Source organism: Meles meles, chromosome 21, assembly GCF_922984935.1.
Source record: "Meles meles chromosome 21, mMelMel3.1 paternal haplotype, whole genome shotgun sequence".
Taxonomy (NCBI): Eukaryota; Metazoa; Chordata; class Mammalia; order Carnivora; family Mustelidae; genus Meles; species Meles meles.
This window is the reverse complement of record NC_060086.1, coordinates 7,899,052-8,458,572: the sequence shown is the minus strand read 5'-3', so window position 1 is coordinate 8,458,572 and position 559,521 is coordinate 7,899,052. Positions and strand designations below refer to the sequence as shown.

The following is a 559,521-nucleotide window of genomic DNA, read 5'->3' as shown; positions in this document are numbered from 1 at the left end:
TCTGTCCCCTGCACTGGAGTGCTGTGCCCCATCCTTGCCCCCTTCTTCCGGCCCCAGTCTCATGGCCCTGGCTCAGAACTGGCTCTGGCCAGTCTCCGGCCCTGCTGTGGGGCCTGCCCCGGCCCTGCTCTGAGCCCTCGGTCACACTCTGCCAGGACCCAGGGCACTGGGTAGCGAACCAGGGTCACCCGAGGATCCCCCGTGGTGGGGATCCTTGCCAAAACCTCTCCATAGGTTACCCAGCCTGGGAAGCAGGGGTCCCTGTCTCTCCCCACCCCACCTCAGCTTCCTCTGCTGGAAGATGAAGGAAGGGGCTTTTTCTCCAACAAGATAAGACCCCCCCCCCATCTTTGTGGCTCAGCACTTGTCCACGAAAGTGTGGGGTGTCTGGTGGCGGGGGTGGGCGTGGGGATGTGACAGCTGGGCCCATGGGAACCTAGGCAGACCTGGTGAGCCACAGTGACATGTCCAGAAAGACATGATAGCGGCCCTTCAGCTCTCCTGGACAAGGGTCCAGGACAAGTGGGGGTCTGGGTCCTCAGCCCTCAGCCTTCTCTCCCAAGGGTAAGGATTGCCAGCAGGGAGTCTGCATGGAGGCCGCAGGATGCAGCAGCAAGGTTGAGGGTTGGGGGCGATGGGAAGAGCAGAGAAATCCAGCACCAAGCCTCTAGAAGGAACTAGAAAATGCTCACGGACTGAATAACACTTTGCAAGAACCAAAGACTTTGCACGTGGCCCTCGGGCTACAGCCAGATTATTGCCCTATAAATGAGTAAGGAACACGTTGATTGATTCATGACCAGGAGGACTTGAGCCTGAGACGAGTAAACAGGTGATCATAGATTATGGCGCTAATGGGCGCTGCGAGAGGAGGGCACTCAAGTGCCGGCTGAGCAAGTTGCTAACTCTGCCTGGGGACAAGGAGATAGCCAGGAAGACTTCCTGGAAGAGGCGACAGCTCTGCTTATCATGATTAGCCGGATTAGCCGGTGCTTAGACCACAGTTCTCCTAATGGCGGAGAGTGGCTGGAACCCTGAGCCAGGTCAGGAGTGTGTAGCAGAAAATAGGTCCGTTGAAGAGGGAAGAGGGTTGGGGTCAAGCTCAGAATCACTTCGAAGCTTTCAAGGTTTATCTTGAAAATACATGCAAATTTCGCATTCTGCTCCACAGTGTAGCCTTAGTGTTAAAAGAAAAACACATGTCCAAATCACCACATTCACAAGGAGATAGGTCAAGGGCACGGAAAGAAAGACTAGAAAAACACCCTCCCCCCCCGACACACTGAAAGTTCATGAAGGATGAAGGTAACTTTCATGGAGGTAGAGACGGGGGTTTCAGTAAATGGTGTTGGCCCAACTGGCACGGATCGAGCTGGACCTATGCCTCACCAGAACACCACCAGGACAAACACCAAAGGGATCCAAGATTTAGAAGTAGAAATTAAATCCCTAAGGGGCGCCTGCATGGCTCAGTGAGTTAAGTGTCTGACTTTAGCTCAGGTCATGATCCCAGGGTCCTGGGATCGAGCCCCACATGGGGCTCCCTGCTCAGTGGAGACCCTGCTTCTCCCGCTGCCTGCTCTGCCTGTCGCTCCCCCTGCTCGTACTCTCTCTCTTTCTCAAATAAAAAAAAAAAATCTAAAAAAAAAAAAGTAAAAAGAAATTGAAACCCTAAGACAATCAAGCCGACTCCCTCTATGACCGCGGCATGCGGAAAAGCTTCCAACAGTGACTTGTAACGGAAAAGCCAGAAAATATGATAAATTACATCAATAATAAAAGGAAAAGAATTACAAGCAGCCCTTCAACCCAGGAGAAGATAGTCCACCTCATTCCCATGAAGAGAGATGCGAAGGAAGACTAACAAGGATACCATTTCTCACCAATCAGATAGGCACAAATCCAAAAGTCTGACAACACGCCCGCTCGGGAAGGCTGTCGTGTTGGGAAACAGACACTCTCCCACGTCGCTGATGGGAATGCAAAATGATACAACCGCGACGAAAGATGATTTCGGCGTTCTTATCACCGTTACAGACGCGTGGACCCTGGTGACCCGACAATCCCGCTGCTGGGAAGTTACAGACACACGGGAACACGTGAGAAAAGGAGCGCGCGCATGCGCCCCAGCTGTGTGCGATGGCGAAAATCTGGCGACAACCAAGGGTCCGTGAGAGACGGGTAGGGAATCGGAGCATGTTGGACCACACGGGGTCCCCTGAGGAGCACGGGGACGAGGAGGACGGGGAGGGAGGGGGAGGAGGCTCTCCATACGCCGAAGTCCCCCGTATACGTTATTAAGCACGAGGCGATCAGGACATAGGTGTGCAAATACGTACCACGTTATGCATTTAGGAAAAGAAATACTGGAAGGACCCACAAGAAGCTCAAGGTTTCTCTAGGAGGCAGGAGGTTGGGAGATGGGGACGTGGATGGGAATGCGACTTGCTTCTCCAGGGATAAATGACTTGCCAGATAAGTAAACGTTGATGCTTATCAGGTATTTGTCTGGTGGGCTGTTAATCCCTAGATACCAAGCCCCAGAGCCCCAGGACTCTGTCCCCCTCCATTTGGGGGGAAAGGGCTGTAGGCAGTGGGAGCCACCGCAGGTTCGCAAGGAGGTGTTTGTGATTCAGAAAGCCCACAACCCTGTGACCGGAGCTGGGGGTCAACAGACCTATCTGTAGGGCTAGGGAACTCGTGGCCAGAGCTCTGGGGACAGCTCTAGATCAAGAAGGGATCTCTTCGGTGCCCGAACCCACAGAACCCCGCATGCCTGATGTCCCTGAAATCAGCTTCGCCCTGGCTCCAGCCTTCTGTGCGGGCTGCTTCCTGCTAAGGAGGAGGATTCTCTGATTCGGGGAGAGAGGCCACTTCAGTGAGCTCAAGTAAGCCTTCGGGAGCCAGTTTCTGAGCGCAGGACCCGTCAGCTGACACGCTGGTTGGTGGCCAAGGCTCTGGTGCTCAGTGGGGACCTGGAGGGCGTCCCTTTCCTCCCTTTCAAAATGGCTTCCCTCCAGGCACAGACAAGGCTTAGAAGGGGAAGAAGGGATTCCTAGATGGCTCTCCATACCCCACCTCCTTCAGGAAGCCTTCCTGGATTCGAGATGGTGGGACACCCCTTCAGACATCCTCTGTTGGACCGTGACCTGTCCAGGGCTGGGACCCTTGATCCTGATGGACCCTGGGAGGGAATCAGCCCTGGCATGTTGGGGTCCTGACCTGGAGCACTCGGCCCCTCCCGGTGGGGCCCCAGCATGGGTGCGGCTCTGTCCAGAAGAGCACACCAGCGGGAGCAGTCTGTAAACTTTAAAGGGCTGTGATCACCAGTGTCTCCCCGGGGGAGGGAGGCGGGGGGGCGGGGGCAGTGGGGGCGTCTCCCTCTGCTCCCCCACCACAGGCCTGGGCTTTACTGCCCCACTAAATGCCGTGTTTGCTCGCACCCCACCCGGCGGCTTGTACGCACCTGTACACGGAAGGCTGTAATTTCTCTCTGCATGATTCACAGGTAGGATCACACCCAAGTTACCGGCACTCCGCTCCTTAGGGCGGGCTGGCCAGCCAGTCGCCTTTGTCTTCCAATTATGCTGTGTTTTATTGCTCTTTTAACTGTAACAGAAACACCCAAAGAGGGAGGGTCTGGAGGGCAATAAATGACATACGGATATAGGGAACAGCCACGCGAAACCACCGGACTGGGGACCCAAAGGAAGCTCTCTGTCTGGACACGGAGGTATAAGGAAGCTGTGTTGGGCAGTGGCTTGTGCCTGCGTTCAAATCTTGGCTCCGGTACCAACGAGCTGTGTGACCCCAGACAAGTAACTCCACCTCTCTGAGCCCGCATTTCCTTTCCTATAGAATGATGCTGCTGGGAGTGGGGCAGATAACTGAGCCGACAGGAGACATTCCATCCATGCTGAGTCCTCCGAGGGCCCTCCTCCAGTTCAGGTTTACAGGCAGACTTCCTCTCCCTCCAATTTCCTGTCCATTTCTACAGTCCCTGGCACACTGCCGTGTACGCCATAGGTAAACAGGACTGCAGAATGAAAAATGGCTTCAGAGTCTACTTTACATCCATTCTATAAATGTTAACCAAACACCTTGATGTGCCGGGCGCTGGGGATCCCGAGACCCAATCCCTGCCCTCGAGGGGCTCACGGTCCAACCAGAGAGAGGAGACCCAGAGCAGAGAAAATGAGGGCAATGAGTGCCACTATCAAAGGAAGCCCAAGGGACACCCTCGCTCCTGAGCAGGCCCCAGACAGGCGTGAGGGCTCAGAAGGCATCCCTAGGGTGAGGCATGCCTCACTCCGCGCCCTGGAGGAAGAGTTGGAGTGTACCAGGGAAGGAGCGGAGTGTCTCAGGCAGGAAAGCATGTGCAAAGGTCCTGGGGCAAAACACTGCTGGAGCTTGAAAGGAAGGATGGGGAGAGACAAGGCCTAAGGAAGCATCCGAGGTGACATCCAAAAGGGCCTTTTCACCCAGGCTAAGGAGTTTGACGTTTGAGCTCAAACTAGAGAGGAGTCCTGCGAAGGATTCCAAGTATTCTGGTGCTCTAGAGTCAAGGGCGGGGACTACTGGGAATTACAAAGCCAAGGGTGGAGACAGGCAGTTCAGAGGCCACGGAAGTGATCCAGGCAAAAAGATAGACGGGGCTTGAATCGGGGGTAATTTCGATGCCCTCCTCAGCCACTTACCGCCGTGAGAGCTCGGGTGAGTGATTCACAGACTCCTGACCACAGTTCCCTGTTCCTAAATCTCAGTGGTGATGTCCAGTCCCCAAGGTGGCAAGATTTCACAGGGAGGAAAAGAGGGACTCATCCACACGGAGAAAAACAAGGATATGGGGACAAAGGACAGCTCTTCTGCGCACTAGAATGCCAATTGTTACTGCAGAAGGAAAGAAGGAAACAGAAATTCGGCCCTGAGCAAACAACTGCGTTGTTACTGTTGCCAGGGGATGCCGAAATTAACAGACAACAGTTTGAAGAGAAACAGGAGTTGCCTCTTGTCAAAGTATCATTCCCCAGATACTTACTTGCTAGTGACGGGAGAAGGACAGTCACTCTACAAGGAGACACAGGGCCCACACACAGCAGACAAGCCATCGAGGCTAACGTAACAAGACATCGAGCCACGATGCACCGAGGACAGCCCACTGTTCCCAAGGCACTGTCACTAAAATGTACAACTGCACCCAAATCGTGAGAAAACTCAGGACCGACCTACACTGAAGGAGATTTAAAAAAAAAAAAAAAAAAAAACTGATCAGGACTCTTCCAGAAAGTGTCACGGTTATAAAAGTGAAGACAGACCAAGGACCCGCTCGAGAGTAGAGGAGAAATGCCAGCTGAAGCCAAAGTGGGGTCCCGGCTAGGATCCTGGGCCCACAGCGGGGACGGTAGGGGACCATCAAATGACATTGGAGCAACATCGGCCATTGACTGCCTTAGGATTGTGCCAATGTTAATTTCCTGCTTTGGGGCTTTGCACTGTAGTTCTAGAAGATGCTAACTTTACAGGGGAAGCTGGGTGAGAGATACATAGGGATTCGGCAACTGTTTTCACCAGTTTCCCCTGTGTCTGAAATTAGCTTAAAATAAACAGTTTTGTTGTTTTTTTGTGTTTTGTTTGTTTTTCACAGGAGTACATCAGTGGTTCTTAAACTTGGAAACACATCTGATTTGCTTAGAGGACGCTCAGCCCCCTCTTCAGACCAGCTGCATCAGCGTCTCCAGGGGAGGAGCCCAGGCAGGAATAGTCTTCCCGAGTCTCCAGGATGCCATTTACAGGGGTGGGGAAGGGTGCGCTATCTCGAATCACTCGGCCCAGAGCAAGCCTTCAATAAATCATCCTCGGCTCACACCGATGTGTTAGCTCAACATTTGACACCTTTGTGCCTTCAACAACTATTATTGAGTACCTACTGTGTGCAAGACACAGCCAGGATGCTGTGATGGGCAAGAGAGACAAGATCCTTATATTCTCATGGAAAAGACAATACATCAGGGAGATTATTACACCTGATAAAGACTCTAAAGGAAATAAGTGGACACGGATAGAAAGTAACTGGAGGGGTGGGAGCTCTGTTAGATGGAGTAGTTCAGGAAGGCATCCCGGAGGAGGTGACATTTTAATCTGGGACGATGGGAAGGCTGGAGCCAGCAGAAGAGATGGCGGGATGGAGGAGCACGTGGCTACCAAAAGCACAGCAAGTGCCAAGGCCCTGAGGCAGCCCGAGGGAAGGGGGGGCATTGGAGAGGGGGCACGATGAACAGCCTGGATTTCATTTTTGGCACGATGGAAAGACTTCAGTAAGGGTTTGATCAGGGCCAATCAGGTGGGAGGAGGATTTTCCATCTGGCTTAGATCTCTGGAAAGCAAAAAGATCACTCTGGCGGCCAGGCGGAGACTGACTTGTCAGGAGGCTCTTCACTTCATCTAGGAGCGAGATGATGGTGGCCTGGACCCAGGGAGGTGGCGACAGAGGACACGAGATGCCAACCCATTGAAACAGGACTTTGTGTCGAGCCGAAGCTTGGGGTAAGCAGTCCCTTGGCCACCTCTATGCTGGGCAGCAGAGCCCCAACACCCTTCCACGTTCAGCCTCCTGTTCGAGCCCCACTGTCCCCCCAGCCACAGCCGTCCTGGCCACGAGGTCCCCTCTTGCAGAAACACTACACGCCTTAACATATCACAACCCACATTGACCCCGGAAGTCACATGTTCTCTGCCTCCCTAATACTGATGGGGAAACTGGAGCTCAGAGAGGGAAAAGCAATTGCTCAACATCACACAGCAAGTGACACCCAGGACCCAGGCTGGGTCCCTGATTGAAAGCCTACCATCTTCCTCTGAGCCAGGAGGATGAGGGGAGCTGTGCGCAGAAGGCTGCCCCAGTGCTCTTGAGGAACAGGGGCAGGACCAACTGGGCCGGGCTGTGCAGGCCGGGCTGGAGCCACACAGCCTGAAGATGGCAGCGTTTTCATCTCCGGGGTGCGAGGCCAGGCTCCCAGGGAAGCCATTCTCACTAAGATGTGAATGACTGATAGTGCATGGGGACACGCAATGGGTTCCAGAAGCAAGAGAAACAGGAAGGCAAAACTTGGTCAGCCCTCCCGTTTGTACCCTCTTGGCAGCCGTAGCCCCTTTGGGGCTCCGTTATTAGCTGCAAACTCCTCCACTTAATTCCCCAAATCAGCAACAGATGTAGGAGCTCAGCCTCTCGTCCACCCCCACTAATGCTTCAGTCCCCTCCACAGTTGCTGGCTGTCCCTCCCCGCGCTTGGACGCCGCCAGCGACAGGACCTTGTGCTTAGCGAGGGATCTTAGGTCATCCAACAGAAAGGAGCAGAAAGTGCCTTTGTCTAGGTGTGCAACACGCCGGTGTGCATAAAGCAAACACAGGTAGATCTACTGGATGAAGACCCCGAGGCCCAGAGAGGCAGCGGGAATGGAGCCAGGATGCAAACCCACAGGGGAAGCCTGATTCTGGAAACTTCTCTAGCAGGTGATCAGCGGGTGCCAGGCCCGGCCAGCTGGCCCTGCCGTTAGTTCCCGCTCTGGCTAAAGCGTGGTCTCCCGAAGGCCACTGCAGGGCTGGGGGCGGGAGAGGTCACAGTGCAGGGCGAGGGGGGGGGGGGCACATGCCCGAGCCAAGAGGAGACTTCCTCTTCTTCTGGTGGGGGGCAGGGGGGGTGGGGGTGGGTCGCGGGATGTCATTTCTGAGCTGCCCTCGGAGCAAAGTAGAGCCCATATGCCCAGCTCCCCATGGGCCCCGACAGAGCCTCTCCCTCCCCAAACTGCCCCAGCAGGCAGAACACACGCAGGGCCACCCTGTGGCGATTCTGGGACCCTGGGACAGTGGATGCCAGCCTCTCCTCCTCTAACTCCTCCAGAAGGAGCCCCCCGCAACCTACCCCTCTGCCCGTTCCCACATTCCTCCGAGGCTGAACCAGCCCCTGTTCCCGCTGTCCCCAGGACTCGAGGCCCCCAGCCCCGTTCTCCCCACCCAGGCCACAGCCGCCTCCCTCCCGGCCCCTTCCCTCCCTGCAAGAGGCTGCAAACGCTTCTGAGGGCTGGAACATCTGGCTAATGACGGAGAAAGTGCTGAGACGACAGGTTATTTCAACACCGCCATCATCCGTTGGGTATTTCAACACTCGGTGCTTGTGCAAGAGACATAATGGGACCTGTCATAAACTCGCGCTGTCTCAAAGCTCAGGCACGTCGCGGCGGGGCTGACGGGGAGTTGTTGGGGTTTAGCAATCGGCGCTGTCTTGGGGCCCGCAGCCTCCTTAGGGTTATTTTGGCTCCGCCATGGAAGGCCCTGGAGAGAAATCTCAAGGTGTCAGAGAAAACCCAGAGCAATTACCTCTCGGGGTAATTAGATGGTGGCAGAGATAGCTAGCCCGCCTTCCTGCCTGCCAGGGAGAGAGAGAGGGAGAGGGGAGGACCAGGCTGCCCCATCCCCCTGGGCCGCCTCCCCGCCCCCAGCCCAGCCCCCGTGGGGAAGGAGGCCGCAGATGACCTCATGGAGGCAGCCGCGGTGACTCACGGCCCCGACCACGTTTCCACTTCCCTGGGGGTGGGCAAGCGTGTGGGTCCTCAGAGGTGCAACTCAGCGTCCATGACTGGCCACCCTTCCTCATGGCGGGGGAGGCTTCGGAACCCACCGGCCTCTCGTCGGTAGACCTAAGTCAGGACTTGGGACTGGGACTCCTTGCTTCATCTCAGCCCCGACCCGGGATTTTGCCGGAACCCCGATCACTCTGTTAGGAGGCTAAGCGGAGAGCTGGGAAGTGGAGTCCGATGGCGGAGGCGGCTGTCCACTCTCGTGGGGCCAGCCCGAGTCACTGCCCTGAGCTGGCGAAGCCAGAAGGATGTGTGATTGGGGACCGCGCCCCCCCACCAAAGCCAACTAGAGCTTGGCCGAGCGTGTCCAGGCTGAGAACCAGCCCCGACCATCCCCCTGACCTCCCCTCCCCTCCATGCCCACCACGCACAGCACACATCTGCAAAGTGTCCTGGGAGAGAGCGTTCTGGCCGGTGATCTGGCGAGAGCTCAGAGAGGAATGTGGGTCTGAGAGCAGGAGCCTATGCGGGGACAACATGACACAGGCCACATAGGGAACACACAGACCTGGTCAAGGTCGGGGCCTGAGGCAGGGGAGTCCCAGGAACATGCGCTCCCTTGAGTGGGAACTGGGGAGCCCTACAAGGTCTTTGTGGGAGTTCTAAGTGCACCACGGGGCTTTGAGCCCTTTTTCTTGACTCCATCTGACAGCAAGAAGCGAGGACAGTTAGGGGAGAGGGGACAGGAAGGCGGGAAGCCCTGAGTATACCAGAAAGCTGGCCAGAAGGCGCAAGTGGAGCAAAAGGCAGAAGAAGTGCGGGCCCGGAGGACATTTGCGAGCAGACCCCAAAAGATTGGGTACCACGCTGGGAGGGCAGGGACAGGGAGCAGGCCCCTCTCGGAAATGGGCCGCAGGGGTGAGGAGGGATTTGCAAAGACTTTGGGGTCTTTGTGGGAGTCAGCCCCTACGGGGACCCCAGCTTGTCCCTCCACCAGCAGGGACGCTAATCCTCTGCTCTGATCAGACCTTCTGGATCCAGTCGGAGACTCTCTCAAGGGGATACGTGAATTGAGAAAATGGTTTTGTGTGGTTCTTGGCCCCTGGTCCAGGACTCAAACTCCTTCCTGCCCAGAGAGGCTTCTCCCCTTGGGTCCCACCTCCTGGCCAACCTCCTCTTTCTCCAGATTCACCCCCCCACCCCGCCCTGTGGCCTCTCGTGACCTTCACTGGGGTCCCCTGGAGGGTCACCAGGGTGGCCGTTCCCGGCAGGCTCCCATGGAGCCCTCAACACAGCCCACGTCTGTCCCTCCCTGGTTCTGCCCAGGCTCACCCCCACTCCGGGCCCCACCTCCCTCCTGGGCTCCCCCTGCAGGCTCCCTGCTCCCCTACCCCCCAACCTGCTGGAGCTGCAGGCGAGTCTAGTCCCCCTCCCTGCAGGCCCCAAGCCTCTGTCCCCACCCAGCCTTCCTGCAGGAAAAGCCGCCACCTGGCCTCAGCCTGGCCTCCAGTTCCTGTCCCGGGACGGGGACCTGTCAGCGGGGACTGTCACAGCCCCTCGGCCCAAGGCTGCTTTCCAAGTGCCACGTGTTACCACACTCAGACATACAGAGGCTGGGTGGAGGACGAGGACAGTTTCCTGTGACGGGCGCCTGGGTCTCAGTGAGTGCCCACACCTGTCCCCCATGGCAGGCGGGTACCATCATCAACCCATTTTACAGAAGAGGGCAAACGCTGCTCCCATAGGGCAGGGCCAACGGCAGCCCTCCTCTGCCCCCCCCCACAGGCGGGAGCCACCCAGCCGCAGCCCTCCCCAGCAGCTCCCCAGGCTCCCTCCCGGGCCCCTGCCTGCCCTCCCACATCCCAGGCAATGTAACAGCTGTAACAGCCGTGAAGCCGGCAGGACCCTGGCCTTAGGCTTGGCCCGCAAGGGGCTGTCCCAGCTCTGCCCTTCACTTTGCTCTGTCACCTTGGGGAGGTTTTTTATTTTTTGTTTTTTTGTTTTTAAACCATCCTGGGCTTCTGTTTCCACCCCTGCAAAAGCAAACAGTGACCTCAGTTTCTCCAGATAAGAAACGGCCTCCTGGCACAATGGAGGACTGCCACTGAGGCAGGCCGGTCATCCCAGAAGCTTCTAGCTCGGGTGCCCTCATGGCTCTGGGCCATGTCTTCTCATCTGTAAGTGCGATGTAATCACATCGCCATCACACACGGCCCGGGACAGGTGCAATGGCGGTCATGTGTGGTGATTTCAGTGTGACGGTCAAGGTTCCCTCTGGCTCTAGAACTCCCTACCGTTCTTTGACAGACCATCTTCCCAGGGGACAGCTTTAAGGTTGGACCACCAACCCCTGGCCAAAAACAGGGCTGTGGTCTCAGTAAAGCCACAGGTGCCAAGACAGAAATGGGTCCACTCTCCAGAAGCCCTCAGGAGCTGTGGGAACCCCGCTGAGGGGTCTCTGTGGGGCTCCACACCCCCGAGGTACAAGCCCGTGTGCCCTGAGTGGAGGCAGACGGGCTAGAACACGCTTTCACCCTCTCTCTCTCTCGCTTGCTTTCCCCCCCGCTCATCCTCTCCCTGCCCCATGGACAAACGCCTCACCAGGGAGCTCTCTTGCCCTTGACCTATCCCTCCTGGGGTAAGGCCCACTCATGGGACCTGAGGCCGATTCACGACACAGGATAACCAACTCCGAAGCGAGCCAAGATGGGGAGCAGAGAAGGGGAACCAGGCTCCGCACTGGGGCTGGGGGACAGGGACCACCGTGCTCCCTCCCGCCCACTCCCTGCCAGGCCCATGCCAGGTCCGGGGCCCAGAGGCCCCTGCTCCCCTGACCCTGGGGGCTCCATCCAGCCTGAAGGGAGGCCCCGGCCCTGCCTGATGGGGCCCACCGGGAGCCTGGGCAGGGCGGCTGCGTGGGCACCGCCCGGCCTCCCGCCTCATGAGGGGCTGCAGGGACCGGGCCGGCCTCCGGCTGTCGCCTCCCCCACCGCTCCGCCGGATGGCACCGGCTCCTCGTGCATCTGCCTGTTTACATTCTCCCCAACGAAAAGCAGCTTTGTTTATGGAAAAGAGCTATTTCGGTCCCACGGTTTCTCTCAGCTCCTCTGACTCGCAGGAATGGCTGCTGCTCTCTTGAGGAGCCGGGAGGAGCCCATCTCCACCTCCCCGCGGGAGGCAACTCAGGGCTCCCACAGGTGGAGCGGGGCTCGGGGGGCCACTTCCTCGCGGGCGGCTCTCAGGAAAGGAAGGTGCGAGGAGCAACATTCTTCACAAGCCGGGCAGGACTCGGCCAGGCGTGAGCCAGTGACTGGGGACACCGTTCCTCTCGGTGGACCCCACATGCCCTGGGCTCATCGCCCAGGCCCTTCTCCTCCCCCCGCCCCCGGTCAGGTGAGTGACATCATTCCCATTGTACAGACGAGAAACTGAGGTCCCAGAGGCGACGTGGTCTCTCCAAAGTCACACAGCTGGGGACACCCCGGGGTTTCGCTGCGGATCCCAGGCCTGTCCGCCACCAGGCCACTGGAGGATGGAAGAGGCTACGCGTGGCTACTGAAGGGGTGTTGGGGGATGTCCATGGTTATAGCTCTTTCTGTAAAAAGCCGTGGTACACATTTCATTGCAGGCTCAGGAAACAACAAAGTGTGAGCAGTGAAGTTCTATGACGTGGAAGCTTCTCCAGAGAGAAGCCACCCTTTTCCAGACGGGCGCCGCCAAGTTCGGAAGGGATAGGAGGAGGAAACGAGTCATGGTATCTGTCTCGGGAAAAGCCAGAGGCGGGTTCCCAGGCCCTATGCACCTGTCTCGCCACCACGCGGGAGAAGAAGGCGCAGAGGACAGGCAGCAGAGGGCTCCCCCAAAGGCTCACAGCAGCTCTGCGTGGGGTGCCCACACCCCCCATACTGGGGTGCCCACCCCCCAAACCTTCCCTCAGGACCCTGCGCACTTTCTCCGTGGGTCTGTGATTGCAGGTCAACCTCTGTCACAATGACAACAAAGAAAAAGAAAAAGGAAGGCTGATGGACGTTGGACACCCCCTAGAGAGACGGCAAAACAACTTCAGGACTAATCCCCCTGCCCTGAGAAGGGGAGCATTCATGGGGGCCGGGACAGGGCCATGGGGGGGCCTCCCAGGCCCGGGATGGCAATAAAGCCGTGTTTAGAGAAGAGCGTCAATGTTCCCCAGCAAGGAGGTAAACACGCTCAGAGCTTTGGGCATGGGTTCCCTTAGTCCTCTGGGACGCACAGCCTGCGGCCCCTGGTGTCTGGAACCTCCCTGGTGGCCAGGGCAGGGATGTGAGCCTGAAGTCATCTGCTCTGGAGCAAAGCCATGGGCTCCAAGCCTTGGGGAAACCCGGCTTCCCTTGGGGGCCTTTTGCCCTAGGGTTCTCCTGACCTGCCTTGCCCGTCACCCCATGCGCAAAGCCACAGGGGAAAGTTCTGGACCCTTGGGGTCCCTGGGGGGACACATGGTACCAGGCGGCCTTGTTTCTTGGGCCTGGGGGGAGAGGAATTACAAAACAAGGTGACTCCACCACCCCTCCCCCACCTGCCCAGAAAGCGGGGAAGCATGATGGGGAAGCACTATGCTCATCTAAGGGGCAGGCAAGGGCTTTCCCGGTTGTACCTCTCAAGGTCATGGCCACCAAGTCAGTGCCCAGGTCCCTTCTCCCGCAGAGCCGTTCCCAAAAGAGGAAAATGTGGCCACTTGACCTAATGACCTCCTGGCCTGGGGCGTTCTCCCCAGCACTGATTTCTTCACGTCCTGCTTGAACAAGGTCTCTCTTGCTCCCGTGGAAGCAGCAAGGACGGGTGATAAAATACAGTCTCAGTCTTGGCTGTCCCTGCCTCCTTCCTCAATGACCATACTCGTGAGTTGGGGGGACCCTGTGACAGGGCCCAACCACACCCCACGGACCCAGGCCTGGAGCCCAAGAACCCCTCCTAGTTGAGCACAGCCCTTCATAGTTTCCAGAGGGCTCACCCTTGCCTCATCCCTACTCACCCTTCGAGGTGGGTCCTCAAACGTCTAGAAAACACAGTGCCGGGACCCAGACCCCACTTTTTCCAGCTCGGCTCGTAAGTATTGCCCACAGAGCCCACTCTGTGCCCAGGGCTGGTGTAGAGGCCTGAGGCGGGTATAGGCCCGGCCTTGGCATCCAGCCCTGAATGCAGCAAGGGGGACCCTGCTAAAACCCACCACCCCTGACTCGTGCCCCCGCCCACCCAGATCCTACAATTGCTCCCACCCCGTTGCCCGGATGGCCAAGGGGCTCCTCAGCCCCAGCTGGAGGCCCTCTGTACCGCTTCCTGTCCCGTCCCGCTTCATCACTGCACGCTCTCTTTGCTTCGGCCAGAAAGACCCGACTCCTCCTTGCTGAGAGCGGCGGACACGTGGCCAGCATGCCCTGCTTCCTGTCCACCCGGACCGTCTCAAGCAGCCAGACTGGTCCCTGTACACCCTGGGTCCCCCTCCCAGACCCTGGCCCGGAGTTTCACGTTCCTAAAGCCCACCAGCCAGCCACATCCAAGTCCATGGACGCCTGCTGGAAATTCCACTCCCACAAAATCACCCCACAATAAAGGCAACTGACCACTTTGGCTTCAGAGAGCACCCGCACACCATTCCTTGGCCTGCCCAGCGCCTCTGGACTGTCCTCCCTCCGGGGAATTCCTCCCTTATGACCTAGCATCCTCCCTCTTTCTCCAATGAAGCCAGCCGGCCCCCAGCAGCCTCCCTCACAGAAAATGTTTCATCAAGTGACCTGGGCTCCAATAGCCATACACCTGCTGGACTCAGGGTGGGCAGGGCTGGCCCAGGAGGCGACCCATTCCAGCTTGGGGGAGGCAGCTCTGTGACTGGGGTAGGAGCCAACCCGAGTGCGTCCCCCGCGGTAGTTCTGCCGTGGGGTATGCCGTGGGATTTGCCATGGGACTTGGGTCCCCGCTCCTAGCTCTGGTGTGTTCTGGCTTTTTCAGAGAGACTGAGCAGAGGCTGCTTTGGATCCTGAGGTTGGCTCCATGGCTATGGGGCAAGGCTCTCCCCTCTGCGCCTCTGCCTATCCACACCCCAACCCCTCTGCTAACTCCTTAGCATCCTTTCAGACTCAGCCTCTATGATCTTCTCCTGGAAGCTTCCAGCCCCATGGCCTCCGGACTAGGTGTCTCCTCTGTGCTCCCAGAACCCCAAGGGCCACGTCTGACAATGCCCTTCCACGCTGTTCCATGGACACAGCTGTCTGTGTCCCTACTGGGTGGCGACCCCTGGAGGGCAGGGGTCACATCTGGTCCGCTCTGAGTGCTCAGTGCTCTGGGCATACAGGAGATATCTGGGAACATTTGCTGAGTGATTGAGTGTGGGGTGGGAAAGGCGAGAGGTCTCTGGGCTCTGTGAAAGCCAAGAGAGGGAAAAGCAATTACAGCCTGGCCCTGAGGTGTGGTGGGCACCGCCCAGGCCAGCGATCACCGGCTCCAGCTCAAATCTGTGCAAGGGGAATAGGTAGGGCCGCTCAGGGGCTAACGCTTCATCTACTGTGGGTTTCTTAGCAAATTCAATGGAAAACTACTTCCCGGGAAATAAATCTGGAGTTAGCGACTGGCTTCAAGACCCCCTCTATCCCACACTGATTTGTATCCTGGAGATTTAATCCTCTTCCTTTGTTTGTCAGGGACACTTGCTGTGTGGACGTCTAGGCGCGCGGCAGCAAGAGGGGTTTCCTGAGGGGCATTGGGCAGAAGTCAAGGGCATCCCTTTGGACACAGAACATTCCCGAGGAGCTGCTCAGAGGCCACGAGACTGCTCTACTGCACCACCCAGGCCACCACGGGCAGCACAAGCCTCAAAGGGCCAGGGGTCTCTGCCTCTCTGGGTCATGGTCAACGGAGACTCACATCCTGGTGTTACCAGCTGGGGTCAGCATGATCCACAGCCTGCCCCAGCCTGTGGATGGTTGGAAAATAGGAACTCCTTCCTCAAGATACCTGCAGAATCTTGTGGCAGGGGCAAGACGGGTCCCATCCCACAGTTGTCTGGGACCCAGAGCCCTGCTTCGGCTGAAGATCAGTTTGGATGGTCTAAGCTCCTCGCTCGAAATTCCTCCAGCCACCCAGGTACAGAAGCCGTTTTCCCTAGTTTCCATCACCAGACCCTCTCATACCAGGCATTTGTGTGGGTAGAAAGCTTACGGACGTCTGGAGAGGCAGACAGATCTGCTTTGCAATTATAGGAGCCTCATTAAAATCCTTCTCCCTAGATGTCTCTCTGCCGTCTCTGCCTTGGCCTCCCCACTTTTCCCTTCCTCCCCTTGCCCCTCAAATCCTGCCTGCTGTCAAAGCAGAACAGTCCAGCCCCTGTCATGCTCTTTCCTCCCCTGGAGAGGCTGATCGATTTTCTTAAACAAGGAGGATTTGCTTCTAAGGGGGAATTCGGTACCAGTTCTCAACACAATGGATTTTCAGCCTTTTGGACAGGCTCGCCTTCACACCCAACCCAGCTCCTGGTACCTCTTGCCTTCCAGGGACCCAGAACTGAATGGGACACAGAAGCAGGGTCAGGGGGCAAGCCCTAAGGGGTTCACCATGGCAGAACAGGTGGGGAGATACTGAGTGGAGGGGAGCACGACGCATATGGACGAGGATGGGTGAACGGCAGCTCCCTCCAGGTGGAGGAACCAGAGAAGGCTTCACCAAAGACATGATGGGAAAGATAGCTTTGAAGGGGTTCCATGATGGGGAGAGGCAGCTGGACCAGAGTCCTTATCAGCACGTCTCTAAGACACCCTGCTCAGGCGTGTACTGTCATCATTGGTTGTCGGGTCTGCCTCCCCCACCAGAAAGGGATCCCCCTTCCAGGGCCAAGCCAACCAACATCAGCCCGGGGAGGAAGGAAGGGAGGAAGGTGAGTAGGGGTGGGAGCTGTGGCGGCATCTAGAGTCTGGGGGTGCCTGAAGCCACGGGCCACCTGATGCCGCAGCCAAGGGGAGAGGCAAGCTGGCCAGACCCGCCTCCAACACACAGCAGAGCACGCGATCATGTCACACTGAAGGTGGGTGGGCTGCGGGGCCGTGGGTCCTTGGGTCACTCCTAGGAAGGGCTTTTTCCATCTAGTGCCATGACCCACCAACCGTGTCCCCTTGCAATGCCAAGGGCCAGGAGTTCACGTGTGCCCAGCGCTCTACAGTTAGGAAGATGTCTGACAGCCCAAGAGCTCGGTGCAATCAAGGTATGGACCCCACACGTTAACCAGAACCCCGGGAGGGTTAAGGAAGAAGACGAAATCCAAACACGTGGTAAGCCGAGGCACAGTGTACCGTGTGGGATTAGAGCGGCTCTCCAGGCCCCTGGGTGGCCCTGTTCTAGGAGCTTCCAGAGCATGGACAGTGGGCAGCAAGGGGCATGGTGGTTAATTACAGACTGCCCCTCATTGTTCTCTGATTGCTGTTTCCTCCTCATCTGCACTGGCTCCTCGAGCCCAGAAGATGTACCCTCTGCATCTTCTCTGCGCCCACCGCCTCCGGGACCCCGGGGCCTCAGCACCCCTTCCAAAGCAGCAGGGGCAGGTGATTCCTCAACACGCATTAGAATCACCCAGAAAGGTTGATAAACTGCTCATACCCAGACCCCACCTGCAAGGAGACTGATTTAACTGGTCTGCGGCATCTGTACCTTATTAAACCAACACACGATCCAAGGGTGCCGGGAGGGCTGCGCCCCTCGGCGGCAGCGTCTCGCGCAGCGCAAGCCAGGGCTCCTGGGAAGCGTGTACTCGCGAGGAAGACAGTTTTGCTCGCCTGTCTCGGTGGCTTCGGTTCCCCGCTGCGGCACACGACGCCCGGATCTCGGCATCCATCCTGGAGAGGCTTTCGGCTCCAAAATACAAGCCCACGGGGACAGATGCGCTCAGTACGGAGCTCCATCTGTCCTAGGACCCCGCGTCCCGCTGAACAGCTGGATTAGTCATATGCTTGAGACTATCAGCGACGGGCAGCCAACTTGGACGAGCCTAGTGCGTGGGAGGATTTGGGGGAATCATCTGTCGCCACCGGGCTTCACCAGCGGGTCCAGGGGCACTGGGCTCTAACACTCACAGGTCCAGGCCCTGAAATCGCCCCGGAAGTGGGGGGGGGCGGGGAGGACTCTGATTGGTCCGGTCAAGGGTCCACACTCCGCCCCTCGGCGGAAGCCGGAAGTTGGGGCAGTGGCGCCTGCACGCGAGCTCAGAGACGCAGGAACTCGGTGGGAGAAGGTGGCGCAGAGCCGCGTCCCTAGCAATCCTCTCCTCGCAGGCACCGAGCATTTGTAGCGTTAGAGGAATGACAGCAGCAGCGGCAAACTCCCGAGAAGGCATTGTTAACTGAGTGTATTTGTAAGAAGTAGATGTCACACTCGAAGCGGTGATGGAAGACATTGAACAAGGGGACTGGCTACAAGGGCGAGGGCTAAGAGGACCAACGCGGGATCCGCTGCTAGTCTACCCCCCTCTCCAGGCACGGAGGGCACCGGGAGGAAGCGACATTGCAGAGCGTCGCCCAGACGATGCCTGCCTCCGTGGAATGGATGCAGCCACTGGCACACTTGCGAGAGTGGGCTTTGGGGGGATACCCCAACCCCTCTCTCTGTCCTGTAATCTGCTGCTCTGCTCTCTCATTGGCTGTACATACCTGGAAGCCAGAGAGAGCCCGAGTGATGCAATCCACCAGCGGTCAGCCTTCTAAGCCCAGAGCAGGTGGGAAGCATGGAGAACACATTTGCAGGAATGAAAATGAAACACTGGGTACCCTGGAGAGCCGCCCAGATGGAATCTACCCTCAGGCCTCACCCTTGCTTCCCCCATTATTCCCCCCTCCCCAGTATTCCCATCAGCAAGGCCTACCGATGTCACCTCGAAACGTCTCTGGAGTCTGGCCTCTCTGTCTTCATTCTCTCTCCCTTGGACTTTGGCAAAGTCTCTCCTCCCCTGGCTTCTCCGTGTCCAGTAGAATCCACCCACCAAGATGCCATTGACGACCCATGGCCCTTCCCCATGGGAAACCCTTCCAGGACACCGCCCCACCCCCACCCCTGGCTGCCTTGGGGTAACAGGCAGACCCATCCTGTGTGTTCCAGCTGGGTTGGAGTGAGACCAGCAAGGTAGAAGACAGTCTGGCTAAGAAATTGGAACTCTTCCTTCGGCCCTGAAGGAGTTCTGAAAGCAAGATTTTGTTGTCCTTGTTGTTAACTTCTCATTCGAAATAATTTCATACTTTCCAAGAAGTTGCAGAAGTGGTACAAAAATCCCCATCTGCTCTATCCAGATCCTCTAAATGTCAACACAGTCCACAGGATAATGATAAAAATTGGAAAATACTACTACCTAATCAATAGACCTTATTTGCATTTCCCAGGTGGTTGCCCTGATGTCTTTTTTTCTGGTCCCGGATTCAACCTAGGGTCACCTTACTTTCGGTCGTCACAAGTGTCCTGTCTTCTCTCAGCTAGAACAGTCCTCCCCTTTGGCTTTCACGACCTTGAGACTTTTGTGTCCGTACTGGCCACTTTTTTCTAGAGCACCCCTCTATTTGGCTTTTCTGGATGTCTCCTCACTATTCGATCCAGGGTATGCATTTGGGGTAAAAATGCCACAAAAGACGGGTTGTATCTTTCTGAGTGCTTTATACGAGGGGTTGCACAACATCAGTTCGCCCCAGTATAGTTGATATTAACATTGCCCGTTTGATGGAGATGCTGCCTGCCAGGTTCCCCCAGTGTAAAGTTGTTATTGTCCCCTTACCCGTAAGTATCCTGTAGGGAGGGTACTTTAAAACTGGAGGGCGCCTGGGTGGCTCAGTGGGTTAAGCCGCTGCCTTCGGCTCAGGTCATGATCTCAGGGTCCTGGGATCGAGTCCCACATCGGGCTCTCTGCTCGGCAGGGAGCCTGCTTCCCTCTCACTCTCTCTGCCTGCATCTCTGCCTACTTGTGATCTCTCTCTGTCAAATAAATAAATAAAATCTTTAAAAAAAAACAAACCTGGAAGTGTCCCATTTCTCCAATACACACTGCCCACCAATTTTAACACCTGCTTAGGATTTTCACCAGAAACGATCTCTACCCCGGCATTTGCCAAGTGGTGGTTCTCAAGCCAATCACTCCTTCCACATTTACTCATTAGAATTCCGTCGTCAGGAAAAGAAAAGCAGGGTCCCACCCAACAGGGGATGATCACCAGGAATCACAGCAGCTCACCCGATATATTGCAAATCATATACTTGATAAGAAACTTCATCTGGAAAGAATATATATATGTCTGTGTTTTATGTATAATATATATAATTATATATGTATTGTTTTATATACAATATACATATGTATTATATATAAAACCCTTACAACTCAATAATAAAAAGACGAGTGAGCCATAAAATACATGGACAAGGGATCAGAATCAATATTTCTCTAAAAGAAAGACTTACAAATGACCGATAAGCACACAAAAAGATGTTCCACATAATGATAGGGAATCATAAATCAGAACCCCTGTGAAATGTCACTTCATACCCACTAGGATGGATGTGTAATAAAGAAACAGACTTTTGCGGTGCCTGGGTGGCTTGGTCAGTTAAGTGTCTGCCTTCGGCTCAGGTTATGATCCCAGATCCTGGGATCAAGCCCTGTGTCGGGCTCCCCGCTCAGCAGGGAGACTGCTTCTCCCTCTCCCCCTTCCCCCCTGCTTGTACTCGCTCTTTCTCTCTCTCTCTCTCTGTCAAATAAATGGATAAAATCTTCAGGAAGGAAGGAAGGAGGGCGGGAGGAAGGGAGGGAGGAAAGAAGACAGAAAGGAAGAAAGAAACTCTAACGAGTGTTGGGGAGGCTGTGGACACCAGACCCCTCCCTTGCCGCTGATAGGAATGGAAATTGGTGCCGCTGCTTTGAAAACCAATCTGGCCTTTCCCAAAAAGGTTAAATACAGAGTTACCATGGGACCTAGCTCTTCCCCAAGCAGGTGGATACCCCAAGAGCAAGGGCAGCCTCCGTGCACACGAAAACTCGCACGCAAGCATCGGAGCAACATCGTCTGTGCCCAGAAGTGGCCCAAATCCAGTACCCAGCCAGTGACAAATGCCTAAAAAGTGACCAAGCCACACGGCACGCTGTTATCGGGGAACACAAAGGAATGATGTACGGATACACGTGACATCACCGGCGACCCTTGCCGACACCATGCTAAGCAGAAGCAGCCTAACACAAAGGATCCGTGCGAGATGACCCCATCTACAAAATGTCCAGAATAAGCAAATTTACAGAGACAGAGAGCAGACTAGTGGTTGCTACAGGCCACGGCAGGGGAGGGAATGCAGAAGGGACTGCTCATGGGCATGGGGTTTCTTTTGAGGGTCCTAAAAATGTCCTAAAATGGCAGTGACGATCACACGACCCCATGAATATACTAAAAACTATTAAATTATACATCTCAAATGGGTGGATTTCATGGCATGTGAATTATATCTCAATAAAGCTGTTATCACACACACACACACGCACACACACACACACACACACACACACACACACACACCCCAGCAATGACCTCCTCAGAGCTCATGGGAGTGGGAAGCCTCCACGTCCCCACCCAGCCCAGCGCCCTGCTTTCCTGCCCCCAGGGCTCTTTGTTTCTTTTTGTCATGGTCATCGTTGTTGTTGTTTTAAGATTTTATTTATTCATTTGAGACAGAGAGATACAGAGAGAGAGCATGAGCAGGGGGAGAGGAAGAGGGAAGGGAGAGGTAGACTCCCCTTCTGAGCCAGGAGCCCGACGTGGACGTGGGCTGGATCCCAGGACCCAGAGATCATGACCTGAGCCGAAAACAGACCCTTAACCATCTGAGCCACTGAGTCCCCCACCCCACCCCTGCACAGCTGCTCTTTGCAGGCAAAGATGCTCCCACCCAAGGAGGCAAGCAGAAAAACGACATTCTCTCTCGTGCCAGGCAAACCCGGCGCCCACTTGACAGGATTTCCCTTGATTAAGACCCAGCGGGTTCCCGGCTGCATTTTGACCAGCTCTCTCTCTCTACTCCCCAGTGAACTATCCCGAGCCAGGCTGTGGTTTTGCGACTTGAGGCCCAAAGCCATGAATCAACGTAATCTACTTATCAAGACCTAAGTCTGCGGTCACTGTGCCCAGAGAAGGAACAACGTGTATTTCTCAGCGCCTTTGAGCCAGAGGACTGGGCCGCAGCCTGGTGCCCACTGGGGAGCCGTTCCCCGTGGGTCCCGCTGGACTCAGCATACCCCGCCTGGGGCATAACTTTCCAGCCACCATCACGGCTGTACCATTTGGAGCCTGACACTCTGAGTCCCCAATTGTTGCTTCTGTGACTTTGGTGGCTTTGGCAGGCCCAGCCAGGCCTAGGCTGTGTCCTCTGGCTGTGGCTTTCTTGCTCTCCTTGACATTATGTTCTAAAACACAATCCTTTCGGGGGGGTGGGGTGGGGAATGGGCCAAGGGGGTTACAAGTAAAAGTTCCCAGCCATAAAATAAATCCGTCCCCCGTGTACAGCATGGGGCCTTTGGTTAACAATACCGTATTGTATATCTGAAGGACGCTAAGAGTAGATCTTAAAGGTTTGCATTACGAGAGAAAAACTTTTGTTAACTACGCTTGCCAACCACCCTGGCTCCGTTGCAGCTTCTCTAAAGTCCCCTCGTCCCCTCCGGCCTCCGGGCACCTGGACAACCTTCCCGCCCGCTTTTCGCACACCTACTTGGTTAGCTCACACCACCTTCGAGAACATCTTCCCTCGGTGCCCCAGGACGCTCACACCTTTCTTTCCAGCTCTGGTCAGCGTCGTCAAAGTTGGCATGATGGTTGGATTAACACGTGTCTTCCCTCCGCAGCCCGGGCATCCCCTGAAGGCGGAGGCCTCTCTGGTTCACTCATGTTGACCCCCAACCCGGCCTCCTTCCCATGGCTGGCCTGGGGCCTGGCATGCGGCAGACATCCCAAAAGCCTTCTACATGGGGGAAAAAAAGGAATGCTGTCCTGAAGACTCATTGGAACCCATTCCTGGGTTAGGCTGCCTGAATTATCCCATTCTCCCCAAATGTAAATCGGGTCACGACCCTCCTCTGCCTAGAACCCTCCCGGAGCTTTCCACTGGGATTGTAACAAGATCCAAAGTCCTCGCCTTGGTTTACAGGGCTTGCAGGGGCCTCTAGCCTCAGCTTCTCTCTTCTATCACAAGGCCAAGCCCTGGAGGTAGGTTCTAAGCAGAGAAGGGCTTTGCCTTCTAAACTGCCACTTTGACCTCTCTGGGACCCTTGACCCCTGCAAGTGCATTTCTGTCTCTGCATTGGAAGGGGGGCTGGGGGTGGGTGGACCAATCAGAAAGGAGGGCCAGCATTGGGCACAGAACAAGAGCAGAAGAACCAGCTGCCAGCCTCCCAGGGGCTTGTGTCCTATCCCCCACCACCCCCCCCCAGAGCCAGCAAGAAGGGGAGGGGGAGCTGTTCCGCCCCCGTGCGGGGAAGTGTTCTATCACTGACCCCGTGTCGCCCCAGCAGCACACAGTGATAATAGCGAGCCAAGCAAACTCCAGATCGATGGTATTATTGTTATGAAATCCACAGATGACGCATCCCCTTCCCGCCTGCAAGTGGGAAGGACCGCGGACCACTTCCTGCCCCGCCCCCAGTCCCCCTTGGCACATCACTGCGCCCACCGCGGCTTCCCATCCCGGTCAGGTGTAGGAAAAGGGAGGGCACAACCTCAAGTTCACACCTTAGGGGTTCCCTGATACACGCGTGGATTTTCTGTCCCTCCACACGGCCAGGCGGGTGCGGGGAGGAGAGGAGGGGCTCGGTCACCGCGTGGGTCATGCTGCAGGAATTTAGGCAGCTCTGACGCCACGGGCGTTCTGGATCGCACGCAGCTCCGGGAGGGCGACGGGCGTCCACTTCGGAGCTGCTGGCTTCCTCCGAGAGAAGCGTGGGGATTCTAGATCCTTCCTTCAAGCCTGCATAGCGGTGGGGCTGCTGAGGGGGGTCTGCTGCTGCTGGTGGGGGGCGAGAGCAAAACAGGAAAGCCTCTGAATGTTCTTCCCTGTGCCGGCATTCCCCTTGCCCAGATCTACGCATATCTTACTCCCCTATCAGGGAGGCTGACTTCTCTGCATTTTTTGGATGAGTAAACCGGGGCAAAGTTACAGCCCCGGGGAGCCAGCTGGTCACACTCCAGTGGTGAGCGCCCTTCTGTGCTTCTGTCCCCCCAGAAGCAGAGCGGAAATAAATGGGGAGAAGAGGCAGGATCGGAGCGCTGTTCTCAGGAAGGATCAGACAAGGTCCTGCATCGTGACGGGTCAGGCAGTGGATTGTAAGGATTGTTGTGAATTGTAAAATTTCGGCAGCAGCACCAGGGAAGGAAACGCCGGCCAAGCGGGCAGAGGAACCCTGGCCAGGAAAACAGTCTTCTGTTTGTTCCAGGTTCTGCTGGGGGACTCAGATCCAGCCTTCGTTAGGGGCCCGATGCCCATCCCAGACTTGAGCACGCACACCATGATGCGTTCTGTCCTCGCCACCCCTCTTGGGGGGAGCACTAAGGACGCCCCTTTCACAGATGGTGGAACTGAGTCTCCAAACAAGGCAGGAACTTGTGTAAGAAAGCCAGGAGCTCGGCCTTCTAGCCCAGGGCTGTTTTCAGGGAAATGGGAACCCTGATCTCCCCAGCCCACTCCCATCTCCCATCCCCGCTCCGCCGTTCCCCACCTCCCGCCCTGCACAGGACCCCCTGGGTCTTCCCCACTTCCCTGCTGGTGGCTGGTTCCTGCCAGAGGAATCCCGGGACATTCCCCCCATCACCCCTGACCCCAAATATTTTGTAAGAAGGCAACAGCCTGCAACTTGAGGCCCAACATGAAGGACATTCGTAGGTGTTAGGAAAAAATAGTAAAGTATGTAATGAGGTCTTGGAGTCTCCTGGGCCGGGGATCTTCATTTCACCCTCTGACAATCCCGTAGCTAACAAATCATAGAGGGTGGCCAGGGCTAGAAGGGTCAAAACAGAGCTGGGGCCGCATGGAAATACCAAGAAGCCAGGAGGGATTCCAATGGCCCTTGGCCTCTCCTCCTTATCTCTGGCTTCCTGAGCTTTCTGAGCGGGATAACTTGCTCTACCAGGCAGGCCTAGAATCTGGGATAGCCCCAGGAGGGGAGAGTCAGGGTTCTGGACGGACAGATCAGCCTCAGGCTCGCCACCGGTGAATACACCCTCCCCTCCAAGCCTCCTCTTGAACCGTCATCGGCTCTGAACTATATTCCCAGCTGACCGAGCCTTGCCCTGTCCCTTTTCACTTATAAGCCTGAGTCCTCGAGGCAGGGATTTGGGCCCAGAGAGCAGAAGAGACTTGTCTAGAAGCTCACCTTAAATTCTCTCTGTCTCCAAGCCCCAACATGTTTGGTCTGTGCCTCAAAGGTACATTTACAATCTCACTTCTCGTGTGGGCATATGAATTCCATCCCACTGGCCCACCCAGAATCCGAGCTCGGGGAAGGCAAGGCCTTTGGGCTGGGCCTAATTTTTGCATGCCAGAACGCTAGCTCAGGGCCAGGCCACAGAAGGAAAGGAGGAAGTGGGGAGCAGAGGGGAGGTGGGAGATGAAACAAGGCAAGCGGCCTCATTCAGGACCCGTGATCTTGGCCTGATGGGGCCACCGGAGCGATGGGAAGGGCCCACCGGCTGCTGTTTATTTGAACACCTCCCATAAGCCCTGCAGGGTTACAGACACCAAAGTGACAGCAGAGAACAATGCAAAGTCCCCATTCTCGTGGCGCTTACCTTCCACAACGTTCCACGGCAGGTGGGATTTGGGGATACAAGTGACAGAACCCATATGGGATGAGCTTAACCAAACATGGGAAACTTATCGATCGACTACAGCAACCTACGTGGAGGCCAGGCAGGGGAGGCGCTGGCCTCTCGGCCCTCTGGAGGCAGGGCCCGGCATGCCTCTGGCTCTGCTGCTTGTCCCTGCCTCCCTCCACGGCCCAGCCCCGTTTGCTTTCACCGCGGACCTCTCTCTCCCCAGGCAGCTTCAGGCTCACTTCTGCGAACTCCGGCACCAGAACACAGAAGAAGTTTTGTTCTCCCCACTCTAGATAGGGAAGGGTTGTGATAGGCCTTGACCATGTCCTGTGACCATCCCTTGGCCCAGTCCTGGTGGCCGGAGAATTGGGTCCATTAGAAGAAGCAAGGAAAACGGTGTAGGGCAGAGCGACTGTCCACCATCCACGGATGCAATTGAGTTTGTGGCTCACATGGGCTCTGCAGAGGAAGGTGTCTTCATCCATCCCGGCTGCTGCCGCGAAAACACCAGAGACTAAAAGGCTGATAGACCACGGAAACTCATTCCTCACCGTTCTAGAGGCTGGGAAGGCCAAGGTCAAGGCTCCGCCAGATTTGGTGCCCGGTGAGAGCTCTCTTCCTAGTTCATAGCCCTCTTCCTGACGACAGAAGGGGACAAGGGAGCTCCCCGAGGGCTCTTTTATGAGAACACTAGTCCCATTCAAAGGGCTCCCTGCTTGTGACTTAATCACCTCCCCAAGGCCCCGCCTCCCAACACCATTACAAACGGGGGGTTAGGATGTGACACACAAATTTGGGGGGGGACACAGACACTCAGATCCCAGCAGAGACCAAAAAGAAAGAGCATGTACTAGGGAACCCCTCTCGCCCCCACTCGGATCAGTCCCCCAGGGCTGTTCATGTTCACATAGGAAGGCTTAGAGGAATGATATCGCCCACCCAGATGGGTGCCCAAAGCACCCCCGAGAAGCTGGAAATAGGGTAATCACAGCTCCTATTTACTGAGTGCTGGACACTCTCTAAATATCAGGGAGGAATTGCTTCCCTACCCCTGAAGTTTCCTTTGAGAGTGTGGGGTACCCCCTATTGACTTCCTGCTCCCCCTCCCACTTCTTCCCGGGGGAGGAGAATGGGCTGCCTGAAATTGGTGGAGTTTGGAGAAGGAAGTGATCGTGCCCAGCTTTGTCCCTTCTGGGCAAGCTCCTTTCCAATCGGCCACCCACAGAGAGGGTCCAACTCCAGCAAGAGTCGGTGTCAACTTGGTTCTGAGCGTGGGAGGAGAAGGGATTGTATTTATTGGCCTCCCCAGACCCCCAGCGACATGTTCGTTGTCCTTACCCAACAATCCAGCAGGGTGAGTCTTGTTACTGCTGTTCCCATGTTAAGGACAGGGACACAGACTAAGACACCCCCACACCCCCTCCCGGTCAGGGACAGGGCCAGGGCTCAAAAGCTGGTGTCCCAGGCATATAGCCTGTGTCTCGGGACTCCCTAGAACTCAGGCTGGGTGACTCCAGGTCTAATTCTCTCTCTGGGGCCCCGGGTCATCTCCATTCACAGAACAGGCCTCAGAGAAGGCCCCAGCGACATGTGTGTCACTACCGCATTCTGGAAGCTTGCAGTGAAAACCAGACACGTCGACAGAGCTCTCAGGAGAACGGACTGCAGGAGACGCCGTGTTCAGCCTTGTGTGAAAACGGGCTTCCAGCTGCTTGCCTAGAAATGACCCTATGTACCTCCCAGGGTTAGTACGTGAGCCTCCGTATGAAAGTTGACATAGAGGGGCGCCTGGGTGGCTCTGTGGGTTAAAACCTCTGCCTTCGTCTCAGGTCACGATCCCAGGGTCCTGGGATCGAGCCCCACATCGGGCTCTCTGCTCCGCAGGGAGCCTGCTTCCTCCTCTCTCTCTGCCTGCTCTCTGCCTAGTTGTGATTTCTCTCTGTCAAATAAATAAATAAAATCTTAAAAAAAAAAAAAAATCTCACCGAAAGCCATGAGGAAGTTCTTGGCAGGGAGAGATGTAACCTGAAGGACATTTCGGCTGCCCCGGCCGCTGCGTGGAGGGCAGATGGAAGGCAGAGCCCATGCTGTGGCTGCTCCGGGTGTCCAGATGCTGGGCTGTGGCAACTGAGACCGGGGTGGCGGCCATGCAGATGGGGGCCGGGGTGCCCACACCATGCGATGCTCCATCAGGGGCCAAGGTGAGAGGAAGGGAGGTGTTTCTCCTAAGCAGTGGGGTGGATGGTGGTGGTGTTTCTGGAGAGGAGAAATGGGCAGAGCTGAGCAGGGGACATGGGGAGATGGGCTTCTCCTGGGGATGCACAGGCAGGGGTGTTGGGGGCAGTCGGGTACCCGGGCAGGTGCTCAGAGGTAAGTGCCGGAGGGCGAGGGAACAGAACGGGGGCAGATGGGCAAGTGGGTTGTTGCTACAGCTGCTTGGAAGCAGCTCTCTGGGGTTCCTAGGTGGTGGGACCCCACATTGGGAGACCCGGCTGGCCCCACCCCCCACCTTCCTGCAGTTTGGGGGACAGAGGAAGCTTAGGCAGGAAGAGGGGATGGAGGCAGCGTGGGCGGACTCGAGAGAGGACAGAAGGAGGACAGAGAAGGGGGAGAGAGAGAGGCCTGGATGCCCCTTCCTCTGTCTGTTGGCACGGCTGCCCAGGCCGAACAGGAGTCACTGGCCACGTCCACCTCCAAGAGAGGCCAACTCGCTGTCAGGGACAGGTATGGAACTCGGTGACCAGGTCCTGGCCCCGGGGACCCTCCTCTCTGTCACCTTCCCTCCTACTGAATGCCCAGCCTTCCTCTGCTGCCCATGACCCCAGACAGCCTGTAGTTTCCAGTCCCCCCACCAGACGGTAAGGAGTTGAGGACACGCAGTGTCCGGGAAACTCCACCATCTTTCAAGTTCCCGGCCGTGCCTACTGGGTGCTTAATCAACGTTTGGTGCATTGAATTGAAAGTGCTTGCCTGGGGACCCAAAGGGGCGCCTGGGTGGCTCAGTCGGTTAAGCATCTCCCTTCCGCTCTGGTCATGATCCCAGGGTCCTAGGATTGAGCCCCCCTCATCAGGCTCCCTGCTCAGCAGGAAGCCTGTTTCTCTCTCTCCTCTGCGCCTCCCCCTTGCTTGTGCTCCCTCTCTCTCAAATAAATAAAATCTTAAAAAACAAAAAAAGTACTTGATTCGTATTTCTCAAGCTAGGATTGAGATCTCTCTGTCTCTGTCTCTGTGAGGAGATGGTGCTCAGGGTGGGGGTAGGGGGCTTCTTCAGGAGACCTACCCCTGCTCTGGATGGTGGAGGGAGTGTTCTCTCCCCAGGTTCCAGACCGGCAAAAGGCACCAGCCAGCCTGTCCCCAGCGACCTCTCTCTGGCATCAGTCAGCCACACTGGCGAGAAGAGCAGGGACGCTTCCCCGGGCCCTCACGGTGTGGCCGGTGCTGGGGGTGGAGCACGGGCACGTCACCCACATTAATCATGTCGGCCACTTCCCTCACCATCCCCAGGACGTGGTTCAGGGGGTACATCAAGAAGGGCACTCAAGAGGGCCAAGTGACTTCCCAAGGACATTCAGCAAGGTCAAGGTGGGCTTGCCTCAGGGTCTCTGCTCCTGGTCACTGTGCCTCCAGGCTCTCAGAAGTGACCCTGCACAGGCATCTTGGCAGGACCCAGAGGCTTACAAGAGGAAGCGGCTTGACCCGATGACTCTACTCCTGGGTCCCCCCAGCCCCCATCCAGGTGCACAGAGATCTCTCCTCTGTGACTCCCCACTGCCCCAGCCTGGGAGTCAAAGGCACAGGGTCTCTCGCCCAGACACAGAGAGACACAACCCTCACAACATTGCCAGTAACGGTTTACCCACTTAGCTTCCTGTTAGGTTTTTTTCTTCCTTCCCCGTAGGGGTGTCTCTTATCTTAAGCCTCTTAGCGGGGGCTGTGCTGGGCTGTTTACCATTTGGTGACAGTTGGTGAGAGAATCAGCCTCTTGGGGAAAATGAGGAGGGGGAAAAGCAAGCCCAGGTGGGCCCTGGGTCCAGACTGGACGGGACAAGCAGGCCCCATAGGGTCAATGTCAAAGGTGTGTCCAGTTGTCCTGCCAGAGTCAGGCTCCATCATCCAGACGGGGACAGTTGGGGCAGATGGAAGTGATTCAGTTTGCCCCGAGCTCCCTCCAGCTGTGGGGAAGAGGCTGGGGGTTTGCAAATAACCCCCCAGATGGGTAACCGAGACGTGGTTGGGTCTGCTGGGCTGAGAGGTTTGCTTTGGCCCCTGAACTGGGAGGTCTGGGTTCTTCATGACAAATGCAAATGCAAAGTAAGAGAATCCGTGACAGAAAATGACCCTTCCGCATTCTTTCACTTCCGGCAATCTTCCAGCAAAGAGGTCTTGACGCCCCGTGGTGTGAGCTCTGTCTGACCTGGTGGTCCAGTTCTAAAGAGAATCTCGCATCCTCCTAGGGACCGCGAAGGTATAGCCCGGTCCTGGGCCCTGGGTCCCACACCACCCTGGGCCCCACCTTGCCCTTGTCAACCTGCCCAGAATGCTTGGCTGTCTGGGACCCTGTCCACACCTGCTCATCCCCACCCTGCCAGGCCCCGAAGCCCCAACCTCAGCTTCACCCAGGGTCCAAGTTCAAGGCTGACCCTGATCTGACTAATCCTGAACCTTTCTGTCCGTTTCTCTCAACCTACGCCATGTCTGGGCCACTTAAGGAACAGAGGCACAGAGTGAACAGAGAAGGAGAGCTTGCTTGGGTTCGATCAGGAGAAATGATCCTACAGCAGCCGGGCACAGAGGCATGGCCTGAGGCTGGACTGACCAAACTCTGACCGGTGATGGCAAAAGAAACTCTCTTACCTGTTATCCAGAAATTGACGCCTACAGCCAGGTGAGGCTCAGAGAACCAGAGCCTTGGATCCCTGACTTACAGTGGAGATGCCACAAAACACAGGCAAATGGTCTAAATGGAATCCCACCCAGCCTACTCACCCACCAGACTGAGATCTAGGAAGGAAGTCAGCGCTGAAGAGGGTCGCGCCATCTCTCAGACACTGCCTCCAGTATGGTCACATTAAAGGTGACCTGAGGAGGAAGGAGAAATCGTGAGAACCCCAGCTGGCCGTCTTCGTGGCTGTCCCCGGCGCCTGACTGCCTCCCCTCCCCACAACCACGCTGGGCTGCCCCGAAGGTGCTCCAAGGAGGGCCGGGAAACCAGGGCAGGAAGGAGACGGCAGCAAGGGCCGGGAGACCGGCGATCACAGACCACCACGGTGAAGATACACATGGGGACCGCGTGTGTCCAGGGCTTTGGGTTACATGGAGACGCCGAAGGGAAACTGACATGTGCGCAAACCTCTGAAGTTATCCATTCCCCATTCATTCCTTCAACAAATATCTATCGAGCTGCTCCTAGGTATGTAGTCTAGGACAGAGATCAGAGTTCAGACTCTTGGACCAAATGGCCCGAGTTCAAGTCCCTGCTCTGCTACTATTTTAAATTGTTTTCTAATTGTGCTAAAACACACACAACACAGCACTTATCATCTTTACCATGTTGCAGTGCACACTTGACCGTGATCTGTGCAGAGGGACTGTCTGAGTTTCTGGCTCCATCGAACAATATTTTCCCGGCGCTTTCTGTCTCCTCGTGGGCACAGGGACATAATGAAACGGGCAGAAATCCCGGGTCTTGAGATTGCACCAACTGTGTCTCTCCTGGGCAAAGTGAGGTCGTGTGTGTGTGTGTGTGTGCAGGAATCCTGGGATGTGAGGGTGGGGAAGCTTGAGGAAGCCTCAAAGCGCCAGGGGCAGGGGGAGGCAGAGGGCTGGACCATTGGGGAAGTAAATCCCCAGGGGAAAGGTGGACAGGTGGTGGGTATCAGGACAAAAGGGGCTCTAGGGGAGATAGGGATGTTTGAGGCCTGTGGGAGGGAGGGGTGTGTTGAAGACCCCAGAGGTTAGAATGGCTGGGAAGGAGAAGGTTGCGGTGGGGGGCTCACCCCTAACCCTGAGGAGCAAAGGCCCCTTTCACTCCCCTGCCCCAGCCAAGCTGTGACTGCCCAGGAAGGTGGATCTGGCCCAGCTCAGGAGACAAACGCTCACCCAGAAGACGTCACTGGCTCTGGAATGTAGAGACAGGGCTGGGAATGCAATGACAGCAGCCCAGGAACCCGCAGGACATCATGAGGGCTCCTCCTGTTCCCCACCCAAGGGCTGGTCCCTCTCCCTCCATCAGGGACGCACAGAGAACGACCAATGACAAGAAAAGACTCTTGGAATCCCCCCCCCCCGGAAAAGCCCTGAAAATCCAGGCCCCTCATTGTCCAGACTGGGAAACTGAGGCTCGGAGAGGGTCCCCACCACCCCCCACCCGTCCCGCCCGCCCCGCGCTTGTCCCCGCTCCGCCCGCGCCAGGCAGGGGGCGCCCTTCCCCGCCGCCGAGCCCCGCGGCCGCCCGCGCCCGGCAGGTCCCCGAAGGAAAGCCCTCTTAAAGAGTTTTTCCTTTCGCGTGAACTCACCGCCTCCATCCAGCCGCGCGGTCTCAAAGGTGAACAGCACGTAAATGCGTTGCAGATGTGCTTCCTTCCATTTTGCGCTACCGCGGGGCGCCTGTGAACGGCGGCGGCCGCCCCAGCGCGATCCAGGCCGCGTTTTCCATCCCGCCCTCCAACTTTCTCAAGCTGTAGTTATTTGATAATGATTTTTTTTTTTCCCCCAAACCTCTCCCAATAATTGTTATCCACCCCGCCCGGTGCAGTTCAGGTGATGGGCACAGACTGCAGACGCCTCCTCCTCCCGGTGCCCGGCCGGCTGCCAGGAGGGTGAGAAGGCACAGCCCAGGCACTTTCTGCAAAGCCAAGGTCAAGGGTCTGTGTCTAGGCTAGCCCGGCCTGGCAGGGAAGACCCCCAGCGGCCCCCATAACCCCATGAGGCTTTCCCCCACTCCCACCCCATCCCCAGGCCACCTCCCCAAAGCCCACTCTCCAGGGGTCCTGGCTGTCTGATGGATGACTGAACAGAGAGGGTATGCTGGGCGCGGAGCTCCACACTGCAAACATTTATTGGTCACCTGCTGTATGCCCAGACCCTGAGAAAAGCCCTGGTGTCAAGGACAAGCAGTAACAGTACCTGCCTCCAGGGTTCCCAGTCCAGAGGAGACTGGGATCACACATCTCTTCCCTGGAAAGATGAGAGGGTTTCCAGGGCCGGATTCGGGCCAGAAGCTGCTCAGAGTGGCAGAGCTGGACAAGGTGGGCTTGGCATCCTCCCCCCCCCAACAAGGCTCCGGGGTAGAGTCCACACTCTCCTCCCTTAACCTTCGGTCACCACCAGTCTGGGTGGAGGTCTCTTCTAAGAAGCTATAGGGCTCAGAAAATTGGGTCACCTGGGTCAGGGTAGATAGGCAGGGCCCCAGACTGTTGGGGGACTCAGACACCCAAGCAGATGGCTGAGAGGCAAGGCCAGGTGTCCCTTTGGGAGTTCAACCCCCAAGGGATAAGCCAGGTGAGTTCTTGCTTCCCCATTTGAGGGCCACACGTGTTTCCGATGTTCAGGTACAGTGGTTTGATGGGGCCCTTTGCTGGGGGAAAGCCCAACATTCTTAGGTTAAACCTGAATGAACTTTGTTTTTACGTTGATACATTTGGGGTGGAATCCTGGCAGCCAGCAGCAGGAGGGGCGGAAGGAAGAAGTGAAGGAAGGTGGAGAGGCAGCATTGGGGTGCTGAGAAGAAAGGGGTGCTGGCTTTAAGGCCAGAAATCCGAGGGTTCTGCCCTTCCATTCCCCTCACTAGCCTCTGCAAACGTGGTGCCCAGCATGTCCCCTACCCGGTGGACGGGCTCAGAGGCACAATGTGCTCAAGGGTGACCAGTCAATCCCAGTGAATGCCAGGGTAGCTGAGGGGGGCAGCATGGGGGAATTGCACTTGCCTCTTTCACAGACCTGCCCCTCCCCCCCCACCAAGTGGTGGGACCCCCTCCTCGAGCCTTAGAGAAATCCCTCTCTTCCTGTCTCCCTAGGTCCAGCAGAGGCCCTCACAGCCCTCCAGGAGGGGGGCTCCCAGAGCCACCTCCCCTCCCAGTCCAGCCTGGAGGAGGGGCGTCAGCTGCGGGGCCGGAGGCCCCCTGTCTGCAAAGAAGCAGGATTTATCTCAGTGTGGGGAGGTCCGGGGCCCCGGAGTCCTAGATCATCATTAGTTCCATCAAAGATGCTGCTGTGATCTGAAGGGGCCAAGAGCCACGGCGTCCAAATTGGAAACAGGCTGGTGGGCTACGGGGCAGGGGCCGGGCTGAGAGAGGGCTCTGGCCTCCCCCGGGGAGCCCGGGACACCAGAGGAGTCCCACAGACAGTGCACAGGAAGAGGAGGAGGAGGGAAGAGAAAACATTCCACTCGGGCTCCAGGGAGGAGAGCCGAGTGAGATGGAACGGAGCCAAGTCTGCGCGTCAAGGCGACCTCCCTAAGGGGGCGGCGAGAGAAGGCGGCCAACCCCACGCGCGACCCGAGGGCCTGCTGTGGGTCTGGCCCCGTGCCTCACGCCCGTGTGCATCCTGTCGAGCCGTCCACAGGAAGAGAGAGCGCTGCCTTTGCTTTACAGATGGGGAAACTGAGGCTAACAGGGGAGAACAGATGTGCCCAGGGTCAGCCAGCCCAGGCACCTTGCTCTCCCGGACCTCACACCTCCCAGAAAAGGCAGAGCAGAAGGGAGAGCAGCTCCCGAGGCTCCCCACCCTCCAGTCTCCCTGCCTGGGCCCAGCCTCCAGCAGCGGCCTGAGTTTAAACTCCAGGTGTAACACCGAGTTAGAGAAGACAGAAACAGCTTCTTTTTTTTTTTTTTTAAGATTATTTATTTATTTATTTGACAGATCGCAAGTAGGCAGAGAGGCAGGCAGAGAGAGAGAGAAGAGGAAGCAGGCTCCCCGCTGAGCAGAGAACCCAATGCAGGGCTCGATCCCAGGACCCTGGGATCATGACCTGAGCCTAAGGCAGAGGCTTTAACCCACTGAGCCACCCAGGTGTCCCCAGAAACGGGAACATTTCCCTCCAGAAATTGGGAAGTGCTGATACGTCAGGCAAAAATGGAAAACAAATCGGAAAGATGTCTCCTCGCTTCTAGGGCTCTTTGCTAATGAATACCTTCTTCCTAGAAGTCCCCCCAGCCCCGATTCCAGAGCATGTCCTCTAAGTTCAGGATCCCACGGGCCTCCAAACCCCTGACCCCCATTCCCCCAACAGGCCCCTATCCAGGGGATAGAGAGCACCTGGAGCCGCTCTCGGCTCTCGCAGGGCGCTGACCCATGTGGGCTCCTGGGTGGAGCCCCGCCGGCTGTGGGCTCCAGGGCCCCACCTGGGAGCAAGGCCTCCGGCCCCAAAGGGGCCGCAAGACGTAGCACAGAAAGGACATCAAAACGCCATAAAGGGAGGGGCGTCTGGGTGGCTCACTGGGTTAAGCCTCTGCCTTTGGCTCAGGTCATGATCTCAGGGTTCTGGGATGGAGCCCTGCATTGGACTCTCCGTTCAGCGGGGAGCTTGCTTCCCTTCCTCTCTGTCTACTTGTGATCTCTGTCTGTCAAATAAATAAATAAATACTTTATTTTAAAAATGCCATTAAGGAGAGCTAGAGCCAGAGAAATGCTCAGGCTCCAAAGCCATCCCGAGGGAAGGGGGACGACAGATGAGCAACGAGACTTCAGCCTGCGGTCGCTCCAGAAATTGTACGGATAATGCTAAAACAATGGAGCGTAGCCTAAACTTCCAAGAACAGGGAGCTAATTCTGTATGACGGAATCCTCTCTCGCCGTTGCAAATGACGCTCGTGGACGGAGTTCATTGACAAAGGAGCTGCGTCACTACGACACAGGATTAAATGAGATGAGTCCGGGTAAGTGTCCGACCCACGAGAAATACAAACTCCTGACCGTGGTGGGTGTGTGATGAAAAGCAGGAAGGAAGTTACGTAGCTGGAATGATCTCGATTCTGTAAGACAACGAAGGCACAGAAAAAGGCAGGGGGGATATACAACAAAATACCTCGGAGCTGTGAGATGAGAGATTTGTCTGTAATGAGCGGGGTTTTTAAAATTCATTTTAATTTAATTTTTCACAGCACTTTAATTTGAAAAATTTCAAACATACAGCAAAGTCGATACATCTTCCTAGGTTCTAACACTATATAGAGATAGATCGATAGATAGATAGAGATTTTAGAGATTTTATTTGTTTACTTGAGAGGGAGAGCACGAGCAGTGGGGAGAGGCAGAGGGGGGAGAAGCAGACTCCCCGCTGAACAGGGAGACTGAAGCAGGGCTCGATCCCAGGACCCCAAGATCATGACCTGAGCCAAAGTCAGACGCCTAACCCCCTGAGCCACCCAGATGCCCCCTGCCACTAACTTTTTATTATGATTTATCATGTATCCATCTGCCTATCTCTTCCTCTATCCATCCATAAATCGATGTGGTTTTTTTAAGGCATTTTAAGTAAATTGCAGGCAACAGTAACTTCGCCCTAAATACTTTAATAAAGTGAATGTCAGGAGGAACGGTGTGTGAGAGTTACCTAGAGGATGGCGGCTGTCCTTAGCTCTCAGAGCAGCTCCCAACACCACCCCTCCCGCAGGTTCGGGGTGAGGCCAGGCCTTACTGTCTTACTCTCTGCGTGAACTTGCATCCCCAGAGTCCTGTGGTTTCTCTCCACCTGAGGCAGGAATAATGCGATGGAAATAAATCTCTCTTCTGGTCATCTAAGGGCATGGGGGAAGGTTACTTAAAATGGGGCCTGCCCTCACCTTGGGCTTTCTGCAGAGACAGAGATGTTGGATTTCACAAAGAAAAATATAGCGCACCTGGTTAAATTTGAATTTCAGATGAACAACACATTTTTTCTTAAGATTTTATTTTTAAGTCATCTCAGGCTGAAACTCACCAGTTTTCCTCTTGCCTCTACACCCAACGTGGGGCTCAGACTTGCAACCCCAGAGATCAAGCGTTATCTGCTCTACTGACTGAGCCAGCCAGGTGCCCCACTCATTTTTTTTCCTATAATGGTGTCCTAGGCAATGCTTGGGACGTGCCTATATTAAGGAAGTATCTGGTCTATATTTTTATCTGGCAGCCCTGTGCAAGATGGGGAAACAGAACCCCCGGGGAAGAAGCATGCCAGGAGATGGGAACTGGGTTGGGATTCTCGATACAGTAAAGTCTCATTGGTGCTATCCTTGGGAAGGTATTATTTTATTGCCATTTGAACTTGAAATTAAGGCTTGGGGAGTCCAGGGTCCCCACCCAGATGACAAGGTGCCCTGTTATAGGTTCAGCCTCAGTGTCTGGTCTGCAGGGGAGCCCTCACCCGCCCAAGTTCATCTCTTGGAGGCCTCAGCAGATCACGTACACAGGCTCTGAAACCCATCAGTGGGACTCTGGGATGGGACCTACAAGCCCACAGCTCCAGTGGTCAGGTCCACTCCCCTGTGGGGGTGACTTTTGTGGGTCAGTTTAACCAGGAGATGGGGTGCCCGGATGTTTGGCTAAACTTCTTTTCTGGTGTGTCTGGGAGGGTGTTTCTAGATGAGATTAGCGTTTGAATCAGTAGGCTGAGTCAAGCCGGTGGAGCGCCCCAACATGGGTGGGCCTCGCCCAATCAGTTGATGGCACGAACAGCTTCTCTGCCTGACTGCTGAGCCGGACCTGGGTCTTCTCCAGCATTGAGACTGGAATGTACAGCACTGACTCTGCTGCTTCTCAGGCCTTTGGGCTTGCCCTAGAACTTCACCATCGGTTCTTCTCATTCTCAGGCTGAAACTCACCAGTTTTCCTCTTGCCAAGGGCAGATCCTGGGACTTTGTTTGCAGACCCCCATAATCACAGGAGCTGATTTCTTTTTATCTATATGTATCCTGTTGGTGCTGTTTCTCCGGAGAACTCTGTTTCTGTCTCCTCCCTCAGAGAAGTCACACAGATTGCCCTGGGGTGTTGGAAAGGATCATGTGAGTTAACGCCCTCCAGCAGAGGCCTTGGTTGGTCACCAGTCACAGGCTGGGGCTAAGTCTCCCAGAGGTCATGGGGCAAGGTCCGTACAGCAGGACAGAGGGAGTGGGAGCCGCAGATGGAAAGTAGATACCCCCGAAACAGGAAACCGCGATGAGTCCTCCTTCTGACTCCCCACACCTGCTTTCTCCCATGGCAGCCATTAGCTGGAGCCCAGGGCAGCATTCTGGAAGGAGGGGGACCCAAAATGGAAGTTTGCGGAAGGGACGCTGGGCCAGTCCGGCCCGGCCACCCCGCTTCCCCTTGCAGGCTTCGGTTCGTCTTTCATCTGAATTCGATCCGAGTGTCTGACCATTGACTTGCTTGCACAGGGCGATAACTACCCCTTCCACCGGTGGACCTGAGACAAGTCTCTGGTGAACTATTTTCCAAAAGGCTTATTTTTAAATCACCTGTGAGTGTTTTCACAAAGCAACGTGAGGATTGCTATTTTTGTCTTTCCCACAAGCACACCTCGTTCCACGGAGACGGGGACAGCTTGTTTGGGGACCCATGAGCTCAGATTTCAAGGGAAAACTATGGAACCCGGGCCCACACACCTCAAAGGGCTTAGAAGTTTCTCTGTCGCCCCATGGAGCTTCTTCGTGCCTTTCCTCTTGGTGCCAGGACCTGCCCATCTGTTGTCAGTGTTGGCCACCAGGACCAGCCCAGGGTCCAACACAAGCCTCCTCACTTGCCTCAGGGCTTGGCCAAGCCAGGGCTGAACAGAAAGCCCTGGTTTCCGGCCCACCGATGATGGTGTGGAAGATCCGATCCACACCAGCCCTCACCGGGAGGCTGAGCCCCGGGCTGCTCTGCAGACTCAAGCTCTAGGGTCTTTCTTATATCGAGTCTGCAAATGTATCCCATATGTCCGGCCATCGCTTCGCTCATCGGTTCAATGCATTTCAACGGCTATTTAAAAACATTTGTTTTGCTGTGATTATGCACCGAAAAGTGTGCACGTAAATTCAGTGATACAGTAACCAACACTTTGCGGGTCAGCTGTTGTTCAATGCTGTTCTGACAAAGGAGGGAAAAATTCACTCTGAATTTCCATGATCTCTGCCACCTCATGACCCCCCAGCACACGCGCGTGCACACACACACACACACACACCACACACTCTGCCCCACGCCAGAATTTTTCTTCTCCTTAGTAAAGGGTGGGTTCTTCCTTTTTTTTTTTTTTGGTTTCGTTTTGTTTTTACTTTGAACCCCCCGAGATTAGTTTTTGGCAAGTTTCCTTTGCTCTCTACCAAACGGTTTTGAAATAGTCATCATTTCTCTAAGATGATAAACCGTGAAAGATTGCTTTTACTTCTGAAGGCAATGAGAAAACATGTCTACGGTTTCACTTTGAAGCTCATCAGGAAAAGAAAAAAAGAACTATAACATTTAGCACGTGTAAAGGGATTCTCAATTCATCGGCCACCTGTGTGTCTGATAATTGTTTAATGCTGCCTCCAAAGTTTCAATAATCTTCGCGAGCGGCTCGATCACAGCAGATAAAGCCTGGCGATGTGTGGCCCCGTGTGACTCGCGCCAGCTACCTCGGGTCCCCCCCGTGTGGCTTTGTCGCTCTGGTTACATGTGTTTTGGGTAATCGCCAGTTTTTTCACAGATGAATGGATGGCGTGGAACAGAGAACTGAACGCAGTGAACGCATGCCACTTTTTTTTTTCTTTCATTTTTCTGCAAAGGCCTCGGCATTATAGGGTCCAACCGATGGGCATGACAGGACTCTGGAATGGCTCAGGTTCTTAGTCCTCACGCCACGTGGCGGGGCAGCCCAGCAGCGTCTCCCGAGTTGGTTGTTGTGGGTTTGATCACCCGTGTTAGGAATCCCGCTTTGATTGTCCGCAGATGAGGTATATGACCCCATGTCAGGTGCCATGGGTCGGGTTTTTCAATACCAGCCACATCTACGTGTCTCTGTAATTGACATCGTGATTGAGACCTTCTCCTACCTGAGCCTCGTGGTGGTGGGGGGGGAGGGGGGCTCTTTCTCCAACTGACCCATGGTCTTGTTCCGTGTGTGGTATTGAATCAGGACACATTGATTTCATCTGCTGTGCCCTGTCATGTTTCAAGTTGTTTTGTTTGTTTGTTTTGTTTTGTTTTTGTTTTTTCCAGGCCATTTCCCTTTGAATTTGCTGACTTCTTTAGGCCTCGATGAATTCATGAGTTAGAAGCTGGCTTTCTCTCTCCTTCCAAATTGCCTTTACTCGTAGATGAAATACACTTGTCATGATTTCTTAATGGTAAACACTGTTTCCCACAGAATAAAATATGTTTAACTCTGAATTTCAGGTATGTTCTAGTTTCCTTGAGCTGTTAGGCGTGAGCAGATAATAATTTGTTAGTGACAGTTTCACCGGGAAATCAATATTTGCTACCCCCACCCCCCACCCCCCACCCCCCGCCTCAACTGCAGTGATTTTCAGGTGCATGTTACATCCTCTGTGTTTTCAGATTTTTTCCAGAGGGTTTTTTTTTCCTCCAAAACAGAAACCCCTTGTGCCACGAGAATGAGTCTTCTCTGCAGGTGTATTTTGTTGGCAAACCATGGGCGCGGGTAATGAGGGGAGTGTGTTTTATACACCTCCTTTCCCACCCGTGCAAATGTGAGCTTTAGGAGTCTTCAGAATTTCCAGATTTGCCTTAAAGTCCTCATATTATTAAAAAATAAATTTTAAGGGACACCTGGCTGGCTCAGTCGATAGAGCTTGCATTGCTTGATCTCAGGGTTGTGAGTTCAAGCCCCACGCTAGGCACGGAGCTTACTAAAAAATTAAATAAGTAGGTAAATAAATATTTTAGCATATCCGTCACGCATTTCAAACTATGTGTGGTGTCCTGACTTGAAACCATGTTACTTTCTGTATCTATATTGGTGTCATTTGTACACAGTTTAATTATCGGCGATAAGGAACCACTTGAAGGGCTGGATTATACCACGCTGAGTCCATTATTAAAGACTAAGAAATAGGGGCACCTGGGTGGCTCGGTTGGTTAAGCATCTGACTCTTGGTTTCCGCTCAGGTCATGACCTCGGGCTCATGAGATCAAGTCTCCTGTTGGAGTCTGTGCTGAACGTGGAGTCCGCTTGGGATTCTCCCTCTCCCTCTGCCCCTCCCCTGCTCTCTCTCATGCATGTGCATGCCCCACCTCCCCGGGGTATTTCTAAACTTGGGGCCAGTACCCTCAGGGTCAGACTGTCCTACAGTCAAAATTCTCATTGGAGCCCCATTTTGACTACCCACATGATTTTTAGATTGGCTGAGCTGAACTCAGAAATATGAACACAGCCTCTGATTTTCACATCTTTTCCCAATAATCACACTTACCCAGAAAGAAACCATAGCTGACCATGAGCAGTATATCCAGTAATTGGAGGAGAGTGAGACGTTTGTCTTCCTGGGGACGCAAAGCTATGCACTCGTCACCGTGAAGGTGGGGCTTCCCCGGGTGAGCAGGCAGAGTGACCGTCAAGAAAGAGAGTGCAGGGTTAAAGCCTCTGCCTTTGGCTCAGGTCATGATGCCAGGGTCCTGGGATGGAGCCCTGCATTGGGTTCTCTGCTCAGCAGGGAGCTTGCTTCCCTCCCTCTCTCTCTGCCTGCTTGTGTGTGATCTCTGTCAAATAAATAAATAAAACCTTTTAAAAAAGAAAGAAAGAAAGAGGGCGTAGCGGACAGGTCCCGCTCTCACCCACGTGGTAGCGTCATCTCTCCATTTCTGTCATGATGAGAGGACCGTTATTACTTGTACTACGACAGCACGAACTTGAACGTGAACTGTGTTTCCCGCATTGGTAGCTCATTCCACGGCTTTTGGACTCTTCTCTGTCCGGTTTCCGGCATGTCCTTCTCCCTCTCTGTTTGGGAAGCTGGGGTGCCTCCGTGCGTTCTCTGACCCTCTGGCCTTCCGCCAAGCCCTTCCATGTCAGGCCTGCAGCTGGGCCCTGGACGCACAGAGGAACCACCCAGCCCGTGTCCTCGCTGGGAAGCTCCTAGCATGGAGGGCAGGACAGAGGTAGACCCGTCGAAACTGTTTTCGCCTACAACCCTCTGACACCAGTTGTGTAGGTTTCCTGCCCACATGCCAACCGATTCTCTCACTTTTTGGACACCCATGGGGTGTCCTACAATTCAAGTCAATTCTAACCTTAGCTCCCTGGAGTTTGCACGGACCCCACTAACCCAGCTCAAGGGCTCGGTCCCACAGGACCCCTCGCCCCACTGCAGATGTCAAGCGTCAGGATACTGGGTGCCAGGGCACCCACACTTCCGTCTGACTAGGCTACAAAGTCACAGGTTACTACGACCGCCTCCTTACACCTGGTGATGCGTTAGAATGCTCACAGGACTCGGGGAACACTTCACTGACCGTTACCCGTTTACTCTGAAGAGTATTAGAGGGCGCCTGGGTGGCTCAGTTGGTTAAGCGACTGCCTTCGGCTCAGGTCATGATCCTGGAGTCCTGGGATCGAGTCCCGCATCAGGCACCCACCTCCATGGGGAGTCCGCTTCTCCCTCTGACCTTTCCCCCTTTCATGCTCTCTCTCTCTCTCAAATAAATAAATAAAATTTTTTTAAAAAAGAATACTATAAAGGTACAGATGAAGGGCCAAAAGAAGAGGTGCATCGAGTGAGAAGGCGGGGGTTAGGGGACACACGGAGCCTCCCATCCCCTGCAGGTGCAACCCCTCCCAGCACTGGTTACGGCCACCAACTGGGGAGATCTTGGAACGCTCTGCGTAGGGATTATTTTTAAACATTTTTTAAAAATTTTATTTATTTATTTGATACAGAGCATGCAAGCAGGGGGAGCAGCAGGCAGAGGGAGAAGCAGGCTCCCTGCTGAGCACGGAGCCCGATGTGGGACTCGATCCCAGGATGCTGGGATCATGACCTGAGCTGAAGGCAGACGCTTCACCAACTGAGCCCCCCAGGCGCCCCTGGAGATTCTTATTACAGAGGCACCATTGGGTAAGTCATCGGCCATTGGTGATTAACTCCGTCTCCAGCCCCTCTCCCTTCCCAGGTCAGGGGGTGGGGAGGAGAGTTCCAAGCCCCTAATCGCATAGCTGGGTCCCCTGGCAAGCAGCCATTCGGAATCATCAAGGGACACACCAAAGGTCACCTCGTGAGCAGAAGCCCAGGTTATGGATGAAGGAGGCTTGTTACGAATAGCAGAAGGTGTTACTATCACCCCTACCTTTCGGGAAGTTCCGAGGAGCCCCGTGTCAGGAACTGGGGACAGGAGCCTGATATCTACAGGTGCCCTTTGAACAACACGCAGGTTAGGGACACCCGGTCCCTGCAGTCAATTATCTGCATATAACTTTTGACTCTCCCAAAACGTAACTAGCAGCCTCCTGCTGGATAAAAGGCTTACTGATAACATAAACAGTCGATAGGCACATATTTCGTATTTATATGTGTTCTGTTCTGTATTCTTACAATAAAGTAAGCGAGGGAAAAGGAAATGTTATCAAGAAAAATCATACGGAAGAGGGGCGCCTGGGGGGCTTGGTTGGTTGAGCAGCTGACTCTTGGTTTTGGCTCGGGGCGTGATCTCAGTGTCGTGTGATGGAGCCCATGTCTAGATCCCTGCTCGGTTTGGAGTCTGCTTGGGATTCCCAATCTCTCTCTGCCCCTCCCACTCACGCTCTCTCTCTCTCTCTCTCTCTCTGAAATCAATTAATTAATTTTTTTAAAAGGAAGAAAAAAGAAAATCATATGGAGGAGAAAACATGGGTACAGTACTATCCTGATTTATCCCCCCCCAAAATCCGCATGTAAGCGGACCCATGCTGTTCAAACCCGTTTTGTTCAAAGGTCACCTGAGCTCCTGGCCGCCTCACATGATACAAGGCGGTGCCTGCAAAAGACAGGTTTCTTCTGGCTCGTCTCTTCTGGCTGCAGTGAGGAAGGAAAAAGGAGCCACAGCTTCCCAGAAATGACTGTGGCCACCCGTGATCCCCACCGACACCCCCGAAACCACACAACTCAAGTAGAAGCAATGTGCAAACTCAGTTTAAGTTCCCAGTCCCTCCACCCAACGTGATTTTGGCATTCAAAGCTCCGCCAAAGAAAAGTGGGTGTGTGCAGATGGGGTGGGGTGGGGGGCTTTCTCAGGACCTCTGGCCATCTTTGTGGGGAGAGGCAGGCTCTCTGCCAGCCCTGGGAGGATCCTTCACATCCAAAGAGCCCCCCACCCCGCGCCACCAATCACCAGCCCCCAAGCCTTGTTCCGCCTATGATGGGTAACATGTCACGAACGCGACTGGGGCTCCAGCTGGGAGGTGGGATGGCAGGCTCTCCGGGCAGGGGACCCAGGTGTCTGGACCTAGGTGAACTCCCTGACCACATGTCCTACCTGCCCAAGTGTGACAAAAGGAGGGTGGCATTTCCTGGGAGGCCACGTCCCCTGGACTGCCATTTAGGGTCGGTGAGGCTGACCTTGGTGATGCAGGCAGCTGCCTGCTCCGTTGTGACCTTGGGCCCTGCCCAGTGGCCTCGCCGGGGAGAGTGGGCCCTGTCAGGCCAGGCTGACCTCCACTGCAGTCACAGGGAGGGAGGAAAGCAGCCGTGCCTGGATCCTGCTGGTACCTCGCCCAATTCCTGATCCATCTACTGCGCCCCTAGCCTGGTCCTCCTCCCGTCCCCCTCGACGCCGCTGGGGAGCGACCTCCCTATCCCTTCCTGGCCTCCTCTGCCTCGACCTTCTGGCCCTCCTCTCCCATACGCCAAGCGGCTGCCTGGGCAGTGGTCCATGACGCAAATTGCTCTCATTCCTCCCCTGTCCAAATCCTTAAATGACCCCCATCCCCGTGGTCTACAGGGAGATGTCCAAACTCAGCAGCCCAGCATTTGGGGCCCTTTCAAATGTCTGAAAAACTTCCCTTGTCTCTGAATAACCCCATTTCTCCCCCTATCCCCTACCTCCCGGCCCCTCATCATGGCATGTTTTGGGCTTCACCCACGGAGGGGAGAAAAAGGGGTTAGGAACTTGGCTCTGGAGTCCGGCTGCTCGGGTCCGGATGCTGGCAAGGCCAGGTCCAAGACTTTGGGTGCATGAATTTGAGCAAGTTATCTAAATTGGCTCCGCCTCAGCTCCCACATCTGAAAAATGAGGATAATAAGGATTCCTACCTCACGGGGTTGCAGTGAGGACTAAAGGATTGAGCCTGTACATAGAAAGACCCCTGAAGTGTGCCTCTCACAAAGTGTGCATCAAACAAATTTCCACTATTTCTGTTGTGGTTTAGCTCACACTGGACCTTCACTCTCGTGCCCTTCCACACTTCTCACTGAACTCCTATTCATCCCTCAAAACAAAAATACAGCCTTGGAGTCCGGCTGGGACCCCTCTAGGGTATCTACTCCCTCTTCTGTGTTTCCTCCACCTCTTGGGTGCCCCTCTATCCCATCAAATGTCCCAGAAAGCCCCGAGTCACTGCTTCTTTGCCTCCGCAGTTAGACTGTGTCTTATCTACCCTTCCCCGAAGCCCATGGGGCCTGTTTGATGAATGAATGCATAAAATTTCTGAAAGAGCGCTAGGAAGAGATTTCCACCCAGTACCATCTTTGAGAACAGACATAAAAGGTCACAGTATATAAAGGGAAAACTTATATTCTATCTACGCAGTCTTTCTTTCTTTTTTTTTTTTTAAGATTTTATTTACTTATTTGACAGAGAAAGATCATAAGTAGGCAGAGAGGCAGGCAGAGAGAGAGGAGGAAGCAGGCTCCCTGCTGAGCAGAGAGCCCGATGCAGGCCTTGATCCCAGGACCCTGAGATCATGACCTGAGCGGAAGGTAGAGGCCTTAACCCACTGAGCCACCCAGGTGCCCTATGCTGTCTTTCTTAAAGCCATAGAAGACTGGAAATGTTCCACGCACCCCCCCTCCCAACCCACTCCAAAAAAAGAAAAAAGTGCGTTAACTAAAGAGAAGATAGGGAAGGATATCTATCAGAGAGACAATAAAGGAGAAAAAAAGTTTTTTGTGTAATTAGTCATTATGATCAGGCATCTATGGAAACAGATGGATTTTCACACTCAAGATAGACGAATATCTATTCCTTGAGCCATCTATACACGGACGTGGAAGCTGGAACTTGAAACATCAACGTTGGTTCCCTCAACAAGTGTTTTGTGACCATGAAGGAGATAATAAGAAAACAGGAGCCGGTCCCTGTTGTCAGAGGTGCCGCAGGTCAACAGGCAACTCCAGCCCACCTTGTTCTGATAAGCAGGTATGTGGGATCAAGGGAGGGCGTGCCCGAGTATGTTGGCAAGCCCGTGGGGAAGACCTAGTAGCAAGGGAGATGGGGTGGACGAGACGGGAGTTGAATGTAGGAGCGTAGCCCTTGAGAAGGTTGGCTGGGGATGGGGGCTATCAACAGCCAAAGGGAACTTTGGAGGCTCGTGGAAAGTTCTAGAATTCCATGGGTAAACGTTCGAGAACTTGATGGCTACATGAGTGTATACAATGATCAAAATGCACTTAAAAGGGATATATTGTATGGTATGGAACTTAAACGTTTAAAAAAAAAAGTCTTTGAGAAGAAGGGGATGATGGCGGTGCTTGTCAGTGCTGTGGGGAATATAGGATTAGGGCAGGAGATGGTGTGGGAGGGGAGACTCTGAACCCTGTCTTCCACATGTGGAGTTTCAGGTATCCGTGGTTTTCTACCAAAAGGGAGGTCCCTACTCCTGTAGCGCGTCACCCAGTGACAAAGTTTCTCCCCTTGGCCCAAGTTTACTCATGCTCCCCTAAATCTTTTTCAGCGAGGCCCTCCCTTTTAGGCTTCCATGCTTGTTTCAAGCCTCGTCCAGTTTTAGCAAGAATCCTGCTAAGTCAGTTCAACCAGGATCCCCCATTCTCCCTATCAGATCACCCTTGATGTCTGACCAAATTCCACACCCTTTCCACCACCCCCAGGGGATGCCGACACGCTGGCCTGCCTTTGGCAAGAATCTTATTAGCTCGGTTTGACCAAAATCCCCCTCACCCCTGGCGTTTCCTCAGACTAATTTTCTTTTTTTTTTTTTATTAAAGATTTTTATTTATTTATTTGACAGAGAGAGAGATCACAAGTAGGCAGAGAGGCAGGCAGAGAGAGAGGAGGAAGCAGGCTCCGCGCGGAGCAGAGAGCCCGATGCGGGGCTCGATCCCAGGACCCTGAGATCATGACCCGAGCCGAAGGCAGGGGCTTAATCCACTGAGCCACCCAGGCGCCCCTCCTCAGACTAATTTTCTATCACTGAGCCCACCCTGCTCTCCTTGCCTCTGAGTCCCTACTTCTCATCATTGGTCATCGGAGCTGAGCCCAGTCTCCCCCAACGGCAAAACCCTAGGCCCTAGCATGACAGTCCCTACCATCTTTAACAAGTGTCATTGGATAATGTTTTCCTAAACCCTGGGAGTCTGTTAGAGACGCGGGATCTCTGGTGCCCCCCTCCCCCACCACCAGACCTACTAAACCAGAGCACTCGTGTTAATGAGATCCCCACGTGAGTCATGCACACGTTAAGTCTGAAAAGCACTGATTTACAGGGGACTTGGAGTAGCTCCTTGAGGCGAATGACACGCAGCTGGGACAAGTTAGGGCCACAGGCAGGCAAAAGGGACATGCAGGGTGGCAGGGCTCCATGGGACACCCAACCCTCAGGTGGCAGGCTCGTCAAAAGGAGAAGGCAGAGTAAAGGTCCAGGGGCCCTGATTTGGGTCCTGGTCATTCTCCCAGTGTAAACCAACTCGGTCGTAAAGATCGTCATGTTCACCAAGGGTTTCCCACCCATAGGGTCGTCTCTGAGGCTGACCTAACCCTAGGAGAGCCTAGGGTTTTCCCAGCTTTATGGGTGAGAAGCTTCAGCTCCGGGAGTAGGGGACTTAAAGGCCCAGTCCAGGTGACTTGGCTGCAAAAGACCCCCTGGGTCGAGGCAAGAGGCTGGGCTTGGTGGTCTCCGTGGGCAGGTACTAGAGTGCCCTGGGAGAAGGGGCCAGCCCCGGCTTGGAGGGCCTCCCTGGAGTAGGTCCTAGCTTGCCCAGGCTCCTCGCTATAGGCTGGCTCGTTTTCCAGGAATCCAGGCCAGCTCCCCACGACACCCACTCAGACCAGAAGTCTTTCAGGTGTTGGACCTGCTCCAAGCAGAAGACACCACAAAGAGCCGTGCCTGTCACCTGCACATGCGGGGGTGGGAGGGCACCACACAGGCCACCGGTGCCCACTGTGAGGCTTGTCTCTGTAGCCACTGCCCCCAGGCAGGGCGAGGGGGTTTGAGTGTAGGGGGCCACGGGGCATTTCTCCGCCGCCGCCAAGCATCCTCCGTGAGGACCGTTTCCTGCCCTCCGTTCTACTCCACATCCCCCCAGCACAGGCCCATTTTCTGGTCTCCAGATTTCAAGCTCACCCATGTCAGAGCCCACCCTTGGAGCTCAGGCCAAGCCTTCCTTACGCGGAGAGAGAGAGAGAGATGGAGAGCCCGGAGAGGGAAAGTGTCCTGTCTGTATCATACAGTCGGCCGGGGGTGGGCGGAGCTAGCTCAACACGGAGGCTTGCCCTTTCCAGGGTTTCGGTCTGCATGTGTGCCCCCAACCTGGGGCTGGCCAGAACCATAGTCACAGGAGGCGTTTCGTGGGCCATGGCCATGATGGCTCTGCTGGCCCCGAATGCCTGCCCCAGGGCCCTTGCACCTGCTGTCCCTCTATCTGGGAGTCTCTTCCTCTCAGCATCCTGTAAACAGGAACATCTCTGTTCCAGCAGAGGCCCTTCCCGCACAGCCGCGTGGTAAACCAGCACCTCTCACCCTGCTTTACTGCTCTTCAAAGCTCTGAACATCCCCTGCTATTATTCTACATGTTAATGGTTTTCTTTTGTTTACTCATCTTCCCCGACAGAGTGGCAGTGACTTTGTTTTGTTAACTGCTGTCTCCCCAGTGCCCAAACAGTACTTGGCATTTAAGAGGTGCCCACAAGGAGTGCCTGGGAGGCTCAGCTGGTTAAATGGCTGGCTCGATCTCAGCTCAGGTCTTGAGCTCAGGATCGCGAGTTCAAGCCCTGCACCGGGCTCTATACTGGGCTTGGAGCCTACTTAAAGAAAAAAAAAGAAAGAGAGAGAGAGGCCAATGAAATATTTGTCAGATGAATGAATGAATTGAACCTGTAAACGCATTTTCCCTTTTTCCACCCTCCATTGCCTCCGTGGTTGGCCGATTCAGCCCCTTGCCCTTGGACGCTAGTCTTTCCCCCTTTCTTCCTCCTCATGCCGCCCTGAGCCCCAACACTAACACTATCCCAAGTCCTTTTAATTACTCATCAGAGGATGGGCTCTCCTCCCTCCCAGGTGAAGTGGCAGACAGTCTATAATCCCACCTCGTTGACTACTCAATCCTCATCCTCACCCGAGGAAGTGGACACCATTACCCCCAGAATCCAAGACTCAGAAAGGTTGAGCAATTTCCCTGAGGCCACACAGCGAGTGAAGGAACAGAGTGGAGACTCCAACCTGATAGCCCTGAGTCTGAGCCCTCTGTCTATCCTCCTCTGGGCCAGCTCCAGGGTCTACCACGGAGGGAAGCATGCTGACACCGAATCGTCCCTCGGGGATAGATGGAAAGGGCCTAGCAAGTCGTTGGCGCTCAGTGAGGACCCGAGAACCCAGACAGGGCTCTGTTCCTGGAGTCTGTTCTCTTGGAATGTTGTCTGACAGGTCAGGCAACCCTTCTCCATCCTTTCTTTTAGAACACCCACCAGGAGCTTGCAGGATGCGGGGAAGCACCAGGCAGTGGGCTATGAGCTCCCTTCTCAAGGATGCTGTGGTCCCGGTTCTGTAGATGGTTCCAGGCAGCAGCAGCAGCAGCAGAGGGAGCTGGGTGGGTAACAGGGCAGCCCAGGCCGAGGGGTCCATGCTGCCATCCTGAGCAGCCTTTGTCCCTGAGTCCTGATGCCACAAAGAGCAGCTACTGCCGTACCTCTGTGACGAGCCTATCATCCCTCGGCCTCGGTGGAGTGAACAGTGACAGGCAACTCAGTACGCCATCATGCTTCCCAACAGCTCCGGTGGGAAAGAATGTTCTTCTCTACATTGAACTGAAATCCTGCTTCCCGGAAGCTCTACCTGTGGGCCCTTTGAGGCCTCCCACAACAATCTTTCCTTAGGGGAGGGAGGGTCTCTCGCCCCACCAAGTTTTCCCCCAGTAACATGCTTGTGGCTTCCCTACCTGTTCCTACAGGAACACCTAGATGTGTTCCCTACATGTGACAGAGCTCTCTCATCAGCCTGCTTCTTTAAAAACACTCATTTCTAGAGAACAGACCAGTCACCTCCCTTTGCATGGGATACCAGGTCTCTAGTAATGCAGCCCAAATTCACATTTGCTCTTCGGGCAGCCATCTCCTAAGCCACGAAAGGTGTGAGCTGAGTTTGAAGAAAGACACGATTGTCATCTAGTATCCAACACAGTGATCGGTAGTCGGCCTCAAAAGTACATAGAAAATGGTCAGACAAGATGGTATGGCCAAAGTTATGAAGTCTAAAACAACCATGGTTTATTTGGAGGAGAAGCAGGTCTGGCTGAGCCAAGGGTTCATGATGGGGAGTGCCGGTCTGAACAGGGAGTTGGGACAGTTCATGCGAAGCCTTGAATGACAGGTTCAAGGGTTTGGACCTGTTGCAGGCCTACGGAAATGACTGAAGTTTTGTTGGCAAAGTGACATGGTGGTCCTTGATTCAGAAAGTTTATGAGCTGGACTGCGGACAGGGAGGAGAGGAACGGAGCCCACGTTAGGAGGCCACCCTGCCCTCCAAGTGGGAGGTGAGAAATTATAGAATGTCACTGGGGAAGAATAATAAATGATGATCTGCTTCTTCCTTCACGCATCAGTTAGAGAAATCAGGGCCCAGAGAGGGAAAGTGACTTGCCCAAGATCACACAGCTATGAGGGAACAGAGCCTGGACCAGACTTGATTTTGGTGTGTGTGTATGTGTGTGTGTTTAATTTCCAGCAAATGTCTTTCTATTAAATCAGGCCCTTGCAGGAGGAAACTCAGATCTTGGTAGCTAGCAGGAGTTCAAAAATAAATATGGGCCGGGTTTGATGTGCCCCCTCGCCTGGGTAGGGCGTACCAAGGAGGCATTGCAGAATGTGCAGCAACAAGAAGAGGCCGGGACAGAGTTCCACTTGTCCCCTATAAGGGTACGCTTGTTTCACGGATTCTCTTTCAAGGATCAAGCTCCTGGGAACACTTGAGCTTATAAAAATAGACTCAGAGCCCTCCCTAGTCCCCAAGGCCAGGGTGTGGGCACACAAGGGATATCCACCTGACCTGCAGAGGGAACCCCCCTCCCCAGGATACTGGCAATCCTCCCGCCACCGTGGAGATACCCAGCCTGGGAGCACGGATGGATATCCCAGCCTCCTGCCAGCTGACCCAGTGGGCTCTCTGGGCCACCTTGAGCTAATCACTTACCCTCTTTGAGTCTTGGCTTTCTCATCTGTGAAATGGGGGTGATGATACTTACCTACCTCATCGCCGAGTTATGGGAATTAATTAATGTTTATAAAGGACTTGGAGATCCACAGATGAAAGGCGCTAGGGAACTACAAAGTATCATTACCATAATTACATTACACTATTATATCTCAGGCCAAGGGCTTTCTGCAGCTTCGCTTATTACTGAGAATGGGCGATCGGGTGCAGATAAAACCCAATCTCCTCCAACCATCGCTCCAAACTCCAACCAAACTCCATCCAGATCTAAATTCCGGGAGATTCCATCAGGCTTGGAAAACATGACAAGCGTCTCCAGCCCCAGAACTCCCCCAGGGGCAGAGAGACAATGAGAAAGACTGTCTTCTGAGTCTCCTTCTGGAAGCAACAGTTTTGGAGGAGGTGGTGGATGGAGGTGGTCTTAGGAGATCGACCGCTCTTCTGAATTCACCCAAGCATGGCTCCCCAAGGCCCCGACCCTGGGGTCCTCGAGCCATGCTCTCTCTCTCCGGGGGCACTTTTTGTGTTAACGGGGTCTCGTCCCACAATTTCCCTGGCCCCAAGTCAGAGCCTACTTCCAGACCAAAAAGAAAGGCGGCTGCCCACATGTATTGAACCTCCAACGATTTCTGCGTTCACCCATCATCACCCATTTCTCAATTCCCCAGCCGGGCCAGGTAGGCGAAAGCTAGATCAGAAAGAAATATAATTACCTTTTTACGAGCTTATGACATGGCTGCACGCTTCTCGGCTGCCAGTTCGTCCAGTCACTCACAAATGATGATACACATACTATAAATTATATCATTATCGACCTATAATTACAGGCAACATATACACGAATCCCCCTGAAGGAACTGGGGCTCCAAGATTATGTACCCTCGCCCCTCGATCCCCTGGGAAAAAAAAACCCGCTGCCAGGAGGGGAGTTAACCTATTTCCAAATCTCAGGGACGCACGGTTAAGACAACAGAGACGCCCCCCGCCATGTTTACGCGCACACCCCCGGGCTTCCCCAGAACAGATCAGCTCTCCCCACAGAAGGCACAAAGCCTGAGATGTTGGCGTGGACAAATCTGGACATGTGAGGGCAAACTCTCAGGGGGAGACCGAGAGCAGAAACACCCTGGCACGGAGCTCCAGGGGGAAGGGCTGGCATCCAGACAGCGGGAGCAGACCCTAGGACACTCCAGCTGGGTGGCCAGGAGCCCTGGAGCTCCCCTCTGGCCTAGGAGGCCACCCTCAAGGACACCTCTGCCTCCCAGGGCTAGCTGAGCTCTGGCGCGCTCAGAGATGCCCTCACTGCCCTGGGGTTATTCCCAGGACCTGGCACTGTTCTGCAGGGTGGGGGTGGGGCTAGGGGTAGAGGGCAGCACGTGCCTGATGGGGGCTGCGGACCCTCCCTGCCACTTGGCTGATGACAGAGCCCAGCTCAGTTCCTACTGGGGACATGTGGGCAGGAGGGAGGTGGTCAGCGGGGCCACACCCCAGTTCCACTCTGAGTCCTGGGGCCGGGCATCCACTCCTCTCTTCCTCGCTTGCTTTCTTCTGTGGGCCTCCCGGGGCAGGACGTGGGGAGAGTCGTGAAGGAGGCACAGGCATGTCCTGAGGGAGCAGCCCAAGGCCGAAGGAGCCCTACCCTGAGCTAAATGAGTTAGCATCATGCGGGGACAGCACTCCGGGCGGGACAGGGAGGTGGGGCGGGACCGGTCAGGGAAGGCAGAAGCTGGAATTTAAGGGATCAGCAGAGACTTTCTAGTGGCCAAGTGGGGGAAGGCATTTGGAACAGAGAGAGCACCCCCTGTAAAGGCACGGAGGGAGGGATGACAGGGGATGGTTCATCCAGGCAGAGAGTGAAGCCTTCTAGCAGGATGTCCAGGGCAAAGAGGGGCATGTTGCCAGGCTGGGGGTGGGGCAGGATGCTCTGGCCAGGCCTGCCCCTCGCCACCTAGTTCCCCTTGCTTTCTGCCCGTTGTTCCTCCTGCTGCCAACCATGCCTGGTGGCCCTAGCTCAGGGACCCCTGCCCCATCCTCTGGGCCCCCCACGGCATGCCTGATCACAAGGAGTCTGCGAGGCATGGTTCTCTGCTCTGATTCCCAAATAGTCAGGTGCTGGTCAGCTCCGAGAACCGGCCAGCTCCCGGTGCCATCCACCCCCAGCGAGGAGCCGGGGACGGCAGGCTTCGCCCCCAGTCACAAGTGGCAGGCGCACAGCCTCCCAGAGCCTCCTCCATCTGGATGGCAGGCGACCCCAACTGTAGCTCGTCCTTGAATCACATCTTGTAAAAAATCATTTGCACATTTGAATTCAAAGCCCCTCAAAAGAGTATAAACACCACCATTCCGAGTACCATAAAAACCGCGTTGAGCATTTATGGAAACTAAAACATGTGTATTAACATATGGCAAAAATTTCACTTACTGCATCTTTTTAGCATTGGACTGATGCACGAGGCATCTGTGCTAAAAAGCGTTTGAATGGAGGCTTCAGAAAAGAGCAGAACGCAGAAAAGGCTGTCGCCAAGCCTGGGCTGTTGGCAGGGCTGCAGGGAAGCCCGAGGACCCGTTCCCCATCCCCCGGGGGAGAGCTGCGGGCTCTGGCAGAGGGGCAGGGGGGCCACCGGCCAGAAGGCAGGATGGGGGTGCCCACACGGCCCCCGGCGCGCCCACCCCAAACGCAACAGCACAGGCTCCCCGGCTCCTGCCCTCTCCTCCCTCCTTCCCTCCCCTTGTTTTCTTCTCGCATCTCAGGGAGCAGATGGGTCTCAGGGGAGAGGGTGGTCAGCGTTGGAAACAGGAGAGGAAAGCCCTCCCGGGTCTTTTCTCTTCCTTCAGTTCTAGGCAAGAGAGAGTTGAGCCCCTGGGCGCCTGAGGGCCCACAGTCCCAGCTCTTGACGGGGCTCCCAGAACAGGGGTTCCACCGGCTTTGACCTGGAGCGGGCAGTCTCTGGGGCTCTCCGTGGGTACCGCGCCTCAAGGGCCGGTCAGGAACATTCCTCTTGTTCTAGGGTTCTAGGGACCGGGGGTCCCGCTCCCCAGGCTCAGGTCCGGATGCCAGCTTCTGTTTCCAGCTGTGGGAGATGCTGGTGAGAACACCCAGGCCCTCACAAAACCCAGGCTGACTTAAGGCTTTGACAAGGGCATTTTTTACGTTTTTATATTTCTTTGACTTATTTTGCTACTGTGTGTTGCTGAAGAGGCCAGGTGGGCTTTCAAGTTCCCTAAGTGGGAGACCCATTTGGAAGGGGCACGCAGAGAGCCTGCCGGGCAGCTGTGGGACACGTCTATCGAGGGCTTTGCCACAGATTTGTGCTTCTGATTACGTGAAATCAAGCACGGAGGGACGGGAATCTTGACACCGAAACATCTTGCGGATTTAGGCCTGGGATGGCCCTCTGCCATTTGATTGGAGGGAAGGGTGTATGAGTGACAAGCCACGTTCTCAGTAGCAAGTTGGAGCCCCATGACCATATCACGATCACGCTGACCGCCAAGCAAGGCCCTTGCAAGGTGGGTGCCAACAGGCCCTGGGGTTTTCTATCCAGGGCTGAGCAAGTCTATCTCTCTTTCAGGCGACAGGATGTCAGCCCAAGGTGGGCAGCGTGGCGTAACCAATCCTGCCTGGCACTGGGAGCCTCCGTCGATATCCCCCCCTGTAGCTCCCCTGGCGATCTGTTCCACACTGGTGTCCGGACTCTCAATTGATGGGATACGTTGGAGGCTGCTGGCCAGATCCCCATACTGTCCGTCAGAACACGGAGATCCAGCCTTCCAGGTTAAGGAGGAAATTAATACACCGCCCTCCTCTCCACGAGGGAGCTCCTAGCTGCACCCAGACACGCCGTTTGCAAAGTGCCTTCAAACACACTGTCGCAGTTGAGACACTGTTGAGACCTTGGCCACAGGCCCCTCTCTCCCCCGATGACTCCCAGGCAGGAAAGCTTGACACTCACCGGAAGCTCATCTCCAGAGAGCAGACCCCCCCACCCTTTCTTGCTCAGTGGGTGCTAGCCGGGTGCTTGGTAACTCCTTACCAGAAAGTGGCCTCTCAGGGTCAAACTAATCACCTGGGGTTCCGTGTCTGTCACGATCAGAACCTGACATGGAGACAAAATTATATCCCACTTTTCCTTCCTTGCCTGGATAAAGATCAAAGCCCACGAAGTAATGTCAAAGATCACCAGCCCTTGCCCAGAGCCAGCATCCTGGACTCAGAATGCTGGCCTGACTTTCCCTTTCTCTCCGATTCGGAGAGAGCGAGAGCGAGAAGGAAAGCTCCCAACGCACGAACAAGCTAGAAGGAGATAAGATGATACCCTCTCGTGACCCCCTCCCCTGGTATTTTGACTTCGAGAGAAGGCAGCCCAGTGTTTGCATTGGCAAAGAAAGTGGGGTAATTGATCTCCCTTACGACATCTCTGAGAATGTGCTCCTCCCTGCTTTCATTTCAGCCTCAAGGTGTGGAGAAGAAGGTTGCTCTCCGAAAAACAGGAAAAACACAATCCTCCCGTTAACCAGTGGGCAACGTGGCTGCCTGGCCTTTCTCACGCCTACAACCCGAGCCACCACCACCCCCCCGCCCCGCCCCAGATGGTCCAGGGATCTGTCCCATCCCAGCTTCTTCCTTGCCGGATGACCTTCCAGAGTGTTCTGTCCTGAGCGGCCATGGGAAGCCGTCCTGTGGCCTCTGGAATAAAGATCCAGAGACAACTGCAGGGAAAGGGAAAGGCCATTATGACGTCTCTGGCATTCAATGTCCCCTCCTCCCCGTATGACGGGAGGATGAGGCCTCTTTGGATTTCCGAGGGGAACTTTGAGTGGCCAAGGGGGAAGGAGGCACGCAAGTGTCCAATGGGAGTTTGGCGAGAGAACTGTGTGAGACAGAGGCTGGGCCTGGGGTGCAGAAAATGCTTCTTGGGACACTCATGTTGGGACAGGGATGCCGCATGATGACGGCTCGGAGGGCCGGAGGACCTACTGGGGGCGTTTAGCCCACACTGTCCCATTCCGTGGACACAAGCATGAAAAAACCTGACCCACTGCCTGGGGGAACTCGTGCTGCCAATTCAGGGATCTGGCATCAGGGTCCATCCTGTAGTAAGAGGTGAGAACTGACCTTCCAGGGTCCCCAGAAGGCCCAAGGGTGGCGACGGGCATCTAGGAGACTCACGCACTGGAAAGCCCTCTTCAAAGGCCAGCAAGAAGCCAGGGTGTGTGGACATGGGTCCGGGCTTGGGGACAGTTCTGAAGTCCCCCTGAGAATTCACCACCATCAGCCTTCCTTTGGGAAGAGCCTGCCTTCGGACAGCCATGGAGACGTGGCCAGGAGTGGGTGCATTTCTCATTTTCAGAGGAAGAAAAGGCATCGGCTGCCCTGGCTGGCTCACGGTGACACAGAATTTCTGGGTCCTTCCCAAGCAGGCAGTGACATCTGGTAACCCCATTGTCTGCTATCTGCAGGGAAGAAAGTGTTAGACTCGAGGGGCAGATGGAGTTTGCCTAGCGTGTCTGTTCTCTTCTCTGCTGCCTTTTCAACTCTTCTTGGGAATGCGGCAAAATAGCAGCTGTTCATAATTTCATGAATAAAGAACTATGTAAATTTCAGCTATGAAAATGTGTTGCATCTCTTGTGGGCAAAGTGTGGTACAGGCTCCGGCTCAGTCTCTATTTCCATCTCATGTGCATCTTGGAGTTTATTTGAATGGTGTTCCCTGGGGCAAATGCTCAGTTTCGGCATCCGTCCCAGCTCACGGAGGACAAGGGTCATTGCTCCCCACCCCCACGGGCCAGAGCGAGAGGCTGGCGGGCCAGGATCCCAGTTGCGGCCCCGCTAAGCGAGGTGCTGGTCTCCATGTGCTTTCTTTTATTGATCTGTAAAATGGGTACAGTGGCGTTTCTCTCTTTCGCAGAACATTTGCATGGTAATTAAGTATTTGTGAACTAACTTCCAGCAGCCTTTGGATGAGGAGGCCAAGCCTGCTTACGGTTTTCTTCTAAATACCTGCACAAGGCCAGACTTGCCAGCGAAGGATTCCACCTTGACTGGGTCCAAGCAGGTACACGCAGCTCCGTCACTGCCTTCTGCCCCATTTCCTCTCCTCCTGGGAGCTTCCAGAAGGTGTGTTCACGTGGCTTCTGAGAGGCCTGTTGTACTCTGTACTCAAGATCTTTGCCAGGGGCGCCTGGGTGGCTCAGTGGTTTGGGCCGCTGCCTTCGGCTCGGGTCATGATCTCGGGGTCCTGGGATCGAGTCCCGCGTCGGGCTCTCTGCTCGGCAGGGAGCCTGCTTCCCTCTCACTCTCTCTGCTTGCCTCTCTGCCTACTTGTGATCTCTCTCTCTGTCAAATAAGTAAATAAAATCTTTAAAAAAAAAAAAAAAAAAAGATCTTTGCCAGCTCAGCGAAGAAGTAGCAGGAGGGTCCGCCCTCTTTGGTGCGTCTCAAATGGGATGCATCAAGCCTACGGTGAGTGGGTCCAAGGTGTGGGGCTAGAACCCGTGTGTGTTCAGCTCCTGAGAAGGGGAAAACTTCTGGTGATGCCCCCCAAGAGATGCACTAGGCTTACTGGGAAGGATGAGGGCAGAGGGTTGGTCGTCGATGGTCAGTGTCCTTTAACGAGCCATCAGTCCCCTGGGGACCTTGTTAAAAGGCACATCTTGGCGTGCCTGGGTGGCTCAGTCAGTTGGGTGTCTGCCTTCAGCTTGGGTCATGGTCTTGGGGTCCTGGGATCAAGCCTCACGTTGGGCTCCCTGCTCCTTGGGGAATCGGCGTCTCCCTCTCCCTCTTCTTCTGTGAGATCTCTCGCTCTTGCTCTCTCTCAAATAAAAATAAAATCTTTGAAAAATGCAGATCTCGACTCAGCGGGATCTGAGACCTGAGGATCTGAGATCTGAGGACCTGAGACCCTGCATTTCGACCCACCTTCCAGATGATGCCAATACTGCTGATCCCAGGACCACCCTTAAGTCTAGCCGGCCCTTGGCGTGTGTTCCAGCCCCATGAGCCTCACACTTCTGTGATCCTACGATCAGATGAGTTAATTCCCCGGAGGTCCCGGTTGGCTTGGACCAGACAAGACGGAAAAGGAGTCAGAGAGCCTCCCTCTACAGGGTGCCCCCCCCACACCTCCCCACCCCACTTGTTTCCTGATAGAACAGTGACTTTGGGTCTTGTGATGAACAGCATGACACTGTTTGCTTCTGACCCTGTTCGCTGAGGCTGTTGGGGGCCTCTTGGAGTCGTGCTGCTTTGGAAAGCTCAGCCCCAAAAGGTTTCCATGGAGGCTGGGGCTGGTGTGATCAGTCGGCTTCAGAAAACACAGCGAAAGCTCCCTTCCACAGTCAAGGTGAACAAAAGACAGCAAGTTACAGGAATGCTATTGTGCCCACAGGAAACTGGCTGGCCAGGGCCAAAGGAATTGTGAACAGGAACTTGTTTCTGGCCAGTTGTCCTTTGTTGCCTGAGGCTCCCTCCATTCTCCAAGCCCAGCACACTCCTGCACACTCCCCGTCAATATCTGAACTCCATCCACCGGGTCTAGCTGCCATTTTCCAAAAGCTTCCCTTCTCTTACCAGGGACCAGGTCTAACGCAGGGGAAACAGAGGTGGGCCAAGCACGGGACCCCTCCCCATGTCGTACCATGAAGAGAAAGGAACCAGTATGCAGAGAAAGGGCTGAGGTAATCAGGGAGGGCTTCCTAGAGGAGGTGAGGTTTCAGGTGGGCCTTCAGGATGATAAAGATGAAGATCATTGGAAATGGGTCAGCGGTGAGGATGGGAAGGAAGTAAAGAAAGCACATCCCAGAAAGATCCGCACAGGGAAACCTATTCCAAAAGCATGAGGGCTACGACCTTGGTAGCAACGTACCAGGGTACAGCTGCTTTGGAAAAACAGTCTGCAGTTAATCAAAAGGTTAAACATGGAGTTAACCTATGACCCAGCAATCCCTTTCCTAGGTACGGACTCAAAAGAAGGGAAAGCGTGTGGTCCCACAGAAACGTGGACACGAGCAGCAACACGACTGGCCGCAGCCAGACAGTGGAAACAACCCACACGCCCGTCACTTAAGGAATGGAGAGACAAAACGCGATGCATCCACACACTGGGATATCATTCAGCCCCAGAAAGGAAGGATACACACTACAACGGCGCTGAGCCTTGAAAACACTACGCCAACCAAAGGAAGCCAGACGCAAAGCACCACAGATCATAAGAGGCCATTTATAGGAAATGTCCAGAACAGGCAACTCTGTAGAGATAGAAAGCAGTTAGTGCCAGGGGCTGGGACAGAGGGGTGGGAGAGGAATAGGGAGTGCTTGCTCATGGGCATAGGGTGGTGAGAATGTTCTAGAACATGGCTGTACAACTCAGCATACCACACACCATGGAAGGATACGCTCTAAGTGGGTAGAGTGTGTGTACATGAGTTTATCTCAATAAAGCTGTTAAAAAAGACAGAAGTAACATCAGAGTAGCTCCGTCGTGTTCTTAAAGTTTTACCCTTGAGAGGCAACCCTGGAACCCTCAGCAGCCAGTTCCCCCTCCCTGCCCGCGTTAGGTCAGGCTCTCCAGGAAGCAGGTTCTGAAGCAGAGACTCATGGGTAGGAAGTCTACTGGGAATGGATCGATACTTCTGGATCCATATTTATAAGGAAAGCAGGCTTCAGCAGGGGGAAGGGTTGACCCGAGATGCAGTCACAAAAAGGCCTCAGGCAGTCCTAGGGCTCTGGGATGACCCATGAGAATTGTCACCCTTTGAGGCAAGGGGGCTGGCCTTCTTTAGTTGGGAGCTGCCTCCCAGGGAGGGGCAAGACCTTGATCAAGGAGGCTGTTTGCAGGGCGGGGGGACAGTCCTTGAGAAAGGAGTCAGCTGAGCACTGTGGGCCCTTATAGCACTCCCAGAGTCAGGCATCCTGAGAGTGTCAGTCGTGGAGGAAGAGTCTGGGCAGTGGCCCCATCAGTCACCATGTTGCCCTCCCAAAAGGCTGGACATCCACTTTCCACCTGCTAAAAGCAAAGAGCTTTATCTTCAAGGAGTGAGCCTGTCCTCCCACCTCCCAGAATGGATAAAACAGAAGAAGGCAGACTTAAGGGGCCCCGGGCTGGCTCAGCTGGTAGAGCCGGCAACTCTTGATCTCAGAGTCACGAGTTCAAGCCCCACATTAGGGGTACAGTTAATTAAAAAAGAAGGCAGACTTGTTTCCAAAGGACCATAATAGGGATAATCTTTAAAATAGCAACATCAGAGCGCATTTCTGGCGTGAGAAGGAGGAACCTGATCCCCGCCTTGTCTCCTACTTTTTTCCCCTGTGTTGTTTTTTTTTCTTAAGACAGTTTGAAAATGGAGATACGATCCACATAACATAAAATTTGTTCCTCCTTGTTTTTAAATTTTTTTTTTCTCCCCTTCCATCACTGGAAGGCATTTGGGCACAAGGCTCACCCGTGAAGAAGCAGCGACTTTGACCGTGGAGAAATAAAGATCAGCGGGAGGATTTTAGGATGGAAATGGTAACAAGCATCATTGGAGAATTGGCGAGTCGCTTTTTACTTGAAGAGATGGGAGGTCCCTTGTTGGTTATATCTGGTTATATTGATGTATATAGAATAGAAAGAGACTGGCTAACCCTTTAAATATTCTTTGAGCGTAAAAGAAGGGAAATCGACTTTAGGGTGCTCGCTGAAGCTTTTTTTTTTTTTTTTTTTTGGTCAGTAATACATGATGTCCTGTCCCACCAATGAAAGCAAATTGGATCGGATCATCAGATTGTCCGAGTCACCTGAGAAGCCACAATTTATTTTATTTTATTTTTAAGATTTTATTTATTAATTTGACAGACAGAGATCGCAAGTAGGCAGAGAGGCAGGCAGAGACAGAGAGAGGAGGAAGCAGGCTCCCCAATGAGCAGAGAGCCCGATGCGGGGCTTGATCCCAGGATCCTGAGATTATGACCTGAGCCGAAGGCAGAGGCTTTAACCTCCTGAGCCAACCAGACGCCCCGAGAAGCCACAATTTAAAGCCATCTTTCACTACCCACAGTTCCTGTCTCCAAACCAAATTAAGCAGAAAAACAAGTAAAAAAACAGGAACAACAAAAAACCCTTAAATAATTATGGAAGTAGGCAGAAGTTTTTTTTTTCTCTTTTTTTGTGATCAAAATGGTTGATAACGCTTGTCTAAAGAGTGAAAAACATCGCATATAAAAATTTAATCTGAGTGTTTTTGTTGTTAAAAATCTCCTGTGAATCATGAATTATGAAAAACATGACCGGGGAAGGCTGTGAACAAGTTGATTCAAGTATCTCAAGCATCTGATGATCTCATGCCCCAGTCCAGCTTGGCTTCTGGAACTGTCAGGGTTTTATCAGGTTCAGAGCTCACTGATGGCCTCATGCAGACTCTGGGCCTCGCCCACCCGCCTGTTCACACCGGCGCCAGAATGCTTGGAAGGCACTCGGGACATCACAGAGAGCGGGGGTGGGGGTCACTAGGGAATGGAGTGGCGATGGCCGGTGTGGTTCCCCTGTTCCCAAACTCGAGGACAGACCCCAAAAAGGAGGGGCTTGGTGCGATCGACTTTGGCCTCATGATCTCTGACCTTGGACTCTTCCTTTTTTTTTTTTTTTTTTTTAAAGATTTTATTTATTTTTTGACAGAGAGAAATCACAACAAGGCAGAGAGGCAGGCAGAGAGAGAGAGAGAGGGAAGCAGGCTCCCCGCCGAGCAGAGAGCCCGATGCGGGACTCGATCCCAGGACCCTGAGATCATGACCTGAGCCGAAGGCAGAGGCTCAACCCACTGAGCCACCCAGGAGCCCCCAACCTTGGACTCTTCCTTGAAGCATGAACCTGGCGCCTTCCTTCCTTCATCATGCGTTTACTAAGCACCTACTATGTGCCTGGCTTATAGGCGATGGCAGTGCAGAGAGATGAGGCTCAGTCCAGTGGCCAAAACTGAAAAAGTAACTGAAATAGGTTTAGACAAACAGATTGCAGGTGACTTTTGACTCTGGGTGGGAATCTGTCCTTGGAAATGCCAAAAGATGGCTTTGACCTTGAAAGTCGGGGACGTCTGCCCGTCCCAGAGAGTGGCTGGCTGAACTGTAGGCAAGAAAAATTGCCTACCCCTTGCCTGGGGTGGGGGGTTTAAACCTTAGACAAACAAAGGAGTCAGTAGCAAAGCTGGTGTCCGGTGTTAGAAAATGCTAGCAAGCTAGTCCATCAGGATAGAAGGGCACTGACCTAGCAGAGTGGATGCTGGCCATGCCGGGGCTACATACTCTGTGTGTGTGTGTGTGTGTGTGTGTGTGTGTGTGTGTGTGTGTGTTGCCCAAGCAGGGAAGTGTCTGGAGCAGGACAGGGGGCTGAGAGTTTTAACTCAAGGGAAAACGAAGGAGAAACTAAAAAGTTAGCTGGAGACAGGCCAAGAAAGAGTATTTCCGGATGCTCACCCAGGTGACCCTGCGGACTGTGAGATGGGTGATTCAGTCCCTATGTCCTGCACACTTGGGGAGACAGAAGCCAAGCTTAAGAGCATGGAAGGGACATGAAAAACAGAGAGGTCTGAGCCCCTGGTGCCCCTGCTTCCATTCTTTCTCAGTGCAAAGCCAGCAACCAGCCACTTGATGTCCACTTCTATTACGTCCTTGACAAACAGGACCGAGGTCATGCAGACCTGATTTTTTTTTTAAGATTTTATTTTTTTCATCAGAGAGAGAGAGAGAGATAGAACAGAAGCAGGGGGAGCAGCAGAGGGAGAGGGAGAAGCAGGCTCCCCACTGACCAGGGAGCCCAACATGGGGCTGGATCCCAGCACCCTGGGATCATGACCTGAGCTGAAGGCAGATGCTTAACTGACTGAACCATGCAGGCCTTCCCAGATCTGATTTCTTAAGCACCTTTTCATCTCCTTTTCCCCAGTCCTACCTAAAACCAGAGCAGCCCAGCCCAGCCATGCCCTCTCGGGGTGGGGACCAGAGGCATGCTGCCTTCCTCAAGGTCTGGTCTGTCTCCTTTTAGCTTGGCCAGAGGGCTTGAGACATCCCCATAAGCAGACTGAGAATGTCAAAGTGGAACCCCAGTGATGAATCCGAGCTCCCAAGAATTTGAGCGTCTTCTACGTACCAGATACCATAGCCAGTAACTTACACACGTAGTATCTCATGTATTCCCCATCATGTGCTTTCACTCGTCCTTCCTCCGAGGCACAGGGTCACCAAATACACTGTAGCATAGTTCTGCCCCTCAAAATGGGTCCACAGTGGCGGGCGGAGCTCAAGGACGCCGGAGCAGCTGTTAGAGAACTCTCTGGCAGAACGACCCCTCCCATGCCCTTGTCCGCTGGCTGCCTATGAACCTGCAAAATTAGTACCGATCACAGACCTTTAGGGTTGGGCTCAAGTCCTGGAACCAAACGCTAATCCCACCGTGGCCGAGGGTCTGTGGAATTATCGCCACTTTGCAGATCAGGAGCTCTCCCCCTCCCCCTCCCCCCATTCAGTGTCTGTGACTGGCCCGCAGCTGTCCGGCAGGACAGTAGAGGGGACAGGTCTGGGCTGAGTGTCATCATCCCGGCTCTTTAGGTGGAGAAGGTGATTATCCAGTGGCCTCTGGGCTTCCTTCTCTCTGGCAGTCCCTGGTGGGAGGGGAAGGCCTTGCCTTCTGACCCAAGGACCCCAGCTACAGCCTTCCTGGGCAGAAATGCCTTTCTCCATCACCAGCCTGGCTTAGAAACCACAGGTGTCTCCGGGGAGCAGGGGGTCTCCTGTGCGACTTCCCAGCCATATGCAAGAGAGTCTATACTCCTTCACTGCCTTATTCTATGCCACGGGCTTCAGGGAACAGGGGTCTCAGCCCTTGCACTAGCTTGCCTTAGTGCCTTCTCCCTTAATCCTCTGAACTCAATGTCCTCAGATCAGAACGGCAAAGGACCACCGCCTCAGTCACAGCAAGAGATGGTCTTGATGAATAAAAATGGGTCGATGGCTTCATTCATTCAGCGGACCCTTACCGACAGAGCCAGGCCCTGGAGACAAAACAGCGACAGGGAGGATGACAGACCGGGTCCCAGCCTTGCCACTGCTGGGGGTTAGCAGAAAAAAGACAAGCAAACCGCAGACCCTTTAAAAGCTTGGTATTCTGCCTTCTGACAACAGGGAAAAAGAAATGAGCGAGACCCCAGCTGAATATCACTTGGCTGAGTGTAACTCATCTTCTCTGTCTGGCTTCTCGTTCAGTTACATACAAGTTCAACACGTATTTCCGAAGTCCTGCCATATCAGTCAGGGACCGCCCAGAAAACAGGAATCAAACACAGATGATTCAAGAGACGTTAACCAGGGACTAGACACAAGGTGTGGGTCAAATGGACGGCTTCAACAAGGGGTGTTGGGCTCCCCGAGATTAGCAGCAGCGGGAAGCTGTTACTACCCGAGGCCGGGAGGGGCAGGGGGAGGGTTGTGATAGATGAAGTCACGGGGAGGGAGGGAGAGACAGACGGCCTGGTGAGGGGCTGGCCAGGTGGAGGCCATGGTTTTGGAAGACCCGGAGCAGCCCAGGCCACTTGGGTTCCAGAGGCAAAGCAGGAGGGAGTTGGAAGCAAATCCCCTGCTGAAATACATCGTTCCATGGGCTCATTCTGCTGGGAAGCTATGGGAGAAGGAAGAGCATTGGCACAGAAGAAAAAGTTAGGCTCGCTGGCTAAATCTGGGCTAGCTGGTTAATGGGAGAAATGGGAGAGCAGGCTCGATGGTGGGGAAGGGTGGCTTCCGACACCATCCCGTCCGTATCGATCAACAAAACCGATAACCACCAGCTGTCCCGTTCCCTGCGCTGCGAATTCCCAGCCATAATGTGTGTGCATCTGGCCCTTAACGAGAGTTCACGGAGGCTGAGTAATGTTTGGACGGAGGAAAAAAAAAAGGATTGCATTCAGCAATATGATCTTCAGAAATCGACAGCTGGTGACGGAGGAGCCTTCAATCTTTTATTTCGTCTCGGGCTGAGCAGCTAAGTCTGGTGTTTAACTGTCTGTTGTATTGATTTCCAAAACGACAAAGAAATTTCCAAAGCTGTCAAACAAACGGGAGACGTTTATGAAATGAAGCTGCGTTTCCTTGCAATGTATGATTCCTCCCTCATCAATGATGGATATTTCATTAGCGATTAGTCAGAAACTCGAAGCCAACTTTGGAGTTTGTCATTGAGAGCGTGCATATCCATTTCCGTAGAACTCAAGAAATAACATTCCTATAAATAAAACAAAAGGCTAGGTCTGTAGGCAGACAACGCGTTGCAGAAAAATAAAACATAATTTCCAAACATAGGCAATTATGAAAAATAGAACAACAAAGCCAGCGATGTTTCGAATGAAATTCCTAAATGTACATTTCATTTAAGCTTAATAAAATATCACTTATATTGCAGTAGTACCATTTAATTATTAAAAATCCTATCTAACCAGATTAATAACTATGTAAAAGATGCTTGTCTAAATTCTAAATTTTTCCTCCACTCAGCAGTCCCTCATTATGAAGACTATTCCTCATTTTAGAAAGGATTTTCTTCTGTCCTTCAAAGACCTGCTGTTAACTCATTTTTAACACTGTAAATTATTTACATCAGGAGCTTGGAAACAGCAAAGCAAAATAGAGGGGATGTCACTGATGTATCATTTCATGTTTATTTTTCACCTACTCTGTCTTACTGGGCTCAGGCGAAATCTTAAAGACACATCATTTGTAACGATCTACAACTGTTTTAAGGATGGAAACCAGACCGTGCTGGGACTTGAGCTAGGTAATTTCCCAGACACTGGACGAGTCTCATCCTAAATAATTTCTGCAACAGGTCCCTGAGGTTGCCCCCATTTTGCAGATGGGCAAAGAGAGGCTCAAAGCAGCGACGGAGCCAGGAAGCAGCATGGCCTGATCTGACCCCACGCGTCCCGCTTCTCCATTTTGTGCTTTCTCCATTAAATCACGCTGCTAAGACAACTTGTGATAATTGCCTCCTATAATTCCCAACCCCGCCGTTCACATCAAATGCCACTGCCTTATGATTTGGCTTCCGTTGGATCTTAGCAATCTTAACGCCTGATAACAGTAATGGTGCCAACCCCCTCCCATGACACACGGCGTGAATATATCTAAATTGATGGTTTTATTCATCGGTGACATGCCTTGAAAATTCAATCTCACAGGGTAAGAATTTGGGGACTTGGCAACCAGACAGGATATGCTGGGGAAGTTTCTGTCTGTATTTAAAATATGTTTGTGGCGTTTCTGCATCCTTTCTGTGGTTACTTTTAACTCCAGGGGTATTGTAATGTTGGCCTCAGGACACTAACCCATCAGACCTCAGTCCCTCAGTGGGATTTGTGTTGGGTGGGAAGCCTGTTTTTATTCCCTAAGATTTCACTGCTTTTTTTCCACTGAGTTTGGGCCTTCGAGGTTTTGGACCAGAGAGAAGCTTCCGGGAGTCACTTGACCACCGAACCATGTCTTGGAAGTCAGTAGGAGGAAACCAGGGGCTCAAAACCTGAAAGACAAGTCCATTACTGTGGTTACAGAAGAGCCCAGGACTCAGAAGGTAGGACGTGCCCGAGGGTCCCTCCTGCTCTGTGAACTCAGAACAAGGAGATAAGGTATTTCTGCTGACAGCCCTTTCTCTTCCAGAACTTAGGAGACATTGAAGGGACTTAATCCTGAGACCCAAGAGAAAGCTTCTGGTCTGGTTCTCTACCTCCAGGGGCAGAGCTGGCTCACCGTAGGCCAATAGCACCGGAACTGCCGACCAGAAAACGGTTGTTAATTTCAGGTCATCGATGGAGATCCCGATGCTGTTACTTCCTGGCTTCTGGTCATGCTTCCTGAGTGTGTTAGGAAGGGGCACAATATATGACAGCACCTGCTTCACCTTTTTCTTTTTAAATTGAGCAGCTGTCTTTCCGAGAACAGTTTTAGATGCACAAAGTGAGCAGATGGTACAGAGAATTCCCATAGACCTCCCTCCCTTCCTCCACTTTCCCCCATCTTTAACATCCTGTGTCAGTATGGTACATTGGTTACGGTGAAGGATCCATCCCATCCTGATGTATTTTTATGAACTGAAATCCACAGTTTACATAAGGGTTCACTCATAGTCTATGAGTCTGGAGGTATGCATAAGGTCATGCACGGACTATTGCAGTATCATACAGGGGAGCCATGCTGCCCCGAACCCCCAGTGCTTCTGATCCCTTCCCTGAGAAGTTTCATTATCCTGGAGTTAATTGAAAACCACACTCCTGGAACCAGAAAGTATGAACAAACGTCACAATCCCAATGGGATACAGACATTCTATGATGGATCTGGGCTGGTAGACAAAAATTGTAACAGCAGAGAAAAGAGTTATAGGCAATAGAATGTGAAACAGGGTTGCTGTGGGAGAGTCCATCTTCACTGGGTGAGGTCCGAGCCCGAGTCTGAGGCTCTCTTTAATCCTGTAAGGTAGGTACCATAATTGTTCTATTTTATAGATGGGGAAGCGTAGGCACAGAGTTAGAGCATCTTGGGCCCAAGGACACAGAGAAAGATCCTGCTACATCTAGGGTTTGAATCCAGGCTGCCAGGAATCGAGGAATGTTCTCTTAACTTCCATCACCAGGCAGGAGCTTGCTGCATCATTATTGCTCAGTTCACCACAGTCCTGTGGGACCGGTTAGCTATGGTTCAGGTTACAGGGGAGGCCACGAATTCTCAGAGAGGTTAAGCCACCGGCTCAACGTCGCCCAGCAGCCCCAGGCCCCTGGGTCCTCTGAGAAAGACGGGTGGGTGAGGATTTAGCTGGTCTCTCCGTTGGCCCAGTGGCCGTTCCAATTGTTCCCCGGGAAGCACGAGGCAGGCAGCTTTTAAGAGAAGCAGCGACAGGAAATTTGGTCTATTGTTTGAAACAAGAGGTGCAAACAAGTCTCTGCTTTGGAGCGCTGAATAGCAAATCCCGCCGGTAATGGAAAGGCGAGGAGCGACAAGATTCCTGAGCTGGTGTCAAATGCACACGGGCGGTGGCAGAGGGCAGGGAGGGGAAGAGGCGGCCCTCGGAGAAACTGGGGCAGCATTTGTTTGAAGAGAACATGTCTTAAATAGATCAGGCTACAGAGGACAGCCCAAGGGCCACGGGGGTCATTTCTCTTTTTTTCCTCCGAGGCAGCCTGTTTTTGAAGGAAAACACCACCACGTCCGAAGGGGAGGTGGGGGTGGGTTGGGAGGCAAGCGGCTCAATGGCGAAACGCAGAGCAGTTCCCAAAGAAAACCTCACCAACCCCCACCACCTGGTTCGCCTTGGTCGGTCATAAAATGCTATCGGATCAACGGAGCTTGTGTGAACTAATCCCACCTCCCACTCACAGGTTCGTGTTGCATTTAGAAATGAGAGAGGGTAGGATACAGGCTTGGAATGACTTGTCATCGCTTTTCAGAAGGGCTCGGCTTAGCCTCTGATAGCGAACGCATGTCCCCACCCTCCCAGGCGCACTTGTAGCCAGAAGGGGATCTTTGATCAGATATTTCCCCCAGACGGTCCATTAGACCAGACTCCCCTACGGTGAAGAAGTTAAGAACCCCATCAGCAAGGAGAGTCCCCGATGCTGGTTAGGAAAACACACCCCTCTCCCTTGCTGCTTGACTTGCCAAACACCTGGTCTTGGCTGTCGGACTGAAGGCGACTTTTGACTTTCCCGGTCGCCTCTCATTTGTAATTGATGTCTCATTCAAGACCAAGGTCAGGTTATCAATCTTTATTATAGATGCCCCGGACCAGGGTGTCTGGAGCCTTCACAGCCGCAGAGAAATGTCCGGAGACAAAAGCTCCACGGGGAAGGACTGCCGGCAAGCAGGTTGCTGTAAGGTAAGGTGGAGGGATTCCCTCCTGGGCCGGCAATGCCCAGGACTTCCTGAAGGGGGGGGAAGAGAGAGGCCACCTGTCCTAAGTCCCAGGTGGGTTCCCTCCGACCAGGTTGGGGCCCCGGGGGTTGGGTGGGCGGGTGACAGGGAAGCTGCTGGGAGGTCGAGGGCCGGACCATAAGACCAGACCTTGGAGACGTCTCCTTACCTCTCTGATTCCCAGTTTTCTCATATATCAAATGCTCTGTGCCTCGCAAACTTGCTGCAAAGATCAGAGATAAAGCTGTGTATGTCCTGGGGCAGACGGCAGGGGCTCCCTGGATAGTAGTTGTTGTTATTTGGTGGTTTTATAGACCAAAGGAGGTGCATGGCTAAGAACGGGGCTGGTGCCTTGGACCCTGGTGTCTCAAGAACAGGGTCTACCCCCTATGGCAATGGACCTGCATGCAGTTGGGGTTTCCTGGGGTTCCCCCCACCCCATCAGATGTTATGTTCTTGTGCACATCAAATAATCTGTAGGACGGAGCCAATGACATGTTTCCAGCGTCTTCTCAGCCAGATTCTCAACTCCCTCCAAGGGCAGAAGCTACTGGGTTTTATTCGGTTTCTATACCCTCCCCCCTGCCTTGCCTTCCTGCCTGCCCCCAGTGCGCATGTCACACACACACACACACACACACACACACACACACACACACACACACACTTCGGTTTCTATACCCTCCCCCCTGCCTTGCCTTCCTGCCTGCCCCCAGTGCGCATCACACACACACACACACACACACACACACACACACACACACTCCCCACCAGCCTGACCCAGTCTTCTGGGAGCAGTCACAGAGCTGAGCGGACTCTAGTCCACATCCCACTTGGGAAAGCACGAAACTTTGCCTCTTGGTCTGGGGTTGTGGTCTCAGACCTGATTTCTGAAATAAAAGGTCTGGGGAGGGGGCGTAAACAGAGATCGAGGCTGAATGTAAGAGTAGCCTTTGGCCAAGGTCAGACCTACAAAAGGTTTCATTCTGGTGATAAGCTCTTATGTTGCCAAAGCAGAGAGGCCGAAGAGGCACGAAGAGGGCATGTCAGGGAAGCCAAAGTCATTTACTGGTCAGTAATGACACACGTGGGAGGAGCAGGCCACGAGAGGAGGTTCTGTCTCCCTGTGATCTCTTCCCAGGATGCTCAACCATCCTGCAGGGAATGGGCAGAACACTCCCTCAGGCTTCAGACCTGGCACACAGGAGGCCCTCGATTAATATTTTTTGGAGGAATAAATCCATAAAAGCCTCCATAGCTTCAAAAAGGCATCTGGGAAGGGGTCAGCCAAGATCACGTCCTCAAAGGTTGTCAGAAAATGGAGGAGGCGCTTGGCAACCTGGTTGAGAAATCCAGCCCCCTCCTCAAACAGCTTCCAGGTCCTCTGAACCTCAGTCTGCTTGTCTGTGAAATGGTATTGTAGGAGCACGAAGGCGGAGAAGCGAAGTCATGGTGGGTGGGAGTCATTGCCTTGAATGAGATTAAGCAGTGTTTCGCGTTCCTGGGGTGTCCACTCCATACAGGTAAAACTCAAAGCATTTTATGGAGGTTTTCTGAGCTCTTGCTCATGGCACACTGTGAGACGGGCACCTCTCTTGTGCACACTGAGGCCCCCTCGGAGATGCCACCAGCATTGGGTCATCGGCAGCCTTTAAGATGCCAGCCTGCTCTCCACCTCCTGGGCTCCCAGCCTCACAGCCCCGCTCGCTGTTTCCATCTTTGCGTGGGTTTAGTCTATGCGACACTCTACGTGCTTTTCCTGGCCCCAGGCACCCTCCGTCTTTCTTGCCACCCCTTCCCTCCCACCCTGTCCCACACCCCAGCCCAGTGCTTCTAAAGTCTTTGGCTCATTGAAACTGAGAAGGTATCTCAGTTCATTGCTCTGATCAAAGCTAGTGCTATTGGGGGCGCCTGGCTGACTCATTCTGTAAGCGGGTGACTCTTGATCTTGGAGTTGTGAGTTCGAGCCCCACACTGGGGGCAGAACTGACCTAAAAAAATAAAAAAAAAAAAATTAGCATTTCAGTTTGTTTCCTGGATATTGTTTGTCTTCTGCTTCAGTTGAATTATTTTTTTTTCCACGTTGAAAAAAAAAAATGATTATTTTTTTACTGTTATTTTGGACCTGTTCCCAACAAAACTGTAAGCTTGGAAGGGCTGGGACCTTGTCCGCCACTTCTGTGTTTCTTTCTAGTTTGGCTTAACAGATAGTGTTCGGTGATTAGACAGCGAATGTTCCAGCATTATTGGTGACATCCTTATCTGCCCCCAAAACAACTTTTGGAAAGAACACAAAGAGCCTACATGGGCACAGTTTGGCCCCTGGCACTGAATCCGTTGTGCCTTCCGCCACCGACCATAATGACTTCGGTTTTTCTCGAAGGCCTTTGTATTTTATATTCACTTCAATTAGTATTAATAGAACAACACTTTGTACCTTTATGGGATCTTTCGTTGGAGAGCTCAAAAGCATTTTACAAGAAAGTATTAATTATTCCTACTTTACAGGCAGGAAACCTGAGGCAAAGTCAGTGACTCAGTGGCAAAATTAGGACATGATTTTCCCTCTGTTTTCAATTGTCTATTTTAATCACTAGGTCACGCTACCCCTTCTGGTTAGAGTTAAATTACTGTTTAAAAAAAAAAAATGCCCTATCAGCCTTTCTCGCCGCCCTTATTTTGAATAATATTCACTATTTTCCTATGCTATAAAGATAGCATAGGCTCGTGTAGAAATTATACAAAACACAGGAATGTTAAGGAAGCTAATACTTACCCATCAAGTCCTTGTCCAGAGACCGGCACGGTTAACACTGAGGTGCATTTTCTTATGGCATTTTGTATGAATACAGAATATGCTGTTCTTTGCAGCTGGGCTCACACTACGGCCTGTTTTCCTCTTAGAGAATAAACATTTTCTTACGTTGTTACCTATTTTACAAGCATAATTGTTAATGTTGCACATTATTTCGTCCATTCTGGATGGACATTGGACATTTTTTTCCTGTGTTGCGGGACACTTAGGTCCTTTCATTTTGTTTTGTATTTCTGTGTTTTTTGTTGTTGATGTTGTTGGTGAGTGGGTTTGCTTGTTTTGTCACCAGAAGTACTTCTGTGCTGAAAATATTTTCATTTCATTCTTTTATTTGACGTTTTTGCTTTTCAGATTAGACGTGTGTGTGCCTGAGAATATTTTAATTAGAAAAAATGGTTGCTGGATTAGAGACCCATTCTCCTGGCTTTCCCCTATCTCACACACAAACAACATTTTGACATTCTATGAGATTCTGCTACCTGCTTAAACCTCTAAAGATATTATAATACAGAGTTTCAAAAACTGACATTAGATCAAATATTTAGCGTGAATGGAGCTTGAGGGAATGGGAAAAGTTTTTTACTTGCTGCTAGAAATAGCAGCTTCCCTATTTTCCAGTGGAACAAGCTTTTAGGAACTTCCAAACCACAGTTACCCGGGGGGGAAAAATAATATCCAATCCAACAGTGCTCACGACAAAAGAAAATCTAATTACCTTTCATGAAAACAAATCTTCATTCAACTCCAACCATATAAATGCAGAGACGTGTCATAAATGATCTGGTAGAGAAACAAAACAATACTTTGCTTCATGTTGCAAATGTGATTTTTAAAAAAGTATGTCTCTACTCTATATGTCTTGGCACCGGGGACATAACTATATAGCTGTGTGTTTAAAATATTGGTTAGCAAACTGATATCGTACAAGCAATATTAATAATGAAAGGTCAGTGTAAATATAATGCATTGGCTCATAGCTCCCAGGAGGAAAGAAAAGGAATTAATAAAAGGTCTTAGGGGCGCCTGGGTGGCTCAGTGGGTTAAAGCCTCTGCTTTCAACTCAGGTCATGATCCCAGGGTCCTGGGATTGAGCCCCACATCGGGCTCTCTGCTCATCGGGGAGCCTGCTTCCTCCTCTTTCTCTCTGCTTGCCTTTCCGCCTAACTTGATCTCTGTCAAATAAATAAGTAAAATCTTAAAATAAAAAAAGGTCTTAGCATAGCATATGAACTTTACGTTAAGCAAGATAATAATAATATTTATATAGTACTTTACGTATTTCAAGCCCTTTCAAAATGCTGTCGATGTACACTATTAATTTCTAGTGATTCAGCAATGACATCAGTGAGAGTCATACAGGAAGGCGTTTATTTCCATAAGGTACAGGAGCTCTGTAATATGTCATTAACAATGAGCATCTCTCGATGAGGAAGAGGTAAAAAGGGGGAAAAGGAGATATGATATTCTAATAAACTCAAAAGTTCAAGAAAATTTCTATTAGAATAGAAGTTTGGTGAAAAGAGACTCTGGCAGGAGAGGGGGTGTGGCTGGTGGGGTGCGGTTGGGGGAAATTGGCGGGTGATGAGAAGCCCCAGATTCCTTCTTGGGGCTTGGGAGTCCCCAAACAGCGAGCAGTTGAGTCCATGAAGCTAGATGTACTTTCCAGGTTTAAGGCTGAGCTCCGTCCAAAAGATCCAGCTACAAGTTTCTTGTGTAAGAGCGAGGAGAGCAGAATGCAATCATTAGAGGTGCAGAAAGATACCTAGAGCTAGTGGCATCAACATATGCCGTCCAGAAGTGGAAGGCAAAGTTGAATGGTGGGGCCAGAAATTAAGTCTTTGAAGATTTCTAAAAGGGTCTTGGAGACTGAGAAATGCTGTCACCAGACAGAGGCTGATAGGGGTGGTGAAGAGGAGAGCCTACTGCTTAGAAATCATTACAGTTTTTTCTTACAAGTTTGGCAGGTTCTTGGTACAATTATATAACTACACATACATTTGGCGGATAGAGATGAATTATGTACTATGCATGTAATTACATGTAGCAAAATGTGTACTTTTATTTGGTGGGTATTTACATAGTAGAATGAATAGTGTACTTAGAAATAATTAACATAAAGTATTATTTAAAAAACAAAACAATTAAAAGTAGTTTGGTTTTCTTGAGCTCTCCCTCCCCCCCAAAAAAGGATCTGGAATCTTCCTTTTATTTATTCCAGTAGTCCATGCCAAATTGTTCTGGAAGGCAGTCGCCAAAGACAAAAGGAAGACAAAGTAATTTCCTTCTGTTATTCATACTCTTTTGATTTAAGGAAAAGGCCTCTTCAAATTTAAAGTGTCTCGAAACTTCTGTCTGGCCTTAGATATTCCTAAATTTAAAACATTTACACATCCAGTCAACTTGAATGAATACCTTGATATAATTTTCAACTTCTATCTCTGTAAAACCGAGATTTTCTTATGACTTATGGTTCATTTTTGCCCACGTACCACAAAGTAACCATGCGTTTATGTTTGTTTGTGAATAAATTACGATGTAAACATTTAGCATCATGTTTGGCCTCTGCTTATCTGAAATACTTCTTGTTGAACACCATTCAAAACCAGTTCTAATTTGGGTGCGAAAATATTCAGAAAGTGAATGCAAGTTTAGAAATTAATTTCTTTAGCTTTCATTTCACATGGGATATCACACGGGATAGAAGATTTCTGAATTATTTTCATTATTCGTGGAGTTTAGATCATTTCCTAACTTTTTCTGGAGATAAAGTTTCTAGGTGAAACTTTGTTTTATGAGTCCATTATAAATAAGATCTTGGAAAATGACCTTTTGTGAGAGATAAGAGCATGGTTTTGTTTTGTTTTTTAATATAATGCTCCATATTGTGAGACATTATTCACTTTGGAAGAATTTCTTGACGGTTAATTCCTTCAAAAAATTAGGTTAAATGTATCAGAACAAGGACTAACCTAGAATCTTTAGAAAACAAGGCAATGTATTTTCCTTTCTTCGGGGCTGCGAACGAGGACCAGTTTAGTCATCATCAATCCATATGGTACTTTAGAGAATTTGCCGATTTTCACCTTAGCATTTAATCAATTCTGTGTAAATGTCAGGAGATAGGAGGGTCCACCGATGCCAGGAGGGTAGGAGAATGTCAATTTCTAAAAGTACTTTACCATTTACTGTAATTTACACCCATCAGTTTCATCACACCCCCAAGATGGCCACTGTATTTTTTTTGAGGCAAAACAAAATAGGTCAGAAAAGAAATTTAGGAATTCTGGACTCAGAGCCTAGTCGTTAGTTGCCTTATTTGGTGCTAAGCTGTATTTCATTTAAAGGTGTCGAGAACAAACATAGTTTTGGTTACTCCCCGCCTCCTCTCCCCCCATCTGGTTACTTGGGGCTTGATTTTTTGAAAGCTGAGGATGGAGAATTAGTCACAAACTTGGGAACTGTGAGCTTTCTTTTCCTAAAGGGAGAGCCTGAACCTCAAAAAGTGAGCACAATGCCTCTGGATTGCTTTCCTTGTGCGCCACTGTACGAAAATGACTTTTAGTCAAGATGCCTCTCTGTGGTGGGCCAGTTATCTTGCTAACCAACCTTTGTTCTAAGGGGTTCTAGACATCATCTTACTGTCTTTGTGGGTCCTAATGGAGGTCTAAGTCCTAAAGCCTTTCCATCTTCTAAATATTTTATACAGAATACAGTTTTGTAGATCCACTATGTTTGAATGTCAACGAGTCCTAAGTGGTGAGACAAAGTCAAGCTGAAAAAAATAACAAAGAAAATAGCCTTTAGAAATAGTCGTTATTTCTTCTGATCCTGTGTCTACACTCAAGAAGAATAAAATTGTACTTTCATAGATCCCTGCTGATTACTTCTCTCTGCTAAGATAATTTTTGATCAGTGGTTTATTTTGAACATGCCATTTTAAAGTGGTAACATTTTGTGGTGCTGGCAAAGTCATTCCAAGCCCTCCCTCCCCCCTTCTCCCCCCCCACCCCAAGAGAGCAAGAAGCCTCTTATAACACAAAACTTTAATAGAAGATATCTAAATGTTATTTAAATAGAACTTGACCTCTGGGCCACTGAGTGTATTGTTTCTGCACTAAGTCAAGTTAGCATGCAAATAATATAAATATAACCGGAACTGTAACAAGGGTATCTAATACTCATCAAATTTATTTCTAAAATATTGCAGTGGATTCAGAACCCTGAATTCCAACCAGATGTACTTCTGGAGTATTACACAGGTCATATATATTTCACTTTTTTTTTGGTTCAAACCCAGGGGATCGACACGATAATTAGATTGAGAACATCTGCACCAAATCCAAACCATTTCCCTGATCCTTCCTTGAGCCTTCCCCACGGGAGGTTTTTTTTTTTCTTCTTCTTCTTCTTTCCTTTTTTTCCCTTTAAGCTCTTGCACATTTTATTTGTCTAGCAACCTTTAGGGCAATTCCAAGGTCTCGCCTGCCTGCCACCGCACAAATAGGAGGGGAAGGTGGACGTACCCTCAAGAGTAGGGTACGGGGGCGGGGAGGGCATGGTTAGATGTGGCATCTCCTCAGGACAGGGGTCCCCAGAGGTGGCAGTGCAGTTTCCCGCCCGGGGCCTGGCTCCGGGACAGGGCGTGGTCAGGCGCGGGGCGCGCGGGTGGGTACGTGCGCGGGGACCCGAGGACGCGAGTGTCGGGGCGCCGCTGCCCTCTACCGGGCGGCGCGGTCGGAGCTGCAGCGCGGCCGCTTGCCGACTGCGCGCGCGGGCTCGGGCGCCCCACACCGAGGCGGTCCTCGGTGTTCCCGAGGTCGCCACTGCCCTGCCCGGCGTCACAGCATCTGGGGCCGAGGCTTCCGACGCCCCCGCGCTCCCACCCACCTGCTTGCTGCCCCTCCTGCTAGTCGAAGCCTAGACGGAGACGCGGAGGGAACCCCCCGGTTGACCTCGGGAGCTGCGCGTTGACGACAGTCTCCTGGCCGGCAGCGCGAGACCTGGGGCACGTGTGTTCTCTAAATCTTGTGGCCTTTCATTTCCAAGCCCTTCGTTTAAAAACGCTTAATTCACCCCCATGGATCAGCGCTGAGCCCTCGAACTCAGTTGAAAGCAGTTCTATCCCACTTACATATTGTATTTTTTATTCCATACGAATTTTATTTACATGTAATTTTCAAGATCAAGGAATTTGGGGGTTTTAACTAATTACACGTCACATGAAGTGCGGGAGAGCGCGAGTACAGGAAAGTCCTGGAGAGTCAAACTCACACGTGTGTATAATCAATTAAAGACGACGATCATAAAACGTGTGCTTTTTGCCAGGTTTCTGCGAAAAAAGAAATCAAAAGCGAATTGACTCTTGGGTTTAATTTTAGCATTTCTGTAAACCAGGGACCCGGCGCTCTGCTCTAAGTGCACCTACTCTTTCCAAGTTTCTGCACCAGAAGAAGTGAAAACCGAAGTGTCTGAACTACAGGAAGTTTCCAGGGCTGTTCCGCTGAAGCTTGCGGGGGGACACACAACGGTGCGCCAGGACTTTTCCTGTCTGGCCTAAGCGGGCGCAGCTAGGGCTGGGGGAGGGGGGTGCTGCTCGGACCCCCCGCCGCGGGGATTGCGGCGCACCTCGGTGCGTCGCGAGGACCGCGCTGCCACCGTTCCGGGCGTTAACGTGTGCAGCGACAAGAGGGTCAGGGCTGGTTTCACCCCAACTCCACTCCCCCCAACTCGAAACGCCGTCCCCGGCAGGTTCGGCCTGAATCCGGCCGGGGCCCAGGCTGGTGGGGGTGCGGCAGCCGCCGGCCAGTGCGCCTCACACAGCGCGCGGCCGCGGTGGGCCCGGCCCGCGCGGGGTCGGGGCTGGGGCAGGTGGTCGCGGCGGCTCGGCGCGCTCGGGGCCCGCAGGAGAGCGAGCGAAAGCGGGGCGGCTCCGGCGTCCGTTCGGACGCGGCCGAAAGCCCCCGACCCAGGGCCCGGGAGGGGCTGCGCTCGGCCGCCGCCAGCCCCTGCGACCCCCGGGGGCCCGAAGCACGCCCCAGGTGAGCACGGCCCGGGGCCTCCCGCGGGGGCCCAGGCGCCTCTCCGGCCGCCCTCCAGCGCCCCCTCGGGGCCGGGCCGGCGGCCGCCGCCGCCCGCTGGGCCTGGGGGCCCGGGAGGGGCGGGGGTCGCGGGCCGGGCGCCGGGCGCCGGGGGGGAGGGGGCAGGGGCCGCACGCGCCAGGCCCCGCGGCAGGCGCCGCGCCCTCGGGCTCCGACTCCGGCTCCGGCTCGGGCTCGCCATGGCTGCGGCGGCGCCGTGAGGAGGAGTCCGCGTCCTCCGTGGCGGCGGCGGCGGCCGGCTCCAGGCCGGGTTTTGGCGCCGCCCGCCTGCTGCCTCCTGGCGGCTCCTGAACTCCAGCCCCCTCTCTATCAGCCTCTCACTCCGTCTCAATATGTCTCAAGATGGCGGCCAATGTGGGATCGATGTTTCAATATTGGAAGCGCTTTGATTTACAGCAGCTGCAGGTCAGGCTTCTGCTCGCTCGGCCTCTCGCCCGGGGGTGGGGGCTGCGGGCGGTCGCGGCCTCCCCCGGAGCCCCGGGCTGCCCGGCAGCCGGGGGGCCGCGGCGGCGGGGAGGAGGGGGGTGCCGGGGAAAGCGGGGCCGAGTCGGGGACAAGTCCCTCTCGCTCCCCGGCCCCCATTGATAACTCGCTTGATCAGAAATTGATCCTCTTTGTTCAATTCATCGATCAGCCCAAGATGGCGCCGGGAGCCGCCGCCGCCACCGCTGCCCCCGGTGTCGGCCCCCACCCCGGGCGCCCCCCCGGCCCTGCGCCGCCGCCACCGCCGCCGCCGCCGCCGCCGGACCGGGGAGGGGGCGGCCCCGGCGGCCCGCGGGGTGCGCGCGCGAGCGGGGAGCGGGCGGCGGCGGGCGGCGGCGGCGGCGGGCGCTGCGCCGGGAGGGGGCTGCGGCCCGGCGGCGGCGCCCGGCCGCGCGCCCCCGGCCCGCCGTATTCCCGGGGAAAGTTTGTGGGGAGTTGCTGTGGGGGGTGAAGCGCCTGCCTCTCCAGGAGGAGCCGCCGCCGCCACTGCCGCCGGCGCGGCGGAGCTGGGGCTGGTGGCGCTGTGGTGCCGCCGGCTCGGGGGAGGGTCAGAGCGGCCACCGGCGGCGGCGGCGGCGGCGGCGCGGCCCGGCTCCGGCCAGGCGGGCGGGTGGCCGGGCGGGCGGCCGGGCGTCCGCGCGCGCCTCGGCCCCGGCCCCGGCTGGCCCGGGCCCCGGCCGCCGCGCCGGGCTGTCAGCGGGCCGGGGCCGCGCCGCCGTTCCCGCACCCGGCGCTGGGCTCCCCGAGCGGACCCGGCGGTTTGTTTACGTCCGGGCGGGCGCCCCGGGGCCACCCGCAGCCGCCCCGCTCTTTTGTGTGCCTGCACGAGTGGCGCGGGCCGGCCCCTCCGCGGCCAGAGACCCGGGTAGGGGCGCTTGGGGGAAACTTGCGAGGGGCGCGGGCGCCCGGCGCGCGGAGACCGTGGGTCGGAGCGCCCCGCGGGAGCCGGTGCGGACCGAGGGCAGCAACTTTCCCCGAGCGCAGGCCCTGCGCTGCGACCCGGCGCGCCGTCTGCCCGGGTGGGAGACGCTTCCTCCGCGTCGCCTGTCTGGACGGCTCTAGCTCCGAGCCCAGAGGCTCCCGGGGGCCCCCAGTGACCCGCCCGCTCCGCTCCGGCCCTCTCTTCGGGGGTCCTGCCCCCCTCACCCCCAGCAGGATCCGCGGGCGCAATGGAGCGCGCGGCCGGTCCTCTCCGAAATGCCTTCTCCGGTCGGGTTCTCGAAAGCAAAGCCACGGGGGCCCCCCTTGACTGTGGCGTGCCGGGCCACGGTCCGCGCGCCGAGCCCGGGGCGCCGCGGGAGGATCATGCGGGGGCTCCCCGTCCGGGGCCGGTGCCGCCGCGGTGCCCAGGGGGCGCGTTCCTGCCTGCCACCCCCCACCCGGAGGAGCTGCGCGCCCTCGGGGTTCGCCCCGAACCTGCCAGCTCCGCACTCGCGGAGCTTGGACAGCCCCGGGACTCTGCCAGGTGGATGTTGTGCGTAGCCGGAACCAAGTTGAAGGTGAGCGGCGTGTGGGCCAGAAGCCCGGGGAGCGCTGCCGGGGGCGAGGTGGGGGCTGACGGTGGAGGGAGGGGAGGTTGGTCTGCGACTCGCCGGGGCCCTGGGCCATCCGGTGCTCCGGGGGTCCCCCAGCCTTCCTTAGGGACGGCCGCAGCGCCCAACTCTGAGGGGTGCGGGAAGGTAAACTTGACCGAACTGTCCTAACCCGGGGGACCGGTGATAGTGACCTACGATACTTTTAGGAGGGAAGCAAATGAACTCCAGATGCAACCTCGTATGAAATGAAGCGGATTGGATTAAAACGTATATAAATGGAGTCTGACAACTTTCATTGTATACGCTTGTTTTCTCTTCCTGCCTACGTGAGAACGATAAAACACTCATCGTCGTTATGAAATTTCTTAAGATTTCTCGCTTAACTAGGAAGAAGACTATGTGAAATATGTATTTCTGACAAGATTAAAACTTAAAGGAGTTTGAGTATTTATTGACTAAAATAGATTCCTCCAAAGTGTCTATTGTGTAAATTAGATTCCTGAATGTAATGAACACAGCCGAATGGCATTTTTGATAAATTGGTCTACCCCGTTTTAGTAAAAATAGCTCCCTTTTACCATAATTTAATTCCTGTGCTTACTGTAAAACCCGTTGTGGAGTTTTGAAGAGAGAAACCTTAATTTTTTTTTCTTGTCTTCCTGAATGGACATTTAGCTGAACCTCAGTGAGGTTTACTTTTTAAGCATCTTGGCCAAACTCCACGAGAGATGGATTTGGTTTCCAGAGAGGTATTCGATTTTGTGAACCCTTTGACACCCCGAACCCACGGCTGATTAGCTGCTTCAGGATATCACGAGGATGTTTAACTCCGGGATTGGGTTGGAAGTTTCCTTGTCAGTTTATGTGAATGAACTTTAAGGTGTTGATCTTGAAAAAGCAAATTATGGGAGCGAGCATGACTATCATTTTCTGTACGAAGCATCCATTGGCTTTGGGTGATAGGTAAAGATTTGGCCTTAGATGAGTGACTGTTGCTATTCCACCGAGGGTCTGAGAACCTTCATTTGGCTATGGAATGCCAGAGTTCAAGTATAAGGCTAACCTGGTTCTCTCTCTGGGTCCTGAAGAGGCCTTTTGAGTTGGTGTCAAGTTTAACGTCATCTCTGTTCCCACAGACAGTAAGTGAGCCAATGAGACTGCAGTTTGAGAAGAGAGAATTCATTAGTTTCAGACTCTTCTCATCTTTCCAGAGCCCCTGACCCAGAGATCGGTTGGCCCGTGTAGCCCAGTGCGGGCTATGGCCCTGCCCCCTGAGGATAAAGAGGCTGGGTCTTGGGTAGACTCAGACCCAGGTTGGGGACACGAAAGTTGTGCCCCTCCCATGCTTCTGCTACGTGGCAGGGCCCCGGGCCCTAGTTCTTGTCCCTCGGGTTGGTCTTGAAGCTGCCTTGGGGTGTGGACTGAGTGCCCAGGAAGAGAGCTTCTGAGATTGAGCTCTATTTCGTTTCCTTTTGAGTCCCAAAGGCTTGTGGTATGGAAGAGTCAGTGTTTTGGTGCTGCTAAGACTAGTTGGACAAGTTTTTTATCCTACCCCAGACTTGTAAAAACCAGGCTTTTTTTTTTTTTTTTTTTTGGGTAACAAGAAAAACACCATTGTATAAATTTGCCTTTTAAATACATGTTTGAAAAGAGGACACTTTCTAAAATGAGCTCATGTAACTCTGTGTGTGAGTGAAGCTTTTGGGGACAGGGCCTGCCAGTCAGTGACTGGCTTCCCTTTGGGGCGTTATTCCAACCTGATGACTCGTGCTCCCCTTTAAGGAGTTTCTGCAAAAGTAACCTTGAAACATTTTCCTCTTTTTCAAAATCAGGAAATAATTCAGTTTTGCCGAAAGTCTGTCTCTCTGATAGGTTTTATGTTGTGTTTTCCTGTTATGGCAGTATTCCCCAGAAGTATATTATTTTGATTACAATAAGTATCCCATTCAGTACCCTTTAGAAAATACGGAGGAAACAAAATCATCAAGGAGTCCTACACAGCTGCTGCCTTTGTTTTCTTGGTTCTTTTAATATCGGTGTCTTTGAGATTGGGTGTGGGAGGGGGTCATTTTCAGTGGATTAAAGGGTTTTTTTTCCCCCCTTCTGTGTGAAACTATGTAGTTTTTCTTTCTTTCTTTTTTTTTAAAGGTGCAAAGCAGTGAAGGGATGGGGTTGTGCTAGAACTCCTGACACAGCTGGGTCTGTCCAGTCCCCCCTCTGCCTTCTTCCCCTGTTTCACGTAGCTCCTGCCAGTAGTTAGCTACAGGAGGAAGTTGAGAGGGCAGGGGGGACACATTGCCAATCCCCTAAGGAATCACTCTCTCCTAATCCACCGAGCTAACCTGAAAAATGCTGTCTGGGGAGCCGAAGGAGCCCGAGACCTTTAATGGTGTTTGAAAATGTCTGCAGCCCTAATTGTGTACAATTGAAACGGACCCCGCAGAAGGGACAGTAGTCAGTGCTTCTTGGCCAGCACCCCTCCGGGTCTGCCTGTAGCCGTCTACAGTCCCAACTGCTCCCGAGGCTGTGCTCCCGGTCCATCTGAGGACTCAAAGCGAGCTTCGAAGTAGATCTGTATTGGTTTCAGCTCACTTCTGAAGCACAAGGAACATCCTCAGTGTAACGAAGGAAGGACAAATTTGTTAGAGGGAAGCGGGCACATTTTTAAAAAAGAGAAATTCATCACGTGAAAAATCCCGACAGACCTAGGCCAGATTCCTCCCTGTGCTCTTTGTTTTACACAGTGTTACAGGTTTATACATTTGGCGTCATGTAAATTTCACGTACTTGAAAGGCAGGCGTATCTGATGGCCGGTCCCACAAACCTGACCTTCAAATTACTTTACTATATAGGACCCTACCTTACTTTAGGAATTACTTAAAAACGGATATCTAGTTCAGTTAACATATAAGCATGTAGATATATAGTTGCTTTTCCTGTGAAAGGTCTGATTTTTACAAGTAATTGTCAAAGATAGAAGGCGGTTATCTTGTTCTATTGTTTTGTCTGAAGCTCTGCATTATGGCTGCAGAGAGTGAGTTTTGGTTTCCACTGAAATTCCCCTGCCTCTGATTGTTTAAACCAGACCCTTAATCTTATTTTAACATACTTAAAACGTTCAAAAAACCCGGAAGAATTGTTTTGTATAAGTAGCAAGTGAATGTAGTTTAAACACTCAAGCAATTCTGGTATCTAATTGAAAACAGGTGGAATTCTTGGAATCCTGTGTTTGAATCTTATTATAGCAAAGCACAGAGACACTTTTTACTTCTGGCCATTTGTTTTGTTGAAGCTATTTGAAGAGGGGCCCCGTGACCTCTCACTGTGCCCCACTACTGTTTACCTGGACGTTCCAGTCATGCTGGGCATTTTAGGAACTAGATGTCCGTGTCTGTCTGGACACCCAAGAGAATGGTGCATGTGCCGATCATGGGGTGAAAAAGGAATCGTAATGTCATAATTAGAAGTGTGATTTAATCTCTGTATTATATAGCGCTCATGACAAAGTTGTGGTTCACCTACCTGTGATTTTAGATTTAATACACATTTATTGACATGAGCATTTGGATAAATTTTATTACACCCCGATAATGATTTAGAATTCAGAGAGAAATTACTTTTCCTAAAAACTCTACATTTAGGGCTATAAACTCACATAGTCCGTCCGTCCCCCCCCCCCCCCCCCCCCCCCCCCCCCCCCCGCAAAACAAAACAAAAACCCAAACAAACCAACCACCAAACTGAGTTGGTTTCAACAGATGTCAGTGGTGGGACTCTCTGAATTATCCCAGCCACCTTTCCTGTTCTAGTTTTCAGAGCCGGCTAAACAGCCCTGGTTTTGCTGTAAGTTTAAGAAGCAGGCTTTGGTTGGTGTTTAGGTATTGATTTTATTGAAGAGGACAGCTAGGGTCTGTATTGAGCTGTTGCTGTGCCACAGTTTCGGATTTGCTGAGCTGTAATCAGTCCCCATTTCAGCTGTCTTCTGAGAAAGTGTGTAAAGGACAGTGGCCTTTGGCTAGGTGGGAGCTATCCCTGCAGGAAGTGACCTGGGATTAAGTGGGGGGGGGGGGACCTTCATCGGCCCCATAGCAGGAACAGCTTTGAAGCACCTTTGGTTTTTAAAAAGTACACGTTCTACCTTATTCCCATGATATGTCGCAGTTAGAAAAACATAATGAGGGCAAACAGGGGTTTCTGAAAGACATCTAATTTGTTGCAAAACCCATCGAGGACCTTTCCTTCGAAAAGTAAACAACTCTCTAATAAAAATAATTCTCATTCTTGCTGTAATTAAATTCTGAGAGGATGATGTTAGTGCACGAAATAAATCTTGTCATTTTCTTCATTTGAATCTGAAGGTTCTCTCTTGCTGCAGCATGCCGAGGGCAGTGGGCAGAGTTTTTGTGTTTATTAGAGCCCTGGGCCATGGGCAGCCCAGGAAGTTCCTCAGTCGTGGTTGGTAGGATTCCCACCTAGAGAGGACCCCCCCCCACCCCCCAATCAGACAGGTGGCTGGAGAAGGAGGGAGGTTGGGAAGCGTTCATTCTTCCCAGGAATTTACCCAGCACCACAAAGCAACTGGGAAAAATAGCCAGGTAGGAAATTCACACGGAAATGAATAGATTCTCCTTCCTTTCACTGAACACTCTGAAAACGAGTTGGCCCAACCCTTTATAAAACCCAAGAGGCCACAGTGGGGCCCGCTCAGCTGACAGTTGAAACCCTCAGTGCTTCTGACTGTGATTTATGAAGTTAATGTTGGAAGAAATTACCAGAACTTACTCGGAAGCTCGTTCTCTCTTAGCATTATCCTGAGCCTGCCAGCATGGGGCTTGTTTTCTTAACGACATCTTTGTATTTGGCCATGTTTATTCAATAAGTTAAAGGAGTTAACGTTTTTTAAGAAGTTAGGTATGGTTGCGAGGTGTTCCGAGTTTGGTGAAGGGAAAAACAAATTGACAAATGAACTCTTTCTTAAGTGAACGTTGCGAAATTGCAAGAAATGGAATGCCATTCTGACTGTCATTAAGATTTTATTTGGGTGTTGACAGCTTTTTGCTAAATGTAAGGCGTTCAGATCCTGTCCACTTAAGCTGGGAAACAAACAAACAAAAAAAACTCCAACTAGCTTAAAAGCTTGTTCCCAGTTTCCTCCTAAAAGTCTCTCTTACCTTGGTTCTTTCCCCCCAGCACATTTTTAATATTTTATTTTCTCATACAGTTTTATGTTTTTAAGACCAAAAAGAATAGGAAGTCCTTTTAGGCATCTCGGTTCTGTTGATATTTTAGACCTGTGAGCGAGCGTCTTTGGTTGATCGCCAGCTTCCCTCCTGTTTTTCGGGGAGTAATCGCTGTTTAGGTCAGAATGGCTTGATGAACGCTAATAAATGACGCCAAAGGTAAATCCTTGTCGTCAAGAGCCTGAAGCTGCAAGCAGGAGCCAGGCCCATGGGCTGTGGGGAAGGAAGGGCCTCAGAGGCGCCGCTGCTCTCAGCCGGGCGCTGCCAGCCCTGGGCGCCTGCTGTCTCCACTGCCTGCCATTTCTTGCCCCTCGTCTGAGCTCCGGCCCTGCCAAGCCTGTCCCCCTCCTGTGTTGTGACAACTGTTGTTTTCGTATTTTTTTTTTCTTGTAAGTATTTGTGGAGCTCCATTATTTTGAGATTCTTGGAAGAAAGATACTATGTAAATGAAAATTAAAAATAAAATTCTTGCTGGAGGGAATTGTGCATTTAATTTTTCTGATTAGGTTTGGAAAAGACTTTTTTTTCCCTTACCCTGAAAATAGGAACATTCTGTTGCTCCTATCACCATTTTTGCTTCATTCTGAAAGGTGTGGCAGATAATGGTGAAACATGTCTTTTATTTTCTGTTTTTCACCATGGTAGTTGACCTAGAACTTGAACCCATGAGATTCTGTGTACAGTGAATTATTTCTGTTTCACATTGTTCTGCTCTGCCCTCACTGAGCTTGTAGGTAGCAACTGCCCATAGAACACAGACCTTCTAAAGGGAGAAAGATTTTGAGTCACCGAACACCCAGAAGTTAAAACTAAAATTATGGGTGACCCCGCGAATGAATTTCCAACTTCCCTTCTTGTTCACAGGGCAGAGACGTTTTAAGTCTTAAGATTCTGAAACAGAAAACTGCGACTTCAGGAGCATTCGTGGAAGCATTGATTCACTGGGATTGCTTCATTTCAGCTGTGCCTCGGTTCCTGGCTTACATAATAGCGTGTGTTGTCCCAGCATTAGCCGAGGTGGGGGGCAAGGTCAGGTTTGGGGTCATGCTCCTGTTCCGTTGGCATGTGAGGGGGCCCGGGAGCCGGATGGGAAGCCCGGGCTGCTGCAAGGTGCCCATCCAGGAGACTTGGTTCACTACGGACCCCAAAGTGGCACGTGAGTTCAGGGGGCCAGTGAACACCAAGGGCCTGGAGAGCGGTGCTAAGTGGTCAGAAAGACGTCTCTCCGGAGCTGGTCACCTTGGCAGGATTGGGGCAGGGGCGGCGCTCCATCGTCTCTCTTCTCCCCACTCATATTTGTCAGCATTGGCGTGGGATCGGGAGAGGAGAAGGGTATTGCCAGTTGCGGCTTAAATGTCACTGTCAGGGGAGCGAGAAGTGGTTTGCAATTGTTTTACTTTGCTCCATGTTGGTATGTAATTATGCTGTCATTTTACGACGCACCAGTACTTGAATAAATCGTGTGTGTGTGTGTGTGTGTGTGTGTGCAGTTGGTTCTGGGGGCTGCTTGTTGTATGCAAGAGCCGGATCTTTCTAGCACACGAGAGCTGAGCTGAGTGTGTAGCCTTTCCTTGTTTCAAAAGTGTCTTGGAAACAGGTCACAGTCCATTATAGACGTGGCTGCCGGATTAATCCTCCCAAACCATTGATCCCATCATGCTGTTCTTTCTCCTTCAACTCCCACAGGGGCTCACTTGGGTGCCGAATGGAGACCACTTTCCTTAGGCAAGCACGCGGAGCTCCTGATGGCTGGCTCCACTTACCCAAACCTCTTGCTTCACTTAAAGATCTGGGCTTGATGCTCACTTTGGGGAATGCTCTCACCCTCCCTCTGCACATCAGAATATCAAACCTCCTTTCATGCATTCCGTTCCTTCCATTCTGACCCAGCGCTGCGGGACCCTCTGTGCACCAGGCGCTGGTGATGCCGGGCAGGGTCGCAGCCCTCGCCACCTGGGGCAGCGGGCAGTGGGCATTTGGTCTGTGACGGAGCCGTGTGCCGTGAGTCGTTGGAGGGCTGCAGCAGAAGGGAGTCCTCATTGGGGAAAGCCTCGGGGCAGAGAGAAGGCCTAGGCTGAGATCTGTGCACCGGGGGAAGGGTCGGAGAGAGGGCATCCCAGCAGAACAGCTGGGGCGTGGCTGGTGGTCTCTGAGGTCTGGCTCCCTTCCCTGGACCCCGTGTAGCATCCGCCATGGCTTCCGGCTGTCCCTCACCACTCAACGCTGCTGTTCTGCCCCTTATGTTGTCCTGTACCTGCTGTTTCGTCCAACCCTGTACGGTAGCACCCAGCAAGTCCCGCGGCAGCAGCATGCCGGCCTGGAGGGGTTACAGTGCTGGGTATTCTGGTCTCAGACTCATTCAGCTGATTCACTTAAGAGTGCAAACGGAATTCTCCTTAGGATTGTGCAAGGGAGATAGCTTATATGAAAATGGCTGTGTTTTGAAAGCTCCTGTTAAGTGTGTACTGCAAAGGAACCTGCATTTCTTATTTATTTCCATTTATTAAATTCCATCTTTGTAAAGCGACCTGTACATTGGTTAAAATATATGTAATTGTATTTGTGGTACGTAAAACATGGGGGAAAAATCCACATTTTTAAAAATAGAATTAGGCAGAACAATTCTTTGACAAAGATTTATTCTCTGACTCTGCCCAGAGCCTGAATGGGAGGAAACTTCCCCCTAAGAAGGGGGAAAGTGCTATTGTAACGATTAGAGCCCGACCAGTGCAAGGGAAAGCAGGCAGCAAGAGGCCTGACGGTCTGGGTGTCAGCCCTGGAGAAATGTCCCTCATGTGCTCAGCCCGCAGGAGCCGCCCCACGGGCCTGGTAGGCCTGGCGTGCGGCGAGGCAAAGGCCCTGGGCCAGGCCCTCTCCTGAGCACTGGCCTTCATAGTCTGCATGCTTTCTCTGCTTCTTCATTTACAAAGAAAGTACCTAGGATATTTTTGTGGAGGTGACGTCACTGTCTGGCCGCATAAGCATTTGCATGGATTTGGGGAAGTGAGGGTTGCCAGGGGCAGCTGAGAGGAGCCACAGACCCCAGGGGCCTGCCTGGGTGGTTGATGGGGGCGGGGTGGTCCTCCCCCCCCCCCCATCCACAGGGACTGGAGGAGGGAGAGGAGCCAGGCTGGGGGAGAGGGTATGCTCCTGGTGGCATCTGTGGGATTTGTGGGAGAGGGGGTTCAGGTGGGAATTCAGGGGCTGAGCCCTGGAGAGAAGGAGAGGGGAGCTCAGCAGAGAGGTCGGTGTTGAAGTGTAGATGAGAACTTGAATCCTGGGGGTAGGAGCCTGGGGAGGACTTGTCTGCTTTGCAGTTGGTACACCAGAGGCCGGCATCATTTGTGCTGGGGAGGGCTGGAGAGCTACTCTTAACCGGGGGACCCCCGCCTGAGTGTTCACTGCTCAGCGTTGTTGTGCGTAGTGGATATATAATAACTGGGTTCATGCCCACTGGTGACAAGGCAGTCTTCAACTTTCTTTCTTTCTTTTTTCTAAGTATACACTGACAGCTATCATTTCCCAAGTACGGACCAGGGGCAGGTGCATTTGAGGCCCTTGATTTCCCTCCAGTCATCCACACCACGGTCCCGGGGAGGAGAGTGGACTGGCCGGTTGGTGAGAAGCCGGAGAGCAGCGTGGCTTTCCTGCTGATCCCTGCCATCCATGAGACCGGTTTCATAGAGGCCTGGCGTCCTTGGATTGAGGCTGTGGGAGTCTTCAGGAGTGGGACCCAGGTCCACGGACCACCTGAAGTGAGCCCAGGGCCGGGGAGGTCACTTAATGTGAGCGGCTGGAGTTGGAAGTGAAGCCTGGGGGGTGGGCGTGCACGTACCTGGGTTGACCTCGGTGGGCAGACCCCTTCTGGCTGAGACCTTGTTGGATCTGAGAAATTTCCTAGAGCCTCCCCAGCCTTGCGACTTGAGAAACCACTCGTAGTGCTTGAGCTCCCCAGAGAAGGGAATCCGATCCTCCTTCGCCTGGCACCAAGCGTTCTCAGCAGCAAACGTTACCTGATAGTTGGGGCGCAGCGATCGCCTCGAGCCCAAAGCAGCCCTCCTTTCTGTGCCCCCTGCTGGCCTCCATGTCCCATCTGTGCAGGCAGCAAATGTGTCGGAAGAGATTTGGGGAAATGGTAGTAGGCAGGAGGGAGGCCTGATCATGGGACCTGGACCATGGGGAAGGAGGAAGGGAGGGAGGGACGGAGCTGGCAGGGGCGAGGCGGGCTGGGGAGCACGACTCTAACCAGGGCTGTTCTCTGAGACACGGGCCTGAAGCTGGGGCTGGGAGCAGTTTGCTTTAGAGCCTAATATTTACGTGTCCCCCTGTGCTGGCCAGGACACGATCCCCCCTCGCTCAGTCTCCGGGAGTGCAGTTGATCTAAACGCTGCGTGGATGCTTGGTTCACATCCGGGCGGCATCACCTGACAGCACCAGGCACACGGGGTTCTGCCCTCAGTTAGACATCGGAGGCAATGTCGGGGTGCGTTCAGTGAGAGACTGCCTTTGTAAGGCGTCTGTCCCGAGAGAAGAAGTCCCCCCCCCCGCCCCCATCTACTCCTTAGGTCTCAATCTAGGTTAGTCAGGGAATTATCGTGGGAAAATGGAGCTTTTAGGCTACTCTGAATTCGGATGACTTTTTTGCATGTCTGATTTTTTTTTTTTTTTTGGATGGTGCAGCTTTTTTTGGTAATGAAGTTATAAATTAAAAAAATACCTGCAGAAAGGTGCAGAGGTCTTAGAAATAGGCAGCATGTGTGAGTGAAGCTGTGGCAGTTTGTTTGGGGGTGAGTCGCAGACTTGTGGGGCCCATTCATTCGGGGGAGGCTGTCTCCATGGTGCCCGATCACCCCTGGGGCGCCAGGAGGAGGAAGCCCCCGGCTCTGCTGGTCAGGGAACCAAAGGACACACAGGATCCCAGGTGTCAGGTTATCAGGGCGGCGGTCTGGGAAGATGAGCTTCGGCCATTTCACTCCATTGATTTCACCTCTGCTGGGACGGGCACTGTTCTAGCACAGGATTCTAATGGCCAGAACAGTGGGGAAACCCCTGCCTTCAAGGAACTTACATTCTGGCAGGGGAGACAGAAAGTAAGCATAAGGGCTACATAAATTTCTTACTGCATGTGCCCCGGGCGCGGAACAGACAGCAGGACCTCTGTGCAGAGAAAGCCCCACTGAGTCACATGACTCAGTGACCGGCCAGAGTGAGGAGGGCGAGGTGGTAAAGACAAGCAGGGGAGGGGCACCTGGGTGGCCCAGTCGGTTAAGTGTCTGCCTTTGGCTCAGGTCATGATCTCCAGGACTTGGAATTGAGCCCTGCGTTAGGCTCCCTGCTCAGCAGGAAGCCTGCTTCTCCCTCTCCCCCTGCTTGTGTTCCCTCTTTCTGTCAAATTAAAAAAAAAAAAAAAAAAAGGATAAGCAGTGGGGAGGAGACTGTGTGGAAGGCCTAGTCCTGGGGAGAGATGGGGAGGGACAGGGGAAGAGATACCAGCCTGAGTACGTGGGGTGAGGAAGAGGGAGGAACCTGGGCCCTGGTGTTTTGGGACAGGGCCTCTGGGGTCGTGGGGGCTGTGGCTGAGAAGGGGCCGCCTGTGGGCGAGGTGTCAGCGGAGAACTTGAGTGTGGGAGCAGGGCAGGGAGGGAGGGGCCTTCTGGGTCCACTTGCCCCTGAGCGTCCGGCAGGCCCGTGTCGCCTGGCGCTGGCCCTCGCACACTGCTGCCGGGCCGGGCCCCACGGGTTTATTAAAAGCAGGTGGGGTGACTGCCCTGTACTTGAGCGCTGGGCGTGACTCAGATGTGCAGGGAGCCAGCCTGGAGTTTCTTCCCTGTTTGCTTTTTGTCGGTAATCCTTTGTAATTCCCCAGTTTCATGATGTAATTTTAATGGAATTAAACTTGAACACTTTGAAATTATGTAATTAATTACGTTCAGCTTCAATTACAATGACTAATTATAGCGTGATACCTGGTGGCAAGTCAGGTAGGTAGGGACTGGTGGGGTCTCGCACCTGCCAGCCATCAGGACAGCCACCTTCTGGGCAGCACCCGAGCCACCTGCACCCTGGGGACAGGGCGGCCGCCTCGTGGGTTGCCTGGGGTGCCTTCCAGTCCCAACTCTCCCAGAGCGGCTCCCTGGGACAAGTCGACGTGCGAGAAGCGTGGGGAGGGTGTGTGGCGGCGTGCGGGAGGGGGGTTTGGGGATGCCAAGGCTCGAACTTGTTTGCAGGTTGAAGAGTCCTCACTTGTAAGTTTGGGGTGCCGGGAGGAAGCTGAGGGCCCTGTTGTGAGATCCTTCCGTTCTCCCCCGGGTGCGGGAGGGAGGCTGCTTTCAGGGCCATGGGAAGTGTCAAAGAGTGGCTCAGACGGTTTACGCAGAGAAGAAAAGGTGTGAGAACCACCTTGGGGTGAACAGCAAAGGTGTGAGTGGGTTTAAAAAGGTTCCTGTGCGTTGTTATTTCCAGGTGGCCGAAGTGCAGGGCTTCTGGAACCAGTAAACGGAGCCTGGGATGCCAGATCCGAGCTCTGTGTCTGTGGACTTCCCAGAAAGTCTCCCTCCACTTTGCACGCGGTGGTGGTTTGACCTTGTGTTAGGCGGAGGGGCTGTCTAGCTGGAAACACTCACCTGAGTTGACTGCCGCCCCCTAAGGCACCCACATGTCCTCCTGCTGGGGGACAAGCAGCTCCAGGATGGGGGGGGGTGGGTGCAGCGTTCCCACGGGGATGGAGTGGTCGGGCCCTTCTGCCCTGTGCCGGCACAGCTGCCCGCCTGCCCGTCCTGACCCCAGACACACCTGCCATCCAGCTGTTCCTCCACGGAGGCTTCTCGGAACGGGCTCGAAACACAGGCGCCTGCTTGTGGCATCGGGGGCCAATGTGCCGAGTCTGCGAGGTGCCTGCTGTTTGCTCGAGAGGCTTAGGGCGTTTTCCCAAAAGCTGATTCTTACATGTCAGAGAGGTTTTCAAGGTGCTGTCTTTAGGTATTCCAGCATATTCCTTTCCCCACTGGGTGTGTGGAGGGGGCCTCCCTGGCCAAGGAGCCCCTGCTCTCAGAAGCTTGAGCAGAGGCTGTGATTTGGGTTAGGGCCATTAGGATGTCTGAAAATCTGACAGACCTTTATTTTTTAAGGGACAGTGTGACCTGGAAACGTTTGAGTGTACAACTAGTTTTCCATTTTGGTGTGGGGGGGCGATGGTGCGGCGTGCTCTTGAAAACACTTTTTTTTTTTTCTATTGAACATGCTTCAAAGAATGGCTGCCCGGACACAATGCCCAGTACCTCTGTTCTGTTACTTTCTACTTTTCTTTTCTTTCCTTTCCTTTTTTTTTTTTTTTTTTTTTAATGTAAGCTCTACGCCCGACATGGGGCTTGAATTCCCGACCCCAAGATTAAGAGTTGCGTGCTCTACCGACTGAGCCCAGCCGGGAGCCCCTCTTTTCTCTATTTTTTAAGATAAAATTCATGTACAATCCACCGCTTTAACCTCTTTAAACCATGCACTTTGTTTTTTTTGCACGTATTCATAACGTCCTGCAACTCTCACCGCAGTTCGGGTCGTGCAGAACACTGCCCGCACTCCAGCCAGAAGCCCGTACCTGTTAGCCCTGACCCCGCCTCGGCCCCACCCCCTTCCCGCCGCAGGTTCCCTGTACCCATTCCTCTACTTTCTGTCCCAGTGGATTTGCCTGTTCTGGGTATTTCACATGTGAACGGAATCCTACAGTGTGTGGCTTTCTGTGTCTGGCTTCTTTTCGCTCAGTGTAATGTCTTCCAAGCCCGTCTGTGTTGTGGGTCAGATCCTCACTTCATTCCTTTTCAGGGCTAACTAATTTCCCACGGTATGGACATACAGCATCTGATTATCCTGTCCTAAATGATGGGCATTTGGATGCGGTTTCTGCTTTGGAGCTGTCGGGAATAAGGCTGCTGGGAACACCTATCCGTGGGCAAGTTTTTGTGCCAAGATTGTGTTCAGGTTTCTTGGGTCCGTACATGGGCGTGGAAGTGGTGGGTCAAACATGGGGGACTCTGTCCACAGTTTTGAGCTTGGCCTCTTGTGTGTAGCTCCTATTTGTTCCCCTGGGTTCTTGTTTTAACACGCAGGCGGCTCCCATCTTCCTCTGGCCTTCTCCTTGGGGCCTGGCGTGGCGGCGCTGTCCCCCTTTGCAGCCAGTGCGATAGACACAGGGGCTTGGGGAAAGGCTGCGTGTTTGGCTGAGAGCAGTCCCTGGTAGTCGCCTGCCCAGGGTGGCTCCCCTCCCCTGTGCGCCTGCCTGCCTCCTCACTCTGTCCTGCTGCTCCGGGAAGAAACAAGAATTTTGGCTAAACTGTCCTGGCAGTGCCTTCCCCCGGCCACGCGTCGTGGGTATTTCACTTTCTTTTGGCCACGGAGACGGGCAGTGTCTGAGTTGCTCATGAGAAAGTGCTTCTTCTCTCATAAAAGGAGGTGAGCCGGGACAAAGCCCCTCTGGAGCCTGGGGGTCAGCTGTCACCGATCTGAGCATTGTAGCCCTCCCTCACCCCTCGTCCCAGAATGGGGCAGATGCAGGGGTGGCAGAGCAGGAGGACGGAAGGGGCCTGGGCTCTCCGTCCTGCGGTCACCTGCCCCCAGCTGTGTGCGGCACGGATGAAGCAGGAGTATTATATTTACCATCCAGATGGTAGGAAGTTTCTTTTGGCTGCTCTGCTGGCGTGGACTTCCGGGTGATGGTTTTGAGATGCTCCAGTCCTGGGTGACCGTGGACTTGAGAGTGTGAGGAGGAACGTGTGCTCCAAGCTCGCTCTCCTAGTAGCAGGCAGGATCCCATTTGCCAAGCCAGATGTCCCTCAATACTTTGGATAGAGCCAATAAAGCAGTAAGCAATTAGAATGGTTAATATTCAGTTAAGTATAATTAGAATCGGGTGTGAATTGTGAATGGAATTGACAGGTTCCATAAGTTACAGCAAAATACCAAATCTTTTAAGCTGGCTACATGTGTCTGTGTGGGTCTGTCTAGCCGGATGGGTGTGTCAGGGCCCCTCTGGAGTGGAATCGCCTTGAGGGGCCGTTACCAACTCAATTCACAGTCATTTTCAGAGTTTGGGGACAGCTTGCCAACTGTTTTTGTCATGTTAATGATTGAAATCCTTAAGTCAAACTATAAGAGTTTTTTTTTTTTTTAAGATTTTATTTATTTATTTGAGAGACAGAAATCACAAGAAGGCAGAGAGGCAGGCAGAAAGAGAGGGGGAAGCAGGCTCCCCGCCGAGCAGAGAGCCCGACGTGGGGCTCGATCCCAGGACCCTGAGATCATGACCTGAGCTGAAGGCAGAGGCTTTAACCCACTGAGCCACCCAGGTGCCCCAAACTATAAGAGTTTTTAACACTCATGTGTACACGAGGGGCAGGAAAATCCAGATTCCTATTTTCTGCCTGCCTCCAGGGTGCACGTGTGAGCGAGTGTGCGCGTGTCTCTCTCGCCCTACATCACTCCTCAGTTCACAGCAGACCTGATTCATTGTATTAAGTTTTTCCTCTGACCATCCCTCCACCCCCCGCTGTGCTAGTGTGTTCCGTTTGGCTCTCCTTGGCGGTGTTCTTGCGAACTGTGTGGCCTGCTTCGGAGGGATAGGCGGCTTCATTCCTGCCTGGCATCATGCTGGACAGCTTTCCCCCTCCTTTTCACTCATCACTGGTTTTGAGGTCTGTCCGTGTTCCTCCCTACATGTTTTGGTCGTCCTCCACGGCAGCAGCATTGGATTCTATCTGAAGATACAACAAACTACCGTAGACGGGTATTTTGGCTTCACAACACACATTTCATTTCTCACAGTTCTGGAGGCTGAAAGACCAAGGTCAGGGTGCCTGCAGGTTGTATTCCTGGAGAGTGTCCTCTTCCTAGCTTGCAGACAGCCATCTTCTTGCTGTACCCTCCACGCGGCAGAGGGGACTGAGAGTGAGGGAGAGAGTGTCTCTTCTTACAAGGTCGCTAATCCCAGCATGGGGACCACACCCTCATGACCTCATCTAAACCTGAGTACCTCCCAGAAGCCCACCTCCGGATGTCATCACGACAAGAGCTAGGGCTCCATCGTATGAATTTGGGGGACACACAGTTAAGTCCGCAGCACCCCTCCTCAGCTCCTGTGTCCATCTCTGAGGGGGTGGCCCCGCCCTGTGGCCTCTAACACCCTAATGCCTTGGGCATCCCAACATACCTCGCTCGATGGGTGGTCCAGGAGTGTATTGCTGAGTCCAGAGCGACAAGGGCTGTTAATTTCACTAAGCTCCTCCAGATTACTTCCCAGAGCGGAGGCACCGCAGCGCTCTCCCCATTCACATCAGCACTTCTTGGAGACTTTTTCTCATTCTGATGGTTTTAAAGTGGTACTTCAGCATTGTGTGATTTTTCTCTGATCACTGGTAAGGTTCGTATTTGTTATCGACCTCTTTTACACTTGTTAGATTTTCAGATTTACCCTTCTGTAAATTGTCTGGTCGTGTAGTGCTGTTTTGTTTTAGTGGTTGACCATGTTTTTGTTGATTTGCAAGAGTTCTTTGTGTGTTTCATATGCTAATCCCTTGTTGGTTTTTGCTTTGCAAATCATCTTTTCCCAGTCTCTCTGGTTGATTTGTCTGTAGTGTCCTTCAGTATGTAGAAAAACTTAATTCTGGTGAAGTCAAATCCATCAGACTTTTATCCTCAGGTTAGGTGTGATTTCCATCTTGAGAACATCTTTCCCCACTCGAAATCACAAGGATACTTGTATTTTTTTTTTTTAAGTTTATTTATTTATGTAGTCTCTACATCTAATGTGGGGCTCAGACTCACAACCCTGAGCTGGAACTCTCACTTTCTGCCGGGAGGGGGTGTGCAGAAGGAAGGACTTGTAAGTTGTCCCATCCTCGAACAAAGGTATTTTTCCATTTGTTTAGGTCTTCCTCCTCCAAAAAGGTTTCTTGAATTCTTTATTAGAAGTATCAGTGGTGTTGTGACCAGTGTCTTATCTAAAAAAAAGAAAAAAAAAAAAAAAAACACCTCTTTTTCCTAATTGATGATTGTGGCGTGGAGGAAGACAACTGGTTTTGTTTACTGATTTGGAAAGGGCAGGCTTGCCGAATCTCTTCCTGGTCTTCTGATTACCTTGACTCTTGCCTTTCTCTGGGGATAATATCATATGCAAAAAAGTGACACTTTTGTTTGTCCCTTTCCTTCCACTCCTTGAGCCAGAGCGACTGTTTTGGCCGGCTGGAACATCAGGGACTCGTGTCTGGTGGCAGGTGATGGTGGCCTGCTCTTTCCTGGTCGCCAAGGGCACGCGCCTAAAGGGAAGTTTTGGTAGAAGCCTTGATCAGACTGAGGAGTTACCTTGAGTCCCTTTCCCCTCTTTTTCCCTTTGGCTTGGTTTTGTTTTGTTTTAAATAATAAACAGGTATTGACCGTTAGCAAATACTTTGTCAGGTCCGTGTGATTTTGATCCTTTGGTGGGCGCTCGTGCGTGTGATAAATGCCGCGACGCTCATGGATACTTCGAGGCCAAATCCCGCATTGCATCTGCGGTAAACTCCTCCTCGTCTTGGGTTTTAAAATAGTCGGATTTGTCACAGAGGTTTTACGTCTGTGTTATCCAGCGAAACTGGCCTGTGTTTTTCTTAGCCTTACCTATTTGGAATTGAAATTAGACGGGTCCCGTATAAAATGGGCGGAGGATGTTTTGGAATCCTCCCTCTAAGATGAGGGTGGTCTCCGTAGCTTCTCTGGCAGGGCTCACTTCTGCCGTGGCTGCTGAGACCAAGCGTGGCGGGTAGGCATTTGCCATATCACTTCCTTTATTAGTCTTCAGTCTTTCGTCAGCCAGTTCGGGCATTTGATAACTTTCTAGAAACATATTTAACATTTCTTCTTTTTTTTTTTTTTTTTTAAGATTTTTATTTATTTATTTGTCAGAGTGAGAGAGAGCACAAGCAGGGGGAACAGCAGGCAGAGGGAGAAGCACACTCCCCGCTGAGCGGGGAGCCAGACTTGGGGCTCGATCCCAGGACCCCGGGATCGTGACCTGAGCTGACGGCGGACATCCAACCAGCCGAGTCACCCAGGTGTCCGTCAACATTTATTCTTGTAGGAATGTTCGCATTACCTTCATGAGTTGTGCAGATCTGGTTTCTAGTCCTAGCTGTTCTGCATCATCTTTCTAGAGTCTCTGGTTCTGAATTTATCTGCGACTTATTTTCAGTCTCCTGTGGAGTTTCTGTTTGCCTTATTAATCCCTCAAGGAAACCCAGCCTTTGCCCTTCTGACTTTGCCTTTATTTGTGCTTTTCGTTTGCCTTTACTTTTTGGTCACGTTACCGATTTCTCTGCTTCATTTCACTCCTGTCTTTTAGAGGCCACTCTCTTCCCCAGACTTCTTTTTTTGGAATGCTCAGCTTTTTGGTTTAAATTCTTTCTCGTTTTCTGATCAAGGTATTCAGTACTACCATGACACCTCTTCTGAGAGTCGCTTTCGTAGTGCTGCACAAACATTTTTATTCACTTCGTAAAATTGTCTTCATTTTATAATTTCCCTTATCATTTCCTCTTTAACCCGAGGGTGAATTAATAGTAGATATTATCTTGTTTTTTGACATTAAAAAAAAAACAACCAAAACCATCTTAGGCTATTGATGCCTATTTTGACGGCATTTGGTTGGAGGACGTAATTCGATGACGCCAATTTCTTTGGAATAAATACGCAAGAGACCTTTTGGGTGCATTCGCCCTCAGTGGATTTTTGTGAACCATATGTGCTCAGAAGTAATGTGCTTTATGTTTGCGGATAAAATTTTCTCTATGTATTTTTTTGAGCTTATTCATGGTCCTTAATTCTTCCATGTCTCCGCTTATTTTCTTCCTATGGCTTTGACAGCTTTTTTTTTTTTATTACGTTACATTAAGGCTGTATTGTCGGCTCCACGTAACAGGCATGGTCTTGACATTTTCCCGATCAGTGGCTTCTTCTCGTGGCACATACGGAGACTCACTCTCCCCCGTACGATGTCTGTCATCTTAAATTCTGTTTGTGTCGATGCTACAGGAATCCCGTTTATTCTTTTCTCCGTTTTTCGTTTTTGTGTCCCCAGTAAAGCTTTTTTCTCTAACATTATTTTCGGTCTTTCCATATCCTTTTGTTGTCAGTGTGTTTTAGATATAGGACGTGGGATCTTGTTTTTTAAACCACGTGGAGAGTCTGTCTCTAATTAGTGAATTTAAGTGGTGTCCATTTAGGGTCATTGCGGTTGTGTTAGGACTTCTGCAACGTTACCTTATGTTTTTACCGTTGTCTTTGGGTATCAGGGAATCTTTTCTTGTGATGTTTTATTGAGTTGATTTTTCCCCCCCCTGCTGGATTTTAAAATTGTGCGGTGTGTTTTATTTTTCTGAAATTCAGAATCGGGATTATTCGTGAAGTTATTTATTTATTTATTTTTAAAGATTTTATTTATTTATTTGACAGACAGAGATCACAAGTAGGCAGAGAGAGAGGGGGAAGCAGGCTCCCTGCTGAGCAGAGAGCCCGATGTGGGGCTTGATCCCAGGACCCTGGGATCATGACCTGAGCCGAAGGCAGGGGCTTTAACCCACTGAGCCACCCAGGCGCCACTGTTCGTGAAGTTATTAAGACCCACTCATGTGTTTGTTTTTTCCTCTCCGTTTCTGAAGTCAGTTTCTCTGTCCTCTTCCCACCAACTTCTCTCTCCTCTCGGCTGATTTTGACTGCGTCCGTTGGAAGTTTTGGGTCGGTCAAGTCCACTGACTCTGCTTTCTCTGTGCCAGTTGTTGGGGTAGAGTTTGTTCTCCTAGCCGTTTTTCCCTGTGACCTGTGGTCCCCTCAGCCTAGGCCGAAGGGTATCAGCTGATCCCTTGTGGGAGAGAGGAAAGAGTTAGGCCTTGGCTTATCAGCCTCTGGGTTTGGTGGAGAGGGACCTGCCTTAGGGTAGAGGGCTTGGGCAGGGGTGCAGTGAGGCCCCCGAGGCACCATTGAGTCCTTGCAGCAGTCACAGCTGTTTTCCTAGGGCTCCCTGCCTCCGATGTTATCAGCCTGCAGATCCCCTGGGGTATGGGGTCACCTTTAGGGATTCTGATTCTGCCAGTCTGGAGTGGGCGTTGCTCCTTGTAACACATTTCTCGTGATGGGGGTAGGGTATGGGATGGGCTGGTCATTAATTCACAGTTGTTGAAGCTGAGGGGCCAGATAGGTACTTAGGGGTTCATTATCCTGTTTGTACACAGCTAAAATTCCGATTACTTCCCGGCTGACAGCCACAGGCCCTAGCCCATGGTATGGGGATAGAGGTGGGGGACAGAAGAGAGGAGGCCAGCTCGCCAGGCCTGGGGCTAGCTGCCACAGTATTTAAAATGACTTTGTGGCATATACTGTATTTCTGTTGGACAGCACTGGTCTACATCTAGACCCTTGCTACCCGAAGAGCCCCCAAACCCACAGTTGGGCCCCCCCCAGAGCTTGTTACAAGTGCAGACTCTCAGGCCCCAGCCCAGACCTCCTGAGTCAGAATCCGTGTTTTTATGAGATCCCCAGGTGATTCACATGCAGTCAAATTTGAGAAGCACTGGTCTAGATCCTCTTAAAAGGGAGGGTTGGCTTTATTTAATTCGTATTTTAGTAGAGTGACTCCTCCCTGATCTTCCCTGTAGAGCTTTCCAGAACACAGGGTGGCAGCCGGCAGAGGGCTGAGCTGCTTGCCAGGGGATGGTCCACAGTCAGTGCTGCTCCGCGTGGGAGGCTCTCGGGCCCCTCCCTAACCTCTCTTAACCCCAGCTCCTTCTGTACCCTCGCTTCTGATAATATCGATGGTCTGCTTTTCAAGGTCCTAACACATTAAAACAACACACGGGAGGAAGGCAGGGGACGTTCTCGTGGTAGGACAGCTGTGGGCTTGGAAGCAGAAGACCAGAAAGACCAAAGAATCACAGGCCGGTGGTGTCGGGGCCGCTTCTGCGTGCGCACTGTTGAGGAGGGTAGGGATTCACGCCGGGCTTCAAACCCTGACCTTCCCTGGGATGAGCCCGAGCCCCTGAGAAGTGACTGAGTTACACTGTGGCCTACGCCGTCCACCCCGCAGGCAAGGCCCTACTTTCCCCTGTGCCATCACAAATGCTGAGGCGAGACTGAGGACACCTGCTTGGGAAATGAACTCTGGGAGCCTCTCCTCTGCTCACAGCGCTGCTCGCCGTGTGAGCACATGGGCTTTTCTAGACTGACGGCCTTTGCCTGTGCCCAGAGCCCACCGCCAGCTGCCTGCCCTCCTGGCTGAGGGTCCACCGGCCTGCGGGGCAGATGACCCTTCTGACTTGGAACCTTTGCTTTCCCATCTCTTAGCCATGTGACTTTGGGCCCTGAGCCGTTTCCTCTATAAAAGGGTAATGGGAAAACTCCGTACTTTATGGGGTTTTTCTTAAGTCTTAGCTTAGGACAGTGCCTGATATACTGTCCGAGGTTTTCTTAGCCTGAGAAAGTCAAGGAAGGTATTCTGATGCCGGCAGATAGAGCGTCTCACCGGTAGAGACTGCCTTATATTAAAAGACCGATAGTGGGGCATGTGGGTGACTCAGTCGGGTAAGCGTCTGACTCTTGATTTCGGCTCAGGTCGTGATCTCAGGGTCGTGGGATCAAGCGCTTTGTGGGGCTCTGCACTCAGTGGGGAGTCTGCTTGGGATTCTCTCTCTCCCTCTCCCCCAGCTTTCTCTCTCTCTGTCAAATAAATAAATATATCTTAAAAACAAAAACAGAAACAGGACAGTGGTACTAACCCAGGCTGAGACGTCCCTGTGTCCCTGTGTCCGCACTGGTGCCCGGGCTGTCTGGGTCACTGGGTACACACTCACGTTGCGTTGCTTGTGTTTTTCTTTTACACTTTTCCCCAGAGATCTTTTTCCGCCTTAGAAGATTAAAAATACCTGCTTCCACATTCAACCCGACTCAGCTTGAATAATGTATTTTTCAGGCCAAAGCCTGCTCTTGGGTGTGAGCAGCTTCCGCGGCAAGCGTTCAGTGGGCAAATGAAAACCGTGAGTCATGCGGTGCTTGCCACCTTTGGCTTGTACCATTTGGTGGCAAACTTCCTACAGAGAAGAGGAATTCCAAAGCGGAAGGTCCTTTCGGCTCCAGGCGGCAAAAGCATCATGGTCCAGTGTTGGTGGGGACCGCCTAGGAATGGGTTTTTCTCCTCCTCTGTTCTCGGCCTGCTAGGCCTCCAGAGGGTGGGGAGGGCAGATCCGGTTCAGAATTCACCACTTCTGTGCGGTGAGGCTCTGGGTTCATGGATCGTGCTTAACGCGAAGGATGAGCGCAATTCCCGGCAGCTTCTTAAATGCACCGCACATAGGAAACAGCGTGTGGGTCGAGCAGCAGGACGCTGGCAAGACCTCCCTGGAGGCCTGGGGAGCTTCGGCTTGCTCTCCTCCAGCAGTGGCTGACGGCGAGGCGCAGGATACAGTGCCGCGCCATGTGACTTACATGTCAGGCTGAGTTCTGTTTTCTTGGCTGGGATCTTGACGCCTGTTTCCAAGTAGGTGTTTCTGCCTTGGCAGCAGATTTGGGTGGTTATGTAGTCATTCCTGTCCTTTTCTCGAGGGGGGGCTGCCTCGGGGGTACGGGAGAGGGTCAGAGCGGCTAAATATTAGTGTCCCCCGCCCCCCAGTCAGGTAATCTTGAACACGGTGGCACCGTTGCCTGAATTTCGAATGTAGGCAATTCACGTAAAACGCACTTGGATCTGACTTGCAGGTATGTGACAGTGATCCGAAATTTGGAGGAAATGGCGAAATCGTTCTCCAGAACGCGTGTCAGCAGGGGTTTCAGAAGCCAAGTCAGAAAGGTTGTTGATGAGAACTCTGGGTGATAAGGAAAAAGAAGTCAGTGCTTGGGAGGGGCTGTTGGTTCCCCCGCAGATGCTTCTGGGTGCCCGGCTGGCCCCGCAGCTGCAGGCGGCCTCTGGGGAAGTGGGAGGCAGGGGGCCTCCTCCACCTGACCTTCCCAGCCCAGGCTGGAGCCAAGCTCCTAGGTTCTGCCATTAGAAGACGGTCAGGGAGGGGCACCTGGATGGCGCAGTTGGTGAAGCCTCTGCACTCTTGCTTTCTGCTCAGGTCATGACCTCGGGGTTGTGGGATCGAGCCCCGTGTTGGGCTTTTTCTCTCTGCCTCTCCTTTCCCCCTTCACGAGCCCGCTCGCTCTCTCTCCCTCACTCAAATAAATAAATCTTTTTTAAAAAATGGTCAGGGAGGGCACCTGGCTGGCTCAGTCAGAAGAGCATGTGACTCTCGATCTTGGGGTCGTGAGTTCGAGCCCGACGTTGGGTGTAGAGATGACTTAAAAATAAATAAACTTTAAAAAAGAGCATGATGAGAGATGAGAGAGGCTTGGGAGGAAAAACAGTTATTAAGGCAGAATAAACACTTCCATGGGATCCTTGCGGTTATCACAGTTTGGAATTGTCGAAGGAAGCACGAAAAGGGGGGATAAAAAAGGAAGTACATCTTGAACGTATTTAATTTTAAAATAAAAAATGTCTAAAGGTAGTCACTGTTTTTCTGGCACGTTTTCTTTCATTCAAAGCACTTTATTTTCAGTTTGTAATCCAAACCTGCTCAGGGTGACAAGAGTCAGCCCCCCCCCCCCCCACGTCTCCCCCCGGGGTGAGTGACTGCGTCTCAGCATAGTCTCTGGCTGGAAGCTGGGTTCGGGTCCGGGACCTGGGGTTTCTGTGTGGGCATCTGTTAGCTGGGGTGGTGCCGTGAGACGCGCAGGAGCCGTGGAGGCCCCCAGGAGAGGGTCCCCTGCTCTTCGCCCCCCTTTGCAGGGTAGTCGTCTCTCTCTCTGGGGCTCGAATGAATCTCACGTCCTCAGCGTTCCAGTGGCCCTGACTCTGTAAATACTGGTTTCTCTGCACAAGGTCTGATTGCTCCCCAAACCCTTTTCGGGCAGTGCTGTCTCCTACAACAGGGGAACCCATCAGATCGGTAGGGCTGCCTTCTTGGCAGCATCCCTCCTGGTCCCTTGCCCTTCCGCCGCTCTACCGCTTGCTCTCCCTGCCCCCCTTCCCCATCCTCTTGGGCCTCCTTTCCCTCCTGCTTTGGCTCCCCTGTCTCCTGAATTCTGTGGTTTGGTCTTTCTCAGTTAATATCTCATTTTGAGGATCTCCTCCAGGAGCTTCCTGACAGAGGTCCGGCTTAGACTCCCAGAGTGGAAAGCAGCGCCCCTTGGAATTGGAGAGACTGGGCAGCCGGGGCTCCCCTCGTCGGGGTGGTCTGATTTCCCGCCCTTCGCTGGGTCCCTCTGCCGCTTTTAGAGACCCGGTCTTAGCCTTCCTCTTCTCGGAGATCATGAAAATGCTCCTCAGGGAGGGTCTTGTTTTCTCTGCTGTTCTCTGGCCTCCGGGACCCGTTATTCAGACGTGCGGCCTCCTGGCCATATCTGGCCATTTTCCTTACCTTTTATTTTTCATGTCTTTGTCTTTTTTGATGTATCTGGGAGAACTGTTCAACCGCCCAGTCTCTCTGAACTTTGATCTGTCGTATTTGTAGCTTCTGAGTTTTCTTTCTTGTTCTCTGAATGTTCCATTCTTACGACCGAGGGTCCTCTTTGATCTCACTGGCTATGTTCACCACGGTTTCTTTTGAAAGTTCTGTTGCTTACGTTGACTCCTCTTTATTTTTACTTAAAAAATTTCTTCTTTAATTAAGTAAATGCCACACCCAATGGGGGGCTTGAACTCACCACCTCGAGATCAAGAGCGGATGAAGCCAGGTGGGCGCCCCCCCTTCATATTTACGTTTTAAAATCCTTAAGAAAAACTATTATTTAAATACTGTAAACAGTTGATGTAACACGTTTTGGTCACAAAGGGCAGTAACTAACCCCCTGCCATCTTCTCCCTCCTTCCACTCCACCACCTCCCAAGAACATCCCCAATAATTTGCATCAATCTGTAAACTCCTCCTCTCCCATCTCTCCCATTTCCCTGCCTCCCTACCCAGACAGGTCACACCCCCGTGTTGCACCCTCCCCAACCCCCCCCCGTTCTGATTCTATTACGTCATAGTCCTAAAATAGCGTTGTTTTATGACAAATGTATGTGCACTTAAATGCTGTGGGATTTACCCCTGCTTGGGGTTGAGCTCTGTAAAAATGGTATTAAATCGGCACGCGGACTGCTGGCACTTGCTTTTTTGACTATGTGTCATGGAGAGTCATCTGTGATGTCGCAGGAAGTGTGGTCTCCGTTTTTGATGTTGGTACCCAGTTGCGTGACTAGACTGGTTTTATTTAGCCTTTCTCCCGTTGCTGCGTCTTTTTCCGTTTCTCTCTGTGTTTTGGTCCCAGTTAGAGGTTTTGTCAAACGCTCGGTGACATTTCCCTCATCTGTGCTTGAGAGCAGGGCGCCGGCTGGCTTGTGCGGGAGGCGCTGTGCGTGCGTGTGTGCGGTTTGGGGACAGTCGGCTGTGGCCTTCGCTGTGAGAGATCAGCCAGGTGTTTTCCGGGGGGAGTCTCCGAAGGGTCGGTGTCTGTGGCCCTGCTCTCGAGCTGACCGTTTCTCCAGTGAGAGGCCCTCGGTTTCCCCGCAGGGAGGGCTGGTAGGGGGCTGTGCATCTGACCGTCTGTCTTCCAGTGACCGGGCTGGGGAAGGGGCCGGAACGTTCGCTCAGTCCCGCTGCACGTGGTGGACAGAAACCTGTCTTCTGCTGACAGTGGCGGTGGGGGTGTCCCGAGTCTGCATGTAGTGGGAGGGGTCTGCCTGCCCCTCGAAATGGCATTTTGCCCACCTCGCACCCCCACCTCCCAAAGCCCCTGCTGCTCCCTGTCCCGAGCCTCTCCGAGTTCTCCGAGGTCAAGGGCATAATCTTCCTCTGGTCTCTTAAGGCCGCAGTGGTGGGGTCAGCAGCTTTGCAGCCTCTGACTTTGGCGGGGGGTTCTTCTCCTTTGCTGCCTCCTTTCTCCTCTTTGTCCCGTGAGTTCAGACTGACTGTTCACGAGGGCACGGAGATGACCCGTGGGTCGATCTAGCCCAGGAGCCTGGATCTCACATGTTTTCAAAAGGCCTAGAGTTTTGGTGGAGGTCGGGGCGGAAGGCTGCAGAGGACGACCCCGGTTTTATCGGAAACGCCAGTTTTGTCTTTCACAGCAGGCTTCGGGAGCTGCTTGCAGCCAGGCTGCCAGGGAGGGACACGTGGCAAACACATGCTGGGCTGGACTTCGGGGCGGCTTCACGAACCGCCGAGAACACCGGTCTCCCTGCCGTCGGGGCCTCTGCCGCGCCGGGAGGAAGGGAGCCGGCGGGCGCTGGAAGCCAAGGCCTGGGTTCCAGTCCTGCTTTCGTCGTCTGCCGCTTGCTGGGCCGCTCCCTGGGCCGCTCCCTGATCTGTAAAAGGCGAGACCTTCTTGGCTGGGTTGTTACAAAGACGCGATGAGGGGGTAGATGCGAGGTGCCTGTGGGACGCTGCTCTGTCAACGGAGCTATTATTAACCCTCCCGTCCTTGCCGGACTAAGAAATGGCACCTCGTTCTCAGCCGTGAGCTCCCACCCGTTTTTATTCTCTCTCTCTCTCTCTCTCTCTCTCTCTCTCACACACACACACACACTCCTAAGGACTAAAAACAGACTCGCTGGGGATTGCGGTGATCTGCAGGTTACATACCTCCCTCTCTCTGATTTCCCTGCTCCCTTCCTCTTTTATTACGTTTATTTTTATTTATCTAATCTCGAGGCCCAGTGTGGGGCTAGAACTCAGGACTCCCGAGATCACGAGTCACGTGCTTTTCTGACCGAGCCAGCCAGCTGCCCCTCTCCTTCCGCTCTTGCTTGTAATCTTCTGCACCTGGGGTGAGCCCCATCCTCCCTCTGTCTTCCCAGCCTCGGGGGTGCCGTCTCGAACCCCAGAGGCCTTCCCAGTCGGCCTGAGGCCCTCTGCTCCCTCTGTGGCTCTCCCAGAGTCTGTTAATGCAGCCCCCGAGGCCGGGCGGGTCTGGGCGTCCGCCTGGTGTGTGATGTCCTTGTTCTGTAGGGTCTGGTTATGCCTGGTCGATGGACAGAGAAATCGAGGCTCTTACAGGTGGCACCGCGGGTTCTGCAGGGACCGTACAATTCAAGTCTCAGCGTCAGTGTGGCACCGTCTCTGCATCCCCCCCAACCCCCCCCACCCCCGCACTGGAAACAGCTTGGGTCAGCACGACGTGTGTCTGTGGCCGGTGCGCTGGAAATTGTCACGATACGAACGACCAGAGTGTCATGCCACGGTTGGGGTTTGTTTACCTCATTAGAGTTGTGTGTCCGTCCATTCTCCTCCCCGGCCTTAATTGTTTATCCGAGCCTGTGTTTTCCATTCTCTAATTGAAGGCTCTAAAAATGGGCCCGTCCAGAAGCCTGGTGGATGTGGGAAATGCCGTGGCCTTCACAGAAGGACGGCACGAGCAGACGGTTTTTATTCCCTCTCGACGGAAAGCCTTCAGAGGGCTGTGGCTCTCGGAGCCAGGACAGACACAGCGATGCAATCTGTTTCCTGCAGGCCCGAGGGGAATGCTTCCTCCTTGTGGTTAGTGACTTCAAAAGTTGCCCCAGTTAGATGAAGTTCAGCCGTTTCTCCAGTTTCGACGACTTGGGGGCAGCCGGTCACGCTGCTGTGCCCCCATTGCTGGGGCGCTTGAGGAAAAGCCTCCTCCTGACCCCCAGGAGGAGCTCCCAACGCTTTCTTCTTCTCTCTGGTCCCTTCTTTGTCGTTAAACCGAAACTGCTTGCCTGAAGCCAGATTAATTCTGGGCTCCCTCTTCGGGCCTCATCCTCCTTGACCTCTTTGTGTCCCCTCTGTGCCTCCTTGACTCCCACACGTGCCGGCCGTACCAGGCCCCTGGGCATTCGAACCCGCCCTCCTTGTCATGCCGCCGAGCCTCATGCCGCTGAGCCTCGCGCCACCGTGCCTTCCCCCAGGAGCACCCTCTCCCATCCCTCTCCCCCAGTCTCTGAAGCCCTGCCCAGCTCAAGTTCCTGTTTCTGTTTGAAAGGAGCCCTTCCGATGGCCTCCAACAGACAGAATCTGCCCTCTTCCGAAGCCCGGGGCCGGCTGGGCCTGGCCTGTATTTCTGCCCTCACCGCGCCCGGAGGCAGCCACCCGGGTCCTTGAGTCGTGCGGCTGGCAGGCAGGCAGCTGACACCCGTGCGGGGGCCGCGCCAGGCTCTGGCACCCCGGCTCCTCCCGCGCTGCCTCGCATGTTATCGTCACAGCCTTCGATAAATGTCATATTTTTGAAATATCTGTAGAAATAAAAAGAAATGCCTTTTTTTTTTCCAGGAGTCAAAATGCATGGCTTTCATCCACTTTCAACACATAAAAGATGTTTTCAACACAGAAAGGCCTTTCAGTGCTCTTAGTTAATAGTCAGCGTTTGGAATGATGTGGACTAGAATGAAAAATGAGGAGGAACACCTCTGGAATCAGCTGTTTTGAATTAAATAAAGCCCGGGGAGTGAGGCTGAAGTCAGGTGAAGCGAGAACATGGTCTTGAACCGGGGAGGGTGACTGTGCCGGGCTCCTTTGAACTCTGAGGGACTGTCTTCGCAGAAAGGAGCCTTTCTGCCGGGCGGGGGTGGGGGGGGGATGCGGGCAGCTCCTGCCCCCCCCCCCCCCAGCTCCTGTCATAACAAGGCTTTTGGCTGTTGCCCCCTTCCCTCGGCCTTGCTCAGAGTGACTTAATCCTTCCTATGGCGTTTGCCTAAGTGCAGGGAGGTGTCTTTGGTCTTTCCTTGTGGGGATTATGTCCCCCTCTTTGCTGTTTGTTCTTCCTGGTGCTTTTCCGAGACCCACTTCCCCAGGCTTAGCAGCAAAGATCCCGAGTGTGGCAGCGAGTTGTCTGAACAGCCCGGTCACAGAAGCTGGCCTGGAGGCCCTCGCCGCTCTGCAGGTGTGTGGGGTGGGTGGCGTGTCCACGTTCCCGCGCTCGGGCGGCCCGCCTGCTCCTCCCGGAGTGTGATGGTCCGACTGGCCCCAGCCGCTGCGCGGTGACCGGCTTTGCCCAGAGACCATGGGAACGGGACTAAAGGAACAAAACGGGAAGCAAATCCTTCTGAGTCCTTACAAGACCCGCTGAACTGACCTCTGTCGCCTGGCTGGGGGCGGGCGCCGTGGGAATCTTGACTCTTGACTCTGACTCTGAAGGTGACGGCAGTGACTTTCTCCCTTGCCCGAGGCCAGTTGTTTAACGAGTGTCACCAGCACATGAGGGAGTTCTCGTCTCCGTCCCGGAGGGGACAATAGATGGCCTTTGGCCAGCTGCTGGAACCAGCTCCCCGGAAATTCTTGGGGCCTCCAGGTCGGCCGGCTTCTCGTGAAGTGTGTGGACAGCAGCGCGGCTGAGTTTGTGTGTCCCCACGGGTGTCCTGCGGGCAGGTGGCCTGCAGGTAGCTGATCATGTGGAAATGCCCCCCTTTACCAGGGAGCTTGAGGAGAAAAAAGAAAAAAAAGCTGTATCTGGATTCCACAAGGTGCTGAGAAAGCTAAAGCAGCTCGTAACCAAGCAAATGGACAAGAGTCTCACCAGAAGCCTTTCACTTTCTGTTTTTTTTTTTTTTTTTTGGGAGGGGGGAGGTGGTGGTGTGTGGGGGGGGGTCCAAAGGCTGACTTTGGTTTGCCTCAGTTGGTTTTACTTCCTCCAGGTCCCAGCTCGGGTGTACCCTTGCCACCCCGCAGAAGACAGCACCCCCTCCCGGCCCCTCCGGCCCCTCTGCCAGACTTTGTCTTCTTCAATGACTTACTATCACGTGAGCCACTATTTATAAAGGCTCTCCCCTCCCTCCCCTTCCCCTCCCCCCTCCCCCCATGTGAACCCGGGCAGCTTAATGAAGGTCCACTTCGGCCCCTAGCATGGGAACGTCTTTTTCATCACAAGGACAGGCGCCTTGCTGTTTTTTCGTGGATCTTAGAAACCAGTACACTTCTCCTTTTTTTTTTTTCCCTTGAAGAAATCCAGTAACACTAGGCGTTCTAGATCCAAAGTAGGTCAGATGGCTAAGGATTGAAAATGGATTGGCGTCCAGCGTCTTTGGAAACATAAAGCTGGACTCGTGTTTATCTTCCTGTCGTGAAAGCGCCTCGGATGGCAGCGGACTTTGCAGTCGCTGTGAACCAGGGTTCAGCTGAGCCGGTGAGAGAGAGAGAGAGAGAGAGAGGCACCAACACCGACCCAGGGCTGGCAGCCCTCCCTCCCCACCTGAGCGGGGAGGGCAGCGCTGGACGGGTCTGTGATTAACTCACTGCTGTCTTGAGTGCAATTGCTAGGGGCCAAAAACACTAACTTTTAAAAAATGATTTAAAATTACCAATTGACCATATCCGGGGCTGAACCTGCATGATTCAGCTCCTTTTAAAAATATCTTTTCTCAACAAATTGCTTCCTTAACATTTTAATTTGTTGATCATAAAGGAAGCTTGCCAAATATTAGCCGGCCTTTTCCATTTCCTGCAGCTTCGGGCTTCCCTTATTTGGCATATTTCAGTGGAGCTGTAAGGTCACTCCCTATTTCTCTTCCCAAATAACTGTATTTATTACTGTCAAGTATTGGCGGGTTTGATCCAGCTGTCATCAGAACGTTTGGAAATATTGTTCTTTGCCAGAATGCTGATTTAATGATCTAATACTGACACGGCTTGTTTTCTCCACTGATTTGATAACTTACTTGTTCAATAAACTCCCCTCTTTGTGAGCCACGCTGTTCTTTTTCTTCCTTTTTTATTTTTTCTCCTTCTGTAAGCTTTACGGATAGTGTCTCTCTCTCTTCTTTTTAAAAGATTTATTTTTCTTTTAAAGATTTCATTCATCCATTTGTCAGAGAGAGAGAGAGAGCATAAGCAGGCAGAGCGGCAGGCAGAGGCAGAGAGAGAAGCAGGCTCCCCGCTGGGCAAGGAGCCCAGCGCCAGACTCCATCCCAGGACTGGGATCATGACCCGAGCCAAAGGCAATGACTTAACCGACTGAGCCACCCAGGTGTTCCTTATTTATTTATTTTTGAGAGAGAGAGAGAGAGAACAGGAGGGGCAGAGGGAGAGAGAATCTCCAGGAGAATCTCCGGACTAATCTCCAGGAGAATCTCCGGACTGTGCTAGGATCCCCAGGCAGGGCTCGATCTCACCACCCTGAGATCATCACCTGACCTGAAACCAAGATTTGGATGCCTGACTGACCGCACCATCCAGGCGCCTTTATGGGCAGAGGCTTAAAGACAACCATAGAAGAGGTCCCCCCCCCCTTCCTTTCTCTCTTTCCTTCCCTCTCTCCACCCTCCTTCAGAAAACTTTTCCTCAGGGAAAATTTCAAACGTACACCAAAGTAGAGAGGCAGCCAGAACGAATCCCCCGTGTTCCCCCAACCAGCTTGACCAGTTATGAGCTCACGGTCAGTCCAGTTTCATCTCTGCCCCCACGTACTTGCATTCCGGAAAAGACCTCAGATTATTTATTCCATAAATATTTTCAGTATGTATCTCTAAAAGGTCATGTGTTTATTTATTTTTTAACACCATATACCAATATCATCCCTTAAACAAAAAAAGCACAACAGTGTGACAAAGGAGTGTCTGTAGTGTGGCACCCTGGAGAATTGTCTCTGAGTGTCGTGGGGGAGGGGGGTACGCTTCACTCCGTCCTGCCCCAGGTCCTTTGCTGCTGCTGCTGCCACCGCCGCGGACACCCACACCTGCTGCAGGGCCGGGGGCTAGTTACTCTGGGCTCTCCCGCCTCATCTGCTTTGTGTAGACAACCAGGGAGTTGCGCTAGTTCCTCTGACTCAAAATTTTGAGTCTCTGGACGTCTGAGATGCTGACTTGCTTTGGAATGGGCTGCTCGGGCTCCCTGGAGGAGGAGGAGGGAGGCACGTGCTTTTTGCTGGCGGGTTCTGCTTCTGACAGGGCAAGTTCCGCCTCATTCCTGCCTGATGGGAGTTTGCCTGTTTGCCTACGGCTGCGTTGTCCACCTGTAGTTGAATGTGTGCTCCTGGTCATCTTTTCTATCCTGGGGGATCCCTTCCCTTCGTGGGCCCGGATTCTTCTTTTTTTTTTTTGGCCCGTGACTGTGAAGTAGTGGATCCTCTAAGTGGAAGGTCAGTTTCCACGTTTCGTAGTTTGCTGTTCAAGGTCAGTTACCAGGTGTCCCATTTGCAACCCATTTTCACCCCAGTCTTTTGGAACTGAAACGGTTGGGTCATCTGAATTTAACAGACTGCCTGGCACTGCGCCAGAGGCTGGGGCGTCAGAGCTCCTTCAAGTGCTGGCTGTTTGTTTGGGAGCTCCTGTACCGAGAGGAAAAGGCACATGTCCCCCGCCCTGCCTGCCTTGGGATGAGCCAGGGGTGGGGCTGGGGGCTCAGTGCCAGGGGTTGGGTGGATGCAGGGTCCCCATTTGGTGGGAATGGGACCACTGGGCCTTGGGGCATGGCCGGGATCTGCACATGTCCAGGCTGGTGGGCGATGGCGGAGCATCACATGTCCATCACCCATCATCACACTCCCGGAGTCATAATCACCATTAACGTTGCGATTCACTTCCTTTGGATCTTTCCCTACAAATACACGTATTTATGCGATCTCTTCAAGTTCTCGGGAACTCCAGAAACACTCACGGAGCACCTGGCCATGTGCCCAGACACTCTTCTTGGTCCTGGGGTTGGTGGGGAGAGATCAGGAGCGTTCTTGCCCTCAAAGAGCTTCCATTCTGGAAGGTTTATATAATAAATCCTATCAGAGAGGAGATGATGTGTGTGTTCTGTTAGTTCGCTTTACAAATTACATCAGGCCATGCATGGAATTATTTGCCTGCCCTTCCAGCCGGCAATTGCCCTTCAGCTTGACAGAGAACAGCTGCCTATGAAATGTGACCCTCTCAACGCCAGCCCCCCTGACCCTGGCCCAGAAGGTGCTCAGGGACGGCTCCCAGCTGGGCGGACTCAGGACCCGCCCCCTTTCCTGCTGGGTTGCCTGTAAAGGATGGGTTTCTCCTCTTTTTGAGTAGTTATACTGACCTAATTGGCATTGAGGGACATATTTAAAATCCCGAGATAATTTGCAACCCAAGTATGCCCTTAAATCGTTTCACTCCCAGGGTGGGTGTGGGGGCAAGTTTTACGTTGGAATTCTTAGAATTTATAAGTGCTGGGTTGTGTTTGGAAACGTCGGACCTGAAGTTTAACGTGTAGAAAGGATGGATGTCCTATATCGTTCAGTGTATTTGGAGAATTTGGTCCAAATTCAGATACATACCCAAACAGAAGAGCATAATGAATCCTTTTGTACCCACTATCCAGCTTCCAGAATTATCTGCTCACAGCCAACCTTGTTTTAGGTGTACTTTCTCATTGCCCTCCCCAACTTAATTTTGAAACAAATCCCAGACAGCCAGCCGTATTTTGTCCATAAATATTTCAGTGTGTATCTTTAAAAGATAAAGACTTTTTTTTTTTAAAAAAAACAAAACCACAATCCATTGTCATATCCCCCCACCCACAGATGGCCAAAAAACAAAAACAAAAACCAAAAAAACAACCAAACCATTAATAACAAGTATTTAGCGAGTACTCAAAATTTCCATTTTCCCTTAAGTTACGTAATTAAAGAAAATTTGTTTGAATCAGAAACCAAGATCCTTATATTGTGACTGGTTCATGAATCTTGGTGTTTTAGTTCTCTCAATGACCTTCTCCCCCATAATCTATTTCTGTTTAAATCTTTTTTTTTTTTTAAGATTTTATTTATACATTTGACAGACAGAGATCACAAGTAGACAGAGAGGCAGGCAGAGAGAGAGGAGGAAGCAGACTCCCTGCCAAGCAGAGAGCCCGATGCGGGGCTCGATCTCGGGACCCTGGGATCATGACCTGAGCGAAAGGCAGAGGCTTTAACCCACTGAGCCACCCAGGTGCCCCATAATCTATTTCTGAATCTGAATTCGGGTCAGATTTGGGTGTGGGTTTTTTGTTTGTTTGTTTGTTTTTTTTTTAAAGATTTTATTTATTTATTTGACAGAGAGAGATCACAAGTAGGCAGAGAGGCAGGCAGAGAGAGTGAGAGGGAAGCAGGCTCCCTGCCGAGCAGAGAGCCCGATGCAGGACTCGATCCCAGGACCCTGAGATCATGACCTGAGCCGAAGGCAGTGGCCTAAACCACTGAGCCACCCAGGCGCCCCTGTTTGTTTGTTTTGACTAGATTCCTTCCTAGGTGATGGTATGTCTTTCCATCAGGAGGTCAGGAGGCCCATGTAATGTATATGTGATGGCAGGTCCCCCCCCATCTTTCAAATTGTGAAGTACACGTAGAATATTCTATACTGACTGTTTTCAGCTGTGTGGTTCAGTGGCGTCAAGCACACTGACATCACTGTGCAGCCATTACCACCGTCCATCTCTGTAATTCTTTTATCTTGTAAAACTGAAACTCTGTCCCCATTAAACACTAACTCCCCACTCCCCCTCCCCCAGCCCGGGCGGCCACCATGTACTTTCTGTGTCTGCGCTCATGTAAGTGGAATCCTAACAGTGTCTGCCTGTGACTGGATTATTTTTGCTCCGCCCGATGTCCTCAAGTTTCCTCCATGTTGTAGCACGTGACGTAATGTTTTTCTTTTTTTAAGGCTGAATACTATTCCATCGTACGGCTAGACCACATTTTGTTCACCCGTCCATCCCCGGACGGACACTTGGGTTTCTGCCACGTTTTAGCTGTTAGGGTAGCGCAGCTGGGAACGTGCACAGATGTACCAATAACCCTTAGAGACCCTGCCGTCAGTCCCTTCGAGTCTAGACCCAGAAGTGGAGTTGCTGGATCATATATGGCGGTTCTGTTTTTAATATTTTTGAGAAACGGCTGTACCGTTTTCCACAGCGGCTGCATCACTGTGCGCTCCCACCTGCTGTGCAAAGGGGCTCTGGTTTCCCTATTTCACCAGTACTTATTTTCTGGGTGGTTTTTTTGGTTTTTGATTTTTGGTTTTGTTTTTGTTTTTGCTAGAAGCCATCCTAACGGGCGTGAGGTGGTATTTCATTGTAGTTTTGATTTGTGTTTCCCTAGTGATGGCACTTACTTTTAATAACGCATTTAAACTTAATATTTCATCTGTGGGTCCTTCAAGATGGGGAATGTATTTAGGGAGCCACCTTAATTATTTCTAAAAAAAAAAAAAAAAGCAAAATAGGGGTACCTGGGTGGCTCAGTGGGTTAAGCCTCTGCCATTGGCTTGGGTCATGGTCTCAGGGTCCTGGGATTGAGCCCTGCATCAGGCTCTCTGCTCAGCGGGGAGCCTGCTTCCCTGCACCCCCCCCACCCCCTGCCTGCCTCTCTGTCTACTTGTGATCTCTCTCTCTGTCAAATAAGTAAATAAAATCTTTTTAAAAAATGTGAAATAACTCTTTCCTAGACAGTTTTCTTTCTTCTGTTTTGGTTTTGATTTTTGTTTTTTCAGTAGTCTCCATGCCTAGCGTGGAGCCCATCCTGGGGTTTGAACTCACGACCCCGAGATCAAGACTTGAGCTGAGATCAAGAGTCAGATGGAGTCACCCAGTGCCCCCTTGACAGTTTTCACGGTGTATTTTTCATCTGTGTGAAATGATCTGTAGAATCGCCGAAATAAGACCAATCCTCTGTTTGTCGTGAAGAAGCTGGAAGCCGGAGGGGCTGAGGCTTCGCTCACGGCCTCAGCCGCGAGGGACAGAGGCGAAAGCTGGGGTCCCAGTTCCTGGGATCCGAGGTCCCGGTCTCCTGGCCGTGGCTGCCTTGTCCTTGCACCCCTGTTGCCGCGGCCCGCCGTGGTCCTTGGGCGGTGAGGGCCAGGTGCACAAAGCCTCGCTTGTTTGCTGCACATGCCCACCAGCAGTTGCTCTCATTACAGAGTGGTTATTCTTATTTGTCGAGAAACCCAGAACAACTGTTTTTATTCTTCACAGTGGATGCTTATGCACATGACCTTTCGAGAACATATTTCTGGATGCCGCAGAGGCACCGATGTTCATGCAGATCTGCTGAAGTCCAGTCTGTTTCTTTCCCCTGGAGTAGTCTCCTGCTCCTTTAAGAATCTGTAGAGTCCGTGCGTTTCTCGTACCACAAAATGTTTATTAGAAATCCTGTATAATTCAGTATATTATTTCAGATGACACACGAGTCCCTTGGCAGAGAGTGGCGGTAAAGGCCGATGTTGGTTAAACCGTCCCCTCCTCGTTGTGGTTGGTGCTGTCGAGTGCGGGGTGTCGAGCACACATGGGCAGGACGGGACAGAGGAGGCATCCGATGGTCCCCTGCGAGCAGCCACGGGGGCGGGGGGGGGGGGCATGCCCTGCTGGGGGCCGCCAGCAAGTGTTTACACATTTGTGTGTAGCCTGTAAACACGGATACGAATGGAGGAAGCGGGTGCCCACACCTTGCGAGAGCAGAGATGCGTTGAGCGCTGTTTATGACGGCGGTGGTGGAGGGTTTAGGTGCCCGTTAAGCACGTCTTCGTTGTTTGTTGTGTAAGAGGCGGCCACAGTGCTAGGGACTGGGGATTATGACTGCCCCTGCCCTCACGGGACTTCGATTTTGATGCTCTCAAAGGAAAACAACACTTGTTTTCGAGAAACCTTGGCAAAGCGAACGACCTTGAAATCTACCAAAGCAGGGCATTTGGAGCACTCGCTTGATAGTCTCCAGACAAAAGAACCCTATCAGACCCTTTATTGCAGACACGAACATTTATTTTAAGGGCTCAAATTAAACTAGCGTAGATAAACGAGCCGGCGTCCTTGTTTGCTGATCATTCATGGTCGATATAACGAACAACTCAGTAAATTGCTGGTGGCAAATGGAATCATGAGAATTTCAACCCTGAGACACTCCAGACAACACAGGCCATGAAACGTTGAGGTAAAGGTGATACTCCTTTGTCCTCTCAGCGCTTGCTGGCTTCAGAGCTTCTAAAGAAGGCACCACTGTGGCCTGTGGGCGAGATGGCCATAGAAGAAGGTTCAGGAAGTTTCCTAAAAGTCAGATCTGAAGCCTCAGTGTGATTTGATTTTCCGTGGTGATAATGAATGTGGTCGTTGTTACCATAAGCGTTTTAGTGCTGTTTTCTTCCGAATGCTTAATTTCACGGAGCAGGGAAGAGCCAGCCTCGGTGGCTGACACGGTGTGGTTCCTTCCACAGGGGTTCCTTCCACAACGTGTGCGGTGGAGCCAGCTCAGGCAGCAGCATTCCGCTTGTCTGGGTGGCTCTTCGGAGGCTTGGCTTTTGTGTTTTGTTTTTTTTTTTAAAGATTTTATTTATTTATTTGACAGAGAAAGATCACAAGCAGGCAGAGAGGCAGGCAGAGAGAGAGGAGGAAGCAGGCTCCCTGCCGAGCAGAGAGCCCGGTGCGGGACTCGATCCCAGGACCCTGAGATCACGACCTGAGCCGAAGGCAGCGGCTTAACCCACTGAGCCACCCAGGCGCCCGGATGCTTGGTTTTACTGGCAGGCTCTTGACCACGTCTGGCCGTCGAGGCGAGTCCCACAACCAGAGCCCCAGAGACGCCCCTGCATGTCCTGCGGGGCTGGCAGCGGTCAGGGTGAAATCACATCCACCAGGCCCATCGGAGTCTCCACCTCCAGGGCAAAGGGGAGGTTGGGGTGGGGGTGAGGATGGGCACCTAGGGTGCTGGTGAGATTGTGAACAGCACCCCCCCCCCGAAACCCGGGCTGGGGACCACATTGCAGAGGCCCGCAAGTGCCTCCGCTGGCCATCGTGTAACCCGCCATCCTTCCTTTCTGGGCGTCTCCAGAAGCCCAGACTTCAGATAGTTTGCTCTTCTCTTTTGAAGCCAACTTCTTTGTAGACTCTCTCACTTGGCGGCTTTAACCTTTAACGTGGCCTCAGTGTCAAGGTCTCAGAAGTGTCGTCCTGCGGGCTTGGCTGTTTGGTGACCCCGCTTCCCTTCGGTTGGGCTGAGACCGGCCGCACCCGTGCCTACCCCCCTTTGCAGTGCGGAGCGGGTTCTGTCCTCCTGCCTGCTGAGTCTGCCCGGCGGGGGGGGGGTTGGTTCTTGAATGGCCCCCCTCCCGTCTCTTACCCTCTAGCCCCACATCTTTGCCCCGGCTGCAGGCAGACCTCCCCTGCTCCGTCTGCCTTGCCCCGTACGCTAAAGAGCTGTGGGTGTCCCCCCCGTGGAGCACTCGCTGGGCCCACAGCCCTGCGATCCGTGATGACCGTGACCCTGTCCCCCTCTCAGGGGGCACTCCCTCGACTGGGTGATGGGCCGTTCGTGGGAGAAGTCAGCCGTGTTACCTGCAGGAAATCTCACGAGCGTCCCAGAGCTGCGAGGGGAACAGACAGTTTGTGCTTCGGGAGTTGACAGAAGGGCCGCTGTTGCACGTGTGCTCAGGAAGGGCTTCTGGGAGGTGGCCCTGTCTGCAGTGGGAGGCGGAGGGTGAGGATCGGGAGGCTGGCAGGGAGGGGCGGGGTGGGAGAAGGGGCTCTGCGCTTGAGGGGGCCATGGCTAGATCTGAGAGGGAGCCGGGAAGCGTGGCAGCGGCGTGGAGTACGGAGCGGGCGAGCCAGGCACGGCGACGGGGACTGACTGGCCATTGGAGACTTGCCGAGAAGGGCGCCCTGGCTATGGCGATGGACCAGGGACACTCTGGCTTTGGACAACCGAGTGGGGTGAGGGCCTGTGTTGGGTGTCAGAGGTGAGAAGGAGTAAGGGGGCACTCTGCCCAGGACCTGCTGTTCAGGTGGGGAGGGGGCTTGGGAGGGAGGAGCCCGGGTGTGCCCTTGGGCCTGACTGGGATGTGAGTCGAGTTCTTGGTCCAATACCCAGATGGCAGGAGGGGTGGCCGAGTGTGGACTGAAGGGGGTTGAGGGGACGTCAGAACGGGCCACGGGTCCTCCGGCCTGGCCGTGTTCTTAACTCCCTGTAAGTGGATGAGTTCCCCGAGGGATGGAATTTAAAGGAAAAAGAGCCAAGGGCTGTGTGTAGGCGTGGGCAGCGCTCAGTTGGAGACTCCGTGGAGGCAGAGAAGTCAGCAAAGGAGGCAGGAAGGGAATGGCTGGTGGTGGGAGGGACATGGCAAGGCGCAAGGTCGACCAAGGTCAGGAGGCTCCTGTGAGGTGGTGGTTACTCTGGGCACACAGCCAGAGAGGGTGTAGGATAAGAAACCTCATTCAGGTTTCTGATGGCTTCCTGCCCGTCCGAGTCCTCCCCCCACAGCTGCACTTCCCAATGGGAAGCGGGATCTTTGTCCCTCTGGCTTGGGCCCATCCTCCCCGAACCATCTCTGAGCCTCCCGAGATGTCCTTGCTAGGGGAAAGCTGTGTCCCCACCCTCCTTTGCTCCTCGGCCCACGGGAGCACCTTGTTGCAGTTGGATCCCTGCGTCCTCAGCCCCACGGGGCGCCCTTCGAGGTCACGGAGCCCAGAGCAGCCGCTCGGTCCAGTGTCTGGTTCTTGCAGGCGGGTCGTGCTGTCCCCTCACCTCTGGGTCCAGAGTGGGTGTTCCGGTGGACGGAAAGGAAGCGCGCTAGTTCAGTCAAGGCCGATTCTTCTCTGCCCTTTGCAGAACTCTTGTCTAAAAATTAATGGGTGAGAGCACCTAGGGAATCTAGTCAGATGGTTTCTGGAGGAAACCTTGAGAACGTGTACTAAAAGGGAAACATCACAGCTATCTTGATGAGGCTGTAGGACAGCACCTTGAGAGGCAGAGCTGGTTTAGCCAGATTTTTTCCTCTTTGTGGTAGTTTTCATTTTTCCCCTATTAAAGTGGTTCGGATAAAGCTGTAAAGACAGTATAGAGAGCTTTCCTTTTTTTTTTTTTTTTTAAGTTGGTACTTAGTGATTTTAGGATAGATGCTTTTGAAGCCTATAAATAATAATTGAAAAAAAAACCACGCTTGCCCAGTGCCTTGCACATATGAGCTCTGTAAATATTTATGTGCTGGACTCCCCTGTCTGCTTGGAGGGCTTGGTGTGGGGGGGGGAGCTCAGAGCTGGTGGTCCCAGTGTCCCCCTCTGACATTTTCTTCTTGGATTCCTGCAGCACACGGGCTGTCTGAGCACTTCTCCTTGGTCGATTTTAGTCTGTTGGGGGCCCCGGGTCGTCAGCAGAACACGGGCCTCGGCGTGTGAGGACCAGGAGGGGATGTTCTCAGTTACGAGATGGCTTTCCCAAGTAAAGCCCCTCCCCCTTTTATACACCCATCCCAGTGGCAGCCTCTGAAGTCTCAATATCCCAAGGGCGCAGTGTGAACTCTGTCCTGTGGGTGGGCGTGCAGTCCAGAAGGACTGCCTTGGGGTGACTCGTGGAGGGCTCCCTAGGACAACTGAGCCATCTTAGAGATGTCTTGGGCACGCGTGCAGAAACCGTCACGGCAGCACATGGGAGGAAACAGCCGGAAAGCACCTTGGGGTCCTGGGGGAGCGTGGCCGTCATCCAATGCTGGTCTGGAGGGCAGGCCGCACGCGGCTGGACCGCTCACACGCAGCGGAGAGCCCAGAAAGGCCGCCGATGGTTGTGCGCCGGGCAGGCATGTCTCTGCGGAGGTCAGCGGGCAGAACCGTACCTCGTGTTGTTGATAGGCTCGTGGAGAGCTAGAAAATACAGAGTGATTTCTTGAGGAAGGTAAGTAGCAAATTCTGGAAAATGATTATTTTGGGGAGGGGGGAGGGAGAAAATGGGACTGAGTGGTATAGAAGGAGCATATATTTTATTCCTTTAAAAACGGCAAAGATGGCAGAATGTTAAGATTTGATGAAGCTGAGTGGTAGGTATATGGGAATTTGTGCTTTTCTGTGTGATGGAAATATACTCTTACTTAAAAATAAAGCAATGTGTGAATGGTAATCTACTCTACTTAAGGCCTAAACCTCTCAACACTGGGGTGTTTTACGTATATTTCATCTCCCTCACAGAATACTACAATTATGGTGCCTTTAATTGTATCTGTTGAAGAACCTTTATGTTCTCTTATTTTATTTTATTTTCTCTTTCCTTATCTTAAACACGGGAAGGTAGATGACACTTTCTAGGTTTGTCTCCATTTGAAGGAGACAGTTCTAAGGTGTGTCTTCTCCTTTGGATGGTGCCTTTGGTGGAAAAGTAGGTCCTTGCCACTGTGTCTGTTTAGTAACGGTGATTTGCTATGGGAAAATGAGGGCCGGCGAACCGCTGAGTGCACGCCTGCATTTCCTCGTGTGGTCCTCGCAACATTCGGGACACCTCCGCAAAAGTACACGCTAAATTATAGTTAACTTCATCCAGGCAGTGGGTCTGGAATGGCTTCCCATTTTCCCTGAAATAAGAGATGCTTCTCAGAATGCGATTTCTGGCTTAATTGAATTAGGATTATTGCTGTCAGGACGGGGCAGGGGGCAGGGAGTGGTACCTTCCTTTCGCGCCCGTTGTGGGGGTTGACTTTAAAGCAGGCCGTTGATGGAATAATATCCTGTTACATAATCAGTGTCTCTTTCTGAGGAAATAAGAGCTTAATATGCCCCGTTCAATTAATCCCGACAACATCCTTAGAGGTGAATGGAAGGCAGGTAGTGTTCTTTCCATCTTACTTAAAAAGCAGCACAAACACGAGGAGCCTGAACTCCCCGGGAGCTGTCGGACTCTCGTCTAAGTACTAGTCAGCAGCTCGTTACCCCAGATAGCAGCGGAGAGGAACAAGACTCTCGGAGGAAGGAAGTATTTATGACGTGTCACCTCCGTGCAGGGCTCTGTTGGGAACCCTCGGGATTCTGATCCCTTTTGATCCCGGGCGCCCGCCGCTGCGGAAGGCGGAGTTGTCCTGGACTCTCGCAGGGAAGTCCAGACACTGGCCGGCGTCCCCGGGCTGGTCAGCGACAGGCTGGGCTCTGCCCTGTCCGACAAAGGGCGACCCTCCCTCCAGGCCGTGCGTCCAGCCTGGCGGTGTGAAGGAGAAACCGGGGGCATCTGTCACTGGGGAAGGCAGGTTCGAGGTCGTGGAAGCGAAATTGACAAATTGAGTTGTGGCGGATGTCACTTGCTAAGACAGACCATTGTAATCAGTTTCAGCCTAATGAAATGATTTGGGATCACTGATCACTGATCCTGAGCTCATAGTTCTCGACACTGGACGGGGCCTGCCTAGCCCAGAGCTTCCAGCGTGAGTGCGTTGTTCATTAGTAGCCTCTGTTGATAGACTTTATTTGGCCACTTTGCCAGGGGCTCGACTATTCCAGTGTTTAACAGTTCTGGTTGGAAATCATTAGGAGAAGGTCAAGAAGGGGAAATAAGGCTAATTGGGACCTGTCGTCTTTGCTGCCATGTCCCCAGTGTCTTGCCCAGGGACTTATTAGCATCAGGGTCTCTCTGTTTCTCCAGTAAGGAAAGGGGTAGGGGTGTTGGAAAGATGAACTTGCCCGGGGCAGCTGTTTCATTAAGTGGTAAAGCTAGGCCCCAAACCTAGGCCACTTTGATGACAAGTTCACGGTCTTTCGGATTCAGTAAGCTGTGTGCGCCATGCCTTCGGTGGGCTGAGGTTTCTCCTTGTTTTTAAAAGTATTCCTGGGGCGCCTGGGTGGCTCAGTGGATTGAGCCGCTGCCTTCGGCTCGGGTCGTGGTCCCGGGGTCCTGGGATCGAGCCCCGCGTCGGGCTCTCTGCTCTGCGGGGAGCCTGCTTCCTTCTCTCTCTCTGCCTGCCTCTCTGCCTGCTTGTGATCTCTCTCTGTGTCAAATAAATAAAAATAAAATCTTAAAAGTATTCCTAATCACTCAGGAGAAATCAGGATGAGGGCTTACATTTCAGCCGCCTTGAATTAGACAATGATTTCTCTTATTATAAGCAGAGCTCTTTATTAACCGAAAACACTTGGCTGTTAGACATGGTGTTTAATTGCCGTTAGAATGTATTTTTGTCACACTGCCCTATAATAAGCCAAAGAACTGTTTGTGCCAAACATAGAAGGAAGGAGAAGGGAGGATGAAAACCCTTCTTTGCTCCTTCAGCTCCCCAGTCGAGCCCCTGGCGCTCTGTTTGCTGTTCTGGTTCCGGTTTCTGTTTACCACTTCTACCTCTTACAGAAAGAACACCTGGGCTGGGGCTGGTCAGGCCCCGTGAAAGGGAGACCCCCCCCCTGCCGCCCCCCTGCACCATCTCAGACGCAGCGTCTCTGCTCTGGCGCAGTACTCTTCTTTCTCTGGCCTTCAGGGTTTCTTCGTTAGTGTGTGTGGGCCTTAACGTTTTTAAAAAAATATTTTACTTATTTTAGAGAGAAAGAGGGAGATAGAGTATGCTGGTGGGCGGGGGCGGGGGGCATGGGGCTGGGGAGAGCAGAGGGAGAGGGACCAGCCGACTCCGCGCAGAGCACCGAGCTTGGACGCAGGGCTGGATCCCACGACCCGGAGATCATGACCTGAGCCGAAACCAAGAGTTGGAGGCTTAACCGGCTGAGCCACCCTGGTGCCCAAACATTTTGCCTTCTAGGAAAAAAACCCCAACTATTTGGCCTTTAAAATTTTTCTTTGCAAAATGGAAATAACTTTATCTCTGACATTAAAAAGTCAGTAATGCTAGTAAAAATGAAGCAGCTACGGGAGAGTGGAAAGAAGGAAACCAGTCACCACTAACCCTATTACTGTTCCCGTTTGAATGGAGGTTCTTCCAGAAACCTAGTTCGTGTAAAACAGAAAACTAGGTGAGCGGCATGACTCTTCGGATACAGTTGTGTGACGATCTTTCCCCGCTCGGGCGTCCGCTGTGACGTTAAGATCTTCCCGTGTTAGTTAAAGGTGATGAGTATGCTGCTTGTTGAAGTTAGTAATTACTGTACGTAGTGAAGTTACTTACAGTGTCCCCATACTGCATTAAATCGATCCTTTTCTCTTGCCACTCCATTTTTAGTACTTTGGGCATCTGCTATATTTAGGTGTGGGGATAAGCATCCTACTTGTCTCTGTGCGTGTTTGACGATTGTTCTTGATGTTTGATGACTTCTGTAGATTAAATTTCTAAAAGCAGGGCGGAATGAGTGGTGTGAGTATATTTTTAAGACTTGGGGTACATAGTCCCCGAACGTTCCAGAAAAGTTGGGCCTGTTTTATAGCAGCAGTTGCACTAAGTTCCTTGTATTACTTATTTCCAAGTAACACAATCCAAAACATAAGGCATAAGGACAAGTCTCCTCTGTGCCCTCCCCGCCCCAACTGTTGCTGATTTCTTTGAGTATCCTCTTAGAATCTCTTGTTATTTCCTCCCAGAGTGTATGTTCCTATCCCCTGCGTACGCATTGGCTAGCATGCTAAACACCATCTTCTGTACCTCCTTAATTTTTTAAAAATCAACTGTTTCTTAGACTTTCCAAATGAGACAGAAGCTTATTACTCTTGTGTGTTCTAGCCTTCCCTGTCTCTCTCTCTCAAAGCGACAGGATAGTCCATGCTGTAGATGGCTGTATCTGATGTACCCAGGGCCCTACCAGTATTTGGGTGGCTTCCAGTCTTTGTTCGTCCAGCGGCGCCCCCTTGAAGAACTCCGTACACACACTATTTGACACCGGACAGGTTTATCTGCAAGGAGAGTGGCGGGGTCCAGGGACAGGGGTATCTCTGAATTTGACGGGTGCTGCCGGCTTACTCCCACGTGCCCATGTAAGTTTCCTCCAGCATTGTTCCCCGTGGCCCCACCTCGGAGCCCACCTGGATTTCTAGGTCTTTCATGATCATTCCAGTTGTGCAAATAGTATGCACATAAGGAATGCAGAAACCAGAGCAAAACAAACCTTCACCTTCTCCGGCGTGTGGAATCATGGAGTCAGAGGAGAGAGAGAGGAGAGGAAAGAGTCAGAGTCATGGGCAGATGTCCTCCCTGCCTCCTCCTTCCCCCTCTTCCACCCCCTCCCTTCCTCCCTGCCCCTTTCTCTCCTCCCCTCCTTTCCAGCCTGAAACAGCACCACTTCCGTTTATGAACTGGACAGTGGCTTTCAGTGTGTGAGATCAGAAAAGCAATGAGTCTTCGGGACTGACCTCACCACTAGCAAGCAACAGGTACTAGCAGTTAAGCGAAATGGTGTTTGAAGCAAACATTCTGATGGGGCGGAGCTGGAGGAACCCAAGTGGTGGCTGCTGAGGCTGACAAAATGTAGGCGGGTCTGAAGGCGATAAGTGACCGCAGCCTGTCATCCGGTCCTCTATAGCGGGCAGGCCGTGCCCCGGGGGCCGGGGGTGTGTGGGGGGGGTGCCCCTCTAGCTGGGACCTGGCTGGACTTCCTGCGGTTCTGTTCAAAACAGTGTGGTTGCCCATCCATGAAAACAAACGGATGCTTTTTAATAGAATTAATTTTTTAAGATGCTGTTAATAGAAAAAGGATGAACCAGAAGCTTATAGGTTTTGTTTTGTTTTTAAAGGTTTTATTTTTCCATTTGACAGAGAGATCAAGCACGAGGTGGGGGAGTAGGAGAGGGAAAAGCAGACTTCACGCTGAGCAGGGAGCCTGGTGTGGGGCTCAATCCCAGGACCCTGAGATCATGACCTGAGCCAAAGGCAGACACTTAACAGACTGAGCCACCCAGGCGCCCCGCTTACAAGCTTTTTAAAGAGAAGGAACCATTTTTTTTTTTTTTTAAAGATTTTATTTATTTATTTGACAGAGAGAGAGATCACAAGTAGGCAGAGAGGCAGGCAGAGAGAGAGGAGGAAGCAGGCTCCCCGCGGAGCAGAGAGCCCGATGTGGGGCTCGATCCCAGGACCCTGAGATCATGACCTGAGCCGAAGGCAGCGGCTTAATCCACTGAGCCACCCAGGCGCCCCAAGAAGGAACCATTTTCTTCAAACTCCTGTGAGGGTAGGAGACCTGTGCATTCTCATGGGGCGTCCTGGCCTTGCCGTGTAAGTGACACAAGCCTCCATGGTATTTCAGGGCTTTTTCAAACTCCTGGAAGGCACAGTGTCCCCCAGGGCTGACTTGTGCTGTTGAGCTGAGCCCAGGAGAGGTCCATGCGGGCTACTGGTGGGAACACAGGGCACCACCTGGTAGCTGCGGGTGACCTTGACTCCCTCCTGCTCCCTCTTGTGTCCCTTCCTGATAGCTTTAACGTAGAAATGCCACCCTGTGCAAGGACACTGAAAATAGAATGGATCCCTCCCTCTCTTCTTCTTTTCTGCCTGGCTTCTGGCCCTTATAAACACTGTAACTTTCTGCTCTATTCTTCTAGCAAATTCTAACCATCGGCATTTCAAGGTTTCTTTCTCAAGGGCTGTTAGCCTCTTCCTGGATGAGGGTGGGCTTACCTGGATGAGGCCGGGCTTACCTGATGGTGGTCTTACCGGGCGAGGCCGGGCTTACCTGACAAAGATGGGCTTACCTGGATGAACCTGGTCTTACGCCATGGTGGGCTTACCTGGACGCGGCCAGGCTTACCTGGATGAAACTGGTCTTACCACGGCTCCAGTGAGCTTCAGTGTTTCCTAGGGCTTGCTGTCTCCCATTCCAGAGGCCCGATCCCTGAGGCCCAGCACGCGGGCTCCTCGGGCAGTGGGACCCCCACTGTGGATTCCCCCGGCCCAGGGCAGAGACCCACTGAGATCCAGTGTGGTCTGCTGCTTCCGTGGCTTCACCTCGTTGGAAGACGAAAGTGGGCTCCCTGGATGGTTAAGTGGGCTGCCTGTAAGGCCCCCAGTTCAGTTACAGACGTGGGCCTTGGTTTCCCTGTAGGGTCCGTCCTTGCCCAGAGGCATCACCACAGTGACCACAGAAGGCAGCCAGCTGGGTGAGCTGTAGTCACTCAGCACGGGACAGGCCACCTCTGCGCGTTGGGGGACGTGTATGCATGTGTGGGACCGTAGGATCAGGCTCTCACTTTCCCCCACTCATGAACCTCGGTGGCGGGTGGTGACGGACAGGAGTCAACTTGGGCTGGAATGGAAAGGTGACTTTCTGGGGCGGGGGAAAAGGGACGTGGTTTTGGACTGCGGTGCATGCTGGTCTCGGAAAAGGCTTGCTTTCAAAAAACAAGGGAAGGCACACAGGACCCAAAGCACAAGAATATCCAGAATGCATTATATAATGTGCTCCACTGGAAGGAACATTTTGAACAAACTTAGGACAAGGATTTTTAAAAATGGCTTTCATAAAAATACTGCTAGGGATGGGTCATAAGGTTTGGAGAACTTGCCTTCAGAAAGTTCTGTTTCAGCGTGTTGACTGGTGATTGAAGCCGCTTGTGGGACTTTCCGAAGTCCGTATTCCCTAGAAACGACCAGCCCCGGAAGGACCGCGCTCAGCGAGTTTGGAGGCGGGTGCACGGCCCCCGCAGGAGTGGGTTTTTGGGGGCCTTTCCTCCTTATCGTGCTTCCCCCAGACCCCTCTTGCTGGCCTCGTAAAGAAACAGATGGTGCGCCAGGAATAGCTCAGAAGTCACGTTGGCTCCTGGCTGTATAAAGAGGGAGAACTGGGACCATAAAAATTTGAAATCTCCCAGGAAAGGAAATCACTCCCTCAATGAAATATCGATGTAAAGGGAGCATTTAAGAAGACAAAAATTATGAACCCGGGCTCAAGCTGAAACAGATACTGTACTCTAACCTTTTTGCGAATTGTTAATTTAAAGGCAAATAGAATGAAATATAGACGATAAAAGCAAATTAAATCATTTTTATGCCTTCCTGGGGTTTTGGCGTCCCGTGATTGGAAGAGCTAATGGGGAAGAGTCGGGTTTGGATCGAGGACTGGGGCTCCTGGCGGCTCAGGCACAGGCTGTGACCCTTCGGGGACGGGAGAGAAGCAGGCCGAGCGGGGGGCCCACCCGCCGCGGGGAGCTCTGCAGATCCAGAACGGGCTCCAGAACAGAATCCTGGGTGATGAGCATTTTCTCGAGCCAGGTTTGCCTGCCTCATGTCCCACCAGAGGGAGCAGATGTTTGAGAAAGGTGTCTTTGTCTGATTGATTTGGGGGTGCCCCCCAGCAGGCGATGCTTTATGTGGAGTAGGGGAAGCTCGGGCCGGCCGGCTTGTACCTACCTGCAGGAATAAACAATTCTTTTGAAACATCACTAGAGGGGGGGAAAAAGGCAGCTTAAGATTTATCTGAAAAGGAAGTGGGAAGTTTAAGTTGCTGGAGATCTCATTACTGTCTGTCTCGCTAACCGTAATTAAAAAATGCCTGAATGATCTTAATAACACATGATTCAGCTGACAAGCACTAATTGCCCTGTATCAGGCCAAGAGAAGATGAATGTTGTCAAGAAAACCACAAGTCAGACAAGCTGATTCTCTCTTAGTCTGACACCGTGTTCCCATGTACAGACCAGTTTTTACTGGAGCTCTTCCAGCGTCAAAAGAAACTCTTACCTTCCCATTAATTTTCATCGCTGGCAGGCCCGAGTTGTTTGTGACGGGCTGTTCTCATCACTCCTGCTCGCCTGCTCTCGAGCCGGGTCTGCAGACAAAATGTAAATATGTTTCTTGCTCTTATCTTGGTCCTTTTTTAAGAAAAGAAATCCGCTCCCATTCAGTCCTCATGCCCTGGTGGGCTTGTCAGTGAATTACACGGCATTTGGGAATTGATTTTCTGACTCTCCCGATTTGTCAAGAATTTCTTCTGCCTTTTCAGCAATTTGACAGAACCTGTTGGGCCACCGAATCATGTGATTGGGGCTTCTGTCTGCAAAGAAAAGGGAACGAACAACTCCGTGTCCCTTGGGCGTCCAGAAACTTCCTTGAAGGGGGCAGGGGGAAAGAAAGGGGTGATCTGTGAAGATGGGAGGTGGTGGTGGGGTGATTGTGATGTTGGCTCCTTCCCGCACTTCCACAGGACAGCCACGTCATTTTGTCACAATAGAACTGAATCATAGTCTGAGTCTAACATAGAAACTTCTTTCCAAAAACGGGGGCTGCGTGCCCCTGTGCTCTGAGCGGCGTGCTGGCGGGAGAAGGGGCTGCGGCAGCGATGATGCCCTTTCTGGTCCTGACCGTCCACTGTGGCCCTTGGCACCAGGCCCTGAGCCCAGGGGAGGCTCCCTACAACGGGGAGGGCCATGGACGCCACGCCTGCCCTCGCCTGGGCTGGGCGGACCTCTGCGGGAAAACACCGTGGCAGAGCGTGCTGAGTCCTGACCAGCATCTGGGACAGCCTCGTCCCTGCCCCCTGGAGAGGCAGGCCACCTGGGAATGGAGAGATTGGCTCAGAAACCTGGCAGAGCTAGCCAGGCTCCGGCTGTGGGGCCAGGGGTCTGATTCTCGCCATCTCTGAGCCAGTGTCCTTGTCTGAGAAAGGCCTAGGACCTAGGGCGGAGGTGGGGTGTCCATGGGGGGAAGGCTCCTGGGGACAGTACTTATTAGCACAGTGCTTGGCAGGGAAGGGGCCAGACCACGTCACTCCCCGTGATGACCTCGCAGGGTCAGGGGATGAGAGCACAGGCTTCCCACTGCCCAGTGCAATGCAGCCCACGTCGGCAGCCCAGTGAGATCCAGCCCCAGGAGCTGCCCTCCAAGTGCAGGAAGCCGATACGGCTAGTAAATAAGTAAGCGTAGCGTGGTAAGTCAGCCCACCAACTCAGTGAAGCAGCCGGGACTAGTCACCTGGAGTCCCTGCTGGAGGGTGGGTGGCCAGCTGACGGGAACGTCGTGGAGCCGCCCCCACACAGAGCTTTCGCTTTAGCCTACTTAGTGTCAGTGTCTCTTGTCAGAGACCTATTTTCCTGAAATTGGAAAAAAAAAAAAAAAAAGGAAATTTGCGGGGATCGTCAAATACCCATCAGCGCAACTTCATCGTAGAAAGAAGGAAATCATAAAGGTGTGCGTGGAAAGCAAGCCAGGTTGCCTGCCCTCCCTGGTCTCCCACGCAGAATGTGAGTGTGGTGACCTCCGTCATCACGGTTTTACTTTGAAACCCGGGACCCCGTGCGGTGTGGCCCGAAGGTGCGCAGGATGGCAGCTGCCGATGGCACATGTGCCAGGAGGACCCGGCCCAGGGGTGTGCGAGCGGTCGCTGCTCCCAGCCCAGCTCCGTGATCAGAATCATCCTTTCGTGATGACCTGGTGACCTCTGGAGTCTCGGGAGGCTCGGATGTCCCCACCGCAGGTTGTCCTGGGGTTTGAGACTCAGGAATAAAGCCTTCCCAGGCTTCTGGAAGCATGTTCTAAGAAACAGCACCTCTGTGTGGTGGTACATCCCCTTTGTCGGGGAATGTGTGCAGAGCCCTGAGTCACTGGAACCCGGGGACTAGAGAGTCCAGATCAGTGACAGATTCCCAACCTCAGCCTCACAGGAGACTCTGAGGGGGATCGTTGTTCATTTAATCTTCGTATCTCACCGGCTTTTGTGTGTGTAGGAGTTGTGCTCATCACCCTGATTTTTTTTTTTTAATCAAGTTATTTATATTATGGGGCAAGTCTGTCACAGGGTCTGAATGCGGAATGTTGCCATCTTTTTAATCAGAACCCTGCCAGTCATTTCGCTTTACAATAGAGCTATTGAAATTACATTGGGATGAAACCAGCATAATATAGGAATTGTTGGCTTGCGTGAGATCTTTATAATATGTACGTGCAGGCAGAGTTGGCTTTAGTTCAGAAGGCTACTTCTGTTTATTGTTGTGCTTTTATTAGCTCATGTTAGAGAGGCCCCACAGTGCGCCAGATGCTATTGAGAAATTCGGGGGAATGGAGTCCCTGGCCACAGACCTCGAGATCCCTCGTCTTATCTATAGTCAAAAGCGCCCTCCTGACGGATTCTCAGAAATACTCTGCTTCCAGAACGCCTTGCCGTTCCGCCCCCACGGTTTGATAGGTGCTTTTTTCTTTCTCCAGTAATTGCCACAGTGCAAGTTCGTAGACAGGGTGGGGAAGGCGTTGCGCTCCTGAGGGAGGGGTGCGGCGGGGAGTGGGTGCTCATCTCAGAGACGCCGTCCTCACTGTGTCCCGAGTGCGGAGTGCCTGGGAAAGCAGGCCTCCCGGAGAGAGCCGAAAGAGCTAATAGGTGGGGCTTTGAGACAGAAGTGCACGTGATTGTCAATTTCATGGATTACAGTTAATTCTGCTTAATGTCCTCCCCCCTCCCCTTCTTTTTGCAAAGTCCTGTGCATTATAGAACATTGACTTTAGCATAGAAGTGCTTAATACTTGATTGGGCACTTTAATGGGTATTTACATGGTGACACCACAGATGTTGGGTAAACAGGGGATTTGTTCTAATGAGATCCTCAGTGATTGGAAGCCGTTTCCGCCCTTGCCTTCTGGAATCCTGGGCTCTGTTTCTGTCTAGTTGTGGTGATGCCAGAGCCGCAGAATGCTCTTTCCTTTCGCTCTGGTCCCCTCACTTCCTCACTGGCTTTCAGGAACTTTGAAGCACCAGCTTCTTCCGCTTTTGTCTGCGCGTGCCCTCTGCAGGGCCCGGGTCTGTGATTTGCACGTAGCGGAAATATTGGTTGAACAGAATTATTTTTACACACGAGCCTTTCATGTGGCCAACGCTTTGAGGTCTGTTTCCTTGGGCTGGGGGCGGGGAGAAATCTCCCAGTTCCCTGAGGAGCGTCGATAGCTTCAGGTACGGGGGTGCCCTGCTCAGGGAGGGTTTCCGGGCAGGCGGGGGCGAGTGCCACGTTGCCCAGGGCAGCATTGGGGCAGAGAGGAGAGTGACTCGTCAATGGGGACGGTCAGTAGGGAGGTCTCGAGGCCTCTGGATGGACGCTGGGAGAGGCAGTTCCTCTGGTGGGCCAGAGGGGAAGAGGGAAGAGGGAAGGCATCGAAGACCGCAGAATTGTGTTGTCTTTCAAGACCCAGCTCAGCGCTGTCGAGATTTCCTCTTGTATCTCATGAATTAGCCAGTAGGTAATCCCTGTCATCCCAGGATATTTTCCTGGCTCTTTCTGATGAGACCGTTGGCATCAAGGAATCATAATAGTGGCTCAGGCTTGTGGAATATTTCCTCTGCGTGCTGGGGACCGTTCTGAGCTCTTCCATCTGCCAGCTCGGTCAGTCCTCACCAGGACGAAAGTGAGGCACAGGTGGCAGTTCTGGTCCGGGGTCCCTGTGCCCCCCTCCCCCGCTTCCCTGAAGACACTCTGCGAGTGGCAGGTGAAGTTTCCCAGGCCTCTTCCATCTCCTAATTGACCTGAATGTCTGTGCCATTGTGAGCCCAGAGACCTTGTCACATGTCAGTCCCAGCCTCGGGTGCCTGCGGGAACCTCCCTTGAAAAGGGCGCTGGTGTTTTGTGCTGACTTTTCTGTTTGCTCAGGCACTCTCCGTACGTGATGTGGGGAGCCCCGCCCACAGCCCCCCCCCCCCCCACTGAAAACTTAGTCCAGTGTGAGGCCCCCCATGGGTGGTATGTTTTTGGAAAGTCCTGATCTTGTAAGTACCCCAGCCCCGCTGAAGTTGGTTGGATTTTTGTCCCCGAGAATGCTGCGGTCAGGGTTGGGGAGGTGTGGAGGTCAGGCAGGCTCTGGCCTTTGTAGGAGGCCCCACATGGCCACTCCTGTCCCTCTTCTCCCACTGGCTCTGGGTCACCTTCACCTCGTTGTGATTTGGACACGGCCCGGGAACGTACAACGTTTTCCGGCTGGCCGGGGTTTAACGCTGCTCCATGATGACAGAAGGAGCCAAGACTCAGCCGCAGTACAGCCTCTGCCCCATCCCAAGCACAGATCCAGGAAAACAGTTGTGCCCAAGAATAGATGTTCTTGCGAATGGGGTCCCTGCACTGCTGGGAGTCCCCTCTGACCTGGTGGATGCTGGAAGTTAGGCTTTAAAGAAGCTCCATGAGTGGAAGATTCTGGAAGGTCAGGACCAGTGCCATTTCTCCTCTGCCCGTTCCCTTCTGAACTGTGTGTTGACAAAGAGGGAGAGAGCCACCCAGGACACCGCTACCAGCCCTGGGACCGCCTGCCTGAACTCTAGGCCACAGATGCCCCCTGGCGCTGAAGGGGGCCTCCAGGAGGATCCAGTGGGCAGGACAGAACCCATAACCACTGTGCGGTACAAGCCACCGAAACCGCGTCTTTCTCTAGGATCTGTTCTCCAACGGCATTCCTTACTCTTAGTATCCAGGGATTGGAAAACCAAAACCAAAGAGCATCTAGTGATGAAAATGACCTTGATTTTGCTTAGAAGCTTTCAATTCTTAGGTGTCCTTTGGTTTACATGCAGCTCAGCGGGCCTGGGAACCTCGGTAGGCTCACTCTAGGAGAACACCTCCTACACTAAGAAACTGTGATGGAGAAAGTTGAATTTGGGGGCCTCCAGGCTAAAACTTGCCGAGGGGCATACACTGGACATTTTGAAGTGTTTCCCTTGTTGCGGACACTGAGTTTCATCTCATTAAATTCCATTGGCTCTTCAACTAGACTCCTGTTTGCTTTCAGATTTACGGACCTCCGCATCTTCGCGTTTACTTATAAATGAATGTGTTTAACGCCCGGTGGTTTACTGTCTTTCTCCCTGTCTGTATAGTCAGCCTGAGTCTCTTGTTCACCGGGGAGATCAAACTTCCTAAACTGGAGGGACGGAGAAATGAGGCTCCGTCTTTCCTTTCTCCCCAGGGTCTGGCGCGTAGGAGACGGTCCTTCAAGTTCACTGAATCAAATCGGTTCTCCCAAAAACCCTACCTCACAGAACTTGGTATCACCCATGTTTTGCAGATTAGGAAATCGATGCTCAGAGAATCCCGTCCCCACCCCCATACACCTCCCCGCCCCCCAGGATGGTATGGAAGAGGCACCCCCTTGCTCCAATCCAGCGCCTTGATCTCTGTTCCACAACTTTGTTTCCAGGTACACGTGAGCTTTTGGGTTGTTTTTTCCCTCCCTTCTTTAGTTTTTGGGTTTTTAAATTTTTTAAAATTTTTTTGACTTTTTTAACTTTAAGCATTAAGGGTTCATAAAATCGCCTTGGGAAGAGTATAGCACTTTTTCCTCTTCCTAAAACACCCACTGCATGTGAAGTGCTCAGGAAATAATTTCTTAGAAGGAACCCTGCCATTGCAGACGTCATACTGCCGGTTGCCTGCGGGGTGCAGAAACTAGCCTTTAATAAATAATGATGGGAGATGCTCTGTTTTCTGGAATTCCAAGCTTTCCTGCCCCTGCTCAGCTTAGATGGGATACCGGGGTCTCTGCCGCAGAGGCACGGCTGCCCTGACAGTAAAACCGTTTCTTCTGGTGTGTGGTGGGGCGTCCCAGGTGATTTGGGGAGAGGGAAAGCCAGGGGTAGGCAAGGACTGGAAGAAGAGAGTGCAAGGGAAAACCTAGGGTCACCGGTTGTAGCACCAGGGCGGCCTGATGCGGGGTAGCAGAGAGATAGACACGAGGAGCCGTGATGCTGGCAGAGACCTAAAGAGCTGGGGTGCCAGGGGGTCTGTGGGCTCAGAGCAGGGACCCCCATGCTGGCAGTGGGGCGGGTGCTGGTGAGAGAAGGGGCAGGGCATCAGTTCCAGAAATAACAAAATCCCAGACAGTGACTAAAATGGAGACGAGAGAGCTTGGGGGTCAGAGCAGACTGGCAGGAGAGCTTTCGCCCCCCCCCCCCCATCCCCTCCCTCCCTCCTGCCTTGGGTCCAACCTGACAGGGCAGCTGAGCCTGCTCTCTGTCCTGGGCAGGAGTCAGGGCTGGAGGGTACAGAGTGCCTGGCAGCGAGCCCTGCCCTAGACGGATTGGGATCAGAGTGAAACCCGTGCCTTAGGATTTCAAGTTGCCGCTTTTGTGGGTTTGTACAGGGCAAAATGGAGGGCCCCCTTTACAAAACGTATATACAGTCTGGTTGGGAAAACAGCAGCTTGAGTCTACTCTGTGTGGCTTCTCCCCCTGCTAGAATACAAATCTACTTTGCTACTTTCTGAATAGCATTTATTTGGGTTTTTAAATCCCTCTCTGCTTAATGAACTGGACGGGGTAACCTCAGACCTTTCTATGGCTGTGGTTACTGCCGTCTGCCTTTTCACTTGACCCGCGAACATGAGATCTTTTTTTATTTCTCAAGTGTGGTTTGACATTGTCTAAGCTGCCGCTCGCGTCTTACTTTCGACTCTTTGCTCTCCGTGCTAGATCGCTTAGCGGAATTTTGTTTTTTCTTTTGCTCTTTTTAAAAAATGTTTTTGCATCGCGTTTCCAACCCTTTCCTACAGAGGTATCTTTTAGAATGACTATAGGTCGTGTGATTCTGTTCGCAGAGATATTTAACTCTCAGATGGAGAGGCCAAAGGCACTGTGTTTAATCATTTATTTAGAACTCTAAGCCAGGGACGTCGGCTGTGGAGAATGAGCTCCACAGAGAGGGCAGGTTGGACCAAGAGTCACTTAATGATGGGCGCGGACTTCTGACCTGTACTGGGCGCTGCAGGGAGTGCGAGGGTACATAAGACAGCCCCGTCTCCTCGAGGTGTGCTCAGTAGGGCCTATAAGACCCACTCATAACTGACAACCGCGCAGAACGTGCCGTGTGGCCACAGAGGGTGTGCAGGGGAGGACAGGGAAGGACTCACGGAGCTAGAAGCATTTGAATCCCAAGTTTGGGGCTGTTGGATTCAAATATTAAATTTGGGGCAGCTGTCCTTTATTTTTATTTTTTCCCCTAAATTCAAAATAAATTGTGACATTTTGGTTTTTAAACCAGTTGATGTGGGTGTTGAATTTCTGTATGGAGAACATCTGCTCGTTTTTTTTCTTCGTCTTCTCCATTGCGTAGTGTCCATAACCGTTAAAGCGAATTCCTTGTACGGCTTTGTGGTCGCTAATGCTGTTGATGAACCGGGTGGCTGTGTTTTGCCTCACATAGACTCTGGACTAGAAGCCCCATGTGGGCAGGGGGTGGTGCCCGTTTTAGCTCTTTGTCCCCGCAGAGGGACACCGCAGAGGCAGGGGACTCACTAGATCTTTGAGTGAGTCAGAGCCCAGGACCGTCTCTTATATGAGTTCAAATGGTGAAGCTGCCCACGTCCTGCCCCTTTCCTTGCTCTGAGCTGACCGCTGGCAAGTGGAGATGGCGCGCTTCTTGAGAAAACGACACGTAGAAGCAATGCGTTGGTCTGATTCTTTTCATTTTAGGTTCAGTATTGCTCCTTTTTCCTCCCATTTGGTGAAGTGGCGTAATGCTTTAGCACATTTTAAATAAGATTACACAAGCTGCTGTTAGTTGGCAGCAAGTGTCTTTTAATCTGGAGAGAAAATGCTGCCTCCTTCATTTGCAAAAAGCACAGTGTTTGTGGTACCATACTCCGCGTGTCTTTGGGTTGTTCTGTTTTTCAAAACTTACTGTGGGCTTCTAATTACCCTCATTTAGACGACCAGGGCAGAAATTGCCACTTCAACAAGAAAATTTTGTAATGAGCCAGAGGAAATGGGCTCATCATGACTGCGTTATATGCAGCCTAAAAATCTATGTGGATTTTTATTTCATGAGAAAGTGACTGTTTAATTGAAAAATGCTGTTAAAGTGTACTTTCCCTTTCCATCAGTCGGTCCTTAATGCTTCCACATCCAAGCTAGAGTCAGTCGAAATCGGTGCCCCTTTGCCAAAATACTTCTTTTCTTCTCATTTCTTGTGCAGAATTCTGTGGTGCTAGATCTACTTGTGTTTAATTAGGCCCTGCAAGAATGTGATAGAGAGCTGTATTTAAATTTTTAGACCATTAAAGGGCCTAAAACTCTCCTAGATGAAAGGCACAAAAAAAATTAACTTTAATATTTATTATACGGATAAAACCAATAGGGAGAATATTTTCAGAAAACCTTTTCTCTTGTTCCTTCTTCAGAAAGCTGGCTAAGATTAATAGCGGGCCAGAAGGCAGGCATGTTTGCTACTTTTTCTTGTTCTGTTACCAGAAAAGAACTCTAGGAGGGCATAGAAACTCTCAGTCTCCTTGCATTTTGCGGGGCAGCCTGTAAATTGTATAATTCACTGATGCAGTAAAATGGTGGTTGATGACATGGTCACGTTTTCCTCTCTGATGGGACGGTCCTCTAATTTCTACTTGGATTGGAATTCCCTTTAAAACGGTAACCTAGAAAACAAAACCACGTGCAAAATACTCGCCCGGTGAATAGAACGTTTGTAGAACCACCGGTTCCAGTGGCATCGGGCAGGCTGGCCACTGGCCCGGGAGAAGCTCTGTTTGAAGCGTGTCTGGGGCTCAGCCTATGAATGTTCCTTCCGTCGTTGGGGCGACCGTACCCATCTGGGCTGTGGGTTAGCCCGAGACTTTTGTGGAAGAACAGACAAGACCTAGTTGCATCAGGAGCCGATGATGGGCCGAAAGAAGGAAGGGGAGATCCCCGCCTGGCTCGAGCTCTCGTTGTCCCCCTGTCCGTTCGCGTCCCCAGACTGGATGGGCTGTTGTGATGGAGAAGATTGTCAGCACTATGTAAATGAGAAAAAGGGATGAAAGTGCATCTCATGCAGATCATTTCTGTGTAGATAATTTGCCATAAAAATTTATATTGCCGTCCTTAAAACCTTCGGAGATTTAGTCTGTCTAGGGAAAGGTGATTTATATGGTATTAAAACACTTTTTATGTTCCAGTCCTTTAGATTTAATGTTTATTGCCTATAAAAATGAAATCTTCTTGTGGGTATTTAAAAGTTTTGGTACTGGGTAGGCCCGAAACACTTCGGAGATGTTGTAAATAAGCGGCACTTTGCGCGGACGTCCGTGCTGCCGTCGGGGCCCCCGCGTGTGCTTTGCACACTCGTGAGGCTGCACGGGGGCCCTGCCTCATCACCGTGGTGAGGTTGCCAGGCAGGAGAATGTCTTATGGGAGGACTCTGTTGGGCCTTTTCCCCCCGTTTTTAATTAGCCAACAAGTCTAGAGGTATCGTGATTCTCCAGAAAGTTCGGCAAGGTGTGACCAGCATTCCGTTCCGAGTCGTGGCCCAGGCTTTCACGGCTGGAAGCGCTTTGGTGATACAGAATCGAGTTGCAGAGCCGCTTTTGGACTTCCGCAGGCCCTCGGATTTGTAAGTAACGGCACGCTTTAGTGCTGGTCTTACATAAAATCCTCGTGGATCAATCATCCCGTGGGGCGTGGTGCTGCTGGGGAGGGGAGCCGTTTAAGCTCCTTAAGGGGGGCTCTTGGACTAAGAGCCCTGAAGAGGAGGACCTGGTTTGACTGTTAAACTCAGATAAGCTCTGTAGCCCTAGAGTGCGCTTCTCTGGGCTGTCCCCATCCGGACGCTGTCCGTGCGCAGAGCAGCACTGGTCCCCAAAGGGCCGAGAGGGCGGCCTTGCTGAGCCCCGTGCGCCAAGCGCCCATCCCTGGCTGAGCCGCGTCAGCTTTCCCACTTCGTTAGATGCTGGACGTTTGAGAAATTACATGACAGATGCCCCTCCTGGAGATGTGCAGGAGGACGTAGAGTGTGTCCGCGAGGCCAGCCCAGCGCAAAACCATTGGAGCCCAGTCGCCGGGCTGAGCCTGTCTCCAGTATTGGTCGCCTCTGGGGACTGGAGTGCCAGGGAGAAGAGACTGTGGCCGTCGGCTCTGGATTCTATTTGGAGAACAGGAACCTGAGACTTTGACGTCCCTGTGCAGGGCCTGTGCTCGTCGGTGGGCAGAGGTGTCGATAAGCCTCACCGGGTGACTCTCCCAGGCCCGGGCGGGCTCAGCCTCGGAGTGGCAGGAGAACCTGCTTTCTTACGATAGCAGCAGAGAAGAACCAAGGCCCCTGAAATTCTGAGCCCCTCACCGTGGGGCTCGAGTGGCCCCTGCAGTGATCTGTAGGTCAGAGCTCCCCTCTAAGAGATGTCACTGGGATCGAGTCTTTTTTTTTTTTTTTTTTAAGATTTTATTTATTTATTTGATAGAGAGAGATCACAAGTAGATAGAGAGGCAGGCAGAGAGAGAGAGAGAGAAGGAAGCAGGCTCCCCGCCGAGCAGAGAGCCCCATGCGGGACTCGATCCCAGGACCCTGAGATCATGACCTGAGCTGAAGGCAGCGGCTTAACCCACTGAGCCACCCAGGCGCCCTGGGATCGAGTCTTTAGGCAGAATCGGTGCAGATGTGCTTACTGTTGCCTAATTGTGGCGGTGACGCTGGTGGCCCAGCGTGCGCCGAATCGGGCCACGTTTGCTTGCGTCACCAATAAAATGAAGCAGGATGCCTGTCTCAGGAGAGTAGAGCACAGCCAACGACCTCCTGAGCGGGCCCGAACCCACGCGAGCGGCCTTCCAGGTGAGCACAGCAGTCCGCGAGGGTGAAGTTCGCAAAAGAGGGTCAGCAGGTGGGCAGGCGTCACTGCTATCACATACCAGTCACCGTGGGGGTAGCCTCCCACCCCGAGTAGGTGTGTAACCCGTATGCATTTGGTGAAAGGCACCTGGGTGTGTGCGGGGATAGTCCCCACCCTGAGTGGGGAGAGGATGGAGGAACGCCACGGTCAGTTTTGTGTAAGATGGGCCAGCGGACAGATGGCCAGCCTTGCTTCCCCAGCTCCGCGGGCTCCTCGGGAGGAGATGGAGCTCACCAGCTTCCAGACTCGGCTCTGTCGGCGTGAACCACACTCTCTGAGAGCATTGTGAACACGCAGACTTCTCAATGACAGTGTGCGAAGCCGGCCGGTTACACAGCCACATCTACTAATATTTTTGGTATAAAGCAGTTGCTAAAATTAATTCCAGTCTGAAACTTGATGAATTCTCAGTCATGGAATTAACAGGTTTTTAAATGAAAAAAAAAAAAAAAATGCAGCTCGATTAAAAATAAATGTTTATGCCGGGAATTTGGAGCTGGTGCTGAACAAACTACATCTGAAGTTTTTCCGCTTAAGAGCATTTGTTTGCCTTTTCGTCGTGTTTGTGGGGAAGGACATATTCATACCAGAAATGTACAGACCCACAGCCCGTTTGCCACCCCAGTGCTCTCACCTGAGGGGTCCATAGTATTTATCCTTGATGCCGCAGAGAGGCAGCCTGGCCCCCGGGGGAGGCAACCTGCCTCCACGGGGTCCCCCGAGTGCATGGGAAGGGGCTGTATGTCGCGCACATGATACCAAGTGGGGAGTACTGAGTGCATGGAGGGGGGCAGTGAGCCTCCTTCCAGCCAGTACACCCCAGTGCGCCTCGCTCTGAGCTGATACCAAGCCAGCTATTTAGGACACCTGTGTATGTTTCATTCTGTTTTTAATGAGGTTTTAAACTGCCTCTGTCCTCTGGGGCGACGGCACAGACTTGAACGTCATTTGATTGGAGACGGCTGTGTGGTTTGCCACCCTTGGAAGCTTAGCCACTCCAGCCTGTGCTTGGCCAACACAGTGAGACCGGAACAAGGGGCTCCTGATGAATTTGGAGCTAGCACTTAGTTTATTAGACAGTTTCCAACGGTGAACGGGTGAGGCCTGTGCCGCTTTGCTGGTTTAAAGATCACACGTGGGTCATCGTGCGTGGTTCAGTCTTTGGCTGCCCAGCTTCTGTGTTGAGTGATCACCAGAAGGTAGCCCGACCAGCCCTATGATCGTCGCCAGACCTCCAGAGGTTTAGCTACAGGAACTGAAAATTGAGTAACCAACTCCCATTCCTGGACATATCCGTGTAGCTACAGTCATGCAAAAAGCTGGATGTTACCAGTTTTTGTTTAAAAAAAAAAAAAATCCTTACCCAGGTGTCCCTGCAGTGTGGGCACTGGGAACTGAACCACTGTAGTCCTCCTCCAGCTGTGAGATCCGGTAGCACAGCCCGGGCTGGCCCGTCAGCCCTTTCTGGCAGCTGGCCGGCTTAGGGATCCAGCGGGCTGAGGTCACCCCAGGAAGGGCAGATGTACTGGGAGGGGGAAGCCCATTCCCCTGCTTTTAAACCACAAATGTCTTTTGATAACTAGTAAAATTGGCAAGCGGAGTGATTGAAAACATGTGAGAAGTAACTGGATCTAAGTTTCAAGTAGTACATATTTGAAAAGTTTTCCCCAATGTAAAAGTTACTCTTTAAGAGTCTTAAACTAATAAAAACAAGGAAATTCCATGTTACGGCTGCCACTCGGCCTTTCCATTTTTATTCCAGCAGTCAGCTTTGACAGGTCCGACGCCGATTGGCTCCGGGACCCCCGTTGAGTATTTAAAGCCGGGGTGGGGGGTTTGGGGGGGCAGTGGGGGATGGTGGGGGCGGGAACGCGCGCACAAGCTGGCAGCAGCTGGGCTGGGGCCAGTCTCCACGGTCTTCAATGCCAGGCTCCTAATTCCATTTTAGTATATCCTATTTTCTCTTCTCAGGGCTGCTTCCTGTATTTACTTTATCCACTGAAGCTGATTCAGGATTAATTTAGAGACAGTTCTTGTTTCTTTCCTTTTTCTTGATCTCCTCGCAGACATCGCTGGGCGGCTGCCCGCTCTGCAGGCGTTCGGGCTGGGCGTCTGGAGCCCTTGGCGACCCTGCCTCTTGTCCTGTGGCTCCTCTGCTGAATCGCTGGGCCCACTCTTAGCCTCCCCTCCCTCCAGTGCCTTCTTCCCGTCGCTGCCAGAATGATCTTTCGGAAGAACTGCTTGGATCACCGATAGGCTGGAGAAGCAGCAACACACTGACTCAGCACAGAGTCATTCGGGGCCCAGGACAGAGCCCCAGAGCTCTTGCCCTCTATGCCCTCGGAGCCCGCTGTCCCTGTGCCAGCCCCAAGCCTGTTGTGCTTTTTGAGAGTGTTTTGCTGGCATGGAAGGAGCAGATTTAGGTGTAGAAAATACTGCCTTGAACTCTCCCCGCACGACAGTGTGTTCTTGGTCAGGTGACCTTTACCATCACGTCCTCATTCACGGGCAGAGGGGCCGTAATGACCGTGTCACAGGATCCCCGTGGTGATTAAAACAACAAGGGATGTGATGGTGCACGAGTCTGTGAAAACTAGAGGCAGCTGGTTTTATTACCTCTGCCCGCCCTAGGCCTTCTGGAATCCTCCTCCTCTCCCTGCTCCCGCCACATGACGTCCCCCCCAACCCTCACGGCCACCTCCGGTCCTGCCGCCAGGAAGTCTCCTCTCTCCCTCTCAGCTCCCAGGTCATCTGGTTACCTGTCCTGCAGTGATCCGCCTCCCAGTACAGTCGGAAGCTCTTCGAGCGCGAGTTCTGCGTGTTGGCCATTTGGCGCCCTGTGCTTCCCACGGGGAGCTCGGGAACTCCCCGATGAGTGTGGTTAGTAAAATGACCACGCGCTGGGTGGGAGGGCGGCAGTTTCCTGGAGCGCTGATCCAGCTGTCTGTGAAGCTGGTCATAGCCTTTCTTCCGAGTCTTTTGGATACTGGTGGATTCTTCCCGTCGGACCCATTGGCCCTCCCCTGGTCCAGGCGCTCCCACTGCAGCCACACGGGCTTTCGCGCTCGGTGATCACGTCCAGTTTCTAAAGTAGAGTACAGGTGCCCAGCAACTCAGTGGGACCCATTACGCAGGCACTTAGAAGGACGGGCGCAGAGGCCGGAGTAAACCAGGAAACCCTCTTTCATCTCAGCTCTTGTTGAAAACCTTGATAAATATGTTGCCGCACTTCCCAGAACCCGTGGAGTATACGAAACATAATTGATGGTTTTTGTTCGTGATCAGTGACGATCTTGATCATCGTTGTGGATCTGCGGCAATATTTCCTTTGTGTTTACATCAGCTTGGCAGAACTGAGTGTTTGCTGGCACGGAAGGATGCTGGCTGCTGCTGGTGCGTCAGTGCCTGTGATGCAGGGCCACGGGCGGAGAAGTTGCCAGAGTGTCAGCGGGGCTACTTGGGTGGAGCTGCCTCCTGGGGCCGCACGGGTGACGTCTCAGTATCTCTGAGAGGGCCAGTGGGGTCAAGTGGGACGTGTCCTTTTGTAGATCATGCTATACGGGGAGCTGCCCTTTGCCCCCAAACTAGAACCCTCTCGCCCCCTGTGTCTCTCGAGAAGTCATAAGAGGTGCAGCCGTAGAGAACCAAGAATGTGGGGTACAGAGAACTGTCATTCCTGGGCTGAGACAAGTGGCGTCTGTGCAATTAAGAAAGGACACATAGAGTCAGGGAAAAACAGGTGTGGAGAACCTGAACTTGGAGCAGTCACGGGGAGATCAGAATGCTTTGTAACTGGCATTCGCTTCCTGCCTCAGGAGCCGTTCCCAGGGCGCCTGGTGGCTCCAGTCGGTTAAGTGTCCGACTCTTGGTTTTGGCTCAGGTTATGATCTCGGGGTCCTGGAATCGGGCCCCACGACGGGCTCCCTTCTCAGTGGGAGTCTGCCTGGGATTCTCACTCCCTCTGCCCCTCCCCCCACTTGCACCCTCTCTCTAAGATAGATAAATCTTTTTGGGGGGAAGATAAATCTTAAAAAAAAAAATCCTTTGCACCCCATGCGGCCCTGTGGAGACCGGGGAGTCAAGCCCTGGGACGAAGAGGGGACTGTTCACACTGGCTCAGAGCTCAGAGGGCATTGGGGGCTGCCCCGGCTGAGCGTGAACCCCACTGTATAGTTAGTCATAGTTTGTCGTGGTTGTGCTTATCAGTTCTGTGTGTTAGTTAGTGAAAGCTCTTTAGCTGGCTTTCTGAAGTCTGAGTTAAAGCATCTCTCCAGCTCTTTTCCAGAAAGTTCCCTGGACAGGATGGAGTGCAGCTGGTGACAGGAATTGTCATTCCAGTGCCCAGAGTGGGCAGACTGGTGGCAGCACGTGGCAGGGCAGCTCACAGAGCCCCCCTTTTTCTGCCCTGGGGATCCCATCCATCTAGCACAGCTTGAGGCAAGACTCTTAGAGGATTTAAATGGCCCCCTTCGAGTCCCATTTCTGCTGTAGGCACCAGGAGCCCTCATGTCGCGTCACCTGTTGGTGCCCAGCACCCAGATTTCCCGACAGCGGCCCGCAGCACCGTGCCAGGAGAGAGTGAAGGAATCACAGGCGACGTTCGCGTTCTCTGCCATGCGTTCTGCCGGGCCATCTGGCGGGCATCAATTCTCAGCCAATGGCAGGATGCTGTAAACCTTGCTCGCTGAACACGGCACCCCAAATCTCGAAAATTAACTGCAAAAACAAGATCGAAGCTGGCTCCACGGTGGCATCTCTTGGCCTCGCGTACGCAGCTCTAGTGATGTGGACGCGAGACGTGGGTCGATGCCCGTTACGGGTCTGCTTTTCCCCAGGAGCTACTGGGCCATCTTTTTAAAAAAAAAACTTTTCCTTCTAAACTGCAGTTTAAAAAAAAATTTTTTTTTTTTTTTCTGAGAGCTTTTGCGGAGTTTTATTTGCTAATTAAAATGTGAGAAGGGAACACAGCTACAGGTAGAGTTCTGGTGCAAGCCACAGCTGTGACTGTAAAAAAACCCAACCTGACAGTTTCAAAATGAAGTTATTAGCACTTCACCTGTAACTGTGATAGCTTTTAACTTTCATGATCCGTCTCTTCAGCGCCGCCCCCCCCCCCCCCCCGCCCCCGTAGCGAGCCAAAAAGGCTTAAGCAAGGACGTTGGAGGATACTTCACCCTTGCAGGAGAAAGTTAAGAGCTGCCATTTTGGGGGGAGCCGTTTTGACTTCCCAGAGGTTTTCTTATCCTTCATGCCACGTGCTTTTCCGGCAGCCCGGCGAGCCTGGGTGGGTGGTGTGTTTCACAGATGAGCAGACCGAGGCTCGGGGTGTCTTGGCGACCTGGCGATTGGTAGGCAGGATGGAGCCTGGCTGCCCAGAAATTCTCCAGCTGCTTGCTTCCTAGACCTCATTCGTGCCATAAAAGACGGAGTGGGGGAGCTGTGTGGAAAAATCACCCACAGTTGGGTGACAGGACTTCTCCCACTCGCGAAAATAATTACATGAAACGGGCGCTGGTTCTGATCATCAAAATCAGCTGATTGCCCCCCAAGTCCAGTCGTATATTCCCACCGACCCTCAGAGCAGCTCTGTCCCAGCCGAGGCACTGGCTGGTTGGCTTGTTGTACGGCCTGTGTCTGTGCCGGCCGATGTTTGTGGCTGGGATAGCCCAAACAGTGAGAGAGAGAGAGAGAGAGAGAGAGAGCGAGCGAGCGCGGGCGAGCGAGAGCTGCGGGGTAGTGGATGATTTGCCGCCCAGCATTTTCCCAGAGAAGTGGAAGGGAACCGTTGCCAGGGTGGCTGGTGCCCTAACAAATTGATGCCTGCCAACCAATAGAAACAAATATTTCAACAGACAGAAATTTTGGCTCCTAAAGCATTCAAATTAAAGGCTTTATTTTCTGAAACAAATACTTTAGGAAGAAAAACGTTTACCAGCGTAGATGAGATCAGAGCTATTCCTCTGGCAGCGGCTTAATTATTTTTTGAGATTCGAACACGTTTTTCCTGTCCCTGCTTCATTTTTAGCCCATGACCTTCCCTCCTGTTTGCTGGAGAAAGTCAGGTGCATTAAGCTGGGGCACGGGGAAGGGGTGGCGCGGGGTTTACTGTGGAGAACCTCAGCTTCCATGGAGATGGTCTTCCCGGTCCGGCTCCAGCTCTCAGCTCCACCCCCGACCCCTATGTGGTTGGTGTATTTTCGGCGGATCCCACCGGCTACTTGTCAGTTTCATCCACCTGCTAATGTCAGTCGTGTAGCAGTGAACAGTGTCCCCCCGGAGCCCGGAGAGTTTCTAGACCAGCAGAGTGCAGTGCGTCGATGGAATGGTGCTCACCTGTGTCACCGTGTTGTTGCCACTAGCCCTTGAAATGTGGCTACTGCAGTGGAGAAACGGCACCTCTAATTTCAGTGGATGTAGCCACACTTGGTTAGTGGCTGCTGGGGCTAGTGCAGTTCCCGGTCCTCCCCCTCCTTCACTTAATTGGTCCCGGGGCCCAGTTACTTGGTTGACAGGGCAGCCTCTCTGCATCCTGAATGCAGCGGTGGGTGTTCGAGATGTCTTTTCTCTCTGACACCCACCCATCTCCTGTCCCGCAGCCAGAGCTAGACCGCAGACACCCCGGATCCAAGTGTTGTGGGTGTTTTAAAATTGTGACAAGTTCTCATTTGGTTTTATTTATTTTTTTAAAAGATTTTATTTATTTGACAGAGAGAGAGAGAGATGAGGGAACACAAGCAGAGGGAGTGGGAGAAGGAGAAGCAGGCTTCCCGCCGAGCAGGGAGCCAGATGCAGGGCTGGATCTCAGGACTCTGGGATCACAACCTGAGCCGAAGGCAGACGGTTAACGACTGAGCCACCCAGGTTCCCCATCTCATTTGGTTTTAAAACACATGTCCTGATATGTACTAAGTGTAAGAAGGACGATGGATGTCCCAAAGTCAAGGGAGCTGTATTCCCAGGGTGTTTGTTAGCAAAGGCGAGTCACTTACCTGCCCAGCCTCAGTCTCCCCATCTGTGATGTGGGGTGACCAGAGCTCATGTGGCTGCTTCACTTTCAAGTGCATCTCGAGCCCCCAGGGTTGGGGGCGGTGCCAATAGGTTGGACCTCAGCAGCCGTCCCCGGTATGGGTCCTGCAGGGGGACTGCAGGGGGACGGACATGGAGGCTGTGGCCTGGGGAAACACAGAGGAGGCACAAGACAAGGCGTTTAGCCAAGGAGGCCCTCACTGCAACCCGAGAATGACGCGGGGGGAGAAAGCAGTAGTGAGCCCAAGCAAAGAGAGAACTAGACAGCAAGGACAAGGTGGAGAGGCCAGGAGAGGAGGAAGGCAGCCTCCTTGGGGCTCTCCGGAGAAGTCTAGGACGGGAGAGGGGGCGAGCACTCCTGCCATGTGGGGCCATGTGTCTACAAGGTGGAGGCTGGCGGGCAGATTTTCATTTTGTATAATAGAGCCAAAGAGAGCGGTAAAGAAGGCTACTTAGGAAACAGACATTTTTACTGCCCAGAACTGGGCAGATATCAGCAGTTTCCTCTGGCTTGGTCAGTATGTAAAGCAGACTCCCTCTCCTTCGGGTTAAAGGCGTCCTTCCGTCTCCCCGCCGCAGCCCCCCGGCTACACGGGCCTCCTCCCCGCCGCACCGGTGCTCTGATCCGTCTCCCTTTCATTATGCATCACCGAGACGCCGTCTCTCATGTCTCACTGTTTAAATGAGAGTCTGGCAAGTATTATATGTAGCGCAATGCTTGTTGGATACATCTGGCATTTTTGTCTTTGCATAGTGGGTTTGCAACGGGGTGAAAAACAAAAAAGAAACAAAGTCTTGGTTGAAATTTCTCCATCCCGAGGACTTCTCAAAAAGGGCTTGTGTGAGAACCTTGTACTCATAGCCTTTGTTTAGGCCAGGGTATTTGCTTTTATTCACTTTTTATTTTCTGAGTCGGTATCGCATTCACTTGATTGAAAATTCTGTTTAAACATTGACACCAAGGCACCTTGCCCGCACCACTGTTTGCTCGCCCCCCCCCCTCCCCGCGCCATTCCATCCCTGGTGGGGGTGTAGCCTTCAGACGGGGCAGCGACAGGCAGTAAATCTGTGTTGGAATAAATCGTTTTATTTGGATTTCCTAGATCAGGAATTAATAATATTAGGTCACGTCCCAGACTGGCTAAGTCCTGAGTACGTATCAGACGACCCATACCATCTTCAGGGTAAAAGGATCTCGAGGGAACAGTCTTTACATGAGGCGGGATCCGCTTGAATAGGGAGAGAAGAGAACCGACCATAGTCCTCATAGTGGGCATTTTACCCTGTTTAATCCGTGTGGCAGCCCGGTGAGATGTGTATTAGTGTTCCCGCTTTAGGTTAGAGAGCTCAGCCGGTCCGTGTGCACACTGTGCACAGAGCTCCTGTCTTTCTTGAGGGATGTCGGGGAGGAGGACCCCCGCACCTCGTGGTGGGACACCCACACTGGGAGTTCGGCCACTAGGGTGTGGGGATCCGGCCGGAAGGCTGTGTCCTGCTCCGGGACTCTGATCTCCAGGCTGGGAGAGGAAGAGCTGCGTTCATTGCATGGGGCTGCACGCTATTTCTGACTCAGCCTCCCCCCGCCCCATGCCAGCCCCGAGCCAGAAACCTGAACTGGAGGCAGTTCCCTTGGCTTGTCCACACGCCCACCTCTCTGCTCCCTGAGTTGGAGACCCACAGGGCGGGTGTGTGTTTCACCCAGGAAGCTCACCTCTCCTTAGCCGGCGTTTACTGAGCCCCTGCCAGGAGCTGGGCTCCACAGGGCCGCCCCCAGATAGCACGCTCCCTGCCCTGGGAAGAGCACTTGCTCCCCAGGACCCCTCCTGGGCTTTCTTCTGGGAGCCCTTGTCACAGGGCGCGGACGAGTTGCAACAGTGGACCCCATGTCTGCTTTGCTGCTGTCTACTTACCCCAAAGCACTGTCAGGATGGACGTTTCCCACCTGTTTTCCCGTTCCGCAGTCTTCGCACGGAGCGCTGATGAAAGTGGCTTCCTGGGCTGCTAGGTAAGCTTGCCAGGGTGGCTCCGTCAGGAAGGAGTCCCTCTTGGGCAAATGATCCTAATTCTCATAAAATGGTACCATTCTCGGGCTCGGCCCAGGATCCTTGGAGGCTGAGCAAGAGGGGAGTGTGGGTCTCCTCCAGGACCCCCTGCCACCTTCCCCATCCATCCTGCCTTTTAAGAAGCCGGTTCTGTCTGCCTGACCCCCTCCTCCTCAGCCCCCAGTCTGCTGAACTGTTCCGGAACATTCTCTGCCATTCAGGGCCTCCGTGCTTGCAGCTGTGTCTCTCTCTGACTGGAGGCCTTACAGTTGTTAAATTTGTCCCCTCTCTGGTACATTTTGCCTTCCTTTTTTTTTTTTTTTTTCCTTTCGTCTTTTTTAAGCTTATTCTTTCATTTGGCAAATATTGACTGCCTGCCTGTGATGTACCCCAGCACCATGTAAAGTGCTGGGAATTCTGTAGCAAGCCAAAGGCAGGCCCTGCTGGAGCTTACGGCCCGTGGGGAGACACACCGACTTTGCACACTGGCACGCACACGCGGAATTGCAACCCAGGGTTGCTGCCCCATGGTCTGGGGAGCTGGGCTCACCCGCCTTACAGTCTCTTCCGGGGTGGGGTGGAGGGGGATGGGGTTGGGAAAGTGGTATTCAGTTGGCGATCTGACAGTTTGATGGTGGGGAGCAGGGATAGGCCACCAAGCAGAGGGAACAGCCGGTGTTGAGGTTCCAAGGGAAAGGAGGGGGGCCAGGCCCTCTGGGGACAGCAGAGAAAAGGCCCGTGTGCCCTGCCAGTCTTATCTGAGGCCCCCTAGGAAGCTACTGGAGGCTCTGAGCAGGGAATGACAAGCTCAGATCTGGGCAGTGTTCTCTGTCCTGGAGGGGGTGTGTGTGTCACCCGCACACGTACAGCTCCCCCAGCTCCCGTGGTCATCGGTGCCCCCGGGGAATGCTGAGCGCCTAAGTCTTGGACCCCCTGTATGACTCCAGGATCCCTGCCTTCCTGCCTTTAGTTGTGCCGTTTTTCTCCGTTCAGTTCAGCCACTGCCCCTGCGTGGGTAGGGTTCCTGCTGCAGGCCGTGTCACTTCTGTGGCAAGCGCGGCTTCGTTGAGGAGTGCTCGCTGCTGACCGCTCTGTGGCATCCCATCACAGAATCCTGGAGCCGGGACTCAGACTTTGGTGGCACTCGCTTTGAATTCAATGATGGTGAGCTTGAAACCGATGGATGAGGGCCAGGTGTCTGCAGAGGGCACCTGGGAAACAGGTCAGACCTGGTCTTCTATCTGAACTTGAAAGCAAGCGAAAGCTGTAGCATTTACTCCGGGTGATCTGCAAGGTTCTCCTTTAAATATCGCCTTTGGTCAGTGCACGTACCCACCAACAGAACAAAATGCACTTCCTGCAGCTCCGCGGGGAGCAGCGGTCCGGGAATGGGGTGGGGGAGGCCGTCAGTTTTTCCTTATCCGTCCATCAGAGCCTGCATCCCTGTACAGGGAAAGGAAGGGAGATTTGGAAAGATAAAGGTGTACTTTTTAGCAGACGTCACTACAGTTAGTGCTCAGAATTCAAAAGGTATGAAGGGGAGAAGGTGAGAGGCTCTCCCTGCTGGCCACTGGCCAGCTTGTCCATTCTCCTCCTAGGATAGAGAGTGGTACCGACATCTTGTACCTATAGAGCCTTCCAGAGGCATCTCGTGCATATACGAGCACTTGAAATGTGTGCACACCTTCCTGTCCGCTTGCGGTGGGTGTCTTGGTCACTGTTGGTGGACATGTTTGGGGACATGGCCTTTACGTTTCTATTTGAACCCACGTATTTCCGTGTTGGCCTGTTCCTCTTGGGTCTCTGCCACCCCCACCCGGGGGTGGGTGTTGCTGACCAGGCTCCTGGTTCCTCGGAGCCCCATTCTTGATCCCTGACAGCACCTACCCCATTGGCTGTGCCAGGGACTCCGTGAGCCCCGGGGGAGGAGAGGGAGGGAAAAAAGGAGGGTAATGGGGACCTAGCCCCTCCCACCCACGGGCCCCAGCCAAGATGGGCATCTTCCGCGAAAACTTGGAGGGTTTTCTTGGTGGAAGTTCTGTTCTCCTCTCCCAAACCTCTGCTCAGTTTTGGTTCCTTGGGCCCGGCCCCTTCTGTCTTGTTGCTCTTCTATGCCTGCCTGGTTCCTTGGCTGGACCGTGGGCACCTGGAGGTCAGAGTCAGCTTCTGATTCATCCGTACATCCCTGGAGCCCCTGTCCTGGGTGGCAGGCTGAGTTCGGGCCACCGAGGTCAAGTGCGCGGTCAAGTGTGTGGGTCTGATAGTACAGGATAGTATGTGCTCTTGATGGATCACGTCCCGTGCCACGAATTGAGCATGCTTATCTTAATTTTTATCTCCAGAGAGGGAACGTCATTTGCCCAGAACCACACAGGTTACAGCAGGGATGGAGCCTGGATTGCAAACCAGGCTTCTCCAAGGCCACTGTCTGAAGGTCTTCAGATGTTCTGTGTAGGGGGCTGGGCAAGGGGGCGTGACGGAAGGAGGCTGGTCGGTGGGCTTGGGCTCCTTACGGCCCTGTCTAGCCAGAGCACCTTCGTTGGTCCCCCTGACCTTGTTGCTGGAAAGGAAGCAGAAAAAGCCCGGGGGCTACCCCATGCAGAAACTGGGGTTGCCTTGTCCTTTTTGTTTGAGTCCTCGTGATGTCACCAAGAAAGCCATTTTGAATTCATATTCAAGATTTGCTGTTTGATCGACTTGCCGCGTGAGCCCGAAGGAAACACCAGATGAACTAATCCTTGGAATGAAAGTCAGAGACAAGAACCAGAGAATACTTTTCTTGCTCCAGCCCAGGGATGCTGGGGGAGAAGCCCAGAAGGAGCAGGAGGCCGAGGCAGGCCTGGCCTGGGGCATTAGGAGGGGAGCCTCAGAGAAGCACTGCGGGTACCCTGCCCCCGCCGGTTTAAATATAGACAAACAGGGGATGTACATACTCCAAAGGTGAGCAGTTTCAGACTGATCAGTGACGTTAGGAAGACTCGTTTTCTTTGGGAAAATTTTCTTTTAAATAGGCAATTAGTGGCACTTTGTAATTTTTGTGGCGAATACATCTTTAACACTGGCTGAGAGGCAGGAGTTCCAGCAGAGAGAAAGTGAAAACGTTAGGAGTTTGCCCTTGGAGGAGCCGTCCGAAACAGAGGAAGAGCATCCAGAAATTCTTAGCAGCGAGGCAAGCAAGACTGTGGGCATCCACAGCTCCGTGGCAGCCCCCGGGGTCTCCCAGCAAGGACTGTGCCTGCGCACACACAGCCTTGGCTCCAAAGCCACTGGTCTCGCTCTGGACCTCGTCACCTCCTGGCTTGGAACAAAAATTGCAGTTTCTGCATCCAGGTGCCTGTCCATGTAAGACGCTTTCCCAGGACGATTTCCACCTCCTTCGGCCTCGTTGGAAGTGCCCATGGGCTTGCCGCCAGCCCTGACATCTCCCCGTCCCTTTGGACCTGGGGCCGTCGGGTGTTTAGAATCTTTCTAAATCGTTTCGAGGGGACGCCCTCCTCTGCCCTTCCCCACGAAAGTCCTGGCCCCGGTGAGTGGTATTTTCTGCAACTGGCCACCTCCTCCTCGTTCCTAAGCCCCGAGACTGGCCAGTGCGCAGCGCGTTGTGCAAGAAACAGCTGTTGTTTTGACAGAGGACGGGCTGGCCTGCCTTTTTGAATTACCAGAGTGAGTCAAGAGGTCATTTATTCCAGGCCTCCGCTCCTGGGCAGGTGGACGAGCAGGGATCACGAACCCGCGTGTATGGGACGCGTGATGTAAAAATATATTTCTGAATGTAAATCTGTATTTTTTCACATTCGTGGGATTTAAGAAATTAACATATAGTACAGGTTTTCTAATTATGTAACACATGCATGCGGCTAAAATAGTCAAAAGATACAGTTGACCCTTGAACAGTGAGGATTGGGGCGCCAACCCCCCGCATGGTCAGAAATCCACGTATAACTCCAGACGCCCCTGAAACTTAACTACTCAGAGCCTACTGTTGAGTGGGAGCCCGAGCGTAGCTTAAATAGTCGACTAACGCGCATTTGGAGGCCGCACGTGTCACGTTCCGTATTCCTGCAATAAAGTAAGCGAAAGAAAAGAAAACGTTATTAAGGAAACGATAAGGAAAAGGAAATACATTTACGGTGTCACGTTATAACAAATCCACACCTATCTAAGTGGCCCCCCAAAGGTCAAACCCGTGTTCTTTGAGGGTCAGCTGTCCGGTGAAGGGCGTGTCCATCTCTCCCCTCCCTCCCCCCACCCAAAGCCTTCTCAGAGCCAAGCAGTTACAAGTATCTGTTGTCTATTTCTGGAGACAATCAGAGCTTAGGCAAGGGGATGTATAGGGAGCCTTTCAAACAGGACAGGCATTGTTTTGCACTTTGCTCTTTTCGCTTAAATATGTCTTGAAGATCATCCCGTCTCCTAGTCCTCATGGGGCTTTTTTTTTTTTTTTTAAACCATTGCCAAATGGTCCTTGAGTGGATATGTGGATGTAGTCTTGTTGGATACCCGCCCCCCCCCCCCCCCCCCCCGCCTTTGTGAGGTTTTCATGCTTTTCAGATGAGGGGACTCTCCATGCTCTTTTTTTTTTTTTTTTTTTAAGTGACTCAGGGACTGAGGATTCTGTATTTTAGGGCCCCACCGCCACCTCTCCTAAACCCATTAAATTCCCTTGTTAATGTGTCATTACATTTGACACTTGGAGAATAGGCAGGCCGGGTAGATAATAAAACAGTATTTGGCTTATGTTTAATAGCTGTCTCTTCTCCGTGTTGTCCCAACAGCCTTAGAAAGAAAGCCTCAGTGTCCTTCATAAGGACTTGGGGGAGGTTTTGCGACGGACCCGGTCAAAGAGTGTGAGCCCTAAGTCCGACCGGGCAAGCACAACCTCTCCTTGCTGTGCCAATCTGTTTCCACGGTGGCGGTGGTGGCGTGGTATTAAATTTGGGGCCCCCGCCCCGTTGGTTTCTCATGTGGACGTGCATATGTCTGCACGCATGGGGAAGGGAGTGTGGCGGGTCCCCAGCTGCCAGCACAGGTCACCCCAGGCGCACTGGCCCCGCGGCTCCACGACGAAGGTGGGTTTGCTGCCTTCCACCAAGCGACCTGTCCTGGGCTCAGCCCTTCTGAGTTGGCCTTTCTGACAGATGTGCCCGTGAGGCTTCTGGGCACTGGGCTCCAGGGAGAGGGACATGTGGGGACCCCAGGGCTCTTCCATGTCTCCCACGGCACTGTCCCCACCATCCCCACACCAGTCCCCCTGGATAGGAAGGTATCGGGAGGGGTGGTCAGGGCCGGGTCTCATGGTCACCTCTGTGTCCCCAGCGTCCAGTGGTTCCGGCAGACTGGGTGCCATCCCCTCCCAGGAAGGAGGGTCCTCCTTGAAAGCGGTCCCGAGCTCTTTGTTTTTCTCCACGTTTTCTGCATCTGCGGGCAATGGGAACCAAACATCAACTCTACTTTTTCTGTCATACTTCAATATTGGCGTTGCTCCCCACTTCTTGAAGCCTCCTTTTATAACTTCTGCTGCTGCCGCTTAAATATAGCCGCCGAAGTCCTCCTCCTAACCAGATTGTTTATATTTTTGAAAAGCCTTCTGCTTATCTGCGATTGCTCCCTCTTCTCCGTCTCCGTCCCCGCAGCGCCACATGGGTTTCGGTTGCTCTTTTTTTCCTGCCTTCACTCAACTGGGATGTGTTTCAAATGTGGTCTATCAAAATGTGCAGTGTTTCCCTCTTTTCTGCAGTAGCTTTGACATCTGTTCTTGAATCCTAGCCCATGTTATTCTTTTGGACTTGTTTGCCCAAGATTTGCTGTAATGCCAGAAACACGAAAGGGGAGAGCGTGGTGGTGGTGGTGGGGGGTGTATGCACGCCCCCCCCCCCCCTTGAAACTGTCTGCCATTCCCCAGTCGAATCCATGCTGGATGTTGGCTCCAGCACCCTGTCGTCTCGTCTGCCAGTGGCCCACCCTGGCGGGTACAAGTAGATTGCCCACCAGGAGGCCCTACAGACCTACTGGGGTTACTTCTGCCCAAAAGGGAAGCAGGCGGGACTTGGTGGGGTTGGTGGAGGGTGCGTGGAGGGGGAGAAGCACGTGCTTCCTGGGCGTCTGCGGACGATCTCTGTCTCTGATTTCCCTCGCCTTTCGGTCTGCGATTGGGTCCTTGCTCTGCCAGGCCTCGGGGCAGGGGCCGTACCATAGAGAAGCCACTTGGAGCAGCCACACTGTATCCTAAGCAGAACGTGCCGGTGTGTGTCTTTAGTCACGAAGGCCACTCAGTGGGAAAAGCGGCCTTTTGGTGGCTACGGCGGCATGTCCTTGTGCTCCTGCTGTCAGCCAGGGCACCACTCTGGGCCCATCTGCCGCAGCCTTGTTTGAAACCGGTCCTGCTGACAGCTTCTCCCAGAATTCCCGAGGCCAGGGCACAGGTTGTCTCTGCTTTGAGTGTCATTTTGTCGTGTGGACAGAGGTCCCCTTCCAGGGGACCTGCTCTTGGCAGCTCTCAGGGTGTCCGTGCGAGGAAAACAGTTGGAGGAAAACTGTTGTTTCCAGGTGCCTCGTTTTCAGCGTTGACCACATCCTGCAAATCACGATTCTTGGAAATGGGCTCTTAAAGGTCCCCCCGAAAGCAAGTAGCAGGCTCATTCGGATAGTCCTGGACGTGGTGTGCCACCAAAGATCCCAGCCCACACGGTTGAAGACAGACAGATTGCCCCACCAGGAAGCCCAGAGTAAAGCACAAGAACCAGGGCCCAGAGACGGGGCAAGAAAGAACACTTGTTAGGAACAGAAACGAGCCACTCCCGGTGGGATGGCATCTGGGCATTGGCCTGACTCAGGGTTTAGTGGAGAAAAACATTTCGGCACGTTCTGTCCTGGAAGTAGGTGTCTGTGTGCATGGAAACAGGGCACACCGAGCTGAGTCAGTCGGGTTTTCTGGGACCAGTGCATGGACTGGAGGGGAACTGCCTCAGTGTCCACTTCCTCCCCACCGCCGCCCCCAGCCCCCCTCCGCCCGGCAGCCGAGACTCCCCATAGCCACGGGGGGCCCCTCCTGGGTTCTGCCAAAGGCAGACGTGGTCTCCTCTGGTACGCAGCGCAATGACGATCTTGTCCTCCCTTTTCGTGTCTCCGCAGAGGGAACTCGATGCCACCGCAACAGTACTGGCGAACCGGCAAGATGAAAGCGAGCAGTCCAGAAAGCGACTTATCGAGCAGAGCCGCGAGTTCAAGAAGAACACTCCAGAGGTGAGGCCGCAGTACTGTCCGGGTCTTGGCGCGGGGGTCTCCCCGTGCCCGTCTGTATTCGGGAGCCGTGGTGCAAGCATTGTGTCCCCAGCAGACTGCGTGCGCCTCCGCGGGTGGGGGCCTGGGGCTGTCTGGGCAGGAGAAAGCACGAGCTCATTCCAGAGGCAGACACTGACCCGGCTGGGTGTTGGCGGGCTTGTGGCCAGCGGTGTGGCCCATCCGGGCGTCCAGCAGGACGCACGCATCTGAGAAGGCTGTGTGCCGATCCTTCCTACAGACCAGACATTTAGTCGGGTAGGGCCTGTGAAACGCTTGTTTCCCGAAATACGCTTTAAAGGGCACTGCAGACGTGCTCCTCACGGGCTCCTTTTTTCTGTTCTGTCTTGTAAGCGCGTGTTGGAAAGGCAGTGTTTTGGGGGGCTCGGGCGGCATCTTCCCTGTCTGTTGCCCAGGCCCCTCGTTCCCTTGGTCCCTCTCAGAGGCTTTTTAAGACGTGAAAAGCAAGGAGTGTTTGAGAGACAGTTGAACAGACGTGGGAATTGGGTTCTGGGAGCTTCTGCTGGTCTGGGCCGCGGTAGTTCTCGCGCCTGGGGACCCTCGCCCCAGCCTGCCGCTCCCTCCGCTCAGGTAGGAGCGGACCGCAGCCGCCGGCGTGCCTCTGCGGGGGACGTGGAGCAGGTCAGGAGGGAAGGCTGCCACTGATGTGCCCAGTACTCCTGAGAAATCGAGGCACGGTGGGAACTTTCAGAAGCAGACCCTTTTCCGGTGGGCCACAGTAGCTCGCTGTTTGCGGGCGTGTTGTCGTGAATCATTTTGGGGGAGGAGTAACTAACCCTCTGTTTCCAGAATAAGTATGTGGGGGAGAAGGCAGGATGGCCCAGCGGGAAGCAAGGGGGCTCTCTGGGGGCAGGTCCCTGTACGGGATTTACATTTTAGAACCCCCCCCCCCCCGCCCTTAAACACGTCTCTGGCACGTGTTATCGAAGCAGAAGTGTGCACCGCAGCGATGGGGCCGGGTCGCCGTCTTCCCCGTGGGGATCGGGGAGCCGCTGTGCTCCATGGTCTGCCTCGTCTCGAGTGAAGACCAGAGCCCACGGAGCAGCCGGGCAGCAGGACTCCCTTCCTCCAGGAGCTCGCCTCCTGTCAGGGCGTTTCAGAGCAGGCCTTCCTGGAGGGTCCAGCCGTGGGGTTTCCCGAGCTCTCCTCCTTGTCCTTGACCCATGTCCCCTGGCCGACCCCCTTCACCTCTGTCTGTCCAGCCACTCTTCACACTGTTCCAGTGATGAGCTGTCGTCTGCTCTCCTGGGTTCTTCCTCCCCTTCCCTTGCTGACTGTAAGTCCAGGACTTGCCATAGAAAGCATAAAGCAGAAGGTCAAGGTCATCCTTCCCAGGCAGCAGACAATAAGTAAATGTGACCTGTCCTGTGGTAAGTGCTGGGAGGAGGAGGAGCGGAGAATTGCGTTCCTGGATGTTTCTCCGGAGGCCCAGGCTCCTGTCAGGTACCAGGGCTGGAGCCCACCAAGGGGCATGTGTTTCCCCTCCTGCCGCTGAGGGCCCAGCTGTTAAATTCTGGGGACAGCCTCTCTGCTGGCGTGGCAACGGGGGGCTGGCTCCCAGAGCTTGAGGAAGCCCCACCTGAAATGTGGCATTTTCTCTCCCGATCCCAGTAAATAGGAGCGGCTCGGGGAAGAAGCAGCTTGGGTGATAAATGCCATTTGGGGCATTTCTTTGCCAGGCACGTTTTGAGACACTGTCTTCCTTGGAGAAGCGGGACCAGAGCACACCTGGAAGGGGATGGAAGGTTGCCGTCCTGCTTGCTTCTGGCCTTTGCCAGCGGGTCAAGGCTAGTGCTCGCTCAGGCTTCTCCTTCTGCGGGGAGGAGAGTCCCGCTGCCGCGGGAGTTCCCGGGGGGCTGGGGAGGCGGAAGCTGCTTGCAGGCCCCACACCTCCCCTTGCATTTTCCCATCCCGGGTCGGTCCTTGAAATCTGGGTGGGTCCCTGTGGGAACCCTGAGGCGAGAACAGGTGGAGAAGGTGGGTTCACTTCTACCACCAACCAGCCAGAATTTCTCCAGAGAGGAAGCCGCTGAAGGGCGGGGGGTAGGGTGGGGAGCCACAGTGGGGTCCTCTGGGGTACGCGGAGGGAAGGGGTGTGGGAGGGCAGATCTGGTGATGTGGGGTCTGCGATCCAGAGGGGCTGTTCTGTTGTCTGTCTGGGTCTCGGTGCGGGGGCCCTGGTATTTCCCCAGCATCGGTTATTTCTGCGGCTCCCCCACAGGTGGACCGCCCCTCCCCTGACCAAGTTAACGCAGTCGAGGGAGCTCTTATAGAGATTGGGCGTGTAAAAGTAAGGCTGCTTAGAACTTTGTTCTCAAGGGTAAAAATAATAATAATAATAATAATAATAATAATAATAATAAAATAAAAATTGGCTTGTTGGCGGGAGAGGCATCTCCCCGGGATAGACACACACCAGGACCCTCACGCCTCCCAGAGCTGGGAAGAAGGAGCGGGCCCTTGTTCCGGGGCGGCCGGCGTGGCAGAGCCGGGCCAGGGCTGTGCCGCCGGCTGACGAGAAGGCTGCGGTCCGTCTCTGCTCTGGGGAAGCAGAACGTGCACTCCGAGTGTCTGTGAACAGCCAGTGGGGCCGGCGTGCAGGGTCAGGCACCGGAGAAGAGGCAGAGTAGGGTTGTCTCCCCGACCGGGAGGTTGTATTCTCCGGCCTGGTCCTGCCCCAAGGGCAGCTGGAAAAGCTCAAGTGCAGAGGGCAGGCTGGGCTCGCAGGTAGGCTCCGCGGGCGGCCTCGTAGTCCTTCCAGGCGGGATGACCCCGGAGCACTGAGGAGCGGGTGTCCTGCTGGCCGGAGCCTCGAAGGTTTCTCATGTGAAGGACTTTTTCTTAAAGTGTCCGTCTTCTGCCATTAGACGAATACGTTCACAGTCGGGTGACGTTACTGCGACATCTTTTTAACCCCCGGATTATAAGTCAACGTGAAGAACGTCGCAGTTACTTCAAAAATAACGTTTTATACGTTGCTTTGATTCAGAAAAAGAGTCCCTTTCAAAGAAAAATGGTTTTTAATTTTAACTTTGCAACAAAGCATCCATTCCCTTTCGAATTAATAATTGAGAGTTGAACATAGAAGATGGGGGCATTTCTGCGTTCTGTCACTTTCCATACAGACCCCTCAGGTGACTCTGCAGACTCCTAAGCCTCCCAAGGTCTCAGTTTTGTCACCTCTCCAAAGTGTGATGGTGGGGCCCAGCTCACCAGGTTGCCGTGTGTGTGTGTGTGTGTGTGGATTTGTGTGTGAGTGGTGCGGATTCGTGTATGTATCTACGCACGTGAGCGTGTGGAGGGCTTCGCACAAGCCTGGCATCTAGAATCTGGGACTGTTCGTTGCTGCTGTGAACTTGGAACATACCCCGTGGAGGTTTCTGCTCCTTAAAGCTAGCTCGGGGGACTTGAAAACAATACATCAAACGCAGGTGGTTTTAACCTGGAATATTTCCAGGGTTGTTTTGTGGTAATAGGTCATCATTTTACAGATATTTCTTGAACACCTTCCATGTGCCAGATGGTGTCCCCCCCCCCCCCCCCCCCCCGAGCACAGTCCTGCCTGTACTCTTGAAGAGCTCCTTATCTTCCTCCCCAGCAAGCACAACATCCTGACTTGGCCTGAGAAGTACTAGGAAAGGTACAGCTGGAACCTTCCGAGAACGCACACTTGTCCCCCAGCACTCGGCCGAGCTATGACTTGAGCCCTGGCGCTGTGGGCCCTGTCTGAGTGGGTGCCCTGACCCGCGGGGCGCCGGGGTGGAGGGCAGCGCAGGCCCCTGCGGTGGGGTCCCAGGGCACTCGCCAGGGACCACAGGCCCAGCCCGCCGGCCACGCTGTTGGAACAGGATGGTCGGCTCACAGAAGAATGGTCCTCAGGGTCATGTTTGCTTCCACAAAGGGCACGGGCTCTTGTTTGTTCTTTTCCAGCTCTTTTCAATAGGGAAGAATCATCCTTTGCATGGGGCGGGAGGGGCAGGAGAAGAGGGGAAGCAAAGACCCGGGGTGCACGGCCATCATGAAGCCACATTCAGGGCTCGCCTGTGTCCTGTCTGTGTGTCCAGTTGCTGCCCTGGAGTCCCTCTTAGGCGCGTGTCTGCCCGACTTGACTGGGTTCAATTTATGCTCCCTGTCAAAGGGGCCACAATCATCTGAGCTGCCGTTTGGGGGCTCTCGGTGGTCCTTCGTGCCCTGACGTCCTTGTGCCTCGACAGCTCTTGCTGCCCGGAGCATTTTGTCTTGACGACACCTGGCCCGCTGCGTTTGCATTCCTGGTCGTGTTTTCCGCATCCCTCTTGGCCCACGTGCTGGGCCCGTCTTGCCCTGCTTATCCTGACAGAGCCTGGCACAGCCCTGACCATCATGGGTCCGGCCACCTGGGGTCCTCACCAGGACCCACCGCCCCTTGGCCGCATGCCACGGTCTACGCTGGAAGGCGGCCCTGGGCCTGCTGCCAGCCCGCACACCTGGCTCCGTGACCGGGATGTTCTCTTTGCGGCAGACCTGACTGCCTGCTCGCCGGCATCCTTGTCCTGAGTGGCACGATCTTAGCTCGCCCCTGGTGTGCCAGGCTGGAGTGCTCTTCTGAATTTTACATTCTTGGGAGACTGTTGTACAAAGTCCAGGATCATGTCGAGGTACGACTCCGAAAGAAACCTTTGTGCCATTGGCGGATGGAGCTAGGCCTGTGGGTCCCTTCCTGCCTCTGCCAGGTGAGGCCCCAGGCTGGGGCTGGGGCTGGGGGTGGGACCTCCTTCAGGAAAGCCAAGGTCATCTCTGTATTGATCAGGAGGGACCGTGGGAATAAGAAAAGAGAGTGTGGCCCTGAGCACTGTGGTTCTCCCATGCCGGATCCCCATTCCCCTGTTGCCGGTGAGCTGGGGGCACTTTGGGGGAGGGTGTAGGATGACATTGGCGGCTTCGGGAGTCCTTGTGCACTCCCTGTGAGAGGAGGAGTCGGCAGGGGGGTGGGCAGTAATATATAGCCGTGGCCCAGGCCCAGATGCATTTGGTCACTGCCTCTCAGCCTTTATATAGCCACTGCAGGGAGTGACTCAGCCTGGAAAAAGAGAGTCACTTCAAGCTGCGGCTCAGATGGACACGTCCTGCACGGGCTGCCTTGAGCCCGTGTGGCCGGGGCCCCGCGGGAGGGTGGGGCACCCGCAGGGGTCCCGGGCAAGGCCAGTGTTGCCACTGCAGCGTGGAGTCGGGGGGGGGGGGGGGGCGGTCCCTGGGCTTACACGTGACTCCCTGTGCGTTTGTGACCGTCTCACTGTGCTTTGACGCTGTTAGCAACGACCGGCGATGTGGTGCGTTGAGCAGCGAGCGAATTCTCCACCCTTGTTTTCCTACGAATGCACAGACTCCGGTTGACCGCTGTTTCGTATTTTAACCACCTTTTTGTTTTTTGGTTTCGGTCCTCCTAAGACTCTAAAAGCAATGCACACAAAAGATTGGAAACAGCGTAAATTCCTGTATGTCTCGTAGGACATGGGAGTGCGTTCTTTGGAGACCCGTGGTGCCGACCGACACACTGTGACTTTCACAGAGGAGGGCACACCGGACGTGCCCCTCGGGACTTGGGCCTTTCAGGGAGGGCTGCAGGTCTGGAGGGTGCAGGCTAGATCCCGGCTAGACACCCGCACCCCCAGCACAGAGCTTGTGTGGGGGCCCGGGGACCGGCAGCTTTAGTACGGTTCCGCCTCCGAAGGGCAAGGCCTCCGTGTCCACCTATGCACTTGGTGTCCCGTGGACACTTGACGACAATTGTAACATTAAAAATCCTTTCATATTTACGGCATTTATTTAGGAATCTTTTCTTGACAAAACAGAATTCTTAAAAATGCAAATTCTCTGCAAGATTCATTTCCCAGGCAGCTAACAACACTGTCTTCGATGCTCCAATTTCATTTTTTTTGGCGCAGAATTTAAAAAAAAAAAGAATTTCAGAAACGCCTTCCCTTGGTGATTCTTCAAAATGTTAAACATAGCGTTACCCTGTGACCTGGCGTTTCCACCCCTAGGTCTGTCTCCAAAAGAACTCAAACCAGGTCCACACAAAATCTTGTCCGCGAATGTTCATAGTGGCGTCATTCAAAATAGCCCAAGAGGAGAAGCGCCCCGAGTGTCCATCAACAGGTGAACTCCTAAAGGAGATGTGGTCTGTCCGTACAAAGGAGTATTATTCAACTATAAAAAGGAGGGAAACACTGATACCTTCTCCGGCGTGGATGAACTTTGAGAGCATTATGCTAAGTAGAAGAACCCAGATGGAAAATGCCACATGATTCCGTTTATACGAAATGTCAAGAACAGGCAGATCCGTAGAGAAGGAAAGTAGACAAGAGGCTGCGGGGGGAAGGGGGCGAGTCCTAATGTTCACAGGGTTTTGTTTCTGGTGTGGAGAGAATGTTCTGGAATTGGGTGGTGGTGACGGTTACACAACTCTGTGAATATGTCCGACACCACTGAACTGTGTACTTTAAAGGGTAAACTCTACAGCATGTGACTTTCCTCTTCAACGTTTTTGTTTAATACCTTTCTTTGTAGGGGTAGGAAATTATTCATCTGCCCTCTCTGATACCCTGGAGAAATGCCCCCCAGAGAAGTATCTGGTGAATTTTCATTTTGGCAGCACGGACTTCATTTCCAAAAGGCCACTCCAGTACCTGGCCAAATTATAAAGCTCAAATAATCAACTCGGATGTTTAATCATTCTAGAATCACCCACTGTTAAGTTACAATAAGACTTTAACTAGAAAAAGTTTAAAAATTAAAAGTGAGCTTTTTTTTTAACGGTTACCAATTAAACACTGTAAGCCAGTTTAGCGACCCAAGAGGTTATTTCCTCTTTGGGGTCCCTTGGTGAGAAAACCTGCCTCGAGCATGAGGGGGTGATGGGTGCAGGTCACAGCGAAGTCGGCCCCACGTCAGTCAGTGGCTGGTGGCTCTCTTGTCCGCCCCGCGTTCCAGGCACCAGGAGGCCCGTGGAGCAGGGGGATTGGCTTGGGTGCGAGCAGATTGGGCGGGAGTCCAGTGCTCACCCCTCCGTCTACGGAATACTGCAGGGGATCACGTGAGAAGCGTGTGAGATGCTTGGAAGCTAACTGTCCAGCCCCATGCCGGAAGTGGATGCAGTGGATTTTCGGGCCCGGGGTCTGGATGAGGGTCGCTAAGCATTCCAAGACTCGGACCCGCATATGTGGGCGGGACGGATCATGTCCCGGATCCTGGGCCGGTGAAAGGAATTCAGGTGGATGGAGCACATTGTAGGTTCTCAGTAAACCTGTCTGCCCTTTGTTCTTTCCTCCCTCCCTCCCTCCCTTTTAAGGGTAGTTCTGAGCCCTTGCGGGGGGCCAGGGGCAATCTGAGGTTCGGGGAGATAGCAGGCACTGAGAGAAGGTTCTAGGTCTCATAGAAGGACAGGCAGACAGTGACCAACGCGTGGCCCATAGGCAGGATGGGTCAGGTGGCGGTCACAACTGACACAGGACACTGGGGAGCGGGTCAGGATGGATGGGGTGAGGGCGCTTTGGGGGGTTAGGCAGTTCTTGAGTCAAAGCTAGAAACCGCCCCCCAAAGAGTGAATTTGGTCAGGTTGTTTAGAAGTGGGCTTCCCTAAAATTTCAGCTCAAAGCCTAATGATCTTTGTTTATCATTCAGCTACTTTCAGATGTCCCATTCGGTCCCTCTACGTTCTGAGACTAGGATGCTGTTGGGTTTGGATGCTAGGAAGTTCGGTCAGTTTGGGGGATACCTTCTTTCGTTCCAATGCCTTTGGCCCAGAAAAGTGAATTCTTAGTTCATCAATGGAGGGCTAATCTGTCAGTCTGTGCTGTCGGTGACGCAGGAGCCCCGCCCAAGGGGCAGCAGGGTGGCGTCTGAGAGCCCCCCCACCCCCACCGCCACCCCAGGCCACGCTTGCTTCCTGTGAACCCCATGGGGCCGTCTGTCCCGATCACTCCCTGAAACTTGGACAGGGCCGGCGTTCCCTTTCCTTCCTGAGCCTGTGTGTCGCTTCCTTCTGTGTCTTGCAGTCTTTAAAGGGCTATTTTGAGTATAAGAGACAAATTATCTGAGAGTTTAATAACTGTCAGACGGAAGAGGCTGTAATTAGATGCAGGTGGTGTGGAAGTCTGGCCAGCACCACGCTGAGCTGTAGGACCTCTCTGGGCCTCCGTGTTCTTGTCCAGACTCTGGAGTGACGACAACTACCCGGAGTCGCGATGAGTCAGACGACTTGTCGACGATCCACAGTGGCTTTGGCAGATAATAGATGCTCAATAAACGGTGTGTTGTACGTACATTATTAAAACCTGATCTTCCGAAAGGAGAATTTGTGTTTGCGTCAGAGAGAGAGAGAGAGAGAGGGAGTGTGAGGGGGAAACGGGGCCGAGGTAGTAGCAGGTTCCCCGCCGAGCAGGGAGCGCGACACGGGGCTCGATCCCAGGCCCCCGGGCCCCTGACCTGAACCGAAGGCAGACGCTTCACCGACTGAGCCACCCAGGCGTCCCTCCTGAGTGTATTTTAAGGCCATAAAGGAATGCGAACATTTCGGGATCCTCTTACAGCATAGAGTCGGCCTCTGGGTCTGTGCGACTAGAGGCCTGGTTTCTGTTGCAGACTTGAGTGGATTAAACGAAATGAAAACAGGATCGCTCCATATGTATGGAGATGGTGGTCTCCCTCTCCCGTGGCAGAGCTCGGGCCGTGCGTGCATAGAGGGAAACACACAGGCTGGGCTCGCTCGTTGGCCCCTAATGTGTCTTTCTGGTCACTGGCCTCCCAGGAGATGCATTTTGAATGGAGGTCGTTCCGGGGAGGGTCTTCTCCACAGACCCCTTTGTTGGGCTCCGGTTGTAAGGCGTGATGACTAAATGTGAAGGCCATTCGATTTGGTTGGAATTGTGGCGAACTGTTGATTAATATTTATTATTTCCCAAGAGCAAAGCATTCTGCTGAGTGCATTACAGACACCTCGCGGCCCCTCGCGGTCACCCTGGGGGGGGGGGTGACAAGAGTGCCACTTCATGGCGTGTCAGCCACCTGCCTACCAGGCAGCAGGCCCCTGAGAACGAGGTTGTCACCACTGTGTGACCCTGTCTCCCTTCAGCTTCTAGAAGCTGACTTTCTGTCTTGCAGTAATGTCAGCTGAGGAAGAGACAGTGGGATGGCAGGTCCTGCTGCCCCTGACAGTTGTCGTCTCGAGTGTTTCTTTCCTCGCCAGGGGGTAGGGGACTGCGGGCCGGGGTGGGTGTGACTGACCCCTGTACATTGATTAGGCACCGACATGCCAGCTCTCGGTTTGAACTCGCAGACCTGGAGTTGCATGAAAAGTTAAGTTTTCAAGGAGCATCACGAGCCTGCTGTGCAGAGTAGAGTAATTTTGTCTGGAGCCCCGTGTTTTTACCAGAAGACCAAAGACCTTGGGATGTCGTCAGTAGAGTTCCAGGAGTGTTTTGTTGGGAATCTGGACCCTCCAGCCCCGATTCTGGCTCTGTCGAGGCCCGGGTTGGAGAGGTGGGCCAGCCAGGTCTCCTCTCTGGTTTGATCGGAGCGAGGAGGCGATGGCATGCTGAGTGTCCAGGCTCCGGGCCTCTGGAGAGTGGGCCCTTCCCCGGAGGCCCCAGACTTAGGTGCTGCCCTTTCCTAGCTTGTCCCGTGTACTTGACCTCTGGGGGATTTCCGTTTGGAATTTGTTTTGCATCCAGCGAGGAGTCATGGTGATCCTGCTGTGTGTGGAGTGGGTGTCCCAGGGTAACTCTTTTCGGAGGGCTCTAGTCGCTGCAGGGACACAGCTTATCTCCAACGCAAGGAGAGGGAAACAGGCCCAGAGAGAAGGAGGAAGAAGCACAGCTCATGAGCAGCGAAGCTGGTGGGAGATGGTCAGTCCAGGCCAAGTGGCCACCGGTCTTTGCTGGAGCAGGTCCTCGGGGAGCCTTTATGGAGGAGCTCGCGGAGCTGCCCTCCCCTTCCCCCCGGGGCCCCAGCAGCTAGCCCCCCTGGGGCCCCAGCAGCTAGCCTCCCCAGGGCATGGATGACTGCCCCCGATGCACCTGCCGGCTGCCGGAGCCCCCTCCTGGTGGTTCCCTGCCTCACTCACTGTTCCAGCCCCAGAAGGCCAACCGGGCCCCCGCGTGGACCCCCCATTTACTCATCTCCTCACTGACTCTGCACCTGGGGTGCTTTAAAGAGACCGCCGTAGAGAGCCTCTGGGACAAGTATCCTGAAGCTGGACAGCTGCTGACAGCCCGACACCTTCCCCGTCGCCTTCGTGTCGGGCCACGCAGACCTTGCATTTGTAAGGGATGGGACACATTTCACCCCTAGAAAGGTTTTGCACCAAACAGACCCTGGTCCACGTTGCTTTCAAGAGCTTGTCTGAGGGGGTAGCCACTTAGGCAGAAAGATCCAGAAGGTAGGCGCCCCCATGTCTCCCCTGAGCCCCACTCACAGGCCTCAGTGTAGGATTTGACCTGCAGTGACTTCGTTCTCTGGTACACCAAGCCGTGTAACTGGGTTTAAACATTCTTTATGTGATATATTTCTAGCATACTGAAAAGTATGGAAAACAAAGTATTTTCCTGCCCTTCATGAAGACCGGATAGATGTCGACATTTTGCCCATTCGCCTCCGATGCCTGGTGTTTCAGATAGAAATAACACCTTGCACGCACAGCTCGAATCCCACTTCCATTCCTTCTCCTGCCTTCTTCCTCAGATGCAAACCCTGTCCTAAAACTGAGGTTTCTTTTTCGTACACTTCTTGCATTCGTGGCAGTGTTTGTGCGGTCATAAGCGGTGGGCGTTGTGTGGATACGCGCGTTTTACTGTTTATGCAAATGGTATCTTGCTATGTACGTATGCATCCTTTGACACTTGCCTTTTTCACCAAATGATACCTTTTATTTATTTATTTATTTTCAGAGATTTTTATCTGTTTATTTGAGAGAGAGAACATGAGCAGGGGGAGAGGGAGAAGCAGGCTCTCCGCTGAGCAGGGAGCCCACCACGGGGCTCCATCCCAGGACTCCAGGATCACGACCTGAGCCGCAGGCAGATGCTTCACTGACGGAGCCCCCCCGGCGCCCCCACCAGGCGTTAGCTTTTAGAGAGTAAGTGCTGGGCGCTGCCGGCGCGCATCCAGTCTGTTCATTCAAGCTGAATGACACAGTGGTCCGCTGTCTGTGGGAACCACCGGGGATGTGTCCGTCCCCCTACTGAGATGGCAAGTGGAGTTTTGGTTGTTGCTGGACTGTTTCCTTGCGATGATACCCCTCCCAGGGCGTAGTGGCTTCAGGAGTTTCCTGCGGTGGACACGGTCACAGCCTTGACCAGCTCCGTGTGGCCTGTACTTGCTCTCGGTGGTTCATGCTCTTACCCTCACTGGCGAGCTCCTGGCCATGTCCTCACTGATTTTTGTTGTATTTCCTTATTTCTGATGTGGGTGGACACCCTTTTGTATAATGACTTGACTGGATAGTGTTGTTTTTTGTGTCTCATCTGCCCATGTGCTCTGCTTATTTTATCTACGAGACTTTTTTTCTTAACCGACTTGCAGGCAGTTCCTGGGCCGTGACCTGGCCTGTCTTTTCGCTATGTTTACAGTGTCCTTTGTCACCAGAAGATTTTAATTTCAGGGCGCCTGGGTGGCTCAGTGGGCTAAGCCTCTGCCTTCAGCTCAGGTCATGATCTCAGGGTCCTGGGATCGAGCCCCGCATCGGGCTCTCTGCTCGGCAGGGAGCCTGCTTCCCTTCCATTCTCTCTCTGCCTGCCTCTCTGCCTACTTGTGATTTCTGTCTGTCAGATAAATAAAATCTTAAAAAAGAAAAAAAAAAAAAGACGATTTTAATTTCAATGCAGATGAACGTATTCCAGTTTTAGAGGTAAAGCTTACATTTTCCCGGGTCTTGTTTCAGAAATCTTCCCCTTGCTCCTGTCGTAAAGGAGGCCTCCCGTGCTTTCTTTCAGTAGTTTTTCGGTTTTACTTTGCACGTCGGGCCCGTCATGTGTTTGTGGGGATGCTCGTGGGTGCGGCTCTGATTTCGCCCTGTCGGTTGAGAGCCTCTCATCTCAGAACATTTTCCCCTGGGGTCCCCCTCGCCCAGGCTCATGGCCAAGGCCGGGCATCCAGGCGGGGAAGGGGCTGTCCTCATGGCTCTTCAGAATGTTCTCGACTGTACTTCCACAGGACTTTTAGAACCATTTATCCACCTCCGCCTTTGAAATTCTGGTGGGCTTTGTATTGGAATTTCACTGAATTTGTAGATTAGCTTGGAGAGACCTTATAAAGTGTGGAGAGTTTTGATGGCATCGCTTTAGATCCTGGGTGACTTTCATTCTGTGCGTGACTGCAGGGATCTCTGTGGGCTGTGCACTCTCAACTTGCCCTCGCTCATTGTGTGCACGGAGGATAGTCACAACCGACGGATTGATCATCGTGGTCTGGAGCCAGGCACAAAAATAAACCCAGCTCTGTTATCATAGGTGGCTGTGATTAAGATCAGGGGGAAGGTCAGCCCTGGGCCTCCTAACACTGACAGTTTCGTTCAGAAGATTAAGTGGTTCTTCATTTTTGGCCCCGGCCATCAGTAGCTTAAAGCCATTACTGTCTGTTGGCTGTTTGGTTTGTCTGAAATATGGGGGCTGGTCTCAGCCTATTTCCCTGGGGTCAGGTGTGTTCACATAATCAGAGTGCCAGGAGCCCATAGTGTGTGTGTGTGTGTGTGTGTGTGCGCGCGCGCACACATCAGCCTTCTCGGGGGAGAAGTGTGCGGGGGTCTAGACAGAGATGCTCTTCTCGTGTTCGAGTTGAAAAATGTGCACTCTTCCCTAATAGAGCGTTTTTCAGCTTATTTTTGAGATAGACTCGTGCAGCCAGTCACAGGTGCTTCCGGAAATGACCTTTCGCAAAGCCATCGCCCGTTGGCCAAGTGAAGGAAAATGAGGACCCCTTTTCTGGGAACGTGTGTCACACGGGCATTTTCATCGGCCACTATGGATCCCATGGCCTGTTCGGGGAAGGACCATAGCTTCTGTTTCCTTTAATTAAAAGTCCGTGACGGCAAAGAAATTTGTATTTATTCTGTTTGTGCGTAAACAAGCCCCGAAAAGCATTTCATAGGTATCTAAATGATGACTTTGCCACAGCAAAGAAAAAGTGCTGGCTCCCACAGGGGTATGAACCACCCCCTTGCCCGGGACCCATGAATTAGGAAGGCAGGAAACAGAAAAATTTGATCAGGACAGATTGGGCTAATACCGTGGAGCACAGAGCTCGTGGTTTGATTCCCTTTGCTCCTTGCAGATAAGGGAAGTATGTCTGTCTGTCTTTTTCTTTCAGATGTGTTTGTATTTCAAATTAGATAAAATGTTTGTATTCATTTTCTTAATTATAAGTGTGAGAAGCGCGTTGCATGGTAACCCCTTTTAAGTAACTGAACCGATGTGCTAGAACCAGAAGAGCCGAGAGTCCTTTTTATTTTAAAATTCTTTTTGCGTTAGCACATCTGCAACGTTGAGGAATATATGGAAAATTGAAATAGTGCTTCTATCCTGCCGTGTCTCCAGCACGTCAATAAATCACCTTTTTTTCCTTTTAAAATGTCTGGCCTTATAATTTATGTTTGCATAACCCATTACTAAATTCATAGTAGGTGTTTTAGTTGGCAGCATTATTCCGGGGTTTCTGAAGATCTTGAAAAAAAAAAAATACAGAGCCTTTGTTAGTATTTATATTTAAGTGGACATTTTCCTTTAAAAAAAAATAATGAATTAGTTTTTATAAAAAGAATCGAGAGCCTAGCTATTTACCTTTTCCTTAACCAAACAATATTAAGTCTGTTTTCCCACATTACCAACTGTCAGGGTTTTTTTTTGTTTTTTAAAGATTTTATTTATTTAGTCGACAGAGATCACAAGTAGGCAGAGAGGCAGGCAGAGAGAGAGGAGGAAACAGGCTCCCTGCTGAGCAGAGAGCCCGATGCAGGCCTCGATGCCAGGACCCTGGCATCACGACCCGAGCCGAAGGCCGAGGCCTTAACCCACTGAGCCACCCCGGCACCCTCGGGTTCTTTTTTTTTAAAGATTTTATTTATTTATTAGAGAGAGAGATGGAGAGAGAGCACGCACGAGTTGGGGCAGAGGAAGAGGGAGAAGCAGGCTCCCCGCTAAGCAGGGAGCACGACCTGGGGCTCCATCCCAGGACCCTGAGCTCACGACCCGAGCCCAAAGCAGACTCTTAGTGGACTGAGCCACCCAGGCGCCCCCGTCATGAATTTCTCAGTAGACATCCCCCCTCTTTCTTTCTTCTTTTGATTAAAACTGGCAGAAGAAAATGATTGTGCTATTTAGATCATACTAATTTCTATATAATTTTCTGTAGGTTTCATGTTGCACAGAAAATCAGAATTTCTGGTTTAGTGATTTTTTCCCCCCATTTCCTAAATGCATTTGACTGTGTTCATTATAAAGCGAAGATGAATGTATTCATTCATTTATAACACTGCTTGGTGCTTGACCAGAAATAGAACTGTTCTGGGTTAGTTCACATACTTGTGGCTTACCTTTGAGACTTTCTCATTTTTAACCAGACGTTTAAAAATAATCATTGTGTCTCCCAGCCCTAAGTTAGGAAAACTTTCAGAGCTTCACTCTGAAATGATGAGAAAAAAGGAGTTCTTTCTGTTTTGTTTTTTTTTTTAAAGATTTTATTTATTTATTTGACAGAGATCACAAGTAGAGAGGCAAGCAGAGAGAGAGAGAGGGAAGCAGGCTCCCTGCTGAGCAGAGAGCCCGATGCGGGACTCGATCCCAGGACCCTGAGATCATGACCTGAGCTGAAGGCAGCGGCTTAACCCACTGAGCCACCCAGGCGCCCCTTCTTTCTGTTTTTTATTGTAGAAGTGTAAAAAGCAATTTTGCTGGCAGTGACAGAGCCGGAAGGGCCCTGTATGGTGTTCCGAAGAAGTTTGCTTTACCTGAAATTTCTAACCTTCTCCTTTCCCTGCCTCTCATTAGCCGGTCAATAAAGTTTTCAGTATAAAATATGTCTCAGCCCGTGGAAGTGACTGTGGCCAATCAGAGGAGGGATTGTTTCTCCCCGAGGGAGCCTTAATATGTTTATCAGGAAGTCTGTAGCCTCCTCAGTCTCTTTGTGAGATGGATTGCAGGTCATTGTTCAAAGGAGAGTGGTGTGTTTAAAAATTCAGAATTTAACACGGTTCAAGCTATGATCTCAAAGCCCAGGGGTGCCGCGTAAGCTTGGAAAGCCCTGACTTCCTCCTCCCCGAGGATGGAAAGAAATGACAGTTTTCTTTGTTTTTGCTTATTTCAGAGGCCTAGCTCGTCAGACATTTTTGGACGTGCCTTCTTTTCTCCGGTGGGTTACTTTGGCCTTAGAGGTGTTTATTCTGGTTGTGTTGCTCTGGCCAGCCTGCTGCCCTGGAGGGAATAATTTCAGTTGGGTTCAGAAGGTGCCCTGTGCATCTCTGCGTTTACTTCTAGAAACTTGAGTGGGCATTACTCCGGCTCCCTGGGGCAGGGCAGGGCAGGGTTTCAAGAACCTGTCCATCTTTTAAGAAACTCTGCTCTCAGTCCTAAGCTGCTCGGGGCTCTTCCATGTGCAACGAGAGGAGATTAGAGAAATGGTATTGCCGCTCGCGGTGGACGAGAAACACATTGTCTGGCTTCCTGCGGGCTGTGCTTCCCCCTCGCCCTCCACCTCCTGCCCCTGAACTGGGTGGCCCCATCCGCGTGAGCCTTGCGGTTGTGTCCCCGAAAGCGTTTCCACCCGGCGAAGGTGCCATGCCAGAAGCTGGAAGAAAGGAGAAAGGAGGTGTTTATCGTCCCAAAGACGCCTTCCAACTTTTATTATTAACTCCTTTCCAAAGTAAACTTTCGGGTTTGTTTCAAGTCCTTTCCGGCCAAAGTACAGTTGGTTCGCCGTGTCCTGGAGGAGTGGGGGCAAGAACAGCATCGCGCTGGCCCGGGACAAGGAGAGGGTCCGGAGGCCAGCGGGGGGGGGGGGGTGGTTTGGACTTGGGGAACCAGGGGCCTAAATGACTGGGGCCTGCCTCCATTAGCCCCTTCTCCGTCCTGTGCCATGCAAGAAGTGCTGGGGTCCAGAGCTCCCCGGGGCTGCCCCTTGATGCAGCCGGAGATGAGTACGGAAATGGAACATTCTGGTAAAGAGTAGTCATTGGCAAAATGGAGAGGGTGGGGCCCAGGGAAGGGGCTCCACGGGAGATGCAGGAGCCCTGAACTGGCATGGGCTGGTGGCGGGGCTGTCACCAGGAGTGAACAGTCTGCCGAAAGGTGGGGTGGCCGGGGGCACAGGGCAGAGCCCCCAGAGCAAGGCTGCGGAGCCTGGACTCCCCCCACAAGTGGCCCCAGGGCCAGGCTTACATGCTGGTGCTGCACGCCCTGGCGGAGCGCGTGGATGTTCCAGAGACAGAGGCAGAGCCAGAGCCAGAGCCGCTGCTGTCACGGGCCGGCAAGAAAGCCCGCGCTCGGCGAGTGAGCCAGTGGTGGTCATTATCGTCTTCAGCCAGCAAAGCCCTGTCGTGCGCCTTCTCGGCGCCTGGTACCATTCCAGGCCCTGAGGACTCCGCAGCGAACAGAAACCCCAAATCCCTGCCCTCTCGATGCTTACCTTCGAGCAGCGGTGACGACACCCCAGAACATAGGAGGGTGTTCCAGGAGATGCGGGTGTGGAATCCTGACTGTGGACCTGGGGCACCAGAGACCGTGACCTTGGGAAATGCTTGGCTGAGAAGGGCAGGGAAGAGGCAGGCAGTGGCCAGAGAAGGACAAGGTTCAAGAGGTCAGTGTTCCCCACCCTGAAGGGGGCCTGAGCTTGCATCGAGGTGGCCGTGGGTGGGGAGAGCAAAAGCCCCTGAGGGGCAGGGGTGGGATTCCGCTGGAAGGTCCAGCTCACAGAAACGGGAAGTGGGGTCGGGGTCAGGCTCCCTGGCTAGAGGACAGGAGTGAGTTTGGGTGGATAATAGGGTGTGGGCCAGAAGTGAAGGTAGCTTTTAGGTAGTGGCACCAACCCTCCTGGAGAAGTAGGAGAGGTTCCTGCTTGCGAGGTGAGCAGGAGGGCCCAGCGCGGGGGCGGGAGGGGGAGTGGACAAGGTTTGCAATGGCCGAGAAGGCGATGGCAGAGGGATTTGGCAAAGGCCGCCAGAAGGATGGGGGGCTTGGCCAAGCCCCGCTATGGCTGGGTTCTCGGGTGTGCGGAAGGACACAGCAGGGGTCCTGTGGAGGATGGCCAAGGACTCTTAGGGATGACCAGCCCTGGTCCCACCGGCTTCCTTGCTTTCGGCTTCCCTGTTAGCGCTGGCCCTGAGGCTTTTGAAACTCTGCAGCAGCGGCCAGCTATGAAGTCCGTTTCTTGTCTCTCCTGGTTTTAATGGTGAAGAAATCAGCTTCGCTTCTTGTCATGCAGGAACCACCACCCTGTGTCAGTATCTTTTTCCTAAGGTGGCTAATCGTAAAAGTCTCCTGGGTGTGTGCTTGTTGAAGGTACTGCCCTCGGGCCCCACCCGACACCTAGCGAGACGTGATCTCCTGTGAAGGGCCTGGGAACCAGCAGTTAGAGCCAGCACTCACCACCGCCCCCCGCCGCCCCATTTCTTGCTTGGGGAATTTGTACCGGGTCGGGACACCCAGGTTCCCTTAGTCTCCTCAGCGCGGGTGGCTTCCTCCTTCATGAAGATGTAGAAAGCTCTCCCTGCAGGAACACGAGGAAGCTCCTTCTACAGTTCTCATTTCTCTGATGCCCCGCAGCATCGTCGATGCTCAGGGAGCGCGTGTGGAGGGACCGCCTGAAACCCAGGGGTGGTTAGGGCAGGTGGGAAGGTCCGCCTCAGTCGTTAAGTGTGCAAACAACCACCCGTGACATGTTGGGGCCATCGCTCCTGGAGGACAGCTGGGAACCCTCCCTTGCAGGGTTCCAGAAAGCCTGGTGGAAATGCATTTTGTCACAAATGTGAAGACCTAGAAGCATTTTCTGGGTTTTCCAGCCCAGCGCTCCGTGCCTGGCTAAGGCCTCGGCTCTGTACAGAGATGATGCCAGCATCCCGTAGAACTGGTCGGGACCAGAGATTGCCCAGGCTTTGGCTTAGGCCAGGGTCGTGGAGATGTCCAAGCTCCTGCAAGTGGGGTACGAGGGCTTCGTAAGAGCTATCCTGGGTACAGCGGGAGCCACAGGCCGCTCTCCCCACCCACTGCCACCTTGATGCAAGCTCAGGTCCCCTGTCCTACCTCAGAGGGTTTCTGGTGGGATGTCCAGAGCGGGTGGAGGGCAGAAACTGAGTCTAAGGGGCCCCCACCCAGAGTGGCATGGAGTGGTGGTAGTCTCTGTGGTCTTCTTTGTGGAAGGGACAATCGTACGCACACACGTGGGTGAGCACGCATGTGTTTGTTTTCTGGGTGAATTAAAGCCATGTTGCAAGCAGAAGGGTTACTGTAGCAATAATCACAGGCACCTGCGCTCAGAGCTCACGACTAACACACTGGATGCTGTGCTAACGCGCCCTGCACCTGCGCTCCGTGTGCTTGTCCCCGCAAACCCCCGAGCAGGCTGTCCTCACCCCGCTGTGCCGTGGAGGGGGCCGAGGCTTCGCTGGCCTGAAGTCGCCCGCTCTCCTACCCCTACGGCACAGAGCCCCGCACTGCCGGCCCAGAGGCCCCGCCAGTCTCCTGTTTTCCCATTACTGATGTTGGTTAGTGGTTTTCCACTCACGCACTTCCTCCTCCCCAGCACTTTCTAGCTGATTGGAGTCGAGCAGGCACCGAAGAGTTTTATAAATAACAAGAGACCATCTCAAGTTCAGAAAATTCTTTCTCTGTTCTACCCACACTTACCCACCCCCGGCTCCCCCATAAAAAGCCTGGAGAAGGGTGAATAAGTGAATTAATTATAGTAGTGAGTATCCTGGCCCCAGCTACTCACGGGGCTTGAATGTTACCAGTCGGTGAGAGAACCGTGACCTGTTTTTGGTTACACTGTAATTCCTTCTCTGGTAACAGCCCGGAGATACTAGTGTAAAATCAATTCTTCACTTACGGAGAGATTTTTTTTTTTTTTTTAAAGTCAGGTTTACGCTTGGTGAAATTCACCCTTTTTAGGTGTCCGCTTCTGTAAATTTTGAGACGTGTACCATGATGAGCCCCCAGTCCCGGCTCAGCCGTCCCCCAGAGCCCTCCACGCCTCTTCGGCATCAGCCTCTAACCCCATCCCCCACCCTTGATGACCCCGGGTCTCTTTTCTGTTCCCATGGTTTTACCTTGGCCAGAATGCCACGTAAATGGGCCATACAGCCTTGGAGTCTGGCTCCTTCCCTTCAGCTGAGCCCGTGATAGTGTCAGTACCCTTCTTACAGGGGTGCCGGGGAGAATTTGCTTGTGTGCATGGACCACAGCAGGGAGAGGCTGGTGAACTGGTTGGAGTGCCGTTAGCTCCGGATCCCCAGTATCTAGTGCCCTGGGACGTTGAAAGCCGAGCACAGCTGGGGCGCTTGGCTGCCCCTAGTGGGTAGAGCACGTGACTCTTGGTGTTGGGATCATGAGTTCAAGCCCCAGGTTAAGTTTAGAGATTACTTAAAAATAAAATCTCAAAAAGGTGGGGGAGCGCCTGGGTGGCTCAGTGGGTTAACCGTCTGCCGTTGCCGCCCTGGGATCGAGCCCCGCATCGGGCTCCCTGTTGAGGGGGGAGTCTGCTTCCCTCCTGCCCTCTGCTTCGTGAGCCCCCCCACTCCCTCCTGTGCTTGTACTTGCTCTCACTCAGATAAATAAAATCATTAACAAAAAAAAGTATGCCTGGCCGCACACCTAACCCTGCCTGATACTCCTGATCGGCCTGACAGGGAGGCTGGAGGCTGGGCACTTGCACTTCTCCACCCTCACAGAGGGCGACCACGGGCAGTGTTCTTCCGTTTCTCCGCATTACGCTGCTCACCCTTGTCCAAGTGCGAGCAGTCCTCTCGAGGAAGGAGGGCTCAGTGTTGGTAAAGCTGGCCGATTTCTGCCCTTGTGTCCCAAGGGTGGGAAGGGTTTGAGTGCTGTTGTTGGAGACAGCCTTGCACAGAGATCCACCCTGTGAAGATCCCAGACCCCCGGCCTCAGCTGTGAAGATCCCAGACCCCCCGCCTCAGTGGCAGAGGCCAAGGGCGAGGCGAGTCTGCGCAGAGTGCACAGAGGTCGCAGGTGTGGCAGGATGGATTGGGAGCTTGCGGTCTGGCCATTACTCCGGAGCAGCCCGCAGTGGAACAGGTGTCTGGCTCCCTCTGTGCTCTGAACCGGAGATGTCCTCCCATCTCCTTGTATTGTCATTTCACTTCTCGATCCTGGAACTTGGGTGATGTGCTTTCTCCAGTTTCGATGGAAGCTCTACAGTCTCTCAGTGCCTCCTTAATCCCTCGTGGATGTGTTCACTGGCCGATTGGTTAAATGTTGTCATGTAGCTGCTCACCGAGGGGTCTGGACCCCTGCGGGACCCAAGGAAGCCGCCACAGCTGAGTGGGGTGTGGTGGGGGGGAACCATCAGTAGCCCACCTGTCTAGTTCTTGCAGAGAAAACTAAGGCCCAGAGAGGGACAGGGTCTGCTCCCTTCCCACCCCAGCCGAGGTCAGCCACCCTGTACATCTCATCTCCAGGCTGGGGATTGGAAACGGCAGAAGGAAAAGGGCAGCGTGCCGGGCTTCCTTGAGGCAGGTGGCTCTTTTAAAGCTGGGGCCTCTTGCCAATCCGACTTCGTTTCCATGGAAGCAGCCAGTGGGCCAGCTTGTTCCTGTCAGCCTGAGGCCTGGTGGAGCCCCGACAGGCTGCCAGAGCTGGCTAGCTCACTCGGAGGAGGGGGACCCAGGAGCCTCGAGCCCTGCTGGAGTCTCTCTCCTGCGTACTTTTTGGAGTTTGCTCGGAAGGGAAAGGCAGTGAATGGCTCGTCCCAGCCTCTGCTTCCCCGGGGACCTGCTCAGAGGTGGCTTCCGTCACCGCTCTGAGACTGCCTCCCTCGGGGGCCCTGCTTTGTGGTGGGGTCCCTCTGCAGACCATGGCCTTCCTCATCGTTCCCAGAGAACCTTTAAGCTGGAGATGGAAGATGGACGTAGCAGCTTTGTTTTGCATCCTAGGCAAGCTCTTCAAAAAACTAAGTGCCTCAGTGGAATCTGTTTCTTGAAATCAGTTTCACGAAGCTACTGGAATTTCTTTCTTGCCGAGACTGCAGTTTCCCAGTTGGAGGTTCGACCCCCCCACCCCCACCCGCCCCTCCTCACTGAGACTCGATTTGCCTCCTCTCTTGTCCAGAGATTTTGATGTCTTGACATTCCTGAGCTCGGTCTGCTTCATTTCATGCTGGGATCACAGCTCGGTAACGAAGCCTTTATTATATTAAGGAGTCAACAGATAACATTCTTTGAAGAATTCTGCGTTTTTAATTACCCCGCTTAAGCCTTTTGGATGCACTGGTTCCGAGGGGCATTTTTGCACTGCTGAATGCTAGAATTGATTGCAAACCTTAAAAGACTGGAAAATGCTGAGAGCAACTGGCTGTGTCGTGACCAGGGCCCCGGCCCCCGCCCCCAGCCCCAGCCCCCGCGGTCGGTCTTGCTAGGCGGGGGTGGTGTCGGGACAGGTTAACAGATGTGGCAGCGACACACCGTCTCCCAGGGCTGTTTGTATATTGGGCAGAAAACCACCCAACTTCTTCTCCAGTAGGTGGAGAGAGATACTCAAATCCTGGAAGCCCTGCTCACCTACCTTTTTAGGGTATGGCAGGTTGAGCTCGAGGGCTGGAGGACTTCCAGAAGAGTATGACTAAGGGGGAGAAGGGCTACTCCCAAACAGGGCGGAGCATCGCTCCTGGAACGGGAACATTCCCGGGAGGGCAGCAGGCCGTCCGCCGCAGACACATTGGCTCAGAGACTTGCTTTCACAGAATAAGTGAAACGAACAAAAGTTTTTTGAGTTCCCATTCCAGAAGGCCCAGTTTCTGCAGGTGTGTCTTTTGGTCTCAGCTTGCATTGGGTCCTATTTCAAAAATCTGTTCTCTTTCTTTCGGCAGTGTGCTCCAGAGAGCCGGCCGCGGGTCTTCCTGTCCCTCTGCCAACCACGTGTCGTAGGGCAGAAAGTGAGCAGCATCTCTTCCTAAAGACCCCGGCCGCAGGGTGTTCCTACCCTGCCGTTTGCCCTTTGCCCGTCAGCAGCCAGCCGTGAGCCCTGGCCTGCTGGAAGCCTCTGCGCGTGTGTGTCCGGCCTCAGAGCTGTGCAGACCTGGGTCCCCGTCATGAGGCCACCGGCCTGCTGGGAGGCCCCTGAACTGCCCAGCACCGCCGCCATGCAGCTAGGGTTGGGAGTCTCTAAGTCATCCCGGCCACGTCCCTGCTCCTTGTAGCTTAGCGCCCTGCGTGCAGGTGTCTGGCGATCGTCACTTTCCTTCCCAGCCTGGTGAACATGTACATACCGAACTAAGGAATGATGAATCATCCGTCCAGCTCTGAGTAAGTAGGTAGGTGCTTTCCTACCTGCATGTGTCTGGACTCAGCCGGGGCATCTTTTGGCCCCGCTCTAGTGCGTTCTCGCAGACCGGCTCTTTCCAGTGTGGTGTGTCATGGGCCGATGCCGAGCGAGGAGCCAGGCGGAGCGGTAGTGGGGGTGACATGAGGAGCGGTGTCCCTTCCCAGCATGAATTTCTGTTTAAAAGACAAAGGCAGCGGTGAGGTCTGTGGCTACCTTCTGGCTTTTGGAGGGTCAGGCCGTAATTTCTGGGACCGCGTATGGGCCGCGCCGCACAGCGCCTGCCAGGGAGCCGTAACATAGAAATAGCGGGACATAAATGAGTAATTGATGGAAACATTGTTAAGGTGCTTGTCTGATCGCAACTCTTTGTTGATTCTCTTTGTCGGTGAGATAATCCCTGTCCTGTCCCACAGTGGTCTGTGACTTCGGCCTGTATAGAGCCTCCCCTTGCTTTTTCAAAATGGAAGAAAAATGCTTGGGTTTCTGTTTTATTTTTTTTTTTTTCTCATTATTAGGGTAACACGGGCTTGTTGTAAAACATTCAGTTAATGAAGAAACAGAAAGCCATCCCTACGTCTGCCATCCCAAGCAGGATAATGGCTGTGAACGTTTTGCAGACAGCATCTCCCCATCTCTGTGCACACAGAGGCTCGGGGTTTCCGCACTAAGACTAGAAAGCACCTACTGTGTGCCAGGGGCTTTGTGGGCACGACACATACGTGCTCTTCTGTGAATAGTAGAGCAGGAGGGGGTCTGTCAGGTCTGTTCTGGTCTGGCCTGTGCTTTTCATGGCTGCAGAGGGACCCGGTGCTGGGCTCACCCTGAGGTGTTCAGCCAGGGCATGCTCGATGACAATTTGGGTTCCTTGTTATTTGAAGTGATCTGTGTGTAATCAAACAGTACCACAGCTTGAGCCACACACACAGGTTCCTGCCAAGCCCTGTGTCCCTGCCATGACTCCAGGTGCGAGTGACACGGAGAGCAGGAGGGGGTGGTGGAGTCGGAGGCGGGGGTGGTGGGGGTAGGGGAGAGGGACTGGCCTGGCCCCTCCTGATGGCTCTTCCTGGAACAGGGGGGCTGTGGCAGTGGGGGAGGGATGCTGTATCGGAGCCTTATGCAGTAGAGTGCGGAGACCTGCCCTGGTCGGTAACTTCAGCTTTTCATCGTGCATGAACAAGACAAAACTGCTTTCTCCGAGGAGGATCGTGTAAGCGATGTGCCCGTGCTCTCCCTGGTACGAATTACCTGAGCCCACCTGCTCAGAGGGCAGTAACAGTGGTCCTGGCTCCGTCTGTGAAGGCCCCAGGGAGAGATGGGCAGCCTGGCCACATGGACTCGTACAAACCGCGGAGAGTGACCGTCTGTCGCTGTTCAGCGCTCTCTCTTTGGGCCAGACTCACCTCTGCTTTCCAGTGGTGGCCGCTGAATCCCCACTTGGGACCTGTAATCTGGTCCACCCCGCCCCCCCCCCCGCCCACGCCACAGGTGCTCACAGTCGTCTATCAGTGAGTCCCCAGCTTGTGTCTAGGAGCTATAGGCCCTTTGTCTTTCCAGCGGCCCTGCTGACTGGCCAGCGCCTCCACATTGCTCTGCCCTGCCATCGCCATTGGCCACACTGTCCTCCTCTGGGGGAGTCTGGTTTTGTTTTCAGCGAAACCCTTTGCCGTTTGGTGAGTGCTCTTCCTCCTTGCAGGCCCGTTTGGCCTCCAGCAGACACCTGGGCCCGAGCAGCGAGCAGGTGGGTATGTCCGCGGCACCCCGGGAGAGCCAGAGCCCCTACAACGCCACTTTGGTGCCTTCGGTGCCCACACTCCGGCCTGCCGGGCGTGAGAAAGAGAGGGCCTCTTCTCTGCAGCGAGGGCCCGCGGTTTGGCATGGGGAAGAGCACGTGGGGCAAGGTCAGCCCCGCTTCTTGCTTTACCCAGGGCTGAGACCAAATACCAGAGAGTGAGACAAGGAGAGGGCGCTGTACTTCTCCGAGGTACCGTCATTCCTGCGCGCTCCCCACCCCATGCCCACTTTGGAACTTCTGGTTCAGCTCATAGTTGCCAGAGACTAAGGAGCCTGCGGGGCAGGTGCCGGGTGTGTGCAGGAGTGGGGTCGGCACGCCTGGCAGAGCCTCCCGAGGCCTTGGACCGCAGCCGGCTCCAGCCCTGGCTGGGCCCCGGCTTAGCTCCGGGACACGTTTGCTTTCGACACATCCGCTATCATTTAGATACAAAGCATAGCACTGCCGAAACCATTCAGTGGAATTAAGAGTTCATTGCCAGGAATATAAAACAAATCAAAACAGTCATTAATAATTTTATTTAAATTGGGAGTAAATTCCCTCTGTTGCATTTTTGTAGATTATATCTAAGAGGTAATTTATTGCTGTTGAGAATTGCACAGGGGCTCATGGGAGCCCTGTCCTTGGTGAGTGTCTTCTCTGTGCTGGGCCCTGTGCGAGGGGTCAGGACGCAGGAGCTGCTGTTCCCCCACGGAGCTGATGTTCTGCACGAGACTGGAGTCCCTGGGGACACCCTGAGAGCCGGCTGTAGCCGAAGAGTCCACTGGGTTCAGGACCCAGGTCTGGGGGCCTGAGGGAGGAGCCGGAGGGTCTGGTCTGGGCCAGGCTGAAGCAGGTTAGCATGCCTCGTGTCCTCAACCCCAAAGCCAAGGGCTGTGCTGGGCCTGTTGCATGTGTTCCCCGTGGGCACCCGAGGTAGACCTCGCTGTCTTGACTTTACAGCTGAGGACAGCCAAGAGCATGTCCAGGGCCACTCAGCGGGTCTCTGTGCCCGGTTCCGCCGATTCCAGCATTGTCGCTCACCCCATGCCGCCGCTGGGCAGGGCTGGGGCAAGTACCAAGTGAGACCAAAGAGACCAGTTTCTCCACAGAACTTGGCAGGGACCAGAAGAAGACACAGCGCGAAGGGGAACCACAGAAAATGCCCGGATGGCCTGTCCCTGTTTCTAGCGGGTGGGGAGGAGCGTGGAAGCAGGCTGAAGAGCAAGAAAGCAGCGACCTTTATTTTAAATGCTTTGGTGACAGATTTAAAACTTGACTAACTTCACGCCGAAATAACCTCACCAGCCCGGGAGTGACCCTGAGCTTGAATATCGTCCCAGTAAATCCATAAGCTAATGCCGCGCGCCTGTCCACAGGCGGCACAAGGAGGGGAGCCTCTCAGTACGGGGCGTGTCGGTAGGCAGTGACTTAGGTGTGGGGATGGCAAGAATTCCCCCTTACGTTTTATGTTTTTATTTTTTATTTATTTTTATTTTATTTTTTAAAGATTTAATTTATTTATTTGACAGAGAGAGACACGGCGAGAGAGGGAACACAAGCAGGGGGAGTGGGAGAGGGAGAAGCAGGCTTCCCGCTGAGCAGGGAGCCCGATGCGGGGCTCGATCCCAGGACCCTGCGATCAGGGACTGAGCCACCCAGGCACACCCCTCGCCCCTTAAATTTTAAAAGTATACAGCGAAATCTCTAAAATTAAAGAAAAGAAAGATTTTTTTAAAAGCCTCCAGTGAAATAATTGTCTCAGTCTGTGGCTAGAGCTAATTTGGGGAGAATCACATATTTTGATTTCTTTGGATTTTTTTTTTTTCTAAGGAAACTTTTCGAGCAGTAAATTAAATATTTTTGGATGTAGACTGAGATGACTTACTTAGGCGTTACATCGGCAGTGTGGAAAGTGCGAAGACAAATTTGGGGTTAGCAAGGACACCTTCCAGAAGTTTGGCTCCCGTCGACTGTTGACCCCTTTGCCATAAGGTGGCCGTGTTCCCTTCGAGCCGTTACTTTAAGAAACTAACGGAGAATAATGTCTGTGGCACCAGATCCCTAGCCAAAACATTCGCATTTTGCCTCATCTGCAGAGACCTGAGCTGAGTTTTATCTCTGCGTCTTTTTGCAAAGTGTTCCTGCTCTGTTAACAGAGCTATAATTAACTCACAGGACGCCAGGCAGCCAGATTCGGCCAGGCGCCAAGAAATCAGCCCCAATTACTATATTCACATTGTCAGTAATGCCCACTTCACAGCCTCTGCTAATTTGAAATGGCAAGTTCCAACTTTCCATAGTAAAATTACCATTTTTGTACTATTCTATTACATGGTGATATTTGTCCATTATTTTGGCTATGTAAACTTGGTATTATAACGACAATTAGTTGTTGAGCATTTTCTAAAATGATTCGCAATTACATCTCTTACATGGGAAACTCACGTCTGCCCCGATGGAGTGAGCAGTGCATTCCCTCTGTGCCCCAGATAGACTTCGGGAATCGGCTTCTCGCCGGAGAACGAAATGCCTTGGGATCTTATGATCAACGTGAGCATTGACACTAAGGGGCTGCCTTCCGATGTTGCCCGTTTTGTAGATCTTCAGGGTTCGAGTTGTCTGAACTCGTTATAATACTGGAGGAGTGCTGTTTGCCCCCACCCCCCGTCTCCCTGAGATGTCCCAGGGCTGGGGCTCCATTTTCATCGTGGGTCCTCTGGTCCCGGCCCCACTGTACAGTGCTAACCCGCTGGTCGCACTGGGGTCTGATCTGTGCCCCGGACGAGTGGTCAGCGTCTCTTCCCTGGCGGTACCATGGCCAGCAGGTGGTTTTCCGCCTGGCGCGCTGAGATTCCCAGTTTTCCTAAGAGGCCTGTCCCTGGGGAGTCAGGGCTGCTGGCCTGATTTGCTTGTACATTTTGCTCTGTTCTCAGCAGAAACTTCAGGAGGCACGTTCTAGGCCAGTGGGCCACTCAAATTGTGTCAGAGTGTGGCCCAAGGGCCGGTTAACTGGTCGTTAACTGGCCAGCAGCTAGAGAAGCCTAGACATTCAGAGCAGACGTTTAGAAACGTTTATAGCATCTTGACATTACAGTGACATCCAAGTGGCTTTTTTGCTGTATTTTATAAAAATACCAGTCCACGGCAGATTGGAAATTCAAAAATCCGTGGCGTGTCCTTCCCTACATAGACTGTTTGAGAGGCATCAGTCATCTCTTAACCCCCAATCCCCGACTGGATTTCACAGTAATAATTCATTTTGGATAAGGCTGAATAGCTTCTTTTTCTGCCAGGCAGTAGTCTGCGGGGCACGGTCACTGAGGGAGGGGCTTCTGAGAGGAGAGGGCAGGAGTCCCTTAGGGCGGACAGTGGCCCTTGGGAGAGATCGTTGACCCCCCGGTGGCTGGCAGCCTGCAGTGTGGGCCTCTCTTGGGGTGCTGGTGTCTCTCGAGCATCCCCCCAGGCCCTGACAGTCCCGTACAGGCTCCCTTCTTGAGCCCGGACCTTTCCTTTCACATGCTTGCTGGCCGTCTGGGCTTTACCTGCTTGCCTGCCACCTGGATTGCCTTCCATGATTCCCTCCCCCAGTTCCAGTCCGGTCCAGTCCTTCCCCAGCCAGTCACCAGTTCCTGGTTTGAGCTCCCGCCCAGCCAGCGTATCTCTTGGCTCCTCTTTATGCCCGTTTGTCATGTGGGGATGGGCCGCCCACACACAGCCCACCACCTGGTTGCCCCACCAGCTCAGAATAATGGCATTTCCTCTCTTAAATGGTTAAAAGAAAACAAAAGAGGGCCATTTTATGATCTGCGTAAGTTGCAAAATTCAGATGTCAGTGTCCATAAATTAAGTTTGTTGTTTGTTTTTTTTAATTGCAGTAAGACATACCTAGCATAAATGTGACCTCTTTAACCATTTTGAGTGGATAGTTCAGTGTCATTAAGGACGTTCACATCGTCGTGCAACCGTCACCACCATTCATCACCCTGTACAGAACTCTGTAAATAAAGTTTTATTGGAACACAGCCATGCTCGTTTGTTTACCTACTGTCTATGCCCGCTTTTCCTAGGATAGAACTGAGTAGTTGCAACAGAGACGTGTGGCCTGCCAAGTCCTTTCCAGAAAAAGTTTGCTGACCTCTGCCCCAGTGCATATTCTTAGCGTAGCTTGTGCGGTTACCATAGCAGCCACCTGCCGGGTCTCATTACCTCCAGTTACGTTCCTGTGCAATCTCTCTGCCCCTGCAGTGATTTTCCTGGGATACAGTTCTGTCAGTGAGCCTCCTCGATTGGAATTCTTCAATGGCATCCCACGGACTAACGCTGTGGTCCAGGGAACACCAGTCCCAGAAAAATACCTTGAGTCATTAAAGGCTCTGGAAAAGCCCTGCAGAAAGGAATCCTCTGAACATAGATTAATCCAGTATCTTCGCAAATTAATTGTCTGTAAAACTATTATTATTATTATTTTTCTAATCACCTGTGAACATCCTCTAGCAGGGGTTAACAAACTTTCCCTGAAGGGCCAGGTGGTAAGAAAGCTGTGGGCTTTGCAGGCCAGACGGTCTCCTTTGCAGCTCCTTGTGTGTGCTGGGAAGTAACTGTAGACAATATGTAGACGGTGGGCCTGTCCCAGTAAAATTTGATACAGAAGAATAAAGCCAGCCGCAGACCAGGTTTGGTGTGCTGACTTCTGTTCCGTAGAAGAGTCTTTCTCAAAGCATGGTCCCCGACCAGCAGCATTGCGTCACCGGACTGCTGAATTTGTCAAGGCTGGGGTGGCTAAGGTGTGCGAACCCCTGATCGAGAACCACAGAACACCCTTCCGGAAGTGTCGACTTCCAGAATGAAGGCCCATGTCAGCAGGGACAGGAGGCCCTTCGAGATCTGGTCTCTGAGAGGTCTCCCTCCTGCCTCTGGTGGGCCCTGCACTCTGGCTGAACCCCCCCCCCCCCCCATAGGCCCCTCGGCCCGTCCTCCTTTTCCCGTCCTGGATGTTGGCACAGGTGTCCTTCTGGAGAGAATGGCTCTCTTCTCCAGCTTCTTTGGGTCACAGATGACTCGGCTCGGGTGCTGCCTGTCTTGGAAATATGTCTGGAGCCGCCCAGTCCTACTGCTACCCCTGCCTGTTGGGTTTCCCCGCTCTGTACCCTGTAGTTGCTGGTGTGGACTCCTCAGCTGGGGCCGTCATGCTCATCTCCGAGCACCCAGCACACGGGGCAGCCCAGAGAAGTTTGTCGAGCCGCTGAGTTCATGAGCAGAGGAACACTGTGCTTGGGGGCGTGGTGCCCGTTTCTGGTTGAGCTGCCTGGGCTCCACGTGTGAGGAGACGGGGAGTGAAGTCAGTGCCTGGGGGGTTCCTGGCTTTCTGCGGCTCTGGGAGGTGCGGGCGGGACTCCCTAGTCATTTCCTTTTTGCCCCCCCCCCCCCCCCCCATTGATTGATGTTTGGAAATTGTGACTCATCTTGTTAGAGAAGGAAGAGGAAATTTTCTTCTCCTCCTTCCCCCTCCCTTTCGAATAAGCGATAAATAAAAAGCGGCTGGCATTCCACCGGGCACGACGAGAAGCTTTTAAATGCATTTCTGGTTGTCATAATTGGTAGCTTCTTGTCGAAAGGTGCTTATTAGAAGAAAAAGCTTCCTTGTGTGTTTGTTGTCGGCCTTCTCGTCCGTGGGCTCATAAAGCGGGCCAGTGGGTGTTGGTGGCCCCTCACGTGTCGCTGGCGCGGGGCCAGGCTACTTCTCTTTTAGCAAGAAATGTGAGGTGTACCCTCACCGCCTTTGGAGTTTCAAAATGACTTCACTGGGGTGGTGAGTAATGGTGTGTTAAGCTGGTTTATTAAATGCGAAAGAATAAGATGTTCTAGGTTGACATCATGTACCAAATATAGATAAGGCCTGGGTCAGCTGGACACTCGGGCCGCGGCTCACGCTGGTGCCAGACGGCTGAATCGGTGAAGTCTGCTTTGTCTCACGACACCGGCGACCGAAGGGGTGTACCGCCTCGGCTCTCGAGAAGCTCCTCCTGGGAACCCCCCGCCTCCAAAAAAAGATGTTGGTTCCCTGGGCGCCGTACTTCTGGGGGTGGGGCTTGGCCCTGCATGTTTGCCTCTCTGCGCGGTCAGCATGTCCTGAGTGTTTTAGGCTCTTGCTTCTGGAAAACTTAACCAGTGAGGTCAACATCCTTTCAAGTCAGAACTCTAAGTAAGGGCTATTATAGTAATAATAATTTTACCCTCGGCCTCCTTAATTATTTGCCAGGCATACTGCCTGGGCTGTTAGACACCTTTGTTTTTTTATTTTTATATTCTCAAGTAGGCTCCACGCCCAGTGTGGAGCCCAGTGCGGGGCTCGAACTCACAACCCCGAGATCAAGACCTGAGCTGAGCTCCAGAGTCCAACGCTGAACTGACTGAGCCAGCCAGGCGCCCCTTAGGTACCTTTGTGTATCGTCTCACTTACCGCCTGAATCAGCCTGACGATCCGGGCGCCATGCTGTTCCCACCGTAGAGAGAGGACACTGCGCCTTCTAGGGACTTCCAGAATCACTTGCTTCCGGTCGCATGGCATCTGCAAGCGAAGCCAGGGTGCACTCCTGGGCCCGTCCACCGTGCTCACGGCCGGCGCTCAGGTTTCCCTGGTGCTGGAGGCCAGTCTTTCCAAGTAAGAAGTACATCACACTTCGGTATTTTAACAGGGAAGCTGTTTAAATGCAGGACTCGGGGGTCCACTGCGAGGGAAGGGGACTCACTTCTCAGGAACGATAGTAGCCAACACTTGCAACTTGGCCGTCGCAGTGCCGAGCACTTTACTTTTTCTCCCTTGCTGAAGGCCTAGAGCTGAGGCAGGCATAAGAGCATCCCTGTTTTATAGAGGAGGGAACTTGCCCACGATGCTCCCCCGGCCCCCAGCTCCACAGCCTGATCTCCCAGGGGCCACGCAGCCGGGGCCCCGTTCCCTCCCGGTCCCACGCTGGGTCCTTATTGCTGGCCTGGGCGCTGGACCGCTCTGGCCACTTCCCTGGGGAGAAGCTAAGGAGCTGTTGTTCCCATTAGGGGGAAAAAAATCACAAACGGGGAATCTAGCAGAGGGCACGGGACCCATGGCTTGGACGCAGGGGTTTGTGGCTGCCCACACAAAGCTGGTGTGTGCCAGAGCTGAGAGTCACAACTTGTCCTCTGCCCGGAAGTGTCGGTCCCTTCTCAAGCAATGACTCCAGAGTCGCACGGAAAAGAGCAGCGTGGGAGGAAAGCGAGTCCCCACCGCTGCGTCCGCACCTCTCACGGAGGGGACGGCACGCACGGGCCCCAGCGGACCTGAGAACCGCCGTGCCTCCCTCACAGCATGCCCTTGACGGTGCCAGGCTGAGGTCATCTCCATTTCTGAATTAGGACTGGCCTTTTGCAGAAACCAGTTATATTTATCACCGGCTAACTTACCGGCGTGTGATGCGGGCTCCTTGGCTTGTAACCTGACTCGGGAGAGAATAGATAGTTGGTGACTCAGTGGTAAGTAGATCAGTCTGAACCAATCAGGTGGATTACGGAATCAGCTTCTCCCTCAGAAAACTTCCCGCGATGGTCTCACAGGATTGTCCGTTTGGATCTTTCTGAGGACAGTCGCCTTCAGAATGCGTACCCTCCATTGACCCACCAATCCCATTTTTGAGACTCTGTCCTCGCGGACAAAATTAGAAATGTGCTCCAAGCTCCGCAAGCAAGAACGTTTGTTACGGTGTTATTTATAATACTAAAACGCTGGGAACAGCCTAATGTCCAATATAGGAGGTAGTTAAATTCCGTTAAATCCGCTCATTGAGGTGGACAGATCTGGTCGTGTTTTCCCAAGAATGCTTAATAACACGGAAAATGACCGAGCTGTAACCCGAAGCAAGAGTTACAGATGCTGTGTCCCCTTGGTTTTAGGAGAGAAAAATACAAACAGAATGCAAACACACGCGGATACCCGTTACATAAACAGAAGGGCTGGTGCGCAGAAGTCCGTAGAAAAAAGAAGGGAAGAAAATAAAGCCTTCACAGGGATTATTTCTGGATGGAGTGAGAGCGTTTGATTTCTAAAAAATTTCTTTGTGACGCCTTTCTATATTTTTCAAATTTTCGGTAGCGAGAATGCTATTATTCTCCAATTTGAAAACAGTAAGAAAAGGCTCAACTTTGCAAAGGAGAAAAGAGACTTTCCGGAGGGCTCTGGTGTTTATGAAGCCATTTACCAGGCGTTGTATGTGGGAGACAGGTTGAGACCGGGATCCTAGCCCACCGTTCATTCGTTCTTGTCCCCAGGATCATCACTGGACCTCTCAGCCTCAGTGTCCCTGGCTGTAAAATGGGAGATTTCTGGCACTTGTCACTTGGAGTTGGTTGGCGTGCTTTAAGTGGGTCAAGGCGCAGGAGCCCCTGGCTGGAGCACGTGTCTAAAACACCTGCTCTTCTTACTCACGATCGTTGTGGTTCAAGTCCCAACCACATGCCAGACTCCGTGCGAAGTTCAAGGAATGTGCAGTGCAGAAAGATAGCCCCACTCCCCCAGGAGCACCCAACCTGGAGGTGGGGTGGGGGGTGCACGAGGCCCAGACGTGCCGGCTCTAGGGTCCGGTGGGTGCGCGGGGAGGATGGAGGTGGGGGTGTGGTGTGAGCTGGGCCGGAGCGGACAGCCGAGGGCACCGGAGAGGGGGCAGTTTCTGGAGAACTTGGTTCAGGGGGAGGCGTGACCGAGGGGGACTCTGGGGCGGCCCTGAGGTTTTCACTAGGGGCATCTGTCCAAGAGGGAGTTGTTTTTTCACACTGTAAGGAGAAGATGCTTTTATACGAAGGAAAAACGGCCTCTTTCTCAGAGTTCATCTCCTCTGAGGGTGCACCAGCGCGCGTGTGTGTCTGTGCGTGTGTGACGGGCCGGGGGTGCGTGGCTACAACAGAGGGATTTGCCTGGCATCACCATTTCTGAGTTACCCATCCTTCTGTCATGCTAACCTGTCACCTCGGGCTGCTGGACATCCCTTTTTAGCCCGTTCTGTCTGAGAAGAAGCTGATTCTCTTCTCCCAAGAGCCATGCCTTTCTGCTCACTGCTTCAAGGGCACTCCCGGCCCGGCCCGGCTGCTTGGGCGTGGAGGCCAGGACTCCGGCATCTGGGGTCTCTGTTCTTTCCAGCAGGGCGAAGAAACCACGGGAGCCCAAGTGAGATCCCTATTTCTGTCGACACGGCCCGTACGGAGGGTGGGGTTTGCCACCTTTAATGTCTCTGTGTGCGTGTCATCTTTTGCCCCCTCGCAAGAAGTAGTCTTTTCTTTCCTGTTTGTTCCTGCTCGACTTGGGGAGGCTGCTGTTTTCGTTGCCTAATTAATGGGGAAATGTTCTGCCGCGGATTTTATCATGTGCGTGTTCTCTGTTGGAACATGGTACAACCTGTGGACCCTTTACAACCTAGTTATATGCTTGACTCTTTATAGGGCAATAACTAGATGATTCTGCAGTGCCGTGGAGGATACCATTGTTCTCTTTCAAAGAATAGGTTTGCTGTTTTAATAAGACGTGAATGTCATCCCGACGCCTTAAATTGGCACACTTACCCTGTAATAGCATGTCCCTTCAGGTGAATTGTAGAGAACGCAGCATGGCTTCCTGGCGGCTCAAGGAGGCCCCAGTTAGATGCTGCTTCCGCCCTTGACCGTGGACACCACGCGGACCCCCATGTTCTCTCCACTTCGAGTTCACGATCTTTTTAGCTTGTGGCCAGGTTCATTGTGTTTGCCTCGCCCCGCTCCAGGTTTCACTAATGAGATTCGTTTTGTAAACGGAGAATTGAAAATTAATTGGATGATTAATTGTGAGATTCTTTTTCTTAGCAGGGAAAGCTATAGATGTCTTGGCTTCAGATAAAATCCGTAACGAGCCCTTGAAGTGTGTTTTTTTATTTGTTATTTTTTTTTTGTTTAAAGATTTTATCTATTTATTTGACAGCGAGAAAGAGAATACAAGCGGGGGGAGCGGGAGAGGGAGAAGCAGGCCCCCCACTGAGTAGGGAGCCCAACATGGGGCTCCATCCCAGGACCCCGGGATCACAACCCAAGCCGAAGGCAGACATTCACCAACTGAGCCTCTGAGGCGCCCTTTTTTTGTTATTTTTAAGAGCATGATCGCATAAAGAGAATTCGGTGAGATGGAAGATTTCTTTTCTGTGCATTTGCCACAGCTTTAATTCTGTTTCAAGGCGGGCAGTGTGTTGTTGTGACCGAGCACAGTGCACAGAGCCAGAAGGTTCCCTCTACCTGCCGTGTCTGCTGAAGGTCCCTCATTGTCCAGTCACTGGGCCCCGTGGAGAAAGGTGAGCTTAACCAAGGCCTTTCTGTGCAGTGGGGACTGTGCGTTGGGGATGGTTGGATGTAGGGGTGTGGGAGGAGGGAGCAGGAGAAGAGGGGGACTTTCCGGCTTGGGCTCTTGTGGGTGGCATCGTTCCTGAGAATCCAAAAGGGACTGGTTTGGGGGTATAGTGAAGAATGAGATTGGTGTTCAGAGACTTTGAAATACGTGTGGGATACTAGATGTGGAGATGGAGGTAGGGGGACTGGTGAGAGCCTCCCAACATGCTTCCGGGCAGAGCTGCCTGGTAGACCGGCCGGCTCTCTGGGTTGTGATGTTGCCCTAGGAGCCCTTGACCTGCAGACAGGTCTCGCCTCCATGGCTGGTGTCACTTCGTGGCCGGTGTCAGGTCTGGCAGTGTGATCAGGGGGCAGTCATCGAAACCTCTAAATCCTGGTTTTCTCCGGTCTGTAAAGTAGGCGTATAAAGAACTCCCGGAGGCACCTGAGTGGCTCACTTGGTTAAGTGTCTGCCTTTGGCTTAGGTCATGATCTCAGGGTCCTGGGATTGAGTCCCGCATCAGGCTCCCTGCTCAAAGGGGGAGTCTGCTTCCCTCTCTCTCTCTCTGGCTCTCCCCCGCTGCTCACACACTCTCTCAAATAAATAAATAAGCAAACAAACAAGTAAAATCTTAAAAAAAAACAAAAACAAAACCCAACTCCTGTACAGCGTTGCTGTGAGGATAGAACAAGCTTAAGGCACACGAAAATGCCTTGTAAATTCTTAAGCTAGCTATAAATATTGGTTATTACTGTTATAATCATTCTTCTGTTACAATATAATTTGCCCAGGCGGTTTGGGAAGCCTCGCCACTGTAGCCCCACACGGAGATCTGCGGGGCGTGTTATTATCTGTTTGTTCGTTCCGTCACAATATTGATTAGTATTCCAACGACTGAGGCAGGATGTTTTAAAAAGCAACCACGAGCAGCCATTCTTTGATGTGTTCTGCAGCCATCAAAAATTATGTTTGCAGAGAGTTTGTAATGTCTGGGCGGGCTTCACCAAAACAAGCAGCTTAGGAAGTCCATACAGAGGATTATTACAGTTATAAAGGAAATACACAGACAAGATGCGCCGCTCTACCCCAGCATGGCAAGTGAGCACCTTGGGGTGGGACGCTGAGTAATTTTTCTTGTTTATTGTATTTTTCTGTGCTGGCAGCCCACGTGACTGTGGCGTGTATGACTTCTATCATCAGAAAATAAATTCATTAACCACAGCAGCCCTGTGCCTCCCCCCACCCCCAACCTCCTCAAAACCCCAGGTGGGAATCAGATGTCCGAAGAACTGAGAGGACATACGTTGGTCTCATCTTTTTACCGTTTTCCTGTATTCTTCTTGCCTTAAAAAGCCCCTCTTCCACCCGCCAGTAACCCTCTAGTGACTGCAGTTACTGCGGGAACAAAACCAAAATGTCCCTGAGCGGAGTTTCGAGTTGCTCTGCCCTTTCGGGATCCCCTGTTTATGGGTTTTGGATAATGAAATTTGATCTTGATTTCAACCAAAGCTTAGCGTGTATCAGTCTCGCATTTTCGTTCAGGGGCTGTTTTTAGCAGCCTGCAGAGACCGAAGATTACAAATTGTCGTCTGTCTTCTCCGCTGCCCTCCCGCCCATGGATTCCGCTTCGCAGGCGTGTGTAAGTGGATAGAGTCCTGTGGGCCCCCCCGTGCCTGCAGGGATGGCACCCGGGTGCGGAATATTCGTTTCTGGGAGAAGTGGACTTCTCCGTGCCTTCCGAATTCTTGGCTTCCCCCTGTCGTCGTGAGGAGGAGTCATCTCTCCATATTCATCAATCTCCAAGTTCCTCTTTGGCCCGAAAACACTTCCTCCTTCGGTGGAGCTATAATCTGTGCCTCTCTCCTATGTTTGCAGCACCCCATCCCCGTGTAGGACTCTCATCCCCGCCTTGGCTGTGGTCACCCACGTCTTCTGGAAAAGCCTGCCAGCTTTTCCAAAACCGTCCCCTCCTCTTGCCGGAGCGGGGATAGCCAGTCTTCCTTTTAGCTAATATTTTGTTGCGGGGGCGGGGGGGGTGGAGTTGTGTTGGTGAATCACTCATCCGTCCTTGCGTTTGGGCACCTGCTCGGTGCCTGTCCGTGCTGGGGCTCTGGTGTCGGGAGCTGGCATGGTCTTGGGGGATGAGACTTAAGCAGGTTCTGGCCCTTGTAAGACCCGGTAATTTATCCTTGAGTCAGGAAATGGACTTTCGTTCCTTCCTCTTTCCTCTTCTCTCTTAAGAGAGGGTATTGCCATTGGTTCGTGGGCGGGAAAGCAGGGGCGGAGGGCACTGCATGGGAGAAAGGGGAGCTGGGGGTCGGGGGTGGGGCAGAACTGAGCCCAGTCCCACTCGAGTCGCTAACTTGCCAGCCCCCCATTGACGGGGTAGTAGCTGTGGTAAGGCCACCGGCTACTTATGATCGATTCGCACAGGCCCTTCACGCCTGTGATTTCCACCACCTTCTCGGCAACCGGTGTTGTAGGTTGGCCATTTTCATCCCAGTGTCACAGGCAAAGGACCTGAAGCTCAGGGACCTGCATGAAATGATAGAGGCAGGAATCTGGATCCGGGCTTGGTGACTCAGGCCTCTCCCTCTTTTCATTACACGAAACAGCAGATTGGCCCGAGGGATCATTTGCCAAAGTATGTTCCCGAGACCATCAGCGGCAGAAGCCCTTCGTGGGAGAAAGCGCTCAGGGACCCGTTCAGGCCCAGAAACCCTGCGCTCTGACGTCCCAGTCGACGGTAGTGTTCGTCCTCCACTGAGTGCTTTGTCCCTTTCCCTAGACGCCCGCAAGTGGTGTGTGGTTGTGGCTAAAGGGGGGCGTCGGGGGAGCCGGGTCACCTGGGTGTGGATTCCGGCCCCACCCCTTACTTACCGTGTGACCCCAGGCAGCCGCGTTCCCTCTCTGTGGAGAACTCGCTTCACTGGCTCGTCAGGAGAGGTGTGGACTTCACACGAGTGCAGGACTCGGACCAGGACCCGGCCCGTGCTGGCGGTGTGTGTGTGTGTCCACGTGTCGGTGTCTGTGTGTTACTTCCGGTGTTGGCTCAGGGCATAGGACAGTGTGGAAGACACATGCCCGTCCGAGAAGTCAGAAGCCTAGCCCTGTTTGTCCGGTTTTGCATTCTCTTGGGCTCATACCCTTCTCTGATCGTGCGAATGCCCGCCTGTCGGCCGGAAACCAGAGCTCGGTACGACCCACTTCGGAAACTCTGGTTGAGGCGGTTGTGCCGGCTCTGCGCAGACTCGGGGTCCCGGGAGCAAACCCCAGGGCCCTCCGACGGGCTCCAGTCCGCAGAGGGTGGTGTCAGGGCGGGGAGCGACAGCGGAGTCTGCCCACCCACCTGTGTGGTCGCAGGCCCGGGCGGAGGGCAGGTGACTGGACCAGAGCAGAGGGCACGTGTCTCTCCAGCAGGCCTGCTGGTGAAACGGAAGGGTTCCCGAAGCAAGCTTCTTGTCTGATCTCCCCCAGATCACAGGGGTGGGATTCATTTCGAAGGAGGGGAGAGAGGGGGGGCCTTTCCCTCCCGCACGTGCGCTTGCGCGCGCACGTGGATGATCGGACAGCGTCACCATGTTTGCGTCGAGTCTGGTTGTGCGCGCGCAGGCTTTCCTGGTGATGATGGATTCCGGCCGAGCGCTCATGCCTTTGCCCTGACACCTTCTGGTCCGTGTCAAGCCTGACTCTGACACCAGTGAGCCTTCTGGCCAAACAGAAGAGTCAGTCCTGCATTTCTGCCGCGGGGCAGCGTCAGAGATGGCAGGTCTGTGCGGGAGCAGTTTTATCTTCCTCAAATAGCAGCATGGGCTCCGGGGTGCTCGCCGGACTCAGCCCTGTAGATCCCACCAAGGAAGATGCCCAGGAGCAGAGCTGTGACATCCGCCACACATGCACAGTGGCCCGAAATAAGCAGTCGGGGTTCCGAGTTCAGGGAAGCAGACACGGGTGTCGCGTCCAGAGTGATGACCCAGCGGGCCCTGAAGAGCTATCCGTTATAAATGGAATCCGCAAAGAATACAACTTGGATGCCTCTCTGAGGTGACCTATCTAAAGCAGATCTGTTGGGACATAATAAAAATTAGATATTTAATCATGTGGTAAGCCGTCTCGGGGTTGTGAGGTATTCGTGGTCTCACGCCTCGGGGCAGAGAATGCCTCTGCATTCCTTAAGCAGTAAGTGACAAGAGAGACTTCTAGTTTTTGACGTAGTCCCCAAATTAGGGTCCTCCTTTTCAAAAGTGTCCTTCCAGGGCCCTGAACAAGGACCTGTCTGTGACCTTGACCACGAGAGTCCAGGGGAGGAGGTGTGTAGCCCCTGGTTTTAGTGGGATGTTCTGGGCATCGTCGAGGACACGGGCCCGGCTCTGCATGGCCGGGTAGTGTCGCTCCCTGGTGACAGGAGGTGTCAGCTCATCTCCCGCTGGGTTTGCGCTGGGCTCTTGCCGCACGTGACTTGGGCAAGTTGCCTGTGCCTCGGCGCCCCCATCTGCCGAACGGGGGAGGGACTGGGACGTTGTGGTGAGCTCTTAGCGGATTCACGCTGGTGAAACGTTTCGAACAGAGGCTGGCTGGGAGTCAGGGCAAGTACGCATCGGTTGCTAACGTGGCGGGGGTCCACCTAGCATCTGTGTGACTCCCAGGCAACCAGAAACGGCTTGGAGGATACGCGGGGAGACGCGTCACTTGCCATTGGGAGTTACGGACACGAAGCCAGAAGCCCAGGAAAGCACCTCTGTTTCCGGAACCATGCAAGCTAGTTCTTGCGGACACGCGTGGCTGGCCATGCCAGACAGCAGGTGCTCTGGGTCCAGAGCCAGTCCCCGCTTTGGGGCTGGGCAGGGGGCGACCTGAAAATGGATGCGCTATTTTTAAAAGTACAGTATATACAAATATACGCTGTTACGATGTAATGGTATTAAAAGCCTGAATGAGAGACTCAGTGGAACTGGAGGATGTGAGGATGGTCTGGACGGACGAGCAGGAGCTTCTCTGTAGAAGAACAAGGACACGGACCATTTCTTGAGCATCTACTCTGTGCTGGGCTCATGCCAGGATGTATCCACCCATCCAAGAGGGACTTCATAAGCCCGTCCCAGCACCGACACTCAGCCTCACCACTTGGGTCCCAGCTGCCTTCGGGAAGGGACTGTTGGAATCTTTTTCCATGTAACACATTTGCGACTTAGCTAAGTGTCTTTTTCAAAGACTAATAAAGCCTTAACAGCTTCTGAAACACCACGGTGGACCTGAGAGTAGTTGACAATTTGGATTCCATCTCCAGTGGGAAAGATTCAAAACTGCGGGTTTTAGAAGCTTTTAAAAGCTTCTTGTTTGTGTAATGTTCATTGAGCACAAATTCTTTTGCAAATAATGGTCTGCAAGTGCTTTAAAGAAATAAACTCCACTTGCTTAGCTGGGGCATGTATCTGTCGCTGCTGAAACCACAAACACACATTCTATTAGCTCAATTGTGTAATTAAACCACATCCTCGAAATGATCCGCGCCGTACGAAGGGACAATACGAGCGGCGTGCTTTCTGAAAAGATATGTAAAGGGTCCCCAGAAACAAATAATCAGAATTTATCCTAGACAAGTCATTTCCTCTCTCACCTGGTTCCTCATCTGTAAAATGAGATAGTTGGGCTAGGACACCCCCAGAATCCTTAGGGTAATGCGGTTTGAAGAGGCTCTGTTACTTGGGGTGACTACTGTACGGACGGTCCCAACTTAACAGTTGTTCGACTTCGGGTTTTTTGACTTTGTCAGAGTGATGACACATTCAGCAGAAACGGTCCTCTGAATTCCGAATTTCGATTTTTTCCCCCTGGGCCGGCGGTGCATTGTGTGCCGTCTGCTGATGGCGGGCAGTGGCAGCCGGCGCCCCCAGCCAGCCAGCGACGTCCCGACGACTGCCCCGTGCCCCGTCAGCCACCCCGTTTCTCACTTTCAGTACAGCGTTCAGCACCTCACACGAGACACTCAACACCCGATTGTTGACCGGGCCGCACGTTAGATGATCTCGCCCAGCGACAGGCCAACGTAAGTGATCTGAGCACGTCTGAGGTCAGCTGGGCTAAGGTACGGTGCTTGGGAGGTTAGGTGTGTTACCTGCGTGCCCCCTCAGGATGTTCTCAACTTATGATTGTATTAGGACATAACCCTATGGTAAGTGAAGAAAGATTCATCATGCCTTAGGATTTTCTCCATTTTCCCCCCTCTATCTTCGCATAAAAATTAAATGGTAGGGGATTTCCATATCGAATGAAGATTCAAAGAGGAGAACCCAGAGACCAAGACTGTGGTTCATGTGGATGGTGAGGGCACAGGAAGGGCATGTAGAATCTTCCGGCCCTTTCCCGGATGTCCCTGCCGTCTGAGCGGGAGGCACAGCTGGGGAGGAGCAGATCCGGTGGCTGACCCCAGCCCTGAAGCTCATTGGCTGTGTGGCCTTGGCCCTCTCTTGTGGCCCCTTTCCCTCCTTGGTCGGGAGGGCTGGCCAGGCCACCCGATGGGTCAGCCGCGAGGCCTCCCAGTGCCAGCGCTTGGTGTGACGGTGAGTACTTGGCAGGTGGCAGGCCTGTTCCCCTGAGGGAGGTGGGCCGCCTGCAGTTCAACCGAGCTAAACTGGCAGGCACCCGGATTTCCTGAGCCTTACAGAGAGAAAGCTGGAGTTCAGATGGGGAAACGGGAGTTCTGTTAGAAACACGAGAGACCAGGGGCGCCTGCGTGGCTCATTCAGTTAAGCCTCTGCCTTCAGCTCGGGTCATGATCTCAGGGTCCTGGGATCGAGCCCCGCATCAGGCTCCCTGCTCAGCGGGGAGCCTGCTTCCCCCTCTGCCACCCCCATTGCTTGTGTTCATGCTCTCACTGTCTCTCTTCTCTGTCTGATAAATGAATAAAACTTTAAAAAAAGAGAGGAAGGAAGGAAGGGTGACCAAATCCTCCTTTCTGAAATTTCACCTCCATTTTTACACGAACGGAGTCCTCACAATAAAGGCACATCTGACGCCAGGTTGGTCCTGGGTTCTCAGCCGAATTTCCTGAATTTTCAGCGCGACGGTTTATAGAATCATCCGCGTTCAGTGGCTGAAAGGAACTTAAGATGTACCAGCTATTTCAAAGTTGTGAAGCAGAGACTAAAATAGTTTGAAGCTGAATTTTAAGCCTCTTTTGGCCGGATCAAAGAAACCCAAACTTCTAAAAATACCAAATTAGCTTTTTAAGCATAGTTTCTATCTTTAGTTGGAGAATGTGTGCAGCGTGTGCTCCGGGCGGCTACTTTAACGTAGCCATTGGAATGAGCGTTTACCCTGAAAAATGAGGCGTTTGGCCTGTGCTAATCATTAAGTCACTTTCTCTGCCCTTGACCTCGCTGCTCCCTGAGTCAGGGTTCCACGGGACCCACAGGGCCGCCTGCCCTTGCCTTTCTTCAGCTCATTCCCATCTTCTCTCGGGAGTCAGTTAATGGTATCAGTTATGCTTTTGAAAACCTGGGTGAGCAGACGTGGGCTAGGACTTTGAGTTTACATGTCATAAATTAAAATGGATGTTCCTGCTGGGGTATAAGCCGAAATATTTGTATTTGGGTTTCAAATGGGGTACGTGCTGCTTTTAGCAGCAAATTGGCCTTTGTACTTACTGTGCTTGTTCAAATTCGAATTAGCCTTTATTTTCCCCCACAAAACTTGACCGACCGTTACAGAAAATGGCCCAGAATCCTGCTGAGTGATGGGGGCCGGGTGGCCCGGAATAGACAACTGGGGGCAGAGCATTCACAGAGAAGTGAACTTGACTTTCAGCACTTCTGTTAAAGACGCTTTTGAGACAAAGCTCTTAGCCATACCTTGTTGGCCGCGGCCGTGGCCGTGCCCTTGTGGGGAGGCAGCTTTCTGCCTCTAGTGACTGAGGGAAAAACTTGCTCAGATCTACTCAGTTGGGGTACAGGGACATCATCCAGGGGCCACACTCCCAGGATTGCAGAGCCCAGTCGCCGAGAGTGGGGCATGGTCTCCCTAAGCCCCACAGTATGTGTAGGACATTCATGTTCCTGGTGGGGACTGGCCCTTGGGGCTTCTGAGGACGTTGTGTGGGCTGACTACCAGTTGTGCCTTGCTAAGGGGAGAGAGGATAAGGGAAGAGACCCAGTAGAAAAAAAAAATCGGACTTTCCTTAAGCACCTGTTTTGTGCTGGGCACTGAGCTGAGCACATGCCCACACATCAGCTAATTAAATCCTCACGAAAACCCTGAAAAGATACTTTCAGGCTCAGAGAGGTTCCTGGCCTCCCAGGGTGGTGCTTGCTGGTAAGACTCCAGGCTTGTCTGACCCTAAAACCGTTTTCTCGCCACTATGCTCTTCTTGTCCTGGTTGTATTCTATTTTTCAAAAAAAGATTTCACAGGTATAATAAGCAAGGCAATGAGGCTGGGAGCTCGTGGGGAGGGGAAGAAGAAGTAAAGGGAGAGGGAACACCATGACTAGACCCAAGCTGGGTAACCAGCCAGTTATATTTCCAGGCCTTGTATGCTTCATAGTTGTGAGAAGTGGTCTGCATTTGACTGTGAGCTTCCCGGGATCCAACACAAAGAGGGCAACCAGATGGGTCAGGTGGCTCATGCTGTCCATGAGCTAAAAACAAAGTATTTTTTTAAAGAAAAGCACAGCCCCTCTGGTATTGGTAAAAAATTTTTCCCCAGATCCTCATAAAAAGGACTCATGTTTTGAATTTTATTGCTGGTTAAAAGTGTCTGGCAAACAAGTGCCATTGGCATGTGTCTTTTTAGCTTTCCTCTGAAGATTTATTTATGTATTTAAGCGAGAGAGAGAGAGCGAGAAAGCGCGCGTGCACACACAAGCAGAGGGAGGGGCAGAAGGAGAGGGAGAGACTCTGAAGCAGGCTCCTGCCTCCCTGCACAGAGCAGAGCCAGATGCAGGGTTCCCTCTCCCCACCCTGACACCATCATGACCTGAACCAGAACCAGGTGTTGGCCGCTTAACCGACTGAGCCACCCAGGCGCCCCATGTCTTGTAGGTTAATAGACATAGCATTACATTTATCTGAAGAAATGAAAGAGAATCAGAGGCCCGTAGTTTGGAGTGTAACCCATTTCCGAAGGTAGAGGTCTGTTTCTGTTGAGATTTACGAGGTGTGGGAGACACATTTTGATTTCGGATACAGGGCAGATGTGGCATATAAAATACCAATCTTTAGAAGCAGAGAGCTCTCCCTGTCTTAAGTTGCTGGTCTCCCTCTTCTTAGGTCCGTATTGTTTTGGGACAAGGACTTGGCTTGTAAGAATTTTCTTGGCTACAGGTAACAGCATCTGATGCTGTCTGGGTTAAGATCGGGGTGGAGAGAGACGCGTCTCCCAGAGTGCACGCCACAGCCAGCCTGGGGGAAGGCCCGAGTCCTGTCAGGGAGCCCCCTGACTCCTGGCGCATTGGCGCAGTCCCGGTTCCCCTGACCAGCTCTGCCAGCAAGCTGGTCTGCTGAGTTGGTGGGGTGGAATGTGCAGTCGTGACCTTGGGTTCAGCCACCGAGAAGGAGAGAGGCCCCTTGCTCCTCACAGCCCTGAGATTAATTTCCAGAACTTTAGGCCAGGACCCTGGCCCAGCGCAGGGCCGACAGCTCCCTCCGGCTGGAGTGCTGCGGCCCACGGGGAATGTCATCAGGAGAATTGACTCCTGGAGAAAAAGGCCTTGATATTGCAGGAAACCCCCACGTGCTGTCTGCAGAGACACCCCGGGGGCTGTCGGGAGCGTGTTCCCTTCCCCACATTCAGAGATGTGGCCTCCTGCCTGTAGGGAGTCACGACTTCCTGTCCCCACCGATCCGGACAGCGTTCTCATCAGTGACCTGAAGGTGAAAAGCTCCAGATCTTCTTACTGGCCAGCGCAGCCAACCACTGCCTTCCTTTCTCTGATGCAGAAAATGACAGTGGGCTTGAGAGGATTGCTTCTCCGGCAGCTGAAGTCCCTGCCTGTGCGCTCTGGGGTATGGAGGGACGTGAAAGGTTCCCCCACTTTGTCCCCTTCTAGGCCCTCAGACCCATCTGGCCTCTGAAAACCTAGATTTTGGGTTTCTGTGCAGTGTCTGAAGCAGAGGCTGGACACCTCCAGATCGCCCTTGTGGCCTGAAGTCGCCTCGTGCCCTTCCCCGTTCAGCGGCCACTGCCCCCAGGTGACATCGGCCGCCACCCTCTGGCTCTGCGGCCTGGGCAGGACTCCTTGCACGCTCACGACTACGCAGCCCCCGGAAGACACTCGTTTCCTAGGAGGGACTTGCCTCAAGACCGCCTCCTCCAGCCGGCGCCAGATCTTGGTGTGCTGGCCCCAGAGCTTTGGTGGCCGCACGGAACCAGTGCCCGCTTTTACTCTGTTTGAATGAAGTTCGGTAGATGAACCTACAGAAGAACACATGCTGCTGCCTTTTTTTTTTTTTTTTTTAATTTAAAAAAATTTTTTTTAGATTTTTATTTATTGATTTGACAGACAGAGATCACAAGTAGGCAGAGAGGCAGGCAGAGAGAGGAGGAAGCAGGCTCCCCGCAGAGCAGACAGCCCGATGTGGGGCTCGATCCCAGGACCCTGGGATCATGACCTGAGCCGAAGGCAGAGGCTTTAACCCACTGAACCAGGCAGACGCCCTGCGCTTCTGTAAATGTACACCCACTCAGGTCCCCCAAATCGAATGTGTGCTTGCGATCAACACCCAGAGCCAAGAATGTCACCACCCTCAGAAGCCCCTGGAACTGAAAAAAGTTTTACAGGAAGGGGAGAAGGAAACAGTCTTTAAGGATTCGCTCTCACAGGATGCGCCCTTGCCTACTTTTCACCCGTCCCGAATCCTCATTTTGAAGATTGGGAATCTAACCCGAAAAGGTTGAGCGACTCGACCAAGGCCGAGGCCACAGAACCAAGTCCCCTCAGGTCTCCGTTCCGTGCTGTCTCCTGGCAGCAGCGCCGCCGAGCCTCACTCTCCTCTTTGTCTTTTGTAGGTGGGGAGGAGATGAAATGCCGTATTAATATTTTCGAAACTTCTTAAGAAATTTGCAGTGTTGTAGAATGATTAAGATAGAAACTAGGAAACGAGAGCTTTTAATCCCAGCTTACAGGAAATTCTAACTAGTAGGAAATCTAATTCAGGCCATCCTGGGAAACATCACACGCTCTGAGATGAAAGTCAGCTAAATTGGGATCTAATTCTATAATCTAAATATAGATGTAGATATATTACAGGTAGGCCTTTTCAGCTCGGGAGAGGATCATTCACTTTAAAAAGTGCCTTTTGTGTCAGAGGAGCTGCTGGCCGCTGTGACAGCTCAGATGAGCAAGCTGGGGCCTTACTTTTTGATTGCTTACTCTTTCTTCAATTTTCCAGTAAGAATGCGTTTGTACATTACGTGCATAGGAAACACACGGGAAGGACAGGAGGGAAGATAGAGTGTTTTCACATCCTTGGGTTCAGCCACCAAGAGGGAGCCTTCTGGGTGTGGACGGGGGAGGTTTTCCAGGGGTGTCTGTCTTTCCTTCGGTGGTGACTGTGCAGCCGCCGCCCCCAATCCTCGGGACGTAGGGACTCTCCTGGAGTCAACTCGTTGTTGGCCTCTGTGCGGCAAGGGCTCTTTTATTTAAAAAGCGTTCTATTACAAAATTAATGTGCTCATAAAAACGAAACCACTTACAGACACGGATTACATTAAAAAAAAGGTGAAGTGCCCTCTGTCTGTCCCCCTTCCAGAGGTCACCGCGTTGTTCTTCCCTATTGGAATGCAAGGGCCGGGATCCCCTTCCCTTGCATTCGCTGGGGTAACTCAAGCACCAAGAAGAGTGTGTCGCATACAGTAAGCGACACATAAATGCCTGTGGAGTGAGTCCAGCAGCAGCGAGCGTCTTTGTCCACGAGTCCTTGACCCCTGGATAGCTGTTACCTACGGATGGATTTTTCGGTGTCAACTCCCAGGGCCACGGGCCATGCCCATGTTTTCCTCGTGCTGGTTCTGCCAACTTGGGCTCAACATGGCATCTTCAGTCATCATGCCTCCCCAGGACACAGAAAAGACAGCAGGACTGTCCTTCCCTCACACCCTCGCCAATACTGGATATTTGTCAGTTGTTAAATTCTCCACTAATTAAAAAAAAACAGATTGCCTTAAGTTCGCATTTCCTCAGTCAACAGTGAGGTTGGCTGTCCTCTGGCATGTCTGTTAGCCCCTGGTATCTTGGGCACAAATTCACCGCCCAATTTCCAGTGGGCTGCTTGCCTTTTTCTTCTTGGTTCTTCCTGGTCTGTAGAGAGTGTGGTATTAATTCTTTGTCTCTCCTGTCCTGCAGATATTTCCCCCAAATCTATCATTTGCCTTGTAAATATAAACATCATATATAGATAGATAGACATCCTCTTAGAGTAATGGAACAGTTCTGGTTTTTGTTTTGTTTTTTTTTTTTCTTTAAATCTGACGGCAGTTTCGTGTATAGGGTATGAAGTGTAGAGATCTATTTTTTTTTCCAAGTCAGATAGCTAATTTTCCCAGCCAGCGCTGTATTCTTTTAAATACTCTGAATAAAAGAGGAAAAAAAGGTTTGTCTTTGAAAGATGGGGCTCGTGAGCCAAAAATATGCATAGCGATTTTAATTTAAAAACCCAGACGGGAGCAGGAGTTTGAAATGAATTTTCCCTTAAAGCCAAAACACGGGAGAAGTGCTCGCCCGAGGGCTTTCCAGAGAGACGGAACCCCAGGTTCCTGCCGTCAGTTTTCCTCTTCTTTCCCTTTTCCGAGCAGCCACCAAGGATCTGATGACCAGTGTGACTGGGGCCGCGTTTTGGCACTCAGGAGGGGTGGTGTAATCACACAGACTGGAAAACTGAAATCTGCATCGGTCGGTCTGCCGCGTCTCGTCCTGCTGTCGGTGCACGAGTCCCACGCACCGCTCCGTGCCCCTGTCCTGCGCATCACAGTTCAGGGGAAGCAGAAGTCACCATAACTCACATTACAGAGAATTGTTTAAATTAGACTTGGTTCCCTTGAGTGGATACTGAAACTAGAATTTGAATGTGCTTTTCCTTTCTGGTGTTTCCCTTCCCCTTAACCCACGCAGCTCGGATCCTGCAGTCGCTCTGCTCTCCCACCCCTGCTGCTGTCCGTCCCACCGTCCCCGGGCTGTGGGGGCGCCCATGCCTGCAGGCACCTGCCCCAGGCTGTGCCCCACACTCCGCCCCACACTCAGCTCCCTGGCTCACCTGGGAATCCCCAGCACTCATGCCCGGGTCTGCAGTCCTTATCCAAGGATGGGCACACATCGTCTCGTGCTGTTTCTCCTTTTCTGCCTATCTGCACAGGCTGGAACGTTAGTCCCAGCAGAACAGGGACCGTTTGGGTCATTTCACGGCTGCGCCTCCAGCCCCCAGCGTGGAGCCTGGGACACAGTAGGTGCTCAGTAAACAGTCGACGAGCTGGCACGTCCTTGTGGGTGGAATCATGGCCAATGACTACAAGTTACAGAGGGGCTGCCTGCCCTTTCCCATAAATCCAGGAGTGCCTGTTGAATTGGCAAGGAACTCGACTCCTGGACGAGCTGTACAGAAGTCAGCTCTCAGAGGAGGAGTATTTTTACTACCCAGAGAATGTTCCAGGCGACAAGTGGGGAGACACTAGTGCTGGAAAGTTTTGCTTTTGCTTGGTGAAACAGCGTGAGAAATTGACGTTCCTGGGTTTTGAATTGCAATTAGATAAGCTGTGCCGTTAGCTGTCAGCATACTCTTCTAAATCAAGTATGGGGTTAAAAGGGTCCCTTCTAGGGTCTATATCCAGGTAACAGTAACTCAGAAAGAGCCCCAAATCCCAAATAAAAAGACTCGTGGGATTGACTCCCAATGCTCCTTGATCAGCCTGTGTTTGGGCAAGATCGTCCGCCCTCACTGAGCTTGGGTTTCTTCTGCCCCGATTCGGTTGCCAGGCCCAGTGGGAGGTGCCAGAGTGCAGCTGGGCCCTAAGTCCAGCCCGAAGCTCAGGGACCAGCAGGGTCGCCCCGGTGTTGTCATTAATATCATAGTGTCATAAGAAAGAGAGGGCTCCCTTCTTGCTGCCTTCCAACAAGTCGATCTTACAGAGTAAGAACTTCTGCATCCACAGGCCTGACCAGGTCTCTACCTGGAACTGGAACGGAAAATGACAAGGCAGAGGAAGTGGTCGATTGGTCCCCGGGCAGCTGCTGAGACTTGGGCTTCTCCCCTCTTCTGACCCAAGGGACAGCTGCTGTGATGTTGACAGCCAGCCAGTCCTCAGGGTGACCCCGTGACCTGGGAGGGTCCAGAAGCCTCCACTCCCTGTGTGGTGTACCAGGCCTTCCCCCCAAGGCACGTGCGCGAACCCTTTCTCTCCTCTCCCTGGATCCAGCCTCTGCGCGCAATTTTTTGGGTGCTTCACACCAGAGTTTTCGTTTTCAGTGTTTCAGCCCCCAGGTTGCCCGCTGCATCTTGGAATTTTGAAAATAAAGGGGAAATCAGTGCGTGAACATCGAGCTTATCTTGGGGGCGCTGCGGACACCCCTCGACACGCCTCGCGTGCTGTGGGAGCAGAGCGGGGGTAGGTCTGTGACTTGCACACTCGCCTGCTTCTTTTTGCGAAACCTGACGCGGTGCCGTGTCTCCCCCCACCCCCCACCATCCCCTTTACCTGGCTGTGTTTTCTCCGCTGCGTTCGGCTGTCTCCTGACACATTACCGATCTGTTCGTCACCCATCCTTCTCGCTTAGGACCTGAGTGAACACAGAAACCTGTTTTGTTTCTGTATCTGCCGTTGTGGCTGCCACGTGGTGGGCCCTGGAATATTCGTTGAACGGGTGATCAGTATCAAGTCAGAGCACAGGAGGTTGGTGTGGCCCGAGCTCCACAAAGCCGCCACTCGGTTAGTGGCCAAACAAGGGTGGTGAGCCGTTTCCGGGAGGGGCCCTCAGTCACTCACTGCGACAGATGCGTGTTTATTGAAATTACATCTAGAGGGTTCTCAGTGGCGTTTAAACTGGGAATGCGAACGTTAGGGCGTCTGAAGCCTCAGGCCCCGACTAAGGAAACTCGGGCTGTTTCTCCGGCTCCCGTTTGCAGGAGGGAACGTTGGCCGTTGTTCCCTGTACTCACCAGAATGACCTGGAGTGAGAAGGTAGTAAAAGAAAGAAAACCAAAGCCCGGGAGGTTAGGCAAGTATATCTTCTGCAGGTATCTTCTTGCCTGCTGATCGCCGGATTTTCTCCTTACCTGCATTTCAGGCTAAAAGGCATGACTCAGCTGTGGCCAGTAACGCACCAGTAAAAAGTAGTTTGCCCTGAGAGCTTTCTCTTCCAGAGCTGGCAGCGCTCACGGCGTCCCCAGTAAGCAGGATGGGGCTGGGTCGGCTCTGCTCTGCGCTCTGGGGTGGAGGAGCCCATGCGCACTGGCTGCTGGCCTTGACCTTTGTCTCCAGCAGCAGCACCGCGGACACCACGGTCCCTGAAAACGCTCCCAGCTCCTAGACGGCGCAGGACTGGAGCAGCCCTGGAGTGCACCTCACGAGAAGGGAGGGAAAGTCACGGGGTCTCTTGAGTTTCCTCATCTGCAAACCCGGGACAGTGTGGAATTCGGTCCCCCCCGGTGGTGGTGACGGGACCCACGGAGGTACCTGCCCAAGCGCGTGGTGGACGGCACTGTGCTCTGCCGTGCACGGTGCTTCCTTACCAGCTAGTCTGCTCATCCGTGCAGCGTGTCCACCCCGGTGACGGACAGCCCGCCTCAACAGGAGGGAACGGCACACAGCCGTCAAACCCCACACCGTGAGCCCTGCTAAGAAGCGTGGGGGCGTGTGTAGAGTGCTCGCGAGGCAGGGCCGCTGTGCTGGCAGGAGGTCCGACTGTGGCCAAGAGAAGAGAGCCCTTCTGGGCTTGCAGGATGGACCATAGGGACCCTGAACACAAGCGCTTCCTCAAACGCTGTGCTGCGCGTTTTCCTTAAAATAACAATTCTGACGGTGGCGGCCTCCGTCTTAGAAATTAAACCTGGAAAAAAGAGAAACAGAAGAGTATTTGTGTAAAACTCAGCCCAAGGGCAGCCCGCCCTGCTGCTGCCGCCCCCCGCCAAGCACCCCCAGGTCGCTGTCCCTCCCTCTGTGGGCTGAGACGTTAAGTCTCTCTGTGCCCCCGATGCCCCGGCCTGCTGCTGATGGTCACAGTCAGTGGTTCCTTCCGTGCCATATGGCCGGTAGACTGGACGGTGCTGGGTACGGCCCCCGTGTCTCGTTGCTCTTTGTTTCCTTGTTGGTTAGCGCATGGCACTCCCAGGAGTGGGATGAGCGGGTGATTCACCTTTCTAAACCTGTCTCTGGGAAATGTACCCACCCTGCAGGATGGTTATGAGACGGAGGCACATAAAGACGTCAGTATAGGTCCCAGGGCACAAAGGGCGCTCAGTAACTATTTTCTTCCGTCGTCTGTGATAGTTCAAGTGTTTCTTGTGCTCAGATTGCTTGCTCTGTAGAAACTTGCTGCCCTGCCCTCTCTCTGTTTTCACTGAACCACATGCAAGGGTCCCATGGGACTGGGTTTGAGAGTGCGTGGAAGGCCACGCACTCCCTGAACCGCACTCCCAAAATGGTGCCTCACACGGTGCAGGCCCCGTGGTGGGAGGCGGCGCCCCGCCTGGGAAAACTAGATGGCCGTGAAAAATGCCACAGGTGGTCGGCAGCCACAGGACCCGGTCGTAAAACTGGCGTGTTCTTAGTACAAAACGAGCACTGTTAAAAATAAAACATGCAAGGGGCGCCTGGGTGGCTCAGTGGGTTAAGCCTCTGCCTTCGGCTCAGGTCATGATCCCAGGGTCCTGGGATCGAGTCCCACATCGGGCTCTGCTTGGCGGGGAGCCTGCTTCCTCCTCTCTGTCTCTCTCTCTCTCTGCCTGCCTCTCTGCCTACTTGTGATCTCTCTCTGTCAAATAAATAAAATCTTTAAAAAATAATAAATAAATAAAACATGCAAGAAGAAATCCATTCGAAGACGAGGGCACTGCAAACAGTTTCGCAAGGGATTAAGATGGCATTAATCTTAATTTTATTACATATTAAAGTTTCTAACTTTTCAAATAATGCAGTTTTCGTTGTTTTAAAACGTCTGAGAATTATAGAGCTACTTGGTGTGGCTGTCAGGCAAGGACTCCTGCCATTTATTGGGGCCCTGCTTTTATTTAATAGCCAGATGAATGGAACAGTTAATAAAAGAAATATTGCTTTATTCCCTGACATTTATGTCCTTGGTTTCCAATAAAGAATTGAAATTATGAATAGTTGATGGTTTAAATTGATGTTTTATGTTGAACGCTAGCTATAATTTGCCCTCTGAGGATTGTAATACCGAGAAACAGATGGTTTTTCACAGTAACAAATTGCTATGTGTATACAGTCTACAGTCTTGGCTTTCAGATACTTTCACCTTCGGTTGTGAGCCGCCCTGCTGCTGGCAGGCCAGGGGAGACGCAGTGGCGCTGGGAAGGGCTTCCCGCGCCGGGGGAGACCCGGCCAGGCCCCCCCAGGGTTCAGCTGGCAGTTCAGATCGGAACGTGGGAAATGCCCCTGCCGCAGCCCGTCCCCGCGCTTTGGGCCCAGCCTGGGAGCCGAGCCAGCGGGAGCGGCCTGTCTTGGGAAGCCACTCCTCCAAGGTCATGGCGGCAGCTCTGGGGCGGTGCCCGCAGCCCGGCTGCGTGGGGCCCGTGGATGCCACCGGCGCTGTAGACCTCGCAGCCAGGCAGTAGGCAGTGAACGAAATGCGGCGGGGGCGAGTAGCTGCGTTTTGCCGGCACCCCTGCAGTGCAGAGGCCGAGAGCCAGGGCTCTGGAGCCCGGTGGCCCTGAGTCCCTGGCCTGATCCCCGCTGGCCGGCCGGGCGGGCGACCCTGGGGGAAGTTCCCTGATCTCTCTTTCCTCGTCTGTAAAACGCGAATGACGACAGGAGCCGCCTCCTTGTCATGGCGAGTGAATGCGATGGTCTGGTAAACCAGAGCAGGGCACAGAGTACGGTGCCCAGTAAATACTGGGCTGGTGTTGCTGGGCTGGAGAAACAGAACTTACCAAGCGGAATGAGGGAACATGGTTGTTAGCATTACAGAGCTTCCTCGTTCGTCGGGGCAAGTGCCCACACAGGTTCTTGAAACGGCAATGCAGGAGGCCTGCAGAAATGTACTTTCTAGAATGTTCTGAAGACACACAGCTTCCCTGGAGTGAGGTCCCTCAGCAGGAACGCCCCAAGCGTGTCTGCTGTGTCGGCCCCTGAGGCGCCCTCCCGGGAGGAGGACCTAGGCAGTCGCAGGCTGCCAAGCTGGGGAGTCTCCCTGAGAAGCTTGTTACAGTGTGGAAATGTGAACCAGAGTCCCCGGTCGCGCTTTCGGATAGAAAGTGGTGCCCGGCTGTATGTACAATTTTGCACGAGCGAGAACAATGCTCGGTAATTGGCATTAATAACGATGCACTCGGAGTTGGGTCTTAATATTTTTGTAACATTTCCTCCGTTGACAGTGGTGGTTCTCTCTCCTCCAAGAAGAATGTTGCATTTAGCGTTTTTCCTTGTTGAGTTTTGTTCCGAGAGCTTATTTTCAGGGCATGTATTTGTTACTGAGAATGCAAAGCTCTTTTCCACGAGGAAAGAAAATATAAAAGCGTTTGAGCTCCCGGTTGATTGAACAAAAAGACCTGTTCGTCTCATGACTCATCCGAGGGAGAGCCAGCAGCACTTCCTGGATACCTCTTGTGGCCGTACTTACTCTTCCACTTGAGCCTCCCAAGCAGGAGGAGAGCCAGGGCCCCATCGCCGTACTGGTGCGTGACGGAACCTGGGTCTGAAATGGCCTCTGTCCCAGAGCCCCCGCTGTCCCAGAGCCCCCGCTGTCCCAGAGCCCTCGCTGTCCCCCTGCCTCCATAAAGGATCCAGACCGATGCGTGGTTGTTAATCTCCAAGTTGGTGTGAACTGGTGGTGGTTTGGAGGTGCGAAGTAGGGGGTCGACCTGCGGAGAGCTGCCTCTGGCCTCTGCTGCGTAGAGGAGAGGTCTTTCAGGACCTCTGCCATGGCAGGACCCTGAGGTTATTGATCCTGGGTGGTTTTTTTCTCTAGCGTGGAGCTGGGCCTCCTTCAGCATCTCCCCACTGCCTGCAGGACAAGGCCAGCGCCTTCCAACTCCAGGCCCGAGACTGTCTGCAGCCTTGCAGACCTGTGTGCAGTCCCCAGTCTGTCCCCTCCCTGCCAGTGCCCCCACTTGGCTTTATTCATCCCTGCGCTTTGCTCACGACTCAGAGCTGCCTCCTTCCCCCGTGTACGATGCCTCCGAGGAATGCCCGTGGCCTTGAGTGGGGCTGGGCAGGCTCCTTCCCGGGTAGCTCACCCCTTCCTGACTCAGGGCCAGCACGTGGCTGGCGGGGAGCCATGTGGCACACGCGAGAAGCTGCTTTTGTCCCAGTCATGAGATCCGAGAGGGGGACACTGTGCGCACAGTCACGAGCGGCGGTAGTCACTCATAGATTGTCGCGTCCTCCAGCGGAAGAAACGACCGATGCCGGAGCCCTGCTTGTCGCCGGGTCTGTTGTCGAGTAGCGTCGTGTTTCGGTGCCTTTGAAAATTTTTTGTAATTAAAAAGAGGTTTGTCTCATGAGACTGAGGGGCCTTTATCCTCATTACTCTACGGGACAGTGGAGCCCGTTGGGCTCCCGTAAGAGACCCAAGGACAGGGACAGCATTTTCCTCAGTCACCGCAGTGTCCTGGCCCGGAGCATGTGCCCAAGGGCCCCTGGTGGCCGGAGGCTGATGAGGGACTCTGGTCAGTGACGGGTGTGACAGAACACAGGAGAGTCACCGAATCGGTCTGGCGCCCTCTTATTCTTGACACGGAGGATAAACAAATACGTGCCGTATCGTACATTAGAAAGAAGTTCAAAACAGCTACTGACAAGAAAAGCCAAGGTCAGAAAAGGTGGCTGTCTCGTTGGCACAGGCTGTTCCCCGCAAGGCAGCCGTGGCGGGTCCCGGGTGTCCCGAGCTCATTCCTCGCAGCCTGTATCGTCCCAGTTAGGAGCTGGGGTGGGAGGTGCGAAACGCAGGCTCAAGCCCAGAGTTCTTGGGGAGCTGCGAGGGAAGCGTCACCCTCCCCGGCCGTGACAGCTCGAAGCTCTCTTGGTGGTGCCTGCGCCTCAGTGGGCCTCAGCTTGCCCGAAAACCCACCCCGTCCGCCACCCCCCCCGCCCTACCCGCTGAGTCAGCACCGGCTTCCCCTCCTGCGCACCTCCTGCCTCACAGGTCTCCCCAGGTCTCCCGTCTGCGCGGCGGGTTTTCTGTCACAGCCCCACAGCCCTGCGCACACGTCCTCCCCTGTCCCTTCCTGGCCCCGTCGTCATGCTCGTGATCTTCCCTGCCTCTCGGGGCATTTGGAACAAGGCCTGCACCCTGACAGGCGCCCGGGGGATCTTTGTGATGAGGGATGCCATGCCCCAGTAAGACAGACAGACTCAGCCTTTGCCCAGGGCACCAGGCTCCCTGTGGGTAAGACCCTGGGGTGCCCTCTGGAAGCGAGAGCTCCCACGTTCCGGGGCCTTTGGGCCTGCTCAGCCTTCTCTTTCTGCCTGTCGATAGCCTGCCCCCCTTCCAAGGCCCAGCTTGGCCGCCTGCCCTGCCCCTCTGACCTTCCCAGGCCCCCTCCCCTCCCACTGTACCTTCCTCACTCTGTCCTGCCTCTGGTGCGTCCTGGGGGCCCACACGGTACCCCTACTGGCACTTTGCCTGGGCTGTTGCCTGTGCCGAACAGCGGTACCTGTGACCGTGACAGTAAGAGTGGGAGTGGTTGCTGGCTTTATGTCAGGCCCAGTGCTCCATGCTTCACGGCCACCATTTTATTTAACCTCACAGCATCGTGGTGGGGGGCGGTGATTGTAGCTGGATTTCACAGATGGGAAAACACAGGCTCAGAAGCGTTAGGAAAGTTTCCAGGCTCTCCCCGAAGGTCGCAGCACTGCCAAGGGGGCAGAGCCCAAGCTCAAGGCCACGCCTGAGCTTTCTACCGCTGGCCATGCTCGGCATGAAGTTTAGCTAAAGGTCCTAGTATTGAAGAGCTTGAAGGCCCTTCGGGGGTGATGAGGCCCTGTGCTATTGCCTGCTGGAAGCCAGTTGTCCTGGGCGCACGCAGCGGGTGGGGGCACAGCTGGCAGGTGGGCACCGTGTCCTGACCCCAGCCTAATTTCCTCCAGCTGTTCACATTCTCAGTTCCCCCGCCCCCCCCCGCCCCCAGGGGCGTGGAAGGCAGGAAGGCAGCTGCATGGGTAGAGGGGGGTAGACCGTGACCGCTCCGTAGAAGACACGCAGGACGTCTCTCTGCACATGCTTTCCATGGGTCTGATTTGTGCGTGGGTTCCCGAGCTCTGAGAAGGAACCGGCAAAAGGACAGCCTCAGCCCCATGGAGACAAGACATGGTGGGGGAGGGCTGAGAGGTGGAGGGCAGTTCCTATAGCCCCAGCCCTGCCCGAAAGAGCAGAGGTACAGAGTGCGGTTATTTAAGTGCCATTCAGCATTCGTGCCTGCTAAGACCTGCCCCAGAACCTCTCCAAGTACACGTCGTCATGTCCCTCCTACAGATGAAGTCAGGCTTAGAGGGAGAGCCTCTTTGGCCTTGTTCTTCCTTTTAGTAGCTGGTTCTGGGGGTGTCTGGCGTGGACAGATGTTGGAGTAGAAGGTTCGGGGTTAGAATAGCATCTGCATGCAAATAGGAGTCAACGCGGTCCAGGGAGACAATGAACTTGAAAGGAGACGAGATAATAAAGTAACTGCTCAATGCAGCAAGAAGCAGGACTTCCCCCGCGTGTGGTCAGGGAGAACCGCAGGCCGTATTTCTTCCCTTATTCTCCCCCGGCTCTTAGCCTTCGCACCCAGTCATGCCGCAGACATTCGTGGTGGGAACGCTGGGGAGAGGGTGGCCAGCCACCATTGCAGGATAAAGGCCGCATGAGGATTTCGGAATCCCCTTGTGCAGCGTCCCGCCCCCGCCCCCGCCCCCGCCCGGTGCAGATGGGCGGCTCGTCCGCAGCTGGCTCATGAGATCCAGTACTTCCGGTTTCATATCATTAAAAAGAGCACGTAAGAAAACGAGCACGTAAGAAAACAAGCCGTGGAAATGCAGCAGCACTTGAAACAGACCGTGGGTTCCCCCGGCCACCACAGGAAGGACAGTTGAAGTGCTCCACAGCGGCAGCCGAAAGGTTGGACCCAAGAGAAGCCAGGCACCCGGGCCAAGTGGCTGAGGTCACCCCCGAGACAGCAGCTGTGGTCTGTGTCCCAGGTAGGCGTGGGCACATACGCAGAGGGTCACAGGGGGAGGCCCCTCGGCTACTGTGGAGCTTTCCCTCTGTTGCGAAGCTGCTAGGGAGGTGGGGAGGGGAGCCGGGTGCCGGTGGTCCCCTCAGCTCATACACTGCCCCTGGCTGGTGGGTCCCCAAGGCCCAGGCAGTGTCCTCCCCACATGCCTAGTGCCTAGCGGAGGCGGGGGATGGGGTGGGCTCAGTACATGTTTGTAAACTGAAATAAATAGACTTTTTCTAGTTGGTCAAGTGGCCCGTGGCGGGGGGCACTGATTTAGGTCTCTTAATTCAGCTGGGCTAGACCAGTAAACTTAGACACGAAGAGGCCAAGTCTGATGGCCGTGGCTGCACCTGGAAGGTGGTGCATCAGATTCTTGATAGGTTAACGGGACTTTGCTCTTTTATCAGTTGAGGGGTTTCTTTATGTAAAGCAGTTATACACTGCTAGAAAGTACGGTGGTTACACCCTCAATGGAGACTAATACAGTATGCGTAAATAGGTAATAGCCCCAGTCTGCAGATCTGGGGAACCTCTGGCCACCCCGAGTTGGGCCGGCCATGCTGTGCCAACCCCAGGCAGCTTGGGGTTCCATTTGCCTGGGCTTCAGCTTGTCCCCTATGAAAAGGAGGGCCGGCCCCATGTCCTTACCTTTCCTGACGTTCTCTGCCTTACGTCCTGGGACAGCTGTTCTGCTCCAGACAGGGCCACTGGCTGGTCCACTGTGGATGCAGGGGAACGCAGAAGACGGGGTCATGGGTCAGAGGCAGCGGCCTTCTGTCCGGAGATGGGGGCTGAGAGCTGCAGTGGCTCCGAGAGGGGGGAGTGCCCAGGGTGCTCTGGGGGTGGCTCCGGGGCCTCCCCAGGGAGCACTCACAGGTCCATTTCGTGGTGTGTCCGAGGCCTGCTGGGGCGAGGACTAAGCTGATGGCCACTCCGCGAGACCACGCTGTTGTTCCCTCGCTCACGAGTCCACTCCCCAGCGTGTGGCCTGCATGGGTTCTGAACCCGTCCCAGCAGTTTGCATGGGACTTCCTGGACATCTTCCTCCTATCACCACCCACTGTGTCCACAGTCCCTTCTGCTGGCCTCGGCCCCTGTCCCTGGACCACGTCTCCAAGTGCAGAGGATACATTCGGGCCTTGTCTTAGGCAACCCTCCCTTGGCTTCCGTGATCACCCCTTCCCAGTCACCTGCGGTCCCCTCTCTGTCCCCCTGGTGCTCCTGGAGGCGTGTCCTGGCCTTTCACGCCAGCACGTCTGCTCAGCAGGCCAGGCTGTGCTGAGAGCACCACTCACCCTGTGTCCTTCAGCTCCAAGCCCCACCGGCTCTGGTTCCATTGACCCAGTGCCCTCGTGCATCAAACATGGCCTGTCCAAAGCCACCGTCGTCCTCCCCGCTCACCCGGGCGTGTCCCTCCCCCGTGGTGGCTGCACTGCCCACCGAGCTGCTCCAGCCTGCAGTCTGGGAGCAACCGCAGGACGCTCCCCTCCTTCATCGGTGCCGTAGCAGGGCTCCCCAGGTTTATCCCTCGGGCCTCGGGCTCCTGCATTATTCTCACCGCCCCTTAGGAGTCACCTTTACTTTATTTTTTTTATTATTTTCAAATTTTGTCCAGAGCTCTGCTGGTAGGAGCCTAGCAGCAGTCTCCCTGGGACGGCGTGGTCAGCCTGGCCTGTCTTTAGCTGGCTTTCTCCACCCAGATAGTTGCACTTGGACCTGGGCCGGAGGCCTCCGCCTTCTCTGTTGTGGACTTCAGGTACCTGTTGGTTTTCTGCCTCCCAGGGAAGGCACAGGGGGTCTTGGTTTAGGTTTGGGACATCATCGAAGAACTCGTTCATCCAGAAGAGAAACAGTAGAAGCCCCGGCCACTTCGCTGCTTGCCTCGGACCCTGGTTGTTGGGAACTGAGGGATTGGGGTCTCCAGCGCGCCCCCCTCCCCCTGGCTCCTGCCATTTTTCCTGGGTTGCTTGGGAAGCCACCTCACATCCTCCTGAGAGGGAGCCGCCCTGGCTTAGTGACCGCCGCCGCAGGGATTCCAGAAACATCCTTCCTCTAAACCGAAGAACCCACGCGCGGTGACAGCACACCGCTTACCTCGTCAGGTCCCTCCTGTTCTTCCTGCCGTTCTTCTAGAAAATTAATGAGTCTGGATCTCTTCTTCCTCCAAGTCAACACCACCTGAACCTGCTTGGCTTAAGTTAGGGCCTTCGACCTCTTGACTGAATGACCCTAATCAAACCTCTCTGCGCTAAGGGTCACTTGCAACAAAACGTCCTCAGAACTTCTAGCAACTCTTTGCTTGGGAAGGGATTTTGGTCACAAAATAGAAACCCCAGTGCAGATTAGAACCCCGCAGACCGTTCTAAAATGGCTTTAGCCTGTAGTTGTCAGGGATTTCGATTTCCTTGTACAAAACTCTTGTTGATGTTTGGGAAGCACATTGGCCTGGCCCCGGTCCCGTCGGCAAGACGACATCCTGGTGAACGTGGAGCGACTTGTGTTTGTGGGGACTTAGCAGATTGGCGGGTCGTTGGCAGTCAGCTTGGCAGTGCGGATTCGTATTTATCCCCGAGCTGTGGGGCCATCTGCCTAGTTTACATTTTGGTGGCGATGACCTTCTCGTGGAGAAGTCCCGGGGAGGCCATGCCTGGGAGGGTGGCCGAAAAGTGACTGGGCATGTCCCGGATCACTGTCCTCCACTCCGGGTCGGTGTTGGGAGAAGAGGGCAGAGCGAAGGCTGCTCCACGGGGGGCCCCGTGCCCTCAAGCCCAGCTGACCCTGGAGGGGTCCCCACTCCGATCCTGGGGGTGGGTGGCAGCCAGTCCCTCCAGCAGCCAGCCCCAGCTGCTCAGGCATATTCCAGCAAGTCTTTTTTTTTTTTTTTTTTTTTTTCCTGGTTTGTCTCTGCCTCGCCTGGCATGACCAAGCCTGGAGGGGGCCCCAGGCAGCTCTGGAGGTGGCAGGACCAAAGCAAACACACACGGGGAGAAAATGAAACGACGATCCCCAAATGCACAGCTGTCATTATTGTTCCCTTTCTTTCTGTGGCTTGTCGAAACGGCTCCTTCTCCTCTTTCTCCTCTACTGTGGCCTTGTCCTTACCTTGCCATCCGATGTCCACGCTCTTCCGTGTGCCTATTCAAAGCAGCCTCCTCTAGAAACTTCTCTGACAGGCTCACCTAAACAGAGCCACCCCTCCCAGAATCACTGCTTGGCACTGCCCTGGGTTGTCCATATCTGGGCGTTTTTCTTATTTCCTCCCCTTTCTGCAGACAAAAAGAATAGACTTGTGGTTAGGAAGCTGTTCAAAGCCACCCACCCCATGCGCGGAGGGAGCCAGCCAAGGGCAGCCGAGCACCCTGGCTCGGGGCAGGGCTCTGCTGACAGCCTCGGCTTCTCCCTTCCCGGGACGGGGCTCTTGGGCAGGGATCACTGTGGGTCAGAGTGTCTGGTCATCAGGCCGACCCCACCCAGCGCTGCTGGGCCCTGCTGGGCCCCACGGGGCGGTTCTCGGTGGCCTGGCCTCTAGCCCCAGCCCGGGGATTCCCCAAGCCGCCGGAGTGCCGGCTCCTCAGCTCCGTTACTGCTCTTAAACCAACGCCTTTCGCAGGACTCCGTCGTGGCCGTTCACCCTCCCGCTCCCCAGCACCCCCACCCTGGGACAGGCACGCGGCCAGATCCTGGGCCGTGACCCTGAGTAGAGATGGCCCATTGCTTCCCCATGTTTCCTGGGCGTCCAGAGTCCCCACTGCAGAGCTGAGCCTGGGATGCAGGGATGGGGCATCCACTTCCTGCCCCCCCCCCCCGGTGGGGGTGTCCCAACAGAGGACATACCCCAGCCGAGGGTCCACCCAGGACTGTCTGGAAGGCACCTGTTGTCTTAATCGAGACCTGCTTGCTGGGGGAGAAGCAGCTCTTGCTTGGGCCCGTAAGGTTTCAGGAAGGACAGAAACAGAGGGGTGGCTTTCCCGACTTCAGTCTTCCTGAGGGTGAACGATCCTGGGGGGAAACTGGCTTTCCCCCAGGATCACAGGAGCGCAGCCCTGGCACGTGGTCCCCAGAGACCCTGGGCAGGGGCAGAGGGCCTGCTTCCAGGGCGCCCCGCAGCGCCTGCAGTCAGAGAGCCCTTCCTCATCGCCGCGTCTGCGTCTAGCTCTTTCTCCTTCCTTTTCCGAAGTCAAGAGCATGAGAGCTAAAGGCCCCTGAGATCTCAGGTTCATGGCGGGGCTTCGAAGTGCCTTTCTTCTCAGCCCTTGGGCGGCAGCGTTTCCCTGCCCCAGCCCAGCCCACCCTAGGCGAGCCCCGGCCCCCCAGCTCCCTCCCAGTTCTGTACATTCGGGAAGGACACGTTGGCCTCTGTCAGGTCATCAAGTGCTGCATCTTGGCATCTGCTGTCCCCGGGCCAGCTTGAAGCGGGGGAGATCTGATTGTTGGTCAGGGGGACGGGGCCAGTCCCTAGGGCGTCCCTCCGTCCCTTAGTTGGGTGTGAGTCTGGAGAAGCAGCTCTCCCCTACTCTCTGGCAAGGGCCTCGGCAGGAGCCTGCTGGCCACGCCTGCGCGTGGTCCTTTGAACTTCCCGGATGACGAGTGTCAGAAGACTACTTTGAGATCTCAGTTCTCCAGCAAATACGCCAGCTGCATCCCTCTGATTTAGAGACAGCAGGCCTGCCACCGCTTTGAGAGAGCACCCCGCAATCAGAGCGTTCGAGTGTGGCTTCTGCTCCGCCGAGGCCCATGGCAGATGGCCTGAGAAGACCCCCGGACAGTGGGCGATGGGCTCGTCTCCAGCAGCGCCACTCGTGGCCCAACTGCTTCCAAGATTACCCTTGGCCCAGCGGCCCGCGCTGCCCCGAACGCAGTCCAGCCGCTCGGTTTAAGATTACTGACAAAGGCGCTGAATTGGATCGAGTGTAAAACTCTTATCACTTTTTGAAGTTTTTCAGTTTGGTAAGAAAATGAAATCCTTTGTCCCAGGCCGGGGCCTGTGGTTTTGTCCGTGTCGTGTGAGCGTGTTTTAGAGAGTCTCTATTTTGAGCCGTTTGGAAACGCAGCTGCCCTGACTTGAGACACATGTGTCTTAAGCTCATTTCCCGATGTTCGCACCAAAATAGAAATCGGACTCTGTCTGCAGGATTTCTCGCAGGCGACTTGTCAGTGAAACTGCTTCCAAATGTTTTCCCAAGTAGGCCGGTTTGACGCAGCCTCTTTCTCATCCTCGTGTGGAGGCTGCCGCAGAGCGTGTCCCGCCGCTTTCCACGCGCCCCGGTCCCCCCTTCAGCCAACTGTTTACTTGGTGGGGTGTGCTGATGGGTTCGGGGGAGTGTTTGGCAGTCGCTAGGGCAGGATATTTTTAAACGTTTTGCTTCCGACCGACGTCCTGCAGACTTCGCCTGGCAAATTCGTCGGATAGCTTGGGGTCCTTGAAAAATGGCTCTGCGCGCCCACCTGCCGGACTGAGGCCGGAGGGGGACCGACTGGGGGCATGTGCCTGGGACACTCCCAGTAGCTCCCGTTCACCGCTCCCCCGTGAACCAAATTGTTTGATTCGGGAGTTCCTTGTCTTCTACCCAAACATCTCTCGCTTATTTAGCTGTGACTTGGGGTGTGGGTGGAAAGTGGAAGTGCTCTTTCTCCACCTTGAAAATCTTTAATAAACATTTGTATTAAATGCGTCTTACTCGTCAGGTCTAGTGCCGGGAATAGAAACACCCAGAAGTCATGGCCCTGCCCACAGGGGCTCTCTAGGGGTCTAAGACCTGTAAACAGGATGTCTTGGGTGTTGGGGACCCAGGGCCAGCACCTGGCCCTCCCTGGGCAGGCTTGATGCAGGACGTGACCCGGCAGGTGTGTTCGAAGGCCTGCCCACCTCTGGACTTGGGCCCTTCTTGGACGCACTCCTGCCTTGCTCCAGGGCCCGCCTTGCAAGTGCTGACTCCCGGATCAACTGCTTCTATGGAATGTGCTCAAGTTAGAGACCTCGCTGTCCACTCGCTACTTCCGTTGATAGAAAAATGTGATTTATTTACAAAAAATTCCATTAAGGGATGGTCAGAACCGTGGGATGAGGTAAAAGGGTGTCTGGTTGCGACTTACGCGTGACACCTCGAGTCCTGGGCTGGGAGAGACATTTGGCTTGGTCCCTTCCCTCTTGCATCAGTGGCTGTGGGATTTGGGGTGGCTCTGTTTCTCCGTGGGATAGCCACCTCATGTTTCCTTGCAGGTTTTCGCTCTCTGGGGGCTCCCAGGTCTCGTGCGAGTGCTCATGCTTCCTGGCATGGTTACAGTTCCAGGTGGTGGCGTCCCCAGCTGTCGTGGCCCAGGGACACCTTGCTGGTGGGCCACACGCCTCCCAGAGCTCAGTCCCCTCTTTGCTTCAGGATGATGCGAGGTCTGCTTTGGTGTTTGGCTGGGGCTCCCTGTTGTCAACCATCACTATCCAGGGGCCTCCAGGGAACGGAGCGTGCTCTGTGGGTCAGTCGGCAGCTCTGGGCCTTCCTGGCCACCCCCACCTGTCACATACGTATTATTAAAAAGTGTCCCCCTTAAGTGGAGTTCTTTCACTCTTTGGAAGGGAAATCTTAGCTGTTGCCACCCATGGAGGGACTCTAGAGAGAGTCCCTTGGTCCTTCAAGGGAAGGTCTCTGTCCCACCCCATCCAGCAGGCCCACCGACGGGGGAGGGGGACAGAAGGAGCTGGCATGCATCTCCCTGCTGTTTTGGGTGCAGTTCGGTTTCAGGGGGTCGGTGGAAGGTAATCATAATAAAGGAGGCTACTTTTCAGCCCTTCAGAAAGTGACCTGAGAGGGGCCACCCATCCGCCTTGTATTTGCAAGTGACAGCGGCCTTCTTGGAAGGGCTCGGGATTAGAGGGAGGGACTCCTGTGGACATAGCAGACGCCCCGCTGGCTTCCCTGGGGGTCCGTGCCTGCCCCGCCCCTCCGCCAGGCTGCCCTAGGCCTTCACATCCTCCGCTTCCTTTGGAGTGGCGAGCTTGCCCGCCTCCCAGGCCGCTGCATTAAGTGCCCGGGACTCCCAAGCTAATAAGGTCACCACAGCGTAACTTAAATCAAACTTTTTTTTTTTTTTTTAAAGATTTTATTTATTTATTTTTTTGACAGACAGAGATCACAAGTAGGCAGACTTAAGTGGCGACCCCAGTTTTAGAATGACCTCGAATGTGAAGTATCACCCTTCCCCTGCATCGCTCTGTGCTTTGTGTTACAAGATGCGCAGACAGGCTGCGTTTCCTTAAAAATAACGGCTTCATCCTTTGTCTCCTGGCACGTAGGCCTGGACGCAGTCGGGGAGGTTTTCCAGATGGCGGAGCTCAGACTGGGCAAGCGTCTCCAGCACATGGGCTCCGGGAGGTTAGCCTGACCTGGGGATGAGATGGAATCGTGGGAGCTCGGGGTAGGCTGCTCGGGTCATCTGGCAGCTGAGCGGATCCTCACACACGTTCTAGATCGGCGTGTGCTCGGAGAGCATGTCAGGCTTCAATGTTGACAAGAGACGAAAATAAAGTTTGGTGATAAACCAGCTCCTACCTAAGCCCCAGTGACAAGCAGCGCACATCCCCAGAGCCTTCCGAGCCCTTGAAGAGATTTGTCCCCCGCATCTCGTTTGATGTTTCCAGCAAGCTTCTGGCTAGGCTCCTCCCCAGATGAGGCAGCAGGCTCTCGGGCACCGTGTGCCCAGCTGCGCCGGCCTCCCGGCCCCTTCCACGTGGCCACACTCGTCCTCCTCGTGGGAGGGACTGGGGTGGCGAGTGAAAAGGAGAGGAACGAGGGAATCAATCAGGGGCCCCCAAACTTTCTCCTCAAGGCCCAGATACTAAATATTTTAGACCCGGCTGGCCAAGAGGCAAAATAGGGCCATCATGTAGGGACTTACCCAACCATTTTAAATGTAACCATTCAAAAGTGTACAAACCACTCCCAGCTCGCAGGCCACGAATATACTGGCAGCTGGTAGGATTTGGCGGGACAGGGGAGCTTGCCAAGCCCCCCCACCCCCACCCAACACACACACCGGAGTAGTTGGTCTGCTGCTTGTCGTGGGCAGGGTTCTGTAGGTTGTGTCCCGACGCACCCCTACTCAGCCTCCCGCGGAAGTCACTGGCAGTCTCAGGGTTTCCCTGTGTCCTGGAGAACTCGGCCTTTGATAGAGGCACACAGGAGCCACAGCGCATGCCTGAAGAGGCCTCACCGACCTCCCTGCTCTGCTCCTTACCGACGTTCCTGTTCCCATCGTGTCTCTTGTAGTACCCGTTCCTACAGGCACAGGGGGAGCGGCCCCTCTGAGGCCCTTTCCCTGAAGAGCAGCTGCCCGGGCTCCCAGAGAGGAGAATGGCCAGGAATGGGCGCGCACAGGCTGGGTTTAGCCAAGAGTCAGGTTCTGCAGGTGATGGGAGATGAGCTTGGAAAACGAGGTCATGGGAGCTTAAGCGCGCGCATCACTGGGTGCCGACCTGGGGTTCTGGGGGGGCTGCAGCTGCTCAGAAAGAAAGCCACCTGCGTTCTGGGTCAGGGTCATTCCCTTTCTGCCTGGGAATGAAAAAGAAAACAGGTGGTCGGGTAGGTCCGTCTCCTTGGGTGCAGACCAGCTTCGGGGGCTCCGGTTACTAACTTGACTTTTAAGGATGAGGCCAGTTGCCTGGTTACTTTTGAAACAGGGAAGCCTTCTCAGAATCTGGCGCGCCCAGCATCTACACTCTTTCCTCAAAGGGGGGGCCTGTGCGTACCTAGTAGAAGCCAGGGACGGTGGATTTTTTCCCCTCGGGGAAGAGAAGAAAGTTCTCGTGACGGAGCTTGGCCCGTCATCTTCAGAAACTGATTAAATCTAGGACAAAGTGTGGGTGGCGGGAGTGGACTAGAGCAGTTCCACGCTCCTATCGCGTGTCACCGGAAGTGCCCAGGGCAAGAAACCGCGGGTCCTGCAAGGTCCTAGTATTCTAGAAGCGGTTTCCTTCCCATTGTCCTCAGCTTCTGGGGCCTGACCCCATCCTTTCTTCTTGAACCTGCCCACAGGGCCACGGCCCCTCGTCCCAGCTTCAGCCCTCACGCAGAGTTCGTCTCCGCCAGGCTTCCCCTCTGGGGTCGCCACACTTGCCGGGTCCCGTTTTGTTCTAGAGAACGCCGTGTTGCTGCTTCTCCATTGCAGCCACCCCGTTTGTGGGTTTCGGGGTTTTTTGTGGGTTGTTTTCTGTTCGTTTTTGGCTTTTGGTTTTTTCCCCAATTTCTGGTTTTATCACCTTTGCCTAGATGTGCTGTCCCATTGGCGTCCTCGGCTCCATGCTTCCCTGTCTGGCCGGTCCTGGGGACCCCCCTCAGGTCGGCCTTTCTAAAGCAAGCTCTGATCCGACCCCTGCGTTCCTTTGCTGTGATGGTGACTCTCCTCACCTAGGCCGTGTCTGGGGCCCCTGGGGACCTGCCTCACTTCTTGCTTCCCTTTGCTTATACCATCGTCTCTTTCTAGAAAGCTTCCCGCTCCCTACTCGCCCTCCAGGTCCAAGCCTTGCCAGTTCAAGTGCCCTCCTCCTCCTCCTCCTCTTGTCCTTCCTTGATCCCTCGAGAAGGACTTTCTCTCCTGAGCCTCCACTGTGTTTTCCCTGTGCCCTTCTTTCCTGTGTGTCCTTGTCTGCATGCATTTCTTCATCCCCTGTGCAGGCTTCCAGGTGGAAGGAAGAGCAAGCCCCAACCCCCGCTACTCCCTGTGGGCAGAGTAACCTGTTCGGTCCCCGCGCTGGAGTGCCCGAACACCGAGTCTCACACTGTCCTGCTCTGCTGTGCACTTGCATGTGGGGCCAAGGCTCCCTTCCTTACCTCCAGTAGGACGAGACATGTAAGAACTTAACGTGTAGCAAATACCAAATTGCACACTGAAGGTGAAGGACATACTGTTTCGGGAGGAGAGACGAAGGTACAGTTACGCGAAATTGTGGCTTTGCACCAAGAGGCCCTTGTCCGGAATTTCTTCCACCCGCTGGGCAAGGTTCACATGGGGTGTACCAGAAATAGGTTGGGTTCTCGATCACTCATCACGGTTCAGGGAACCCTTGGACACGTGCGCTTCAGCGGCCCCAGAGGTGAACGGGCAGGGCAGAGTACAGAGACTTGGCTGACCCCGTGCCAGCCTAGCATGGGGGCCACATAGCGTAGTGGCTTTTGAACTTGCCGGCCCCCAAGTTTGTATTACAGCCAAATGGCCTCGGGCGAAACACAGCCTTTTTGAGCCTCTGATCCCTGTGTCCACAGTGAGCCATCATTCCACGAGCCTGAAGGGCTCTTCTGATACTTGCACGAGACGGCACAAGACAGGGCCTGCCACGGTGCTGGCTTTGTGAACGAGGCCCATAGAATGCCTTGCCTTGTGGCCACAAACATCCTCCATCTCCCAGAAGTACACACCGCAGAAAGGCTTTGGGGGCGCAGCAGACCAGCTCAGTCAGAGAAGGCTCGGGAAACAGCTCAGTCCCACCAGGGAGATGAGCCTCTTTCTACAGGTGAAGCAATTCAAAGGACGTAGGGCCCAGACGCGGTCTGGGTCAGCCTCCTGCCCTGTGCCCTGTGCCCTCCACCTTCCACCCCTTTCTCGCTCAGTACAGGATCTTTCTAGATTTCTCCACACCAGGGGTGGGGGGCAGTTTGGGCAGCCTTCTGGAACATCTTTACCTCTAGTTTCTATAAATTTGGGCTTTCTCAGTTGGGTAAGAGCTTTAGAATTACTAAGATTCCTTTTGTATTGCATAATGTTCTTGCCATTTAAAAGATTAGCAGGCATAATTTCAGTGAGCCTTCATGAATGGCATGCCTCATTTAGCTTAATCTTTCTCTGGTACATGTTAAGACATAGAAAGAGAGTGTCTCTGGCCTACACGGGGAGCTTGGGAAGGAAAGGTCGCTCAGATCCAACCTCTCAGAATAGCTCAAGTCTTAGAAAAGACAAAAATTGAGGTGAGCGGCCTCCCTGGCCCGATACAGAAATGCCGAGCGTCCACGAGATGGGCAGAGCAAGTCACTGCCGCGTCACCCAGAAGGAGAGTTCAGGGAGCCAAGTTTGGGGGTCACAGTGGAGGAAACCCGGGACATTCAGTGGACCTTCCCAGACACAGACTAGCAGAGATCACCTTCGGAAATTCCTGTTCGGGGAAGGTCCTCGCAGCCCATCCCTGTAGAGGACACTGTGAGCAGTATTCGGCAGCCTTTGGGGGGGGGGGGGGGCATAGGGAGGCACTCAAGTGACAGGGATCGCTGAGACGGCCCTGGCTCCCCCAAAGTCAGCAGCATGGCGTGAACACCCAGGAAATGCCAGGCCCTTGATCCGGCGCCAGGGAGAAGGAACAGCCTGGCCATCAGTCAGGTTAGACTACCTAAAGGCCGACCGGCAACAAAGGAGCCCTGCGCAGACCTGCGGGTGAAAGATGGGAGGGGTCCCGGGGTTCAGGGACGCATGCGCGCAGCAAGGGCATAATGTCACCATGGTCATCCCGGTGACCGCCGGCTGGAGGACCCACCGCGTTCATTCACTCAAAAGTGCTCATTGCTTGCCTGCTGTGCGTCGGACGTCATCCGGACAAGGCCAGTGGCATCACTCCTGCCCGCCAGGGGGACATCTGCGTTTCGGAGAGGGATCTTAGTCAGCCGCCGAGCCCACGCAGCCAGGACCCCGCAGAGCTGGAGTTCCAGCCCGGGCGGATTTGAGATTTTCCGTAAGGATGACTTGGCAGATGTGCTTACATAAGAGAGGTTGGTTCACGGAGCCACTGAACCACGCAGCCCGTGCATTTCTCGAATCTAATCTGCATTTGGGGAATGCATGTGTCGGCGTCTGGTACGGCCACGCCCAGGGAAGACAGCCTGGACGGGGAAGGAGCTGCGCGAGGAGACGGAGTAGCGCGCAGGTCTGCGTGAGAGAGTGTCAGGTGACTTCTGTCGGAGCTCCGGGGAGGCTCGTGTGTGCGAGCACCGGTGACTTGATAAGCTGAGGAATGTTCCAGAAGATGCCAGTCAGACTGTCGCTTTACCTCGCTCAGCCCAAGGCGTGTATCATATTTTATTCAACTTTATTTCTGTAACCTCTCATAAGGTTGTTTTGGTAGAAGAGCCCGTCTTTGGATCTATTGTATGCTTTCTAGCGTACCCATGTGGCCGTCTGCTCTCCTAGCATTGCTGTCTGGTAGCAGGAATCCGGTAAGAGCTCTGGGGACAGAGCGAGACTCATAAGAGGGTGACGTGTCCAAGCACTGCCCAGCCCAGCGCTCAGCACGCAGGGGACATTCTGATTCTGTGATCCTTTGCCCAGCAAAGGCCACTCACTCCCCTCAACTCTTTCCCCTAAGACCACCAAGAAATGCCTTTCCAGAAAGCTTTGCTGCTCTCTTAGGATGCCGGTGGGTTTTGGGAGACAAAGACGGCCTTTCCTGTGTGTCTTTGTCGACCCCCTCTGTGGAACAGAGCTGCCGTGTGGAGTTGGTAGGAGACTGGGGTGGGGGGCTGGTTAGTAATTTGCCGTGACAGTTGAATTTAAGATAGATACTTGGTACAGATCGTTTCAGGCGACAGTTAAAGTGTATTCCAAAATAATTTCACCAAAGGAACCTCAAAGCATTGGTCACCATATTGTTGACTTGGCACTGTTTTCATATAAACAGCCCTCCCAGACCCTCCCAATACACAGACATTCCCAACAGACACCCTTTTGCGTCCAAGACTGTCAAGGAGCCGCCCGATGGAATGACAGGTGAGTCCTCCCCGCCTCGGGTCGGACAGCCGGACTGTGAACCCTGGCCCGTGTGGCCAGTGGCCCTCACTGATCTCTTATGGGCCTTTAGCATCTCGTAGACGTATCTGACGACTTTGCTCGTCACAAGGGCGAATATGAAAATAAAAGGAGGAGAGAGAGCCACATCTGGCTGAACGTCCTTCAAGTCTAGCCTGGGGTCATGAGGAGGCCCAGCTGCTTCCCCCTGCCCGGAGGACCACCCGGCTTGTGCCATTCTCCGGGCAGGTGCACTAACCCCATGGTCCGTCCCCTCCTGCAGCCTCCCCTGCGCCCGCCCTCCTTCCCCTCTGTGTCCCCCTTTTTACCAAACACACCCCTGCCTGCCCACAACGAAAGCCCCCTCTGAGAGCCAGAGCACTCTGTCCTCTGCTCCCCCTCGTGCCTTGTCCCCCTCTGTGTCCTCAGGAGTGGGGCAGGCCTGGGGTTCATCTCTGTTCACCTCACTCTCACTCCGCCTTTGTTGAGTGTGTGAGTGAATGCATAAGGGTTCTCCAGAGCGCTCCTAAACTGGCTTAGCCAGTCGTGGAAGCCTGAAAATATTTTTGATTTTATCTCTTTAAGGAACATGTCAAAAAGAAAAAAAAAAAAATCAGCCCCAACCACTGTGTTTTCGCTGATTCCTGAATGTGTGATAAGAAACACGATTCCTTGAGGGAGAAAACTCGTTCAGGTTAAATTCTTGTGGAAATCCTTACAGCCCCTTACTGTTCAGCAACGGTGTTGCAAGAATGTAAATAGCTAGGTATTTTGACCTGCCTCAAATATTTACCGATGTAAAACATTCTGTCCTCATACCAAAAAAGAAAAAAAAAGGAAAGAAAGAAAGAAAGAAAAAAAACAAACCAGCCCGGGGTTATGAATGTCAGTATTGTCGTGGGGTGAGCGGCTGAGTCGTAGAGCAAGAGACATTTTTAAGGAAGGCAGTAAGGTAGGGAAAACTCTTAAGCTCACGTTGATCAGAGATAAATAGATCTATATTTGCCATATAAGGTAATAAAAGAAAAGCCTGTGTGCAAATGCTCTCCACGTTTATGGACTTCTCTATGATTCATCTAGTGGGGCCCACGGCTCTGGCCAAGAGATATAGAATTTGTTAAGCTGCATCTCTTTCCTGAATTGTTGTACTATGAAGAAGCCATGCTGTGTGTTCGGAAGAAAATTCCAGAACCGTGTAGAAGTTAGTATTTGGTAACAGGCCTGGGGAGGATTGCTAGAGGAATTCCAGAAGTGTTTTTTAAAGCCATTGGTTTACTGGAAGCCTGGTAATTCTGTAAGCATTAGCAGTTTTCTTCAGACCCAGGTCCAGACACCCTGTGTATGTTCTGTGGCTGGTCGCCCTCCCCCCTGCACCAGGAACAGAGGGCTCTGCTTTTTCCAGAGTTACTCACATACACACTCTTCCTTAAGCTCAGGGGTTTCTGAGCTGAGTCTAGGTCTTGCCATCCAGGTCCCGGCACGCCCTGGCCAGTAGGCCTGGAGGAAACCGAATTGTATGGCCTTCTCGGTGGGTTGCTGTCTGTAAGTGCCTTTAGGAGCTAGGTTCATGGCACCCCAAGGGGACACATCCCAAAGGGACACCCGGTTTGCCTTTTGCTCCTCCCACACGCCTCCCCCCTCCCCACCCAGGATTTCCTGTGAAATGGGCTAATTTTGAAATGGCACGCCGGCCTTGAACTGCAGTGTTGGGCAGAGACGTCTGTACTAAGCCGACTTCTTTTCAGACACGGTCCTTGAGCTCTGCAGGCTACCAGAAGCGAAAAGTCGGTGAAGGAAGGAACTTTTGGACCTGAGGCCTTAGCATAATAAATGCAATGAATGACTTGCCTTTTCACCCTGCCCTTGCCTGCATCGTACGCCTGATCCCTGACCTCTGGGGTCCCTGAGGGCTTGCACCTGCTGGATCAGGCTGCGAGAGACTAAGGAGTTGCTTCCTTGGTGCCTCAAAAGGACATCCCTTCGTTGGCGCGGGTTGGGCCCCCTTCCTGAAGCCAGGCATTGTCGTCCGCCACATGTCTGGGTTGCTGGGGCGGAGGGCCAGGAAGTCTTTCTTTGCCCTGGAAACTTTTGTTTTTCTTTAATTGCTTGGTTGAGGTAATCCACTGGGAAGCCTCTGAGCGTCTTTAGACATAAAATCTGATTCCAAAGGTTTAAATTCCCTCGCTGGCCGCTGACTCACATATGTTTCTGAGACTTGGTTTCCAGCGGTATGATATAAATAATTCCATTTCAAAATTAAGAAATTATGGCCTGCATTTCATCTGCCTGTGGCTCTGTAGTGTTTTCCAAAAAGAGAAAATACAAGTCATGATCGTAAAGCCCCCGTTCCGATCCCACGTCTCGGGGGGCCTTCCGCTTGCGCCCCGGGTCGCCGAGTACCGTGTCCTGCCGCTAAGGAGCAGGACCCCGCCGAGGAGGGCACCTGCCTCTGTGGGCTTGTGTGCGTGTGGGCGAGGAAGCATTTACGGCGTGCTCTGTGCCTGCGAGGAGATCCCCCTATCGTTTATTATTGATTATTCCTCCGAGCGGCTCTGTGAAGCAAGTAAATATTAGTAACAGTATGCACTGATTATTAAGTTGAGACGAAGGTCTAGCTTTTTCTGCGATGCTTAATTTCAGGTAAGCTAGTTGCACACAGATGCTGCAGAAATTTCAAGCAAGGCCTTCGGGTGGGAAAGCAAAACGGAGACCAGGACAGGGAAGAGGCGTGGATATGTTCGAGAGCTGAGTTTAAATCTTCTCCGTCTCGTCGGCGGAGTCTGTCCCTGTCTGGTGATTTGCCGGCTAAGCCGCCAGCACCCCCTCTTGTCTGGGATCCGCCTGTGGGTTCTTGGGTCCTCCCTGCCCCTCTGCTGGTGTCAGTTTGCAATGATGTGTTTGGTGGTTTTTTGGTTTTTTTTTTTTGGTTGTTTGCTTTTTTTAGGTTTTATTTATCTATTTGAAGGAGAGAGGGATCACACGTAGGCAGAGAGAGAGGGGAAGCAGGCTCCCCACTGAGCAGAGAGCCCAACTCGGGGCTCGATCCCAGGACCCTGAGATCATGACCTGAGCCGAAGGCAAAGGCTTAACCCACTAAGCCACCCAGGCGCCCCTGCAATGATGTTTTAAGCGTTCCCCGATACTGTCTGGGGTCTGCGACTTCGTCTTCTGACTGTAAGAAACATGAGCGTTCGTTAGAGAAATTTGCATAGAGCATGAAGAAGATAATAATAAATCGCCTGTAATCCTAGATATAAACGTTGGTGTGTTGCTTTTAGATCTTTCCAGTCTCTTTTTTCTTCATAAATATTACATATTTTAAAACAATAAAGATCATGCTGTACATTTTTGTTTTGCAGCGCGCTTGTCCCCGATCCACAGTATTTTATATATATGAAAAAAATGAAAGAAATAGACCAGTAGGTGTTCTGCTAACCGTTACTGCGCTTATAAAATAATTTTTCCTTAGAGAAGTACGTGTAGTTGGACTGTGCATTAGCAGGTACAGTATTTTTGTCCTCTGGGGCCGAGTGGACTGAAATAACGGCTGCCGCTCAGTTGGCTGCATGGATGTCACTGTGTTGGTGGCGATTGTACCAGAGAGGAGGACCAGAGGGCGACTCACTTGCTCTGCAAACCTTAGAAACCCCGCTTACTTTTTAAACTATTACTTGATCCCCATCCCCATCCAGAAACAAGAGAGTATTTTTTGCTATGAAGAGGATATGATTTATGTAAAGGCAAAGAAATGAAAAATTAGGGGCGCCTGGGCGGCTCAGTTGGTTAAGCGGCTGCCTTCGGCTCAGGTCATGATCCCCGGGTTGTGGATCGAGGTCCACATCGGGCTCCTTGCTTGGCGGGGAGCCTGCTTCTCCCTTTCCCTCTGCCTGCCTGCCTGCCTGCCACTCTCCCTGCTTGTGCTCTCTCTCTCTCATTATCCCTCTCTCTGTGTCAAATAAATAATAAAAATCTTTAAAAAAAAAAAAAATGAAAAATCAGTCTCTGGCGTCCCTTTCCCTCTTGAGCCCCCGTACTGGTCCTACAGATCTGGGCTAGGTGCCCTTTCTCAGGAGCGCCCCCTGCTGGCCAGGGCCGGGTCTGCCCCGTAGATACCCCTGGGCCACAGGCTTCCTCTTTAGGGCACCAGCCACAGGCACGGTTTTTCAGGGGGACTAGCGTCTCTCACCCAGGTGGTGCAGGCGCCCAGAGGTCTGGCTCACGACTGAAAGAGCTCTTGTAACAGGGTCCAGGGGCCTGTAATAAACCACCCAACAAATAATTTGGTGACTAACTGGCTGTGGTACCTCATTTCATGGTACTGACAATCCTTCAAAAAACACTTTTGCTGGAGCAGCTGGGTGGCTCAGTCCGTGAAGCCTCTGCCTTCAGCTCAGGTCCGGTTCCCAGTGTCCTGGGATCGAGCCCCCACATAGGGCTCCCTGCTCAGCGGGAGGTCAGCTTCCCTCTCTCCCTCTGCCATCTCCCCCCCACCCCCGCCACCCCAGGCGCCTGCACTCTCGTTCTCTCTCAAATAAATAAATAAAATCTTTTTTTAAAAATACTCTTACTGACTACCTAATATGCCACTCTGTTGCTTTACTCAGTTGACTAAGTAACCCCTACTGTTGGCATCTGCATCGTTTCTAATTTTCCTCTTTCCTAAACAGGACATGCTAAGCATTCCTGTACATAAATCTCTGCGTGCGTCTCTGGTCATTCTTGTGGATGAATTCCCAGAAGTAGAAGCACGAAACTGACGGATTAATCTCCGTTCTAACAAGTAGCCCATCTGTCTGAATGTCCGCAGGGCCTGCGTCTGGCGTCAGTTACAGCGGGTGTGTGTGCTGACGTCAGAGCCTCGTTTCCGGGTTCCTTTCCGAGAGTCCCGGGCCAGGAAGGCACCCCTGGGGCAGTGAATCCCCTTTGCACCAGTTCCCATAAAAGGTGGGTGCGGTGTTGAGTCTGAGAAGAGCATCTGCTTGTCCCCTCATTCAGGCCACAGGTACTAACTGAGGGTCTCCTCGGGGCCCCACACACCATCAGGGGCCCCAGGAGCGGGATTAGGGTGTGCTCTGCCCCTCAGCCGCCTACTAGCCTTGGTTCAGCCATCACAGCGGATGTAAGCCCCGTGAGGGCAGGACTGGGACTTCTGGCCCCTTCGTGGCATGAAGTCAATGCTCAAATGGTTTTATAGTGAATTAGGCGCCTGATGTGCAGGTCGTCTCTTCGACAAATTCAAACCCCAGCGATGTGGGGCTGTGTAATCAAGTCACAGCCATATTTTCAAAGTTTGGAAATAAAGGATTTAGACATGAGCCCTTATTTAGAAAGTGACCTAGTGGGACATCAGGTGTATGTAGCGAATGGGTCAGAGGCAGCTGAGGTCGCCTCCTCCCCTAGTCACCAAAAGTCCTGCCGGAAATCCCTGAGCCACCAGGCAGGGCTGACGCCAGCCCCGGCTGTGAAAGCCACACTTGCCAGCCCTCCGGCCTGCAGACACCAGCATGGGTGGGGAGAGGGGCCTCAGTGCCCCGGGGTGGGCGGCTGGCCCAGCTGCGTCTCGGGACACCAGCAGGTCATCAGGCCGCCTTGATATCCTCACGGCTGGCTGCAGTTCTCTGCCCCAAGACCAGAAACCTTAGAGCTGCCATTTCTCCGGTGTCCTGGTCTCTTAACACTGAGGACTCCCGAGAGCTTTAGTGTCTGTGTGTGTGTGTCTCCATAGTGATGTGTTAGGGGTTAAAACTGACACTTTTGAAAGCACGAGACTACATCAGCACACGTGTCCTTACATCAGAGTGATGACATCATCACCCGTCCTACAGCATCTGGAAAACTCCGCGTGCCTTCCCAAGACAATGAGGGTGGAAAAGGCAAATAACAAAAATAGAGCGGACCTCACGGACCCTTGGAGGGGCCTCAGGGAGCCAGGAGTCCCCAGGAGTCTCACTCTGACAACCGCTGGCTTGGCAACCTTTGGGCTCTCCCGTCCTGCTAAGCTGCCACCAGGCACTTCTGGTTCGTCCTTCAAACCAGGACTTCTGTGTCTTGAATGTGGGCAACGTCCTCAGTCCTCATCACCGTAACTCCAAGTTCGGGCATAGTAGCCCAATAAACCTGCCACTTGTCATCATCAGATGAATCTTTGGAAAGAAGGACACCACGTTCTCTTGCCCAGGGGGCTCGGGGGTCCCCCCACTCCGCCTTCAGGTGCCTGCAGCTGGCTGTCAGCTCTCGCCACCAGGAACCCTCTCCCGCAGCTCCGCAAAGCCAGGCCTTCCCATTAGGCAGTTCGATCAGGCACCGTGCTAAAGGCGTATTCGTCGGCGTTAGAGACTCTCGGGCCAAGATACAGAACATGTTTTCAGTGGAGCAAAGAAATTTAAATGGGAAGAAATTATAGCATGAACAAGTTTATCCCTTTCAAGATAATCTCATTTAATAACCAAAAAAACTCACAAAGATGTGCATTTTATCCAGCTCCAAAAAGGCAGCGTGGCAGGTTATGTATTGTGGTAATTACAGGTTTGGGGTTTCATTCCTTCCTTAAAGGAGATTTCTATTATTTCAGAAAATCAGCCATTGTAGAAAAGGACTGTTCATTTATCACGTTGCTGGGTGGCCCGAGCACTGCAGAAATAGGTCAACAACGGTAATCGAAATTGACTGCTGATAAATAATTAAAGCTAATGGAATTTTCTCGAATCTGTGAACTAAAATCTTTGAGAAATTGCCAGGACATACCGCCTGCTGTGGTATAGAAAGGTATTTTTTATTTAACACTTGAGCTTAAATGCCATTTAACATTACCTTTTTTTCTGTCCCAGAGACTGGAGGGAGTACGCGTCTGCCTATAAAAGTAACCAAAAATAGGGTGCTCCATTGATAGCCGCGTGATTCCTCTCCAGGCGATGAGACCAGAAGCAAAGGTTTCGGGATCGTGGCACGAAGAGAAACTTCCCTTTGCGCCAAACTGTATTTTTAAAAGTTGAGCTCACGGTCCATGCGTCGTACAGTCTGTGTTGTTCGGGTTTCAAGCCTCCACACCCGGGCTGTGCTCTGGCCCGCCCGATAAGGGAGAGATTTCCTTGAATCTGATCGCCGTGCAGGGAAATCAGTACCGAGAACAGTTTTTCTTTCCCAGATAATTAGGATTCTTTCCTCGGTGCCAACAGGACCTTAGAAAAATGCACTGGACAGAAACGCACGGATGGTATTTGGAGTCCAGAGACAGCTTGTCAGTAAGAAAGCTGACTGTGACATCGTCGTCTAGAAGGCCAGCCTGCGCTGGGGTGGGCCACCCCGGTATTTCTTTGCTAATAAGGATGACTCAGACATCATCAGGATATTTTAGGACGGCCAAGACATCAGAATAGAGAATCAGGAGCTCGATGGTTTTGAACAGTATTTAGGCTTTTGGCTTTAAGCTGCAGAAAAGAGATCATTTTCTCATTTCAGTCTGATGAGTCTCTCAGTTGGGGAAAAAAAATCACCAATTTCTAATCATGTTTTGGCCAAGTGGTAGTTCGGTTAAACTACAGTCTTTATATCTAACCTAATGTTGTACTTGCTGTTTTAATGCGTTTATAAATGGCGGACTCTGTCGCTGAAATCAAATGCATTTGCCCCTTTCTTTAAGGAAATACTCTAGAGAGGGATTTCTTAATTGGCAAAGGAAGGGACTCCGTCCAGGTTACCGCAGTTGGCGTCTGCGTGACCTCGGTGTCCAGCAGCCAGAACCGGACTGTCTGTAGACTCAGGAGGCAGGAGGCCTAGGGTGGCATTTGGTCCAGAGGGAAGACGTGGGGTGGAGAGGAGGGTGAGCGGGGTTTGCAGATCCTGGATGGGCCAGAGAGGGAGCTGAGCTAGAGCCGCTCGTGTTCCCAACTCCCGGGCAGACCCACGGTCCTGGGAGCTGTTTCTTTCGTCCCCCACTCAAGAAAACACATGGTAAAGCAAGTCAGCGAGTGGAATCCCCCCGGGATTCCCCCCGAATCTGCTCTCAGGAAGACAGCGATTGGGACTTATTCACTAACGAGCTCCTGCTAGTAGTCACAGCCCTTATGCCGCTCAGGACAGCTTTCCTCCCAAATGTTTGCCTTCGGTGGCAGCGCCACAGCTGCCACATTGGAGAGCCTTGTCCCCACGCTGAGCCTCGTTCTCACACTGTGAGTGTCCCAGCAGGGCTGGGGGGGGGCGGGCCTCGGGAGGGCAAGCCACGTGGCCAGGACACCGTGCGGAGAGCTCTCTCGCCTTGGGCAGGAGGTTGGACCAGATAGATGACCCTTCCATCTCCAGGTTAACCTGATGAAGGTGACAGGCGACAAGCTGATGGCTTGTAATTTAAGAGAGACAGCCCCTCCGCCCAATGTCTTAATTCTTTCTCTGCCCATTCCCCGTGATCAGTCAGCGGAAGGCTTTCGTGTGTTTCCGAGTGAAATCTAGTGTTTGAAAAACATTTTCTATTTCAAACAGACACACGATAGGGTGCAGATTACAGCGAAGCCCTGCGTGTCGTGGTCCATCTGTGACCGCCATCGGCCCGCCAACGCACGCCTCCCTTCTTCTCGCCCGTCACCCCCTCCCTGTTAAATTATTTTGAAGCAAAACCCATATATTTATCCATAAACATTTTAGGATATATCTCTAAGAGACAGGGACCCTTTTGAAAAGCATAGGCACCACACTCAAATTATAGGCCACCTTAGTTTCGAAACAAAAACCACGCCAGGGCTGTTGTTCTAACGTCTGTGCATTGGCAGCCGTTTTTATCGATTATAATGCCTACACTGGACACGTCCTGCCATCTTCAGAAGCAGGACGAGGAGGGAAGTCAGTGACGCCCCCGGTTAAGAGGCATCAGTCTTTCCTTAATGTAGCCCAAAATAGGGGCACCTGGCTGGCTCCATCAGTGAAACACTCTTAATCTCAGGGTTGAGAGTTGAAGCACCATGTAGGGCATGGAGTCTACTTTAGATTTTTTTTTTTTTTTTTTTTGACAGAGATCACAAGTAGACAGAGAGGCAGGCAGAGAGAGAGAGAGAGAGGGGGAAGCAGGCTCCCTGCTGAGCAGAGAGCCCGATGCGGGACTCGATCCCAGGACCCTGAGATCATGACCTGAGCCGGAGGCAGCGGCTTAACCCACTGAGCCACCCAGGCGCCCCTGGAGTCTACTTTAAAAAAAAAAAAAAAAGCATAAACTAGTGCTACATCTCACAGGTGACGGTACCACATTTAATGCCGTATCACACAGGGGCTGCCTTGGATATAGACAGGAAACCTTTCCAAGTCAGAATCGTCTTACTTCGAGGCGTGAGCAGTGAGGGAGAAATGAGGGCTTAGTGAACTCGTTTGGAGCTCCCCCTTTTTAGCCCTGGGTGGACCTGGAACGTGCAGTCACCCAGCACATGAGCATTCTAGAGTTTTCCGCATGAGCCAGGCTCCAGTTTTTTACCCTCGCCTCTGTCGAGGGTTAATACGCATCCCAGCCTTCACCACCCGAACACAGCGAGCAGAAAGTGAGCTGAGACAGAGGAGAGGGGAGAGGAGGCTAGCCCGGATTGGAGCAGTTCTCAAGGTCGCTGAAGGGGCTGCGCCACCGCCCTTGCCACTGGGCTGTGTCCCTGAGGTGTCTGTGGCCACCCTGGGGCCGGGGCTCTCGGCAGCCCTGTGAGAGTCCTGATTGAGCCTCTCAGAGGTGACATCGGCCCACCCCTCTACTGCCCCCCACCGCACCCCCTGCCCAGTGCTCCTGGAAAGGCCAGGTTGTCCCCACAGAAGACAGGACCCATCCCTGGGCTGCCACCAGCAGGGATGAGACACCTCTGAGAGACGCCGTCAGACGGTTGTGAGTCTTAAATGTCATTTCACAGAAACGCATGTGACCTAACCGTGGAGCAGAAGTGAAAGGAACATTATAAAATTTAGTAAAATAGCCTGAAAAGTCTAGAATAGAATATTTGGAAAACAGGAAGCATTTTGTGATTGAAGATGTGTTCGTGAGTCACAGCCTTCCTCTGTTGACACATGACAGCCAGGCCATCTCCCTTCACCTGCTTGTCCTTCCCAGCCTAAGCAGCCATGTCCTGGGCACCGTTCTTTCTTGGACTCGGACGTGGACCTCAGTGGCCACCAGTTCGATATTGGGGGCACGGGATTCTGTGATATGCCCAGCCCGCAGAATGGGAGAGATTCCCTGGTATAGGGAACACCAGGCTCCACGGTGAGGACAGGACCTTCCCGAGAGACCACCCAAGTGTCCAGAATGGGCAGAAAGCCAAAGATGTACCCCATGCGCGGCCAGGGGCTGTGGCTGGGGATGTTGGCCTCACGGGTGCGTCTGAACACCACGTAGTGCTTCTGTTTTGTTTTGTTTTGGTTTGGTTTTGGCTTCTAAATCAGCACGATTTTCTCCAGGAGTCATCATCACACAGAAAATTCCTCGGTTGCATTTTGCCGTTCAATTTTCTGATCTCAGAAGTGAGTTGTGAATCAGTGGTTTGGAGAACAATGAAAATCCTTTTCACCTGGAAGCGCCTCTCTATAAACACGGCTTGTTATTTGGAATGCACTCAAGGGAGAGAAGGTTGAAATGTACTCTTCTGGCTTCGCCAACAGGCATCGATATTAATAATCTCAAGGACATCACTTTCTGTGTGTTAAGGTGTTTGTTGTTTTTCGCTCAATGAATGGTACAGAACCAAAGCGAATTTAAAACCACGCTGCAAAACCTGTCAGTGTAATTAGTGGGTACCCCGAAATGGCAGAGGTGTTTTTTTTGTTTTTGTTTTTTTTAAATCTTTGTGTTCAGTCCGTCATTAGCGGTTCATGCCAGTATGATTTGCACTGGCCTGGCGCCCCCTTTCTTCAGTTCACAGTTGCAGAGAAGGGCACGCAGACACATGTGGTGGCCGGCATGGCTCTGTCTGCCGTTTGTGGTGCTGCGCGGACGCAAATCACGTCACGGGCTCTCTAATGACGGTGGGCGGCCCCGGGTCACAAGTGAGCACCCCGGCCCTGTCTCCTTAGTTTAGTACAAAAGCAGATGATAATTTGCAGATGGCGGAGTTGGATAAGGAATTTCTCAAACGGCCAGAAGTTAAGCTGGAACGGGGGATTTCTAGCTGGTAACTTGAAGTACACACGTGCATACCGGCTTCATGGTTCTGATTATGAATATTCACTCCCTTTTTACCTCTGAAGCCCTCCAAATACACATGTATGTGTGTGTACAAACACACACACCCAGCTTTAATCTCTAAGAGGTTATTTGAGGGGCACCTGGGTGGCTCAGTCGTTGAGGTCTGCCTTCTGCTCAGGTCTGGATCTCAGGGTCCTGGGATCGAGCCCCGCGTCGGGCTCCCTGCTCAGTGGGGAGCCTGCTTCTCCCTCTGCCTCTGCTCCCCGGCCCCAGGCACATGCACTCTTGTTCTCCTTCTCAAATAAATAAATCTTGTAAGAAAAAGAGTTTAGAAATGTCTATCTAAAAGGTTATTTGAGCAACCTTGTCATGAGATGCGACTACGTCCTGAGGAACGATTGTGCTCTAACCAGGTACAGTGGGTTGGTCAGAACGGGGATAGTGGAGATGAGTTTCCTTTATTTAAGTCACAGTGGGAGGCTCGGCTCCTCTGCCTTCCCAGAGTGCTGTGACAGAACACGGGAACACCTGTACCCTCTCTTCGACTTGTCCAAGCGGGCGTTCTCACAAGCTGGGCCCCGAGCCAGGCTGGCAGGCTTTGGGGTCACTGAGGGCAAGCCCAGCAGGAGGCGCTGTTTTGCGGGGTGACCTCCAGGCCCAGCCCCGCACCAAGGCCTCCCTGCGCTCACGCCCTGCCCCCTCTTCTGTCGCCCACGGGGGTCCCAGGTGTCTGGGCCCTGCCACCTTTCACATTCCGCGACCCTGTCCAGGTTCACCCCTTCCCCTCTGAGTCTGGGCCTATGGTAAGACTCCTGAGTGACGCGCGTGTGTCCCGCCCCATGTCACTGTCCAGGTGGCCCCCGGCTGTCATCCCGGTGCCCACACCTGGCCGAGGTGATCGATCCCTTTACAGAATCTCGCTGTGGCACAGGCCTCGAGAGCCGGGGGCAGGTCCTCACTGCCGGCCATGGGACCTTGGACAAGTTTCCTTCCCCTTCTGAGCCTCACGTCTCCTTGGCTATAAAGTGTGGGTGTCCGTCCCTTCTGTTGGCAGGCTGCTGTGTGTCGCTCACTCAGTCACGAGAACTGGCGTTAACTCAGCCTGAGACCCTCTTCCCCGCCGTCCCCATCTCCCTCTCTGGAGCTCAGAGCGCCAGCGCCTAAGCCCCTCACAGGTTGCTTCCCACCCCCAGTCCATTCGGGGCGCCCCGACGCCACCAGGAACTCCGGCTGCTAAACCCAGCGGTTTTCTCGCGCCTCATGTCTGTGACGCATCCCTTCCCCTGGCTGTCCTCCTGCTTCTCCTCGTTCTTGTGCTTCCACGTCGCCCTCTGATCGGCTGAGGGCGGGGACTGGCCAGCCTCACCCACTCTCCCAAGAGAGTCCCGATTCGTGACTGCCGCCTCTCTTAGCACTGAGCTGCTCCATGAGATGACGGGGTGGCGGGGGGCTGGGGGAGGCAGCGGCCAGGGCAAAGCGAGATGTGCCAAGCTATGAAATGGCAGATTTCAGAGGCTTAACACCAGAAAAAGAAGTGTCCTTCTTTGTCAGTTAAATAAATAATAATAATAAATGAAAATCATTTTTATACTGATTATATGGGAAATGAAAAGATTTTGGATGGATTCATTTCATCTGTTTCTTTTTGCTCTTTCCGTCTCGTCGTGGAAAATTTTAAGGGGCATAGGTGGTCGGTGCCTGGTTTTCAGTGGGCGCCGCTGGCTTGGACTGTGGACCCGGCTCTGACGCAGGCGCCATCTCACACGGGCAGGTGTGTGATGCACTCTGAGGGGTTGTTCAGCCGCTTCTCTTCCACTCACACACTCACGCTCCCACGCCGTGTCTTCTGAGGTCCTGCTGTGTGCCCGGCTCCGTCTCAGACCCGCAGGAGACTGGGATCAGTGCTCCTGTAGAAAGGGGCTGGCATCACATTCAGTCTCCGGGGATGATGATCTCGTGGCGGGGCCAACCAGCCTGTGGGCCCCAAAGGGCACCTGGTACCCCCCGGGGGGCCCACCCCTGCAGCCCTGCCCCCATACTGCGTGGGGTGGGATTGACCCACTGGGGAAAGGAGTGGTGGGCCCACGCAAGGTTTAAATCCTCTCGTGCCTAGATCTCCGCAGCAAAATATTGTCCAGCCCAGCGTTTGATGCCGGCTCGGGGGCTCTGCAGGGAGGACTAAAACCTACTCCCTGCCCTCAAGCAGCCCGCAGTCTGGAGAGAAGAGGAAGCACGCCCTGTGGCATTGGGCCTGGCTGCTTCCAGGTCCCAGTTTCCAGATCTGGACACGTGGAAAGCCTTAGGAGTCCCCTCTCCAGAGCTCAAGGGCCATCAGGAGAGGGGACTCCTAAGGCTTTCCACCCAGCAAGGCAGGCCTGCAGATGACACGCTCATGGGGCGGGGGGCTTAGCCTAGCTCCCTGGAAAGCAAGGGGCCCTCTCGAAGCCCAGGCCTGGGAGGGGCCACAGTACCTACCGATGGGGTCCACCGATGCGGACAAGCATCACGTTGAAGTTACTGTCCTCGAACTGTTCACATCTTATTTTTACATAGTAGATAAACATGGGTTTGTGGCCTCTTTTTTTTTTTTTCTTTCTTTTTTTTTTTTTTTTTTAAGATTTATTTATTTGAAAGGCGCCTGGGTGGCTCAGTCGGTTGAGCCTCTGCCTTTGGCTCAGGTCATGATCTCAGGGTCCTGGAATCAAGCCCCACATCAGGCTCTCTGCTCAGCGGGGAGCCTGTTTCCTTCCACCCCGCCTGCCTCTCTGCCTGCTTGTGATCCCTCTCTCTGTCAAATAAATAAAATAAAATCTTTTTTAAAAAAAGATTTACTTATTTGAGAAAGTGAGAGAGAAAGCAGGGGGAGGGGCAGAGGGAGAGGGAGAAAGAGAGAATCCTCAGGCAGTCTTCCCGCTGAGGGTAGAGCTCCACACAGGGCTCAGTCTCCCGACCCTGAGACCATGACCTGAGCCGAAATCAAGAATCAGACACTTAACCGACTGAGCCACTTGGGCGCCCCGGTTTGTGGCCTCCAGAGAGGAAGATACGCAGCCTATCTGTGGAAGCCGGGCTTGCGGGCCGCAGACTAGGCCGACACTGCTTCGTGAACGTTCCCAGCTCCTCTTCACCCACTGGGATGTGCAGCCGAGCACCAGGCTGCTTGGTGAGAACACTGGAGAGTGCGGCTGCGCCTCGTTCACCAGCCGCCTTCCTCAAAGTCAGCCTTTTTGGAAAACAAACCGCAAACCCTGTTTGTCATGTTGGGTTTGCAGTTCGTGATGAGAGCAGTGCAGTGGCCTCATCCCACCTGTCTGTCCTTGCCCCAGGGATGGAGAAGGAGGGCCAGGGACCAGGCTCTATCTCCTGCCACCCTGTCCTCCGTGTCACCCTGTCCCCAACCCACAGTAGGCTGTTAACATCAGACCTCCCGCATCATTACCTGTGGTCCCGGGTTTCTGACAAAGGAGCGTGGTTCATTCCTTGTGGTTACAACATGGGCTTTTACCATTGACCTTGGCTGGGATCCAAGGTGATCCCCCTACTTCTTCACTGTTTTCATCCCCGGATCCTCATTTACCAGCTTTTGGTGTACACTGTAGCTTCTCTCCTCCTGAGAGACACAGGGCTAAGGGAGTGTTCTCGCCCTCCTCCCTGCCTCCTGCTCCCATGGGCCATGAGGCAAATCTCCCCAACCTCAGGGTCCCTGACTTCCTCCCACCTGCAGTGTCCCTAACCTCATAGAGCCCCAGGTCCAGGGACGTGGGTGCCTTTGAGGGCTGTCTACCACAGATGGCCTTATTTATTCAAGAAGAGGCTGATAAAGAGTTTGACTGCTTTTTGTGTCGTTGAACTTGGTGTAAGAACATAGAAAAGGATGCGGCGGAGGAACAAGCTTACTGCCTTCTCCAGGGAAGTAATGGTATCACCCTTAGGAATGCGACATACGGGAAAATGTATAGTTAAAAGGGAAATGTTAATGCTTCTTGATCAAAAACTTCTACGGGGTCACAGTGCAAGGCAGCGTGGGTTAGCTGTGTTTGGCAGAGAGCTTAGCATGTAGCCTGTCTAATAGATTGCTCAGCGGTGATGGGGGACCCCATCTGCCTGGCGTGCAGCCGCCAGCCTCATTCAGCTGCTGAGTATTTAAAACATGGCTTCCACGACGGAAGGAACTGGATTTTTAAGTTCTGTTTAATTAAGTTACGTTTAAATATAGATAAAGTTACGTTTAAATGTAAGTAGCCGGTAGCTCCATATTGGACAGCACGGGCTGGAATGAAGGGTCCTGACCTGGGCCATGTGGGTAGGCTTCAGGAAGGCCACAGCAAAATCATTCGCGGAGTCACAGCCTGGAGGGAAGAGTCAATAGCTTCCCGAAGATTCTCAGAAGCCTTCGTGACCCAAAATGGTTAAGGGCCCTGGTTTGGAGGAAAACCACCAAAGACACAGGAGCCGGAAACACCAGGAGCCGCTCTTCTTCCTAATGCCGCTCGGCTCGGTGAGGGCGGGCGCTGGTTTCCAAGCGTGGGATGGAAGAAGGGCCGGCGGGTTAGGTGCTGGGCGGAAGGAACACAGAATCCTGTTCATCCCTTAGCAGAACAGCAGGCAGGTGCCCACGTGCCACTGTGCGCGCAGAGCTGACGAGGACGGGTCACCTCGGGGGTCTGCTTAAAGAAACACAGCCTCCGGAGCAGGAGAGGCCAAGGGGTTTCCCTGAGTGGTGGCTACTATTACTCGTAATAGTAACGCTGGTTCACGTTATTAAGTACTTACTCCACGCGGGAGCGGTGCTGTCCCCATTGCTTGTGTTTCGGGGAAGACACAGTTACCCTAGCGCACGTTGGAGTGGGGGGAGCCGAACTTCTAGACGTGGAGTGGCATCCCGCACTCCCACAGAGTGAGCGGCCGGGCCCAAGTTCGGAATCAGGGCTCTGCCTGCCTCTTTCCATCGAACAGACTGGGTTCTGACCCAGGACAAGTCCAGACTCTGCATTTGCCCAGTAGCATCTGGGTATTCGACGGCGGGCTCGAGGCGGCGGGCGCGGACGGGCATACTGAGAACCGGCCTGAGAAGGTCCTGCCCACCTTCCCAGCCCAGATGCCGCTTCCTCTGTGAAAGCCCTGCTCACCTCCTTCATCTCTGCTCTCCCCGTGGCACCTGGGCTTTTATCCCGAAATAATACGTTACCTCCTTCCGGTGTTATGGGTTGATTGGCCCACGTCCAGCATTTGCCGGCACTTCTCAGTCAGTGCGTGCGTCAGCCTTGGGACCTGAAAATAGGTAGATGCCTGGCCTTGGGCCAGACTTACTAAAGCCTATCTGCTCCATGGATACCTCGTCTGCCCCCTCTCTCGATGAAGGAGAAGTTGCGTTCTTTGAGTGTATTTCAGAGTCTTTGAAGCAATTACTTCATTTTTCTTTTCGTGGAGCTACACTTGCCATGCGATGTTGTGTAAGGTGAAGGGGTAGATGGGTCCGTTTGGTGCTTTTCCATACCGCGGTATCGCCGCTGGAGTAGTGTTAGCTAACACCTTTATCACACTACATAATTGTCGTCCCTTTTTTGCGCTGAGAACAGTTAAGATCTCGTCTCTCTGCGGCTTTGAAGTCTATGATACGGTATTATTGACTAGAATCACTACGTGGTGCATAGTCACTTCATTTGAAAGAAAATACTCTCGAGGAGATCATACAGACGTCCCTCTGGGGTGTCCCATTGTCAGGAAAGGGGTCCTGGGGGCTTGGGATGAAATTGTCCACCGAGCGGATCAGACTCGGATCCGAAACAGACATAACCCCCTGTAACAGCGCTCAAAAGACAGAGCTAAAATGCAGGATGCTGGTCCCAGATCCTTTTCAGATACACACGAGTCAAATGTACAATAGAAAAGCCCGATTTTCTACTAAGCAGGTGGTCTGTGACAGACACCAGTCAACGCTCAAGTCCCTCGCCCATTCAGAGCGAGACTGGTAGAGCGGGGACTCGGGGTAGAAGGAGACCCTAGCGGTCTCCTTCCCCAGGAAGTTCACTGACATTGCGGAGCACCAGCGGCGTGATTTGTGTTGTGTGAGTGAAGGAAACGGACAGGGGAGGGCACCAGGATGGCTTTGTCTGAGGGTGATCGTCGCTGAATTCAAAGCTGTTTCTAGGAAGCCTTAACGAACGTTTCCCTTCTCTCTCCCTCTGCCACGGCCGTTCGCTGACCCACTGCTCCTGCTCCAGGATTTGCGCAAGCACGTAGCGCCGCTGCTGAAGAGCTTCCAGGGCGAGGTAAGCGTCTCTGTTCACTTCACATCCTGAGCCACGGGTCCTAGCTCACTGCACTTGCTTTTTATTCTCATTCAATAAATGCCGTTGACAGAAGGTGCTCGCCCAGATGGAGCCTTCCCAGCTGCACTAACTCAGTGTCATGTGGGTTTTGTGCCTCCTGGTGTGATGTTTCCGCTGGGTCCTCAGTTAAGGCCCGCATGGAGAGCGGAGCCGTCGCTCAAGTGGGGGGGGATGTGGGTGACTCGGGGCCAAGTGGCCTGCGTGCTTGTGCCTCACCCAGCGACAGACTGTGTCCACGCAGAAGGCTTCAGGGGCCCGCGGGCCTCCCCAGCCTCACAGGCCCGGGGCCGCCGCCACCAGGAGGCCTCCTGTGCGGGGAGGATGGAGGGGATCGACCTGGTGCTTTCCCGCCCAGCTGCCGGGGAAGGAGGGAGTTCACTGGTTCGAGGCTGGAAACGGAGCAACGGGCAGCCCCGAGGAGCGAGCCTGGGCTCGGTGGAATGGAGAGCCGTCCCCCCCAGGGCCTGCCAGAGGAGGACCGCGCCGTCTGACAAGAGGGCGGGCAGCCCCTGCAAATGGGGGCCCTTGCAGTGGGTGACGCTCCTGCTTCCCCTCTGGCCTCTGTGGAGACTCAGGGAGCTTCAGAAAATCAGCCGTGTCGTTACTGTCGTGGAGGTGGCCGTCCCCGGCTCTGCGCTCCTGCCGTGGCAACGACGGCAGCGGTAATGAGAACAGGCCTTTCTGAGAGCCCTCAGGAGAACCCCGCCGGTAGCATCTTGAGAATGGCATTTTCGGAGCACGTGGGGAGGGGGCAGGGTTTGAGGGAGTGAGATGGCAGCTTCTAGAGGGGCTTCTGGAACACGTGGTGAGGACGCCGGCATCCTGGGCCCGGAGCTCCAGATGCAGGGTTCAGGGCTGCCGTCAGGCAAGGTCTCCAGGGAGCAGGTGACAGCAGAGGGCAAGGCCGCCACGCAGGAAGGAGCAGGGACCGCGAGCAGCGCCACGGGTGTGAGGAGGGACACCACAGAAGGCCCTTCTGTTCACCGCCCCTTCCACAGGAAGCCCTCCCCAGCTCAGCCCCGGCAGGCTCGGGGGTATCACTGTCCCGGGGCTGGAAGGACGTGAATTGCCTTTCCTCACAAATGAGTCCCCAAACCCTGGTTTTCTGAGGGACGCTGTCACCTTACACCTGCCCGCATTGATCCGATCTCTTCTTTGACCCGCTCAGCAGCTTTGTGAGGCCCGGTGGCTTAGTGTTTCTGCCCCCGAAATAGCCCAGTGTGCTGTTTGGGGTTTTTGCTTGTATTTCATTCTGTTTGAAAACTTGCCAAGCTGCACGAAAGGAGAAGGAACTGGTCGAGTGAACATGCGCACTCCCTTTACCCCTACTCAACCGCACACTCGCGTTTCGCCACATTTGCTCCCGCCACCCTTTTGCTCAGCATTTGAAAGCACGTGTGGATAGCCCGGCTCCGTACCCCTAAACACGTGCACGCGTGCATCTCCGAAAAGTCAGGCTGTTCCCCAATATTACCACGTTGGCCCGAGTATCACCCCTGGGAAAGCAGCAGTCATTCCGCGGTAGCTGAAACTCCATCCCAAATCCGTCTTCCCAGTTACTCCCCAAATGTTTGTTATGACTGCCCTGCCCCTGAGCTGGGGTTCAACCAAGTTCACTTGCTGTACTTCAGGCATGGGCGTATACATATTTATATACATCTATTCCCTCCCACACACGTTCACGTTACATTATATTACATACACGTTTTCCTCCAGTATAAAACACTGTCTTCACACCCTCTCACTGTTAAGAATGTGACCCACTTCTGTTATAGGTCACCCCACATTCTGAATGGGGTAGTGGGTATTTTAAATTCAAAATGCCCAGGAGACATCCAGATTTCTTAATTCCCTTTTTTTTAAAAAAGGTGATTTGAAAAATAAATATTTTTATAGCACTGCTAATATTTACCATTGCTAATTGCTCTGTTGATATTAAATAATTTGTGCTTTCTAGTAAGCTAATTTAAGTAGAAAGGGCCAACTCCGCCTTGTTTCTGAAGAAGGAACGTTCATCGCAGAGGGCAGCTGCAGATGGGGACCACGTGACAGGGTCGGTTTTCTGATGAGTAAGGCCAGAAGCCAGCATGTCTCAGTGCTTGGATGGGTCAGGATCCATTCAGCTCGTTTTTCTAAAACGCTGCCTTCTCTAATCAGAGGATCACTCTTGTATCCTTCATCAGCCCCTGCCGAATGCAATTGTATTTATTGGATATATTCTTTGAGTTTATCCCAAAGTGCTTGCATTCCCCCAGAACAAGGGTATGGCGTTGTGAAAATGTGTTCTTTGCTTTGGAATCTGTATAGACGACTTCACTATTTGAGATCCTGAAAAGAAAAGAAAAAAACAAAACAAAGAACAAGGTATCGTTTTCAGACAGCGAGAAATTCACGCAGGATTTCAGAGTTCCTGCAAGAGGGTGTGTTTGCAGTGTGTTGTACCATCATGGGAGTAAATGATTGAGCAGTGAGGCTTCCGGAGGTGACATTTTGTCTCCCTCCTTTCTTCAGGCTCTGCTATATTCATGAGAAGAAGGGAGGCCAAGTACGTCTACTCGGGAAATAGCTTTAAAAGAAAGTAGCAAATAATCTGTATTTGTTGTCCTTGCTGGGGTAGTAGGGAATATTCTGATCTCATGGGTCACTCAGAGTCATTATAGCGGAATCATCAAATTTAGCTCACCCTGAAATTTGACCGAGGGATTGACTGATTGGTTGCCATACCTAAGTTTGCCTGTTTCACAAGCCCAGCCAACTGATCAGTGAGGGAGAAGGGGCCAACCTCAGTAGTCAATCCAATTTAAGACTTATTTTGGTCCAGTGATTCAGACAGTCCCTTCAGTGAAGTGACACACTCTGGCAAAGTGCTAACTCTTAGAAATTGTCTCTGCCTCTCCTCGCTTCTCTCCCCAACAAGGGTTCCTGGTATAAAAGGTTGAGGGGGGGTGGCGCCTGGGTTAAGTGGGTTAGGCTCAGTGGGTTAAGCCTCTGCCTTCGGCTCAGGTCATGATCCCAGGGTGCTGGGATCGAGCCCCACATCGGGCTCTCTACTCAGCGGGGAGCTTGCTTCCCTTCCTCTCTCTCTGCCTGCCTCTCTGCCTACTTGTGATGTCTGTCAAATAAGTAAACAAAATCTTTAAAAAAAAAAAAAAAGGTTGAGGGAAGGAGTTGGTTTGGGTCCTCCTCCTCTTGGCTGTAGGGGAGCTGGATGCTTAAGACAAGTGTTCTCAGAGAGGAAAATCCTCTTAAGAAATAACTTAGATGCTTATATCAGGGAGGAAATGAAAGACTGAAAATCTGTGAGCATCCAGCTTAAAAAGTTAGAGAATTACAACAGAATAAGCTCAAAGAGAACAGGAAGAAGGAAAGAATAAATACAAATAATAATAAAAATATATAAGAATTAAAAAACAAACAAACAAAAGACCCAAGAGAGAAATAGCTCAGAAATTGGTTCTTTGACGAGACTACCACATTGGTTCTTTGAAGAGACTTCCTAATCAGGAAAGAAAAGGTCAGTGATGGCAACAGGGTCACTTTACAGCCACAGCAGAGATTTAAAAAAAAAACCAGTAAGGGAATATTACGGTCAATTTCATGCCAAAAAATTTTAAGACCTAAACAGAAAGGACACATTTTTGGAATACTAGAATGTTCCAAAGCTGATTAAAGAAGAAATGGAAATCCTGAGTAGCCTTGTAACTGTTGCAGAAACGTTTCCATCAGGTAGGGACAGTTTTTGGGAGAACCCTATCAATCATTCACGAAACAGAGAAATTCTGCTCTTGTGCAGATTCCTTTAGGAAATAGAAAAAGAAAGAACACTTCTTTTTTTTTTTTAAAGATTTTATTTATTTATTTGACAGAGATCACAAGTAGGCAGAGAGGCAGGCAGAGAGAGAGAGAGAGGAGGAAGCAGGCTCCCTGCTGAGCAGAGACCAACGTGGGGCTCGATCCCAGGACCCTGGGATCATGACCTGAGCCGAAGGCAGAGGCTTTAACCCGCTGAGCCACCCAGGCGCCCCAGAAAGAACACTTCTTAAGCTCCTTTTGCAAAGTTAGTGTAACCTGGATACCAAAACCAGACAAGAATAGCACAAGAAAAGAAAATTCAAAGTCCGTCATATTTGTGAGTAGATACGCAAAAGTCCCCAGAGGGGTGTTAGTAAGTGGAAGCCATCAAGTTCCGTGTATCCCAAGAATGCTGTTTGGTTTAACATTAGAAAAGTCTACTAATGCACATTAATATCCTTAGCAGATTAAAGGGAGATTATCTTAATACAGGAAAAGAATCTGATAAAATTCAGCATCCATTCATGATAAACAAAAACAAACAAACAAAAGAACCTACCAGCCATATGATATAGAGGGGAACGTCTTTAACTGGGAGGAAAGTATTTACGAAAGACTCACAACAAATCATCATACTCAATAACATCAAAATATTCCCTTAGAAACCAGGAGCAAGACAAGTAAGTGTACTATTGCTGCTTTTACTCGACATTGTACTAGAAGTTTCAACTACGCAGAAGACAAGAAAAAGATCAAGTATTATCACAGAAGAAACAAAACGATCATCTTTCAAACGAGCCTCAATTATTTAACAAGGTTGCTAGATACAAAATCAATATGCAGAAGTAATTACATACTTCTACACTGACAGAAAACTGAAAAGGATACGGCTAGAGTTGGCGACAAAAAATAAAGGATACCTAGAAATAAATATAATAAAGCACAGGAACTCTTTCTGGAGAAAAGTAGATCATTTATACTAAAAGGTATTAAGGGGGACTTAGGTAGAGGGACAGAAGGTATGCAAGGATAGAAATTCTCACTATTACTAATAATAATCAATTTCCTCCAAATTGATGAGAGGGAGTCATTGGAATTCCAATCCACATTCCAACAGAATTTTTCACAAAACTTTTGAAAAACTGATTCCAGAAGTGATAAGCGAGAGCAGGTGAGGTCAGTAGTGGTGAAGGTAGCAAGAAATAAGAACAAGGTGGGGGGTTTTCCCTGCCACATGATGGAAAGCTACCAGTGATTGGCTCGGGGGCAGACAGATACTCTGATGGGACATCATAAAGAAATCAGGAACCGACATGTGCATATAGAGAAGCCATGAGTGTTGCAGAGACGGGACTGTAGATCAGTGAGGAAAGGACGGATTTTTCAGTAAATGGTCCTCTGACAAGTGGTTATCCTTATGGAATTAGTGAGATTGGATCCATACCTCACACCATATGCAAACACAAATTACAAGTGAAGGCTCAAGGCAAAACTTTAAACCTTGTAGAAGAAGATATAGCATATAATGACTTCGGGTTGCGTAGGATTTCTTGGGAAACCAGAAGGGAAGAAACGGTTACACTTTAACTACAGTAAAAGTTTCAAGCAAAGCTTTATTTACTTCATTACGGAAAGGCAGCCTACAGAAGGTGGCAGCCTACAGAAGAGGCAGCCTGGGGCACTGCGTACTTGGTTTTACCTTTGTGTATATTAGGAAAAGGCTCACCTTTCTCAAGACAGTTTATCTGTTGGCTAATCTAGACTCATCTGAATCTTTTTCATAATAAACACCAAATGTCTCTGATGTGAATGGTGCTCGTAGGGCCAGCCAGATTGTAAACAGATCTCTTGTGGGGGATCCCTGGCCCTGTCACGAATCAGGAGGAGCCAGTTGCCACACACATAGTTAACAAAGGATTAGTATTAAGGAAGTATTAAAAGCTTTTACCTATCCATAAGAAAAAGACAGATAACCCAATAGGAAACTGGGCAAAAGCCACAAACAGCATCCTCAGAGAAAATCGGAATGTGTCAGTAAATACATGAGAAGATGCCCAACCTCAAAATCAGGGAAACGCAAATTAAAATAAGTTAAACACAGCTTTCTCGTAGCTTCCAGGTGGGCCAGAATCCAAAACCCAAGGGAGGAGTGTAAATTGTGTAACCGTTGTGAAAACCAGTCTGGCATCAGATACTAGAGCTACGAAAGCGCGCACACCTTGACCCCACACTTCCACTCCTGAGTGCAAATTCTAACTAAGCTGAAACATGGGCCCCAGGAAGCCAGGGCAGGAGTGTCTGAAACTTGCGAACAGGCGGAAACAACGCGTTTTCATCAGCAGGAGAAAGACTAGGCAGAGAGCGTCCTAGCAAGGGAGAGTGAATGACGAGAAAACGGGCACTGCCGAGCTGACATTGTCGAGGGGTATGGCGTACATTTTTATTATGTAATAAAACCATAAAGAAAAGCTTAAGTGGGGAATTCAGAATGCAGGTTATCCTAGCTAGGCCCAGGGAGGTTTCAAAGGTCATGACAGTGTTCGTACTCACAGGTGCTCAGTGTTTTTGTTGTTGGCTTGTTGTTGTTGTTGTTGTTGTTTACTTTATATACTCTTTAGTAAGCAGGAACGACCTTTTTCGAAAGGAAGACTCAGGCTTATGAGGCAGTAGCTCCGGGATCATATTTTGTCATTCTCCCCTCTCTTTGCATTTCATGTATGAAATAAAATAAATTTTAATCTCCAGGCGAGTGGACGCTTCCGGTGAGCCCATGCATGGGGCTGTGGGGGGCACATTTATGCAACTGCCCAGTGTGGCGTTTGTGGCGCGCGATGCGAGCCCACGTGCTGTGCTGGGTGCTTCCCGAGCATAAGCTCACCCCGTCCTCACAACACTGGGGAGGCGCCGCCCCTTCCTCTCTGGCCTTATGAGGAACCAGAGCCCAGCAGGGACCCCCTGTCCTGGGTCCTCAGTCTCTGCTCATCTGCATTCTGTAAGCGCTAGTATGTTCCATCGTGACGCAGAGTGAGTGGGCAAGTGCCTGCCTCATCCCCCAGCCCTCTGGGCCAGGCTTCTCCCGAGAGCTGTCTCCACTCCCATGCGTCCCCTTGACTCATCAGCCCACCCCGGTCTGGCGTCTGTCCCCTTACCCTTGACCCTCGTCATCCTTGGCTCTCTCAAGTCGGGCGTTCAGCCTGCCCGACAGCTCCTCTTGGTGCTGGTCCCTTCTTTCGACATCCCACAATAGCATACCCTCCTGGCTTTCCATCCACTTCTCTGGGTATTGATTTTCAGTCTTCTGGGCAGCTCCTTGGCTCCCAGCCCTCTGAGCAACAGCACTCTGTGCGGTCATCTCCCGGGACCCGTCTCTGAAAACTCAGGTGTCTGGCTCCGACTGTCTCCTTTGCGTTCCAGACTCACATGAGACTGCCTTCTCGCACAGTACAGCTCGGGGGATCCGTGGGAGAGGACTCTGAGCCCTCAACCGTGCCATCTCCACTCCTGCTGCCTCCCCTCCCTGCTCAGGAATGGCCCTGCAATCCGCCTGGCAACCTCAGCTGGAAATCTAGGACGCCTTCTCCCTCCCGTCCGCCCCGCTCTCCATCCCTCCTCCCAGCGCCCTCATCTGCCCGCATCTTTCCATCCCTACCACCTACAGCCTGTCCAAAGCTGGCACGTGTCACCGAGGCCACCGCAGTGAGTCGTTCCCGAACCGGTCTGCGTTCCAGCTCCTGCCCGCTCCGCCCGCACCTCCGCTCTACGCGTCCGCCAGGAGCAGGAGCGCTGCGCTTCCGTGGCTCCCGTGCCCTTGAGGCAGACACGGAACCCTGACCTCAGCCTTCAGGGTTCCCGGCCTGGCTGCAGCCCACCCCCTGCCTGACTCCCTTCTCCTCCCTTCTTGGTGCTCGCTGCAGCTGTCCTGCCGTCCGGGGCCTCCTCTGCCTGCCCACACCGAGGGCCCTTCCTGTGTCTCTTGTAGTACCATCTCCTTTGGCCCGAGTGCTTTTGTCCTGGTCTTTATGGGTTCGGTTGTGTCCACCCACTCTCTCTGGACTCTCTAGGTCTGCACGGCCTCTGTGTACCCACCCCCGGCCCTCGTGCACATGCAGTAGGCGTCTGCTGGATGGATTCGGGGGGGAGCAGCATCCTTATTTCACCGACGAGGAAGCTATGCCCGCAGAGGGAAGGAGCTACCCAGAGGCACCCGGGCGATCGTGGCAGGACTGGGGCCCACACCGGTGCCTCCACTACTGCGCGGGGAACGGGAAGTGACGCCTTCTGCCCTCCATCATCTTAGCGCCCCTCCCCGGTCTCGGATAAGGACGGTGGGTGTTCATCTTGTGCAGATAGCTTCGCACGTGTCCTGAGGCTCCCCTCCTCTTCTGACCAGCCCTTCCCGTGTGGATGCTGCCCTGCACACCTTGTCCCCTGTGGGCATAAATATCCGTACCGGTGGGCAGGCGCATGTCACTACAGACTGATCTGTGCCCCCTGGAGGAGCACCCCCCACCACCACCACCAACTGAAGGCGGCTTCCTGCCCGAGTCCCCTGTCCCTTGCCCCCTGGCCTGCACGAGGGACCAGATCGTCCCTTGGAACCTGCCTCAGTCCTGAAGGTCCACATGCCAGCGGAGTTCTGAGCTGACGCCAGTCCGCGTGAAACCCCACCTCGTCTCTGGTGCTGGGTTTTCCTCTCTGGTTCCTGTTCCCTTCTCCCATTCAGGGAAGCCCTCTGACCGCACACCGCCCTGGACCAGGCAGAGGCTGAGGCTCGAACCCTGGGTGCTGGCAGCCAAGCCCCTGCTGCCTTGAAGCCCATGTTGTCACGCAGAGAAGTGTAACAGAGACAGGGAGTCTCGTCAGACGGGGACGAGTACTGTGAAGGAATTCAGACGGGAAGGCAGGTGGAGCGAGTCTCCCTGGAGGTGGCGCGGGGAGTGAGCCCGGAGAGGCGAGAAGGACCAGGCGAAGGAGCGTCTGGCAGAGCAGGCTGAGCAGGGTCTGTGCTCTGGGGGACTGGGCACCGGAGAGAAGGACGGGGAGTGAGGGAGGAAGGCAGGCCCGGGCAGACCGAGGCCCTGTGCCCACTTGTAGGGCCGTTTGACAGATTTTAATCGAGGATTAGATGAAACGAATTCATGGTGGGTAAATGATCTGTGACTTCGTTAAAAGTTGCCCAGAGTTGCGAGGACGTCCAGTAGCCGTATCGGTAACGTACCTCAGCGCTCAGATCTAAAGGCCACGTCTAAATAAAGCCGGAGCGTCCGAGCACTTGACTCCAGAGGACGTGTCGCAGGAGTTGGAAGGACCTGGGAGTCAGCCCAGGAGCTGCCGCTCACTCCTGTGACCTCAGGCAGCTCCCGGGCCTCCTTCCCGTCTGACTTTGCTCTTCTGTGGAACGAGCAGGTGAGCGAGAGAGGCGGCAGGGAGCCCCGTAGCTCTGAAGAACAGTATGACTCAGTGGACAGATACTTGCGTTGACCGTCATCAGCAGAACAGAAGAGGACATTTGTCAGCAGTTAGAGCCACTCAGAAATGGAGCGGGGGCTCATGTAAGGGAGTGAGTTTCCTGTCAGTGGGAGCATTCAAACGGGCATAGGACAACCCATCAGGAGTGTGGTCCCCTGTCACCCATTCTTCTGCAAGGCCCCGTCACACCCGCGCTCAGCGAGTGCTGCACGGAGTGTTGTGGGCAGGCTGGTGTCCCACAGGGTTAGGCCAGACTGCTGGTTCCCCGAGCCTGTCTTCTGAGGGACCGGCGGGCTGCCTGAGAATCACCCTCGTGTTCCCAGAAATTCCGCTCCCCGGCTCCTCCCAATGAGGTCCCGATTCAGCTGCCCGGGCCCGGGCCGAGCAGCTGGAACTGGACAAAGTCCTCACCGAGGCTCGTGCACAGCCGCCGGTAGGAACCACGGCATCGGCCTCCCTGCCCTGGCACTTCCTCTTAAGGCCAAGTTCCGTGGCTCCGGCCACGCGAGCCCCTCGCACGGGCAGGTAGGGTGCGCCCTGATAGAGCTTTAAAAGTGTGTCCAGGCTTTCGGTCCTTGGCTTCTGCTCCCGCCAGACTGGTCTGTTTCCTGTCCCCAAACATGCCCTGTGGTTTCCTGCCCCTGACCTTCTCCTAAAGCCATGGCCTCCATCTTTAAAACCTTCTGCTCTCCCTCACCTGGAACAACCATTTCCATCCTCGAAGACCCATCTCTGGCCGAGTTTCTCCCTTTTCCCTTTGAGGGCCACATCTTCCTTTTGACTTTATACCCTCTTCCTTACCCTCCGGCTCTGGCTCAGCACGTCCTCCTCCGCTCCATGGCTCACCCTCTCACGTCCTCCCCCATTAGTAAGTACTCAGCCGGGGCTCTGGGCGAGACCCCCCGCGAGGCTCCTGGGGACCCACGAGAACAGTTGAGGCTGCTTCTCCTCGCAGGGGCTCCAGGGCCATCTATGAGTTGGGACCCAGCGTCCCCGACAGGCGAGTTTGGAGCAGACCCGGCTTCACGAGGACCCCAACCTCACCTGCTCTCCAGACCCCTTTCTGGGAGGTGGGGGCGGGGGCGGGGAGGGGTCTTGCTTCTCAGCCCACACAGCATCACAGCCACCTGCAGACGCTCAGGCCTTTTCACGTGTGTGCTACTTGAGGGGACGCCGGTGGCATTTGCGGTGGCCGCGATGGTGACGGTGACCGTGTTTTAATTACCTCGCAGTGCTGTCCGAGGGCCCGGCGCCGTGCGGTGTCTTCCTGGAGGCTCCTTCCATGACGGCTCCATTAGGGGAGCGGCGGGGCTGCGGTTGGGCGTGCAGACCAGCTTCCTAATTGAAAACACATTCTCCCCTCCGTAGCCGCAGCTAGTTTGGTTCTGCTCATGCAGAAAAGGATATAACCTTGCCTAACATAGGAAATGAACGGTTGAGAGAGAAGCCAAATTCAATTTCAGTCAGATCTGCGGAGGCTAAGCCCGTGATCTGTGGAAGCAGGGGAGAGAGCCGTGTGCGCGCAGAGAGGGGCGCACTCAGCGGCCCATTAATCACGGCCGCCCCCGCGTGTGCCGCCGCGCCCGCGCCGCGCCTCCGCCGGGGGCTGGCCAGCAGCCAAGCACTCCAGAAGTTAACCTCTTAAAGACCCGGAGCTGCTTTCTGTTGAATAAATGTAATTTTGTGGTCAGAAATAAATGCTTGTGATGTAGCAGAGCTTTGGAAACAACAGCGAGCCGAAGCTATTACAAATTGCTCCGTGTTGTGGAAGTCAACAGCACACATCAAAATTCCGAGTGTATGGCAAATTGATTTCGGCCCAGAGCTCTGCAGCTATTCAATAAAAGTCCTATTAAGCCATTGTATGTAATGAACAATCCAGAGCAAATCTAATATTTTCAGTGGATAATTATTTTTAACATCCTCTCGGTAACCGTCGGCAGAGGCCTTGGAGGTTTACAGCTCGGACCCACGTGCGGTGCCCACCCCCCCACCAGCCTCACTTTCATTTGCCTCTGCCGGAGGCCCCGAGACAGGCCGCCTGAAGTCGGGGCTCCCGCAGGGTTCCCCAGCAAACCCTGCTCCCGAAGGAGGGCTCGGGGGGTTTTCCAGCACGCAGCAGGTCCCAGGGAAGCGTGGGGTGAACTGAAATGGACTGAGTTGGAGCGGAGAGGGCAGTCAGAAGGTTCTAGAATAAGGGAGCCAGAAACTGTGTGGGCAGAGTTGGCTCAGCACCAGAGCCTCTAGAGACCGGAGGGTCACAGGAAAGGAATTCGAGCTCCTGTGCACTAAAGGAACCCGTGCAGGTGCCCGAAAGGAGCCCCACTTCTTGCCTCCTGCACCTCCGCTCTGCGGTAACTCGGGAAGCAGGCTCCGTGTCAGGGCCCCCCTGTGCTGGAGCCGCCAGAGTGGTCTTGTCGCCCGCTGAGCAGGGGTGACCTCGGCAGAGGCCTCCTCCTTCGTTGCTCCACCGTGCTGTTCAGGCCCAGAGATGATCCTGGTCCCACTGACTCAGGTCACTCTCCCTAGGGCAGTCTCCCTTTCCAGAGCGTAAGCTTCCAGAGAACAGTGTTAACTCATTCATTCTTTGATTCAGTGGTATTTACTGAACAACTACTGTGTGCCGGGCTGGACCTGAACTAGACTGTGGTCTGTAGTTGCAGGTAATTAACTCCCATGCTGCTTCCATGGTACTTAATAGTTGAGCAGGATCCGTGTCCTCATGTGGCACCATGCTGAGCACACAGTAGGCCATGAGTGAACTTTGAGTGGGTGGATGGATGGGTTGGATGGATGGATGGATGGATGGATGGATGGGTGGATGGGTGGATGGATGGGCGGGTGGGTGGGTGGGTGGTGGGTGGATGGATGGATGGTTGGATGGATGGACGGTTGGATGGATGGACAGACGGATGGATGAATGGTTGGATGGATGATTGGATGGGTGGGTGGGTGTGTGGATGGATGGATGGATGGGTGGGTGGGTTGTGTATGTGTGTGCTTATGTGGATGGTTGTGTGAGTATGGATGGATGGATGGATGGATGGGTAGATGAGTAGATGAGTATATGGACGAGCAAATGAATGGACAGATGGCAAGATGGAGGGTTAACACCCTCGGCATATAAATCAAAAGCATTCTCTGTCCATAGAAAAGGCCCTATTCTATCTGCTCACAGTCCCAGAAAATCGCAGGGAATCATGTGAGAGCAAGAGGCAGTTGTGGTATGAAGATAAGGGCCCAGAGTTATAAGGCCTCGGTTTGAGGCCTGACTTACCAGTGACCTTGGCTTTTACCAAGTCCATTGACCTTTCAGTGCCTCTTTCCCCTCGTACGATAAATGTGAAGGATTAGGGGGAATAGATTTGAATGATGATGAGAAGTGTTATTTGTCTCACAGTTTGTTGGGTTTTTTCCTGGACTAGAATCAATCCAACTTGTAATAGTCATGTAGCATTTATTCGAATACTGTGGAATTTAAATTATTAGGCTATTTTATTTTCTGCAGATCTCTCTTCCCTTGGAAAAACTCGGTCTGGACGTTAACTAGTTCTTATTTATGTTCCATCAAGTTAATGCAGTAATTCCTTACGTGAAACTGACACCACAGAGCAGATGGTCAGAGGGAGGCCTGAGGACGTGTGCGCGTGGCCGTGGGAGGGAGCTTGGGGACAGTTTGATCACAGCCCAGAGCCTAGCGAGTTCGTTGCCCACATGTGGAGTAACCTGCATTCCGTCTCTCCCCCCGCCTACTTCAGACCGCTCCACTATTCTCTGCTGGCAGTTACTTGCAAAGCGTTTTACATCTCGAAGTTCCCATTTCCTTGATCTCCGACAGCCTTACCCACACTCTGTGCTAGTGACGTTATCGCTGGCCAGAGTGGCCCAGTGGGCGGGTAGCTGTGAGCTTGAGGAGCTGGGCGGGTGCCCTGCCTGGAGATGAGGTGTTGTGCTCCCCCGCCCCCCGCCCCCGCCCCCTACCCCTCCACTCCGTGCTCTTAACTCCTCCCCTCTCGCTGTCTCAGTCCCACCTGTCCTGGGATCTGTGGTTCCCTGGAGCCTCATTACACCCAGCCGAACGCTACCCTCTCGTCACTAAATACTCACCACCTCCAGCAGGTGCCGCAGATCCCAGACTACAGGACCCCACCCCTGCCATGACTTCGAGCCGCGCGCTTGGTAGCCAGCCACCTGCACAGACGAGCCTCAGAGTCGCAAGTGGCATGAACAGGGTTGCAGGTTAGAACCCAGGTGTTTGGATACGGTCAGAAACTCATTCCACTCACTGCCACGGAAGGGGGCATGACCAGTATCTCATCTAACTACGACTTCCAGAGCCTTCCACATTGCCAGCCAGAAAGAGTCAACCTGGCCGGGTGGACCAGTGACCCCCCTCAGCTCCCCGCCTCACCAGGGACCGTCTCGTTCTGCCACTGCTTGGGGCTGTTCCTGGGCCCCATCCCCTGTCATCGTGAAGACCGAGAGGCAGGAGAAGGGGGTAAAAGTCCGGCGGGACCCATGAAGGAGCTCGCGCTGGCTGAGCCCTTTAGTGGGAAAGGAGACTAACCCGGAGAGCAGGTTCTGCTGAAACATGCCGATCTGAGTGCTGCCCTTGGGGGAGAGGAAGGAGAGGAAGGAAAACATCTCCATGGCTCCAGCTACGTGCTGGGAGCCTTCACGTACAGTATCTGACTTCGTCTGCGTAACAGCGCGGCCCTGACGGGTTTCCGACCATTTCCGTAGAGAGGAGGAAGTGAGCCCAGAGAAGTCAAGTAACTTGCTCGAAGCCATCCAGCTTGTCGGCCTTAGAGCTGAGACGCGCACGCCACCGTCTGGCTCTAAAGCCAGTGCTTATTCTAGAAGATTTGCAAAGGGTCTTGAAATTGCCTCCAGAGTAGGAGAAGACGGGGAGAGCCGTGAGACTTCTGCTTTGCCTTCCAGCGTAACAAGAGAGACACTTGGCGGCCTAGGGTCAGCGCGCACGAGGGAAAGGATGCTTTCCTGGGGCTGTCGAGGGAAGGACCTGGCAGCTACCTGGGACAGAGCCATGCTCCCCAGGGAGCCCCTCCACCTCCAGGCTCAAGCCCCTGCCATCCTCGGGCCTGGAGACCAGGGGCTTGGGAGGACAAGTCTGACCTGGGGCCCCAGGGCCTGGCATCCTCCCGGGGCAAACCTTGGAGTTTTCTTGAAACGTAGCGGACACATGCCACCGCCATGGGAGCACGGGAGCGTGCTGCCACGGCCACGCGGGGCCCAGAGGCCTGGCTGGGAGGACTCACGGGTGTTCACGCGGGACACCTGTATCACGCCTTCCACGTCCATGCTGCCTCCTGGCTTCTGTCTGGCATTCCCTCCTACCCACCAGGTAGGCTCCTTCCCGGGGAGGAGGCCTAGAGCTGCAGAGAAAACCAAACCGATAAGCCATGGAATTCAGAATCAGACACGTCTGGTTTTGACTTCTGACGTCATCATTTACCGGTGTGACCTGGAATGGGTCCTTTCAGTTTATCTGGGTCTCACGTGTATCACAGAAGATCTGCCCCCAGGTGCGACATCTAGTTCTCGATCATAGCACTCTCCAGATCCTTCCATCTCCTAAGTACCACGGAGCCCCGGGATTCAGCCACAGCCTTCTGGGGCCCTTACTCATCCCATCCCCTGGTTAACCTCATCTGGCTGTTTAGGGCCTGGTGGCTCCAAACATCTAGGTCTTGGGCCTAGGCCTGTCTCCACATCAGCCTCCCAGGAGCTCCCCTGTGACCTCTCATAGACTTACTACCTCCACACAAATATGCAAACACACATCTCTCTGTATCTCCCACCTCAGGGGAGATGACCAGCCCACAGCCACACAGGCCAGAACTCTGAGGGGACCCACAGCTGCCAGTAGGCTCTGGGAATTCTGCCTCCCTCACCTCACTTGCTGTGGCTCCCACCTTCCCGACACACAGCTTCCTCCACCTCCTCTCCCCCGCACCCCACCCCTAGTTGCCTTCCCGTCTGGTGGGATCCTGATTGACACCCCCAACCTCTCAGCATGAAGCCAGGCCCCTGGCCTAGCCCCCCTCCCCAATTCTACCCCCGGCCCTCCCTCCAAGCCCCTCGGGCTCTGGGCGCAGCAGGCCCTGCACCGATCTGAAAGGCAGCGTGCGCTCTCTGAACACAGGCTCCCCTTCCCCACGCGGCTCCCACCCTCCACCGGGAAGGAAGCTCTTTCTCCTCCTAAGTCTGCAAAACACAAGGGGCAGAGCTGTATCTGTCATACTCTTCCCTTTGCGTTCATTCATTCATTTTGAGAGAGAGAGAGTTTGATCACAAGCGATGGGGCAGGAGAAGGAGAGAGAATTCCAAGCCAACTCCCCACTGAGTGTAGAGTCCGACGTGGGGCTCGATCCCACAACCCCAAGATCAGGACCCAAGCCGAAACCGAGAGTCCAACGCCCAACCGAATGCACCATGCCGACGCCCCTCCACCATTTGCATTTTTAAAAAAGGAAGACAGTGTGTATGTGCAGACGCCTGTAAATGCATAACGTGTTTCTGGAAGGATGCACACGCTGGGGAAGGTGGACGTGGATGGGAGGGAGACCTACTTTTGACTGTGTTCTTACACTTTTTGCTGTTCCTATTTTCTTTTTACAATGAGGTGTTTGTTCGTCTATTCGCAGAGTTGCGCCACCATCACTGCTGTCTGGTTCCAGAACATTCTCATCACTTGGGAAAAAAAAAAGCCTGTACTCATGTGTAGTCACTTCCCATTCTCCCTCCCACTCTCCGCCCCCGCAACCACTGTACTACAGGGTTGACCATTCTCAACATTTCATATCCTTGAAATCGCATGTTTCATGAAACCCGTGTGGTCTGTCGTGGTCGGCTTCTTTGATCTGGCGTGTTTCCACGACATATCCGTGTTGCAGCGCGTGTCTGCACTTTGTTCCTTTTTGTGGCAGAGTAATGACCCACTGTGGAGACATGCCACCTTCTGTTCGTCCATCACCAGCAGACAGCCGTCGGGCTTCCGCCACCTTTCAGCTGTTGTGAGCGATGCTGCTGCGAACGTTCGTACACAGGTTTTTGCACAGATCACACGTTCTCGCTTTTCCTAGATACGTACCTAGGAGTAGAATTGCTGGCTAATATGGGAACTCTGTTTAACATTTGGAGGAATTGCCAAGCTGTTTTCCAAAGTGCCTCATTTGATGCTTCCATCTCCAGTGCACGAGGGTTCCAGTTTCTCTCCTTCCTCCCTAACACTTGCCACCGCAACCTCGTGGATATGAAGCGGTATCTCGTTGTGGCTGTGATTTGCATCTCCCTAATGACTGCTGATGTTGAACATCTTTTTCTGTGCTCATTGGCCACCTGTCTACCTTCTTTGGAGAAATGTCTATCTGGATATTTTTTCTATTTTTTAATTCAATCATTTGTCATTTTACTGTTGAGTTGTGAATGATCTTTATATATTCTGTATACTAATCCCTCATCAGGTACATGATCTGCAAGAATGTTCTCCCATTCTGTGGGTTGTCTTTTCATTTTCTTGGCAGTATCCTTTGTAATGCAAAAATTTTAAACTTGGTGAAATCCACTTTCCCTATTTTTCTCTTATTGTTTGTGCTTTTGGTGTTTTATCTTAGGTCAGAAAGATTTACAGTTGTGTTTCCATTTAAGGGGTTTGTAGTTTTAGCTCTACATTTTGGTCTCTGGTTCATTTTGAGTTAATTTCTATATACAGTGTGAGGTAGGGGTCCAGCCAAATGCTTTGGCACGTGGATATTCACTTGTCCTTGCTTGTCTGTTAAAAGACAGTTCTTTCTCCACTGAATTTGTCTTTTCACCCATGTCAGAACTCAGTTAACCATAATGTGAGAGTTTATTTCTGGACTTTTAATTCTGTTCCACTGATCTAACTGTATGTCTGTCTGAATACCTGTGCCACACATTCCTGATTAATGTAGCTTTGCAGTAAATTTTGAAATTGATAAGTGTGAGTCCCCTACCTTTGTTTTTTCTTTTTTCAAGACTGTTGGGCTGTTTTGGATCCCTTGCATTTCAGTACGAGTCTTAGGGATCAACTCGCTGGTTTCTGCAACAAAGCCAGCCGAGATGTCGACAGGCAGCGTGCCGAATCTGGAGATCGATTTGGGACTTTTGCCATCTTAACAATATTAAGTCTCTCGATCCATGAACATTTCAAAGTCTTGCTTTCAGATAGTTTATGGCTAGTATATAGAAAGATAATTGATTTTTGTGTATTGATCTCATATTATGCAACCTTGCTGAACACTGTATGTTTTTATACCCTAAGATTTTTTTTTTTTTTTTACTATATACATATATCATCTGTTCACAAAAACTGTATTTCAGAAACCTCAGATAAGAAAACAAAAAGCAGGGGCGCCTGGGTGGCTCAGTGAGTTAAAGCCTCTGCCTTTGGCTCAGGTCATGATCCCAGGGTCCTGGGATCAAGCCCCACATTGGGCTCCCTGCTCAGCAGGCAGCCTGCTTCCTCCTCTCTCTCTGTCTGCCTCTCTGCCTACTTGTGATCTCTGTCAAATAAATAAAATCTTAAAAAAAAAAAAAAAAGAAAAAGCGAAAAAAACCTTAGGGAGACTTTCCTCCTGCTCTGCACCCTTACTGTGACTTTCCTGCAAGGTTTGGAGGGGGCAGGGGTCGGTTCTGGCCTCGGAGGCTAGGACAGCGCACCACCTGGCACGTTTTAGCCACCCTTTAAATGATCCTATGGACCAAGTGAATGAATGAACCAAGCAGGAAGCAGTTCAGGCAGCCCGCATGGTCCGCCTCTGAAGTCCTGTGTCATTGGCAGAGGCTTTCCCGCTGCGAAGCTGTGATCTGCCCGTAGCTTCTACCTAGTGGTTCTGGATTTGCGCTCTGGGGAGAGACAGGATCGCTAATCCTTCTTCCCCGCGGCAGCCCCTCAGATCCACGGTGACAGCCAGAACATCAGACGTGCGCGGCCAATGGTAAAGGCAGAGAGAGATGCTAGTTACTGTTTTCACGGTCTTTACAGTATTTCTCCCGCTGTCCTCTGCCGCAGATCTCTTCTCCGTGGCTCCACATCTTTATTTCCCTGCTCGCCCTTCACGGCACTGTCTTCTCTGGACTTCTCTCCAGTTTTCTTCTCTTAGACACTTGGTCAAGGTGGGTGGGGGGCGGGCAGGTAGTTAAAGAATGTTCTTAACACTTTATATAAGAAGCAACTGCGTTGTGACCCACATCTACACTGCATTGCCTTTATAACCAACTGGAGCCGCTCTGTGGGATCTGTTCCTCCAGCTTCGAGCCGCGTAGAGACATGCGGGTAGTCTCTGTCTGCTCCCTGCGATAGGGAGCAGGGTGGGTGTGATTCCTCCCCACAGGACTCCGTCTGCGAGTTGGAAGTTATGATGGAATTTGAGAAAGAAAGCTGGTGGTGGCAGCTGGGCTCCCACACCTGCTCCCACTTCTCTCCTCCCTCCCCATTCCTCCCAGGGCCACCAGGGTCTGGAAAAGGGGGCTCCCTCCACCCTGGGATCCTCTCGCGTCTCCCACAGAACTCACAGCAAACGTGCTCTCTGCCACTTTGATCTCACCCCCAAGAACATACACCGTCCTTTTACACGGCTGTGTTCAATGAAAGTTAGAGCTCCAGAGCTGACACCCTGTATGCGCCTGTTTGGGGTGGAATCTTGGTCATCGTCTGCTGACTTCCGGTGGGCCACGCGGCTCTTCTCATCCTGTTTTGCTCTTGAAAGACCCCGAGTGAGACAAATCCAGTCTCGTCCCTGAAGCTCTTGCTGGTCCCTGCTAGCCTGTAATCCAGCAGAGCACATTGATTTGAAAATTCTGTTAATGGTCCGTGTTTATTTCTAAATCATTAGCTTGTACATTGCCGGGGCACAGGCTGATGGGTTGTTCCCGAGCGGGCCATTGCCGCCCCGGTATCTTAGATGTGGTTTAAGTGTCTCTCTGTCCCCAAGACTTGAATCAGAGGAGGACAGTCTGCGGGGCACTGGGAAGAGAATGCTGCCTTTGGATTTTTGTCTAGACAAGGTACCGATGTTTCCTCTGATTCTGTACCCTCCAGAGTATACCGGCTGCTTGATAGGGGAGATTCTCACGGTTCTTTTTCACAATTCAGTGAGGAGGGAGTCATTCCCTAGACAGATAAAGAGACCAAGGGGTAAATAGTTTAAGGAAGCCGCCTCCAGACTCTCCAGCAAACATGCCCCAGGGCTGGCTTTAGACCCGAGGCTCTGTTCCTTCCAAGCACACATTCTTTCCACTGACTGTGCGGCCCCAGGCATCGTGCTGGGGTGTCCTTGTAGCCTTGGTGGGGATCCTAGGGGCCTGGCTCTGGTCTTGGTCAGTTTCCGCATCTGAGAAGTGGTGTTGCCAGTCCGGGGGCTCTGTCACCGTCCACAGCAGCCAAGGTTTATTGTCCCCTCCTTGCAGACAAGGAAACGGAGGCACAGAGGTTAGTCGGTGGCCGAGGTAGTCACCCGTGCTGGTGTTGGAGCCAGGACTCCACCCTGATCTTCGGGCACCGCAGCCAGGCCCTCGGCCCCGTGTGGCACTGCCCGCCCTACCACCCGTGCCTGGCGAGGCCGGGCGGCTCCCTGGAAAGGTGAGCCTTTTCCATTTCAGAATATACGACACCAGCTGAATAGCGAGACCTGTGTGTTTCGTATTTTGGGGGGCGATCCCTAGGTAAGAAGTCCACACCGTCGTCTCTGTCTGTCACAGCTGGCCTGACAAGGCGCCGGTGTGGGCTTGTGGGCGTGGCCCACCTGGGGGGGCGGGGCCTAGGCACCTGCAGCCACCCGCTGACGGTACCAGGGATTAGCAGCCTCTGTGGCACCCCGACCGAGGCCACCCTCGGGGAGGTTCGGAGTCACTGGTACACAAGCAGGACATGCATTGTCAAATGATAGCAGCTACGGAGTGTTCTGGGCCTCCCAGGTGCCCGGCCCAGTTAGAGGCACATTCCTTCGTAATACTCACCAAAAGCCCTTGAAGAGTTATTATCTTCTCCGTTTTAGAGACAACGTCGCCTGGAGTGAAGGGCACTCCAGGCAGGGAACCTGGCCTAGAAAGACCCAGAGGCGTGAAGGGGCCTGATTTGTTGGGGGTACTGACGCTTGCTGTGGACAAGCGTGGTCAGTGGTGGATTTGGTGGGAGATGAGCTTAGTGTAAGTCAAGGGCTGTGTGGGGAAGTGTTCTAGGACCGCAGCCTGGGGAGTGTGGATGGTAGTCTGGGAGTGAGGAGAAGCCATTAGGGCAGAGTGGCTCTGTGTTTTTTCCTGAGGGCCGGGACAGTGAGCCGAGGTCCCTGTGGAAGACACGTCCCACTTGGTGGCAAGGAGAAGCTATAGTTACAGAGATCTGCTGGGCACTGGCTTTTAGCATTCACGCTGGAAGTAACGGGGAAATGTCACCTAAGGCTAAAGCATCAAACGAAGGAAAGAGATCCTAATTCTGAAATCGATTTCTGAGGCCAAACGATCAGGACTTCTCTATTGATCGGTGGTCAAGGCTGGTGGTCAAGGCAGATTTATCCATCTGTAAATATCACACTTTTGTGTCCTTTCTTCCGTCCTGTGCAAAGCATCTTCCGGTTCAGATTCAGGCTTCTCGTTCTCCCCACATTTTCTTCTGCAGAAATCAGGAGAGCCCTACTGAAAAGTCAAGTACCAGCTGCCAAAGCCTCAAACCCGTTAATGTTCTGAGTTACAGGCAGGTGAGGGACTCTCGCAGGGAATGTCCCCTTAAGACAGCAGCAGGCCCCTCAAAAGTTGCAGCCCCCCCCCCTCCATGGGTGCTGGTTATGGGACTGTTGGAAGGGGTTAATTCTTTTTGTTTTTAAAGCTTCTTTTTTTTTTTTTTAAAGTTTTTATTTATTTGTCAGAGAGAGAGAACACAAGCAGGGAGAGTGGCAGGCAGAGGGAGAAGCAGACTCCCCACTGAGTAAGGAGCCCCATGCAGGACTCCACCCTAGGACCCTGGGACCGTGACCTGAGCTGAAGGCAGACGCTTAACCGACTGAGCCCCCTAGGCATCCCGGGGTTAATTCTTTTAAAACTGATGTTCCAGTTTGTACAAAAACTAAGGCCTTGAGTGTGTAGATTTTCTTCTAACTGACCCTCTGAAAATGACACATAATTTGGTCGCTGTTTGTGTGGTGTCTCATCTTCGAAATATATCACGGGTCGGGAGTTATCACCAACACTGAAAACTAGCCTGTGAACAGCTCTACGCGGTCAGATTTTCGGCCTGTTCGATTCTCCAGGGCTCCTTCAGCAGACATTCTGGTCGTTCCCTTCTCCTGGGCACAGGAAATAAAATTCAAAGAGGCAGAGGGTATGTAACTGGCTTAGCATTTCCAAATGCGTGATGGAGCCCTGTCCTAAATGTGCTTTTCTGGTTTCAAGCCCTGTGTCCTTTCTGCTTTATCATCCCACCTTCCCCTTGCCGTGCCTGTGGCAAAAAAAATAGTTGAAAAAAAAAAAAAAGTCCTTTGGCCCTCATGATACTGGTCTTTTATTCCTTATTCTTACTTCGCAGTGGCTTAGTGGTGTGACCTCCCTCGGACTTAGACCAGACGGCTCGCTAGATGAGGCCGCTGTAACAAGTGACCCCAGGTCTCAGTGGCCTGTGGCAACAAAAGACCACTTCTCGCCCATGTGCCATTGGCTGTGGGCGGCCGTGATGAACCTGGGACCATGTGTGGTCTTCGCTCGGAGAGCCCAGTAAGGGAAGTGGCGCCCGTCGGGTCGCACTGGCCCCACAGCAGAAGACAAGAGCGCCGTGCGTGAACCATGTGATTGCTTTTAACTGAGTCTCTGGCGTGGCACGTGGCACTGTCGCTCACGTCGCATTGGCCAAAGCAGCCCACGTGATCACACCTGCCGTCAGTGGGGCGGGAAAGGTGCTGGTCCCCCACCAGTCACCTGGCAGTGGCAGAGGTGTGCAGTCCGCCCCACGGGGCGGGTGGACGGTGACCAGCAGCGACAACTTGAGATTGCACACGACTCCCAGGACCGCAGAGCGCGGTTCTGCCCACACGGCCAGACACCTGCTCAGTGCCTTCACGAGCTCAGGGTTCTCACCGGTGACTTCGTGATCTCGTCTCCACACCTGGCCTCTAGAGTGCCTGCTGCTGCGAGCACCTGTGGATTGTTGGCCAATTTATAAAGCGGGGGTTTGGTTTGGTTTGAAGATATTTTTGTTGGTTTTTTTTGGGGGGGGGGTTGTTGGTTGGGTTTTTTTTTTTTTATTTTTTGCTTATAAAGATTTTACTTTTAGGCCATCTCTACACCCAATGTGGGGCTCGCACTTAACAACCCCAAGATCAAGAATCGCACAGTCCACCGACTAAGCCAGCCAGGCACCCCGATTGTTTCAGATTTAGAATAAACTACCTTTCTCTATCCGTTTTTTGTAAGATTTTTTTTTTTTTTAAATTTGAGAGAGCATGAAAGGGAAGAAGGTCAGAGGGAGAAGCAGACTCCCCACTAAGCAGGGAGCCTGACGCGGGACTCGATCCCAGGACTCCGGGATCATGACCCGAGCTGAAGGCAGTCGCTTAACCAACTGAGCCACCCAGAGAAGGCGCCCTTCTCTATCCAGTTTAATTGTTAGTGCAGAAAAGCCAAACTCAGCGTGGCAGAGATGGCGTTGCTGGGAGGGTCACTGTTGGGTTGGGGAGACTGGAGAGCAGCCACCCGGCTTCCTGCTTGGGGGTGGGGGCGCCCAGCTCGCTGCAGGGGGCAGCTGGAGAGCGTGGTGGGGCGCATGCAGAGGGGAGAGCTGCTTCCGGTGCGCTCGCTCCAGCCAAGGGGCTGTCAGCACGTCACCGCAGGAACAGTACTTCCCAAAGAACTCTTTACATATTAAGCATTTTCATAAAGATTTAAAACGGGATCCCTTAACCGCCGGCTCACTTCGGCAGGTAAAACCTGATGGATTGAGGCAAATCGTCCCGCGCGCATGAGACGGTAGTAAGCTCCTCCTGCGTGCTGTTGGGGAGGAAAGGCGGTGGAGACGGAAAGCATAGCGTGGGCTTTCAGGGAGCCCCACCCGCAGTCCTAGAACCCCCGGACGATCCCAGGGAGCGATGGGAGTGTCCCGCAGGCAGCCAGCGGCGGGGAGATGGGTCAGCTGAGCCTCAAGGATGGGAGGAACCTTCCAAGGAGGCGCCTTCCGGGCTGCGGGGAAATTGCTCTCCTCCGCAGGCAACAGGGAGTAACCGGGCGTGGCAGGAGGTGAGGCTGGTCCCCGGAGCAGAACAGGTTTTCCCCAGGGCTGGGGCCAGCGTGCGCCCAGAGAGAGCTTCCCTCTGCCCTAGTACCACCCCCTCTGCCCTTGCCCTTGCTCACCGTGGCTTTAAGGGCATGGGGGTGGGGGGCAGACTCTGCCTCGGGCTGTCTTTGCACATGAAGTCGTCAGAGTGTCTAGCCTGGATCCTGCTTCAGACCATCTACGCCTTAAGGCCACTTCTCAGGGCCACCAGGTGGAGACCGGGCTCACAGCTGCAAAGGCAGGCCCTGCACAGCCCTGAGCACCTGCCGCAGACGGGGAGACGGAGGGGAGACAGAGGGTGTAGCTGCAGACGGGGATAGCCACGCCCGGCTCTCCGGGCTCTGACTGCATGGACCCGCCCAAGAAAGCTGCTGAAGGTGACAAAGCCACTGTCAGGCAGCCAGCCCTTCTGTGAGTGCCTTAGCCATGTGACCTCCTCTACCCACCCGGCCCTGGGAGGCGGGTGCCATTACCCCCCTGTACAGATCAGGCTGGCCGCCCGAGCTCCAGGCTCAGAGAGCCCTGCCAGCCAAGGGACCCGGACACCCAGGTCCCCTTCGAGCATGGGGAGGTCTCCTGCAGGGTAGTCAAGGAAGCGGGAGCACTAGATAGCAAGTCCCCGGCTGCAGCGAGGGGAAGCCCACCTCGGGAAGCACGGAGCTGGGACAGGGAGAGGACTGACCAAAGCTGAGGGTTGCCGACCGTAGGGGTGTCCGAAGAGTGTGCGAAAATAGAAAGTCTCAGAATACCCAGAATCCACAAATCCTACCAGGTTTGGAAATCTTCTAGGAGGCCTGGGTTGGGGACCGTATCGAGCAGAAACTCAGCCACACCTGGAGTACTCAGCGCCTTTTAAGAAATCTCGTCGTCGTCATCGGGGCGCCTGGTGGCTCCGTCGTTAAGCATCTGCCTTCGGCTCAGGTCATGATCCCAGGATCCTGGGATCGAGCCCCGCATCGGGCTCCTGGCTCAGCGAGCCTGCCACTCCCCCGTTAAATAAAATCTTAAAAAGAAAAGAATCCTCATCGTCCAGTGGCTTCATGAATTAATGAAGCTCATTGGCCTGACCTTTTTCTCTCGGGACTGGCTTTGAGTTATCCTGCGTTTGTGGCGAGGGATAGGCAGGAAGGGAACCCAGAGTCACGGTCCCTGTGTTAGCCTGTCAGCTGCCGTGACCGAGCACCCCATACTGAGCTGTGTAAACAACACGCATTTATGTATTACGGTTCTGGGGCCTAGAAGGCCAGGATCAAGGAGTGGGCAGTATCAGTTCCTTCTGAGGCCGCGAGGGAGAATCTGCCCCAGGCCTTTCTCCTGGCTTCTGGTGGTTTGCTGGCGTTCCTTAGTTTTTAGAGGGACCGCGCTAGTCTCTGCCTTCGTGTTCACGTAGGGTCCGCCCTGGGGGTTGGACTGTGTCTGGGTCCAGTGTTCCCCTTTCAGTAAGGACAGGGTCATACTGGATCAGGACCCACTTGAATAACGTCATCTTAACTTGCTTCCCTGCAGACGCCTTATTTGCACATAAGGTCCCATTGATAGGTGTTGGGGACCAGGACTTCAGCCTCTTTTCAGGGAGCACGGTTCAACCCATAAGTTGAACTGTCCCCAAGTGTGCTGTGTAACTCCTGCCCCCTCCCCGTCAACAACCCCGATGGGAGAGACGGGATCCTCCAGATCCCATCCTTTGTCCACTACAGAGGAGGCCGCTACCCTTTGTACTCTTGGTCAGAACACCCGGAAAGCCAGGGCCCCTCCCGGCGCGGGTCCTGAGCTGAGCAGAGAAGCTTCTGCCAGGGTCTGGAGGCGCAAAGAGCAGCCAAGGCATCCGACCTGTTTCCTGGCCAGAAGCTTCCCTCCCCCATGAGCCCATTGCTCTCCAGAGGGAACAGAAAGACCCAGAGCGCAGGGAGTGTGCCAGATGTCCGCAGACGGAACTCCAAGTCCACTTTCACTCAAAGCATCTACACGCGGGGGAGTTAAGATACAGATGAAATACCACTATTAAGACATTTTCCAAATTTTGCGGTAGATACTGGAGAAGATTCACACGTTATGATGGCACAGTCCAGAATTTTACATGTGCCTTAATTTGAGGTACACACATTGCTAACAGCTTTATTCAGATGTAATTCACATACCATCATTCACCCTTGGGAAGTCTGCAGCCCATTGATTCTCAGTCTAGTCAGAAAGTTGTGTGACTGTTAGCGCAGTCCACGGTAGAGTGTCTCATTGCCCCACAAAGCAACACGGCACCCCTAAGCTATCCTCCTCCAAACCCCCCATCTTCTCCAGCCCCAGACAACCACTAACCTGCTTCCTCTCTTTAGTTTGCCTGTGACTACATTTCATTCAACTCTTCTGTATTTTTTTAAACTAAAAAAAAAAAAAAAAAGAATTGAAGGGGACGAGAAACAAGACAGAGGATGACTTCTACTGGAGAGTGACAAAATTCAAATTTTTATTTTCCCTCTCTTTCTCTCTCTCTCTCTCTCTCTCTCTTTGTTTTTTTTTTTTGTTTGGTTTTTTTTTTTTGTTTTGTTTTGTTTTTCTAATTATACAGTGAGCCCCTTTGCTAATACTCGGGGCAGGAGACGAGTACCATTTTATTGTAAAAATAAAGCAAGAACTGTCTTGTCATTTTTAAGTCATCCTTCGGGATTATTCTGAACACCTCCACAGCACCTAAAGAAAATCACTATCTTATTTTATGGGAGGAAAATGTATCTGAGCTCCAAGCAACTGACATCAAAGGGAATGGGGGAGCACGGCTGGCTGGGACTGGAAATGCTGGTTATCTCTGCCCTGGGTTTCCTGAGACCCGAGTCCTGCTCCCTCGCGTCTTCCTATCCCTCATCAGGTGGCCTCTCTCGGCCCTGAACAAATTGTTGGTTGGCTCCCGTGAGGGACCCTATAATTAAGTCACATCCTTTTGCCTCTTTAATATCATTGGAGGCAGAGCGTATAATTCTGTGAGGGGACAGAAGGAATATGTAATTTAGTGTCCTTTTCCTGAGCTGGTATGAACTCGGTACATGTAGCATCTTGAATGTTTCAGGTATAAAAAGTGATCGGATGTTTCAACAAGTATGTTACGTGAGCAAAACACGTACCGAGTTCATCCAGCAAGCAAGGGCTCTTTGGATGTGTGTCTGGCACGCTTGGGAATGTCACGTGTCCCCTTTCATTGATGAAGAGACATTCCACTGGCCCGGCTGGGTGGGTTCACAAGACACACCAATCCTGGCCACCGTCAGGAGCCTGGTGCTTAAGCTAGAAACCTGGGGGTCGTCCTTGACTTGTCTGGTTCTTCTGTGCCTCCTATCAGCTCGGTTGACCCCCTTTGAACGTCACCTCCTACACACACTGCGGGCCCTTCGTGGTCTGAGCCCTGCTCCCCTGCCCGGTCTCATCACCCGAGTGTCCCCGTTCGCATCCCAGCACACCCCCGCATTCCATAGTGTCGGGGTGTGTTGCGACAGCCCCATTGTGGGTTCTCACCCTGGATCCCATGGATGGAACACAAGAGGACCCGTGAGTGTCCTAAGGAGAGTACATCACTGCGCGTGCGTGTGTTTTTAGAAGCAGGGCCCTTGGCTCTCATAGATCCTGAACCAGGACATGTGAACCCCCAGACCGAAGGGCTTGGCTCTGGGTGTTCGAACGTGCGATGTCTCTCCGTCCCACCTGGTGAACTCCTCCTGCAGTTTCTGCTCAAATGTCACCCACTTGCCTGCTTGGTGGCCCTTTCTCGGGGTCCCCATGGCTCTGCTCTTCCCGAGTGGGATTTAGCCCCTTGATTGCATACCTCTTCCCCCTGCTGGACCACGGTTCCTGGGGCTGGGAGCCGGCGTACGGCCAGCTCTTGGTAAACACTCACAGAGTAAGGACAGGGACCGTTTTCTCAGCTGGGCCGTGGGACCAAGGGTCACACATGGCTGCACAGCCCTGTTTCTGCCCCGCCATCCTCACCAGCTGGGCCCACGGGGATTGTCACCCCTTCATGTGTTTGCCACCATCTGGCCCGAGGGGAAGGCCCGGCTGTCCAGCATTTTCGTGAAGAAACCAGACTTCTGTTTGCCCTGGGAACTCTCTAGATGCGTGATGATTTCTCAATGACCTCTTGACAAATTTTGAGCTCTTTGTTTTTCTTTTCCTTCTTTCATTGCCTTTCAGATTGATGCACTGAGTAAAAGAAGCAAAGAAGCCGAGGCAGCCTTCTTGAATGTCTACAAAAGATTGATCGACGTTCCAGGTAAGCCCGTGGAAGCCACCAGTGGGCGTTGCGTGTTGGTGTGTTGGTGGGTCCCGGGCTTATTCTTCTCGGCTTCCCTAAGGGAATTAGACCAGCAATGGCAGCTCCCCAGGAAGCTGGGAATTCTGGGAATATGGATTCTCGGCTTCGGATGGGTATGGAAATCAGGTGCGCATCTGCTGAAGTTAACCCTATAACTTCCAGTTGATGCCTTCATAAGTGCAGAAACTCAAACCTGTGCGGCTCCCTTTAGCCTCGGTGTGCAGTGCTGTGCATTCACAGAGAAGAAACAGAACCCATGTGTGTGCCGGGCAGACATTGTGAACGTTCTCGGTTCTGGGCTGACCGATTCCACCTTCGGGAATGACCCTGATAGGGCCCCTGGAGCGCCTCCTCCCTCCCAGGTCATCCAGGGAATTAGCATCCTCTGGCCAAGTCTTTCACTTAAATTATAGCCAAGAGCGAGAGGTAGCCTGTTTACGACATAGGTGGGTGGTTTCTTCTTGTAAAGGAACTAAAGAGTTAACGTGTTAATCATGCTTGCTGGACATTCAGAGAGGGAATGGCTTTCCATTCCTTATTTTCGAAAAGTGAGGCAGAATTCAGAGCACCTTGAGCCACAGGCCCTATTGGCCGTCTTTTCCCGGGCGTTCCAGTCACCTAGAAACCATGGGAAGGTGATGGACATGATCACACGGGTCCCGGCTCAGTCTTGGAAAGACTCAGATCAGAAAATCAGGAAAGCAGTGTGAACGTCCTCCTCTACAGACCAAGGAAGCCAAATTACCAGCACCCTCCCTTCCCCAGCCAGTTGGAGTTGCTCACTTACTCTTAGTAATCGTCTGAGCATTACCGGCATTACTAGAGCTGCTTTTAACAAAGCAGAGCAGAAGTAGACCTTCTTGGTGTCTGTACTTGAATTCCATTTGGGCTTCACTAGGCTCTGCTGTCCTCTCTGGGAGTGGGAGTTAATGGAGGCCAAGCCAAGCGAGAGCTGGCGGAAAGCACTCTGGACACTTTAGACAGAGAGGAGAGATACGGATTCTCCCGCCAGGGCCTGTTGTGAGGTCTTGGTTACATTCCTTTTCTTGTCTGGCCCTCAGCTTTCTCGTCTGGAAAATGGAATAAGGTAGGGGAACAGCCTAGTGATGAGAATGGTTTTCTTTCTTCTAACTTTTCACTGTCTTGGGAGCATCTCCAGCCCTTAGTTCCAGATTCCAGCCTTTTGATTTTCTGCAAGAGTTTGTATCCACCTAGGGGTTCCCCGACCACCCTGGGCAAGGCTTATGAGGAGGCTTCTTCATGGTAACTGGATCATTTGGTGTCTGATGTGCACTATTTCTCAGAAATCGGCAGCTTGGTGGGCCTGCTTGCATTTTCTTTTGCAAGTTTTGTGTGGATGACTTAGTTGAAAGGGGACGAGCTTGTTTTGTCTTTGCCAGAGACCCAGAGAGCCTTCAGCTGCTGTTTTCTAAATAACCTATACTCTCCTTTTATGAGACTGACACGCTACTTATGCACTAACAAGGCACCTTACGCTCTCTTTCTAAAAAGTCCATTTGTCCCTGCGTCTTCCCTTAGAGAACTTTCTCAGCCGGGCAATCCCTTTAACAAGTCACCGGCTTTCTCGTTTTGCAGTTGGTCTCCATCTAAATTTCCCATAGAAAAAGAAGAGACAGTTTTTAAATCAACTCTCCTCTTTGCCTGAGCAGGCCTCATTTATAGACCTATAATTTTTATAGAATCTCAATCATAACGCGGGTAGCTATTCTGTTTTTGTTGCTTAATATCGTACCATCAGCATTTTTCCCATATTGGTGATATTCTTCATAATTACATTTCTGGCTGGAGAATTCAAGTTTGCAGTTTCGGCGTAAGGCGGTGGGAGCAAATGACGTTTGATGTTTTCTGTGAAGAGTAAAAGTCGATCGAAGTACATCCACGTGCCCCATAAGATCGCTTTCACGCACCTCCTAGGTATTTCTTTCTTACAAATGCTGGGGTCTGACACATCCAGCAAGTTCTTTGCAAAGCAGGAACGGAGCTTGGAGCCCTCCGCCTGGGTTTCGAAGTCTGCTTATTGCTCAGATGAAGTAATCCTGTGGCTCAGCCTTACAGGAAGGGCCTGGGCAACAGCCTCGCATTTACTGACAGGCAGGCAGGTGGGGGGAGTCCGGGGTTTCACTGTCTGTGTGCTTTCGGCCGCAGTCCTACCTGAACCCAGAAACATCGGGGTGGGGGGGGTGTGAAGAGAATGTTAAATCCTGGTCATAAGAAACAGCAACTTAAGCGATATCGGAAAAGTCAGGGCAGCTGTCGGGAATACTGGGGTGGGTATTTCCGCCATGTGTCCTATGGCCGAGCTCCAGGAGCCCAGGAAGAGCCGATTGCTGGCTCCGGGGAGGGGCAGAGACAAAGCGCCACGACTAAGGAGGCTGGCCCAGAAATCCTACAGAACCAACCCCCGCCCCCCCTACTGTTCCCCATCCGAATATTTTTTTCTTTAAAGATTTTACTTATTTATTTGTGAAAGAGAGAGAGAGTGAGTTAGCAGGGGGAGGAGCAAAGGGGAAGAAAGACTGTCCGGCAGGCCCCGTGTTGAACGTGGAGCCCCACGGGGGCTTGACCTCATGACCCTGAGATGATGACCTGAGCCGAAGCCAAGAGGCGCTCGCCCCACCGATTGAGCCACCCAGGCGCGCCCTCTCTCCCCGCAGCCCCACCCCACAGTGCTGGAAGTTTTATTTGTGTCTTTGCTTGTTTTGTGCCTGCTGGTCCTACTGGGATGAAAGCTCCCTGAGGACAGCTTTGCATTGTCATTCTGTGCCCAGGGCTTGGAGCAGGGCCTGGCCTACAACAGGTGTGATATGTGGCGTGCCCCGAGGAGGGGGTGTCATCCCAGAGCCACCCCAGAGTCCTCAGCAGCAGAACTCACCAAGGGGCACAGTAGTAGCTCTTAGAGCTCCATCCCGGCTCAGTTCTGACTCCTCCGAGTGTCTGCTTATGTAGCCGGTAGCTCCTGGGCATGGCCCCCGAATGACTGATGGGCGCCCCGAGACCACCCAGTGTGTCTAGAGGAAACCAGCTCTTTGCTCTGCGTCTCTCAGCGAGCAGCACCACTTTCAACCCACCTGTTCACCCGAGAGTGCGGCGTCACCGCGTCCTGGCCATTCTGCCTCCAGAATATTCTCAATTCCATCCACTTCTCTCCACCCCCACTTCTGCTCTCCGCCTCATGGTCCGGGCCACCCCCTCGTGTCTGCCGCCTCTCAAAGTGAGTCTCCAGGCTCGTAGGAATGGGTTATCCTTCACCCCACAGGCAGGCCAGGCCCCATCTCGGCTGATACCTTATTCCTCCAGGTGAACCTGAGATCCTCCTACGGGACCTCCCAAGTCTGGCTTAGCCCCTCTCTCTCACACACACACACACACACACACACACACACACACACGCACACGCCCATCCCCAGCACCCTGCGTTTGCCCCGGTTACAACTCATGGCACTCCACTGTTTTCCCTTCTGGCCCGGCAGAGACGGGGGTGGAGTCTAGTCCCTCCTCATTTTCCTACTGTCTCCCCCAGTGCCTGCCGTGTGGCAGAAACTCCATAAACATTGGCCGAATGAATCAGCGAAAGACACACTATTTCTTGCTGAGCCCGTACAGTCTGCCGGTGTTCGCACCGGACCACGCTCCCAAGGCTGACGCTGGCACCCGGGGCCACTCTGGGGGGGAAGAAACACTGGCCTGTGGGGCTCCTCCCTCTTTTCATTTTCCACGGCCCAAATCCCAAGCAATGGTCCTTCTCTTCGCCCAAGCACCTTCGTCTTAGAGACACTGAATAAACATTTAGATGCATAATCGTCCTGATGAGCCCCCCAAACAGTTGAAATAGGTAAGACCCCCTCAAATTTACCATCTTCCTCGTTTGCCCCCAAACTGTTCTTCATTCCGTGGTCCATTTTGAGGGTATCTTAAGATGCTTTTTACCGGAAATACCCTGCTAACTTTGGCCAAAGCACACCCTCTTTCCACACTGCTGCGACCCCTCCCTCCCTGGTGAGTTGGTGAGCGCCTCGGAAGCTGTCCCTTCCCTGGGTCCCAGGAACCACGGTGAGCCCCAGGGGTGGAGTCGGGAGCGAATCAGCCGGATGGCTTCTTGTTTCCTTGGACTTCGGAGGGCGGGGCGGGGGGGAGTGTGGGCGTTAAAAACAACCACACACATAGTAATTGAAGTGTGGGTATGACAAGTATTTTGGAGGTAACGCCCATCGGGCATGGAGTGGAGCTCAGAGAGGACTGGGCAGGGGCCAAGGATGATGTCATCTGAACGGAAACACTGTCCCTGGTCAAGGGGGCGCTGCTAATAGTTAGGCCCCAGTAAGGGGCGCACGCCCTCGTGGTCACCTCGCCGGGGAGGCAGGCAGGGGCCTGGTAGGGTATGGGACAGATTCTGGGCTTCATCTCACAGGCAGAAACTGGGGACGGCTTGTGAGCAGGGAAATGACACTCTCCGATGGGCTTAATAAAAATGTTGTCCTGATTGTAGTTGGGACAACAGATCAGAAAGGTGTCCCAAGGGGACCTGGGGAGGGAGAGATGAGGTCACTTGGTTTCGGGTGGCGGGAATAAAATTAGAGGCAAATGGACGGATTTTGCCTGCATGAAGGAGGTGGGGGGGGTAGTTGAGGAAGGTGACGGGGACAGCCCTCACCAGGACACGGTGGGGTGTCAGCGCTTGCTTTCATGGTTTCCTCTGGCTTATTAATGAAAAGGAAGACCAGCAGGGGCGCCTGGGTGGCTCAGTTGGTTAAGCGTCGTCCAACTCTTGATTTTGGATCCAGTCATGATGTCAGGGTCGTGAGATCGGCATCAGGCTCCACGCTCAGCGGACAGTCTGCTTGTGATTCTCTCTCTCTCCCTCTGTCCCCCTACCCTCTTTCTCTCTAAAATCAGTCTTAAAAAGAAGACCAATAGACAGTTGGCAGGATTAGCCTCTCTCTCCGGTTTCTAGTATCTCTAATCATTGTTCTAATTGAAAGTGGCTTTTGCCTTTATTGTCAGTGAGAGCGGTTTTACCTTTCAATTCATAAATAGGTTAGGATTTTACTACATTTGTCAAGATGGCTTCATCCGTCAGTTTCATCACAGACGTGTTTTTTATCATACTGTTCACTGTCAGCCTGTAGGGGTAGCTTCAACTGGGACATATTTACGTTTTTTTTCTTTTAATACACCTCTGATTGAGATTTGTATTTATTACTTGGTGCTGAACTCATGAAGAACATCACAGTCATCCGCCAACAACATGACTTGGTAAGGAGACCTGGGCGAGGCGCCCCCGGGGGGGGGGGGGGCGTCCCTCCACGACCAGTTCGCTCAGGAGGCCAGCGTCCCCCTGCGTGGGCATGTGTTTGTGGGTGAGAGCCAAGTTCACTGAATATCTGTCAACAACACTGACCCTGAGTGTGCGAGAGAAGGTTCGAGGCATGCCGTTTCTGAAGTCCTGAAACACATTCCCTCGGCCAGCACTTCCTGGCGGTGCGTTTTGTGCCAGGCCCTAGAGCGCGTAAGGTGCAGACTCGATGGAGCCTTGGCCTTCGCCTGCCCCTGGCTGGTTCCTTTCTGCCTGGTGGGAGACTGCCCAGTCTGTGCGAAAATACTCCCACAGTTAAACAGGCTAAACAGGCAGCCTCCATCCCTGACTGCAGTGAAAGGAAAAATAAATGGTTCCACTCTTGAAAGTGTGATCCTCGCCCATAGCTGGAAATATTCTAGAACAACCTCTCCAGAAAGCTCTTACAGAGCTGGACTGGTACCGTATCTTGAGCAGAGTTATGGTGTGCATAATCCGCCCGGAATTGACCTGGCGTGGGTGACTTGCTCTTGCTTCTTGGTACTTTTCAGATTTTTTTTTTCCCCCACAATGAGCACGTATTTATCTATACAGTCGGGGGGAAAGCATAAATCAGAACAATCAGGATCTTCGTTTCTGAATCGCCCTTATTAATGGAAAACAGCTCAGAATTGAAGCACTAGTCGGTTGAGTATTTGTGAGACACTTACCAATTTGTGTAAAACACAACTGTGACTTCTCCGTCTCAGAAACATCTTGGCAACAGGGTCTTCTTGAAGTTTAGAAAACGGGGAGAAGAAAGGGTGGAGCTCCCACCTGTACACGGGGGGCCCAGAGCCTTTCTGCCTTGGGGACTAGATTCACCATAAGAGCCTCTGTCTTGCCTCCGTCTGCGCCGCCCCCCACCCCGATCCCCCAACAGAGAATCATCTGTCACTCCTTGCTAAGATGTGGTTTAGGTCCTACAGACACAAACCCTTCAAACACAAAGGCAGTGCCTGGAAGGGTTTATTTTAAGATTTAAATCTGAGGAAGCACATTACCAGCGGTATAAAATATTCATTGGCTCATGAACACTGCTAGAACTCCGTTTCACGAGCGCTCGCCCTCCCCTGATTTCTGTGGACTCACTGGCCTGCAGGTGTGAGCCGAGGTGTTGGTCTGCAGAAGTCTTGAAGGAGAGTGGGTGAAGAGAGGCCCCTCGGTTTTCAAAAATGCCCCTGCTCCCAGGTGCTCCTCTGGAAGGCTGTAATTTGCATTCGGGAAAACCTGCCCTGGTAACTATCCCCGGCCGCCTAGCATTTGAGGATCCAGAAATAAAGTAGAACGTCACTGTTTTTGAGAACTGCTTTTTAATGCGCCTCCGTAAGAAGACAATAATCGTCTGGGCCTTTGTGCCTGACACGCCGGGTTCGAGGGAGGACACACCATCATTTAAAATTGGAAAATACCGTGACATCCGTCCATCCTCCTTCCCCACCTGCCCCAGACCAAGGATCCCGATAGCAAGACTCTTGGAAAAAAAGAAACGAAATCTGAGGACCTAGTTAGAAACAGCCCTGGCTTCTTTTGCCAGCGCTAAAAGGGACGCACTCCTTGGTGGCATTTTTTAAGACTAGGGATGTGGCCGCTCCTGCCTGATCCTGCAAGGCTGCTCCAGTCCGTGTTTTCCAGATCTCCTGGTGTTGGCAGCCCAGCCGGTGCCCAGGCCCCTCCAGAGAGAACTCTGTAACCTCCTAACCTCGGGATCCCCTTTGCACACACTCAGTTTACCTTCCTAAAGCATTTTCATTCACATGCGAGAATCAAGCACCAGCCAGCACCCTGATGGGACAGAAGAGGAACCAGGACCAAGCCATGAAGGCTGCGGGTTGCAGATGCCCTCCTGTCTCTCCGCTGGCCCAGAGCTGATCCCGAAGCAGCCTGGGGACTAGAGGCCAAGGGACAGTCACACTCTGCCCAGCCCTGGGTCACCGTAAACCAGACAGGGAGGTAGCTTCTCTACTGCCCTTGCCCTCACTTCATGCAGATTTGGGGCCCGATGAGCATCTCCGTTTTGCGTACCGAAGGTTTGCTGGCCAAGGCATCGCTGCGTGTTAAAGAAAGGCAGACGTGACAAGATGGGCTTCTGAGCGCCGATGGCCACGTCTGCGTGCCACCTCTCCCTGCCAGTCGGCTTCCCAGCCCCTCGGCACATGCGGGGACTCACCGGCCGGGCCTTGGGGATCCTGGGCTCTCCCTGCCAGTCGGCTTCCCAGCCCCTCGGCACATGCGGGGACTCACCAGCCGAGCCTTGGGGATCCTGGGCTCGCTCATGCGGGGAGGTGTGTTGCCTCTCCCCCCCTTCGCCGTAGCCGGGGTGGTCCTGGCACACTTGATAGCTAGACAGCTTTTCATCAGTTGCTCATCAGCATGCTAATTGCTGTATGACTAATTACGCCCTGAATTCCAGTTGATTTTCTTAATGAGACAGCTGGGTTAATTATGTAATCGTATGATTACATTAGCCTAGAGTGCCCCGGCGCAAAGGAGCGTCTGCCGCGCTGTGATGTCATCGCCGGGATGGCACTCACAAGGGGCACATTCACCCCCCAATGGCGGGGGACAGCCCCGCTGCCCGCAGCGCTCTCTGCGCAGACGTGGGCCTGGTTTTGCGAGGTGGTTCTTGCCAGTCCTCGTGGTGTCTCTGGAGAGGCAGCTCACCAGCAGCCTGTCCACACCCTCCCCAGTGCACCAGGACCCCACAAATCAGAAGCCCTGCTTCCCAGCCTCGACCGCGGTCCATGAGGGCCAGCGGCATCCTCCTCCTTCTAGAACGCCCCCCCCCCCCAATAGTGAGTTTTATCAGAGCGTGCCAGCGCTTCCTTTATGGTGACGCAGAGAATCCAAAACGAGAGGAAGACCAGAGGATGTCTGTTCACTTCAAGTCTGAAGAGCACAGACTGGCCCCTCTTCCCCATCCGTGTTGTGTTTTGTACCTTGTTTCCACCCTGATCTCCGCACACCTCAGACCTCGCTGAGCAAGTACATGTGATCAGAGGAGGGTGACATCTGCCAGCCACTGACCAGCTCTCTACTCCCAATGACAGCAAAACTCCAGAGTCAATTATGCCTGCTGACCTCCACCCCCACCGCCCTGCACCTGCTACACTCCTTCCCGACGCCACGACTCCCTCTTCCTTGCTGGGCTCCGAATGTGGGCAGATCCCAGACTGCCGAGCCTTTTTCTTTTCTGCATTTACGTTCTCTCCCTAAGTAACCTCCTGTGTGGTATGCTCCCAGATGCCACCACCAACCTCATCCAGGCCACCATGTCCTCTCTCGCCACTGGGCTCTCCCGGCCTCCTTTGCATGGCAGCTGGATGCGTCTAAGTCAGTGGTCTCCAAACTACTTTTTTTCGCATCTCCCAAATCTTGACATCATACCCCTTGCCTATGCTTATGTACTCACTTGTTTAAATGACAGACATTTGTAATTAGAGGAATGTAGCATTATAAATCATAAGGTGAAAATGGAATTAAAAGGATGTGATGAAGAATAAAAACGACTTCAAATTTATATTTTCTCAGCAATACAAAAAACTTTGTGCTCTCCCAAAAATACCATGTTTTAAAGTCAACTTGGTAGAGGCCTGATTTGCAGACAATAAAACACACTGATCTCAAGTGTACAGCTTGATAGCATGGCCACCCTCCCAGTCTAGATACGGAACCTTCCCATCACCTCCAAAGTTCCCTGCTGATCCCAGACCCCAGCAACCACCGATCTGCTTTCTGTCGCTTTCGATTAGCTTCACTATTTCCGGTGTTCCACATAAATGGAGGCCCTGGCATGTTCTCGTCTGTGTCGGACTTCCTCCCCTCAGCGTGCTGTGTTGGGGATTTATCTGTGCCGTCCATCTGTGTCGTCATAGTCTTCTCCTTTGCGGTGTGGAATGGTGTCCCTCCGTGTGGGGTAATAGAGTACTTATCCGTCCACCTGCTCATGGACACCTGTATTGTTTCCGGCGTGAGGGCTGCTGTGAGTAACTCGCTATAAGCATTCATCAGCAGCTGTCATGTGGGCATACTTTTTAAGTGCCTAAGACTAGGGGCGCCTTTGTGGCTCCTTTGCCTAAGCTGCCTTTGGCTCACGTCATGCTCCTAGGGTCTGGGATCGAGCCCCACATTGGGCTCCCTGCTCAGTGGGGAATCTGGAGTCCGCTCCCTCTTCCTCTGCCCCCTCCCTGCTCATGCTTGCTCTGTCTCTCTCTCATAAATGATCAAAATCATATAAATACATACATACAAACACATATGTAACTACCTAGGACTGGAATTGCTGAGACACAGGGCAGGCATGAGGTTACAGGTTTAAGAAACTGCCAGGCTGTTCTTTCAAAGAAAGAATCTTATCTTATGCCCCGGCAAGAAACCAGTGGGCGTTCGGGTTCCTCCTCGTCCTCTCTATCAGTTGGTGTCGTCAGTCTTTTCACTGCTAGACATTCCGCGGAGCATGTAGCCATTTTGTTGTGATTTTAATTTGTATTTTCCTGATGACTGATGATGCTATTTTTTCATGTGCCTTTTGGTCATTCTTAGATCTTCACTTATAAAGGGTTTAAAATCTTTTGCCCATTAAAAAAATGGATCGCCATATTACTGAGTTGTAAATATTTTATATATTCTAGACACAGGTCCTTTGTCAAATATATGCATTGCAAATATTTTCTCCCTATACGAGGATAAGGTTTTATTTTAATAAAGCCCAAGTTACCCTGATTATTATGGTCTGGGATTTTTTATGTTCTTAGAAATTATTGACTGGGCTCTATTTTTTTTTCTTGTGGTTTTTGAGTGAAGTTGTGTAATTTTTATCTTTTTTTTTTAGGATTTTATTTATTTATTTGACAGAGATCGCAAGTAGGCAGAGAGGCAGGAAGAGAGAGAGGAGGAAGCAGACTCCCTGCTGAGCAGAGAGCCCGATGCGGGGCTCCATCCCAGGACCCTGGGACCATGACCTGAGCCGAAGGCAGAGGCTTAATCCACTGAGCTACCCAGGCGCCCCTAATTTTTATCTTTTACCTCTAGACTGATAATACATTTTGAGTTAGTTTTTACGTGTGGCTTGAGATTAAGGTCAAGTTTCATTGAAAATTAATGGACGTTACGTGTGTGAAATGTTGTCTAGATCTTCTTTTATATAAATAATCTATATGTAGATAGACATATACGTATCTATCTATCTGTCTGTCTATATATGTTGTAAAGGACCATCTCTTTTATTTCATTGTTCTGTGTATCTGTCCTTATGTTAATGTCACACTATCTAGGTTACTAGAGCTTTACAGTCAGTGTTAATCAGGTAATATAAGTCCTTTATCTTTGGTCTTCTTAAGATTTTATTTATTTATTTATTGTCAGAGAGAGCGCGCACGCGCACACATGTGGGCATGCGTGTCCATAAGTGGGGGGGTGGCAGGCAGAGGGAGAAACAGGCTCCCCACCAAGTGAGGGGCCTGATGTGAGACTCAATCCATGGACCCTGGGATCATGGCCTGAGCCGAAGGTAGAGGCCACCTAGACATCCCTGGTCACCTTTTTACACATGAGTGTCCTAGAATTTTAATCAGGGTTCTTCTATAGATAATCTGAGGAAAATTGACAATTTAAGACTATCGAATCTTTCCTTTCAAACATGGTGTTTTTCTTTAAGTCTTTTGTGATTTCCCTCAGGAAAATTTTACAGTTTTCCGCATATAAGCCTGGCACCTACGTCATCCAGCATAACCTCACCGGTCATGTTTTTGGATGCTGTAGCAAATAGTATTTTCTTTATAATTTTCTTTTCCATTTGTCACTTTTATATAGAAATGCACTTAATTTTTATATAATAATACTATATTTGTGGCCTTTTCACACTCACCTATTAGTTCTCAAAGCTTTTTGGTGGATTCCTTGGGCTCTTCTATCTCGCATGTTTCTTGTGCGCTTAAGAGATTGTGGACTTCATAGATGTTGGGTGGAATGTTCATAAATACCAGATCATATTGTTTGGTGTGTTCTGTATTTTTTCCAGTCTGTAATGTCAGATATTTGTTTTTCTTTTTCTTGCACAGGCTTGGACCTCAGGTGTGACAGTGAATAGAAGTAGAGAAAGCGTTGGTCCATTGGACCATCTTGCACTGGCCCACCTTTAGGGAAAAGCATTCAGTCTTTCACCATTAAGTATGATATTAGCTGTGGGGTTTTAATAGACACTCTTTATGAGGTTGAGAAAATGCCCTTCCATTCCTACTTTGCCAAGAGTTTTTATCATGAATAGGTTTTGAATTCTGTCAGATTTTTTTCCTGCATCCGTTGAGGTGATCGTACAATTTTTCACCTTTCTGCTCTTCATATGAAGTTATGTGGTTGATGGTGGGATGTTAATCCAGCCTCATCTTCCTAGGATAAATCTTAACTTGGTTATGATGTGTTGTGCTTTTTAGAATTTGCTGGATTCGATTTGCTAATATTTTATGAAGGGCTTGCACACTTGCATTCATCAGGAGTATAGGACTGTGGTTTTATAAAATGAGTTGAGAAGTGCCGCCTCTTTCTCTGTTTGCTGACAGAGTTGGTGTAAGATATCTATCTGTGATACCGATACTATATTACACCATCTCTGTTATGGTATAAGATAATCTATTGTTCTTCTCTAAAATTTCTCTTGTCCACCAGTGAAGGCATCTGGGCTTGAGGTTTTGTTTGGTGCAAATTTTTCATTATAAATTTAATTTCTTTAACATTTAAAAGACTATGAAGATGTTTTATTTCTTCTTGGGTCAGTTTTGGTCATTTTTCAGGGAACGATCCATATCATGTAAATTATCCAGTTTATTGGTATAATGTTGTTCATAATGTTTTGTTATCTTTCAGAAATCTGTAGGATGTGTAGTGATACTTCCTTTGTCATTCCCGATCTTAGAATTTGTGAATTCTCTCTTTTTTCTTCTTGATCATTCTGGCCAGAGGCTTGTCGATTTTAATGATTATTTTTTTAAGAACTAGCTTTTGCTTGCCTTACTTTTTCTCTTTTCCCCATCTGATTTAAGTTTTATTACTCTTTGTTCTTACTGTTTACCAACTTCTACTTTGGGTTTTATTCACTCTTCTTGGGGTGGAGAAGTTACGTCATTGATTTATTCTGTTGTGGTTGCAGGAAATGCATCATACGATTTCTATTAAGTTTATACAATGATTTTCTTTATCCCTAGTAATATTTCATGTCCTAAAGTTTCCTTTGTCTGATTTGAACTTAGTCACTCAAGCTTTCTTTTGATTAATGTTTTCATGTTTGATCTTTTTTCTATGCTTTTACTATTAACCTGTTTTTTATTACTATATTTAAGTTGCATTTCTTGTAAACAGCTATGCCTTCCTTTATTGTCCAATCTGACAATCTTCTTTTTAAGTGGAACGTTAGGTCTTTTACATTGACTGTAATTATGGATAAAGTTGGGTTTAAGTCTGCCAACTTACTGTTTGTTTCTTACTTGTGTTACCTGGTTTGGGTTATTTTTTTCCTGCTTCATTTGATCATTTTTTATGATCTTATTTTACCTCCCCAATTGTCTTGTTATCTGTAACTCTTTGTCTTATTTTTTCAGTGATTACTTAGGGTTTACAATCACCGTCTTTAATTTATTACATTGTACATTCAAGTAATATTATACTACTTCTCATACAACGGAAGAAGTTCCAGTACACTTATTTTCTCTCTCTAGTCCTTTGTGTATCATTATTCATTTTATTCCTAGATACGTTCTAATGGTACAGTACATTGTTACTATTTTTGCTTTCTTCTTTCACCTTAGAAAAATACGGAATACCGGGCGCCTGGGTGGCTCGGTGGTTTAAGCCGCTGCCTTCGGCTCAGGTCATGATCTCGGGGTCCTGGGATCGAGTCCCACGTCCGGCTCTCTGCTCTGAGGGGAGCCTGCTTCCTCCTCTCTCTGCCTGCCTCTCTGCCTACTTGTGATCTCTCTCTGTCAAATAAATAAATAAAATCTTAAAAAAAAAAAAAAGAAAAATACGGAATACCTCTCAAATTTGCATGTCACCCTTGTGCACGGCCAAGCTAATCTTCCCTGTACCGTTCCAGTTTTAGTATATGTGCTGCTGAAGCGAGCGCTACTATTTTTGCTTTTAAATAGTCAATGATCTTCTTAGGAGATTAAAAATGAGAAAAATAGCATTTTATTTTTATATATTTACCATTTCTGGTGTTGTTTATTCTTTTTTGCACATCCAGGTTTCTGTCCGGCACCATCTTCTTTCAGTCTGTATCTCCCTTAACATTTCTTACAGCGTGGGCACGCTGACCGCAAGCTGCCCCAGCTTTCATTCATCTGAGGGGGAAAAAAACAAAACTCAACCTCGTTTTTTTTGAAAGACATTTTTCTTGGGTATAAAACTGTATGTTGGCAATTTTGGGTTTATTTGTTTCTCTCTCTCTCTCTCTCTCAGAACTGACCTGCTTTATTTCTAACAGGAGGTCCCTAGTTAGTCTTATTTTTCTTCCCCTGCGCAGAACAAACCTTCTTTTCTCTGGCTTTTAGGATTGCCTTTTTATTCTTCTTTTCACCAATTTTGATGGGGTTTATTGGTGTTCTGTGTTTAGCCTATTTGTAGTTTGTTGAGTTTCTTGGAGTGTTATGTTTATAACCTTTACCAAATTTGGAATATTTCTCCCCTGTTTCTTCAGATCTACCCCTTGCCCCTCTCTAGGACCAGGATTAGACCGCCTGGTACCATTCCATAGGTTGCTGAGGTTTTAGTAACTTTTTTCCTGTTTAGACAGTTTCTATGATTGTGTCTGTGAATTCACTGATCTTTTTTCTTTTGCAGAGTCTAATCTGGTGTTAAGCCAGTTGAGAGAATTTTTTTTTTCCCATTTCGGACATTGTATTTCAAGCTCCAGAATTCCATTTGATTCTTCTTTGTAATTTCCATTTCTCTCCTCATTGTGTTCATATTTTTCTTTAAATCCTTGAGCAGGCTTATAATAGCTGTTGAAGTCTTCATCAACTAATCCCATTATCTCTTGTCATTTCTAGTTCTGTTTTTATTAACTTATCTCCCCCCACCCCAGATTATCCTATTTCTTTGCATTTTTTGCAGTCATTTTTAGTGCCTGAAACATTTTCATAGAGGACGTTGTTTTTGTCAGTAAGTTTAGATGATGATAGGAATGTTTCCAAATATCTACTTTTGAAATGCTGTCACTATAGCATGAGCTTCTTTTAATAAGTGGTTTTTTCCCCAGTAAGTATTAAAACATCAAGTAGATCATGTATTTGTTTTTTCAAAAGTGTGTGCAAGGCAGCGTATTACGCTGCCATCAGAGAACAGGGCAGCTAATGTGGAACATTTAACTTTTCAAAAGAAAATTGCGTAACTCATCTTTAAGCCTAAAACTCTTAAATACTTGGCCACTAAACCAACAAACCTTTCTTGGGTCCTGAGTACTGCAGTTTTCTTCTTGTGGGCCAGAGGCTTACCTTGCCAGGGTCCTCTGCTCCGGCGGGTTTTCCCATCAGGAGTAGAACTGAATACAAACTTGATTCGGACGTTGTATTTTTCATGAGACTGATGCGCTACTTACCGCGTTGGTGGTAGTTGGTATTTTCAGATCCAGAATTCGATTTGATTCTTCTTTATGTCTTCTCTTTCTCTCCTTAACTTTGTTTGTATTCTTCTTTAGCTCCCTAAGCACAGGCCTCAGTCACTGACCATGTGTCCCTTGCGGTCCTTCTCTTCCCTTCACCGCAGCCTTGCTGGCTTCTCTCTGTGCCTGGAATATGCCACATTCACATCTGCCTCCGGGCCTTTGCACTGCTCTTCCCTCTGCCAAGAGGCTTCAGAGTCTCTCATCTTTGGCACCCAGATCTTAATCTCGGTGCCACCTCTTCCAGGAGGCCCTCCCTGTCCATCTGTCTCCAGGACCCATTCCCCGTTCCCACACCCTGTTTCCTCTCATAGTCCTGCTTGGCAGTGCTTGAAAGTATTTTGTTTTGTTTAGTTTTGCTTTTTGTCCATTTCCTTCATTTCAGTAGAATGTCAGGCCTTTGAGAGCAAGGGTTTTGTCTTCTTACCGCCATGCCCCCCACCCAGCACCTAGAACGGTCCTGATGTCATAAAATGTACATGGGTGCCAGCAGTCGGACTGAAGTGTTCTCCTGGCCCTGCCTGGCACTTCCGTGCCCACTTGCCGCATCTTCCACCAGGACTGATTGCCCCACGGTCTCCACAGGTCTAAATCCTGTCACCTCTTTAAAAAAAAAAAAAAGAAAAAGAAAAGAAAAGTTTCCCTTTGCCCGTTGTCTCCATCCGGGAGTGGTCTCTGGCTCATCTCGCCAGTGTTGCCCTCTTTGCTTTCCCTTTGGTCATTTTGTGAACTTGCTGTGTCTCTCCCGTGAGGCTGGTCCCAGCTGATGCTGCCACAGGTCCGTCCCAGCGCCTCACGCGGGCCTTGCCCGGAGCAGAGAGATGCGTAGGAAATACTTGTTAAATTGGTGCTTGAAGAGACAGTATAATTTAGTTGGCTGCTGGTTCAGGAAGCAGAAATCCTAATCAGAATTGTGCGTGCCCGTTTGCCTCCGACTTCTCTCCTCTTACCCCCCCTCGCCGCCCCCAAGTCGCTGGGTGGGATTGCCAGCGCCCCTCCTCCGACCTCTGACTGTGGCGGCTGGAATTAATGAGGTCATGTTACATGTACTTAGGAGAAGGTGCTGGGTAAATACAGGTGATGGCGTTGTTGTTGTTGGTTGTAATTACGTTCTGGGTCCTGTGTTGCATAATGAGCTACAGAATGCCTCAAAGAGCGTTTTAGGAATTCACTGTCAGATGATTGTAAAACACTTTGCAAGTTTGTCACGTTGGGTGGATGGAACCGATGATCAAACCCGTTGAACTGGAAGAGGCAAGGAGACGGGTTTGCAGGATTTGGTGCGTTCTCTGGCCTCCGCCAGACAATTCCCTAATTGAGCTGCCAAGGTCGGAGGCTTATGACGTTCCGAATGAGACCCAACAATACTTGTGCGGGGTTTAATGGCCCCGGGAATCATTAACGAGACAAAAAGCCATGATTTCCCCTGGATTAACATACAGGTTGGGGTTCGGCACGCCGAGATTCATTGTTTTGGTCTCCAGCCCAAACATGCTAGAGTCATTATATTGTCATGTGGTAATTAGCTGTTCCTTTAATACAAGTCATAAAAATTAAGCCTAAGAGTGACTTCAGCAATGCCTTTTACATAATCCAAAACAATATTCAAATGCTGGAGGCGTCTAGTCATTCACCTGTACCGTATTAAAGTTTGAAGTTTAATGCATGGAGATGTTTGAACATTGAGTTCATTCTCTATTCTGTGACCAGTTTTGCTACTTAGGCATTAACCTTTAATAGTGTTAAATTAAATATACTTGCCTAATGAATAATGATGAGATTGCCAGAATTTTCATTTACAATGTAATGCTTTGAAATTTTGTCTAAAGGTCTAATTCCCATTCACTCGATAATGTACATGTTATGTTTTATATGTCACTGAGCTCCTGGCTGACTCGAACGAGGGAAGCTATTTTTTATTCGAAGCAGACACAGTGGGTCCTGGCCTCTTAAAAGGAATGGACTGGAAAAGTTGTCGCCAGAAATTTTCGGGACGGAGAGGGCAGGACACTGGCTTAGCTCTTTAAAAATATAATTTGTACGGGCAGCTGTGCTGGAAAGCTCCATGCTCGGACGTTAATAGAGTTTTATCCGAGTGCAGCGGTTCTCCTTCTCAATCCTTCCCTGACCTCGGTGTCAAGTTCAGATGGGTGTGCTAGATGAAGGGGGCGCTGGGCGGACTGTGTCTGTCCTTCAGGCCATTTGACCTGCGTGGGACCACAGGGAGAAAGAAGGGTGAAAAAGGCGGGTGTTGGAGGTGGGGAGGTAGGAAAGTACCCTGGAGAAGCGTGAAATGGGAAGAAAAAAAAAAAAGGACAAAAAAACAAGGCACCTGGAATGTTCTGAGGAATTCCGCCTCTGGGTTATCCCTACCCCCTACTTATAAGGACCCGTCTCCCCAGGATAGCTTTTGAAATCTAATTTAATGTAAATATTTTAATGCTGATTAAAATAATAATGCAAAGCCACAAATGAGAAAGTGACATAGTCATAAACTGTGTAGACACCCAGGATAAATGCGCTCCCCCCCCACCCGGTCCCAGGGGTCGCGTGACAGTCAGTGCTATGTTAAAGCCCCGCGCGCGCGTCCGCTGCTGCGCTGGACATTCCCCAGGGCCTGCCTCTTTGTAAACTCTGCGGAGACGCTGGCATCTCGCAGGGCTCCTGGCTCCTGGCAGACTGGCCGACTCAGGCATGGGAGATCTCCCCTCGCTTCCAGGAACCGAGGGTGGTCTGAAAAATTAATGACTCTGGTATTTGAAAATCAAGTGTGCTCTTGAATATATGCCCTTGTTGATGCTCAGGGCCCGGTGTTTAGCATTCCTGCCGCAGAGACTAAATCTTCGCAGCCGCCTCACAAGTGAGACTGGCGTCCATACCAGAAATATCTCCAGTAATCTCCTCTAAGCCCAGCGGACTGGGTTATTCCACATGCACCAGCCGAGAATTCTAGGGGAGGCGCTTCCCTGGTGCCCAGCAGGTGGACCAGAAGCGCCTTCCCGGCAGCAGAGGAAAGAACCGAGAGCATCAGCGTCTCCCCATCGCACGCTGAATTAGCAATAGAGTCAAAGGCCAAAAGTCAGTATTGCAAGTTTCGTGTCTGCAGTCTGGAATTTGAGGGGAAATTCCAGTTTTGTGTAGGTCCATCTGATCACAGATCGCACACCGAGTCGGCCTGCGGGACCTCACGCGACCCGTGCAGGTGCGGTCTCCTGCGTCCGAACTGTGACCCGGGGAGTCTTGCCCCCCCGCAGCTGGCCGGCCCGCCACGGAGCTGGGAAACCCTGGGCAAGCCACTGTGCTCCCGGGAGCTTTAGTCCCACCTGCAAGACAGGAACACGACACACTGTCACGTCCCCTCCCTGGGATGGCGGGGAAGCTCCAGTGAGAAAACGTCCATCAGAGTGTCCGCGACGGCAAGAGGCTGTCAGGGGATCAGTGCTACTTCCAGCCTCCCAAGCATTACAGGAGACTCGAGGCTTCTGGCACCTTCCCTTGCCTCCGCCACGTGTGTCCCCTTCCTGTCCATCAGCTCAAGGACCCAGAAATCCTTTGAGTGTCACACCATGCCAGAGCCGTGGGCAGATCCCAGTGCACCCGTGGCCACTGCCACACCACGGCCACAAACTGTGGCCCTGGAGGCTGGGACTGTGTACCCGTCCTTTGTAGGCCACAGAGAAGTGTCCCCGGCCTATCACCTGGCGGGCCCGGGGCTATGCAGGGGGACAGAGAAGCCACGGGGGAGCCGGGGAGGCTGACCTCCTGGGCCCTGCCGTTGGCCTGCTCCGGGCCGTGAACATGGCTGGTCTGTGCCCAGAGTGGGGTGACGTGCGTTGTTCTCTCCCGCAGATCCCGTGCCTGCCCTGGACCTCGGGCAGCAGCTCCAGCTAAAAGTGCAGCGTCTGCACGACATTGAAACAGAGAACCAGAAGCTTCGGGAGACTCTGGAAGAGTACAACAAGGAATTTGCCGAAGTGAAAAATCAAGGTTGGTGGCAGACAGTTCTGTGCTTTGCTTTGTCTTGTCTTTGCCCTTTTTTGTTGTTGTTGTTCCCCTCTGCCTCTAATTGCCTCCGCACGCTGTCGGGACGAGCTCTAACTGGACTCCACGTCACGAAGTCAGGGTGGGACCCGAATCAGAATCGTTAGAGAGAGATGATAATAGTAATAACGCGTAGCCGTTTGGAAGCAAAACTTCTCCCGAGCACAGTGACGACGCCTGCGCTTACGGCCCCGTGACCGTGATCATCGTGATCATCGTGGCATGGGATCCGCCTTTCAGAAGGCTGGTGGGCTGCCTGCGGGCAACACCTGTCAGAGAACCCGCTCGTGATCAAAGGGCCGGAGCCAGTAAGTCCTTTGGTAATGGCCGCTGCTCCGTGTCCCCTAGTCCTTTGAGTTTAATGAAAGAGAACTGGCCGGGCTGCCCAGCCGGCGACCCACCGAGGCCGGGAGGGCAGAGGTCGCCCAGCTCTTCCTGTCGGGGAAGAACCAAGGGATCTCTGCGGCACCTTGAATCCCGATGTGGTTACCGTGTGCGGGAGCCTGCGGGCCTGCCTGTCGCGGAGACAGAGCACGGCCCCATGTTGCAGCCATTGCCAGTCGTCCTGCCAGCGCCACCTAAAAGGTCGCCCGTGTGTTCTGGTTTGGGCATGTGGGCGAGGGAGGAGCTGGGAGCCAGGGCTGGCCTTTTGGGTGACTTCGGGGGAGTGGCCCTTTCTCCAGTCTGCTCCACGCGCTGGAGAACAATCACTTAGATCTTTCAAGTGTCCTTTGGCTTTGAGACCATTGGAGACAGGCTTTGAGAGGCAGTCCCGAGGACCCCCTTTCCCCCTTGGGGTGGGTTACACAGACCCCCAGGAGCCCCCACCTCACTCTGGCTCCACAGGGACCAGTAAGCCTTTGGGGTGCATCGGGACAGCTTTGTCCTGCTTCACAGTGAGGCGCTGGACACAGCGGGCTGGGATCTGGGTTAGAGAAGGGGCCGCCTTCCCCCCACACTCCAGGTGAGAGAGAACCCGGGAAAGCACGCGTCGGGGTTCCTGGCAGCACTGCCCAGGGGGAGGGACTGCCTTGCTCCCTCCCGTGACCTCTGACATCTCATTTGGACAGACCCGCTCTTCCCGTTTTTTATGGATGGATTTTTGTTGTTGTTGGAGGAGGTGCACGTGGGCCCTGGGCCCTGTGTGGTCTCCCTCGGCAACCTGGCTCGCTCGGCTCCCCGGGCCCAGTTGCCCCGCGAGGAACCGTAACCGGGTGTGGGGAGTCCTCCCCAAAGACCCGATCTGATGGCCTTTTTTCAGTGAAATACTCAAGTCCCCAGACTTCAGAACAAAGGCTCCGGAGGCAGACAGACCTGCTTTGAGACCCTCCAAGGCCACTGTTTAGCTCTGAGACCTTAAACAAGTGATCGAGGGACCTCACTTCATGAAAATCCTCCCTTTCTTGGGTGGGAGGCCTCACATCGTAACCACTGAGGATTGGGGTGGGCTTCCTTGAGATGTTGGGGGGCCCTTTAGCATACTTTTCCTGGCACTCAGTAAACATCAGAGGATCTTACTGCCCACGGCTGTTTTTTCTAGAAATTCCCACCGCTCCTTATTTATTGATATCTTTACAAAATGACAATTTCCTCTCCTTTCTTCCCAGTATACGATGGGTTTGACTTGGAAAGGCGGGATGCACATGTGTTTATGTCACGGCCGGAGTGTAGATGGATGAAAAGTTAGAGCGGAAAGGGCCTCTTTATCAAGTGCTAGAACTTTCCCCGCCATTTAAAGCTGAGCACATTGGCGCCCAGGCATGTCTGTAGAGCAGAGCACTGCGGTTCTCTCTGTACGGCCAGTCTCCTCCCCCTTCGCGGACTCACAGGGAGGGGCTCCAGCTGGGACCACCCCAGGGAAGGTCCCGGACCCAGGCCGGCCCTGAAGAGGACCAGAGGCTCCAGGACGAGCCAGCCCCGGCTTAGTCTCGGCTGGCCAGCGAGCAGCCCTGGGCAGGGTGGGGATGGCAAAGAGACACCGTCAGACAGCGTGGGAGCCCCCGGCTGGTGACCCAGCCTCCCCTTTGGGGGGAGCACGGCTGTGTCACTCTGAGAAACCCCTCTGGAGTGAGCACTGAGGTCCATGCGCGACACGAATAATTCCCACCAATTGTGAGAAATGTTCCATGGTGACACAGTCACATAGACCCGGACTTAAAGAGCGTGCGTGTGTTTTCGGAGCTGACCTGTCATGGTGTCCACTTGGGTCCGCTCCTGCCCACCTTTGCTCCTGTCACTGTGGCTGGACAGCAATGGACGTGCTTAGCCATGAGGCTCACACAGCATTTCTTTCAGGCCCCAAACAGCCAGCCCCAAAGGCAGAAAGACCCCCTTTCTCCTTTCAGATGCCCTGACGGGGTCCTTGGTTTTAATTTCCTCTCTCTCTAAGGAGAACCTATGGAAGTGGAAGGTTCTAAGGAGAGCCCTGTGGGTTCCGCTTCATAAAAAGGGCCCATTTCTTCTCTTCACGAAAGAGCCTTTGGCTTTTCTCCCCGAAGCCATGCGGGTACTAACCGCCCGCACGTAGGCTCTGGCCTTGCCCGTCTGTGCAGCTGGGGCTGGAGAAGCCGGATGTGGGTCACAGCCTGAAGGACCGAGGGCCCCGGAGCAAGTTGTTACTTGGGCGAAGACCTGGCAGCCAGTGCTGTCACGTGAGCCCCATTGTCCCATTGTCACAGGCGCCGTCCAGGCCTCCCGCAGCCAACCTGCCTAGGCTCCCCCATTCATTCGTGCCTTGGTCCTTTCTCGGCCTCGCCTTCTACAGACGGATCCCGCACAGCAGGTGTGGCTTCCTGAGAGCTCTACTCTGCTGGGAGCTGGGGCCTCAGTGCCCTGCCAGGGACGGCCCGGCACAGAGGGTGGGGTGGGGGCATCTGTGGGAGGGAGCAGGCAGAACAGTCCTGCCCTCGAGCCACCCACGGGTCTGAGTCGGGGCGCTGCCCTGTCCATTACATCTGCTTTGGCGTTCCCATTGGGTTCATTAAAGCGAGGGCTAGAAGCATGCACTCGGTGGTGGTGGGGCCCATGCTTTCTAGGGCCAGCCCTGCCCCCCGAGGGGCCCTGAGCACTGAGCCCCGCAGGGCTCCTCCATCGCCCAGCCCTCTGCCCACACCCCTGGCACTCACTCTCCCGGAGATGTGGCTCCCGCAGGAGTCCCCTGCTCTACGCACACAGCCCCCAGTTCTGGGGTGCGTCCCTTAGATGTGCACCGTGCCCGCTTAGCACACCACGTCCCCCATGGTACCCTGTCACTTGTGAACCCACAGGACCACAGCGCAGGGCCAGGCACGTCTCTAGACTCACCTGACTTTGGCCAGGACCCCTTCTTCCAGAACACACACACGGTTATGAACTGTTTTCTTTGTGAGAAAGTACTTAAACTGCACAAAAACACGATTCATCTTCCCTCAGTAGAGGACTAATTTAAAACTTATCAATAAGATGATATTCTGTGTGACCACTGATCCCCCCCCACTTTTTTGTAAGTCGTATTGAAGAAACCATAGCTCTTCTTCCCAGCAAAATCCATTGATCCTCCACAGCCTAAATGTTTAAAGTTCAATTTAACATTTAGAGAGTAAAAGGTCTCCGAAGGGACTCGTAACCATTGATTTTGTGTCAGGGTTGAGGAGCTAAAGTTTAGAACAGCGATCCTACCAGGTCGCAGAAGGCTGGCATGCGTAGCCGCACAGAATCTGCGCCTCTCACTCCCATCTTTCCGTTTCTGCAGAGGTTACGATAAAAGCACTTAAAGAAAAAATCCGAGAATATGAACAGACTCTGAAGAACCAAGCGGAGACTATAGCTCTCGAAAAGGAACAGAAGTTACAAAATGATTTTGCGGAAAAGGAGAGGTGAGTGTCTGGTGGGGTCTGCACGCACTGACACGATGTTCTTAACTCTGAACTTGACTCTGCCAGGAGTGTCCAGAACAAGCTCGGGAGACCAGCCTGGATGGCGAACCACGCTCCGCGGGGCTCTCGCCAAAATGTTGTTTGAAAAGTAAAGGTGTCCCTTACTCTGTCGTCTGGGAGATTACCTTGAGGGCCGTGCATCGTTTACCCACGGTGGGTGGCGTCAGGTAGCCAAGGGGACCAGAGTGTGTCCGTCAAGGCCATGCTGGTCCAGGGCTTGAGCACAAAGTGTGTGTGCTTGGCATGCGCTGACGTGAGCTGAGATGACAGGGCATGGCCTTGTGCCCTCTCTGGGGACGCCCTAGACACACGCCAAAATCCTGCCACCTGGCGAAATGAATGCGGATATTTAACATCAGCCACATATCTTGGGGTTTTTGGTTTTTGGGGGGGTTTTGGGGTTTTTGGCCTCTTTTCTGTACCTTGCCACACTCCGTATATCAAGCAGCCAACGTCAGTAAAATCTGTTACAGATAGAGAAACAAGGCTTCAGATTCAAGACTTGCCCATGCCCTCCCGGCCAACCACCCAGAGTTGGGACCAGAGCCCAGCTCAGCACTCCAGCCCCGGCCTCCCCGGTGGCCTCACATGGCCTCCCAGAGTCCTTGCTGCAGGACCAAAGCCGGTCCTTGCAGTGTGGGAGAGCAGGGCTGGGTACTGCCCCCAGGGGAAAAGGGAGCTCAACAGGGTCAGGGTTCCGAGGAGAGCACTTGATGCCCAAAGCAGTTTCTCACCATGTTACTGATACTAGCTAGGGTGAGGGGTTGGGGAGGCAAGCCATCAGAATGCCGGCCAGAGAGGAATGCGTAGGTAAAGCCGGGCCATTCCCTGCTGGACCATGGCACAGCTGTTAAAATAGTAACAGTGTAGAATTTGAAGTGAGACCAGCGATGTATCCAGCATGATACGGAGAGGAAAATGCATGATAGACAATTACATACAGCGTGATTACCGCTGCACAGAGCAAAGTCATGCGTCTGAAATGGTGGGAGTAAATTCATCTGGGAATTTGATATTATTAAATTGGCTTTTCAAACTAGGTAAAAGAATTAATTATATTTAAAGATGCAAATACCAGACTGACCACTCGGGATAGAAGATAAAGCTAGATGATTTTTTTTTAATGTCGTTCTTTACACCAAGAAATTGAAAGCGATCTAGGCTTTAAACATTAATAATTCAATTGTGTACATACCAGAAGAAAACTTGGGCAAGTATTCTGTTTTTAGTAATCTTGGAGTAGGTATTTCTTTCTGATCATAGTTGAAAACCGATTATTTAAAAATAAGTAACAATAAACATTGTAAAAGCATAAAAAACTGAGAAGACATTTTCCAACCACGTAAGGGCCCTCGCAGATTAGTAGGAAAAAACGAGAGCTACGAAGTGGACAACGGAGATACGCAGACAGTTCGTACGAACAGAAGCAAATGCTCAGCTTTACTCAGCAGGAAAATTCGGTTTAATTTTATCTAGTGTTGGCGCAGGAAAACAAACACTCACATGCTGTTGGCAAGAGTTTAAATTAGTGAGGTTTTTTTTGGTGGCTGGGAAGTTTCTCAATATCTATCAGAACAACAATAATAAAAAAATCACACGTACTCTTTGACCATTCTAATTCCTCTGCTAGAACTTCATCCAACAGATTCACTGTCACGATTACACAACAATGTCTACATAATGATCACTGCAGAGCTGTCTAGTAGAAAGAGGCAGTAAACAGTCCAACAGTCCGCAGAGGCTGGTTATGTTAATTATTTAATAAGAATGAGGGGGAGCCACGTATCCTGGTGTAGAACGCTTCCAAAGTAAGGAAGTACGTGAAAAAGCGGGCAAGCCGCGCGTGCCGTGATCCCTTTCACACTGAAAGGGACAGGGAATGTCTATTACACTGTTGTATATTATGTGTGAGTTTATAGTATACTTGTGCAGGTGGGTTGTTTTTTTTTTTTTTTAACTCAGAACCTGTAATAGTTTTATAATTGGAACATGTGAAAACGTGAGCAATCCCTTCTCCATAAGGGATGGGAATTGGGGCAATTTTTTTTTTAATGATGTAATTTCTACTTTTCTATATTCCCAGGTTTGTTTGTCTGAGAGCATGTGTTCTCTTCATATGATGTAAAAATAATAAACTTATTTTTAGACATTTTCTGCAGATGAGGAGGAAGGAATGCTATTTATTGACCAGGGAATTCATCTGGAGATCAGGGGAAATGTAAATCCAGGGACGCTGGGTTCAAACACTGACAGTCGCGCATTAGGTATTATGGTCACATTTACATTCCATTATAACAGACGCAGAGCAGCTGTCACATCTATTAGCACACCCTTTATTCCAACAAATTCCTTCATTGTGTCAGCAAAATGTAAATGTATCGTTCTTCTTGGGGAACTTCGGAAAACAATGAGTGCGTGATGATGATTTTTATTTTTATTTCTTTAACTATCTGGCCCGTGAATAGCAAGTTACATTTAAGATGCCTGGCTGTGTCCGTCAGCCTGCATCAGGTCCCGCGGGATGCACGCTCCACCTTGTGTCCCATGTGGGTACAGAGTCGGGGCGCTGAAGATGGGGGAGCGGGCATGCGACGCTCATGGCGCCCCCAGCGGTAGCCCCATCATGCACCCGTGGCCAGTGGCGTGGATTGCCGCAAAGATCGTTGGTCACCGAGCTTCAAAGCACACAGGACGTTCACGTTGGGGAATAAGATGACCAAGTTGGCTTTATTCTCTTCCTTTCCAGAAAGCTGCAGGAGACGCAGATGTCCACCACCTCAAAGCTGGAGGAAGCGGAACACAAAGTTCAAAGTCTGCAGACAGGTGGGACGTTCTGCATCCTAGTCAAGTCCATTCAGGGAAGACGGAAGTGAGGGGCTTTGGGCTGTGCCCTTGTTCCCCCTTCCCCCCCTGCCGTACTCCCATCCCTGTACCGGGCCCCCTGGAGGAGTGAAGGGGCCCACGCTCCTCAGGACCCGCCCCCCCCCCAGCCTCTCGACCTTGACTTCATTCTCACCCACCCTGAGTCGGTAACGTCCAGGTGGGAGGGTCTGAATTCCTTTCCCATCCCTTCCACACGCCATCCTTTCTTTCTGCTCTTTTTCCAACAAACACATCTAAATCGCCAAACTGTCAAGGACTGACATCTCATTTGGAACCATGAGAGGGAAAAACAAAAAAATACTTCTTCCCACCTTAAGCACAGTACTAGTAGAACTTTAAAATTTAAGACGCCCGGAAAGATTGTGCTGGAGTTTTGATCGTTTCTTTATGCTTTTTTTTTCTTCTCCTCCTTTCTCTTTCTCTTTCTCTTTCTTCCCCTGAAAGGGAAACTGCATCACATACGTAACTTGAATGTGGGGGGAAAAACATCAGAAGATCTCATAATCCGAGGGAGTACCTCATGCCGGAGTGTGAGAACATAACCACAGCACATTTCCAGACACGTAAATGAGACCCCCAAGATCTCAAGACACCCTAAAAACTCACTAGGAAATCTACAAAGAGATAAACAGTCCAGTAGAACGAGGGGCCAGAGACGCAAACAGGTGGTCTGAGGGGGATATGCACGTGGCCAGTACACGCATGAAAAAACAGTAACAATTCTTAACAGGCAAGAGGATGCTCGTTAAATCAGAGGAAAGATTGTTTTGCCTGTCATACTGTCAAAAGAATTTTCTTTAATAATATGCGGTGTCGGTGAGAATATAAGGAAATAGTCACACTCCTGGTATTGCTGGGAATGTAAGTTGCCTCCTGGGGGAGCCAGCCAGCTGGCATTTGTGTGTCCGGAGTGTCTTGGCTCCTTACCCCAGGACCTTGGCTTCTGTGGGTCCTCAGGTGCCCAGCATTTGGCTGGCTTCATGCAAGAGCTCACTGTTACTGCCTGTGTCCCGATACGGAGAGCTTTCCATGCAGTTCTGCTAAAGGAAAAGAGAAAGTCTCAGAAAGTATTTGGGTCATCCTATCTGTGCAGGGTCGGGAGGGGGAGAAAAAAAATATATATATAGGCAATTTTGTATGAAAGTGTTTTTTAAATAATAAAATATATGTAAAAGCAGGGAATCTACACACTGAACCAGTAACGGGAATTATCTCCGAGGAGGGGCGTGGCTAAGAGGAGGCAGAAGTGAAGGGGGGTTTTCGGCCCCTTCTGTGTACTTTTGTTATCTTGGACTCCTTGGATGCGTATACACTGCTTGTGTACTTTTTCTGCCTTTCTTTTTCTTTGCCGGGGGGAGGGGCAGAGCAAGAGAGCGAGAGACTCTCGAGCGCAGAGCCCAACACAGGGCTCGATCTCATGACCCTGAGACCATGACCTAAGCCGAAACCGAGTCAGATGCTTAACCAACTGAGCCACCCAGGCGCCCCTACTTTACCTTTTCTAATTTAATTTGAACAACTGGTATCTTATATCAAGGTTTTATGTCCTCTGCCTTTCAGCCCTGGAAAAAACTCGAACAGAATTATTTGACCTGAAAACCAAATACGATGAAGAAATTACTGCCAAGTAAGTCTCTGCCTGGCTTCCCCCGTCTGCATGCTTTCGGTCAGGTGTCCCCAGCTTTGCTAATCTGTGGAAGTTACCCCCGCCCCCCCAGCTTTGCCCTCCTGTCTGTTGGCTTTCACAAAGCGGTACGGGATTCAGGAGGAGGCGCTCGGCCTCAGGGCTGCCACGGGGACAACAGCATCACCCCTGTGAACTGCTCGCCTCAGTCTAATGACCATGATGTGACAGTAAGTTCTGGAGCTCCTAGAACACTGGAACTTGTGTCCTTATTATTGAGAAGCCTCATCAACATGTGCCTTTTTCTAAGAAAGTTTGGGAACAGGGCATCTTCTAGAAGGGGGGACACATGGGACCCTTCGGGGAGCTGGGTTCATGCAGATGATGTCCCCTTTTCCCTGTGTCTGCGTCCTTGGCTCCCACACAGACGTATTTGCTCGCGTCACCCCTTAGAACACTTGGCATCCGTGTACAGACACATCCATGTACGGACACACAGGGCGCACGTGTGTTGGGGCAGGCATGTGTCGCACGAGGCTCTTGCCAGAAGGAAATCCATGATCTGGGGCAGCACGGGTACACTCCCCCCGCCATGCGGAACTCCGGAAAAGAAGGAACAGTAGTGACGGAAATCAAGGGAGATGCCAAAGCAGCAGCGGTTGTCCCTGCCCCGGTCTCCCCTGTCAAAGTCCAGGCAGGAGGGGCTACCAGACGAGACGTTGAGCCACTTCCTGTTCTGGGAGCCTCCCCTGGTGTCCCTCAGAAGCCCACGCCCCCAGGCTGCTCTGCGCCAGTAAGGAGGGTCCCCCGCTATGCCTGCGTGGGCATCACTGCCCGGGGTGGGGGGCATTGGTGTCTGACCCCCTATTCTGCCAGCCCGCCACCCTTATTTTTCTATTATTTTTGCCTGGATTTTATTCTACTAAGAATAGTCATTGTCTTTCTTGGTAAATTCCTTCTCCCCCCACCCCCCCCCCCCCCACCGCCCCACACCAGGGTTCATTATTTTGTTTTTGTAACCCACATCTCTTTCTGGAAGACACAGATACATCTTCCATTTCTATAATTAACCAAAGCTTGCTTCGTTGCTCACTTCAAAACTTGCGCAGCCCGTCTCTGAGCCCCTCTAAGCCAGTGTTTCTCAAACTGGGTGTCGCAGGGGTGAAGTCAGTTTAGTGAGCGGCGACCCACAGGTTGAGCAATAAAATACAACAGAAAACGAAATAACAGAGCCGAGCAGACAGTATCATGGCTCCCGGCACAGGGTAAAGTCGAGTGTTGTTTTGTGACACTTTTGTGTTCGTTGTGTGTAGAAATCCAAAAATACAAATGTATGGTTATTGGGTTGAGGTGTAAAATGCGGTTCTTTCGGGGGGTCTCAATCAGAAATTATTTTGAAAGCCGCTACTCTGAGAATGTTTTAAGAGGCTCAGGTTCCAGAAGCTGGCGTCTCCTGCCGTGTCCTCCCGGGGCGTGCCGGGGAGGTCTACGGCTGTTAGCTGCAGACGTGCACCCGCTTAGGGAAGAGAAGCAGCCTGGAGACATACTGCCTCTACCACAGTCATTCAGAAATGACAGCAGATAATGCCACTTGTCACTTGAGGGCTCAGTACTGGTCCCTGGTTTAGACTCATCATTTCTTTATTGGGCTTCTAGAGAAGCCACAGAGAAAATTTGTGTCCATTGAATTGGTTTGTCTTAGGTGTTGGGGAAGCGACTTAGCCCAGAAGAGCCATCTAGAAAGGGCTGACATGCTCCCTGCCCCCAGGTTTCCATCTCTGCTGGGTGGGGAATCTGGTGGCTGGGGAGCTGCCGGGAGACAGCCCAGAGGGTCGGGGTCTCTCATCCTCTGTCCCCACCCTCTCTGACATCGCTAGAGGCCAGGCTGATGCTGGGGGATGGACAGCGCAGCCACCTGTCAGGGCCCTGCTCCCAGGTGACCTCCTCTTAAGATGACAGGGATGATTTTCAGTCTTAAGTATTTTTCTAGTTACTGTTTATAGACCCTCTGACTCCTGGGCTGAACAGAGCAGCCGCCTCTGTCCTGTTACAGGTAAGAATTAAATCTTGGGTCCCCTGAACCAGCAAGGTCACCAGGGGGGCCGCAGAGGCCGTAGACCTCCCCTCAACTCCTACGACTCTACTGGCATCTGATGGGCAGTGGCGGTCACTGGTGTGGGCTCAGTGAGAAATATCTCCAGATTGTTTCTCATCGTATCAATGTGTCCTAAGGCCAAAAAGATTTTTCCCCCCAAAATCCGAAGAAATGAAAACCCATGCATGACTTGCTCATGTTCGCCAAACTCCAGTAAGTGGAAATAGAAGCAGAAAGTATGAGAGTTGCTTATTCTAACAGAACGTTCTGTTTTGGGACTGGCTGTCGTCACAGACTGCTTTCGGGGCCATGGGAGCTCAGGGCGCGTCACCTTCCAGGATCGGAGCAGGGAGTTGTTTGCCTTCCCCCGAGGGGAGCAGGGAGACGGGGGTACGGTGCGCCTGTGTGTGCTTGGGGAGAACAAGCCTAACTCACGAGGGTCACGACTCAGAACAGAGTCCCTGCTCAGCACAGCCGACATTCCTAGAGGGCCCCATCTGAGCCTGGCCCTGTGCTCGGTCCTGAAAATCCCGAGGTAGAAGGTTCGGGGAGACAAGCCATTGGAATCCAGTGTGATCCCTGCTGTGGGCAGAGGGGCTGGCAGCTGGCACAGCGCGTGTGCTGCTAGGGTGTCCACAAGACAGACAGCCCACTCCAGCGAGGGGCTGGCAGGAGGCATGCCACAGAGGGAGTGTGGCAGCTTGAGCCAGGACTGGGCCGGGATGTACCCCGCCGAGGCTTGCGAGGACCTGTGGCCTTTGGGACAAAGAGCGACCCCTGCCCTTACCCTCCCTGCTTCCCGCTGCCAGAACTCCCGTGGCTGAACTCAGCGACAGCCAGTGGGCAGCCTCGAGGGGAGGCTCAGCCAGCTGGAGCAAGAGGAAAGGGTAATCAGAGAAGCCTTCCTGAAGGAGGTGACATGTGGTTTGTGGTTGAAAGATGAGTTCAGGTGAGGGGCTGCTGGAGGCAAAGGAGTGCAGGTGTGGGAGAACACGGGGTGACCAGGCTCCACCCAGGGGGCCCACCAGACGTGCCAGACATGGGGGTGGGGCAGGGTGAGTGCCGTGTGTGTTGGGAGCGGGGGAAAGACAGCGGACTCAGGCCTGCACAGGGGTTGGGCATTTCCCAAGTTGGAAATGGACTGACGGCTAACAAAAGGCAGCCGAGGGCCAAACTTACTGTACGTGCTTCCCAGAGTAAGTAATCCACAAAAAATGTGGAGAATGGACTGAGTCAGTCCTCACTACTTTCTTGCAGCTTTGTGGGGAGTCCATCGGCCTGGGAGAGCGCCTGTGTGTGGAGGCTGCCCCCTCGCATCCCTCTCCCCCTTTATTTTACGGGGAAGGTTTGTTACTCTGCCGGCTGCCTCGGGCCCACCGTGCGTGTCTCTTAGTGGACTGGACGTCTTCTCACTAATGCGCACGAGCAGAAGCCCGCCAGGGGCGAACCTTCTCACAAATGGTCTTAAAACATTTCTCGACCCTTTCTTTTCTCTCTCTCCGAGAGTAGGGAATTCTTAAATCACGAAAGGGGGATGGGGTGGGTGGCAGGGTCCAGCACAGGTTTCAGAGAAGGCTTCCCTGCTCACAGGGTGGGGGACCCGGGCCTCTTCCTTGGCCTTGGGGGCACTCGCTGACCACCACTCCCACTTTCCTTACCCAGCAGCGGACACGCACAGCGGCGGTGGTGCAGAGTCGGGGAGGGGGTGCGGGTGGCCCCTAGCATGGCCGCTGGTGACCGTCCCCTCTTCCATGATGAGCGGAGTAGGGCCTGGTATATGCTTCTGAAATCAGCAGACCTTGGGGAAGGTGGGCTTTAATGTCATCATCTCCCCAGGGACTTCCAAGAGCCCATGTCGCCCTTGACTCTCTGTCCCTGGAAGATGTCCCCCGCACTTGGGAAAGCAGCCTGTAGGTCGAAGGCACCGAGGCCGGTCTAAGAGTCTGAGAGCCCGGTTTATTGTGAGCAGTCACCACCCCGCGTCAGCTGGGACAGCGCGGGCCGACTTGCAGCGGGGAAGTTTTCCACGCGGAGGCTTGAAGCAAAATGTAATTAGCCTTTATGTGCAGAACAAGGACCCATTGATGAATACAGCTGGTCTTTGTTTTGTCCCGTCATTGAGAGTGGGAGGTAAAAGTGTTCTTCTTCATGTTTATTAATGCAAGATTCCTTAGACAAATGGCAAGCACAGTTTAATATTTGTTGGAACATAGGGGGGTTTGCCAAAACAGTTGTGTAAGAGGATTGCAGGGTTGCAGAGTATAACCGTTTCTGGGTTAAATAAATGAATTATGTCTCTGCTTGCCCCCCCCCTTTCCTTTCTTTTTTCTTTTATTTTTCTTTTTTTTTTTTTCTTTTGCCCTGAGAGGGGCACCCTGGGTCCCGAATTTCCCACTTGTGTTAGCAGATGGAAAGTTAGCGTCCCGATTGACTTCAGCCTGCACAGGCCAGCCAAGCAGAGGGGTGTGGATTTTGGTAGGTAAACAGGTCTCGGGATGCCTGTGGAGGTGGACAGGCTGCTTCCAGGCACGCGGCACCTGGTCCCGTAGAGCTTGGCCATTGCCTTCTGCAGCCGTCCACCCGGGTCCGCGGCTGGGTCGGCGCCGCACGCTGCGGGAGGGGAGCGTTGCCCTCCCCGACTAGCATCCTGGACAAAAGTGCAGAAATTGCCATTTCTCCTCCCGTCCATGGCCCCCTCTTTGCTCAGTCTCCGGAATCCTGGCGCAGCAAGAGCTTCCGTGACGACACATACAGCCCGCTCACTCCGTTCCTCTCGCTTGTGGCCCATGTGTCTGAGCCTCCCGTGGAAGAAAAGACCGAATTGCACTGAAATGCTCTGTGTTTTACAGCTAATGTGAGTCTTAGGAGAATTTGCACCTCCCAAGCCTTTCCTGCCAGAAGAATTCATATTTCTTAAGGCTGCTCGCATTCTAGTCCTTTCCTCTGTACTTCTGAAAAAGCCCTGCATTGTACACACGCCGACTTCCATCGTGTGTTACAAAAAGGGACATTTATGAACAACTTCGCTTGGGTTAATTTTAGAGTATTTTTCTTTAGAGCATGTAGGGAACACCGTGCGCTCTGAGAAGCGAGCCTGGCTTAGGACTCTGTGGGAATTGCCGGGGCGGGGGGCCTGTATGTGCCCCACATCGTGGAGGGCGGAAATGCCCAGCGGTGGGGGGCGCGGGCCCCGAGAGGCGCTCGGACAAGGGGAGGGGAGGGGACCGGCAGCTGGAGACGCGAGGCATGGGTGGGGCTACGTGCAGACCCCCTGCGGGTGACCGGCGGTGGGGTGGGCACCCTCCGCCAGTGCGGGTCACTGGGGACTAGTCCCCGGAGGCTTCTGGCCTGGCCCCGAAATCCAGCGCCCTGCACACCCTGAGGTGGTGGCATGTAAGGCCCCATCATGGCACCGCCGTGAAGAGAGCGGTGTCACCTGTGGGAGGGGCAGCCGGGCCCGAGGTCGCCGTGGAGCCCCTCAAGCCTTCGCTCTCCCCACGGCCCCCTCCTGTCAGCCCTGGCAGACTGGTTGCTCCTGTATTTATTTCTTTTTACACCTCCCCGTGAAAAACTTGGGGGGGGGCGGTAGAGCACAGGCGGCAGAGCCCGAGAACCGCACAGCTGTTCTGATGATCCCGCTGGACGCCTGCGCATCCCGGTTGAACTTGACAACACCGCGCTGGTCTCCTGAAATGGAGTCTCTCGGCTGTACCTTTAAGAGCGGAACATTTTTCTCTTTCCTGTCTTTTTGATGAGTCATCAATTTCCAGTAGGAGTTGCTGTAATTATCCTGGTTAGATTAATTTCCCTAAAAATAGAGAGACAGCCACTTTGATGGTTTCGAGGGGCTGGGCTTGAATAAAGAACCTGCTGTCCCTTCAACTTAGAGGCGGTCAGATGACGCTTGCGGGGAACAACTAAGGACTTTGGGGGGAGTGGAAGGGGCTTTCCCCGCTCTGTGGCTTTAGTCCCGACAAGCGTTACCGTGCATTTTGTAGAATTCCTCGGATTTTCCATCCCTGTACCAGCATTGCACCTCACACCGAAAGTCGGATGCCTGAGTGAGCCCCCGAGGGCTCTCCTCAGCCTCTCCAGCAACAGCAGCATCTCTGAGCAGCACAGGCCAGATCCAGGCTCTTCCCAGACCAGGGCACTATGCGGGAGGAAGGGGATGGCTTCGTCTTTTCAAGTCCACCTAGAATTTCCTCTGCGTACCGAGGATCCTTCACCCATCCCATGGACTCCAGATGTGTCTGGACGTTTACCCAGTGTCGGCAAGAACAAGCACTCTCTACGCCTCCCGCCTTCAGCTACGCTCACTAGAGGCCTATGTTAAAATGTCAGTCCCGGTGTCAAGCGCGGGGACTGCAGAATGAAGGGGGCGGGGAGGTTCTGGATGCCATCTGCGCACGGGCTCGCGTGCCCCACTCGGAGCACCAAAACACCCACGTATCCGTGTGACTACACGATGCTGGGCGGGGTGTGTGTAAATGAGCTTGTGAGTAGAGAGAGAGTAACCCTGCTCCTCCAGCATCCTTGGAGAGGGTATTAGAAAAGCATTAGTCCTTGACTGTCGCCGGGGTTTGGCATGCTTTTATAAAAATGTTGTGTTTTTTGGGAACCTCACAGTCTGAAGCTCGAGGAGACGGAGAAGGAGGCCGATGGCGAGCACAGCCATCCCTGTGCCTCTAACGACCTGTAGGACAGACATCGTGACCTGTGCCTGCCTACGTCCAGGACTGGGGATCAAGCACGTACTGCAAGTGTTCCTGCCACCCGCGCGGTGGTGACAGACGCCGGCGGAACTGCCTTCGAGGAGGGTTCGTCCTGTCCGTGCGCAGTGTGCATGTCGGCACGCTCTTGGGTGACCTGTCAGTCAGCGTGAGCCTTCGTCTTGACGACAGCTGGGCGGGGTCTCTGTAGCGTGCGGCCTGGACCCTGACCGGTGACATTGTTTATTCCCTGGGAGGACTCCCGAAGGAAGCTGATGGCCTCTAAGAGGAAAGCAGGAGCCATCTGAACCTTTGAAGTGCTTTAGGCAGGAAGGCTTACAGAGGCCCTGCCTGGAACTGCGCACCGCCTCGGGCCCCCCCCGGGGAATTCCTCCAAAAGCCATGTGCTTCTGCCTCTGCAGAGGAGTCCCCAGCTACTGCTGAGGCCTGGGACCACACTGGGTCACCAGGAGGTGGCCCATCTCCCGTGCTTCCCAGGTGGCTGAGGGGAATGTGACCGGAGGCACGCCGGCCAGCCCAGGGCCCTTTGGAAGGGAGGCAGGAGGGCTGGCAGCAGTGAGACTGTCCTTCCCATGGCACACCCCCCGATCAGCAAAGAGAATCCCCTTTGTGGGATACTTAGTATTTTTTTTTTTCTTAAATATTTTATTTATTTATTTGTCAGAGAGAGAGAGCGCGCGCACAGGCAGACAGAGTGGCAGAGGGAGAAGCAGGCTCCCTGCGGAGCAAGGAGCCTGATGTGGGCTCGATCCCAGGACGCCGGGATCACGACCTGAGCCGAAGGCAGCTGCTCGACCAACTGAGCCACCCAGGCGTCCCGGGATACTTAGTATTTTTAATCACAGAAGCCCTCCGTGTGTGTTGTACCCAATGTAGAAAATTCTAAAGAGTTTTAGAAAACAGGTCATCGCTCCTTACCTCACGACACAGAGATAACTGTTGGTAACATCCTGGCCCAGTCCTTCCAGTCTTTTCTCTAGACGGTGCTTTGTTGCTGTTGTGTCTTATAGACCACGTCAGATTTCATTTCTAGGCTGTTGGTTTGGCTGGTTTGCTTGTTGTTGTCTTATATGAGGTGTAACTGTTTCTTTCCTGTGGGTAACTGCCCTTCAGAAACCTGACGGGTGCTGTCCAGCGCCCCTTCGGATAGGTGTGCTGTGGGGTAGGTTACTCCTCGGGTTCCCTCTTGTTGGGAGCCCGGCTCTACACTGCTGTCATTGCCTCCAGGTGAAGACTAGAAAGCTCCCTCCATGCTGTCTTCGTGCCGCTGTCCCGCCGGTGACTGTGGGGTTTTCAGGTGGCTTCCCCGTAGCGTCATCAGGCCGGGAGAGCCTGGACCCCAGAGTGCTCCAAGGGCCCCAGCAGGCCTCGCCTCACTACCAGACTGCTGTTTTGTGGCAGTGATAGACGTCACAGCCGCCTCTGGTCAGGGGACGGTGGAAGACACTTGGCTTAGGATCAGGAGATCCTGGGTCCGGCCCCAGCTCTGTCACAGGCGGGGCCTCAGGAAGTCCCCTCCCTCAGCAGTAGCCGTGTCCTTGTTAGTAAAACGATGGGACCGGGCTGGACGGCTGTGGGCAGCATCGAAGAGCCCGCCTCCTTCTTGGCCTCCTAGCCTTACCCCACAGCTGCTTCCCAGAAGCTGAATCTCCGATCCCGTCCGCCAGCAGGACCTGCACAGCCTCTCTGTGGCATGGCCTGTAGGGAAGCCACCGACCCAGACGTGGGGGACAGTGGGAGCATAAGAGGGAGAGCCCCACTCTCAGGGTCACTATGAGGCTTGATTGCTGACCCAGTGAGAGGAGTAACCGTGGGCAGGGCACCCAGTTTCTGTCCTCAGGACTTGGTGTCCTCAACAACAAGACAGAGGAATGCCCCGTAGAGCTCCTGGCGTAGTGCGCGCACGCGGACCCTCAGCGAGTGGGCCCGGGCCACCCCTTACCCTCTCCCGTGGTGACCTTGGGAAAACCGGGATGTCTGTGCCGCCAGGCCTCTTTGTCCACATTGGCATGCTGCAGCTGGGGAAGTCCTCGTCCTGAGGGGTCGGGATTAGAAATCCTGACCACTTACCACTTGGGTGCTGGTGGGGCAGGAAGCGAAAAGCTCCAAGTGCCTAGCGTTGTACACCTATTACTGCTCTAACCTCTGGAGGGTCACAACCGCTGAGTGACTCCGCTGGAGTCCGAGTGCCACATTGTGCAGGCCCGGTGCCTGCCACGCGAGCAGGTCATCCCGCGTGTGGTCCCCTCCGGCCGCACGTCGAGGCGACTCTCAGACTCCAGGAGAGGTCTCACCCCGTGTGGCTTGGAGAATTCGGGGCTCTCTCTGCTGTTGTAAAACACATTAAGAGAGCTGCCAAACATCTGGGCACCAGCAAGGATGTCTGCGGCTCTTGTTAGCATTTAAAAAAAAAAAAAAAAACTTTTTGGAACCAGCCTTAAGAATGAAAAGTTTCCTCCAGGAAAGCGAGAGCAAGCTAGATAATTGAACTCATTGATTTCCTTCACGGCTTGTTTGGCCTTTCATTCCCTTCCTGAGGTGCTGTTTGTTGAGGAATGTCTCCAATTGCCAGAAAGACAGTGGGGTGTCTCATGTTTCCCCGCCCGCTCTCCCTTCAGCCAGAGCCGAGTTCCGAGGCGAGCCTGTGATATGAATTTTTAATGCAGAACTTTATAGCCTCACTCTGGCAGCCCGGCTGCATTGCTCTCCTGAGCTTTCAGATTTAATGCCCTGATGAACAAGCGAAGACTCGGGGCTTCGGCACCAGTGAGGCTTAACCCCCCGATGACCGCACGTGCGCCCTCTTGTTTCCCTAAAGGTAAACCTAAAGGAGTCGGAAGAAAAAAAAATTTTTTTTCAGTCCTGCAGTGTTTGGGATGTTCTCCGCATAGCCTGGAGCACCAAAGCAGCATAGTCTCGAAATGTCATTGGATGGCATACATTTGTACCTTTTCATTTATCTCTTCGAAGACGGCCTGTTCCCACTCGGACGTGCTTCTGCGTCCTCGTCTAGCCAGAAGATGGCTGTGCAGTTTTCGGGATTTACCCAACAGAAAGGTCACCGGACACTCCCATGTTTTTCGTGGGAAACCCGAGCATAATTAGAAATCCAGGATTTGTCATCGGTCACGGAGAATCAACCACTTACGTCAAGTGGTCGATTCTGTGTGTAGGCCTGTGGCTAATTGTCTTTTCTCTCTCTCTCTCTTTGCCTGCTGGTAGCTCTGTATATTAGTGAAGGTTTTTAAATTCAGGGGGAAAAAATTGAGAAGAAGCTGTCTGTAAAAACTGTGTGAGTTAAGTAAGTTAGAAGGATGGCCTTTCCGGTAAGTGGTACCAGAATAATTGGCCATGGGGAAGATCTAAGAGCTGAGCCCCAGCAGCACCAAGTCTCGATGTTTTAAATCCTTTAAATGTAAAAAACAAAAGCTTGAAAACACGAGGAGAAATTTTCGGGGGCTCCTTCTTTGATGTGGGGGTGGGGAAAATCTCTCGAAGCATGAGGCCTACAGTGGGAAACTCTGTATTTTCAGCTCCGCCTCCTTTCTAGACAGTTCTGCCGTGGGCATCGCAAACTCCAGCATCGCAAACTCCAGCCAACTCACCATCCTCCGTGACTTCCCTCTTCCCCACGGACCGCTCCCTCGCATGTCTTCCCCACCTCAGGCAAGCACGGTCTGCCTTTACTCCAGAGAACGGAGGGTTCTTTCCGACTCTCACCTCCCTGCTGTGTAATCCGTGTTAATTCCCCTCCTCAAGACCTTCCGTATCCCTCACTTCTCGCTGTAATAATTTGGCTCTTTTCATCTCTCGGGCCCGCCATTCAGTGTCTTCCCAGCGGATCTCCCTGCGGCCAATTTCTCCCTGGACTAATCCATCCTCCAAGGGTCTGTCTGCTCAAAGTATCTTCCCGAAATATAAATCTGATCCTGTTAAAATCCATCCTCCTTAAAGTCTCCATGGCCCTGTCTTGCCTCCACTGAAAAATCTGGACAATCCCAATCCTGAGCTGCTTCATGAGGCGCCCCCCCCGCCCAGCCTCATTTCACACCAACTCCCGGTCCCCACCTGCCTTCAGGGGGTCGCGGGCCCTTCCCAGACTCAGCAGGCTCTGACATCCCCACTCAGAGGTCCCAGCTTTCTTTCTCAGCAGTTCCCGCCCCTCCGGCCCCGTGCCCGTGCCCGCGCGGACACACGAGTGGAGGCTCTGGTCCCTCTCGTTCCATGGAGGGAATTTGGGGTGGGCCGGGGATCATGAATCTGGACCCAGAAAACATACATCTTTATTTTTTACTAACATCGGACTGTGACCTAGCATTTCCTTCCCTTGCACGTGAAGTCACCAGACCAGAATAAGAATCTTGAGGCTTGGTTGCAAGTGGAAATCGTGGATCTTCTCCATCACGTTAAAATCGCCAAATACCCCCCAGAGAGTCGGTCGTTCTTAGAGCCACCTCTAGATTCGTTATTCCTTGCACGGATAACGAAGAATGGTTATTGCTACACCATAAATTTGCGTGGTTTTTTTAGGTATTGTAATAACCGCACATCAGAATGGTTATTTCCCATAGTAAACTTGGGTATTTAAAACCTTTTTCTAGAAAGAGGTCCATACGCTCCACCAGACTGTCACGGGACCGCGGCTCAAGGAAGGTTCAGCATCTGCCACAGACCAGCAGCGTCTCAAGGGCCCCAACTAGACTCACCCCCTTTTTTGCCCTAGGACTTCGCACGGTACTATCCCCATTACGTGGGCTTTTTTTTTTTTTTTTAAGATTTTATGTATTTGACAGACAGAGATAACAAGTAGGCAGAGAGGCAGGCAGAGAGAGGAGGAAGCAGGCTCCCCACTGAGCAGAGAGCCCGACTCGGGGCTCAATCCCAGGACCCTGAGATCATGACCTGAGCCAAAGGCAGAGGCCTTAACCCACTGAGCCACCCAGGCGCCCCTACGTGGGCTTTTAATGATAGTCCAAGTGGCTTTCACGAAACCCCCCTCTTCCAGGTGTGAAACAGCTGGGACTGGAGCGGGGGCGAGTAGCGTCCCAATTCCATAGATGCCACGATGCCAGCCGTGTGGCTGGACCCTTCTTCTGGATGGAGGATGCCTGCTTGCCCCTCGGGGTCTGCCCCCCACACGCCTAGACCCCCGTGCAAAGAAGCAACGCGGGGATTCAGGCTGTCGGAGGGCCAAGCCTGTAACGGTCCATAGCATATGCCGTCAGCCTAACATGGGGCGTGAAGCTCCGTGAGCCACCGTAGAAGAATGGGCATCAGAAAATCTGCGGCTCATTTTCGTAACGAAGGGAAGCGGTGAATGCATTTTCTGTCTAAGCTAAGGGACATTTCTCCTTTGACAAAAAGGGAGGCAGTGCCCCTCCCCCCATGTCAGGGTTATTTTGAAGCTTCATCGGTTCAGGCGTTATCTGCTGAGTGCCTCCTGGGTTCTTGGCATGGGCACGGGCATGGGCCTCAGGACTCTCTTTGCACTTGATCGTCCTGGCGCTGAGAGGTTCACTGCCACCCCGCCCCCCCATAACTTTAAATCCCATCTGCATTCTGATGGCTCCCACACTGATGTTTCTGGCCCTGACCAGTCCTTAACGGACATCACAAGCTTCACGCAGACAAAACCAAACTTCTGGTGGCCCCCATCAGACCTGGTGAAACAGCCCCCAGAGCGATCCTCTCGCTTCATAAGCCAGCCACATTGCTGCTTGCAGAGCCCAGAAAGGAACCCCCGTTTCTCCAGGAATCAGAGGCGGGGTCCTCACAGCTCACCGTGCAGGCTGCCTTCTCCCCTCCCGGCGGGCTCTGTCCTCTCGTCCCACTTTCCTTTCCTCCTTCTGACACTCTCTTTCCTGGCTGATCGCTCTCTCCGCACCAGAATCCGGGTCCCTCTGCCACCGTGTCCCCAGTGCCCAGAACAGCGCCCGCTCTGCGCTCACAGAAGTTCTTGAATGAATGGAACCCAAGTCCCTGCTCTCCTAGAGGCCACCGCTAAGCAGAGAGCAGATGGCCGTGTGATGAAAGTGTAGGTAGGGTCAGGTGTCACGTGCTCCCAAGAAAATTAAAGCAAGGGAAGGAAGGGAGAAGACGGGGAGAGAGGCTTGCTGGCTTCCATGGATGGTCAGGGGCAGCAGAGTGACTCAGTCGCAAATGAAATGCAAAAGCCCGGAGCACGGGCTCCACCCACGGGTGCTGACTCTGCCGTGTACACGTGGACACTTACTCGGGGATTACTTACACGGGGGTCCTTGGACCCAGCCCTGATACGTGAAGTCTCGTGCTGAAATGAGCTCCCCTGATACATCCAGAGCAGAGAATACAGGGCAGTCGCACGTGTCTTCTAGAAGGGCGGGTCGTTGCATGCAGAGCACGACGGGGGAGCAGAACACATCCGTGCCTGCTGGCGCTTTATTAAATAGTTGACCTAACTCTGCCCCAGTCCTGAAGCACGGGCGTTCAAGACAGTGGGTCTCATCACCCAGGTCAGTGACTCCGGACCTTGACTAAGATTCCGTAGAGCCTTGGTTCAACAGGCACGTCCCCGGGCTGCATCCCCTAGTGTCTGACTCAGTGGGTCTGGCAAGGGACCCACAGCTCTGCAGCCCTCCACACTCGTGGGGTCTGGCGACCACACTTCGAAAAACTGATGTAGGCGCTGTGGTTTCATTTGGCTGATACTTGGTTTGAGGACAGAGTTGCCCAAATAAGGACAAGGGACAGGACTCCGATGGCCCCTCTGGAGCCCCTCGTCTGCATCCAGTGCTCCAGCGCATACCTCCACAGGGCCACGTTGTGTCAGACTTGACTGTGTCACAGTCCCAGCTGTCGTACCAACCCAGGAGCTCCTCAAGGGCTCGTGCCTGGGTTCTGAGAGTCTGTGACCGTGCGTGGCCGAGATGTCCGTCAGTGTTTGGGTAATCCTCGAGCTAGTGCACAGGGGTGAGCAGACACCTCCCCATGTCATCTCGTGTTCTTGCCCTTGGGACTCTGACAGTCACTGTGTCTGCCCCTCATCAGAAGGTGTAATGAACAAGATCCTTGGGATAGCCGCATACCTCGAGAACCGACTCGGGAGGGTACGGGCGGGAGGCACGTGCATGGGCGGTGGCTGCAGCTGGCGCTCTGACGGGCACTTGGCCCCGGGAGGCTCTGCTGTGCAGCGTCTGGCAGCCCTTTGAACTTCTCCCCGGGATGTCCCGATGCCAGGTGTAAAAGTACCGAATGAGGGGCTTTCTGATTCATAATTGGGACACGCGGCCAGGTTGCTGGGTCAAGCCTGGCAGAGTCCGCTCGGTGGCCTGCGAAAGCCCCAGGGTCCTGGTGGTCCCAGAGTGGTGCGAGGGGCTGCGAGGGGCAGGGCTGGTTCACGCGACCCGAGCTCTTCTGCTTCTGGCCTTCTGGAATTCACGTGCACTGTGATCGCTAAGCGAGTCTGCTGTGACTCAACGGATGCAGAAGCTCCTTACGTGCTGCTGCAGAGAGATGTCGTCCGACTCGTGTCCTGGAGCGGGAAGCACAGGGCTCTGCGCTTTGAGCCTTTCACACGCGCCGTGTGTTGTCAGTGCAAACACGGGCTCTCGGAGGGGATCTGGGGCAGGGAGACGGGTGCCTTTTCACTGTCCCGCTTTCTGACTTTTGAATCTCCTGTTCAATGAGCACCTGTTTAGTCCTTCTGGAGCCTTCACATCAGTGGATCCAAAGTGGCCTTGAAGCCATCAGGCACCTCCCTCTCTCCACAGGCAGAGCCCGTGTTCAGCCCCATCTCTGTCCAGCTCAGAGTCCATCACTAGAACAGACAAAATAGCACTTGGAACCATCTTCATGAATGTGTGTATCTTTAAAGCAGCCCGTACTTCTCTCCTGCAAGCTTAGTTAAGTGTACCCCGCAGACCCTGTGGAGAGGAGGCTGAGCGCGCAGGGGCCAGATCTGGGGGCTCACCCGGTTGCACTTGCCGCAAGCAACGAGCCCTCGGGCGAGTCCAGTTAGCCTCCCCCTGGCCTGGGTTTCATGTTCCATGACTATGTCTGCCTCCACGTGAGCTCCCAGGGGTTAACGGGCGTAAACTGTTCAGTGGTCGCATTGCCAGGGTCCACGCGATGTGAGCTCCCGCCATCCCTGACACGTCAACGTGTCTGACGCCCTGTGTTCCGGCTCCTGCTGCAAAGCTAGCCGTTACCGAGAATGCTTGGTGACCCTCCACCGGGCCTGGCTCCGTTGTTCACAGTTCAGTAATTAGCCATCTCAATAGGAAAAATGAGATCTGAGCCATGATTTGTCTCTCCCTAGCCAGTTTCGAGAACAGACACGTCTTCATATCTCAGATGGCCGTGACAGTGGGTACTCGCGTCACGTAGCCATGCGCGCACGCTGGTGACACGGACGGACGAGCTCAGGACTTTCTACTTTGTATACCTTGCTTTGTTCTTTTGTCGTGACATCACTCGTACGGTTCCTGTAACACCTGCTCATCTGCTGATTTGTCATTTTGGTGGCAAAATTGTGTTTTCTTCTCTCGATGAATTAAGGTTTCGTAACCGTTCTTACCATTCTTGCTTGGCGAGCGCCTGGGTTATTTGGGTCGTTCGTGATGAATTTTTGTTCGGAAAAATAATCCCCAAAACCATTTTTCAGAAAGAGAGATCATCAGGGCAAAGGAGAGGCTGTCTTGAGGCTTCTGAGCTTGTCGCTTGGCAGAGGGATGGACCATTCTGCGAGAACAGCTCAGCTTTCTTCTCCCCCCTAGCCCAGCCCAGGTTTCAGGGGTGTAAGCCCAGAGCTCCAGTCTGGCCTGGAGAAGAAACAGACCTTCCGTGGCAAATCCAGAAGATAAGGGGCGGGCTGCAATGATTTTCACCATCTCTCTGCCATCGAGGTGGGACCTCACGTTAGCACAAAACTCGGCATTTTCCTGTCTCTGTACCCTGTGTGTTTCCTTATATCCCAAGAACATGGCTAGAGTGGAAACAGGGTAGTAATTCTACACATATTCTGGATTTTAATTACTCACATTTATCGGGACATTTACCTCTTAATTGATTTTCTTTTCATTTGCTTTCTAGTGATTTCCTTGTCCGGAGGTGTTATATCTAGTTTATAAGAGACCGATCCCATCAAACTTATCGCAAGTCATTTTCAATGCAGTTTCAATCGTGGAAGATGGTCTTTCCTTCCCAATCCATTTTCTTAGTATTGTTTTGTGATTTAACTTCAGCCTGTTTGGAATTCCTTCTGGCCTATGAGGTAGAGTATGTGTCTGCCTGTTATTCCTCATGTGAATATCCGGTTCGTCCCACAGGGGATGACGATCCCGTCCCCTGGTGTCGAACATTGGAGAAATCTGTTATAAATATCTACATATAATCTGGATTCCTGTCCGGAATGCCATTCTGTTGATCAACTTTCTGTTCTAATAAGCACCACAGTGTTTTCTCATGTCTCTGTTTTCCATTTGGACATTTTACACACCCACTTTGCTCTTGTTGGGACTTCTTTGGTTTAAAAAAAACTTCGGTATTTTGAGGGGTGCCTGGTTGAGCGTCTGACTCTTGGTTTCAGCTCAGGTCGCGATCTCATGGTCATGGGATCAAGGTCTGCATCCAGCTCCACGCTCATCGCGGGCTTCTCCTCTCTCCACCCCTCCCCGCTTCTAAATAGATCCATAGATCGATAGATAGATCATTGGGAAAAAAAAAAACAAAAAACCCTTTGGTATTCTCATCCCCTAATTTTTTTGTACACATCTTGTCATTTCACCAAGTTTTATAAATCAGCTTGGGAGAAGAATTTGTAATTTATTTATCTTTAATGCAACTGCAAGGAAGAAATGTCGTCATTACTTCCTTTGCCACTAGCATTTTGTAATTCGATTTTCTGTAAATGGAATTTATACCGTGTTATTTTAATTCCCACATGTTTCACATTTATATCCCTGTTGTAGGTAAGATACGTCTTCTATTTTCTGGATATTTATTACTGGCACATGGGAGTTGTATCTTTTTTTTTTTTCTTTTTTCTTTTTTTGTCCTTACCAAAAAACTTGAGGCTTTGCTGAACTCATGAGTTATCTCTGCTCATCTGCTCCAGTGAACCCCTTGGATTTGGTGAGCGTGTGACTGTATCACCCACAAACAGTGAATTTGCACCCCTTTTGCAACAACTAGGACATCCAGTCCACTTCCTTTGTTCCTGTTCTTAAAAGGAGCGTCTCTCTTATTTCTCTGCGGAGAATAGTGGAGCCTCTGGGTGTTCTGAGAGTCTGTCCTGTTCACGGCGGCCAATCTAGCGGCTCCCCCGTTCAAGTTCAACCGTGACCTGCTTTTCCGATTCCATGTGCTAGAAGCCCTTCCCTGTGTCCTGCTCTCCTGAGCGCTATAGTGGGTTTTATAATAGGATTATATTCTATATATTGCATCTCTGTACATTTTTATATTACCTGTTTTATAGATTTTCCTGCCTCAGGATTTAAGACAAGTTCAAGCTTGTTGTGCTTTATCATTCACTGTGCCTTACGTCTGGAAAGTTCTTTTCTTTTCTTGTCTTTTTTAAGATTTTATTTATTAAAACAATGAATTCTGTTGCGCTGAAAAGAAATTTTTTTTAAAAGATTTTATTTGACAGAGATCACAAGTAGGCAGAGGGGCAGAAGAGGATCGGATGCATTGTTGAACTTTTACTGATCTCAGAAATTGATCCCCTGGGTGTTCGGGGTCCTTCTCCTACAGGTCAAACCTGGGGAGCCCCTACCCTGTCATTTGAAAAGCGACTGCATCCAGTTTCCTGTAGGAATTACTGTGATCGGTGATCACAGGCGTAGCCAAGCTGTAAGGCCGCTGTGGGCTGTACGCGTCCTCCCGAGGCCGGGCCTTGAGATGCTCTCAGCTGTGGCTCTTCGGCCCCGACGTGTGAAAGAGGGTTTGGCTCGTGCGCTAGGAATCCCTTCCCAAATGAATTCTGTACTAAAACTGGGAAGGTTCTTTGTTTAATTTAAAATTGTCATCATCTCGACCTCCAAAAAAGTATTTGAAAGTGGCCTTAATGCAAAACACAGAATCGCAGAGGCACTTGGGATAGATGAGGGGAGTTCAAGGGCAGAACTCTGGGGGGAAGATACTTTTAGGGCATGGATTTGAATTTAGGAAGCGCTATTGTAGGGGGCGTCTGGGTCACAGGACTCTGGGCTTCTGCTCAGGTCATGATCTCAGGGTCATGAGATCGAGCCCCGCGTGGGGCTCTGTGCTCAGTGCTGAGTCTGCTTAAGACTCTCTCTCCCTCTGCCCCTCCCCCCAGTCTCTAAAATACAGAAATAAATCTTTAAAATCAAAAAAAAAAAAGAAAAAAAAGCTCAACTACGGTAGCCTGGAGTGACTAAGACGTTCCATACGTAGGGTTTTTAAAGAGTTCCGTATCACTGGGACTGATGCACTGTTTGCTTGGCTACGAGGGAAAACTTTATGTGCAATTAACCTTTCTATTTCCACCCCCATGTCTAAGTATTGTGAACTTCCTTTGTGGTATTTTAGTGATTAGACAGGATGGAGGGTGTTCTTAAAGATTCATGGCCAAGTCCGATGATGTCAGAACGAAGGGAAGGGACGGTCTTCGTGGGGCCAGCAAGTCTGGCCCCGTCTGGATTGTTTGTCTAACACTTCACAAGTAGAATAGGAACCGCTGAATTATTCATTTTCAAGTTGCCCTAAAAAAGGCACTTACGCTGCCGAAATGCAGACTTTTGGTGCCAGCGAGAGGAAGAGGAAGGATGCTGTCTTTCCTGAGGGGGTGCTGGGCCCCTCTGCCCTGTTCTCCAGTTTCACTTCCCAGCCCTGGGGGTGGAGGCCACCTCGGGCTGGCTCACGTGCAGGGCGCTCAAGGTGGGGGCCCGTTGCCTTGGCCGTGGGCTTGGAGGAGAGGAAGAAGGAGGGACTGAGAGTAGTAGCTGGGATGCAACGAGATCTCTGTTTTTATTCTCAGTTTTAGCTTCTCTGCCACCAAGCCTCCTCTTAACATCTCCTACCAAGTAGTCCTTAGGGGAGAAGGGGGGTAATTAGGATTCCTTATGCTGGGGACTAGAAGGAGGGCCCCCTCCCACCCTGGGCCTGCTGCTCCCTGTGACCATGAGTCCCTTCCATCACTACTCTGCCCCTGGGCCTCAGTTTCCCCACCTGTGAAATCTGAGCAGTTTTCTCCTGTAGACTGGTGGTTCCCAGCGGCCGGGCATGCCCTGCTCTCCCATGGGGCCAGCAAGCAGCAGGGGCAGGGCGGGGAATGGGAGGCATTCTCTGAGCCTCGGGCTGGTAGCTGCACCAGCACCTGTCAGCTGTGGGCAGGGCTGCAGGGTAAGCAAACGGGGAAAGAGAAGATCTGAAAGGGGGTTCTGGAAGAGCCAGGGCTCAGACTGGGGAAGCAGGGCTCCAGCCGGGAAGATTGTGCTGAGAGAGCCTACACTGAATGCGTTCTGGAGACGCCTAAATGCGCGCGTGAAAAATGGCAGGAGCGCGGCCCCTCCCTAACATCGCTTTAAGGACTAAAAGTGAGCAGGCAGCAGTCTGGGGCCGCAGGCCCGCGGGTGGAGATCGCTGCCAGAAGGTCCCTCGCCCTGGCGGTCAGGCTCGGGGGGCAGGGTGGGGGGGGCACCGACGCAATGTAAGCGGTGAGAGGGCGCGCGTGGGCCCCGGGTGTCCCGTCTGGAATTCCGTTTTCCTCCCGTTCTCTGGTCACAGCAGCCTTTCTCTGGATCAAAGAAAAATACTCACGTATGACTTTCCATCCGTGTTTTTCTTACAGAGATGAGCTCTTCGTGTGCATTTTTTTTCTCCCCTTTGCTGAGCAAGTAAATTGAGATTCTGGGGGGTTAATTGACTTCACACAAGTCCGGAAAGTGCGGAGTCCGGGCGGAGCTGGACTTTGGCACAGAGGCCTGCCCCCCTGCTGGGGTTTCTGGGGCTCGCCTGCTCTGCCCCTCATCCCTGCACAAACGGGGTGGCAGGGTCGACCTCCTACAGGCTTCATTAGTCCACGCCTGGTGTTGGAAGCATACAAAACTGCTGTGAGGCTCGTAGCTTTTCTTATTTCTGCTTTTTTCAGTTTACCTTTTGTGCTAAGTTTCCAACACACGGTAGATGACAGGACCCCGAGGTGCCTGGGTGCAGTTCCAGCTCCCCCCATTAGGGGGCGCCTGTCATGCCCGTCCCCACCCCCACCCCGTTTTATCCTGAGGGTCTTCCAGGATCCTTTCCCTTCACCTCTAAATGTTTTAGCATGTCGACCTCATGTCAAGACTCTCCTCCTGTACAATACTTCCATCAGATCAAAAAACTAATTTCAGAATAACTTCAGTTTTTAAATTTCTAGTTACCCCCAGTCATAGATGGCTTAATTTTTTTAGTTTGCTGGGCTCAGAATTCAGATAAAATCCAGACTTTGGGATTGGTTGGTATGCCTCATCCATTTTCTGGAAGCCCCCCGACCCCCACCCTTCTTCTTCCTTTCCTGGCAGTCTGTTTGCGTAAGAAACTGGCTCACTTGTCCTGAAGAGTTTCCCACAGTCCGGGTTTCGCTGACAGCATCCCCTGAAGTGGTTGAGCACGTTCTCCTGTCCCCCGTAATTCCTGTAGGTTTGTCGTTGAACCTGGAAGCTCGATCAGATTCCGACCGGAAATTCTGGGCAAACGCCACCCTTTAGGTGGTGTTGAGTATCTTTGTAATGTTCTCAGGTATTGAAAATCAGCCCTGGGCAGAAGAGAAAGATCCTGGTTTTCACGCACGACAGTAAGAACGGTTATGTGCGTGAGTCCTGATCTGCAGTGCTCTTTTCCACCCCGGCAATGCTCGTACTTTATCCTGTGCCAATTTCCTTGAGAAAGGCTGCATTATTCCTGCAGCGCAGATGGCTGTCGAGCTCACAAGTCAGCCCAAGGTCAAACATTTAAGGCAGTGGGGAAGAATTTGAGCCTGTTTGCTCCGCAGGCCACGCTCGTTTGCTTCTCCAGACCATAGCCTCCCTGATTTCACCTCCAGGACCTCCATCCTCCCTGGGGCCCCCGGCACTTGGTTTAAGGAGAGAAACCTCCATCCAGCCTACTCCCTGCTGCTTTGAGAGCGTCAGTGCCGGAACGCTAGAGAAATGGCAAGAAGCCCCCCAAACTTCCATCCAGACACTTGTCCCAAGAGGCTTTGTATGGTCTCAGTAGCCAAAGCAGAATGAATTATGCAGTCTCATAACCTGATTGTCAGCCACAGCTGTCCCGTGTCCCTGCCCAGAGATGACTGAAGCCTGAGTGACAGTCACAAGCTGTTTGTGATCACACGGAGGGTCAGACCCTAGCGAGGGACCGGCTGCTTGGAGCTGTCCTGTTAATTCGGCCCAATGCTAAGCCTCGTGCAGGCCGGAGAAGACCATTTCTTCGGTCAGCTAGCCACAGATTAACCTAAACGAGGACGAAACCGAGTCAGCTAAACAGTAAGCCAGAAGGGAAGTTTTCTTCCCGTTGGGATTGACAAGCGGAGACGTAACTGCAATTGATTTGGTCACTTGTTGTATCACTGAAGCTGAAATAGAATGGTCAGAAAAACGAACCAGTTGTGGTTAATTTCTGAGCAGGCAGAGGTGACGTTCCGGCCATTTCACTGTCTGAACACGATTTCATTTGCAATAAGAAGAAAACCCACGATTTCCAGAAGGTTTGGCCTAGAGGTTAAGCACTGCAGTCCTCTCTCTGCTCGGGCCCTTGATTTGACTGGGGAGGGAGTGACCTGTTTGATTCGAGGCTTGGAAGGGAGCCAAGTGGCTTCACCCCTGCCCTCCACTCCTGCCAGGGCAAAGCTAGCTCAGCGCGGGTAGAACACGAGAGATAGGTCTGGTCATGTGCAACAGGGTTGTCCAGAAGACCCTTCCCCACTTTCTGCCGAGTCCCGATTTGTGCCCAGCTCTGTGTCAGGCACGGGGATACGCTGGGAGCCAGGCTGACTGGCCCTGTCCCAGGGAGCTCACAGTCCAGTGGACAAAACAAAGCCTAACTCCAGATCTTGACATAGGCTTTTCTCCAAGGAGATCGTTCTCCCCGTTTTCAAAGGCTATGAAAACTGGCAAGAAACTTAAATCTGCAAAAGCAACTGAAAGGTCCCCCAATAATGGGTCTGTGATTAAAGGAGGGAGACTGATACAAAGCGAAGGTCAAGCAAAGCTTTATTTCGCACCAAGCATCAAGAATCAAACCAAATGTTTGGGGCCATGCCTCTTACAGAGAGAGCGACCTCTCTCTGCTTTACAGACTAGCTTTTAAGGGCAAAGGCCATGTGGTTGGGCCTGGCCAGGAACAGGTGGCCAATGAGATTGTAACACACAGAGAAAGCTGCACAGTCCTGCTAGGTCACACATAAGTGACCAACTGAATTACATTTACCCTATAGTAGACATTTGAACCAGCCTATCACCTTGGTCAGAATTGGTGCCCAAAAGGTGTCCAAAGGGTGGGGCCCATACTCCTTGGTAACTAAGGAGACAGTATGGGCCCCCACTGATCGGATGTCTCCACCTGGCCTGACCCACCCTCGTATTTGGGCTTTGTTACCTGGAACTGATTTCCGGGACTTGTTTTTAAGTAAGTCCGGGGGGGGCGGGGCGTGCAGGGGTCAATTTGAGTTTTACTGCATAAACAACAAAATCACTGTTTAACCCAAGATGGAATCCCTCTGGCTAAATAGGCCCTTACAGCAACTTACAGACTCTTTCCTTAAAAGTCATGTGTGCAGTTTGGCAAAATACGCCTTCACCCTCTGTTCTTCAAAATACCAGCCCATGCGCCTGGGTGGCTCAGTGGGTTAAAGCCTCTGTGTTCGGCTCAGGTCATGGTCCCAGGGTCCTGGGATAGAGCCCCACATCGGGCTCTCTGCTCCACAGGGAGCCTGCTTCCTCCTCTCTCTCTGCCTGCCTCTCTGCCTAGTTGTGATTTCTCTCTGTCAAATAAATAAAATGTTAAAAAAAAATAAAATAAAATACCAGCCCATGCGCCTGGGTGGCTCTGTTGATTGAGCATCTGCCTTCTGCTCGACTCCTGATCTCAGGGTCCTGGGATCGAGCCCTGTGTCAGCCTCCCCGCTCAGCGAGGAGGCTGCTTCTCCCTCTGCCCTTACCCCCACTCATGCACACACACACACTCTCTCTCTCTCTCAAATAAATAAAATCTTTTTTAAAAAATAAAAGTAAAATAAAACACCAGCCCACGAACGGTTGCCTGTCGGGTGCAGAGTAGACTTCCCGTAGCACGCAGATGTCGCGAATCTGGGTATGTAGCCGGCCAATATCTAGCGTGCCCCTGCTGTGTTCTCTGAGATTACAGCGGTGAGCGAGTAAGTGATCAATACATGAATAAGATACTTGGAGACCAGAATAAGTGCAAAAATGAGTGGACAGAGCGGAGCAGGGCTGCTGGGAGGTTTCAGAGGACAGCCATCAGGGCTGAGCCGTGGATGGTGACTGGTGACAACAGCCACCTGTAGGGGCCCCAGCAGAGGGGACAACCGTGTGGCCAAGTAGAGTTCCCAGGAACAGGACTGAAGAAGCCACGAGAGCATTAGCTGATTGAGCCGCAGGAGGACATTTACACTGGATACCTGTAACTAACAGGTTTATAAAACATCCGCCAGGAGCAGAGTCCTCCCCAGCCCGGTGGCTCCGATGGGGAAGCAGGGCCTTTCTCAGGCTTGTTTGGAAGCCTTGACGGCCTGAAATCTGGAGAAGGAGCTGAGATATTTATGGGAGGCTGTTCTCTAATCGGCTGTTGAGCCTGTGCCTCCTGCAGGGCCTGGGCCGTCAAGGGCATGAGGGGTGTTTGGGCCTTCCTGGGAGGGAGCAAGTCCAAAAGAAGCTCCTGGAATCCACGGCTCCGAACATAGCGGACTGGTGGCCTGCAGACTGGATTTGACCACAAACCGCCAGGGAATGCAGTGGCAGGAAGGGCTAGTCCGTGACCTGATGGGGCCCTCCCAGAGAGGTGGTGGCCAGGCCAGTGCGGGCCAGGGGAGGGGGACAGCGGGTATAGACGTCTCAGGGCTCACATGCCCAGCAGCGGCGTGCAGACTGCGCAGAGGGAGTACGGGCTTGGGTATTCTAAGAGCAATGCCTTCGGAGCGCCTGGCTGGTTCAGTCGGTAGAGCATGCAAGCCGTGATCTCAGGGTCATGAGTTCAAGCCCCATGTTGGGTATAGAGATCACTTGAAAATAAAACCTTTAAAAAAAACCAAAAGGGACAGCATCATCAAATCTGTAATAGCTCACTTTGTCTACAGAGAGAGGGAAATGCTTTCAGAGAGTATGTCATATGACTTCACCTGGCAAAGATAAGACAAAAGAACGTATAAACGTATTTTTGAAAACAAAATACTAAATGTCAGCACACAGAATTCGGGAGCACAAGAACCACAACCCAATGGGCAAAAATAACTGTTGGTGTAATTTGCCGATTTAGCGAGTCAGAGGAGAAAAAAACCTTTTAATTTGCTCCATAAATGCTTTTTTAAAAGGTACTTAATGAAATCAATATCCATCTTTGATTAAAAAGTCTTAATAAAATAGGAACAGTTGGATATTTCACTAACAAAACAAAACACATCTATTTAAAGTCCAAAATGAAGGGCACCTGGGTGGCTCAGTGGGTTAAAGCCTCTGCCTTTGGCTCAGGTCATGATCCCAGGGTCCTGGAATCGAACCCCATGTCGGGCTCTCTGCTCAGTGGGGAGCCTGCTTCCCCCTCTCTCACTCTGCCTGCCTCTCTGCCTAATTGTGATCTCTCTCTGTCAAATAAATAATATCTTTTTAAAAAATAAATAAAGTCCGAAATGAGCAACATGACTGCATCGCCCTGGCGGTCAGATGCCAGGCAGGGATCCCCGCTGCCACCTTGCTCTGTCCTGTGCTTCTGGGAGTGCTGGTCACTGCCATCGTCCAAGAGAAAGAACTGAGAGGCAGGAAAAGGCCGGAGGACGCAGCCCTGTCATGGGCACACAAGGGCACAGGACACTCCAAAGCCAAAGAGAACAACCGAGAAGCTGTTCCAAGCTCGAACAGGCACCTACCGCGTTGTGATTCTTTCCTCTGTCTGCAAGGTCCTTCTTCCCTCAGCCCGGCAAACTCCTCTCTGTCCTCTGGGATGTAGACCAGATGTCCCCGAGTCCGTGACACTGTACCACCTCCTGTCTGCAAAGGAGACATTACCCATCTGTCCCTCGGAGGGCCGTCACTGTGCCAAACTCTGCCAAAATCACTCGGGTCTCTTCCTCTCCCAGCACCCCCCACAGAGGAGGCAGTGCCAGGGTCCCCCCTAGGAGCTGGTGCCAGTGTTGGAGGAGGGCGCCGTGCCACCTTTTCTGGGTCTCGTCTTGCCCTGACCCTCACAGGAGACTCTGCAGACCAACCCTTCCTCTCGGGAACACTGCATTCCCATGCAGGGGCAGGGAGCTACCTTTCCAGAGAAATCCTCCCCCGTCCCCCACTCCCAGTTTAGGGGATTCCAGACCATAGCCAAGAAATCTTTCTCAGCATCTGGCCCCCTGGCCACCTCCTTTTCCTTTTCCTACCTTCTTTTTCTGAACCCAGTCCAGGGAGCCCTGCTTCTGCGTCTCCTCTGCCCCCTGTGCTGAGAGAGCCGGGCCTGGGGTGTAAGATGTCGGGAAAGTCACCGCCTTCCTACCGCCTTCCTGATGGCAGAGACCCATCAAAGGCAGCCTCCGGGGTCGGCGGTGAGAGGGATGGGTGGGGGGAGGCGGGGAGCCACTTTATTAAACATCCTAGGGCTTTTTTTTTTTTTTTATTTTAAACATTTTCACTGCAATACTGAAAAAATATGCCATTATAAAATCCTCAGATAGAATTAGTAAGTTCAAAGTGGGGAGAATTCATCTTTCGATGCTGCTTCTCTTGGTGCCCAAGAACGTCACAATCTCATGTTGAGACTCTTGGCTTTTGACTTGGGTCCAAGGAGACACGCGGACCCTAAGGGCGCCCTGGAAGCTTTTCCAGCTGCCCCGTGGATGCCCTTTGTTTTCACAGCTCCAGACCGGGCTGTGATTCTTTGGAATTGAAGTCCACGCCAGCCTTGCCCTACTGCTGTCCTTTAGCGTTGGGGGCCTAGCGTGGAAGTCGTTTCCCTCCTGTCACTGACCGTGTCCTTCTAAGTCCCTCATGAAAATCACGTGCTAGGCCAGAGGACCCCCCGAAATGATCTGTAGGGAACTGACTGAAGGAACCGCATATTCCAGGCCAAGCAGAAATGCTCCGCTATTTGAAGCCAGAGCAGAGAATAATGTAGTGCGGGTTAGTAGAGCAGCGAAAGCTGTTTTGTCAGCTCGTGAAAAGGTGAGGGAACCAAATTTCTATAATCGTTTCGCTGAGCAAACAATATGCGTCGTTATTACAGACTCTGGAAAAGAAACGATTTTAGGCTAATGTCAGGCTCCGGGTCCTGTTGCAGGCAGTTGAGCTCTCAGGATGAGCAGAATGAAAAGCCTCTGGACCATTGTCGACACCCGTGCTATAAAAGGACACGCAGTGGCATTCATGACTCCCTTCTAGGAGGACGTTTCCAGTGGTATTGACCTCTGGGCATTTTCATATTACTAAGGGCAGTGTGTCTGGTAGGATTAATTTTGTGGGTGGCTAAGGGCAGCACTTTGGAGGGGAGTGGACTTACAGTCTCGGTGGCAGGGGTGTCCTCAAGACGACGCCAGTACACGCTTTCCAGAGCTGCCATCTTGGTCCTCGTCTACACCGGCCAATGGCCACACCCCTGATCACACAGAAATAGCCGGCTAGTTGTATCTCCTTTGACCTTTGAAGAAGCGTGCCCCTTGGAAAAGCCAGTCATGAGCCTCCAGACTTTTAAAATAAGAATCTGAGCCTTTCCTCCCTCCCAGCATCCCTGGTTACTTCCATTGTCTCCTCCCATTGTCTCCTCTGGTGGCTTCTGGTCCGTTCTGTGAATGGGAACCGCAGCCCCTCTGGGCCCTGTGTTCATCAGGATGCCTGGTATTGAATAGCTACCCACCCCCTTCCTGAACCACAGAGCTCAGTGTTTTGATTATCATTTGAAAGCTTTGGAAACCTGAGAGTTGCTCCCAGAATGAAAAGGTAAGTGCACTAGTTGTTATCAGGTTCGATATTTTGGTCAGTTTACCGGTTGCTTAGTAACCGAAGTGAAACTGACCAGAGGATGGAAAAACTTGAAATTCGTTTCCAGGGATTTCCTCAGACTGCCAAGAAGGCACCTTCCTGTTTTAATGTGACTAATTTTTTTTTTTTTTATAAGTGCCTTGAAATCCTTTGGAAATGATGCACTGTTTTCTGGATGTTCGGTATATTCATGGGCATCCACAACCATTTGCTGTCTGAGAAGAAATTCTGAGCGACTGCATTTGCGAGGAGGCTCTCGAGACCACCCACTTCCCCTAAACCAGGCAGGAGCCGGCTGCCACTTCCCAGCCCGCAGCATGCCAGCCTGGCCCGTCGCTGCCTCTAGATGAAGCCAGGACCCTAGGAAACCTTCTGTTCTCTACAGCGTGTGTTGGACCCTGAACTGGCCCCCTGGCCACTGGCAGCAGCCAGGCAAGAAGTGAGGAATGGCTGAAAATAGGCAAGGGTGGGCCACTGGACCCCCCAGGAAGCCACAGGTCCACCCCTCATCTCTAAACCCCCGAGACTGGGGAACTGTACCGAGGGAGCCCGCCCCTCGTGCGGCCTCGCTCTGAGAACTAAAGCCCTGGCCAGAGGCTTCTCCGGATGAAGCGGAGTTAGGACTGAGGACTCCGGGGGTCTGGAGTCCTCCCCATCCTCGTCCTGCTTGTCCTCCTCGTCCTGCATTGAACGCCTGCTGTGCTCTTTTTCTTCAGTTCGTCTTGAGAGACACAGAGCAGAACTTGCCTCTCTGTCCTCCCTCCACCCGCACTGCCAGGAGTAGCTGGTGCTCGAGGGGGAAGTGAGCCCCAGAGGGGAACACCCCTCTGGGAGACAGACCCCAAGCCCAACAGTGTCTGTGATCCGAAGCCAAGCAGATGGACCGCAGGCACGGAAACGAGCATGGGAACATACTCCAGCGAACGAGGACGGTGTGAGCGAGGTGGAGCAGAAACAAGGAGTCATTAAAAAACGAGGGCAATAGGAAGAACAGAATCACCAAACTAGGGAACCAAAGAAGGTCTACAGGGTGGGTGCGGCTGCGTCTATCCGGATCAAACGGAAGAACAAGCCGGAAGGCAGCAGGAACGGCTAAAGAAACAGCAGGTGCAAAGCCAAGGTTGCGTGCTGCAGGGGGACGGAAAGAGATGGGGGCCCACAGGGGACCCTGCAGGAGAATTAGCAGGATACCCTCCCCTCCCTGCCACAGGCTCAGGATCCCAGCTCCGTCCACGCAAGCCCCTGCCCTGCAGACCAACAACTGAGCGCCAGGCTCCCTGGATCTGCCCAGGGGGAAACTGAGGCATGGCGGCCTGTAGCTCTGGTTCCCGGTGCCCGGCAGCGATGCCGTCCCGCCCTCTCCCACAAACATGGGGCAGGAGCTGTGCGTCTGCGGCCTGTCCTGTCGTGTAGTCCCCGACCAGGGCCAGGACACTGGCAGGTGCTGGGAAATGGTCATGGGATGACTGAGGGAGTAAGTGAGCTCTGCCGCGTAGATCCGGATTTTGTAAATACAGCGATGATTAACCTTAACCTTAACCGTCTGACTAAAGCTCCAAACTGTGATTAATGGCATTTGCCTTGGGACAAGTCCATTAACGTTTTCTTTCACCTTGAGCGGAAGTTTGCACCTCGTTGGAAGCCGCCGCCTGGGACTGTCAGGCGTCCTTTTCTGTGGCACTTAAGACCCTTCACCCTTCAATTGATTCTTTGCCCTTTAGGAGTCCGCAGACTCCCTTCTGTGGTACCGAGGCTTTTCCAAGAGGCGTTAGAGGTTTGCCTGGTGAGGCGGTTCCTAATGTCACTGCCCCCCGCCCCCCGCTCCCAGCACTTCATGGCGGGGGCCCAGGCTGGGTCTTCTTTACAGAGTTCCCTAAACACAACTTCATTTCACGAAGCCATTCGAGGAGTTGTTTCAGACTTTGTTCAGGCCCAGCTGGAAGCAGGATACTGTTTCAAACAGATCTAATGAGCGCGGAACCTGATCGCGGGGCCTCTGTTACCCAGTTCAGGCTGCCTGGACCTGAAACGGTTGCCTCGTCTGGAAGGGCCTCGGGGCCAGAGGGAGCGCTGGGCGCAGCGAAGAGCAAAACCAGCCCAGCCAGGGCCCGAGTCCGGTTTGGCCAACTCTTGATGTGAAGGCTGGGCGCTGGTGAGAGCCACACAAAAAGGTTTCAGGGACAGAAGGACCCGCTCAGAGTTGGGCCTGTTCCGGGGGCCCCAAGCTGGCCCAGGGGAAGACTGGCCCGCCGCTGGCAGGACACGCCGCCTCCAGGACCCCAGTCTCTAGTCAGAAGCCAAACCCTGCACCAGCAGGGATGAGTGTGCAGGAGACACGCAGCCCAGCCTTCAGAAAGTTCCCACTGCGTGGGGACCACCGCTCTAACCTGTCGACTCAAACCTGTGCGGGGAGGGGAGGGACTGGACTAGTTCCTGAGGTGGAGCCATCAGGAGGCTTTGCGGAGTGCTGGGGGTGGGGGCAGAAGTAGGAGATGCGGGTCCCGGGAGTGGAGGGCAAGCCGGGGAGACCGTGCAGTCCACGGCTCTTTACAGGCCCGCGGGCGGTGGGAGCTGTCGGAGCACAGGGCCCTGGGGCTGAGGGGTGGGCCGAGGTTGGGTGGTGAGTAGAGCTTCATGGAAGGGCCTGTCGTGGAGCACCAGGGAGGGCACCGGGGCCTGTAGGTCTCCTTGGAGTATGGACTGGGGGGCCCCCCGCAGGAGCAGGCCCTGAATCCCAGCAAGGATCTGCGGCTGTGACATGGGGCTCCCTCTCTGCCATGACCCCGTTAGTCTTTCTCGGGTGGCGGCCACTCGCAGCCTTGGCCTCCTGACGGGCCATGGGGAGCGGTCCCGTAGAAGATGGGGCCGTTGTTGCCCAGGGAGCCTGTTTGACCCTTCTGCTAATAAAGAAATTGGGCCTTTATTAGAACTCAGTGATCCTCTCTCTCTCATGATGTTGTGTGTTGGACTCATATATATGCCTTCAGATGACTCAGAGGAGTAGTTTCAAAACAGAAAAAGGGAGAAAAGGGGCGCCTGGGTGGCTTAGTGGGTTAAAGCCTCTGCCTTCGGCTCAGGTCATGATCCCAGGGTCCTGGGATCGAGCCCCACATCGGGCTCTCTGCTCCGCGGGGAGCCTGCTTCCTCCTCTCTCTCTGCCTGCTTCTCTGCCTAGTTGTGATTTCTCTCTGTCAAATAAATAAAATATTTAAAAAAAAAAAGAAAAAAGAAAAAGGGAGAAAAGACCCAAGCAGCTCCATGTGCACGAGCCAGCCAGGTGATGGCCGTGAACTTGGGTGGTTTACAGAGCCGACTGCAGAGTCCCCCAGCCTCCGTTTCCATCCTGCCACATCCCTCTCCGCCTTCTTGTGGCTCGTCCCACCCTGGCAGACTTCTGTTCATCTTTCAAAACCCAGTTCACACATCGCCTCCTTTGAAGCCTTCCCAGATTCCCTCCCCCGAGAATTTTCTGCCTCCTGTTTTTTTAGGGCACTCTGTTCAAACTTCCGCTAGGACACGCTCTATTTCGTATGTCGGTGTCTCCGTCTCCCCAGTGAGATCGGAGCCCCCAAGGGCAGGGTGGCTGTTCCCACAACACAAGCACACCTCCTCCAGGTGGACAGCAGAGCCCTCACAGGTCCAGGTGGCAGGTCATTGTGCTGAGCTGGGAACCGTGGTCCCCCCGAGCCCGCCCACTGTCCACTAACGGCTCTCTCTCTCTCACCTTTCTAGGGCCGACGAAATTGAAATGATCATGACGGACCTTGAAAGAGCAAACCAGGTAGGATGTTTCACAGACTCAGGCTTAAAAATCCCTACGACGTAGCCATTTATGTCGTCTCGCTAGTTGCGTCTTAAGTTCGAAGGCCGGTTATTCTCGTATTTTTTACGTGTGATTGTCAATGTCGATGCTTTTCCCGGTGTCACGGGAAGCGTGTGGAAGGTCCCTTGGCAGAGTGTTCGGTTGTGGTCCCAGCGTCCCAGACTCCCTCGGCGACTGCGCGGTCGCTGTTGCTTTTCCTTGTCCTTAATCCGTTTCTCAGATGACCGACTGTCGTGCCACAGCAGCCATTAGGCTCGACTTTGTACCAGCGAGTCACAGGGGAACATGCTGGACTGTGTCCAGCACAAAACGTTACACAGAACAGGGCAGCTCTACACTCAGCTGCTTGGGGGGTCTGGGGGCCCAGTCGGCTAAGCGTCCCACCCTTGATCTCCGCTCAGGTCCTAAGCTCCGGGTCATGAGTTCAAGCCCTGCGTCGGGCGCCACACGGGGCATGGGGCCTCCTCACATAAATAAATAAATACTACACTGCTTGGAACATTGCCCCCCACACAAACACAGAACCCCTAACTTCTTCCCCGAGGACTCCGCCGAACAGGAAAACATTGCGCTTTAGTGAACGGTGCTGCTGCTTTGAAAAGAAAGAGTCTCCCCGCTTAGCTCCTCTATTCGTGGGGAGCAACAGCCAAAGCTGAGATCGCTCTCTCGGCCTCAGAAGGCGCCAGGCTGTAGCCACACGCTCAGGAAAGCTTAGCGCTTTGCCTCGGGTGGAATCTTTGCGTATTAGTGGCCCTGTCCGTCGTAAGAAGGGCCGACGGCTCTAGAGTGACTTGTGCCTGGTTCTCCTCCGAGCGCGTCGTACGCACTGAGCCGCTGAACCCTCCGTGCGGCCCACCCAGGTCGCCGCTCTTAGGACTCCCACTTTACAGACAGGGGAACTGAGGTCAGTGGCTGGCCGGGTGCAGAGCCGGGATTGGAGCCCGCGCTCCTCACGGCCACCCTCAGAACCAGGGATGCAAACAGAGGTCACTTTGCCTTTCTTCAGACCCTCTCAGCTCCCAGACTCACCTGTGTCCGAACAGCTCCTCGCTGCCAAGCGCTGCTTCCCCTTCACCTCCCCAAAGTGCTTTTAGCATTTGTTTACCTTCAGCAAACGAATTGACTTTGGCCCCTTCGCTCTGGCTCAGCACTGCTCAACTTTGCAAAGGCCTTAACTCCGAAGGAGGTCCTAGAAAGGTTCACCCTCTCCGTCAGCCCGTTGCCCTTTGGGCATTCCCCAATTGTTCCTGGCCAGTCCTGAGCCCACCTCTCCTTTTGACGGTGCTTTGGGGTTTCAGCTCCGGGTTTGTGCAACAGAGAGCCGCAGGCTGGGAAGGTCGAGCAGACTGTCCCATACTGTCTCTGCGGCACTCCCCAGGTACTGAAGAAGTTTGGCCAAGTTGGCGTGCCTCTCCAAGTGTTGAAGGCTGCTTGGCCGGATCTCAGTCCTGGGAGACACCAGGCGGGACTGCAGAGAAAGGGGCCACCCCTTGGTTCAGGTCCCAGCCCTGTGTGTGCTGGTTGTGTGGCCCGCTGGCAGATCTTTAGAAAAGAAAAGGAAAAGAATGAACTTTGCAAACACGCTAAGGGAGAGAGGAGTCAAAGTCATGGAGAAGGTGTGATCCCAGTTGGCGGGGGCCGGGTGAGGGGGCCTGGGCCTTGTTCCGTGGGTTCAGAGTTTCAGCTTTGCAGGGTGAAAAACTTGGGGAGATCAGCTGAACGACAGTGTGGATGTCCTTAATTAACAGTGCTGGAACGGACACTAGAAAAATTGGTGAAGATGGTGTATGCTCTGTGTATTTTGCCATAATTTAAATGTTTTAACTTTTTTAAAACATAAGAAAGAAAGGGAGGAAATGATAACTGGTACTTCCTTTGCACGACTGCTTGGCGGGTTAGAGGTTAAAATGCCCGAGTACGAAGTAGGAGCTTAGATAAATCTGTAGTTGCTGGAGAAGCGTGTATTTGGTGGGAGAATTATACCGTCCTGCAGTGGGGAAATACCAGCGCGGTGGGCATGGGAGAAGCGTCGGTGAGTTCTCACTGACAGTGCAGGGTGAGTTAGAGCCTGATGTGGCTGCTCGGAGAAATGAACGCAACCTCAGGCTGCATTCATAGAAGCAGTGTTTGTAGAATGAAGGAGGTGGAGTTCTGCACCTATCTGCAGCAATCAGTCCATGCCCGGGGAATTATAGTATATTCTGGAAAGCACACTATGAGGACAACTGGGACGTGGAGTACTGCTTGCGCTCCACCCCACAGACAGGACCGGGAAGGGACCCTAACAACAAGAGAAATCAGGAGGTTTGGGGACATTCCTGATCTCTGAGGAACAAGGGAAAGAAGACAGAGGGGCTTGACACCAAGCACCAGAGGAATAATTTCAGGAACTTGGGATGTGAACAGGGTCACAAAGGGGAAGGCCTCGGGTGGGGACGTTACGGATCCTGTCCCATAGTTCTCCAGGCCTGGCCCAGGGAAGGAGTCAGGCTTTTTCATGGTCATGGACACACTTGGAGGCTGGTGGGAGGGACCTCAGTCTTGATTAGAGAAGCCTTCTGTCAGTCCTGGCTCTCCAGCGATGCCCAGACCTGTGTGCCCCCGGAGCTGTGAAGGGATGCAGCCCAGCCCTGGCTGAGGGTGTGAGGTCAGGGATCAAACACAGAGGGAACAGAAGGAAGGACTGCACTTGACTCTGTGGTCATGAGGAAGACAGCAGTGCAGGCAGGCACGGAAGGGCAAGGTGAGCCCTGAGCGTTCTGGGCCATTCTGTAAAGCCAAAATAAGGAGGTGCAGGGTGGGAGAGTGGGCCTACAGAAGGGGATCTCGATCCAGGTTGGGGGAGGGCTTTGAGCGTCAGGCTTCTGCGTGGAAGGCCTCTTTCTGGGCATGGTGGAGAATCCTGGGCAGGAGTGAGACGTCAGAGTTGTGTTCTAGAAGGATCCCCCTGGCGGAACATCAGAGAACAGTCGGGAGTGGAACGACTGGAAGCCAGGAGAGCAGCTGTCATGCTACATCAGGGCAAGGATGACTTGGGGCCTGCAGCGAGGCGGTCCCGAGCAGAGAGGGGGCGGCGGCAACAGGGCAGGAGGAGAGGGACGAAGGAGCCGCACGCCCTGTGCAGGCGCAGCCAGACATCTGGTTCAGCCGCCTTTGCCGTCAAGGGAAATCCCCAGGAGGAGCAATTTACTAGTTCATTGGCATATAACATTATTTTTGCACTAGGTTTATAGTCAGAATGTTCTACTGAGACCTGAAGCTGTGTTATGGCTACACCGCCTGTGTTTCTATTGTGCAAAAGTGGGAGAGCAGTCAGCGGCCGACAGTCGGGGTCTCATTTGCACCTGTTCGTTAAACATCAAGGCACTTGCCTTCATACGCACCGCCTTAATTGCTGGCCGTGATGATTCAGAGCTTTGAAGACCGCGTGGTAAATAAGAAGCCACAGCTCTGTGCCTTGCGACCGTGGAAAGCCTTCTGTGGGCTTGGGCCGCTCTGGCACTCAGCCAGCTGTACCCTCACCCGCGCACCTTCCCGATCAGCTCTGATGGGAGCTGCCGGCAGCACAGAGCCCCGGCTGGGGGCAGGAGGAGGTCCTTTTTGTGAGTCCTCCTCTTGCTAACCTGCCTGCTCTTAGGGAGGAGGCTACCCTAATGGGGGGACCATCGGCTTGAAGCACAGCTTCGCCCCCTCCCCGACCCCCAAGGAAAAGAGCCACAGGAGCTCCCAGCAAGGCACGGCGCTTGCTTGGACCAAGGTTTCTGGGTTCCAGTGGGGAACAGCTGGGTTTGTATCCCAGATCTCCCACTTCCAAGCCGTGTGGCCTGGAATGAACCCCCAGGCTCCTGGGTTGTTTCCCATCTACAGAATGAGGGTAGTAATTCACACATCTGAGAGAACACTGCTGAAAAAAAACAAATCCACTGCATAAATTGTGAAGCTCTTATCAGCTTTATTCACCGATTCATGAATCGGGCAGCAGCCCATCCGGCAGACAGAAAGGAGCTCCGAGGACCTGTACAGAATGGAAGTCTTCTGTAGGCAGAAAAGGGAAGGACGAGGGGCGCCTGGGTGGCTCAGTGGGTTAAGCCTCTGCCTTCGGCTCAGGTCATGATCTCGGTCCTGGGATCGAGCCCCAAGTCGGGCTCTCTGCTCAGCGGGGAGCCTGCTTCCCTTCCTCTCTCTCTGCCTGCCGCTCTGGCTACTTGTGATCTCTCTCTCTCTCTCTCTCTGTGTCAAATAAATAAAATATTAAAAAGAAAAAAGAAAAGGGAAGGACGAGGAAAGAGCTGATTGTTTCAGGTGGGGTACCCTTCCTACGGGAGCCCTGAGGAGCCTCTCGGACAGATGACCTCACTAGCGCTGACCAGGAAATTCCAGACTGACGGGTTAAGGGTCCCGTTCCGGGAGAGGCTGACGCTGCAGTTAGGTGAGGTCTTCCGTCTTGGTTTGCTGACATGGGGTTTGGCACAAGTGACTCCATTTGGGGCCTGTTGTGTCTCCTTTAACAGTTCCTCCCTTCCGATCAGACTCGCGGACTAACCGAAGACGTGGCCACAACCCAAGGCGCTGCTGCCGTTCTCAGCCGCCACGCTGTAGGTCTCGCAGCTTGTACCGGTCTCGTGTGTGACAGTCCCAGGTCCCGGTGCTTTTTGTGGAATTCCTGTGGTGGTCTCAGGGTCACGACTTCAGGCTCACCGTTGCTGAGAGGAGTCGTTCTTTTCATCCCTTTTCTGACGTTCCAGTCTTGAGATCATTCGCTTGACGGTTCGTGGCCTCAAACATGCATTTAAAGCTTTTGAGAGAATATAGCACACCAGAGAGGTTACGATGATTATTACAAGCGGGTTAATTCCCAGTGTCCGGAGCGCACTTGGGAGCCATGGTCCCCAAGACCCAAAGGATTCAAAATCAAGTAAGTCGAAGAGCTATCCTGTTGGAAGAGTCCCCTCTGTAAGCCTGGAGGCCTGCCCAATGACTCTGTGCACACGAGTTCCTGCTTTCTCAAAAGTGTCACTCCAGGTGCAGTAAAGGGGCTGTGTTGATCCCAGCACAGAACCCCCTTGTTCAGCCAAGAGAAGCAAGGCCTCTCCCATCATCCCCTCTCTGGCCAAGAACAACCTTGGCCAGAGACTCTGAGGGTCTTTATTGAGTGGCCGTTGCTTTGGCAATGGAGTCCCCGGTGCTTTCAGGAGCTAAGGAGAGGTCCCTGGTCGTAACCTCATTGGTATTTACTGCTAACCCGGCAAGGAGGGCCCGGCCAGAGGAAGCCAATCCTGAATCACCAATGCCTCCCAGTAGGTCCTTTCTGACTTGAAAGTCAGAGGCTGACCAGTAAGCTGTCTCCGTCTCACACAGTTAGGGGCACGTTGGGTAACCCAAGAACCATTGCCCAGGCATGCACCCGCCAGCCAGATTTGCACAGGCCCAGGGAGAATGATAACCGCCACAGGCAAAGATCAGCCCTGTCTGGGCACAGAGCGTTCCCACTAAGGTGGCGCTGTTAATGGACAGGCAGGACTTCTTTACGACAGATCCAGCAGTCTGAAAGGCAAAGGCTACCCCGCTCCTAGCGGTGGCCTGGGAGATACGGGTGTTGGCGTTGTCTTCCCAGGCTAACCCCAGAGTCAAGGAACAAAAGGGAAGAAGAAAAGGTATCACGTTCAAGTGTGAGGTTTTCAGCATCTTGGGGAGAAGCAGCCCAAGTCGACGTCAGCTGCCGCTCTTCCTAGTCATTCCATGCGGAAGGTCTCAGCGTTCAAACAAGACCAAGCTGTCAGCTGGAGCCTCCTTGAGCTGTGACATCTGTAGCCAGTTCAGGTCCCTAGAGTCTGCCCGCCATCCCGGCAGTGAGGAGGACCTTGTCTCCTCCCTTCCAAGGAGATTCAAGGCCAGGGTTTATTCCTTGGGAACCCAAATCAGAAGGGTGGGAGAGGGGCTCCTGGGTGGCTCAGTGGGTTGAGCCTCTGCCTTCGGCTCAGGTCATGATCTCAGGGTCCTGGGATCGAGCCCCGCATTGGGCTGTATGCTCAGCAGGGAGCCTGCTTCCTCCCTTCTCTCTCTCTGCCTGCCTCTCTGCCCACTTGTGATCTCTGTCTGTCAAATAAATAAATAAAATCTTTTTTAAAAAAAAGAAGAAGAAGGGTGGGAGAAAATTATAAACGTGAGTTTCAAGAGTCGTGGCCAGATACGAGGAAACTAGAAGAATTCAAGATCCAGTCCAGTTTATAGGTTTTATCAGAAAACCTCAAAGACAGTTATAGGATTTTCTTTCTGTAATCACCCCTGTTCATTTTTTACTACAGATAATCACAGTAAGAGTAATTTTATATTCAACTTGGCCTGGTTATTTACATATAAGTGCAGCAAGAACAGTGCCTGACCGTGTCGGCTCCCCATGCTTTCAAAGCTGGCACCTTGTAAGCAAAGAACCAGGTTGATTTTTTTAAGGCCTTATTCATTGGCCCCATAAAATCAGCCTTAGTTCCTTAAAGCTGTCTGGTCTATCCAAGTCTGCATTTCTCTCAAACAGGACCAGCAGGACAAACTCTTGGTAATATTCCCAATATTTCCAACTGTGTCCTGTCATAAGGAGAACACATTTCTCATTAAAGTTATGTAAAAACTGACTATATTGCCGTGAAAAGAGTAGTTTCTGAGTTCTGGAGGGATCAGGTTGGGAGAAAAAGTAAATGTTTCATTTTTGTTTAAAAAGGTAAAAACTGCCAAATCGCTGTGTGAAGCATCAGTGTTTCAAACAAGAAGCATAAAAATTATAGTTACCCTCCTCCATTCATTTCCTTGTTACTAATCCTCATTGTGCTTGAACCTTGGGTTTTTTGGTTTGCTTGTTTGTTTGTTTGTTTGTTTTTCCCATAGTTCTGGAAATTCTTACCCAGTTCAATTTAATGACCATGGTTATCCAAAATTTGGACTTGTCACAATCCTTTCCATGAAACACCATGAAGATGAAATTCTTTTGTAGGAAAACTTTTACAAAAGCATCTGAGTAAAACAATAACAATAACTCTGTAAATGACATAGACTTTTTTTTTTTTAAGATTTTATATATTTATTTATTTATTTCACAAGAGAGTGCAAGCAGCAGGGAAGCGGCAGGGAGAAGGAAAAGCAGGCTCCCACCAAGAGAGTGAGCCGAAAGCGGATACTTAACTGACTGAGCCACCCAGGTGCCCCAATGACAAAGACTTTAAAATGTGCATTGTTAAAGATCTGCTAAGAGTTCATATGACAAGAAATTGTAGTCATTTCTGTGAAGGATGACGTTTTAAGATAATGACTGGAATTATAACATAATACCAGGACAAATCAGATTCCTAGGAATTTCACACAATTTCTAAAAACACTTATATACCTATACAAATACAGCACAAAGAAGACTCAGTATACAGCTTCCCATGTGATTTAACAAACCAGATAAGCCAAGTTTTCTTTTAACATCTCCCTTTTTATAAGGTGAGAGAACAAATCCTTTGAGATGTCCAAGGACCCCTCGGAAAAATCTCAAAGTTAGTTCAAAGTCAAAAAGACTTCATTTAGCACAGAAGTTTGTAAAAACAAAAACAAAGGATTTTCGAACACTTGGTCAAGTAGGATCGTAGGTCTCTGTGACACAATACTTACTCTTCTGTTTAACCATAATGACACTGAAGGCCTTGAAGGCAAATTCGGGAAGTTAAATAGTTGTTTAAAAAAAAAAAAAATCCTTAGCTCTTTTAGTAGAGAAAACAACTTTCTTAAGAAATCAAAGACTTAGGGCGCCTGGGTGGCTCAGTGGGATAAGCCTCTGCCTTGGGCTCAGGTCATGATCCCAGGGTGCTGGGATCGAGCCCCGTGTCAGGCTCTCTGCTCATCGGGGAGCCTGTCTCCTCCTCTCTCTCTGCCTCTCTGCCTACTTGTGATCTCTGTCTGTCAAATAAATAAATAGATAAATAAATCTTTAAAAAAAAAAAAAAGGAATCAAAGACCTGGTAAAGATAAAGACCTGGGAAATTATTTTGACAAGACAAAAAAATCTATGTTTTCCAGGCAGGTTCCTTAAAAGGTAAAGAAGACGTTTTACAGTCTCTTATCAAGAGCAAACCAGTAGTTCAAGAAAACTCTGTCCTTCTAAAAGAGAAAACCAGGGCGCCTGGCTGGCTCAGTTGGTAGAGCACGTGTCTGAATCTGAGCCCCACGTTGGGTATAGTGATTCCTTAAAAATAAAATATATTTTTAAAAAAAAGAAAAGAAAACCAAACTCTAAGGTTGCACCAGATCAATTTTGATGTTAAAATTTTTAATATTTTTATATTTTTAATATATATAATATATATAATTTTAATATATAATATATAAATATATAATTTTTAATATTTAATATCAGAATATGTTACATATATTCTAACTTTAGGTAGCTTGACCACACATGAAAATTCTTTCCAAAGATTTCATTTCCACAAGCCTACAACTTTTCTTTTTTACATTCAGGTTTTGCCCTCTGTTTTTCCTCTTTCCCATTCTGAAGTAAATAGCCTCACTTTAAGACAAAATCATTTTCTTTTCCCTCAACGCACATGCCTCTCCATTCCTCACACCGTCTTTGACTGAAAACACACATCTTACTTTCCTTGCATATGATGTTTTATGATCTTTAATATTTCTAGGAGTTTCATTACCTATATTAGAATTTTGAGCCATTAGGAGCCTTTAATTTCTAGTGGGAACGAAGAAGTAAGTAAGCGTGAACTTTCACGTCAGTGCCCCTACGGCTTGGCGAATGTATAAATACGTTGTATAATTTCTAGAAACGTGGTTTCTCATACTAAGTTTTCAGTGTGGCACAAAACGTGTCTTACTGGTTGACCCCAATATCTTTAGTTCCTCCGTAAAGGGAAGCCCGAAGTGGATAAACCTGTATTCACTGATTAATTAGCCTTTTGCAGTGACTCTTGCAATGAAACTGTTCTGGAATTTTAAAGCATCTTGGAGACTCCTGCCTGCCAGTTAAACAGGTGCCCCACTGGGTTCGTTTGATTTGGGAGCCCTTGCTTTCAATTACACTGCTTAAGTGATCTTCTCTAACTGGAACGTTCTTCCTGATGGCCGTTGTAATTCTAGGTTGTTTTTGATAAGATTCTGCCATGTTTGTAGATATTTATAGGTTCTGAGACTCTAGTTTTTCGACATAAAATAAGCAGATGTACCAGTGGGTGATGGGCCCAACTCTTGGGCATGTTGACGATGATGATGATACGATGTTTACTGTTTTAGCTAAGCCTTTGGGTCTCGGGGAGCCAAACTAATATCTGAAAAAGGATAGGCCGCTGGGTTGGGAGATCTGTGATGTTTTAGGGTGTACCTGATTCCATGGAGATTTTCTTAAGGTTGGCAGGTGACCTAGTATCTCTCTAACCACGTCCTAATTTGCCCTAACTCGGGGGTCTTAGAGTTAGCTGGGTCTAAACAGGGACTCCGGTCACCAGCACAGGGCCAGCTTGGGACACCGGGCAAAAGGGGCTCATCTCTGGCCTGTAGTAGGCCTTCTGACCTCTCATCTATAACATCACTGAAGCGGGGTCACCTCTGGGGCTCTGGCTGATCTCTGGGGTCGTGTGTGGGTTTGGCTTTGGAAAGAGGACACGAGGTGGCTGTGTGCTTTCCAGAGCAACAGAGTCTGTCCCTTTGGAAGGCTCATTTGTTGGCCTCGCTAGCCTCCCCTCTCTTTTATCTCTCCTTCCAGAGTACAGGGCCTTGTGGAGAGTAGGCCGGGAGGTCATCCCCCAGGGGAGTGTGCCTTCTTCTCGAAATTGTCCAAATGTGGTATTACTTGTACCTTGAGTATGGGAGCCAGAAAAATGGCCCCCAGAGACGCCCCTTCCTGACCCCGGGACTTGCGAATACATTAGTGTCCCTGGCAGAGGTTAAGGCGCTGAACAGCTGACCTTGAGGTGGGGAGACGACCCGGGAGCGTGTGAGTGGACCTCGTGTAACCACAGGGCCCTCAGATGCAGAAGAGCCCGCATCAGAGCGGTGAGCTGGCTTTGAAGGTGGACGAAGGGGCCACGTGCCAGGGGAATGTGGGTGGCCTCCAGGAGCCGGAAATGGCAGGAAAACAGATTTCTCCCCCAGAGCCTCAGCAGGGAGTGCAGCCCTGCCCACACCGCGATCCCAGCCTAGTGAGACCCACTGCAGACTCGACTTGCAGAAGCATTAGATAATTAATGTGTGTTGTTAAAATCCACTAAACGTGTAGTCATTTGTTCCCACAGCTTTAGCAAAATCATAGAAGGAGGGCTTGCCTGCTCATGGACTCGTGTTCCCAGCCAGTTCCCACCTCTGGGAAGCCCTGGTTCTACCTGGTGGCCCCTGACCTGGGCTCTCATGGCGACACATACAGAAGGGGACAAGACACAAAAGACCAGGGCCAAGTTGGGCGGAAGCCGGGATCAGATACCCACCCCCACCATTTAAGACCAGGGACTCCGAAGGCTACACCTGAAATGGGTGAACTGGGAAGAGCCTGGAATCCGTCAGGTCTCCAGCCTGGTTCTGGGGAGAGCGAAAACACGCCTCCCTAGACAATGCCTGACCACAGCCCCCTCCTGGGCCTGGGCCCTGAGCCTCACGCCAGGCGGTGACTGGCCTCACCAGCCTTCCCGTGGGCCTTCGCCTGCCCCACCAGCTGCGGCTGCTCGAGGCTCGTGCCCTTGCCGCGCTCCCTGGCCCACCCCGCCATGCCTCCTCCATATTTCATGAATCAGATTTTTCAGACTTTAAGGTCTGGAAGTGGCTGTCAGCATCCTATGTCGGCCTTCTAATGGGTTCTCCTTTAAGGGGCTGAGTTGAGGGAAAGATTCCTTCCTGCCTTCCTGGAGCCCTTGGGGAGCCCTGAGGAGTTGGGTGAGGCCGGGAGGTCCCCGTGGGCCTCGTTTTAAGAAGAGGACACCCCCCCCGGACCCACAGTTCAGGCTCCCCTTCCCGAGATAACGAAATTGTGCCTTGGGCCAGCCGGTGCCACGCGCCGGACTCGGCACTGCTTTTCGGAGCTTGACTGATGGGGGACTTCGTAAATCAAAGTGATGGCTGGCTGCTTCCTGCCTGCTGGAGCCCCGCCACGGTCTCTGGTCATCTTTCCCTAAAAAGCCTTCCATCTCGAGATGAGGAAGGAGCAATGACCACCCGAGGCAGCGCCTGGGAGGGCCCGTAATAGTCCAGATGACTGGATACCTGTCCCCATGTGGTGGGCGCTGTCGGGCCCTGGGCTCCTGGTACCTCCTTGGGCCTCAGTAGGCCCGTGAGGCCTCACGCGGCAGCTGGGCTGTGTCTGTGCCTCTGGTCAGGGCTCCCGCCAGAGGCAGGCAGTGTCCCCGCTCGTCGGGTCCCCTCCTGCTTCACTTTTCCCGGGCTGCCAGCACCGGCTCTGGCTTCCCAGGGAAGCACAGAAAGTCAGCAGCAGCCCTGGGGCAGCGCCAGCGACCAACCAGAACCCTGGCCTCGGGCCTCCCAGGCTTGGCCTCAGCGAGGGGCAGGGAAGGGCGAGGGAGCCCGCCCCGTGGAAACAAGGAGATGGCTGTCTCCTGGCATTCCTGGTCAGAAAACACCAGAGCCTCCCGCCTGCCGTCACTGATGCCCATTCTTCGAAACACAACTCCGTCTGGTGGGACTGTGGTCCTCAGGAAGCCAGGAGGCCCTGTGCACACGAGTGACAGCACGGGGCAAACCCAGCACAGCGCCCCTTCTTTGTTTCCTGCCTCAGCTGCCAACGGTGAGACGAAATTTACAACCGTAGGAACTAACTCCCCCCCAGCTGCCTGCCGGCGGCTGCTCCCGGCCCTTCAGCCCACTTGTAGTTTTGATCCGCTCTGTGCCTGTTCAGCCGCACAGGTGACCTCAACTCCTTTTGTTTCGTGTGCTTTTATTTTGATGTCCTCGGGCATAAACCCTAAACAAGTCGTACAGATCCTAACCAATCAAAAAGTTGCACCGAAGTCACCAAGTCAAGCCAAATGTGGTAGAAGGCCGCGAACACCGTGCATAGGCCGCAGAGTGTCTCCAAACGTGAACTTGGAAACCAAGTCAAGTGCTGAAGCTCCAGAGAAGGAGAAAATCCTCAACAGCTGGATCCTGTGTCCCCTGAGCTGGGCGCCACACTTCAAAATGCCCGTATGAGAGCCTTGCCATGTAGACCCTGCCTGGGCCTGCCCGCTCTGTGGTGTTTCTGGAACCGTGCCGAACCAGCATTGCCAGGCAGGGCAGGGTGGCCGCATGGCCTTGTTGGCTGCCGCTGAAACAGCTTCTCCACCAGGCTAAGAAATCTCCTTCCCCGTCCAAGAGGCGAGAAATATGTCAAATACACCTCATTCCTGGCAGAGCCCTGGAGGTTTTATGCCCAACGGCTAAGCCGACTAGAAAGAGAAGAGTAAACTTTTCAGTAATAATGACCCGATTATCAGAAAACCTTGGAGTGGGAATCACCCCTGCCCCCGTCGCCACGCTGGTCACCTTGCCGCCTTGCCGGGAGGGCCGTTCCAGATTGGTTTTGGAGCGGAGGGTAGGAGGCGGCCGTGTGAGCACGGACAGGCCTAGCCAGGCACCGTGTGAATTAGACGGAGCAAGGTTCCAGGCACCCCTGGAGAAGCAGGGTGGACAGCCACCAGCAGCGCCCAGGGCAGAAGTAACCGCTGTTAGAAATACCCTAATTTGCTGGCATGCGGAGATAGACTTGCAGAACAGCCCTGCAGCCGAACAGCTGAAGGCTGCCAAACCCCTTCCTCGGCCGGCTAGATTGATCTAGAAGGACCCAGGCAGGCTCACTTCCAGTTTCTCCTTTTCGGTCCTTTCTTAGCAATTAGCCCACACATACTGTCGCACTGCGAACTAAGACACACGGCAGGGGGCGCCTGGTGGCTCAGTCAGTTGAGCGTCTGCCTTCGGCTCAGGTCATGATCCCAGGGTCCTGGGATGGAGCCCCACGTCAGGCTCCCTGCTCAGCAGGGAAGTCTACCTCTCCCTCTCCCACTCCCGCTGCTTGTGTTCTCTCTCTGTCAAATAAATAAATAAAATCTCTTTTTAAAAAAAGGAAGACACACGACCTAGCCCTGCTCAGCCAGGCCCTCCTCGATCATCTTTTCTCCCTGCACAGTGTGAGCCCGGTGGGTAGAGCAGCACGTGACCTCTGGGCCGCACCCCCAGTGCTGCCATCCGCCCCCCGCCCCCGGGTCTCATCTCCGTCGTAACTGTAAAAGCAGGACGAGCCCGGTCGTAAACACGTCCTGTGCGCTCGCGTGGACCCTGGTCACCACGGGTCCCTGAGAAGCTGACCAAGTGGCTGCGTCCCCATTCCGGGGGGGGGGGGTATGGAAGAAGCTTGGTGGGCACAGGTCACTTGCCCCGCTGCTCAGCCCGCTGCACCACGGTGCCCTCTCGGCCGCGGGCACCGGCGTGTCCCCGTCTTCCCGTCCGCTGGGAGATCCGGCGCTGCCATCAGTTGCATTGGTTTTCTCTTCTGGGAACAGCAGCGCCGGTGGCGGAAGCTGCCCCCCTTTCCTCCTCGTCCCCCTTCCTGCGGTGGGCTCCGCGCCCCCTCGCCCCCAGCGGGCCCGGCCGCGCTCCCGGCTCGTGCCCCTCGGTCGGCCGGGCTGGCTGCACGTGCCCGCATCGGCGTCGGAAAACGCTGTCGGGTGAAGGGTTAAATGCGCTGAGCTAAGCCCGGCCCTCGCAGATGAGGCGGCCTTTCCACCCCATACGTTTATGGAAATAGTTGCTGAAGGAAAACAACCACAACATTGTGCGCGTCTTCAGGAAGAGAATGGCCAAAGTGTCTTTAATTCACTGTTTACCCGTGAGAATTACTCCCAGGAGTAATCCTGCAATAAAATCTTCTTGGTCTATGAGAATAGAAAGAAATTGAATCAAAAGACTCTATTTCCACTCGTATTTATTCAGTCTGGGAAATTCAGTGGGCCGGAGCATTAGTATCAGCAGGGGATTCCTTGCTCCTAGCGTTAAATTACTGTCATAATCGCTCAATTATTTCTTCCTTGTACTGTTTAAAATAAAAATCCATCACATTCTATGTTTTTTTCGCGCATTTATTAGGTTGAGTGTTTAGGAAAATCAATTATAGTCAGTCAGGCATGAATTGATGAATGTTCTTGTAATAATTGTCAGTTGTTAAACTGAATGTACTTTCTCTTCTCACACTTTTCATTTCCTTCAGAGGGCAGAGGTGGCCCAGAGAGAGGCGGAGACTTTGAGGGAGCAGCTCTCGTCGGCCAACCACTCTCTCCAGCTGGCCTCGCAGATCCAGAAGGCGCCGGACGTGGTGGGTAGCCCGGCCCCGCGGGGACTCTGGCCGCCGAGCCTCCACCCCTCTGGGTTCCAGCTGCTTGCTTGCTTCTCGACGGGCCTTCTCGGGAAAATATTCTAACCAGCGCTGCTGTGTTGGACGGGAATGCTTTGGGCGTTCTGGGGATGGGACTCATATGGGTCAGAGGAAGAGCTTTGCCGATTGGGCTTCGATGCTCAGTCCGCGTGTCACCTGCCCGACATGAAGGCCAAGTTGGAGGCCAAGGTGGGGGATTCCCCTCACCAAAGAGAGGGCCTTCCTGGCTAGGCCTGTTTGGAGACAGCTGCTGCCAGAGGCTGGGTGTGTGAGGCAGGGGCCTTGCCAGAATTACACCGGGAAATTGGGAGGTTGGATCTCGCCCTCGGTGTGTCCTCCCGGCCTGAGAAAACAGTTGGGGACGAGCAGCCAGGCCGGAGAGGGAATGAAGTGATCATGGGCTCCAAGTGCGTGTAGTAGCAGACTCACTCCAAGTCCCAGCATTCGGAAGGAGTGAGGCACACATCTTATTCCCTTTCCTGAGATGAATACAAATTGCTCTTAGATGGAAACTTCCCAGCTCAAACGAGGCAGCCTTGACTTTCAGATTCCCGGCTCCGGCCTTGAGTCCCGAGCAGTGATGGGGGGCAGCGTGGTGTGAGACCTGGATGTCAGAGCCAGGCCCCTGGGGTCAGATCCCAGCGCTGCATGACTTGCAAGAAGTAGTCTGACTTCCCAGGGCCTGGGTTTCATCATGCGTGTTGTAAGAGTTCTGGAAGTTCTTACAAGCAAAACACTTAGAGCAAGGCCTGACCTAAAATCGGAGTCAGTCAAAACCTCAGCACTGATTCCCTGCGGTTGGCCTCACCATCTCTGATCCAGGAGCCCCGGGTTCAAAGCTCAGCTCGTCCCCTGTTTGCAGACAGACCTCAGGTAGCCAAACTTGGGCAGCCTCGGTTTCCTGTGAACAGAGCAGGAGTGAGAGGCCCCCAGGGCCCTCCTGCTCCCGAGGCCTGTGGTGGGTGAGTTGTGCCTGTAGGTGTCCTTTCCTTTAGCAGAGGCCTGCTGTGTGGACAGTGGCAGAGGGGAGACAGGCCCTTCCAGAGAGGGCACGGTCCTCCCAGGAGACCCGCTCACACACCGCTTGGACATCCACGCTTCCTCCTAACCTGTGAGGCAGGCATTTCCTTTCTTCACCTACATGACAAAGCGAAAGTTCCAGAACGTAAACCTGTAGGGCCAGAAGACTCGGCCCCCGTGGCCAAGCCAGGACTCGAGCAGGACTTCTTAAAATTATTCCCCGGGAGCGAATCTGAAGCCGTTTTTGTGTGAGGACCCCTTTTTAAGAACGGATTTTTCATTTCCTTTCCTTAAGTTGACATTCCACTTTAAGAATAATTAGTCAATTAACATTCCAGAGAACATGATTTAAGGGGTTCAAGTACAGAGAAAAGATTTCCATTTAAGGAGCCATCACAACTTCATGGACTCCGATACTCATTGTACCTGAAATGTCCCCTTGGCTCGGTCACTGACCCTTCACCCACACGTGCCTGCGCGAGACCCGGCGCCTTGGCCGGGGCGGGAAGAAACCCTCGAGGAAGGAGTTGGTCTGGCTGCTGTGCTGGCCTCTTTGGTCGCCTGGGCTTCCCGAGAGAAAGCCGTCCATCCTCGTTGTGTCTGCATGGGGCTCCCGAGCTAAATGTTTTTCTGATTGAAAGGATTTCTGGCACCATCCGAGACGGCAGCAACCAGAGCATCTCAGAAGGAAGTGAATGTTTTTACAGGTAGAGTAAGTTGTGGGTCCTCGAGGCGTTTAAACACTTCATCATGGGCTAAGTGCCGTGTTTACGTGGCTCGGGTTCAGTCGTCCGAGAGCCGCCCTGCCAGACCTCCCCGCGCCCCGACCCAGGCCTGCGCTCCCAGTAGCTCCAGCTCGAGCTCCAGCCAGCGGGGGAGCAAACACAGCAAACAGGGCCAGCGGGAAGATGTCTGTTGGGCTTGGCTGGCAGGACGCGGCAGGGAAACAGTGGAGTCCATAGATGGAGCAGAAGCCGAAGCTTCTCTTGGGTGTCTGGACAGACTCACCAGTCGTTAAAGGCGAGCAGCCTCGCGGTGGGCTCTTGCTCTGCGGTGGGGGCCACGCTGGGGCTTGACCTGGTTGTCTCATTTATGTCTTAAGACACCACGGTCGTTAGAGGTGGGTTTTGTTATCCTCGTGTGACAAGTAAACAGGCTCAGAGAAGTTAAGTCATTTACCTGAGGTCACACAGCTCGACCATGATCAAGCTAGAGTTTGAGCCTAAGTTGTCCTCCATGACGCACTCCTCTCCCCCTCCGTCGAGCTGCTCGCCTTCGTGTGCGGTCAGTGAGACAGGATGTAAGCAGGTCCTTTGTCAAGTACTTATGGCAGGCCGCCCCTTGAACCGAAACAAACCAGAATATTAGGAAACACGCCTGTGTGTCAGGCAACCCTACCAGGGGAATCCTCCAGATGGAATCAGCCTGTCCGGCCACTTGGTGTTGGCAGAAACACAGAGGGTCAGTAAGAAAGTGAAACTGAGGTCCCCATGCCCCCCACTTTCCCCGCCCGGGGTAAATATAAATCAGGTGTTAGCCGAGAGCCGGGCATCTCTCTCTGGGTCTGGGGTCCTAGGCGCACCATCATGTCATATTGGGGTTTTTTCCCGTCTCAAGTAGGGCTCTTGTGTCTCATCCATATTTGATATGGAAATGGCTGCAGGGTAAAAGAGATCGTTACGTAGCTCATTTCAGCCTGCGCGTGCTGGTCGCTGGAGGGCTCAGACGCGCGCAGCTCGGGAGCGAGGGCAGGTGAACAGGGCTCGGGGGACAAAGTTCAGTGAAGTCCTACATCAGTAACCTCTGCTTTTATGTCCTTTTTTCCCTTTGGACTGTCATCATCTTAAGGCCTGCCGGTTTTTTTTTTTACCATGTTTTCAGACTCTGCGGACAGTTTTCACACATCCTCTAGTGGCCGCTGAGCCATCGGAGCCCCAAGCCCCGGGACCTGGCACCCGTGAAGCACGTAGGACCCCCTACAGGCCGTAGAAGCCTGGAGCCATGGGGATATCCCTACTGGGACGGACTCTGGGGACTTGGTTCTGGTGCCCCCCAGGGGGAGTTAGTTCTGTTCCTTCCTTCAGAGGCTCATCGCAGCCAGAGTCCTGACCCTGAGCCTCAGGCTCCAGGGGAGGGCCCAGAACCCATGTATTTTCTAAAGCTCCCAGGTGCTTCAGGTACAGCTGAATTGAAGCTCAGAGAGACACATGGGAGCCCGCGGTCCTGACCCTCTTTTAATGGTGTACATTTCACTTCCTGGCAGTGATCGCAAGAGCATCTCAAGTGCCTGACCTGACCTCCCGGCAGTTGTGCAGGGCACCCCTCCTCTCAGCCCGTGTTCGCCGCATCGCACGACTTCCTTTCTAGCTTGTGCCCAGGGCCTGAGACCCCCCTCCACCCCCCGCCCCTTCATCACCTCCTGGGCCCTTGTCTAGTTCTTCCTCATCTCCTGCATGTCTTCGTGATGGGACAGCCAGGAAGTGAGCGTGTTTGGGTTTCGAGTAGAATGACCTTCTCTGTCTCATTTCCAAGGTCTTACTGCTTTTGGGTGGATGATCTCATCTCTTGGAGCTTATGTAAGACACAAATGACTTCGGCTATGTTATGAATGAGGAATCCGGCCTGGGTGCCTGACAGTCTGTTGATGTGCCCAAGGTCGCACGGGCAGCGTGGGGCCAGGCCAGTTTCGGGCCCTGGGGTTGAGCAGATGGCCCTCTGCCCTCTGGTCCCCGTCGTGACTCCAGGCTCAGCATTGCTGGCTGCTGTTTCTACACATACCATTTGAACCACTTACCCCTGGGATACTCAACTTGTACTTCCCCATTTAAACCCCCAGATTCAGGGAGCTTGGGTGGCTCAGTGGCTAAGCATCTGCCTTCGGCTCAGGTCATGACCCCAGGGTCCTGGGATCGAGCCCCACATCGGGCTCCCTGCTCAGTGGGAAGCCTGCTTCCCCTCTCCCACTGCCCCTGCTGGTGTTCGCTCTCTCGCTGTCTCTCTCTCTCTCTCTCTGTCAGATAAATAAAATCTTTTAAAAATGAAAAAAATTTGGGCACCTGGGTGGCTCAGTCGGCTAAGCGACTGCCTTCAGATCAGGTCATGATCCTGGAGTCGCGGGACCAAGTCCCACATCGGGCTCCCTGCTCAGCGGGGAATCTGCTTCTCCCTCTGACCCTCTCCCCTCTCGTGCTCTCACTTTCACTCTCTCTCTCAAGTAAATAAATAAAATCTTTTAAAAACAAATTAATTAAATTAAATTAAAACTAAGAAAATAAAGCCCCAGAGCCCCATTTGGGCTCACTGTGCGGACTCTCCCGAGAGCACTTGAAACCATGATCATGGCTGGCATCCCTCAGGTTGGAAAATTGATAAATAAGTTACAATGAGACAATGTGGCTCAATCTTTGCCACCCCATGAAACCGACCTCCCTGATATCCCTCTCATCGTGTCCCCTCCCTGCTCACCCAGGCTCGCTGCCACAAGTGTGGGCACCCTGGCCGCTCTCCTCAGCGGTCACCATCAGGTGGCGAGGGCCTCACCCCTTTCCGCACTGGCCTCAGTATCGGTGACGCCCCCCTCCTGCCCTGTCCCTGCTCTTTGCAATCTCCGTGCCTCCGCAGCGCTCCCACCCCGACATGGAGCCCCTCTTCCTTTTGACAAAGTCCTCCCGCCTTTCTACCCCCTCCCCTCCTCCTCACAGCTCGCTTCCACGTGCTTCTCTCACTGTCTTGGGCGCTAACCCCTGGCACAGGCAGGAGGATCAGTCTCAGGTCCCTGAGGCTCTGGGCCTGGCTCAGCCAGCGTTGCGGGCGGGGGCGGGGGGGGGGGGGCTTCCCACACGCTCAGAGGCCAAGGGTGGGTTTGGTTTTGTTGTTCATTCCCCACCTGTCACAGACTGGTCATTTTACAGAAGGCAGTCTGCGCGTCACAGTAACATTGAATTGCTAGGGAAGTTTCTAAAGACTCGATTTCCCTTTCCGGGCTTGTCGCCCCATGTACCGGCAACATTTTTTTGAGTTGGTGCCAGCCCCGGGGAGCACCCTCTGAACAGAACTGATCGGGCCAGCGTGTGCCTTTTAAAGAAGTTGGCGGGAGGGTGCTCTCCGGGGCCGTGTGCGTGCCTGCCAGGACTCGGGGGGAATGAAGGCCTTACTTTCCAAGAGAGTACAGACTAAAGGAACAGAAAGAGGCCATTCCTTTGCACACAGAGCTTTACGTTCTTAAATGATCGGGTCCTTAATTTCCCGGCGGGGAGATGTGAAAAACTTGCTTCCCTGACGACTGGCTGCCCCCCCCCCCAATAACCCCGGGACAAGCGCATCGTGCCTGGCATGGCGAGGCCTCACCTGCCACACGCGTAAGAGCAAGAATGAACTTCTGGGGGGGGCACGACAGCGAGGATGACACCCCACGCTGTAGTCTGGGCTGCCCCCAGCTCTCTGCTGTCACAGAGACCAGTATGTCCTGTCTTTCCATCCCTGTCCCCTGGCCACGCCCAGAAAATGCGGCCACCCACCAGGAAGGTTTCCAGACTTCCTTTTAAAACTTGAAAAAAGGACAGGTTTAGTCCTTGGAAAGTAGAATTGACTTTTTCTTCTGTTGTTTTTTTTAATACCTTTTTCCTATTCTGTATAGTTTCCAAAATGAGCAAATCGGGGCAGGCGGGGGGTGGTGGTGGTGGAAGGCAGTAAGTTTCTAACAACGTCAGTTATCAGCACTCCTAAGCAAAGAAATGCCAAATGCACCCTTCCACATCTTTTAGCTCTTCTTTAAAATGCCAACTAGGAATCAGTTGGTCAAACACCACCCCAGCCTCTGGATAGCACAGTAGCGAACCAAGGGGACGTTGCATTACATCTTGGGGTAGAAAGGGGACCCCTTTCTACCAGGGGACCCCCTTGGAGCCTGCCCTATTTGTACCCCCAGCACGCAGAAAGACCCTGTCTGTCACCTTCAGGTGGTAAAGGATTCTCAACGAGGACCCTGCCCCACTGCCTCCCCCAAGTCTGTCCCCATGCCCCGCCCCCGCTTCAGTTTCGGGGTGGCACTGTTCGGGCCCAACAGGCTTTGGCATCTCAGACACCTGGCCCCACGCACAGAAAGGATGCCCTGGGCCAATGGGGACTGTTCTCCCTGTGATCACAGAGTGTCCCTGGTTCCTGGTGTGCACCCAGTAAATACTCGTCCGGTGACCAAATCCAGGCGCATTCACCGTGCGGACGGGAAGGTGGGCAGGGAGGGCATTGGCACATCCATCCCAGCGGAGGCAGGAGGTAACGTCTCACGGCAAATGCGCCGTCCCTGTCACTCCACGTGCACGTTCTTGCCTCCGTTGCCAGTGCAGGTGAGTGCAAGCCCCGCTCAAAGCCAGGACGGTTTTGTCATTTGCTTTCTCCTCCGCAGGAGCAGGCCATAGAGGTGCTGACCCGCTCCAGCCTGGAAGTTGAGTTGGCGGCTAAAGAGCGGGAGATCGCACAGCTAGTAGAGGACGTGCAGCGACTCCAGGCCAGCCTCACGAAGCTGCGGGAGAACTCAGCCAGCCAGATCTCCCAGCTTGAGCAGCAGCTGAGTGCCAAGAACAGCACACTCAAAGTAAGGGCGCCGTGCGGGCCACGGGCCGAGGGAGGGCCGGATGCACACACACGCACACACACTGCCTCTGCCTTCCTCCGCGTGCGACCCTGGAGGGAGTCAATTCTGTCCTCACTGGCTGGGACACATCCTGGGTGTCTTTACTGCAGCAAGAGGCCTTAGTTCCAAGGCCACCTTGTTGGCCCCACCTTGGCTGTTACACAAGTGTCTTTCACGTTTGTGGTCTGCCCAGATCGTGGTCAGAATCCGTCCTCACTTTAAAAGCAGACGCGAAGGCTCAGGGTTTTGTCAGCCTGAGCTCCAACCATCCGCTAGAGTTCTTCCCTCCGGTGAGAACAGTGGGAACAGAAGGAGGTGTGAGGTTCCCCTGAACACATCTCGGAGGCACGGGCACACGGGCTGGCAGAGCTCCCTTCCAGAGAGCATCTTGTCTGGACCTGACGGCAAGTAGGACACCCTGAACCTCCGTGAGGGAGCTAGAAGCAGAGTCCCGGAGCCCAAGGCAGGGAGAGTGAGTTTGACCCCTTCCACCAGCTCTTGCCGGGATGGCACTGTCCCTCGCAGGCAGAGCTTGGTGGAAGGCCCCGTCCTCAGGACCCGCCCATGGTACTGCTTCCCCACCCGGCATCCCAAAGAAGGACATTCTGTGCACCTGCTTGTGTGGGATTGAAGTCGTTGCCAAGGTCGCAGGCCGTCTGCACAGACATGCCTTTCGTCCAGCTCTGCCAGCCTTTCAGTATATTTTAAAAAACAATTATACTTGATTGGAGATGTTTTCAACCTGTCACAGTTAGCACAATACAAGGAAAATCCTCGCACCCTAGACTTGTGGCATGTCTGCGCCAGAAGGGCCTCCTCAGAGGTGTCTTATCTGATGATAAGGGACGGGGCCAGCAAGGGTGTGGGCCCAGCCACACAGGCCCCCACTCTGCCGTCCTTCCCCAGCCCGCGTGATGCCCGCCCAGCATCTATTAGCGGAGTGTGAATGATGGCCAAGCGCGGTCTTCATGTACTAAATACAGCGCCTCAAGATCAGCTGTGAAAATGTCAGGAAAACTTTATCTTACGTAAAGGAATTCCAGAGGGTAGTTTAGGCCCATTTTAATTTTTTTTGAAAAACTGAGATTTCCCTTCCCAAGGCACGACCGTGTTTCTGACCTCAAGCCGAGCTACCAGCTGGTGGGCAGCTGGCCAGTCTGACCTCCCTGACCCAGGGCACCCACTGCTCTCCCTCCCTGGATTCTTCCTGGCCTCTTCGGGGTGCATGTCATCCACCGTCCGAGAAGCTAGCTGCCAGGTGCCTGGGGCCCTCTGAGGAGCCACTCCTGCTGATGTGGGGAGAGGGTTGACACATTCATCATCGACCAAAGCATTTATTTCCGCCCTGGTTCTTACTCTCCCATCAGCCTGCCCAGTGAGTGCCAGCGTTCATTTTTTATTTCTGGATTAAATCTAATTTTCTCGTGTTACAGCCATTTCTGACCCCAGCAGTGACATTATTATTAGATAATTTGCCTTTCGCTGCTTTGCTACAGTTAAGGGGTATGACTCAAGATACATCCTGCGTTTGACTAGGAGAAGGAGGCTATAGACCTTACATTTTTTATTATGGAGCAATTTCTTCTAAATCAGTTAAGGTTTTAATGTTTGCCTTCACACACACAAAAAAATGAAACGCAGTTTCACAAATTAATGTTCTTTATCCGTATCTTGGGGGAATTCTTTAATACGGTGCAGTTAATGAAACAATTTGGCAATACTTCTTCCAAAATTATCGCTCCCTTATCTTCATCTGATCTAATAATCAAAACATATCCTCTAGTAACAAGACTTCTCTGATTCTAATTATCTTAACCCCTTGTCACCAGGAGTGAAGATCTCCCCAATACCGAGCCAGCACACAAAAGGCATTAGCCTCCCCCAGACAAGCTCATCTACCTCCCTCACCCGAAGGAGGAAGGTTAATTGAATGAGATATCTTCCCAGGGCTTTTCTTTTTTTTTTTTTTTTTTTTCTAATGTGTATAATTTATAGTCTCAAATCTAAACTAAACAGCAATACGGTTATTAGGAAAAATATGTTCTGAACGAGACCCATCAAATTGGCAACCTGCTGCTTTTGCAGCGGGCAAGGGGGTGAGGGGGTCTCTGGCCCGGCAGCCGGAGACTCTGGGACACACGGTGCGGGGCTCGAAGTGGGATTGCTGTCTGGGGATGCTTCGGCTGACAGCCCAGCTCCGCTTTGGGGCGTTAGGGGGCATGGTTTTGCCGTGAATGCCGACGGCGCTCCGGGGCTTGATCTCACAGGGCAGGGTCTCTGCTCTTGAGCTTGTCGGGGTTTTCTCGGTGGCATACCCTGAAATGGAATATATTTGGGGACCCGTGGGTTTGCTTTCTCTAGCACCTCGAAAGTCTCCATCTCTTGCAACAACCGTTTGCTCATCCAGACGATCGATCGGTAATTCCGGGAGGGTGAATCAACAGTTGGACGTCTGCCCGTCTCTCTTTCCCCGTGTTCTGCCGTCTCAAGCCAAGTTCACCCTACACGCCTCACTATCCGCACACAGTGGTGCCCCTCCCATCTTCACACAGACGTGGAAACAGACTAGGAAGCAGGAGAGGTTTCTACCTGCCGAATCTGACAAGTCCTCGAGCACATCGCTGCGTGTGCAGGCTGAGTCTGTGTTTGTAGTTAAGGAAATAACCCGCTGCCATTACAGCACCGCTATTGTTGATGACTCTGTTCTGTGCCCTTCTGTTGCAGCGGCTCAGGACAGACGCAGCCTAATTAGGCAGTCACCTGCATTGTACTCGCTAAAGCACAGAGGATCACGCTACCGATGGCTTTAGTGAAAACTGGGTATTTATAAGGAAGGCTAGCTAAAAGAATGCCAGTCTCCCCTTGAGAGAAACTATTTTCTAAAGATGAGTACTTCCCAGTGGGGGTGGGGGGGGGTGTTAGAATCACCTGGGGGAGGGCTGTCTCCAAACCACATGCCTCCCCCACTCTCTGCCCCCCCCCCATCTCCTGCAGTTCTGATTGAGCACCTGTTGAGCCCCATGGAGCACACTGTGTCCCTCCGAGGGCTGGGCCAGGGGAAGAACTGAAAGTCACTTCTCTAGCTTGGCTCAGTTCTTTGTTTCTGGATGCTGGCGCTTCAGTACACAGGCTCCCCAACCTGACTGCGGGTTTCTCCGCAATGTGGCTGCCTTCAGTCTCGTTTCAGTGAGAGTCTCATCGACGTCTCAGGCTTGCCCCTCGAGCAGCCGTGATGACGATCGTGTTCTCGCAGAGGAGGTCGCTGAGGTCAGGAGTGGCCCGTGCGCCTCCCTCCACTGCGCCCATTTTCCAGCAGGAGAGGCGTAACCTGGGTCGCCCAGACGAGCCCGAACATCCAAAGTCCCGGGAGCAGAGAGTCTGGGGCCCGGCCTCCCCCAGCCTTGTGCTGGCTGGGTCTCGAAGACCGTGTGAGCACAGATTCAGGGAGAGGAAAGAGTGAGACTTCCGCGGGGAGGAGGAGGGCGGAGGCGACCCCCTGCACGGGAAGCAGAGGTGATCTGCCCGGCCACCGGGGTGAGGCCCCGCGGAAGAGCGCCCTGGAATCAATCTTGGCGAGACCGAGGGACTCCGAGCTATAGGCCTCGAGGTCTGCGTGAGGTTGTGGGGGGAGCAGGAAGTCACAAGGGGGCCCCTCCAGGGCGGCTGTAGTGGACCAGGCGGCGCTAGGAGGGCTTTCAGGAGCTGATTACTTGCAGGAATCTGGGAGCAGTTCTTTCGGAAAGACGCACGTGCCCCTGGTCACCTCGTGTTGGACCTGGGTGTTTTTGCCTGCAGGCAGTGTCCCGACGGCCTGAGCATGGAGCCTGGACCCTCCTGGTCTGTGATGGCAGCGTTCTGTGAGGAGTTGGCTGCCAGGGTCACACCTGGATCACAGCGCAGGGAAATTGGAAGTGACCTCCGACAGGGCTGCCTTCCTGGGGATCGCCCTTCCCCATCCGGGGTCACGCTGCTCCCGCCTGCGGCGAGCCCTCCAGGATAACCATCACTCCCCGGCCACAGTCTGGCCCTGGGTACTAGCCCAGCGTCAGTAGATCCTAAATTTACCTCTCACCAAGGAATCGTGGAGACCAGACGGGTTCCCCGTGAGAGGGAAGGACGGTGTACACGGCCTCAGCCAGGACTTCAGACATGGCGTGTTAACCCAAGGGGCGGTGCATCTGACCCCACCCCCAGGACCAGGGAGCCTGGTCACACGTCCCCATTCATGGCTGGTGGCCCGTCAGCCCAGGGGTCCCCGTGAAGACACAGGGTCACTCACCACCTGCACACGGCCGCGGGCTCGCCTCCCCGGCCCCCCGTGTTCGGTGGTAAAGACGCTTTACTGCCCTGCGCCCGCCGGGCCACCCAGAAGAAAGGCCTTCCTGAAGGTGTCCGCATTCAGTCTTCCTGCCGGCGCTCCTGTGAGTTGGTATCCCTAGAGCACTAGAACTTCATATGGATAATTCTTCTAGCAACTCAAAATCCTTTCGTGGAGTGCCTGCTGAGCTCCCGGGACCGTGCGTGTGCGCTGTGCCACACTGAACGGATGGGACTGGATCCTGCAACGGTCCTGTCGGGGGGCGGGGGGGGGGGGGTGCTCGCGGCCTGCACTTGTCCTGCAGGTCCCCACCGCTGGCCCGTGAGAACCCATTTTCTTACTGTCCCTACTGTCCAGAGGAAGAGGATGAGGCCCTACAGGCTAAGCCTGTTAGGAAGTGGAGAACTTCCTAAACGGAGCCCCTGTGTTCAGAATCAGGGAGCCCCTTCTAGAATCATACAGTCCTACTCAGTACCACCCTCCAGGGATAAAGTCCTAATGACATCGGTAACAGTAACCGCCCCCCATCTCCAGGGTGCTTGCCCCCTGCTACACTGCAGTGAGCATTATCCTGTCCAACCTCACCAGAGCCCCGTTACTGTGGGTGCCATTGTCCCCATTTTATAGACGAGTAAACTGAGGCTCAGAGAAGTTCAGTGGCTTGTTCAAGGTCACCCTGCAACTGAGTGGCAGAACCGGGCCTTGGCTGATCTGTCAGACTCTGGAGCCCCAGCCTCCAGAGAGCACCCGGCTTGGCCTCCCAGCATGAGCCTCGTCAGTTCCTCCTGGAATCATGGGGACGGTGGGGCCGGCCCCGTGCCTGAGTGCAATCTGATGGTGGGACTCAGGGGTTGTTTTCTTTCTGTGGGCACACAGCCACCTCTACAGAAGCGCGGCAGTTAAGTGAGATAGTGTTTAGGGTATAGAACCCAGCCCCGAATCTGGCCCCGCCAATGAGCACTCGCAGAATCTGGGAGGAGCCTTTCTCCCCAGAGGACAGCAGCCAGAGCCCCTGTTGCCCGGTGCAGATTGAGAGGTTTTTGAAACTAGGCTTTTCAGACACCCAGTGAGGAGTCTCTGGTCAAAGACCCAAGCAGAGGACAGGGTGTGGCTCTGGAAAGTGCCACTCCCCAGAGACGTTGGTGAGGGGCTCCCAGTGCTCACAGGTCCGCACGTGCTTTGTCGGACAGCCCTACCAGGCCTGCATCCTGTTGTCGGCCCCAAGAAACGAGCGTCAGAGGTTTACAGAAGCGAACTTGGGGTTCTTCTTGATTAAGCTGCCCCCGGGCAGGCAGCAGAAATTTCAGTAGACGAGTCCGTCCTTGGTGAAACTGTCACATCCAACCAAGTGATGTGACTCCAGTTCTAAAACCTGCTAATTAGGGCCCCTCATAGGTCTGCAAAGCCGTGTTCCCTAGGAGGCTTGGCGTTGGTGACAGCCCACATCAGAGGCCCAGGACCTGGCCGTGTGCTCCTTCCCCAACCCTTTGAGGTCTTTGCTGCCCTGGTGTATTTCACAGATGAAACACTGATCATCGTGCCCCAAGGTGTCCCGCTCATAAGTGACAGACCTGATTCCAGGTTCGGAGCCTTGCCGGCTTCTAAAGTGTTCTGGATTGTCCCGTCTCGCTGCCCTTCCTACTGTAGTTCTCTGTACGTTTCATACCCGGGGTCTGAAGTCCACAGCCTGAAAGGCGCTCTGCGTCCCGGTGGCACCCGGTGGTCTCTTGTTCAGGAGGGCTGGCCCGCGACTAGAGAGAGCCCCTCCGGAGAATCTGGTCGGAAAGTGAGTGCGTGCTAATCTCCCCCCAGTGTGATATGAGAAACCATCATGATACATCAGGTTGGCAGGAGGTCATAAAAGGGAGCTGGGACAGAGAGCCCTTTTCCACGATGGACATACAGACAAGAAACGGCCAGCAAAGGCGATAGGAAAAGATGGGCTGGATGAGTGGAGTTTCCAGGACACTGAATTCTTCAGCAGCCGGCAGGTTGAGATTCGGGTGACCAGCAAGCCTGATGGGCCAGATGGGCATCTCCTCCCCAAACTCTGGAACATTCTCAGTCAGCCTTAAACTGTGGCCATGGCTGGCCAAGCAGAACCTTAAAAGGCAGCTGGGAGCGCTGTGGATTCGGGACCTGGAATTTGTTCACCCCAGGCCTGCAAAGGTGCTGAATTATCAGCCGTGCCCCGGCCGGGCTGGGTCTTCGTGTTTTACATGAGGCTGCCTCATTCCCTCCCCCTTTGCGGGAGGTCAGAAGCCGCTAGCCCGAGCACCGACGTGGAAGGAAGCTTCCTCTGTGACTACCCTAAGCCAAAGGCCCCTGAGCAGAAAGGCCTGCGGAGACCAGCCCCACTGGTGCTCCACGAGCTCACAGAGCAGCAGCGTAGCTGGGGTGCGTGTCGTCTCGTCCCCCCTCTGAAGGGCATGCGAGGGCCAGAGTCGACTGTGCCCAGCCTTGACCCTGCCAGGGCCCTCCCACGGGACCCCGACAAGAAGACCACCCAGCTGAGCAGGCCTCCACTCCTGAAACGCCCACATCGGGGGGCTGGGGGCGGATCAGAAGGTGCAGATCCTTTTCCCCCCACTGCCTCTCCAATGCCAACACTCAGCGACCAAGGGCTTGTGCCCCTTGTTAGCAGGGTCCCACCAGCGGTGTTGACCACATTGTACACGCCAGCTAGCCTAACGTAGCTCGTGGAAAGCCACACGCCGTGTGAAAGTGCCGAGAACTTCTCTTCGTTCTGTTTGCCATTTCGTACAAAATGGCCTTTTCTCATTCTGTTTTCCCCTTTCGGAAAGCTCCGTTCTACCCTGGTTGAGTCTGACGTTACACCATATATTCTCGTGGGCGTGCGTGTTCACACGGACTCGTACACGCTCACGCTTGCACCAGACCGGAAGTGAGACGGCCAGGAAAGTGACCCTGCACGTTGACACCATTCACTTTGACACATTTGCGTTCCCTCTCAGGGACAACTGGCCTTTCTCTGGGGACTGTAGTCTGTGCAGACTGCCCTGTCCATACAGACGGCTGTTAACAGGACATCAGGGGCGGTTTAAACAAAAAAACACGTATTTCCCACAGTTCCGGAGGCTGGGAAGTCCCAACATCAGGGCCCTGGCCGATTCCGTGTCTGCCGAGGGCTCCCCAATTCACAGAGCGGCGTCTGCCTTCCCACTGTGTCCGCACACACTGGGGTGAGGCCACTCATCGCATGGGTTACCCAGTCGCCCCCAAAGTCGCCACCTTCTGACACCGTCACCCTGGAGGGCTGGGATGCAACACACAGATTTAGGGGTGCGGGATGGCGGGACACAAACATTTGGTTCACATTGAAGCAACCCGTTGCAGACACGGCCACTAATAATATTCCTCTGTTTTCAGCAACTGGAAGAAAAACTCAAAGGACAGGCTGACTATGAAGAAGTGAAGAAGGAACTAAAGTAAGTGGTGACGCCGGCACGGCCGCCCCGTAGCCAGGGCTTGCTGGCGACTTCTGCTAAGGAAACGCCACGCCAGAGACAGGGCGGCCGTGGGCCCTTGCTCTGGGACTTGGTGACTGCTCCATCCCTGGGCCGTGTCCCGGGCGGCCCGGAGCCATGGGCGTGTGCACTCAGGCCTGTGCCTGAGCACTTGGGACATTTTCTGAGAAGTTGGCACTTCAAGTATGCACAGAATCGGGGGAGACGGTGCCCTGATAGAAATTATGAAATACGAGCTTGTGTTCCAGTGGTAAGTTCCCAGACAGGAGCAGAGCAGGGAAATGTTTTGTCTTGGGGTGGCCTTTTTTAACGGTTTTATTTACTTGAGGAAGGATGGGAGGGACAGAGGGAGAAGGAGAAGCAGACTCCCCACTGAGCAGGGAGCCTGATGCGGGGCTCGATCCCAGGACCCTGAGATCATGACCTGAGCCGAAGGCAGAGGCTCAACCCACTGAGCCACCCAGGTTCCCTAGGGAAGTGTTTTCCAGTGGAAAGAGTACCCATGGCCTCACACCGCCCTGACCGCCTGCAGACACCAGGACTTTCCTCTCTCATCTACAATTTCCCATTCAGGAGACAAAGCTTTGTCTAATGCAAATATTCCCAAGTAGAAGTTGCCCCCTTGTGCCCGGCCTCCCAGCCTTGCCCTGTCACCCCAAAATCCTTCACCCAAGGCCACCCCCGGCCCTCCTGGAGCTCACGGGCATCCCTACCTCCAAGGCTGGGCTCCCAAACATGCCAGACGGTCACTGAGCCCTGCCGACCTGTGTTCACTGCTGCAGGAATGGCGTCCCTCTGCTCCCCCATTTTGGGCTCCAGCCTCACCAAAGACACCTCTGTGGCCTCAGACTCCCCGCTGTGGCTGGGCATCTCCCTCCCTTCTCTCCAGGCTGACCCCCCACCTGCACCCCAGATCCCTTCCTACTACCCTGCTATCCCATCAGCCCCCCCACACACACTTTTAATTTCTCCTTTTAAAATAAGCCTACACCCACTCACCATGCTGTTCTTTGTACTCTGAATTCCATTCCCTTGGGTTTGCTAAAAAAAAAAAAAAAGCCCACGGGAAGGCCTCTTCAACCTTCTGCCCCCAGGGCCCATCGCCCTCCCTGGGTCACTAACTCCCCCAGCCTCCCCTAGCCTTGCTGGCGACTTGCAGGCCAGTGGCTCCTTGGCCCCGTGCCCCGCGGCCCAGCGTGTCTTTCCCTGGACAGTCCCGCCCCCTCGGGCCGCAGACCGCCTTGCAGCACCTCCTGGAACACCCCTACACCTGCCCACCTTCAGGTGCGGCCTCTTCCCGCCTTGAGGCGCGCCCTGTTCACCTGTCCGACCTTCCGTATCTGCCTCTCCTGTCCCTGTCGCCCTTCCTTCCTCTCCTCCCACTCACAAGCAAACAACGTGTGCCTCCCAGAGCCGAGTCAGAGGAACTCTGATGGGAAAGCCTTCGCCCGCCGCCCCCTCCCATCCCCGCAGCTCCGTCCTGCAGCTCCTCGTAGCTCACCCCCGTCCCACGCGCAGCACGTTCAAGGTCCCTGCCCTCCCACGCGGCCGCTGCACGCTGGCCGGCGTCTTCCTCCCAGAGTGGCGCTCACGTTCCCCGCAGCCCTTTCTGCCACACGTACACACCGCGACCCGCTCCCCCAGCCCCGGGTCTGGCATCTGGAGGCCCCACTCAGGCGGCTTTTCTGCTAAAATACATTCCTGCCCTCCCGCTTCCTAGTGATCCGAGGGCCCTTCCAGACACGCGCCCCGCCTGCTGTCCCATCCCTGCCCCAGGCCCTTCTGAGACACTGACTCCTCCGGAGACGGACCCCGTCTCCACCCCGAGGAGATTTCTGCTGCCAAGGGCACCCAGCAGTGCTGCTTGGAGTTTTTCGTCGGCCTGTGACAGCCTGTGGAACTTGCAAGGGTGAGGGGCAGAGCGCTTCTGGCCCTCCAAGTGCCCGGCACCCAGCAGGTCATCGGTAAAGATCCGGGGAATACATGCACAGACGCTGGTGTTTGGGGTGTAAGCTTATAGGCTTGCTTCAGCCTTCTGTTTCACAATTCTCAAGAAGATCCTAGACAAGAACATAGCGCAAACGTGACGGCCGTAAAAAAAGGACAAGTTCCAGACTGCTCGTCACCTTTCTCCTGGCTGACGCAATGCGGCCCCGACTATTCATTATTTCCAATAGCTCCCTATAAAATAAAATTACGAGGTTCCCCACCGCCCCGCCCCCCCCCCCCCCCCCAGCTGCTCTCTCGTTCCTGTTCTGTTGGTCTGTGTGACGCAGGTCACTGCGAAGATAAAGCCACAAACAGCCGTCAGCTCCTTACTGACTGCCACGGTCACTGTAGCAAGGTGATCTCCTGGGCCCCTGGGTATTTGTACACCCTGTTCCTTTTTTTTTTTTTTTTAAGATTTTATTCATTCATTTGGCAGAGTACAAGCAGGCAGAGCGGCAGGGAAAGGGAGAAGCAGGCTCCCTGCCGAGCCCGGAGCCTGATGTAAGGCTTGATCCCAGAACTCTGGGATCACAACCTGAGCCAAAGGCAGATGCTCAACCGGCTGAGCCGCCCAGGCGCCCCTGCACCGTGCTCTCTTGATGACACTTCTGCGGAGCTTGAAGAGGGCAGAGGCCAAAGTCATGGCCGTGAGAACGCTGGGAGAGCTCAGGTGGCTGGGTGCCGGGGAACCACAGCCGCTCTCGCTCACCTTCCCAAGCTCTTGGAGCCATGTGGGCCCACCGTCCTTCCCTCCCAGATAGACTCAGAGACAGAAAGGCACTTCCCTTTGAAACGAACGCTGGAAACCGTGGTTCTGGGCCCCCGAACTCGCTGGGCTCACGGACTTGTGGAAACAGGCCGGGACCGAGGTGATTGCAGCAATAAGGAGAACAAAGGAGATCCAGTCCCGCTGCCCTGCAGTGCCGGGGGCCCTGGAGCAGGACTGTGGCCGGCCTTTGAGCCAACCACTCTGGGATCTCGCCTTTTGCCCATTTTCCCAGGTCCCCTCGTGCTCACCACCAAGTGACGTCTGGCCCCGGGGCAGGTGGGAGGGATGAGGTTTCTCTCTCCGGCTTCCTGCTTACAACTTTCTCATTCCCTGTAAGCCTGACAATTACATTCCACTTGCAACAATGTTAGGTCTGTGTTCAACTTTAAAATTATACTCTGAACAGCCCTGGTGTGATTCCATATGGAATGATTTACATGCCGGGCAGGAAACTTTCACTGGCCAACTGCTAGTTGAATAGTTATTCTAGAGACGCTATCAGATGCTGCCGCTGCCAGAGAGGTTGTTAAAGCTGTCAGTGCGTCCGTTCCTGGAGTGCAGGAGAGCGCGGTGTTCGTGCTCATTAGGGCGGCCATTGTCAAAGGTAGGAGCGGGAATAACCGCTCTGTGTTGCTCTCCACAGCATTCTGAAATCCATGGAGTTCGCACCGTCCGAGGGCGCTGGGACACAGGTACGTGCTCTCGCTTGCTATCAGTGTGCATGAGGGCCAGCTCATGTGGTCACTGTCCGTCCCTGGGCTAGCCTCACACTCTCGAAATTTCCATGACAACTCCGGCCTACGGATGACGAGTCATTTCCCGGGAACCTTAAGCAAGTTTAAGCACATTATCTTTCATCAAAAAGAGGCTAGACGAGGAGAGTGAGTGTTTTCCAGATGGGCAGCTCAGTTCACATGACGTTGTGGTTCCACTCAACCAGGCGCTAAGAACGTGGATAAGACCACTTTTAGACCAAAATGAACTGGCTTAGGAACTTTCTTTTTTTTTTTTTTTTTAAGATTTTATTTATTTATTTGACAGAGACCACAAGTAGGCAGAGAGGCAGGTGCTGGGGGGTGGGGGAGAAGCAGGCTCCCCGCTGAGCAGAGAGCCCAATGTGGGGTTCGATCCCAGGACCCTGAGATCATGACCTGAGCCAAAGGCAGAGGCTTAACCCACTGAGCCACTCAGGCGCCCTAAGAACTTTTCTTTTATCTGCTACCTCACTTGAAAAAGAGGCGGGGCAAAATGACCCTGGTGCCCGGGAGCCTGGGAGCCAGGTAGAATTTAAGGCATCAAGTGGAATGCTGCTCATGGTGCCCCGACGGCAGCTGACTCTCTGTGGCTGGCCCCAAGGAAAGGGTCACCTCTGCAGTGACCTGCAGACAGGTTTGTGGCTCGGCGGCCCATCTTCATACCAGATAAGGACAGATTTAGACTCCTCGAACCTGGGGACAGCACAGAGAGCAGGGAGTTTTCTAGAAGCCACACGGGGCTAGAGGAAGAATGGCCAGGACCGGAGCGCATCCTCTCGGAAAGGAAGTCGAGTGCTCGCCCCGGGTGTGGGAGCATCTCCGGGGAAGGCAAACTCCGGGAACGCGCTGGTGCCAGAGAGCAGGGTGCACGGGCCATCGGAGCAGGGGTTGCGGGGTCCAGCGGCCCCCGGGGGCGGGAGGGCGGCTGGCCCGTGGTGAGCCCTGCTCTGCCCCATCTAGGACGCATCCAAGCCCCTGGAAGTGCTGCTGCTGGAGAAGAACCGCTCGCTGCAGTCCGAGAACGCCGCGCTGCGCATCTCCAACAGCGACCTGAGTGGTAGGTTGACAGGGTGTCGCGCGGCCACGCTCGGTCCCCGCTGGGGGCCGAGGAAGAGGAAGGTGAACCGTGAGTCGGGGCCGATGCATGGCGGGAGCATCAGCGGTCGATGACAGCCTTGACTAATGAGCGCTTGGTCTCCTCCGGGTCCTCCTCACGGTCCCCTCCACCCCGCCCCGCTTACCGAGGCTCGGCGCCTGCGGAGGTCAGTTAGGGCCGGTGTGGCCGGAGCGGCCGGGAGGGACCCTCGGAGGACAGCAGCCTCGCCGGTCCGCTCCCGGGCGCGCGGCCTCTGTCTCGTGGCGTTTCGGGGGCCGCTCCCGGCCTCAGCGGAGCTTTCCTTCCTTTGTCAGGTTTTCCTTGGGAGCGCGTCCCCCGTCCTTAGCCTTTCTTTGCTCGTCCCAAAATGGTGGCGTCACTGACTGCTTCTGGTTTTGGCAGCTGGTAAACCGTTTAACAGTGTCTCGGGCTCCGATGATATTTCGTTCTTAAACATGTGCGTGCCTTCGATCGCTTCGAGCGGACTCGGTGCAGTGCTTTCGCCTCAGAGCAAGTGGTGTGCGAGGACCCGTTGGTCCCCAAATGTCAGTGTTTGCTGCGCCTCAGGCGGGGCCCTTCCGGTAATAGCTCGAACGCTAGCGGCCGACCCGAGGCCCCGCGACCTGTCGACTCGTTACTGTGTGTGGTACCGGCCCCTTGCCACGTTAGGGGTTTGAATCCGTGTCGAGGGGACTCTCCAGGCTGCAACGTACAAGAAAGGTGCAAACATGAAATGCATGTTGCTTGTTTCGGGGGGCCTCGTTTGGCTAACTGAAAAATTCAATCGAAAAACAAACCAACACACCTCATTGGCCCTTGGAAAATTCTGCACTTTTTTTTTTTCCCTCGTGCGGGGCAAACTTGGCATTTTGGTCTTGGTTTTTTTTCCCTTTTGAATCCCCCATAATGCATTATGTTTGCCCTTCCTTGTAGGGTCAGCCAGGAGAAAAGGGAAAGACCAGCCTGAGAGTCGGCGTCCTGGACCTTTGCCGGCCTCCCCTCCTCCTCAGTTGTCCCGCAACACGGGGGAGCAGGCTTCCAATACTAATGGTACACACCAGTTCTCACCAGCGGGGTTAACGCAAGACTTTTTCAGCTCATCCCTGGCAAGCCCCAGCCTACCCCTGGCTTCTACGGGAAAATTTGCACTAAACTCTCTCCTCCAACGACAGCTCATGCAGTCCTTCTACTCCAAGGCCATGCAGGAAGCAGGAAGCACAAGCATGATTTTTTCAACAGGTCCATACAGCACAAACTCCATATCTTCCCAAAGTCCATTACAACAGAGCCCAGATGTAAATGGCATGGCCCCGTCTCCCAGCCAGTCAGAAAGCGCTGGGAGCGTCTCCGAGGGCGAGGAGATAGACACGGCCGAAATCGCCCGGCAGGTGAAGGAACAGTTGATCAAGCACAATATCGGACAGCGCATTTTCGGACACTATGTCTTGGGACTGTCTCAAGGGTCCGTGAGCGAGATTCTGGCCCGGCCCAAGCCATGGAATAAACTGACCGTTCGCGGCAAGGAGCCCTTTCACAAGATGAAGCAGTTCCTCTCGGACGAGCAGAACATCTTGGCTCTTCGCAGCATCCAAGGCAGACAAAGAGGTGAGAGGCTTTCGGGGGCCGGCGCCAGCGTGGGAGCCCGGTCAGGGCTGTGTGTGTGAGTGTGTGTGCGCGCGCGCGACAGAACGTTTGCGCATCACATCAGGTAAAGTTCTCTTGAGTTCTACCATCTCTAGGGGCCGAGGGTCGGCAGGCGTGAGCCAGAGCCCGTAGATTGGGGCGGGGGGGCGGGGGGGGCCTGGCCTCTGACACCCGCTGAGCACCTCGCATATAGGAGACCCAGAACCTCACTGAATCAGACAGAATCACACCCTGTACACACATCCCAACGGGTGTAATGTCCAGTGGTCCGATGGGCCGGGGGTGCTCGCCTCATGTGAGAGGAGCCCTCCGGTGGCATCCGGCCCTAGGGCCGCAGCAGCAGCAGCCGGGGTTAGGCCCGGGGGGAGCGTATCAGCCACGTGTCCTCTCCTCTTCCCCGCGCGCACAAGGGAGCGTGTCCTGTGGCCGGCTTCCCTCCCGGTGTTGGCCTCTGTTAGCGATTTGCGCAGCCCCGTGAGCCAAACACGCCTGCCTGGAGAAAGATGCGTGAAAGTTTTATTGAAACAGCCTTCCTGCCCCACCCTCCCCCAAAAGAGCAAAAGTCCGTTCACGTCCCCGATTGAAAGAATCCCATCCGTCCCTCTTGAGCGACGGGGATCGTTCTGCTAAACCAGCAGTTGTAGAGAGGGCTAGATCTTACCAGATGCGTTTGAAACACGACAAACGGAGGAGGGAGCCGTTCCAAACGGCATCGATTTGCACAAAGCACGTCGAGCTCTCTCTGGCGATGTTGACTGAAATCGACTGTCTTTGGATGATTAATATGAGCTTTGTTTCGGGGGCTGGTGGGCCATGCGCTTGGTGGCAGGCGGTGCTCCCTCCGTTGGACCCTCGTGGCGTCGGTGCCGTGGGCCACTCTTTAGGTCTGTGTGATCTTCCGCAGCGGAGCCGTGGCCTCTGCAGGCTGTCTGGCCAGGGAAGGGCCTCTCAGAAGTTTCTAGTTAACTCCCGAGTCGCACAGGAAGCCCTGAGCCCTTTCTGTAGTGACAGGCGGCTCAGATGTCATGTCGCACAGCCCATATCGTCAACACCACCATCCCCCTGATTGTTTTGTTCTTACCACACTTGTTTTTCAACAGAGAACCCAGGCCAGAGCCTGAACAGACTATTTCAGGAAGTACCGAAACGAAGAAATGGGTCCGAAGGTATGTCGCAGGCAGGTGTTTTTCTTTGCAGTTAGTCAAACCTAGGAAGCAGCATGTCCTTAGCTGTGCCTTTGGGTTAAAAACTGTGCAGTGTGATTCTGGCCTGGAACCTGATGGAAAAACAGCTAGTAAGTATAAAACAGAGCACGGGCCCACGGACGCACAGTCCCTTCCTCCTGAGCTGCCCGCGCTCTGCCAGGTGCGGAAGAGGCCAGGAGAGAAAGCGCCCCTAAGAACCAGTGCCCCAGGGCCATCCCAGCACCCCCCTTCAGGTGCAAATTACACCCCCCCCCCCTTTTCTCAGAAGCGGGCAAGAGCGTAACAGTCATCGCTCTGAGAAAGATCAGATGGCTGAGTCAGGAGACATGCTGCTGCTTCCTTGTACTTCCTTTAAACTCTGAACTGGGTTAACGGTGCTACAGAACGAACCAATTCCAGCGAACTCCACACGTGGTCGGTTCTCCTCTGGGCACCCCCTGCACTCCTTGGTGCTGCATCTTGAAAGGGGCTGGGCCCCCGCGGTCTGCTTGTTTTGCAATGGTTTGGTGCGGCGGCGCATACTTAGAAGGCAGTGGAGAAGTCAGATATGCTCTGTGGAAGGCTTCCAGAAGGAGCCGGGGCCAGCCCCCGGGCCTCCCTAGCTTCCGTGCGTCCGTGCATGTGGCTGCTCTTCAGAGCGCCACCCTGTGACCAAGAGACTGAGGTCTCGCCCTCGGTGGAGCCCTGCAGGCTCCTCGCCTCATTCATAAATTTTTGAAAGACGGCTTGTGATCCTAGAGCCAAAACGGGAAGCCTTCATCCTCTTCACCTTGTATGTGCCCTTGACCGATAAGTCATCCGCCTCGACCCTTCCCCCACCTCTCCCAGCGTTGCTTTTTGTGGGGGGACACCAGTGTCCCAACAGACGTGCAGAACCTCGAGCACAGTCCCAGGCCAAAGCAATTGTTGGGGTCCCTATTAAATGACTCACAAACACCACTGCCTTTCTCGGGCCTTCCTCCGGTTTCGCGCCGGAGTGGGTGGTCTGCTCTCCCTGGTCCCGCCCCGCGGGTGCCGTCCAGTTGGGGTCGCTGGGAGAGCTCGTCCCACTGGCCACCAGGTAGATTCCGCAGGAAGCCCTTCCTGCCCGGGGCCGTGACGTGGCACGCTCCGCAGGTACGGCTCAGCGGGAGGCCACGCCTGCCTCCTTAACCTTCACCGGCCTCGGCTCAGCTGGGGAGCCGCTGAGCAGAATGACCTCTCACGCAGCACTTACTTGTGTTTGGCTGTGTTTCACGCGCGGCTCTGATGTCATGGGTGTGGCTTCTCCCTGCAGGTAACATCACGACCCGGATCCGAGCCTCCGATTCCGGATCCGACGAAGCAATCAAGTCCATCCTGGAGCAAGCCAAAAGGGAGCTGCAGGTGCAGAAAACAGGTACGGAATCCGCTACTTTGACCGCTGTCTTCCAGGCTTAATTAGAAGAATTGTCATGAGTGTTGTGCTTCGCGGTAATTAACTTTAAAAAAAAAAAAAAACCCCACGCAGCAGAAGGTGTGTTTTCCAGCTTCTAGGCAAGTGCAGAGGGGAGCAGGTCTGCGTGATCTCGATCTTCCTCGTAGTTACCCGGCTTTTTATCAGGCCGCGTCCTGGCATTGACTCAAGAAGGGTACCCCTGGCCTGGACTGGCCCCGACTTACGTGGACAGGCAGTCTGTGTCTCGTTTCCTTCTCCAGATGCCATACGGGCTTTGTTACTCAGATATGTCCCTGACTAAACCCTGAAAGACAGCGGGTGCAAAATCAGTCCCGAGCTGCTTTCCAGAATGAAAGTGGCCGAGCGGGAGGTCGTCGTGGGCGGAGGTCCGGCTCTGGGGTCTGGTGGCCTCCCTGAGAGCTCCCACGCTCGGGGAGGCTGACTGCGAGGCACACCGGCTGTAGATTCGGCTCAGACCTGCTGCCGGAGAGGAGATCCGAGTGCCTGGGTTCTCGCTCTGGGGTTCGGCATGTGGGCGCACACCGGCCCCATACCCGTGAGGCCCCTGTCTGCGGAGCCACTCGCCCGCGGACCTAGGCGCAGGGCTCCCTCCAGGCCACCACCCGGTCCCTCCCCTGGTTGCCGGGCCCTCCCCCCAGGCCAGCCCACTCCCGTGTGATTCATTCAGTGTGAGACGGAGCTCCCTTCTGGGGACCAGACCTGGGCTTGGCAGTTGTACCGCCCCGGTCCTATCTAGGCTCGGTCCTCCCCCTTTCCCTGAAAGACACGTACTGTTCTGCCTACCGCTGATTCGCAGACTCGGGCTCCAAGAGAGAACGGTGCGCTCAGACTTGTTAGACGGCAGGTCCTGGGTGGCACAGCGGGTCTCTCGGCTCTTGGCCTGGCACCTGGCCCTCTGCCACCATCTGCCTCCTCACAGGGACCCCAGGGCGCCGGGTGGGAGACCGTCCTGTGAGGCCTCACACCTGACGCTGGGGGTACCTTCCATGTGGCGTAGCTCGTCCTCTCCAGACCAGAGCTGACTGGCAAGCCAGGCCCTCCCCTGGGTGGCTGAACAAAGAAGCTTGGCCGGACACCCTGATGGGGTGGGAGGCAGCCCCGAATCGAGAGCAGAAAGGCCCGGTCTCTCCTGCAGAGCAGTGGGGTTCCGCCTGCACCCCGAGGGTGCTGTGGGGATCGTGTGGGTCCGAGAAGCAGGGCCTCTGGTCACCCAGCAAAACCAAGTCCTTGAGAGGCCTAAAAGGCTGTCCCTGTTGCTTGAGGCATTTTTCAGCCTCATTCAAGGTGGATGAAAAGCTGGCTCGTGTGATTCCCTCCCCCGGACACGAAGGTGTCTGCGAGCGGGAGCCTACAGCCTGCGCTTTCTGCAGGGCCTCGCTCCTCGGTCTCCTGGGGGCTGGGGCCTGGACACGTGCATTTTAATAAGCCCAGCGGGTGATTCTGGGGCACAGCCCTCTTTAAGAGTCCTCGATCCAGGATCCATCACCCGTCCCAGGCTCACAGAGGGGAATCCTGAGGCCTAGGCGTCCCCTGTGACTCCCCCAAGGTCGCAGCCCCGGCTTCCCGGGCCGGGGCCTGGCCACTGTCGCTGGCCGCGCCATAGTCACCTGTCCGGGGAGGAAGAAACGTGAGCCAGCCCAGACACAGCCGTGTCTCACCGGAGACTCCGGTCTCACGCTGCACCCGTTAGCAGAAATTCTGTTCCTGAAGGCTGACACAACCACTACGGTTTCGGAATTTAGCACACGAGAATTTTGTTTAGAAATCCTCCGGGATGATGGCGTGTCCCTGGGTGTTTGCCTGTTGCCCTCTTCCCCCCCACCCCCACACTCGGGGATAATGAACCCTTTGAGATGGCGTGAGGTAAAGGCCAGCAGGTCTCAGAGAGGTGGCGTTAGTCCGTCTGTCCCTGCCCGGACAGGAAGCTCGCAGGGTCCCCTGCCCGAGGAAACGTTGGCAGAGAAGGCAGCTTGGTTCTCCCGGAGAATCCACGTGTTGTGGGAGGCCCGGTTAGAGGGAAGTGGAGGGAAAGCAGCGAGTTCCCAACCGCAGGGGGCGAGCCCGCCACCATCTCACATCTGTGTTTGCTCCGCGCAGCAGAGCCGGCCCAGCCTTCGTCCGCGTCCAGCAGTGGGAGCTCGGACGACGCCATCCGCTCCATCCTGCAGCAGGCCCGCCGCGAAATGGAGGCCCAGCAGGCCGCCCTTGACCCCGCCTTAAAGCCCGCGCCACTGTCCCAGGCGGACCTCGCCATCCTGACCCCCAAGTTGATACCCTCCTCGCCCATGTCGTCCGTGTCCAGCTACCCTCCGCTCGCCCTCTCCTTGAAGAAGCCCCCGTCCGCCCCCGATGCCGGCGCCGCCGCTCTGCCCAACCCCCCGGCCCTCAAAAAGGAATCCCAGGACGCACCCGGGCTGGACCTCCAGGGAGCAGCCGAGTCCGCCCCGGGGGTCCTGAGACACGTGAAGAGCGAGCTGGGCCGCGGCGGCGCATGGAAGGACCACTGGTGGAGCCCCGTCCAGCCCGAGCGCAAGGGCGCCGCGCCTCCCGAGGACACCAAGTCGGAAGACGCCGGCGGCGCGAAGGAGAAAGGTGGCGGCAGCCAGCCGCGGGGCGAGCGCAGCCAGCTCCAGGGACCCTCGTCGTCAGAGTACTGGAAGGAGTGGCCCAGCGCCGAGTCGCCGTACTCCCAGAGCTCGGAGCTGAGCCTCACCGGGGCCAGCCGCAGCGAGACGCCCCAGAACAGCCCCCTGCCCTCCTCCCCGATCGTGCCCATGTCCAAGCCCGCCAAGCCCTCAGTGCCACCGCTGACCCCGGAGCAGTACGAGATCTACATGTACCAGGAGGTGGACACCATCGAGCTCACCCGGCAGGTGAAGGAGAAGCTGGCCAAGAACGGCATCTGTCAGAGGATCTTCGGGGAGAAGGTAAGGGGCTGCGTTCCGGGGCCTGGCTCTGCCCGTGTCTCCGGAGGACGTGGCCGTCGCCCCTGTGCTGCGCCACGGAGCAGAAAGGCTCGTCCACCCCCAGACTTCGGAGGGGCTGGCCGGCGAGTATTCCATCTGCCGCGGCCCCGGCTGGGGCGAGACTCTGGGCTAGGCCCCGCCACCCCCGACGTTCCTTTCCACTCCCGGTGACGCTGATGTCGCCGCTAGACAGAAAACGGAAGTGAGGCTCAGGGCGTTCAACTGTAGCCCCCCAGGCGGCTGGTGGCTGAGGTCAAGTGCCACCTCTCTGCCAGCTGGGGCCCAGACGCACCTCCACAGGACTTTTTTGGCCAAAAGAGATTTGAGCCCATAGGGAGCCCCCCAGTGTGCAGAAACGCAAAAGGCGCAGGATAGGAAAAGCCCGTGTCACGTGATAGGCATCATCAGTCGTACCTTCTCATAATTCCGAATAATCATAATAATAATCATAATCTGTTCAGCCAGACTGGTGAAGCGACCTACCCAGAATCCATTGCTCGGGTGGCAGGGGCCGTGCCCCCAGCTGGCCCCGGGAACCCCTGTTTGCACGTCTTCCCTCCCTGGCTCCTGAAAGCACAAGTTTTTGAATGAGCCCCCAGACCCTTTCTGTTCTTGGCACTTCCCGGTAACAGATTCAGAATAATGGGGATTTACCGGGCGTGTAGAACAGAAGATAAACATAATACCCCAGCATCATTTCCGAGCATCATGAGAAGCCCTCCCTGCTCCCCTAAAAGGCAGTCTCCCTGGGGGGCACATGGCAAGGTCAGCAGCGGCCTCTGATGGGGCCCCACGCGGGGTCTCCCTCCCTCCCCCCGCCCCGTGTCCCCTCCAGCCCCGCGCTGTCCTGCCTTCCCTTCAGCGTTTGCCACGTCCCAAGCCTCGGAGCCTTACAATATCTCAACGGTGATCTCTTTGTCCTGATTTTGCAAAAGGTGATGGGGTGGAGAGAAGTGAGGCTGAGAATTTAAAGTCCCTTGAAATTTCTAGTTCAGTGTTGTAAAAATATCATGGGAGAACATTTAAATAGACATTTGTGCTCATGCCTTAAATTTAGCAGAGACTTAATAGCGTTGAACTTGTTTGGCCCGTGAGTGCAGTTTATTCTGGAACTTGAGAACTTTTCAAAAGAGTGATCGAATGCAGCCCCTAAATATCTCTGGGCTGCATCTGTGTCCTGTGGGGGGTGTTTGTGCCCATACATATGTATGGCCATATGTGAGCGTTCGAGAAAACTCGGGCATGTACGTGCAACTTGTCGGTCGTCTGCAGGGAGTCTCACTCCCGGGCTGGCGCCCCCGTTGCCGCCGGCTCACCTCTGGGCCCCACTGCAGAGCAGGGCGTGGTCAGAGAGAGCGGACCTCTCCAAAGGCCAGCCCGGCCCGGCGCCCCAAGGACGACCCGCCTCCCGTATCCCGCCAGCATCCGCTGCTCTGGCCACCTTAGGGGTCCTTGGCCCCAGCACCTCCGCCTTTCTTGGCGCCCCCAGAGAGCAAGATGGCTTTAGTGCTGCCTCCTCAGGGTGTCGGGGTGAGAGCCCCGTGGCCTCGGCAGGATGGAGGCCCCGGGTGACATCCTGTCCCCTCTCCCCGGGAGCAGAAAGCTAGGACATTAACTGTGGCTCCCCTGTGCCGGGGCGATGCCCCCCGGTGGCCTTGAAAAGCTTATTCCCCCACCCCAGGCTGGGGCCCTCCACCAGGCCCAGGGGTTGGGTGGGGGCGGGGGGAACGCGGTCTGTGCTCAGCCCCTAAAATGTGCACTGGGCGTCGCCATCTCGGCCTCGTGGTACATCTCGCCCCTGATGCCGTGTCTTTGATTGCCACTCCAGGTCCTAGGCCTGTCCCAGGGCAGCGTCAGTGACATGCTGTCCCGGCCAAAGCCTTGGAGCAAGCTGACGCAGAAAGGCCGCGAACCCTTCATCCGGATGCAGCTCTGGCTCAACGGCGAGCTGGGCCAGGGTGTCCTGCCCGTGCAGGGACAGCAGCAAGGGCCAGGTAAGGGCAGCTCCGGCCAGAGTGCCTACGGGTGGGGGGAGGGGAAATGTACCCGGGGAGGCTGCCAACTGAGCCCTCAACGGTCACCCGGTGCCCGGAGGCCGTGAACTGCCCCCTTCCTCCTCCTCCTGTCGCCTTGGGACTGACGGCAGCTTTTAGGTGAGAGAAGATTGTGCCTCGCTCATTTTGTAAGCAGTGGAAAATGAGTTACTAATTAAGAAAATGCTGTTGATACATAAATACAAGTAAAAGTCAAGTAGCTAAATCAGGGAACCGAGAGAGAAAATCAGCCAAGGACGCAGAGGTGAAAGACAGCATGGGCTCTGGCTTCCACCTGCCCCGCCTGGAGGTCCCGGCTCTCTCCCGGCAGACCCGTGCCTGCCCACACGGGCCCCGAGTTCGGGCCCCCCCCCCCCCGGAAGGAGTGGGACCTTCAGGGCCCTTACGCTGTCCCCCACTCCACTGGGCTGGGTGCTTTAGGAAGCTCTACGCGCCTGAGGCTTGTTTCCTCATCTAATTGTCACCCTGTGTCTTACTCAGTTCTCCATTCTGTGACGTCACTACAGGACCCCCTGCAGCAGGGCTGTGTGAGCTCAGGTAAGCAGCTGATTTCTGTTGTTTGGTGTGAAATACTTCCCTGCCCTGTACCTATGTTTTCCTGTCCGTGGGTCTGGTGGATCCCTGGTGCTGGATCCGGCGGGGCTGAAAACGCTCGATCCCGCTGGCACGCTGGGTTCGCATGGTCCTCCTTTCTAATGGAGACGGGGAGAGTCGGCAGGCGAGCAGGGGTTTCCTCCAGCACGTTCCTGCTCGCCACCAAAGTCTTTCACCCATCTGTGGCTTCTGGTGCTCGGGCCTGGAGGCTGGGGTCCGAGTCAGAGACAGATTCTCTACCCGGAGGGCTTCTGGATGAATAGGAGGGAACAGGATCAGGACAGGATCAGGTGCGCGATGCTCCCCCAGCAGAGTCATGGTGGGGAGAGGTTGAGTCCGTCTGGAAGAACTTGGGGCCACCTTCAAGCAAGAAGGCTGGGGAAGAAGGACACGGCAGGCAGGGTCACATAAAGGAGACATCCAAGGGCTACTGGGAACCGTTCAGGGTATGACTAGATACAGAGCCACTGTCGCCCAGGAGCGCGGGGCTGAGGATGTGACTCCAGCCTGAAGGCGGGGGCGGGTGGGGGGCCTGGAGCGCCAGCCTGCTGGGACACTGGCGGCTGCTTACTGGCGTCTGAAGCCCCGAGGTCTCGGAGGCGGTGTTCCTGCCCTGCAGACCCCTCGCAGCGGCGCCGTGCTCCCCAACCCCCTCGCGTGTCCTCCGCACACTCCCGCTGGCGCAGAGCTCGGCTCGCCCGGCTTCCAGGCACAGCCGGCATCTTGAGCTGTTTCTCGTTTTTCCTTTACTTTTCTAAACATGTTGATTAGTCTCCATATCCCATTGATTCATTGAAAACACAAACAAAGCTAAGTGAGGAGCGTGAAGCCCGCCAGCCTGCTGCAAGTTTTACGAGGGAAAACATGTGTAGCGCGGGGAACAGCTGGCCGGCAGCGGCCGCTACCGCTGGGAGATGCCAAACCACGCACAGATGCAGCGATCGGCCGCTGGCGGCACAGTGCCCGGCGGAGTCGCGCGTGGGGTGTCCCTGTGTGCTTTTGACCCACATGGGGGCGGGAGGCTGCCTTGTACCCAAATGGTCGGTCTCCTTGGCTGGGCATCTAACTGGAGCGGTTGTCCGCCCACAGAAGGATCCCAGGTTCTTCCTTCTCGCGTCATTTCCGGGTCGGGCAGTGTCACGGCAAGCCCCGGAGGACTCACCCGGCCCCGGCTCCCCTTCCGGATGCGGCAGGGCAGGTGGTGCCCAGAGCTGTTTGCGCCCGAGCTTTGCAGACGCTTGCACGGAAAATCAGCCCTGCCTCTTGCTCCCACGGAAAGCAGGCCTCCCACTGAGCCCTCCCAGAGCATTTCCTGCCCCACGGGAGTCAGGACCAAACGTGGCAGGATGTGATCAAAATTGCTTGCTCCTAAATCAAATGGGAAACCTGCAATTCCAGGTCCGTTATGATCGATGCCCAAATCTTCTCCACGCGCGAACACATCCTTAGAAAGAATGGCCTTCCGCTCTTTCTTGTACGGCAGGTCGTTGGTACCGTGCTGGACTTGCGTTGTCTGTCGTCATGTTCCCAACGTGGGAAAACCATGGCAGGCTCCTCGGAGGGCCGTAAATGGTACTTGTAAGGTGCAGAATAAGCTGATGCGTGGAACTCTTGGGAGGTCCGCAGATTGGCGGAGGCAGGGAGGAGCCCCTGGGTAAAAGCGAGCACTGAAGAACTTTCCAGGGTTTCTGTGAAGACGGGGCAGGCAGGCCTCTCCCCGCGTCGCCTCAGCCAGACGAAGACGGACTGCAGACCGTTCCCCCACCATGCACATCATCAGTCAGCAATAGGGAAACTGTGGACATAGTAGTCATGGTGATTGTAATAATCACCTATAGATAAATGGGAATCACTGTAGATAAATGGGAAAATATTTCATATATTCTAGGAAAATATAATTTTTTAAAAGATTTATTTATTTTAGAGAGTGCGTACGCATGCGCAAAGTGGGGGGGGGGCAGAGGAAGGAGGAGGATCTCCAGCAGACGCCCCACCCGGTGCCGAGCCCCATGCAAGCCTCCATCTCGGGACCCTACGATCATGACCTGAGCCCAGAGAGTCAGACACTCAACCGACCGAGCCACCCAGACGCCCCTAAATTCTTTTAATATCGTGATGGTAGCTAAGCCAAAATGTTTCTCTGGATCGGCAAAGACTAGAAAGTGCTCGTTGGAACGAGAAGGACGATCATCACGGGGGCAGGATTGTTTCTTCACTCTCAGTGTCATCCTTTCAAGGGCGTTTCTAAAAATCAAAGTCGCTGAGCTTTTCCGTATGTGGAATTTAGATGTGAGGAACAGAATTATTTTATGATGGTGACTACTGGTAAATCACTGGGATGGATGCCCAGAGGAGAGTCCGGAATCAGGGTGTCTCTGAGGAAGGCTTCGGCGATGCTGCCGCAAAGGCACGGTCATGAAGGCCCCGGTTCTAGGATTTCCCCAGGGTTCTGGCTCTCTGTCCTCACCGTGGCTACCACGGAATCCTTCCAAGACGCCCCGCGGACCTAGAAAGATGCTGTCCTTGGTGGTGGCTCCGTGAGGGCTGGTGGCAGCAGGAGGATTACCCCAACCCCGGGTGGGCTGGTTCCTGAACACCGGCGAGAAACGCTCAGTGTGTGAGCCTCCGGGCCTCCGAGCTGGCCTGGTGGTGAGGGGCGTCCCGCGCACGGAAGGCCTCTGGGACACTGGCCTGTGCACAGCCCTTCCGTGATGGAGGTACGTCTCAGAGCAGAGAACGCGTGGGCCCAGCGCAGGTCTGTGCTCCGTTACCATGGCGATGAGGTGCCGGCGAGTGGAGTGTGGCCTCACTCATCCGAGCCGCAGACTGCTGACGCGGGAATCCGTTTGCCTCACTACAGAGTCCCCGTCTGCCACTTCCTGCCCGGCGCCGTCGCCCCAGGGTCTCTGTTTCCCTTAATGATCTGTTTGTCAAGCTTGCTGGTGAGTTTCACAGCAAGAGAGAGACCGACTTTGAATCCCATCACCAGTTCCTCTCGGTGACCGGAACCATTCCCGAACGTTCCTTTGATGATCTGAGCGTTGGGGCGATGGCTTTGGGCCTTCAGGAGGCTTGATGCCCTTCACTGCCGGCGACCTGTGCGTTTTCTCGGAAGCTGTGGGGGCCTCAATGAAGGGTCAGGAAAGTGGGGGGCTCTGTGCCAATCACATGAGTGTCTTTAAAAAAGAAGGGGCTGTGGGGCTTAAAGGCCAGAACTTCAAATCACACTAGTGAATGTGTTCCCAGGCAGTCTGGCCCTCCGCAAACATTTCTGAGCCGGCTTCTTTCAAAGTTGCTAGTGTCTCGGGGAGGGGCGTCGCCACTCTGTCCAGGGTCGTCTTTGATCGAATATGGCAGACGTGCTTGAAGGTGGATTGGCGGGGAGGCCTTTGGGGATAGACTCTCCGTGTCTTCCCTTTGTCTGTCTTCTGCCCCAGGTAGGCGCATCAGCCAACCTCGCAGTGCCTAGCAATCGCGGTGCTCTGGGGAAGCCAGGAAAGAAAGCGCTTACAGGACGGGGTGGGGGGGGCCTGTGTGGCTGGTTTCCTTGGAGTGGGGCCTGCCGTCCAAGCTTACTGGGCAGCCGGCTTTATTAAGGGGAGGAAAACCTTGAGCTTCGAGGAAAGGGGTTGCGTGCGTGCCCATGGATAGGTACCTACCTAGGTAGGTAGGTCCATGCCTAGATCACTAGGTAGATAATGCTCCAGGAAACCACTGGATTTTTTTTTTCCATTTTTCTTCCCTGAAGCTCGTTTCATATTCACAGTTCCTTGGTGTGATTAATCTTTTTGCCCCAAGGGAAGGGAGGAGACAAGAGACAATCTAAAAGGGGCAGAAATAAAAGAGCTGGGGTTGGGGGGGGGACCGATTTTCCTGGATGCGGTGTTAGTCATTACATCACAGAGAACAGTGCATTCCGCCGTGTAACTTTTTAACAGGAGGGCATTTGGTTACTGGAGCTAACAAGCTTCCGGCCCGGCCTGGGATGGATTATTGCAGACTCTAAATGAAAGGACGGCCCAGCCTCCGCAGATGAATTCTAGAACATCCAGCTTTTTCCCCAGTGTTGTGTCAGTGGGGGACTGTGGGTTCCAAGTCCTCCCCGCGCCCCCCCCCCCATGGAGAATTCCATGGCTCCGTGTCCCTGTTCTCAGCATGGCATCAGATGCCTCTGGAGGGGACAGCTGTGGCAGCGTCTTGAACGTGGGTGGTCTCATGTGTGCGCCCTCACTGACACGATGGCCACGGGCTGGGTGCTGTACATGGCCTCGTGCACCCCGGAGAGTCCCGCGGCCGCAGTCCCTGGTGAGGGACAGGCTGACGTTCCTTTGTGATATGCATAATGACTCTCGTCTCGTGCCCATGAGATGGCCGGGAAAGTATGTGCGGGGTTAGTGCCTTGAACTCAGCAATCGGACTCTCATGCAGGCATTTGGGTAGCATGGTAACAGGAAGGGGAGGGGCTGGCCGCACCCTCCAGAAGATTCCGCGGCACTGTCTGAAACTCATCGTCTGGCGCATTAGACCAGATTTGATTTGATATTTTTTTCCCTTTTCTTTTCTTCTTTTTTTTTGGTGGGGGGGAATCTTATTCATTTATGTATTTGAGAGAGAGAGAGAAAAAAACATGCTTCAGCGGGGGGAGGGGAAGGAGCAGAGGGAGAAGCAGGCTGAGCAGGGAGCCCATCTTGGGGCTCGATCCCAGAGGCAGACATTTAACCGACTGAGCCCCCCGGGCACCCCCTTTCCTTCTCATCAGAATAAATCAACAATAGTAACCACTGGTTCTCTCCAGAGTTACTCTTTAACTCCTGAAAAGATTTATATATAACCTAGACCTAGTCACAGACAACAGAGAGACAAAAGAGAATTCTGGAAGGCCACAGGTAAACTAGCATGTGCCCTTCCCTGAGCCAGACGGCTACTGCCCCTCATGGGACGTGGGGTTCAGCCTTGCACGCCCACTCGTCGCCAGGATGCGGTGACATGGTGGCCCTCAGAACTGAGTGTTCACTCGTTTCTTTTCTTTCTTGGTTGAAACCTGCATTAAGGTGCTTTCATCATATCAAGAATGCCATAATAAAGAAATGACTTTCTTCCGTACGGTCAGAAAAGACAGGTTTCTGGATGCAGGCCCAGCCTCCCTTCCCGTTGTCTGTCGTCCGGCATGTGTGGGCGCAGGCCCCGCAGCGCTAAGGGAGCCCCAAGGAGGGGCTGGGCCGGGAAGGGCCAAGGCACGGGGGGGGGGGGGGGGGGGGGCGGGGGAGAACATCACAGACGGAGCTCTGTAGGCGCGAATTCGGAACTGGGAAGAACGGGGCATGGGTGGAACCTTTGGAAAAGGTAGAAGCGCCTCGGTCAGAGCTTTTTTATTTTCCTCTTAAAATGACAGTAGGGAGCGCCTGGCTGGCTCAGTTGCTGGTGTGCATGATTCTTGATCTCAGGGCTCTGGGTTTGACCCCCACTTGGGGCGTAGAGATCACTTAAAAATAAAATACTTTTTTAAATAATAATAATAAAATGACAGGAAGGAAGTGGGTTCTGGGAGAATTTTGTCTTTCCTGTGTGTAGCTGACGGCGCTCTGCTGCCTGGAGGCTGGTATAGGAGGGAGAAAAGCATAGACGCGGGAGGGGCCGAGGCTCCTTGCTCTTTCTGGGTGACCTTGGCGACCTGTCCCCTGGCGGTGCTAGGCCTGGGAAGCCCGCCTGCTGCCTCTCGTCTCAGTGCTTCTTCCCCCGCCGGTGGCTCTTTCTGGAGAGGAGGTGAGCCTGAGGAGTGTGTGCTCCAGAACCAGCCAGGCCTGAGACCCCCACGTGAGGCACAACTCAGGAACTTCCCACCAGGGCCTAGAAAGTTCCTTGCCCACCTTGGGTGCGGTGCTGTAACTTGCTCTTCCAAGAGTGAGGCGTCTCCCCATGCGTGCCAGGATGGTCCCGGAAACTGCGCTCTGTGAGTTTCCTTCTGATTAATGTCTTTCAGAAATTGTCAACCTTCTCTCATCCGAGCTTGGGTGAGAAGGGGTTCGGCTGTACTACAGCTAATGCTTCAAGAGCGACAAGATGCAGGCTGGGGTGCAGCAAGCCCATGAGGGCCTCAGAGGGTCCCCTCCCAGCGCACACGCCACGGGACAAGAGCAAGCCCTCTGACAAATTCCCTCGCAGTGTGACTTGTTGGGACCACCTCCCCCTCGTGCTCGTGCCCACACTGCTTTTCAGCTCTCGTAGCCCTTGGGACTATCGTGGGATTGGTTGCAGGGGACCGGCCACATGACCCTGAAGGCGGCCCCAGTGCAACAGTAACACAGGAGGGCAGGGGAGAGTGGAGGCCCAGCCCCGCCTGCCCTCCCCTGGAGCACGCTGTGCCTGAAGGCCCCGCACAGTCCTCCCTGGGCAGCCAGCACTGAGCAGGAGGCCTGCTCGGGGTTTGCTCTCAGGCAGGAGACATCAGCTTCACTGTTCCCGGGAAAGGCTACTCTGGCGTAAAGTGGGATTTTCCACCATACCTCTACCAGGAAAAAAAAAAAGGAGAGAATTAGAGTAACTCAAAGTAACAGATTTGACTTTTTTTTTAAATGATGAGTTGTGGGTTTTCTTGAATAAATGAAATGGCACCATGATTATAAAAGGCAAGATTTCGAAGGGCTTACACACTTCTTTAAAAATAAGTCGCCCACCTTCCCTAATCCCCCAGCCTCCCAGCCGCCCTCCCCAGAGACAGTTCTGCTCCCAGTTCCCCGTAGCTGGATACAGTTCCGCGCACGAGAAGGGAGCACGCAGGCCTCAAAGGGCTATGCCTTCTCTTCTCAACTAGCAATACACCGCAGACGCTTCCCAGGCCGGTACACAGAAAACCTCCTCGTCCTCTTTATAGCCGTAAGGAGTCCTGTGTCTGGATATATACTGTATTTCATTTAACCAGTCAAGAGTGAGAGAGATGCAAATTACTTTTAACATCCTCTGGGCAGTTCAGTCAGTTAAAGCGTCTGCCTTCAGCTCAGGTCATGATCGCAGGGTCCTGGGATCCAGCCACGCATCGGGCTCTCTGCTCAGCGGGGCTCCTGCTTCTCTCTCTGCCTCTGCCCCTCCCCACCACTGGCAGGCACACGCTCTCGCTCTCTAATAAAATCTAAAAAATAAAATGAAATAAAAAATATTACTTTTAACAGCAAAACCTAAGAAACTCTCCCACAGTGAGCAGCCTTGAGCACCCATGAGCAGCAGCGTGATGAGGCCGGCTCCGCGGACTGCCACGGGCTCGTCCAGCCTCTGCCAATGAGCGATTGTGTGGCATTGGGCAAGTGACTCGATCTCGCTGAGTCTCAGTGTCGTCTGTAACGGGGAGAAGACAGTACCTGTCCGCTAGGCTGTTGGGAGGTTTAAACGACTTTGTGCACAGAAACCTCCGCAGCAGGCTGGCCCAGAGCAAGCGCTGTTTGAACCTTTATTTCTGCCGACGCCACAACCAGTACCGTCCTGTGCCGCTTCGGTGTGCAGGGAGAGCTGCAGGGTCCTGCACATGCACCCCCCAAATGTCGGGCTCTGCCTCCAAAACGGGAAAAAAGTCGAGCCGCTCACTCCCTGGGTGGAGCTCGTCGAGCAGAACGTCGCTGTGTGGCAGCCGGCCCCGAGGGTCCCCTGAAGGGATAACCTGCGCGTAACTCTCCAGATCTTGGCTTCTCTGAAATGCCATCCTTGTTTGGACGCTGCCTGTCCAGCCACCGTTGTATAAAGTCGACCCCAAATCCTGAGCTTCCAGAATAAAACTGCGGGTTACCGCTCATGCCATCTGGGGCGTGAACCATCATGGAACCAGGCCATCTTATCTGGACACGGATTGACCCTCAGCACAGGCGAGCGACAGTACCATCACCACACCCCACCCCGTGCCGGCACACGCCAGCTCCCCTTTTGGAGAAAGCCCTTGCAGGCCCTGGTCACAGGCCTCTGGACGCGTCTGCCTTCTGTCCCCGTTAGACTTCCTTTGGAAAACAGAATTTACAGTACACTGGGCATTCAGCGCAAGAAGCAAAAGTAGGTCATAGGGGCAAACGAGGACTTGGGTTTTCAGTGGTTTGGTTCTCGGGAAGGCTGAAGAAAGCTTGAGCGGCCGAACATGGTCAGGTAGTTTGAAAAACGTGGTAGGAATAAAATGAGGAAACTCACGTATCTGTGTGTCCGTGTGCCGGCCACACTGCTAATACCTTTAATCCCTTAGCAGTAAGAGGAAACGATTTCCCCCGTCTTATGGACGGAGAAGACCAAGGCCCAGAAATAAGAGGTGATTTGGCCCCCATCAGGAAGATGGAAATGGCAGGAAGACGATCCTGAGACCAGCGGCCCAGCTTGGGTCCAGGCAAGCTGTCATTTGCCCCTGAGGGCTTAGTCCCCCCACCACGGGGGAAGGGTAGGTCCTTGGAACTATGCTCAGAGAGGTCAAGGCCACATTTCAAACCAAGGAACAAAACCGGTTCAAATTACACATTGGGACAAATAACAAAAAAGCAGATCCAAGACAGACGGTAGAAAATCTGATACCTGTGTTACCCAGGGGTGCATCCCTTATGTTTCGGCCGGGAGAAGAAAAGAGAACCCAGTGACAGGACAGCGGCAGAGTCAGACCCAACGCTGTGAAGTTTTGCAATGAAACGTTTGTAATCCATCTGGCCCATGAGACAGGTCTGCGCTGCTTTGAAACCCTTCCCATCTGCATCCAAGGAAAATATACACGGTAGCCCAGCGCCCTCTCCCGTGCTGAAGGACAGCCCTGCCTTTCGGCTGTCATGCCCTCTCCCTGACGGCGGCCCTGAGGCAGCCCGGGACCCCGGCCCCCCAGGCCCCTGGCTCCACCACGCACGCTGGCCCTTGGGCCACACTTGGGGCCCTCGCCAGAAGGGAGGAAGGCGTCTCTGCTAGAGAGCCAGCCAGGAGCCTCCATCACCGGCTTCCTCCTGATTTTGTGTTGTGTTCTTCCCTTTGGAAGTAGAGTCCCTAAATATAGCCCGAGTCTGAATTGGCAGATGTTGGATTTGTCCTTTACAAGAGGACCAAAATTAGTCTGTCATTTGGCACCTAAATAAAGCAGCCAAACTGCCTTTGTACCAACTTTGCGACAAGGAGGGACTGAAGCTGCAGCGTTTTGTCTGATAAGGAAACTTTCTTGGAAGCTGTTCGCAGCACCTCCAAAGCCAAAAGCTGGGGGGGAGAACGAGAGAGGGGGCGTGGAGTGCAGAGGGACGTGCCTTCCTCCTGGCTAGACCCGCTCGGCCCCGAGCGTCACGGGCGGCTCGGTTCCACATGGTTGAAATAGCTCCTGAGATGGGGAGAGAGAATCCACACTCCAGCGAAATAGTAGTCAGAGCAGACAGCCATGCTTTCTCTGTTTGGGGGAGGAGGAGGACAGTCTGTCCAGAGTGCCTGGAGCCGGGTGAGCAGCGGGGCTCCCCAGGGGCAGCCGAAAGATGTTATAATCAATTACCACATCATAACACTGATGTATGATAATTACGGAGTGTTTCTCCTGAGATAGTGCCGCGTTTGGCTGGGATACAGTTCTTTCATGGTCCACTGCCTGATTAATATGCAAATAATAGGCTGATTGCATGATGAATGCGGAAAATGAGTTCGCTGATAACGTGAGCACTGAAGCGGGGAGATGATAAATTACTTTTACTGACTGTCCTACATTAAGTACCCTTTCTCAACAATTTCATCACAAATTAAGTAAAGCAGTGTGGAGAGATCAGGAGGAGGTGTGGAATAACGCACCTTAATAGCTTGCCTAGGCCCATCGTGGACGGCACAGACGTCACCGGTGCTGCCCCCGCGCGACCCGATGCCCCAGGGAGGGGCTCATGCCAGCCGCCCCACTCGCGTCCTGCTGGGAAGCCGGGTCGCAGCCCCCCACACCGGCGCGTCCATGGGCTGCCGTCAGCCCCGGATCCTCTAAGGAACGTTCTGTCACAGCCCAAACATCATTACCCGCACGCCAGGCTGCCCAGCGGTGTCATTGAGAGGGGACGGGCCGCTCTTTGGGGGGACACTACCCCTCCAGACACATGGACACCGCAAAGCCTGTGGTTCCCCCAGGGCCCCTGGGGAAAGGAGAGTCTCTGAGCTGTAGGCCTGGAAGGTTCAGGAATAAAACCATATCCAAAACCACCTCTTGCAAATCTGGGGAAATGAGTTCTGCTCTCGGAACAGCGAGTGTGACCTGTCCGCTGGGGAGCGCGGCTGGCGGAAAAGGCCGGGCAGGTCTGCCCGAAGCCAGGAAAAATCCTGGAGGAAGAGCAAGGACACGGGCGTGCGGGCGCGCACGCTCACACGCACTCGCACGGTGATTAATGTTTGATTACAGCAAAGCAATTTAACTAGAGGGTTTGTTTTTTCCCATCGCGGTAATATATATTTAGACTGTTTGTATGACATACATTTTCTCTTAATGCACAGGGACGCATTGATAAGTGTTCATACACACAGCTGGTTCGGTAATAAGGTTATTGAAGGTAATTTGAAAGCATTATTTCTAAATCAGTATGGATCTGCAGCAAAGCTGGAAACCGGGGTGAGCACCGAGCTCCTGAAGCTGGGCCAAGTGTGTCGCCCAGGGCCGCTTCTGCAACTTTGCCAGGCCAAGTTCACGACAAGAGACGAGTGGTAATTTGAGCAGCGTTTTTAATTTTGAGCTGAGTTCAATGAACGTCGAATTCCCAAACTCTGCCTTTGATGTGCATAGTGACTTCAGAGCTTATAAAACACACACCAGAAACACGAGGCCCCCCGAGAGAGGGCAGACAGACGCCCCGAATCGTCCGCCAAGCCCACCCCAACTCAGCCACCGCCACAGGAAGGCGCCACGTGGGTCAACGCAGGGTTACGGAGAACGTCTCCCCATCTCCCCCGCGCACTTTCCTAGTTGGGAGAGAAAAGAGTAAAAAACCATCTCTTGCTCCCCCCCCACCCCCCACCCCGTGCTATGCACCGGGCTGAGGTGCCCAGCCAAGGACGGTCCTGCCTCCTCCCTCCTCCCACAGCGGGCCCACTGCCACCACCAGACCCGGGAGCTGAGCTCAACGCCCCCTCTGGTGACGTGCACCCAACCTTGGACTCAGCCTTGTCTCCCCAGAACTGCCCCCTTCGGTGAACAGTGTCCCGCTCCCCCCCACCCCTGTCGTCTAAGCCCAAGTCGCGCAGCCCCTCTCCATCCTTCTCTCCTGCTCACGCACCCTCCCAAACACGCTCGTGTGCACGCGCACACACACGTGTGCACGCTGACCGTTTCTTTCCCTAAGTGTCTCTCCAATTCTTTTTCTTCCCCTTCCCGCGGTCCCCACCCTGGCGCTCGCCTCAGAGCCTTCCTTCCAGATGGCACAGCCGGCTGGGGCCCTCCCCTGCTGCGGTCCCTTCCCCAGGGCCCCTGTGCGACCCGGCTCCCATCTTTTCCTCACTCACTCCCGGCCCACCCAGCCCCAGCTTCCGTGTCACCGTGTCATCCCCCACCCTCACCCCATCCCCTGAGCGTCCCCGCCCTGCCCTCGTCTCGGGGTCTTTGTGACCATGACTTGCTTCATGAAGTCTGTCCGGCTCCCCACTGCGCCCCATCTCCTAGCACCCTGCGGGCACTTAGAGGGCCGCCTCGCTGAATGAAAGACACGGGCCCTTTCTTCAAGTGCTTAGAGGTCAAGTTTGGGGAGGTTAACTCTTCATGGGTCAAGTTAAAAAACAACCTTACTTTTATGGGGGCTTTTCTCTTTGTTAATCAGTGAAGTATTTCGGCTTTGACGTCACCATACGAGTTTCCTCGGACAGGCTTTTAAAAATGTTTCGCTCACACACACACACACACACACAGAGCCCAGGACCTACCTGCACCAGAGCTCTAGGCTCATCTGCCCGCCTTCTGTGCTGGCCCGGGGCCGTGTGTATGGGAGAGAAGCACTGCTGTTGTGTGTTCCAGAAGAAACTAGGACCGACAGAGACATTTTCCCTTCCTGAGACAGCAACGGGTCCCACCCAGCCTGTCGGGCCTCTCCCCAGCTCCCCCTGCCCCAAACGTTGCCCAGGTTACTCCTTCTGCCATCGGGGTGGGGAGAAAAACAGTAACAACAAGGGATTGGGTCGGTTTGCTGAGATTTCCTGTGACTTCAGGCAATGCCCGAGCTGGCTCGGGGCTGGAAACAGTGTTACCAGCCCAAGGAGGGGGCAGGCAAGGCCTGGGTGCGGGGACCGTTGGGAATGAGACCTGGTGAGGCCCCCGGCCTTCCTTCCCCATGGCGTCAGACGCAGGCCCCGGCCCTCGGGAAGGAGTCTGTTTTGTAGCGTGGACACACCTCTGTATGCTACTAGGTTCTTCTGTTCCTTTCTCAGTAGAAAACATCCAGCGGTGTCGAAAGCTCTGACATGCATTAAAGTGTCGGTGTATTTTGTTTCAAGCCCATGCTCATCCATCAAAAGGCTGTTCAGGCTCAGAAACAAAACAGCTCCACATTTTTTTCTTGGCCTGGAGAAGTCGGCTGTGGTCCTAAGGGGCCGCAGGTATCTGCTGTCAGACCCTGGGGCGGGGTTCGGGACGGAGGAGCCCGTCCTCTGGGCTGGGCTCCGCCGCTGCTGGGTCTGGGTCTGGGCTTGGCGCTGGGGACGGCGGTGAAGGGGTCTCACGTGACCGTGTGGGGCAGGCCTGGCCGATTTCTGACGGAAATCAGGAGGGCAAACGAGCGTCACCGTGCACCTTCGAGGTGGAGAGGCTCGGGCGCGGGGTGCAGGGGGTCTCTTAGAAGAAGGCAAGCAGGTCCCGACGCGTCAGCTCGGATTCCGTGGCTGTGGCATGGAACCCACATCTGAACTCCACTGAGAAGCGTTGCAGACTGCCGGCCACACAGTGGTGGCCTTTGAAGCTGTCAGCCCTGTGTGCCGGGAAGGCCCCGGGCAGGACAGGGTCCTTCCAGGCCACCAGGGCTCCTGCTGGACCCAGGATGCCTGCACCGGGCACCCCAGGACCTTTTGTCCAACCTGGCCCCACTGTGCAGCCACAGCCCACGAGCCGGCCGCCCCCCACCCCCGGCTCCGTCTTCCACTATGCCTCTAAACCCGTACCCCCTTTTCCTCGTCTCCTTGATTTCATCCCTCGCTCCCATTTCCATGTGCCGGGCCCCGGCCGTGCTGCTCCCCAGCTCTGTTTGGCAACCCTCCACCCCGCATCTTCTCCCTCCCCTCTCCCTTCTCCCCATACTTGTCTGTCTTTACAGTCACTTGGAATTTCCTGGCTTGGCAGGGGCTCAAAGCCTAAACTATGGACATAATGAAAAGTGGTGCATCAGACCAGCTACCAGTTAAATAATGTTTGGGTTCTTGTCAGAATGTCACAGAGTACCCTGTCATTTTGTTTCAGCAACTTGTCCTTCTGAATGCACAGTCCGCCTTATGGCATGCCAGCAGTAAAAATGTCACTTACAATAATTACTTTTTGGTGAAAATGCTTGCTGACTTCCTACCTTCAAGCTGTTTTTTACACAGTAGGGAGATAATAAGAAATGACTTTATCCTGACTGCTCAAATGAACACTAAATGGAATTTGGGTTATTATTACTGCAGATAGAGGGTCGGGTATGGAAATTTCAACCGTGGATCGGATAAACTACAGGGAGATTGGTCTCTGGAAATTACCGCGGGTGAGCGTTTTCAGCCGGCTGCTATTGAAAACTTAAGGCAGCTGTTGTTTGCCTGCTGTTTTTGGAATATAATATTTTTCATAATCCTTTTATAGTCCCTGAATGCCTCGTGCGTTTCAGAGGGCCTCGAGTCACTGCCTCTGTTCTCTGTATCTCACTAACCAAGCGACTCCCGTGCGAGATTCAAACCTTTCCAAAAAAAAAATTAATCCACATGGATCGCTTCTTAATGGAACACCTTACTATTGCTGTCAACGTTGGATAGATGAGCTGTGTGGCTGGGCTTTTCCAATATGCAAATTGCCCGTTTTCAGTTGGCCCGGCCTTGCTGTCTGCGGGCACCGCGGAAGCAAGATGGGTGTCCGATTTCTCTTATCGGCATCGGTGTCTGATTTCTCTCACCGAGATGGGGGTCCGCTTTCTCTTATCCCCAGTGCCTGGCAGACTGCGTGACGCAGTAGGGTGCTTTCAGGATGCTTGGGCGAGCGAGCGAGCGAGCGAGTGAACGACGGGCAGGCCCATGGATGCTCCAGTGACCGCCAGACAAAGGGTGGGCGGAAACACGGAGGCTTGCTCAGTCCGGTTCAGAGCCTTTTCCAGCCACGTGACCTGGACAAGTCACATTGCCCGTCTGAGCCTCGGTTTCCCCGCCTGGAGTACGGGGTTTATATTCCTGCCGCAGGGCCATTAGGGGAATCGGATGCAGCAGTGTCTAAACGCGCCCTCCGTTCACTGGCCCGTTTGCACTGGGTACGAGCGCGTTCTGGTTCCCTTCCCTAATCCCAGGAGTGGGTTGGCCTTGGGGTGCAGGCTGTCCCGTTTTTGAGAGTCAGGCATGTTGACATCTGGACCGCAGAGCAGTCATGTCGTGGAAGGCCAGGCCCATCGTGCTGCCGTGAGTGGACATGCAGGTGTGGGCCCCGCCGTACAGGTGGGCTGTTTTGAATACGGAACATCTGACCGGTTCCTGGCTCTGTCACCAGTTCCTGGCTATGTCACTCACCTTTGAGTGTGTCAGAGGAAGGAGACAGCTATACCTGCCTCGCACTGTGAGGTCCCTGTAAGGAGCGCGGGCGGGCGGTCGTTCTCGTGAGCCTTAGCCCAGCGCCTGACACGCCGGGAATGCACAGGAAATGACGTTCACTGACATAGGAGTCGCTCTTACGAGTGAGGATAAAATGAGGCTTTCTTATTTTATTTTATTATTTATTAGAGAGCACGAGCTAGGGGAGGAGCAGAGGGAGAGGGAGAAGCAGGCTCCACACTGACCGTGGAGCCCAACGTGGGGCTCAATCCCACAGCCCCAGGATCATGACCCGAGTTGAAATCAAGAGTCGGATGCTTAACCAACTGAAGCCAGCCAGGTGGCCCCAAATATGGCTCCATAATACAGTCTCCCCCACCCCACCCCAGGATGGTCCTGCTGTCACACGCCCCCCTGAATAGCACTCCAACATGTCCAGGTACCCAGGCCCCTCCCACAGGAGACGCCCCTGCTTCTCCCCCTTCGTCAGCCCCCTCCCCACATCCACCCGGCCACTGAGGCCTGTTGAAGCTACCCCCTACATCTGTCTTAACCCTAGATAAAGTCTCCCCACTGTCTGTTGTGCCCCCTTACGGGCTATGACCCACTGTCCCCGGACCACAGGACTTCTCGACCCCAGCCACCTTGCTATCGGCAAATTCATTCTCTCCCCTGAAGCAACAGGGAATTACCTGCATTGTTTTTTGGTTTTTGTTGTTTTTTTTTTTTATGTTAGGTCTGTAATATTTAAAATTACAGAAATACGTGTGAATATCCATATACCAACACCCCACTTTACCCTGAACATGGGGGTCAGGGTGCAAGCCTATATTTGTAAAAGAAACAAAACATCAAGAGATCGAGTTGCACCCCCCTCCCTCATCCCAGTCCTCCTTGGAGGCGACCGCTCTCTCTCCTGAACTTGCTCTTTATCGTTCCTGGGCTTGATTTGAAATCTTCACCTCTACATAGCCGTGTAGCCACGCAAAACATGGAAGAGGTACAGGCTCTCAGCACATAAGAACGTTATGCTCTGTGTCATTCTGTCCCTGGTTTCGTGGCCTCCCCGGTACGCTCCGGGTGCCAGTACACATGGTCCCGGCCTTGACGTCCTCACCGCAGTTCAGAGCACGCGGTACGTTGTGGGAGCACGCCGCGATCCGGAGACCTGGTCTGCTGGTGACGGACACTGTTTCCGGTCTTTTGCGCTTCCAGAAAAGGCCTCAATACACACTCTAGTGGCCACTTGGCGTCCCCAGAAGAGAAGCGTTGCTGGGATGAAGGGTAGGCCCGTCTTCTCTTCGAGAGGCCGTTCTTCTTTCGAGAGGCCCTGCCTCTCGAGTGCCTGTGCCCAACGGTTAAAGCAGACATTTTAGCCCATTCGAAGCCCCAGCCCCGTCCTGGGGGGTCTCTCTTTGCCCCGCATTCCTGCTACCTCCGTTTCATGCCTGCCTCAGCCCGCCGGAGCCCTGGCAGTCTACCTTCTTCCTTCCTTGCTACTCCTGCCTCTCCCGACTCCCTGGCGAACTCCTGTTCACGCCAGAAATGTCACTCGGGGGGTCGGGGGGGGCTCTCTCCTCAGGCCACATCCGTGTCCCCACTCCCTGGCCCCCATCCCTCATCAGAGCCCTCATTGCCCCTTAGGGACTTGTGTTGAGTGGCCGTCTCCCCCCTAGGTGTGAGCCCCAAAGCGGGCAGGGCCACCTCTGACCAGGCTTCCGCCATACCGCCAGTGGCCCGGCTCAGCAGATTATGGATCGAGTGAAAGAATGAACCAAGTAACATCTCTCCCTTCTTTCCCGGCACTTTGTCCTGAATGAACTGGGGCTGAGGTATAATTTACATACAGCAAACTTCACTCTTCGCCCCTGGGTGTGTCCTGTGAGTTCTGGCAATCAAGACGCAGGCTAGTTCGATCACCACCCACCCCCGCCCAGAATTCCCTTCTGCCCCTTTGTAGTCTAGCGCTGCCCCCCAGCCCCCAGCAGTCACCGATGCGCTTTGTGTCCCTCTGGTCTTACCTTTACTAGAATGTCATCTCATCCGTACCATGCCAGGAACTGGGGAAGAAAGAGCGGTAAATCTCGAGATTATACTGAATGTAGGGGACCGTCATATAAACAAATACATTTTTTGTAATTTATTTATTTGAGAGAGAGCAAGCGTGGCGGGGAAGGGGCAGAGGGAGAGGGCGAAACAGATTCCCACTGAGCAAGGAGTCCGACATGGGACTCAGTCCCAGGACCCCAGGATCATGACTTGAGCCAAAGGCAGTTGCTTTCCACACTGAGCGACCCAGGCGCCCCCCTAAACAAATACATTTCTTTTTTTTTTTTTTTAAGATTTTATTTATTTTTGTGTATCTGTCAGAGAGAGAGAGAGCGCGCACAAGCAGGGTGAGAGGGAGAAGCAGGCTCCACTGAGGAGGGAGCCCGATGCGGGGCTGAATCCCAGGACCCCAGGATCATGACCTGAGCCGAAGGCAGACGCTTAACTGACTGAGCCGCCCAGGCGCCCCAACAAACACATTTTAATACAGTTTAATAACTGTTTTTATAAGAACACAATAGCAACAACAAAAAAAACCATCAAATTCAGGTTGTGTTTCTCAGCACCAGGTACATGGGGGGTTTATTTCTTACTACAACGCTGTCTGCATTTTCCAGGTGAGGAAACCAGGGTGTCCCAAGAAGTTGTGAATGTCGTTCATGTGAACACAGCCGGCTGGTAGAGGTCGCCCCATCCCTGAGTTCATATCTTAATGCCAAACCCAGGACTCCTCCTTTTTTTCCTTTTCAAAATGACTTTGAATTACATGGAGTGGAAGAAAGCCTTATTCCTTCAGAAATTGTCGCTTTAGACAAAAGCCTCCAATTGCTGTTATTTGGGGTAAAAAAACAGGAATGGTTCATCTGTTCCATTGACAGCGTCTTGTGTTCTGTCGTGATGGTCAAGGACATGCAACCACGTGTCCTTCCTGCACACGGGGGCTCTGGGGCTTCTTTTGGGCATGGCTTTGGTTACTGAGTTTGCTGGTCCAGGCACACCGGAGCTGGGTGCTCACTGGAAACAGCTTTCTAAAGAAACGACTCTTTCCAGACACCTGCATGGCTCAGTCAGTGAAGCGTCTGCCTTTGGCTCAGGTCACGATCCCAGGGTTCTGGGATCGAGCCCTCCGTCGGGCTCCCCGCTCCCAGCAAGAAGCCTGCTCATCCTTCTGCCTCCCTCTGTCTGTCTTTCATAAATAAATAAGTAAAATCTTGAAAGAAAGAAGAGGGAAAGAGAGAGGGAGGAAGGAAGGAAGGAAGGGAATGAATGAATGACTCTTTACAGCGTGATATTCTCAGCATAAGGACTCGCCGGGTCTCCCAACGGGGCCGTGTACTATTGCACCTGTCCGTGCCCATCCAAACACAGGGCCCGATCCTGCCTTCTGCGAGCTGAGCGCACGGTGGCATCCGTGTGCACGTGTGTCTGTCTCTGAATGACGTCCCCCAGCACGAGCACTCTGCTTCGAGTCTGTTAGGTTTAGACCCAGACTCACAGCAGAGTCTGGGGCACGCCAGCCCCACAGCACGCGCCCGGTACATTTCAAGCCGCCGGTGGAGTTTTCGGTCTTAAGGGCTTTGCCTGTTCCTGCAGTCATGCTTGGGGGTACAGAGAGACGCCAGGAACATGCAACCAGTACCTCTGTGTGGTTCTCTCCGGGCTTCTCGGTGGTTCTCGGCGGCAAGAGCCCTTGCTGGGAATGCCTGGGAGGAAGAAACGTCCCACCGGCTGGGGAGCGGGGAGCTCAGTCTCGGCCGGCGCGGCAGGAAGCAGGGAAAGCACCAGGGCAGGGGCCCCGTGCGGTCCGTTAGCCGCCAGGCAGCCATGCTTTTGACCTTGCCGTGGGTTACAGGACACAAACCTGAGAAGGAATCTGTTTATCATGTGGGGATTCGTGCCATCCTTGACAGTCCGCAGTGAGCAAGATGGATGATCTGCCAAATCGCTCCCTCGCATGGGTGAATCAGGGCAAATTTACAGTACAGTTTCTTTGCTGCTTCAGATACAAAAATAGCATTTGCTGGGTTTTATATCCAGTTGTGCGATGACCTGGAGGTGAGCGGAGAGAAGAAATCCGATTTGTAGGATTCATATTGCCTTAAAGATGTGTGTGGATCATTTCTGCTGTTTACGCCTATCTCTTTCACATCTTTCGCAAACCACCGGGTTCTGTTTTTTTTTTTTTTTTTTTTTTCTTTAAGCCACATTTTCGAGACTGAGGACACGGGTTTATGTGTCAGTGGGACTCTGTTCCTGCTTAGGACAATAAACGGGTTTATCGGTTGAGTTGCGGTGTTTTATTTGGGATTTTCTCCTCCTGGGTATGTATACGAAAGAGCCCTTGTATTCGGAAGACATCTCCCACGCTCTTGAGTTTAGGGTAGGCTTTTATCCTGGATGTGGTATGTCCAGGAAAGGACACCCCAGGTCTATGAAACTCAGTCATTACTCAGCGTTAACGTTCCGTCTCGTCGGGTAGCGAGTGTTTGGGGGGATGCCCGTGTTCCGCAAGTGGGCTGCTTTCTGAGATGTTATCCTCTCTCTGGGGCCAGAGAACTCACGTGACGACACCTGGCCTGTCCCCTTACATGTGACGCCGTGCAGTCTTACCCTGTACCCTGCTTGATGGGGGGCAGGGAGACCATACCAGACCCCGAGCCACTGGCAGATTTTACCTCATGGGTAGGACCATGGTGCTAAATGATTCCGTGCTTTCCTCCCGGACACAGCCTTTCTCTCTCTGGTAATTAATTAGGAAATGGCCAAAGCCTTTCTTTACTCCACACATCCCAAAACTAAAATGGATGCTGGGTTTCACAGGTGATGCTGACCAACCAGAAGCTCCCCAGCAGAGCTCAGGTGGCAGTCCCGGCTGGTCAGCTGCGACGGGGCAGAGACCCTTCTTAAGAAGGGAGAGCATGGAGCCACTCTGGTCCCATCTGTTCCGGCAGTGGGGACAGTGTGGGTGGCGTAGATAAACAGAGCTCGGCCTTCAAAAGCGCGTCCTGGGGTTTGGCGGGGAACAGAGTGGGTCCTCCTCTTCAGTCGGTTCCCTCCAGGCTGGGTGCTGTGGGGCCCTCCGGGGTCACAGCAGAAACCCACATGGAGTCCCAGGACTCAGTCCTGAGCACCCCCCGGGGCCAGCCACCGAGGCCTTGCATCTCCTCCTAGAGGGTCTTCCTCACCATGGTGGCCACGCCCCGTGGGCAGTCCTCTAAGAACCCACCCATTCATTTCGTTCTGGAAATTACGGACAGAATAAACCGGCAGATTATGATTCCGCCAAGGTTCTTCGGAATTCGGGAGTGATGGGGTCCCGTGGGAAGGAATCGTGACTGCCAGAGCGCACGGGCCATGGGCCAGCAGGTTCTCAGCAGAACGCCCTTGCACCAAGCCCACAGAAACCTTTTGTTTAACCCCCCGGCTAGGCTCCTGTGGCCGTTACGTTCTGTTCTGTCGAACGTGAGAGGTTTCTCCCCGCCGTAGCACCACGCCTTGCCACGCTGTCCGCCCGCGGGGTGCTACACCAGTTCCTCCTAGGCCAGGAAAGCAGACGTGTGCCGTGAAAGCCGCCCCTTCTCAGGCCCAGACTGTCGTGTGCTTTAATTACAGAAAGCACTCCAAAGACGTCCGCCAGCTGCAGCCCTGCCCCCGAGTCACCGATGAGCTCCAGCGAGTCCGTGAAGAGTCTGACGGAGCTGGTCCAACAGCCCTGTCCCCCCATCGAAGCGAGTAAGGATGGCAAGCCACCAGAGCCCAGCGACCCACCCGCCTCCGACTCCCAGCCCGCCACCCCCGCTGCCCCTTTCCGGACACTCGGCCCTCAGCATCCAAGAGCTGGTGGCCATGTCTCCAGAGCTGGACACCTACGGCATCACCAAGAGGGTCAAGGAGGTGCTGACGGACAACAATCTCGGTAGGTCCCCTCCCCGGCTGCCAGGTCAGGGGCGGCGGGTCGCTTCCTGTGGGTTTCTGGAAGGATGGGTGGAGGGCACCGAGGCTGAGTCTGCCAGCGGGCTTAAGCGTTGATAGCTACCTCTAGAAACAGCTACCCCAGCAAATCTGGGACAGCGGGGCGGGGCTTGGGCTTGTGAGTGGCACCCCGCCCGGCGGCTGATAGTCTGTTACGGTCCCCACCTGCAGCCTGGTGCAGCGGCCTCCCTTCCCCACGCCCTCCACTGGGAGGCAGTCGGGAGCCCCTGTGGAACTGAGTTGGCCGCACCCCACACCCGGGCCTTCCCCACGCCCTCCACTGGGAGGCAGTAGGGAGCCCCTGTGGAACTGAGTTGGCCCCACCCCATACCCAGGCCATCCACCGCGTGCCTGCCCCAGTCAAGGGGCTCTGTGGCACAGAGACACTAGCTGTGACTGTGGCAATACCAGACCATTTGGTCGTTATAAACCTTTGCGCCTCCGTGGTACAATATGAACCACATGGGGTTCTCGTGGCTCAGGCACCCAGCCACGGAAACAGCCACTCCCCAGACACTTAACCTTGAACTCACGACCCTGAGATCGAGACCTGAGCTAGGATCAAGAGTCAGAGGCTTCACCGACTCAAGCCACCCAGGCGCCCTCAGTGCCCCAAACGCTTCTGTCCTTACTTCCCAAGTGTCTGTCTCAGTTAAGGGGCACTGCTCTGTGCGGTGCACGTTCAGACAACCCCAAAGAGCGGCTGGATTTTGCAGAGGGGCCTTGCGTGTCTGCTTTTCCCAGGGGATAGGAAAAGGAGGAAGTCGCAGGGAAGCTTGTGTGGTGACTGCACAGCCCCAGGGCTCAGTGGCCGGCTTGCCACCCCACCGCGTGCGCAAAACAGAACAAGAGAAAAAGGAACATCCGCTGAGAATGTTTGTAATTAAGTTAATTCAAAAAAATTAAAATTTCAAAGAAATAAAAATGGCCACGACGTCCCCCATGTTCATCAATGATTGAAACGCACAGGGTCTCCTAGACCCAGGACATGCCCTCCCTTACAGCCTTGTCACGTGTCCAAACAAGCAGGCTCGATAGAATATTGCTGCCCACTGCCCCACAGGAAGTGTCGTTTCTGTAATCACCGGCAAGCAGCTGAAGAAAACTTCTAAACCACTGAGACGGGGCGCCTGGGTGGCCCAGTCGGCTGAGGGTCTTTCTGCCTTGGGCTCAGGTCACGGTCTCAGGGTCCCAGGGTCAAGCCCTGCATCGGGCTCCCTGCTCAGCGGAAAGTCTGCTTCTCCTCTCACTTGGCCTCTGTGCATTCTTTCTCTCTCTCTCTCTCAAATAAATAAGTAAAATCTTCTTAAAAAATAAATAAACAAGCCACTGAGAAGTGGCAAGGTCGCACCTGTGAGGTCATGAACGTTAAAATCTCATCCTTGGCCTTCCCATCCCCGTTTCCATCCTTGCGGGAGTTCTGACTGGTGTCGGTCACGGTCATGTGCTGCCACAGCCGAGCCCCACTGGCCCGTGGAGCTCCCATCTTCGAGGGCCGGGAAGCGCAAATCCGGGGTGAACCTGCCCACACCAGAGAGAGGGGACTCCCTCCTCTGGGAGCAGGAACTTCCAGAAGAGCTCCTTCATAGCGCCAGTGTGGAGCTGAGAAGCAGTCTCGCTGGTCACTCTAGCTGGTCTCGGCCACCGCCTCTGCTGGGGGTCTCTCAGTGGAGTAAAGGGCGCAGAAGGGGCCAAGTTAGAGCTGAATCATGCAGCTGGAAGGCCCAGGTGTCCTCTTGCCTCTCCCGGTGAGATCTTGAGGGGTTCCTGGGCCAGTCTCTTGAAATCAGCAGCAGAGTGCGTGTGTGCGCACGTTTTATCAGGTAAGGGCCGGTAGCTTTCTTCAGGCTCTCAAGTAGGTCCGTGACCCAAAAACGACTGGGAGCTGCTGCTCTGAAACCTCTAGCAGTGATAAAAATGTCCAAGAATATTCGTTTTGATCCCCCACCACCCAACAAGGTGGGTCACGCAGATAACGAGCTGCTTATTACATCTATCACTTTCCTAAACATAGCAGCCTCCTTGGGAGGAGATAGGATTCATTTGCCAGATGAGAATGAGAAAATTTTACATAAAACAACCACAACAGAAACCCGGTAAGGACTTAGGATGTTTATAGGGTAAACTAAGAATTTAAAATATAGGGAACCACGGGTTTATGAAACCGGTAAACGTATCTGTAAATTAAAACGACTGATGCCAAAAAAAACCATTATCAAATCCAAAGCTTTCCGCGCAGTAAATTTCAGCTTGAAGCCCGGCTTTTTACAGGGGGGCGCTCTGCCATTTCTCACACTTGCCCTGTGAGCGCAGGTGGCGGTGTTTCTGTCTCGCAGACAGAGGGCATGGACCTGTCACCCACAGTCACCCTTCCGCGGAGGGGCAGAGCTGCTCTGGGCCCGGGGGTCACGTTCCCTACACTCTGTGGCCCCAAACGCCGGCCTGTCTGATCCCAGTCTCCTTTTCCACCTAATAAGTCCTTTTATTCGCGTTCTCCCATCCGGTCGCTCAGGCTGTCCCTGATTCTCATCCACGCCTTCAAAAGGGCCGGCCCCTCTTAACCTGCAGCTGAATGGCTCTCAGAGAAGAGAAATTTTCTTTTCAAGCCTCTGACGAACATGCCAGACCTGGGGCCGCTCAGCTCTCCAGAGCAGAATTCCCTCTGATCAGCCTGGGGAGCAGGCTGCCCACCACAGCCCCAGAGAAAAGGCATCGAGGAAGGGGTTTTGATCCCCTTTGAGCGCCAGTCAGCAGAGGCAGCTTAGACTGCGGGGATGGACTTTAGAATTGGAAATGGCCTGCTTTTCAGAAAAACAGAGCTGAGGGGCTCTTTCTCCTTCTCTTTCCTGCTGTGACCTTGGGTCAAGTGGCCTGTTTTCTCAGCAAGACCGGATAACCTCGCTAATCGCGAGAGGAGCCAGACAGCCCTGCGGTTTAAGGTTGTGTAGGAGCGGGCTCCCCGTGCACCACTTAACCTCCCGGGCTCCGGCAGGGGATTAACCACCTCTGACAAGCGCCGCAGGTGTGTTATCCAGGCCTCAGTACATCCAAAGCCTGGAGGCTCTTTTGAGAGGAACGTCGTCGTGTCCCGCAGAATGCACGAGGAACAGTAACTCCGTTACCGATGGAGCTTGTCACAACTCTGATTGAAGAGATGCTTCTTAATAAAAGAGAGAGAGAGAGAGAGGTTTTATTTATTAGAGAACAAGCGCAAACAGGAGAGAGAGTCTGAAGCAGACTCCGCGCCGAGTGCAGAGCCCAACGTGGGGCTCGATCCCACGACCTCGCCATCACGACCTAAGCTGAAACCAAGAGTCACCCCCTTAACCTACTGAGCCACCCGGGCACCCTTGAAGAAATGCTTCTAGAAAGTGCTTGTTCCAAGGCAGGACCCAGCTGACCAGATTCTGGGGCTTCAGGCCCCGTGTCTGACTTTAACCTTGGCTCATACTTGTCCTTCCGGATCCCTCGATCTCCGTCATGACATCTCTCTCGGTTCTGTTCCCAGGTCAGCGCTTGTTTGGGGAGACCATCTTGGGGCTCACCCAAGGCTCCGTCTCCGACCTCCTCGCTCGCCCAAAGCCCTGGCACAAGCTCAGTCTGAAGGGACGGGAGCCCTTTGTCCGGATGCAGCTGTGGCTGAATGACCCCAACAACGTGGAGAAGCTGATGGACATGAAACGCATGGAAAAGAAAGGTAAGCCCCACCGCCCGCTCTGGCCAGTTGCCTTCTTGTCTGCGAGCGCGCGCCGTTCCTTGTGAGGCCTGTGCGCGGGGCTGGGTAGGGCCACTGATCTGTGGTCAGGCAGGGCAGAAAGGGGTTTTAAACGATCATCAGTTGACAAGTACCTACAAAGACTGGAAAGATCTGTGACTTTTTCTCCCCAGCGGACTGAACCCAAATACTTTTAGCATCAGGGAGGGGGCACCGCGCGGTTCCTCATGGTCGCCCTGGCAGACACTGTACCCTGTTTTTTCTTTAAAGCCACCAAAAGGTGAGCAGCACAGCTCAGTGGTGGCCCGTTTCTTGTCTTTGCCTTGGCGGGTACGTGGGGTACCTCTCGTGCAGGTGTGCCACGAGCCAGGCCCTTCTGTATCGGATCGTGTTGGTGAGATCATTCATAAACGTGTTGGTAGACAGGGAAAACTAGGGTTCAGAGAAGCTGCGTACCTCCATTAAGGTCACCCAGCCTGGAGCACAGAAGAGCGAATTCTCACCAGAACAGGTCTCTCTGGCCGTTACTTCATGGGCTGTGGGGCCGTGCGGGATTCAGCCCCCTTGAAGGCCAACGGCGGCTCTTCTTTCCGCGTACACCTGCAGCCCTCTCGAATGTTCATCAGCCTTCTTCTTGCCCCAGAGGCCCCAAAGCAGAAATCCCCCAGCGGGGGCACCTCAGTGCTGCCAAGTAATGTCTGCTCCGTCCCCCGGTTTGCCCCCCGACCTGCTGCTCCTCGTTCGCGGGTCCTGCCCTCAGAGGGCACAGGGCGGTAAGCCCGTGGAGTGGCCAAATCGGAATCCCTTAGATGTGGAGACAAGGCACCACCCCCATGTGGCCGGGGCGTGACTGAGCCAGGGGCTGGGCACGGAGCCCAGGCTTACACCCTCGGAGTTCACCGAGAGAGTCTGCTGTTCCCGGCCGGCCTGGTGGCATGTTGTCACCCAGCCAGTGCAGGGGGCCAGAGCTCTGGGAGGAAGTGAGCGTCGCTGATGTCTCCTCCCAGAGCTCCGTGGGGTCGGGCCTCCTCTTTGCCAGCGGCTGTGCTAAGGCCTCACGCAGTCCGCCCAGCTTGGCCCAGTGTAGGCGCGTTCTCCGGGAAAGCTGCGGCCCTGGTGTCCTGAGACTTGCCTGATGCTAACAGGCGGGAGCAGGACTCCAGTCACAGGCTGGCCGGCTCTGGGGCCGCTGCTCTCAGATGGGTGTCGCGCTTCCTTGTGCCCAGAGCCCGCCACCCTGGGACCAGTGCACCCACGCAGGGCCCTCCAGTGGACTCAGGCCCGCCCTCCAGTGTATAGATTGAGGCTATCAGCCCTCCGGGCGGCCACAGGCGCCTGGTGCCACGTCACCCGCAGAAGTTCTTTAACTTTCTACCTTGGGAAATTTGAAACAAAAAGGCAGAACAGAATCATGAGCCCAGTACATCCAGTACCGAGTTTCAACAATTATCAGTGCCCGCCTAAGCAACGTTAGGGCTTCCCGCAGGCTGTCAAAACGCAACGCCTGCCGCCTTGAGCTCGGTGTGGCGGCTGCTCCCAGTGCCGGGGAGCCCCCTCCTGTGGCCAGCCCTCCGAGGCCACCCCCCTGAGCAGCCCCTCAAACCCCCCATGACTGCAGGCATCAGGAGAGGGACAGCCCTGGTTCCATCACCCCCTGGTATGTTTCTCCTCGAAAGGCCACCAGGGAAGAGCCCTTGCCCCCACAAGTAGATCCCGGGGGCTTCCTAGTCCTGCGCTCCTGCAGCACGGGCCCCGGGCGCCATCTTGGGTTACAGAAGAGTTACTGTGGGGCCGGGCCCAGGCCCCTCCTCGCATCCCAGGGTCCCTAAAAGCAGCTGTGGACCCACCGCCTTCTCCCTCCCTCTAGCAGGGATGCTCGGTAGAGGAACCTTCCCCAGACACGCCAGTGCGTGAACCAGAGCATAGCAGGGCTGTGATTTCTGCTCTTACTGGTCATCCGCCCGATGGGGGTGACCCGCTGGGCACACCAGCCTGCGTTTCTTTCTGGCCACTGACTGTTTTTTGTTTGTTTGTTTTTTAAAGATTTTATTTATTTGACGGAGATCACAAGTAGGCAGAGAGGCAGGCAGAGAGGGAGGAAGCAGGCTCCCTGCAGAGCAAAGAGCCCGATGCAGGACTCGATCCCAGGACCCTGAGATCATGACCTGAGCCGAAGGCAGAGGCTTTAACCCACTGAGCCACCCAGGCGCCCCCCACTGACTGTTTCATATGCATTCCCTTTGGGGCAAGATTTCCCCAACTCAACTCAACTCAACTGTGTTCCTAGATATAATCCTAAAACAGCAAGTTAGTTCATCACTCTCTGGTCTGAGTTTCTGCCTCTGTAGAACGAGGCCGGTCATGCGGACTTCTCTAGGTCGTGAGCATCAGAAAGAACAGGCCGAGCATAACCACCAGCACACAGAACCGCTCAGCAAATGAGTTTTTAGAGTAACTTGGGACTCTTTAAAACAGACGAGAGCCCGTCGTGGCTCCCGGTCTAGACTGGATAAGAACTTACGCTCCAGGTGATCCCACATGCTCTCTGCTTCCCGCTCCTCCCGAACGAAAGCTGCTGCTTCTCCTGTTAGCTCCCGTGTCTTCTTGCTCTCCTTCCTTCCTCTGAACGTCTCGTCTCCACCGCGGTCCACCTTCTGCTTCCCGTCCCCGGCCAAGATGGCCCTTGAACCAGCCTGTTCACGCGGCCCCCGGACGCTCGTGCGCATGCACACACCGCCTGGGCTAGCTCGTGGGCTCCTCTCCCCGGTGGCTGCTGATGAACCCCGACCATCCACAGGCGTCTCCTGTGACATTCATCTGTGACCCGGACGTCAGGGCTGCCCCCATGGACCAGCTGTGTGACCCAAGGCAGATCATCTCACTGCCAGGCTTCGGTTTCCTCCTCTGTACACCATGACGGTCACGGTCCCTCTCCTGGGCCGTAACTGGGAGGGTTGCTTGGCAGGTGTTGGCTGCTGCTGCTACAGCCGCTCCTCCTCCCCCCTCCTCCCCGCTGCTGCTTGAAGGAAATAATATTACGTCCCATCTTGCATCTGTCTTAAGAAGTTGCAAGGTAGGGCTCCTGGGTGGCTCAGTGGGTTAAAGCCTCTGCCTTCAGCTCAAGTCATGATCTCAGGGTCCTGGGATCAAGCCCTGCATCAGGCTCTCTGCTCAGCGGCGAGCCTGCTTCCTCCTCTCTCCCTCTCTGTCTGCTTCTCTGCCTACTTGTCATCTCTGTCTGTCATATAAATAAATTTTAAAAAAATTAAAATTAAATAAATAAATAAGTTGTAAGAAATTTTCAGACCATATTCAAGCTAACCCATTAGAAAGCTCAATATGGAGGACTCATTTGCTGGAGAAGTCTGCATGGCTTTTAACTTGAAGCGTAGTTGGGAACGGGCAATGTGTCAGGACAGAGGGGGCAGGGGAAGCCCGAAAGCACAGACGGAACAGAGAGCTTGAACCTGGAGGCGCGTCCCCTTTCCTTGGCAGCTGCTGGCGGCCCCCTCCAGTCCTCCCCCGGTAAAAGGCCACGTCAAGGGCATGAGGACTCCGCTCCTTCCCAGCTGCTGGGCTGCGGGGCTTTCACCTGCTGCCCCTCCCAGGGCAGGTGCACGTTTCCTGAAACGCCCATCCCCTCTCCCAGCCCCCTCCCCTGCACTCCAGGGCAGACCCCCCGCCTCCTCAGCCGCTTCCAGCCGCTGGGCTTCAAGTGCCCCTACTCTCCGTCACCCACCAGCCTTCTGCTCACTCTAGACTTTTTCTCAAGACCGTGACCCCCAGACTGTGGCCTTCCCCCATACCCGTGTCCTGCCCCATCCAGGGGGATTTTAAAACCCACCCCACCCCGTCTCAGGCCTCAAGTTCTCTGACCTCCTCAACCCTGGGCTTTTCTCCCCGAGTCTTGCCGTCACCCACAACTGCTCTACTTCCCAGACACCCCACTCGCTGACCACTTTCTGCTGTCCTTCCGTGTTTCCCTGGCTCGTTCGGCCTCCAGGCCCCCGATCTCCCCTCCCATGCTTCGCCCCATCATTTTGCCTTCTGGTACCCTTACCTCCTTCCGCCAGCATCCCAGACGCCATGATCCGTCATTCCAGGATCCTCTGGCCATCGTCCGAGATGGACTCCTCTCTCTCCGCCTTCCCATTCGCCATCCCCCAGCAAACCCCAGCCTTGGATGAGTGCGCCCTGCCAGCTCTCTCCCCCGCCCTCCTCGGCTTCCGGGACCGGAGCAACCCAGCTCTACATGGGTTGGTGCCGCCTTAGATTTGGGGGGACCCAGCTTCTTCTCCCCACTCCCAGCCACCCCTTTCTCCCTCCCTTCTCAAGACGCTGTCCCCATCGCTTCAGATCACCTCTGCTCCTGCCTCCCTCCTTCGGGAGAACGCGGGCCACCGGCTCTCCCGCCCCGGCCCCCGGCCGCGTGTCTGCACCTGCCGCCCCCGCCCGTCCTGCCTTCCCGCACCTGCAGGGATCGTCCCTGCCACCTGCACCCCCGGCGCGCCCCCCTCAGCTCTGGAAACACTGTCAGCTTGCTCTCGTCTTCAAATCCGCCCTCAGCCCTGACTGCCCTTCTAGAAGCCATCCTGTCTCTCGCTGTTCTTTCTCATTTGAGCATGTAACGTCATAGCTCATGCTCCCTGCCTTCACCTCCCGTGGACTACTCCACCTCCTGCCGCCGGCTTCTGCTCCCACAGCGACACTGCAGCCGTGCACCGCAGCCCCGGTTCCGTCCGAACCGCTCAAGCCACGCTCTGGGTCCTCATCAGGCTCTCCGCAGCGCTGATGCCGTCGGCATCTCTCCTCGCTCACCCCTTCTCTCCCACCATCGTCTCCTCCTGTCGCCCTCCTGGCTGCTGCTTCCTGGTGGACCTCTGCCCATGGGTGTCCCACAGGGTTCCGTTCTCAGCCCTGGTCTTTCCTCTCGAAGGCATAGATGGCAACCGCGGTTTCTGTTCCGGTGGTCCAAGAATCCCTCTCCCTAGCCCAGCTGTTCTTCTGAGCTGCATCCCTGCCTGTCCCATTGCCTACAGGACATCTCCCTACGGGCGACTCAGAGACCCCCTCCAATTTCACTGTTTCCAGACGAATCACCGTCTTCTCCCTTCTTCCGTGCTGCCCAGCCCAGAGACGCCAGCAGCCCCCTTCATCTCCCAGCCTGAGACCCGGGGGCTCCTGCGCTCTCTTCAGGCCCTCAGGAGTCTGTCCGCCAGTCCTGTCAGCTCTGGCCCTTACCACCTCCGCGCCCTCTGCTTTTCTCCAGCTCCTCCACCACCTCCCCGGTTCCAGTCTTTATCATTCTGACCTCCCAACGGAGGGCCTTCCTGCCAGCCCGCCCTTCCACCCCATCCTCCAAACTGCAGCCAGAGAGCAGTCTTTCCAAAACACGTGTCGCTGCTCATACCATTCCCCAAACTAAAACCTTGCCATTTCTTCCCCCACTGCATTTAAGGTCAAGTCCAAACGTCCTGCCTACCCAGACTCTGCCTGTCTCTCCAGCTCCTCCATCCCCCTCCACACCCCACGTGCGCACACTCACACTCTGGAACCCGTGCCCCTGGGTCTTTGCACATGCCTGTCCCACTTTTTGGAATAGCCTCCTACCATCTTGTACCTCATCACCTATTTTTTCTGGTTAATCAGTCCTTGGCCTTCAAGATTCTCCTGGGAAGCCTCCCTCGACCCCTCGCTGCACTCTGCAGGGTCACCTGTACACTTCTCTGCATCCCCCGCTAAGCCATGAAGCAGGGACAGCCGGCGACCTCAGAGTACAGCAGAGCGGGTGCTCGATGAGTGTGTGTTGGGTTTCCGGACAGTTCTAGTCCAAGTGTTTTGAGATGCTCTTTGGAAGGGCAGGACATAACGGCCAGCTGGCACGATCTACACAGAGTGATTGTGAACCGACAGGGCACCGTGGTACTGGGGCGGGGGGGGGGGGGTGCTTGGGCGGATCTCCCACGGGGCCTGCAGTTCAGTCCGCTTTGTCTCCCTCCCTCAGCGTACATGAAGCGGCGGCACAGCTCAGTCAGCGACAGCCAGCCCTGCGAGCCCCCCTCCGCGGGCATAGACTACAGCCAGGGCGCCAGCCCCCAGCCCCAGCACCAGCTGAAGAAACCCCGAGTGGTGCTGGCTCCGGAGGAGAAAGAAGCTCTGAAACGAGCTTATCAGCAAAAGCCATACCCGTCACCAAAAACCATCGAAGAACTCGCCACCCAGCTCAACTTGAAAACCAGCACCGTCATCAACTGGTTCCACAATTACAGGTACGGTCCAGAGAGCGCGCTCTCCGCCCTCGGGAAGTGGCTTGTGTGTCCCGCAGACCGTGGCCGGGGACGGTGTGCAGGGATGACACCCTGGGGACTTGGTCCTGGCTGGCTGGGGCTAAAAGCTTGGTGTTTGGTCGGTTAGTTGGCTTTTCAAAGTTTCATTAGGGTTTTTAACTCCCAGAATGTAGGAGCACGTGGTCACAGACCACGCACATCTGCTGTGGCCAGAAAAACAGTTAGCACTCAAAGAGAACGTAGGCGTCCGTGGCTCCACAACAGCGAAAGTTTCTACCTTTTTTTTTTTTTTTTTAAAGATTTTATTTATTTATTAGGGAAAGAGAATGAGGGAGAGAGAGCGTGAGAGGGACAAGATCAGAAGGAGAAGCAGCCTCCCCACCGAGCAGGGAGCCCGATGTGGGACTCGATCCCGAGACTCCAGGATCATGACCTGAGCTGAAGGCAGTTGCTTAACCACCTGAGCCCCCCAGGCACCCCGCAGCGGAGGTTTCTTAGTGGAAACCCGGGAGTCTTGTAGAGCATTATGTTCCAAATAAATCGGAGTAGTTTTGTCATTAAGTAAATTGAGTTAATGAAGATTTATTGAGCATCTACTATAGATCTCCAGACACTGAGCCCAAGTGTTTTAAAGATTTATTTATTTATTTGACAGACAGAGATCACAAGCAGGCAGAGAGAGAGAGAGAGAAGGAAGCAGGCTCCCCGCTGAGCAGAGAGCCCGAAGCAGGGCTCGATCCCAGGACCCTGGGATCATGACCTGAGCCAAAGGCAGAGACTTAACCCACTGAGCCACCCAGGCACCCCCTAAATGTTTTAATCAGCACGGTCCCACTCGATCTTCACAGTCTTTTAAGGAACACATTTTCACCTGCACTTCAGAGGTGGGAAACCTAAAACCCCGAGGGGTTAAGTCAAGGACCGAGGCAGAAGTGCCTGGCACTCTCCCATAGAACAAAGCAGACAAGGGTAAGCTGTTTGGCTGAGCTCATGAAAGTCCACGGACCCACAGACTTGTTGACCATCGCTGTAATCCAGACTTCTCTGCCAGAAACCTCGACTTCCCAGTGCCGTGGTGGGAGTGCGTGCGTGCTTGCCGACCGCCCTGGAAGTGACTGTCAGTTGCTGGTTCGCCTCAGAACGTCCCTTTCCTCCAGGGCTCAACAAAACTGGGGCAGGCCCTCCTGGTTCTACGCAGGTGACCAGTACACACACGTAGCCAGCACAGGTCGCGCCCTCCCGGTTTCTCACCTCCCACAGGTGGCAGGTAACAGCACAGCCTAGACAGCGGCCCCTGCCTTATCTGTCAGACTCTGCTGCGGTGGCCCGAGTGGCCCAGCAACCCCACTCCCACCCCCAGGTGCTGAGCCAACTGGGAGGTTTTCAAATATTAGACGGGAGCCAAAGTAATACCCTGACTGCTGATGAAAGCCAAGTGAGCATTCGTAGCTTAGCGTGAGAGCCTCAGCCCTGCTGCCTGACCCCCTGGAACCAGGCAGATGTCCGTCATGGCAGCCCTTGCCGCCAGCAGGCCTCCCCACGTGCGGGCTGCCTCCCGTGAGGACAGAGCCAGCTCACGAGCTGAGCACGGCCAGCTTCTTCATCCTAAATTCACAGATGAGCTAAAACCAGAGGCAGAGCAAGGCTAGCAGGGGTGACGGCGGCGCTCCCTCTACAGGGAAGGAAGCTTCAAGAACAGTAGACAAGGGAAATGAAGGAGAATGAGTGGGAACCTGGGCAGAGTTCCCCAGAGGGCGCCCCCCCTTGCCAGATGTTGTGCAATCCCATTTTCACTTTCCGGACACAGAGGTGCCCTTGAATATGTACTTTTGACCCTTCTGCACACTGTGCCCATTTTAGTGCAAGTGTGGTAACTCGAAAGGACCGAGTCAAGTTGCTGCCTGTTACACAGAGCATCTCCGGGAACAATTTCCCCCGGCCCCGCTGGGGTCACCTTTTTCCCCAGATCTCACCTACAGGCCTCAGCTGAATGGTGGTCTCTGCCTCCTGGCCAGGGCACACACTCTCCAGAATTCTCAGCTTCTGTCCCTCATCTTGCTGACAGCTATGGGACTGCCCACCCCATCACAGCTGGTCAGCTGCTCAGTGTGGCGAGGCCCCGTGTGCGCATTTAGCATGAGCAAATTCAAGCATATGCAACACGAGAGAGAAGGGGGAGAGAGAAGGAGGAACAGTAGAACTCGGAAGTTAGCAAAGCTCAGGTCCAGATCGAGAGTAAATGCTCAGTACATGTTTCCTTTCAGAAATAACTGCAACAGGGGCGCCTGGGTGGCTCAGTGGGTTAAAGCCTCTGCCTTCGGCTCAGGTCATGATCTCGGGGTCCTGGGATTGAGCCCCGCATCGGGCTCTCTGCTCGGCAGGGAGCCTGCTGCCCCCTCCCCCTCTGCCTTCCTCTCTGCCTACTTGTGATCTTTCTCTCTGTCAAATAAATAAATAAAATCTTTAAAAAAAAAGAAAAAAGAACCGCGACACAGTGGGCCGGGCTAAGACAAATGGAAGAATGGGGCAGAGATTTGTTTCAGCTGCAGAGATCTGGAAAAGTATCATGGAAGAGGTGTGAGCCAAAAGGCAGACACTTGACCGACTGAGCCACCCAGGCGCCCCTGAAAAGAATCTTACAAGCCACAAAATAGGTCAGATGAGAAGTGAGCACTAGGTCATTCAGAATTTGCATAAAGCCCAGAGAACTGAAGTCACCCGGTCGCCTAGGAGGCAAAGTGCAGAGCAGAGAGTGAGTTCTCCCTCCGTGGCATTAGCTCTCCAACTGAATACTTCGAACAGAGACCGACTTAGCCTGGTAGACCCCCGAGAGCTCCGTGGCACGCATGCACCAGATTCCTCAGGGAAGAGAGAGTTTCTCACATTCTGCGGGAGTTAGACAGCGGAAGTTGATTTTCTTTTTTTTCCCTGCCCTACCGGGCCCCGCAGGGAATAATGGGGAAGAGGGGATCAATTTTTAGTCACATCAAAAAAATACAGTTGTACTTCCTCTTATCCTTTTATCCTCTTATCCTTTCACTCAGAGGACATTAGAAGTATCTTAAGGTGACCGTTCACCCACAAACAGGGCCAGGAAAGCCAGAACAGACTACCTACCACAGGACACCTGGTCTCCTCCTAGAAGAACAGGTCAACCCAGGAGAAACTCTGCCGGGCCCTAAACACCACGGTGTCCTGCGAACCTTGTGTGACTTGTTTGAAAACCAGATCCGCTCCCGGGACCTGGTCTGTCTAGATCAGAAGACGGTATTTTTCATGGACATGGAGACAGATCTAGACTAAGAAGGATGAGGTCTCCGGTCGGTTAAGCAGGTAGTACATGCCAGGCAGTCAACCAGGAGCGTCTAATCAGATTCTGGAAGAGCCGAGGGTGGCAGCCAGGATACCAGGCCCCAGGTGCAACTGTCCCTTCCCTCCCCCCAGGCCTTTTAGCTCAGCCTTAGCACCTAACACCAGGGAGTCTGTCACTCAAAAGGCAGGTGGAGGGTCTGAAGAGTCCCCTTTTTTGCTGGGTCTACTTTGTGTCCCATATTATCCGTTAATATTTTGATCTTAACGTCTCTGCAAGGAAGATGCTATTCTCCACATTTTTCAGATAAGAAATCTGAAGCTCAAAACAGCTCAGGACCTTTCTTCCAAGCTGTGTAGCTAGTAAGTCTTACAAAGCCAGATTTCAAACCCAGGTTGGCCTGGTTCCATAAAGCCTGCGCTCTGTTCTGGGCCAGTCCACCCCCGGGACTCAGAGTTAGTAGCAGCAGACCTGTGGCCTGCCCATCTAGCTCCCACCTCCCCAGCCCGGGTGGGACGGGATTAGGCATTCACCCCAGCAGACATTCCTGGCTGCCGCGGACCTTGAAAGGCAGCAGAGCAGCAGCCCCGTGTCCAGGAGCCTATCGACAAGGGCTTGTATTTCACAGGCCCCGGTGGTAACCCCAGAGAAGGAAGAAAGTCCTCACTTATGCCACAGAACTTCCAGGTGGGGCAGTGGGGGGTAGCTTTAGGACCTCACCCTGCAGCTCTCACTCAGAAACCATCCTCGGGACAAGGGTCAGGGCCCAGGCCCCGCAGGGAGCAGATACCAGCGTGAACACATCACTACCACCGAGGGTTTGGACACACCGGACTGAAAACGCTCTCCCTGGCTTCAACACTCCCCACGTCCAACACAAGGCCTGGCATATGGTGGGCTCTACAAACATGTCCCCTCTGCTGGGGTCTGTGTGCTGCAGAAAATATTTTTATCGCACGCCTAACCAAGGGCTGTCCGGAGGCCAGTTTCTGCAGGACAGTGGGCTTCGTGCCCACTGAGGATGCTTTTCCAGTAACAGCTGGCACACTGATCAGAGGCTTTTCAGCTCTTCCGAATAACCATCTAGAGAGTTCGGATGGAGCCTAGTGCTGTGAGCAGATGGAAGGAGAAACTCTAGCACAGAAACAGACTTAAGAAGAGTCCTTTCTTGAGGTCACTCAGGGCCCCCAAACGGGGAAGGCCAGGGCCCATCTGTAGCTGCTCCTTCAGACCCAACAGAGTAAGGGAGCGCTGGGTCCCCGGTGGGGGCCGTCCTGCTTGATGGCAACATGCTTGGTGTTGGAGCGCATGCGTGGTCTCCTGCCTGCCTGATCGAAAGCGACCCTGCCCAGGGCCCTGGCCCCGACCTGCGGCGCAGAGCACCAGGCTCAAGCGTCTGGCCGTGGGCACTGTGTATTCGTTGGTTCTCTCTCACGTTAGCGTCCGTCCTGCATTTCCAGCTGTTAGCCCCGTCCGCGGTCACCACCGTGCACCCCGCACCAGGCCGGGCGGGGGTGTGCGGACTGCGAGGTGGGGCGGGACGGGCATGTGGGGAGGGCGCCCTTGAGCGAGACACACGGGCACGAATTGGCCGGCAGCCAGCCGAGGGACCGCCCGGCAAAGGCGCAGGGTCTGGGAGCCAGCGGGTGACCCCCCAGCAGCCCCGCTCACGGCGCCCTCCCGCTTGTGTCTCGCAGGTCTCGGATCCGCAGAGAACTGTTCATTGAGGAGATTCAGGCGGGGAGCCAGGGCCAGGCCGGGGCCAGCGACTCCCCGTCGGCCCGAAGCAGCCGGGCGGCGCCCAGCTCGGAGGGCGACAGCTGCGACGGCGTGGAAGCCGCCGAGGGCCCGGGCGCCCTGGACGCCGAGGAGCCGGGCGGCCCCGCGGCCGCCGCCAAGTCTCAGGGAGGGCCGGCTGAGGCCCCGGAGGAGCGGGAGGAGACGCCGAGGCCGGCGGAGAAGGCGCAGCCGCCGCCCTCGGGGGCCCCGGCCCCGGACGACGCCGACGACGAGGGCCGGCCCCGGGCGCCCCCGCCGCCGCCGCCGCCGCCCCCCGCCGCCCGAGGGCCCCGCCGAGGGTCCGGGGTCCGTGCCAAACCCCGCCATCGCCGCCGCCGCGCCCGCGGCCGGGGAGGACGCCGCTACCTCAGCCGCCCCGCCGGCGGAGGGCCCCTGCCGGGCCCGGGACGGCGCCGACAGGAGTTCCGCTTTGCCAAGCACCAGCGCGCCGGCGGCCGCCCGCAGGGCCAGCTCGCTGCAGAGCCTCTTCGGCCTCCCGGAGGCGGCGGGCGCCAGGGACTCGCGAGACAACCCCTTGAGGAAGAAGAAGGCCGCGAACTTGAACAGCATAATCCACCGCCTGGAGAAGGCCGCCAGCCGGGAGGAGCCCATCGAATGGGAGTTCTGAGAGGGCGCCGCCCGCCGAGCTGAGCCGGGCGGGGCCGAGCTGGGCCGGGCCGAGCCGAGTCTGGCCGAGCTGGGCCGAGCCGGGCCGAGCCGAGCCTCGTCTCGCCGAGCCGCGTCTCGCCGAGCCGGGCGGAGCCAGGCAGAGCCGAGTCTGGCCGAGCTGGGCCGAGCCGAGCCGAGCCTGGCCGAACCGCGCCGGGCTGGGCTGGGCCAGGCCGGGTCGGGGCGCGCCGGGCCGGGCCGGGCAGAGGGGCGGGCGCCGACTCCGCGGCCTGGACCGTGTTGCGCACTTACCGCCCTGCGGGCCACAGGGCAAAATCGCCATAGGCCAAGGTGCATATAGAAAACAAAGGAGCATTAAGCCCAATCTATGTCGTGTTTTCAAGGAAGAAAACGGAAATGTGTAGTCGAGCTTTTTTGTACCCTGAAGTGTTTTTTTTATTGCCCTAAGTGATTTCCACAGGTTCTGGAATAACTCTTACAGCTTTGCCTTGCGCCCTCCTCTTTCGTGTGGGCTTTAAAAAAAAAAAAAAAATCAAACCCACATATTAAAAGGGGGCTTTTTATCTGCCATCTAATGGCTTCAGAGCGATAATACACTATTATCTTCTTAAACCAGGAAAAAAAGGGGGGGGAGGGGGGATTTTTCAGAAAAATTAAAAAAGAAAGTTTTTGTAGCTGTTCAGTTGCCACTAAGAGATTGCACAGTCAAACCGACTCTAAACACACTAGTTTGGATTCCTAAATATTTTCAAGTAAAGAATCTTCTCGTTTGAGACTTTGAATTAAAATAAAACACATTGACTCCACATATTTTTTAACAGAAAGAGAAGTCACATCAGGAAACGATCTGATTTTGTGGTAGCTGAGGTAGTGTTTTCTCGTACGTGCATAGAATCCTGACCTGTAGTGCACAGTGATCCATAGCTTTAACTGACCTCTGGGCTTTTGCCGGCCAGGGTCTGTTTAATACACTCCATTCTAGGCCAAATCAGGACAAAAAGAAAAGATCCGAATCTAGGTATTTTATAATCTGCTTTTTAACCTCTAACCGCAGAGCACGCTGATCAGACCTCATATCTCGGAGGTTTAGGAGACAAGTTAGAACTGTAGCATGTCCCCGTTCATTCTGTTTAATTTATGGTGTCTACGTCTGTGTTAGCGCGTCGGCACGCGGGCGAGCGTGTAAAGCACGGAGGAAAGAGTGGGCCGCCGAGGCGGCGGCAGGCAGTCGGGGGCCGCAGGGGCCCGGCCGGCGTGGGCAGCAGGCTTTCCTTGGCACAGAAGGCAGCACACCGCACAGCACTCTCCCGGGCGCCTGATGGACTGAGCCCCACCAGGGGCCGCCGCTCCCCGGGCCTGGGCAGGGCTCTCGCGCACGCGCACTCGCTCTCTCTCCCCCCTGCCCCCTCCCACCCGCTCTTCCCACCACAAGCACTGAGGACTGTTGACGTCGTGGGAAGCTTCCTTCCCTGCAGAAGAGAGAACGTGGCAGTCTGGGCTCTGCTCCCACCCCCGTAGAGGCGGCCCGCACTCACACCAAAACGTTGTCGCTCTTCACTTCCAGACCAGACCTGACATTGGCCCTTCCTTCATTCTGCCTCTTGGAACAGTTCTTTTATGCACAGTCTAGGGCAGTCTAAGTACCAATCAGAAGTCTAACTTGTCTCGGATTCCTCCTGTTGTCTCTGTGTATATGCGTGAGAATAGAGGCGGATGAGAGTGTGCGTGTGTGCGTGTGTGCGATTTTATACGTCTGTGTATTTTCTTACGTACCTGTGCACACAGAGAGTGCATTACTGCCCCCTGTTTTCAATAAGCTGTTTTATCAGTTATGGCTTCTACAAGTTTGCTAATTTAGACTCGTTTATTGCCATATCTTTAAACTAACAATAGATGATTTCGGTATATATATATATTTTTTTTTTGCTTATTTATAGGTGCTGTATTTTATTATCTGATTGTTAGGAAGGGATGAAAGGGGCAAATATTCTTAGAGGGATAGACTGCCGGCAGTATTGGGTATAATTTACAAGATGTAGTTGTCCTACTGTATATTACTGATTGAAAACTTTTTGACCGTATTGTGTATCATTGAAACCTTTGTCTTAGGTCAACATCTTTGGATGGCATTTTAATGGTGCATTCATTATTTCTTAAGTTTAATTAATATTACCTTTTTTGATTTGGGGGGGTGGGAGGGAGTTATAATTTTCAAGGTATGCTCCCACTATTACACCTCAGTGTGCTTGTATTAAATAACTTTGTAGGACTTTGACTGTAAGATGTGAAACCACATTTCTTGCATGATGTTTTAGGAATTATGTAGTTCATTTACAGTCTTTTAACCTGCAACCGCAGCACTTAGTTCAAGTTTTCACAAATTTAAGAGTCACTACACTAAAGACAATGCCTTTTCATGAATAAGAAGTTTTCAGAAGGCTCTAGGAGGCTGGGAGGCAGGCTGTTTGTCTTTCGATGGTCGTACCATCTCTGAACTTGATACCTGGTTCAGTGAGAGGAGAATTCAAAATGGAGGAGCTTAAGGGGAAGCAGATTACCATCCGGCTCGATGCAGGCGCGTTAGGAAGAGCGAGTTTGCGTTAGTGACCCCCTAGGACAGGAAGTGGCAGAGCCCTGACAGTACTGTGGTGTCCTCTCCACGAAAACCTCGAGGGAATTTTGTCATCGTGTGTGATCCATCTCTGAATATCTGATTTTTCGTTAGAATGAAAACCAGGGAGTTAACCGAAATACTAGGGTAGCGTTTTAGTTTTAAAGGCATGACTGTTATTTACAAAGGTGTTCAACCTGAGGAAATTGAGAAAGTATAAATAAGTTTTGTCCATTCTAGTGGCCAAATAGAAACAGTAAAACAGCCACTCAGGCTCTTCCAAGCGGTTTAGTCCTTTCTGTTGGGTTTTGTTGGTTGGTTTGTGTTTTGTTTCGTTTTGTTTTCTTAACTAGGTTTTCGTTGATTCCCACTCTGTCTTTTTTGCCAGACTTATAGCTGGGTGCTCGATACAATCAGTTGGTTAAAGTTTGCTTGCGGTCCTGTGTTTGTATTTTTTTCCTCTATTTATTATTATTTTTTTTCAGTTGTGACCCCAACCCTATGATCTTTTGTGTCAAGCTTTCACTGTCTGTAATACTTTTAAGAGCTGCCACTAAAAACAGAAACCTTTCAGGGGGTCAGGGGAGCGTCCCCCCTCCTTGTCGCACCTCTCAGTCCGAGTCTAAGGGTTGATCTTTCATCTTGATAAGCAATATTCAAGTGCCTTGAACAGCATCCTCTCCGGGGGGCTTACCTTCAGCTGGCTGGCATTCCAAGCAGGAGCTCCCACAGGCAGCCGACCTCCTCCTCTCTCTGCTCCATCAGTTTAAAAAGCTGATTTGTACCTCTCCCCTGGGGAAAACGGTTCCGTATAAAACACTAACACTTAATTACAAGCTCCATTATACCATTTTAAATGGCTCCTTTTTGTTAATTGGAGGCAGTGTTCATAACTTAAGGTTTTTGCCATTACTTAGCTGGCTAAGCGGAGGCCCGGTATAGAATCAGTGTTCACGTCCAGCCTCTTGACCCTGGGCTCCCACCCACACTCCTCTGTGGGGTATCTGAGGTGGAAGGTGTGTGGGTTCTGTCCCAGACCTGGGCCTGCCCGCTCCCACCGCCTGGCTCCCAGGTGACCGCCAACCTTGAACTTCGGGATCAGTCGGGATGTCTGTGATTTCTGTCCGGACGCCCTTTAGAAAGGATTACCCCAGCCAGCTGGCTCAACTCGATTATTCTCAGAGCCGACCTGTGTGAACAGCACCCCGACCTGAGGTAGCTCATGAGCAGCAGACTGTCCCGGGACACAGGCTTCCAGAAGTCTCTAGGAAATGCCAGGCTCTTGACTCATATGACTACTATTAAACCACAGCCACAATGTCTGTGAGAGGGACTGAGGCACAAAGGTGACAGTTGTGGGCTCCCTGCCTCGCGTCTTCGCTTTCGGCATCTTTGTTTTCTCCCCATTTAAAAACCATCCTGTCCGATGCAGACGTTCAGGTCTGCTGGCTGGCGGTCCAAACCCGGAGAGCTACAGGGTTGAGGGTTTCTCTGTGCTCTCTGTGGCTGTGAGAGACCCTCCCCGTGGACCCTCATCCCCCGGCCCAGCCGGCCAGCTGTAGGAGGAAGGAGACCCTTGGTCTCCCTCCGTGGCTCGAGCGTGTCAATCGTGGGGCTGTGAGGAAACCAAGCAGAAGGCGGGCTGTACTCTAATCGGAGGGAAAGCTGTGGCGTGGGCTTGTGGCCCTAAGATCGTGCCGCAGTCACACACACACACACACACACACACACACACACACAGCTCAGTCCACAGGCAGGTACCTTCCCAGCAGGTGGACTGGGTTTCCTTGTTTCTGCAGAACTCCTGCCCTCTCTCGCAGCAGTGATCAATGAACTCTATTGACGTTCTATGCAATGTTTCTCCTCCCTCTCATCTTAGAAAAACAAACCTCACTGAAGATAACAGAGGACCCGGGGTGCGGGGAGTAGGTCACACCCTTCCCGGATGCTTGCGGCGTGAAGCGGTGTTCATGACTTACTCCACCTTGAGCTGGGGGACAACAGCCATTGCCTTAAATGCACTATGACAGGCGCCTCTCGACAGGCCTAAAAACAAGAGTCTGCCCTTAGCCATCGCAAGCCCCCTCTTTGAGGGGCCAGCAAGCCAGCCGCGCGGGGGGGTTGGAGCAAGGCGAGGTTCGGGCCTGCGTGGCCCGCGGGGTGGGCTGTTTGCCACGTTCCTTGAGGCAGGCCGTTTCCTTCCCTCCCTCGATGTCCTCCCTGTCGGCACACTCCTCCTCTGTCCCCTTCTACCTCACTGACCCGTGCTCCCACTTGACGTTACTCCCTTCAGAACCGCGAGGCACAGGGGGGCTCTTGGCGGGGAGGGGAAAGCCGAGAGTGCTAGAATCGTGGGCGTTCATGAGTGTGTCTGGGCCTGGTGGGCAGGCCGCCTTCCCTCTTCTCTCTCGTGAGCGCAACACGGACAGACAGCTGTGCTCCTCGGGGCACGTGGATTTTTCTCTCGACTTCACCTGTTCTGACACGCTGGCAGCCGTTTCCTTTGCAGGCTGGGGCGGTCTCAGGTCTCAGAAGGCCCCGCTCTGGCCCGCCTTCGCTTTCTGCCCATTTCCCGCTCAGCTGTTAGGATCTGTCAGAGCTGTTTCCCTTGCCCTGGGCTGCCCCTGGCCGGCCATGTGAGGACACGGCCCCAGGGTTCCCACCTGGCACCGGGGAACTCTGTCTTTATTTGTCCCTGGCATAGGGAAGTTGTGACTTCAGCTCCACTGTGAGACGTCCTTTGGAAACGTCTCGAGGACGGGCAAGGCAACGGTGTTCTCCCATCTGCAAACCCAGTCTTCAGTCACAAGACTCTTCCCAAAAGAGCATACCGGTTTCTACGCAGTGCAGAAAAACCCAGCTCCCAGAGCCGCTGCTTATGGGTCCACCCTCTCTGGCGGCCAGTGTGTCCCCCTGGTGGGAAAGACCTGGAAGCGGAAGCCGAAGGATCTGTGTCATCATCAGGCACTTGGGCATTTGTCGGGAAAAGCCCACAGTTAGAAACCCCCACCCCAGTGCTTTTGTGGTTTCGTGTGGGCCTTGGTGGCAACAGGGGAGGCTTCATGACCCCCAAGGCAGAGCTCCCGCCCCAAGTGGCAAGATGGCCTGGGCCTCCAGCAGAGTTCCGCTTCCGTGTGCACTGAATGTCGGTCTGGCCAGCACGCTCGCTGAGACAGAGGTCCAGTTTGGCAACATTTATTTCCATTCTCACCGGTTTCTGCCTTTTTGTAGACAAAAACGACCAGGAAACAAGTTCCCAAGGAAAGTTCCAGAAAGATCCAGCCTGTGAACCCTTAGAGGTGTGCTGAAAGCAGAGGCCCGAACCCTCGGAGTGAATGAGGAAGGCAGAGGAGGGGCGTGGAGGGCAGAGGGCTGGGCAGGAAATGAGCCGCACCCGAGTTCCCTGCCCCGTCCTTGCCAGGGAAGGAGGAAATGCAGCTTCCCAGTCTCTCCCACTTGTGGGACCTGCCCTGCACCTGCCCGGGCCTTGCCGCCGTCCTTCCTCCACCTCCCCTCCAAAGATGCTGTGACCACACTGTCAGTGGTATCTCCATTCTAATTTTTGCATGAAGTGACATTTAGCTTTAACAAGACATTTCCAAAGCGCCTAGTCTCCTCCGGAATGCTAACTTTAAAAGTTGGGCATTGTAGGCGAAGAATCCTAAAAAAGGCTAGGGAGAGAAAGGCATTAGGCGATGCATAAATGTGCACTTCCCCATCCCCCTGTTATAAACCTTTGAAAATAACTTTGAGTTGCTTTCCACGGGTCTAGTTTCTCCAGTGACGTTAGGTATAGTCCGTGTTCCTGTCACTTCCGTAGTGTTTAGGCTTTAATTTCTACCACAAAATATGCTATTACGCTATGTATCAAGCTTTCTGTGATCAGAAAGGAAAGGTGCCTTATATCCCAATGTCACGGCTACATCCCTATGGAAAATAATCAGAAGCACAGTGTAAGGAAGCGTTGGGACTTCCACTGGTGAAACCAGACACCGTTCAGCTAGATGCATTGAAAAAGTGGCACGGGGCTGCTTTTGTTTGAAAGTTCCTCTCCTTTTTCATTTTTTCCATCTTTTTCTTTGCTTGCTTTCTTTGCTTTCCTTTGTGTGTGTGTGTGCGCGTGTGTGCGCGTGTGTGTGTGGTTTGCTTTGAACAGAAAGCACTTAAGTAGATGACTATGTGTGTAAAAAGCTCTGTGCAATAGAAATCATTTTTCTTCATTTTTAAGAGATAGTGTATTGCACACCAAATGAACTCAAAGTAAGCTTTAGACCAGGACGATTCAGGTGGTGGATGGGAACGTTCACTGTAGTTCCGTTTGTTCATGAACTGAAGGGAAAACAGGCCTCCCCAGCACCCCCTCCTCCCCTCTCTCAACCTGCCTCTTGCTGACCCCCTGGAGCTAGGTGTACAGGGCCCACGGCCCCGGGGGACCCGGCTGGATGGCAGGGGAGGTGGGGGGCGGGGCGGGGGGGTGTGACTCAGCAGCTAAGAACCCTCCCCGATCGTGAGACCACGGCCATCCCTTCCAGCACTTAACCTTTCCTTGAGATGAGTTGACTGCTACTGACCTGCCAGCGTGCGTGAGGATAATTATAAAAGGATGTTTCCTTGAGAAGAAAAAAAAAATTTATTTCTATCCTCTTCTATTTATTGTTAGGGTTAATCATTTAAGTTCTTATCAGGAGTGTATTGTTTTGTGGTGTTGTTGCTATAAATGCTTTTTGCTGTCACTCCGGTGGTTACTGTCTTCTGCCCCCTGCCCTCTCCCCCCCACCCGCCACACACACACACACACACACACACACACACACACAACACACAACCCCCCCCCAAAAGAACCGAAGGGTCTGGGGATTTGACTGGGGGGCAGAGGGGGCTTCTCCAGCAGAATCAGACGCCTGTCTCCAGGGTAGCCGCTCAAAAGCTGGTGGTCTCCCAGCTTTTTAAATGAGTTGAAAAACACTCGCCTGAGGGGCTGCAGAGACTTAGAAAAGCAAAGTTCAGTTCCCCCAAAGCCTCCTAGAGCCTCTGGTAAGCCTTCTGGGTTCATGAAGTTCCAGCGAGCCCTGGTCAGAGCGGCGCGGCTGGCCTGGGCGAGACGGTGGCTTCCAAGGGAGAGAGGTTTCTCGCAAGGCTCGCGCTGGTTTGCTCTGTTGTGTTGGCTTTTCTTGTCGTTCTTGTGGTGGCTTCCCTTGCGTACAAAGTTGGGTCAAAACCATCTTGTGAAACAGCGGTTTTTGCGAGTCCGGCTATGGCTTGAGGACCCTCACCGGGGTCGTCGTGGGGGAGCCCCTTTCCCCCTCTTAATGTGGTCAAGCGTTGGGGGGGGGACACGTTGCTTGCTAATCAGGTGTGATGGGGAGGAGGGACTGGCCCAGGAGGACGGGGCTCCCCCCGGAGGCCAAGGGCCTGGTGGGGCCACACAGCCAGACACATGGCTCGCTTTCCGGGCCATGACTTCTTCCCTTCTCTGAAATCGTTGGGGGTCCTGATCTTGTTCTCGTCTCTTTGGAAGAAAGCCCTCCAATGAAATCATCGCCCCCATCCCTCCGCCCGCCCCAACCACCACCACCAAAGGGTTTTCATTTCTCTCGAATTAGTCTATGCATCTCTCTCTCTCTCTCTCTCTCGAGCCGTTTTCTGCCTCTTTCCTTGAGAAAACGGGCATCTCCCGTCCCACCGAGCCCCCTCAGAAAATGCTGTGCATTTTGGAGACGTGAGGATTCATGCAAAAATTCTTACAGCATTTGAGCATAATTCATCGGAAAATAGAAGTGGGAGGGGAAAAAAAAAAAAAAGAGGAAAGGTGGGTTTCCCCGCGTCCCTTTCCGCTGAGTGAGACCTAGCTCTTTGCGATGTGCAATAACTACTTTGCCATGAGAGCGGGGAGCGCCACGCTCCTGTCCAGACTACTAACACAGCAGGAGACGAGCTCGCTCGCGGAGTGGCGGACTTCTTCCGGGATACCTTTCACAGGCTCAGCGCCCCGCCCCCTGCCCCGCCCCCGCCCCGCCCCCCGTGTATTGTGGTATCTTTACATTTTAGCAGTATTTTATATTTTCTGTAACGCACTAAGTCTTAGATGTTTTTAGAGCTCGTTTGTTAATACAATCACAGACCTTTTTTTTTTAATCCTCACAGAGACCCAACTGACCAAAAACAAAAACAAAAAAAACAAAAAAACAACAAAAAAAAAACCAACAAAAAAAAAAAGGCGTCATTTTTGTACAAATAGCTTCGAGAAGCCTCTGTTGTGTTGCTGTGACCCATCTCTGGTAACATTTTTTTTTTTCTTGCTATTTGTTTTCGACATTAAGAGTCAAAAGTTGATCCAGCTGGCGTGGGGGTGGGGGAGGCACCCGTCGGCCCCTGGCGTTGTCCCTTCTGTCCTTGGTTAGCCATACGATGTTTGTTCTCAGCACTGTACAACGGTCCCTATATGATATGGAGAAGCAATATCACTGTATGAAACTCACACCATGTATTATTACTCACTAGCACCCTAGGTGTGATAATTGAAGTAAATATCTTTTATACAAACACAAGAACGCGTGGGTTGTTTTTATTTAAAGTGCCCCGGCCTGAGGAAAAGCAGCAAACACTCTCATTCTGGGTCCAAAGGGTACCCCAGGAGTCGCCGTGCCGAGGCAGTTGCAGAGACCAGGCATGGGGTGGGATGCGCCGGGGTGGGGTGGGGGGTGTCTGGGCAGCGCGCTGCACCGTGTCTCCATCTGGGCCTGCGTCCCTGCTCTGCTTGCTGTCGTGGGCCTTAACGGTTTCAGTAGCTTTGAAATGCTGACCCCCCGGCACCCGCTTCCTTGTCTGTGAAATGACACCATCGCTTGTCGCGCAGGCTCTGGAGGAGGACCGGGGATGGTGGCTGATGGTGCTGGGCGAGGTTGCGTGGAGCTTGGGTGCCCTGAGGGGCTGCGGCCAGGTACCCCTGCAGGGCAGTGTGCACCCAGCCAGTGACCTGGCCTAGCCTGATCTGTGTGTGTGGGGTTCGGGGGGACAGGGGTTGTCTCTCACTTGCTCCCTGAATCCTGATGTCAAAGACAAGCCTGGGGTACCCGGTAACGCGAGCAAGTGAGTGGAAAGAGAAAGGAGGAAATGGCACCTGTGGGTTTCTGGAATGATCAGGCTCCTGAGAAGGGGTCTCCGACCAGCGCTCTGGGCTGGACCCAAGAGAGCTCTGCAGAGTTGGCGGCTAGGTGGTCCACGTGCTCATGACTGAGGTGGTTTCTCATGTTGAAATCTAGAAGTTTGGAAAATTATTGCCATCCCCACCGATGTGTGACGGGGCAGGGGGAATTGGTTTGTTGTGCGGTGATTTGTAGGTTTCAGAATGTGCATTAATTTGTAGGTTTCAGAATGTGGTACTCCCACGTGTGGTACAGGAGCATGAGCCGTCCTCCCTCCAGTAGGAGAAGCCCCCGCAAGCACCCAATGCCAGGTGCTCTGGGCAGCCCTGAGTCTCATCTGTCGGACCCAAGCGTGGCTAGAGCTGTCCCCAGATGTCTGCCCCCACAGATGGGAGAAATGAGAATAAAACCCACCGAGCTCTGCCAGTCTGACGTTCTAAGTCTGACTCCCCTAACATTCTGCTACTTCTCCGATGGCTAGTTAAGGCATGCCCCCCTCTTTAAAGATCTGTTAACTGAATTAAAATATAACATGTAAAAAATATAAAAATAAAGAACACTTGGCACAAAGACTTCCAACCCAGAGAGTCTCCCCCGGTGCTTTTAAGTAGGATTTAATTAAGCAAAACTATAGTTGTACATGGTTCCTTAGGCCTGGCTCTGTGTAAACGGCCAGCTCCCAAGACAGAGAAGGGAGCAAGGTTTCGTGCTCTGACTGCAACGGGGCGGTGCCCCCCGATCCAGGCAGAGTCTCAGCCTCCTTCTGTGTGGCGTCCCTCTCCCTGTGCTTAAGCGGGTCTGGACAAAATGACGTGCATTGTTTGATGACTCAAGGAAATAGGCTAAGGCCACCTGAGGACAAGCAATAGACCCTTGAAAAACACAAGAGTCAGGGGCGCCAACCCCCGACGCCGCTGAAAAGCCACGTGTAGCTTTTGACTCCCGCGAAACGTAACTACTAACAGCCTACTGCTGACCCGAAGCCTTCCCCAGAACATAGTCGCTGAACGCGTATTTTGTGTTTATACGTATAGTATACTGTATACTTAGAATGAACTAAGCTAGAAAAATGAATGTTATTAAGAAAAGCACAAGGAAAACCCATTTACACTAGGGAACTGTAAAAAAATCCGCGTGTAAGTGGACCCGCGTGATTCAAACCCGTGTTGTCCAAGGGTCAGCAGTAATCATCAGTGTGCGAGGCCTCCGCGGTGATCCTGTCTGTGTGTGTTTCTGAAAGGGCCTCTGAGCGGCTGCCTTGGGTTGGGGTACATGCCGTCGCCGCGACAATGCCTAGCGTGCCGGCTTTGGGGGTCACGGAGCTTGTTGGTCTCTTGCGCATGGCACTGGTTCCTGGGCAGGGGCGCGGGGCCGAGCTGAGAACCCCGAGGGCTTGGGAGAGCCATTTTGGTGTTGGTGCTGCCTGGGAGGGCTACGGGTCACCAGACCCTTGATGTGCATCTGGCCCCCGAGTGCGGGGGGAGCCACGTCGGCAGAAGTGGGAGGCGCAGTGCGTGCCCAGTGTGGGACGGGCATTCAGAAGCGACTGCCTCCTCGAGGAAGCTTGGGCTCTCAGAATGTCCAGAGGAAAGGCCTTTTTTTTTTTTTCTTTTTTCAAGAAATTGGTCTGTGGACAGTTCAAAGTCTGCTCTGTTAGGGATGGTGGAGTGGGGGCCTCCGGGGAGTGAGGTTGGAGGACCCCAGTCGCTTCACAGTGAGGTGCTGGGACCCTTCTGTGTGGCCAGGTGGCAATGCACTCATTTCTGTCTCTGCGGAGGGGATGTAATAATGCCAGACTCACGGGGCTGCCGGGGTGGGATGGGGGGAGCGAGTGATGACCCCAGTGTTCATTACAGTGCCCAAGCCCACGGCAGGCACTCAGGACCTGTTAGCGCTGGCGGTTGGTGTGGGCGTTATGTCATCGAATTTGGGGGCTGGAGCAGCTCCCTCCTTTGTACCACAGGACCTTTGCACTCGCTGTTTCCCCTCTGCCTGGAATGTTCTTACCTCAGGCACTGGCATGGTTCACCCCCTCCCCTCTGTCAAGACTCTGTTTGACAAAGTCATTTCCACCTTGTGCTGAGGCCAGAGGAGCCCCTACGTGGGAATGCAGGCTAGCTAGAGCGCCAATGGCTGCGGCCTGACCACCGCCAGTGATGCCCGTGGTGCCCGTGATGCCCACAGCTTGGGCAGCCGAGTCCCCCACACCCAGCAGCTCTCTCTCTCCGGCCTCTGCTAAAAATTCAAGTCTCAGTTCCTGTGTGGCTGAAGCTGCCACACTGGGCTCGGCCACAGACAGGAAGGAAGTCCCCTCCCTGTGCCTCAGTCCTGGGGAGAGGGGGGCTGCGCCGTCCACAGAGCTGGTTTCCTCTTAGAGGCTCCGTCTGACTGAGGCATCTGCTGAGGCTGCTCCCTGCCCCGGGAACCCCCAAACCCGGAGCCTCTCATGTTGGAGGAGAGCAGATTCTCTGGGATGGTGGTTCTTGACCCGGGGGGGGGGGGGGGTCGGACTTTGCCTCTCGGGGCATTGGGCAGCATCTGGGGGCATTTGGGGTAGGGCTGCTGGGCCCTAGAGGGGAGAGGACAGAGATGCTGATAGAAGGCATAAGGCAGCCTCCTGACCCCCAACAAAGGATGACGTGGCCCCAAATGTCAGCAGTGCTGAGTCGAGGAGTCTGGGGCTCCTTGATGGCCCTAGTCAGCAGATAGTCACTGAGAACTGCCATGTGCCAGGGACGTGCTCCAGGCTGGGAGTCCGGCAGCCTCAAGGGGCTCCCAGCCCAGAGGGGAGACAGAGCAGTGCAGAACCACAACCCAGGCCTTCAAATGGGAAAAGGCATTTGCAGGACACGGGGGGAACACCCCAGAGTGAGGGGAAGCAGGGCCACAAGAGTCTGCAATGTGGCAAGTCAGAGGGACAGCGAGCCCCCGTGCGCGGGCAGGGTGCGCGGGTGGCGTGGGTCAGCCACACTGTTGGTGAGAACGAAGCAGACCCTGGAGGTGGCGGCTCTGGGTGAGGCTTGTTCTCTCCGTCCGGGCCGGTGTAGTAAAGAGTGGCTGCACCCGTGCTCGGGGCACAGCGATCCCAGCCAGGAAGAAAGTGCCCCGCTCCGCCCCCCCTCTGCAAAGTGCAGGGTCGCCCTGGGGCTTGGCAGTAGTCGATCTGCAGTCCCCATCCAGGGCATGGCCCAGAGGGTTCTGAGTGAGGCCTGAGCAGTTATCGGCTGGCGGGACCAGCAGAGGCCAGCTGGCCAAGCAAGGCCCAGCCAGCTCGGACCCAGCCCAGGAGGCCGTGCCCCGGGAATCCCTTTGCAACCTTCCACCTAAAGGAATGGGCGCTTCCCCACTGGGAGAAATGGACTCAGCCCATGAGCTAATAGACATGGAGGGCTCACCGTGCCACTGATCCGCAGTGATAGTAGGGGACAAACAAGGAGCTTGCCGTTCAGAGGGGGCGGACAGACAGTAGACTGAGTACAAGTGAATTACATAGTGCCTTAGACAGTGGTCAATGTTAGAGGAGAAAAGCAAGGTAAGGGGGACTGGAAAAGCAAGGTGAGGGGTGAAAGTTCTAAATCAGGTGGTCAGGGTAGGCCTCGCTAAGAAGGTAACGTGAACAGGGTCTTGACAGAGGGGAGGGGGTGAACCATGCCAGTGCCTGAGGTAAGAACATTCCAGGCAGAGGGGCAACAGTGAGTGCAAAGGTCCTGTGGTACCAAGGTGCCTGGAAGCCAGAATAGCTGAAGCAAAGCCACCAAGGGCAAGAGTGGGAGACAGCCAGGTTAGAGAGAGGAGGGAGACACAGGGCAGGAGATGGGGTCTAGTAGGCCATCGTAGAGTTTTGGGTCCACTGGAGGGTTTGCACCGAGTGTGGTCTAATCTGACTGTTGAAAAGGCTCTCTGGCTGCTGCTTTGTGAGGCTCTTGCCATAAGAACCCAAGGCTATGATTGGCACCAGGTGGCGCAGTGGCCAAAAGTGATTGGATTCTGGACGTTTTTTGAGAGTGGAGCCAAAACCAGGACGGGAGGCAGATTAGATGAAAGGAGCTGTGGAGAAGAGCCAAGGATGGGCTTTGGGCTGGGCCACTGAGCGGCGCCTGGCCTCTGTTCCCCCATCCCCGAGGACTCCACCTCCCGGGCTGTGCAAAGGGGGGCCTTCTGGGGCGAAGCAGGTTCGAGGAGCAGGGATCGGGCTTCAGTTCGGACCGGTCTGAACTCCACGCTTAGGGAGAGGAGTGGCCTGGAGGACACACAGGGTGGCTGGAGTGAAGGACAGGAGAGTGGCGTGTGGGGACAGCTCCCGGGTTCCGCGGCGTTGGGAGCTTTGCAGGGAGATGTAGCAGCAAAGGAAAGACGGGGAGCGGCCAGCGAGGCAGGAGGCCCGAGAGGCCGTGGTGACCTGGAAGCCAGGAACTGGCAGGTCAGGAAGACGAGGGATGGGGACACGGCAATGCGTGAGGCCGTCGGCCACCTTGGCAAGGACAGTCAGCGTAGCGGGCGTCCAAGTCAGAAGGGAAAGGTTTAAGGATGTGGACACTTGAGAGCGGGTTAACTTCCTCAGAGAGTTTTGCAGGAGGGGAAGTAGAGTTGAGAGGGTGGGTGTGTGTGTGTGTGTGTGTGTGTGTGTGTGTGTGTGTGTGTGTTTCAGAGGGCAGCCCAACACGCTCCTGCGGCTTGTGGAGAGGAGCGCGTTAGCCGATGTCACGGGAGAGAGGGAGGACCCTGGCTGGGGCCCCCCGCGTAGGAGCGAGGAGCTGTGCCTACAGGAGCGCTCAGCACTCGTCTCCGGCCACCTGTGGGGACAGACCGGTGCAGGGATTGTGGGTGAGGAGCCGCTCCCGTGCTCCCACCTGGCGTGCAGGTGGCTGAGTAGGGCGAGTCCCCCACTTGCGGGAAAGCCGTGAGCACGACCTTGACCTTAAGTCATAGCCAGGCTCCCTAAATCTTGACCTTGACTTTGCTTTGATTTCTTTCTCCCCTCTGTGAAATGCATCCCCGAGGCAGCCTTCCCCGATTCTTCCCAAAGGACGAGTTCCTGTGAACTTTCCCAGGGGGAGGCGGTCTGGCCCGTCTCACATGGGCCACCTTGCAGAAGTGAGGGGTCCTCTCTATCCCCCTAGCTTTTTTCTGTCCGTCACTCCCTCCCGCACACCTGCCCCCTCCCAACCTCTCCCTCTCCGCATTCTGCGTGCGCCCCACTCAAGCGCGCCGCCCCGCACCAGGCCCTGCCCACCTGGCATCTGTCCAGAGCGGGCTCGTTCCCAAGTCCCTCCACACCCCTGCCTCCCCGTCCCACCACCACCTTGACCAGAGGCTTCACTCCATCTTCTTGCTTAGCCTTTCTGGAGACCCAAGGACCCCTCACTCACCTACTGTCCTTCAGCTTGGCACTTTGCCACACTTTCTCCTGATTTCCCCCTGCTTCCTACCACCTCCTCTCAGGGGCTTTTCTGGAACACCCCCGAAAATGCCAGCGTTCCTGAAGGTTCTGGCCATTCTCACTGCAGGCTGTCTCTGGGCTTCCATGTTCACTGCCCTGGGGGGTTGATCGGGGGGCGGGGGGCGGTCCTGAGTTCTCCCCAGCCTGCACCTCTGGCCTCGGGCCGTGGGTCTCGCGCCCCCATCCGCACGACCCCTTAGCCACTCCACTAGTCCCTCCCACTCACCGAAGCCAAACCGTGCGGCTGCTCACCCCTTCCGCATTGGGGGAACCAGCTGCAGGCACGGGCCTCACCTCCTGGGTTCTGTCTGACAACGGGGTCACAACGGTCTCCAGCACCTTCTACCGCCTTGCCCCAGTTCTGGTGGAGTCCAGCTCAGGACCTCCCTTGACACCAAGTGGTCTCCCAAAAAGGTGCCCCCAACTTCTTGGTCTGGCTGTTCCTTCCCCCAGCAGAGGAGACAGAGGAAAGCATAGGGGTAACAGCCAGGGGACCCTGACACAGCAGATTTAAGTGGCTCCAGGACAGGGTCTCCGAGCAGGGTCTGTAACTGAGGTCTCTTCTTTGGGGTAGACGCCCACACGTGCAGTTGCTTCCCGTCCCCCGTGGGGGGGCGACAGCTCACTGCCAGGGTCCATCTGGGCTCCTGGCCCTGCCTCTGCAGCCTCTGCTCTCCCACCACACCCGGGGCCTCCCTTCAGCCTCACCGCATCCCCTCTGCTGCCCCGCCTCGCCCAGCCCCTTCCCTGTGTCTCCCAGGCAGCCAAGCTCCATGCCCTCTGGGAGTGCGGGCCCGCCAGCCCTCAGCTTCACCCAGAGCCACCTCTTGGGGGGAACGGCCATTCCTGACACTCAGCTTCGCTCCCCGCAGAGAGCCCCTCAACGGCTCCCCCCAGCATCTGGGGGCAAGTGCAGCAGCGTTTGGCAGCGGCCTGGCACCCGCCAGCTGGGGCAGCCCAGAAGAGTGAGCGGGCACGGGCACAAGTGCCAGGGAACCCCGGGCCGGGCACCCCTCGGACCCCAGGGGCCTGACCAAGACCGTGCCGGTTAGAACAGCCGTGCAAGGAATCATCTTGCTGCTGCCTTATCGACCCTCGGTCCCCGCGGCCCCACGCTGCGTGCACACTGCCGGCTGGACCTCGGGGCCCCCCCACCATACCCTGCCACCCTGGGCCCTCAGGTCCACCCTCTTCCCCGAACCCCATCTCAGGTCCCTCGCTTCCACCAGCACCTGCCAGACACCAGTGCGTGAAGGCAGAAGTCCATTCGGGGCCAGAACCTGTGCAGACCCCGCCGCGGGGGAAGGGCTTGGACACAGCCGGGAGGGGACACCCTCGGGTTTGGTCCTGGACCAAGAGGCCTCCGTTCCTCATCTGTAAAATGGGGGTCACCTTTTTTGGACTGATTGGCTTGTCGCGAGATGTGTAAAGAGCTTGGCGTGCAGCGGGCACCCAGGAGATGGAGCAGGAAGGGCGGGGGCGGGTGAGGTCAGCAGCCCCCCACCCTGGCTCAGGACGCTGAGTGCAGCCAAGACCGGGTTGGCGGGCAGGTCAGCAGGCCGCGTGGTGATGGGCAAATCCCTGTGACAGGGCGGGTACGGGGCCATCCTCCTGAGTCTGCCACAAGCCTGGAGCCTTTGGGCATTTCTGGTGCCACAGAGCCCCCTGGTGGCCAAGCACGATCTTTTGCCACCGTTTAGAAATGAGACCCGGGCTGCCCCCCGGGGCACCTGCTGTCCTCCCTGCTCCTGGCACCCACCCCTCCCCGGGGCCTGGACTGGGAGACTTTCCCAACACCTCTCACCCTCCAAAAGGACCGGAAGGTCTCCATACAGAATTATTTTGGGTTCGATTTTGCCGCGAAGACAGCCACTGGCACTTAAGCGGGGGAGGTAGAGACCGTGTGGGTCAGGGGGTTGTGCGCGGGGGGAGCGCCCCATCCCCCTCACTGGGCTGGAGCCTGTTGGGGTAGAGGCCAAGCGAGTGTGGTCACAGCTCCAGAGGCGGGAGCCCTCCCTCCGCCAGCTCCTGCTGGATCTGCAGCCGGCTGCCCACCCCCACCTGCCCCTCCCTTCTCCCCGACTCCTACCTCTGGTCATTATCCCAGAGCATCAGCCCTGGCGGAAACTTGGGATGTGCTGGGTTCCACGTCCCTGCCTGGCTTGACAGAGGCAAAGTGAGGCCTCGAGAGGGCAAGGGGCCGGTCGGGCTGGCCGGGCTCCCGGCGGGTCACAGCAGAGCCGGGGAGAACCCTGGATCCCTACCCTGGGCTCCCTCGCCTGCCTGGAGAAGTTCAGGAGCGTGCTGAGTTCTCAGGGCCAGGAGTGGCCCTGCTGGCCTGCCTCAGGGTGGGCCCTCAGGCTGTGGGTCGGAGAGGCAGCGTGGGGAAGGCGCCACGGGCCGCACCAGGTTCCCTCTGATGGCCATGTCTTCCTTTGACACAGGGCGCTGCGCGGAGCTGCAGGTGCACGTCACCGAGGCCATGGCCACGGCAGCCGAGCAGAGGGAGCTGATCGCCCGCTTGGAGCAGGATCTTAGTACCATCCAGACTATCCAGCGGCCGGACGCCGAGGTGAGCCACCCCCTCGCCCCCCCCCCCCCCGCCCCAGGTTTTGAGCCCTGACCCAGGAAAACCAGCCGGCTCCTCGGGCCCTGCCCCCACAAGGCCCCCGGGGCTGTTGCCCACAGCCCAAGTACTGCCTGCCGGCTTCACCACAGGGGCTTGGCTCAGGACACCCGGTCACAGGGCACAGGGCCAGGCCGGGACCTCCACCCTGAGAGCTGTGGGCAGAAGCCAGGCAGGATGACCGACCCATCCCACAGCTGGAGGACCTGAGGCCCAGGGATCGCGGGAGGCTGGAGCCCACGGGGTCCTTGGGGGGTCGCTCTGTCACCCACCACATTTTCTAGAAGAAATGGGGCTCAGAGAGAGCAGCGGGGCCGGCCCAGCAGGGCCCATTGGTCCGTGACGGCACCACCACGGGGGTCCTACCTCGGGGTCAACCCAAGGCCCAGCCTTCCCGTTGGGAGCCCTTGTGGTCACCGGCCCAGTCCCGCCGCCAGTCCGCCCCACCTGGTCCTTGCCCCCCGTTTGCTTGGCACCCTGAAAGGGTACGTTCGGTGACACATAGGGAACGGTCACGCCTGCTTCCCCCTTCAGGGTGCAGCTGGGCACGGCCTGGAGAAGATCCCAGAGCCCATCAAGGAGGCCACCGCCCTGTTCTATGGTAAGGAGGGGCTGGCCGGTCTCCGACACAGCGATGGGCAGGGCGGGAGCACCCCCTTCCTCCAAGAAGGTCAGGGCCCCCCGTCCTAGCAATGCAGCAGCAACCAAAGAGGGGGGCTGAGTCCGCCCTTCAATGCCTTAGCTTAACACCCCGCCTAGGACCCGGGCCCCCTTTGCCCTGCCGGTGGCCTTGTCGATGGCTGATGGGTCGTGGTGAGCTCCCCAGGGAGGCCTCGGCACGGGAAGAGAGACAGCCAGAGAGCTCCCAGCGCTGCTTGAGGCGTCAGGATCGAGGAGGAACCTGGGGCTGCTGGGCCGGGACATCGGAGGGAGCCCCTCACGTCTTCCCAGTACCTTCAGTGTCCTTTCACTTCCCCAGGAATGGGGGGCCTCGTCCGACAGATGCGAGGGTCTCAGATCCAAGTACTGAGGAACGGGGACCCTCCCCTGCTCGGATCCCTATTCCGCTGGATAGCCCTTCCTTTCCCCAGCCTCTTAGCACCTGTGCTCAGACACCTACGCCCTGTACCTCATGGCCCTTGGCCAGAGCTCCCTCTGGGCTGGGGCTACTCGACCTGAGAACCCACCACTCCCCTCCACCTCCTAGGACCCTCGGCACCGGCCAGCGGCGCCCTCCCCGAGGGCCAGGTAGACTCGCTGCTCTCCATCATCTCCAGCCAGAGGGAACGCTTCCGTGCCCGGAACCAGGAGCTAGAGGCCGTGAGTTGCATTGTTCCCTCCCTTATGTCCCTTGGACCCACAGGCTTGGGAGCGGAGAGAGGCGTCCCAGACCATAAACCACAGAGGAGTTAGATTTGTTGCGTGCAGTCAGGGAGGGCTTCCTGGAGGAGGTTATGCCACACTGGGCTTTGAAAGAAGACTTAGATGCTCCAAGTAGAGGAGAGTAGGTGAGCAGAGACGGGGGGCCAACAAGCCCGAACGCCTGGGACAGGGCTGCAGGAATAAGACACAGAGGGCCCTACTGCCGGGCTGAGGTGGTACCCGAGGATTTAAGCAAGGGAGTGACACCGTCAGAATGGGGCGTAAGAAGGGTCACTCGGCAGCCAGTTTGGGACGGGACCTGGCCTGGGAAGACAACTGGAGAGCGGTCTGGAAGGGGGAACAGGATACAAGAGAGGGAGTCAGGGAGGGAATGAAAGGAGCATGAGCAAGGGGCGATCAGGGCACAAAGGCCCAGGCCAGGGCATGCGCACAGAGGCAGTGCACGCCAGATCCAGATTGCAGCGGGCCTGGGGACAGACCAGAAGTGTACCTGGAGGTACACTTGGGGACTCTGCAGACTCCCCATCCCCCAGAGCCCTCCTGGGTCATCCCTGAGCTCTCCAGGTGCAAGCAGGAGCCTCGACGTTTCCCTTCCTTCTCCAAGAGTCACTGCCCGAGCTGATGATGACATTTCTAACCCTTCCTCTCCAGACGCACAGTTGACCCCTGGGGTTCCCAGGCTCAGGCCGGGGAGAAGCCGCATTGACTGGGTGCCGCCCGGCGGGCAAGGCCCGCAGCTGGTCCAGTGGCAAGGCTGGGCCAACCCCATCGGACCTCCTGTGATCTGCTTCAAAGGAGGGATGGTCGGCTCCGCCCCTCACAGCAGGGACTGGAAACGTTCACACTCACTCCCCTCCCCTCGGGGACTAGGGACGCCACGCAATGGAATGCTGGGCAGCCCTTAAAAGGAGGCCTTTAAAACAGATGAAGTGGAAGGAAAAGTGTTTTAGTATTCTACCTTTTGCTTTAAAAATCTAGGTTTTTTTTCTTTTCTTTTTTTTTTTTTTAAAGATTTTATTTATTTATTTGACAGACAGAGATCACAAGTAGGCAGAGAGGCAGGCAGAGAGAGAGAGAGGAGGAAGCAGGCTCCCTGCCGAGCAGAGAGCCCGATGCGGGGCTCGATCCCAGAACCCTGGGATCATGACCTGAGCCGAGGGCAGCGGCTTAACCCACTGAGCCACCCAGGTGCCCCAAAAATTCTAGGTTTTTTTCAATCAGGTACTAACTTTTTAAAAATTGTGGTAAAACACACAACACATAAAATTTACCATCTTCACTGTTTTTAGTGTACGGTTCAGGGGCATTAAGTACATTCACGTTGTTGTACAAACAGCCCCACCATTCCTGTTCGGGAGCTTTTTTTCGTCTTTCCAAACTGAAACTCTGTCCCCGCTAAACACTCACTCCATGTCCCCCCCCCCCCACCCTCCCCACCATCCCCCATCAACACGCCTCTACTCACTGCCTCTGTCCCTTGACCACACTAGGACCTCATGTAAGTGCAGTCCTGCGGTATTTGTCTTTTTGTGCTGGCGTATTTCGCTGAGCAGAATGTCCTCAAGGTTCATCCCTGCTGTTGCAGGTGTCAGAAGGGCCTTCCTTTTTCAGGATGAGCAGCATTCTGTTGTACTGTGTACCTGGTTTTGTTTATCCGTTCATCCATCAAGGGCCACCCTTGGTTTGCCCCCATCTTTGGGCTACTGTGAACCATGCTGCCGTGAACATGGGTGTGCAGACGTTTCTTGAGTCCCTGCTTTTCTTTCTTCCGGGTAGCTGCCCAGAAGTAGAATTGCAGAATCACATGATAATTCTAGGCTTCATTTTTTTTTAATTTTTTAAAGATTTTATTTATTTATTTCACAGACAGAGATCACGAGTAGGCAGAGAGGCAGGCGGGGGGTGGGGGAAGCAGGCTCCCTGCCGAGCAGAGAGCCCGATGCGGGGCTCGATCCCAGGACCCTGGGATCATGACTCGAGCCAAAGGCAGAAGCTTTAACCCACTGAGCCACCCAGGCGCCCCTCTAGGCTTCATTTTTTAAGGAACCGCCCTACTACCGTGTACCGTGTACTTTTCGGTCCCATACTGTTTTAAACAGTATGAAGAAAACACCTGCTTATGCATTTGGATAAGCTGAAAACTGAGATCCCCTTTCATTTGCTCCCGGATTGGCAAACATTAAAACCACATAGTGTCTGACTCCATTTATATGAAATGTCCAGAAGAGGCAAATTGAAAGAGACAGAAAGATTAGTGGTGACCAGGGGGTAGGGGAAGAGGGAAGGAGTGATGGGTTGGGGGTTTCCTTTGGGGTCATAAACGTATCGTGGAATGAGATCGTGGGGATGGTTCACCATATTCACTGTGGATATACTAAAAAAAATAATAAATAACCCTAAAGACAGTGATGTTCGTTACACGAAATTACATCTCGATAGTTCTTTCAAAGGTTGATGATACCATCAACAAACCCACACAAGACATGAAGGAACCTGGCCCCAAATCTGTCTTCTGCTTGGGGTGGGGGGGTCACAGGAGGAGAAGGCAAGTCTGCCAGAGTCTAGAAGGTCAGAAGGTCTAGAAAGTCAGGGAGATGGCCGCAGGCCAAGGAGGGGCTCCGGGTAGATGAGCAGGACCTGCGCCAGGCTGGCAGCCTCTCCCCCCGACCCCTTCCACCGTGGGCCCTGCCTGCCTGCCCACCTGCCCGCCTGCCCCCTCCCCCCAGGAGAACCGCCTGGCCCAGCACACTATCCAGGCCCTGCAGAGCGAGCTGGACAGCCTACGTGCAGACAACATCAAGCTCTTCGAGAAGATCAAGTTCCTGCAGAGCTACCCAGGCCGTGTAAGTGCCCTCCCCAATTGCGGCCCCAGGTGTACCAGGCAAGAAGAGAGAGGCCAGCCAGGCCCTCCAAGGCAAGAGAGTTGGGGGCAGTGACCTGCTGGGCAGCACTGGGCCTAGGGGCCCCCAGAGGCCATCCAACCCGCCTGCCGGCCCGCAGCTGTCTTCCCTGAGCTGGGGAGAGCCCCCACAGTGGAGGCTTTGTGCAGGTTCATTCATCAGAACCAGCCAGGAGGCGGTGCGGGGCAGCAAGAGGCAGGGCTGGCGGGCCCATGGACCCGGCCGTCCCCTCTGTGAAACGGGAGTGATCACTAGCGGAGCCAGGATCCGGGATCAAACCACAGAGCCATTGAGCGGGCCAGAGAGGCCCTGGGGAATCCGAATGTCTTAAACTCACATTCTTAAAAAACAAGACAGACAAAAAAACAGACTTTGGTCCAATATCCCCAACCAATCAAGAAAACAGAATAAAAACCTGCTCACTCCATTCTGGGCATCTGAGGGCCCTCCTTGGCTTCTCTCAGCCCCCAGGCTTCACAGGGGACCCCCTCGTGGGAGGAAACCCTTCTGTGACTGTGGGGTGACGGGGTGGCCCATAGAAGCACAGGGAGCAGCGACCCTCAGGGTGGGGGCCTCCCCAGGACCAGAGCTCCCGCCCCATCCCCCAGTCCACCTGTTGGAGCTGCACTCCGGCCACCAGAGGGCGCCAGACTCTGCGCTAACTAGTACTTGGTACCCAGGGCCCTGCTGGGGTAGGGGAGCCGGGCTCACCCCTCTGGTGCCTCCCTCTGCCCACAGCCACCCTGCAAGCTCCCTGCAAACCCCTCCCAGACCCACTGGCCCCCACGGGCCCCCACGGGCCCCCACTGGCCCGGCCCTGTCTGTGATGTACACTCTGACCCCAGAGCTCAATGGGCTTCTGTTCCCTCTACCTGCCTGGAGTCACCCTGGCCTGGAACCCACGGGGAAGTCTCCGAACTCGGGCACGGCTCCTGGACGTGTGGCCCCGGCCACATTCATGCTGTCACCCAGCCCTCTCCCAGCTCTAGGGCGTGGTGCTGATGGGGAAAATGAGGCTCCCCTGTGCTCCTGCCAGCCTCAGGATGCCTTACCCCGGCCTTGTTCCTGATGGGCCCCCAATGACGGGGTCTCTCCTCCTCACACAGAGCGGGGGCAGTGACGACACGGAGCTGCGGTACTCCTCCCAGTACGAGGAACGCCTGGACCCCTTCTCCTCCTTCAGCAAGCGGGTGTGTGCGCCCGCAGGGGCTGCTCCCTGGCCAGGCGGTGGGCGGGCCGCGGGGATGCCTGCAGGACGCACCCTCGCTGGGCGAGCCTGGGGTGTCACGCTGAGTGGAAGGGGACAGCAGGGAGGACCCGAGCAGTCCCCTGGGGTCCCCCTCTGCAGCAGGCTGGGGCTTCTGGGGCCCTTGGGGTCCTCCCTTCATCCTCCCGCCCCCTTCAGGAGCGGCAGCGGAAGTACCTGAGCCTGAGCCCTTGGGACAAGGCCACACTCAGCATGGTGAGTTCCCTCCTCTGCGACACACCAGAAGCTCTGACTCTGGGGGCCTCCAAAGACCCCTGCCTTCAGTGCCGTCTGGAGAAGCCCCAGGGACCCCACTCACCCTTCATAGGCCCTGCCGAGTGGCCATGGGGCCTAGAACAGGGTCCCTCTCCCTCCCGGAGAGCTTCCGTTCCTGGAAGGTTCTGGAATCGTGCCACAGGGGGCGCCATTCCCCAGCATTCCTGTGGCCCAAATTCCCAGGCTACGCAGTGGGAGACCGCTGCGTTCCCCTGGGGCCCCTCTCTGCAGGGACCTGGGGCAGCCCTCCAGGGGTGGGTGAGGCCTGCCCCACCCCCACGCCACACGTTGTTGCTCCGCAGGGGCGACTGGTTCTCTCCAACAAGATGGCCCGCACCATTGGCTTCTTCTACACGCTCTTCCTGCACTGCTTGGTCTTCCTGGTGAGTAGCCAGGCAGGCGGCCAGGGATGCCTTCACCACGCTTCCCGGACCGCCAAGGGCAGCCCGGCTCCCTGGGCCAATTACCCAGGCCGCACTGTCTGCTCCTGGCCACTTCTCTCCTCTTCAAGGGGACGACGAGCCCACCCCTCGGGCCCTCCGGCTGGGGCAGCAGCCCGGCCACTCTGGGGAAGTGGCCTGGCGGACTTCCCCCACGGCCCCGCTCTGGAGGGCGTGGGGGAGGGCATGACCACTGTGGGGGCCCGAGGCAGGGGGGAAGGCAGGTATGACTGACGTCACTAAGGAACAAGCCGGCTGGGCTGCACAAGCAGGGACATCTTGAACTGAATCTCCTGCAGTACAGAGGGACCGTCCTGGGGACGTCGGCAAGTCCACTGAGTCAGGGAATCGGAGAGGGCAAGGCAGGCCCGTGGAAGCCTCCAGACTCGGAGGCTCCCGTCCCAAGTGAGGCCCCGGGGAGGGAAGGCCCCTACGTGGTTAGCCTGGGCTCCAGCTCTGACCCCAGGGCCCAACAGGTCCCGGCCTGCCGGTGTCCCGCACACCAATGGCAAGGACCGTACTGCCACGTCGAGGCCCATCTGACCGTGTGTGAAACAGGCGGCCGCGGGGGCATCTCTAAGGCCCTCCTGCCCTGGCGCCTGGGCCAGGACAACAGTCATGCGCGCCTGGGAGCCCAGGCCCCGGGGGGCTGGAGGGGGGCTGCGGGAGGGGCCGTGCGTCGGGACGGACAGCTCACTGCGTTTCTGCCCGGCCAGGTGCTCTACAAGCTGGCGTGGAGCGAGAGCATGGAGAGGGACTGTGCTACCTTCTGTGCTAAGAAGTGAGGACAGCACCCGAGTCCCATGGCCCTGCACTGACTCCCCCGTCTGGCACCACCGAGCCCCTCCTGGGTTCCCCACCCCCACCCTCCAACCACTGCCGCCCACTCTGCCCCCCCCCCCGCTCCCCAGCACCTCCCCGTCACAGGGAGCACACCTGTGCACACAGGGGATCTCCGTTCCCCTCCACACATGTGTGTGAGCGTGCGGCCGGGCGTGCACACACACGCACACACTTCTCTCCTTTTTACCCTTGTTCTCAGCGAAGGTTTCTATCCCCAACAGGTTCGCCGATCACCTGCACAAGTTCCACGAGAATGACAATGAGGCGGCAGCCGGTGACTTGTGGCAGTGATGTCCCCGGGCCTCCCCAGCACATTGATGGCTGCACCCCCCTCCCACCCCTTGCTTGTTTGGCTGCTTCTAATGACCTAGACTTCCCCCAGAGAATTCCCCACAGAAACAACCCTTGCCCTCCACCCTCTGGAGCCAGAGGTCCCAGGTCCCCCTGGAAACTCTTACGGGAATGTCAACCACATCGGGATCCCTAGGTCCAAAAAGCCCCCGAGGCCCAGCCAGGCTGAGTCAAGGGGGCCCCTTCAGCCCCATCCTGGGCTGGTGACCCGGCTCGGGCCCCATCTGCGTCCTGACCACCAGCCCTGGTGGCAGTCACCTCCCATCACCAGCCACGATGCTGATTGGGTCCTCGCTGATTCTGGCCACGGTTCATCTGGGTGGGGTCCCCTGGGTCTCTCTGTGCCAGGTCTGGGGTCCCCTCGGGCTCTCCCACGATCTACCACCACCACTTCCCCTCAAGAGATAGAAGGCCCCTCCTCTCAGGCCAGAGGGCTTTGTCACCAAGCCCACCCCACCCCAAAAAGAGGGGAAGCCCTGGGAGGCATAGGATAGTTTCTGTCACCTTCTCCCTGTCCCCAGGCCCACTGTGATTTTTGCTTCCTTCTTTAGCAAGATATTTTAGCTTCTAGGCGAGGAGGGATCTCTGGTGAGTCCCTGTGCCCCAGGCTTTTCAGACCTAAGGACTGGTCTGAGGGGCCCAGGCGCTTCTCAGCCAAGAAAGAACAGGCCGTGGACCACCCTAGCATGGCCACCTTGGGGCCACTGGCGGATCTCCCTAAGGCAGAATTGTACTTGCGCGTTCAGCTTTGCACATTTCAAATAAACACGTAGTTGAGCTGTGCTGGTGGCCACGCTCTGTGACTCTGGGGGGACAGGCGGCCAGTGGGGGCCCACAGCGACACGCCTGGGACCTGGGGCTGGACCTTTCAGGTGCTCTGCTGATGTGAGGCGTGACCTCCAAGCATGGGAACTCTCTTCCTTTTTCCATCCCCCAGGAATTCCGTGAGTGGGTTCAGACCTTTGCTGGAACCCAAACCCACAATGTCTGAGTTCCCTTGAGCCGCTAGGCAGCCCGATCAAAAACAGAATCTATTCTTTTAAAAGAAGAAGAAGAAGCCGACTATGAGGCTGCATTTGGACGCGCGATGTCAGCTCCTGGAGAACCCCTCCTTCCCTTTCTGGGTGTCATGGAGCTACGCACTCTATGCCCCTTTCCCTTGGGCCCAGCTTGCCAGGCACTGCAGAGCCTGTGCCGACCAAGTCCCCTGAGTTCCAGCCGTGCAGGGGGACCCCCTGAGCCACCGGTCAGCCTCAGCCCAGCTCCACTCACCCACTCATGTGGGTCCCTTCCCACCCACACCGAGGGTCTCCTTCTTGATCTGTGGTGGTTGGCGTTACCCCACTGGCCAGGTGGCCCTTGAGGCCGGCTCCACATCCAGCTCCCACCCCGCAGGGCACCAGGCCGGCGTTCCCTAAACACTCTAGAGTCCATACATCCAGGGGCGCTCCTTGGGGTCCCATCCTCAGCACCCCTCGCCGTCCGCCCCATCAGAATGTCCTCCGAAGCCCCAGAGGTGCTCCTGCTCTCAGGGACCCCGGCTGAACCTATGTTCCCTGACTCTCATTGCTGTCCCCATGACAGTGCTGGTCTTGGCCAATCCCAGACACCCTCCACCCTCCCGCCACTTCCACATCTCCCACCAGTTCCTCCTTGCGGGGGCCAGAGTCACAAACAGCTGGCTCCTCCTCACTTCCTCCTCCCTGGGGATCAGAGCTGTTGTCCTGCCCAGGACCCTCCCTGGCCAATGAGAGCCCACCGGCAGAGCTCAGCCCATTACTCAGAACCAGGTTAGTCTGTGGTTGCGGGGGAAGAGGGGGGCAGGCTCTCCCATCTCCCAGAAGGGTGGGGTCCACAGCCAGGCCATCCGCACACGCTCCCACAGCTCTCCCGGCTTCATTCATAGACCTCCTGGTTCCCAGCCAGCCATAGAGGCCTCTGGGAAGCTCCAACCGATAGCTGGTCCATGTCTGAGCTTTCACTGAGTGCCTGCTGGCCAGGTCCCGCTGAGAAGGCAGCTAGTCTGTGTGTGGAAGAGAAGAGACTAGGGACCAGGACCTCCGATGAGACCTGCCTTGCTTCAGCACACCCCCAAGAGGGCAGCCCAGGGCTATGGGGGGAGGGCAGGAAGCCAGGGCTCCAGGCCAGCCTACACCTTCACAACCCACTGCTCCTCTCTAGGTCTCTGAGATTGGGATAAAAACCCTTCTTTGCCTGTCCTGCTTCCTGGGAAATCAGGGGGACAGGGCTTTGTGAAAGGTTAAAGGGTTCTCTACAAAGGTCAGAGATCAGTATGGGAGGAAGAGGACAACAGATGGAGGCCTTTGAGCTAGCGGGGAGACCACGGCCCCCCACAGAACTGCCGATGGTTTGGTAAGGGCTGGGAGAACTGATCTGACCACCTGTCGGGGGTGAGGGCTTGGGGCAGGAGGCAAGGGAGAGGAGAAGAGAAGGAGCAAGAGCGCCCTCCCACCTCTCCCCATGAGCAAGCAAGAAGTCTGATGTCTGAGCCGCCCTCCCACTCCGCCCGACCCCTTTCTGGCCCCCGGAGGCTCCAGCTTCCCAGGGGTCAGTCCACAATTGCACCGCAAGGACCAGCGGGAGTCTTTGTTTTCTTAGCCAGAGTGGTGTCTGCCCTAACCTACGCCTTGGGTTTTGGGGCTGCAGAATCCAGCGGAGGTGAAGAAAGCCAGGTCTGTGTCTGGTCCCCATCAGCCCCTTCTGAAGACCTCTCCGGGTGGCGTCAGTCTCCCCACCATTGTGAAGGTGCGTAGATGGGGCAGTGCTCGGGTCTTCCCCGCCCCGTAGCCCTTGGGCTATTTCCGGCACCGGGAGCGGCGAAAGAAGAGGGCGTGGTGCTCGCCCTCGGGATTTATGAGAACCAGACGTCGACTTCCCCCGTTGCGACATCTGGGCCTCCTCGAGGCTCCCATTGTTCCCGCGGCGTAAGAGCCAAGACAGCGGCGGCCTCCGCCGGGCGCCCATCCCCAGGGGCGCCGACGCCCCCATACACCCCACTATTCGGGCCACCCACCCGGCCCCCACCCACCCCGCTCCAGGGCACGCTTCCGTGCAGCGGGGGACTCTCGCTCCAAAAGGGGCGGCAGCAGGCCAGACCCTAACCCCCCGGGCCCCAGGGCTCGGCGGCCGCCGCCGCAGCCCCAACGGAGGTAGCTAGCACCAGCCGCGGGCGCGGTTAAGGCTCGGCGGAGGGCTGGGGGCGCGCCGGGGGCGGGGCCAGCGCGGCTCAAGGCGGGCGAGGGGGCGGGGCCCGCGCCGGGGGCGGGGCCGAGGAGGCGCGCGCCGCGCGGGCGGGGGGCACGAGGGGGAGCGGGCGGGGCGCGCGCGGCGCGGGGCTCGGCCGCCGGGACCGCCGAGCCGGGGCCGCGCAGGGCCCGCGAGGAGCGCACGAGCCTTCGAGGTTGCGGACGAGCGAAGGAGGAGCCCCAGCCAGCGCCGGCGCCCGCCCGGAGGGAGCCCGAACCTGTCGCGGGCCATGAGCCGCCGGGCCCCGGGAGCCGGGCCGCGGTCGGGGCAGCGCTCCGCCGGCGCCCCGGCCCGCCCGGCCACAGCTGAGCGCCTGTAGGTACGGTCTGCTTGTCCTCAGTTCCCTCGTCCATCTCCCCAGACCCGGGCCGTCCCCGAGGGTGTGCGTGTGTGTGCGCACGGCTGCCCCGGGAAGCGCGGCCGCACGCTCCCTGGTCCGCGCGTGTCGTCTTTGTGTGCGCGGGTGGGAGGGAGCGCGACGGAGAGGGTGCGCCCCCGGCGGGGACCCCCTCGCCGACCCCCCCCCCCCGGCCGGGCGGGAGTGGCGGGAGGGGCCGAGCCGCCTCCCGAGCAGCTGCGCCCCCGCCCCCTCCTAGGGCCCAAGGCCCGCGGTGAGGCGAGCGCAGCGAGGCCCCTGGAGGAGGGGTCTCTGGCTGGGGAGCGGCGCGAGGGAGCCCGGGTCTCTTCCCTGGGCTGCGAGGGCGGGGGAGCGGGCCAACCTGGAAGGAGGGTGTGAGCCCCGGGAAGACCCTATCCAGTCCACAGTCGCCCGGCCGGCACGCCCTCCATTCGGCCCTGGCGGTCTTTCTCACGGTCGCCAGTTCGGTCCGCCCACCCCGGGAGCTCTCCGACCGCCCTCGATAGTGGGGAGGACCGCTGTGGGTGCCCGAGAGGCCGGCGCCTTTAAGAAGGGGCGGGTTCATGCCCTCCATTCAGGCCCTCCGGCCTCAGCCATTGATGAACCTGCGGGGCCGCGCGGGCCCCGGAACCGCGCCAGCTCAGCGGGCCAAGGCCAAGCAGAGGCTGGGACCCGGCCGGGCACCCCCATCGGCCCACGAAGTGAGGTCTTTAAAGGGAGAAGCCCGCAGTGACTGGGGTCCCTTAGGATCCTCAGGGCGGATCGGCAGCCAGCCTCAGGAGTAACCGAACAGGGATAAGCCAGAATCAGTGTTCACACCAACTTGGTGCAGGGGAGAACCTCAGGGCTGGGAGGCAGACCCGGGCTGAACCCTGCCTCTGCACTTCGAGCCTCCATTATGTACCTTGTAAAATGGAAATGGTGCTGCCTCCCTCCTAGCTAGGTGGCCAGCAAGTTGTCCACTCCAACACAGGCCACTGATCATGGGGTGAGTGAGGGCAGGAGGAGGGACGCTAGGTTTCTGTCAGAGGCTTTGGTTGCCTTTATGGGGGATGTGACCTGAACTCCGCCCCCCCCCCACTCTGTTGCCACTTCAAACAGATTTCTTCCTTCCTAGCTTCCCTGCTCCATCCAGGAGGCAACTGGTCAGGGGAGTGACCTAGAACCTTCCAGCTCTAGGAACTTTGGGAGAGGTCCGGCAGTAGGGGCAGTGCTCTTAGGCTGGCTTGAGTCCTGACGTTTATGGGGGTCTGGGAGGCAGAGTTTCCCACCAACTGCCCTGCCCCCCTTACCCCACGCTCCCTCTAGAGGGCATGCAGATGGTGGGTTGGAGATTTCTTAAGCGGGTTAATTAAATGGTTCTAAGTAGTCAAGGGTTCATCATATATACATGCTTTTCCTCTTACCTGTTGTGGAAAATGTGTCGAGATTTTCTAAGCCCTTCCTCCCTCCTTAGTGGGTCTCCTAGGGAGAATACACACACGCACGCGTGCGCACACACACACACACACACACAACCACAACGAAGAGTGGGCTTCCCCCAAGGCCAAGCTTTTGGTTTTGAGTTGATGTCCCAAGTCTCATATAATCTTCACACTAGCCCTGTGGCTTTGGTACTATTATTACTCCTATTTTACAGAGAAAGAAACAGGTTCAGGGAAGTGAAATCACTTGGGCCAGAGTCACTCAACCAAGATCGTGCCCACTGCCTCTTCCACTGTGTGCCCATGCTGGGTTGTGGAGTTTGGGGTTCTAGGTGCTGTGGGTCTCCTGGCTGCCGTGCCCACGGTGTTCTCAGAGCCTGCCTCGCTCCATGCTCCTCATTGTTCACGTGGGACCGAGGGAAGGTGGCGGCCGTGGAGCTTTGGGGAAGTCTCTCCTCCCCCCCCCCCCCCACCTGGTTAGGTCTGTCTCGTGGCTGTACTCTATCTAGAGAAGGTTACAGCCTGCACCTTCTTGGGCAGAGCTAGGCAGGGTACCAGTGTGTAGGGTTATATTACCTTTTGACTCTTGTGGACGATGCAGGGTTTGGACCCCATTCTCCAGATCCTTCCGACCCTCTGTGGATAGGGTCCCCCTGGGGGTGGGTATACAACACCTGCGGGGGGTCATGGTCTGGTGCTATTGTAGAGGGGCAGGAGAGTGAGGGTGGAGGCGGGGACAAGACAAAGGGGGTGTTCCCAAGGCCTCCAGCGGCTCAGGGGCCTAGCAGCTACTGGGGCAGAGGAGTTGGAGCAGGTGGGGCAATGCCGGGCTGGGGGCTGAGGCTCCGAGCAGAGAACAAGCAGGGGTTGGAGAAAGAGGACGTAAAAGAACTCGGAAGTGGTGAGTTTGAGGGGCCTGGAGGTCAGCCAGTCTGGGAGTTTAGTTGCTCAGAGAAAGACCCAAGTAAGCTTTATAAGAACCCATAGTACCCAGAGGTCTGAGATACTCAGATCTGAGTGGGGGGGATATTGAGGTCTCAGTTAGGAGTCGCTGGTATGTGTGTCATGGAAAAGTCAGAAGGCAGACTGATGGCGTGGGTAGTAGGAGTTGAGGGGGTGGGTGTCTTGCAGGTTTCAGGGGCTGGGCAAGGCAAGTCCGGAAACGGTATGAATCTGGGCGTAGGTGAGATCCATGGCACTGGGAGAGAAGGAGAGACTTCGAGGTTGGAGAGGGGGTGCCTCTGCTCTGTACCTGGGGAGGGCAGGGATAGTGCAGCTGGAGCCATCCCAGCCTGCACTCCACCTACAGAGCCTGCCCAGGAACTGTCCAGCACCAGGTGCTCCTGAAGGAGGAGGGGCTTCCCGCCCAAGCCCCCAGACCCCAGCATAGCTCATTGTGCTGGGCCCCAGTGCCTGCTTGTCTGACTTCTGTTTCCTTCAGGGCCCAGCTCAGGACTCGCCAGTTGTCCTTCTTGTCAGAGTGCCCCTTCTGAGGGTGGGCATCTCCCTTCTTTTTCCTGAGGCAGGGTCTGGGTCCCCCCCAATCTGAATCCCCTCGGAGGAGCGCTCCCCAGGGACAGGGCCTTGTTTCAAGTAGTGTATGCTACAGAAAGGGACAGATCTGAATTTGACCTCACCCTCCCCTCTCGCCCATTCTATGACCCTGGACGCCCCCAGCATGTCTCCTGACACACAGTGGGAACGCAGTGAACAATAGGCCAGTCACCATCTGTGCGGTGGGTGAATCCTCTCTTCCTGGCGGGGCACATGAGGGAAGAAGGTTCTGAAACAGGGGTATAGCTCAATAGGGTGTGGGTTCTAGGAAAAGACCTTGGCCCCACTGTGGAGCCTGGATTTGTTGAGGTTTGGCGGGGACCGTGGGAAACAGGGAGACCAGGGAGGAGGCCGCCGTAGCCATCTGCTCAGAGCGGTGAGAGGACAAGAGGGCATGGATGTAGAACATTTACAAAACGGAAGCAGAAGAGCTTTGATTTCTTCACCGGTTACTTACGGAGCAGTCTGTACACCCAGCGTGGGGCTCAAACTCCCAACCCCGAGATCAAGAGTAACAGGCTCTTCCGACTGAACCAGCCCGGCGCCCCCAGATCTCAGGCTGTTAACCTTCTGCACCGTCCCACAGGTCAGATGACCAGGTGGGGAGGTGGGGAGATGCGCAGGCAGTGGGGCCTCTGATGGGAGCACCTGGGGGCCCCCTAGGACCGGGGGGTCTGCAGGTCTCAGAGCCAGCAGGGCTTGTCCAGGTTGGGGGCATCAGTGAAAGCCCAGGGACTCACCAGAGGGCCTCCACCCTTCCCCAGGAGCAAAGGCTGGCAGCCTGTGAAAGGTATGGGCAGGGCACCGGGCACAGAGCGGCTCTAGCTCCCGGCAACCGCCTCCCGTCGGGGCTTGTCAGCATGGGCCTTGGACCACGAGGCAGCCTGCGTGGGAGAGCAGGGTGGTCGCCTTCCCAGCTAGAGACACTGATGCTCGGAAGAGCCAGGCCCACCTGAGCGCCCTTCCCTCCAACCCACTGCCACCCAAACAGGGCACGAGTCCCAGGGGCTCTGACTCTGCACCTGTCCCCGTCACTAGCCGGAGAACCCTCCTCCCACACCCGGTCAGAGCAAAGTCCCAGCAGGTTCAAGGTTGTTCAGACCAGAAGCGATGCCCACTTGTGCCTCCGCCGTCACGGGGTGAGCACAGATAGGCCGTGTGGGAGGCTTGGGGAATTCCAGCCACACCTCACTCTCGGGAGGCCTTGGTTCAGAGCCCTGCCCTGGGGGGACGCACTCTGGGGATAGGGCGGGCTGGGGACAAGCCTAGAGAGCCAACGCCCAATAGTGACACGGGAAACGCGCCTTCCTTCCCAGGGGAAACTCAGGCCGCCAGCCCGGGGGTGGCAGGCACAGTCCTAGAGGAAGGACTAGCCCAGACGTGGTCTGTGTCCCGTGGAGGAAAGGGGTGCAGAGGGGGGCTGCCGGGGACCTCCGCCCAGAGGCCAGGAGGTCAGCTGGAAAAACAGCATGACAGAGGACAGAAGGAGCGTTCGTGGTCAAGTGTGGGGTCGGGTTAGCCAGGCCCGGCCCTGCCTGAGAAGTGCAGAGGACAGGACCTCAGTGGGCATGGTTGAGGCTGAGTGGGGCCTCATCTTGTGTTGGGGGGCCCCAGGTAGAGACCATAGTTTCCCCATCGTGAATGGTTCTTGGGGGGCCACTGCCCACACCAGCGCAGAACAGCACCCTCATTTCTGACCCCCAGCACCCCGTTAGCACTCGGCTGTCCGGGTGTTCCCCTGAGCGTGGAGCTGAGCGAGGGGGCAGGAGGAGGGTCAAGGCCCTTGGTGATGGACGAGCTTGCCCAAGCCAGCTTTGCCGGGTGCTGGCTGGCTGGCTGGCTGGCTTGCCTGCCCTGCAGGGCCTCCTTCCCTTCCCCGGGGGGTAGACCATCTCCCGTGGAGGTAGAAGCTGCTGCTGGGCTTCGCACACGAGGCCCCTGCAGGTTGCGGGCTAGGCTGGTGTCTCCCTCTCCCCAGGCCTCTGCCCGCTGCGGGGTGGATCGATGCGCCGGCCGCCCATTAGCTGGGGTGGCTAGGCTGCCTCATCAATATTTTAAGGAATGACCTGGCCGTGGGGTCCGGAACTGCATGTGGGGGGGGCTGATGACCGGTCTCCTTTTTTGTACTGCAGTTGTGAATGCTATTTTCACCCACCGGAAGGCGGGCCGCCCCCTCTCCCAGGCCTCTAACCGGTTAGGGGGCGGGGTCTCTCATCTGGGTTCTCCGCGGGCCTCGGGGTTAGGAGAGCCCTTGCTTGGGAAGGTGACAGACTTGATTAGGCTTCCCCCGTCTCGCCTCCCGGAAGCTCCCTCCCGTCACGCTCCAGCCCTGGTGAAATGGGAACAAAAAGAAAACAGGAGCCAGGCAGGTTCAGCAGAGCCTCAAAACCCGCGGGGTGATGGATCAGGGGAGGGTGGTCTGTCCGGGTGGGCACCCCTCCTCTCCAGCTCTAGTCCTCACGGAAGAAGCCTGAAGATGAGCGACAACGTCTGCCCATCTCTAGTCCCTGGAGGGTGACAGTGGGATCCCCAGTGTGGGATCCCCAGTGTTTAGTGTCCAAGGGCCATGACAGCCGCAGGCCTTAGAGGCCACTGCTTAGCACCCCCATGTCCCTGGTGGGGAGCCAAGGCCGGAGGAGACACAGGGCCTGGACTGAGATGGCGAGCCCACTGTTGCCTAGTCCAGGGCCTTCCCGTACTGACTCAGCAGGTCTCTCCAGCTTCCTGGGGCCATAGGCCGAGGAACTGGGACCCTGCCCACAGAAGCAAGAGGGCTGAGGGCCACAGGGACCTCACGGGAGCTCAGGGAGGGAGGGCCAGTGTAGGGGAAAGGCTTTCTGGAAAAAAAGTTTTACACAGTCTAAATGCCAAGGAGAATTTCAGTAGTCAGTAGAGCAAAGACGGCCATTGCAAGCAGGGGAGCGGCCCAGGCGAAGACCCAGGGGGGTCCCCAAGGAGCTGCTGGACGAGGGAGAGCCCAGGGCCAGCTGGATTCATCCATGAGCCTTCCAGGCCAGCCAGACAGCGGGGGCCAGACTGAACTCGCCCGCCTTGCTCCTGGTACCACTGGGATCCCTCCCCCCCGAGGCTCTGCTTTTCCCACATCTGGGTCTGGCCACCTGCAGAATGGGAGAGGGACCTGTCTACTGGATGGTCCCTGGAGAAGGCTGGAAAGGCCTCCTGGCTTCATCATGCAGAGGTTAGGGGGCCCCTGGCTCCGCCCATGGCCGCACGGACACCCTATACTGTCCTTCTGGGAAGGGGTGGCTCTCCTTCCCACCTTAAAGTGAGCAACCAGGCTCAGAGGTGGGTGTTGTGGTCAGCGTCCCTCACCCAGGGGGTAGTGGGGCTGGCAGGCCTGGCCCAGGACAGCCAAGTTCATTGCACTTGGTCTCATCCCCAGTTTGGGCTCCAGGACAGTTGGGTTGGGGTTGAGCCCTCCTCTGTGGCTGGTGGCCTCCCCCTCACAGAAAGCCACGTCTGGCCCTCCGTCTCCCCATCTGTACCCAGTGCGGGGCTCCCTGCTGGCCCTGCTGCTTGTAACTTTGACCTGTGGAGGGCTCAACCCTTGTCCTTTCCGTGGAGCCCCCAGTAGACCCAGGGGACGCTGAGGGCTGCTGGGCTGGGCTTCAGGCCTCCAGGCTCCTGGCCAGCCAGCAAGGGTGGGTAGGGGAGGTCAAGCCTGACCTCCCAGTGCCTCCCAGGCCAGTCCCTACCCAGGGCATGACCGGGGCCACCATATCTGTGGCAGGTTCTCCTCTGAGTCCCACCCCTACCTCCTGTGAGGACTAGCTGGGACCCACGCTGTGAGAGCCTCCCTGCCGGGCCCTGTCCCTCCACTTTGCCCCCTCAGCCAGCAGAAAGAACGGGGAGAACCAGGAATTGATGTGCAAAGATGCGCACTGGGACTGGTTTCCTCCCTGCCCTCCCCCCAGCCCTGCCAGCCCCTGGTGGGGCAGACAGATGTTCACACAGGCTGCTGTGTGCCCAGTGTGAGCCTCCCTGTGGTCCAGGGGGAGGAGCGGCCACTGTAGGGAGCACGGCCCTGCTGGGTGAATGGATGGGCTTGGAGCACAGGAACGGGGCCTCACAGGCTTAGCTGCAGGGCTCTCCCCCGACTCTCCCCCTCCAAATGTGCCGCCTCAGCAAGTCAGGACAGGGCCTTGGCTCTCAACCTTCCCTCGAGGCCTCCGTGGTGGTGGCAAGTACGTTCCCACCTCTGCCCTCCTTCCTGGCATATGACTCCGGCCTGCCTTCTGCTCCCAAGGAGTGTCCATGCCAGACGGGGAGACGGACCTGGGAACGGACACTTGGAGCACCCCGTAACTGGCACCTTGCTAGAGGGGGTCCTGGACGGGGACTGTTGGAGCTTGGAGGAGGCACTGCCTCATGGTCGGGGGAGGCAGGAGGAAGTGGCCCCTGGATTCATTATTGAAGGATGAGTAGGAGTTAGCCAGAGGAAGAAAGGAAGACCAGTGGGCCCTATTCTCCCCCAGTCCCTCCCACTATGTCCTGAAAGGCTGCCTCCCAGTTACTGTTCATCCCTACAGTGAAGTCACTCTTCCCTTCTCTCTTCACTGTCATAAGGGCCAGCGCAGAGCCCCCCTCCTCCAGGAACCTGCCCAGCTCCCTGCTGCCCTCCTCCCTGGTACCGAGCAGGAGTCTCTAAGCAGCCCCGCTGGTTCGGAAAACTGTCCTCTGTGCTAAGTGGCCCGTGTCCTCCCTGGGGCTGTCCTGTGGTTATTGACTGCAGATCGATGGCCGAGGTGAGCGGGAATTCCCACGGGGCTCTACGGGCCAGAGGCCCCACAGAGGATTGCACAGAAGCGGGGCAGCTATCTTTACGAGACGTTTAATTACAGAGTTTGGGTCCCAGAGGAGAGACGAGATCGGTGCTCCCAGGAACTCCGAGGGAAGGGCCACTCCAGGAAATGTGGGGATCCTGGGCCGACAGGTGAGGGCATGACCCTCTGACTTAGTTCCCCTGCACCTCTCAGGGGCTCCCCAAGGCAGGGTGGGACCACATCACCCCACCTACTCCCCACTGGTAATTTTCACCCTGGCCTGGGGGCAGGGGTAGGATATATAAACACAGTGGACTGGACCATTGCCCCAGGAGTAGTGGCTACCTTGGGGGACAAGGAGGCCAGGCCCCCGAATGCCTGGGTACAACCAGTAGTTTGGCGGAGCCGTTGTAATAAAGGCTGGACAGGCCTGGGAACCGGAGGAAGCTGACCGAGGAGCGGGCCGGAGTCCCTACATCGGGACCTCTGCAAATAGGCCGGGTTTGGATGGGAGCCCCGGAGGGAACAGGATTCCAAAAGGTGGGAAGTGTGGAGACCATGGGGACGGAAAGCAGTCTAAGAGGGCAGCGTGCCTTCAGTGCCAGGAGGAAAAGTGGGTCCTACTTGATCCGCACTGGAGGGGTGAGCCCCGGGGTCCGGGACCCAGGGGGAGGATCCCAGGCCCATCACTACGAGCTGCGTGATCTCAGGCCCCGTGCGAGGGCTTAGGCAGTGACAGCTGTGACTTGCCTGTCGCATCCGTGTGTGAACGTGTGCCAGACACATTCATTTGTTCATTCAGTGTTTTGTTATTATTACTATTATTTTAGTCATCTCTATACGCTTGAACTCCCGATCCTCAGATCAAGAGTCACATGCTTTATGGACTGAGCGAGCCAGGCGCCCCCATTCATTCAGTGTTTGCCAGGCCTACCATGAGCTCAGCACTGGCGACCCAGCAACTTAAAACTGCATTCTCAGGGGAAGGGTGGGGTGGGCAGCCGGGGGGTAGGACAACACAACCAGGCAAGGGAACAAATGGTGTGTCAGATGGGGATAAGCACCATGGAGAAAAGTAAGCCAGCGTAAGACATGTAGATGGCAGCGCTGGGTGGTGGGGGCGGGGAGGGGGGGACATTCCTTACTCTCAGTAAAGTGGGGTCAGGGAAGGCTACTGGACAAGATGGTATAGGACCAGAAACCTGAAGGAGTTGAGAGAGTGTGGGGGAGAGAATGTGCCAGGCACGTGCAAGACAGAATTGCAGGTGCAAAGGCCCTGGGGTGGGACCCAGCAGCAGCCAGAGCAGAGTGGGTGGGAAGAGTGGCAGGAGATAAGCTCCAGGAGGTAAGTGGAGGCAGATCATGTGACGCCGTGGGGATTATGAGTGGGACTTCTGCTTTTCCTCTGAGTGGAATGGGAGGCGATCCAGGATTATGAGTAAAGGAGGGACCTGATCTGTCTTGTTTTAGGAGCGATGACTGTGTTCCTGGGTGGAGAACAGAGTGACGGGGGGAGGGAGGGTAGGGTTGGTGTGCATGAGGGGTGCAGTTCTGGGGTACCAGTGAAGAGGCTGCTAACGAAGGGCAGGGGAGAGAAGGGGTCGTGTGGGGCCCCAGAGGGCAGCCCTGATGGAGAGTGGAGGAAAGGTTGAGTTCTTGGCATATTTCAAAGGCAGAGCCAAGAGGAATGCACGTGACTTCTTCCTGTCTACTTGTCTCTGGGGGCCCTCAGAAGAGGTCACCTTGGAAGTAGGTAACAGGAGACTCTGAGGGACCTCAAATCTAGGCACCAGGGACCCAACCCCCACCGGCCCCAGAAATGACCTTGAGAATGCCGTTTGAAGAGTGGCTGGGAAGAGGGAACCCCCTTCTGCAGACACCGCCTTTCACCTCCCTGGTTGTCCCTGTCTGCTCTGAATGGCTGCAGGATGCCGCGCCCCCCCCCCAGTCCCAGGGAGTCCCAGGGAGAGGGGCCGGGGGTGCCGAGGCCCCGGAGTCACTTCCCGCTCTTGTCGCCCACAGCCGCAGGGGGCTGCGATGGGACGGGAGCCATGAATGGTGCTGCCCCCGGCCCCGCCGCCGCCGCCGCGCCCGCCCCGGTCCCCGACTGGCGGCAGTTCTGCGAGCTGCACGCGCAGGCGGCCGCCGTGGACTTCGCGCACAAGTTCTGCCGCTTCCTGCGGGACAACCCAGCCTACGACACGCCGGACGCCGGGGCCTCCTTCTCCCGCCACTTCGCCGCCAACTTCCTGGACGTCTTCGGCGCGGAGGTGCGCCGCGTGCTGGTGGCCGGGCCGGCGTCGCGGGGGGCGGCTGAGCCCCCCGACGCCATGGAGCCGGAGCCGGCGGGGCCCGCGGCACTCAAGGCGGCCGCCTACGGCCACTCGCGGAGCTCGGAGGACGTGTCCACGCAGGCGGTGGCCAAGGCCCGCGTCCGCAAGGGCTTCTCGCTGCGCAACATGAGCCTGTGCGTGGTGGACGGCGTGCGCGACATGTGGCACCGGCGCGCCTCCCCCGAGCCGGATGCGGCCGCCGAGCCGCGCGACAAGTGGACGAGGCGCCTGCGGCTGTCGCGGACGCTGGCGGCCAAGGTGGAGCTGGTGGACATCCAGCGTGAGGGCGCGCTGCGCTTCATGGTGGCGGACGACGCGGCCGCGGGCTCCGGCGGCAGCGCCCAGTGGCAGAAGTGCCGCCTGCTCCTGCGCCGGGCAGTGGCCGGCGAGCGCTTCCGGCTGGAGTTCTTCGTGCCACCCAAGGTGAGTGCCCAAGCCCCGCCCAGGCAGCCGCTGAGGGTGCCAGGGCTGGCTTCTGGGCCCGTTGCCTGATGGCTTGCCGTCCCCTGGGGCCTCCGGAACACCAGTGAGAGTTGCGGTTTCAGGGAGGGTGCCCTACATGTGTTGGTCCCCGACCCGCCACCAGGCTGCAGCCCAGCCCCCGGTGAGGGGCCCTTCCCCCGCCCAGGTTTTGAAAGCGAAGCATCTACTATCTCCCGCACTGCTGACCCCGTAAGAGCACCCTGCCCTCTCCCCAGCTTGGGGGCTGGCCATCAGAGCCCTGGGGGCAGCTGCGGACCCCCTCCGGGATGGCAGACCCGCCGTACTGGGAAAGTGGGAATCGACGGAACGATAGTGCCCGTTCTCTGAGGACACCCCCAAGACCCCCTGTAGGGTGGGCATCACGGTCCCCAGGTCCCAGAAGAAAGAACAAAGGAGTGCTCTGAGAGGAGGTGTGGCCTGTCCAAAGTCCCAGAGCTGGTGCGTGGTAGAGCTGGGCTCTTAACACCCTCTACCCTGGTGGTCCCGAGAACAGAGGAGCGTGGACATGGGAGCTGCTGGTGCGCCGGGAGGTTCAGAAAGGGGGAGGCTGTTCTGGCACGGCGGCTGGCAGCACCCCAAGAACCAGCCAGCCCTCCCCCAACTCCCGGCACCTCCAGTCACCCTGGGCCTCGCACCTCTCTCCATCTCCCCGGCTGTCAGGACTCTGGGTGCGCCTCCTTGCCTCTCCCCACTCGAGGGGCAGGGTGTGGGCCCCCCCAAGGCTGGGTGCCCACGAGCCACGCGGACTCTGGAGAAATGATTCCCTGGGGAAACCCACGTATTCTTTGAGTTGTAGGACCCAGACTTCCCAAAGGTTTTCTCCCTGCCAGGCCCCCACCATTAGGCCCCTGAGAGAATTCCTGGACCACTAAGTCCAGCTCCACCACTTGTCAGAGACAGACCGAGGCCTGGTGAGTGGGGCAGGTGGGGTGGGGCTGGCCCAGAGTCACCCGGAGGGCAAGGGCAGAGGCCCAGGGCTCCATGCCTCAGGGCCTGAGTGGCAGTTACAGCTGCCCGGCTGTAAATAGCATCTGCTGCCCTTGGGGGGAGGGGTGCAGGGGCTGGGCCTCTCCCTGAGTCTCTCCTGTCCTACTATGCACCGCTGGCGGAGGGCTGGGCCCCTGCAGGAAGGCAGGCAGCTGGGTTCCTAACCCCTGATCTGGCCTTGGACCCTCCTTTTCCCAAGGAAGTATTTGTGAATTCAGGAGGGAGCCCCGTGGAAGGCAGGCGATACCCATGGTAAGGGCTCAGGTCAGGCTCCCCAAATGTGTTGGGCCCCAGGATGAGTGAGCCCCCACGGGGCATCCCTCCTGATAGCCCCTCCCAATGCCTTTTAGTTCTGTGCACCTCGCCGCAGTCCAGACCCCACGTCCCTGGAGGCCTGGCTGCATCCTCAGAGCCCAGGAGCGTGGGGCCTGCAGTTCAGGGACCTTTTCCCGGGTCCTCAGACTTCCCTCTCACATGGCTCCATGACTCAAGGCTCTGGCCACCTGCACCCTCATCCTGCAGGAAGCCCTTTGCCGGGACAGCCCTGGGGAGCCAGGGAGCAGTGGGCCTGGCCCATGCCGTCGGAAGCCATCGGGAAACCTGCGTGTGTAGGACGGGATGGTAAACCTCGGGGGAGGGGGCAGTGGGACCTCTGGGGGCCCGGAGGAGGGGAAGCTTGGACTGTCTCAGTGTCCACTAGAAGGAGAGCCCCCAGGACCGGCATCTCTGGAGGCATGAGCTGAGGGAGCAAAGGCTACAAGCAGGACACCGCCTGCTGGCTCTGGCCGGGGAATGAGGTGTGGCTGGAGCAGGGGCAGAGGCCACTCACTGAGCTAGGACGGCGCATCTTAGAGCCCAGGCACGGGAATCGGCCCCTCCGGCCAGTGGGAGCCCAGCTAAAGCCCCCAGTCTGGACCTGCACCGTCCCATCTGTGTCTGCTCTCCCGACTCTGGGACCATGACCCCCTGCCCCACTGGCTGGCGGGATGGCCTGCCCTGGTCATCCCGCTGAGGCCCTCAGTCTCTGCTGAGGCCCTCAGTCTCTGCTCCAAGCCCAGCCCTGCCCCCGCTGGCTGGCGTCCAGGGCTACCAGGAATTCCCATCAGCCTGCCCACCCAGCGCGTGGCCCTTCCCTTTCCTCCTGAGAAAGTCCCTGTTCGGGAGCCCAAGCCCTGCTGGGAAGCTGTCTCAAGCCAGCCCTGGGGGATTTTAGGGCCGTGGCCAGGAGCTCTGGAGCAAAGTGGGAAGGGCCTAGTGCAGAGCGGCCCTCCGTGGGAGCCCTGACAGCTCACCTTGGTTAAACCCCACACTGGTCCCTTTTCCTCCACCCGGGGACACGGCCCTGCCCTGCTCCAGGAGCCCTGTTCTAAGTCAGGGACTCCAGAGCTATGCTCTGGGAAGTCTGGTCTAAAGGGGGGAGGGCAGCATTTTTTTCTCCCCCTCAGGTGTACTAAGATGGGCTTGAAATTATCTTACCCCGTTACACACCGGATAAATATTGTCTGATGAGATGTTCGTTCCAAAGACATTCTTACCTAAGTTCACATGTAGTGGGTCCCAATGTCAAATCTATTGGTTGGTATGAGTCAGGGTCAAAAATGTGAAAACCACAGATGTGGTGGGTGCACAGGGCAGGAGGGCAGCCCGGGTGGAGTTTTCCCCCCTGGCGCTCAGAGATGGGAGACTCCGAATTCCGTTCCAGCTCTGTGACTTGCCGTGTGACTGTGTGGGGAGGCCCCTTTGTTTCCCAGAAGCTCCCTCAACTTACCGCTGGAGCCAGGGCCACCAAGGTGCTCCCAACCGAGGGCGCCCCTGACCTCGGAGGGGTGGGAGGGAGCAGAGGGTTTCAGAAGATCCTGGCTGACTCTCTCACTGCCCCTTTGACCTCCCAGGCCTCCAGGCCCAAGGTCAGCATCCCTCTTTCTGCCATCATCGAGGTCCGCACGACAATGCCTCTGGAGATGCCGGAGAAAGACAACACGTTTGTGCTCAAGGTGAGCCCCATCCCCGGCCCCAGGAATCCCCCGGCCACCCCAGGCCATCGCCACCTTGGACGGCGCTACCTGAGGCTACCTCGGGAGAGAGGGTGAGGAGTTAGCGGCGGGGCACCGGGAGGGAGCTCTGGTGGCAGGGCCCTGGGCCGGCCACAGGTGTCTGGCACGCAGCTAGGACTTGAGTCCGGGTCTGGGCTATAGCGCCGTGGGCTCTGGGTGTCATCCACCGTCGGGGGCCCCCCTGTTCCCATTTCCTCCTGGCCCGGTGCAGCTCCCCTGAGTTTCACTTCCTCGTCCCCCGCTTCCCCAACTGGACCCAGCGCGCACCCACCCCGTAGCCCGTGGCAGTTATGCAAATGCCTCCGGCTCTGGGCACTGGAGTGTGGGAAGCAGCCCGGTCCCACAGAGGGCACAAAGGCACCCCGGTGGGTCTGGGGGCCGCCCGTCCTTTTCCCAGGCTCCGCCTCGCCAGGGCGGCCGGCTTGGGCTGCTGAGGACACAGCTCCCGGCTGCCAGGGCTGTGGCCCTGGACCTCCTCAAAGCACTGGGTGTTCGTCGAGCCAAGTCCCCAAGGAGGCCCAGAGTTAGCCACAGACCCCCTTATTCATTTACCAAACATGTGTCAACCGCATATCCTGAGTCACCCCAGGCCCCCGGGAGCTGAGGACGTAGTCCCTCCCCGCCTGGCATGCTTGTCTGCTGGGTGAGACAGGCCCAGGGCCTCGCTTCCGACAGCCAGCTGGCCACCATGCTGCCGCCTGCGCCCAGGAGCCCCGACGCGGGGGCTCACCTGCCGGCCCCACGCTGGGCCTCAGTTTCCCCATCTAGTCAGACTGGGGTGGAAGGTGGTATCTGAGGCCCCTCCCAGCTCCAAGGTGCTGGCAGGCAGCAAACTGCACTCTCACCGGGACACTCACTGGGACACACACCGGAAGCTGAGAGCCCGGGGCCTTGGCATCACGGAGATCCGGGTTCGGGTCCCAGTGCTGCCACTGAGCGCCGGTGGGGGCAGGTCACCTGCCCTCTCTGTCCCTCAGTCTTCTCTGTAAAATGGGGAAAACCTGCCGCCTCCCTCACCGGGAGGTCGTCACACGTGGGCAGGATGACGCTCTGGGCGCTACCTGTCCCGCTCACGTGGCCCCAGAGATAGGGTTCCAGGCGTTAAGGTGTGGGAGGCCTTTAGCTCCGCGTGCCAGGCCAGACGATCCTTCACGGGCCTGACGGATGGGGTGCTGTTCCGCCCCATCTCCGGGGGGCCAGGCCAGCGTGGCTTCCTCAGAGGCTGCGGCTTCAGGACCCGAGGACCTGAGCTCAGCGGGGGCAGGATCTCAGCCCCAGTGATCCCCGCCGCCGGGTCCTGGAGGGAGGGGCTGCTGAAGGTGCAACCCCCGACCTGGGCTTGGGGTGGTGCCTGACGGTGACCCCACTGTCGTCCCTGCTGCCCGTGCCCGTGAGCCCCCGTGGGGGAGGGGTGGGATGAACCGTTTGCCCCAGAGTCTGCAGCCCTGTGCCGAGGGCTGGACTCTGGGCCACTCTGTCCCCAGGTCGAGAACGGAGCCGAGTACATCCTGGAGACCATTGACTCGCTGCAGAAGCACTCGTGGGTGGCTGACATCCAGGGCTGCGTGGACCCCGGGTGAGTGCCCGGGCGGCCCCGGAACGGGTCAGGGGGGCTGACCAGGTAGTGCCCTGTGGAGTCCCCGTACAGGGTGGGGTCTCTGGTGAGGGCAGGACCTGAGCTTGGGAGGTGGATTTTCTCGTGGCAGTCCCGGCTGGGGTCACCTATACCCCTAGCCCCAACAAGCTCTTTGGGACCTGCTCCACGGGGCCACGGCCTAGGGACCCAGAAGAAAGTTGGACTGACTTGTCCTTACTCCAGGGGAATCTGAGACCGCTAGGACACGGGCAGTGACGGGGGGAGCCCAAAGGGCCAGGGGTGGCGGAACAGAGGCAAGGCCCCGAATCCGGCCCTAAGACTCAGAGGCGTACTGGTAAAGTCCTCCCTTCCTCCAGGACTTAAAGGAAGAGCAGACCCGAGCCAGGCAGAGGGGTGTGAGGGTCTGGGGCTTAGAGGGGATGGCCGGGCCTTTCAGCAGCCGTAGAGCTGATGAGGGGGCCCTTGAGGAGAGCCTGGGAGGCTGGTAGGTTGGGGGCAGTGGGCAGCCATGGCTAGGAGGGAGCAGAGGGCAGTTACGGTCAGCTGTGTGCGGAGGCGCAGCCGGGAGGCTGGCTTCATGATCCGGGAGAGATCCCGAGGCCAGGAGTAGGAGGGGCAGGCCGGCCAACAGCCGAGCATTTGGCAGGAGCTCTTCTGGCTAATGGGGTGAGCCAGGCCCGGGGGGAGGGGCCGCTGCTTTCTAATTAACAGCTTCATTTGAGGAAGCGCAATTAAAGGCCTGAGTGCCTTCCAGGCCCCCCCTTCCTGCCCCATCCCCCAAATGGCTATAATCCCTCCCCTGCCACCCTCGCAGCCATCTGCCCTGCAAATTCCTCCCCCAGCCCCTGTGAAGGTGAACCTCACTTTGCAGTCTTTTTTTTTTTTTTTTTAGATTTTTTTATTTATTTATTTGACAGAGAGAGATCACAAGTAGGCAGAGAGGCAGGCAGAGAGAGTGAGAGGGAAGCAGGCTCCCTGCAGAGCAGAGAGCCCGATGGGGGACTCGATCCCAGGACCCTGAGATCATGACCTGAGCCGAAGGCAGCGGCTTAAACCACTGAGCCACCCAGGCGCCCCTCACTTTGCAGTCTTATGGAGCTGGCTGGGTCCCAGACAACTCATGTCACGGACAGGGAGACAAAGGCCGGGGCGGGGAAGGGAGCTGTCCTGCCATCATTTGAGGGACAGCCCCTGGGGTCCCAGGACGAGGCCAGCCCCTCGTGGGTCAGTGGGCAGGGTTCCCGTGGCCTCGGGGAGGACTGCACCAACTTGGAGACCTCCCCATGTGGCTCAGTCATGTCCCCGGTGGCCACAGAGCAAACTGACGGTATGGACAGAGGGACATGAAGGCAGAGGGACCCAGACGAGCAGGATAGGGCTGCCGTTGGCCATGGGACCGTCAGCCATCACTGGGGGCTCCACGAGCAGCCAGTGGTTGGCGTTTGAGTCCCATGGTGGGACACGATTGTGCCTTCCCACCTTCGCAGGGACAGCGAGGAAGACGCTGAGCTGTCCTGTGCCCGGGGAGGCTGCCTGGCCGGCCGGGTGGCCTCCTGCAGCTGTGAGCTGCTGACGGACGGTAGGTGTGGGCAGAGCGGGCTGGAGGAGCGGAGCGCGGGGTCCGAGGGGGCGCCGGGGCCCGCGTGGCTCAAGAGATGATGTGCTTCCCGCCTGCCACTTCTGCAGCAGGCGACCTGCCCCGGCCCCCAGAGACAACGGCAGCCGTAGTGACAGCGCCACACAGCCGAGCTCGAGATGGCGTTGGGGAGTCCCTGGCCCATGTCCCGCTGGAGACCTTCCTGGAGACCTTGGAGTCCCCAGGCGGTGGGGGTAGGGACAGCAGTAATACAGGTGTGTGCACAGTCTTCTGTCCCCGGGCCTCCTTCCTGCCCTCCCGCCCCTCGCCCCCTGCCCACACACCCCAGGCCACAGGGGCCCCCAGGCTCCCTCTGAGGCCCTTCTCTAGCCTCAGAAGCCATGACGTTCCATCCCACCGGACACACTGCGTGGCAGCTCACTAGTTCTGGCTTTTATGGGGAAGTCCGGGAGGGTGACCCTTCCCACAGGCCCTCGATTCCATAGAAGATGCTCAGAGGAAGGAGTGGAGGGTGAAGGGTTGGGACCAGGGTTGGGAACAAGGAGGCTTGACTTGTTCCCAGGTTTCCTGCTGACTTACGGACCGACTCCAGGATCGTCGGTCTCCCCCTGCCTCAGTTTACCTGATACGCTGAACTCGTGGGTTGGGTTGGCTCCCTGGCTCGTTCTAAGATCATTCCAACAGCGTTTCGCATGCAGACACCCAAGAAGCTGTTGCGGGTCCTGTCTCACTGACTCCCCGCCGTGGCTCCCCCATGCCCCTCACACCATCGTCCTTCCCTAGGAGAGGAGGGAGCGGAGCCAGAGCCCGAGGCTGAGCCCGAGCTGGAGCTCTCCGACTACCCCTGGTTCCACGGGACGTTGTCGCGGGTCAGGGCAGCTCAACTGGTGCTAGCGGGGGGGCCCCGGAGCCACGGTCTCTTCGTGATCCGCCAGAGTGAGACTCGGCCTGGGGAGTACGTGCTGACCTTCAACTTCCAGGGCAAAGCCAAGGCAAGTTGGCTGGGGATGGTCCGGGGGGGGGGGGGGAGGTGGGGTGCACAGGGGCAGCGTGGCCAGCCCTGAGGGAGGAGTGCTGAGGTGGTCCTGGGCCCGAGGTTGCGCCTGTGTCCCGGGAGCAGGCCTGACTTCCCACAGGCGTGCCTGTACCCCACCTGCAAACCCCCACTCACCTCCCTGAGGGCTGCATTCAGCCCCAGATGTGGCTTCTTCATTATCCAGATGGGGAAGTCACCCACTGGTGGCCGGGCCCTTCTGAGGGTTTCAGTTCGACCCTGTACACCGGGGATCGCTTACCACTAAGGCTTCTGAGGGTCTCTGCGTAGCCACACTGGTGCAAGGCCAAGGTCAACCAAGGCCCTCCTGCCTCACCCACCCGCAGATAGCCCCTCTTCTCCCCTGCTCAGGTCAGTTCGCTTCCTGGGCCCCAGCTCTGAGCCAGGCCTGTGGCAGCCCCAAGATCACAGAACCACACCCAGGCGGGCCCTCAAGAGCTGGGCAGGAGGGGAGGCCACGGACTGGGCCACAGGGCTGCCGCACATTTACAACGAGCAGTTCTCCCAGAGTAGCTGAGTTACTCTCAGCCAGAGTAAGGGCTCAGTGACCTTGAGAATCCTCAAGGTGAAGAAGGGCGATCCAGGCGGGGCCCAGCAAGGGGGTAGCGGTGCACCCAGATCGGGGGCTCTCAAGGAAGGACCCTATGTGCTAATAATAATAAGGTACAAAGGAAACTATGACAGAAAAGTCGAATGATGTTGGGGCAGGCAGGCGGGGGAGGTGGTTGTGGTTACAAGGAGACCAGAATGGGCAGAAACCTCAACCCCGCTTCCCTGACCATCCCAAATTTCCGATAAAGAAACAGACCCGGCCCCGGCTCCTCCCAGGACACGGTTCCTGTCCGTCCCTGCTGGAGGAGGGGGCACCCCAGGACTCCTGCTCCAAGCCTGCCCTGGTGGTCAGTGTCCCAACCCCCAACTGGCCTTCACAGGCCCTCCCCGGGCATCTCTCCTTGGCAGCGGTGGCCCCAGCGTGGAAGAGGCCGCACTCCCCCCCGGGGACACCTCCTTGGAAAGCAGCTGCCCTTACCAGTTCCTCTGGCAACCGGGCGCTTAACGCTGTCCCCAGCAGCCCGAAGTTTGCTTCTGGGCCAACACCGCCCCAGGCGGCCTCCTGGGAGCGCCTGGATCTGACTCATGCCCAGGCCAGAGGCTAGGATGCTGCCCAGCCCTCTGTGGGGCATGGTGGCGAGGGGGAGTAGGGGGCGGTTGAAGTAGGGCGGGAGGCTCCTCTCCTTCCTGGGGCCTGACCCGGCCTTGAACTCGCCCCAACTGCTGCCCTCTCAGAGCTGGGTGACTGGCCAGGGTTTGACCAGTTGGCGGTGGGGTAGAGCAGGACCTCCAGCCCCCTGCATGCACCCCTCCTAGGCAGCTCCTTTCACCTTCAGATAAGAAACATCTGGAAGGTTTTCCCGAATATTGAGATGCACCGGCCCCCGAGACCCAGCTCTGCCTGGACCCGTGCCCTTGAAGGCCCCACCCAGACTTGAGGCTGTGCCGGGCCCCCTCCCACTATGCTGTTCCTCTCCAGCTGAGCCCCTGCCCTGGGCTGCCAGGAATGCTCCCCGGGTTCGCCGCACTGTTCTGACAATTACGGGCCCTGCTGAGTGGCAGAACTCATTCAGGTGAGGCCTTCGTGCCTCCCACCCCCAGGGCTTCTCTGTCCTTTATGCAGGGGCCAGGTCACCTTGCCCTCCTGGGCTTGGAGTCACATGCATAACCTAAAATCCTTCTCTCTCTGACCCTTTCTTGCCTCCCACAAGACAGCCAGTCTTCCTCCTGCGGAACACACATTGAGCAAAACAGGGCTGAAGCCAGAGACCTGTGGCTCACCACTAGAGACCACTGGCTTGTGGCTCGTCCCCCCCGACGTACCTGTCACATGTGGGCCCTGGAGACCCGCGGAGGAACCAGCCCTGTTCCTCGTGCTCCCAGTGCTCTCACTGCGGCACCATTGAGAAGAACATGGGGTCACTCCTCCCCAGCTAGACTCAGGGTTGTTTCTGCTTTCCCCCACCGCACCCCTCCCGACACCCCTCTCCCCGGCTTGGGCTCTGCAGGAACAGCAGCAGGCAGATTCCTAGCCTGCGGGGTGGGAGAGTCACACAAATGAGTTTTCTTCCTAGCTCTGTGACTGGGGTGGGGGAGGGAGTCCCTCCCTCCTCTGCCTCAGTTTCCCCATTGCTAACATGGGGGCTTTCACTCCTATCTTCTGGAACAATTGGAGACTAGAGATGGGGGTGCTCCTTGCATAGGGACCAAACGCATGGCTCGCTTCCATCCCGGCCTGGCTGTTACCCTGCCCCCCACCCCCGACTAGGGGAGTGACCCCCTGAGATGGGGCTCAGTGTGTGAGGTGCCCCCGCTCTGACACAGCCCCGCCTGGCCTCTGTGAGACTTGATACTGGTAGTGACCCCCAGAGGCGCTTGCAAAGCAGGTGGCTGGCCGGGGACCCCACCGCTGACCACACCCAGCTATGCCCACAGCACCTGCGCCTGTCCTTGAACAGCCACGGGCAATGCCACGTGCAGCACCTGTGGTTCCAGTCCGTGCTCGACATGCTGCGCCACTTCCACACCCACCCGATCCCACTGGAGTCCGGGGGCTCTGCAGATATCACCCTACGCAGCTACGTGCGGGCCCAGGGCCCCCCACCCGGTAAGACTTCCCCAGGTGGCCTGTGTGATGGCCCTAGAAGACAGGTGCGGCGTAGGGGGAGGGAGGCACCCAGGCTGCTACCCAGGCTCCGTGGGAAGAACACCGGGGCTTGGGCAGGTGTAAGCAATTCGGGCCTTCAGGACTGGAGGGAGAGTGGCAGCGCGGCCCCGTCCGGGTCCAGAGTGACTGGGGGCAGGTGGAAGGAGGTGGCTCCCGGGCAGCAGGGAGGGATCCCCTGCAAAGATGGGGCTCCGCGGGGAGCGGCTGGAGGAAGTGTTGGAGGGGCGGAGAAGGGTGTTCGCCATATGGGACATCAGGTACCCAGGAAGGGGGGCTGGAACCAGGAGAGCCAGGTCACCCGGCCCCTGCGGGTCTCCGCGTCACGCGTGGGGGTTGGGGACAGCGGGGGCGACGGCGGCCGGCTGGGCCCTGACGCGCCCGCGCTCTCCCGCCACAGCCCCGGGGTCCTCGGCCGGCGCCTCGCCCGCGCCCCCCGCCTGCTGGAGCGAGCCGGCCGGCCAGCACTACTTCTCCAGCCTGGCCGCCGCCGCCTGCCCGCCCGCCTCGCCCTCGGAGGCGGGCGGCGCCTCGTCTTCGTCCGCCTCGTCGTCCTCCGCCGCGTCCGCGCCGGCCGCCCCGCGCCCCGCCGAGGGCCAGCTGGGCGCGCGCAGCCGCAGCAACAGCGCCGAGCGCCTCCTGGAGGCGGCGGGCGGAGGCGCCGACGAGCCCCCGGAGGCCGCGCCGGGCGAAGGAGCGCGGGGCCGCACGCGCGCCGTCGAGAACCAGTATTCCTTCTACTAGCCCGGTGCGGCGGCGCCAAGGCCCTGGGGCCACCCGGCCCCGCCGCCCGCCGTGCGGTCACCCCCCGTGCCCGTCCGCCGGCCCCAGCCCGGCGCTGGGTGGGAAAAGCGAAGCTCTTCAGTGAAGACATAAATGTTATTAAAGAGCCTGTTTTAGGGACTGCACAAGGCTCTCCTGTCATCCTTTCTGATGCCCTGCTCTCGGACACCGCTCCCCTGGGACTGCGGGAAAGGACGGCGGTGGGGGGCGGGGGAGACAGCACATGGCACCCCCACCTCCTTCTGACGCATCGAGCCCGCAGTGGCCTGGGGCCTGCCCGGTCCCCACCCAGCTTTGTCTTTGAGGGAACCGAGCTCCCCGTCCGGCAGGGAGACATCCAGAGGGGAAACAACCAGCTGTACCTGAAGGAGGCACAGAGCTGCCCCTGGAGGGAACCGCTCAAGGGGAAGGGATGGGGGAGGGAGCTTTAGTGGAATTCGGGGTGAGCGGGGTGAGCCGTGACCTGAGCGGATGCTCGTGGGGAAAGAATACAGGACGGCAGAGGGAAAGAGAAGGAAGAGGTCCCTGATGCAGGGATGTGGTGAAGATGGGGGTCGGGGGCAAGTCTTAGGGGCTTTGAATGCCAAGATGAGGATCTGGTCCCCCACTGCTGGCTAAGGGTGTTCCTGTAGGGACTGCAGGTCCGTGGGTGGTGGGCGGGTTTCCTCCACATTAACCCTTTGGAGGACTGGGCTGTGGGGGAGGCTGATTGACGCAAACTTGGAAGAGACCTGCGGGGCCTCTCGCCCTCCCTCCCGCAGCGCCAGCCCATGTTGCCCTGCTGGCCGAGGTCCAGCAGTGGGTCCAGTGTCCCCAGGGGAACTGGAAACACAGGCTGCTCAAGGTCACAGCACCCAGCTCTCAGGCACTGTTCCCCCTGAGGACAATCTCCTTCCTGCTGAGCTAAAGAGCACCCCCTCCTCCAATGCAAACACCTGTGGCGGCAGACCCAAGGTTCCCCCACCCAGGAGTGCCGTTGCAGGGCGTGCGTCCATGACGTGCCTTTTGGACCCCCAGCCCCCGCCCTCCTGGGTCTGCAGCACCCACAGGCCCTTCTGCACCACTGAGTTCCCAGGGCTTTGCTGCCTCGACTGCCCAGTCCACAATGACCTGGGAGGGACTGAGCAGTGCTCCCGCCGCACCTCGGAGAGGGAGGAGTACAAGGCCGTTGCTCTGGGGAGCGGCCTGCACCCCAGTATCTCCATCCAGGTGCCTGGAACCTCCTTGCCCCTGTGCCCTGGTGGTTTGGGGTTGTCCCACCCCGACAGAAGCACAGGGGGCCTGGGGTAAGACTCACCCTGGGCAGAAGCCCAAGAGCTGGTGAGAACTGTTTGGCTGTTTTCTGCCTCTCGGTCATCTGGAGTCCTGGAACATTCCTCCCCTCTAGCAAGACGCTGAGCTGCAGACATCACCCCAAGCCTGGGGCTCCAAACTTACTCCCCCTGGATTGCCGCTTGCAAGGGTTCAGAGTGGCCTCAGGGGTGAGGGTAAGACTTGAACACAAAGCACATCAACCTCAGGTCCTCCCATCCCTCCCTCCTGACGCAGTTGGCCACTGCCGAGTGCCCCAGGGAGGAATCTGGGCGTGGAGGTAGGGCAGAAAACACTGGAGCCTGTTGCCTTTGCTGAATTGGGTACACAGGAGAAAGTGGGAGAGGGCCTGCACCCACCCCGGGGATGGTCATCAGCCACTGTTCCTGAGGTGTTCCCAGGGTAAAGTGAATTTGGGGGAGAACGGCAGAGAATGGGGACCACCCTGGGTTCTCTACGGCACACAAGGGCCCAGCAGCAGGAGGTCAGGTGGAAAGGAGGTTCTCTCCCCCAGGACGAGACCCTCAGACCTACTACTCAAAGTGGTGCTTCCACAAAGCCCAGACTCCGTGGGACCCTGGGGAAACCACAGCCGTGGCCCAGTGGCAGCAGCATCTCCGGGGGTGGGGGGAGCACTTCGGGTGCCCGCTACGTGCCCGGTCAGGCCCACAGGGTCACAGGGGGCAGCCTGGGAGGCCCAATGCGGCGTGATGGGCAGCCACAAAGGGCTGACCCATGCACTGCAGTCACATGGCCCACAAGCCCGGGCTGCCAGCTGGGGCCTTGAGGGGACCACCCGTACGAGGGGCAGGGAGTGGTACATGAGAGCAGCCAGGTTGAGAAGGCCTTCAATAGCAGCCAGAACTGAAGGACACTGGGGAGCCAGAGCCAGTCGGAGATGGGAGGGAAGGTGGTCCGTTTTGTGTTTTAGACAGATCACCATGGGGCCAGAGGGTTGGGAGGAGGATGGATTGGACAGAGTAAAGGAGACGGTGGGGGCCGGGTTGGCTGCTGTAGGTGTGGGGCGGGGCGATGAGCTGGGTCAGGGCAGAGAGGAGGAGGAGGGAAAGATGGGCTGCAGACCCGCAGACCGAGGGGGGGGGGGAGGGTCTCTGGCTTGAGGCTTGGAGGCCAGTCGGACCCACCTGGAGAACTGGGACTCCAGTCCCCACACCTAGGAGAGAAGGAAGAAATCCTGCCCGTCTCCAGCAGGGGTCCCAGGGATGGTCTGTCTCTAGCCCGGACCTCCCCATCCAGCGGGTTCAGTCATCTCTTCCCGCTCTCCCTCGAGGTAAGAGGTGGGTTTCCTTACTCACCACTCACCGGCCAGACCACGAAGTGCGAAAATGCTCTCCGCCCTGCCTGCGGACGGGACGCTGAACCTGCCCCAAGGCGGCCATTGCCACGGGAATGGAGGTACGTGCGCCGGCGGGGAGGGCAGAGGGTCCACACCTGCGCCGGCCAAGCCAGGCTTTTATGGCCCTGGTGGTGAAAGTACTTTCAGAAATAGAATCAGTGTGCTGGCAGTGATGTAAATAAACGGTCTTCTCTGGTGGGTGCTCCTCATCACCAAGTTTGGACCCTTTTGGAATAGAAGATAGAAAATTCCTGGGACCTAGGGGGCTTCTCCTATGCTCAGCATTAAGAGAAAACAGAGCAGCCCTCTAAGGCAAATTTTGAGTACTGAATCCTCATTCTCCCCAAATCCTTTAAGAGAGTAAATAAAAGGGGGGCACCTGGGTGGCTCAGTCAGTTAAGCCTGTGACTTGCTCAGGTCATGATCTCAGGGTTCTGGGATGGAGCAGGCTTCAGCTTCCGGGTCTGTGCTCAGCGGGGAGTCTGCTTCTCCCTCTGCCCCTCCCCCAACTCATGCTTTATCTCCCTCCCAAAGAAATAAAATGATTTTTTTTTTTATTTTAAAGATTTTAGTTATTTATTTGACAAAGAGAGAGACAGCGAAAGAGGGAACACAGGCAGAGGAAGTAAGAGAGGGAGAAGCAGGCTTCCCGCTGAGTGGGGAGCCCCATGCGGGGTCCGATCCCAGGACCCCGGGATCATGATCCAAGCCAAAGGCAGACGCTTAATAACTGAGCCACACAGGTGCCCCTCAAATCATTTTTTTTTTAAAGTGAAAAAGGGAGCACCTGGGTGGCTTAGTCAGTTAAATGTCCAACACCTGATCTCTGTTCAGAGCTTGATCTCGGGGTTGTGAGTTCAAGCCCCACCTAAGGCTTCAAGCTGGGCATAAACCTACTTAAAAAAAAAAAAAAAAGATTCATCTGGCCCAGATTGCCATCCTGTAGGTAGGAAAGGACAAGGTCCTCAGACCTCGTGGCGGTCTGATGAAGCCGAAGGACTCCTGCTCAGAATAATGTTTTAAAACCCGTGAAACAAATGTGTAGACTCAGAAAGAAAACAAATTATACTGGAATTCAGCCCAAGTATGAACTGTAAGAAAAAAATAATTCAGGGACGCCTGGGTGGCTCAGTGGGTTAAAGCCTCTGCCTTTGGCTCAGGTCATGATCTCAGGTTCCTGGGATTGAGCCCCGCGTCGGGCTCTCTGCTCAGCAGGGAGCCTGCTTTCTCCCTCTCTCTTTCTGCCTGCCTCTCTGCCTACTTGTGATCTGTCTGTCAAATGAATAAATAAAATCTTCAAAAAAAATAATTCAAGTAAAATTTTGGACTTGTGATACGGTAATATACGTGCTTCTTTATTAACACTTCAAATAGCAAACTCTAGCAGCCGCTCTAATAACCACCGTAATTTCAAAGAGTGACTAGTGTAATTCACACTTCAAAGTATCTGCAACAACCGAGATCTGATAGGAAAACATGCCTGACTTCTAGCCGTGGCGAAGCAGCAGGAGCCTCTAATACTGCTGTGGTCTCTCCTTAAATCAAAGAACTGTAGTTCTTAGAAAAGGAGTGAAGACAAATTATATGTATTTCAAAAAGAATGTTCAGAAGCAGCAGAGAAACAATGGCACAATAAGAAATCAAATGCCTCGGGGCATCTGGGTGGTTCAGTGAGTTAAGCCTCTCCCTTCAGCTCAGGTCATGATCCCCAGGTCTTGGGATCCAGCCCCCAGCCCCGCATCAGGCTCTCTGCTCAGCAGGGAGCCTGCTTCCTCCTCTCTCTCTGCCTGCCTCTCTGCCTACTAGTGATCTCTCTCTGTCAAATAAATAAATAAAATCTTTAAAAAAAAAATCAAATGCCTCCCGTCCAAAGACCAGCCCTCTGCTGGTCTCCCTGTCCAACCATCCACTTGTGGCATAAATTAACCTCCCGATTACTTGAACCTGATCAAGACTTCTGATCTTGCAAAACAAACTGGACAAGGACCCAGACCTTAGAGGTGAAAGGGGTCTTTCTTGTGTGGTCTTGGAAAATGTTCTCTCACTGACCTTGTTCTCCCTGTTTTAGACTAGCTGGAGAGAACTAATTAAAAGTAAAACAGTGACAGATTTTATGCCCATGTAGACTTATGCACTGTGACTTTCAGCATGCAGCTTTGTAAATTGAAAGACTTTTTTTTTTTTAAGTTGGCTCCATGCCCAGCCTGGAGCCCGACGCGAGGCTTGAACTCCTGACCCAGAGATCAAGAGCTAAGCTGAGATCAAGAGCTGCTCAACTGACTGAGCCATTCAGGTGCCCCCTGGAACTCTATTTTGTGACTTAATTGAGATTAAAATTTGGTGCTCAGAAGCTTTAAAAGATACCAGCAAATTCCTAAAGACAGAAAGTGGATTAAGGGCTACCGAGGACTTGTGGGAGAGAGAAAGTTATTGCTTAATGCATACAAAATTTCCATGTGGAGCGACAGAAAAGTTTTGGACATAGACATGGTAATAGTTGCACGACATTGTGAATATAATTAGCACCCCTAAATTGTATACTTAACATGGCTAAAATGAAAAAAAGTATGGCTAAAATGGTAAATTGGATGTGATTTATATATTTCTCACTCCTTTTTTCAGAAAGAGTTTATTTATTTGTCAGAGAGAAAGAGAGAGAGAGCATAAGCAAGGGAGGGGCAGAGAAAGGGAGCAGACTCCCTGCTTAGCAGGGAGCCTGAGGCGGGGCTCAATCGCAGGACCCTGGGATAATGACCTGAGCCAAAAGCAGACGCTTAACCCCTGAGCCATCTGGGCACACATTATATATATATAGATACTATATATATATATATATATATATATATATATATATATGTATATATATATATATATATAACTATACTATATATACTATATATATATAAAATACACACACATATATATGTGTGTGTGTATTTTTTATAAATGAACTTTTAAAAAAAGATTTTATTTATTTATTTGAGAGACAGAGAGAGCATGAGAAAGGGGAGGGTCAGAGGGAGAATCAGACTCCCCGCCGAGCAGGGAGCCCTGTGCGGGACTCAATCCCAGGACTCTGGGACTGAGTCTCGCCTCGGGCTCCCTGCTCGGCGGGCAATCTGCTTCTCCCTCTCCCTTTGCCCCTCTCCCTACTTGTACTCTCTTTTTCTCTCTCTGTCTCTGTCTCAAATAAGTAAATAAAATCTTAAATTTAAAAAGAAAAAAAAACCTTTTTGGCATTATGCAGTGATATAGAGGAGATACACTTTACCCAGAAATTCTACTCTTCAGCACATGTCCTAAAGAAACTCTTTTAACATGTCCAACAGCTTCTATGAGAATGTCCGCAGAAGTATTATTGACACACCAAAAACCTGGAAATTACTGAATTATCTACTGATAGGAGAAACGATAAGTACATAATGGAACATTCCAATGATGGAATACTGTTAGAGCCATGAAAATGAACGAGCCACTGTGACCCCCATGACCATGGATGAACCTCTCAAAATTTTGATCCAAGGAGTAAGTTGCTGAAAGATGTGCACATAACAATCCATTTACATGAAGTTCAAAAACATTCAAAACTAAATAATGTATTAGAGGTGTATACATGTACAATAAAACTAAAAAAAAGAGGGAAAAAACGAAAAAAGAAAAAAACTTGACAAACATGAAATTCAGTATTGTGGTTTTCCCTCATGGGACTGGATGGGGAGGCAATGGTGGGGAGGGGCAGACTGGGAGACTGGGGAAGATGGTACTGGTAACAATCTGTTTCTTAAGCTTGCTGTTAAGTACGTGGATGGTCATTTAATTTTTTTCTTAATACCTTATTTTTGCATATGTATTCTGTTGTGGATAGAGAATATTTTATAATTTTTTTAAATGAAGGATGTATAATCATTAAACTGACTTTTTAAGATTTTATTTATTTATTTGAGAGAGAGTGAGCGGTGGAGGAGGGCAGAGGGAGAGAGTAAGAGAGAGAGAGAAGCAGGCTCCCTGCTGAGCAGGAAGCCGAATGCTGGGTTAGATCCAGGATCTGGAGAGCATGACCTGAGCTGAAGGCAGGCACTTAACCAACTGAGCCACCCAGGCACCCCATAAAATAACTGACTTTTTAAAGATTTTATTTATTTGTTTAAGAGAGAGCGTGCACGCGCATGAGCAGGGGGAGGGGCAGAGGGAGAAGCAGAACCAGACTCTGCTGAGTACAGAGCCCGACATGGGGCTTGACCCTAGGACCCAGAGGTCATAACCTGAACCAAAATCTGATGCTTAACCAACTGAGCCACCCAGGCATCCCTAAACTAACTGATTTTTTAAAAAGATTTTATTTATGGGCGCCTGGGTGGCTCAGTGGTTTAAGCCACTGCCTTTGGCTCAGGTCATGATCTCAGGGTCCTGGGATCGAGTCCTGATCAGGCTCTCTGCTCGGCAGGGAGCCTGCTTCCCTCTCTCTCTCTCTGCCTGCCTCTCTGCCTACTTGTGATCTCTCTCTGTCATAAATAAATAAAAATCTTTAAAAAAAAAAAAGATTTTATTTATTTATTTGACAGAGAGATCACAAGTAGGCAGAGGGACAGGCAGAGAGAGAGGAGGAAGCAGGCTCCCTGCTGAGCAGAGAGCCTGATGCAGGGCTCGATCCCAGGACCCTGAAATCATGACCTGAGCCGAAGGCAGAGGCTTATCCCACTGAGCCACCCAGGCACCTCACAATTAAACTTTTAAAAATTATTTATTCATTCATTCATTTATTTATTTATTTAGAGAGCACGAGTGGGGGGAGGGGCAGAGGGGGAGGGGCAATGGGAGAGGGAGAGAGAGAATCTCAAGCCGACTCTGCACTGAGCACGGAACCCGACACGGGGCTCGATCTCATGACCCTGAGATCATGACCTGAGCCGAAATCAAGAATCAGATGTTCAGCTGAGGGTGAGCCACCCAGGTGCTCCCACAATTCAGCTTTTTCAAAAGGCACAAGTTTGGTGGTGAAGAGGAGAGCCCCTGCAGAGGGACATTGAGTCCAGGGAGAGGGCATGTTTATATACTGACGGACAGACTGAAAAGAACAGACCAACTGCCTTCTGGAGGGTCCCGGGAGATAGGACTCCGAGCCCAGGTGGCAGGTATATCCCAACCTGCGTTAGCCGAATGCCACCTTCGATCTTAATTGGCCCTTACAACCTTCCCATGAGATAGCGTTGTTATTCCTATGTTATAACTGTATTTTTTTTAAAGATTTTATTTATTCAACAGAGAGAGACCACAAGCAGGCAGAGAGGCAGGCAGAGAGAGAGGAGGAAGCAGGCTCCCCGCCAAGCAGTCAGCCTGATGCGGGGCTCGATCCCAGGACCCTGGGATCACGACCTGAGCCGAAGACAGAGGCTTTAACCCACTGAGCCACCCAGGCGCCCCTATTCCCATTTTAAAGGTCAGGGATTGAGGCTCAGAAAGATTGCTGACACCCTGAGGGTCCAAAAACCTGCAAAGGGCAGAGCCTGGGTTGAAATCCAAGTTCCTAGGCTTCCAAAGCTTGTAGCAGTGAGACAGGTTGGAGGCGGCGAGGGTGGAGTTTCAGCCACTGGAGGAGAGCGAGGGGACAGCAGCTGCAGCCTTTGTGACTGCTGGCCTCCCTCCCTTGGGAAGCTGGGTGGCAGCTGTTAAGGACAGGGTGCCGGCCCTGCACATCCCACCAGGGCTGCCAGGGAGCTAAAGAGGAGTGAGTCACGCCCCTGGTCCAAGATTATCCGGGCCAGCCAGTGAGACAGCAGTGTCCCCAGAAGGAAATTCAGCAGGAAGAATCATCAGGTGTGTCCCCCTCCCCCACTGCAGCAGCTTCAACAGACTGGGGTGCGGGTGCGAACACAGAGAGTGTGAGCTGACCTGAGCCGCATATGAGTCAGCAAAGGGTGGAAATCTTCCAAATAAATCATGCAAATGCAGCTGCTGCAAAGAGCCCCAGGAAGGGGAGGCCTCCCAGGACATGGCAGGCTATCTGCCTGTCACCGCGCTCTGATCGCACTTGAACTTCTATTCTCTGTGTGGTTCTGAGTGGAGATCTGCTTCGGACCAGCTGCACCATCCCCGGAGTGGCTTAGGACAGATGCTGGATTCCTAGACAAGCTATCTTGTCTACCTGGTGTTGCCAGTCACCTTGGCTGTTTCTGACTTCCGTAGCCTGCCCTGCATTCATGGTTGGCTAACCCGAGCCTGCGTTTTCTTCTTTCAACCCTGCTGAAGCAGTTCACAGGAAACAGGCAACAGCATAATTCTTACTTTCCATTGCTCTTAGGTCTTTCAAGGATCATCGGGGCATCTAGGCCAATGCAGCGCCTTCTACCTGAATCTCAGCTCCAGCTGTCAGAGGAGAAAGCATGAGTGATTACACTGTAATTGCCTGCTCGGGGCGATCACCACCCCACTGACCCCTAGCACGGGGATCCCAAATGCAGCCTGTCCAGGGCCCGGTCCAATCCTATAATCCCATCTTGAGGTACTGCTTTCTCGAGTCACTTCTAGGGCCGACTGTCTTCGTCTGGGTTCCATTCAGAAGTGTGAGTCACTTATTTTGGGAAGCGATCCCAGGGTGACAGAACATAGAGGACAAGAAAGATAGAAACCGGGAAGGAAAAAAAAACCCAATTCAAGAGAGAAGGATTGAGCCTCTCCCTGCTGTGGGTGTTCCGGGGCTCAAGCCAACTTGGACCCTCTAAGAAGCCATACAGAGCACAGTTCAGAACTTTCCACCCAGGGAGTGGAAGAGAGAAGCATTTATCCAACTCCTGTCCCCGTTGGTCAAGCATTCCACACGTAATGGCAACTCCCCTCACGAGGCCGGCTCTGGATCTGGGCGAGCACACAGAGGGGCCTAGACCTTGAAGCAAGAGCTTTGTCATGCCCTGGGGGGTGGGGTTAGGGGTGGGGGGTGAGGGGCAAGGCACCGATTTAAAGTCTGGTTGGGAAGATTTAAAGTAAGGCACAAGAGTAGTGAGGAAGGATGATTTTTTTTTCAATAAGTGATTCTGGGGAAACCAGATATTGTTATGTGGAAAAAACGAAATTAGTTCTTGACTTTACATCCACTCCCCCCCAAAACAGTTTTAGGGAAATGGCAGATCCGAATAGGAAAGGCACGCCAAGAGAACGCTCATAGGTAACAGAGGGGAGTTTCTTCGTAACCTTTGGGTAAGAACAGATTTTTAAAAATAGGACACAGAAAGCCCTAAACAGAGGAAATGTAAATTTGACTATATTTGAATGAATATAGTTTTTTTTTTTTTTGACAACGGATGCTCTTAAGTAAGAAAACAGGTGAGCACAGGGAGTATGTCCTCGGACTGATTCCTAGTGGGCAGAGCTCCAGAAACAGGATCCACCGCATGAATTTTAGAGATATACGGTTCGGGGATGAAAATATAAAGATATTAAGAAGAGGTGGAGAGCGATTACCATTCAAGCCAGGAGAGGGGTTACCTCGGGATGGTGGGGTGGTGGGAGTCATGATTTGGAGCATTAGGAGTGGCCTGAGGTCCGTGTTCTAGATCTTGATGGGAATGGAGTCCCACGGGTGTTGGCTTGGTGTCTTGTTTTTCTACATTTTTTTTTTCTGTGTGTGTGTTTCATGTCATGATTTAGAAGTTTAAAAAGAGTGTCTGTCTCAGAAGGGCTTTTTTTTTTTTTTTTAGATTTTATTCATTTATGTGAGAGAAAACACAAGCAGGGGGAGCAGCAAAGGGAGAGGGAGAAGCAGGCTCCCCACTGAGCAGGGAGCCGGAGGTGGGGCTCAATCCCAGGACCCTGGGATCATGACCTGAGCCGAAGGCAGGCGCTTAACCGACTGAGCCACCCAGGGGCCCCTCAGAAGGTTTTTTTGTGGCCATTAAATGAGATAGTGCATTGGACCCCACCACAAAGAGCCTGGCGTATGGGCAAGTATCCACCCACAGTGAACGACTCTGGGGTTCTGAATGTGACCTGCCCTTGCGTGTGGAACTCAGCAGAAGATTTGCGGGTGGTCCATATATCATGGGCAGCCGGGTATGAGTCACCTCGGGTGGGCAAAGTGGGCTCAAAGGTGGTAGCGCTCCCCAAAGCCATCCAGACAAGACGAGGTCGGCACCTAGGCAACCTGGCAAGGGCACTTTTCTTTATCATGTCAAGCATATTGAAGTATCATTTTCCATGCAATTAAATTCACCCCTTCTTTTTTTTTAAATTATTTTTATTTATTTATTTGACAGACACAGTGAGAGAGGGAACACAAGCAGGGGAGTGGGAGAGGGAGAAGTAGGGTTCCCACTGAGCAGGGAGCCCAACGCGGGGCTTGATCCCAGGACCCTGGGATCATGACCTACGCTAAAGGCAGACACTTAACAACTGAGCCACCCAGGCGCCCCACATTCACCCTTTTTAAGCGTAACTGTCCACGAGTCTGACAAACGTGTATGTTTGCATAACCACAACCCCAATCCAGACATACAAGAAGTCCATCACCTCTAGAAGTCAGATCCCTCCTCCTGCCCTTGGCCCCTGACATCTACTGAGCTGTGTTCTGTCCGTATCATTTTGGCTTTTCCAGAATGTCGAGCAATGTGAATCATTCAAAAGGTTGTAGCCTTTTGAATCCGGCTTCATTCACCGAGCATAATGCTTTTGAAATTCATCCATGTGGTTGCAAATATCAATATTTCCTTCCTTTTTATTCCTCTGCAGTACATCCCCGTGTGGATTGTCACAGCCTGACGATCATCTCTCTGGAGTAATGCCTAGCAGTGAGATCGCTGCGTTGTATGGTCCATGTACGCTTGTCTTTTTAAAAAGATTTATTTATTTATTTGATGGGGCGCCTGGGTGGCTCAGTGCGTTAAGCCTCTGCCTTCGGCTCAGGTCATGATCTCAGGGTCCTGGGATCAAGCCCCACGTCGGGCTCTCTGCTCAGCGGGGAGCCTGCTTCTCCCTCTCTGCCTGTGGCTCTGCTTGTGATCTCTCTCTCTCTCTGTCAAATAAAAAAAAAAAATCTTTTTTTTAAGATTATTTATTTATTTATTTGACAGAGAGAGATCACAAGTAGGCATAGAGGCAGGCAGAGAGAGAGGAGGAAGCAGGCTCCCCACTGAGCAGAGAGCCCGACGTGGGGCTTGATCCCAGGACCCTGGGATCATGACCCGAGCCGAAGGCAGAGGCTTTAACCCATTGAGCCACCCAGGTGCCCCTAAAAAAAAAAATCTTTAAAAAAAAGATTTATGTATTTATTTGAGAGAATGTGCACACATGAGCTGGGGAAGGGGCAGAGGGAGAGGGAGAGAGAGAATGAATCCTCAGGCAGGTTCTTCATTTGCTGAGCATGGAGCCCAGTGTGGAGTTCGATTCATGACCCCAAGATCAGGACCTGACCCGAAACCAAGAGTCAGACACTGAACTGACTGAGCCACCCAGACGCCCCTGCATGTTTGTCTTTACAGGAAACTGACAAACTCTTTGGCCAAGTGGGTATATCTCATCTCAGTTTTGAGGCCACTTGGTGAAAACGTTCTCTGTCATCGATAGCAGGACCACAGTGGCAAGACCAATGACTCGCTAATTCCGTGAGAAACTTAAATTACAGAATAGTTGTAAGCATTTTTGCTGTTTCATTTCTTTACATACCAACCACAACTGAAGCAAAGGAGGAATGCCCGCCCCTCTAGCTGTTCCAGTTTGCTCAAGATTCTCCTCCTTTAAAAAAAATTTTTTTTTATCAGACAGAGAGAGACAGCAAGAGAGGGAACACAAGCAGAGGGAGTGGCAGAGGGAGAAGCAGGCTTCCTGCCTAGCAGGGAGCCCGATGCAGGGCTTGATCCCAGGCCGCTGGAACCAGGACCTGAGTGGAAGGCAGACGCTTAACGACTGAGCCACCCAGGCGCCCTGATTCTCCTCCGTTTAACACTGAAAGTCCCGCATCCTGAGAAACTGCTCAGTCCTGGCCCCAAACTGGGATATGTGGTCACCCTACTGCTGAGTGTCAGGACGCTGAAAGTCCGTCACATTGTTTCATTCACAGGCAAGTGTCGAGGTAGGTTTTTTGTCCCCTACTTGTGCATAAGGAAACAGCGTTCAGGAGGCTCGGTTGCTTCCCCAGCCCACACTCCGGAGTAGGTAAAGCCAATCTTTGGTACTGGATCTGCCAGACTGCAAAGCGCCTTAGTCCTGGGCCTCCTGGGCACTGGCCAGCAGGTGCACCTGGGTGGAGCTCTGCTGCCCTCTAGTGGCAGAGGGGGTGGCGCTCTGGGTCCCAGTCCACGGTTGTGGGGCAGCCTGTAGTGGGAGTCCTGGAACAGGACCTCGAAACTGGCCTCCGTCCTAGAAGGGTGCCCCATGGAGGGACCCCACCAAGGCCTGCTGGGGGTCATGGTCTTTCCATTCTTAAGACTCGTGATCAAGCAGGGCCTCACAGACCTGTGCCCAGAATGCTGGGTTTGAGTCTGTGTGACCCTGAGCCAGTCCCTCACCCCTCTGGGCCTCAGTTCCTTACTTGTAAATCAGGAGGATAAACATGTAGACACACCTAGACTAGGCTTGGACACTGAGGTTGTTATTATGAACTCTAATGAGCCCACATGCCCCCCCCTCCGTGCAGTCATTCACTTCATTCATTCATTTCACTTCCGTCCAGCCAAACGCTGGCTCTGTGCCAGACCTGGAGCTGGGGGTGGGGGTGGGGTAGTGATGGGGACATGGCTGCTCTCAGGCTCTTCACTCTGCCCATCCACTATCTCACATGTTCATTCATCTATCCCCTGGTTATCTCGTTTACACATTCATTCATTCTTTCTTTTTTTAAAGCAGTTGTGGACTCCCTTCTTTCCTCCTTCCCTAATTCCTCTGTTTTGCAAGCATTCTGGAAGCACCACTCTACTCGAGGCCAGGATTAGATGCTGGGATTCCAGCTCAACCCTCCTCCCAAACTTGTGGGTAGGCAGATGGTGAGGACACGCTGTGCTAACTACCATATGCCAGGCATCGGGACCCAGAGCAGGAAGAGCAACAAGAAGAGAGCAACTGACTGCCTGGAGAAGGGAATGGGGACAGGGCTGTGGGGGGGCGGGGGGGAGGATAGGGTAATCAGAGAAGGCTTCATGGAGGAGGTAGCATTTAAGCAAAGCTGAGAAGTGTTGTGGGAGTTTTCCAGGAAGGGAAAGACACTCCAGGTAAAGTCTTTTTGGGTATGTGGCACATTCAGGGGAAAGCGAGGAATCTGGGTGGCTGGAGTGTATTTTACAGGGTCATGTATCCATGACCATACCCAAGCCAAGCCCTCCAGGGGTTCCAGTGGCAGAACTGGGCCAGTCGAAGACTTCTCCTAATTCATCACCCTTGGTCACTGGAAAATCACCTACTCTCACGGGGCCAGGAATGGCCTTAGGGCACTAATACAATATCCTGTTACAAGGGTCTCCTGGCCGGCAGGGGACATTCAGTGGGAGAGCTGTCCTGGGCAGAGCAGGCTGTGCAGGCAGCAACAGCAGTGGTTCCTGAGGTGCCTGGTCCCCCAAGATCCCATTGTCATTCTGCAAAACCTGAGTACTTTGTCATGAGCCAGACCTTGCCCCAGACGTCGGAATACAGCAGTGAACAGAATGTCCACCCTTTGGTGGGTGACGAATGAAATGAGAAAACCAGCAAGGGTGCAGACCACCGGAAATACACCTGTAGTTGAAAAACAGGTTCTGCTGCCTCTTTCGAGCAGGAAGACTGCACTTTCTTCATTCAACAAGGGGGTATGAAAGAGGACTTAATTATAGGATTTGGGCTTGGGTGAAGTGACTTGCGGAGGGTTCAAGCAAGTGGGTTTAACTCTGGATTAGACACTGTCAGGAAGCGACGCAATTCTGTGACTGGCTGTCTTCATAAATATTTAAAGTGAACCGAGGCCAATGCTTTAAAGAAGGCAGCAGTTACTCGTAAGAGACAGAATGAGGAAAACGTTTGCTCTTTTTGCAGTTCCAACAATATTCCTGTTTTCATCTGCGTGCAAACATGTGTTTATACCTCACTCCATCACGGTGACAGAATGGCCTTGCGTGCTGTTGGTGTTCCGGGAAATTGTTTATGTCCAGGAGGAGGACATCAAGGCCTCCTGGGACTGCCAGGCTGGCTCCCAGATGGGAGGGGCCCTTTCCTCTTTCCCGTAAGAAAGGCTCCCATTCATCCCAGCCTTGCAGATTTTCTGGGTGTCAGGTGCAGAATAATTCGAGGAGGACAAAGGAGGCACGGCCCCAGTCCTCAGGGAGCTCAGTGACAAGTCTGCGCTGTTTTAAATAGATTGTCAGAAATAGAAGGGAGAATGGACCAGACCCAAGGAACCGCTGGGACAAAGGCCTGGGGGCGGGAGCGGATGCTGAGAGCCAGTAGCAGGGCTGCCTGCGGAGCCACGACGCGAACGCGGACTGGAGAGGTCGCCTGGGGTCGAAGCCTCGGGCGTGCAAGGCCACTTCTCCCATAGAAACGTTGGCGTTCGGCGGCCCTGATTTGCTCAGACGCAGGAAATGAAATCAAGCGGCTTTGATCACGATAACCCGCGCGGCCTCGAGCTCATGAATATTCAGCAGCCCACTTCCGGCCCGTGACTCCGCCCCAGCCCCGCCCTGCTGGCGGACTGCGCTTGCGCCACTGGCGCGCGGTCTGTCGTCATAGGCACGCGCCGTCGCGGCTCGCAGAGAGCGACGGGGAGTCGTGATGGCGAGTTCGGCTGCTTCCTCAGGGCGACCGCCGAGGCCCAAGAAAGAGCCGCAAGCACTTGTCATCCCCAAGAATGCGGCCGAAGAGCAGAAGCTCAAGCTGGAGCGGCTCATGAAGAACCCGGTAAGACGAGGCGCTGGTTCAACGGCGTCTTCCAGCGCTTCCGGGAACCCGCGGGCCCGCCTCGCCTACCTGCAAACTTAGAAACTCAGTACCCGAACCCCAGGGCCAGTCCTTAGGAAGGAGTAGGCTATCATCGATTGTTAGAGGGCCATTGGGCGACATACCCAGGACAAGTCACTCTCCCGTCAGGGTCTCGGTCCCTTCAGTCATAAAAATAATTGGATGAGGTCTCTTCTTACAGCTTTGGCTAGAAAGGGTTGACCCCGCGTATCGTAGAGTTAAGGTTAGAGGTTTCCAGCCATAAATGGTGACTTAACGTTTCTGAATTCTGCTTTGGAAAGTTAGGTGTAGCCCTGGCGAGGCTATGGGCTGTGATGGACCCCAGAGTACAGGGGATGAAGTAAATCTAAGGGAAGAAAATCAGCTTTAGGTCCAAGAGCAAAGCAGCCTTATTTCACCCGTCCAGTTAAAATGCTTTGGTCTCAAAGAGATGTGACTTTGTCAGCAGGTTTGTACTTAAAGATGCCTCCGTGTTTAAATGTTGCAGGACAAAGCAGTTCCAATTCCAGAAAAAATGAGCGAATGGGCGCCTCGGCCTCCCCCAGAATTTGTTCGAGATGTAATGGGTAATGTCTTCTGTTTATACGTGTGTGTGAGTGAATATAGTTTTTGAAGCATAGATGTAAAAACCTTGCAGTTAGTATTTGTTAATTAGATTTCTAACAGGAAAAAAAGAGTTCACTGGTTCGGTAATTTTTTTTTAAGATTTTATTTATTTATTTGACAGACAGAGATCATAAGTAGGCAGAGAGGCAGGCAGGGAGAGAGGAGGAAGCAGGCTCCCAGCTGAGCAGAGAGCCTGATGTGGGGCTTGATCCCAGGACACTGGGATCATGACCTGAGCCGAAGGCAGAGGCTTTAACCCACTGAGCCACCCAGGTGCCCCGGTTCTGTAATTTTGTACTTGAAAAGAAGGGGTGTTGTTGCTTACAGTTTGGCACTAGAGAATTTTCTTCTGCATTGTTTTAAATAATGCATTGTGTTGGTTTTTTTTCTAACATGGTTTTGGGGTTGTAAACTAACGTACTAATTATAAAGAAGAATAAATAACAGGTATGAAAAATTTTGAACCCCCATAATTCCACCATTCCCCTTGTAACATTTTTCAAAAAGATTTATTTATTTGAGAGAGAGTGGGCGTGCTTGCCTGCAGCAGGGAGGAGAGAGAATCCCAAGCAGACCCCCCACTGAGCATGGAGCTCAGTCTCAGGAGCCTGAGATCATGACCTGATCCTAAATCAAGAGTCAGCTGCTCAGTCCAGCTGAACTACAGAGGTGCCCCCGATTTGTAACATTCTGATACAGCCTTTCAAACTCCTAGTCAAAACCGCTTGGGTTTAAGAAAAAATTATTTTAGTGCTTGCTTCGGCAGCACATATACTAAAGAAAAAATGATTTTATAAAAATGGTTGGTTGTTGGTTGTTCAACACAAGTATTTAGTAACTTTTTTTTGCTTTGTTTTAAACTTAATATACATGGACATCTATTCAGCTCAGTAGAACTTTAGCGTGTCAAATGTGAATTCATCTGGCAGGGGAGGTAAAGGTCTTAAGCTATTTTCTAGGTTTCTGATCTCTCAACCACGGTTTGTTCCTCCTTAGTGTGTTAGAGTGGAATTTTTAGTGACTTCGCATTCAATATTCATGCAACAATTTTTTTTTTTTAAAGATTTTATTTATTTATTTGCCAGAGAGAGAGAGAGAGCATAGGCAGGCAGAGTGGCAGCAGAGGCAGAGGGAGAAGCAGGCTCCCCGCCGAGCAAGGAGCCCGATGTGGGACTCGATCCCAGGACGCCGGGATCATGACCCGAGCTGAAGGCAGCCGCTCAACCAACTGAGCCACCCAGGCGTCCATGCAACAATTTTTAATGATTACCGTGCTAGGCAAGTCATTGTGCCCGATTCTGGAGTATAATGGAGAGTGGTCCTTTCAATTACTTCCAGTTTCTTTCTTTGGTCCCTTTTGATTAAGGGTAGCCTATGTTGGTAACTGGATTTCTTTAAGAACTCTGGACTCTCCTGACTATAGGTTCGAGCGCTGGGGCTGGCAGTGGAGAGTTTCACGTGTACAGGCATCTGCGGCGGAGAGAGTACCAGCGACAGGACTACATGGATGCCATGGCTGAGAAGGTCAGTGAGCAAAGAGGCTGGCTGAACCCTTGGGTTTGGGCAGTGTGCACTTAGGACTTTTAGGAAAAAGCATTTAAAGAAGAGAAAATAACACCTGGTTCTTGGCCTGTGTGAAGGCTGCCCTCTAAAGTCAGCGTGGGAAACAGATATCAAATCCAGATTATTCATTGGTCAGACTCAGCACATCAAGATGCTCCCACTAGGAGATGAACAAGAGGAGGGAGACTTCCATGTGCGTAGAAGGGACAGGAGAGTCCCCTTTCCCCTCCAGGCCATTTGTCCTGAAATGGAACAGAAAGCAGGATCTCCCACATCACTTGAGATATTATATCTCTTCTCTCTCTTTTTGGCTGAATTCCTATAATTCTTTGTAGCTGTGTGTTTGGTGTGAATAGTAGTCTGCTTTCATGTGTCTGCTTCTTTGAGTGGTCTAGTTAGAGGCTGGCATTTCTTCATGACAGGTATGAAATAATAACTAAGAATTGGGAATAGCCTTAGAAATTGTATTGGAAGAACTGTTAAGCTTTTTATTACCTGACCAGAAGACTCAGTATCTCTCAATGATGTTTTATTACCTGACCAGAAGACCTAGTATCTCTCAATGATGATTAGAGATCAGGTATAGATCTCACATTTGTTTAAAGATTTTGGTTTTTTGATTGCAGTGGTGCTAGTTGCTCCTTTATATTTTATTACTGGCAATTAGTAAAAATCAGGAAAAAAATACTAACATTTTAGTACTTCTATATTTTCCCACCTGAGTATAAATAAAAATCAAGGGAGCCTGGGTGGCTCAGTCATTAAGTGTCTGCCTTTGGCTCAGGTCATGATCCCAGGGTCCTAGGATCGAATCTTGCATCAGGCTCCCATCTCACTGGGGAGCCTGCTTCTCCCTCTCCCTCTGTAGTTCCCCCAACTCATTCTCTCTCTCTCGCTGTAAAAATAAATAAATAAAATCTTAAAAAACAAAACCAAGGGGTGCCTGGGTGGCTCAGTGGGTTGAAACCTCTGCCTTCGGCTCAGGTCATGATCCCAGGGTCCTGGGATCGAGCCCCGCATCGGGTTCTCTGCTCAGCGGGGAGCCTGCTTCCTCCTCTCTCTCTCTCTGCCTGCCTCTCTGCCTACTTGAAATCTCTGTCTGTCAAATAAATAAAATCTCAAAAAAAAAAAAAAAAAAACTCACAAAAAAACCCTCACAAAACAAAACAAAACCAAAAAACCCTGCAAATATTATTTGGCTAATTCTTCATGATTTTCCATATCTGATTTCTCTTCGTAATGTGTGAGAGATTGCCCCTTACTCTTAATCTTACAGCATGCACTGGAAAAGACCTTTTTCTCAGTCTAACCACGATGCCTGTTACTTCCTTGAATATATCAGTGTGTTTTAGAGAGCTTTACATACTTTATGGTGGTATTTTTTTTTGCTTTTTAAAAAGGAGAAAATCACTTTATCCAATAACAGTTGATTTTCTAGTAATTTGGTTTGAAAAAGACTCACTGTAGAATTTCCTTCTATATAAAGGAAATACAACGTTTAAAAAAATAAAAACGATTATTCATTCAAATAGAATACTATTTAGCAGTCACAAGGAAGAGACTAATGATACGATGATCCCTGAAACATTGTGCTGAGTGAAGGAAGCCTGGCATGAGAGAGCCTGTCCTATGGTTCCATTTATACGAAGTTCTACAAGAGGCAGGACTCACCTATGTTAAACCATATATGTGTTTCAGAATGATTGTCCGTGGGAGTTGAATAGGAAGAAGTAGGAGAGAACTTTCTAGTGTGATTAAATAGTACACTCACAATTGAGCATTTTGTTGTATGTATTACCTTAAGCGGAAAAAATAGAAAAACTGTTAACAAGTATTAAACCCTATTAATGCTATGCATGCTTAAATCTTTGGAGGTGAAATGTCCTGGTGTCCGCAACTTACTTTGAAATTTGTTTAAAAAAAAAAAAAAAAAGTCAGTTTGATGGATGGGTAGTGGTACAGATGGGTGGACAGATGTGATAAAGCAAGGAGCAAAATGTCAATTGTAGGATCTTGGTGGTGGGCGTATGGAGTGCATAATTCCTTCACCTTTCCTGTGTTTGAAATTTTCCAACATAAAACAGTTCCAACAAAAAACAATGTTAAAAACATAAAAAAATATTAAAGAGATAGACATGACACAGGAGAAAATACGTGAAAGGAAAAATTCACTGGAATGGCCAAAATTGAGTTTGAAAAATATCTTTAGGATTTGGGAAGGCAATGGAATCATTGCCGTGGTGGTTTTCACCTGGTGTCTGCTTGTCCTGCGGCCTGTCTTGGTCCCCAGCCGTTGGTGGTTCTTTTGTAGCTCCTGCCGTCCTCCGCTGTGACGTTCTCAATTCTAGTGGGGAGTTTCTGGTGGCCTGTCGCACAGCTATACCTAGTCACCATGGTGGGTTTTCCACTGTCAAGAATAAGAAAACTCTGTAAAAACTATCAGAAGCACTGTTTAAATTTTTAAACTACTTTAGAGGGAAGAAAAGAGTAGGCAGTCGGCTCAGCGACCATCAGTGCAAACCAGTGTTCGAAGATCAGTTGTGTGGATTGCTTTTTTTTCTTTCTTTCTTTCTTTTCTTTTTTTTTTTTTTTTAAGATTTTATTTATTTGACAGACACAGTGAGAGAGGGAACACAAGCAGGGAGAAGCAGGCTTCCCACTGAGCAGGGAGCTCGACATGGGACTCGATCCCAGGACTCTGGAATCATGACCTGAGCTGAAGGCAGATGCTTAACGACTGAGCCACCCAGACGTTCCTAGATTTCTTACTATAAATCGCAACAGCACACTAGCCAGGACCCTGGCTACATAACCAGTAGTTGTGCCTTTTCTCATGCTCTCATGTTTCTTTGGGCGGGAGAGTCTCTTACTGAACCGAAGTAGTCACGTTCGCCCTGAGTGCAGAAAGCCGTGCATTGATTCCTGCCCCACCTGTTGGGCAACCTCTTCCAGTTAAAAGTGGCCCTGCAGACCTGGGTGTGCCTACAGCACCCCCAGTGGTGTGACTTCTAGAGTTCTCATCCATGACCCAGAGTCCGTCTAAATGATGTGTTTTTTCACAGCAAAAATTGGATGCAGAGTTTCAGAAGCGACTGGAGAGGAATAAAATTGCTGCAGAGGAGCAAACGGCAAAGCGGCGGAAAAAGCGGTAAGGGCTCTGTGGCTCTTCCTAACCAATGAAGCCTAAAGTTGGGAAATGTGAGAGCTGAGTAGTCCTTGCGGTCAGAAGTTCACTGTATGGGGGTGCCTGGGTGGCTCAGTGGGTTAAGCTGCTGCCTTCGGCTCAGGTCATGATCTCAGGGTCCTGGGATCGAGTCCCGCATCGGGCTCTCTGCTCAGCAGTGAGCCTGCTTCCCTCTCTCTCTCTCTGCCTGCCTCTCTGTCTACTTGTGATTTCTCTCTGTCAAATAAATAAATAAAGAAAGAAAGAAAGAAAGAAAGAAAGAAAGAAGTTCACTGTATGACCTGTCGAGGTCTTGGGTGTTACCCAGTAGACGGATGGCCTGAGATATGGAAGTATCTGAGACATTAAGTCACTTACTGCTGATACTTTCCCCCATATTCCCCCATTACAGATTCTCCGCAGCTCAGGTCAGCTCCTAGATGATCAGGTGGATTTCTAGGTTTCCTCCACGTCTGTATTTTAATACCGAGTTTATTTATTTATTTATTTATTTATTTATTTATTTATTTTTATTTGACAGACAGAGATCTCAAGTAGGCAGAGAGGCAGGCAGAGAGAGAGGAGGAAGCAGGCTCCCTGCTGAGCAGAGAGCCCGAGGCGGGGCTCGATCCCAGGGCCCTGGGACCATGACCTGAGCTGAAGGCAGAGGCTTTAACCCACTGAGCCACCCATGCACCCCATTTCGTTTGCTTTCTGATATGCATAGTAAATTTAAAGAGCATGTCTGTATGCTACAACTTGATTACATCTTCTTTTCTAGCTACTTTGCATTTTTTTCTTTTACCATGTTTTTGTTTCTGCATGTGAAATTAAATAAGAAACAAAACTTGTAAAGCTGTACTATTTCACATGGAAATGCTGCTCAGTCTCCACCAGCTTCAGAAAGCTGATACTGCACTAAAGTGTTGTCATTTAAAAAAATAAACAAGTAAATAAAAATAGTCCCTAAATATCTCAGAATGAAAAACATTTTCAGTAATCACGTCAGGACTCCACAAATTATTTCATTTTGATTCATAAGAAAATAGCTTGATAATATTGGTGTTGGAGTAGCAGAATCATGGGAAAGTATTTCTTCCCTTTCATTATTATAGTGTTTATTTTATTATAAGGTCTTTAAACACCCTGTAAGTAGATATTTATTTTCTAGAACATACAGTAAGTTAGTAAAGGAATTCATGTGTTTTATATTTATAGCCAGAAGTTAAAAGAGAAGAAATTATTGGCAAAGAAGATGAAACTTGAACAGAAGAAACAAAAAGAAGGTAAGTGGTACTTATTTTTCTAGGTTTTGATCTTTCTTGGTATTGATTATCGCCGCTGACCTGTCAAGAATGAGATTTAGAGGGGCGCCTGGGTGGCTCAGTTTGTTAAGTGTCTGCCTTCAGCTCAGGTCATGATCCCAGGGTCCTGGGATGGAGTCCTGCATCGGGGCTTCTCCCTCTCCCACACCCCTGCTTGTGTTCCCTCTCTTGCTAGCGTGCGCTCGCTCTCTCTCTCTCTCTCTCTCTGTCAAATAAATAAATCTTAAAAAAAGAGAGATTTAGAGTTTGGAGCTGGTTGGCCACTGAAGAGACGAGGACTTATTTCTGTTAGTTAGGACTTGTTTAACTGCAAGTGTAATAAAGGTAAACAGAAGGAAAGATACTGGCTTATGTTAAATCAGGACAGACCTCCCTTCAGGGATGGCTAGTAGAGGAGCTCAGTGATGTCACTGGCATTCTCTGTCTCCTTCTGTCCCCTGGCCCCTTGTCCTCAGGCAGGCATATGTCCTCCTCGTGGTTGATGGGTCCCTGGGACTGCACCCTGCCTCATTCTCGTCCACTGGGCTCGGTTGGGCTCCCTGCTCAGCAAGGAGCCTCCCTCCCCCTTGCCTTCCCCCTCTACTTATGCTCCCTCTCTGTCAAATAAATAAAATCTTTAAAAAAACAAAACCAAACCAGAATTCTTTGGTCTCTAAGAAACAGAAAACTCAACTAGCAGTCGTTAAACAAAGAGGAGTTCATTTCTCTCATGTGACAAGAAATTTGGTGGAAGGGGGCAGCCGTGTAGTTCAGCAGCTCAGTAGTGTCAGGCCCAGTATCCCGGCAGTTCTCTTGGCCTTTATTTTGTGGGTATGAGATGGCTGCTGCGGCTCCTGCCATCAGACCAGTGTTCAAAGAAGAAAGAAGGGGAAAGAAGTGGTACTTGTCTTTTTTTTTTTTTTTTTTTCTATTTTTAACAGAAAAGATCCCCAAAAGTGCCCAACAGATGTCATTTTGTATTTCATTGGTCAGTGCTCGGTCACTTTGCCATTCCTTGCTGCTGTTAGGTTAGATGAATAGAAGACAGAATTGTTGTGACTATCTTTGTAACCTGTCAGGATTCATCCCTGGAAGCTGGGTACATTGCCACCTTAGACTGAGATGACATTTTGTTAACAAGGAGGAATTGGGGGGAGCCTGGGTGGCTCAATGGGTTAAGCCTCAGCCTTCAGCTCAGGTCATGATCTCAGGGTCCTGGGACCGAGCCCTGCATCGGGCTCTCTGCTCAGCAGGGAGCCTGTTTCCTGTTCTCTCTCTGCCTGCCTCTCTGCCTACTTGTGCTCCCTCTCTCTCAGTCAAATAAATAAAAATCGTAAAAAAAAACAAAAAACAGGGAGGACTAGGGGCTGAGTCATGTATCAGCGTCCCATCGTGCTACTGGTCCTGTCCACCTCTGAACCCATCACACGGCCAGAGATGCCAGCCACTCGCCTGAGAGCCCATGAGCTGAGAGTCAGGGAACAAGAGGTCTCCAGTGGAAAGGACAAAGGATACCAAGAGACCAAACACATGACAGCTGCAGACCACAGTCCTGAATTGGTGGCGCTTCCCTGATTGACCAGCCGTGGCTCCTGTGCGGACAGTTGTGATTTTTGGTCTTCAGATGAAGTCACACTTTTCCTGATACACTAAATACGATTGGTCCCTTCCAGAACCTGTTTCCTCCTAAGTTACGAACATACTACGTATATATACTACGTATATACTACATATACTACACTGTATATGGTGTAGTTCTAAACTATTTCCTAGAGTAATTTATTTTACTCCATGAAAATGTGATGCTAAGAATTCATTCCTCAAATAGACCAACTTACTACTTTCCCAGACCTCTTCTCCCTCCCTACGCATGGGGGAACCCAGAAGTGCTTGATCCAAGCTTGCCTGTGGCATCATTTCCCCTCTCTCTGAAAAACTTTTTATTTGTTCAGTTAGAAGAGGTCTGCTGGCTATGAATTTTCTTAGCTTTTCTCCACATGGGGCTGTCTTCATACCACCTTTGTTCCTGACAGACATTCTCACTAGATACAAACTTCTGGGATGACAGTTTTGTCAGTTTTTTTGGCGTGTGTGTTTTTTGTTTTGTTTTGTTTTTAGCACTTTAGAAATGCCATTCCATCGCTTCTCGGCCTTTTGGCTAAGATCCAGTGTAGAAATGCCATTCCACTTTCTCTGGCTTCCGCGGTTTCTGATAAAAATTTCGTAGTCACTCAGATTGTTCTATCATTGTTTTTCTCTGGCTGCTTTTAAGATTTCTGTCTTTAGATGTCAGCAGTTTGATTATAATGTGTCTATACGTGCATTTCCTTGGGTTTGTCCTGTTGGATTCATGGAGCTCCTCGAATCTAGACATAGGTTTCTTTTGTCAAATTTGGAAGGTTTTTTTTCTTCAGTCTTTTGTTTCTGTTCTGTTGGGTGATTCCTGTCGATCTGACTTCAAACTGTCTCTTTCCTCTGCCATTTCTATTCTGCTATTGATCCTACCCAGTGAATTTTTTATCTCAATTACTTTTTTTTTCCAGAAAGTTCTATAACTTTGACTTTTTTTTTTTTAATGTTTTATTTATTGGAGAGAGAGCGACACTGCACAAACTGGACTGGGGGTCAGAGGGAGGGGGACAGGCAGACTCCCCACTGAGCCGAGACCCTTGCACAGCCTGATCCCAGAACCCTGAGATCATGACCTAAGCTGAAACCAAGAGTCAGACGCTTAACGGAGATGAGCCTCCCAGGCCATCCCCTGGGCATTTTGAATATTATATCATGAGGCTTTGGTCTTGGTGGTATCTGTTTTAGTAGGTAGTCAGGCTGGCTGTGTTCCAGAACACAGGTTCTCCCTAGCCTCCTGTAGGTTGTGGTTCCGAGGTCAGTTCGGTCTTCCAGGTTTTGCCCTGCTCTCCGGGTGTGTCCTGCATGTGCTGCCCAGTGGCCAGGCAGGGCTTAGTTCTTTTGAGTTCGGTTCTTAAGTGTTCGCTGTGACGATTCCGGCCACATCCATGCTTGTGCTGTTAGGCTGAGCCCGGGAGTTCAGAAATGACTAACGGTGTCTTTTCTAATCTCCTTTTCCTCCGTGAGCTCTCCTGTACTCTCTGGTTTCCTGGGACTCCCCTTCTCAGACCGCCAACCGGAAAACTGGGGCTTTAGTCACAGGCTGGCACGTGCTGCCTTCAGCTGTGCCTGCCCCCAGGGCCGTGCAGTGGGAGGACAGAGAAGAAAAGCAGCAGGGCTGCCCCGGCCATCTTAGGACCACAGCTACTCTGATCAGAAAGAACGGCGCCCCTCTTCTGAAGTGTTGGTGCCCACAAGCCCCCGTTGCCGCCGCAGGTGCTGTTGCCACCGCGACTCAGGCAGCATTGCCTGAGCGCTAGGGTCTGAGTGAGTGGAGGAAAAGGAGACCCAAGAATTTCCCTTACTCTCAGCATCGGGAATCCCTTTCTTTCTCCTCAGACTAGAACCAGAGGGTTTCTCGTGGAGTTCCCTTGGTGCCTGGGCTCCACGTCTGCATGTCGGATTGCCCCGACTCCAGGCTGGGGATACTGAGGGAAAGAGTCCTCAGGAATTCAGAGCTGTTCCCGTCGCACTTTGTATGCTGGTCTTTTCCCCTAAGCTGTTCGCTTCTCAAGATTCCATCATTCGGAGCATCTGGGTGGCTCAGTGGATTAAAGCCTCTGCCTTCGGCTCAGGTCATAATCTCAGGGTCCTGGGATTGAGCCCCACATCGGGCTCTCTGCTCAGCAGGGAGCCTGCTTCCTCCTCCTCTCTCTCTCTCTCTGCCTGCCTCTCTGCCTACTTGTGAGCTGTCTGTGAAATAAATAAATAAAATCTTAAGAAAAATAAAAAAAGAGTCCATCATTCTGTCCACGTCCTATAGAGATATTCAGTGGAGAGAAGGAGTCAGATGTGATTGCTCTCTCTTACCTGGACCCCTCCGTTTCTCTCTTTGTTTAGAATCTAAACATGGGACTGTAGCTCTTTTGCATTTCATCCTGGTGCCGATTCAGGTTCCAAAATCCTTTTGAATTCTGATTCTGAAATTCAGCACGTTACCATGACTTTCTGGGGTTGTCATGGGCAGAGTTGATAAACATAAGTCCTTTGTCATTAATGAAAATGTTGAGCCAGACTGGTCCTGGGCCAGGGCCGGAGCCCTCCAGCGTCCCCAGGAGAGCTCCGTGTTGGCTGGCAGGGACCTGTTCACTAAGACTTTTAGGGTGGGGTTAATTCTCCAGCTAAGAATCAGCCAGACTGGGGCGCCTGGGTGGCTCAGTGGGTTAAGCCGCTGCCTTCGGCTCGGGTCCTGATCTCAGGGTCCTGGGATCGAGTCCCGCATCGAGCTCTCTGCTCAGCCCCGAGCCTGCTTCCCTCTCTCTCTCTCTGCCTGCCTCTCTGTCTACTTGTGATCTCTCTGTCAAATAAATAAATAAAATCTTTAAAAAAAAAAAAAAAAAAGAATCAGCCAGACTCCTTCTTCTTCCCTTACTCCCAGGCGTGTCCTAAGAAATTCAGAGGTAATTTGAAGTGTGGAGTGAGTACGGTAGAGGTAAGTTCTAGGCTTAGCTCTCCTCCGGCTCACCCTGACCTCAAGTATCTGGCTTCTCTTATTTGAGCAGATTTCTTTTTTAGCTTATAACTGATAAGCACTTTCTAGATCTAAAAGTCTACAGTTTGATAACTTTGCCGAACATCTTGCTGTAATTGAGATACGCACCACATTTTGGGGGGTTTCCTCAGCAGTGTGTCCAAAAACTCTTCCATAACGGGAAACTGAGGTTAGTTTGCTCTGAATTTGTACTTAACGTGTATTGGGTCTTTGAGGGTCACATTTTAACTTTTTAGTCGTTAGTTCTGTGATCGAAGGACACCAGTGGTACTGGCACAGAGTTGGGGCCTCTCAAATCCTCCTCCTCTTCTTTTTTTTTTTAAAGATTTTATTTATTTATTTGACAGAGAGAGAGAGAGATCACAAGGAGGCAGAGGCAGGCAGAGAGAGAGAGAGAAGCAGGCTCCTCACTGAGCAGAAAGCCTGATGCAGGGCTCGGTCCCAGGATCCTGAGACCATGACCTGAGCCGAAGGCAGGGGCTTAACCCACTGAGCCACCCAGGCGCCCCTCAAATCCTCCTCTTCTAACCTCTTTTAGACATTAGGTGCATGGACCCTGCCGTTTTCTGGAACCTTTCTTCAGTTTGCCCGAGGCTGCAAAGCGGATCTGAGCTCACAGAGCAGGCTCCGGTGCTCCCAAGGAGCTCACGTCCAAAACCTCCAGCTTGTTGATGGCGGCCTTGGGCCTCTCACTGGCCCTACCGCCACCCCTCCCCACGTCTGGAGCTTCGGTTCTGTCAGAAAGACGATGTTTGTGCCCAGGCGGAGTCACACCTTGTAACACTGTTTTGTCACACCAAGGTTGTGATCTTTGTTCGCCACGTCCTGCAGTCGGTTTCCAGGTTGCAGTTGTCATTTTGTCATTTTTCCCAACGTGAATAGAGCAGGCTAGAAATTGTCCGAGTGCGTCACACCTCTGGATAAAGGGATTTGTGAAATTTTCTTTCAGTTTCTGTGTTGGCCGTGGGCTGCCAGCCGGCAAATTTGAAAATCGTTGTTGATGGGCGTGGGCCCTGCCCTTACGCTTCATTGTGAAGTTCGCACCTGTCCGGACCAACCGTGGCCAGTACGACGACACGGCCGGGTAGACCTTGTACCAGTGAGCAGGAGGGAGGGTGCTGGTCGGGACGGTGGTGTGTGTGCCTTCTCTGTCTCCTTCCTCAGTTTTCACTTTGTGAAAGAGAAAATGGATTTTCTTGCTGTCTGGTTGACATGAAGAGAAACTGAGTCCGGTGGTACTGGGCTGGGCCACAGGATGGCTTCAGGGCACCACTGGGTTCTTGAGGAAGAACTTGGATGGAGGATCACCGCAGCTTTTTAAGTCCTTCTAGAAAGCGGTGAGGGGCAGGCAGCAGGCTAGGCGTTCTGTTCTGTTGTTGGAGAGAAACTGTCCCCATTTGTTGTCCACACTGGTCCAGCAATTCAGTGAAGACACCCAGTCCGAACGACCCCATGGGACGGCTTTAAGCCAGTGTGGATTATTTTGAAACCTTGAACTCCCCAAACCAGCGTTACTTAATCCTAACAGGCCGGCCCACCAGAAAAACCTAGGGCAGGCTCGGGTACATCTAGAGCAGTTTGTCATCTCAGCTCCGTCAGCATTTTGGGCTGAAGAATTCTTTGTTGTGAGGGGCTGAGTCCTGTTTGCTGCTAACTCTGCCCACTAGATGGCAGTACTGCCCACCGTCCCCTGGTTACTGACAGTCACAGGGTGTCTCCAGACTTTGCCAAATAAATGTTCTTAGGGGGAGGAACGAGGGGAGGGACAAAATTGCCCCGATTAAGACTTCTCTCTCAACTGGTATCTGGTGTTCAGAAGGTACTGAGTATATGTTTTAGATTGAACCCTTGTTTTAGTGCCCAGATTCTTATATTTTTGCCGTGTTGGAAAACTATCCGTATGCTTTGTGCCTTTTGAGAATAAAGCTAATAGGGGTGCCTGGGTGGCTTCGTCAGTTGAGCGGCTGTCTTTGGCTCAGGTCATGATCCTAAGGGCCTGAGATCAAGCCTCATATCAGGCTCCCTGTTCAGCAGGGAGTGTGTTCCCTCTGCTCTCCCCTCTCCCCCTGCTTGTGCTCCCTCTCCCTCTGTCTGTCAAATAAGTAAAATCTTTTTAAAAAGAGAGAGGGTGGGGCGCCTGGGTGACTCAATGGGTTCAGCCTCTGCCTTCAGCTCAGGTCGTGATCTCAGGGTCCTGGGATGGAGCCCCACATCGGGCTTTCTGCTCAGCAGGGAGCCTGCTTCCTCCTCTCCCTCTCTCTGCCTGCCTCTCTGCCTAATTGTGATCTTTGTCAAATAAATAAATAAAATCTTTTAAAAAAAGAGAGAGGGAGAGAATAAAGATAATATATGAGCATCTTAGAAGTTTTTGGAGTGTGTGTGGAAGAATAAAGTCAAAAATTTAAGTTATCTATAATCCTTACTAAAAAATCATTTTGACATTTTGAATGACTTTTTTAAATTCAGTTTTTAAATATATATCACATAAGGCTCTTTATGTAAATACTATATTTATAGTTGTTCTAATTTTATCCCATAACATTGTCTCATAAATATTTTCCCATGTCCTTATGATTCCGTAGTACAAGGAAGGATTTTTTTCTTAATCTGTTCTTTCATTTGTTTGTTTGTTGTTTGTTTTTAAAGTTAATATCCATTTGGGGCACCTGGCTGACTCAGAAGAGCATGTGACTCTTGATTGATCTCAGGGTCATGAGTTCAAGCTCCATGTTGGTGTAGAGATTACAAAAACAAGTAAACTTTGAAAAGTAAATAAATGAGTTTCAGTTACATTCAGTGACATTTACCTGGTATTCCTAAAATACAGGAATAAAATCTCAGATTCCTAGATTTTAAAATATTATGTAAACAATAGTGTAACAGTAATGGAAACAGCTCAAATATTATCCTAATCAGTTCCCTCTCTTTCTGTCCATTTGCTTTGTCTCTCCCTGCACGTGCATGTCATTTGCATAGTGTGTCAGCAGTTGTCCACTTTGCATATTTAATACCGTACGCATTTCCGGTCCTTCATAATTTGTTCAGTGACTGATGACATCCAGCAGTTGTCACGCAGCGACACACCTCTTTGCTTTTTGTTAAACATCAGATTGATTCATTTTTGTCTTCTTTAGAAAACACTTTGTAGTGAATATCATGTACCCCTTTTATGGTGTATTTCCTTAAGACAAATTTCCAGGGGCGCCTGGGTGGCTCAGTGGTTTAAGCCTCTGCCTTCGGCTCAGGTCATGATCTCAGGGTCCTGGGATCGAGCCCTGCATCGGCCTCTCTGCTTGGTGGGGAGCCTGTTTCTCCCTCTCTCTCTGCCTGCCTCTCTGCCTACTTGTGACCTCTCTCTCTGTCAAATAAATGAATAAAATATTTAAAAAAAAAAAAAAAAAAAAAAACAAATTTCCAGCAGTGGAAACTACTAGATCACAGAGTATAAAAAGATTTAATGACTCTTGAAATACATTTCTTTCCAGAGGAGTCATACCAGTTATTACTGCCATCAACAACGTGCATCAGTCTCCACTTCTCCTGTATCCTTGCCAGCACTGGCTTTTAAAAATTATTCCTCTGTGTGGATAAGAATGTGACTTCAAAAGCAGTTATGGTCTCATTACGGATTTCGTAAAAACCGCACAAAGATCCAGATCCAGATCTGGCGGGACCAGGGTGGCAGCCTCCACTCTCCTCCCAGCCCGGCCCCCACTTCTCCCACCTGTGTACAGTCCCCAACGCTCTTGTTAAAACAGAGATTAGACGGTCATTTGTTCTTTTGCTTATTGTTAAAAAACGAAATTCATCCAAGTAAATCTAAGGATCTAATTGGTTTTATTACGTAATTCATGAGTCAGCATCCCATCTAGCAAGTAGAGAGATGCCCCCTGGAGGTATAAAAATGGAAGGCTTTTATTGGAAGGAGGGTGGGGCAAGAAATTAATGGCAGGGTTTTTTGTCATGCATATGACCTCTCTAGTGTTGATCAGGAAATTTCAGACCAGCTGTTAAAAAGTCACATTCTTGGGATAGATTGAAAGTAATTAAATCTCCGTTTGCTGTTGGGGTTGGGGGCAAAGGACTCCATTTTTGACTTGTTTTTCTTTTTCTTTTTTTTTTTTTTAAAGATTTTATTTATTTATTTGACAGAGAGAGATCACAAGTAGGCAGAGAGGCAGGCAGAGAGAGGGGGGGAGGAAGCAGGCTCCCTGCTGAGCAGAGAGCCCGATGCGGGGCTTGATCCCAGGACCCTGGGACCGTGACCTGAGCCGAAGGCAGAGGCTTTAACCCACTGAGCCACCCAGGCGCCCCTTGTTTTTCTTTTTTTAACTTTATATAATAACAGGGGCACCTGGCTGGCTCTTATCTCAGGGTCGTGAGTTCAAGCCCTATGTTAGGGGTAGAGTTTACTTAAAAAAAAAAAATTATTTAGGGGCGCCTGGGTGGCTCAGTGGATTAAGCCTCTGCCTTCGGCTGGGGTCATGATCTCAGGGTCCTGGGATGGAGCCCTGCATCGAGCTCTCTGCTCAGCAGAGAGCCCTGCTTCCCCCTCTCTCTCTGCCTGCCTCTCTGCCTCCTTGTGATCTCTCTCTCTGTCAAATAAATAAATAAAATATTTTTAAAAATTATATAATAACAATAGCTAACACTTATTGAATACTTACCATGTACTCACAGCTGTAAGTGCTTTGCGAATATTATCCTCCCGGTTGCCCTGAGATATAGGTAGGCAGGTGGCGTTACCCCATTTTACAGTTGAGGGACTATAGGCACCGAACAGAGCTAGAGGGAGGGAGGGCCGGGGCACATTTGGAACCAGGTAATGGTCTCCCCTGTCCAGTGCGCTCACCCCCAGGGTGACCCTGCTTGGGATCCAGTCAGGAGCTCCTGCGTTGCCAGTTCTCTGCTCCCGCCGCACGCACACCTCTGTTCCTGCCCCTCGTTTCACATGCTCCGGGCTCTGTCCTTTTCCTTGCTGCTTGGCTCCCCATCTGCCCGAATGGCTGCTGGTCATCCTGCACCTTCTTCCTCTTGCCATGTTCTCTCTCTTTTTAAAGCCTTTCCTACCCTCCCTCTGCAACCGAACCATCTAGCCTTTCCCTCCGCCTTGCTCCCAGAGGGCTGTGCACTTCCGTGGTTTAGACAGTCTGCCAAGTCACCTAATGTGGTTATCTCTTGAAGGAGCCAAGGGCGGGCTGCCCCAAGATGGGCCACACTGGCATGAACATTGGTTTTGAGTTTGTTAACCTTAAGCATAAGAATTGCCAGTTACTCTACCAGCAAAAAGGGCGTTATTCAGAAATGAAAGAATTTCAGTTTGGTACAAACAAGCTGTTTCCAATACGTAGGCAAGTCTAGAGAACAAAGGAGGAGAGGTAGTGCTTTTTTTTTTTTTTTTTAGATTTTTTTTATTAGAGTGAGAGAGAGAAAGAGAGCAAGCATGAGCAAGGGTAGGGGGTAGGCAGAGGGAGAGGGAGAAGCAGACTCCCTGCTAAGCAGTGAACCCACTGTGAGGCTCAGTGCCAGGCCCGTGGGATCATGACCTGAGCTGAAGGCAGATGCTTAATCAACTGAGCCATCCAGGCGCCCTGAGGAAATGCTTGTGAGGAGAAAAGGGGTAAGTTGGGAAGGCTGTTATAAACTAAAAGTTCAGTAGAGTAAACTTGGAATTCAAAGTATGGTGGCTTCTCATTGGCTAAGCTTTGGGGGCAGGGGCACACGTGGAAAGCATTTCTTTCTCCAGCCGGGACAGTAGAGCAGTATCCACGGAAAGGATCGAGTCCCTCTCTTCTTGTTGGGTCTGCAACTGATGGTGAGGGTACGGTGCCAACCCCCCTCAACTCCGTTTTGGTAAGGTTTCCTGTTACTAATTTTCACGAGTTAGAAGCAGTCAAAACCCAGCAGATTCAGGAAAAGCTCTCTACCTCGCCCTCAACTGCCTACTGTACCAGGAAGAGAGCTATTAATAGAGATTCCTCTTTACCTAAGAAATTATCTGCACAATAGGGCACACTTTGTTTTCCAAACATCTCCTGTTACCTTCCTGCTAATGGTCTTCTGCCTCTTTGTATCTTCAGACTCCTGCCCCGCTCCTGTGCTCAGGATGTCACTTAAGCCTTCCTGTTGCCTGTTTTAGAATTTTGTATCTGTCCAGATTCCCCATACATAAAAAATTAGATTTGATTTTCTCCCATTACTGTTTCATGTCAGTTTGATTCTTAGTCCAGCTAGAAGGACCTTGAAGGGTAGAGGAAATTCTTCCTCCCCAACACAATTTCGCTGTAAAACCCAGTTCCATGAGTGTAGGGCACTGTCTTTTTTTTTTTTTTAAATAAAAAATTTTTAGAATGGTTTTAGATTTACAGGAGAAGTCCAGAGATAGTATAATCCTAAGGATTTCCATATCCAGCTTTCCCTTTTATTAACATCTGAAGTTAACCATTTTATCACAATGAACAGTATTGATAGATATATTAGCTGACGTCTCTAATTTATTCAGATCTCCTTAGTTTGTACCTAATGCCTTTTTCTCGCTTCAGAATCCCATCGAGGATATCACATTACCTTTAATCACCATGTGCCCTTAGGCTTCTGTTAGCTCTGACAGTTTCTTAGACTTGCTTGTTTTTGATGCCTTTGAGAGTTTGGAGGATTGGATGTCCTGTAGAATGTCCTTCAACTGGGTATTGTCTGATATTTTCCTTCTGATTAGCCTGGAGTTACTTTATTTTGGGGAGGAAGGCCACATAGATAAAGTTCCATTCTTTTTTTTTTTTTTTTTAAGATTTTATTTATTTATTTGACAGACAGAGATCACAAGTAGGCAGAGAGGCAGGCAGAGAGAGAGGAGGAAGCAGGCTCCCCGCTGAGCAGAGAGTCCAATGTGGGGCTGAATCCCAGGACCCCGAGATCATGACCTGAGCCAAAGGCAGAGGCTTAACCCACTGAGCCACCCAGGCGCCCCTAAAGTTCCATTCTTAATCACGCTATATATCAAGACTATACTGTCGAGATGACTTGCACTGGGGATGCATTGACCTTGATCGCCTGGCAGAGAGGCAGTGCCTGTCAGGATTGTCTACTGTAAATTCACTCTGCTTTTCCCCTTTCCCACACTGTACTTTCTGGAAAGTAGTGACTGCCTGCCGCCCACACTGTGGACCAGCTGAGGAGCTGGTGCCTCCTCCCTGTGAAGGTGGATTCACCACTTGGATGATCTGAAATTCTTCCGCACAGACTGTGCCCTTCTCCCCTGCTTGTGTGTACCAGTACGGCCTTGTGGATGTCGAGTTTCTGCTTTAGGTCGAATGCAGTTCCACCTTCCTTCCTTTGTCGCTTAGCTCATTCCAGCTCTGGGCTTGCAGGCCTCTTTCCTTTGGCTTCTGTGGCCCCTTTACATACTTCCTTCCTTATGAGATTTGGACTTTTTTTTTTCTTTTTTAAAGCATATCCTTACTTTCTGGCACCATAACCTATTCCACACTTACCTTTATTATTTCCTGCCCCGGTCCAGAACGAGCCATTTCTCCAAGGAGTTTTGGTTCACTTTTTTGGGGAATGGTTTTAGAAACCAAGATCTGGGGGTGAGGCATGTTCTTTGCGCTGGGAGGTGGTGTTTATTTAGCTGATAGAACAAGGAAACATGCGCACGTACTAACCAGTGTGCTTACACATATTTACAGATATTTCTAGACATAACCATGCGTATTGTTCTCTGTTACACTAAACCTGAGCTCACACTGATGTCTCCAGCTCCGATCCATGACCACATGGATCGTTCCAGCCTTCCAGCGTGAGCCTCCAGCCTCGTTCCAGCTTGTTTGCCCATAACCTGCCACTCCGACAGTGAGGAGCCTGGCCTCTGCCCTCCACCGGTCACTTGTCCCGTTGTCCAGTTCCGGTGCCTGTGGGTGGTGCCTTCAGAATTGTTAACCTGTTACCTATGTTCTGTACAGTGCCTTTGCCTTTGGTCATACAGACGCCACTGTTTCCAGAACTCCTTAGGGCAGCACTTTTCTCCCACCCCCTTCACAGAAGTTGTTTCATCCATTTGGTATAGGGTTGGATTCATGGGTCACCTTTTGCATTCGTCCTAAACAACTTTTCAAATTTTTGAAAATGCATGGCATCCTGTATCCACTATTACAGTGTCCTGGGGAATCGTTTCACTGCCTTAAAAAAAAAGAATCCCGTGCTCCACTCCAGTCTCCTCCCACGCACAGTCCCTGGCAGTCGCCCGTCTGTTCACCGTTTTCCGTGACGCCATGTAGTTGGAGTCCTAGAACATGTGGCCTTTTCGGCTGGCGTCTTCCACTTGGAAATATGCACTTAAAATCCAGCCATGCTTTTGCCTGGCCTCGTAGCTCCTTCCTTTTTATGGTGGAACGGCCTTCCATCCCACGGCTAGGTCGTGGTTGGTTTCTCCAGTCACCTTTTGAAGGACATTTGGGTTGCATCCTGTTTCAGGTGACTTAGGAAGAAAGCTGCTGTGCACCTCTGTGTCGTGACTGTCGTGTGGGTGTTTGCAAGTCCGCTGAGTGTGTACCTGCGAGGGTGATGGCTGGCTCCTGTGTAAGAGTGTGTGAGGCTGTGTAAGAAACTGCAGACTGGCTTCCAGAGCAGCCGGACCGTCCCGCACTCCCAGCACACTAAACGGGGGCTGCTGTCCTCCACATCCTCCCCAGCAAGTGGCGGCGCCCTGTGTCCAGTTGCAGCCATTCTGGTCTGTGTTGTGCTGTCTCACTGCTGTTTTAATTTGGGGCGGCGGCTTTTTGATTCTTGTGTCCTAGATATTAAACTTAGTCGTAATAAACACTTTATTTTTTGTTTATTGTGTTGAAAGAAGGACCAGGTGAAATAACTTTGTTGAATTACCGAAGGACTTGAGTGTGCACCCGATTCCTAGGCCTCTCCTGGAGAGTGATGTTTCCAGGCCCCCACAACCTGTTTCCGACACATAACGCATCAGTTGTGTTTACTCTTAGGAGGGGTTGGTGGTTCTTAGAGAACCTTGAGGCAGATTATGAGTAAGTTATGGAAAAAGCAAAATCATCAACAGTTTCCACCTCGGAGCCCAAGTTCTAGAGCAAGGCCCCCCGCTGGTATACAGGGAATGGGCTATACGTGTGGCAAGGGCTGTGTTCCCCTTGGCCTGCGGGGTGGAGACTGAGGCCGCAGGCCTTGGACCAGTCATACCACGTGCCATAGAAATAGCATTCTTTCCTGTGCCTGCCGCGCTCGGGGAGCTGGGGGTACCGGCCTGGCGTCTGGGGGCTCAGAGCCAGGTTTTGGATGCATCTCTAGTTTTTCACTCCGTTTTTCCATGGTATGCACAGTTTCTCTTTTCCTGATCTCCTTTTTTTTTTTTTCCCTTTTTGTATTGTGGTAAAAATACACATAACATTTTCCATCTTAACCATTTTTAAGCGACAGCTCAGTGGCATTAAGTGCGTTTGCCCTGTTGTGCAGCCGTCACCACCATCCTTCCCCAGAACTCTTCATCGGGTAAAATGGAAACTGTACCTACTTAAACATGAATTACCCCCCCCCCCCAAGCAACCACCAGGTCACTGTCTACCTCCGTGCATTGGAATCATGGGCACCTGGCTCTGTGGTGCCTTGTTTCACTGAACATAATGTCCTCAGGGCTCATCCGTGTTGTGGCAGGAGTCAGAATGCCCTTCTTTTTAACGCTGAGTGATCCTCTGCTGTGTGCACGGAGCCCACTTTGGTCATCCATTCAGTGTGCCTGCCTCACCCCCGTCTCCGCCGCGTTTCCCTTTTGCCTCTGTTTTCCTCGTGCACTTCTGCAGGCACGGTTTGGCGGAGGCCCAGACTGTCCAGGTCCAAGTCCTGATTCCTAGTGATTTGAGACCTTGAGTAACCAGTTACATAAACTCTGTGAGCTCCATTCCTCATCTGTGAAGTGGATCTGGAGTAGTGGTGCTTGTCTCTTAGACTTCTCTTTTTAAGTAATCTCCACGCCCAACGTGGGGCTCGAGCTCACCAGCCGGAGATCAAGTCACGCACTCCACGGACTGAGCCGGCCAGGCGGCCCCATCTCATAGATGCCCGTTAGAATGAAACAAGGTGGTGTATAGAAAGACTTAGCATGTGCCTGGCACCTAAGAGGTTTTTTAGAGTTTTGTTCATTACGTTTTAAGATTTTATTTATTCATTTGAGAGAGACAGAGCACAAGCAGGGGGAGAGGCAGAAGGAGAGAGAGAAGCAGACTCCCTGCTGAGCTGGGAGCCCGATGCGGGGCTCGATCCCAGGACCTGGAGATCATGGCCTGAGCCGAAGACAGATGCTTAACCATCTGAGCCACTCAGGCGCCCCCACATAAGAGTTTTTCCACAAATAGTAGTTATTAAAACATGCTCGGGGCGCCTGGCTGGCTCAGTTGGTTGAATGCCAGACTCTTGGTTTGGTTCAGGTCATGATCTCAGGGCTGTGGGGTTGAGCCCCACTTTGGGCTCCCTGCTCAGTGCGGAGTCTGCTTGAGATTCTCTCTCTACCCACCCCCCAAATAAAGAAATAAACCTTAAAGAATAAAACGTGCTTAATGTACTTTTGAAATGTCTCATTCCTTTTGGCATGAGGCTGCAGAGGAGGAGGAATATCCTAAAGCAGTGAAACCGAGTCTGAGAGATGGTTCCAGCCTCTGGCCGGAGTGCTTTCCAGTGGCCCAGCCTGGGGTGTGAGGGTGAACTGGAGACCGCGCTGTGTTCAGGGCACCCCGGGCCTCCCACCTTGTAGCTGTCTGTCTGGCCCTCTGACAACAGCAGTAGCACAACTCTGGGTCCCTGGGAGCTCTGGTGGGTGCTAGAGCGAGTTCCTACATATCTGCAGGGAGGAGGCCTGTTGGTGGGCCTGGGGAGCCCGCGGTGCCTACAGAGGGCTGGAGGATAGGACTGCCTCTGTGGGCCCTGGCTCTCCTGTTCCAACTCTCGCCCACTGCCCCTGCTCCCAAGGAGAGGGGAGGAGGAGGGGGAGGAGGAGCTGGGAACAAGTTGTCTTTCTGCTTGGCTTCTGGCCAGCTCAGCTGCACCGTGGGCACCGACAGTCATGCAGGGGAAACATTGGAATTCAGAGATGCACGTGGAGTGTCAAGAGAAGGTTTCTGGGTCTGTGGGAAGAGCCGGGAAGCTGGCATATTTGTTGTGGGCAGATCCCTCTGCTACATAGTTTTTAAATCCTGTCGTGAGAGCTTGAGACTGGGGTAGGAGCGTTGTTGGCCTAATGTTAAGTGTTTAAAAGTGGTGGCTGGGGACATGGCCCTGCCATGCTGACAGTGACACACACGGGTTGGAGGGGGGAGCGACATCTGAAAAGCAGTGAGGGGGCTGCCTGGGTGGCTCAGTGGGTTAAGCCTCTGCCTTGTGATCTCTCTCTTTCTCAAATAAATAAAAAAATTGTTAAGACTTTATTTATTTATTTGACAGAGATCACAAGCAGGCAGAGAGGCAGGCAAAGGTGGGGGGGGAAGCAGGTCTGTGCTGAGCAGAGAGCCCGATGTGTGGGACTCAATCCCAGGACCCTGAGATCATGACCTGAGCCGAAGGCAGAGACTTTAACCCACTGAACCACCCAGGCATCCCAATAAATAAAATATTCAAAAAGGGGGGGTGCCTGGATGGCTCAGTCATTAAGTGTCTGCCTTCAGTTCAGGTCTTGATCCCAGGGTCCTGGGATCCAGCCCCGCATTGGGCTCCCTGCCCAGCGGGAGGCCTGCTTCTTCCTCTCCCACTCCCCCTGCTTATGTTTCCCCTCTTTCTCTCTCTTTCTCTCTCTGTCAAATAAATAAATATCTTTTTAAAAATAAGAAGCAGTGAGGCCCAGTTGATGGGGTGTTGCACTCTCTTTGTGGATGCTTCCGGACCTTCTTCACAAAGATGAGATCCAGCTGCCAGCTGTGGAGAGTGGTTCTGGGACCCAGCCTTACATCCGAGACGTGGCGTGTGGGACTGATGACGTGAGCACCTGCTCTGGCTCCTCACGCCGTGTGGGAACAACTACAGCTGACCCTTGAACAGCACGGGTGTGAACTGCGTGGGCCTGCATATATGTGGATTTTTTTACAGTACAGCACTGTAAATGTATTTTCCTGATTTTCTTCACGTTCTCTTATATCTGGCTTACTTTTCTTAAAGCCTGCTTTACTGTAGGAATGTAGTACGCAATACATGTCGCATACAGAATGTGCTAGTGGTCTGTTCATGTCACTGGTAGGGCTTCTGGTCAACAGACTGTTTGTAGTTCTGTTTGGGGGGCGTCAGGAGTTATACATGAAGGGGCACCAAGGTACTCAGTTGGTTAAGCATCCAACTTGATCTCGGCTCAAGTCTTGATTTTAGGATCATGAGTTCAAGCCACGCTGGGCATAGAGCCTACTTTAAAAAAAAAAAAAAAATTATGTGTGGATTTTTGGCTGCATGGGGGGATGGGCGCCCCTAACCTCTGCACTGTTCAAGGGCAAACCGTAGTTCATAATTTCTCCTCCGTGATCCTCCATTTTTAAAGCGTCCCTTGGTTCTCTGGGTCCATTTGTCTCTAATCAGATGTCATGTGATTACAGGATCCAGTCAGTCTCAGGAGCAGCCATCCAGTAGCTCTGAGGAAGCATCTGGAACAGAGGAGGAGGAGGAGGAGGAGCAGCCCAGCTTCATCATGGGGCGATGACAGTGTTTGCTCTAGTGTCTGTCTGGAGCCTGGCCCATTCTGTGGCCGGGGCCTCAGAAAAGCCTCCACACAACCCGAGGCGAAAGGAGGCTGTGTTTCAGCTCAGTTCTCCTCCCAGCGCCTTGCTGGGGAGAAGCAAGCGGGAACCCATCCTGACTGTTGACAGCCCCGCCTGTTGGCAGGCCTCCATGCCTGTGGGACAGAGAGGACCATGTCCTGGACCCTTGGGGCACCGCCGAGCAGAGTTCATTCACGTTCCAGCTGATGGGGAACACGTATCACCTTCTGCCCCTGTGCCTCTTCTGTTTGGACAGTGATGAGTTTGGACTAGTTTCTGTGAAAGAAACTTTTATTTAGTAAAGAACAGAAACATCAGGTTTTGTTCAGACCTGTCTAATGTTGTTCCAAAGCTGCAGGGACGGCTGGGAAGCGATGTGACGGGTGGGCCTGTTTCCAGGCTTGTTAAAAGAAATGGCCTTGGCTCTGGGGCAGCCCGCTCTGCACAGTGCAGGACCCCCACTTCCTCCAGTAGAGGGACAGACTGTACCCTATGATATATGCCACTGCCCAGCACCCCCCAGTCTCCAAGTGTGAATTGGGAAGCCCGGAGCTTGGGCAGAGGGAAATGTGGGGGCTCAGCCAGGGGCCGAGCCGTAGAAGGGCAACTTGGTGTGTGAAGAGAGCTTTTGAGAAAACCAATTAAAGACTAGAAAAATAAGCAGGTAGAGAATCCAAGCTGGCCTGGAGCAGAGCAGCGTATGGGGAGTCCTAGCCCAACCCGAAGGGAGGGAGTGAATTGGCCAAAAGCTGCATTTTCGTCCTGTGGTAAAGGGGGAGTTGAACAGTGTGGGGTGAGCAGGGGCAGCCGCTCAGGCCAGCAGGAGGCACAGAGATGGTTTGGTTTAGAGCCTTTGCTCACTTTTGGGGTTATTTATCTCCCGTTCCAAGTTTCTTTCTTTTTTTTTTTTAAAGATTTTATTCATTTATTTGACAGACAGAGATCCCAAGTACTCAGAGAAACAGGCAGAGAGAGAGAGGAGGAAGCAGACTCCCTGCTGAGCAGAGAGCCCGATGCGGGGCTCCATCCCAGGACCCTGGGATCATGACCTGAGCTGAAGGCAGAGGCTTTAACCTGCTGAGCCACCCAGGCGCCCCCGTTCCAAGTTTCTAAGTATATTTTGTGCCTTTTATTGAGTGTGAGAGAATTAAGGAAATAGTGGTTTGGAGCGAAGGGAAACTAAGAAGCATTTCACTTGTTTTTTTCATTTTTGTAGTATGGATTTTCCTGGCCCCACCCTGAGCCAGGCGACGTCTGTGAGCACTTCTGTCCTTTCAACAGTTCAAGCCACAGGAATTTTTCTTTCCCAGGGAGCTGAATGGAAAATCAGCACTAATAAATTAGCATGCCCCGTGGCTGTACGTTTTGGAACCTGTGTTTCTCTGCCGCCAGGGACCAGCTGGTTAGTTTTGTGTTTATTTTTTGTTGTACTATCTCGGTACTGTTGGTTTCCTTATCTCCCCGCAAGATGGGTATCACAACTCTAGCTTTGAATCTCCAGCCTGCGTCTCATGGGTGTTCTCTCGCCCTGGAGGCTGTCCACGGTGCTAGAGCTTGGAGCCGGAAGACCTAGGTATCCCAGTGCTTTTTTTTTTTTTTTGAAGATTTTATTAGAGAGAGAACACGAATGGCAGAGGGAGGGGGACAAGCAGACTCCCCGCTGAGCACAGGTCCCAATGTGGGGCCTGATCCCAGGACCCGAGATTGTGACCTGAGTCATAGACACTTCACCCACTGAGCCACCCAAGTGCCTCCCCTGGGTATCCAGTTCTGATGCTGCCTGTGGTGCGTCTAGCCCAGAGCTTATTAATGTGATGGATGGGGGGGGGGGGGGCGAACGCCAGAGCAAACAGCAGTATGCCGCGTTGGAGGGTTATGTTCTGCACCTTTCCTGGGTTTTGGAGGAGGACGTTTAGGCAGGAAATGTGTAGTCATTTCTGGCAATTTTTTTTTTTTTAAAGATTTTATTTATTTATTTGACAGAGATCACAAGTAGGCAGAGAGGCAGGCAGAGAGAGTGAGAGGGAAGCAGGTTCCCTGCTGAGCAGAGAGCCCGATGCGGGACTCGATCCCAGGACCCTGAGATCATGACCTGAGCCGAAGGCAGTGGCTTAAACCACTGAGCCACCCAGGCGCCCAATTTCTGGCAATTTTTAAGGGGCTGTCAGTACCAAGTAAACACGGTCTTCAGGGTTTCGTTTGAGAAAAGGAAATGGTTAGATGTCATCATGGAGAAGGGAGCGGGAGATAGGGAGAGACTCCCATCCCATCCCCCCACCAAGAAAAGCCATGATGAGGAGAGAATCGTTCAGTAAGACCCTCGCTGATTGGCTTGGGGGGGGGGGGGCGGCAGCGGGGACTTGATCCACAAAGGTGTGCCTAACTTGGCTGTCTCAAGAAGCCTTGCGTATAAGAATTCTGATTCGCTTCATTTACTTCCTCCCTCCCTGAGTTTCCGTTGAGCACTTCGTGGGACAGCCCTTTGCCAGCCAGAGTTACTCGCATTAGAATACTCTGTCCTTCAACTAGATGTCCCTTACAGGTTTACCAGATGAGATTTATAAATACAGAGAGATCTGGAAACTTGAACGGATCACCCAGCAAGTAAGTGGCAGAGCTGGCCTTTGAACCCCAGCAGAATCCCACAGTCCAGCCCCTGCACCATAGTGCTGTGCTGCTCCGGGAGAACCGTATGAGGCCCAGACCTGCTGGGGAGGGAGGCCGGTGCCGCTCTCCTGGTGCCAGAGCTGTAGGCTGAAGGCCGCTCCTTCAGTAAGCTCGCGGTGCACACGGCCGTGTGTAATAACATATCTGCTAATTTTAAATACAGTTGCCCCTTACTGTTCACAAGGTCTGTGTGTGAACTCACCCGTTCACTCACGCTTACTTGCAACGCCGGGATGAGTACGTGTGCTTTTGCGGTCATGGGTAGACATGCACCGAGCGGCGACCAATTCAAGTGGCCCGTCAGGGTTTGCAGTTGAGTTCAGACAAGGCAGTGCTCTGCCTTCCTGTTCGGCTCAAACGTGTCTATTTAATGGCAGGTTTTTTTTGCATTTTTTGCTTTTCCTGGATGATTTTGCCTTTTAAAATGGCCCCAAAACATAGTACTGTCTAGTGTCCTCAACAAGAAGGCCGATGTGCCTTAGATGAGCTCTGTTCAGGCATGAGTTACGGTGCCGTTGGCTGCAAGTTCGTCATTAATGAATCAATACATGTTAATGCAAGTGTTTTCATTTTTTAAGTTTTTATTTCTTAAGATTTTTTTTTAAGTAATCTCTACACCCAACGTGGGGCTTGAACTCAGTACGCTCAGCATACCTGGGTGGCTCAGTCTGTTGGTTAAGCTTTCAACTCTGGACTTCGGATGAGGTCATGATCTCAGGGTCGTGGGACCAAGCCCCTGGCACAGCGCCTGCTTGAGATTTTCTCTCTCTGCCCCTCCCCCCACCAAATAAAATAACTTTAAAAAAAAAAGTCATATGCTCCCCCGACTGAGTCAGCCAGGCACCCACAATGAAAGTGTTTATAAACAAAAACCATGGTTATGTGACGATTGGTTGATGTGATGGAGGGGTGTCACAAAAACACCCCTGTTTCCCCAAGCAGCAGTGGTTCAGTATTCACTAACCAGCCCCCAGCATTTGCAGTGACTTTCTGGAACATAATAACTACCGTGAATCATGAGAACCAACTGTGCGTGTGTTTGGAGAGTGAGGGAGCGTGCGTGAGCAAGCCTGGCCTTCCGGAGAGCAGCGTTTCCTAAAGCACGGGTTGGACGTCACTGCTGTATTCCCTGTGCGCACAGTACTTGGTCTCACCAGGGGGTCCGGAGCTGGACTCCTCAGTCCCGCTCTGAATGTAGGACCAGAGAAGTCACATGGGAGGGAACCAGCACTCCCCACTTATCCAGTCTTCCCTACTGCGTTCATCTCCCACCATCTGAAAGGTGTTTTCACGTGTCCTTTCCCGGCCCTGTACCCCGCAGCGGGTACCCGTCTCCTAGAGCAGAGAGAACGCAGAGGTTCAGGCTGAGGCCTCATGCCCACCACTTCATCCCACCCGGCTTGCCCTCCAGGTGCAGTGCCTGGTGCACGCCCCCCTGCCCCCAGCCGCAACAACCGCGGGGCCGCTGCTGGCTCTACTGTAAACCGCCACCCCATGTAGTTCCTCCCTTCTCTCTTTTTTTTTTTTTTTTAAATTTATTTGACAGAGATCACAAGTAGGCAGAGAGGCAGGCAGAGAGAGTGAGAGGGAAGCAGGCTCCCTGCCGAGCAGAGAGCCCGATATGGGACTCGATCCCAGGACCCTGAGATCATGACCTGAGCCAAAGGCAGCGGCTTAAACCACTGAGCCATCCAGGCACCCCTAGTTCCTCCCTTCTCAGCCCAACTTCCAGAGAAGTCTGCGTTTGCTTCCCCCTCTCCCATCATCCTGGGGTGCCTCCGGTGTTGTGGCATCCAGCCCTGGGGGCATCTGTATTGTCTAGAAGCCCCAACCCTTAGCTTGGCTGACAGCACTGCCTTCTGCCTTTCCCTGGCTTGCTTCTCTGCTCAAATTCTAGATGTTAGGGTGACCTAGTGCACTGCCTTTTACGGTCAACACTCAGGCCCCAGGAGATCTTAGTCTGACCCGCGGCTTTAAATACCACCCTCACGGCTGTCTTCCGAGTTGTGGCTTCAGCTTCCCTTTGGAGCCTCCGCCCCAGCCTGGGTCCATGTCCCACTCCCCTCACTTCTGCTCTGCCTCTTCCCGCCCATGCACTGGGCCTCAGCTTCCCACCCAGCCTGTTGTTTCCTTGCACCCATCCCTTGTACGCTGTCCAGCCCCCTGCCACACCAGCATCCCTCACGTGCCCTGCTCAACTCAGCGCCACCAGAGCAGGGACCTGCCTGTCCTGTCCTTTGCTGTACCTCTAGTGCCAGCACAGGGCCTTGGACGTCACAGGTACTCCGTGATGTCCGGTTCGGTGACTGAGCAAATCTCAGGGCCTGAAAGCGAGCAGGGAAGTTGTTCGCACCTGAAAAACGGCCCCTGTGGCAGGAAGAGCCTGAACAGGGGCACACGGTCAGCCGTGTGTGCGGGAGCCGCGGATGTGATGCCGCAGGCAGCCGCACAGCCCGCCTCAGACCTCCAGACTGCCGGGCCGGGTGCCAGAGGCCGACTGCTCGCCGCTCCGGCATTTCAGACGCCCCCGCCCCCCTCCCCCGGCAGCTCCTGCTGCCCGTGTCCCTGTACCTTCAGAAACCAGTTTGGAACCCATCGAGGACTGTAACTAGTTCAAGTTCTGTTTCCTGTTTGTGACATGGGAGCTTTTTGGAAAAAGCCAATTATTCCGTTGAGTTAGAGGAGTGATATTTTGTTGACTTTCAGATACAGGAATATAATTCAGTCCGTCTCCAGGCTGCCTGGAAGGAGAGTGGGGAGAAGTCGGTTTCCTTCGGCAGCGGCGCTGGAACCAGGTGCGGTGCGCCTTCTCCCCTGTGCAAGCTCATTTATGTGTACCGTCTGGCGCGTACTTGACTAAAGTGAGCTACCGTTACCATATTTTAATATATTTCCGTAAAGAGAGCACCACAGCGCAGGTCCTGAGGCACTTTTCAGTTTTCTTAGTCCACAGAATACAGCAAATGTTGAATGGGACCAAAAGCTTAATCTGAAGGATCCGTAAGTGTACTTGGCTCCGCACTGGGGATGACGGTGAACAAGACACAGGCCTTGGCTTGAAGGAGCTCCAGATCTGATAAGAGACACAGACGAGAGAAAGGTCAGTGTGGTGGCCGGTAGCACAGGATGGCATGTGACCCAGGGCTCTGGGATGTGGGCAGGGCTGAGCTGAGCTGAGTGGCTCACAGCAGTTTTAAGAAAGCAAGCTGAGTCCGGATTAGTAGCGGATGCCCTGTCGCGGCCTGAGTCACTAGGTTAAGGGGATTAAAGTTGATCTAAGGCCGCAGGGAAACCTGAAGGGCTGGAGGGGGGCTGGAGAGATGGGGATTTTTCCACTTCATAGTGTGGAGATGAGATGGGAAGGGGACAGGTGGACAGGTCTCGCAGGAATACAGAACAGAGGTGACGAGGGCCTGACTAGCATGGGACCTGTGGGACCAGGGAGAAACGGGAGAGTCCACAGGACTGGTTGGGGATGGGAGGAATCGGGAATGACAGCAGATTTGTAATGTCACCAACTAGGTGGCTGGTGGAACTCCTTGAGACAGGGGACCCAGGAGGTAGAGGAAGCAGGTGAGGAAAGAGAAGGAATTCAGCTGTGAGTGTGGCCGGCGGCAGGGGTGCGGGGTGGGGGTCTTGGGACATGCCCTGCCAGGATGTGGGAGATCTGGGCTGGAGGGGACCGTTTGGAGTCAACAGCCTCCTTGAAACAAGGGGAGCGGGTGGGACCCATTGGGAGGGAAGTGGGGAAACCCCCACATCTAGGGGACAGACAGCAGAGGGGGAGGCTGCACAGGTTTAAAAGAAGAAAAGGTGAGGCGCCGGAGCAAGGAGAGTTGTTTCTGGATGGGAGGAAGGCACGGCGGAAATCTGTCCCCGAGTTAGCGTCACAGTGGCAGTGGGCTGTTGAGGGCCGGGAAGGAAGTGGTCATGACAGCTCTCTTGAGAAGTGTGGCATGAAGGAGGGGAAGGGCAGTGGTAGGAGAGGTCGGAAGGGGTCAGGCTGAATGGGAGGGGCGGCGGGGGTGGGAGGCGCCGGTCTCAGCACAGGCTAGGAGGCAAGGTGGAACAGGCCGGCAGCTGGCTGAGAAAGGCTCAGGAAGTGGGAGGTGCAAATTTAAGATCTAAAGGGTAGTGACAAGGACGAGCCATAGGAGCCGGTGGCCAAGGGGACAGAACTACCGGGAGGCTGGATACATTGTCCCGAGCAGGGGAGCAGCCAGCCAGATGAGAAGACCCAGGGAGAAGGAAAGCAGGGGCCGTGGTCTTCCTGGAATGAGAGGGTGTGCATTGCTGGGTAAAACCAGAACATGATCGGCCCCTGGGATGTGCCTCGGAAAACAGGGTCTTTTCCAAGCTGAGGCCCAAGGAGAAGAAGCGACTTGCCGTGGCCAAACTCCTCAGGAAGTCACAGCCCAGACTGTACCTGGACATGGCAGCTGGGTGGCGCTCCCATGGGCCTTGCCCTGACCCTCCTCTGTGCACTCGACGGGCCCTCCAGCTGTTGGCATTCTAGCTGCTCCTCTCCGTTCAGCACGGTGCTGGCGCCTTCCTTAATCTTCTCTGGGGGACACAGCCATTTTCTGTGTTTGGTTAGGAAACCGGCTCCAAAAACCGCTGGTGATGACGACTTAGATCTTGCTTCTGTCTGGACACGCTGGGTGAGTGCGCTTGGGGCCGAAGGCAGCACTCGCTGGAAGGTTTCTAAAGGGTGTGCAGTCCGACTCCCAAGGGTGAAAATTAGAGCAAGAGATTCTGTTGTGGAAAGAACGGTCATCTGTGATGCAATGATTCTAGTTCACAAAGTGTTTCTTCCTGTTTTTCACATCATTTTACAAAGAGCTGTTGGGTTTTGAGGGTTCTGCCCCCGAAAATGCAAATGCTCCCTTTCTTACAGCCCTCTGTAACGTGTGTGCATGTGTGTTGGGTGGAGGAGGGTCAGTAATCAGACCCTGGGATTTTCCTAGGCTGTTTTCCTGGTCTGTTTTTTAAGTGTCTTCCTAAATTAAAAGGTGTCATTCTGGCTCTCAGCGACGGCCTCTAAAATACGTCTTGAGAGAGAAACGGATTTGGCCTGACATCCGTTCACCTCTCTTCTTACCGCTGTCAGAAAACTTGGACCGGTTGACATGAGTGGAATTTTTCTTTCATTTGGATAAATGTGTCACTGTCGGATAGGGTTGTGACAGATGGAAAAATCCTATGTAGGGCACGCAGGAAGGACTGTGAGGGGCCGTCTGGCACAGGGGCTTGATATGAACCCATCTCGCCTCTCGGTTAGTCTCTTAGTTAATTATTCGTATGCACTTCCTGAAAAGAATGTTCCTGTTTGAACAGCTCTGTAGAACAGCAAGGCTTGGTGGACGCCCATTAGGGGCCAAGTGAGCTGCACCCGGGTGAGGGCCCCACGTGTATGGCTGAGCCTCTGGCTTGGTGGGGGGGGGGGGGTGGGCTACAGTCCCCGCGACCACCTGACCAGCTGCGACCACCCGACCAGCTCCGGCATGCTGTGTGCTGCGCACGGTCCACCCTGGCATACGGGTGTGGCTGCTGGAAACTTTCCCTCTTCCCCACTCCAGCCACCTCACCCCTCCGGCCCTGTGGCCAGACAATGGGATACCTGTTCCCTCTCCCCGCAGGGTGTGCCCTCCTGGCCTCTCCCCACCCCTACACAAGGCCCATGGCCAGTCCCGGGCATCCTTTGGGACTCACCCTGGGGACTCCGTGCTTGCTTTGGGTGTGAGTACCCAAGTACTGACTGCTCGAGCAGGCCGAGCACCTGTTGTCCAGACCCAGGGACCAGAGAAAGTGCGGCCGTATGGTCTGCCCGCACCACTGGGGGAGAAGGAAGGGGGTGGTGAGAGCGAGGGATGCCCAGGCTTCCCGCCCCCTCCGCTGCCGAGCCAACCCGTGTTCACCGTGGCCCACGGCGCTCCCGGGGAACCGGAGAGATGCGCACCTTTTGCCCGTTTCCGCTCCCCGGCTTCCGGCCCGGGTGGTCCTGACCAGCAGGTCCAGGCCACCGGGATCCCCCAGGAGGGGCAGCGAGTCCCGTCCCTCCCTTTCCCCCTCCTCCCCTCCCGGCCTGCCAGGTCACGTGGCCCGTGGCGCCCCCATGGGCCAACCACGTGATGGCGGCGCGCCGTTGCCTTGACAGCGGCTGCGGTGGCCCGCGGGGGCGGGGCAGCCGGCGGGGGCGGGGCCGGGAGGGGGGACCCGGCGGGACGCACGGAAGGAGGGAGGGGGCCGTGCTCAGCGCCCCGGCCGGGCCACGGGGCCACAGGGCAACGCGGCCACGCCGCCCGCCGCAAGCCCGAGCCGGAGTGGAGCCGGGCGGGCAGGCAGAGCAGCTCGGTGAGTGCTCGCCGTGGGGGGTTGGCGGGGTGGGGGGGGGTACCCCGCCCTGCTGGGGAACGGAACGGAATTGCACCGGCAGACTCGACCAGTCTCCCGGGGGGAGGGGATGGGCTTTCTCCTGGGCAGGCTCGGGATGGGGTGGCGGCGGGGGTTGGAGAGTGGCCAGGTGTCCCCAACCCCATGGGATCCTCGCGGGATGCGGCGCTGAGAAGGCTCGGAGGTCGGGGACAGGGGCGGAGTGTGTGTCTTGCGGCTACTGAGGCTTCCCTAGGGGAAGGGACTCCGATGCAGGTGGATGCCTCTGGGAGACCCCTGTGGGGACTTGCGCCCCCCTCCCCCGTGGGTGTGACAAACCGAGTCAGAAACAGACTCGCCATTGCTCATGCCCCAGATGTTTAAAGGAAGTTAAGACAGGCAAACCCCAAACCTCCCCCCTGGAAAAGATTCAGACAGGCCTGCCAAGGAGAATAGCTCATCTTTAGAGAGTCACTGTTATTCTACAAGAGCTTTTTTCTCTAACCTGTATATATAAAAACACAAAAAATCCCCTGCAAAGTTCAGCCAGGAGAGCACCTTTTGGAGCCTCTGCCACCTGACAGAAATGTCCGGTTGCATCTTGCCCCACCCCACCCCATACCCCGTCCGGGAGAGTGAGGACCAGACTCTGCCTCTCCCAGGGGTGGGGAGAGAGGCCTGGCACAAGGTAGGACACTGGGCCTGGGACGGTTTGCATGGATGTGAATCCGGTCTGGGCTGCTCCCTCAGCAGGAAGTGGCCTCTCTATCTCCGGGACCCGCAGGCCTGCCTGGAGACCCAGACTCCAAGCAGACACACAGCCCGCCCTTCCTTCCACTCCCTGCCACTCTGAGGACATGTGCGGTGCCGCGACTGGTCGGCCACTGCCCAGAGGCCACCGTCGGCCCTCACTGCCCCCAAAGCCCTCCGCCTCCACTGTCCACCTTGAGCCCAGCCCATGCCCACTGATGGCCCCTGGGCTTCCCGCTTCTTCACCCCACACATGCTTTTCCCCCTTTGGAGGCTCCCAGGCCTTCCCATCCCTCCCAGTAAGCCAGCTGTCTCCGTGGGCACCCAGACCAGACTGACCACAGGCTGCTCCCTTTACCAGTTCCTTCAGAGTGCCTCAGCCCGGCGCCTCTGAGAGGCCCCCTCAGTCCTGCTGCCTGGGCTGCCCCCGGCTCCACACATCGCCCGCATCCAGCCTTCCCCCTGCGTTTTCTGGACCCCTTCTGCAGCCAGCCCGCCTTCCTGCCACAGCCCCTTGCCTCTCAGAACCCTCCCATGCAGGCAGCGTCTCATCCTTGAGGGAGGGTCCCTCTTTGCCAGGGCTGCCTTTACTAGGTCTGTTCTTGCTCCCCAGCAGGGACCGTCTCCCTGAGGCCGAGGCAGCCAGCCCCTCCTCTGCTCCTTGACACTCAACCCCTCGCCACTAAAGCAACATTTAGCTCACTGGGTGATAATCACCCCCCCCCAGGTTGCTCCCCCACTGGGTGATAATCACCCCCCCCCCGGAGGCTGCTCCCCCACTGGGTGATAATCACACCCCCCCCCCCCCGAGGCTGATCCCCCACTGGGAGCAGCAGAGTAGACCCTCACCACTTCCAAATGCAGCCTGACCTCAGAGCCCAGTAAGCATCTGCTGGACGGAGTGCAGAGGACGGACCCACTGAGGGGGCAAAAGCCTGTGACTTTCACCCGTCCGCTCACTTCTGTGATGTGTGGGAGAAGAAAAAGGGAAAACAAGGAGGAAGGCACCCCAAAAGAGAAAGCGCTTCCCCCACCTCCCGGACCTTCCCACAGAACCCTTTTAGAGACTGACATGGATAGATCCAACTTGGGCCCTTCCCACAGCCACTGACCTTGATAAACAGCCCCTACTCTCCGCCGCCCCAACCCCAGCCATGCTCCCTGGGACTTGGAAACACCGATCTGTTCATAGTAGCTTTAAGTAGGCTTTCGGTGGGGCCTGTGGGGGCCTGAACGCACAAGTAATATCTGATGCCAGGCGAGCTGCGAGGTGCCTGTGCCCTTGAAGTCTGCCCTACAGATTAATTAGAGCCAAGCCCGGCGTGCTGCCGCATGGGCCGGCCCCTTGGGCCATAGGAGACCATCAATCTCCTATTTGGATTACTGGAGATTTGGGTTTAAATTCACAAATCTTAACAGATTGGTCCTTCCGATCTTCGAGTCGTGTTATTGTCAAACCAGATACCTTCCTGGGATGACTACGATGCCGCTGGCCTCCGCTGCTTTGTGGAACCTGCTCCTGTGGGTGGGTTCAGTTTTTCCTTTTGCTCACAGTTTCCATCAGAGCTTGGATGTGGCTTTCCTTTAGTCCCAGAACCCCAAGTATTTCTGGGGGTGAGCTGCGCCGATCAAAATTCAAGTTGGATTTGAGAAATGAGCCCCGGCGTGGAAATGTGTTTTTCATGGTTGGCACCTGGTTTTGAGTCTTCGGGTCCATTATTTTGTTTCTGAGCCCTGTAGGGGTAGAGATGTCCCTACTGGAAGATGCTTGGGGTCAGAACGTTCAGATGTCATGCCCAGGATCACACTGTGGGAGCAAATCCTGGCCTAGTGACCGGGTCCTAGGATCGGTATACAGGCCGTAGCTCCCTATTCCCTGAAGAGAGGAACAAATTGGAGGAGTCCGTCCATGCTTGTTCACCCACAAGCCACACTTGCTTGGAGCCTTTCTGATGTAGGGGTGGAAGCCTGGGTTATTAGCTTTGTGGAGTCATGATGGATGCGATGTGGGTGGTGGTGGGGGGTGTCCTGGAAATGCCCTCCTGACCTTCCTCCCCAGCAGATGGGCCCCACACGCAACACTGCCCCTGGTGTAGGGTGTATACAGCAGGTCCCAGAGAAGGTTAACTTGCCCAGCTTCTGGCTTTTCCAGGTCTTGGGGACCCTCTGGGATGCCTGAGAGTGTCTCTCTCCTGCCCCCAGCCTGGCTCCCACCATGAGCGCCGAGCTCAACGTGCCTGTGGACCCCTCCACTCCCGCCTGCTCTGAACCCAGCCACAAGGGCATGGATTACCGAGACTGGGTCCGCCGCAGCTACCTGGAGCTGGTCACGTCCAACCACCACTCCGTGCAGGCCCTGTCCTGGAGAAAGCTGTATCTGAGCAGAGCCAAGCTGAAGGCCTCCAGCCGGACCTCTGCTCTTCTCTCGGGCTTTGCCATGGTGAGTGCAGACCTGTGGCGGGACCCTCGGGCTTCTGCTGTCGGAATCTTGCGACGCTCCAGTGAGCTAAGTGCTCCCTCTGGGCCCTACTGGCTGTCAGGACAGACCCTTAGGAAGTTTCCCCAAGGAGTCCCCAAGCCCAGGAGACCACAGAAAGCCCCCTTCTTTTTTTTTTTTTTTTTTTAAGATTTTATTTATTTATTTGACAGATCACAGGTAGGCAGAGAGGCAGGCAGAGAGAGAGAGGCTCCCCGCTGAGCAGGGAGCCTGATGTGGGGCTCGATCCCAGGACCCTGGGATCATGACCTGAGCTGAAGACAGAGGCCTTAACCCACTGAGCCACCCAGGCGGCCCAAGAAAGCCCCCTTCTGACATTCCCACAGAGCAGTTACCTGGCAGGGAAGTCGAGCTCGATTGAAACAGCTTCAGTGTACAGGGAGGAAAGTGCCCACATCTGCCCCATCCTGAGCACCACCTGAGAGGGGAAATCTGAAGGATGGAGCGGGATTGGGATCGATTGGGGTTCGCTTGGGTTAGCCCAGCTCAGGACACAGATTGCCTCCCCCGCCGTCCCACATGTGGCCTCCTGGTGATGAACCAGAGTCCCTGGCCTGCCTCCAGGCTGTCAGGCTGCAGCTTTCCTTCTGAGTCATTCCCCAGGACAAGAGTCGGTCTCAGGCAGAACCGCGTGCCCTAAGCCAGGGTTCAGAGCATGAACATGGGAGTGACCGCCCCTCTTTTTCTGCTGTATGCTTAGAGGTCTTATCTGGTGGGAATAATGTTTTTCTTTATTTTAAAAATTTTTTAAAAGATTTTATTTATTTATTTGAGAGAGGGAGTGCACGCACAAGCAGGGGGAGCTTCAGAGGGAGCGGGAGAAGCAGGCTCCCCACTGAGCAGGGGACCCCTCCCCCGACATGGGTCTCCATCCCAGGACCTCGGGATCATGACCTGAGCCAAAGGCAGATGCTTAACTGACTGAGCCACCAGGTGCCCCAATTTTTTTCTTTAATGTAAAAAACAGTTGTTATTTTTCCAAAGCCCAGAGCGTTTGTTGTCAGGTCGGTAGTACAGAAAATAAGCCATCAGAATGAGCCCCTGTGGCCGGTCCTGTGGCAGGGGCCTGCTCGCTCGCTGGTACAGGCCACCCTTGGAAAACCGAGAGCCTATGTAGTCAGGGCGTGGCGGAGGTCACCAAGCTTAGAGGCTAGAAGTTTGGGTTTAGATTTGTAGTTTATTTATTTAAAGATTTTATTTATTTATTTGACAGACAGAGCTCACAAGTAGGTAGAGAGGCAGGCAGAGAGGGGGAAGCAGGCTCCTCGCTGACCAGAGAGCCCGATGTGGGGCTCGATCCCAGGACCCTGAGATCATGACCTGAGCCGAAGGCAGAGGCTTAACCCACTGAACCACCCAGGCGCCCCTAGATCTGTAGTTTAAAGCAAAGGCTTCATTTCGGTGTTGCATGATATTGATTTATTTATTCTTAACATCACTTCAGAAGGGTACACTCGCACGGGCGCAACCTCGGTTTAGAGTGATTTTCTTCCCGTGGTTTCCATAACGAGCAAAAGACAGAATGCTTTCTCAAGCTTCCTTTGAAGGGACACGTGTGAGAAGTGTAAACAACACTGTAAAAATGAGAGCTTGTTTTCTCCACCATGGAATTATAGGGTTGTGTTACGTTTGTCTGGTCCGCGCTTAGGATTATTTTTGGGACTGTGGAAAACAAACCGTGGGGCGTATCATGTACGTCGGGTTTCCTTTGTGTGGGGGCCCGGGTCTCAGACGTCCTTCCCCGTCTTGTGTCTTCTTAAACCCTGGCCTTCCAGACTCTTGGATCTTCAGACTTAGAGAAGCTCCGCTGTTTGCCCAGCACACAAAAGGGCTCACCCACACTGAAGCCTCCAGAACTACTCATTTAAAATTGGAAAACGGGGTGGGGGTGGGGCGCGTGAGTGGCTCAGTCGGTTAAATGTCTGCCTTCTCTGCCTTCGGCTCAGGTCAGGATCCCAGAGTCCCAGGATTGAGCCCCGCATCGGGCTCCCTGCTCAGCGGGGAACCTGCTTCCCCCTCTGACGCTTCCCCACTCTCAGGTACACGCTTTCCCTTTCTCTCTCAAAATAAATAATAAATCTTAAATAAATGAAATCGGGAAACGGGCCGTGTTCCTCAGGTTGTAAAACAAAGAATGGATTCTGGAGGACTAGTACGAGACTGAGTGGCAGCCCGCAGGGTATGAAATGGTCTTAGAATGAAAATAGTGACCACAGAGAAACAGGCATGGGAGGGCCCGGATGCCCCCCACAGGGTGCTGTCCATCCCTAGCTTGGCGATGGCCAAGTAGTAATTACCGGCGATTGCCGGTAGTAATTCCTTTCTTCAGCATTTACAGAGTGTCTCCTCTCCCTGCACGTGCTCCCTTAACGCAGTCTGGGGTACATTTCAGGAGCTGTACCGTGCCCTCACCTCCCTTCTAGAAGGTTCCTCTCAGGGAGGCTGCCACAGCCTAATACACGCCAGAGAGTCAGCTATAACAGGGGGAAGTGGAAAGCAGTAGAAACAGCGGGGTGCAAAGACCAGCGGTGGGGACAGCAGCAGCCGACCCAATGGACTAGCGTAGACCAGGTCAGGATTTGGAGGGTGGCTGACCGGGGGAGAAAGCAGCCACACACAGATGGGCAGAGAGTGTGTCAGCCGCAGACACCGTGGCCCACGGAGGGGCAGGGACGAGCACAAGTGAAGAGGCAGTTTGCTAGGTGGAGTCTCTCCCTTCGTGTTCTGTATCCCCTAATTAGAATTGCAAAGCTGTTCTGTCCAACAGCAAAGCACTTCTGCCCTCGGTGAGTCTGTTTCTTCATGTTTATCCTTCTGCAAACACACACAGATCCAGTGATCCGAGGCCCCCTCATAAAATCCTTGCATAAACACATTAAAAAATGGCCTTTTGGCCCTTTCTCTCCTAAAGGCTGAACAAAACCGGTTTCTTACTGTAGGCCTTTTTCCTATCGTTGCTTCTTACCTCGGTGCCCTCCGTGGTTTACAACCTCCTCTTTTTGAGCCATGTCCTTTGTGGTAGCAAGAGCCTGCCCAGGCCACAGGGGGCTCTGAGAAAAGACCGTCTCTCAGCTCGTGTGGTGTGGCAACTGTCTGTATGGAGCAGTGACCACTTCCGAGTTTCTGTTCAGCTGTGGTCCACTAGGACTGCCGTATCTTCTTTTTACCTACCAAATGTTCCATCTCTGCTGAGATGATGAGTCACTCACTCTAGGAGGCGGTAGTTGCTAAAAGTTGTGAAATCTTTCTTGTAAAATTTTAAAAACGGGATGGCTTAGATCTAGGAAGTAAACACAGTGGGTAGAAAAGCCTTCCTCTGGCTTCATTCTGCCTTCCCTCCCCTTTCCTTGACTGGTCCGGTTTCTTACCTCTGGGTAACCAGGAGAAGGCCCTTGGAGAGCCCTAGAGTCCTTGCCAGGCCTGGACTAAACCGTCCCCTGGGGCAAGACCACAGTGTCGGGCCACAGTGGACTGGGTTCCACCCTGGGGGAAGCAAAGCAAGAGCCCGTTTCCTAGTCTGAGGTTTGAATGCCCTTGTGCTGAGCAGGTCCTGCCCAGCTGGCTATAGGCATTCACTGCCACAGAGGTAGGCTGGGGCTTCTGGTTCCTTCTGAGGATTTTCCTTCCTTCCTTCCTTCCTTCCTGAGAGAGAGTGCGCACGTGCGCACACGAGTTGGGGGGGGAAGTGTACAGAGAGGGAGAATCTCCAGCCGACTCCCTTGAGTGTGGAGCCTGGATGTGGGGCTTGACCCTGAGATCACCACCTGAGCTAAAACCAAGAGTCAGACGCTCAGCCAACTGCACCACCCAGGTCTCCCTTTTTCTTTTGTATAAAACTTGTTTTGGGGCCTCCTGGCTGGCAGTCTCTTGATCTCAGGGGCGTGAGCTTAAAAATTTTTTTGGTTAAAAAAAGATAACAAAACGGTTTTTATTTTATCAAAGTTAATACATGCTGGCAGTTTACAAACCAAGGAGCGCCTGAGGCTCTAAGCTGCCTCCGGTCCCCACTGCAGCGGTAACTGCAGGCCCCTCCTTGCTGAACAGCTTTCTCCAGGCTGCTGTTTCCGGATTTATCCATTTCAGGCCTTACCTGTTGGCCTTGTCTCCCTGCGACTGTGGGTGATGACTCAGCTCTTCGCCCAGCCCAGCCCCCGCCCACAGCCCCTGTCACCTCTGCCCTCATTCCTGTCACCGTTCCTGGCCTTGGGGATGTGGGCTTCTCCCTGGGGCGGCTGGTCTCCACTGCCTGATGCACCCCGCTGTCCACATGAGGCTGTCCAGGTTTGTAGCTCTGAGTCTGGGGGTCGCCAGGAGCCCCCGATACGACCATTCTCTTGTTACCCTTTGAAAGTGGGTTTTTTTACAGGTATTTTATAGATTTTATTTTTTTTTATTTGACAGAGAGCACAAGCAGGGGGAGTGGGAGAGGGAGAAGCGGGCTCCCTGCTGAGCGGGGAGCCCGATACGAGGCTCGATCCCAGGACCCTGAGATCATGACCTGAGCCGAAGGCAGACGCTCAACCGACTGAGCCAGGCATCCCAGTTTTTTATTGTTTGAAAAAGTGTTGTTTGGTGGCTAAGCCAAGCCACAGGTTCCCGAGGAGCGTGGCCTCTGTCCTGGCTCAAAGCTCCATACCCAGGCGTTCGGTGCCAGGAAGGCCCCCCGGGGCGGGGGGTGAGCCCCGCTGTTCCCCACCCTGTGCCTTCGAGATCCTTCCTCGGTGGGAGGTCCTTTAGCGCCTGAGAAAACAGAAGCTGAAGCGTGCGAAGGGCGAGGTGGGCGCCCCCTGCCCTGCGCGGCCCCGGCCCAGCGCCCCCGTCCCTGCCCCCCGCTCTGCCTCGCAGGTGGCCATGGTGGAGGTGCAGCTGGAGACGCAGTACCAGTACCCGCGGCCGCTGCTCATCGCCTTCAGCGCCTGCACCACGGTGCTGGTGGCCGTGCACCTGTTCGCGCTGCTCATCAGCACGTGCATCCTGCCCAACGTGGAGGCCGTGAGCAACATCCACAACCTGAACTCCATCAGCGAGTCCCCGCACGAGCGCATGCACCCCTACATCGAGCTGGCCTGGGGCTTCTCCACCGTGCTGGGCATCCTGCTCTTCCTGGCCGAGGTCGTGCTGCTCTGCTGGATCAAGTTCCTGCCCGTGGACGCGCGCCGCCAGCCCGGCCCCCCGCCGGGCCCTGGCGGCCACACCGGCTGGCAGGCCGCCCTCGTGTCCACCATCATCATGGTGCCCGTGGGCCTCATCTTCGTGGTCTTCACGCTCCACTTCTACCGCTCCCTGGTGCGCCACAAAACCGAGCGGCACAACCGCGAGATCGAGGAGCTGCACAAGCTCAAGGTGCAGCTGGACGGGCACGAGCGCAGCCTGCAGGCGGTGTGAGCGCGCCGCACCCCTGCCCCCTGGCCTGGGGCCCAGCGCGGGTGTGGAGCTGCTGGCCAGGCCGCCCGGACACTGCCGCGCCGTTCCAGACCAAAGTCTTACCCCGTCCTCACGCCGGAAAGCCTGGCCGGCTGGGCCTCCCACAGAAAATGGCGTAGAAAGAAGAGAGACTTTGCTGCGAAGAGCTGAGAGCAAAACCGCCTGAGTCCTGGGGATTCCCTGCGGCAGGAGACGAGCGTCACGGGCAGGCTCGGTGCTCTGGGGAGGGCTGAGCGTTTCAGAGAAGGAACTGCACCGTGCCACCTGGGGTGTGGGTCTCACCGGGCCACCCTGCTGTGAGGAGATGGGGTACAGGCCCACAGCTTGGCCTGGTGCTTCCCTCCCCAACCTCGGGGGATTGGGTGGCCGGGCTGACGGGGGGAGAGCAGGAGCTGGGGTCCCAGGTCTGCTCAGCGGGCGCGGTGGGTGCTCAGCCGGGCATCAGACTGGTCCCACCCCAGGGAAGACTTCCAAGGACGGAGGGCTGGCCCGGGCCGGGAGGTGCATCTTTGGGCATCCCATGGGAGATGCCCACCTGCAGAGACTTTTAACTGGGGGTGCTCTGGGGCACACCGGGCTCAAGTTCTCTCTCCCTAGCCAGGCTGGAGTCCTGGGCGAATTGACCCAGCAAAGTCGCCAGGTTGGGGAAAGGGCTCACAGTCCAGAGGCCTTGATCTACAAACTGGCTTCTGAGCCCACGTCAGCGGCCCCTCCAGGCTACAGCTGCCAAAGGCCCTTGTCCAGAGAGCGGAGCATGCTTCCTATCTCCCTGCTGCCTGTGACCCCAGGAGAGGGAGGGTGCGGCCTGGGGGACTTCCTCTCTAGACAAGGCCCGTTGGCCTGACCTTGCCAAACGCCTCTTGGCCACACGTAGGGCCCGGCTCACCCATTTCCACGGCCGCGCATGTAGGGGCGAGCATGCTGCACCCTGAGCTGCTTTCCAAACCCACACTTACCACATCGGCCGGCAGCAGCCTGGACAGGGGGCCTTCCTTGTTTCCGTCATCATGGGATGTCCTGCTCTGAGGGCGTCTCTGTGGGGTCTGGGTGGCCCGTGCCGAGAAATCCCGGCTGGCCTGGCTGTGGCTGCAGGGAACGTGACGTACCATTGAGGACATAAACCTTAACACATAACCAAAACGCCACGGGGCTGTCTGGGAGCCGTGCCGGGAGTCGCCGTGGTTAAGTCGGGAGATTATGGGAGCCCAGACGTCGGGTTCTGTGGAGCCAGACGAGAGCCTGGTGTCGCCCACGGGCGCGGCCCTGCGGTTCCGCACCCTCTGTCCGAGCTTGCTTGCTGTCTAGTGCATGTCTGTTCTGTCCCGCAGCCTTGTTGAAAAGGCTTGTCTGGCTTTGTGTGTATTTGCTTTGTGTCAGCGTGGCTGTAAGTCGGCTGCTCTGTGTCCCGGTGGGGACGGCGCCGGTGGCTCCTCCCTGCAGCTGGGAGTGGGCAGCAGGCCCTTCCTCTAGCCTGGGCCTTCAGAGAGGGGCTGTGCTGGCCTCACTTTCCCGGGCCATCGGGTGCCCCTGCCCCAAGCGCGCCAGGTGTGCCGGGCTTGCCAGACCGGAAAGCACCCCCAGAGCAGCTGGCGGCCGGTGGGCAATGCCTGCTCCGCGGACACAGCTGCCGGCCTCGCCGCGGGTCGCGCGGGGGACCCGGGACAGCGCCACATGAGTGACGACACCACCCCGTTTTTACCACTGCTGAGAACGTCGCTCGCGCTCTCGTCTAGAGTGTTCTCCCAGCTCCCCGAGGTGTGGGGCAAGCCGAGTTTCTGCGGGACGGAGAGGGCCGTGGGTCTGGGGACTGGCGGTCGGTGTGGAGTCTCAGAGTAGCCCCAGAACTTTAGGGGAGATGGAGGGCCAGCTGCCGTTTGGAGCTGCAGACGCAACTCAGCAGGCGGGGCGGGGCAGAGGGGAGGCCGACGAGCTTGAACGGCAGTTTCTGAAGGTTGAACCCGGTTGGGAAACCTTTCAGGCGCCGCGGCCGCTCGGCGTGCGGTGCCCCGGAGCCAGCGAGGGCCTGACCTAGTTTCCTCCGAGCGGAGCCTTCCCAGTGCTCAGGAGCCAAGCGCCCGCGGCAGCGCCGAGGCCCTTCCCAAAGTGGAGCACGGTCTCCATTTAGTACCTGGCCAGAAGTTTCTAAACCCAAGTGTTTCTATTTTAGCAAACTGCGAGGGCAGAGTGGATTCTAGCGTCTTCTAGGAAAGTCTGGTGAGGCTCAAACCGTGTGAGTCTGAGTGCTTCAGGCTCGGCGGCGGCGGTTACCTGTCTCGGGCTGATTGATTCATTACGCGCGACGCTGGGCCTCACATCGGTGAACATGACTCCTGGCCTGTGCGTGGGTTTTCCAGCAGTTGCCCGGGATCGAGCTGAATAAACAAGTCAATCTGGGACACGTCCTCTTCTTGGCAGAGCGCCATGGCCGAGGTGACAGGCGGGAGCCCCTGGCGCCCCCCACCCCCGCCCCACCGCAGTGTCTGCTGCCTCTTGGAGGGCAGACCCCCCCCCCTCCTGAAGCCCCTCCTGCCTCTTCCGAGTTGCAGGTCACCAGTCACCGGCCTCACGTCTTAACAGGCTTCCCAGGCAAGGGGGTGACTCCTCTGGATTGGGGAAGCGGGGTGCTCGGGCCCAGACATGCTGGGAGGGTCCCTCCAGGTGGGCCCCAGAGAGAACTGGGCGTCTCTGCCTGCTGCCTCCCTTCTCTTCCCCAGCAGCCTCCTGCTTTTCTGGAAACACAGCAAGGGACAGCCCTGCGGGTGGCTGAGCACCAGCAGAGCCCATCCGAACAGGGCCTGCTTTACAGTCCCCACCCATACCCTCCAGGTCAGGAGCCACTGAGGCTCTGGTCCTTTGGTGGCATCTTCTCTCTCCCAGGTACCTGCGGCTCTGGCATCAGGACAGGGACTCTCTCCCGCAGCCTAGTGACACTCAGAGAAGCCCCCAGACATTTCGGTTTTGGAACTGTTACCCACTGAGGCCCCCGTCTAGGAAAGGACGTCTGTCTATTATTTTTAACTTTCAGGTGCTTTAGCCTAGAGGCTCCTAGGAGTCAGGTGTGTAAACAGGGACAAGTTCTGCCAATCCAGCTGGGAGGTGGCCCACCTGCCGCTGCCGCCCAGGAGGACTTCCCCGGCCCCTGGGTCTAAAGGAGGGCTGAGCTCCGCACGAAGCCCGGGTCCAGCAAGCCCCCTGCACCGATCATCTCCCTGGTGAGTGCAGCCAACCCACAGAAGGCTCAAGTCTCGACTCCCATGCCTCCAGAAGGTGGCGAGGTAGGGTCCACGGAGCCCTGGGTGGGGGCCAGCAGGGCGAGGGGCACAGGACTGAGCCGAAATTCCTCACTGGGCCCATTTAGAACCTGCGGACCCCTCTTCCCAGCCCCTGATGCCTGCAGCACCCCCACAGCTACTGGGGACCCAGTGCAGACAGGTCCTACTTGAGTCTCGGCAGGAGGGCCGAGGGCGGGCCGCCATCCACGTAAGCATCCCACGGCACCAGCGTCCCCCTTTTTCGCAGCATGAGGCAGGGGAGAAAGGTGGGACCAGACTCTCCGGAGAGTTCCCTGTCCTCAAGGCCCCCAACACCTCCGGGGGGGGGGGGTCAAGCGTGACAGAGCCTGACGCAGAGGCGGGCACCAGCTCTGAAGGCTGAAATAGTCACTTCAGGTCTGTCGATTCTGCTCTCCGACTCCCTCCCCAAATGAAAGGACTGGAGAATGGGGTTATCAGGGAGCTTCATTGAGAGAGGGATAAAGGAGGAAATGGTTTTAGGTGGTACTAACATGTTTAAGCTCAAAGGACCCCACTGCCCTCCAACTGAGACAAGCCAGCCACACAGGCGGCCATGGGGTAGGTCAGACAGGACTGACCCAAGGCCTGGTTCCATCCCATCCGGCTCCCAGGCAGGGCCCACACCGTCGTCGTGTCAGGATGCTGAGCAGTCTTCTCTTAAAAGCTACTAAGCTGGGGAGAAAGCCGCCCCCGTGCCGGGCTTCCCGGCCTCAAATCCTGGCAGACAGTCAAGCCCGGAGCCGGCACCATGGCCAGGCCCGGCCCCAGCTCCTGTCCCCAGGGAGGCGGCTCACATAGGTCTCCCTTGAAAGGAGAGCGAGATCTGCAGGAGTTCCTGCCCCAGTTCTTGCTGCCGCCCACCAGGACGGAACTCGGCCGACAGCTCCCGGAAGGTGGCGCAGACGCGGCGGGCCCCGATGTGTCTGCGGTGGATGGCATGCTTCCACTGGTGCCGCGCGGCGCCCGTGAGCACGAGCAACGAGCGCCGGGGTAAGGGCACAGCCACCTCCACCTCCTGGCACAGCACGGACCTGCTGGGGGCCATGACCCCTTCCACCAAGGCCTCCGGGAAGCCAGAAGGGGCCAGACAGAGCAGCAGGCTGCCGGGCGCCTCCCGGGACATGGACAGCACAGTCGAGGACAGGAGGTTGAGGCTCACCAGCCGCTCCCCCCACAGCCACGTGTCATCCAGGTGGGGGTCGATGGCCGAGCCCCGCTCCGGGCAGTAGTCCAGGTTACACTGCTCCACGGGCCGGAAGTCCTCCAGGATGGGGTACAGGCCCATCCTCCGCACCACGTCCCGGCTGAAGCTGGGGAGGCCTCTGAAGCCGGCAGTCTTGAGCTTCTGTTTCCGGAAGTTGACTTTGGGGCCATAGTCCTGAAGGGTGAGGACAAAGAGGAAGTGGAGAAGCGTCTGAGTGTACAGGAATGGCTATCACAGGCCAGGTCTGAAGGATCGGACCGTGGCGACCAAGCAAAAATGCCTGGCTCTGGACCAGGATGTGCTCCCAGCGGGAGGCGGCCAGCCGCATCGGTAAACGCTGTGGGAAGAGGGGCGCCTGGGTGGCTCAGTGGGTTAAAGCCTCTGCCTTCGGCTCAGGTCATGGTCCCAGGGTCCTGGGATCGAGCCCCGAATCGGGCTCTCTGCTTAGCAGGGAGCCTGCTTCCCTCTCTCTCTGCCTGCCTCTCTGCCTACTTGTGATCTATCAAATAAATAAATAAAATCTTAAAAAAAAAAAACAAAAAACAAAAAAAAACGCTGTGGGAAGAAACGAAGGAGGGAAGGGGGTATGATGTGCCGGGGCAAGGGGGTGTCTTAGCCCACATGCAGGCAGAGAGGGAGGGAGACAGAGGACCCGCAAGCAGGCAGCACGTTCTGGGCCGTGAGGCCAAAGTCGGGACGTGAGACGAAGGAGCCGCGAGGGAGGGAGGGTCAGCCCCAGGCAGCCTCATCACGTGGTCGGAGCTGGGGATCCCGGGGGTCCAGAACTGAGACAGAGAAGTTCTCCCGGCTACACCTCGGGACTGGAAATACGGCAGACACTTGCCGATGGGTGTTCACGGCGACACCGGGGCACAACAGCCGAAGGGTGGGCACAGGCCGGAGTCTGATGGGACAAATGGATGAAGGGGTGGGGGCAGGTCCGCACAAGGGTGCCATCTGGCCACAAAGGCCACGCGGCACTGTCGGGGGGAGAAGCTGACACGGAGGGCCGCGTGTTCTATAATCCCGCTTACGTGAGATGTCCGGCACAGGCAAAGCCAGACAGAAAGATTAGTGGTTGGCAGGGGACGGGGAACGGGAAGCGACTGCTCCTGGGTACAGATGTCCTTTGCGGGTGACGGGCAGGCAGTGGAGAAGGTTGCACATTCTGAATAGAGCAAACTGTACATGTGAAATGAGCGAATTTTATGGTCTGTGGATTCTATCTAAAAAAAAAAAGCAATCGTTAGGGAGGAGGCTTCCAGAACACCCCTCGGACTTGTGGCCCAAGGGACTGAGCATTTATCTACCAACTCCTGCCCCTTGGGCCACCCCCCCACCCCGACCCAGTGGCGAGTGGTGGTATCCAGTGCAAATGTCTTTCTCCTTCCAGCGTCAGCGTGTCAGCGTGGCTGGGCGCCCCCGGCAGTGGCAGGCGGAGGCGGCGGCTCGGGGTGCAGCGCACAGAGAGGTGTGACCTGAGCGTCTCCGGAGCACAGAGGCGGCTTACGGCGGGGGAGCGGAGGTTGGGATGGGAGGCCTGGCGGGTTTGTAGCGGAGCAGCGGCTCCATCTGAGGAGGGGGGCCTCTGCCGGGCCAACTGACAGAAGAGGGGCCCCAGGAAGCTCCAGAAGGAACCCCAGCGGCAGAACTGGGTGGGGGCAGCGGGGGCGCGGAGTGCCGTGTTCTCAGATTCCGGGCATGTTTTGAAGGAAGCAAGTGGACAGGGATGACCAGGGTGAGGGAGAGAAATCTGGAGAGCTGCATGGTTTCCGGCGCGAGCAGATGGAAGGGGGAACTTGCCGCGCTGGGGACACTGCGGGGGCACCGGGATGGGCCAAGACTTGGCGAGGGTCTGACGAATGCGGGAAGCCGGCTGCAGACACGAACGTGGGAGTCACAAACACGCGCACGGCGTCAGAGCCGTGACTCACGGAGACCAGCCAGGGAGCTCTGGCAGCGGACAGGCCCCAGGGCTGGGCCTGACAACGGGCCCCTGGGTGGGGGCAAGGAGGCCAGCACCCAGGACGGAGGCGGCGAGGGCCTGAAGCGGGAGCAGGAGGAGATACAGCGAAGACAGAACAGACGACGCTACGGAGAAGCTGGCTGCAGAGGTGAGGGGGAGCTTACGGGTTGTCTCGGGGAGAAGATCCAATGGAGGTAAGAATGACGGAGGACAGAGGGGAGCAGTGTCGGAGAGCACCTCGGAATTCGAGGGGGGCTTGGAGAGAAGTCTGGCTCGGGGGTTGAGAAGGGCACGGTCCGTGCGGCCTTCTTGGGGTGGGGGGTGGAGGGGGAAGGTCCAGAAGGTTCAGTCTCCCTGGGGGAGACTGATGTGACCGCCGGAGCAGGGCAGCCGGGCCTGAGGCCAGCAGCCAGAGGAGCCAGACTTGCCCGGGGCTGGAGTTCAGCGGAAGGAGTAGGACAGTGCGGGGGCGACAGGGCACAGGAGCCCCAGAGGAAGTGAAATACCCGGACAGGCCTGAAGTCACTGAGAGGGAGGGAGGGAGAGACGGCAGACACTACTGCCGGGAAGAGGGCCAGGACTTGGGGGTCCAAGTATCTCAAAACTGATGGGGGAAGGACTTCAGTGGGAAGGTGAGCGGCGGCCTCTAAAAACCCTCAGAGCGGAGCATCAGTCTGCCGTATGGCCCTGCCACACCCCATCTGGTGGGTCTGGTGGGGAAGCGGAGAAGGCCAGGCCTGCCTGTGCCCCTTCCTCCAACACACGCCACACACCGCTCCCCTCGCTGCCCAAGCCCCAGGGTCAGGGGAGCTCACCCCCTAATGGCGCTGGGGTGCTGTGGCTGCAGAGAGAGGTGCTGGGAGGGATGTGAGCAAAGGGGTGTGGGGCAAGGAGTCTGGGGCAGCCCAGCAGGATAACTCCTACCTGACCAGCCAGCCCAGTCCTCCCCGCCTCCCGAGGCCTACCTGCTTCCTCCGTCCAGACTGGGAGAGCTTCCAAGGCTCCCGGTCCATGAGCTGCACCATCTCGGCTTCCTCCTCCCGGGTCACAAAATCCTCTATCAGCGTCACACCGGGGAAGGGGAAGGCCCAGCCTTCAAAGTCAGACTCCTCGGCCCCCACGGCCCAGCCAGTGTCGGAGTAGTAAATGAAACGGTGCGTTTTCTGCAAAAGAAAGAGGAGGGACCTGGAGCCCCTGAAGCCCTTCCTCACATGGGTGTGTGTGTCTTCTGGAGGCCAGCTGTCCCGCCCCTGAAGCCACCCTGGAAAGCAGCTGGAGTCCAGAGGGAGGCAGAACCCGACCCGGCCTGGGGCTGCCTCCTGGGAAGGGCCCTTTGCCTGTCCTTTCTCACTTTCCTCATCTTAACGGGGAAGAGCACCCAAGTAACTACTCTCTCTTCTCTGTTTTAAAAACGAGGTGACCTGGCCCAGCAAAGTTAAGGGATGAGCCTGAGGCTGCACAGCGGGGCGCTGCCTGGGAGTCCACACTGTGCTGGTGTTGCTGTGGGGTGTCCTCCAGCCTCCCTGGCCATGGTGGGGGGGGGGACTAAAGGAGAGGAACCCAGGGCTGTCCAGAGGGCGAGCATGCTGGGCCGCCAAAGGGGAGATGCCGTCTCCAAGGTGGGGGTGACTCTGGGCTCTGCCCCCCTCTACGGCTGCAGAGGCACTGCCTGAATTTTCCTTCAAAAGAGAGAACTTGCCAGCCATCCTCGAGGAGTGCCCAGCGGACAACCTCCTGCCACCTCAAGTTTGGGGCAAAGGCCACCCTGGTCCCAGGCAGCCCCTAGTCAATGACTCAGCACAGGTCTGGCTCTTTCTATGCAACTGGGGACTCCTTTATCCATCAGTCTGCTCTGGAGCTCCAGCTGGACTGGCCATGACTTTGTCCCAGCTGCGTGGTAGTCTGAGGTCCGCCCTGTCCAGTTAATTCTCTTTCACCCCCAACCCTTTACGTTTCATGGCCACTGCTGCCCACCCTGTCTGGGAACCATCATGTCCTCCGTCTTCTGGCACCTCACCCGGAACACATTAAAATCGGGGATCACCCTGTACCTTCTGCTCATCCCACAGCCAGCAAGTCGGGCTACCCCCACACCTGCGGGCACGGGCAAAGTTCAGACTCTCGGCACTTCTCAGGCTTTCCTTGTAGCCAAGATATACAAGACATAAAACTGCCACCATCACCACCTTTAAGCGTACAGGTAAGCGTTAAATTCAGTCATGTCCTGCACCCATCCCCACCTCTCTCAAACTCTGGACTCAAAACAACGCTTAGCTCTTTTCAGCAAGCCCGAGGGACCCACCATTCTACTTGCTGACTCTATGAATGTGATTCCTCTACAGGCCTCACAGAAGCGGAATCCTGCAATATTTAATCCTCTCGTGACGGACATTTCACTCAGCATAATGACCTCAGGATCCATTCATGTCACAGCAGGTGTCAAAAGCCCTTCAAGGCACATGACATTCCATGGGACACAGGCCACGTCTGTTTACCCGCTCGGCCACTGCTGGGCACTTTCACTGCTTCCATGTCGTAGCTACTGGGAGCCACGGTGCTAGGGGTGCTAGGAACGGGGGCGTACAGGTCTCTCTTCAAGGGTCTGCTTTCGATTCTACCCAGAACTGCTGGATCACACGGTAATTCTACTTTTCGTTTGCTGAGGAATCACCAGATCACTTTCCACAGGACCTTCCAAGCTTTTACCAGGGATGCTGTGGGAGTTTCTGCACTGGCTTCCCAGACTCCATACCTTCCCATCTGCCTCTCCCGGTCCTGGGACCTTTCCAAAACTCACCCCTAACTTCCTTTAAAACCCCGAGCGGCTCTCCATGGCCCTCAGAACAAGTCCAACCTCACACAGAGCCCTCTGTGGTCAGGGCGGCCAGCCCCTGAAGCGTCACGCTCCTTCCAAGCCCAGGGACCTGCCCCAGGCCTGTACCGAAGCAGTCTCCCAGCGGGAACGCCCTTGCCGCCCCCGCCCCTCCCCCGCCCCGACAAAGGCTCTGGATCCTTTTTCCTTAATTAATTGGAATTAATTTTCTCCTCGACCACTTCTGCTCAACGGTGTCTAGGGCGCTTTGCCCGCCTTGTTTTCGGCATCCTCTTTCTCTTTCCTGGTCGTCTCCCCACTCCGTGAAGCTCGCAGCCCCGGACGCAGGGTAGGGGGCGCGGGGGGGGGGGGGGCGCTACGTGGAGGTTTGCTGTCACACTCTCCCCAGGACTCAAAGGGGAGCTGTGGTCGGATGGCACCCACGCCAAGCCCACCCCTCAAAGCGCTCATCTCATCCTGCAACGCCCCCACAGCGAGGGCCCTTGACAGGGGTTGATCCGGGGCCCGTCTTCGTAGCCAGTCTGGGCCTCAGTTTCCCCGTATGAAGAAGGGAGTTGTGGCACGGCCCCTCCCCCAGCCCTCACCTGCGGGGGGTGCTGCCAGGGCGGGTCACCTCCGCGCTGCCGCTCGCAGATCAGACAGGTCCGGATGCCCTTGCAGCCGCATTCGCGGAGGACCTCTGGAGCAGCCACCGCCGCAGCCGCCATCGTCGCGTCTTGGCGACCAGGGCGCAGGCGCGGAGCCGCGAGGGCCGCTGGGAGTTGTAGTCCGCCCGCGCGGACCGGGGGGGTGTCCTCCGGACCGCTTCCTTCCGGTCGTCGCGCGGCGCCGCCTCCAGAGTTCCGCCGGGGGCGGACGTTAGCGTCTGTCTCCAGGAGGCACGGACTCGGCCGGACGCCGGTGTCGCTAACCGGCCAGCGCGGACCGTGCCTCGTCGCCATGGGCCCTCTGTCGGCGCGGCTGCTCATGCAGCGAGGGCGTCCCAAGAGCGACCGGCTGGGGAAGATACGGAGCCTGGAGTAAGAAGCGGGACGGGGGGCGACGGGGGTCCGCGGGGTCGCGGCCACACAACCCGCCACCCGGGCCTGGGTCGCCGGCCGGTCGGGCAGTAAGGCTTGGACACTTGCCCACTCCCCGTGCGGCCCCGTTATCGCCCTGTCGGTTAGGCGGAGTCTCCGGCACGCGGCCCCACCGCTGGGCTCCCGTTAAGAGACGGGCGGGCTGGGCCCCCAGTGGCCTCTCCCTGGAAGGGGTCCCGGCTGTCGGGGAGACAGCCCTGCAGAAAGGGTGTAGAGCAGCCTGTTGGGCTATTCCTGAGGCGCTGGGCAGCGCGGAGGAGCCCCCTGAGAGGATCGGGGAAAGCGTTCTGGAGGGGCCAGCTGCAGACCCTTGTGAAGTGGTTACAGGATTTTAAGAAGGCGCGGCTGTGGGTGCCAGAGGACTTTGCTGTAAAAGCCTTCGCAGGCGCCCAGGACTGCCCCGGGTGTGAGGCCTGCCCACCCCGCTGAGCCCTCCCTGTCTGCCCCACCCAGCTTGTCCGGGCTGAAGCTGCTCTCCGAGCACTTGGACCCCAAGCTCCTGAGCCGCCTGACGCAGCTTCAAGAGCTGGACCTCTCCAACAACCAGCTGGAGGCGCTGCCCGCCAACCTGGGCCTGTCCCACCTGCGCGTCCTCCGCTGCGCCAACAACCAGCTGGGGGACGTCACTGCCTTGTGCCAGTTCCCGCAGCTCGAGGAGCTCAGCCTGGAGGGCAACCCCTTCCTGACTGTAAGTGGGGGCCCTCACCTGCCCCAGAGCCAGGGCCAGCCCTCCAGCGGGGCTGAGCCACAGCTTGAGGGGGACACTGAGCCGCTCTCCCTCATCCCCCAGGTCAGTGACAACCTGAAAGTCTCCTTTCTCCTGCCCAAGCTCCGGAAGGTCAATGGCAAGGATGCTTCATCCACCTCTTCTCAGGTGGAGAACCTAAACCGGGAGCTGACCAGCCGGGTAAGGGGGCGGACCCACATCTCTGGAGCAGTCGGGGGGCCCTGAGGAGCGAGCGACAGAATGGACATTTGGAGGACCCTGAGGGGGCGTTCCGGGAGCCCTGCGCCCTGACACTGAGCGGCGTCTATCCCTTCGCCTGATGTTGTTTTGAGCTTGGCTGTGGTGCTTGGCCCCTTTCAAGGAAGGTCCTGCTCTCTGGGTGCGCAGGCAGGGCCCAGCCGGGGACCAGTAACTGCACTGAGCCATCTCCTCCTCGGGGCTGCTGTGTGTCTGTGCACACTGCCGCTAAGGCTGTAGTTCAGGGAGACTTCCAGGAGGCGTTGAGATGTGCCCATGAGATGGGAGACGGGGCGTCACGGAGGGTCCAGGAGGTCGGGGTGGACTGGGGTTGAATCTGGTCCCTCTTGTTCCAGGTCACAGCTCACTGGGAGAAGTTCAAGGCTGCACTGAGCCCAGGCGAGGAGGCAGAGAAGGCCCAGGCTGACTTTGTGAAGTCTGCTGTCAGGGACATCCATTACGGGCCTGAGTCCCTCAGCGAGTTCACCCAGTGGCGGGTATGACCTTGCCTGCTGTGCTCAGAATCTGTTTTCCCAGCTGCTCGATTGGCTCCAGCTGCCCTAGAGGCCTCTGGCCATAAAGGGTGGTAGAGAGTGGGGTGGGTCAGGGAAGGGAGACTTATTGGTTGGAAGGGCCCTTTCCTGGGCGCCTGGGTGGCTCAGTGGGTTAAAGCCTCTGCCTTCGGCTCAGGTCCTGATATCAGGGTCCTGGGATCAAGCCCTGCATCGGGGTCTCTGCTCAGCAGGGAGCCTGCTTACCCCTCTCTCTCTGTCTGCCTCTCTGACTACTTGTGATCTCTGTCTGTCAAATAAAAAAAAAAAAAAAAGCCCTTTCCCACCTCGAGAAGCAGAAGTTCCCTCTGCCCCAGCATTTGGGAGAGGGGCCCGGGGCCCCTAGGACTGTATCTAGTTCCCCAATGTCCCCTCCCCACGTAGGTGCGGATGATCTCTGAGGAGCTGGTGGCCTCTGGTGGGGCCCAGGTGCGTGAGGCAGACATCCCGGAGAGGCCTCCAAAAGCCCCGGCTGCCCAGGAACCCAGGGTAAGTGTGGTACCTTGCAACTCCCGAGGCCTCCCCCCTAGGGAGACTGTAGGGAAAGGGGAAGGGGGGGGTGGTCCTGGAAATGAGCCCGGGAGACGGCCCCTGATGCCTGAGCTCATTCACACTGAGCCTGGGGCCAGCCCTTGCTTTCTGCCCCTGTGAGAGGGTGCAGGCCAGCCTGAGATGCCGAGGAAGGAAGCGCCAGGCAGATGGACCCGTGGTCCCCAGGCCCTTAGCCCAGCCCCGACCCCCTCCACAGGCCAGGCCCGTGGCTGTGAAACGGCCGGATGACGTCTCCCTCGACCCGTCTCCCAACAAGCGGGTGTGTACCTCCTCCTCGGTCTGCGTGGAGGGCAGCGCCCCGGGCTCTGATGGCAGCCGGGTAAGCCAGCCAGGGGGCAGGGCGCGGCCGGCAGGGAGCACAGGCTGGGGCAGCAGTGACGCCCCCTCTGCCCCCACAGCCTGCGCTGGACCTGGAGCCCCTGCACTTTCTGCAGTGTCACAGCAAGAACAACAGCCCTCGGGACCTGGAGACCCAGCTCTGGGCCTGCGCCTTTGAGCCGGCCTGGGAGGAGGGTACAGCCGTGGCGGGCAGGCAGGGCCAGGGCGAGCGCCCCAGGGAACCGGCAGGACCGGCTGTCTAGACGGGGGGGCCCAGGGACGCTCCCCGGAGGGGGCCGCCTCGGTGGAAGGGGGTCCTGGGAGAGACAGCCCCTGGAGCCTCGTCAGGGCCAGGAAGGACACGCTGCCGGGGCGGACTTCGCAGAGACTGTATTTACTGAGGCCGACCCCTCCAAACAGGGCACGCGGGGGCCGCCTCCCAGACGGTGGCCACGTGCGGCGGCGAGGCGGTGTGTGTGATAGACTGCCAGACGGGCATCGTGCTGCACAAGTACAAGGCGCCTGGCGAGGTGAAGGCCCGGGGCTGCTCCCAGGGGCGAGGGGGCGGGGAAGGGGCGGCAGAGGACTTGGTCCCGCTGGGTCTGGCTTCCACCGGCCGGAGCTCGCTGGCAGGCGCAGCTCTGCCCCTTGGTGACCCCGCTCCCCGCCCCCCCCGCCCCCATCCCCCCGCCCCCATCCCCACCAGGAGTTCTTCTCGGTGGCCTGGACGGCCCTGACCGTGGTGACGCAGGCCGGCCACAAGAAGCGCTGGAGCGTGCTGGCGGCCGCGGGCCTGCGGGGCCTGGTCCGGCTGCTGCACGTGCGGGCTGGCTTCTGCTGCGGGGTCATCCGGGCCCACAAGAAGGCCATCGCCACCCTCTGCTTCAGCCCCACCCACGAGACCCACCTGTTCAGTAAGACCCTCTCCCATGTCCCTGAGGGGGCCCCAGCACCCTGTCCTGCGATCCGGGATGGGAGGGAGTGCCCGTGGCTGGTGGGTGTCACCGCGGGCCGCCGGGTTGGCTCCAGCCAGGCTAGAAGCACTGTGGCTTGGTGGACGACTGACAGGGCTTTACCTCCTGCCTTCTCCCCCTGACCCGCTTTGTGGCCTGGAAGCCGGGCGACTGGGCCACCCCGTGACCTGCGTGGATCCCCCTGGGCCCCCCCAGTGTACTAAGCCCACAAAGGGATTTGTGGGCCTGGCGCGGGCCGTGGTAGCAGAGAGTGAGGTGGAGACTGGTGGCCCTCGAGTCTTCTGCATCCCAGCTGTGGCCCTGCACACCTCGGCGGGGGCAGGTGGCCTTGTGACCACGGTCTCATCCTGGGATGGAGCCTGCTGGAGCGAACGGGGTCTCCTCAGAGCCACCTTCCCCCTTGCCCCCTCAGCGGCCTCCTATGACAAGCGGATCATCCTCTGGGACCTCGGGGTGCCCAACCACGACTACGAATTCCAGGCCAGGTGAGGCTGGGGGCTGGGCAGGGGGCTGCCAGGGCGGACAGACACCGGGTCCGAGGCCTCACCGTCTCCTCCCCCGCCGGCAGCCAGCTGCTCACCCTGGATACTACGTCCATCCCTCTGCGCCTCTGCCCCGTGGCTTCCTGCCCAGATGCCTACCTGCTGGCCGGCTGCGAGGGTGGCTGCTGCTGCTGGGACGTGCGGCTGGACCAGCCCCAGAAGAGGAGGTGAGGCTGGCCGGGGAGGCCTTGAATGCCGGCCTCAGAGCTGTCCAGATGCCTGACCCCCAGCACATCTGCCGGCGGTGGGACTCAAGCCCCGCCCCATCCCGAGCAGCCAGGGGCTGTCTTCAGAGGCCTCTTCATGGGGCTGGCCCGTCCCCACCTCCTCTAGTCTCTCAAGGGAAGGTCCGTGCCCCATTCCTCACTGCTGCTTGGCTGTGGGACCGGGCCAGGGCAGCTCTCGGAGCCGTGTTCACTTCACCCTGGAGGGGCGGGTCGGGGATGGTGTCTGGACAGGGATGAGGCCCTGGAAAGGCTCCTTTGTACCGCCTGGAAGGCTTGGGCCCGTGCTTAGTCTGGCTCCCTGCCCTCGTGCGGCCCACATCCTTACAGGTGGCCTGTTACTGCCCCCAAAGCAGTCCAGTGTGAAGGAAGGAGAGTAAGGGGACGATGGGCGGTGGGTGGCGGCGGATGGGCACGAGCCTAGATCCTAACAGGGGAGCCTGCGGGCAGCAGGAGGGAAGGTGCTGGCACAGGGCGGTCCCACCAGGGAGGTCCGGCCCAGCCTGGGAAGTGGCAGGACGCGCCACAAGATGATGTGGCAGCTTGCGCCCGGGGACACCGGCGCCATCTGCTGGGTTAAGACTGAACTCCGTCCCCAGCGCGGCGACAGTCTGGGCAGAGCTTCAGGGGCGGGGCGACGGCGGTGAGGCAGCTGTGACGTGGGGGCCGCTAACAAACGCGTCAGGCCCCGCGGTGGTCTTTGTCCAGCCAAGTGCCTGTGTGGGCCCCTGCCCCAGCTGGGAGTGAAGCCCCAGGGCTTCCCCTGCTCCCCGCTCAGTGCGGCCTGTCTGGCCCCAAGCCCAGTGGCGGTCAGGCCGCAGAGGTGTCTGCTTCTCCTTGTGTTGGCCTGGGGCTGCCTTGGCAAGCGCCATGTGACCCCGCGTGCATCTCCGCTGGAGACTGCAGCAGCCATTTGCCCCGGGGCCCTAAGTCCCTGCCTCTCCAGACCCTTCCTGGCCCACCCCGGCCGTGCCGGCTCCCCTTCCCGGGCCCAGAACCCAGCTCCGTGGGCGCGTCTCCTGGTGGAAGCAGAGGGCAGATGGGCGAGGGGGACCCCCCGTCTCCAGCAGCGGCTTCCCGGGCCGTGCGGCGGCTCAGCAGCACCGTCTGTCCCGCAGGGTGTGTGAGGTGGAGTTTGTGTTCTCCGAGGGCTCGGAGGCAGCCGGGCGGAGAGTGGACGGGCTGGCGTTCGTGAACGAGGATGTGGTGGGTGAGTAGACCCCGCGCGCGGGACAGCCTGGCCTCCTGGGAGCCGAGACAGGCCCTGGAAGGCCTCCGGGGGCAGCTTCTCCTGGGGCTGGGGACTCCTGAGGGGTCCCCCCGGCACCATGAAGTGTCTAGAGAGGGGCTCCCACCCAGTTCTGGTCTCTCCCCGTCCCCAGCCTCCAAGGGGAACGGCCTGGGCACCATCTGCCTGTGGAGCTGGAGCCAGACGTGGGCGGCGCGCGGCAAGCAGTCCTCGCTGCCGGTGGTGGTGCTGGCGCGGCTGCAGTGGTCCCCCACCAGGCTGGCCTACTTCTCGCTGAGCACCTGCCCCGGTGAGCCCCCGCACCCCTGCCCCCGCCCCCCGCGCGGCTGTGCCCCCGCCCGGCCCCACTTCTCACTTGAGCCTCCGGCAGATGAGGGGATCGTGCTGTGTGGGGACGAGGAGGGCAACGTGTGGCTCTACGACGTCCGGCACCTCCTGAGCCAGCGGGCGCCGCTGCCGGCCGCGCCACAGGCCCCGACGCAGGTAGGCGCCCCTGCCCGCCCCCCTCCCCCCGCAGCGGGGGCTGCTGAGCAGGAAGCTGGAGCCCCGCCCTCCTCTCTTGCCCCCCCCCCCCAGATCCTTAAGTGGCCCCAGCCCTGGGCCCTCGGCCAGACGGTGACCAAGACCATGGTGAACACGGTGGCGGCCAACCGCGCCTTTACCTACCTCACGGCTCTGACGGACTCCAACATCGTGGCCATCTGGAAGAGACAGTAGCCAGCGCGGGCTCCTGCCTCTGGAGAGGGGCGGGAGTTCTGGGGGCCCGACTTGACTTATTCAGCTCCGGGCGAACGACCAGACTGTTTTTATCGGGGGATATTTTTATTAAACTCTCTGCTGTGTAAGAAGGCTGGAAGCTGCTTGGGGCCCCGGCTGGCCTGGGTTCCTGAGGGCTGGACTAGAAGGAGTTCAGTCCCCCCAGCTCTCCTCAGCCAGGAATCCAGGGTGCGGGGCCCGGCCAGGCCTCCCGCTGCCTTTATCAGGAAGGCGAAACAGACTGTGTGCAGGACACGCCGGCGGGGACGGGCTCACTAGGATGTCCCGACGCTGGGGAAGCTGCTCTCCTCGACTGGGAGCTGAAGAAGGGTCCAGCGCGGGGCAGGAGCCAGCCCGGTGGCGCTCCTCCCGCCGCTACTCAATGCCTTCTTGCTTGTCTTTAATGGCCACCTGAGCGGAGAGGGGCGGCGGCCACTTAGCTTCGAAGGACCACGGTGAGGAGGCAGCCCCATGGCCCTGCGCGCCCCCCACCCCAACTGCCTGAGGTGCAGGGGCCACGGGAGTGGTCATGGACAAGCTGGGGCTTTCTCCCCTACAGCCAGGTCAGACTCTGAGGCCCTCTGCGTGGACAGGTGTGACCACCCCTCTCGGCCTCCTTAATTGTGGGGCCCCACCCTGGGATGAGCTGCCCCCACACAAACACCCCGAAGCGGCCAGGCCTTACCAGAGGAGGCTCGGGGGAGCAGTCCCAAGAGGCCGCAGGAGCCCGTGGAGCAAGCAGTTCCCACCGTGCCTGCTCCCAGCAGGCCCCTAACGCCCTACCCCTCCCTCCGTCCACGTCCTACGGAACCGCCTCCCCCCACGCCCCTTAGAGCTCAGGACGCTCTCCACGGCTGTCCGGGCTGGGGGCATGGGGACACCGCAGCTCCGGGCAGACCGGGCGCCGCTGCCCTGCACGGCCGGCCGCTCACCCGGAAGCGCTCCTCCAGCAGCGAGAGCTCGCTGATGAGGTCCGTGACGGCATTGGTGAAGGCCTCCTGCGGGCTGTAGTCCGGGGTGGTCTGCACCCGGATGATGATCTTGTGCTCCAAGGGGTGGGGGACTTTGTAGCCGGCGAACAGCACCTGCGGGTCCTTCAGCAGCTGTCTGCGGGGGGATGTGACACGGGGAGCTGAGCCCAGCACTCCTGGGGATGACCAGGCTCTAACCGAGGCCTCTTCCCACTGGGCTGAGGCCTGGAAGCCAGTACAGCTGGGGGGGGCTGACCCCAGCGGGTTCCCTGCTCTCGATTCCCCCCTCCCCCCGCAAAAATCGACCAAGTGAAACATTCCAAAAAAACAACACCCCCCCCACCACCAACCCCCCCCCATGGGGACGACACACACACACACACCCCCCCTCCAAGGACCCCAGCTGCTAAGCAGAATCTCCAGCAAACTCTTCCCTCTGGAAGCAGGGGCCCCTGCGACAGCCCCAAGGAGCCCGCCCCAGGCAGCCCGAGTCTAGTCGTAGCCAGACAAAGCCCGGGACGGGCATCTGACAGCTGTAAAGGCAACAGCGGGAGAAGGCTCGGGCCCCGAGCAGTTGGCGAATGGAAGTCCTCCGGGCAGCACAGTCCTCCGCTGCCCGCACCCCTGGGGCCCCGTCTGCAGGGCCAGCAGCCTGCATCTGCGTTCCGTGCCCTGGGCCCACGGGGTCCTCCAGAGCAGCTGGGTCAGCAGCAGGCACCACGAGGGAGGGCCCTTGCATCCGTGGGGACACGGCTCCCAGAGCAGGGGAGCAGCGAGGCCCCAGAAGGGCCCGGGGCACCACTGCTGTGGCTCCGGGAGGGGTCACCCCGACAGAAAGCCACTCCACCTCCGGGGCTCCCGCCCGGGGCCCCGCACGTGCACACCGCGGAAAGACCCGACTTCAGCCACCGTGTCTTCAGCAGAGAAATGACGAGACCTCAGACCAGAACAGTGACCACATCGCCGACCTCCTGGCTGGTCAGGACTACACTGGTGTAAACACGCACCCACCAACCCACATCCGCTGTCTACCGGGGCCCCCGCTAGCCGCAGAGCCTCTCGCACCCTCTCCCCTCCTCCTAATAACAGCCAGTCTCTGGCACATCTGTCTGTGCGCGCCGGGTGCCCCAGAGATCATCGTGCCCAAGAGGGCTGGGGGCAGCAGGCCGGACTGCCCCTCCCTGCTGCTCAGCACAGAAACACAAGCAGGCCCGCCTTTCTCTGGCTTGCCCCAGGTAAATCAGCCACCCGGCGGCGCGAGCGGATCTAGGTCAGCGTCTTCTTGGAGACAATGGAGGGAATGTGGGACCTGCCAGAGCAAGCCCCCAGACCCTCCTGCAGCTCAGAGACTTCGGGAAATCTCCCAGAATGTGTGCTTTGCCTCACAGACCCCCAATAAACGCTTTCCAAGAGCCCTTGACGTGGAACTTACGATTTAATGATGTTTCCTAGCGTGTGGTCTTCTTTGTTGATGGTGAACAAACAGGCATTGGGTACCTTGGTGTCCTTGTTAATGGTAATCCTGGGAAGAGGACGAAGCAACAGGTGAGAACACAGGGACTCCCCTCCTCTCCCAGGTCTAAATCCTGCGCTTCAACGCAGGCACAGGTCCCACCTCCTCCTGGGAGCCTTCCTCAATCTCTTCAGCCATAAAGACCTCTGGGACTCAGAGCAGCAGAGGGGCTACGCCCTGATTCTGCAAGACCCTCACCTGCTCTGGACTGCTCCTTGGCACCAGTGACATTTCGGGGGGATAATTCTATTCTGTACGGGGCGGTCTTGCACACCGTAGGATATGAGCAGCACCCCCTTTGTGACAATCAGAACTGTTGGCAGACGTTGAAAAAGTCCCCTGGGGAGCAAAATGGCCCCAGATGCCAACCACTGCTCCCAAGGGCAACGGAGTGGCTGGCAAGGGCTAGACCGCAGAGCCCTGCACACCAAGCTGTTAAGAAAAAGCCAGTGTTGGGGCTCCTGGTGGCTCAGTGGGTTAAAGCCTCTGCCTTCCACTCGGGTCATGATCTCAGGGTCCTGGGATCGAGCCCCATGTCGGGCTCTCTGCTCAGCAGGGAACCTGCTTCCCCCACCCCCACCCCTGCCTGCCTCTCTGCCCACTTGTGATCTGTCAAATAAAATCTTGAAAAGACAAGACCATTCAGAGGGTCTTCTGCGTGCTGAACCCTGGCCCAAGCACTTTCAGTAAATTACCTCGTTAAGCTCCCCTCGGAGAAAATCCTGTGACTGAAGACAGCGGGAAGCCTGTTCTCCACAGGCGGAAAACAGGCCTCGGGCAGCTTAAGTCACTTGCCCCAAGACACGGAGACGTTAAGGGAGGGAGCCAGGCCCAGGCAGAGAGACCAGGGGACCACATTCCCTTGCTCGCTGCAGGCAAGGAGCCCCTGAAAGCTCCTCAAAGGCCAGTGAGGATCGGTCGTGAGCCGGAGAGCCGGCCCTTGGCTGCAAAGGCGGCGGCCAGGAGGCTGCCGGATCCCAGAGGGAAAGCACTGAGGCGCCGGGGACCCTGGCTCCCATACCCAGCGCCACTTCCCGCGGGCCCAGGCAGTAGCCTCTCCGCGCCTCGGGTTCCTCCTCCGCAGCACGGGGCCACTGGCCACCGCCCCGCAGGGCTGGCTCAAGTCCGCAGACACAGTAAAGCTGCTTCCGTCTCTCCGCTGTGGACGAGCCCGAGAAGCCCCAGGGTCCGCCCGCGACCCCCGGCCCACCCCTCGCCGGCTCCACTTACTTTTTCTCGCCCTCGAAGAGCAAGAACGACTCGAAGGCGGGAGGCGCGTTCATCCTAGCGCCGCACCAACCTCCAAAGTCGCGACAGTCGCCACCACCCCCAGCAAAGCCCTATAACACCACCTCTTCCGGGCTAGCGACTGCTTCCGGGTTACGGCTCCGCACGCCCCCCCCAACCGTGAAGTCCGCTGCTTGCCCCCTAGCGGCGCGGGGGATGCAGTGCAGGCTCGAGAAAAGCCCAGGGACGGAGGTGGGCGGGCGGTTCTGCGCATGGGTGAACCCGGGTTGCGTCCACGCGTTCGCGGCCCGGTAGGTGTGCTTGGGGCCAGGCTGGCAGCGCCCGGAACTGCTCTGTGCGCGATGCGACTGCCTCTCTCCGCTCCCCGAGATCCTTCTTTGGAAACGTGCCCTTGGAACACCCAGGGCCCTCGAGTGGAGAATGGAGCCGCGGCGCAGTGGGGCCGGTGGGGAGCAGGAGCAGGCTCGTGGGCGTCCAGGCGCCGATCGGGCCGGTGCGAATAAACCCTCTGCCGAGGCTGCCTGCCACCAGAGGCCCCCTTCTCCCCGGCCGCGTTGTCGCCGGCATGCCCAGTGGGCACGTGGCCTGATGAGCCACTTGTCGGGCAGACAGCGGGTGAGAGCGGGGGCGAGGCAGGTGTACCCAGCGGGGAGAGAGGAGCTTGGAGGGTCAAGTGTCAGAGCCCGCTGGGACTGGCGGGTAGTTTGCAGACTGCAATTTGTCATCAAGGCCCCACGCGCTGTCTGAAGGGGCTGGGTCTCCGATTAGCTGCTGGAGCCATACATAGCAGCTGAGGACCCATGAAGGAAACCAGAAGCTTCCACACCACTTCCAGAGAAGAGCCATCTCCTACTTCAGCCTTGGGCCCTGGGCGGAGGAAGTGTCATTCCCCCTGAGACCCACACCAGCCTTGACTCTCCAGGCCAAGTGGTGGGAGAGGGGAGCTCCTTAACCGGGAAGGGACAGAAGGCACTGAGGGGACGGTGCCCTAGGGCTGGAACCTCCACCCTCTGGGCCATCCTGGGCAAGTTTGGGCCAATGATGCTATTAACTGGGCTGGCTGGGGGGAGGGGGCCTCACTCTCTGCCTGGTAGAACCCGGGGTCAGTGAGGGGGGTGGTACCTGGGCAGTAGGGACAGCGCCAGGCACTTACTATAGCCCCTCCTCAGGCTGCAGTGGCCACCCCACGCCAGGACTTCTGGAGGAGAGGGTGGAAGGTGTACCACTGGGTGGCTGTGTGTGCATCCCCTTCCCGGCTCCTACCATGGCAGCCCCATAAAGGCACGCCTCTCTTGGCCCTTCAGGTTCTGTATTAGGGCGCAGTAGACCCTGGGATCTGTACTTCCTCACCACAAGGTCCCGCAAACCCAAGGAGGCTGAACAGGGATGAGGGCTTCTGTGAGGCCCTGAAGAAGGAGCCAGAGAACAGGGTGTTGGTGATGGGGGAGGGGCGGCGCAGACTCAGCACCCCCTGGGCCAGGAAGGGAAGGTGAGGCACGTTCAGGCTCTACCCTGTGAGGGATAGAGCAGTGGGATCCAGGGTTATGGTGGGGACAGCAGGTGGGGGGAGAAATGAGTCCCCCTGTGATGGGGGGTGGGCAGACGGGATACACAACGGCTAAGCCTGCGGTGCCGGTCATTGGCCAACCCCAAGGAGCCACAGGAGTCCCCAGGCCTGGGCCCCCCACCGACCCCCGTCACAAGACCCCAGAGCCCAGCAGTCACAGCAGGTTTATTGTCAGCAACAGAGCACCAGCGAAGCTCTCCCAGGGCGCCCAGCCGGTGGCTGGAGGGGAGAGGGGGCGTGGCGGCCAGGAGCTAGGGGATGCTGAGGTCAAGGCCTGGGCGCCTGCACTCCGTGTTCCCTCCCACCTCTCTGGGCCCAAAGAGCATCAGTCCCCCTGGGCTCAGGCCATCCTAGGGGTGGTTTCTGGCCAGGTCTGCCCTGGGCAGGAGGGAGGATCCCTGGAGAGTCTGGGCAAGCGCCAGCGACGCCCACAAGAGCCGTGGGGAGCAGCCAGGCTTCACAGAAGAGCGAGAGCGCGCCAAGTCCCCTAGAGACTTCGGGCAGACGACGACGGGCCTTCTGGATCCCCAACTCACCCAGCCCATGACAGCTTGAAGCCCTGCTCCCCCAGGAGTGGGAGTGAAGAGCCGAAAGCGCACTGGGGGTCTCCAAGCACCTGGCAGGGGGCTCAGCAAGGGCACGGGGCGGGGGGGCAGGCCTCACGTCTGCAGTGGCCCCGGGCGCTGGGGCTCGGAGGGCGGCGGGCCAGCCGGGCCGGAGCGGTGGGCCTCCTGGAGGTCCTGCAGCACCTGCAGCAGCTGGGCCAGCGCGTCCTCGGGGGCTGGAGGCAGAGGCACGATGAGGGCAGAGCAGCCAGGGCCAGGGGCTCTCGGGGGGGGGGGGGGGGTGCGGCCCCGCCCACAGCACCCCAAAACGGAGCTCAGGCCACTGTGGGAGTCCAGCTGGGAGGGACCTACCTTCCCCGGGGCCGGTGTGCACAGAGCCTGCCTCCGTGCCCGCACTCAGCTTCCGCTGCTTCTCTCTGCAGGGAGGACAGAGGGGCAGCTCGTGGAGCCCTTGCCAGGAAGGCCGGGGGACCCCATGTGGGCCTCCTGAGCGGGAGAGGATTCTGGGATGGAGGGGCTGACCCCTTCAATCTGGGGGCAAGTAACAGGGGCCCAGGTCGTGGTCCCCTGGCCACCTGCCACCTTCCCTCTTCCAGTCTCCTCAGGTCCTCCCCACCTCCAGAATGGCGGGCCGGCGGAAGGCACTTTGGAAACCAAGTTCGAACCACATCACTCCTGTTTCGAGGACCCTGGGGAAAAGGGCCTGAAAGTCCCCAGTATTAACTGGCCGTGAAACGACTTTCCTTCTTAAGGGAGTAGGAGACAATGACAATTTAAGCACGATTCCTAAGCAGGGTTCACCGGAGATCCCCGAGCCCTCGGAGGTACGACCCTGGGAGCTTACATGGAGGGAAAACCAGCAGCCACGGGGACCCCAAGCTTGAAGCTCCTTACTTAGGAATCCCACTGGCTTGGTCCTTTGGACGGTCTCCCTGACCCGTTTGGGAAGAGCTGTGTCCCTCTGCTAAGATCTAACACGCTCCTCCTCCCTCGGATGCCTTCTAGGCTGTGGGGTCGGTCCCTGACCCGCTCCGCTCGTTTGCTAACTCAATCCTGACTGCAAGAGAAGACATCTGGGTCATTCCCAGCCAAGCGTCCAGTGATCAGTTACAGCGGCCCCAGGCCACTGCGTCAGGGGACCAGAGGAGCCGGTGGGGCAGAAGGGCCGGGCCAGACGCTGCGGGACGGCAAGGCGGTGGGGCCAAACGAGAGAAAGGTGGCCAAGTGATTCCACAAGTGCGGAGGCTCTCAAGGCAGGGGGCTGTGGTCAGGCCCACGGCACTGGTCCCGTGGCGCCAACCACCTGAACCCAAAGTGGCCTGGGTTCGAATCTTTGCTCTGCCGCTTCCTGGCTTCAATGGGGGACACCACTGTGGGTCCCCAGAACAGAGCAGACAGGGTGGTGGCTGCATCCGGTGGGTGGAAGATGACGTCCCCAAGTCAGGGGGCCAGACGAGGGGTGGAGAGGGGACCGGTGACAGGAGTGACCTGGAAGCTACTGGAGACTGTGGCTCACAGGGGAGTGCATGGTTCTCGTCTGACCCCGTGAGCCCCAGAAGGGTTTCTGAGGACAAGATAACACCCTGGAAAAGTGGATGAGGAACAAGGACAACAGCCATCACCTCTCCAGGACGCAGGCATGGGGGTGTGCGACAGAAAACCGCCCGATCCCAGCATGCTCAGGGAAGCAGGGGGCTGCTCGGAGGTAAGCCCACACCGCACTGCGCCTCCGGAAATTCTGAGTCCGTGGGGCAGGCCGAAGGCATTCTGGTTGTTTCTGAGCAGGAGCCTGGGCCAAGACCAGGGCATTAAGCAGCTGGCTGGGGACAATCCCTGTGCTCCGAGGGCACAACGGGAAGGCCGGATGGGCTGGGAGGCTGGGTCAGCCCAAGGCCGGACACGGCCGTGGGAGTGACCCGGGGCTTCTGTATCCTTGGGCTGCTGCGGAGACCCGCGTGCCCCTCCCCCGGTGCAGGGGTCACGGGCAGGAAGAGGCCAGGCCTGATGTGCAGCCGGAGACCAGCCTCTCCGCCCCAGCTCCTGCCCTCTCCCGCCACACTCCCCGGGGCCACACAGGCCTCCTCACCGCAGTGCGGCCTCCACGCCCAGCAGGTGCCGGTAGATAAGCTGGGCCTCCAGGTCATGGTCCAGAGGGTCATTCCACTCCTGGAGGGTCACCCGCGACCGGGTCCTGTCGCAGCCCAGATCTGGGGGCACAAAGAGGGCAGGGTTGAAGGCAGGCCCCGTGAGAGCTTACGTCCAACTTCGTGGCAGTGCACGTGGGGACACTGAGGCCTGCAGAGGGACAGAACGGGCTCGGGGGCCCCAGGAGGGGCAGCAGCTCATCTCTGTCGGGTGCAACCCCTGAGCCCAGAGATGCACGACGGCCGAGCCCGGGAGCTGCACTGGAGACAGCTCAGGGGGCTGGACGGCTTTCTCGGTGGCTGCTGGCCTGGAAGGAAGAAAGGAGTGGCCTGGGACCGTAAGACTATGGGGACGGAAGCTGACGGCTTTGTGCCTTGGAATGAGCTGGCCTTATGACCCTGGCAGAGGCATTGGCCCCCCCGTGAAGCCTCCGTTTTCTCCTCCATAGAATGGGTTACCAGACCCTGCCTCCTAGCGCCCTAGGGAGCCCCCCTTTACCAATAACAAAGGCCATGGCCACAAAGGTCACAGCCAGCGGCTGCGGGTCAGGCCAACCAACCAGCGACACTGTTGTACAGAGCAGCTGCTGTCCCCTCCCAGACCCGGGGCTGGGCTGCAGCAGGTGGGGCGGCTTCCCAGGGACTCCCCGTGTAGCAGGCTCCGGGGACAGAGTCTCTGCTGAGACCAGGGAACAAAAGTTTTGCAAATCGGATGAAGGTACGAGAAGGAAGGTCTTAACTGAGCTGTTCCACAGGGAAGCCAGCTGACGAAACATGCCACTTAAATGCAAAATCATTAAAATTCCATAAATTAAAACAAACTTAAGTCTCAGCTCCTGGGCCACAGTGGCCACACTTTAAGTCTGGCCACACGTGTTCGTGACAAACACGCACACAGTACTGGGCACCGCTGGCACCATCACAGAAAGTTCTAGCAGCAGCTTGTCTCGGCCATCCCTCTGCTGCCCGGGGACCACCCCTACCCCCACAGCTCCAGCGTCAGGCCACCAGGCGAAGCTCAGGGGCCCTCCCGTGCCCGCAGCAGCAAGGAGTCCCTATGGTGTGTCCCTCAAAGCCCTGGTTCACAGACACCTCCCTCCCTGGGCAAGAGAGGGTCCCTGTCACGTGAGCGAGGGAGTGCTGCGTTACCCAGCGTGACAGACGGCACTCCAGCTCGTTTCCAGGCCTCCTCAGAGCCTTCGATGAGCACCCACACCACGCAGCACTTCCTAAACTCCTGTCCCGGAACCCTTCCCGCCCGGAAGCCCTGTAGGGATCGACCTGCCACCAGTGACTTCCCCCAGGTGCACAGGGGGCCCCCCAGCCGGGCCAGCCAGCCCGGGCTTGAAAGCCCCGTGCCCCGGCCAGGGTGCCCAGATGCCGTGTAGGGGGGCCCAGGCCTCCGCTCCCACCTGACTTGTCCTTCTGGTGACAACAGCTCCACTTGTCCCCGCGGAAGACGCCAGGGTGGTAGGAGCCCAGCAGGCCGGGGTTGCTGATGCTCACCTTCCGCAGCGCAGACAGCCACTGGTTCAGCTCGTTCACACACTGCAGGGGCGTGGGGGGCCGTCAGCGTTCACCTCCTCCAGGAAGCCCGCCCTCCCTTCCTGGAGCTCCTCAGCACAGGGCCCGATGAGCAGAGCAGCAGCTGGACGCCGGCTGCCACCGCCCCCAACGGTCGTGCCTTGAGCAGTGTACAACCTGCCCACTGTACAGGGTAGCCACCATCTTCCCCTGTGGCTCTGGACAGTCCCTCTCGGGGATAAGCCAAAGCCCCCTGACTTCAGCCTTCCTTCTTGCTCCCCGTGTCCTGCCCCTAGACGTTTTCCCCTTCACGATGCCCCTGCTCAGAGGCCACCTGCCAGAGGCCCTCCCATCCACACTTTAGAGAGCAGTAACCCCCTAATGAATGCTACTCTGTCCCCCCCCCCTTAGTCTCCTCTGTGCCCTTCAAGGCGCTGCCACCATCTGACGTGTGAAATATTGGCTTAGTGGCCCATCGGCCTCCCTGGGAGATGGCCCGAGGAGGGCAGGGCGGTTGCACCCGCTGCTGTTCCCGCACCACCACGACCCGCGCCCAGAGCCTTGTGGGTGCTCTGCAAATACTTCTCAGATGAACGGATGAGTTAATGCATCAAGAGACGAGACTTGGAGAGCATGCACCCAGAGCCGCACGCCCGCACGAACATGATGACTGCGGGTTGATCACACCGCAAACACATAAGCTCCAACAAAGATACTCACAAAACCAGTTTCTCACAAACACGCACAATGTGTGCTCCGACTGACGGGAACGGACACGTCCTATGCCGGACCACGCAGACCTAGATATGGGTGCTCAGGCCCAGGGAAAGCCACCGGCACAGGGGCCCAGAGCCCAGGACACACACACACACACACACACACACACACACACACATCAGATCTCACACCTGCTGGGCCTGATGCAGCTGACAGGGGGTAGGAGGCTCACCGGGGCCTCCTTCTAGCTGCCCCCCCCCAGGCGGCCATTCCCCCGGCAGCCCTCCCCGAGTGCCCACCACACAGCCCCCACCTTGCACTGCAGGTACACGGTCTGGGGCTTGCCCGCATCGTCCTCGTAGATGACCTGCATGACGTGCGAGCTGCCGAAGCTCTTCTCCTCCACCTTCTCCGCTGCCCGGATGTTGGCTAGCTTGATGAGGGCACTTTTCTGGAGTGGGCCGAGACAGGGAGACTCAGGGTCCAAGCCGGGGCCACTCTATGTCCCAGTTCTGGGCCTTAGTCTCCCCTTCTGCAGTCTGGGGAGTGAGCATCAGGGACCCGGCTCTGTGAGTGACCCCAGCCACCAGAGCACGGATGCTTCCCAGGTGTTACAAACCCCTCGGATCCCCACTTGCCTACCTCCTTCCTCACCCACCTTAGAGCTGGGCGTCTTGGCGAAGCTGAGGGCCTCGGTGGTGAGGGAAAAGTGGAGTTTCTTGAAGGAGGACATGAGGGGGCCCTTGCCCTTGGTCCTGTGGATGAAGAGCGGCCCCTCCTTCACCGGCGGAGCCTGCAAACTCAGGGTCCGCTGCAGGTCCAGCTCTGCGGGGCCGGGGAGGGGGGTAAAATGTGAGCCCGGGGATGTAGTGGGGGGGTGAACAGAGACACGAGGGGAGGGACACAGGCAGCAGGTGGGCAAGGCCGTGCAAGCGTGATGGAGAGGCTGTGGGAGCGACCAAAGAGCCACAGAGATAAGATAGGTGGGGACCTGGGCCAGAGCCCAGAGCAAACAGGACGTGGAGGGAGGGGCCAGTGTGGGTGGGGCCACTGGGCAGGGGCGGGGCAAACCGGGAGCGCTCACCCTCCTTCTCCTCGATGTCCACCAGTTTAGTGATGAAGTCCTTCAGCTGAGCCACGCCCTGGCGCACGGTGGGCTGCAGCGGCTCCATCCAAGCCTCCTTGGCTCTGGAAGCCGGCGTGTCCATGTTGCCCACGTTCTGGACCGCCTGCAGGGGACGGCAGCAAGGGCCAGGCTCTGCTGGGTCAAAGCCCCCCACACGGCAACCTCCCCCGCCCCGCCACCAAATCGGGGGTCACCCCGTAGTAGAACCCGAGGCAGCCGCGGCACGAGCTCTGCTCACGCGCCCGGTCCATCCCCACTGCGGTTCGGGGCTGAACCGACGCGGAGGGTGAGCCCTTTCGGGACCGCACGGTTGAGGCTACTTGAGACCACCCCGCCGGCCTTCCTCGGCAAGTTGCAGAGGAGACCGCTCCCCTGCGTACGCCGGCCCCAGCCCGGTGGCAGGCAGCGAGGGGCCGCCTGGGAATAAGAGGCCGATCTGGGGGCTCAAGGGCCCGCGTTCACACACACAGGCTCCGGGGCCGAATCTCCTTCCCCGCAGGGACCCGCTTGTCCGTGGGCTCGGGTGACCACGAGGAAGCTCTGTCCAGTGTCAAGTGCGGTGCCACGGGCGTCCCTGGAGCCAGTCGGGGACACAGGGCCGAGCGGGCCCCGCGGCCACCCACCTTGGCCAGCAGCAGCAGCGTGCGGCTGGTGCGCGCGTCCGCGTGCCGCTCCCGCAGGTGGAAGAGCTTGGGCGCCATGATGGCGGGAGACAAGAAGCGCAGGCACAGGAAGCTGGTGACGGCGATGAACGGCACGTTCTGGGGGCGCGGGAGAGCGGGGGCTGGGCTGCCCGCGGGCCTTCGGGGCTGTCCCGGCCTCCGCCTGTCCCCCTGCCCCCGCCTGCGGTTCTAACCAACCCCCCAGCACCGCTTCCTGCCCTCCGCCCGGCCCCACCGGCAGGGGGCGCACCTCGTGCTGGGCGCCGGGGAAGCGCTCGCGCACGCGCCGGAAAAGCTGCCGGAAGGTGGCGCGGACCACGGCGGGGCAGGCGCGAACGGAGCGGCCAAGCGCGCTCAGCAGCGCCCCCAGGTGGATGCGCAGCGCCTGCGCGCTCTGCTCCAGCACCTCGGCCTCGGTCTGTGGGCGGTGCAGCCCGGAGCACCTGAGTGGATCCCGCGGAGAGGATGGAGGTCAGCGCCCCTGCACCGGACTTTCGCGGGGGCTCCCGGAGACAGGCGCAATAAGGCGTCAAGACAAAGGCAACGCACAGGTGGGCAGAGCGACGGAAAGTAGACCCGGGCAGAGGAGCCAAAACATCCACTTGCACAAAGGGCCTGGCACCGCCGCCCCCGCCCCGGGGATCACATCCGGCCTCACCCTACGTCCTTGACCTCCACTTTGCTGGGGTCCAGCTCCACGTACTTCTTCTCCTCAAACACCCTGTTGATGATGGGGCCCAGGACACCGTGCAGATACCGCATCCCCGCCACCTGGGGGCCGTGGGGGGTGGCATTGGTCCCGCCTCCCGCCTCCAGCTCCCGGCCGTCTCCCTGCCGCTGGCCTCCCAGCACCCCCGGGCGCCATCTGCCTGCTGTGTCCGCTCGGGGTAGGCCAGGCCCACAAAGGGGACAGCGAGACCAAGCGCTGCTGCGTGAATGAACACGCGAATGGATGGATGAACTTCTTTATCTCTTGGCCCTTCTGAACCTCGGTCTCTTCATCTAGGCAACAAGGACTATACCACTCAACCTCACCTTCAGAAAAGACTCCATGGACTTTGAGGCAAGAGAGTTGCTCCGGAACAGGGTGTTAGCCTCACCTGCAAGCAGAGGTTCTAGTGGGTACAGGGTTGGGGAAGGGAGGACCACAGGGCTGGGGGCCCTAAGCAGGCCCCTCTGTAAGGACCTTCCTTGCCTCCTCCCAGCACCCTGCCCCACCTGTGCCTTTTGCTCTTTCCTTTGCCTCCTAATCGGACCCAGCAGCTTCCTACAGGAAGCCTTCCCAGATTTCTCCGCTCTCGGCATCTCCGGACTCCTTGGCTCCTGGCTCCCCTCTCCACCACACCCTCAGACAGGCCACCCCCTCCCAGGCCTCACTGGTGCGACCCAGCTCCAGCTGGAAGAGCAGGTCCAGGAAGTCTTTGGCCAGTCCCTGCCCCAGGAAGAGCTTGAGCAGGTTAGTGGCCACCTCCTGGCGGCACTCGGTGCTCGTTGTCTCCTCGATAAGTGGTATCAGCTGCCCTGGGCCCTGCAGGAAGCAGCAAGGAGACAGGGTTGGATGGAGGACCCACAGGGGAACCCAAACCCTTCACTCTGAGGACCTCAGAGGACCACGGGGAAGGAGGGGTGTTTCCCAAGGGATGGCAAGGGGCCCTGGGTACTGGCTAGTTCCTTACCGTCCTGAGAACCGAGAGCTTTGCTCTTCAGAGCGGGTGTAGGACAGGGAGGACTGGCCTACTGGCCCCAGACCCTCCCACCTTCCCCCGGGGCCCCCTCACCTGGGTGCCCAGCTTCACCTCACGGCACAGCAGCTGCACCAGGGGCTGGTAGCAGCCGGAGGGCAGTACCGTCTCGTCCCGCAGCCGCACGTCCAGCTGCAAGGAGCCCAGGCTGCCCCTGGAACGGGCAGCCTGTGACCTCTCCACCAGGGACCCAGGCCGCCTGCACTGGGCCCCTCCCCGCTGGCTCCGTATTGCGTACTCAGGAGCAGCCTCTGTCTCTCGGCTCGTACCCTCCACCTGCCCACCCCCAGCACGGCCCAGCTCCCCTTCTTGCCCCGCAAGCTTTCCTTCCCTGCTGGGCAAGCCCTTCCCGCCTCCAGCCATCTCCACCGCCTGGCTCCCTGCCCCCTCTAGACCCCTTGGACTCCGAGCTTGACCCATGGGAACATGCTGGGCTGCCCAGCCTCAGATCTGTAAACTCTCAGAGAACAGCTCCTTCGTGTACACGCTTTAAGCTGGAAGCAAATCCCCGAGGGTCGTAACAACCTGCCGGGGCAACTGAGGCTCGAGCAGGCTGGAGAACTTGCCACAACAGATCTAACTGCCGAGCTCTCCTGCTCGGATCCCTCCTGGCGGATCCCTCCTGGCGGGGATGCTGACCAAGCCGTAGCAGTCTCTGAGCCCCCTCCCCCTTCCAGAAGCACAGTGCAGTTCATTAAGTTTGCTGCTCAGCACGGCCTCATCCCCCAGAAGCCCTCTGATCGGCCCCCAGCTGGTTCTCTGGATATGCCTTGCGGCTGGACACAGCCGTGTCTGCCCCCCGCCCCCACCCTGTCCATGGTAGGGATGGGGGGTCTAGGACTTTCTGCAGAGAGACAGAGCTGAACCATCCACGGTGGGGGACACAGCTGACCCTCCACTTCTGGGCCGAGCGGTGAGCAAGGAGGCCAAAGGGCTTCCTTGACAGGGCGGCCAAATTTAACCAAAATAAAACTACAAGATGCCCAGTGAAGTTTGAATATCTTTAGCCTAAGTCTGTCTCTGACACTACACGGACGTACCGCACGGAAAAATGATTCACTGTCTGCCTGAAGTTCAGCTTTACGTGGACAACCTATATTTTATCTGGCAACCTCATTCCTGGAAAATCTGGGGGAGAGTCAGAGCTCTGGGGACTTGAACCCTGGTATGAGGTCTGCTGGGAAAGCCTTAAAGGGAAAAAGTCTGATGGCCTATTCCAGAATCTGGTAGAAAGCAGGAGACCTGTACCGCCTTGGAGCTTAGAGTAAAGGGCCAAGTCCAAGACTTCGAGAAGGGCCAGGCAGCAGGACCGGTCAGGATAACAGAGTCTGGCCCAGAGGGCTAGGGTCTGCCCCCCGCTGTGCAGCCCACCTGCCTGCTGGAGCCAACTGTCACCTCTCCCCCCCCCCCGCCCCCCCCGCAGCCCCCTGGGGCCCAGAGCCCACCAGCCCCACTGCCAAGCCCATGCACTCACTCTCCCCGCCGACTCTTAGACTGGTCGGGCTGCAGCCGGAACCAGCCCTCCTCCTGCTGGGCCGCCCACAGTCTCTGGACATTGAACACCACCTGGGGGGTAAGGCAGAGTCAACTACCGTTCCTTTTGGGGAAGTCCCTCCTCGGGGTCCCCGAGCACCAGTGGCTGGTTCTGGGGAGTGCCGCTCCGGGGCAGTGGGGGGCAGGGAGAGGCTGGGGGCGGTGCCAAAATGGAGGCAGGTGCAGCCCGAAGGAGTGGGAAACTCACTTTGCCCAAGAAGTCATTCCGGCTGACAAGGTCCCAGTCCCAGGCTTCCACACACAGCGCCTCCGCAGCCCCCTCTTCCAGATCAAACTCAAATGTCTCATTCCAGCGTGGGTAGCATGATTTCTTCACAATCTGTCCAGAACGGGGCGAGTAGAGGTGGGCTGGCCCCAAGGGGGCCCCCAAGCAAGGCCCAGCCAAGGGCACAGTCACCCCAAACACCCCACTTGGGATCCCTGCAGGGACCTTGCAACAGCAGAGGTATAACCTTCCTGTCCAAACCCCTGCTCATTTCTCAAGGGGGGAAATGGAGGCCCAGAGTGGGTAAGGTACTTGTCCAAAGCCACACAGCACAAAGGTAGAGGCAAACTACACTGAGAAACCAGGCCTCCACCCCTGCCCCACCCCAGGGCTGCGCCCACCACCCTGGCTGTTTCCTGGGGGAGGAAAATGCGGGGGGAGCTATCAGACAGTGCACCTGAACCCCACACCAGCTGTCTTGAGCCAGGAGGCCGGGAGTGAAAGGCAGCCAGGGCTGTAGGGGCTGGTGACAGAAGGGCCGGGCCCCGCTATGCCCCAGGGTCACCCAGCCTTTCTAAATCTCTTCTCTGAGACCACAGTCCCAGCCTGACCTCCCAGCTGATGAGGGGCCCCCGCCCACCCCAGCCCCTCACCGAGGTCTCCTGTGTCCGGCCATTGTAGCGCACTCGGACGAAGGGGTCCGATGCACCATTCCGGTCCTTGGGGGCCAGGTCCCTGAGGGGGAAGCAGGGCATCCACTTCTCGTACTCCCTCCCCAGACTGTCACCCGACCGCTGTTGGGGTCACCCCACCAGGCTGGGCTCATCTGTGCCCCGCGCCTCTCCCCAGGACGCTGATTCCCCCAGTGCTTCCCCCACAGGCCTCCAGGGGGCACCCGCACCAGACCAGGGCCCCCCCCATGGCTCCTCTGGGTTGACAGCCGCAGGCGGCGGGCTGTGAGCTTATCGTCTGCTCTGGGGAGTCAGGGAGGCGAGTACATCGTGGAACAGCCTGGGCTGTGTCCCCCACCCGCCCCGACTGCCAGCGCAGCCCTGAGCCGGGGCCATCTCTCCAAGCCTCGGTTTCCCCATCGCAGAGTATAGAAGATAGCCCCCACGACTGAGATCACGGGCTTCCAGAAGGCCCGCCCCACAGTCTTCTCCTACGTGGGGGAGGTGGATCTTGGGGAGCGGATCGGCCATCCTGCCAGTGCTCTGCAAAGCCCAAATCCGCTCCCAGCACCCCAGCTCGGAGCCCTTTGTGGGGCCACAGCAAAGCCCACCCCTCTTCTTTCTACTGTAAATACTATGTTCTGCTCTTCTCCATATTTTTAGTTTAAAGCCTCTCGTGCCAGCTTTTCTTGCCTCCTCAGAGCTAAGAGAATTCCAGAACATGAACTTGAGAATCTGCCCAGAAAGATGAGAAGAAACGTTCTTTGTGCAAAGACAGCTTCTCGGGCCTCCCAGAACGCCAGTGGGGTCTGAGCGGGGGGTGGTGGGGGCCGAGACCCCCCACGCTCCACACAGGGGTCTGGACGGGAGACTCCTCCTGTCCAGGCACCTGCTGAGTGGAGGCCAGGCTGGCCCAGCCCCCGCGTCCCCAGGAGAGTCGGCAGGACGTGTGTGTGAGCCGGAGGGCGGGAATGGCCAAGTGTGAGGGAGTGAGCGGCCCCTGCCCAAGTCTGCACATTCTCCCGCTGCCTCCTCATCCATACTCCAGCCCCAGGACAGAGAATCAGGCCGGGGAGCCACCGTCCCCACCTGCCGGAGAGAGATCTCCTCCCCCACTCCCCCCCCAAGCTGACAGCCCTCACCCCGTCACCCCTGTGGGGACCGGCTCCCCCACAGGCGCTGGCCCGGCCCTGCCCTTCCGCCCCAGAGGCAGCCAAGGGACCCTGTGGAGGCGGCCTGGAGCCATAAGGGAAGGCGCTCCTCAGGGAGCGTGTGTGACTCACACTCAGGCCCCGATGGGAGGGGAGCCCACAGCTAAAAATACCTGGGATGGGGAGGGGAGGGAGGCCTGTCGTAGGTGACTCAGGCCCACCTTTCTGCCCAAGTCACTGCTCCTCCTGGAGAGAACCCCACCCCACCTTCTGCAACACACACACCGGGCCAAGTTCATACTGTAGTTAAACCCAGGGGAAGCCCGGGCTTGGCACGGGGGCTGCATGCGCAGAACTCGGGGTCCCCGCTCACCTGCTGTGCCCCCTGCTCTACGATGCCCAAAGCCCCATCGTTAGAACATCGCCCTGTCCCTTAAGAGACATGGCGTCCTGGGCTGGGTCACCGAGGAAACACCTTGAGGTCAGGCAACCTCCCCAGCCCGCCCGCCGGCAGGCCTCAACAGGAGGCGCAGACTGTCCCTCCCGCCTCACCTGGCCTCCAGCACAGAGCAGCGCAGCCGGCCCGCCGGCGTCCCCGGGACCACCTCGAGGCGCAGGTGGATCTCGCCTTGTACCTCCTCGTCAGGGTCGACCTCCGTCAGGTGGGCCCAGCCACTGAAACCTGTGGGACCTGCCGCTCAGCCCCGCCGGGCGCCACAGCACCCCTGCACCGGCCGCTCGGGGTCCTCTCCAGCTCCGGGGGGCAGGGGCCATCGTCCCCAGGGACAGATGGGGACACAGGCTCAGAAGCTGAGCAGCGGCACTTGGAAGAAGCTTGATGCGAACCCAAGTCTGGTGACCCCTGTGTCCTTCCTCTCGTGCCCCCTGCCCCCGAACCTAACTTGTGATAGAACCGCTTTCTCTGGCCTCAGTTTCTCCATCTTAAAACAGCGGCTCTTGTCTGGGGCTGCCGGAGGAGGGGCCGAACCCAGGTGGGGAAGCATCAAGGGCCCAGCATCCCCTGGGCCACTGGACCCCGAGGGGCTCTCGGGGGCCGCGGGCAGGAGAGGCCTCTGGGCCTGGCAGGGGCCGAGCGGCTCCATGAGTCAGCAAAGTCCCCTCACCCCCGCGTGCCCGCCCCGGCCTCACAGACAGGAGCAGGTGTGTGCCGGGAAGGCCCAGGAGGAGTCACAGGGGCTGGACAAGCCGAACCTGAACCGCCTGAGAACTCCAGGTCAGAACCTTCATGGGCAGCCAGGAAGCCAGCCCGGAAGAGGCAGCAGCTACCCCAGTCCCACAGTGAGGATGGGGCAGGGCTGACCCCTCAAAACAGCGTCAGCATCCCAGCCATCATCCAAGGGGCCTAGCCTGGCCGCAGGCCAACTGCTCAGGCTTAGGGCAGAGCGGCCCCGCAGCCCAGGCTAAGGGGACACCGAGGGTACAGGGAGAGCCAGCCCGATGGCAGGACGGGTCTCCGCACCTCAACAAGCGTGGAGAGGCTCCTTCTTGTGCCTGCACAGGCCTCAGATCCCAGCACTGGCAACCCCTCTTTGACTTGGGGCACGCAGTCCCAGCAGGGGACAGAATGGGGCCCAGGACATTGAGGCTCAGGGACAGGAGATGGGCCAGAGGCCCTTCTAGGGAGGACACACATGGCTTTCCCTGAGCATGAGCTGTGAAGGAGCCTAGAGGAAGCATCGAGTTGGGGGAAAGCCAGCAATGGGGCCATCAGGAAGGGGAGAAAGGAGGGGGCTGGGGAAGGGAAAGCAGGAGCAGGCCATGGGCTCCCTCCCAGGAAACTTACCCTTCGGGTGAGCAGCCAGGGTGTCCCTGGTGAGGCAGACCTTCCCGATAACGTCATCCCGGCTGGAGGATGGAGAGGGGGCCAGAGCTGGGCAGGGCTCCGCAGGGAGCCCGGGACCTCCCGTCCCCACCCCTGGCCCAGTTCAGGGGCCCTGTGGGAAGCAGGGAGGCTGACAGTCCAGTCATTTGCAGGAGCCGATCGAGCTGGACCCGTGACCCTCCTGCGGACCCTGCATTCTGGACACGCTCACGGGCATGTGCTAGGTTGCTACACGTGGACGGACACACGGGCTCACATATATGCCAAGTTCGTCCTGGGTTCCCTAGCTCGCACGCCCCCACGCACAGCCCAGCACACCTGTGCCTTCGCTCCCGCACTTGCACGTGGGTGATGTGGTGTGAGCAGTGTGAACACCCCCACCCCCGCACACGCCTGCTCGCTCAAACCCGGAGCCCTTCCAGACCCTCCCAGGGCTCCCCCTCCCTCCAGGCCACAAGGAGGACGCAAAGCGACCGGCAGGCCCAGCAGGCTGAGCAATGACATGGGCTCCGGGGTCAGCTGGCAGGGTCGGGGCCCCATTTGAAGGGTGCGGCCCCCCCACCTGAGGGCGTCCTCATCCATGACGTAGAAGGCTACCGCGTGGAAGGTGGGCGGCAGGTGCACCTGATATTCCTCGCCCCAGAACGGACACAGGGTCTTCCACACAGTGGCTGTCCTATAGCAAAGGACCCTCAGTGCCTGGCCGGGCCGCCCGCAGGCCCCGGGCCCACCCATGGGATTTGACGATTCTCCTTGTCCCCGACCCCACTGCCCACCATCAGCCGTTCCCTCCTGCCCGTCCTCTCTGCCCGGGTGGGGCACAGGGCTGCATCTAGCAGGCCATTTTCCATTTGGGGAAACTGAGACCACAGGGGGCCATAGCGGGCCTCAGGTCACGTGAACAGGACCGTGCAGAGCCAGAACCAGAGCGGTGTTATGTGGCCAGACCCAGGACAGAGCCTTCAGCTCCCGGGACTCCGCAGGGAATGCTGGGGGGTGGGGAGCCGAAACCCCCAAGGCGGGCCAAGGACCAGGACGAAAGTTCAAATGATCACCTTCACCCCAAGCACTCCTCCGAGAGGCCACTTGCACGTTGGAGCCTCGGTTTCCCTGTCTGTCACAGAGACCATCAGAGCCATCCTGCCGGCCCCCCTCTTGGTATCATGGTTTGGACAGAATGTGAAAGAAGGACCTGGGGTCCTATTTGCAAGGGGGAAGAACCACGAGCCTGGCAGCCTCGGCTGGCCGTCAGCAATGGGCACTTCAGTGGGCAGAACTGCGGGGCAGCTCTGGTCATGAAGTCCAAGGTCGAGGCCAGAGACACAAAAGGAACGGGACCTCAAAAAGCCTGCCCAGAATTGTGGAGCCCAGGGACAAAAGCACATCCAGGGAAAGTGGCCCTTCTGGGTACAGGCTGGGACCCCCTTGCCTGAAGCAGCCTTTCTGGGGTATAACCACGGTGGGCATCTCTGAGGGCATAGGAACCCCGAGGGAGAGCCAGGACAAGAGACGGGGCCGAGGCTCAGGCTTTGGGGTCAGCCAGATTTGGGCTCCAGTCTGACTTAGCCAACTCCGAGGTACGTGACCCTGAGCAAGTCAGCCTCTCTCAGTCCCCAGGTTCCTCTCTGTAAATGCAACTTAATAATATCACATTGAGCTCCTTGCAAGTTATAAATGGGCTGCAAAAGGTTTAGCACCGGGCCCGGCGGTCTGCACTCCAGAAGTGACAGCCGCTGTTACCAATCATCATCCTGTCCCCTCCGAGGGCTGTAAAGAGCACAGAAAGGAGCAGCGCTGGCGAGAGGCCCTTGGATCCAACGCCTGGATGGGCGTTCAGGTCGGTAATCAGCAGGAGTCAGAGGTAGGTTTTCTTACCTCCCAGCAGGTGCTTCAGGGCAGGGGGCTGGCCTGGGGATCAGCTGCTCTCGGAGCCCTCCCCCTCCCCCCTCCCCTACCGGGATGTGAGCGGGAAGCATGGGGAGGAGCGGGTGCTGGGTGGGGCCGTACCGGATGATAGGCTCATTGTCCACTTTCACGATGCAGTAGGGGTCACTGCTCCCGGTGCTGCAAGACACAGGGCAGGGCGGGGCTGACAGGCGGCCGGCGGCAGGTGGGGAGAGGGTAGGGGGCGCCCAGGGGCTCCCAGGCAGCTCAGCCCTCGGTGATCCCAGGGAAAGGACAATCAAGTCTGAGGCAAGGGGGCCTGGGCTGGGGCCCAACGGCTCAAAACGTGTACCCTGTGCCCCCCCGTCAGTCTGGGAGGCTGGTGGTGAGCAGAAGGCAGGAACCTGCGTGAGGCTCCCTGCACCAGGGGAGAAAGGGCTCGAGGCCATGCCTGCTCCTGCAGGGGGATAAGGACGCTCCTGCCTGCTACCCCTTCCTGCCCCCCAGCCCGCCCCCGCCCTGCTCTGCCCCAAGGAGGACAGAAACAGCCCCAGGCCAGGTCCAGAAAGCCCGATCCTTAACACCCAAGTGGGCGCCTTGTTCTCTCTCCCCAGAGCCCTCGCTCCTGCTGCCCCCCTCCCAGCCTTGGCCCCAGCCCCGTCCCAGAGGCAGGGAGTAAGGTCTCCTCTGCGGGCCCAGTGCCTGCAAACTCTGTCTTTCCTTCCATCCCAGGACTGCGAGCGATGCGCTGTCCTCAGCTGCCACCACCGTCCCCCCACCACCTGAGGGAGGGGTCGCTTCTGTGTTCCCCAGGGTCTAGGACAGGGCACAAGACAGGGGACCCGGGGGTGTTTGCTGGATAAATGAACAAATTTAACATGCAGGCCTCGAGCTCTTGGCCATCTGGGAAAGGAGGAAGGGGAAGACGAACCTGGGACTGCTCAGGTGCCCTGGACTCCCTGGTCTCGGTTGGTAGGGGATTCCTGGGGTGGGCTGGGGGGCATTCCCAGCCAAGCCTAGGGCTGGTCCAGGGCAAGAAAGGGGGTAAGGACTGTCTTCAGGAGTGCCTTTCGGGCTCAGTGTCCATAAAAAGGAAATGATTTGCATGTGGGAGGCTAGGGAATTCCAAGCCCCACTTCTCATCTCAAAAGGGGTTCTTCCTGCAGAGGAAGCCCCGATCTCTGAAGGTCCTCCCGATGCTGACCAGAAACTGACCTGACTGGAAACTGACCAAAAACGTCTGCCAGGACTGGGTTCCCCACACAGAGCAGCGGGGCGCGGAGTGACCACCCACAGTGTGGCTGCCCCAGGTGCCTGGTCTGACGGGAGGGCCTGCCCATGGCAGGTGTTCCGTAAATGTTGGCATGGCCCTAGACTCCTTGCTCTTCTGCCTGCCACCCCTTTCCCTGTCACTTAGGAGCCCTCTCCTCCAGAGAGCTCCTTGGGAACACCTCAGCTTGCATCCCAACCCCCCAAATCCGGGGGACTCCGGACCTCCAGCAATCAGGCCCCTGTGCACGCCCAGAGCTGGGCTGGGTAGCAGGCCCAGCAGCTGCACGCGTATTTGCACAAGGAACTGGGAAGGAGGAAGATGTCCGTGTGCTCTGAGAAGCGGCAGGGGTGCGGCAGGGGTGGGGTGGGGGTGGGGGTGGGGGACGGGCCTCCTCTCCCCTGCCTCTGCCTCCTGGCCTGGCACCCCTGTGAGTCCAGCTTTGCCCACGGTGCAGCTCTCACGCAATGAATGAATCTCTGAATGAACCGTGAGGTTTGGGCTTTGGGTTCCGGGCCAGGTCACGGGGTGGGCAAAGGCCCAGAGGCAGGAACAGAGCTGGGTGTGCAGGGGCTGCGAGGAGCTGTGTGGCTGGATCAGAAGGGGGGCAAAGGGGACAGTGTCAGGAGCAGGCTGAGGCCAGAGGCCCACCCATGGTCCCTGGCCAGCTGTTGGGACCTGTGCCCCTGCCTCCGTGCCCTCTGTCCTGATGAGGCCCCGGGACTGGTCTCCTGCCCCACTTCCCCTTCTCCTTCCCCAAGCTGCTTGGGGAAGCCAGCCTGGCTACTTGCAAGTCCTCTATATTTAGCCCCTTGGCAGTTTCCAGGCTGTGGAAGGGGAAGGATCAGGGTAAACCCTGAAATAGTCCTGGGCCCGTCCCCAGGGCCACTGGGCGTGGGAACCAGTCGGTCACCGGTCATTATGAGACTTAGCTCCTGTCTGGCTGACCCAGGCACGCAAGGATGGGAGACAGTGGATGGCAACAGAACGGGAACAGGTGGGCTCTGAAAACGGTCAGTGACAGGGAGCACAGCTGTGCTCTGTGCCCTTAAGAGAACTAAAAGCCCAAGAGTGGAAATGGCAGCTGTGATGATGTGTCCCTCCTCAGAACTGTCTCTGTCAAGATGAGTCACTATGAAAGGTAGTGAGCTCCCCGTTCTCAGAGGTGTGCAAGTCCTGGCTGGAAGGGAGGCTGCTCAGGAGACAGGCTGATGAGGCACAGTGAGGCAGGCGCACCCCCTTCCCAGTCTCCGCCCCCTTTCCAACCTCTGGCACCCAGTGAGGGCCTCCTGGAGTCTCTGAACCCCTGCTGTCCCTGAGCCAAGTGGTTTGCATGGCTTTGCAAGGCTCAGTCCCCACTGAAGCCCATGGAAAGCCTGCAGCCTTGGCCCAGCTAGGATTCTCGGCCTGTCAGCAGCAGAAAGAGTGGGTTTGAATCCCAGCTTCTCTCCCTAAATGCTATGTGACCTTGGCAAAGGGACTTACACATCCTGAGCCTCAGTTTCCCCTTCTGCAGACTGAGCATATCTACCTTGTAGAACTAATACAAGGATTGAACGGAAGGGTCCTCCACAACTCTTAGTCTCCTCTGCCACGGGCCAGGAGCCCCCCCGTCCAGGGCTCCTGGAATGCCAAGACGAATGAGTCACGGTTCCTACCCTTCATGGTCACACAGCATGGCAGCAACTGCTACCAAGGGCATCCCCCTGACTCCGGAGGGCACAAGACGGGGGCACGAGCACCAGTGCGGCTGGAGGGCACCAGGGAAAACCCTGGAACAGAGCCTAAGTTTGAGAGGGGTCCTGAAGGATGAACAGGAGTTTTCTGGAGGACTCCGAGTGGGAGTGTCTGAAGACAGCAGCCCCTTAAACCTGTGCAAAGGCAGGGCTTCGAATGTGGGGGGCTGGGGGGGAGTTACAGCTGGATTTAGGAACCAGGTGACAGGAAGCCCTCTGACCAGAGGCTTCAGGAGGTGACAGAGGTCAGCAGGCAGGGGGCCTGGCAATGAAAGAGATCCTGAAGGCTAAACCAACAGGACTTAGTGGCGACCCCCCAGGGATGGAGCCCCAGGTCCCCAGGCTGGGCAGAGGCAGGGCTGGGCGGAGAACCTGGCACCTTGGCTCCCAGGGAGACCCAGTGGGCGGCTTCACTGCCCCGGGGCTGGGGAAAGCCTAGAGCCAGGCACTAAGGCCTGCGGGAATGGGGAGGGAGGCGACAGACGGAGGGGCTGCTCCTCCCAGCAGCCACCAGCCAGAGGAGGCCAAACTGACCTAGTTAGCAGTGTCAGCCTGGGGGGGGCTGCTTGGAGGCCGGGGCCGGGAGGCTGAGACCCTCCTCAGAGCTCATCCGCCTGGCTCTCCCCAGAGACCGCATTCCCAGCGTCCGCCCCACCTAGCCCCGAGACCAGAAACCCACCTGGAGACCGCCTGCCCAGCCCCCGCCCTTACCCATTGCCATAGCAACTGCTGAGCCTGGCCTCACCAGGCCCAGGGGGCCTTGAACTAGAACTGCTCAAGGCATTGAGTGAGCAGGCAAACTCACAGGAGCCACTGTCCGGGTGAGAGAGACGCCCTCACCCCGGCCTCCTGCACCCCTCCCCATTTGCCACTGGGCATCCGGGAGCAGGCTGAGGAGCCCTGGGCAGGCAGAGGAAGGGCGTGGGGGGGCACTCCAGACAGTGGACTTCGGACCCTATGCAGCCTCTGGGCTCCCCTTCCCCCATACCCTGCTCCAGGAGGCCGGTGCACCTAGAGCCTTGTGCTTAAGGGATTTTTTTTTTTTTTTTAAAGGATTTCAGGGGCATCTGGGTGGCTCAGTCGTTAAGCATCTATCTTCGGCTTAGGTCGTGATCCCAGGGTCCTGGGATCAAGCCCCAGATCAAGCCCCGCATCAAGGCTCCCTGCTTGGCTGGAAATCTGCTTCTCTCTCTCCCACTCCCCCTGCTTGAGTTCCCTCTCTCGCTGTGTCTCTCTCTGTCAAATAAATAAATAAAATCTTTTTTTTTAAATAAATAAATAAGATATCATTTTTAAGTAGTCTCTACACCCAACCTGGGGCTCTAACTCACAACCCCGAGACCAAGAGTCCTATGCTCTATCCACTGAGCCAGCCAACATCCCTGTGCTTAAGGGATTTTGACCTCCGGTCTACAGAAAGGGAAACTGAGGCTTCAGAGCTAAGATGCTGCCTAAGGCTGTATACAAGGGAGCCAGGGATGAGATGGGGAACCTCAGCTCTGGGACTACTGAGAAAGGTGCTGGGACAAGGGGCTCGGGACACCTCCTCAAATCTGGCCAGGGACCAGGGAATGCCCTAGATGTTGGTGTGCGTTAGGAGCTCTGGACCCAAGCCCTTCCTCTGCCATTTGGAGCCGGCATTTTCAGGTCTCCCTGCCTCGGTTTCCTTATCTGCAAAATGGAATGATGAGAACAGCCTTGCTGAGTCCTTGTGAGGAGGTAAAGCCACCGCAGGGCTCAGATAAAGCCCAGGGCACAAGGAATAGCTGCTCCCCGGCCACCCCATCTTTGCACGGCCTCAGCCTCCAGACCTACAGGTTCATCCTTCCCTCCAGCGCACAGCTGGAAGCCCCGGGACAGCCCCGGCTCCCCGGGGCGTGTTTCAGGTGCACACTCTCGGGTACTAAGGTTCCGGAGCTACCGAGGAAGACCCCTCGTTTCCCGGGGGCACCCCCACCCCTTCCAGCCACACCCCCGCAGTTCACGGAGACATCTCCCTGCGAGGTGCCCCCCACGCTCAGCCCCTGTCCTATTAAAGCCCCTTCCATTCTTGAGCGCCGTTCGCGAGCTCCCTGCTAGCTCAGGCCCCTTACAGACCCGCGTCCCCTCCCCTGTCCACGGACCTTCCTTGTCCCCCCGCCCCACCCCCGCCCCGCGCTCGCAACAAATCTGTCCCCATTTCCCTTCCAGTCCCCCACGGCGGCCACACTCGCCACCCCCTCGCCGCTGCTGCACTTGCGGGCGGGCCGTGTGGACCCTAGAAAGGTGAGGCTTAAGGAAGGGGCAGCGCCCCCTCCCCAGAAAGTTGGGGCCCCCACCCCCGGCAGCGCTCACATGTCCTTGGCAGGCAGGTTCTTCCCCTCCACGATGCGGATGGACAGCGAGCTGCGCCTGGCCATCGCGGGTCCGTGGCGCGGGGTCGGCGCCCGAGGGAGCCGGACCGCGCGGTCGCGTGCAGCCGGCGGGCAGGCGGGCTCGGGACTGGGCGCCGCGGGGGGCGGGCCGCGCGGGGCGCGGGAGGTAAGCGCGGGGGCGGGGGAATCGCTTCCACTTCATTCACCCCCGCCCCCGCCCCACGTGCGGGGGCCTCAGCGCCGGGGCCCGCCAATCGGCGGCCGGGGCTCCCCGGGTGGGCGGGGCCGGACCGGGTCGCGGCGCTCATTGGCCGCCTGGGGGGTAGGGGCGGGGCCTGCGCCCAGGACTGTTACCCTGCTGGCTCGCCGCGGGCTGGTAGTCACAGCGGGGCGAGGGCGCGACGGTCGGCGCCCGGGTGGCCTGTGTCACCGGTACGCGTGGGCGGCAGGCGTGGTCCCAGAGTGCCAATCTCCAGGTGCACGGAGGCTATGGGCCCTAGTATGTGCTCAGAGGCGTGGGCAAGTGCGGGGACCCCCCCCCCGGGCCGGGGACGCGCGCGGCCGACCGCCCTGGCCACCTGAGCCTGGCGCGTGGGACACCCTGCGTAGGTGTAAGATGAATGAATGAGCACTCGGACGCACTTAGCAAACAGTATGTCTGTTTGTGTTGGAGCCACCTGGACCCAGAAGGAGGCATCTAGAGCCAGGGCAGTTCAGAGTTTGGGGACCGCGCTTTTGAGTCTGAAAGATCGGGTTTATTTTGGGGAACCTGCCCCGGAGGAGGAGGGGGCTTTCTCAGTTGTCACCGCACTTAGGCCTCCTGCCTCCCCAGCAGTGGGCATTTGGATGAGGCGCTCAGGTTCACAGAGGGAAAATCACTTGCTAGAGGTCACGCCGCGTTTGGCGCGATCAGAGCTAGGCTTGGCCTCCCTGCTACTCCATGAGCACCGGCCTTTCCATGAGGGGCGCCATCCTTCTCCCAGACTCAGTGTCCAGAGCTGGGTTTCTAGGAGCAACCCCTTCTTGGGTTTTCTCCCGGATGGAGAGGTCACAGTCCTGGGGCCGGCCCAGCCACAGCTGGCCCTAGGCATCCGTCTGCCCCAGAGGGCACTGCCCCAAACATCACTGCATACTTGGATCCCAAACCAAGCTTCCCCGCTCCCTTGCCGGTCACTCACTCCGAGCGGCTTTCCGATCTTCTACGAGCTGAATCCATTTCATCACCTGCAAAGAGGGGCAGTGGCACCTGCCAGGGACGTCCAGGAAACACTGTATGTG

At 54.6% G+C, this 559,521-nt stretch overlaps 10 protein-coding genes and 1 non-coding gene across 28 annotated transcripts; 6 read left to right on the top strand and 5 right to left on the bottom strand.

Annotated features, from left to right (window-relative positions):
* The first annotated feature begins 78,904 nt into the window (after positions 1–78,904).
* CUX1 (cut like homeobox 1) lies at positions 78,905–416,913 on the top strand. Its single transcript, XM_045994176.1, is given in 26 exon segments — positions 78,905–79,750; positions 154,412–154,522; positions 241,714–241,761; positions 269,561–269,639; positions 288,536–288,673; positions 292,458–292,581; positions 295,388–295,464; positions 297,085–297,151; positions 327,880–327,928; positions 342,192–342,296; positions 348,781–348,969; positions 356,717–356,775; positions 360,216–360,264; positions 361,288–361,384; positions 362,357–363,028; positions 364,168–364,233; positions 365,549–365,650; positions 367,808–368,637; positions 370,505–370,670; positions 371,211–371,267; positions 391,674–391,855; positions 391,857–391,977; positions 395,542–395,730; positions 401,753–402,017; positions 407,043–407,393; positions 407,395–416,913. Coding segments are annotated over 26 exon segments (4,881 nt in total). The 5' UTR covers positions 78,905–79,420; the 3' UTR covers positions 407,753–416,913.
* Positions 283,045–283,150, bottom strand: LOC123934307. Its single transcript, XR_006816775.1, has one exon. It is a non-coding gene; the product is annotated as a U6 spliceosomal RNA (small nuclear RNA).
* Positions 416,914–434,692: 17,779 nt separating the features above from the next.
* SH2B2 (SH2B adaptor protein 2) lies at positions 434,693–458,127 on the top strand. 5 transcript variants are annotated; one of them, XM_045994056.1, is made up of 10 exons: positions 434,693–434,805; positions 435,683–435,781; positions 446,425–447,158; positions 450,098–450,199; positions 451,744–451,835; positions 453,344–453,435; positions 453,543–453,707; positions 454,237–454,445; positions 456,995–457,166; positions 457,624–458,127. In XM_045994056.1, the coding sequence occupies exons 1-10, from the start codon at positions 434,763–434,765 to the stop codon at positions 457,965–457,967; spliced, it is 2,052 nt and encodes a 683-aa protein (XP_045850012.1). In that variant the 5' UTR covers positions 434,693–434,762; the 3' UTR covers positions 457,968–458,127. The 5 variants fall into 5 exon arrangements, with proteins under 5 accessions (XP_045850012.1, XP_045850015.1, XP_045850011.1 ...); XM_045994059.1 differs by lacking the exon at positions 434,693–434,805 and adding an exon at positions 435,358–435,388; XM_045994058.1 differs by lacking the exon at positions 434,693–434,805 and adding an exon at positions 444,206–444,384 and having other exon boundaries at positions 435,696–435,781.
* A 15,250-nt stretch (positions 458,128–473,377) lies between these two features.
* PRKRIP1 (PRKR interacting protein 1) lies at positions 473,378–498,273 on the top strand. Of its 6 annotated transcripts, none has more exons than XM_045992916.1 (6): positions 473,378–473,520; positions 474,068–474,146; positions 475,610–475,710; positions 478,812–478,897; positions 480,131–480,198; positions 497,419–498,273. In XM_045992916.1, the coding sequence occupies exons 1-6, from the start codon at positions 473,395–473,397 to the stop codon at positions 497,520–497,522; spliced, it is 564 nt and encodes a 187-aa protein (XP_045848872.1). In that variant the 5' UTR covers positions 473,378–473,394; the 3' UTR covers positions 497,523–498,273. The 6 variants fall into 6 exon arrangements, with proteins under 6 accessions (XP_045848872.1, XP_045848871.1, XP_045848874.1 ...); XM_045992915.1 differs by lacking the exon at positions 497,419–498,273 and adding an exon at positions 496,736–496,912; XM_045992918.1 differs by lacking the exon at positions 497,419–498,273 and adding an exon at positions 496,670–496,701.
* A 4,841-nt stretch (positions 498,274–503,114) lies between these two features.
* On the bottom strand, positions 503,115–506,981 carry LOC123934152. Its single transcript, XM_045994147.1, has 4 exons — positions 506,975–506,981; positions 506,207–506,650; positions 504,674–505,002; positions 503,115–503,320 (listed from the first exon to the last, which is right to left on the bottom strand). Exons 1-4 carry the CDS (start codon positions 506,979–506,981, stop codon positions 503,120–503,122), a joined length of 981 nt encoding a protein of 326 aa, XP_045850103.1. The 3' UTR covers positions 503,115–503,119.
* On the top strand, positions 503,217–517,684 carry ORAI2 (ORAI calcium release-activated calcium modulator 2). 9 transcript variants are annotated; one of them, XM_045992905.1, is made up of 3 exons: positions 503,217–503,347; positions 509,522–509,809; positions 514,712–517,684. In XM_045992905.1, the coding sequence occupies exons 2-3, from the start codon at positions 509,585–509,587 to the stop codon at positions 515,249–515,251; spliced, it is 765 nt and encodes a 254-aa protein (XP_045848861.1). In that variant the 5' UTR covers positions 503,217–503,347; positions 509,522–509,584; the 3' UTR covers positions 515,252–517,684. The 9 variants fall into 9 exon arrangements, with proteins under 9 accessions (XP_045848861.1, XP_045848862.1, XP_045848866.1 ...); XM_045992906.1 differs by having other exon boundaries at positions 503,220–503,347; positions 509,572–509,809; XM_045992910.1 differs by lacking the exon at positions 503,217–503,347 and adding an exon at positions 503,883–504,908 and having other exon boundaries at positions 509,572–509,809.
* Positions 517,685–519,009: 1,325 nt separating this feature from the next.
* On the bottom strand, positions 519,010–525,329 carry ALKBH4 (alkB homolog 4, lysine demethylase). The gene is made up of 3 exons (XM_045992903.1): positions 525,171–525,329; positions 522,719–522,916; positions 519,010–519,961 (listed from the first exon to the last, which is right to left on the bottom strand). Exons 1-3 carry the CDS (start codon positions 525,291–525,293, stop codon positions 519,374–519,376), a joined length of 909 nt encoding a protein of 302 aa, XP_045848859.1. The 5' UTR covers positions 525,294–525,329; the 3' UTR covers positions 519,010–519,373.
* LOC123933583 lies at positions 519,968–525,157 on the top strand. Its single transcript, XM_045992913.1, has 3 exons — positions 519,968–521,901; positions 523,823–523,953; positions 524,096–525,157. Exons 1-3 carry the CDS (start codon positions 521,517–521,519, stop codon positions 524,312–524,314), a joined length of 735 nt encoding a protein of 244 aa, XP_045848869.1. The 5' UTR covers positions 519,968–521,516; the 3' UTR covers positions 524,315–525,157.
* An 86-nt stretch (positions 525,330–525,415) lies between the features above and the next one.
* Positions 525,416–531,757, top strand: LRWD1 (leucine rich repeats and WD repeat domain containing 1). Its single transcript, XM_045992902.1, has 15 exons — positions 525,416–525,605; positions 526,119–526,353; positions 526,456–526,572; positions 526,986–527,126; positions 527,565–527,669; positions 527,929–528,051; positions 528,131–528,245; positions 528,471–528,580; positions 528,757–528,964; positions 529,437–529,509; positions 529,593–529,733; positions 530,909–531,000; positions 531,173–531,328; positions 531,410–531,522; positions 531,616–531,757. Exons 1-15 carry the CDS (start codon positions 525,526–525,528, stop codon positions 531,754–531,756), a joined length of 1,950 nt encoding a protein of 649 aa, XP_045848858.1. The 5' UTR covers positions 525,416–525,525; the 3' UTR covers position 531,757.
* An 85-nt stretch (positions 531,758–531,842) lies between these two features.
* POLR2J (RNA polymerase II subunit J) lies at positions 531,843–535,660 on the bottom strand. Its single transcript, XM_045992920.1, has 4 exons — positions 535,510–535,660; positions 534,199–534,288; positions 532,728–532,902; positions 531,843–532,206 (listed from the first exon to the last, which is right to left on the bottom strand). Exons 1-4 carry the CDS (start codon positions 535,560–535,562, stop codon positions 532,171–532,173), a joined length of 354 nt encoding a protein of 117 aa, XP_045848876.1. The 5' UTR covers positions 535,563–535,660; the 3' UTR covers positions 531,843–532,170.
* A 1,581-nt stretch (positions 535,661–537,241) lies between these two features.
* On the bottom strand, positions 537,242–558,387 carry RASA4B (RAS p21 protein activator 4B). The gene is made up of 21 exons (XM_045992901.1): positions 558,224–558,387; positions 553,007–553,063; positions 551,562–551,675; positions 550,961–551,022; positions 549,709–549,838; positions 547,988–548,069; positions 547,317–547,448; positions 547,050–547,141; positions 545,612–545,729; positions 545,211–545,361; positions 544,869–544,933; positions 544,492–544,604; positions 544,084–544,276; positions 543,795–543,932; positions 543,130–543,274; positions 542,704–542,870; positions 542,359–542,496; positions 541,217–541,352; positions 539,747–539,867; positions 538,012–538,076; positions 537,242–537,875 (listed from the first exon to the last, which is right to left on the bottom strand). The coding sequence occupies exons 1-21, from the start codon at positions 558,286–558,288 to the stop codon at positions 537,754–537,756; spliced, it is 2,406 nt and encodes an 801-aa protein (XP_045848857.1). The 5' UTR covers positions 558,289–558,387; the 3' UTR covers positions 537,242–537,753.
* Between the last annotated feature and the right edge of the window lie 1,134 nt (positions 558,388–559,521).

Bases quoted from the DNA above. Each gene is read 5' to 3' on its own strand.
- SH2B2 (XM_045994055.1), top strand. From the start codon at position 435,517: ATGTCTGAGCCGCCCTCCCACTCCGCCCGACCCCTTTCTGGCCCCCGG. The intron at 451,836-453,343 runs GTGAGTGCCCGG...CCACCTTCGCAG, and splicing joins CAGGGCTGCGTGGACCCCGG to GGACAGCGAGGAAGACGCTG. The intron at 454,446-456,994 runs GCAAGTTGGCTG...CTATGCCCACAG, and splicing joins ACTTCCAGGGCAAAGCCAAG to CACCTGCGCCTGTCCTTGAA.
- PRKRIP1 (XM_045992914.1), top strand. From the start codon at position 473,395: ATGGCGAGTTCGGCTGCTTCCTCAGGGCGACCGCCGAGGCCCAAGAAA. The intron at 473,521-474,067 runs GTAAGACGAGGC...TAAATGTTGCAG, and splicing joins AGCGGCTCATGAAGAACCCG to GACAAAGCAGTTCCAATTCC. The intron at 475,711-478,811 runs GTCAGTGAGCAA...GTTTTTTCACAG, and splicing joins TGGATGCCATGGCTGAGAAG to CAAAAATTGGATGCAGAGTT.
- LOC123934152 (XM_045994147.1), bottom strand. The intron at 505,003-506,206 runs GTGCGCATCTCT...TTTCCACAACAG, and splicing joins GGAGCGGAAACGGGCAAAAG to AATCTCTTGCTCTAATTTTC. The intron at 503,321-504,673 runs GTACAGTCTGGG...GTCTCTTATCAG, and splicing joins CACCCAGCTGCCATGTCCAG to ATCTGGAGCTCCTTCAAGCC.
- ORAI2 (XM_045992905.1), top strand. From the start codon at position 509,585: ATGAGCGCCGAGCTCAACGTGCCTGTGGACCCCTCCACTCCCGCCTGC. The intron at 509,810-514,711 runs GTGAGTGCAGAC...TCTGCCTCGCAG, and splicing joins TTCTCTCGGGCTTTGCCATG to GTGGCCATGGTGGAGGTGCA.
- LOC123933583 (XM_045992913.1), top strand. From the start codon at position 521,517: ATGACCAGGGTGAGGGAGAGAAATCTGGAGAGCTGCATGGTTTCCGGC. The intron at 521,902-523,822 runs GTGAGGGGGAGC...CTCATCCCACAG, and splicing joins CGGAGAAGCTGGCTGCAGAG to CCAGCAAGTCGGGCTACCCC. The intron at 523,954-524,095 runs GTAAGCGTTAAA...ATTCCTCTACAG, and splicing joins CACCACCTTTAAGCGTACAG to GCCTCACAGAAGCGGAATCC.
- ALKBH4 (XM_045992903.1), bottom strand. From the start codon at position 525,293: ATGGCGGCTGCGGCGGTGGCTGCTCCAGAGGTCCTCCGCGAATGCGGC. The intron at 522,917-525,170 runs GTGAGGGCTGGG...TTTCTTTTGCAG, and splicing joins CCTGGCAGCACCCCCCGCAG to AAAACGCACCGTTTCATTTA. The intron at 519,962-522,718 runs GTAGGCCTCGGG...CTCACCCTTCAG, and splicing joins AGTCTGGACGGAGGAAGCAG to GACTATGGCCCCAAAGTCAA.
- LRWD1 (XM_045992902.1), top strand. From the start codon at position 525,526: ATGGGCCCTCTGTCGGCGCGGCTGCTCATGCAGCGAGGGCGTCCCAAG. The intron at 527,127-527,564 runs GTATGACCTTGC...CTCCCCACGTAG, and splicing joins GCGAGTTCACCCAGTGGCGG to GTGCGGATGATCTCTGAGGA. The intron at 528,052-528,130 runs GTAAGCCAGCCA...CTGCCCCCACAG, and splicing joins CGGGCTCTGATGGCAGCCGG to CCTGCGCTGGACCTGGAGCC.
- POLR2J (XM_045992920.1), bottom strand. From the start codon at position 535,562: ATGAACGCGCCTCCCGCCTTCGAGTCGTTCTTGCTCTTCGAGGGCGAG. The intron at 534,289-535,509 runs GTAAGTGGAGCC...TCCTCTTCCCAG, and splicing joins CTCTTCGAGGGCGAGAAAAA to GATTACCATTAACAAGGACA. The intron at 532,903-534,198 runs GTAAGTTCCACG...ATCCCCCCGCAG, and splicing joins CTAGGAAACATCATTAAATC to ACAGCTGCTGAAGGACCCGC.
- RASA4B (XM_045992901.1), bottom strand. From the start codon at position 558,288: ATGGCCAGGCGCAGCTCGCTGTCCATCCGCATCGTGGAGGGGAAGAAC. The intron at 553,064-558,223 runs GTGAGCGCTGCC...TGTGTCTTGCAG, and splicing joins AACCTGCCTGCCAAGGACAT to CACCGGGAGCAGTGACCCCT. The intron at 537,876-538,011 runs GTAGGTCCCTCC...CTCTGCCTCCAG, and splicing joins GCACACCGGCCCCGGGGAAG to CCCCCGAGGACGCGCTGGCC.